This window comes from Pelodiscus sinensis, chromosome 14, assembly GCF_052426305.1.
Source record: "Pelodiscus sinensis isolate ZL-2025 chromosome 14, ASM5242630v1, whole genome shotgun sequence".
NCBI lineage: Eukaryota > Metazoa > Chordata > Testudines > Trionychidae > Pelodiscus > Pelodiscus sinensis.
Genome location: NC_143065.1, coordinates 9,523,930 through 10,049,673, shown reverse-complemented (window position 1 = coordinate 10,049,673; position 525,744 = coordinate 9,523,930). Strand labels below are relative to the sequence as shown.

The window sequence follows — 525,744 nt, the reverse complement described above, 5'->3', positions numbered from 1 at the left end:
GGGCAGGACTGGACCAGGCTGCACCCCCCCCCTTAGTACCCAGCCGGGGAGGGGGGGGGCAGGACTGGACCAGGCTGCACCCCCCCCTTAGTACCCAGCCGGGGAGGGGGGGGCAGGACTGGACCAGGCTGCACCCCCCCTTAGTACCCAGCCGGGGAGGGGGGGGCAGGACTGGACCAGGCTGCACCCCCCCCTTAGTACCCAGCGGGGGGGGGGTGCAGGACTGGACCAGGCTGCACCCCCCCCTTAGTACCCAGCAGGGGGGCAGGACTGGACCAGGCTGCACCCCCCCTTAGTACTCAGCGGGGGGGGGGGTGCAGGACTGGACCAGGCTGCACCCCCCCCTTAGTACCCAGCGGGGGGGCAGGACTGGACCAGCCTGCGCCGGGGGTGGCTGCACCAGGCCCTGGACTTCGGGGTCCCCTGGTGGCCCCCTGAACCGTTCCATGGACAGGGCCCCCCAGCAGCCTGAGCGAGTACCTGGGGCAGGCCCCCAACACTCAGCATGGCGATGGAAAGCAGAACGCCCCCGCCTACCCCCCTGAGCCCTGCATGGCTCCAGAGAGAGGGGTGAGATTGTCCCAGGCCCTGTGCACCCCAGGGACAGCCCCAAGGGGGGTGGTGCCGACCCAGCGCTCTGGTACCTGACCTATGGGCCCACCCTTCAGAAAGCTACATGGCAGCAGCTCGACCTTGCCCCTTTCTGAGCTGCCCCAGGCCCACGGCCAGGGAAACCAGGGCGAGGGAGAGGGCCTGGCTTCAGGGGAGAAGTTGTCCTAGCTCATTCCGTCGTGGCCCCTCCACCCAAAGGGCAGGGCCCACTTGAGTTTCCATTCCTTGCCCTGCCTCTGATCCAGACCAAGTCAAGCCAATTCTGGCAGGGTGGGGAGGCTGGTCAGGTGGAAACCCACATTCAAGCCTCAGAGGCCCTGTGTGATCCAGGGCAACTTACTTGGGGCAGGTCTGTCCAGCTGCTCTCAGGGTGGGCAGGCTGAAGCCCACCATCCTGTGCTCCCCAGGCGAATGCCCTATCCCCTAGGCAAGTGTTTCTCAAACTTTTTTTATAAAGTAGCCCCTTTTTCAAAACCAAAAAATTGTGAGTACCCCCAGTACCTAGTTTTCAGACACACGCACACATTTTCTACCATTGCAACACGTTTGTTTAAGCAACTTAATCGTAGCCAGGCGCACGATGAAATTTTTGGGTGTAAAAAGTACACAAATAACAAAGCGCTGTAAAACTTAAAACAAACATTCAGTTTTCTCCAAATATCAGTTGTGTTGACGTGCCCCCCAGACTTCTGTCGAGTACCCCGACAGGTACTGGTACCATGTGAAACACTGCCTTCGGCCACTCCAGAACCCACCCCACCTGCCTACCTTCATAGGACTCCTTATCCTGCTTTCCAAATGCAGGAGCCAGCTCCATCCCGGGGGCAGCCTGTGCTTACTTCGCTATAACTCAAGTTGCTGGGGAGCGTGGAAAAGCCATCCCCCGTGTGAGAGAACTCATTGAGCCCAGGGCCAGCATGGGCAGCACTAGAATGGCGGCAGAGCACCAGCGCTACCGCCGCTCGGGGAGGTGAAGTGAGCATGCCACAGGAGAGCGCCCCCCGCCCTTGGCAAACAGCGCTACGGCACAATAGCTACATCCAAACAGCCGTGCCGCTGGAACAACTCTAGTGTAGACCTGTCTTTCATCTATGCTGGTGATCCTCCGATTTAGGCTCGCGAGTCACAGCGGGCTCTTTGATGTGCCTCCTACTCTTTGCAACACATGATATTAAAATATTGGGTGATGTAAATGATTAACCAATGAGGATGCTTTGACAATGTCATTAACCTGTTGTAGTTGATATAATAATAATCACTGGTCAGTCATTTTGCTATGAGAATACAGTTTATACACACACACATAAAGAAAACCTAAACATCCCCTCTGTTGAAATTCAAATCTACAGGAAATGACACAATGAATTCACAGGACCGTGGCTCTTCTGGGTCACGCTGATCACTAATTTGGCTCCTGAACTACTGAGGTCTGAGATCACTGAGCTCTACTTTGCCTGCATTTCCCATCTGTCAAACATGCCGGACCCCAACCCCGGTAAGATGGAAATGTTAAGAGCTGATCGCTAAAGACATAAGCAACAAGAAAATCTCAGGCTGAAATCAGCCTCTGCGGTCCATTAGATTTTGCTGAAAGACACAACAAAGGGGAGGATGCAGAAGTGGATCTTATTTGCCTTCTGAAAAGCATCTGATAGAGTTCCTCAGAAGAGGCTGTTAAGGGAATTAAGTAGCCCTTGGGGAAGCAGCATTGTTCTGTCATAGATCAGAACCTAATCAGGAGAGACCAATGAAGAACAAAGCCACCTTAATGCAGGTGATTCACAAATCACTACTTAGACCCTGTCTCCATCCAGCCAAACCAAAATCATGGTCTGTCTTTCCCACAGGAATATTCAGTCACCCCCTGAAACTTACCATGGCCGGAGCCGATCTCCTGATCTTTCTATAAACCTCCCCATCCCCTGTGCGGTCCACCATCCTGCATGTCACTCAAGCCTGCAGTCCTGACTCTGTCTTTGACTCATCCATTTCTTTTGGCCCACCCATTCAGGCCCTGTTTATACCCGGCTGCAACTTCCAGCATAACATTACCGAGATCCAACTTTTCCTCTGTGTGTCCCCTTGGCCTAGCTCTGTTCATTTTGGGGATTGCAGCTTCCTGCTCTGGGCTCATCTAAGTGCTCCCAGTTTGCTCCCCTCAAGTTTGTTCTAAGTGCTCCCACCAAGATCATCTTTCTGGCCCATTGCCTTGCCTGTGTCACTCCCTTTTCATGAGGTCTCCCTGTTGGGCCCTTCGCTTTTGAAGCCCTTGCAGTTTAGCCCCCAGAAATTCAAACTGGAAATAAGATGCACATTTTTTTAGCAGGGAGCGTAATTAAGCATTTGGAGCAGATTATACATTGTCTAGGAATGTAGTGGTGATGTAGTAAATTCTAGGAATGTAGCCAGTTCTCCATCACTTGAAGTCTTTACGCCAAATCATATATAGGACTTTTCATCCATAGATCTCAAATCACTTAAGGGAATCAGCACTATTTCACAGGCGGGGAAACAGGCACAGAGCGCTGAAGTGCCTTGTGCAAAGTACCTCAGCAGCAGATCCAGGAACAACACCCAGGTCTCCTGTGTCCAATTTCAATTCTGTAGTCACTAGGCCACACTGGCTCCCTCAACACTGAGAGTCTTTTGAAACACATGCCCTAGTTCAGTGGTCCCCAACCTTTCATGGCTGCCGGGCGCCCAGGGGCGGGGCCGCTCACGTGCCGCGCTTCTGGGGGTGGGGTCATGCATGCGCCGTGCACCCGGGGGTGGGGGCCGCCCATGCGCCCTGGGCCGGCACTGCACATGTGCCTCATGCACAGGGCAGGGGCCGCCCACGCACCGTGCGCCCAGGGCCAGCACCACGCATGTGCCACACGCCAGGGGCGGGGTCAGCCCAGATGTTTCGGCGGGTGCACATAAATGCAGCGCGTTGGGGACCACTGCTGCCTAGTTCAACCACAAATTATTTGGCTTGATGCGAGAATGAATGAGTAACATTCTTTGTCAGAAATCATGCTAGGGAACATCATGCCTAGAGGTCAGAGCCAGGAGTCCAGAGCAGGGCTGGAGCAAGACTGGAGCTAAACCGACTGAGGCTTGCCGCATCTGTTGCCACTATCAGGCAGGAGAGAGTTCCAAGGGCTGGAATTACATCAAGCAGATTGAGCTACTGCTCTGCCTGTCAGGCTTAAATACCTGCCCAGTGAGACACCAGACCAGTTCCTGGCTCGTGGATTGGCTGGAGCCTAGCCCAGGAGTGACTCATCACCTTTCACGCTACATCATGAAGGATGCCAGGCTAGATTATTATGATCCCTTCTGGCCTTAAAATCTATGAAGATTGCAATTTGATGGCACGTGCCCACTTTCCCTAGTTTTCAGGTCTGCCAACCCCAACTCAAAGGTCAAAATATGGAGAAACACAAAGAGGACGGGACAGAAAACACCATTGACAGGTCAGACGCCTGAAACGTCTTCCCCCATGTGAAAAAAAAACAAAGATTTTGGAAAAAATGAGGACTCTTTTGATCGACAGACAGACAGACAGAAGTGAAAAGCATATTTGCCTGTAAAATAATGACTAGAAAAGGTAAACTGGACACTTCCATTTATTTTTTTCTCACCAGACAAGAACAAAGATAAATTCAGTGACGTGAAGAGGCAAAATACGAAAGCTGTGAAGGGGAAACACTTGTTCCCCCAACACAAGGAACCTCTGGGACTAACTGCTGCACTGAGGCAAATTGCTTGGCAAGCTCAAAAGTAGATTAGGCCCTCACATGGCTAGCGAGAACAATCCAAGCCAGCTTGGTTGGCATAGAACACTATACAGGATAGAAACCTTCTTGCTCAGGGCCTAAGCCAGCTAGGGGTTGAAAGAGTCAGTATCTCTTTCTCTATGAGTGGACTATTCCCAAATTGTGCAGTACAAGGGACTCTGGCGCTTTCCCCTGGAGCAGCTGGTGCTGGATGCTATCAGAGACAGAACGCCAGACTCCACGGACCCTGACCCGGTACTGCAAATCCTGATCTCTTAGCTGCCTATATAGCAGTGGGTAGGATGGGATGGGAGAGAGTCCCTTATGCAGGGTCCAGACACTTGCCCCGTTCCGCCCGACCAGTGCTCCTGCCTAGTGCTACAAGCCCCATGCACCAATGCCACTCTCCAGCAAATGCGCTGGGTGGGAAGAGCAGGACAAGTCCCCGGCTCCACGGCTGGAGCACCAGAAGGAAAGAGCGTGCCAAGCTCCATGCCCTGATCCCAGACCTCGGCAGGAGCACTGGGTGGGCAGAGCTGGGCCAGAGCACAGCTGAGACACTGGTGGGAGAGCCTGGATGATAAGTGGGTGGGCCACAGCCCCCTCGGGCCCACGCCGGCTATGCCACGGCCCCACGGAGTGAAAACTCCAACAATCCTGGAGCCGGCGTGAGCATCACACAGCACAGAGAAGAGGTGTGGCCTGCCCATGGACTGGGAATCCTGGCCCAGCATAAAGGACGTGTCAGAGCTCACAGTCCAATGGCAAGCTCCAAAGCTCCCTGCTGCCACCCAGGGATCCATGAGGACCTGCCCAGCCACGTACAACTGCCTTGCCCCAGGATCTGCTTCCTTGTGGGTTACTAGGATGCAGCAGCCACCAAACACAAGGCAGAGCTGGGGACAGTCAATTCACTTTCTACAATGCAGCCTAATGAACAAGGCTCAGCTGGGAAGAGCAGGTAGGTCGCGTGCAAAGGGCTGAAGCTGAGAACAGAAGGGGACTGTCCAGGGCGGGGAAAAGACTTGGGGGGAAAGGAAGGTCCGAAAGAAATTACACGAAGCTACAGCTGCACCGTTGCAGATTAAGACCAATTCAATAGAACAAAGGGAAGAGCAGAACCATCCCACATGACAACTAATAGGCCAACATGCCCACATCTCTGCTGATGCCCCACTGAGGACAACGCCCATGCAGTGGGAATGGCCTTTCATATCCACAATTTAGAGATGCATGAAACCGTCTGATTTTGGGGCCATTGTGATGGCTGAATTGCTGGGTCTACGTTTGGCACTAGCCTTCAGAAGGAATGTACGGCCAACTACGACGGCTAGTCTAGCTGGCTCTTTAGCGAGTGTAATGGTGATTAGAAAGGGCATCTCAGAAAGCAGGAATGACATAGTCAAGAAAATAATGCAGTTAACAACAGAGCTAGCACAATTAGGCATTCATACCGCAATAGCGGGGATTCTGGTGCATGCCAGGATACAAGGCACAGAAGTCATTCGACATCACAGACGCATACCTGTGGGATTACCAGCTATGTGAAATCACCAAAGCACGACGGATAACTGAGCCTGGCCGAGAGATCAGCAGGAGACATTTGCCACCGTTCAAGTACAGGCGGTTAGAATTTAACAAGTTGGTCTCTGGCCAGAACAAGCCACAGTGAATGGGAAAAAAAAAAGTCACTTCATTGACATTCAGCGATCACACAAAGTAGCAACAGTTGATGTGAATCGCAAACCTGTTACAAAGCACCTGAGAAAGGAAAGGAGCAGCCAGCAGTGAAGGGAGAGCAGATGCACTGAAAGGACAAAACACGTCCCGCACGGAGCGGGTTTCCGACTAGGGGAAAGAGACGGACCGAGCTGTTCCGGGCGGGGGCCATGCCTAAAAGCCCTTTGCCAAGATAGCGGGGTCCTGAGGATATGCTAAGACAGGGGTCTCCAGCCCTTTTAAGTATCAGATCACTTTTTTAATTTAAATGCAATCCAAGATCTACCTCAAACTCAAATAGCCTGGCCCCGCCTCCTTTGTGCCCCTGCTCTCTCCATCCTCCCTTCCTCCCTCACCTTCACCAGGCAGGGGCAATGGGTTGGGGTGCAGGCTGTGGTCTTGGATTAAGGGATTGAGAGTGTGAGAGGGGCTCTGAGCTGAGCGTGGGGCAGGCAGTTGGGGTATCAGAGGGGGTTCTAGGTGCAGGGGTGCTTGGGGCTGGGGCAGGAGCCTGGGGTGCAGGAGGGGGTTCATGACCGGGGTAGGGTTTCGGGATGTGGGCTCGATTGGGCACTCCTTACCTCAGGTGGCTCTTGGGTGGCAGTGCAGGGGCTAAGGAGGCTGGCCCTGCACCACTCCCCAAAGCAGCCAGCCAACTCCCTCCATCCCAGGTCCTGTTGTGCCCCCTCTCTGCTCTGTGGAGACAGGACACAGGGTGGGAAAGGGGGCACCTTGTCACCAGCGCCCCCTCCTCTCCCTTCCCTGCCCTGCACAGCAAGCAGAGGCTCCAAGGGTTGGGAAAGGCAGCTCCAAGGCAAAGAGCAGGAGAGGCACAGCAGTGGGGGAGGGGCAGTTGAAGTGCCAGCACTTGCTAACCTCTTGGCCAAACCAGTCAAGATCCCCTGTCAGAGGCTCCAAGATCTACCGGTAGATCCCGATTCACTGGTTGGTGCCCACTGTGCTAAGAGGTTCAGTTGCTGGATTCAACCAGGGAATTTAGAAAAACCTGCAAAGGCTACAGAGGGGAAACTCCAGCAGGAAAGGGGAATGCTCTGAGCCCCACAGCCTGCAGGCCCCCATTGCAGCCAGCCCCAGGAGGAGAATACGGGGGCCAGGTTACACCACAGCACCGTGGCTGCAGTGGGAATTTTAAGCGATTTCTTGTTGCCAGTGAAATGTAAATGAGCTTACAGCGGAGAGTAGCATCCGCTGGCCCTTTATCCTCCGTGTTAGGCGCTCGAGCAGCCCCCTGCCTCTCAGAGGGGTGAGACCTACAGAAAGAAGTCTAGTATCTGGAGGAGCGGGAGAGCCGATCGTTCTCCACCTGGTGCTGCCTGCCATCGCGCCCTGCAGCTCCTTCTCAGCTGACAGAATATTTCTGGTGGGAAAACCGGTTCCCTGGTGCGGTCCCTGAGTCTGGTCTGACACTGTCCAGGGAACCCTCCTTCCAGGGACGTGAGCCGACTGCCAGTGTTGCTCTGATGGCCTTGTATGGCAAACAGCCTCTCGGCTAGACCACAGTTAAACCCCAGATTATCTGCTTTCCTCATCGTGCTGTCTACCGCCAACTCCTGCTTCGCGGTTTGCTTCGGGCCTCGGTGACAGGCGTCTCTTGCCCAGGAAGGACTGGAGTGTGCGATCGCCTAGAGGGTTTCAAGTGCAGACTATCTGAGCTTGCTGCAGGGTCTCCGGTGCGCCATTCCCCCTTCCACACAGCGGCGCTTTGGGCGTGTGGCTGGTAACCTTTGTGTGTTGTCGTCAGCTTCCCCCTGGTCCAGCTGTATCTACCCCATGCAGCCCCCTGCTTGGGCTTCACTCTCTGCGGGTTTACACGTTGGGCCCCATGCCAGACATTCCCCCTGCTCGTGCCCCGGCCCGTGATGCCTGGCCTTGCGTGCGCTGGCTACTGGTGCTGAACAATCTGTTCCACCTGGCATTTAGCTGTGACGTGTGGGGCACTTTTCCCAGACCTCGGCTCCATGCCTGTCTCTCATGCCCAGCACCGGGTCCAAGGACAGCTGTTACCTCCCCCACCTCACTGCGATCTCCCAGGGCTGACACAAACCCCTCGGTGGCCTCCTCCGCGTCACTCACCTTTTTGTTTTCGGTAAACTCGCCCTGCCTGGTGTTTACAGCTGGGTACCCGGGGCGTCTCCTAGGGCCTTCACGAGGGTTCCTGTCATTCTTGGGCCTTTCACACGGCTATTGCCCTCTCTGGGTCCCTGCCTTGCCCCTTCGCTGCTGCAGCCCGGAGCGGTTTGGCCTTCAAGGAGGGCACCGTTCCATGTTCCAGTCTGACAAGTTGGTTTTGGTCCTCTCCTTCTTTCCGGGTCTGTCTCTCCAAAACGCCCTTTCTGGGGGCGCGGTGAACCACAGACTGCACCGCCAAACAGAGTGCATTTCGTACAGCCACTGCCCCACCCGCTAGTGCCCCCACGCCAGCCCACGCCTCAGCTTCCCTCCCACAGCCCCAGCACCCAGGGCCTTCCTATGGAATTCGAGCAGCTCCTCCCAGCAACAGCAGCCAGTGGGCCCCACGCCCCCTTTCCCTCCCCGCCTCCGGTGCTCAGCTGCCAAGGCGCCTCCCTGTGCCCCCTTCCCCCTTCCCCCTCCCGGCTGCACCGTCATCACTCCCCTTCCCCCCATCTCTGTGCTGCTCCTTCATCAGCACTGAATCCGGGGCTCCTGAATCTCTGTTGGGCCCCACCCCAGGGCCCACTGCAGGCTCGGTCCCTCTACGGTGCGTCTGCATTGCAAGAAGACACCCCCGCTGTTGGCAGACTCAGGCTCTGGCTAAGGGTCTGTATTGCCCTGTCCCTCCTGGCTCCAGCTGCAGCCTAGGCTCTGGGACCTGCCCACCTCACCAGCTCCTAGAGCCCAGACTCCCTGAGCTCCTCAGGAATCCTTTGACCTGCTCCCTGCTCCATCCCCAGGAACCACGCTTGGGCCTTGAGAGAGCCTCTGGGTCTCCTTTGCCTGCTTGTCCCCCACAGCCTTCTCCAGCCAGGTGCCCGTCTGTCTTCTCCAGGGATCTCGCTACCCAGTCCCTTCCCTGCTCCCGTGGCAGGACCCCTTTTCCCCACCTGGGGAGGCAAATTAAATATGTCACAGGCAACTGCCCCTCTCATTTTTCCATCCATGTGTGGAACACATTTTGTTATGTGCACCAAGCCACATGCAGGTGTGCACCACCAGCACAAAAAGAGGCTGACAGCTGTGAGCACAGTGGGCACCCTGCTAGTCACTCTCTCCTGGGTGGCTACCCCAGGGCTCAGCTTACAGGGAACCCTGGTCACAGGTGGGACTGAGACTCTGAAAGGGCCAGCACCCTGCAGCATTCCTGAAGATCCAGGCTTTGGTCAGGCTGGTGTCACAAGTCCAGGGTGAGGACTGGGCTTGCTAAGCATAAATGACGTCCTGATTATCTGGAGGAATAGAGCACCCCACAGCTACAGCCATAAATCTCCCACGCAGTACAAGCGCCGCACTATTGCCCAGGGTGTGAGTCATGGCAGAGATCACCCGAACAACAGGGAAGGAGCTACAACAACATGAATGCAGGGCAAGCCGTGTGGGGTGTAATTTATGGAAGGCTGACGAAATGCTCGAAAGGCGATCATTCACTCTCCCCGAGATAGAGAGCTGCTCTAAAGATAACAGCCGGCTGCGGGTTAGCACCTTCCCCTGGTCTAGGGCATTTTATTTATTGTACAATTGGACAGAACACTCTGATCAGAAGTCAGCCCTGCAAATCCTCACCCACACAGGGAGGGGCTGGTCTCCTGGGGCAGGGACTGCCCTGGGTTAACACCAGAGCAATTCAGGGCCCAGGAACCCAGAACTCCCACCTCTGGGCCTGCAGAGGGGGATGCGCATGCGGCCACAGTAGGGCATTGTTAATAGCTGTTGATCGTCCCCACCGCAGCACTCAGACAGCGAGGCCCATGGTGCTACGTCACACCCAGGATCCCTGCCGCAAAGGGCTGGCACCTGAGGAACGTACAGTCCAGGTAAGAAACAAGGCGCGTTTGACATGTGCCAGCTCATGCTTCTGAGCACTCCAGCATCCAGCCGGCAAGACCTATGGGACCGCTTGGATCCTGGCCAAGGGGCCGAGGCACCTAGGTGGGGCTTCCCAGCTGCACTGAACTATTAGGATTTGAACTGGGGTAAGGACGGCAGCTGCCCCCCCGTGTGCGAGGGACTGGATAAAGCCAGGCTGCAGGCAAGGCCCTGTCCAAAGAGTGAACATTCATGCTACAAGGCCTGGCCTGCGTCTTCACTAGAGAAAAGGGCAAGTTGATTTAACGGGTTTTAACTCATCTTGACTTAGCCTCAGCCACTGTCCCTACTTTAGACAAACCCAGCGAGCAGAGCTACTAGACAGAACCTGCCTCCACCTGGCTGCAGCCCGTCCCCCGTCCAGGCCGCTCCACACACGGCCGTGCAAGGCAGCAGCACGACGGACGCACCGGGAGTGCTGGAGGGAGAGATTCAGATCAGCACAGACGTTGGGGAAACGAGAGCCCAGAGAGCGCGTGGCAGGTCGGACGTTAGCTCGTTGCCTCGTCCCCTGAATTGCACCTAACAAAGACGACCCAGCTGGTTGGAAGGAAAAGGCTCAGTGCCCAGGTGCTAGCAACAGGATTCAAACGCCAGAGGGTGAGATTCAGGGCTGCATCTCTAAGGCTAACTCGCCCCGGTGCCCTCCCAGGGGAAGGGGAAAGGCCTTCCCTGTATTTTCAAAGCTGCTGCTGGGGTTTGTCTACTTTTGGGCAGCAGTGTAGGGCCACCCTATGGGCCCCAGCGCTGCCCAGAATCTGCAGAGCCCTTCATGATGCAGCACTAGCTCCTCTGACCCCCAGGCCTGCACCACACCAGGGCGCCCTCTCTTAGAGCCACTCAACCCTCTCCAGCCCTCTCGCTTGGGAACAGGGCCAGAGCCGGGGTGAAGCTCCCAGTCACGCAGAAGAGAGAAAGGGACTTGACATGTAAGACGCCACAGGAGTGCCACTGAACGCAGAGCCGTTGCAAAGCGATGGGAGTGACACCGCAGGAAGTTACACACACAGTGGAGGGTGCGGAAAAGATGGTGGGACATGACAGCACGTTATTTGTGCAACAGGCCATGTAATGAGACTGCAAGGTGATGCATACGTAGAAAGGGCAGAGTTAAGGTGGAACGTGCAGGCGCAACACTGACATTTCTACAATCTGACCAGTCTCATAGCTCCCCACCAGTAATTAGAATATAACACTATATTGAAGGATGTTAAATAGCGAGGAATTTACTAGTCGAGTAGTCGATGGAATTTCCATCGACTAGTCGAGAGGCACTTCCACATTCCTACTTTGAAACGTACAAGAGCCCCGCTGTGCAGCACGCAGGGTGTTGTCACCGCACAAGGCAGGTGTGCAGTGAATGGTCCAGCCAGCGACACAGCTGCGGCCGAGTCAGGAGAGGAGGGAAAAGCGGCCCTGCAGACCTTGCATCGTGCACAGGGGCTGCCTGAAGGCGGCTGCAGGATATCAAAGCAAGCCCGGGCACACAGGCCTATGCACGCACACGTACCCGTTACCCCCTGGGGACCCAGCACACAGGAGGTACCCAGAGTGGGGCCGGAATGAAGCCCCAGATCTGTCTATGGGGATTGTAAGGAGCCAGCGCTGTTCCCCATGCGGCAGCTATCAGGTAACCTGCTGCTGCCCCCTGGCTTGGGCGTGAGACCCCCAGGTGAATCCCGTTTGCAGGGAGTCCCAGGCAGAGGGGCCTAAGCCAGGCTCTCAGGGCTGGCAGATGGAATACATAGGGGAAACACGCAGGCAGATGGCTCCTGACCCCAGCGGGAGCCAGCCAGGCACAAGGGCTGCCTTGTCAAAACCTGCCCTGTCTGCTAGCTCAGAAGGGGGACACCACCAGCAAACATAGCGACCTGGAGAATTCCATGAGAGGTGGTGATGGGTTGTGGTTAGAACAAGGAGCCAGGACAGCTGAGGTCTAGTCACAGCTTCACTAGTGGCCGTGGGCCTGTCAGGTCAGCCACTGGTGCCTCAGTTTCCCGCTCTGTCACAGCTGATAATGCTTCCCCCTCCCCCATGCAGAGCTGCCAGAGCTTAGTCCGTGAGGGGCAAAAGCGAGCTTCTCACCAGCAAGGGTTGGCTGCTTTAGTCCAGGGCTGCTCCGGGGACTGGCCAGGGCTACAGCCCACGGGGTGTGTCATGTGGATTCTCCCTGGAGGGCGTCCCAGGCACCACTCACCTCCAGGGCCCCTCCTCCCGTTTGCTCTGGGGATCAGCTCCACTCACCTCCAAGGGCCGGCCGGGCTGCGCTCCTGTTCGCATCCCTCCCCTGCCGCTCAGGCGCCTGCCTGCAGCTCACCCCAGTCCCCTCCCCGGAGAGCAGAGTCCCCCCTGGCTGACTGTCCTCAGCAGCCTGCAGCACCGCTGCCTGCTCTGCATGGCCCCAGGGACTGGCAGGGACCCTGGGCCCAGCCTAGGGCCCCTCCCATCAGCAGCCAGCTCTGCCCCCACCCACACCTGGCTACGCCTACTTGGCTTTTTTCCTGTTGCTCCTTGCCACTAGCCTCCTCTAGCTATGCCCTCCCCTGCGGGCTGGCCCCCAGCTCACCCCGCCCTTTCCACAGGGGCTGCAGCCCCTTCCTGCTCCCCGCCCAGCTTTACTGTAGCCCCACCTGCTTCTCTCAGCTGGGCCCAGGCCTGGGGACAGAGGAGGGCAATTGCCCTGGGGCCCGGGGCCACAGCCTCCTTTGCATGGCCAGTGGAGCCCCGCCCCACACAGCTCTGGGGGCTGGAGGGGGGAGGCACCCTGCAGTCTGGGTGGCACTGAAGCCTGGCTGCACCCCAACCCCACCCCTTGCTGGGGCACAGAACTAGCTCCCCACACACCTTGCCCTGGGGCCCGCGGCAGCTGTCGGCCCTGCTGGCTGGGCTCCACCCCTGGGCTGTGGTTGCTTATCCGGCCTCGTTCCTCTCTGCTGCAGCCTGTCGAGGTAACTGGCCCCTTCCCAAAGCGGGTGTGGACGGCCCTGCTCTCGGGCACTGGCACCTGCTCCCTGGAGAGGAGCTGGCGGTGACGGCACTTGCTCCCCCTCTCAATGGTCACGGCCCCTTGGTCTTCTCAGCCCACCCCCATGTGGGTGAACCAGCCAGCGCTCTGTCCACCACACCCCCAGGGGGGGATCCTAGCCAAGAGCACCCCCTCTGCAGTGAATCCCCTCTGGCTGGGGAAGGAGGACGGAATGATCCTTCCCCCAGGCACGTCGGCCTGTGCAAACCAGCAGGCCTGCAGGCAGCAGCGTCACAGCAGTCGCCAGGTCTGCTCCGGGGGCGCATGTACCTGCGAGTGCTCCCGGTGCAGCCCCAGAACTGGGAGGGGTCCACAGCCGTTCCCCTTCCCAGAGCGAGCGGGAGCAGCAGCATCACCGCAGCAGAATCGTCTCCCAACCGGGGCCGAGCCGCTTCACCTCCCCACCCCAGGCGCTGCGTGAAACGAGGGTTAACTGCTTTAAAATTCCCAGCAGCCTTTGGGACGTGGAGCAGGGTAACGTAAATGCATTGCTATGAGGGCATATCAAGAGGCGGGGCGCCTTGCTGCAGCGCCTCCTGCTGGGAGCTCTGGGGAATTAGTCCTCAGCAGCAGGGCACCCCCTTCGGGCTGGTGTCTCCCCCCATCCACGCTCTGGTTCTGGACCCACATCACTGAGTCCCAGAGCACGGCATCCTCTTCCAGACACTGGCCTCCGGCAGCGCCCACTCCCCCGGGCTCTGGTCCCCAGCCTGGGGCATATCAGCAGCCCTGAGTCTCCACTGCCTTGTGGCCAACTGTGGTCCCCAAGCCCATCCCCTGTCTCCGGGGCATGCCACACTTGGCACAGGCCATGCCTTAGTAGCAAGGTGCAGTGCAAGCACAAGGGACCCAGGGCCCATCTGGCAGCCTTCTCCTGCCCCCCTTCCCTGGGCTACTTCCCCTGTGACCCTTTGCACCCTCGTGGCTAGGGCAGCAGCCCGGCAGGGATCAGGCTGAAGCCTCCCGCTCTAGCCCCAACCTCCAAGCCAAGCCTGCCCTGCCCTAGTAAAGGTGCCCTCCACTGGGACGCAAGCCCCACACCTCCCCTGGTCAGAGCCTAACTCACTGTCTGCTCCTGGGCAGGTCCTTTTATACAGGGCTGCCCCAGCAAGCTATGCTCCAGTTGGCTCTTTAAAAGCCTCTCCCTGATAGGCCAGGGCTCTGGGCCGGCTCCCTCTTGCCTGCTTTAACCCCTTCTGGCCAGTGTGGGGCACTCACCCCTCCACAGGGAGGAATAGGGCTCTGGCGTCCCAGCTGGAGACCAGCCTATAGGCATCGGGACCGAGAGCTGTTTCCTTCTGAGAGCTGTTTGGCATCAAGGTGAAATGAGTTGCTGGGTCTCAGCCTGGGAAGCTGGCACTGCCAGTCCGGTTGGGCCGGCTCCAGTATCGTCACCCCCAAGCACCCGAACACCTTCAGCCTGCTCTAGGAACCAGGTCGTCTGTTGTTTAACGGATCAGTCCCAGCTCCTTGTTCTTTGCCGCTTGGTTTCTGAGCCTTCAGGTCGTAACTCAGGTCACATTTTCAGCCTCATCTCCACAGCCAGCAGGAGCAGCCGCTTGGAAGTCGAGTCTGTCACGGCCTCACATGACTCCTGAAGCCGGGACTCCCACTCATGAGCCCTGCGGTAAGTCTCACGCACTGAGCACGTGTCCTGGGTGAAGGGCTCCCTGCTAACATGATTCACACCAAGGGGAAAAGAGAAACCCAGGCCTGGGCAGCAAAGGTGGCCTGCCAAGGCCTGGCTAAAGCCCCTCAGCTCTCTCGAAACATTGTGCTGTTGGCCCTCATGGCTGCAAAACCTCTGACCATGTGACTGACGCTGGCTGCAGAGAGCCTGAGGTCCCCGCGGCTCAGACACACGACAGACCTTCCCCGTGCTGGGGCATGACACAGCGTTGGCCCACCCCCCAGCTGGGTTTCTGGTGCAGAGCACATGGGCTATGGTAAGAGAGGGAGGCTCTCCCTGAGCTAAGTCCCACCCTCCCCTCCCAGGCAAAGCCCTGGGCTGTGCCAGTCTGTGCCCTGCCCCCCTTGCTTCGGCAGGCAGAGCAGCCCCAGGCTGACGCTGCTGGCAGGGCGAGAGGGCAGGAAGGCGGCTGGGATCTGGCTGGCAGGCTCCTGCGCAGGGCCAGGCGGCGGGGAGAGGCGGCCAGCGCTGGGGCAGAGAACAATCCCCAGCTGTCAGCCTGGGCACTGGAGTGAGGTGACCTGGCAGCAGGAGGGGTGTCACGTTGCTGAATTGGAGGGAAGCAGCCAGATCGCTGCTGCACCCCTAGGGGGGGGTGTTGGCCCCAGAAATTGGTATGGGGGGAGCCATGTGGGGTATTGAATGGGAGATTGTTGTTTGTTAATCTTATGTACACTATTTATTGAGTATATAATGTCTGTGTGTGTAGGTAGGAATCTGTAATCTGTGTGGAAGCTGAATATTTCTCTGAATGTGGTTAAGCATGGCTATGGACAGGCTGAGTAGCAAAGCCCTGTGGAACAATGACTCTCAATAGGCTATGGACACACCCAAAGAATGGGATTTGTCACCTGAGGGCAGCCAGCAGGAAACATAGAGTTTGGCCTCTGACCAGGTGACTGGCTGCATACAAGAAGAGGCCAGGAAGGGAATAAAAGGGGCCATGTGGTCGAGGCCATTTTGTTCTCAGCTCAGCACTTCATCCCAGAGGCAGCATTGCAGGGATTGAAGAGCCTGGAAGACCTGTGAACCCATCCTGATCGCAGGATGTGCAATAAGAACTTTTAAACCAGCAGCTGCAACATCTCTGCTAGAGCCTGCATCGAGAACTGGGAGATTCGGTGCATGTAACGTACTGTACTTTAATAACCTTACTCTCATGCTTTTCTTTCTTGTAATAATAAACCTTTAGATATAGATTCTAAAGGATTGGCCCAGCGTGATTTGTGGTAAGATCCAGAGGGTAAATTGACCAGGGATCTGTGGCTGGTTTCTTGGAACCGGACAGAACTTGTTCGGGGTAGGTGGGATTGGGTGCTAGGACCCCCCACCTGTGTATAGGCCCGGGGCCATCTGGGGCACGGATATTGCTGGGGTGTCGGAGGGGTTTTGCTCGGGAGGCTTCAGGCAGGCTGCTGAAGCGCTCTGTGAGACTGGTTTGTGGCCTGTTTGGAGAGGTCGCCAGTCAGGGGGACTGTAAAGAGCCCCGGATTTGAGCAATTCGCCCTGAGCGGACGCCCTAAGCTGTGCCCAGACACGGCCCGGTCCGTCACAGTGGCGTAGTCGGCAGGATCCACAGATCTTGGTCAATTGAGCTTTGGGATCAGGACCCCACGCTGTCTAAATTTGATTTTTGGTGTTGAGAGTTTGGTTGATTAAAGAGCCGCTGCGATGAACCCGGAATTATATGAGAGTCTGAGCAAAAGTGCTCTGAAGGATTTGTGCTTGGGGAGAGGCATTGCCTTTAGGAAAAGGGCCTCTAAACTAGATCTGGTAGTGTTGTTATTAACCAGAGATGTGGATGAAAAGGAGCAGAAGCGAGCCAAGGAGGCTGCTGAAAGAAGGCGGAAGGCAGATGAAGAAATTGCTAAGAGAAAGCAGGAGATGGATCGGGAACTTGAGATGAGAAAAGCAGAACATGCAGAGAGAATGGCAGAGTATGCAGAGAGAAGGGCAGAGCATGCAAAGAAGATGGCCCTAGCCAGGGAGGAAAATGCTAGACTTGACCTCCAGCTTAAGAGACTAAAAGAACAAGAGAGACTGTATCCTCCTGAGGGTTCGATGTGTAACTCTGTGGGTATGCGGTGTGCTTATGATATGGCAGACGTATTTTACCCAGCTGATGTGAAAACCCAACCCCAAAGCATGTGTAAATGCAAACCTTTTGTGTTACCTGTAGCTAGCAGGGAGGTTTGGGAAGGGGGTGCATGTGGGTATGAAAAGTTTCCTGGAGCTGGTCAGTCTCCCTGTAACCAAGGGGAAAGTGTCTCTACATGTGTGCCTGTGGCAGATGCCTGTGTGTCTGTGCAGGGGGGCAGTGAGCCTGTGGGTGAGGGCCCGTCTGATGCCTCAGAGGTGAGGCTGGAATCAGAACCAGGGCAGGAAGAGCCCAGAAGTCAGGGAAATGTTTCTCTGGGGCAGCCTGGAGTGGCTGGCCAGAGTGAAGTTTTAGTTGAGGAGTTGGTGGCTGGTGAGGTTTGTGGAATTGAACCTGCACAAGCTGAAAGTGATTTGTGTGAAGAAGCACAGTGTGTGCAAGCTGGCAATTTGGCTGGTGGAAGTAGCAGTGGGGCAGTAAAGGAAGCTGTCCCAGTGGCTAGCTATATGCCTGAGATTAGCCAGGGGTGTTGGGACAAGGGAGAAGCTGTCTCTGGTTGTCTGGCTGTGTGTGGGGAAGAGTTTCTTCCTATGTCTGCGGAAGGTGCCCCACAGCCTGTGAAGGCTGAGAGCAGTGTGGTTGTCCCAGAGTTGGGTCTGGATATGGCTAAGGCCCAGGAAGGGGGTGACCCAAGGTTTGTGTCTGCTGGGGAGAGGGATGAGGTGACTCAGGTAGAGTCAGTCAGTGTTTTACCAGAACCCCAGAGACCAGACAGTGGTGACCCTGATATTGTGCCTGATGCTGCTGTGTTGCTGGCAGAGGGGGGAGCTACTCGGTGGGAGCAGGGAGACCCCTTAGCCCGGGCACAAGGAGAGAATGAGGGTGTGTTAACTCTGGTGCCTAATGATGGTGTGGACGTTTACAGCCATCTAGAGAGCTGCACAGGGAGTGAAGATGCCTCTGACCCTGTCTCTTGTGAGTCTGTCTATGTGCCTGAGAGGGGATTATCAGTGAATCCACCTGAGGGGCCAGAGATGACTCAGGGAGTAAGGGAATTGCAGGAGGAGTTGGTTGTGGCTCAGCAGGGCAAGGCTGCTGCAGAGCCAGGGAAGGGTGAACTGCTGCCTAAGGAAGCTCATAGGGAGGAGAGTCCTGGCAGTGCTTGTAGCAAGCAGTTTGCTGTGACTGAGAGGGGTGACGATGCCTGGCTTGGAGAAGGCATTCAGGAGAAAGCTCTGCCTGTAAAAGGCAGCAGCTTGTTGTGTGAGGCACTTGTTTTGGTGCCTGACAGACAGAACTTGTCTGTTGGCAGTGACTCCACTGACTTGGGTTTAGGGAAACCCAGTGTGGATGGTGGTGGAGAAGTCTCAGAGGGACTGAGGGTTGTTCCAGATGAGGCAGGAACATCCAGAGAACTGGAGCAGGCGGCTAACCCAGTGACTGTGGGTGACCAGCTTGCTGGGAAGTCAGTGTGTGTGGGACAGGATTGTTCCCAGGTGAATGAGGAGAGTGGGAAGTTAGTGTCTCAGATTCAGGAGAAGGGCTGGGTAGCTAAGTATGCAGAGCAGAACAGCTGTGTGGTCACTCTCCCTAGGATGCAGGAGATGGCAATTAAGCTCCCATCTCTGGACACGGTGGACACTCATACTCAATCAGGGAAGTTGATATCTGGTTCCATGTGGAAACAGAGGTTGAAGGTGGACAGAGGAGAGACTTGGGAGTCTACAGCTCACTGCTGTTACCCCACTGAGTGGGGGAAGGGGGAGAATTCCAGGGCCATTGTGAGCCAGGGAGTCACGCCCAGCCAGCCCTTTGTCTTGGTCTGGCCAGAGGTTTCAGGCCTGGAGCCCAGAGGACAAGGGGGAGGGGCAGGACTTGCTTTGACAAAGAAGATTTGCAGGTTGAACCTGAAGGGAAAAAACTGCAATGGTGTGGAGCCAAAGAAGGGGCATGATGGGGAATGTCAATATACACCTGATATAGGATTGTTCTTGTTACTGATGTTAATTCTTGTAACCAATGTATTATTGTTGCAGAGAATTGTAACGGTATACAGTGTGCATGAGCTTATGAAAATACCATGTAATCTGTCTGGAGATGTACCAAACGACAGACGGTATGTAGGGGGACATTGTGATGTTGCTATTTCGTGGTTAACACTTGTAACTGGTCTTGGAACTTCTTACAGGACAAAAAGGGTTCCAGCCAGAAGGTCCTATGTAAGAAGGGAAACTGAGGCACGCCACCATTTTGTTGGGGGAGGCCTGTGATGCCCTCAGTGATGTTACTGGCATCACTTCCTGCATCAATTTTGCGTTGGGGGTGTCACGTTGCTGAATTGGAGGGAAGCAGCCAGATCGCTGCTGCACCCCTAGGGGGGGGTGTTGGCCCCAGAAATTGGTATGGGGGGAGCCATGTGGGGTATTGAATGGGAGATTGTTGTTTGTTAATCTTATGTACACTATTTATTGAGTATATAATGTCTGTGTGTGTAGGTAGGAATCTGTAATCTGTGTGGAAGCTGAATATTTCTCTGAATGTGGTTAAGCATGGCTATGGACAGGCTGAGTAGCAAAGCCCTGTGGAACAATGACTCTCAATAGGCTATGGACACACCCAAAGAATGGGATTTGTCACCTGAGGGCAGCCAGCAGGAAACATAGAGTTTGGCCTCTGACCAGGTGACTGGCTGCATACAAGAAGAGGCCAGGAAGGGAATAAAAGGGGCCATGTGGTCGAGGCCATTTTGTTCTCAGCTCAGCACTTCATCCCAGAGGCAGCATTGCAGGGATTGAAGAGCCTGGAAGACCTGTGAACCCATCCTGATCGCAGGATGTGCAATAAGAACTTTTAAACCAGCAGCTGCAACATCTCTGCTAGAGCCTGCATCGAGAACTGGGAGATTCGGTGCATGTAACGTACTGTACTTTAATAACCTTACTCTCATGCTTTTCTTTCTTGTAATAATAAACCTTTAGATATAGATTCTAAAGGATTGGCCCAGCGTGATTTGTGGTAAGATCCAGAGGGTAAATTGACCAGGGATCTGTGGCTGGTTTCTTGGAACCGGACAGAACTTGTTCGGGGTAGGTGGGATTGGGTGCTAGGACCCCCCACCTGTGTATAGGCCCGGGGCCATCTGGGGCACGGATATTGCTGGGGTGTCGGAGGGGTTTTGCTCGGGAGGCTTCAGGCAGGCTGCTGAAGCGCTCTGTGAGACTGGTTTGTGGCCTGTTTGGAGAGGTCGCCAGTCAGGGGGACTGTAAAGAGCCCCGGATTTGAGCAATTCGCCCTGAGCGGACGCCCTAAGCTGTGCCCAGACACGGCCCGGTCCGTCACAAGGGGATCTCAGCAGGGCCAGTGAGATGAGAGCTGCCCCGTAAGTAGCTCGCAGCAGGAGCCAGCGAGAGGCTGAGCTTAAACCTCTCTCACGGCAGCATGAGCAACATGGGCCCTGGGCTGGCAGATAGGCACCCAGGGACTGTGCACTCTGCTCTCAGGCCAGGCTTGTGCAGCCTAGGGACAGGCCCTCTGTGCCCTGCCTGCACCCGAGGCACACCCAGGCTGGGCAAGGGACACAGGCAGACAGGCCTGGAGATGCACACACCCGGGGGGCAGCCCAGGGTGCCCTGGTCACCCAGAGCAAGACCTTCGACTCCATCTGAAGCAGCAGGTTCCCAGATCCCACAGCCAGCAGGGGCCATGTTCCCGTCCGAGCCCGGCCCTTGGTTAGCTTGTGCACGCCGAGGACTCTGTGCGAGCACGGGGTCCCTCCCAGTAGGGCAGGAACCAAGCGAACTCGCTGACCCCAGCAGGCCCCCTGGCAGGGGGCTGGCAGGTAACAAGCTGGCCAGTGTGAAGAGCCACCCAGAAGTAAGCAGAGCCTGTCAGTGGTCTGCAGGGCCTCCCCCACGGGGAGAACCTGACACTGCAGGGCCACACAGCCCGGCCCAGGCAGGGCAGAGACCCAACCAGGCGGATGGCCATGGCCACCCTGGGTGCAGCGGGGCCAGGCAAGACGCCCTGCGGCTGATGGGTGCTCTGCTTCTGAAGTCCCCTGCCACGGAGCTGGCGGGGCCAGGGCTGCCCACTCACCAAGCCCCATGCTCACCGGGGCGCCCCCCTAGCTGGCTCCATTCACCTTCGGCCTCTCCTGTGACTCAGCCACTCTCCTCAGAGCCCAGCCGGCTCCAGCCAGGGCATCCCCAGCCCTTCTCCAAGGCTCTGGTTTGTCACGCTGAAGGCTGGTGAGGAAACAGGCACTCACCAGCGTGGGGGGTTGGAGTTAGTTCAAGGGCAGGGGAAATGGCCATTGAAACAAGAATGTGCAGGGAGCCCGCAGGGACCCAGGAATCTGCTGCCCAGCTGGGGGCCAGTCCCTTTAGCTATGCAAGATCAGCGGGGCCCAGCATAGCATTAGAAGCAACATGGGCTAGTGCAGTGGTCCCCAACGTGGTGCCGTGGCATTTATATGAGCCCACCAAATGATCTGGTCTGGCCCTGCCCCTGGCGCACGACGCATGTGCGGTGCCGCCCCCGGGCATGTGGCACATGTACAGTGCTGGTCCCAGGCGCACGGCTCATGTGGTGCCAGCCCTGGGCACACGGCCCATGGGCAGCCCCTGCCCTGGGTGCGCAGTACATACGCGGCCCCGCCCCTGGACACCCCGAAAGGTTGGGGACCACTGGGCTAGTGGGTAGGTCAGCGGACTGGGAGTCACATGACCTACCACCTACCTGATTTCAGCCACTGAGTACGTGTAATCTCAGACCAGCCTTGGCCCCTCTCTGGGCCTGTGTTGCTCTCTCCTGTCCCTTGTGACCGTCAGGGACGGACCTGCAGGCGTTGGCACGAGCCAGGGCTCCGACCCCACCAGCAACGCAAAGAAGGCAAAGGCACTTTATTGGCTGTCAGGTCTTCCACAGAAAAGGCAGCCAAGCTGGCTCCAGTGGCACAGCGAATGACACCTCCCGTACACCAACTGGGGGGAGGAACTCGGCGAGGAGAGGCACTAAGGCACACCCCCGAGCGCAGCCTGGTGAGTGAATGCAGGAGGGAGACAAGAACTCAGTCCCACGGAGATGGAGAGACCCTGCTCTCCAGTTAGCCCAGCGCCCTGGGGCAGTGGAGGGCTGTGACTAAGGGGAGCACATCCAAGGCTTGCAGAAGCTGGTCTGAAGAGGGGATTCTGGTCTGGATCGCCCGGGGAGCTGGGAGGGTGCTGGGTGCACAGGGGAGAAGGAGGAGCACCACTAGAGGAGAAACAGGTAGCAGGGCAGCAGGGCAGCCAACTGGGGGAAGGAGAGCCTGGGACCAAAGTCCAGCTGGAGGGAACATTACCCATGGGGAGTGAGGCCAGGATGGGGGCGGGGTTTGCAAGCTGGGAGAAAAGCCCCGATTCCTCCCAGCCCCAGGGAACGTCCCTGCAGTCACTTCAGAGCCAGGTGCAAGCAGAGCGGAGCTGGGACCCCCCAGCTGAGATCTAGACGTGCACGAATCCCTATCGACCAGAGAGAGAGGCAGGACTTCCCCCCTCCCTCCCAGCACAGAATAAGCCAGGGGACAGGGGACAGGACGGGGGTGGCTTTCGCATTTCCCCTGAACCACCATCTCCCTTCTAACTGCGTGCCCCTGGCTCTGCCTGCTCCCCTCCGATACTAAAGCCAAGGGCTGGGACTTCTGCTGAGCATGGCCCAAGGCCTCCTGGCACCTGCTATGTTGTGGTAATAGACAAACAGGGCAGCCGAGACGGTAACACAAGCACGAGCCACACGACGATCCGAGAGCATCTGTGCAGGTGCGCTCAGCCTGGGATGGTGGGGGGTTCAGCTGGGACTGGTAAAGGCTTAGGCCGGATCGAGCTGGTGCCCAGCCCCGTGAGCCAGACAGGCACGGCCCTGCCCAGAGCCGCCGAAGGTGCCGGAGGAAAGACGGGAAATCAATCTCATTGCTAACTGAGGGGGCGGCCTTTTCCAAGTCACGCGCAGCTCCTGGAGAGGAGCCAGCTCTCCCGGGGAGGCGGGGGCTGGAGGAGCAGCCGAGCAGAGACTGAAGGCTGCCCAGCTGCTGCCGATGCCAAGAGCTGCTACGAGCTGCTCACAAGAGCAGCCTGGCACACAAAGCTCCTGGGCAGAGCATCATTTCCCCTGCCCTCCCCCCGTCTGGCCCATGCGCTGCAGAGGCAGGAATGGGGCTCAGCCCAGCTTGACAACCTTCAACCCCTCCCTGCTCTAACAGACCCGAAGTAGCATGGGACAACTCCAGCAGGCACTGCTGCCAACCCTCCCTGCGAGCAGCTGCAGCAGAGCTCCCCCGAGCCCGGTGCTGACCTGCTCTGGTCAGCAGACGGGCGTCGCAATCTGTCTCTTCCCCACGCTGCCAGGAGCGGAGACTGACACGGCCTGAGCCGGGCAGCTCCATGGTGCCGGGAGAGGAGACTGACACGGCCTGGGCCGGGCAGCTCCACGGTGCCGGGAGAGGAGACTGACACGGCCTGGGCCGGGCAGCTCCACGGTGCCGGGAGAGGAGACTGACACGGCCTGGGCCGGGCAGCTCCACGGTGCCGGGAGAGGAGACTGACACGGCCTGGGCCGGGCAGCTCCACGGTGCCGGGAGAGGAGACTGACACGGCCTGGGCCGGGCAGCTCCACGGTGCCGGGAGAGGAGACTGACACGGCCTGGGCCGGGCAGCTCCGCGGTGCCGGGAGCGGAGACTGACACGGCCTGAGCCGGGTATCTCCGCGGTGCCGGGAGAGGAGACTGACACGGCCTGGGCCGGGCAGCTCCGCGGTGCCGGGAGAGGAGACTGACACGGCCTGGGCCGGGCAGCTCCGCGGTGCCGGGAGCGGAGACTGACACGGCCTGAGCCGGGTATCTCCGCGGTGCCGGGAGAGGAGACTGACACGGCCTGGGCCGGGCAGCTCCACGGTGCCAGGAGCGGAGACTGACACCACCAGGCCTGGACAGTTCCGTGCTGCTGGGACAGGAGCCGCTGCTGGTCTGCTTCCGAATCCTCTGACCCAGCCTGGGGCCTGCTTTGACTCTCGTTCCCCAGCAGACGGAGCAGGTGCCAGCACTCCCGAGCTTGCCCTCAGACCAGCCTCTGCTGCCAATGCCCCAGTGGTCTCGTAAGACGCAAGAGTCCACCTGGAGGCTCCCCGGGGCCAGACGGGGCTGGGCTCGGGCGCTTGGCGAGCACGGCACAAAGCTCTCCTCGCTCGGATACTGTAACGCACGCTCAGGTCCCCACGGATGTGCCTGCCTTTCTGAACCGTCCACCTTCGCTCGGAGCCTCCTGCTCCCCTGAAGAGCAGCTGGGCTGGGCTGCTGGGTGGGGAGCTCAAACAATCGCCTTCTGCTTCATTAACCCCTTCTTCGCTCCCTGGTGAATCTTTGAATCCAGTTTCCCTGTAGAGGGGGAAAGAAAGGGGAGGGGGGAAACCCGCTCGTCACTATTTTTAAACGTCATTTGCAATGCAAATCAGCTGGAAGCAGCAAGGTCTCCCAGTTAGCGTGTTGCTGTCACATTCGATTATCCTGCTTCAGGAGCCAGGCGTTTCCAGGCTCCATCGGCTTGTGCAACAGGCCTGACAGCAACCGTGCAGAAACGAAACTGGGGTGGAGGGGCGACAGCCACGAGGAGAGAAAATCAACATCCCCTGCTCTGCTGCTGCCCGGAGAAAGGGACGGCTCTGCTCACGGGGGCGCTGGGCCAGGCACGCATGGCGGGTACCCTCTCCAAGCAGCAGCCGGAGCTAGGCCTCTTGCCGGAGCAGTGACCTGGAGGAGCGGAGCCGGCTGAACAACTGCCCTGCTGCCCGGTGGGACAGCTCACAATCAGCAGCCTGAGGGGCTCGTGCGTGGAAAGCCCAGCCCAGGGGCCTCTCTGGGCCGCAGCCAGAACGGGCTAATGGGAAGCACATCTCCAGCTGCCTCCTGGGAGCCGAGGGGGCCAGCAACTGTGAACAAGCAGGCTCAGAGCCAGTGTGGCCTGCCGGCGGCAGAGGGACCCGGAGCCAACCGGGCCTCTCTCGGGCCCTGCCGGTGGCAGAGGGACCCGGAGCCAACCGGGCCTCTCTCGGGCCTTGCCGGCGGCAGAGGGACCCAGAGCCAACCGGGCCTCTCTCGGGCCCTGCCGGCGGCAGAGGGACCCAGAGCCAACCGGGCCTCTCTCGGGCCCTGCCGGCGGCAGAGGGACCCAGAGCCAACCGGGCCTCTCTCGGGCCTTGCCGGCGGCAGAGGGACCCAGAGCCAACCGGGCCTCTCTCGGGCCCTGCCGGCGGCAGAGGGACCCAGAGCCAACCGGGCCTCTCTCGGGCCCTGCCGGCAGCAGAGGGACCCAGAGCCAAGCTGGCCTCTCTCAGGCTTTGCCGGCGGCAGAGGGACCTGGAGCCAAGCCGGACTTTCTCGGGCCCTGCCAGCAGACTGAGGCTGCAGCCTGCCAGGCACTTTGCTTCCCGCACCCAGCAAGTAGGCAGGGACATGCCAGCGTCAAACCTGCTCCAGTAACAGAGGCACAAACTCTGCTCCCAGGCCCCGGGAAGGAGCGGGCAGGAGCCAAGAGCGTAGGGCCAGCGTTCACCTCCCCTTCCTTTCACCCCAGGCTGTCCCTGGCCTGGCTCCGTGCACTCCAGAGTGATGCACGCGGCACCTGCCCCTTAGCACACACCCAGACCTGGAGGCCTTGTTCCCAGGCCAGGGGAAGGGATACAAAGGGGACAGGACGTGCCCACACACCAGGCCCCGCAGCCAGGGTAATCCCATATGTTTTGGATCTCTGGTGTAGCCCTCTGGGAGAGGCGCCCTCTGCTCAGCCCAGTGGGAGAGAAGCAGGGACCCTCCCAAGCTGCCTGCTTACTCCAGCGAGGGCCGTGGGCTCTCTGTGCGCTCTGATCCCTGTCAGACTGATGGAGGATGGCAAAGTGCCTGTCATCATCCCAGCCTCAATGGAAATTGCTCTCTCGCCTCCCAGCACTGGCTGGCCCCTCCAAGTGAGCATGGCTGCATCCCACCCAACAGCCCTGAGAGACAACAGCGTCACACACCTCTCACACTCTCCTTCGCCCGCCCTGCGGAGCCCTGACTCTCCCTCTCCCCTGCAGGGCCCGGCCTCAGGGACGTCAAACCCCATTGGATTGCTTAACCGGTTAAGGGCAGGGTGTAGAGGGCTGCAGCAGTCCCCCTCCTGCTGCAGGCAGGGGCTGCTCCAGCCAGGCCCGAGAGCTGCTTCAGCCCCCAGCGGCCCACCAGACCTGGGAAGCACCACCTGGCAAGCATGGCACTCACCAGCGAACCGGCTAACCTTTCCCATCCCTGTTCTGCGGAGGCCGATCCCACCCTTTGGCTTTTACAGCTGCTGCGCGCACGCTGCCACCTGGTCTCCTCCAGCAGTGCACGCGCTCAGGCGCCGCTGCCACAGGGCCTCCTCCGCGGGCGTGATGCCTTGACACTGACGCGATCTGATCGGAAGCGCGCCCCTATTATGGCAGCATACTGCTGGCAGGGAAGGTCAAAGGTTCTCCCCACCCCCGGTCACAAACACTGTCTGCTTGGCCTGGCCCGACTGTCCCCACCCACGGCTGCGGCTCTGCTTTACCCGCACGGCAGATCCGGCCAGGAGCCAGGCCAGGCAAAGCGCTGGGATGGGACACGCTGGCAGCTTCCAGCCCAGCCGGCTTCTTTCCAGGCTGATCCACGGATCCCTCGTCAAGCAGGAATGTGTCCCACACAAAGGACACGGGGTGGCAGCCAGCCTTTGAGCACAGAGATGCCGCACCGCCCCCCCCGTGCCCGCCCCGTGCAGAGCAGCATCTCATCCAGCGCTGGGTGGGCAGGAAGGGCTGCACAGGGACGGGGCCAGACAGCTGATGCCAGAGGACAGTCACGCATGCAAGGATGCCCCAGCAAACCACAAGCTGCCGAGGCAGAGCGCTGTCGCTCCCGCGGGTGCCTGCCAGGACGGAGGGGCCACGCTGCATTGGGCCCCGGGGACTAGCCCCCCTGAGGGTTCTGCAGCAGTGGCTGGCTGGCTGCTGCTCGAGGAGCCGGCGCACGCCCCTTCCCCACGAAGACACTGGGGTGTAAGAAAGGGAATAAATCAAACCAAGCCACCCTGCCCCAGGCTCTGCTAGGTACGGCCAGTGGAAGGCAGACCAAGTCCCCAGGGAAGGGAACATTCTGCTCAACCAGCGGAGAGAGAAAAGAGCCGACCGCCGAGACGGTTGCTAGCTAGCCCCTAGAAACACTGCTGCTTGTATCCCACCACAGTGATTCCCGCGCCATGCTGGGAACCTGGAGAGGCCTAGTCTTCAGCCCTGTGAACCCCACAGCAGAGTCCCGCTTTGCTCACGCTGACTGGAGCCCGTCAGGTTAATTGTTCATCCCCCGGAGCCACGTGCGGGCCCTTCCTCGGACTGGGTGGGGGAGATGCTGCCAACAAGGCCAGAGCCAACTGCAGGAGCCCCAGCGGCTGCGCCCCTTCTCCACTCTCTGCGGCTGCGGCGGACTGGCTGCTCCCAAAGGGGACTCAGCGCACTGGCGAGCACAGTGCCGACAGATGCTCGGCAGCGCCCCCTCACAGCCCCCTTGCTATTCGCCTGCGGGCCGCCAAGCCAGGCTGGCTGGCAGCGTTGTAATGCAGACAGACGTGCACTACAGACTAGCCCAAGACCAGGGCTGGGCAATAAGTTTTGATGGGGGGGAGGGGACAGTCCAAGATTTTGGGAAGTGGTCAAGGGCTGCACTTGTCTATGGAGGGGGCGAGGGGTCTGGGTTAGGACTGGGTGTAGAAGAAAGCTCGGGGTATGGCCTGGGGTGCAGGAGAGGGGGTGGGGTGAGAGAGAGTGTGGCTGAAGGAGGGGGTTGTGATCTGGGGCAGGAGATTGGGGTACAGTGGCTGGGGGTGGCTAGATGCAGGAGAGGACTCTGGCCAGGGTGTGTGGAATAGGAGGAGGTGCAAAATGTGAGAGGGAGTTGTGACCTGGGCTACCTGGGGGTGCAGAGAATTTGGGTGGTGACCTGGGGCAGGGAGTTGGAGCGTGGGAGGGGGTGGGTGCCAGAGGCAGGCTCTAACTGGGCAGCGCTTACCTAGGCAGCTCCCAGCCAGCAGCCCTGCAGGACACCAAGGCAGGCTCCCTGCCTGCCACAGCCCCACACCGCTCAAAGTGACTGGCTGCTCCGCATGCGGGGAGGGGGAGGGGAGAGATTTGGCACACTGCCTCTCCCCCGCAGCATAGTCTCTCCAGTTCCAGCCAATGGGAGTGGAGAGATTGTACTGGGGGCAGGGACAGTGTGCGACGCTCCCCCTCGCCGGCTGCTCCCTGCCTAAGGGTCATGATGGGACGGGTCAGATTCAAAGGCTTGGCAACCCACCCCTGCCCAACGTCCGTCTCAGCCAATTTCTCTTGTGATGATGAGCTGAGATGCGAATCCAGGCCCATGGACGCAGAAGAGGAGCGTGACTGCTCCGGTCCCAGTCAGACACTGCTCCCTCCCCACACCCAGCTAACATGGCAGGAGCTGTAGGGTTGCTATTCACCCGCTTGAAAGATGCTTTTGCCTACAAAGGTTTATCCTTGAATCAAACCACCTGGCATCCTTAGCCATGCTTCATGTGCTCATGCCAGAAACAGATCAACGGCGAACATGTGTTTCTTCCCTGCATGCAATGAGCCTTCAGACTCTAGGAGCATTAGCGAGGGAGAAGCCATGTGTCTCCAAGGAAGCAACATCTGGGGAAATGGAAAGTAAAAAGGAAGCTCCTACAGATGTGTTTGCATTATTAAACAAACACCCACAGATCAAAGCGTGTGAACAGCTACAAAGGACGCAAGCAGAGCGGGGGGACAAAAACTGGCAGCAGCCTGCCAGAAAGGGAAAGAAGAGCATGTCGGCAGGGGGCCAGGACTTACAGATTTTGGGTTTTCCTTTGATGGGGAACTTCACAATCATCTCCTGGGGATTAGTGCAGATATAGACGAACGGTGACCCAGACTCCTGGCTCCACTCCGGATACTGCAAAGCACAAACACAAACTGCCTTAGGCATGAGAGCGGCGCTACATTCAAGAGCAGCACTGGGGACAGGAATGTTTGTGGGACACAAGGCAAATCCGACTCTACGGGCTCATCTACACACATTAAAGTCGGTGCAACCACTCGGCTGTAAAACCGTTTTAGGTGGCTCTGGCATCAGCTGACCCATGCCAGGGTTAGCAGGGAAGAGCTGAACCAAACACCAAGGTTAACCTGCTGAACTGAATGGCTTTCAAGGCGCAACTATCCAATCAGCGTACCGTGGACCCGTCCTGAGGACCTGCCATGGGGCCCTTGGCAGGAGTCGGGAGAGATATGCAGAGGTCTGCTGATCTGTCAAACGCCAAGACCTATCACAAGGAGCTTAGTCCAGCCCCGGGGACGTTTACACGGCAATCCGACTGCAGCACGTGGACACACAGGTGAGGACGCTTCGACCTAGAAAGCCACAGCAGCGTTTTAGCTGCTTCTATCCATATCCCTGCTCCCAGGGCACCTGTGCAGCCCGTGCTGCCGCAGCTTCACTTACTGGAACCAGCTAGCGCAAACCTCTCTCGGGCATGTCTGCACATCAGCCCTCGGACTGGGGTAGACGGACACTCAGGCTGATGTGGCCCTAGGAGAGGCCTGCAATTTAAAGAGAAGCCAGCACCCAGATGCAGTTGGGGAGGAGAACTCCAGGGCATCTTCCGGAGGGAAGTTATGTCAAGCAACTTCACTGAATGAAGCCACTGGGGGCACTTGTACAGGAAAGAGTTAGCAGAGCCCATCTCCCGCTAGCCGAAAAGGAATGCACAGACGCGCTCGACGCAGGCCAGTTGCACCCTTGTTTAGAAGGTAACAGACGTTCCGACACCGTTTGAGATCTAGATGAGTATGAGAACAGAGGCCAGACGCGCACAAACACCAGGACAGCTGCAGTCACCAAAAAGACTGAAAAGCCCCATACCAGGTGTGTGTCCCCTGGAGGTACTTACACTGTATGATAACGTCCCTCCTTGACCTTCTCTTTGGTGAACTAGTCAGACTGAGCTCCTTGACTCCATCCCTACGAGTCAGGTTTTCTAATCTTTTAACCATTTTTGTGGCTCTTCTCTGAACCTTTCCAATTCATCCCCATCCTTCCTGAACTGTGGACACCAGAACTGGACACAGAACTCCAGTTGAGGGCACACCAATTCCTCTCTCCTGCTAGTGTGAGAACGGCACACGGTCCTCTGTAAGCATGTGTGTGCGCGCGCACAGCATTCCAACCATAATCAATGCCCATCCTCAGACCGCCCCTCGGGTGCTCTTCCCACGTCCCTAGGCGTGCCGAGGGCTCCTATGGCCGCGTGGAGGTTACAAGCCAGAGGCAGGAGCCTATGCATGTGACAATTCACTGGCTCCAGAGCTCGGGGTTTCCTTGCGCAGACTCGGGAAAGGACACAGTGGTGTTTAAGCAGAACCTTTGGCCAGCAGGAGCTTTTGCAGGCATGAGAACTTAGGCAAAGCTTCCATCTCTTCTGATCAGTTCCAGCTCCCTGCCCCTGCCCCAGAATGCTGAGGTCTATTTGCAAGTTCAGCATTATGGACTTTTCCATTAGGGCGCCCTGTTCTCCCCACCATGCCGATGGGCCATTAGTCACACTGTGCCAAGCTGGGCTGTGTGTGTGCTGTCTGGGTGGGACAGGAGGTGCTCAGGCCATGCCAGCCAGCAGCACGGTACGAAGCAGTGCAGGAATGGCGCCCGAGGTGGGATGCATCTGGGAGAATTGTTGATCTGTGCGCTGGGGCCATTTCCTCCTTTGATTTATAACACCACAGCGTGCAGCCCCGAGGCTCTGAGCCAAGTGCCAATGCAGCCCCCTGCTGTGCATGCAGGTTGGGGGCACCCCACGGTGCACCGGTTACATTTGCGATAGGAGAGCTAGCACAGCTAAGAAGTTATCAAAGGACCCCGATCCTTACCGGATGTTTAGAGTGCAACCAACTTCCGAGACCAGTCAGGTTGGAGGGAGACACACCAATGACTCTCATGGCAATTAAGAAATGTGTCAGCTAGTCAGGGCCACAGACGGCTGGCTGCCTACAGCTCCCACCCTCCCTCCGGATGCAACAGTTTGAACACAGAGCAGTGGCTCTCAGACGCCTGCTGGCTCCTTTGCCCCTCTTCCTGCAGCCCACCGGAGAAGGGGCACGAGGGAGCACATTGCACGCCAGCTGTTTTCAGCTGGAGGATGATCCCCAGGGAGAGTTCAGAGTAGCTGCTCACTGCTCCCTCTCTCTGCAGCACCCACCACGAATCTGACACAACAGCCAACCTAGTCCAGCCAGAGTTTTCCCCATCCTCTCCGACCGGACTATTTGGATTTTCAGAATATTGTACAGGGGGTGTGCCTGCTCCCTGCCTCATCCCATTTCAGCTGCTCATCCCCCACCAGATAACCCTTCCGGCCAAGGAGAGCTGGACATAGCTTCCTCAGAAGCACGTCCCAGTGTAAACGGGCTCCCAGCGCTGTTAGCTACTCCCCTCATGGAGGTGGTTTACCTCAGGGGTGGGGACCCTCAGGCCCAGAGGCCGCATCCAGCCCCCGGCTTGCCTGGATCCAGCTCCCAAGACTCATGCCCCCCCCCCCAGCATTGGGGAGCCCCCACTGGCTCTTCAGCCCCTCACTACCCCACCACCGGGCTACTAGGCTGGGCCTCCCAGGCTCTGGTGTGCGAGGGGAATGTGGGGAGTGACTGTCTCCTTCTCAATTGGAGGCCACCTCAGTGAGGAGCTTTGGGGGTTTTTTTCTTCTCTCGTGTTAGGGTTAGGGTTAGGGTTTTTCTGATTTTTCTGTGGGTCAGTGGCCCCGACCCACCCCTGGTTTACACAGCTCTCCCAGTGCTCCTGCCGAGGCCACACCATGGCAGTGCTTTTAACTGTAGACGCGCAAACAAAGCCGGAGAGCGACCTGGTGCGGTCGAATCCTCTCAGCAAACAAAGGCACAATCCAGGATGGAGCGGAGGTCCCAGAGAACAAAGCAGGGTAGAAAACCTTTCCCAAGCCTCCCGGGCCACTCTTCCCATCGGAGTGCGGTCTCCACACAGGAAAGCACAAGGAACTAAACCAATGCCTCATAAAAGACCCAGGTATACAAATAATGTCTTAAGTCCAGTTCCTTTCCTGCCCCTGCCTCAAAGCAAGAGCCCTGCAGCCTGCCACTTTTAACATGAAGGCGCAGCCTGCAGAGCATAACAGTTCCCACACTGAATGACTCAAGATGGAGAATTGCATGCTGGGACCTGTAGTCTCCGAGGTCAGCTACCCCATGGATGTTAGGGGTGGTCCTCAGGCAGCTGGCAAGATGCCCAAGTGCCGGTTTGGGTGCCCTGGCGTGCCAGGGAAAGGTGGGCAGGCAGAGGGGCTACAGATGGGAACAGCTGAATGGCAGACAGCTTTCCTCACCAAGGCCCAGAATGGGAAACTAAACTATCACCCACGGCTGGTCCAGGCAGCCATCTTGAGGCCTGGGCTTCATCTCGGAATAAGAGGCGGCTGCGCTGGAAGGCAAGGCTGTCTGGAAGGAATCAAGGCCAGCAGAGCCCATGTGCTGACATCAGAGACAGCTTCTCTCTCACCATGAAATCCAGTTCAAAAGCATCTTGGCAGATGCTCGGAAAGAGCACGGGGCTGCTGCAGCAGGGCCTGTGTGTCAATAAATCAGCTGTCTGTGGCAGGCAGACACACCCCGTGCGCCGCGCTGCTTGTGCCAAAGGCTACAAGGGCTCCTCGGCTGTCCCCGCGTCAGGGAAGCAAAGCGTTCCTTGCGAGAGGAATGCGAGGCTAAGCGGTGCGCCGGGGACGGAGGAAGGCGGGGGGAGGCTTGGGAGCATGCCTGGCCGCCGGGCAACTTCCTTCACCCCGTGTTCAGTGTGATTTGCAGGAAAAGCAGATCCACTCTTCTGTCATGCTCATAAGCTTCATCGCTGTCAGACTAACACAACAGGTAATTAACTACTAAACAGCCATTTTCTCCTCATCTCCGGAGGGAAATTGCTCACCAGCCAGTTAGAAAAATGTTGCTGTAGCGGCTTCCAAAAGAGAAGGGAAAAAAAAGTCAGCCGTTTCTGGCACGCTGCACGGGAGCTGCAGCCAAACAGCAGCTTTTATGCCAGCACTTGTAACCTCCAACCCCGACACAAATGTGACCAACGGCTGAGAGCCAGCCTGGGGACCTAGAGACCGGTAAAATTACACCAAGGCTTATCGGGATCCCTTGCTGCTTTGTCCTGCAGCAGGCCAGGAATGGGGAAACCACACAGCAGCGAGCAACAACTTCAGTCCAGCCTCAGGGGCAGCACGGACGATCCAGTTTGACCTCTCGCTGTGCGACTCTCCCACACGGGAAACCCAGAGTCATTTGTCAGTGCTCACGAGCCCCTTTGAGAGCCTCCGATGCACTGCAGAGAAGGGCAAAGGGGGGGTATTGATGGATCAGCTCAGCCATCCCTGGGGAAGGGATCTGGGCTTGGAAATGGGATACATTATCCATATGCTCCGTGTTCGTCTGGCGTCGGCCAGGGAGAGGGCGTGCCATGCAAAATATCAGTGCAACAACAACAGGGCCATCAGGACACATTGTGACAACGATGCCCCATTCTGTGCGTGTCAGCATCCTTTGTGCCTCATCAGCTTTAAAGTGCCATTTTCACAGGAGCCCTCTCCAGCTTCGCTAGCTGCAGGGCCTGGGAGCAGAGAAATGGCGCCAGATGCTTCTTATCCCAGACAAGCCCTGTACAGAGCACGAGAGCTTTCCAATTCTTCCTTTGGCAAGCCCGGGTCCTTAGAAGCCACAATCTAGCCAGGTTCCTGTTCCACGCGTTGCACGTGTGTGTCACATCCAGTTCCTGGCCTCTGAGGTTTCCAGCATTGCTCCTCTCTGGGATCTTGGAAAACCCCTTGTCCTTGCTACGGGCTTTGGGAGGCACTAAGAAAGCGCTCGTCAGAAAAGCAAAGCTAAGAGCGAGAGGAGAACGGAACCTCAGGGGGCCAGAGGCCTTCAGGAGGAAACGTGCTGAGCTTTACCAGTAAGAAGTTGTGAGACTGACAAAGTGCAGCAAAGTCTCCCTGAGTTCACAGAAGTGCTGGAATCCTTGTGGCTCCCGCTTAAGCCCCAGTACTCAAGATTCTGTTGGCCAGACTAACCCCTTAGCCACCCCAAGGTCCTCCACAGGGATGCCCAGGTGTAACTGAGGGCAAAATTTGACCCAGCAGCTGAAAGGCAATGAACTGTTCTGCTCATGGTCTCAGACTTGGCACGATAGGCCCTCAGAGTAATTAAACCGAAGGGAAAACCACAGGCAGTGACAGGAGGTCTGTCAAGGAGGGGGGCACCTTTTTTAGTCACTTTCCATGACGCCTTGGGCTAGATATTCACCTCTCTTGGTTTCCCACCTTTGCCACGTAGAGGATTGAAGGAGCTAAGTAAGTGCAAACCACCACGGCCGAGACATTAGTTTCTCTCCAACACAGCTGTCCATCGTAGGATCCCAGAACTCTGCTTCTCCAGAGATGTCCTCTGTTTGTGTTTCAGCCGTCAGTAACTTACATAAGAACATAAGAATGGCCATACTGGGTCAGACCAAAGGTCCATCTAGCCCAGTAGCCAGCACCAGGTGCCCCAGAGAGGGTGGACCGAAGACAATGATCAAACAATTTGTCTCCTACCATCCTTCTCCAGCCCCTGACAAACAGAGGCAAGGGTCACCATTTCTATCCCCTGGCTAATAATCTTTTATGGACCTAACCTCCATGAAATTATCTAGCTTCTCTTTAAACTCTGCTATAGTCCTAGCCTTCACAGCCGCCTCTGGCAAGGAGTTCCACAGGCTGACTACGTGCTGTGTGAAGAAGAACTTTCTTCTATTAATTTTAAACCTGCTACCCAAACTTCTCTGATTTCTTACCTCCCCAGAAAGTCTAGTGGTTGTGATGAGCAGGGGGCTTCAGTGATGGACACATGGGGAGGCCACTTTGATGCCCTATTTACTAGCCCAGAAACAAAGTAGCCAGCATTCTTGCCAGAGATCCAGACTGTAATCGCTGAGGCCCCATGTACCACCTCCTTGGGCCCGAGAGCCCAGAGAACTAGCCAAAGCCACTGCGTGAGCCAGATGGTTGACAGGAGGGGAACCGCTTCGGTGCAGTGCCGGGGCGGGCCTGCCTAGGAAGCAGCTTCACAATGATACTCCACTCAGCCTGACAGGCCTGGCAGAAGGGAAGGGAAGATTACAAAACAACAAGCACTGCCAGCCAAACTTTTGTTTGAAAGCCTGTTAGGTCTAGACTGCAACGTGTGAGGAAGGAACAGCTCAGAACCACAGCTGCTAATGGTTATGGATTTGGCAATCAAAACGCCTTTGTCAAAATAAGCAAACTGCCTTGCCACTGAGGTTCTAAACCACAGCCTTGACGCATTGTTGCAGTCAGCATCCTCCCTGCTGGTTTTGAGAGCTTACATCTGCTGCTGGCCGACCCAACCCTGGCAAGTGGCACCGGCTCCTTTCATGGGGCTGCCCGAGGAGTGCTGCAAGGCTGCCTTCATTTCCCTTTCTTCCCACAGCTATGCCCCTCAGGTGCTGCTCTTTGCACTACCCCGCTCTTCCGCCACACACTCAGGGCCACGAGCAGGAGGAGGGGCAAGCTGGCATCTCTCCAGCATGGTCGTTCCGTCAGGCACCACTATTTTCCTGGGGTGCTCTTAGCCTCACAGTCCTCAGTCCAGATGCACCTGACAGGCTGCAGCTTGGCCGTGGAAGGCGCAGGGAGTGGAAATTGCAATGTAATTGGAACGGGCCTTCAAAATGCAAACCGACTTTTAAGCTAGTTGAACAGCATTTGATTTTAAAAAGCTGAACAATCCCACATTGCTCAGTTCTCAGACGGCTTGGAGGGCTCCAGGGTGCCAGGCCAGCGAACCTGGCGCATGAGCCAGCCTCCTCCACTTTTCCAATGCCAGCCTCGCCACTGCCAAGCGATCAAGTGCTACTGAGCCCTTCAGCCGCTAATCCCTACCTGAGAAGACACCCACTGGCAGCGAGGCTGCCTTTGGATGAGTGTAGCACCTTTACACGACGACCGATGGCCGCCAGGAGAAAGGGGGCGGCCCCGGAGAAACAGTCACCGCCATAATAGATTCCTTGGAAAGGCACATTTCACACGTTTTCCCCTTCAAGGGATTTGGGGGCGGGGCCAAAAACAGCCGCAAAGGCTCTGGCCAGGGACGGCTTGCTTCTGCCGTAGCAACTCGGGGGGAATGCTGCTGCCAGAAGAACAAAGTCCTTTTATGGATGCTTATCAATGAATTAATAATTCACACACCAGCAACCACAGGAGCAAAGGGTTAAGGAAAGAGCCCTCACACGGCAGATCAGAGGTGAAGGACAATTTTTCATCCTCCTCCTTGTAGCAACCTCTTCTGTAGTTACAACCTGTTATGTCCCTCCTCAGCCCTCTCTTCTCCAGACTAACCAAACCCAGACTTCCCAATCTACCCTCACTGGCCATGTTCGCTAGACCTTTAATCTCTCTCTCCCCCCTGGGCTACATCTACACTGGCCCCTTCTCCAGAAGGGGCATGCTAATTTCCAACTTCAGAATAGGGAAATCCGCGGGGGATTTAAATACCCCCCACAGGATTTAAATAAACATGGCCGCCGCTTTTTTTCCGGCTTGGGGAAAAGCCGGAAAAAAGCATCTAGACTGGCACGATCCTCCGGAATAAAGCCCTTTTCCAGAGGATCTCTTATTCCTACTTTGAAGCCGGAAAAAAAGCGGCGGACATGTTTATTTAAATCCCGCGGGGGATATTTAAATCCCCCACGGATTTCCCTATTCTGAAGTTGGAAATTAGCATGCCCCTTCCGGAGAAGGGGCCAGTGTAGATGTAGCCCTGGAGTTTCTCCAGTTGGGTCACATCTTTCCAGAACTGGACACAATTCTCCAGTGGAGGCTGCATCAGTGCAGAGTGGAAGAATGACTTCCCGGGTCTCTCTCACAACACTCCAGCAAATATCACCCCGAGTGATCGTCCCTTTTTTCTGTCTTTATGCACATTTAGCTTGTGCCCCACAATCACTGCCCCCCCCCCCCCAAGGCAGGCCTGTCCCATTTGGCACGTGTGCGACTGATCGTTCCTCCCGAAGGGTGGGGCACTGCACTTTTGTCCCTATTGCATTTCATCCTATTTCCTTCACACCATTTGTCCAGACTCTTTGGAACTGCAACCCTGCCCTCCAAAGCATTTGCAACCCCCTGCCCATTTGGTATCATCCACAAACTTTGTAAGCTGAATGATTCACTAGAGCAGATGGCTCATTACTCCCCCTGGAATAAAGGGACTGAGACTGGCTTTCTAGAAATGGAAGATCTAGGGCAGGGGCTGTCAAACTTCCTTGCCCCACGACCTCCTTCTGACAATGACTATCTGGTCCGAGGAAGGGGGACTGACGACCGAGCCCACCCAAGCCTCTCTGCCCTGGGAGGTTTGGGGTACAAAGCTGAAGCCCAAGGCGTTCAGCCTGAGGCAGGAGGCCTGTAACCCAAGCCCTGATGTCCAGGACCCTGGGTGGTGGGGATCAGGTTTCTGCCAGTCTAATGGGCAGCCCCACTAAACCTCCACTTTGGGTCCCAACCCAGTTTGAGAACCACTGATCTCGGGTGAGGGCTGAGCAGTTTGGAGGGAGAGCTCCAGGCACACTCATTCCTAGGAAGGTTTGAATCCAATTGTGTTACCTTCCACGTTCATAAAATCAAATACGGAGGAGGTGAGTTTCGACTCTCCACAGACTGTGGACTGTCTCTGAGAGCAAAGTGAAGTCCCGAACCGCTGACTAACTTGCTGACAGCGGCTAAATCCACAATCACCGTTAATTAAGTCATATGCTTCGCCCTTCGCGGTTCTTCCCTCAGGGTCTCTGGGACCAGAGAAGGCGCGCTAGCCTGTAGCAGTGCTGCAAACCCCACGTTCCGATCCTTGTGGCATGTTACTGTGCGCCAGGATCAAACAGCAATTGCCAATTTCTCCTGTATCTCAGCAGACTGAGCAGTAAATGTTTTATATCCGCTGGCTTCTGCTGGCCAGCTAGGGAATCACAACAGGCTCTTCTGAAACTCAGAGAACTCTGGATAAGGGAAAATTCTAAAGGCCCCAGGGGACAAAAATCCAAATTAAGCGTATTCCTAATTTGTTCTGCTTTGTCATTGGACTCCCCTGCCTAGAAAAGTACACTGAAAAACCTCAAACAGGAGATTTGCTATAACCCTGCTCTGCAACATCTGTAGGGCCCTGCAAGCCAGAAGTAGACCTAATACAATCTAATCTGAAATTAGATCACATGTGATCAATGCAGCTTCAGTCACTGCTAATGGTGTGGGCCCCCGAGTTAGAAGGGCATGGATGCTGGCTCCAGTTGTTAATTGTGGCATAAATACACTGCTTTCTGCACCACGCTAGTCAAATTCCAAGCAGATCTCAAGCCCTCCTGGAGACCTTTGCAATGGCAGTCGAGTACAACTTGGCAAACTCTCATCAGGAAATAGAAGGTGTTAACTGCCACAGGGAGAAACGTCATTCTTCCCTCCGTCTTCGAAACACGGATCACCAGAAAGCGGAGATGGAATTCCCACCCCCACAGACAGATGTTCTCGTGTGTGGCTTGCCATGCCTCTCGCACACAACCGTTGGGTTTGAACCCAGTCTCAGGACACTTTTACACGTCAGAAACTGAAACATTAAGAGTCTTTGCAGATCCCCTAGGAGAATGCCTCTGTGTTGTTGCCAACTCTCACAATTTTACTGTGAGTCTCACAATATTTGGTATTCTTAAAGACTCAGCTCTTGGAGTCAGATCGCTGAACGAGAAGCTTGGTTTTCTTAACCAGAGAGAGAATGACATTCATGGTTACAGAGAAAAGCTTGAAGCATGAGCATGCCTTAAAGGTTCAAAGCTCAGAAGGAAAATACTCACGAGGCTGTTTCAAAAACTGATTTCTGAACACTGGGGCCTGGCCATACTGCATCGGTGTGACTGTGACTTTGGACTTTTAGAATAAAAACTTAGGACTTGCCCTCATTTTATAGTCACATGTTCCAGAGATGGTTTGTATAGCAAATTATTTATATATCTATATCGTTTTGTTACTTTACAGCATATACTGCAGTTCCTGCACTCCTTAGATGTTTTTTCACTTGGATTTTTGGGTCAGGAGCTGACTGTAGCATTTACCGGGACACGTCTGCACTAGCACTTACATCTCTCACCCCTCACTCGCTGTGAAAGAGGACCCCCCCCTTGGTGACGCAAGTGGCAGTGGCATGAGCACAGTCTGCCAGGCTCTGTCTTAGCAGGGCAATGTGCGAGGGTGAGGGCTGGGACCAGGGATGAGGGTTTGGGGTGAAGTCTTCCCTGGAGCTGCAGCAGGGAGTGCAGATTCCCCCCAGGCCTCTCTCCCTATGGCAGCCAAAGCCGCAGTCGTCTGCCATGTGGCCACACAGCTTAGGGAACTTAGCCTGACAAGCTAGTGCGTTTGGGGCACCAGGTTCAAACCTAATGGCATGGGAAAAGTGTGGCACTTGACCTCCAGGCACAAAAAGGTAGCAACCCCTCCCCGCTTGCACAGGCTTCAAGTGGCAGGTGGTTTTTCGCCTTATTTCTCGCTAGCATCGTGATCTGGAATTTAAATCCACGATATGATCTAGCTGTAGCTACAGGGTTAGAAATACTTAAATGTCGAATATGAAAATACTTTCTGATGGTTAGAACACAACCTGGTTTGTGTCTCAGATCAGCAGGACATGACCTCAGTGCATTTGAAAGAAGGACTATAAATCATCGAGTGTCAATCCCCCTGCCAAGGCCTGCCTGTGGCATTCTAGATTTCCCCAGTTCCAGCGGATGAGCTCACCAGCACCTAATGCAGGAAGAGGAAGGCAGCTCTCTGCTCTGCTTGAGGTGTTGGTGAGGTCAGCCTGGAGCGGGGAAAAGCAGCCCCTCCGCTCAGCACTGGCCAGGCCAAAGGTTTGCTGGTCACATCAGCACAGCTAAGCACAACACAGGGACCACATGGAGTTGCATGGCCAGTTTGTGAGGCAAGTAAGTGACCCCAGACCACACTCCAGGTACTGGAAGCTGTGTCAGCACAGCCAGACACCCAGAGCTAAGCCTGCCCCCTCTCGGGCTGTTGGAGCAGCTGAGCAGAGGGGTAAGGCGGCTGAGTGACCGGAGGAGTTTTAGCTTCTCTGCTGTTGCCAGTGCAACTCAACCCATTCATGGCAGGGGGACGCTGTACCTGATAACCCTTTTCCTTCCTGCCCAAGGAATGCCATCAGCCTCACATAGCTCTGACAGGGGAGCAGTATTCTGCCTATACAGGCAGAGGAAGAGGCACAGAAAGGTTAAGTGACTTGCCCATGTTCACGCAGCAAGTCAGTAGCAGAGCTGGGCTTAGAGCTGATGTCACTTGATTGCAGGTCTGTAGTGATTTTAGCCTCAAGACCATCTTTCTTTCTTTAACAACCCCTCACCTACCCACCCCGGCACGCCATTAACACAAGGCCCAATCCTGCAACTCTGTCTCGTACAATTAGTCCTTAAATATGCAAATTGCTGCAGTGCAATCAATGCAACCAGCCACGCAAAAACTGCACCTTAGTGAAGGCTGAAGGACTGGACCCACAGCAGTGATCTGAACATAAGGTTCACAATATCCATATGCAGTACATCCGCAGATTAACAACGAATCGTTAAAGCACGAGGTCTCTGAGGCAGGGACAATCTCTAGGCACAATGGGAAGGAACTGGTGCTGAATGTGGATTGCTTCTGTCTACAAACAGTCAGCGTCGAACCATTTTCACTCTGGTTCAGCCACACGCATTATTGGCAACAACAAAGTGTAAACACGCTCACCACTGACTTCAGTAGGAGCATGCTCAGTTCTTCATACTCTAAGCCAGTGTTTCCCAAATGGTGCTCCGCGGAACCCTGGGGTTCTGCGGAGCACAACGAGGGGTTCCACAAGGAGCCGGCGCTCCCCCGCCCCCTCTGAAAAAGAGAGAGAGAGAGCCGGCCAGCAGAGGCATGGGCGGCGAGTTGTGTGCGTGTGACGGGCCGAGAGCGGCCCGCACTGAGGAGCCTGAAGGGGGACAGGGAGAGGCGGGGTCCTCCGCCACAGCGCCCGGCTGGGGGGAGCTGGCATGCGGCAGACGCCGACTGCGGAGACTCCCTCCTCGGCTGCAAAGCCGAGCCGCGGCCAGCCCGTCAGGCGGCGCATGTCTCCCGAGGGCGGGGCAGGGTGCGGCGGGAGCACGTCACGTCCAGCGGGCCATTTAAAAAGGGCCCGCCAGCAAGGAAGGGGGGGGGGGTCGTGGAGGCCGGCTCCCGAAGAGCGGGGGGCTCGGGAGGGGGCAGTGCCACCTCTAGGAAGCCCGGAGCCCCCGACAGAGACTCCCGGAGCCGGGAGTTTGAAGATACCCGCAGCCGCAGGCTGCCGCCAGACCCAGACCCTATGACGGAGAACGGACTCCTCCCGCGCCAAGCGGCCAAACCGGTAGGCCACGGGGACCCCACGGACAGGGCAACGGGGTCCGTAGGGGGGAGGAAGCAGCCCGGAGCAGGGCCCTTTTGGCGCCCGTGGGTGGGCGCATTTCGGGAAGGCATCCCACGTCCACCGCACAGGGAGCAAGCGGACCCCTGTGCTTAGGGCCCCAGGCTGGGACCCGGTGGAGAGGGTGGGCCCGGGTCCCCCTCCTCCTTCCCTGCCATCGTCAGGGGTGAAAGTTGCTCCAATGCCGGCGAGGGGGAACCTCCAACGGAGACCGTGGGGAGAAGCCCCGCAGAAGGGGACAGGTGACCCCTGGGTTCGCAGATCCCCCGGACTCAGCCGAGCGGGGTGATCGCGCCCAAAGACGCCAATACCGACTAAACTCCGGGACCAACAGACCGCAGGCTGTCGACCGTGTTCGCTGAACCCCCCCTCCCGGGCGGGAGGGGGTGATCGCACCCCCGAGGTGGTCACAGTGGGCTTGTGGTGCCCATGCTTCCGCAATATTTGGAGCTGGAGCTGGAGCGGGTCCCGACCCGCCCCCCCCCCGCCGCACGTGTCCTCCCAGCCCGGCCCCAGAGCGTCTCTCCCCCCCCCCCGGACCCGTCCCTGCCGTGCGCAACCTTCCCTGAACTCCCCTTCACTGGCTGCTGCTGCCCTGTGCCGCAGGCTCAAACCAGTGGGTGGAGAGATGCCCGGACATGACAGAACGTCACAGCCCGGGATTTTAAACATGCTGGGCGCTGTGTGGCTGAGTTGCGGGTTCGGAGTCCGGAGAAAGAGCATAGACTCCGGCCCCACAAAGTGGAAGGCAGAAGGTACGGGAGAGGGAGGGGGAAGGGAAGGGGCTTGTGCAGACGGAAAGGGGAAGGGCTGGGAGAGGAAGGTGCTTATGCGCGGAGGCGGAGGGGAAGGCACCAAAGGGACAGGGGTGGAGGAGAGACAAATGGCAGGGGGCCAAGTGCAGACAATGATGAAAAGGGCAGGAGGAGAGGTGTCAGTGGGAGGGGGACAGGGTGATGCTGGGAGGGGAGAGGGGAAGGGCATTGGGGGCTAGAGGGGTGAGGGGAGGTGCTGGGAGAAGGCTTGAAAGAAGGGGTGGGCATGAGGAAGGCTGGGATGGAGCAAGTCATGTGAGAGGGCACAGGGGCATGAGGGGAATGGGGGCAGAGGGTGGTGAGGGGTGGGCATCAGGGGAAAAATGGAGCAAAGGGGGCAGGGGAGTGAGGGAAGGGGGAGGCACCAGGAGGGTGCAGGGGTAAGAGAAGGTGCAGGTGCCAGGGGATTCTGGGCAGACACCTGCCCAGTGGAGGGACCACTATCAGAGGAGAGACGCAGGGCAGGTTTGTAGAGGGAGGTGTTAGAAAAGGGGATGAGGAGGGGTAGCTCACATGATCAGAGTGGGGCTACTGGAGAAGTGGGCACAGGGGGGAGAGAAGGGCTGGTGGAGGGGGGCAGGTTGCAGGAGGGCTGAGGACAGTGAGAAGAGCAGGAGTCAGGACAGCAGAGGAGGGTGAGGAGTCGGGGGGCAGCAGGCACCAGGGGAGCGGACATGGCAGCAGAGGGAAAAGGTAAAGGTTTAAAAATATTTATTAATAACTTGGGTGGCACATCCAAACAATCCACATGAACTCAATACTGGTGCACAACACAAAATTCATTTTGCTCATGTGAGGAAACTCTTAGGCTATGTCTACACTGGTTGTTTCTTGTGCAAGAACATCTTGTGCAAGAATACATCCACTCTTCCATGTGCGAGCTGTGCTTTTGCACAAGAGCATCTATGGCAGTGTGGACACTCTCTTGCCCAAGAAAGTGCCGATGGCCATTTTAGCCATAATATTTTATTTAAAAATGAAGCCAGGCCAACAAGCCCCCAATTGGGACCAAACCCCCATTTCACTGCAGCATCATAACACTCCTACACCACCTGACCCCAAATCTGAGCCTATCATACACTGGAACCCCCGTCCTGAGCCTCTTACATCCCCACACTCCTGCATCCCCACATCCTCAGTCTTCTGCCACAACATTCCTCCACCATTAACACATCACAGATCTGTGTCCTGAGCCCATCATACTCACAGCCTCCTTGCCCTGAGCCTCTCACATATCCAGCCCAAACTCCTGCACCCTCACATCCACAAGCCCTGGCTTGCTCAGCACCTCAACCTTCCACCTGAGCCCAACACTCCCCAGCCTAGAGCCCCCTCCCTGAGTCAACAGCCCCTTCTCCTGCATCCAAATTCCCTCCCAGAGCTTGTACTTCTCACCCCGCCCCACCCCCAAATCCCTCATTCCCACACCACACCTCGCTCTCACTAGGTTGAGACAGGTATAAGGGCTGGGGATAGCAAGTGATGGAGAGGAGGGGAACAGAGCAGATGAGGCCTCACAGAAAGGAGATGGAGGGGTGGTCTTGGGGAAGGAATGTGAATTTCATGAATTGGTGGGTCCCTTTCTCCTCCCCCACCCCCCCACCCCTTTTTTTTTGCTCGACAAACCTAGGGGCTCCTTGAAATTTTGAAAAGCTGAAAAGGGTTCCTCAGCCAAATAAAATTGGGAAACACTGCTCTAAGCCAATACACACAGGGAACAACAAACAGCAAACCCACAGCTAGGGCCGGGAAAGAGTCTCCCGGTCAGCAGTAATGCTGGAAGAGACCATGCACATTCCCAATGCAGCGTGGTCACAGCCAAGCGCCGTGTGGTTTTGGGCTGCACAAAGCACAGAGGGGAGGAAAGAAGGCCGACAAGACTGCTCGGGGAGTGGTGTGCTCCACTCTGGAGCCTCAGCAAATTGGCGGGGACTGAGACTGCAGCAGAACTAAGAGTGTGAAGGGCTGGATCTTGGAGGCGAGATTGAAGGCTAATGGCATGCAGCTTGTGCTCATACAAACTGGGGACGTGCCGTGACAACTGTCTCCGTACACCCACAGGCAACAGCCGCTTTCCAGGGCGTTTCCACAGGAGTGATGGGATTCAGCGGAGAGCAGGGTGTATTTCCCATCAGTGCAACTCATCAGGCTGGGGGAAGTTTCCCGTGGGCAGCTGGGAAAGGGAAAACGAGACTGCACAAGGCATTGGCTAACACAGCCCAGGGGCCAAGTGTGCTCTGGCCCCAGGGGATGGAGGCGATGATCTAATTGGTCTACTCCCTTCTCGCCTCCTCGGATTCTCTCTAAGCAGGAGGCTTGTTTGTGACATTCAAGTGGCCTTTCGGGTACCTCAGTCCCCAGGCGCCCTCTACTGTCCAGGTCCTAACAGGCCCGTCCCAACTCTCGAAGCCGACATGACAGGGAAAAGCAAACACCCATCCCTTACAGTAGGTCGCCGGTATCTCTGGGCCCAACCACCCCCCTCCCAGCTACGGTTTGGTAGACATCCACAGGGCTGGGGGGCGAGAGGCTCTTCCTCATGGGGAATCATCTCGGCTGCTTCTTCGCAGCCCAAAGGAAACTCACTGCTGGAGCAGAGCATTCCTCCCTGGGACTGCCACTTGGTCACCCCTCCCTCAATAATCGCTTTAAGCCAGGGATCGGGCCGGGCCGTGACGGCTGCTTAACTGGGGTAGTGTTCGCACCGATTCCATCTAGCAGGGACCAGTCAGGGAAATAAATGGTGTTTAACGAGGAGTCACGTTGGTGCGAAGTTTAAGATCCTCGCTCTTAATGTACACGGTTCTGGACAAAGCCGCAAGCGGCAACCACGGCTTTAACCCACCTGAGCCCCGCCTGGACTAGGAGAGCCAAGAACACCTTCCTGCATTGGCAGCACCAACTGGCCGGAACAGACAGACTGGCTCCCGCCAGCTCTCCATCATGCTCCAGCAGCAGGGGGCGCTGTTTGGTCTGGTCTCTACCAGCACTTCCTGGCCCAGGGCACCTGTGGCTGAGACGTGTTCTTGTCCCAGAGTGCACACAGGAGTAGCTGCCTCCTTGTTTTAATTTAAACCGTCTCTTCAGCCTTCTCTTCACTTTCCCATGCATAGGCCACGTGTGTGTGTGGGGGGGGGGGGGGAAGTCACAAGGGGTCACGTGCAGCCGAAGCACTGTGGGCAGGGGCGGGGATGGGGCTTGGAGCAGACCAGTGGTTGGTGGGAAGACTGGTGGGGGCCTGGTGCCCAGAGCAGGGGAGCCCCTCCATACTCACTGGCAACAGCAGTCCCAGCTCGCTGTGCTGCTCCGGCTGCGTCACTTGGGGAAGAGGCAGGACCACCCCCCACCTGCAGGCAGGGGGGCAACACGGCCAGGGAAGCAGAGCAAGCTGTGTCCGCATTGCTCCATTGTCCCCTCTGCTGTGCGTGGGGGCAGACCCCACCAGTCCCCCAGGCAACACTGCTCGGGGGAGGGGGAAGAGATGGGGCAGGGGCGGAGAGGGTAGAACAGGGGTGAGGAAAGGTGGAGCCTGGGGTGAGTGGGGTTGCCCCGGCCCTTCCCTGGGCTGGGGGGAGTCATGTGGCCGGTGGCCCCCCCACCTGCCACCTTCTCCAGTCACCTCTGTTCCCGTGGATCAATGCGCTGACAGGAGGCAGGCAAGTTTGCCGATCGGTGGGTAGACCGTTAAAAAGTCAGCTGGCTTCCTCACTCACCTGCTCCTTGAACTGCTCTTGTGACAGGCAGTCCGCCAAGTCCACGCAGCCCAGGAGGCACCCAGAAGGGTAATCTCGGGGAAATTCCACATCTGCACCGAGAGACGGAAAAGGGCTGAGCACACACACTGGGATTCTGCCATTTCTCAGTAAGCCCCCAGTGGGAACCACCCTGCTCAGACTCCTTGAGGCACAAGAAAACGCCGGGTTTCTTTTCTGTGCTCCCAACAGTAGGTGGGGACACGCAATGCGCTGCTCAGGGACCGGGATCTCGGAGCCTGACATACGGTGAGAAGGACAAAGACCCCGCCTGGCTCTGCCAGTGCAGATTCTCCGTGCTGCCCTGCTACACCTCTGGTAGAATGGACCCAATACACTCCGCTAGTGCAACAGCCCCTTCACTCCGATCCGGAGCCAGCCCTTTGGCAGAAACTGCCAGCCCTCATACGACAGTGTTTTAGATCCCCTTGGAAAAAGGGCAACTGTCTACTGAGGCCAAGTGAGCCCAAGTGACCTTAACAGAAACAGGCTGGAGCTCTTGGATAGCACCTTCCATTTGCAGATCTCAAAGCGCCTTACAAAGCAGCTCAGTGTCACTACCCCCATTTTACAGGTGGGGAAACTGAGGCATGGAGCAGGTGAGTGACTTCTATCAGAGCCAGGACTACACCCCAGGTCTCCTGAGTGCCAGTCCAGTGCTCCAGCCAGTGGGCCACACTGCCTTAAAAGCAAACATGGACAAAGCACCAGGCTGGCCTGAGATTTGGGGCGCTCACTGCTGGTGAGGGATGACAGCCTCAGGCTTCGGAGCGTCAGCTGGGCAGCTCCCTGAGAAGCCCCACCCAGAGACGCACCGAAGCCTAAGGCTGCCGTCCCACACCAGGAGTGAGCTCCCCAAATCTCAGGGGGCTCCACGGCTCTGCCAAGGGTGGAGGCAACCGCTAGGCATCACGTGTGGATGAGTGTCCAGAAGTGCTGCCCCAGCGGGTGACAGCTCCTTGGCCATGCAGCCGGGATCACGTCAATGCCTCAGGCTCACCTAGTCTCAGGAGAGAGGGAGATCTGCAGCTAACCTGCAGCGCCTGATTCCTAGCCTCCGGGTGGCACCCGCTCCTTCTTACATTCACTAGCAAGGGAACAAGTGCCCGGAGGCACTGCCCAAGTAAGATGCAGTTCAGGGGTGCGCTCAGCCTGACTAGCCTCGGGCGCAGGGCCGAGCTCTGGAATACTGTTCTGGCGGAAGAAATGCAGAAAGGAGGAGGGAGCCAAAAGGAGAAAGGAATGTTAATGAGAGATGCAGCAATAACTGCCTGGCAGTGCCAGCTTCCTGCCTGTGCTCACGACATGGCTCACGGTGCCAAGACTAGAGCCAACAGGAAGGCTCACCTGCCCGGAGCAGCATTCGGTAGGAGGCCTCTAGCTCAGAAATTTCCTGGGAGGACGGTCTCTTAGCAGTAGCTGCTATCCACAGCCGCCCTCTGTGGGATGTGTACCAGGTCCTGCCCTCCACCCTGGAGAGAACAGAAATCAAGGCAGTTACCTGTGTTACTAAGGAGTCTGACTTAAAAGTCACTTCCTCAGACACTGCAGAAGAGGGGGGAAAAATCTACAGAAATTCGAGGATTTCCCAAGACGCCCCACCCCAAATCCATTGGGAGACGGAAGCAGATATGCCTCGGAAAGGGGGTGCTTGGATGGGAATGTGTCTCGAGGAACCCATCTCCTAGGCGCGGAGCACCGAGGCGCTGCAGGTTATCTACCACGGCGTCTGTGCAAAACCAGCAAAATCCTGGAGCATTTTCAGGCCTTGGCTCGATAATCGCAAAGCAGCTGCTTCCCCCAGCCGCCAAGCGCCGAACCCGACAGCGTGCTCGGCTGAAGTGCGGCTTCCTGTTCAGACACTCCCCCCCGTTTCCTGCAGGGAAGCTGGCTGCGTGTGTGATCAGAGCGAGGAGGCGGCACCAGGGCTGTGCTGGGCAATAGCTTCGAGCCACTGAAGGCCGCAGCACGCGCCAGACCAGCGGTGCAAGGCCGCTGGATTCTCAGAAGGCGGCAGTGGCGCACCCTTTCCCTTGGCCTTCCTGTGTGTGTCTGGGAACTGTTCTCATTGCAGCTGATGGGGGAGGTGCATTTCACAGCTCTTGGGATAACCATGTGTTGTCCAGGCAGTTGCAGGTTTGGGGTTTTTTTTTTACCTTTTGATTCCTTTCACCAGCAAGGAAGCCCAAGGCTGGTGCATGCTGAGACACCAGCCGTCATCGGAGATCTCCTGTAATTCTCGATCCTGGATCCGTAGCCTGCTCCTTTCAGAGGCAGACTCCTGCCCAGTTTCTGCGGGATGGGCAGGTTTTCTGTGCAGGAGCGAGCCGGTCTGGTCTACCCACTTCGGCATGTTCAAAACAAACACAGAGCAGATTAACTCTCCTTCCCAGACAAGGCATTTAAAGCTATTCCTTTCCTTTAGAACAACAGTGCAGAAGGCATCACGGCCTAGCCCTCTGCTGGACCGGATCTGTCCCCTGGATCTCACCTCTGCTCTTACCATTCTAGGGCTAGTGCTGGGCAGGGATGTAAAGGGTTAACCAGTTACCTGGTAAGCATCACCATTACTGGGTAAGTGGTTAACTAGCAGCCCGACCAAGCTGGAGCAGCTCCCGCCCGCCATGGGCAGGGTACTGCTTCAGCCTGGAACAGCTCCCTGCCTGCGGCACGGTGTGGTGGGCCCGGCCTGGCTGGAGCAGCCTAACTGAGTCCACCGTGCCAATCTGTGGACAGAGGCCTGCTCCATCCCAGCCAAGCCCCCTGCCCGCCGGATCCCGACCCATCCCCAGTGCTGGGGAAGCTAAACGCAAACTAGGGGGTGAGAACGGGGGGAGGGAATCTAACCTAGAATGGTGCCAGTGCAGCAGGGACCTGGGCCAGGTGGCCACCGATGTCATGCCTCCCAAAAGACCACGAGCTGACCATATAAGGCAGTGCAGACTACTCTCATGGCGCATGGCCAGCCAAAGCCTGGGCAGCAGGCAAAGCACGGGGAGCTGCAACCCACCCCCATAACCCTCACGCTCGCTGCCTTTAAGCTAAATGGTAACATTGGGGTAGAACTACTAGCCGACATGTTCCAAAGCCTTGACAGCACGTTCATACGGCTCACAGCTAATCACACCCAGCTGGCAGAACTGGAACTGGGAAGAGTTTGAGGGAGGCCAAAGAATTGTGCAATCAGCTGATGCTGCACCTGCCCCTTCAGCGTGGATTGCAAGATGGGCTATTGGCCTTCAGAGCCAGCCATCTGGTGCAGCCACAGGGGGGGCACAAGCAGTTTGCAGGGACACTTATCACAAGCCTTTTCCTCTCCAGGCAATGAGAAAAACCAACCAGCTGCAGCTCAGGAGATCCCACATCTCTCAAAAAATTACTGGCTACAGAAAAAAGACCAAGTGGGGGCAGGGGCAGCACAAAGGCTGGTGTGCAGACAGGGACAGGTTTAACGTTCAGGGCCTGGCACGTCCGACCCAAACGTAGAAGCGTAGGTTAATTCTCCCAAGCGTGAGCACAAACACATGGTGCGCATGTGTCAAAGACAGACTAGCAAGTGGAGAGCATCACCAAGGGGGCACAACTGAAATCTGGCAGGTGGAGTCCTATCAATGGAATTTAAGAAAGGAAACACCTGTAGACTGAATCTTGGGAAACATTTCCAAGGCAAGAAGCATTAGGCCGGGGAAGGGGCTGGAAACCCACTGCTTGGGGTTAAATAAGCAGAGCGACAAAATCCTGGCCAGGCCAAGAATTTGGGCTGGACTAGCACACCTAGCTGGCCCCGTCCATCTGTAACTCAGATGCTCCTAAGTCTCGCTGAGGTGGCTGGGGGGGGGCAGGGAATCATAGAATCATAAAACCATAGAACTGGAAGAGACCTCAGAAGGTCATCAAGTCCAGCCCCCTGCTCTAGGCAGGACCAATCCCATCTAAATCAACCCGGCCAGGGCTTTGTCAAGCTGAGACTTAAACACCTCTAGGGATGGAGACTCCACTACTTCCCTAGGTAACCCATTCCAGTGCTTCACCACTCCCCTAGTGAAATAGTTTTTCCTAATATCCAACCTGGACCTCTTCCACCACAACTTGAGACCATTGCGCCTTGTTCTGCCATCTGTCACTAAGAGAGGCCATCAATACATGGGCAGTTACAACACTGGGGCCCACTGTTCAGGGATGACTCAGAAATTGGCACTGACCAAGGGGGCAGGCTGCAGGAGATGGGGATTCACCAGAAGCCCGGAGCTCTCTTCAACTTTCCCCTCTGGACTCCTCGATGGCTTGCTCAACACGCCGCAGGTAATGGCATCGATTGTTTCGTCCAGCCTGAAAGGCCACACAAACACGTTACTACTGCCCCTCTCCCAGAAGCATGACTGCTCCAGCCATGCAGCTGCTCTGCCCAGCACTGTCCCAGCCAACTACTGATCCAGAACACTAACAAACGTGCCGGTTAGGGACAGTTCTGCCTGTAAGTCAGGAGTGCAACTCAGCAGGGTCAGTCAGTCCTCAGAGCATGGCCCTGCACAGCAGCACTGGTGCCCAGGCCACCCCCGGCAATGATGGTCCCAGGACACCGGATAGAGGTTTTCTCTGTGACAGGTATTGAGCCGGCACCAGCGTCCCTCAAACATTTTCTATCCTTGAGTAGGTTGAATTTTCTTTTGGGCAGGTTGAAATTTCTTATGTGCAACACCAATATTGAGGTAGTGTGTAAATGTGCACCACCAATACAAACAAAACACACACAAACGTTATATATATTGAGTTTTTTAAGCAGCCCATATGTATGGAAGAAAACGCAATAGAACAAGACACCTGTGTTTAATTGCTGTGAGGTACCCATAGTGACTATAAAGGTGCTGTACAAAGGTAGGGAATTAGCCTTCTTCCACTGGAAGAAGAGAAGAAGCCCCAGAGCAAATTAACCCCTGGCTTCAGGGTTTGTAGACAGATGCATGTTTTAAAGAGCTTGCAAACGAGGTTTCACCCTACAAAACTAACATCACACCTAGTACTTGCTACTTCTGACTCATAAGAGCCAGAACTCTACCACATAGCAAAGATCTGGCCTTAATGCAATACAATATACCATGTATTAATCAGTAACACAGGATTTTAAAAAAATCATTAAGTTCAGAGTTTTAGATATCTGCAACACTCCAAAAAAAAAAACAGTTATAAGAATCTTTTCCTTTCTTACCTTAAGCCATTAACACCTATGTAAGCTTTGTTTGAAATGTCATTGTGCAAATGTCCTCCTAGCACACACACACCCCATTAAGACTGCTCCTCCCCCACCCCCAAGCCAGCCAGCCAGAAAGGACTGCAGAAAGTGAGTCAGGACACCCCAAACTGCCTCCTGACTCCACCTCACTACACAGATGCCAGCACCCACCCACCCCTTTCTCTCCCCAACCCACGCAGTCAGCCCCTTACCTTCCCAGCCTAGGAGGGTGGGTGAGAGAGAGAGAGAGAGAGAGTGTGTGTGTGTGTGTGTGTCTCTCTCTCTCTTTCCCCCCACTCCCATGCAGACAGGATTCTCCAAACTCCCCTCTGACTTCCCCCAAAGCCAATTAATTACTCTCTCATTCCCTCCCCCCAGCCACTTATTCCCTACTTATCTGCTCTGGGAGCTCTTCAGTTTACTGCCTCGCCCCCTGCTGATCAGCTGAGCTCCCTGCCTGTGCAGGAGCTTTGAACCTGAGTGGGGCTCAGAAAATAGCTACGCAGTTGCGCAGCCGTGCAGCTTAAAGGTAACTTAGTTTTGCACCCCATAGTATCTGAGTTTCAGAGTCTTCAACAGCCCTGAGAGATGGGGATGATGGCACATCCTCATTTTACAAATGAGAAACTGAGGCATGGGCACGCTAAGTAACTTGCCCAAGGTCACACAAGAAGTCTGTTGCGAAGCAGAGCCTTAAACAGTCCCAGGCTTGTGTCCAAGCCACCAGACCAGCCTCCTGAGTCACAGTGGTTTGGCCAAACCCCAATGTGGGCAGCTCCAGTGGGAATGTGGTATTCTTCACTTCCTCTCCTAACAGCTGGGGGTCAGGGCAGCACACATTGAAGGGCTGCTACGTTCCACCCCAGAGGACACTGCATTTCATTTGTGGGGAAAGTGATCCCATTACAGGGAATCCAGAAGATGCCCAGGGACGCAAATCTCTAGCGGACACATAGTTGTTATATTGCTGCTTCCTTTTTGCCTCTTCTTTGTCACTAGGCAGATTTGCATGCACACAAATTTCTGCCCCTCCTGAAGCCCGTACCCCAACGTGCACGGTCATGGCTAGGGCAGCTTTCTGCAGCACCACGCACAGAGGGATGAGGTCGCATATGGGGAAACAAGTAGCAGGAGCAAATTGGTCGCTAAGAGCTCAGGAGCCTGTTTGTCCTGAACAGCGAGATCCTGGGAGAAGCACAGAACATTCTAACCGAGCAGCAGGGCCGCCCCTCAGGAGAACGAGCGGCACAGCTTGTCATCTGTTGCTGTTGGCGGTAGCTCAGCTGCCTGGCTAACAAGCACAGAGAGTGTTTCTCCTCCCCCTGCCCCCGGAGAGTTCCCTGCTCCCTGCCAGCTTGGTGCCGGCTGCCACCTACTCACTTGCTGTGATACTCAGCCATGCTGTCCTGCTCCTCCAGGATCAGCCTGCCAGCAAAGTCGATGGTGATTTTTCTGGCCAGTCGAGAAGCATGGCGCAGCTCCCGCAGCTCCTCCTCTCTCTTCTGCAGCACCGCACGCTCTTGCTTGGACAGCCACTGGTTGGAGTCTGTCGCAAAGTAATCCGACTCGTCATCAATGACCTGGGTACGGCGGATGCTGGCAAGAGACAGCGGGTTGGCACCAGGTACGGCAGCAAACAGCCCCAGGCGCACCTGGGGACATCATGTCAGTCACGCAGCCCCGCACCCTCTGCTGCCACGACTCCCGGGCGGGATCTCTGGAGAACATGGCATGTCAGCAACAGTGAGCCGGAGGCATGACATTGTGCCTGATTTCAGGCCATGTTGACAACCCGTTGGAACTCGAGGGGACAAAAGCGCCAAAGCACCACCACTCCCCTCACAAGCACAGAAGGGAAGCCTGGGGAGACTACAGGCCACAGAACCACCTGTTAGAACCTGTAGCCTCCACGGGCTCTGTAGCAAGTCGGTCAGGCAGAGACTGCATTGCTCTCATGGACTGCACACTGCTGCAGCGACATGGCCCTGTGGTTTGTCCCTGACTGAGGGTGCCCCCTTATTCTGGCTGAAGGGGACCGACACCCCCCTCCCGCCCCCGCCCCCAGGACTGAGAGCACTGAGGCCAAAGTACTGCCAAACCTTGCACGGAATTAGGCTCCAGCACAGCTCTGCCAGACCCCTGGGCTGGCCCCCGGCCTCTACACAGTGCTTGAACAATTCACTGCGGGTGAGACTTCTTCCACCCAGCGCCTGAGCGCATCTGGAGGCAACGCTAGTGAGGAGTTTATTCACGGCAGCACGCAGTCTCCGGCAACCCAACACCCTCTGCGAACCTGACGCATGCGATGGGAGAGTGTGGGGCTGGTCTCTCACGAGCTCTCCCGGAAATAATTCAAAAGTCATCAGAACAGACACTTGAACTTGGGTTTCCCGTAGGTGAAGCGAGTGCCCAGCCCACCGAGCTGCGAAGTCTTCCCCCAGCACAGGGGCTAGTGCTGGACATTATGACTGACAAGCAGCAGGCACTGGATAGGTTTCATTTGACCAACAAAACCATCAATGGGCCCAAGAGAAACTCCTGTGAAAGCCAGGAAATCTGGGCGCGTTTCATGTGACTGATTCAGGCAGCTGAGGTGACACTTGCCTACCAATCGCATGTCCGACAGCCACATGGCAACCACGCCATCCAGCAGAAATACCATTCTCAGCAGCAACCACCCTGGAGTGGCTGCCCACCGGCTGGGTAGTGGCCAGGACAAACCATACCACTGTGCTCAGTGTCACTCTCAGCTCCGAGGGGCACGCTTGCTGGAAAATACCCCAGAGGCTCGGACTGGATGAGTTACAGACTACACTCGGCTTCCCCACTCCAGGGCCTCCATCCAGAGCAGGGGCAGGAGGTGCCTGCTTGCCTGACCACTGACTGGACCACTCCCTTCTGGTGACATTGTCCCCATGTTGGGAACCCGCCCACAGAGTCTGGTTTCGCAGACTTGCGGAGCAGGCAGGTTTTGGCAGGGAGGGAAGGCCGACATGACTGAAACCAAAAGGGGCTCCGATCTGCTGGATCAGGCTATTCCAGCTGGCACCGTACCTCGTTCTGTCAAATTCCAGCAACTTGTCCTTGTGTTTCACAGCTGTCTCCAGACCTGCCTTAAGCCGAGCTTCCTGACGAGGCAGCAGGTCCTTGCTCAGGGTGCCCATCTGCCCAGAACTCTCGGTACCTGGGATACAGACACAAAGCATGAGCTGGCTCTTGGGGACGGGCTATCAGTTTGAACATCGCTCTGGCTGCAGCTGGGAGCACAGAGATGTCTGCCCAAGAACATGTGAAATGGAAGAGGCCATTTGTCCCAAAATCCAGCACTTTTGAAAGGACCCTAGCTGCCCACCTCCTCCTCCCATCCGCCTTTCTCCAGCAACTAAGTGCTCAAATACCATGATGATGGGCATGGGATAAATATCTGGCCTGAAAGCCTTTACCCTCGCTGCTTCCCCAGTTAGTTAGTTAGTTTCTACAGGACATAATTCTGCCCCCACCCCACTGCTTCTCCCTGAGGCCCCGCCTCCGTAACACCCCTTCTCCCTGAGGCCCTGCGCTCTGCTCACTCCTCTCTTTCCCCATCCTCCCTGTTGCTCACCCTTATGGCCAGTAAAATGTGATGCTCCCCCCACACCCACAGTGCTAGTGCCCATGAGCTGAAGCCCTTAACAGACCTGGCCTCAGCCCGCTGTACAAGCTTCCCTCACACCTTGCCCCCCAACACACCTCCCCACAATGGGGGGGCCAGTTTTGGAGAGAAGAGGGGAACTGGGTTCCTAGACAGCAATCCCTGGTTTCTTGCCAAGAAAACATCAGGACCCAAAACTGATGGTAAATTGTTTAAGTTATTCACATCCCAGCTCCAATGAGACCCCGCGACAGATTTCACACTGGCCACTGTGTACTGGTGACATGGGCTGGATTCAAAGAGGGGAAAGGCTCTGTATTTCCCCACTGCCTGCCTGCAGAGAAGGTCAGCTAATCACAGTTCAGCACTTGCTAACAGAGAAAAGGAACAAATTAGACCGCTTAGAGCAGGTGAGTTACACCCTGGACATGTTTAGGTCTCTGCAGAGACCTTGTTGGGTGTCTGGCTTTATTACTGGCCAGCCGTCGCTAGCACAGCTCTATGGCCAGAGAAAAGAGAAGCAAAAACAGCTCCTGCACCTCAGTCACTAGGAAGAGAAGCCTAAACCGAGAACAAAGCTGACTCGATTCCAAGCTCTAACCAGGGGCATTGGCAAAACTAATGCAGAGAGCTCCCGAATCCACAGGATTTCACCAAGGAGCGGGAGGGTTACGTGCAAACGTTGCTTCCCTTTTGAGCCTGTTTCTATATCTACCCCTGAGACAAGCAGAAGACAAAGAATCTTTCCAAAAGATGAACAGCAACTGCTCCCTCAGACACCTCACCAGTCCCACTGCTGTAACCAGCGCCCTGCAGCAGATGCTCTAAGTGGGACTTTTAGTCTCATTGTTAAGGGCTGCTGGCCTGCTCCAAGTGCCTCATTTTCACGAATAGTTGCAGGCTGCCTAGTGGTCAGCGCTTTATACATTACCACTCAAACCACCCCCACCCTAATCCCAGAGTTGGCCTCCTCTGGCTAGCACCTGCGAACCATTAAGAAGGGGAAGCAGCATGCTAGGCAACGAAATAGGACTGATAAACTCCAGTGAGATTCTCATCCAGCCCTTCAAGGCAAAAGAATGCTGCCCGAGGGTGGGGTGAGTTGGAAAGATTTTGGAGAGCATTGGTCACCTTCTTCAGGGAGCTTAATTCTGTAGGAAGTGTCCGGAAGGAGTTGCTGAATCTCTGGGAAATTTTCCACATGCAGTTTTCTAGAGTGCCTCTGGATAACCAGAAGAAATAGATCTATATGACTAAGGCCCTACAAAATGTAGGCTCTGCCTACCCCCAGACGGCAGTGAAAACATAAACACAGTTACAGTAACATGGTGGTACAGCAGGGTTGAAACCGCTGTCTCATTTACAGGATTAACTACATGACACAGGAGTGCTACCAACCAGCCAGGAGCTTCTTCAGCAGCTTCTGGCTCTTGTTTGAGTCCCGCTGCAGGATGTCCTGCTCCTCCTTCGTGCACACCTAGAAGGCAAGAGGAAGATCAAGGTAAGAGTGATACTTGGCAACCCCAAAAAGTTGTTGACAAGAGGTAAGCTGCCCAGGATATTGAAGAGCAGGGCCACAGGATTTCATCGGGGCTTTTTTGTGTCTTCTCCAAGTATGCAAAGATGACCAAAAAGCTTGTTCTCTGCTCATTTTTTGTCTCAGAAATATCAGCGGCACCAAGACTGGTCTCCCCTGAATTTTTGCTAGAGCATTTCAGGGATTTGTGGGGCTCTCACACTTTGGTTTCACAAAAGGCAACCTTTCTCTTAGGTGGTCATTAGGGACTGGAGTTAAACAGATTCAAGTACTTGGATTAAAACTTCTCTCTCCTCTCACCAATTCAGCATTCACTCCCTCAGGAAGGCAATTGCATTGGCTTTCCAGTCACAACACTATCCCAGGAAGAAAAAACACAAACTCCTTGTTTAGAATATAACACAAACACATACGTGCATACACCCTATGCCCCTTCAAATAAGTTGCGAGAACGCACAATATGCTGAGAGACTCCCAAAAATTCTTTCCTGCCATACGCAGGGAGAAGCAATTTCACATTTTTCATATTCCTAAGGTAAAAACAATTAAAAATCCTCAAAAAAAAGTACATGCCTGTACACCCTACCACCACCATCTTACACTCTTCATCCATCACCAACAGCAAAAAGGGGTCCCACCCCAATTTTTTTCACTTTTCTTTATAAAGCATCGTTAGCTAATTAAATTATCCCACAGCCTAGGGAAGCAGAGGATTATAGGTCCATTTCATCAATGGGGAAAATGAAAACACAACTTGTGTCCTCTTGTGGAATAACACAAGGGAGCTCAAATGGCAAAGAAAAGGAATGGAAAATAATTCACACCAGCTGTCCAAAATGAGAAATGACTTCATCCTTAGGGGGTCACCTTTTGGCAAGAAAATCGATCACATAAAACCCTATTTGGGATTCATCTTCTGATCTGACCCTGTATTGTCTCCCAGCCCTTCCTCAATGTAGAGATCGTTAAAAAAATTCTAACTACAGGTGTGAAAAGCTCACCTCTGCTCCGGCCCCTTTATACTGGGTAAACAAGGGCCAACGCAGCATAATAACCCTTGCTCCAGCTAGAGGAGGCACCGTGCTAACCAGCCACACACCAAATACAAACCCAAGCACTAAACACACCATTTAAGTACACCAGAAAGAAAAAAGTGGAGGCTACATACCAATGTGCCACAAAATAGGCAGGGGCCAGAGCCCTCCTGTTCGCAGACAATACGACCACAGGTCAGACAGTTATTGATGAGTTTGTGCTTCTGGCCAAGGCACTCACAGGAGTGGCGCCCGGGAATCAGAACTGCCAGTTTGTCCTGGCCCTCCTTGGTGTACAGGTTGACGAATTTGGCCTTTTTCTTGGAGGAGCTGCTGATGCTGCCAGCACCGCCCATCTCTTGTGCCTAAGTTAGAAAGAGCAAACAGTGAATGTCACCTGCATTCTCACTGCAACACAAATATCAGAGCAAAAGGGTGGCCCTTTAAACACAGAGTGGGGATAACCAGCCAGTCAGTCACCTAGCCAGCTTGAGTGAAAGTGGGACCAGACTCCGATTTCTAACCAGGACGATTTCCCTGAACAGAGGCAAGGACAAGGTCATCATCATAGTCACGAAACGAGAACTGAACAACTGCTCAGCTTTTCTTCCCCTCTTTGCAAACTGGAATTGCCTGGCTCACGTGTGCCAGAGAGAAAGTTCTTGGACTCCGCAACTAAGAACCTATAATTGGATTTTGTTAAATCAAACAAAACTATAGAAACTCAGATCAGCAAACAAAGCCCAGCCAACACATTGCTCCAAGTCACAGAGTTAATGCTAGACAAGGAGAGCTGATGTTGCAGTCCAGTAAATCCACATTCCTGATGCATCTATAGGGTAACCTATGCACCTAAATGCAGAGGGAGATCAAATACCTGAGAAGAGACCTTTTAGTTCACATCCGTAGCCCAATCTCTAAATGATGTATTAATTAAATGGATCAGTATGAATTCTCTCAGTGATCACTGAGCTTTGACAGGCTTTTGTCCCAAGATCAGGCCAAGTATTAAAATTGCTGTTCAGTTGAGAACCCTGAATTCGGCAGAGTTGCAACACTCACACTTCAGGACCCCTTCTGCATTTATAAATAGCTTATGAACACAGTTAGCCAAGTGACACACACTCACTCAGCAAGGCAGGCAGGCAGGATACAGAACGTCCACCTGAATGTCAGTATACTCAAGCTATCACTTACTGACTGATCGGGGCAGGTCAGCATGCATCCTCCTCCTCGCCAGTGGCCATTACTCTGGTCTCTCCCAAGGGCTACATCTCTCTCCCCCACTGCTCACAGACTGGGCTGCAACCTTTACCTGTTACACTGATAGTGCTATGGCTAATGCCTACCCAGCAGGGCCTTACTTGTATCACCTCACCCCCCAGCGCTGGAGTGTCTCTCTCCTGTAGGTTAGTATAGCCATGATCGCAGCTTCTCATATAGGTCAGTTTGTTCCCATGGTACTCCTGTGGTCTGACCGCTGCAGATGTCCTACCCAAGACGGCATTTGCTTGTGTCCCTATGGTCAGCTGGTGTCGTAATGAGCAAAATTTCCCTCTACACACTCCAGTTCCCCAGCCCTCGGGTAAATGTGAGGTCATTTATCTGTGCCAAAGTTCACGGGCCTCTCCCTATGCAAACCGCTGAAACCAGTGTTTACGGGACACAGGCCTGTAGGTTTCTTGCATTACTGCTGAATAAATGCTAAAGCTACCTCTATGGCGGAGGGGACCCGACAGCACGCAGGCCACATCCAGCCCATAGCTTGCCTTTATCGTGCCTACAAGGCTCAGCCCCCCTCCTGCTCCGGTGCTGGTTCTCTAGCGACGAGGGGGGTGCCAAGGCCTCCAGCAGCGAGGGGGAGCCCCAAGCCTCATGGGCACGATACAGGCAAGTCCATGAGCCCTGGCTGGTGGGAGGAGGAAGTGGCTCTGGGTCCTGTAGGAAAGCATTCCCTGGAAGCACCGCCTTCTTCATCCCCCGGCAATTTCTGGCCAATGGGAGTGGGGTGATGGAGAGGAGTGCGCCTGCAGGGAGTACCTTCCCCCTCAGATCTGTGCCAGATTGGAGCCCCAATCTCCTGCCCCATCCTGCACCTCTCATACACTTTGCTCCCACCCCGCCATCCATACCACCCACATTCACAACCTGCCCCTGCATCCTCCCTACTCCTCAGACTTGCACCTCCACCTTCAATCTGCTCCTGTCTCGACCTCTGCCCACACCCAAAATTCCCATCCTCAGCCCGCTCCATGGTGGGCCCCTTTCGCACACTGTACCCTTCATTTTTGGCCCCATCCCAGAGCCTATGGGAGCCCCACCAACTCCTCTAGCTCCAAGTCCCCAGAGGTTAATCCAGCCCTGGGGATTGGAGCTTGAGGGGACTGACAACAGTGGTCTGAGGTACACAGGATGAAGTTTAATAAAGACAAATGCAAAGTGCTCCACTTAGGAAGGAACAATCAGTTTCACACATACAGAATGGGAAGTGACTGTCTGGGAAGGAGTACGGCAGAAAGGGATCTAGGAGTCATAGTGGACCACAAGTTGAATATGAGTCAGCAGTGTGATGCTGTTGCAAAGAAAGCAAACATGATTCTGGGATGCATTAACAAGTGTGTTGTGAGCAAGACACGAGAAGTCATTCTTCCACTTTACTCTGCACTGATTAGGCCTCAGTTGGAGTATTGTGTCCAGTTCTGGGCACCGCATTTCAAGAAAGATGTGGAGAAATTGGAGAGGGTCCAGAGAAGAGCAACAAGAATGATTAAGGGTCTAGAGAACATGACCTATGAGGGAAGGCTGAAGGAACGGGGTTTCTTTAGTTTAGAAAAGAGAAGATTGAGGGGGGACATGATAGCAGTTTTCAGATATCTAAAAGGATGTCATAAGGAGATGGGAGAAAACTTGTTCATCTTGGCCTCTGGGGATAGAACAAGCAGCAATGGGCTTAAACTGCAGCAAGGGAGGTTTAGGTTAGACATTAGGAAAAAGTTCCTAACTGTCAGGGTGGTCAAACACTGGAATATTGCCCAGGGAGGTTGTGGAATCCCCATCTCTGGAGATATTGAAGAGGAGGTTAGATAAATGTCTATCAGAGATGGTCTAGACAGTATTTGGTCCTGCCATGAGGGCAAGGGACTGGACTCGATGGCCTCTCGAGGTCCCTTCCAGTCCTAGTATTCTATAATTCTCTGCTTCTCACTTGGGGTCCACATCTGTGAGGGGTTTTTTTCTCCTTCTCACCTGAGGGCCAGGCCAGTGAGGGTTGTGGGTTTTTTTGTTTTCTTTTGGGGGTTTTTTTTTTTGCTTCTCACTTGTGTGTGACCCCCAAGTGATTTTTCTGTGGGCCAGAACAAATGCAACTGTTGCTTCAGGCTCTCCTCAGACTCCTGCTCAAAGCACTGCGTTGGTTTACACTCTGTATTTTCAAGGCTCTCTTCACAACCCTCAGGACAAGTGATGTATTTTTGTTCATGAAAGTTTGAATTTGCACACATAATGGACCTGTGCTTTTCAAACTGGGTGGTGGGACATCAGGTGCTGGGTCTTGCTGCTGTGGGGGCAACAGTTGAGCAGTGGGGGGGCTAAGGCAGCTCCCTCCCTATCCTAGCACCACAGACTGCGCTGTGCCCCAGAAGCAGCAGCAACAGGCTTGGCTCCAGCGCAGGGGGGGGGAGGGGGAGAGGAGAGTGTGCACAGGGCTCCGCACACTGCCCCAGCCCTAAACACTAGCTCTGCACTCCCATTAGCAGGGAACTTTCTGCTGGCTGCTCCTGGGGTGCAGTATGGTCTGCAGTGCTAGGAGATGCAGGAAGCTGCCTTAGTCCCCCACCACTGCACTGCTGACTGGGAGCCACTCGAGGTAAACCCCTCCTGCTCCCTCCAACACCCCAAAGCTCTCATCCTCTGCCCCACTTCAGAGCCCACACTCCAGACACATTATGCTGGACTGTGGTCATCCACAATTTTCTTCAACGGGGTCATAAGAAAAAAAAAAGTTAAAAAAACCCTGTAATAGACAATGAAGATGACAATCCCCAGGACCATCAGCAAAGAGTATGCCTGGCCGTGTGAATGAATATAACGCAAATGTTCAATGGAAAAAGTAGCATGTTTTAGACTCTAACCCACATCTTACTTTATACGATGACTGCATGGAGTAGTGGACTCGTGAAACTGGATAATGAGGGATGGAAGATGCCAAATAGGAGTCCCAATCCCCTGCTCCCACATACACCTTGCTGCTGCACTCCCCACTCAAACCCTCCCTCTTGGCCTTAAAGCAGGGGATGGAGAAGGCTGAGGGACTTGGAGGAGCGCTGGTGCAAGACTAAAGAAATTGCCTGCCAGTGAAACCATCACATCTGCTTGGGTTAAAACTTTACTTAAGCGCTGAGAAAGTCCCCAGGGCAAGTTCGCACAGTTAGCTCCTGAGGCTGAAAGTCCGCTGCAGCTTGCACAAAGCCATCTGCTTCCTCCCATGCCTCAGTGAGGCCCATTTGCTCTGCATTCCACAGTTGCCACTCCGCCCTCACTGCCAGGCACACTCACCTTGGCCAGATCAAGTGGCGTTTTGACGTCCTCAGGGGGTGGGCTGGGCTCAGCGTACTGAGATGTTTCTTGCTTATTCCTTCCTTTGCGTCGCCCCCTCTTGCCTGGATCTCCCATTGGGTGCATATCTGAAACCTCTAAAGGGTTGTGCAGAGAAGGAGAATATTGGTGAACTTTTAGGAAGAGCAATCACTTGGTTGTAAACCTTCAAAATGGGCAGAAAGGGAGATCCAAGACCAGAAGATGCTTCACAACCCTACAAGCATCTGCTGATCAAGTAACAAGGTTTGGATACTTTCTTCCTACCGCTCCATCCTCTACTTTGACTCACCGTCTCTTTTTCTATACATTGGCAAAGGGTTGGAAGCCGGCTGAGAAGACTTTCTCCATCGGGTTACCAGCTCTTCTATAAACTGACTTTTCTTCCCATCAGTCCCCTGGATGAGGTCAATTACATATTCTCGGATCTCCTCCTCATTTTCAATTGACAAGATATACCTGGAAGGGGACAGAAAGAAGAAAACTGATATCATGAGTGTGTTTTCCAAGAGACAGGCAACACCAAAGCTAACCTCCGCTTTGCATCAAGTTACTGCAATGAGCAAGGGAAGAAGAGATTACAAAAAAGCCTTAAGAAAAGGACATATATCTGAGGAAGATATGCTTGGAGAAATCCCTTGCTATTTCTGGACCAGTGCCAAAAAGAGAACAGTCAGATACCTTTCCAACCCATTCCCTCCCCACCAACACAGTAACAATTGCACTTGCCACGCTATGAAAGAGAATTAAAACCATACTGGGATTCCTGCTCACTGCATATGCCCTAAAACCTAACCACAAATGAAGTCAAAGACAATCTCATAGGTGTGAATATTACAGAAATAAATATTTCTTCCTTCTACTTATTTACAAAACCAAAATCCTTTGTTCTTCTGTTTCACCCTCGAATGGAAGAATATCAAAGCACTTTACAAACACTAATTTTCAACATCTCCTTCCCACATCTGTGGAAGATGAAGGAGTTAGTCCTGACCTACTTCACAAAGGGTGTGTCTAGACTACAGGGTTTTGTCAACAAAAGTGGACTTTTGTCGACAAAACTATACCTGCGTCCACACTGCCTTTGAGTTATGTCAACATAACTTCGACAAAACTCAGCAGTTTTGTCGACGTATGTAAACCTCATTCTACGAGGAATAACGCCTTTTGTTGACAGAGTTCTGTCGATAGAAGGCATTATTGCATCTACACTGTCCTTTGCGTCCACACTGTTATGTTGACAAAGTGGCTTGCTTTGTCGACAGAACTGGATGTAGTCTAGACGCTCTTTGTCGACAGAAGCTTTGTCGATAGTATCTTCTGTCAACAAAACCCTGTAGTCTAGACATACCCAAAAAGACTACATGACAATCCCAAGATGATGCAAGAATTCGGTGTCAGAGCCAGGCATTAAAAAAAAATCCAGGACTAACGCCTTTGATTTAGGTGAGTAGTGGACAAAACTGAAATAAAAACACCAGTATGGTATTAAACTCATGCCACTCACCTGTAACATACATTAACCCCCCACCCAAGTGACCCAATCAGTACTTTACACAATATTTTCATTCAGCCAGGACACTAACAGCTACTCTCTGATGCAAAAAGGCTAAACCAATTAAAAATATAGAAAAGAGTAAACATTCTTTTTTGCAAGAAAAGCTCCCTCTCTTTAACATCCAGGGTTTTAGGATATGCTGTTATCAAAAGAAAACCAGTTTGTATAGTGCAAAATAGATGTATGAGACAGAGGGCCAGGAATTACTCTGAGCTCCCAGGATCCAAAAAGACAGAAAGGCCCATCAGGGGCCATCCAGGCCACCCTAATCTAATCTGGGTGCCCAAGTGGGGTCAAGTGCTCTCTTCAGCAGGGTAAGTAGAGCTACAGCCCCAGTCCAATTTGAACAGGTTCTTCTTTCTTACCCCTCCCCCCCCCCCCCAAGCCTCCTTCCCCCAGCTACCCCCGCCCCTCCCTCTACCCTCCCCCAGCTACCCCCACCCCCTCCCCCAAGCCTCCTTCCCCCAGCTACCCCCGCCCCTCCCTCTACCCTCTCCCAGCTACCCTCCCCTCTCCTCTCCCAAACCTCCCTCCCCCAGCTCCCCCCGCCCCCAGCTCGCACCCCACGATCTCCTCGCCGACGTCCAGGCCGAAGTCGCCGCGCAGCTGCTGGACGCACCAGGCCAGGAGCCCCCCAGCAGCGGCCATCTCTGCCCGGAAGAGGGACCTGACCGGCGGTGCAGCACTTCCGGCCGCCGGGCAACACGGGCCGCGCGCCGGGTTCCGCCCCCTGCAGCCTGGGAGCGCTGGCGCGTGCTCTGGCTGGGGGGAGATACTACGTGGGGGGAATACTTTGGCGTTGGGGGGGGGTCTGTTCTGGCGGGGGGGGGGGAGGCGCTAGGTGTGGGATGCTGTATAAAAATTACTAATTTTGTTAAAAACTTAACAAACAACAAATAGTTTGGTAGCACCTTAAAGACTAACAAAACCTAGATCGGTGGTCCCCAACCTTTTGGGGCTTTCGCATGCCCAGGGCGGGGGCTGTGCATGCACCAGGGGCTCAGGCCGGCCCTGGTCACTGGGGGGGGGGCACACATAAATGCCCCGGTGGGTGCCATGGCCCCCACAGTCACCGCGTTGGGGATCACTGACATATATGGTATCATGAGCCTTCATGGGCTAAACCCACTTCTTCTGATGACTGGAGTATATTAAGTCCAGATCCAAGAATAAATAAGGGAAGGGTGGGAGAAGAAGGAAAAAGAGGAGGGGAGAAAGAAAAAAGAGAGATAGTGAGTAAATAATTCAAATAAATACGAGAAGCTGTTAAGAACCATTAGCACCTCTATTGTTTGGTTGGATGGTTAAGTCATTAAAAGGTTGAAGATAGCAGTACACTGGCTGCCAGCCTCACCCCCAAGGACTATAGAATAGTCCAGTAACCAATACGAATTCATGAGGTTAATCGACTACTCAATTAATAGATATTTAACATCCCTAGTCTCAAAGGTGCCACAGGACTATTAATTGTTTTTAAAGTTACAGACTAACATGGCTAGCCTGCTGAGATTTAATCAAAAGTTATGTACACTTTCAGTACTTTAGCAAAGTTCTTGTGAACTTTTATACAGACAAGCCAGATTTTTCAAATATAAGTGCCTAAAACTGTTTCACTAACTCCTGCAATATTATCATGAATCTCATCATATGAGCTTTCTTTAAATCCACAACTCCTGGAAGCATATAATTAGATGATAATCACAGCTTATATTTGTTAAAAAATAGGTTTCTAGCTGTCACAACTGTAGAGGAAGCATGAAATAAATATAACTTAAAAGCTCAAAAATGAGAAGGTACAGTAAAATAAAAAATATATTAATTTTTTTACAAATTCTAAGTGAATCTTGTGATTTTAAACACTTGGGGATGGCAATACCGTCTACACCAGGCATGTCAAACTTGAAGCCTACTAAGGGTTGCACAAACAAAAACTGATAGCTTTCAGGGACACCTAGGGTTCCCAGATGGTTTGACCAAAAAAGAAAAAAAATTGTTGTTGAGCAAAAAACAAAAAAAATTTAGGTGCCAGGCAGAAGACAACAATACCAAACACCTGGCAACCCCAGGGCCACCAAAGAAAATGTACTTTCTTGGAAAGTCGTAGTAATTTATTTTATAGATTATGTTTTAGGTATATTTTATAATATTACAATAATTTGATGTGTAATATTTTTATGTGCTCATATTAAATAATTTTAAAATTAATTTTGCATAATTTTTAATTTAAATATAAATGTAAGGTACTTTTAAAATTGTATACGATACATAACTTATTTTGTTGAAATAAAAACAAGTATAGACCATGGTTAATCAAATAGAACAGGCTTCTGTAAAAATTTCAGATGCTTTGTAAGTTTGAGATTTTGCATAAAGATATAATTATCATGTAATTGCAACAAATTGACATATTGATATAAAATTAATATACATTTTGTGATTTTATCTTGGAATAAATAAATAAAAAACAAAATATTAACAAAATAACCCCTTCCTCTCCTCCAAAGCCAGGCACTCTCATACCCACATTCTATCCCAATCTCCCTCTAAACTCCCCCAGAGCCAAGACCCCCCCCCAACCTAATGCCTCTCTCCTCCCACAACCTAATACCTGGGTCCTGGAGTCAACGTTGCCACCTGAGGCGCTGGGGCAGCATGAGCACAGCGGCCAGTTGTGAGCGCCTGCTGGAGCGCCCAGTGCAGAGTGCCCAGCTGGCTGTGTGTGCGTGCGCATAGCAGCCCAGCCGACTGTGAGCAGTTGCTGCAGTGCAGAGCGGCCTGGCCGGCTGTGAGCAGGCACTCAACCATGTGCTCCAAGCAGCCAGCAGGCTGCACTTAATTCTTTTAAAAAAATGTTCTGGTGGGACGCAAAAAATTTTGATCAGGCTGCATGCGGCCCCTCCAAACGCCAGTTTGACATGCCTGGTCTACACTAAGATTCGTGACATAGCTCTGACCGCACCAACATTCGTATACCAGTGTGCAATTACCACAAAAAGTCTAAAAGTGGAATTGCTATTCTGCAGACTATCCCTGCATGACTGGGTTCTTCAGGCAGCATAGAGCTGTTGGACTGAAGCTATGCTCCTATCTGCAGACCTTGCAAAAGGACATATCAAGAAAGAGAGGTCATGACTAGATCACTTTGCCCACCTGGCCGCATGCCCCAGCTATTATTGGCAGTTGGGCTCTTGCAACAGAGCATCAGTTGGAAACTGATAATCTCCTAGGAATTTGGAGAGTATGTGGAGGCATGAAGGCCACCTTTGCCTCTCCCCATGCATTGGAGAATGGCATCCTTGCTGCAGACAAGACCATAGATATCCAGGCTAAAACATGATTTTCTAGTGGAATGATAGCACTTATTCTAGAATGTAGACAGTGATTTAAATGGCCCCAGGAGTGATGCTGGTTGGGGAAGAGGTTTGTGGGGGCCATTGTCACCACACAATTTGTCTTAGCCCAACCCCCTGGAGGCCCCCTCCTAGTGCAAAAAATCAAACTTAAGGCTGAGACTGCTGATGCTGGCAGCATCAGTGCCTCTGGAACAGGTTGCCTGGCCAGCGGCTGCCCCGCTCTGAAGGCAGCTCCACCACCAGCAGTATAGAAATAAGCCCAGGCAGGGGCCTGGCGTGCCCAAAAGCAACCCCAGCCCCATGTCCTCCCCACTAGGGCATGCTGCTCAGGGCATGTGGAGGAAAGCACTGGGCTCCCCACTGTTGCCCAGAGTGACCTGCTCCAGCCCAGGCTCCTGTTGCCCAAGGGCTTTCCTGGCTCTGAAGCCCAAACCCCTCTGCCTGGGCAGCTCTTTTGAGCTGTGGGCAGTCAAAGGGCATCGCTCTGAACCGTGGCAGCAGGAGGAGGAGATGGGGGAGTCCTGCAGCTTCTTGCACCATGGCAACAGCCTGCAGAGCAGCTGCCCTGCACTGGCTTTGGACTTGGCTGGGGGCTGGCATTTACTTGAGGAAGGCCAGAGAGATGGGACCATATTGCGGGGGGGCGGGGGGGAGGGGGCTCATGATGAGGAGTCTAACCTATCTTAGCTCCCCACCCCACTGAAAAGAGGCTGGTACTGGCAGTTCACACCTATAAAGGTTACAGAGATAGCTGCATCTCTGCCTCCCCTAAGCTCTCTGCAAGTGCATCCCTACTGGGCCAGGCCCAATGCCTTCACCTCTCCTGGAGGAGAATTTCGCAATTTTAGACCAGGATCTGGACTGCAGCACCCTGTGTACTAACTATAACTCGGCAAATCCAACTGACTTCTTCCCTTATGTGGTAGACTGTGACAAAACACAAGGCTGCTTTGTTTAAACCACACGTAGTATTTGTTTAGCAACAGGAAACAGCACTGAAAATGTTTTTTTTATTGCTTTAAAATCTCCACCTATGTACATCTTACTGAAGCTCTACCAGCTGTGCACAATGACCTAGGGAGGAGACCTATCTTCTCCAGACAACTCCTGCAGCTTCCATGGAGTGTCTAGCCTGATAGGTTCCTCTTCCCCCATCCCATTGTCTCAAGTGGGTCTGGCCCACGAAAGCTCATCATCTAATAAACCATCTTGTTAGTCTTTAAAGTGCTACATTGTCCTGCATTTTGCTTCACCTCCTCATAGCGTTCCTCTTTAAGCCCAGCTTCAGTTCTTTGTTCTCTTGTACGTGGTGGGCATCCATCCATCCTAGTGAAAACTAGCCATGTAGCAAAAATCCTCAGACAGCCCTCTGTTGAGCTAACCCAATATACTTAGAGTAAATATCCCCATAATTAGACTAATGTGCATTATTAAGTTATTACAGGGCAGCAGCAGATCCTCCACCACACTTCGCTAATGCTATTATTTAAGTCAGTTTACAAGATTCAACCGGGCACCACTCGATTGATTTATCTCCAGAAGGTTGCCTTTGCACAGGCTGCCTTTCTGCTAGGGCTTGTCCATATGGGGAGATTGACTAGCATAGCTATTGTAGAATAAGCTGTTTGGTAACAGCTGTTCCCCGACGGCTCCCTGTGCGGACTTCCTGCTTGGCAATACAAATGACTGGCACAGAATGACTTTATTCTGGAATGGGATGTCCGTGGGGGAAACTGTTGTGCAATAGATATTCTGGTCAAAGCCCCCCATGGGGTCTAGTGGACAGCCTCTAGACAGCGGGGGCTTGAATTGGTTCCATCAGAAGCAAGGTCAACACTTCGGTCAGTGGCTCTCATCACCCCCACTGCACAGCTTGTTCCAGCACCCCTGGCGCTAGAGACCCCCCCATGCAGCCGCCAGCGCTGGGTGCACGAGGGCGCACACCAGCAGCTGGGCGCGCAGCAGGCGCGAGCTCCGCGGAGCGGGGGAGGGGCCGGGCGAGCTGTCAGCTTGTCCCAGCCGCGGCTGCTCCCGCTTCAGCAGGGATGAGGAGGCGGGGCCAGGGCGAGTCCCCGCCCACGCCTGCCGTGCGAACCGCGGAGTGGTCGGCTCGGGCCCCGCCTCCCGGCCAATCGGAGCACGCCGCGGGGCGCGCGCGGGAAAAGCTGTGTGGTGGCGGAGGGGGCGCGAGCGCGGGCTCTTTCCCGCTCTGGGCGCGGCAGGCAGCGCGCGGGCCGAGCTCCGGGCATGGTGCGCACCAAGGCGGACGGCGGGGCCGGCGGGGCCTACCGGAAAGGTGCGCGCGCGCGCGGGCGGGGGGCGCCGGGTGGGTCGGGGCTCTCGCCGGCACTAACCGCTCCCTCCCCTTGCAGTGGTCGCCGCCCGGGCTCCCCGGAAAGCGCTGGGCTCCAGCAGCGCCAACGCGGGCCCTTCGCCGCCCGCCAAGAAAGGTGAGCGCGGGGCGGGCTCGCTCCCCGGCCGGGAGGAGCGGCGAGGCGGCCAGGCTGGCCCGGAGCTGCGGCTCAGCGCTCCCCTGCTGACCCCGCTCGAGACCGGGCTTGCTGCGGCCAGCGGACCAACGTGGGCCGAGGAGGAGCTTTGGGCTGTTGGCGGGGGGCTAGGAGGGGCTCGCGGCGGGGGGCTCCCGGTGCAGGCGGGGGCGCTGAGCCGGTTTCCTGCCCGTGCCGGCACCGCGGACCATGCTGCCCCCCGAAGCAGCCAGCAGCGGGTTTCTAGCTAGTTGGGAGTGTGGCAAGTCTGGGGGCCGGGGCAGTGCACTGAGCCTTGTGTGCAATCTCACCCCCCAACTTGGAGCAGGTCTGTTGGCGGCTGCTGTCCGGGCACAGTGTAGTCTGATGTGGGGGCAGGCAGGTAGCCTGACTTAGCACCCCCACTGGTCACCTGATCACCCTGGAGCAAGACTCAGTGCCTGACATTCCTCCACCCATAGTTTGAAAACCACTGCAGTAAGTAAGGTGTTGCAGTATTTGCTAGTGATGAGCTATGTATTTTGGTTTCTCACTGAGGTAGCAGACCTATCAAGGGTAGCTGAGACTGTGGCTACACGGCTAGCTTGATAAACTAATTTATTTTGTAGTTGAAAGCAAATATGCTGGTGGAAATCCTGTGTGTGTGAGACCAACACCCACTTGGCAAAAAGGCATTGGTGAATTCTTCAGGCAGTCCTCAAGAGAGGCAGAGAAAGAGAACCAGATGCCTGATGATGAAGAGGCAGGAAGCAGCGGAATAGGAAGACTAACTAAGAAGTAAGCATCCATTTTTGTTGGTTATGGAGAAGAAATTATAAAATCAAATAATATCTCTTAATTTTAGTTCTCAACTGAATACTATGGCATTAAAGATTGGCATGACTTCTCCCCACACTCTACCTCATCTCTGTGCCTGTGTGACACTTTCCAGAAGAAACAAACCTCTAATTCAGAAAGAAATGCAAAAGTTCTCTTTTCTGTTAGAAGAAACACAGAGGCTATCGTAAGATAGATATCTTCTCAATATATTGCCTGATGCAGCCTGCAGTTCTGGGGCACTCTTCTGTTTAATGACCATTTGTTACAGGCAAAGATCACTGAAGTGAGCCAGTCTGTTACTCCTGTATACCTAATCAGTCAAAAGACTAGAGAGTGCCTCAATGGCTTTAATATCTAACTCTGTTAAAGGCTTAGATTGTTGCTCTTTGGCTCAAAACAAATTGCAGAATGGTTTATTTTGAAAGCAAGAAGGTGATGGTTCTTCTACATCAACTATTTTCCCTAGGTAAAATAGTCTCTTTCTTGAGTGACTTCTTTAGTAGCCTTGGCTTTGGAGATGGGAATGCATTAAACATGTCACTGCATAGGGGACAGAACAGGAAATAGCCTGAGGATGGCTGTGAAAGAAGCAAACATGACATATTACTGATGTAGGTTTGGTGTTGTGGTATAGTTGAACACCTCGACAAATTTCTACAAAATACAGTAGAGATATTAGACTTAAGAATTGGCTCCCCTGCTCTTTCCCCATCATTTAAATGCTGATACAGAGGAGGCAGTTTATGCATGTGTTTAGGGGGGAGGCTGTTTGTAACCTTGTATATTAACCAGTGAGCCCAGGTTCATCAGTTAACTGTTTAAATGGTTACACTTTCACATCTCTACTCTGCAGCTGGCTGCTGGGGAGAGGGGGCAGCCCGGCCCCCCACGAACAGGGGCTGCTCTGGCAGGCTCTGAAGAGCTGGAGCAGCCTCCTGCCTGGGGCAGATGGAGAACTACTCCAACCAAAGTAGTTTACATTTAACAGTGCTACAGTACTTTATTGTATTTACTTTTTTTCTGCTGCTGTTTAATTGTGTGCTTCAGGTTCCAAATAAGGGGTGTGTTTGACTAGTTTGTAACTGCTTGTGTTCGCGCTAAGATTTTACTGTAAATGAAAACTGACCCCTGTTCAGTCTTATTCTGGAGCTATGCCTGTGTAGAATATCAAAGAAGGGCAACTTTCAACATACTGGTAACTGTAGTATGTTTGGAACTTCCTTGTTGTTGTAAAAGGTAAAAATTGCTCACTGTTCAAGGAGCATATAGTCCCTGAAAGATTAAGATCATGTCTTCCGAAAAGTAAAGTCTAGCAGTTAATGGCACCTTTTAATAGGAGTGCATTCAACTCTTTGTGAATTAATCTGTAAAGGCTACTAATCTCGTTATATAAAAACATGACCTTTGAATCCACTGACTTCCAGAGGCAACTGAAAACAGATCACGTAGCAGTTAGTCTTTGCTGTGAACATGCTTAATCTGTAGAGTCTTGCTGATCTAACTTGGTGTAATTCTGATCTGTACTCTGGGGAAATCTGTGGAAAATATCTGTGTATTTGGAATTTCAGACCCGAAGTGCTGTGTTCTCTAGTTCACATTTCAGCTGACTACAGAATTCGTATTTTTTGGCATACTATAAAATCAGCTGTGTGAAGCTTAACTCTGAAGGGGAGTTATTTTATTTTCCTTTGGAGATCTAGGAGTGGGCTAGGTGCAGAAACCATATTTTGGGTCTTGGGGAGGTGGGGGACTTCTAGCAGGCAAGGCTTTAATCTAGAGCTTTAAGGATAACTGAAGTGCAGATCCATCACCATTCTGTTGTTTTATCTCCCAGCAACCTTCCCCATATCTTTTTGTAGGCAGAGAAGTTTGCTGTATACCAATGGTTCCCAGCCTTCTTCACACCAAGTCTGTTTGGCAATATGGGAAGGACAGGGCGAGACTTTACCCTGTAGAGTTTCTTTTTGATCCAGCTTCAAGGCCCTGTCATCTTAAGGTGCTGGACAGTGTGTTCTTCTTCTTCTCTCTTAATCTGAATGCTCTGTGCTGCGGATTTGCCTTTGAATGAATCAAGAATCATGTTTTAGTCATAAACCATTCTCTTCCCATTCCCACTGGAGGCTGCTGCAGCCCTCCTCCCCTTTTTCCCAGTTGCTTATTATGATCAGACCTGAAACTTCAGTTGATGGCCTCTCAGCTCCACAGGCTCTGGAAGGTGGGTGTGTGGTCATCTAGCTAAAGAAGGAAAGATGACACAACCAATTCTGCCACCAAGAAATCTTTTGCACTTGACTGAACTTCCAAAGGGGAAAGGTTTCTTAGGAACTCTGAACGCAAGCTAGTTAAAGCTGCTTTTACTTTTGGCTGATCATTTGCTAAAGAGTGAGTTGGCTACTGCATACTAATTTGAGGATTCCTTGTGTTTCACTGGTGTACAAAAGAAAACTCTGATCTATTAAGGACCATTAATTCTTGTAGTCTACATTATTAGTCTTGTGTGTAGAGAATCCCTGAAGAGCACTGTTACAGAAACCTTTCAACCAGCATATTTCTCAGTTACATTGGTTTGCTTTGAAAGTTAAAATTCTCATGTTTCCCTACAGAGCTCGTCCCCTGACTCCAGATCCCACAGAAGATGGTGCATCCTCAGAAGATGAATAAATGATTATCTCCTACCTCTGTTTCTTACTGACTGCATTTCCTGTACTTGAGTTCGGCTTTTTTTGTACATTTTGTATATATCTTTTTTTACATTGATGGCTTTTTGTTAGTTATTGTACAGAACTTTAAATAAAGTAATAGGCTTTCTACTCAATCATCCTCAGAACTATTTCAAAAGTTCGAGTGATTGCAAGAATTTCTGGTTTAAAATTAATATATATCTCTTGGAGCTTAGCATTCATTATATAGCACTGTTTAAGTCTTTTTATCAACTTACTTAAATGGCTTGGCTTCCCTAATGATTCCACTCTAGTGTGCTGCTTGTGCTATTGAAAACTGGTACCATATTTGTGCTTTACTGTCTGAAAGGCAGTCTGATTTTTTTCTATTAAATGGAAGTATTCCACAAAAAAATCTGAGTTGGTATCTTCATTGAAATCTGTTGAAGTGCCTGACCTTGTCCTGTCATGATGATCAGGGCAGAGTTTGGAAATAAAAATAAGAGGGGTCCAAAATACTTCATAGCACAAAGGAGAGATACTTAAGCGGTCCAATTATATTCACCTTTTGTACTAGAGGCTATACTTCACCTAGGTGTAAATCCTAAAGAATTGCTTCTTGTGCATTCCAGGACTAGCTGCTTCAATAAGTCATTTAAAGTGTCAGAAACTATCTTTGAATCCCATCCTGAGGAGACACTTACCCAGCCAATATAATTGAAATCCCCCATTATTACTGAATTTTAAATTTTAATGGCATCTCTCATCTCCCCAAGTACCACCATCTTGGTCAGGTGTCAGTAATATATCCTTACTGCTATGTTCTTATTAGAGCTCTGGCTAGGGAACTGAGGCGAAAGAGGGGATGGATCCCCTGGGAGGGAGTATGGATCCCCTTTCAGTTGCTCAGCATTCAAATTACTGACTTGTATTTCACCATTTCTCTCAACATATAATCTAATATGTTGATTACATATAACAATTGTTCATTTAATACTTTTTATAGAAATGTAATATCACTAATAAGCAGATAACTATTTATTACATCTACCACTAGCAATTAAACATGTAACAATATAACATTCAATGTGTAGCCTGCTAGCTGTCTATATACAATTTGAGCTCATTTACATAACGTATAGCCCATCAGCTTTGCTGCTATTATTACATAATTATAGCCAATCAACTTGCAGCTGAGCTATGTCATCACTTGGTCACATGGGTCACATATACCTTCATATGTGATTGAAGTCCCATTCACTTCTATGGGCCAAATGTATTTCTGTGAAGATTTCCTGCTCACCTTTGGATGAACCCTAGCTACTTCCTGTCTAGAAGTCTCTTTTTTTTTTAATGAAAAATTGCTGAGCCATTCCCTGCAGGAAGTGGAATTCACCTTTGTCATAAAGAATACAATTATCACATGTAATGGACCTTTATGAGCTTTAGTTTACTAAATTTACTAAAATTTCTGTTTTAAACTATTCACTTTGATTAAATGAAAACCGTATTTCTGAAACGAGCCAATATTATGAGCATGTCAGAAGGTCCTGACACCATCACCACTCTTCTGAAGTTAAACTGAGCATTTTAAAAGGTCAGCAAAATTTAAATCCATTTTGGGTTTTTTTCTACAGATTTCCAACTGAAGCAAGAATTTCTTGTCACTGGTATCTAGGCTGAGCAAGTATATCTGAGCTTAGGTTCTTTGCTATATGTACTACTGAGAAATTAACTTTCCAGCTCCTCCTCGTAAACTAGGCTGTTAATACAAAAGAACACTTATTCATCAATGTACAGAAGGAGATCTGATGAAATTTTACAGGTACAGGCAGTCCCCGGGTTACATGGATCCGACTTACATTGGATCCCTACTTACAAAGGGGGTGAGGCAACCCCACACTAGCTGTTCCCCCCAGCAGACCAGGGAGACGTGAAGCTAGGGCGCGCCCCCCCACCCCCCCAGCAGATCAGGGAGACCCGGAGCGGCTTTTCTCAGCAGACACCTCAGCTTGAGAATAAAGGACTGAGGGAAGTGAGGTGTGGGAGAATAAAACTGAGCTCTGGAGAAATGTTTGGCTAGAGTTTCCCCTACAATATGTACCAGTTCCGACTTACATACAAATTCAACTTAAGAACAAACCTACAGTCCCTATCTTGTACGTAACCCAGGGACTGCCTGTACTAATAAAGTTTGTTTCTGTGACGCAAGTTGATTGTGCAAGACAATTAATTCATAAGCAACATCAAGATGTAGAATACGTTTTTCTTTAAAAGTTGTCTTTCAACTTCTAGTTAACTTGTAGACGCTGAAGAAGTAGCTTCAACAGATTTGTGAAATTTGCTAACTTTACCTTTTTTGTGTGTGTGTACATGGCATAACAGTTTGTATGACAAAGTAACAATTGCCTCCAGTCAGAGAGAATTATAGTGGTTCGTCAATCAGTTGCATCCTTATTTTGCAGATCCCTGAGTTTCTGACTAGAATTTTTTGCCTCTTGTATCATAGCCAATCCCTGTTGATTAGAAGCAAATGTCATTTTTTTCTTGGAAAATAATGCATATTAATAGGATACTGTTAAGGGACACTTCAAGACTGCCTGCAAGTTTCAACTGTAGGATATCTTACAATAAACTTAGTATATTCTTTAAAAAACGTATGTGTGTCCATCTGTGAGTCTGTTCAAGAACTCCTCCTAAATAGGAAGAGCTAGGACCACCAAATTTGGTATGAAGCTTCCTCTTATGACTTAAAGCAAGATCTGGGCTTGGTTGTGCAAAAATAATGAGATGTGTGTGGAATCTGATTGTTTGTTTCTCATAAAATAAAAAAGAGGGGTGGGTAGGAGGGAAAGTAATACTGCAGAATGACCACAAGGAGGCAATAAGGGGTCAGAGATGGGGCTCAAGACATCTGTAAGTCCAGAGGGAGTAGGGGTGGAAAAAAGGATACTTATCCACTATATATTTGGGAGAGTTTGTTGGTTTGTGTGTCTGAGCTTCAAAACAGCAAAAGGAATGCCAATATTTATGTGCAGATCACAAACTGCCTGGGGGCCAAAGGATACTCCAGGGATGTAGGCAAACACAGTGAAGATAGGGGCACCTAATTGAGATACACTGGCTATTTAAACTTTTTTTTCAAAGCCTGTCTGATTTGCACTGCTCTGCATTATGCTCTTCTTATTACCCTGGAGTGAGGCTGCTCAAAAATCTCTAAGTGAGGCAGAGGTCAACTTGGTCACATAATTTTTCCCTTTGCTCTGGCAAAGATTATGGAGCACACAACAGGCTGCCATCACAAGGGCATGTTGTGTTTGCTGAGGTCCAAACTAGTCAGTGGACTCCAAAACTTTCCTTTAAATGCCCAAAAGTACATTCAACCTCCATTCTGCACTTGCTCAGCCTGTAGTTGAACTGCTCCTTACTGCCATCCAGGCTATCTATGGCTTCATGAACCACAGCAGCAAGGGTTAGGCTGGGTTGCTGAGGATCACTATGGGCATTTCCAACTCTGATTCTGATTTTCTGGTCTTAGGAAAAAGTTCTAGTGTGCATCTTTCTGAAAAGGCAGGAGTTCTTAAAGATGTGTGCATTATGCATCTTTCCTGATGATCCCATGTTGGTGGTGAAACAGTCCTTGTGATCTACCAGAGCCTGTAGCACCATCAAGAAGTGCCCCTTGCAGTTTATGTACTCGTTGGGCATCTCTGGGGATGGCCCTCCTTATACCCCCTTGTTTGCAGGCTCCAGTCATCCCAACTGAACCTGTCCATAAAACTCTTAACATTTAGATACTAGTCAAAACCGGGTCTTTGCTGTGGAGCTGACGCCTCCCCGGCCCTGGAGTGACTTTCCCGCCATGGGGCAGTTCCAGTGAGTCTACAATTCCCAGAGCAGGGGAATTCGGGCAAGGGCTCCCTTCAACTTGCTGTTGGCCGAAGGGGGAAGCTCTTCTCTGCCTCTGGCTTTGGCTTTGTACTCTTCAGCGTGACCTGCATCCGCACAGCAGCAACTTTCGGTGGGCGAGCGAGCAGCCCGCACGCAACCACGCCGGGGCCGGGCTCCCCGCAGGGTACTGCTGCCCCCGGTCAATCACAGCAGGGCGGTCACTTAAGTGTAAGGAAACTCCCCGCTCCCCGGATCACTGCCCGGAGAAATGGCTCCAGCAGGGCGCGAGGCTGGCCGCGCACCGCCCGGTCAGACGGGCACGGGGCTCCGCTGCTGTGACGCAGGAATGAAAACGCCGACTCTTGTCCCCTTGGAGCCCCCTTTGCAGCGCGTGCCCGCCAGCCAGGTGGGGGGCCGGCCGTTACAAGCATGGGCAGCAGTTGGCTCTGCTCCCTCCGGCGCAACGGTCGTGCCAGCACTTCAGCGGGTGCACTTCCGCATAGTAACGGAACGCGGTTGCTAGGGAGTCTCCGGCGCCGCGGTGCCCCGGAAGTGGTAGTGTGCCGCTCGGATTTCTCCCATTGGTTCTCCGGGATTGCTTCCGGTGCGGCCCGCCCATCCCTTTCCCCTCAGAGTGGGAGCGAAGGGGAAGCGGCCGGGCGAGGAGGGCGGAGCCGCCGGCGGGGGCGCAGGGAGAGCGGCGCCCGGGGCCCCAGCCCGCCCGGCCGGGGAGGCGCGGAGGAGCTGCCGGCGCTAGGTACCCCATCCGGGGCGAGGGCGGAGCGGCCGGCCCTAGGCGGGGGCTGTGTGAGGGGGAGCGGGCCGGGGTTGGGGCGAGCGGGCTGTCTCCCGGGGCTGCGCTCGCCTGTGGGGCTGCTCGCAGGGCCTCGTGGCGATCCGGGCTCCGCGCTCTGCCGCGCAGGGGTCAGCGGCGGGGTGAGCGGGCCGGGCCCTGCGGTAGCGTTGTGCCCGGGGGCTCTGTCACCCTGTGCGCCCGAGTCCCCCTCGGCCGGAGCCGCAGGCTTTTGTGGGCTGCCTGTAACGTGGACCTCACCTGCCGCCTCCTCACCGGACCCGCTCCTACCTGGGGCTCCCCACTTCCCCGCGGCCGGAGCTGTTGGGACGTGTGGGGCCCTGGAGGTTTGGGGAGCTACCTTGATGGGCAGGTGTATGGGGCACTCACTCCAAGGAGGCGACACAGTCTCTCTTGTAAGCCTTATTGACACCGCTGCGTCTGGACGATTTCCCACCTTGCTGTGCAGTGCTTTGGCTAGCAATGGTGTGCTGATGTAGGCTCGCTGCTGGTGTTAGCTTCTAGGTTGCCTGCACCTCCACAGAGCTCTGTTTAATTATGGTTGCAAAAATGAGGATATCAAGCTTTCATGAGTTCTCATACTGTTGTGAGATCTGCCAACTGTGGGAAATGTTCAGAAGTCCCCTGTTGATGTAGCCATTCATAGTGGCTGGCAGACCCTTCATATGCTTCATTTGACCACACTTAGCAAAGCTCTTTTAAGACCTACTCACAACAGATTGCCATCAACCTTCATTTTTAGGCTAGAGATTAAATTACTTTAACAAATTCAGCTGCAAGCTGGCTTCTTTGAAGAAGCCTTATAAACAATTGTAGGTGTTCAAACGGTTCAGAACTTGGAAACAAGTTGCTATCGGTATTTGAGCTATTCTGTCTCCTGCAGACTTTTCACAGCAGATTGTTTGTATCATCTTTAATCCTGGATACTTGGATGCATGGTTTCCAGTGATCTTTTGTTACTTATATAGAGCCTTCAAATTAAATTGGGGACCCATTGAGTGGTGTTGTGTGGAGATGCATAGACAGTTTTTGCACTGAAGAGCCTATGGTCTAAATAGACAAGATGACACAGGTAGGCTTGCAGAAAGATACACTTAAGTGCAGTGATTTGCTCAAGGTAGCATGGCAGATGTGAAAAGTTAGTATTACCTGGCCTCCTGACACCCAGTTCAGTTGTTCTGTCCACTAGACTACACTGTTTCCTGAGTTAGATGATTTGTCAAAAGGCATCTTGAACTGTTGTAGAATCTGCATCTCACTAAGCATTGTTTACATGTTGTGGGTTTTTAATACTAGATTTTAATACTAGAAGTGTGTGTGTGTTGCATGTAGCACCATATAAGTGGAATGACTGAAATTATTGCAAGAGATGCTACACTTAAAAGCAGTGATGTACACATCAGTATTAGGTGCTTTAGCATGCATTTGAATAAAATTGATATTTAAGGTTAGGAAAGTAAATTTATTAATAGTTGTGTGAATGAGGGGAAAAAACAGTGGCTGGCTCAATCTTAACTTTATTCTTGAATCAGAGTTAAAATTTAACCCCACTTTTGTAACAGTTTTAAGCTCTTATTAGAATGCAACTGTGTGTGTGTGTAAAACGAGTTAAGTGTTGTAAGCCTTAGTCCAAGAGGCAGTAAAATGTTTGTCAACATTTTGTAATTACTAGCAAAACTGAGAGTGGGTGGGGTAGCATATTGTATGGGATCACCTTCAGTTGGTGAGAGGCAAACTTTTGAGCTTCTACAAAGCTCTTCAGGGACCAGCATGGCTACAGCAGCACTGCATATTTCTAATTACAGGTTGAACCTCTGTGGACCAGAAAACCCCGGTCTCAGAGGTTGCCACTGGTGTCTGGTTGGGGGGACAGCAGAGCCCAGCAGGTGCAGGCTAGGGGGCAGCACACTGAATGGGGCCATTGCCAGGAGAGAAGCCCTGGGAGAGCCAGAGGCCTGCCCTGGTCCAGCAAACTCCCTTGTTCGGGATTGCTCAGATCACAATGTGCTAGACTAGGCATGTCCAACCTGTACTAGCGGGCAATATTATATTAATGTTGTACATTTTGATGCAGTGTCAAAGCTTTGGGTTGCCCTGGTATTATATTTTCCTGTAGCATTTTTACTTTATTTAAAATGTACTGCACTGATAAAATGAAAATTAAATAACACGGCCTTGGAGAGAGACCAACCATCTCTTTATCTGAAAAGAACTTGCTCCATAGCTCTTAGAGGTGAGTCTCATTTAAGCAAGTTGAATAAAAAGAAGCAATAGACTGATATGGTTTTAAGCATATAACAACAGCTTGTAAAATTGCTACCTTACCCACTCTTCAGACCACATAAGAGAGGCTTTGCAAAATCCCTGGAGTCTATTTGTAAATTACTGTTTGTTGTAGCTTGGGTCTCAGACTTTATTTTATCACAGTATGTCTTAATCACTGTGAGTAATCACTGCATGTGCAGTCGTCTTTTCTCCCAAGCCCCTTCAACATTTGTCCTTTCCTCTTTGCTAAATTAGATAAGTTGTTTTTCAGTCATAGGCAAACAGAATTTGCCCAGTGCGCATTTATTTCTGTTCAGTTGTCATATTTTCAATACATTATTGATAACAAAATATTTGCCAAGCTGAAGTAAAGGAAGCAGCTAATGCTTTTAGGAAAAGAGTAAACTATACATACCAATTCTGAACCCATTATAAGAGGCTAGCAGCCTTTTCCCACAGAAGCATTATAGAAGAGCCAAAAGATTCCTTCTGTATTTCTTAAGGTAAGCCAACTTTTTATGAGTTGTAAGCCAACAAAAACTATAGAGAAAACCTTGGTTTTTTTACTATGGGCATCAGTAGCTAAAGTTTTGCCTATACTAGGAAATCTTTGCATGAATTTCCAGTCTAGATACCTCTAGGTCATGTGGTGGTACTATTAGTAGGAGCATTAACTGCATCTAAAACATTCTTGGCCATCTAGAGTCCTGCTTGTCAGAGCTGAACTGAAGGTTCCCAGAGGGGACATATTAGTAAAAAAAAAAGTCCCTGTGCAGGAAAATAGACATAGAAAAGGTAAAACTGTTTATTTAAGTTAAAGTTGTATATTCAAGGGACACTGAATCATATATATAGTAGCCCAGTGTCTGAGTCTGTAATGCTGAAATGCTGGCTGTTCCCTCTGGGGGGTGCTGTTGCCTGAAATGTTGGCTGTTCCCTCTGGGCGGCTTGTGCTGCATGAGGAGTGTGGGGCCCAAACGGCTGCTTGCACCGCTTGCTCCCTCGTGGCGGCCTGGCTGAGCGGCACAGAAGTCAGCCGAGTGCCACGGTGGGAGGAGAAGGGTGGCAGGTCGGTGACGTACGGCCTGGCCGTGAATGTCACCACCCCGCCCCCCCCTTCGCCTCCTGCCGTGGTGCTTGGCTGACTTCTGTGCTGCTCAGCTGGGCCGCTGCGTGGGAGCAAGCGGCGCAAGCAAGCATTTGGGCTCCACGCCCCTCATGCAGCACAGGGAGTGTGGTGCCCAAACGGCCATTTGGGGTCTGCGGTTCCCCGAGTGAGAGGCAGGAGGGGGGAGGAGAAGAGAAAGAGACAGAGAGAGGCAGGAGGCTCAGGAGAGAAGACCGATGTGGAGGAGAGACCTGAAAATCCCGTCCTACGATGGGCTAATTGGCTAGTTTAAAATAAATTCTTGATCTGTTTTATTAAAATTAGTTTTGAAAATAAGTTGGAAAGCTGAGCTGGGAAAATAGCTATGTATAGCAACTATTTGTATCTTCAGTTTTTTCCCCCAAAATATTTTCCAGTCCCACTTATACAATGTAGCTCTGCTGGTGCTTGCAACAGTGACTAGTCTAGTGTGAGCAAGTCTTATGTGGCTGCTGGAGTTAACATACCATCTAATCCCACTCAGAACTAGTCTAAATCAGTGTTTCCATCCAGTGGCATGAGTACCCTTTGGGGTACTCAAGAAGTCTGGGGAGGAGGTATGTCAATACAGCTGAAATTTGAAGAAAACTGAATTTTTGCTTTGTTTTACAGCACTTTATTATTTTTGTACTCTTTACACCCAAAAATTTCATCACCTACCCAGCTAAGATTAAGTTGTTTAAACAAATGTGTTGCAATAGTAGAGGAAAAAATGGTGTGTCTGAAAACTGTAGGTGCTGGGGATACTTTTTTTTGTTTTTTGAAGGGGTACTCTATTAAAAAAAAAGTTGAGAAACACTGGTCTAAATGACAGTTAGAAATGTTGCTTGGAAATGTTGGGTTTGCCAGCATTCCTATTGTTCCCCCAGTGGTAGAATCTATATTAGCAAATTAAAATGTTAGAATAGTCTTCTCACATGCATGTAACTCTAGCAAACAGTTGATAATGAAATGTAAATTTACTGACCTTGTTCTCTCTGAATTTCATCTAAGGGGTTCTGGCTTTATTTTTTTTGTCAGGCTGCTGGTGACTTATCTGCTGGGTGTAAACTGTCATACTTGACAAGTCTGTTGTAAATTCCCAAGTGTAAAATCACTGTCGAAATGTCCCTCACTTTTACAGTAGATGAGGCTTTTCAGCAGAGCTTACATGGTTCTGTAAACTATATACACCTTTCATCAGCTGATTGCCATCCAGTGTGAAGTATGAGGTTTCGTGTACACTCAGAAAAGTCCACAATGATATGCTATCATTGAAAGATTTATAGATTGCATCCACCTGGTATTAGAATCTGTGCTCATACCTCAGCCAGGAAACATGTGGAATTAGAGGTATTACATGACATGTGCCATGCTATATGGTACCTCTGCACCAATGTGTGTGGTTTTTTTTTTTTTAAAGAACCAGCAAAATTATTTTTCTAAAACTGTGTGGATTAAAATGCTTTCAAAGTAATTTCAGTTGTATCAATCAGAATGAAGTATGTCCTCCTAGACTGTGTAATTCAGGGCTAATCCCCCCCCCCCTTTTTTTGCAACTGAAAGGTCTGTTGAATTCTTTGCATTCACTTTCCTGACCATTATAGGAACATAGCAATCAGGGCTTTGGAGTGGAGTGGGAGGTTTTTGCCCAGAGCTGGAGTGGAGCTGGAGCACAGAAAATCTTGACTGCTCCACTGCTCCCATTTTTTAAAATTTTCAATCCAAAATGAATATTTTTGCAAGAAAGTCCTAAAGGTGCCAAAATTTCAGATTTAATAACAATTGATATTAATATCTACTTTACGTAATATGTCAGTTATTTTCACTTCGGCCGGAATCAAGATTTAATGTACAGATAAAACATCTAAAAAAACTTTGTAATTTTGTATTAATCAGATAATTATCAGGCATCCGGCAACACTGCAGACTGCTCCCACCCTTGTCAGGTTAGGTGAGTAGCCTCAATTGTTGGGAAGTAATTTTGTGGAACAGTGATAGCACGTATTAATGCTACGGCATGTACCAACTTTCATTGATATATCTATATTAAAGCATTTTTGAGATTAATTAAACTCAGAAAATATTTTGAATAATTTTACTGCAAAATTTCATTAACTTGCAATTTATAAACATTTATATGAATTGTCTATTGTATAGTTAAAAATTAATTTGTCAGAGCGGAACTGGAGTGGAGCTGAAGTAGTCACTATTGGTGCTGGAGCGGAGCAATTCAAAAATTTGATTGCTCCAAATCCCTGATAGCAATTGCTATTAGGGATGTGAAAAAGGTAATGTTTACCAGTTAACCTAACAGGTGATGGCTACCAGTTCCAGCTAACTGATAGAGCCTGGAAAAGCAGCTCACTGTGGACAGGGTCTGCTCTTGTCTAGAGCAGCTCCGCTCCATGGTGGGCCCAGGTGCACCACAGGGGCTGCTCTGATGGGAGCTAGTGGCAGCCCCAGAATGGGAGCTGGCAGCCAGCACAGGGCTGGGAGCAGGAATCCTGCAGACTGAGGGCTGCTGCAGATAAGCTGGAGCAGCCCCCCACCTGGATCCCGCTTATTCAATTAACCTAACATTAGACTGATGGGGATTTTACATCCCTAACTGCCATATAGGATCTCATAGGTGTGCAATGACTTGTCTCCTAATTTTCCATAGACAGTAGACTTCCGATAATCCGGCACCCTTGGGACCCAGGTGGTGCTGGATTATCAGAAATGCCGGATTATCAGGAGGTATTCTGGCAGGGGCGGGTCTCTTCCAAGGAGAAGCGGAGGAGGGGGCGGGGGTGTGCCAAACCTTCCCTCCTGCTGCAGGGAGGCAGAGCCTGCGAGCAGAAGAGGAGAGGCGGTGACAGGCAGGCAGCCGCATTCAGGACGTTCTGGTCAGTTACAGTCACTCCGGCTGGATCCTCAGCCGACACGCAGTTAATGTAATTTTCCTCTCTTCTGCCGGGAGGGGAGGGGGGGGCGCAGGGGAAGGTAGGGGTTGGTGGGAGAGGGGTCTCCCACCGACCCCTACCTTCCCCTGCCCCCCCTACCGGCAGTAGAGAGGAAAATTACATTAACTGCATGTTGGCTGTTGATCCAGCTGGAGTGACTGTAACTGACCAGAACGTCCTGAATGCGGCTGCTTTGGCACACCCTCGCCCCCTCCTGCTCCCTCTCCCACCGACCCCTACTTTCCCCTGGGCCCCCCCCTCCCGGCAGTAGAGAGGAAAGTTACATTAACTGCGTGTCGGCTGTGGATCCAGCCGCAGTTAATCAATTACTCTAACAACTTGAAGCAGCTGCCGGAGCACTTCCGGGTTGCAGTTGGTGCCGGACCATCAGGCGTACCGGACCACTGGATGCCGGACCACCGGAGTTTTACTGTACAGAGATTGGCTTATACTGTGAAGCACAGGTTTACTACATTTTATAGTAGTTAATGCTAGCATGTTTTATAACTTTGGATCTTCTTGTTAGCTATACAAATGTTTGATCTCTTTATGAATCTGAATTTTTGGCCACAGTGACGTGGTGATGAGTTCCATTAATTATTTTGACACTTTTTGCTATTGTCATATCATGAACTGAACAGATACATTGATATTGATTAATTCTTATCCTAATTCATACTTCCACGCACATACAATAAATCTTATCTGTAACTCCAAGACTTGTTTTATATGTTTCTTACTGTCAGCGTTGTGTGCCATCAGCACACAGCTCACTTCACGTGCTTTGGCTTTAAGTGTGTGTCCCTATTGTAATACTAGTAGGAAACAAAACCTATGTGGATGAAAACCAGCAAAATCTGGCAACCCTGTGAATGGGCAGTGGCAAACAAAATGTCTAATGGGCCACATGCAGAACCTCAAAGGCCTGAATGCGGCCCTCTACCTGCAGGTTGCGCACCACTGGTCTATACTGATTAAAATCTTCATTGAGAGGAGAGTGCGTTATTGTACAGTAGGAGTTACAGAGTTGACTGGAATGATAGTTGGACAAGGCTCATAAATACAAGCTTACTTTGTGAGAAGTTTGTGAAGCCAGAAGTTTGATTGCTTGTTGTTATGACATCCAGTTCAAAAAGTTTTTGAAGTGTCCTGTCTTCAAAGGAAACTGTTTAGATTGCTGCAACTCTTTTGAAAACAGGTATTGTTTTGGAAGCAAATGTACATATCTTGCAATAAATTGTTGCACCGTCCTCAGTATTCTTTCTAATCTCTTCTAGGCATGTGCAGACTTTTTCCATCTATGGGTGAAATAATTTTTTGTGTGCACTGATTGTGTATTGCCAGTAGAAACACACAACCTACCTGTGGGCACTCTTGTAATCAGTGAGGCAGCATTTGAATCTCTCCCGAGTGGCTGTCCAAGTGCTTAAATTATAGGAAATTGTGGCCATGTTGAAATTGCTTATTTGCTTGAGCTTTAACAATGGATGTTAAATTTCATTTAATCACTAATCGAGTAGTCGATGAGATTTCCATCAACTACTTGAGTAGTAGATAAGGGGGGAACTGCAGAGCCACGGTGGGGTTTGCTCCCAGCCCTGGGAGCTAACCACTTTGCGTCTCTGCCTTTTAAATTTAAAAGGCAGATGCAGAGCCAGGGAGACCAGGCACCATCTGGGAATCAGCTGATTCCCAGCTCAGTGCCTGGTCCCCCTACCATCCCACCTCTGCCTCCCCTGTTAAGCTGGCTCCTCCCCAGCACTGGCTCCTGTTTCTCTCCCCGCCCCCTCCCCTTGCTGCTTCTCTCTGATAGTCACTTCCCTCCCCCTTGCTGCCTCTGAGTCACTACTCGACTACGCGATAAATGTATACTTATAGGGTGGTCGACTGTCGCTTATATCCCTAGCTTTAACATCTATGCAGAATGTGTACAATGTACTGGTATCTACGTGAGGCAAGTCCTGTTAAATTTCCTCTTATAAGTATCTCTCAGACTTACGAAGTTGATTTCATTACCCCTCTCTGTGCCTCCATTTCCCCTTTTGTAAAACGGAATGTGACTTGCCTAAGGTCATACTGCAGGCTCATATGCAGGACTGAGACTAGAACTCAGGCCTCCCAAGTCCTGGACCTGCGTTCTATCCACTAGAAAGACTGTAATGCTTCTCTCAAATTGTCATGTTCTCTGACAAAGCAAGGTTACGTTTTTTTCTGAACTGCGAACATCCAGGGGAGAGTCTTCAGTTTTGTGCTAGTTAGCAGTCACATTTCATTTTTCTATCTCCCAAATCTTATTTAAGCAAAAACTGACAACCTAAGAATGTTCTCTGCTTGAAAATGTTCTCATTACTAGTCATCCTTCATGTTACAAGACAAAATACAGCTGAAAGAGGAAAAAATATTTTCTATTTTGTTTACTTGGTACTTTTTGACAGTACTCTGTATAGGTTCATGTTAAATTATCCCAGTTCATGTGGGTGTTCTACAAAGCAGGTATTGAGGAGGAAATTCTTAAAATAACAATGTGATTTGTGAAGTTGGCAAATTGAGGGGGAAGCAAAGGTACAGGAATAGTACCTGAAATGGCTTTTTGAACTGCTTTTTTTTATATTGGCTATATTTCAAGTTGAAGGCAAGATTAAAGTTTGCAGCAACACTATCTTAGCCAAGAGGAGCATAAATATTTTCTTTTCCTGTTTCTTTAAAATGTGCCTTAACTTGTCTATATACATTATGGTATACCTTTATACATGTAAATCCTGTTGAAATTGCTGTGTTTATTTCCTAGTTCTTATCAGAATAAGCATTATGTTGCATTCATATAGATTTTGGGCTTAATCTTCCATTTTAAGAACATGGCAAGGCAACAGGGCACTTGTTTACACTGTGAGGCCGATCTTGTTAGATAAACGGAAGAATTGGAACTCATTGACATTTGGGAACATCCTAAAACTGAATAACCATTCTGCATATTTACAACTTTGTCTACTTCAGTGTTGACTGTTGTTGGGAGATGGAGAACTGTGCTTGGATCAAAGATTTATTTTTCTCATGGAGGCTGGTGGGGTCAGAGGAATATTTGAAGGGGTCAGTTAGTGGACTTTATTGTGAACATTAGATGCCCACTAAGGATGCTCATGAATGACTTTTTTTGTCAATGACTTCTAACTTTACTACCTGAGTGTGGACTGTGGACATATTCAAAATAAGTCTTATTTACATTCCAGTTTTCAAAAGTCAGGTATCAGTTCTCTCTCGGGGTGTTTTTAAAATAGCTTTATTCTAAGACCAGGCAGGCATGGAGTAACTTAAGTAATGCAAACATGTCTCTTTCCCCTTTCACATGTTCCTCCCATTGTGGCATGCTTTATTTTGTATAGCTTTTTCATCATCTTTCTTCTGAGCCAATCAGTATTTTAATGGTTAAATATCATCAAAGATTAATTTGTTTGTATTTGGAAAGTACTTATTGTGGGAAAACGAGGTTGAAAACAGACTTGTATCTGAACCTGAACATGTTGGGTTGTAATTGAAACTTCTTGGTAGCCTCAACTATGGCATAAACTATACTATTAATGTGGGTTAATGAAAAAAGTCTTGTCTTATAGCAGAGTGGATGCTCCTCTATGCATTGCAATAATATGTTGCCTTCATGAAAATGTTGATGCTATCATTTAACATGGGAAATAATGCTACTTAAATATGTCACTGTTCACACAACCAAAAGGAGTGTGAAATGACTGCATACACTTTCAGTATCTCACATTAGGCTGCATACTGTTAACTCAAGGCTTGACAGATTATTTAAAACATAAAATGGGACGGAATGTATCAAGTTCTAATTCTGTTTTTTATTCTATTTAACCTAGAAACTAAATATCTGTCACTGCTTCTTGTAAACTTTTATGCAGTGTTGTAACTTAGCATTCTACAATTTAGGAGACAAGATGGAGCTCCGTAGAGGATTTCCATACACTGCCTTAAAATGGAGTTAAGGTTCTAAATGTGGTGTTTTCCTTCTAGTAGGATTGACTCCCCCTGCATTTGAGTTGTGGAATCTTCTAGAGCAGTGATTTTCAACCAGTGGTCTGGGGCCTACTTAAGGGCTGTGAGCCCGTTTCAGGGGGTCTGCCAAGCATGACTGGTGTTAGACTTGCTGGGGCTAGGGTTGCCAGGTGTCCACCATTTGTTTTCCATCCAGTGTAAAAAATGCAGAAAACAATTGGTTTTTGGTCAACTTTAGCTGGGCCCTTTTTTTTCTTCCCTCAACAGAATTTTTTCCTTTTTTGGGGGGGGGGGGGGAAGGGAGCAGGGGGGGAGGGGTTGGTATTTTTTGGTAAACCATCAGGCAAAAAAAAACACCCACCCACACCAAACACACATCCTGTGTGGCTACTACCAAGAGACACCAAACTGAGAACAAAGCAGGAGGCAGCAGAGCCTGCTCTGCAAAGCAGCCGTCTGCTATCCAAAGCAGAGAGAGGCAGACATCGGGGCAACACAATGGTAAGGTGGGGGTGGGGAGTGCAACCATGGATAGGAAGGTGACTCCCCCATAGCCAGGTCTTTGGGTGTCCTAGTGGGAAGAAGCTGAAATTCCACCCCAGTCAGTTTTGGCTGAGGGCCCATGAAAGGTGCCTACACGCAACTAGAAAGCACCTGCGGGCTTCTCTCCTGGACTATGGCGCCGCAACATGCTTGAGCAGTGCTCAGGAGCAGGGACAGGGTTTCTCCTCCTCCCCAAGGCGCCACTCCTCAGATGCAATCAGCTGAGGGCTCCCAGCGCCGATCGCAGCCCCACCTCCCAGCCTGGGACTCCCTCTGGTTGTGGGCAGAAACCTGGCAGGAGCGGCTGGGACAGCCACTCTCCCCTGCCCAGCTTCTGCATGCAACCACAGGCTCCCAGCTGGGAGGTGGGGCTGCGATGGGCACTGAGAGCCTGTGGTTGCATACAGAAGCCAGGTGGGGGAGTGGCTGGGACTCCCAGCCACTCACCCCTGCCCCCACCAGGCTTTTGCACGCTACCACAGGCTCCCAGCGCTGATCGCGGCCCTGCCTCCCAGCCACTCCCCCCACCCCTGCCAGGCTTCCATCTGGTGCCCAGCCAGAAAAACAGAAAATACCAGACATTGCACAGAGGGCACAAACCAGACTGTCCGGTATAATACCAGACACCTGGCAACCCTAACCCTAGCTGAGGCCCAGGGCTGAAAGCTGAAGCCCTGGGGCTCCAAACCACAGAACTTAGCTTTGGAGGACTCCCCCATGGTATGGGGCCCCTGGGGAGTTGGTCTGCTTGTTACCTCTTAAGGCTTGCCCTGTCTTTCCTATGCAAAAACTAGTTGCATAGCTGTAATAAACAATTTCTTATAGCATGTTCGGGGAAGGGAGGGGCTCAAAGATTGAGAACCCCTTTCTGGAGAACTGTTTCTCTTGGGATAGTCTCATTGTGAGCGGTTAACTTGGGTATCACTGATAGCAGGCACATTGACAAGCTGACTACTCAAGTGTCAGTCTCTCAGGGGCTGGCTATGTCCATCTTATAACCCGTCAGTTTGGAATTCCCCTTCAGTGAGTTAGGTCCCAAGGACCCACACAATTCTGCTGGGTCAGGCCTGTGGTAGGGATGTTAATGGTTAACTGGTAGGGGCTGCTCCAGCCCTGTGGGACACATTGCAGGGAAGGGCACCCCATCTATGATGGGAGGGCTGATCCAGCCCATCCGTAGTGATTTCCTCCCCTTCCCCCATTTAATCAGTTAACTGGTCAAACTTAACATTTAAACGGTTTATCCAATTAAACGGGATTTTACAAGCCTAGCCTATGGTCCTCAAATCTAGGTTATAGCTTCCTTTGTCTCTCTCCAGTGAATCCATCCAAGCTAGACTCCTGCAAGAAGCTTGCACCATATGCCTTCAGGGCAAAGTGTTCTCAGTGGGTATTTACAGCAACACAGGCAGCCTTTTCAAACCAGATTAATCATTTATTAGTCACCTGGCACGCACAATCTGAAAGATTTTTTTTTTTTCGATCAGAGGAATGAAGGTTAATAGTCTAGTCTGGTCAGCCTGGAGCCCCAGCTATGCTATAGTGAAATTCCATTTTCAGGCTCCGTCTCCTTCTCTGTGTGACCTCCTTAGTCACAGTTCCCAGGTAGCAGAGCTTCCTCCAGAATGCCATACTTAGCCTCCTGCCTGACAGTTTCAGAACAAAAGACTGAGAGGAATGTTTTTTTCTTAACTCTCCTGCCGAAAGGCAGCAAAATCCTGGAGAGTCACTGGAATTTGCATTGTAATTCTGACCCTCTTGTTGATTTGGATTAACAGCCATTTCTTGATGGCTCGGCAGTCCATAGAGAGAGACACACACACACACACACACACACACTTATGCATTTTAGTCTAGCCTGGCAGCAAATATCCTTTCCACCCCTCCCCAGTGGGTAACTGTACAACTCATAGACACAGATGCACAGATCAGTCTCATAAAACACTACAGAAAATTTCAACTTGATCACGAGGTCCTGGTTTTGCCTAGGTTAATTGCTTCCAGTGCTGCCATAGTTTTTTGTTGTTCTCCTAAGTGTCACTTAGAGGTGTGTTTGGTGTCAGCAAGGTCCCCTCATTTCATTGTCTACTGGCTCTGTACCCTTGATTTCTTGGCAACATGTATTCTGCGCTTAGCAGTCCACTGTTGAGGGCCTAGTACTGAAGATTCAGGGGAGTCAAATGGCATGAGATGAGACTATCTAGAACAGGGTTTCAGATCCATGGCCCGAGCAGTTCCACAATCTGGGTGCATGTAGCTGTGGCTTGAGTCCCTGCGGCCCTGAAGGGTGGAGATGTCAATACCTTTTTCCCCCAAGTCTAACTCCTGCTCTGCCCTCACCCTGCCTTCTTCCACCCCACTCTGCCCTCTTCCCCATTACACTGCTTCCCTTACGTCTCCTCCCCTGAGCGATGTGGCTTTGGGGACTACCAGGAGGCTTGACACAGGGCCATGGGAGGGTTTGGGCCCTGTTGCGCTCACTGCGGTAGTGGGAGCTGGGGCAAAGAATGATGCAGCAGTTTCTACTTTGCTGCCATCTCCCAGGCCAGCCTGGTTCCCTGGACTCTGCAGGCAAACCTGAATATGGGGGATCATTCCATCCATAAGATGGTTGGGAGGAGGGAAGCATGTGGGCTGGCAAGTGGGGCCAGGGAATGTGTGGAGGAACACCCTGCCCCCTAGAGCCCTGGCAGAGAGGGGCACTGTCTGGCCTACTAAGAGGATTTGAGGACCACCTAAAGTAAACTGAGTTTGAGACCCCTGAAGTAGAGCTTGGGTGGTCCAAGTGGCCTAGTCTCTCAGGTTGCCACAGCAGTCCTGGTTTCTAGGGCAGTGTTGTTTATATATAAATAATGGCCCATGCATCTCGAGAGGCGGTGGTAAGCAGCAGCAGTGACAATCTGAGTTGTGCCTGGATCTGCAACTTTTCATGGCTTATGTGTCCAATATTGGATTTGCACAGTTGATTACAATAGCCACGTGCCAGTCTACTTCCGTTTTCATGAGTCTGAGAATTTTTCCTTCTGAGGTGGAGTTCTTTTGCATGTCTTGCACAGTCCTATCGAGAAATGACATGCCCTGTTGTAATAATTGTCAACAGGTGTTATGATCTGATGTAGATTCCCAAGAGCTTGGATTGATGTTAAACCTTTTCATAGTGTTTTTTACATATCCTTGAATCTTAACTTTGGCCTTCCTCTTGCCACTATCCTTTGGATGCTAGTGACCAATCATGGTTCATACGCCAATACGATTATCCAAAGTAATCCCCCTCCTATCCGCCACCTGGAGACATGCCAGGTAGCATGCTACTCTGCCAACCAGTGTGGTTCAGTAGTAGAAACAATATAGCTACCCTGTGGTGCTGGACAGCATGGCCCGAATTCATGGCACTACTCTCTGCTGCAGCAATAGCCAATTAAACTGCATGGCTGAAAGCTTTGTCTTGACTCGAAACTTGGCCATTGTCTGATCGGAGTTGAGAAGGCAAAGTCTTTGCTAAGAACAGATAGTTTGAGAAAAAGTAGACTTAAATTCCTGATGTAGTCTGGCTGCATCAAAAGACCACCTAGGAATAAATTGACTAGCTGATGTGTATAATTTCTTAGCAGTGGCAAGGACTTGATCCTAGACAGCTTAGTAAATTACACTGATATAGTTCTGAATGTTTGGTTCTGAGTCATTTCCCACAAGTTGGAAACGATTCTACCATGTTTCTGGAGGCTGCTTTTATTTGGGATTTGCCTGCTTTACACTGTGACCCACTGAAGAGTGTTTTCTATCTGTTTGTTTAAAAAAAAGTCAGAAGATGGATCTCAGGTTCTCCTATAAATAGGGGGTGTCGTCTTAGTCAAGCTGTAACTTCAACAGAATGCTGACACAATTCCCTAGCCTTATTCCATCCCGATTGTCAGGGTAAAAATTGCCAAAGTAGACTGAAGGTCATGAGGAGATGAATAGGACTGGAATTGGCTGCCGATTGAGACCTCTCCATGCTGATAAGTCAGGCCCTTCCCTTTTACAGCTCTCATTCCATATCATTGTATTTGACCTGTAAAACTAGAGTTGCTGTAATACTGTCCCTTGCATAGGATGCCATTCAACATATTGCCTATGATAAGAGAAACAACAGCAAAACCAGGAAGTAATGGGGTCAGCAGTAGTATTTCCTGAAGCAAGATATCTGTTCTGTGTTCTCCAACTAGCTGCTGGAGGTTGTATCCCTCTTGGCTGCAGAGATGTCTTGATACTGAGATGCAGTCCAATGTCTGGATAGCTTATGGCTCAGTAATTAGAGCACATTCTTTAGCAGGGAGGACCTCTTTTCAAATCCCTTCTTTTCCTCAGATAGAGAAGGGAATTGAACCCAGGTCTGCACATAGCAGGTGAGTGCTGAAATCACCCCATTAAAAATTCCTGACAGTACTGCGCCAAGTGTCTTGTCTATGATTCTACACTGGTAGAGTTGCAGCTTGTAGCTGTGCCACTAGCATCCGTGATGTAGACATGCCCTATTGTTAACTCCCAATTGCTGTAGGTGATTGTGGGAAACTGGGGACATAAGCATATCTTAATAGCCCAATCTGTATTGCCTGGAAAATTCTGAATGTTGATGTTGAGGTTCACAGCATGTTTGATCAGCTAGAAGTAGTTCTGCAAGTGCTCACATCAGAGTTGAGTAAACTGGATTGCTAGTTCCTGTTTGTCTTGATCTTAAAAATGAGTGTCTGCAAAGAAAAAATCTGGATATAAAAATAATCTCCAACTTCCTTTTTATAGGCTGCAGAAACTAATACTAAAAAAACTTCCTTGCTGACTACAGATTTAGAAAGTTGCATGCTAAAATTTGTAACGAGCCAATTAGAGACCCAGGAATTTATTATGGAAACAGGCTAATGTGTGTGTGCTTACCTACACTGATTACCTATTACTGCAATCTGAGTGGTCTGGCCTAATCACCTGTGAAATTGTTCAAAAGGCTGTGGTGTGTGTGATTGCTCTTTCACTTCCATCACAAGCAGTCTGCAATGAATTAAAGATGCTAAGGAGTTTGGGCAAAAGACATCAGGGAAATGGTAGTGTAGTAATCTGGCAATCAGTTATCTTCAGCATAGCTAGATATTCAAATACTCTGCAGTGTTGCTCTGTAGTTCATTGGGTTGCTTCTGGCTGAATATTTTTTTCCTCAGTTAACAGTTCTCCCAGAAAGCTGCCAGCAATGTCCGGTGGACAAAGACAGATTCAAAATGGAAAAAATTAAACAACAAATAGTCTATAAAGTGCTAATAGACTAACAAAACATGTAGATGGTATCACGAGCTTTCATGGGCACAACTCACTTCTTCAGATGACTGGAGTGTTGGATGTCTAGGACCAAAATAAATAAGGGAGATGGGAGGGAGGTGGAAGAAGGGAAAATTGGGAGGGAGGGGGGACCAGAAAAGGCAGTAGGTAACCATATCAAGGGAAAGTGGAGTCTATAAGCACCTATAAAGACTAGATAGTCAAAGGGGGCAGATAAGACCCATTAACTAGCAAACAGAGTCAGGAAACACTTAAAGACTGATGAAACATCTAGATAATATCAAGAGATTCTTTAAAGACACAGTGATAGAAATGTAGCCGTGTTAGTCTGGGGTAGCTGAAGCAAAATGCAGGACAATGTAGCACTTTAAAGACTAACAAGATGGTTTATTAGATGATGATGAGCTTTCGTGGGCCAGACCCAGACACAGAACCATTGGTTGCCCTCATTTTTTCATAGGTAGGTAATGAAATATCTATTTAATCCAAAGGTGTGAGAATTGAATTTGCAAATGAGCTCAAGCTTCATTAGTTAGCACTTGAAAAGGAAGATGACTCTGCTACCCCTCTGGAGCTTTTGATTCAAAATGGTTTAGGAAGGCATTCATTTACTTAAGATCTGAGGGACTAGTCAAGAGTTCTAAGCACCAAATACACTTTAAAACAGACATCAAAAATAAAAAGACATCCAGAACTACAGCGTCTGTCACGAGGGTAAATGCTGGCAAGTCAACACCCCACTAGCTGAAAAGGATTAAGTCCCTATGTTGGGTGTATTTTAGGAAGGAAGGAGAACTAATATCTAGATTCTTTTTGATTACCCTGAGGAGTTGGGTGCTGAAGGTTGCTGACCCTCCATGTATGATAAATGTTGTAGGCATTTATGGAATAATTTGTCCACCAAGCAGGTTTAGTCTAAATCTTGATTATGTAGAAGATGTTGTGGGTGTCTTAAACAGAAGGATTTATGAACATTCAAAAATTTTGCATGTCTAGAATTTTTGTCACTATTCATGTTTTTAACTTCAAATATATCAGTTCTCTTTGGAATTCTGCTAAATCCTAGCCTTTGATACCTTGTGGCAGGCATGTCCAAAGTCCGGCCCGCGGGCCAATTGCAGCCCATGTTCCAGTTTAATACGGCCCCCCAGGTAATTTGGCAATATCTATCTTATAGCCCCCAACGAATCCATATGTATTGAGATGAATACATTGTAAAATCTCAGTTAATGTCAGTTGGTCTAAATCAGTTATAAATATATTTGGACACAACATGTGTACTTGGTGTTATGTTCCTGTTCATATTTTTTCAACTTAAAAGTTGACAGACAACCTTTATTACCAATAATATGTAATGTACTTTACAATGTTCCTGACACATATTTCAGCTTCCTGGATTTTTTTTTTTCCCATCTGGCCTTCAGATATGAAAGGCAGAGTGATTTAACACCTGTTTTCATTTCGTCACATGGATGACAAATCTAAAGTATGCCATTTGCAATAAACTTTGCATAAAATAGTTAATTTGCATTTAATTTTAATGGTTCAAAGAATGTCAGGCAAAATGGTCGGCCCTCACGCATGTTCACTTCATCAAATCTGGCCCTCTTTGAAAAAAGTTTGGACACCCCTGCCTTGTGGTAATCTGTTCTACAGGGAAACATTTTAAGTTTGCTGCCTTTACATTTCATTGATTGATCCTATGTTATTTTGAAAGAGGGTGAATATCTGCCTTTTTTAGAACATCTATCTTCTGTCTTCATCATAGCCCCATTCTGCTCAGAGACATCTACTTTCATCTTTCATGGAAGCTTTTCAGTGCTTGTAACCGTTCTTTCACTCAGGTTTGGACTGTGTCTACTGCATTCGTTTTGAGGTCAGGTCACCTGGACTGCAAGCCAAGCGAAGGGGGTGCTGTTGATTCAGATGACGCAATACTTTCAGAATGCTAAGATGGTTAACATTTTCTGTCTGCTTTTTAACTGCTACTGTACATCAGGCTTTGTTACACAAGGGAGCAAAAAGGGCAGAAGCTGATACTTTTCTCCTTTATGGGTCATTTTTTAAAGCTTAATTGATCCTCTGCCCTAGTTATCAAAATCTGTAAACTGTTTTGAACTCTATGGACAAAAAGCCTGGGTATGTTCAGAGCATAATTTTTAATCATGGTTTTGTCAGTGCATTTTAGCTACCAGTTCATAGCCTACTCATCGCTATATGTAAGGGTAGCCATTCCTACTCATCCTTGTGTAGGAGAGTTATTCAAGTTAAGTGAAGTTGAAATAGTTACTTCATTCTGTGATTGCTAATTTATTTTCTTATTCAAGGAGTTTCATAGTCGTGACTTTCCGTTAAGGTTCTATCCCTATAAGTATTTGACCTCTGTTGACATGGCCTTTGACATTTTCATGGTTCCAGAGAACTGTAATTGCTGCGGGAGGTTATGAAATGTGAATTTTCTGAGGTAGCCTGGGCCTCTTGAATTAAAGGCTTTGAAAATAGAATTGAAATTTACACTGGCTCCCGCTAAGTGAAAAGAGTAGAATGTTGGAAAAATCTTATTGGGAATTGCCATCGAGTGAGCAGAGCACTGCACTGAGAACCACTTAAACATCTGAGGTAAGGGGGTTTCCTTTCATATTGTAATGCATTGTAATAGTCAACCCTTATGATACAAATGAGTGGGTCATAGTGGGTAAGACCAAATAATCCATCTCCTCCTTGTATAGCTGCAAGAAGTCCTTGCCAACTACAGTGTCTTGGGGAGGGGGAATGGAGGAGCATTCATGAATCGTGAGCTTACCAAATTCATGGTCCATTTTTGTCAGTCATAGGATTTTAAAAAGATGTTAATTTCATGATTTCATCTATTTAAATCTGAAATGTAATGTAACTGTAGGAGTCTTGACCCAAAACCAAGTTTTGTAATCTTCTCCAGTGGTTATTGTAGGAGGACTTGCGGTACTGCCATCTTACTTCTGTGCTGCTGCTGTCAGTGGTGCTGTCTTCAGAGCTGGGCAGCTGGAGAATGGTGGCTGCAGGCTGGCAGCCCAGCTGTGAAGGTAGAGCTGCTGTGAGCTGCAGTGCAGAAGTAAAGATGGCATGGTATGGTATTAACATGCTTGCTTTTGTGATGCTGCTGCTGGCGGGGCATTGTCTTCAAAGCTGTCAGCTCAGCCAATAGGTGCCACTCTCCAGCCTCCCAGTGCTGAAGTCAGCACGGAAATAAGGATGACAATACTGCAACTAACCTAAACTAATCTTGTGACACTCGCTCTGTAACTCTTTTGAGGGTCAGGACTCTCAATTTGAGAAAAGCTGGTCTTTCCCTGTGACATCTGTACAGTAAAATGTAAAAGCACACAAGACCAGATGTCACTGGGGGAGATGAGAGTTCCTGATGTGTGATTTTTTTTTTTTAAATGGCTGTGAATTTGGGAGGGCCCTAGTGATGACAAATCCAGAAAGATCTGCGGATAATGGATTGTGAGGCTCTTAGGGCAGCTGTCTTCTACTGTGGTGATAGGTGAGAACAGGTTCTCACCTGTCTCAGCTTATCTGGATTTAGCTTCTTTTAGCTGCTGTTCATTTAGATGCTAATGTAGCCTCCATAATGACATAATGGTGGTGTTTGCCATTGTAGAGCTCATTCACACTTCTGTAGTGCTAGAATTACTTCAATGATCTCGAACAGCTGCAATGTCCCTGGTGTTCCTCTGACAGGTAGTGTTCTGTGATTGTACTGCAGATGCCTGTCAGCATTCCTGTGGCTGTGTATGGCCCTTGTCCCAGGAGTGAAGTCCTCAGAGCAGTGTATTCTCTTTGCTGTCTTGTAGAACTTGCTTAGAAGTGGGAAATTGGACACCATGTTGTAGCTTAAGTCTGGATTTGTCAAGCAATGGTGCCAATATTGGCTGGACGTTGGATGCATTAGGGTGGCTAGTAGGTCTCCTTCCTCAAAACAGACTTTCGGGGGTGGTGTCCCCTGTGTGCTTTGTTCTTTCAACACATCAAGAAGCATGTGTATCAGTCTTAGGAGGTGGCTTAAGTTTCCTGTATTGCCTCTAGTATTCCCTGTTGTGAATGGACCAGTGTTTTGAGAATAAGTTCAGTTATAACCTCTCTCCTATAGCCCTGTTATCAAGCTGTTTTGCTAGCTGACCAATTTAGCTTGCTTCTTCTCAAATATCCGCTATATGAAATAGCAGCTATTTGAGAAGTAGCTAAATCAGAAGATGATCAAAGGGATGGAATTCAAGCCATATGAGCAGAGGTTGAAGAAGTGGATTCACTCAGTTTCGAAAAGAGATGCTTAAGGAGAATATGATGGCAGACTTTCAAGTACTTGAAGTTTATTATAAAAAAGATGTAGAAAAATAGTTCTTTTGCCACAGAAGGCAAGCAAGAAACAGTGGGTTCAAACTATGAGCGCAGATTTACAATAAATCTCAGGAAAAACTTTCTAGCTGTAAGAATTAGGAATATAATAACATAGTCAATTAACCAATGAGCAAAAGCTTATAGGTTAATGCTATAGACTACACATTTCCCTCTCCTCCCTCCCTCCCCCCCCCCCCCCCCCCCCCCCCCCCCCCCCCCCCCCCAGCCTGTAAATTTTTTAGCAGGCTGGCCAGCAGTTTAAAATTTAAAGTGTATTAAGAGGTAGGCAGGCAGGCAGCCCGTCTCAGTTCTGGCTCTCAGTGGGGTCCAGGACCTGCTCCTGCTGTGGCTCTACATTTGGAATGTATTAGGAACCATACGGGCAGGAAGCCAGCCAAGCTCAGTTTTGGCTTGTGCTGAGCCTGGGAACTCTAATGTCTCCTAGACAGGGGCTGCTGCCACTCCAAGCTGCTGCCTCTTTACCAGAGGCGGCAGCAGCACTCAGCAACAGGCAGCCAGTCTACAAGGGGAATTTGGCTGCTCAGGAGTGAGGCCGGAGGCACTGGCTGCCAGCCCCGCCATTGGGGACTATAGAATAGTTGACTGACCGATAAGAATTCATGAGGTTACTTGACTATTCAATGAACTGATATTTAACATCTCTAGTAAGAATGGGACAGTGGCACATGCTTAGGACAGTCAGACTCTCCTTCAGTGGAGGTTTTCAGAACGAGGCTGGGTATCCACTATTTGGGATGGTTTAGACAACAAATGATGCTTCTTGGCAGGGGATTAGACTAGATGACTTTTATCGTCATTCTAACCCTATAATGATTCTACATGTTTTACCATCCGAGAATCCATCCTTCTAATGTATTTGGAAATGAGGTGCAATCAAGAATTTTCACTAACTTATTTGGGTTTAGTCAGAAAAGACAAATGGGCACCCACTGGTTAAAACTTGCTTTTTGGCCTTATTTTAGTAAATGCTAAAACCAGTGAGTTTTGAAATGATTTAAATATAGATGAACCTCTTTAGCTTGGCACCCTTGAGATCTGATGGGTGTCGAACTAGAGAATTTGCTGACCCACAGGTCAATACTGTAGTGAGTGGGTCCCTTTATTTCTTTGAGGCGAATAAATGGAACAGTGCTTGCAATGCTGCTTAATAATGTATGTCTGCACTGATACACCCTATATAAGCCTTAGCTAGGTGTAGGCTTATTAGCTCTTTTCATAACAGTATTAGTGTTACACAATATTACTGTATTGGCACAAGGAAATAAGTAGATAAAGCAAAAAGATCATGTTTGTGCCTAGCAGCACTACTAGCACTTCCACTGCTTGCTGGTCTCTTGAGGGACCATTAAATAAATTAGAGCTAAATAACAGCACAGAACACTGAGAGCCAGGACTGGTGGCTGTAAACAAACCTTACAGGAGTGTGGGAAACTTGACCACACCCACAATAAGACATCCAGCTAACTAAAATCATTCTGGACCATTGATGTTACTGAACCAGTGTGTGCCGGACTAGAGAAATTCAACCTTTAGTGTATATTGAGGATTCAAATTAATTCAGACTAACCACAGTTTAGGTCAGCATGGATACAGGCCAAACAGGGTTTAGGAAGTCTTGGAACTGACTTGGCTAACTGGTTATTAACATTTTAGGCCTAAACTAGGTGGGCTTTATCAGGTGATGGGTGGAGATTGGGTTGTGGTGGTGGTTGCATTGTAACCATTTATCTGTTAGACCACAGCTCAAGAAGGCATGCTTACTGCTTAAATTGGAAGTGCTCTCTATTGAAATGTCACTGTTTGGGATAAAAGAACAAGGACACTGGAATGGTCTCTAAGATAAACACCAGTAGTTGGTGTCTAATCACTTCAGAAGTGATTACAGAATGAACTGTGTTCTCCACAGCATGTATATTGCACTATTTCTTGCACAATTCTGTTGCTCTCACACTTCAGAGGCCCCTACCCGTAATAATTTCTAAGGATCCGCCGTAACTATCTCAATGTAGACACCCACTCTCCCCCTTCTGTGTGCTCAGGAGTAACCTCGTTCTGTGGGTTTCTGGGATCTTAGCAATATCCTACTTAATCACTATTAAGTCCCCAGGAAACAGAATGTACACGCTAAGCATACAATGCTCCCTGCTCCCAGAAAGACAGAAGAACTTTGCCTGATGGCCTGTCAGGATCTGGTCCATCTGGGGCACTCATTGGCACATGGATAAGGTCTGGCACTCTGATATTGGAGTGCTATCCTGGAGTTGGTTCTCAAAAAAACTTCCTTTAATACCCTCAGTTTATATAATGAAACTGGAGTCCTGCTTTGTTACACCATAACCAATTATTATACTAACCAGTCCTAACATGCTGTAACAGAATTATCTAACCAATCATACCCCAGTTCCTACAGTGATCACAAAAACGTCTATCCTCATAACATGTCTACACAGGATTATAGTGACATGTTCTAGAGCTGTAGCTATGCTGCTGAAGTGCCCATGGTAGCCTGAGATGGATGATTCCAAGTGTGAGTAGCATTAGGAGAATAGGCACTATAGCAGGGTTTCCCAGCCTATGGGTCTGGACCCAAATATGGTCTCCATTACATTTTAAAAGAATCGCCGAGTGTCTCCCCAGGTGGCTCTGTGCTCTCTCCTCCCCTGTCTTTAAATTGTTTTGGGTCCCCCAGTCTTCCTGAATGGTCAAAATGGGACCCCATCTGGAAAAGGGTGGGAACCGTTGCACTATAGAGAGTGAAGAGGTGGGATGCATGGATAGTTCAAAGGGATTGAGATACAAGAGAAAAAGATGTGGAACTTTGACAGAGAATACAGGTTGAACCTCTAATTCGGGATTCCCTGGTTCAGCAACATCTGTTGTCGGGCAGGACCACGACTGTTCCAGGATCAGAGAGTCATGGTGGAGAGCTGGCGGCTGAGCTCCCCGCAGTGGGGGTTGATGGCTGGGCATAGCAGGGAAAGAGGTGGAGAGACTTGCGGCAAGGGGGTCAGCCAGGAGACCAGCAGCTAGTCCAGAGCTGGGGGGAGCCAGTAGGAGGAGAACCAGACATGACTGCTACTGGTCTGGCAAAATCCCTCATCAGGGACTGGTCAGGTCCTAAGAGTGCTGGACCAGGAAGGTCCAACCTGTTAAGTTTGAATTGGGAGTAGCAGGCAAGTGGGATCTAGTGAAGTGATTCAAGTGAGGAGTTGAATTATCTTGAAGAATGTGAGAGGATTTTCAGAACAACCATTCAGATGAAGTGAAAACGTTAGTAGTGAGGCCAGAGAAGTCTATGGACACAATACCTCTAAGAAATTAACCTGTTTGTAATGGCTAGATGGTTAATTGACGGTTATTATGAAAAATCTTGTGTGAATTTGTATGTATTGGATTATATTCCTCATCACAGTTTCAGTTGTCTTAGATCAGGGGGTCTCCAACCTTTTTAAGCGCAAGATCACTTTTTGAATTTGAGGTATATCCTGGATTGCACTTAAACCCAAATACCCTTGGCCGCCTCTTTCATGCCTCTTCTCGGAGGCCTTGCCTCTGTTCACTCCGTCCTCTCTCCCTCCCCCATTTTTCCTCCCTTCCACCAGGTAGGGGGCAGAGGGTTGGGGGCACAGGCTATGGTCTTGGGCTTAGGGATTTGAAGTGTGAGGGGCTCTGAGCTGAGACTGGGGCAGGGAGTTGGGGTGCAGGAGGAGGTTCAGGGTGCAGGTGTAAGGGAGTTTGAGTCCATGGGACTCAGGGCTAGGGCAGGGGCTTGGTGTGCAGGAGATTTGTACGTGACTGGGGCAGAGGTTGGGAGCTGGCTCCAGCTGGATGCTGCTTACCTCAGGTGGCTCCTGGGTGGTGGTGCAATGGGGCAAAGGTAAATTAAATTAATGGAGATTGCCTATCTCCTAGAACTAGAAGGGACCTTGAAAGGTCATCGAGTCCAGTCCGCAGCCTTCACAGCATAACCAAGTACCATCCCTGACAAATTTTTACCCCAAATTCCTAAATAGCCTCTGCAAGGACTGAACTCACAACCCTGGGTTTAGCAGGCCAATGCTCAAACCACTGAGCTATCCTTCCCCCCCCCCCTGCACCTCTCCCAGCAAACTCCCTCCCAACTCCAGTTCTGCTCCCCCTTCCATTCTGTGGCAATAGGATACAGGGTGGGGGAGGAGCCACCATGACATCAGTGCCCCTCTTCTCCCTTCCCTGCAAGTAGGAGGCTCATGGGCAGGGGTGGGGTGGTAGCTCCAAGGCAAAGGGCAAGAGATGTGCCGGGGGGGGGGGGGAAAGAGAGCTGAATTGCTGTGCTTGATAGCCTCCTGGCCAAACCAATCAGAATCCCCTGTCAGAGGCTCCAAGATCCACCAGTAGATCCCAACTGACTGGTGGTTGACCACTGTCTTAGATTATGTTCTTTGAGACCGAGACCATAGCTTCATGTTTGTACAATGCCTGGCACAAAAGGACTGTACTCTGAATTGAGGCCTCTGGTACTTTTGCAGTATGGACACTTAATGCTTATGTTGAGGCTGTGAGGGGTGTAATTCACAGTTGGGATGCACTGACATACATTCCAGTTCTTGTGCTAGCATTGTAAAAATAGCAGTGTAGCCATGGTGTCTTGGGTAGCCATCTGAATATATAATAAGGAAGTTTGACAGAATTGTACTTGCATGGCTATCCTGGTCCTCTGCTTGTGCCCCCAAAGGTATGTCTTCACTATGCAATTAATTGGTGTAGTTGACCCCTATCTTAGTCTAGCCTGGGTGCAAGTGCAAAGCCCTACCCACGTGACTCCATGTGTGTCTGAAGGCATGGTCTCTGTATATGCTGAGACACTCTAGGATTCTTTCTTTGTCAATTGTCAGTTGCAGAAGAACTTGCTGTCTTTTGCAGGGAATCATGGGAGGGCTATTAAAGGACTGTTAGCTATTTTTGCCTGTGTCCTTACTGCAAAGAGAACCATCCCAAATTAGTCTTGGCTGTGCATTAAGCTAAATCCCTCAAGGTAAGATATGAGAGGCTTCGCGAACACCCAGGAAAGCATCTTCCTTAACTATGCAGTAAATACATAATCTAAATGATAGTTGAAGCACATTACCAAGACACAGACTTTTAGTAGTAGGCAGTGAACTTCTCAGAATGCAGTACATAGGGCTAAAATAAGAGTTGCCTCTCCCCTTGTGGACTCCAGAATATGCTACTCCAAGAAGCAGTTTGAATTGTTAAGCACTTTTGTTACTGAGTTATGCCCTAAGTGGCACACAGGGTCTGGTTCAAGACATAACTCTAGCTGAACTGTTTGGTAATGCTGACTGAAATATGATTCCCCTACAGAGATGTTATTGTGCTGGGGTTTTTGGTATTAAAAATAACATTTCCCTTTAAAAAGGGGAACTACAGAAAAATCAGGATATTCTATCTACTACATATTTGAGAGCGCCTGCCCCATCCTCTCCTCCTAAATGGTAAGACCTAGGACCCCCAAATTTGGTATGTACTTTCTCTAACCATAACTTAACCAACCCCTCACCTTGTTTTATGCCAGAAAAATGGGATGTGCATGGAATGAGATTCGGTCTCTTTTCTGTTTTGGTTTTGGGAGAAGCAGTTACCAGGTAGGTGAAGGGGGCTGCTTGGGGACACACCCTTTCCCCCACATCCATGTGCCTCAGCTCTGATCCTCCCATCCCCCAGGCACCCTTTAGAGATGCCTAGAGGATGTGAAGTTCCCCACCCCTGCCCAATTCATACAGGAACATTAATGGCTGTTCCCCTTCATCAGGAAGCAAGGGAAAAGTGAACAGTTGGCTGAATGCCTCATTCTGGCTGGTGAGCACAGGGGCCAGACAAACCTGGACCTGCCCCAGCCCAGGGGCATGCCCCCCTCTCCATGCAGTGCTTGCTGGAGCTGCAGCAGCCATGGAAAGGCACTTCTCACCTAGCCCCACACTGCTGCAGTTTGAGGGCTGAGGTAGTCCTTCTCTCCCTAGGGCCACCTGCATATTGAACCCCTCATCGTCAGCTCCACCTGTGAGCAATGATTTCAATGAAGACAGAATTATCAGGTGCATAGGTGAACATGATTTCATTGGGGAAGAGAAGTGATGCCTCATCAATCCATTAGTATTCTCTGAGGGTGTCTAAGCATAGTGATGAAGGTGATCCAGTGCATATAGTGTACTCAGTTGTTCACAAGGGCTAACAAAGGAAAACTGAAAGTTTGTGGATCAAATCTCATATGCATCTGGCATCTGATGTCTGGAACCTCTTAGGCCTGGTGTATGCTACATAGTTAGGGTGATGGAAAGCAACTTTCATGAATTGATTTGTGGATATCTATACTCGGATTTCTTTCTGGCTCATGTAAGCATCCAGTTACAGCAATGCGGTAGAACCACCTCCCTGAACAGTGGAGCCAGATCAGTATACTGTGCTTGATGCAGTACAAGTGTAGACTGTGGTCTGTCATCCTTCACAGCCCTCCAGGAGGTGTCCCCCAATGACCCATTCCTGAGGATAGTAACAGCTCAGGTCCTAATTGTAAATTCCACAGCCCAGGGCTCTCAGATTGGAAACCACTCGTCATCCCCTTGAAAACTCTCCATATAGCTTTGAAAAGCTGCTTCCTGATTGTCCACCTTGGTAAGCACATGTAGCAGTTTGCCATTGTTTGCAACTGCCTATCGTCCATGCCAGTTCCACCTGCTAGATGCAGTCTTACTTGGAGCAGAGAGGAGGTATTGGATCTCATGAGCCTAAGGGGAGACACAGCTATGCAAGCACAACTGTGGACCAGATATCTACAAACAGTTTAATGGGGGATACAGGCAAAGGAGTATGACAGGGACCAGAAAACACAGGAATTTTGCTAGGGATACTACAAGGCTATTGACACCAACAATTGATTTGGTAGAGCCCTGCTTACAAGCTGCTTTCACAGCATTCTGCACTTGGAAACCTCTCCCTGCAGATCCACAGAGGAGCCCAAGACTGAGGCCCATCCTGAGAAGGAAGGAGAGGCAGCAAAGGTCCCCAACCAGGCCATGAGCCAGGACTTCACCACAGTCTAGTGAGGCCAGTTAGCATAGCACAGGTTAATGTGGTGAAAGGGAAGGGAACTCAGGTTAATGCATTTGTGCTTATAAACATGGCATCTGGCCCATACCTAAGTTAACATGACAAAGGCATTGGTGCTTTATTTCTCTAAGAACAGATAGTGATGCCACAAACAGTGGTAGAGGCAACATCTGCTTTTCATTGCTCTGTTTGGCTAGGCGAGTGTTTAGATGTGGCATCCTCATGCAGAGCTCTATATGTATCTTTGGCTCTTATCCTCCTGAGAAATCTCAGTGAAACTTTCATGAAGATACTCTGCAGTCTTCTCAATGGAAAAGCTACAATCTATCAAGTAGCTTTGTTAAATCTGTATGTTTGTGTCTAGAGTTATGAATATTAGCTAGGATTTGGATCTCAAACATGTTTGTTCTTGCGTGACACCCCCAAATAGCTGTCCAGACCTGATGTAAATTCTGTGTATTAATGGCCCATTAGGAACACTCAACTTTCCCAGTGGGCCATTAAAGAAACTTATCCTGTCCAAATAGCTCTTCTTGAGGATGCCTCAGACAGCAAGGAGCCAATAGCCATCCCCTGTTTCAGCAAAATAAATAAGAGCATATAATGTGGGCATGTGACTCTGGGTTACTCATTCCGTCAGTAACTCTTCATACACAATGGCCGTGGGCTTTGTTAGAGACAGTGAGTTTCCATGTATACAGCAGAAGATACAAGACCCCTGAGACCCCTTCATTTTGTGTCACTCCAGCTCCAAATCTCTGGACTATGAATTTACAGCTGAAAGTGTTTTGAACAATGGACTTGTGGAACTTCCAATCCTTTGGAAATTATCACTTTTGCAATGGAATAGACTGCTGGCTTTTCTGCTACAAACTTGACATGAGGACTTGGCAATGATTTGGTTGTATATGATGTATTAATATATCTCTTTATTAATAAAAGATTTAGTTTACAAAGGTTTGTCTTACGGCATAGTATTCAGGTGAGATCTGAGATGGATATTGACGTGGGGGATTGTGTCTGACTCTCTCTGGGATTAGTATAACCTCCCATATGGTGAATTGGGTTTTCAGTAAATTCTCACTATATTAGCTCTGGATAGGAACCAAGGTTAAAGACTGGAATGCATAAAGAGAACAGTGCTAGGTTTCTTATTCATTAGTGTGGCACCACAAAAACTGTCTTGCTACTGATTTGGTGACTTTGAATTATACCAACATTTTTGGACAATAGTCTGCCCCATTTCTTGCAGCCTGTCTTGAGGTAGCATTCTCAGTATGGCCTGTCCAAGTATCTGGTCACATTACTTAAAACTTATTCTAAAAGGCTCTGACAAAGCTAATTCTGTAAACAGTCTTTCCTGGATATGATAACAGTAACTCCATTAAAAATGCAGAAAGACAGTAACAGACAGGGTCTAAAATTGGTTGCAAGAGACCAGATTATTGGATGCCATGTGCCTCCATGGAAAATTTTTAAACATTGCATCTAACAAGCAGTCACTTGTAAAATTCCTCTGTGGCTCTATGGTTCAAAATGTACAAGGGTGTAGAAGCACATAAATACAAACAGTCCTGGCTGCAGGCTTTTCCAATGATGACATAGCGAAGTCCATCATTACTCTACTCAGTGTTGATTAGGCCTCAATTGGAGTATTGTGTCCAGTTCTGGGCGCCACATTTCAAGAAAAATGTGGAGAAACTGGAGAAGGTGCAGAGAAGAGCGATGAAAATGATTAAAGATCTAGAAAACATGTCCTATGGGAGAAGACTGAAAGAATTGGGCTCTCCTAGTTTAGAAAAGAGAAGACAGAGGGGACATGATAGTGATTTTCAAATATTTTAAAAGGTGTTACAAGGAGGTGGGAGAAAAAACTGTTCTCCTTGGCCTCTGAGGATAGGAGAAGAAGCAATGGGCTTAAATTGCAGCAAGGGAGGTTTAGATTGACAATTAGGAAGTTTTTCCTAATGTCCAGAGTGGTTTAACACTGGAATAAATTGCCTAGAGAGGTTGTGGAATCTGGAGATACTAAAGAGCAGGTTAGACAGACACCTGTCAGGAATGATCTAGATCAGTATTTCTCAATCTTTTTTATAAGGTACCCCTTAAAAAAAATGAAGTACCCCCAGTATCTGCAGTTTTCAGACACACTTTTTTCTACCGTTGCAATACATTTGTTTAACCAACTTAATAGTGGGGTGGGCAATACAATTTTTGGGTGTAAAAAGTATAAAAATAATAACGCTGTAAAATTGAAATTTGGAGAACTGAATTTTTATTTTGTGTTGACGTACTGCCTAGACTTCTCTTGAGTACCCCTAAAGGTACTCATACCACTGGTTGAGAAACACTGATCTAGATGGTGCTTGGTCCTGTTGTGAGGGTAGGGGACTGGACTCAATGACCTCTCGAGGTCCCTTCCAGTTGATAGAATCATAGAATCCTACATCAATAAAGATGTTGTACATGTCTTAGGTTTCAATACATGAAGCAGACACAAGAATGGTTTTCATGCTCTGTACCAAAGTGGGGTTTGAGCGTTCTGGTGTCCAAGGAACTATAGAAATGTGGTCACCTAATGTTGCTGTTTGATCCATACTGCTTATTGCTTTCTGAAAGAGAACAGAGGAAAAGTGTGGATTGAAACAGGGACCATTATAAGTATAACTAACTATTGCTTCATACCTGTGCATGCAATTTGTATGCACTAACGCCTGACTTCTGCAGCTTACTTCCTACTGTATACACGTGAACAGGATGCATATATCATCCCTTTTTGGTATGGGGTGGGGGGGGAGAGAGGGAGGGAGAGAGGGAGGGAAATCAGTTTTTAATATTGTCAAAACAATGGGAGCTTACCACTTCAGGGGTCTTGTCATCACTCCCAATTTGACAAGTTTGCAATTTATGCAGTGAGGAAGTTGGTAGCAGTGTTGTATGATCTATTGAGCTCCTTTTCTCTTTCTGAAACCTGAATTACTTCTAAAATTCTATCCATTCAAAAATGACAATTCACTACTCGAATTTTCTCCACGTGGTGATGGTTTTGAAGAGCAAGTCAAAAAAGCATATTGGCAAACAAAGATCTGGATGCTTTTGCATATAGGCAAACTAGATATTTCATCCATCCATGTTGCCAGGTGATCCATGTAGATCTAATTCCTATATTCAAGCGCTCAGTTACATCTGAGCTCTTGCAAAAAGTCTTGTATCTATAGCAGTAGGACTCACTGTACAACCGACTGTCAGGAGTCAGACCAGTCTTCCCTGCAAAGAGCTGTGTGCATGCCAAGATGGCGGTAACCCCCTCATTCTCACAGAGATGATGTTGGACTAGAAATTGTACAAGTGCTATTACATTTCAATTATACCTGTACAAATATCTTTAGATTTTAGTTCTATCCTTTAAAATTGTTGCTGCAATGCTTTGTGGTCACCAAGAAATGCAATTTTATGTCTTGAAATAGTACGTAGTATAAAGTAGGGTGTAAAAGTTTGATCAGTTAATTGATAAGCTAATATTTATTGGTTACTGGTAATAGTTAAACTCTGCATGGTGCTGGGGGCTGGGAGCAATTACATGGTGTGACGTAGTGGGGGTACCTGGCTGGTTTCTATGCTGCTGGCTCTGGGGTAACCCCCACTGGCTGCCGTGGGTACCACGACCCAGCAAAACAGGACGAGTCACTCACTATGCCAGGCATGTCCAAAGTCCGGCCCGCGGGCCAAATGCGGCCCGCGGTCGGATTTAATACGGCCCCCCGCTTCTCCCGGCTCCCCGGTGCTTTTTTTAACCGGCGCGCTCAGCGCGCCGCTTCGGGTCGCCGCCGCCGCTGCGGTCCCAAACCCTGCCCCTGCACTCCGCTTTGGGGCTGAGAGTGCAGGGACAGCCCCCGCTTCCTCCCCCTCTCCTGGCTCCCCGGCGCTCCTCTGACTGGCGCCGCTTCCGGCCGTGCCGCCACCGTCCATGGCGGCCGCTGCGGTCCTAAAGTCCACCAAGTAGGGCACGTCCGCAGCCCCGCTCCCCCGCTTGGCTACGGGTTCGCCCTGCCCCCGGGCAGCCGTCAGGCCAGCGTGCCCTGCGCTCTCCGCCCGCCTCTGACCCTGCAAGCCCTCTACCTTGGGGCTGAGAGTGCAGGGACGGACTCCGCAGCTGCTGAGATCAGGGACGGACTCCGCAGCTGCTGAGATCAGGGACTGCCTTTGAACCAGACCTAGCCTATGTGCTGCAGTCCAGATCTCAGTTTCACCCTTCACATTAGTGTAGGCAAGTTTTTTTTTTCAATTGAGATGAATACATTGTAAAATCTCAGTTAATGTCAGTTGGTCTAAATCAGTTATAAATATATTTGGACACAACGGCTACGTCTACACTGGCCCCTTTTCCGGAAGGGGCATGTAAATTTCACCTTTCGTAGTAGGGAAATCCGCGGGGGATATTTAAAGTAGGAATAAGAGCCTCCGGAAAAGGGCGCTTTTTCCGGAGGATCGGGGCCAGTGTAGACGCTCTTTTCCGGCTTTTTTAAAAGCCGGAAAAAAGCAGCGGACATTTTTATTTAAATGCCGCGGGGGATATTTAAATCCCCCGCGGATTTCCCTACTACGATAGGTGAAATTTACATGCCCCTTCCGGAAAAGGGGCCAGTGTAGACGAGCCCAACATGTATAGTTGGTGTTATGTCGTTTGCCGTTTGCAATAAACTTTGCATAAAATAGTTAATTTGCATTTAATTTTAATGGTTCAAAGAATGTCAGGCAAAATGGTCGGCCCTCACGCATGTTCACTTCATCAAATCTGGCCCTCTTTGAAAAAAAGTTTGGACACCCCTGCACTATGCAAAGGGATCTCTCAACCGGTATGGCCAGACACCCCCATGGAGAGGAACAAAGGAAGGTGGAATGCTGCCCTGGCTGGGGGGGCAGGGCTGGAGGAGAGTTGGTTGGTTAGTTGTCTGGGAGCATGGAGGAGACAGCCTAGGGAAAGGGGCTGGAGTTTAGGGGCCCAGTCTCCCCCCATCTCAAGGGGGCCTGAGGCATCCTAGCGCAGCTCTGTGACCAGATTACATCTGTGCTGTGCTGTATCCTGGAGAGGCAATAAACTTCCTCTATTCCACCGGCTGGTGCAGTCTGTTTGTGCCATTTTGGGGTGCAGGAGACGGGGGAACCCCAACGTGCCGTCACATGTGGTTAATATTTTTATTTTTTACATCCTTATTATAAAGTGGTCATTTTAATGTCTTGACAGTGTCATTGTTTATCCCTATTTCTATGGTGGTAGCACCACTTGACAGCTGCATAGAAGATTACGGTTAGAGACCTCAGAGGTCATGTAGTCAGCCCCCTGCTCAGAGCAGGACCAACCCCAACTACATCATTCCAGCCAGGGCTTTGGCAAGCCTGATTTAAAAACTTCTAAGGGTGGAAATTGCACCATCTTCCTGGGCAGCTCGTTTCAGTGCTGCCTCATCATCCTAGTGAAATAGTTTTTCCTGATATCCAAATTAGACCTCCCCCATTGTAACTTGAGGCCATTGCTCCTTGTTCTGTCATCCTGTGGAAGCGGTCTGTCCTCCCCCACTCCCGTGCTGCTTCCTCTGATATCAAACACAGCAATGTGGGGTGGCAGACGGGAGCCAGTCTGCACGCGGAGCTGAGTATTTAAACCGGGTACCCTTGTAAACCAGCTCCCCCCGGCATCCTGCACTGCTGTCTCTGATAGAGGCAGCAGCACAGGTTGGCCATGGGGCCAGGAGCACACCGGAGCTGTCGGCCTCACTGCCAGGACTACTGAGTAGTTGTGTAACTGTTAACATTTGGTGAGGCTATTTGACTGAGTTACATGCTATCTAACATCCCTGCTGCGTTCTTAAAAAAGTAGACGTTTAACAAATCCTTCTTGCATGGAAGACAACTTGATATTACAAAAGATTGGAAACTTAACACTTTCTGCATGCACCCTTTTATGAAAACAAAAAACTGGCGTAACTTTACACTGCCACTTGTTCACGTCCTCAGACACTCCCAGTTATTTATTTGCAATAGGAAAAGCTGTGTGTTCTGGAGACAAATTCATATCCTGTTAACTCCAAAGAGTCCGTATGTAAAGAATTAAATTCTGGAAGGCAGTCTTAGTGTTTGGCCTGTGTGGCGCGCCCCCCCCTTCCCCCACCCCCCAAGAAGTGAGGTGGAAACTGGTTAGATGCTAATCACGTTTCATGAACTGCCTTCAGGACACTAATTGATTCTGCATTCCATCAAAATGTGTGGAGTATTCTCCAAAGCTAACATTCTTTCAGCTTCATTCTATATAAAGAGTGTAATACGAACAGAGTTGCTGCTAGAATCTAAACCTTAAATTTTCAGTGCTGTCACCTGGTGGTTTTTAAAAAAAAAAAAATCTTGGGTGCTCTCAGACTAGGTGGTAAAGAGCCAAATGAACCAACCTGAATGCTTGAGCCCTTAATCTTTAAACAAGAGTCAGTTTTATGTGGCACTTGTCCATTTAGAGAGATTGTGTACATAAAAACTGAGGGTCACAGGTAGTTTTTCTAACCAAGAGAAGGGATGCAAGATTCACCAAAGGAGGGCTTTAATCTCTTGTCCCAAAAAGCATTTGAATCTGTGGCTGCTCCCAATTCTCATGTATTTACATCTCTTCCTCTTCGACAATAGTATACTCATAAAAAAGTTAGAAATTTAGTAGCCCCTGAGCTGGCCCCTGTGCTGAGTGTACCATTGTTTTGCCTGGTATGAAGGACATTTTTGCCACTTTCTGCCAGGGAGAGGTTTGAGTGATTCTGGTCCTGGCTCTGCCAATGACTCTTATTTGGTCTTGGGCAAGGCTCTTCACATCTGTGTAGTCAATTTCTGAATCTATAAAATTAAGATGCTAACTTACCTTTTGTACATGTAAAAGCCAGTTTGAAATGTAGTGATACACGTTTAGAGCTTGCCAGTCATTGCTTTTCCAGTTATGGAAGAAATAGTTTTTAGCATCTGTTTCATTTGATTTCTGTGAGTGGGGGAGTCTGTTGCTGTCCACAATATTGCAGGTTGCAAGGTCTGTTCCTGGAAAATGTGTTTGCTTGAAGTACAGATCTCAATTATTGAAATTGCCTCATTTCAGTAATTCCTTCATTTCCGCTGAATGCTGTGGACTGGGCTATTGTAGGGCTTGTAAAGAAGTGTGTATTGAGAAATCTTTTATCTAGCTGCATTTCCAGTTTTTAATGTTTCATGAGCTATTCTTGAGGTGCTCCGTAAACTGCATTTACGGAAGCTCTGACTAAAACCCATTAATTCTAATAGAGCATGACAGAAATTATTACACATCTTGAAATAGCAAAAAGTCACAAATACAATAGATCATCAATCTCACTTAATCTACAGCAAGTAATAAATGAATCAACACCTAACTATTGGCGTTCTGCATTCTTTTCTCTATTTGTGCCCCTTGCAGGATTCATGAGATTTAAGGTTTTTGTGGGTGAGTGGGATAAAAATGCAAGAAATAAACATGTTTGATTAGTATATAAAAATGGAATTGTCTCTTTTTATCACTAAAAGAATAAAACAAATCATGCTTAAACCTGTTTAAATACTTTAACTGCTTTTATAGTAAACAAATATTTCTATACATTGCTTTAATAAAAGTATTGAGAGCTTTTAAGAAAGATTTACATTGCTGAAATTCTATTTGAGAAACTAAAATTGTTTTCTTGCAATTTACTAAACTTGGTTTTTTTTGTTTTGTTTTTTGCCAATCCTACCCACAACAAAACACATTTTACCTGCTCCCACTGTTATGGTAGCAGATCCTCAGGGATCCCAGTCCTGCTACAGGATTCTACTCTGAAATACCTTGAAATACCACTGTTTTACAGGTTTCGATGCATGAATTTTACCTGTAGTATTAATTTAAAGTTGGAGTTCTATAGTACAGCTCAAACCTCTCTAGTCCGGCACACTCTGATCTGGCAACATCCGGGGTCTGGCATGATTTTAGCCAGCTGGATATCCACTTACCATGCATGTGGCCAAGTGACCTTTGGTCCTATAAAGCTTGTTCACAGCCACCAGTCCTGGCTCTGTTCTGTGCTGTTACTTAGCTCTAAGTTACCCCTTACTGGGTTCTTAGGAGCAAAATGCAGGACAATGTAGCACTTTAAAGACTAACAAGATGGTTTATTAGATGATGAGCTTTCGTGGGCCAGACCCACTTCTTAGGAGACATTTAGCAGTGGAAGTGTTGGTTATGCTACTAGACAATATTGACCTCCCACGGTCCAGCAAATTCTCTGGTTCGGCACTGGTCAGGCCCTATGGGTGCTGGACTAGAGAGTTTCAATCTGTAGTGTAAATCAGGCATGAAGTTGTCTCGATATTGTCACTGGAAGAGGCTGATGGCATCCAAAATAGCTTGTATGGCATGTAGTCTTGGTGTTCCATGTACTAAGTTGGCACAATGTGCTTTGATAAATAAGAAAATATCCTCTTCACTATTTATCATTAAGAAAATCAAAGAATGAATGCCTGGCTTTTTTTTCATCTTTGTGATGTATCGATAGCATCCAAGAACCCCACTCAACATTTTCTGCTTGATGTGTTACAAATGGCCAGGTCTTAACCTCCTGCTTCTTCCTGGAATACCCTAATACATTTGTTAAGTTGAGGGCAACATGACCTCAGCCACTGGTGACCTGATTGGTGATGCTCCAAAACATAGGTGAAGACCTTCAGGTAAAATAGCACGGTAGCATGAGGAAAAAAACTTCTGATGGCAAAAAATGCACATGTAGAGGATGTGGGGACACCACCGCTGTCTTAAATCAGAAATGAGCCAAAAAGCTCTCATTGTTTGCTGCTGTTCAGATGTTAAACTCAACTAACCATAGAGTTGTCTAGCAGCTGAACAGCAAATGCTAAGTAATTTTTCTAGCGGTTCATCCCTTTGTCCTTGGTACACATTTCAAATTTAATAGGGTCTAGCTAGAATACTAGTCAGTGGAAGTTCTGTCTGTTCTCCGCTGATTTCTAGGATAACACTGGAAGCCCCTAGAATTGTAATTAACGTGTACGACTTACTCAGTTAACCACTTACTTGAAGTTTTTTTTTTTATATTCTAAAAAAACAAGTAATATGTCTAGAACCATGAGGAAAGACTGGTAAACTGTGCTTGCTTACTCAGTCTGCTCTTACATAACTCATTGCTGTTGGTTGTTCAAGTCTCACAGATTGTCGTAGATTGTTTCCACTAGCAACAGCCATCAGACATTTAGCTGAACAAGACTTAATTCTTTGAAATTGACCTACAAGAAATGTATGAAGGCGAACGTGGGGGTGGAATAAAGTTGTCAGCATGCTTTCCATTAGTATGCTAAGAAGTCTGTCGCAAACCTTGTTCTGAGCCTTGTGATCAAATCAACAAGCAAAGGACTTCTTTTGTCAACCTTAGACCTCCTCCCCTGCTCTTCCTTTTTGCCACTTGCCCAAAAAATTATCTTGGTGGTGGAAAATCAAGATTTACTTTGTATCTAAGTGAATTCTCAAATTTTATACTGTAGGATCAGACTCTGGTGTAATGTTCCCCTCCCACAGGCAAGGGCTGCTCCAGTGGTGTGCATAGGCTGGGCTTGCTGCCAACAGGGGCTGCTCCGGCCAGGGAGCACCCATCTCCTCCCTGCAGACCCCCATGGCTAGAGCACACCTCTTCCCATGGAGGGTGGGGAGCTGCTGCAGTCTCCACCTGTTAACTGGAACCGTTAGCCTCACCCATTAAGGGTGAAGCTACTGGTTAACCATTTAAAAATGAGTAGTCCTGTGGCACCTTAGAGACTAATAAATATAGTATCATGGGCCTTTGTGGGTAAGACCCACTTCAACAGATGTGTTGGTCTGATGAATGGGTTTTAGCCACAGAAGCTCATGATACTAAATATTAGTTAGTCTCTGGTGCCACACGATAACTTGTGGTTTTTTTTAAAGTTACAGACTAACATGGCTGTTCCTTAACCATTCACGTATCTATTTAGAATCATTATTATAATTAATCAGTATCATTATTAGTATCAAGTTGTCATTTTTAGACAATCTTCAAAAATCGGACCGCAGAGAAACTGTTGGGCTGGACTTGGTATGCAAATTTGACATGCTGAACCAAGATCTAAATAAACAAATGGAGAGGTTCTCACATTACAATAAATTTCCCATTCAGGTTTTTTCACCTCTCCACACTGTTGGAGATGAGCGACATCTGTTTAATTAGCACTGATATCACAGTCCTATCTCTGTGTCCTTTTTTCCTTTGTCTTTTTTGTTGATAGCATCTGAGGAAGTGAGTTGTAGCTCATAAAAGCTTGTGCTGTAATACCCTTCTACATTTGTTAGTCTTTCAAGTGCCACTGGACCTCTTGTTTTTGCTGAAATGGACTAACACGGCTACCTCTGAAATCTAGTATCATGGTATGGCTTTCACCAATGCAGCCTTTGGGGTGTGTCCTTGGTTGTCAGTGGGGCAGATGCTCACCTGCAGACCCAGCACTTTCATGCTTAGTCCTCTTCTGTTCTCCTACAGGCAGGCCCCCTCTCTTCTGCCTCGGCCAAAGAGCAGCTGGCGTACCAGTTTCTCCCTCCCTCAGTCTTGGGTTATTCTTTTTGTTGCAATTGGCCTCAGAGATCTATGTCCCATACATTCCCTCCAGTGTTCCTGGTACCTATGGGGAAGCGGTACTCACCATGTGGTAGTTGAGGATGATACCTTCTGTTTCCTACAATCTCAGCTGCTGCATCCTGGATCCCTTCCTATTGCCCTCCCCTCATGTAGGAACAGCTGAGGTGCCTGGGTCAGTAGTCTTCAACCCCAGAGTACTGACTCCCCTCCTGCAAACAGTCCAGTCCTTCTCTCCATAGAGTGACTGGCAAGGGAAGTTGAAGGAGCTCCATGGCCAGGCTGAAGGGCAAGGTGAAGGAGGAGGCTGGGTGCATCAGGGATGTTGGTACTGGGTGTGTAGCCTTGACTTCATCTCTCTCAGAATGCTAAACCTTCCTCTGGAAAGTAAATGCCAGCTGGTGGTTGCTGTAGCTAGGCACAGTGTGGGGGGGAGACCAGCAGGGAGTCAGGTCCTGGCAGTCCAGAGGGGGTTCTGAGACATAGGAAGTGAATGGTGCTGTGAAGGTGGTTTTGGCAACCAAGACCACCCACACGGCACCATTGATTTTCCCATGTCTGACAGAGCCCCCTCTGGATTCTGTCCCATCAGTGTGGTCCTGTCAAGTCCTCATGCCCCCGATAATTTCATCTTGCTCTTCTCCATCTCCAGGGTCATGCTCTGCACTTAAAAAATGTCTGCTCTAAAGTAAGACATAAGGCTGGAAAAAGAAAAGGGAGAAAGGGACCCTAAAATCGGCACTGCTTTCCTGCCTTTTGATTTCCAGTTCTGACCTCCACAATGCAAGAAGAATATTGTTAAATTAGAGGGCTCAGAAGAGACACAAGGATATGTAAAGGACTTTACACTTTATCGTGATAAACTGATGCTACTCTTTGGGTCTCTCTAAGCTGTGCAGGAGCGCAGCAGCCTCTCGAGGGCTGTGCAGGTGCTGCGGTGGGTGGACACTTCTCCTGGCACTGTCATGGCTGGGGAAAGGTGCCTTTCCCCAGGAATGGGAGGTAGCCTTCATCCCTGAGCTGCTCCTGCATTCTGAATCATTCATCCCAGAGCCACCCCCCTGCACCTCAATATTCTGCCTCAGTTCTGAGCCTTTTCACCACTCAAATGCAGCCACCCCAGCTCTACCACGTATCACCTCAATATTGGTAGACATAAATTCATTTTGCACATGCATAGGAAAAATTAGAGGGAACATTAAGAAAAGCCAAAGAGGAGGTTATGTAGTCACTTGATTGCAATTTGTGTGTGAGCATGTGAAACAAAATTGCCAGTTAACTGTTCAGAGAACAGAAGGTCTGACAAGTTCCAGTGGCTGGAAGTTGAGAGTAGACGTATCCAGACTAGAAATAGGGTGCACATTTTTAACAGGGAGGGCAAAGTCGTCTTTGCATTCTCTTTAAAGGAGACCCCATATAAGAGAAAAAGCTTATAGATATGCTCCGTCTCGTTTGCATACTCCTTGGATGGCTTTCCATGCTATACCAAACTCTGATCTCTATCAGATACCTTCTGGATCAAGAAAAAGATCATTAGACAAGCACTATAGAAGTACCATCTGATTCTCTATCCCAATTGTCTTTTAATCAGGCCCAGTCAGTAGTGCTTGAATCAGATCCAGGTGGAATGGGCATTGAGTTATTCTGTAGTACACCTTGAGCTGCTGATTTTTTTAGAACAAATTTGGCCTAGGGTTGTTCCTTTTTACTTCGTCTGAAGACTTTGCCCATCATTTTAGTCTGGCTCCCATTCCTGGGTGGTAAGTTGCTAGGCAGACCTACAGCTTGACTTTAGTATCCTGGTGTTTAGGTGTAATTCTTTAACTTCATAAAGTGGCTGCACCACTTCAGATCCCTAGGATGCCTTGCCATGTGGTACCTAGGTGAAATGACTAATACCTGATCTTTCTGTTCTGGAAATTCTTCTGGGAAACCAGCCAGTGGGAGGAAGAGAAGCATGACTGGCTGCAAAAATCCTTTATCTGGAAGAGGCTGACACCTGCCTAAAAGCTGAGAAGGTTCTGCCCTAGTTTTGTCAGGTCGTGGGAAATAGCTAATGGGTCAGAAACATTTGTTGGATCTTTCACTTTTTAGAAAGTGTGTAAGTTCTAACTAAGAAACATTAATTGTCCTGTTGAATCTTTTATCTTTCTGCTGTGCTCCAAGACTTGCACTTGAACTGAAAAAGTAGTGGAGAAATTCAATGTTAAACGTACCTTCAATCTGGTGAACCTCTACAAAAAACAGAAAAGTAAAGTATACAAGATATTTCAAGCCAGTCACACCTCTAAAATCTGTGTATTGCAGTACTGTCAGTTAATAGATCTGTGGTAGTTTTTCCTTATTGAAGCATAGTTTCATTCTAAAATGTTAACTTCCCACTTGAATTTATGAATGGCTTTTATACAAAAATATGAAAAAAAACAAACAAACAAACCCCGTACTACATAACATATGGGCTTGAGTTTGTGCTTGATGGCTGTCACAACAGGGATCAGCTATAAGCTGCTTGCATACGCAATTTAGATTTAGAAGCGCTTATGTATGTTTTACATGACAACATTGATTTTTGTAAATATCTAAAAATATGCTCTAACATACTAAGTGTTTTGGCACAGACTACACTTAATGCATTGAAGATTGTGTCCAAGAGAGGAGGAATGGGGTGTGTGTGTGTGTGTGTGTGTGTGTGTAAATTCTTCTTTTTTTAAGTGGGAAGGTATAAATAGGGTGGAAGAAGCAAAGAACCAGGCACAGTGAGTGTTAAGTTTAACTCACACGGAGTCTCAAGCATATAGGGCAGTGCCTAAAGTCACTCTTACATTCAGCTCTTATTCAGTTGATCAGTGATCAACAGCTGCAACCATTTGCAGTTAAGGCAGGGCCCTTATCCATACTTAATTTGTTGCCAAGACTGGTTTGGTGGATTTAGTTGGCAGTGTGTTAGTATGTTTGTCTGGTAGGAGACTCTGTGTGTAATCAGCTAAAGTTCTGATGATGGGCAACCAGTCAATTTCCTGGCCTACTGCTGAAAAAAGCAAAGGATGCTTAGAAAGCTATGTTTATACAGAAGTCAAAATTAAAATGTGCAGCTCCAGCTACGTTAGTTACATAGATGGAGTCGACATTCCTTAATTCGAACTTTGGTGCAGGCTGCACAGTGGGAGATGGATGGGAGCGAATGCTCCCATTGACTTCCCTTAGTCTTCTCAATTCAAGGATTGCTGGCATTGATGCAGGCACCCTCAGCTTTCGATTTAATGGGTGTTGACTAAACCTGCTATATCAAACCTTGGAAAATCAACAGTGCGGTGATCCACTTTCTGGAAGATGAAGACGCGGTCCTAAACAATGACTATCTAATAGTCACTTTCTAGTGATGCTGCGTGAGGTAGGTAGTTTATCCGAGTATGGCCAACATTATGGCTAAGGAGGCACTAGCACTATGGCTAGAAATCGATGATTGAGAATGAGTTTCTTGGAATAAAATTGGGCTAAATCAACTCTACTAGGAGGACATGTCCCTTCCCAAAAATGGGATCCCTGTTCTACAATAAATCCAGGAAATTGTCCCTTAACTTTTTCAAGGGTACCTTATTTCAAGGGTACCTTATTTCTAAGTGCAGAGTTGCACAAGGAATAATCCATTCAACTGATTCTTTTGAGACGTTCTACAGAAATGTGAAGTTGAACTCCTAAACAAATCTGTTTTCTGCTGAGTATGTGAAGTTCTAAACCATCTTTTATTTAAAAAAAAAAAAAAATTCTTGTGAAGGTGAGTAAAACTGGTAGATGAGGGAGGCAACTCATCACAGAATATGCCACTTGGAGTAAAAGCAAGTTCCAGATTTGTCTGACTCGTAGGCAGAAAAGCTATGCATCTTATGAAGAAATATGATGGGAAATTGCTATTTATTTACCACACACTGCAAAATAGGTGTCATTTTTATCAGTAGATGTTGTCATCTTTGGCCCAGAGTTCTGCAAACAGCTTTTTTTGTCTTGCAACACCATCTTTAATTTGTCTTCTGTAATCACTAATTTCTGATCATTATTTTAGACACTCGGTAGGAGAATAAGACAACTTTAATTCTTTATCTATATATTCATCATTGCTAATTTCCAGGTGGGTGTTCAAAAAAACAAGTATGGCCCCACCAAATCAGGATACTTTAAGATTGGTTATTTGCCCTCTGGTTTTGGAACACTGAGTGCATGTTTTCAGGCTTTTCTTGTGAGGACTAGAAACTTAGTTAGAAAAAGTTAACATTCCTGAGTGTATAAATGGCGGTCTCAATGCCAAATGCAGTGTCACTTGTGATAAAATTGCAAGAGCCAATACTAATTCATTGATTTTGTATTAAGTTCAGCAAAGACCATTCAGTCATCTAATGTAACTTCCAGTATTATTTTTCTTTGAACACCGATAACTGTTTGACTAGAGCATATCTTTTAAAAGGCATCCTCTCTTGGATTTAAAGGTTTCAAGAAATGGAGAATCTAACCATCAGCAAAAACTGCCAACAGAAGTAGTAATTGCCCTTGCTGTTAAATTCAAATTATAAATAAGAAATTGTTATCTGTTTCTTACTCGGAGCCGTTGATTCTTGTTCTTGCTATCTCCAGTAGGTCAAAGCCCTTTAGTACTTGGAGTTTTCTTGCTATGAAGATACTTGAACTCTAATTGTCACCTCTCAATCTTTTTGACAAATTAAATAGATTGAGCTCTTTAAGTGTCTCTTACTGCAAGGCATCTTTTCAAGCCAGCGTCATTTTTGACTTGTGTTATCCTCTCCAGCTCTTTCACCATGCTTTTCAAATGCATACAATTTCAGCATCCACAGTATTCCATAGTGGTCATCAATCTCATTTGTATGGATAAAATCACCTTCCTACTTCTCATTTTTATATATATATTAAATAAATCTCCAAGGATCTCATTAGTCCTTGTAGTGAGTTGGAATGGCTGTCGGGGGGGGGGGAGGGGAGGAGCCCCTCCCTGAGCCCTGGTGAGTGGGACCACTCCCACCTACCATTAGGTCAGAAGTCAAGAGCTGGGTTAGGAAGTATAAAAAATAGGCCCAGGAGCTCAGAGCCCAACTGCTGAAGGAGCCAGGCACACTCTGAGCTGGGAGGCTGTCAGACCTAAAGGAAGCCAAAAACTGGTTATGGCCACTGGGACCACAGTAGGGATGTAAGAGTGTAGCTGTGTAAATGAGTAAGCGATAAGGCAGCTGGGTGGGGTGACAGTTGGGAGCCATATGCACAGGAAGGCAGCTTAAGCCAGCACCTGGGAGTGGGGTGGCAGGTGGGAGCCAGCTTAAAAGGGGAGCTGGCTGCCTCCATACATATAACCGTGAAATTTTCAGTGGTTACCTGGTTAATCAATTAAACACATTTTAACATCCCTAGACTACAGACAGATCCCGACCCAGAGGAGTTGCCGGACCCGATGGAGGTTCCATTCCCCAACAACCCAGATGGCCTGCTACTGAGCGAGGTACACTCTGAGGGAGTTAGGAAGTGGTCCAGGGATAGCTGACCTTAATCTGGCTGAGACAGTGCTTGACCCAGTGGCAGACTGATCAGCCACTGATAGGGCCCTGGGCTGGGATGCAGTGAAGTGGGAGGGCCTGCGTTCTCCCCCCTCCTTCCCCGCCACCCCAATCCATGGGTTGCAGTCTCCCCTCTGTTTCTCTAGGAAAAATGCCTGCACCTGTCACCTCTCCTGAGCTCGTGCCAGGGTTCATTTGATATTTGCTTAAAGGGTCAGCCTGAACCTAGGGCTGAGCCCTCCTGAGTTATTTGTTGCCCTGCCCGGAGTGAAGGCCTGACAAAATGAGACCATGCTAGGCCTAACCACAGGCCTGAGCCCTTGAACTATTGCTGCAGCTGATTCCCTGTGCGTGTACTGTTGCAGAATGGCCACCCACTGTTCTGGGGGGAGGAGCCCTTCCCTGAGTCGTGGTGGGTGGAGTTTCCTCACCCCAACTGGCTGGGCTACAGCCCCTTTTTACCACAGCAATGTCTTGGGTTGTTTACCACTCTAACCTCTAAATCCTTTCAAGTGACATTTCTTCGGGATAGTCTCCCATTATGTTAGCCTGGCTTGCATTCTTTGTTTCTAGATGTATGACCTTCCTTGTATTAAAATACATCTTAATTGTTTACCGAGCACTCCAAATCACTCGGACTGCCCTGCTTTCATTGCTTAATAATTTAATATTAGTCCAATTATGTAGGCACACCAGTCCTCAGTACCTCTTTTCCCCCACCCTCTTCAATGTTGTGAGCTAGTGCAGTAACATCTCTCCAAAGCCCTCCTTAGGGACATCTTAACTCATTTCCTGGAATAGTGGGAGGGTTTTACATCAAGTGCCTCTGTTGAATTCTCATACAGTTGTCTCCCCTAATCCCTCTGAATCTACCTTCCTGCTGCCTCAGTCTTCCATTTGTGTATTGTCAACTGTCTCAATTAAAATGTCTGCCATGGGGAAACTTATACATTTAAACTGCTATTGCTGTACACATTTATTGATTTGCATATACTGTATTTACACCTTCTGCTCACTGTGGGGAAAATTGCACTTTATGGCATTACTTCCCATCTTGATGTTTTTTAACTCAGGTAAAGCTTAACTCACAAGCGCCTTGGAGTAAGGACTGTATTTGCCTGTAAAGCTCTTTACATACCTTTATAACTTAATAGAAATAAAAATTATCCCCTTCTGTCAGTGACGTGCAACTAAATTTTACGTTTCCGGTTTTTATGCTTCATGCCTCTCCTTTACTTTCTGCTAGATTAGAAACATTAGTGATAGTTGTTTGCACTGGCATAATGTGCATTTTAAATAGACATGTTTCACATTTATAACGAAACCATCTATGGGAAAAATACCCAAATACTTAGTGAAAAAATCCCCCCCCCCCCCCCCCCATAGCCAATATATTGTATTTTCTTGAGTGGTTTTTTTTTTTTTTGTTCGTTTGTTTCTCAAATGGCTGTATTTGGCTCTAAGATGACTTACACTGTCTATTTAGATGAAACCTTTATCTTGAAAGCTCACCATAGAGATGCCGATGGGCAAGCACAACGGGAACCCTGAACCTAAATTACTGGAATTCGGTGTTATCTGGAAGAACTTAGCATGTATCAAGCACAAAAGATTAGTGATGGGGACTTCTGATTCATGACAGAGAGCAATGATCAGGAACAAGTTCTTACAGCAGCACAATTTCATCAAGTCACCAGGGCCTGATGAAATGCATCCTAGAATACTCAAGGAGCTGATAGAGGGGGTATCTGAGCCTCTAGCTATCATCTTTGGAAAATCATGGGAGACAGATTCCAGAGGATGGGAAAAGGGCAAATATAGTGCCCATCTATAAAAGGGGAAATAAGAACAACCCAGGAAACTACAGACCAGTTAATTTAACTTCTGTGCCAGGGAAGATAATGGAGCAAGTAATTAAGAAAATCGTCTGTAAACACTTGGAAAGTGGCAAGGTGATAGGGAACAGCCAGCATGGATTTGTAAAGAACAAATCACGTCAAACCAATCTCATAGCTTTCTTTAATAGGATAACGAGTCTTGTGGATAAGAGAGAAGCGGTGGATGTGGTATACCTAGACTTTAGTAAGGCGTTTGATACGGTCTCGCATGATATTCTTATCAATAAACTAGGTAAATACAACTTAGATGGGGCTACTATAAGGTGGGTGCATAACTGGCTGGATAACCGTACTCAGAGTTATTAATGGTTCACAATCCTGCTGGAAAGGCATAACAAGTGGGGTTCTGCAGGGGTCTGTTTTGGGACCGGCTCTGTTCAATATCTTCAACGATTTAGATATTGGTATAGAAAGTACATTTAAGTTTGCAGATGATACCAAGCTGTGAGGGGATGCGACTAATCTGGAGGATAGGGTCATAATTCAAAATGACCTGGACAAATTGGAGAAATGGTCTGAGGTAAACAAGACGAAGTTTAATAAAGACAAATGCAAAGTGCTCCACTTAGGAAGGAACAATCAGTTTTATACATACAGAATGGGAAGCGACTGTCTGGGAAGGAGTATGGCAGAAAGGGATCTAGGGGTGATAGTGTACCACAAGTTGAATATGAGTCAGCAGTGTGATGCTGTTGCAAAGAAAGCAAACGTGATTCTGGGATGCATTAACAGCTGTGTTGTGAGCAAGACACGAGAAGTCATTCTTCCGCTTTACTCTGTGCTGGTTAGGCCTCAGTTGGAGTCTTGTATTCAGTTCTGGGCACCACATTTAAAGAAAGAAGTGGAGAGAGTCCAGAGAAGAGCAATGAGAATGATTAAAGGTCTAGAGAACATGACCTATGAGGGAAGACTGAAGGAATGGGGTTTGTTTAGTTTAGAAAAGAGAAGATTGAGGGAGGACATGATAGCAGTTTTCAGGTCTCTAAAAGGGTGTCATAAGGAGGAGGGAGAAAACTTGTTCATCTTGGTCTCTGAGGATAGAACAAGAAGCAATGGGCTTAAACTGCAGTAAGGGAGGTTTAGGGTTGGACATTCAGGGTAGTCATTTTCCTAGAGTTAGGAACTGACACTGGAATAAATTGTCCAGGGAGGTTGTGGAATCTCCATCTCTGGAGATATTTAAGAGCAGGTTAGATAAATGTCTATCAGGGGTGGTCTAGACAGTATTTGGTCCTGCCATGAGGGCAGGGGTCTGGACTCGATCTCTTGAGGTCCCTTCCAGTCCTAGTATTCTATGAAAGACGTGATCCTGAAACTTGAGGAATCAAGATCCTTTAATATTGTTCAACTCGAGTAGATATTTGTATTGAGAGGGGCAATATATAGCCTTATTGGTAAGGTCATAGGGAGGGACAAGAACTGCCTTTCCCGTGGGTGGCATGGATCATTTTAGCATCTCCTTGATACTGGTGGTAATTGTGGAACCATGCTCTTATTAGATTGTGTGCTCCAGCCCTGTGGTGGGACAGTAGAAGAACTGGACTGCCAGCACGGGCTCCGTTGGGGGTCATGAGCCTCAGGGGCCAGATGCAGGCAAGCGGTCCCTGGGGCCTGTGGTTCCCCACCTCTGTTAAACAATAATTGCAGTCTGTTACTCAACAAAGCTTAAATGAATGGAGGAAGTAGGCAACAATTTTCCTATTATGTAAAAGGTTCTCTTGGCAAAGTTCAAGATAATGCCACTTCTGAACTTCGTCTGCTTCCCTAAAATGTAGAACTCGAGGGTTTAATCCAGTGAAAGAGAAACCATTAGGGAGCTTCTATATCTAGAAGGATTAATTGTGAATCAAACAGCCTGCTTTAGCATTTGAAACATTGCCATTGTTTCTTCTTGTTTATAATGTAATCCTCTCTTGATCCGGTCATACTTAGCCATAGAGATAAGTTTTAAGAGCACTTGTTTTATGCCCTGAATAGCAAGTAAGCATAGGTGTGTGACTTGCGTAAAAGAAATGTCTGTTTGCTGTGTCACTTTGCTGTAGTAGTTCTAGACCAGTTACTCTCTGAGCAGTTAATGTGACCTTATGTGGTATGTTTACTCTTTAACACTTTATTTAGAGCATGTACAAACTTCACCCTTCATTTACAAAGATCTTGATCTTAAAGTATTTGTTAGAAACAATACTGGGAAACTATTTATGGAGGAAAAGCTGCATTAAAGGAAACAGAAAAGTAATTACACTACTAAATGGACTCTGCACTATAAATACAACTGAACCAGGGTTTCCCTTTGACCTAGCTGCAATTTGTAATGTGTATATAGGACAAGTGCATTTCCTACCTTAGACAAGCCCTAACACAGGTGTACTCCATTACTTTCTGTCAAGCTATAGTCAAGGTACAGACCTGAGAAATATTTTTCTCAGATCATAGTAATGATGATAAAGGCAAGTCTACAGTGCAGAATAAAGTTGATGATCAGCTTCTGCAGTAATTCTGTGGTTTTTCAGGTTATATTATGCCCCCTCTGTTGAAGTGCGTCCTCACTGGGAGCACATCCATTGATGTAACTGACAGCATGAGGCGCAGGGAGCCTGGAGATTTGCACTTAAGTAGCCTGTTACTGCCTTTGATAAACCAGGTCACATGGGGATGGCTGCTTAGGCTGTCAAAGGCTGCAATAGGCCATGTAATTAAGTAGAAAAAGACTCTGCAGTCTGTTCAGAAGTGTCGAGCAGTTTACATTTGGCTGGTTGTCTGCCTGTGGATGAGCCCTGTGAAGGCATGTTGAGAGTATTGGCCAGCTATGAGTTTTACCTGTTTAACAACTAAATCCGTCTAGAAATTTATGTAGTTAGGTGTAAGCCCTGTTGTTCGGACACTTGTTAAAATTGGTTTGAGTGCCTAATACCCATTTAGTTGTTGCTTGGTGTGACTTGTGGGTGTAAGCAATGGCCTGTCTTACTCCTGAGAGAATTCTGTGCACAAAAAGTAATTGTGTGATATTTCAAAATTCTGCAAAACTTTGCGAATCTGTTTGGTCAGAAAATGAAGTGGAGGCTCCAGCATGGCAGTGGGGAGCACACATGCCAGTGGCTGCTTAGAGGTAGGAGATGATTCTGCGGCTTCCCCTCCCACCTTCTTGGATATGGACTTGGTGATGAGACTGCATTCAGCATTGACACAGCTTAAGGTGGGGGCTGCCCCCAATACTCTGGGGGCCTACCTCTCTGCGCCAGCCATGTAAAGGCAAGGATGCTCATCACAGGATCCTATTGTGGGTACATCAAGGTGTTGGGTGAGAGGGTTCTTGGTGGGGCAGTCTGGGTGTAGGAAACTTGATGGAGGCTCTGAGCGTGGGTACAAAATGAATGCACAGGGTGGTTGGCTGGGAGCCCTGAATGCAGGGCCAATGGGACTCTGCAGTGGGTCTTGGTGATGGTAATTGGGACTTAGTGGGGGAGGTCTGGATATGGGTGGCTTAGTGTGGGGATCTGGGTGCAGCTGGTTGGGGCTTAGTGGGTGGAGGTTTGGGGGAGCTTGTTGCAGTGGTCCAAGTGCATAGGATTAGGGCTTGTTGGGGTGCAGGGGTGGGGGTTCAGAGGCACAGTGGTGGAGCTCCACAGTTTGCATGCAGTGTGCTTGGTACAAAGGGGGTTCTGGGTGAGTGTGGGGGTGAGGTGTGGCAATCTGGTATGGGGGGATCTGAATGAACAGGAGTTGGGTGGATGGGGGAAGAAGTAGTAGTGGGGGAGGGCAGAAGATTTTGGGGGATGGGTCTGACTCAGCACTTGAAGAGAGAACCCAGTGCAGTGTGCATGTGCCTGCTCTTGTGGCTTCCATTTACTTCCCCTTCAGAAAGATGCCTTTTTTGGGGGGCGGGGGGGGTAGCGGGACATGTGAATTTTGCTTCTGTACTGGCATGCTTAGGGTAACTAGTTAACTCGCGCCTGGCCTGGCTGGAGCAGCTTAGTGACATGTGCAGGGGCTGCTCCAGCCTGGCCAGCGCCAAGCAGCTGAACTGGAGCAGCCTGGCCCGCTGCAGTGCAAAGGGGCCCTGCCCAGCAAGGCCCACCGCACTGGGTGGGGGGGGGGGGGGGAAGGGCCACTCCAGCTTAGCTGGACTGGAGCTGTGTTGCATGTGGGGGGCTGCTCCAGCCTGCTGGGTCCACCACATGCAGGGGATGGGGAGACTGCACCAGTGTGATGGTTAATGTTAAACATATAGTTTAACCCGTTAACATTTGAAATGGGATTTTGCATGGCTAGCATGCAGTATTGCAGAATTCCCCCCAAGAGGAATATTCATTGGAGGGCAGGGAATTATTGTGAACTTGGAGCAGTGCTTTTCACATCGGTTCCATATATCTACTATCTCTTATGCTTCTGAGCATCTGTCAGATAAACATCTCACTTCTTGAATACTCATGTCCGTGGTCAGTACCATTTTGAGATGCTGTCAGGTACCCCAGGAACTGGGTACAAAGACTGAGCTATAGTGCATTCATCCAAGGAGAGAGAGAACTTTCTGTATTCAGGACAAACACCAATGGAGTATTAAATAAAGAAGAGGCATGTTCTTGACACACAGCGAGTTGGATTATTTGTTTGCTTGCACCAAGCTTACTAGTATGTATTTTAAAAACTTAATAGGGCAGTCTCGAGTAGGAAGTAGGCAACTTGTTTGCAACCGTGTTTCATTTGTGGATGCCTAAACATTTCGAGCTTAACTGTAGACTAGGGATATAAAATCCCTGTTAATCAGTTAACCAGCTAAATCTTAGGCTTAACCAGTTAGCTCGGGTGAGGAACCTGTGGCTCCTGGCTTGCCTGGATGTGGCCCCCTGAGACTCAGGTCTCCCCCCTCCCCAGCATTGGGGAGCCTGCACTGGGATCAGAGCCCTCCATTATCCCACTGTTGGGCTGGAGTGCACAGAATCTATTAGTCTGGGGGTCAGCTGCTTCCCCCCCCTCCCCAGACTAATAGGTCTATCGCTATAGCAGTAAATCTTTGCTCTTTGTACAGAGTGAATAATACTGCTTGGTTGCCTTGAACACCGTGTCTGTTCCAGTATAGGTGTGGCAGCAGACTCTGACATGGCAGTGCCTGCATGCTAACAGCAATTTGTGATTCAGTTATTGGTGGAGGCAGGGGAGCTTTTCTGGGAATATAGAAGGGGTCAGCAACCTTTTCACACCAAAGAGCCAAACTATCTATTATTGATAATTGACAGGATGATTAATAGTAGCATAAGTGAAACCTTGTACTCACAGACTTTATGTAATGGGACTTCTGCTGCTGCATCTTCTCACACATTTCTTTGATGTGTACATCATAACTGATCAAAGCCAGCTTCATGCAGGCATTCAGACTGTCTTCTGTTAATCTTATCCAGGGGCTGTATGTGGAGGTGCAGGAGTCTGGGTTGGGTTGTTTGAGGGGTTCAGATGTATGAAGGGCTCAGGGCACAGGGTTGAGGTGTGGGGGAGGTGAAGGTAGGGAGGATATGGCAGTAGCTGGAGGTAGGGAGGGTGCTCCATTGGTATAATGGATAAGGCATCAGCCTCCAGAGTCTGGGATTGTGGGTTCAAGTCCCCCACCCCCAACCTGGGCGCAGCCAGGAAGTTGCCACCAGCTTCCCCAGAACTGGGAGCTGCAGTCAGGGCAGGAGCAGCATGGCAGCCTCCATACAGCTTGCACTGGCCGTGAGCTGGAGCCAGGCTGCCCGCCACAGGAGCAGCTAGGTAGACACCACCAGCTTGCTCAGGACTGGAGCTGACAGTGGCTGGGGCAGGGCAGGTGGCTGCTCTGTGGCTGTGCTAGGGCAGCTGAAGGTAGGGAGGATAAGGCAGCTGCTGAAGGTAGAGAGCTGGCCAAATGAAGAACAGAGGTTAGCAACCTTTTCACACCAAAGAGCCAAACCACATCAACATTCAGAACAATTGGTCAACAAAGAGCTGTAGAAGAATGCCTGTTAGCATGACTGAAAATATACAACTAAATATTATTGATAATTGACAGGATGCTTAATAGCATCAGTGAAACATTGTACTCCCAGACTTTACATAACGGGGCTTCTACTGCTGTTGAGGGTGCAGTTTGTGGATGTGGGGGTGTAGGAGTCAGGGTTGGGGTGCATAAGGGGCTCAGGGCAGGGGGTTGGAGTGGGAAGTAGAGTATGTGGGGGGTGTGCATGGGGCTGGATTACCTTACTTGGCTAAGGCTGGGCTACTGCACCCAGGCAGCAGTGGCTGGATGAGGGGTCAGGCCAGGCTCACCGCAGCCAGATCGTGGCCTCCCCTCCTACCTACGCTGCAGCAGGAGAGGGCCAGCCCTTCCTGTGCCCAGAGGGGAGCCAGACCATGGCCTTCCCCCGGATCAGGGCTGGGGATAGAACGCTGAGGCCATTTGGGGGCTAGGTCCTAATTGGGGCCTTGCTGGCCAGGCTGCTGTGGCTGGAGCCCAAGCTGGGCCACCGTGGCTGGGCTGTTGCAGCAGTTGCGAGGCTGCCATGGTTGAGCCACAGGATCTGCCCCAGGAGCATGGCAGCTGGGGTCAGACTGCACCCATCAGATGACGGCTGGAGCTGGGCTGCTGTGGCCAGATGGAAGCATCTGCTGCTGCTGCCAATCCCTCTCACTGTCCCGGCTTGGAGTGTGCATGCATCCCTTTCAGCACACCCTGAGCCGGCCCTTTAAACGAGCAGAGTCCCTCAGCTGGCTCTTGCTGGAGTGCACCGCCTTCCTTTCACCTCTGATTAATGGTGAAATAGACAAAAGACCATCTTGACATAAGTAATTATGTGTTTTTTTTAATTTAGAATTTTTTTAATTAAAATGAAAAATTTTGCGCACATTTTGGGAACGACGAGAGCCGTATTTGGTTCCATAGTGAGCTATAGGCTGCTGACCTCTGATATATAGGGTATTGAAGGAGTTAGTTTCATAGTTAACTGAGCTTAAGAGGTTTATTTTTAAACCTGTCACTTTATTAGATAGTTTTTGTTGTGATTAGGCTGAAGTGAAAAATGTTACCTTGATGTTAGTGAATTTCACTGAGTCCTAAGTCAAACATCCTCTTCATGCTTACTGCTTAGACTTGAGGAGTTCTTTCACTAGTTATCTTGTTGAGTTGGGGGATAGGGGGAGAATCACTTCTAAAGGATTTGTAGCATGACAGGAAATAAAACTAAAACCCTAGTATTCTGACTATTCTCCATGTGACTGCCCTCATTACAATCTGTTTTTTTCCCTTTCCCATTCCTCTTTTTAAAGTTAAATTAAGTGCCCTTCCCTTTCAGCTAGCCTTACAAATGATTCTTGAGGCAAGATTTACGGTAGAAGTGAGGTGCTGCTTTTCCAGAAAGTGACATCACAATGGAGTTGTTACAAGTATCAGGCTGTGTCTAGACTGCATCCCTCTGTCGACAGATGGATGCAAATCAAGCACGTCAAAATTGCTAATGAAGCAGGGATTTAAATACCCAGAGCTTCATTAGCATAAACGTGGCCACTGTGGGTTTTTTTAAAACAGCTTTTTCGGAAAAAAAAGGCAGTCTAGAGGCGGATTTGTCGAAAATAAACCCTTTTTCGACAGATCCTGTAAGCCTCATTTTTTGAGGAATACAGAATCTGTCGAAAAAGGGTTTATTTTCAACAAATCCGCCTCTAGACTGCCTCTTTTTCAAAAAAGCTTTTTTGAAAAAAGCAGCGTCCATGTTTATGCTAATAAAGCATGGGCTATTTAAATCCCTGCTTCATTAGCAATTTCGACGTGCTTGATTTGCATTCCTCTGTCGACAGCGGGATGCAGTCTAGACATAGCCTCAGATGGGTAGCAGCGTTAGTGTGTATCTGCAAGGTACCACAGACTCTTGGTTGTTTTTGAAGATGCACATAGTGAAGTAACCCAAGTCTCTTCGGCTATTGCTCCACAGTGTCTGGAAATTTTGGTGTAATTTGCCAGCAATCTCCTAGCTCCCATCAGCTGCCCTGCGCAGCTCCCTCTGAGACAGAGGCAGTAGTGTTGAGTGACAGCAGCCTCTGACCACGGGGTAAAATTTTTCAAAGCACCTAAGTTGGATGCTTTGGAAAATTACTCAGGGATACCATTTTAATTACAGCTCCGAACAGAAGGTTTAAGAATAAAGTTTGAGAGTTGATGCAGCTTTAACAGCTGCTCTTCTAGAAATTATATTTGTGGGTGTTGATATTAATCATTTTATTGTCAAAGCCTTTGTCAGATTATTTAGCAGTGGTTCATATGAATTTAATTTAGTTCAACTTTGCTTTCATTAGATTCTAAAATGGCCTTTCCGTGTATCATTTATGGATACTAAGTTCTTAATGCATGCTGACTAAGTTTGGATAAACAGACTTTTCTCTGAACATAGGAAAGATTTTTTTTAACCTGTTGGAAAGTATGGATTTTTTTTTTAAAAAGATCTATATGGCCAAGAAGTTTGTGTAGGGAAGCATATATGTCTTCAGGCTCACCATTATCTAAGGTTACTCCTCTTCCCTACTGCCCTCTCCGTTTCTGGTAGTGAGCCTCCTGCTAGTCAGGAGATAGAAGGATTTGCTTGATAGTCCATTGCGTCTGGCTTCCATAGGGCCTGCTGTTTGAGCAGCATGGTATGTGTCCTTACATCCACAGGCTGAGCACTCGGCCTCCATGCTCACAGCCTTGACAGTAAGGATGTGTCTACACTATAAGCATGACTGTCACAGCTATAGCTATGCACTGTAGCTACAGACACTAACTAGGATGACAGAAGGTTTTTTCTTAGGCTGTAGCGAATCCATCTCCTCGAGGTAGTCACTGGGAAAATTTTGGTGTGGCCCTAGCTGCATCTATAGTGGGAGTTAGGTCAGCCTGAATGTTCCTGTGATGAAGTGGGGATTGTATTCACTCTGTTTGCTTTATGTTGTATGTGATTCCTACTGTCCTGTGCTGTTTTGTAATCTGTGTGCCTCAGTTTCCCTGGGCACTGCACTGGTGCCAGCTGGGGATGGGAGTTTTGATTGAGTCTCTCACTAAGGGAAGGCTGCCCAGCCCAGCATGTACATAACGGCTCAGGCTGTCTCCTAGCTGGCTTGGGGGGCAAGAGGGATTGCACTGACTGCTCCTGGTTCCTGTGTTAGCAACAAGACTATGCTACGCTGTATCCCTGTGAACCAGTAAACCGTCTGTTCTACCTGCTGGCTGAGCTCACATCAGGCGGTGGATGGGGGTGCAGGGCCCGATGATTTCCCACACTGACAATTCTCGCTAATGTGTTTTCCGTCCATGTGCAGAATGAATGTTGTTGTGTACCAATATTGATGTGATGTGTGACAGAAGAAGTAACAAGCCCCCAAGATGTTATATTTAAATAGTTACTCCAGTTGGGACAGGTTATGTGTTTTAGAACTCACTACTCAGAATTAAATTTTAAGCAGAAGAGAGAAATGAAATTGATAGTCAAAAAATGAAAATAACAGCATAATAAAAGAATAAAATTATAGAGAATGTATGTGCACTGCAGGAAATACAGAAGTAAAAATAAGAGTGTTTGGAGGTGCATGTGTCAGACCGTGTGTGCCAAATGGGGTTGTAAAATCCTGTTAAATGTAACAAATTAAAACGGCTTACCAATTAAATGGCGAGGGGGCAGGCCCTCCTTGGCTGGGCTGGAGCAACCCCCTTCACATGCCTGCCACAGACAAGGATTGCTGCAGCTGGGCTGGAGCCCCTGCCCACAGCACTCCCCTGGTTGGGCCTGCTGTGGACAAGAGTTACTTTGGTGGGGCTGGAGCAGCCCCCTGCCTGCTGTGGGTGGGAGGGTTGCTCTAGCCCACATCTTAACCATAACTGTTAAGCCTAATCATCAAGAGTGAGACTTACTAGTTGACACTAGGGATGTTAATGGTTAACCGGTTAAGACACTGCGTGTGCGTGCTCCTTCCCCACCAGCCAATGTACTATTTGTTTGAAGCACTCACCAGAAGGTTCAGACTGCAGCACCGCTCCTGCTCCTGAGCCCTGACCCTCACCCCACAGAGATGGAGTACATGGGTAGGAGGAGGGGGTGATGCTTTGACATCTGTGCCTACCCTCTCCCCCCACCCTAGCTCTGTACAGCAGCTGAAAGGATCCTGGGAGCAGCTGGCAAGGGCATCCAGAGCAGAGGGCAGGAGCAACGTGACTGTAGAGCAGCAGGGGGAGGGACATCTAAATACCTGTGTGGTACTTGATTCACTCCTGGGTGGCCATGCAACTGTACAGTTTACAGGGAACACGGACTTCAAGCAGTGTTGGTATAGACCAGCCCAGGCCTAAGGCTACAGTGTGCACGCATGTGTGTGCAGGTGATCTGGGTTATTCTCCTGGCAGTACAAAGCGCTTCTACAGGTTTAATAGGTTAGTTTAAGACTCAGTTCATTATTCACAAATGCAGCTCTACATTAGCTTACCTGCAGTATTACATGAATTAACTTGATTTGAGAGACTGATTATGAAATTTATTTAGAAGTTTTGGTTTCCAAAATAGCCTTTCTTTTTAACCTAACAAACCTCTGATCTCCCATACACATATTGGCAATATTTTTAGATGAATTTCCATTTAGGGTTACCAGATGGCTTAAAAAAAAAAATCAGACACACTTGATCTTAGATTGGGAGGGGAGTGGGGCTGGCCTGGGGAGATGGGGGTTCACAATTACAGGTGTCCCTGAGCCTGGCTGGTAGATGCAACTACATACTGATACTCATGATGATAATAAAACTTACTTAATTAGAAAATACTAGACATTTCAAAGCTCAAATACTGAACTGTCCAGTTCAAAACCGGACACCTGGCAACCCTATTTCCATTCCTTTTTAAACAACTTTGGCATTGGTCATATGTTGAACCTCAGTTCAGCAGTTCCCAACCTTTTCCAGATCGGGACCCATTTTTGACAATTCAGGAAGGCTTATCCGATAGTCTTTTGACTAGTTAACTAGCCAATATTCTCCCCTTCTCCACTTGCTGCCTCTGAGAGGCAGCAGTGGGGAGCGAAGGGGTACTTCAAAGTGGTAGCACTGCTCACCTGTCACTTTGAAACCCCAAGAAGGCTGCTGTGGGCTGCCCCTTTAAAACGCTGCCTTTGTGTGATTCAAAGGGGCAGCTATGGAGCCCAGGGTCAGCTGGACTCCTAGCAGCATGCAATGTAGCATGGAGCCTGAGGTCAGCTGGGGGGACTGAGTCCCCCACTAACCCTGGGCTCTATGGCTTTGAAATGTACAATAGCCCTCTCCTTCCCCTGCTGGGGATTCTTGTGCATTTCAAAGAAGGCGTGCAGCCCCAGGTCAGTGAGACTTTCCCGGCTGTAAGTGGAGTTCCACCTTCCTCCTTTGAAATGTACAAGAGCTCCAGTAGGAGGAATGTGGAAGTGCCTATTAACTAGTTCAGGCATGTCCAAAGTCCGGCCCGCGGGCCAATTGCGGCCCGTGTTCTGGTTTAATACGGCCCCACAGGTAATTTGGCAATATCTATCTTTTATGGCCCCCAACGAATCCATATGTATTGAGATGAATACATTGTAAAATCTCAGTTAATGTCAGTTGGTCTAAATCAGTTATAAATATATTTGGACACAACATGTATACTTGGTGTTATGTTCCTGTTCATATTTTTTGAACTTAAAAGTTGACAGACAACCTTTATTACCAATAATATGTAATGTACTTTACAATGTTCCTGACATATATTTCAGCTTCCTGGATTTTTTTTTCATCTGGCCTTCAGATATGAAAGGCAGAGTGATTTAACACCTGTTTAGATTTGTCATCCATGTGACAAAATGAAAAGTATGCCGTTTGCAATAAACTTTGCATAAAATAGTTAATTTGCATTTAATTTTAATGGTTCAAAGAATGTCAGGCACAATGGTCGGCCCTCATGCATGTTCACTTCATCAAATCTGGCCCTCTTTGAAACAAGTTTGGACACCCCTGAACTAGTTGATGGAAATTCCGTCGACTAGTCAGCTGCATTTTAACATCCTTGTTCTACCTGTACAACTATTAATATTAGTATTTAAACATCTACAAGATACATATCAAGAAAACAAATAATATTAGTGGTGTTGGGGAGATGTTAGAATGCTTTTGTATCTTGTATCTGAATATTTTAAGGTGAGGACATTTCACTATATAAGTTCCACAAGCTATTTTAACTTTGCCTCATATTCCCACTTATCTACTGGGAAGCCTTTTCTATGAATACAACTACAACTTTTAAAGACATTATGTTAATAACAAATGGTCTGGTAGCACTTTGTAGACTAACAAAACACGTAGATGGTATCATGAGCTTTCGTGGGCAGAGCCCACGTCTTTAGATGACCGGAGTTTTACAGAAAACTCCAGTCATTTGAAGTGGGCTGTGCCCACAAAAGCTCATGATACCATCTACGTGTTTTGTTAGTCTACAAAGTGCTACCAGACCATTTTTTTAAAGTTTATCCTGTAGAGAGTAACTCTGCTACCCCTGGATTATTTTAATAGACATTAAAATGCTACAAGTTCTACAGGCATGTTTTGCCTTCCCATTACTTATTTCTGATGGAATTTGAACTATGAGCCTATTTAAATGACAAGCTGTATCTTGATAGTTGTAGAAGGACCCTTTGACTCTCTGTTGAATCTCTGCTTTCTTATTTGAATACAGAAATCAAAGTATAGATACTAGATCATAAAAATTTTAAGAAACCTTGCAGAACTCATTGTGATTGAAGAAAAGTTGAAAAATTTACCAGGCACCTGTCATATTGGCCAGGTAGACACACATACACAAAGTGACACAGGTAGGTTACAGTTGAGGTCCAGAGGCATAACTTTGGTAAAAAGTGCAACCCTTACTGTGAGGTGCAAGAATTCCTTCAAGGCTGCTGTATCTGAATGTGAGGGCTGTTGCCCACTCTGGCACTCTGAGTGCAGAAGATGGGGGGCCGCAAGGGACCTTAAATACTTTACCTCTATAGGCTCTGCTTACAAAAACTCCCCAGAGTCACAGATTCACTGATTTTGGTGCAGCTGCCACCCTCAAGTGATTTAACTCTGGGGGGGAAAAAAAAACAGGAAAGACGACTTGAATTCCTTCCTCAGGGATACCCCAAACTCTTTTGCTCAGAGCTTAAAAAAGAAGCAAAAAGCATAGTTTGTTTTTCTCTCTCATAGCTGTCCTCCAAGACTAGGCAGAGACAGAGACCTCCTGTTATGTTCCAGAACACACATCAAATCATTGCCTTAAAGATGATTTTATTAACAAAACAAAAATGTGTACTTAATCAAGCATAGTTGGTTGCTAGGTGTTAGAGCAACTAAGAAAAGAACAGATCAAAAACACAAAATCATAATTCTTCGGGTTGTAACTTAAATGGTGAGTGGGGGAGGGAAGGCATGGATTCCCACAGAGAAGTTTAACCCAACAACCAAAATAACGAAAAATACCCTGATCGTGACTAAATACATATTTACCCTCTACTCATGATCTGTGCTTCAAGGTCCAGTTCACTCCTATGTCCAATATTTCTTATAGGCATGATAATTCTGAGTACTGCATCTGCTCCCTCCAGTCCTTAACTTTAGGTTTTGTTTTTTTGCAAAGAGAGCAGCCAAGGTATCTAAATACAATTCACATTTCAGCACCATATCCCCATTGGTTCTTCTAGCCCCCTACCAACATGCTTGCTAGCTACCTGAATTTGACCCCTTATTTACCAAGTGCTGGCCAGCACTCCTCCTGTCCATCACACTGAACTTTGCTTAGTGGCTTCATCTTTCATATTAGTTCTTTTATAGTAGATATCTTACTGTAATTGTGAACCTCTTTACCAATTCCTCTGGCTGCTGAAGGGTACGTTTGTCTCCTATTCTTCCCTGTTCCTGTCATCCTTCCCTGCTGGGCAGAACAGGTCTGCTCTTCTGTATCACCATGAATGTTCTCCTTGCTGCTCTTGCCAAGGGGTGTCCTCAGAGTTTGTTTTCCAGCCTTGACTTTTGGAGTCTTGCTTGTCTACTAACAGCTTCAGCCTGTGCCTCAGCTCAGATCTTTCTCCATTTAGCAAAGGAGGTATTATAGCGATTTGTGGCCTATGTTCTTGGGAAATGAGCACTACATCTGATCACACCTGAAAGTAGTTCTCCAAGTTCATTGCGCCACGAACCTCTTCTGACAACCGAAATTACTACACTACCCAAGGAGGTGGGACCATTGGTTCCCAGCCAATGAGAGCTGCTGAACCAGGCCTTGTGGCAGAGCGGAGGCAGCACGTGGTGCTCGGAGCTGGAGTCTCCGTTTTCTAGGTGCCTGGGTAGGGAACCTGCCCTCCCTGAACACTTGTATAGTACTCCCCAAGATACACCCCTTCCCAAGCACTCCTGGCACTCCTTGGGCCATGTCCTCCAAGTAGCACACTGCCCTCACAAATTTTAGTCTAGCTTGTGTAGCAAGTCATGGACAAGTCCCAGGCTGTAAATTTTTGTTTACTGCCCATGACTCTTACTAAAAATGCCCATGACTGAAATGTAGCCTTATCTCTAACCCATTCATAACACCCTCAGCTGCCTGTCCTCTTTCTCCTTTGGCTGTAGAGTGGTGTTAATGAGCCACCTCACCTTTTAATGTTCCCTTGAAATGTGTTAACTACTTTGTTAAACAATCTGTTCCACCTTGTATTTAGCTGTGACACTCGAAGAGCTTGTCTACGGTACAAAGCTTTGTTGATGAAACTAATATTGACACTAGAAACTGGACAAAAGCAAAGTTGCCAAAGCGTGTTCACATTTTCTCCCTCTGACAGATTGTATCCATGTTGGTGGCACCATCATTAACAGCATGAGCAATGCACTCTGGGTATATATCCCACAGTGCCTGGCAACACCGTTTGTCATAAGGTGTTGTGCCGGGCTCCATTTCGTGTTCTCACATCTTGAGACTGCAAAATGTCCTGTTAGGGACTGCTTTGTCCCAGCCCTTCAGGCACGCCTGCCTCCCTCCCTTACCTTCATTTTGCACTGCAATGTGCCCATCATACCCTTTTTTGCACAAGCCTTGTGAAATTTGCCCATATGTGTCCCAATTCCTACAGGTCACTCACAGCTGGGACTGAACAGACTGTTCTCCCCATATACTGATTAGATTCAACGGTTCCATAGTAGTCTAGGTGGGAGAGCCTTTGGTGCAATAGCAAGCCATGGTCACCATGCTGAGCTATCACCAAGCAGGGAAGGGAATTTAAAATTCTTGGGCGCTTGCCAGGGTGAGGGACTGGTTCTCATTTACCTGGCTGCAGGGCAGCAGAGTGCAAACCGGTGACCACCCGAGCAACAGCATGAGGATTGTAGGACACTTCCTGGAGGCCAACAAAAGGAAAAAATGCCTCGTGGTGTCTACACTGGATGTTCATTGACAAAGGGAAAGGAAAAGTCTTATGGGTGGAAGCTTTTTGTTGTCAAAACTGGGTGTTTTTCACTACAGAAGTCGCAGTAGTGTGTTGTGTGTATGCTCTCACTGTTTTGTTGCCAAAAGGCAGTTTTTTGGTGACACAACTTGGTAGTGTAGATAAGGCCTAAAATTCCCAGGCCTGATGACCTCTATGTGGCTCAAAAGCTTGTCTTTTTACCAACAGAAGTTGTTCCAGTAAAATACATCACCTCACCCACTCTGTCCCTGAGAAAACACTGACTTATTCTGCGGAACTAAAATGCATATTGCAAGATTCAGACACTCCCAGTCTAAATTAGGGATGCGAATGGGTAACTGGTTTCTCTGGAACAGTCCCCTGCTCATGGCCTTCTGCCACTAGAGGACTGCTCCAGCCCTCATGCAGAGCCAGCAGCCCGCCCCAACAACCAGCCCCAAGTGGCTGGCAGCTGGGGTTGCTGCTCTAGCCAGGCTGGAGTGAGCTCCTGCCCAGGATCCTACTTAGGGTACGTCTAGACTACATGCCTCTGTCGCCAGAGGCACGTAGATTAGGCTACCAGACAAAGGAAAATGAAGCGGCGATTTAAATAATCGCCGCTTCATTTAAATTTACATGGCTGCCGCGCTGAGCCGACAAACAGCTGATCAGCTGTTTGTCGGCTCAGCGCGGCAGCCATGTAAATTTAAATGAAGCGGCGATTATTTAAATCGCCGCTTCATTCTCCTATGTCTGGTAGCCTAATCTACGTGCCTCTGGCGACAGAGGCATGTAGTCTAGATGTACCCTCAGTCAGTTAGCCAGTTTAACATCCCTTGTAAGCATCACACTTAGCAGGTAATGCATCCTGATCAGGGTTAACTGGCAGGGATAGATCCCACTGTGGGCAGTGGATGCTACAGCCTGGCTAGAGAGGGCACGGCCCAGATGCAGGGGGCAGAGGGCTGCTCCAGCCTGGCCGTGGTGGGCAGGTGGGCCCTCATGCTCTGGCAGATCCAAGTAAACTTAGACTACTTCTAACCATCTAATGTGTCAATCAGTTTGTTGTTAAAGGTGTCTAAAAATGGGGACTTTATAATCCTCCTTGGAAGACTGTTTCAGAGCTGAACTAGCTTATGCTTTGGTTTTGGTTCCTCAGTATAGTGGGTGGTTGGACTCTGGCTCTGGGTTTGACCTCAGGATGGCAGGCTTTGATTTCCCCGCATGGGGTCATGAAGCAATATTTACTGTCAGATGGGGTCTCAGTGCAGTGGAGTTGTTGAGAATTGCTGGATTCTGATTATCCTTTTCATAAACTCTAAAAATGGTGTGCATTTATTATTCATGAATAAAATGTCTCATCCCCCATTGCAACAGAAATGGAAATGTGCTCTCCTGTAGATCCAAAGAACTAATCTCCTTTTCAGGTTCTTGATATTGGACATAAGGATGTTAGAACATGGTAAGTGAATAATCGTGTAGTTGATACAAATTGTATTGACTACATGATTAGTCGATAAGGCTCTGCAGTTTAAGTGTAGTAGGAGACAAGCGTGCAGGCAGCTTGGCTCCTACTGCATTTAAACTGCAGAGGCGCAGCAGGGGTAGGTCCTACAGAGCCAGAGCTGCAGCAGTCCCAGACTTGCTCAGTCCTGGCTCGCATCAGGTCCAGCTGCCCTGTCTGTTGCCAGCCCCAGCCACTGTGAACAGAGGCTGCTCCAGCAGCAGCTCTTGTCTGCAGTGCCTGGAACCCATGAACAGGAGTTCCTGCCTTTTCTTCCCCCCCCCCCCCCACACACACACACTTTCTGCTTCTGATACAGAGGTAGCAAGGCAGGGGGAGCGAGTAGTTGAACTGACTACTTGATAAGCTTAGACTTTTCGAGTAGTTGACTATTTGACTACTCGCTTACATTCTTAATTGGAAATAGCAGTTATTGTCATTGTACATCTCTTGTCAGTGGTTCCCAATCTTTTTGATACCAGGGACTAGCAAACTTTTGGCAGACCGGTATTTTATTTGCATATTCAGCATGCTAATGAGGAATACACAAACATGCAAAGAAAATGTGGCTGGTCTGCTAAAATCCCAGCCTTCAAAGCCCTCCCCTGCCTCCCAGTGCCAGCCACTGATCCCAGAGTCCCCTGTACTCAACCCCACCCAGTGCCAGCCTCCATCCTTCAGAGCCACCCAGTGCATTCCCCCCCCATCCCAAATGCCTCAGTGCCAGTCCCTGCCTCCCACACACCACCAGACCCCAGTACTGGTCTCCTGTTTCCAGAGCCCTATTGCATCCAACCTTACCCCCAACTTCCCCTAGTGCCAGCCCCCAATATTAGCACTATCCTCAGAGCCCCCCAGTGCCAGCCATGCCCCATAACTCCCCCCACTATGAGCTCAGCCTCCAGTGTCCCCCAGCACTAGCGGTGCCTCTGGGGCCCCCAGTGCTGTTCTGCCCCCCTTACCTAGCCCTGTGCTGCTGCCCACGTGGCAGCAGCTCTGGGGGCTTGGGGCACAACTCCCAGTACTTCCCCTCCCGCCACAGCTGTTGGGAGAGGCATGTCCTGCTCTGCCTCTCAGCCAGTCAGCGCTGGGCAGGGGCGTGGTCTCCTCCTGGCCACAGAAGAGTGGTTCGCTGCGCAGCAGTCTCCTAGCCATGGGAGAGCGCTTCCCTGTGTGGTGGGAGGGCTGCACAGAGCGACTCCTGATGGCCCTCCTGCCACGCAGGAAAGTGCTCTTCTGCAGCTCGGAGGACACCTGCACCTGCCCGGTGCTGATTGGCTGAGAGATGGGGCAGGATGCACTTCTCCCAACCGCCGTGATGAGAGCCGTGTACCCCATCCCCATCACCACACTGTATTATGTGTCGAAATCATTTAAAGCTGAGCTACCCGTACTGATGTTCAAATTTTAGTCATTAATGGGGAGTCCCAAGCACTTGTGTGATTTTGCTGAGTTCTGTTGTATTTTGTTAGTGTTTAAATGGAGAAGGTTTGATTTCTTTTTTTTAACCCTGTGGTGTATACATGTAACTTATAAGCATCTTGGTTTTATTCAGCTCCTTTTATCTGAGGGTCTCAAAGCACTTCATAAATGAGCATTGCTAAATACACTTAATATCTCTACACCTTACTTTGTAAAGAAATTCAATAGAAATGTATGAACAACATTGCTGTAGAGATGGGCTATTGTATTCATTTGTCTTTCCTCTTGTATAATGAACTTTTGGGCTTTGTTAGTAATAGCAAACTAGCATTAGCTTAGTTTTAGTACTATATTTTAGCAGCGTTGCTTAGCAGTATCTGCCCAACATCCCAATATTGAATGTTGTACTTGAGATTCAATGTAGAAAATTACTGAAGGTGACAAGCTGTTAATTTGTATGAACCCTAGATAGTCCATCTTGGAAGTTGTCTGTTTGGTTAGCAGCTGGTATTTTCTTGATATGAAATATAAATTGATTTTATTTTTGAAATATCTTTTTTCTTTTTCTTTTTAGATTCTAAAAGGCCTGTCTTTATTGAGTTCTCCAGGACACAATCAACCACTGTGGAGATACATTAGGAGTCTGGAGATGGTGCCAAACGAAATTGATGTTTCTATGACTTGTTTAGTAACCTGACTCAGTGATACTTTTGGATATATATTTCTACTGTAAGGGAAGAGTACATATTCCCAATTCTGCCAGTTTACTGGCAGAGATTTTATATTCTAAGATCATGGACCACTCAAACAGGGAGAAGGATGAAAGGCAGCGGACAACAAAAGGAATGCCTGGAAGGAGTGGACATGGTTCTCGACCGAGTTCCGCTACATCTTCTGGTGTTCTTATGGTGGGACCCAACTTCAGAGTGGGCAAGAAGATAGGGTGTGGGAACTTCGGAGAGCTCAGACTAGGTAAGAATATAGTTATCTTGGTGGCTTGTGTTACAGGAGCTTGTATTTCATGTTTGGTGTCTTAAGATTTTAAGTTGGAAATTAATGCATATTTTAAATGCTTTTAAATTTAAATATTTTATTGTGGTGATAGAGCAAACTGATTCTGCAGAAGATGATGTAAGTTGAATGATAGGAGTGATTCTTACATGCTACAGTTTTCTTGCAACTACAGAGTTGCTTTTTCTCTCTGAATATTCAGGTATGTAATGTTTAGCTTTGTTTGTTTTGGAGTGCTTGCACCTACACAAATCCACAGCAAGTAGCAGCTTTGTATGCCTGAAAATGTGATTCTAAACAAGATTTATCAGGAAGCTTTTAGAAGTGTTCTCTATTGTACACCTTTAAAATCCATCTTGCCTGTTCTGAACAGTGTGTTTGCATCGTTGCAGAAGAAACATGCTGTTAATATGCTTACTCAGGTTAAGTAAAATTCATCCGAGGCAAAGGGACATATTCAATAAAAAATGTCACCTAATCTCTCTGTTTTAAAGCAAAATGTTTACTTCTGTTGGTAAGTTGTTAATGCTGAGATATTCCTATCCCTTTGGAGCCATGAGGCTCCATTCCTTAACTTAGAGCATGTATGATGGCAGTTTTTAGCCAAGAAGGCCTGAATGTAGCTTCTGGAACTTTTTTGTGTGGTGGGTGTGTGCGCATACGCACTAGAAGGGATGGCTCATCAGTGCTGTATGTTTTAAGAAGCTGAATAAGTGTCCTCCATGGCATTTCTAACTCCACTAAGTCTGGGACTGGAGGACTGACTGACTGACAACATAGTAGAAGCTCCATTTATTATGCTTATAGATAGTGCTATCTGGTCACCAAGAGATTACAAAGGTTCACAGATTCATTGAAGTGATAGAACTCCAGTCTGGTCGAGCATATTGGTGCTGTTCTACAGAAGCTCTACTCAGTGCCGTGAAATCTTCTCTCTGAGATGTTAAGGACACTTACAATGTGAGCTCTGACAAGTGGTGGAGCTCACATGTGGCTATATTAAAGGCAGACCTCTTTCCAGATGGGAACCTAAAGTGATACACTAGTTTCTCAAGTGGCTACATGAGTCCCTTCTCCCAAGGAAATTAGCTTTCATTCTTCTTTAGCTTTTCTCAGTGACTTGTGGTTTTGGATAAATAATACATTTTCATTTATTTTTAATGCTGATGCTTTTTTAATCTCCAGGCTTAAAATGTGGACAGTTTGCCCTTTGTCCTAGCAGAATGGTGTAAATTTACTGGAGGTTAAGAAATGCACTGTCTCACATGAAGTGGCCTGTGTGAATGTAAAAATTCTCTGTTACATGGTATGAATCTAAGAGTGCTTGTATTGAAATGTAAATTAGTCAGTGATGCATGGAATTTTTGGAGTCCATGGAATAAAATGAAAACACCAAATAAATTATAAAAGGCTAGGAGCAAGAATTAAACTTCATTTATCATTGGAGGAGAGGGGTAAGCAATGGGGAAAAGACTAGCCCAGCACATGAGTTTCAGGAGGAGGATTGTTTAGATCTTTTAAGAGCTATGTCAACTTGATGTCATCCATCCTTTTTTTTTTTTTTTTTTTCCCCCTAGTTCAAAAAATATTGATTAACCTTGAAATGAATGGAATCAGAAGAGAAGTACTGTAGATTTCTAGTTAGTTCAGACATGGCTAATCCCGGGGCTTTTTGTATCTGTCAGATAAGTTCTTTGCCAGAGAGAAGAGAACTTGTGAAACTAAATTTAGGATTTGGAAAATCATGTTACTATTTAAGCACCTTAAAACATTCTAGGCTAACAATTCCTGTTAGTGTTCCCAGTAGAAATAGGATGTGATAGAAAAACTGAGGGTTGTGGGCAGGAAGAGGAGGAAAAAGGTGGAAGGAGAGTGACAAAAAGATCTAGTGGCTCTTCAGTAAGCACAGTGTGCCAAACTTGATGGTTCTGTTAACATGTTGACTCACTTTTCTGATGGACTCCTCCTGGACACAGTAGTGGAAATCCTCTAGCCTTGTACTCCACCAGTGTCAGTGGAAGCAGAGTGGAGCCTGAACACCCTTTAAGGGGTCAGGTCCCTTCTCCACATCTCCTTTCTCACCCCATAGGGATGCAGCAGCAGTGAGAATCCTCTCCAGCACATGCCCAGTCTTTCCTGGAACTCCGTGACTTCCATTTACTCATGAAGGTTTGCAAAAGAGAAATGAAGAAAGTGACACTTCATGCAATTTGGAAGTGAGGCTGTGACTCCGACTCCAACCCCTCTGCGCTACCAGGAAACAATCCCTGGCCAGGGGGTTGCCAGAGGGATCCATCTCTTACAGGGGAAGAGCCCTGAGCTGCAACTTGATCCTCCTGTCATTGCCACCATTTCCTGGTCAGGAGGCCGATGATGACGACTGACACTACTCAGTAGTAAGCGCCTTCTTCCAAAGAGTGTAAGCGCCACAGAGCTATCAAGTACAGCAAGCAGCTTACTTCAGGGAAGCAGATGTCTGATGCTATTGACACCTCTCTGTCCTTTGGGCTTGAAATGACTCTTGCTATTACATTGTTGTGAAACCATGCTGGGGGGTGGGCAACACACTTTCTGGGTTCTGGGCAAGGTGGTGGGGGCCCTGGCTCCATGCTTGTGGGGCCAGGGTAGCCTGTCATCAGCAGTGGCCGGAGTGAGCTGTGGCCCCTCTCCCTAGGCAGCCCTTAGCACTGCTCTATGTGGGGCTTTAGCAGTGAATTCAAATGCCAAGGGCTCTGCCTGCTTCCACACTAGCGACAGCTGGAAGCCCCGTGCTCTTTTGAATCTCTGGGTCCTGGGGAACCCCCCCCCCCCCCCAGTTGGTGGGTCTGCACCATGCTTATCACCCACTCACGATGCTCCCGAGACTGTTCCAGCTCCATTTATTCCTGGGATTTAACCAAATTATGGTTCCAAAAGGCATCCAGCAGACACGTCTTCTCCATGGCACATGACAAATCAGACAACTTTTTCTTCACACATTTCATCCTGACACAACCCTCTACTCCAAACAGAAGGAAACAAGAGACCTAAGAAATCAAATGTGGATCTTTATCTGCACACTGCACAGGACAGCACCCAAGGCAAAGGTCAGAAGCAGTCACTAACTAAAACAGATGCTGATCATCACCAGATCAGCCACCTGACCTTACTGTGAAGCAACTGAGACTAGACTGGATCACACTGCAAGCTTCTGCTAGCCCACTTTGCCCCTTAGGAAACTCAGCCCATGACACACTCAGGCAGGACAAAGCAAATTTCTCTTCTTCAAACGTCAAGTTAAGAGATGCCTTAGGGTAAGACAAGTTCGTTGGAATTCATTCATCTGACAGTAGAAGCCAGAGCTAACCTGGACTGTATGTGCCTCACCACAGGCTCTACACCGTTAAGGGAGTTCCCTGATGAACCATTGAGAGTGGTGATGAAATACTACTTGGCTTCTCCCATGCAGGCCAGCAAACAGCCCACCTGCAATACAAGAGTCTAATACATTCTCTCCTCAAATACAGAGCACTCCAAAGGAGTCTAACTAGGGAATGGAATGTGGCCTATGCTCTTCCTGGCTTTTGAAATAGCTAGACCTCAGTCATAGAAGGAAACTTTCCCTACTAATTCCAAAGTGCAAGAGTGTGACCAACTCTGAAGAAATCCTGCTTGGGTATATGGATTTTTAGCTAACTACCGGTGAGTCTCTCATCTTGATCAAGGGAGGAGCCTTGAGGAATAGATAGGGTTTTTTTTTAAACTCTAGGGTCATACGGAAGCTTAATTTCATACAAAGTCCATGTGTCCTGGCTAGAGAACAAGGTGAACATCCCTGTCCTTTTGGAAGCATACTGTAGATGGTAAGGAGAGGTGAGAGGGATTTTCTAATGAGCACTTTCTGTTTCTTGAGTGACCCTAGATATGCTGCTCTGGCATAAGTAGAATCAATAAGAAATGGTTCCCTTATCTACTTTATGGAGGCACAGGCACTACTTGGAGATGGTTATTATCCAATTACACTGTTGAGAAACCTGCCTGTGGACCAAAGTCTAGATACAGAAATGTCAGATGAGCTCAGGATATCAGGGTTTCGATCTGTATTTCATTTTCAAGCAGCATATTTAAAAAAAACTCATGGATATTTGTGGCCTTTTGGCTTAACAAACAGCATAGCTGGATTTAATTCCATGCAATGTTGCATAATGTTGGTGTCAGCAATGCTTATGTATTGTATTCTTGTACTCCTATTGTAAACTGGGATTCTCAAGTGCTTTCCTACTACAAGTGCTTTCCTACTACAATTGGTTCTAAATCCTGCTGGAAAGGGATAGCAAGTGGGAGTTCCTCAAGGGTCTGTTTTGGGACCCGTACTGTTCAATATCTTCATCAATGATGTAGATATTGGGATAGAGAGTACGCTTATTAAGTTTGCAGATGATACCAAACTGGGTGGGGTTGCAACTTCTTTGGAGGATAGGGGCATAATTCAAAATGACCTTAGCAAGTTAGAGAAATGGTCAGAGGTAAACAGGATGAGGTTTAATAAAGAGAAATGCAAAGTGCTCCACTTAGGAAGGAACAATCAGTTCCATACATACAAGATGGGAAGCGACTGTCTAGGAAGGAGCATGGCGGAAAGGGATCTAGGGGTCATAGTGGACCACAAGTTGAATATGAGTCAACAGTGTGATGCTGTTGCAAAAAAAGCAAATATGATTTTAGGTTGTATCAACAGGTGTGTTGTAAGCAAAACTCGTGAAGTCATTCTGCCGCTCTACTCTGCACTAGTTAGGCCTCAGCTGGAGTACTGTGTCCAGTTCTGGGCGCCACATTTCAAGAAAGATGTGGAGAAATTGGAAAGGGTACAGAGAAGAGCGACAAGAATGATTAAAGGTTTAGAGAACATGACCTATGAAGCCAGGCTTCATGAACTGGGCTTGTTTAGTTTGGAAAAAAGAAGATTAAGGGGGGACATGAAAGCGGTTTTCAAATATCTAAAAGGGTGTCACAAGGAGGAAGGAGAAAATTTGTTCCTCTTGGTTTCTGAGGACAGGACAAGGAGTAATGGGCTTAAAGTGCAGCAGGGGAGGTTTAGATTGGACATTAGGAAAAAATTCCTAACTGTCAGGGTGGTCAAATATTGGAATAAATTGCCAAGGGAGGTGGTGGAATCTCCCTCTCTGGAGATATTTAAGAACAGGTTAGATAGACATCTGTCAGGGATGGTGTAGACGGAGCGTGGTCCTGCCTTGAGGGCGGGGGGCTGGACTCGATGACCTCTTGAGGTCCCTTCCAGTCCTATTATTCTATGATTCTATGATAAGTGTTACTACCTGATTGCCCAGGTTTAGGTACCTGTCAAAGAGTATGAGAACTTTGGGGCTATCTGTAGGAAAAACAAACTTACTGTTACCCCTGCATGGAGGATGAAAGTGCAGAGTTTTCCTGGCACTGCTAGAGAATGCATATCAGGACTAAAGCACTGGAGATGGGGTGTCAGAGGGCCCTGTTCAACTGCAACAGACCTGGAGTGCCAAAGTAGTGTGATCCCAGAAGCAGCTACATTGGAAGTTCAGGGATGTCATTGTGCAGCTGACTGCCCATAGGACAAACGTGCAGATCAGTGATCCAGCATCAGCAGGTAGTTCTCTAGGAGAGCTTGTGGTCTGTCTTCAGAAACAAATCACTAACACCAGTGTTTGAAACCTAGATGTCTCGTGGCATTAGTAACCTTGGGCACTTCTTTAGTTGGGGCATCAGCACTAGATTTAGGCATGTTAGTCATTTATAGAGCCAGTAAGTGATGTCACACCAAATGATTCATAGATTTCAAGACCAGTGTGAGGACACTATTAAATATTTGTTCCCTAAGGAGGTGATTATAAACTCTGATGATCATCCCTTAACCTACTCTTTGCTTAACTACATCGATCGAGCTCCTTGATCCAACACTGAGGCATGTTTTCCAGTAACTTAATCATTCTTGTGACTCTTCTCTGAATACTTCTCCATTTATCAACAGCCTTCTAGAATTGTGGGTATCAAAACTGGATACAGCAGTGCACCAGTTTCAAATAAGAGGTAAAATAATCTCTGCCTCCTACCTGGAATTTCCCATCTATGTGCCTTATGATCGCATTAGTTCTTTTGGCCATACCATCTCACTGATAGGGTTGCCAGATGATTGTACAAAATTCTGAACTCCCCACCCCCCAAAAAAACTGGGAAAAAATTCTGTGGGGGGGGGGGCGAGAGAGGGGAGACCAAAGTTGTCAAACAGGGGAAAAAAAACAAAACCATAACAGAATTGTGAAACAAAAACAAAGAAATTTTTTTAAAGGATGCTGTCCCTTTAAGACGGCCACCATCTTGGGTGCCATTTTTAAAACCCTGCAGCTCCCTGCTCCAACCTGGTAAGCACAAGGGGCTGGGGGGAGATCGCAGGAGCAGCTTCGTGAGCCACACTTTTGGGGGTCGAGCTGCATGTGGCTTGCAAGCCGCAGGTTGGCCACGTCTGGTGTTGAGGGAGGCATCACGTGGCCAGCTCCCGGGTTTCTGCTGGTCACGTGGGCCAGAGTAGTGTGTGCTCTGCTCCCAGCCTGGTGCTCCCCTAGTGTGGCGCCCAGCAAGTGCCCCCTTTAACCCCCCTCACTACAACTCTTCTGCCCTCCTCACTCACCTGCCCCCACCAGATGCAGCAGGGGAAAATTGTCTTCCGTTCGATGGAAACAGGAAATACCAGACATTTCACATGTCCAGTATTTCCTGTTTTTTTGTTGTTGTTTTTTTTACTGGATGGAGCCCGCAAATACCGGACTGTCCAGGTGAATACCGGACACCTGGCAACCCTACTCACTGAGAGCTTGTTGATTATCCACCACAGCCTCCAAGTCTTGAGTGACTGCTTCTCAGGATTGAGTCCTCCATACTGTAAGTATGGCCAAGATTCTTTGTTCCTAGATGTACGTGTTTACACTGTCATATTAAAACTCTGGTTTTTGATCCCAACTTGCCAGAAGATTGCTGTATCAGTGACTTGTCTTTATTTGCCACTCCCCCATTTTTGGTTCATCTGCAGTCTTTATCTGTGTGTTTTTTCTAAGTCGCTAATAAAAACGTTAAGTAGCATAAGGGCCAAGAACCAATTTCCTACTGGAAACACATTTTGAGATCTATCAGTTACCTGGCTTTTAACCCATTTGATTTATGCCATGTTAATTTTGTCATTCTAGTTTTTAATCTGTCACATGATACCAAGTATCTAAATCAAACTTTTATAAAAATCAAGTTAATTTGATTCAGGTAGGGTCCATTTTCTATAAACTCTGCTAATCAGCATTAATTAATTTCCTTTAATTCATACCTGTTCGGGGAGCATGTGTAAATGGTCACAGCCCAAGACAGGTGGATACCTCTCAAGGCTATTCTACACATCAGCTTGCTGGAACTTAGGGCAGTGAGATTTGTTGCTAATTGCTACCGTTGATTGGGGCAAACGCATAAAGATCATGATGGACAACATATGCACATTCTATATCTGCTGACAAGGTTGTACCTGACTGCATATTTCAGCAATGGGGCATCTTGTTGTGGCCTGGAACAAGAAATGTACACAGGTCTTCTCCAGACACGGGCTGTATCTCCAGTGCTTGTGGGGATGTTTTCTTCTTCCCTAGTCATCGGGTCTTCTGTATGCATTCCTGCCAACTCCCCTAATATCCAAAGTTCTGATCTTGATAAAGACAAGGCCAGGGTTATTCTTAGAATAATAGTCCCAACATGGTTCAGACAGATGCGGTTCCCTTACATCATTCAGTTGGCTACTTGCTCACCAGATATTCTCCAGACTGCCCCTTACCTTCTTTCCCAAGGAAGTGAGTAGGTCCTTCACCTCAGTCTGTGTTCTTTGCCTCAAAGCGTGGCTGATAGTTAGTTCTCAGGATTAGAAACAGAAGTGGTAAAGAGAATAGTATTTCCCAGCAGAAAAGTCACTGAAGATTCAGCAGTGACCTTAGAATTTAATATCTTAGTGTTTAATATCTTCATTGCTGTCAGATGCTAACGGCGCTCAATATCTGGCAGCTGTTTCCCAATAGAGTTTTTCCATATTTGCTCCCCCAATGACAGTGAGGTTCCTCAAGGGAATTGGAAGATGCTTTCCCTAGGTCAAGTGGCCTATCCCAACATTAGACCTGAGTTTTTCTTAAATGTTTTACAAGACCCAGTTTAAGCCAATGGCTACCTGCTTCCACTTGTATTTTTTAGTGAAGATGGCTTTCCTGGTAGTCATGTCTACTTGATGAGTTGGAAGTAGGAGCCCTTACGGCATGCCCCATGCCAATAGGATATTTTTCAAAAACAATGACAGCACTTTGAGCATACATCTTCTAGCCTTTACCCTAAACCTCAAGTAGTAAGAAAGAGCTGCTACTTTAGTCCCACCAAGTTAAAAAGGTCAGAGCCCTCATGACACTGTGTAATCTTCCAGAAAGTCTTCCAAGTCCTTCGTGCATCTGTGTTCTAGTACACACTGACTTGTATTGAGCAAAGTGATGTTTTGGCATTGTTAATTAACTAATCCAGACACCTAAAACTAATTACACATTTGTCTAGGAAGTAATATTTGTTGAATGGACCATAAACTGGACACTGAATTGGAGAGTACGCTTATACAATTTGGGGTTGATTGCTAGCATTTTATTGGACAGAACTGGAATTCAAATGACTTCAACAAATTAGAAAGCTGGCTAGCAATGAAAGAGGAAATTCAATGAAGTGCAAAGTACACCACTTAGAAAGGACAATCAAATCCCCACCTTTAAAATGGGGAATAATTGACTTAGTGGTAGTGCTCTTGAAAAGGATCTGGGGATTATAGTTTCACTTACTGAATGAGCCAACAATGTGCTACCATTGTGAGAAGTGCTAATACCATTCTGGGGTGTATTAACAGGGAGGGCTGCCATATGTAAAAAACAGGAGGTGATAGCACTGCAGTACTCTGCGTTGGTGAGGCCTCAGTTGAAATATTGCGTTTATTTATGGGAACCACACTGTGGGAAAGAGATGGGGAAACTGAAGAGTCCGGAGGAGAGTAACACAAGCAATGAAAGCTTTAGAAAACCTGACATGAGGAAAGTTTTATTTAAAAAAAAAAAAGCAAAACAAAAAACCTCAAAACAACAATTAAAAAGGAGCATGTGTCGTCTTAAGGAAAGATGACTGGGATCCAGTAAGTTTTGAAATGTGTTAAGGGCTATTACGAAGATGTTGATCACTTGTTCTCCATGTCTACTGGCCCGAGGAGAAAAACTAATGGACTTAAACTGTGGCAGGAGACATCAAGATTAAATATAGTCTCTAGCTATAATGATTAGATGAGCTCTGGAATAGGTTTGAGAATACCCATTTGCAGAGGTTTTCAAGAAAATACCTGTCAGGGATGGTATAGGTTTAGTTGGCCTGTCAGCACAAGGAGCCAGACTTGATGACTTCTCAAGGCCCCTTCCAGCCCTACATTCCTGTGATGCTAAATTATGCCCTAGGACAAGGTGGTGTTTTTTTTTGTTTTTTTGTTTTTGTTTTTGTTCTAGAACATGTTTGTAGAATGTCTTGGCTAGTATTTACCAATTGGCAATTAAACAGTTAAAACAGGACCAGAAACTCTAAACTAGGTATGGCTTTAGAGTAGGGGTGTGAATGGGTAATCTGCTAACTGGTTATCCAGGAGAGGCCCCCTGCCTGCTGCTCCACCCCAGAAGGGTTGCTGGCTTCCAGCCCGTGTGGGCTGAGAGCTGGCAGTCCCTCTCAGCTGCTGCTTCTAACCCCATGCAGGCTAGAAGCTGTCAGTCTAATGCGGAGCCAGAAGCAGCCGGGTGGTGCAGGGTCCACTCTATGCCCTGCCTGCTTCCTCTCCTTCCCCCCCCCCCCCCCCCCCATTTAATCAGTTAAGCTCAACATTTAACTGAACTAATGGAATTTTGCATCCCTACTTCAGAGACCAGGATCTCATTGGCACATGATAACCGGAGAGGGAAGGTGTCTTGAACTCTAGTTCTCAACCCTCTGCAATTTCCCCTCTGTTGAAGGGTATTTTGATGCAGGAATATCCATTTTGCCTTGGTCCCATCTGGACTACTTCTGTGGCATGCTGAAGTGAGATGTCATGATGCATATACAGTGCTAACAGAAGGCCGATACATTTTTAAATTAAGCCTGGGTCTAGCTATACTAAATAAAACAGATAGGAAACTTTCAACTTTCATAACTTGCTCAAATCTGAACCAGTTTTGGTGACTGAGGGCCATTATTGGGTCAAATTTTAAGTTTCTGCTGCTAGCCATGGCTCTAGGAGAGCTCTTTTTTTAAATGGTAACTAAATGATGATGGCTTCTACTTCTTTTGTAATATTGGAACCAATTGTTGGGTCACATGTCAAACTAAACAGCACTCAGCTTGCATAGCTTGGTGTCCCTTAAAATTACAGGTGGTTAGTGTTTACCCACCATGCAAATGTGGAGTGGGATTGGTCAGCTAGATGGCTGTTCTTCCTGTAATAGTTGTACATATCTGGAGAGAGATGTGCTTGTACACTGTTAGGAGTGAGCAGGGTAGGCGTATCTATTAAGAAGCTTTTCCAAATGAATGCTACTAGCCTATTAAAGAAATCATTTTTAATTTTAAAATTGTATAGCTCATTTTGTGAAGCTGAATACAGCAAAAAGTGATGCCGGCTTAAGCCAGCTCCCCATGCATTCAGGCTTTAGAGGAGCCTTATGTGGAGGTGCCTGTCCCCCCACTCTGCCTCTAATACAGAGGCAGCAGTGTGGGGGAAGGGGGATAGGCAGGAGCTGGTGCATGCAAGGAGTCAGCTTTCAAGTCTGCTCCCAGTGCATATTGGCTTCTGCTTAGCCTCTTCCGCCCCCCCCCCCCCGCGCCCTACCCCCGCTGCTGCCTGTGATAGAGACAGCAATGGGGAGGGGGGAATGGAGCTGATGCTCAGGGCTGGCTCCCCATGAGCACAGGCTCCTGCTTGCTTCCCCTCTCCCCTGGTGTATAAATATGTAACACGTAAAAAATTCATCAGTTACACGTTTACATAAATACACGCATTTTAATATCCTTAATTTGGATCTGTCTAAATGCTAAATCATTTTGCCCATCTAGGCTGAAGGATGCCCTTGAGAGAGAGTTTATTTTAAAAAAACTATAGGGTTGTAAAGCATAGATGTCAGAACAGCAATCAGGCACCATGTTAGAAAAGTTGGATCATTTCTCCCTTGCACGGCATATGAATCCCACATCTGATCCAGTCTATAAAAGGGACAGGTTTAAAAAAACTGTCCCAGATTAAGGCATCAGAGATGGTTTTGGAACAAACGGATACATTTTAAACAGCATTAAGTCATCAGGATCAGCTGGTATTCACCTAAGAAGGAACTCTTGTGCAGCGAAATAGCAGAACTACTAACTTGTTTGTAACCGACCACTTAAATCAGCCTTTATCAGCTGGCTGGAGGATGGATAACGTAATGTATGTTTTTAAAAAAGGCTCCAGGGTAATCCTGGTAATTTAAGACCAATGTGCCCAGATTCAGTGCCAGGCAAATTGGTTGAAGCTGTAATAAAGACAAGAGAGATCATACATATAGATCAATGTCATTGGTTGGAAGAATCAACATGACTTTTGTAAAGGGAAATCATGCCTCATTGATCTATTACCTTTGGGGGGATCAACAAGCATATGTAAAAAGGTGACCCAGTGGACACAATATATTTGATTTGCAGAGAGCCTTCGACAAGGTCCTTCATCAAAGCCTCATAAGCAAAGTGAGCAGTCATGGGATAGAAGGGACGGCGGTCTTATGGATCAATAACTGTTTAAAAGCTAGGAAACATTGAGTAGGAATAAAGGGCCAGTTTTCACAGTGGAGAAAGGCAAATATCAGGGTCCCACAAAGATCTATATTGGGATCTGTGGCAAAATTTTGCGGATGATATAAAATTTCTTAAGATAGTTAAGTCCAAAGCTGTGTCTACGAAGAGTTACAAAGGGATCTGATAAAACTGGGTGACTAATTTCATGTGACATTTTCTTGTATATTCTTCACAATACATGAACTAGGGTCACCCAGTGAAATTAGTGGGCAGCAGGTTTAAAATAAACATAAGGAAGTACTACTTCATGGGATGCACAGTCAGTCTGTGCAATTCCTTGCTAAGTCATGTTGGGAAGGCCAGAATTATAACTGAGTTCAAATAGGAATTATCTTCCATTAATTTTTCTAATCTTATTAATGGCTGTTAGCCAATATGGTCAGGTATGCAACCTCATGCTCCAAGTGTCCCTAAACTTCTGACTGCCAGAAGAAGGTACTAGATGACGGGATGGCTCTCTCAATTTCCTTCTGTTCATTCATTCTGAAGCATCTGGCACTGACTACTGTCAGAGTGCAGGGTTGGACTCAGTATGGCCAGTCTTATGATATGATTCCATGACAGGTTTACGTGTCTGCCTGTTAGCATTTAACTGGTTTGCAATGAAAAAATGGCCTTCAGATTATTTTCTCTCCATGAGAATTGTAGGACATCTACATGGCTCTGTACACATTTTTAAAAAGACTGTACTTTGATTATGCACCATTTCTGAACAATGTTTACAAGTTTGATCACCTCACTACAACCCTTTAGCTATTCTCCCCCCCACTTCCCAATTCCAGTTGGAATTTATAGTGATTTCAGAATTTTCAGATCCTTTCTAAGACCATGAGAAGGACTGGAGAAGTTAGTCCTACGTCCTGGTCTCAGATAGCTTTACTGATGTTCAATAGTTATATTGCTCAGTCTAATCTCAGAGGGATCACTTGTATTAGGGCCTATAGTTTCAGGAGTAATGCAAACAGTCTCTACCCAAAGAGTGCGTAATCTAAATCTCTCAAACATTTTAAATACTTAATTGTTTGTTGCTGTTTACTTCCTACTTAGCCACACAATTTATTTGTGTAGTCATTTCTAGTGTTCAGACCATGGAAATCAATAACTAATTTGTATTAAATATTAAAATTTAATACTTTGCAAAAACTGTAGAAATCCATCTACAACGATTATGCTATTTGTATTTTTCAGACTGGTGCTTTCAGTCCATCTCTGATATGCCTCATGGCTTTTTTCTAAGATTTCCTTCCTGTCAGGTTCTTTAATTGCGTTCTGAAATGGTCAAATTTGGGTAGCAATTCAGTCAGTCTTCTGAGGAAAACTTGAATCTGAGTTTTTTAGCTTCTACTTCCCTTGTGCCAGTTGCAAGTACAGTAAAACCTGTGGTATCCGGCACACTTGGGGATTAGGGCATTCCGGTTATCTAAACATTCTGGTTATCTGAGGGTCCCATCAACCTAGGAAAAACCAATGGACAATAATAGTAAAACTCATGTTTTTAATATTGGTAGTTTTGTAGTTTCAGGCAGTTGGTCTCACATTTCTATTTTGAGTTAAAGATGATTAGTACTTAATTTTTTATTTAAGACTATCATGGTAAACCAAGCCAGGCCTGTGTACCAGAAGATGTGACAGTATTGTGGCTGGTGGCAATGCCGGTTAACAGTGCTGGATAACAAAGGTTTCACTGTAAGAAATAGCAGTATTCTTCCAGTCCTGAGAAGATGAAAATGTAGCAATTTAAATAAAGACTATTTAATGCACTATTGAAAAATAATCATTGTTTTAAACTAGGTCGTGGATCTCTAAATCTAATTTTAAAATCTGTGCTAGTGCAACTCTAAAATCTACATATTAAGCATCAACCCAAACATTGAAAACACACTGATCTTGTGAACACTTGAACAGGTCTGTAGCTTTAGTTACATGATCCATTGACTGCACACTGGGTAGTCCTACTGAAATGTTAAGTGTTTGCAGTGTCATGGAGCTAAACGTTCATTATTCATAATTAATGTTGCATGTTACCTTCTTTGGAGAGCTCTGCTATATCTATGTATCCCCATAGTTCACACTGCAGTGCAATGTAAATGTAGCCACAATAGAGCCTTTACACTTAATTTTGTGCTGCTCTTTTTTTAATCGGGAGAACACTATACAAATGTATTTAGTAGGGGTGTTAAATTGTGTTTAATCAACAAATGGACTAGTCAATGGAATTTCTGTTGACTAGTCGATAAGGGGGGAAACTGCAGAGCAGCAGTGGGGTTAGCTCCCAGCCCCGGGAGCTAACCCCACTGCCCTTCTGCTTTTTAAATGTATTCGTAGCAGCGGCTCTTAATACATTTAAAAAGCAGAAGTGCAGCAGTGGGAGGACTGGGCACGAACCAGGAATCAACTGTCCCAGCTTGCACCTAGTTCCCCACTACACCTCTGCCTCCCCTGCCCTCTGCAGAGATGGTGCTGGGGGAAACCAGCTTTTAAGCTGGCTCGCCCCAGTACCGGCTCCTGATCCTGCTGATTGAGTCACTAGTTGACTATGTGATAAGCTTAGGCTTATTGGATAGTCGACTAGTCGCTTACATCTCTAATGTTTAGGCAATTAACTGACATTATTCAGATTTCTAATTGTTATTGGTTTTATTTTAGATGACCATGACTAATGCATATCTTAATTCCTAGATTAATTTTTTACTTGTAATTTGTCAAGCTCTGTTTGGATGGAAATTCCAATTCAATTAAATGTATAAAAACAATATATTAAAAGTTTTACTTAAGAAAAAAGTGTAAGATTTTTTTTTTATTATCACAAACTTATCAGGTTGTTACACCATATTTTACATGTAAAACTTATCAGACAAGGGTAGTACAGTATCTGTAGTTAGTGAATTGAACTTGTTTTGGGTTGCCAAGTCATTAGTTCTAAAACCTTAAGTTTTAGATCTCTCCCTCTCATCTATTTTATTCTTAGACTGGAAGAGGAAGACAAGCTTTTCTGCTTTTTCTACTCTCATTGGTTTCTTAACTTTGAATGAACTAGCCATTGAGCTAAAATAGCTGAATAAACTGAAATCAAGAAAATATTCACTGCAGTTGCAGAAGAGGCTAACTTCTGTTAAAAGCTGATTTAGCTCTTCAGCAGCCTCTGGTTCAAGATGCTTAGTCAGGGTCTTCCACCAGTTCAGTGGTTTAACTTTTAGTTAAATGGGAGCAGATGCATATTGGTTAACATTTGCAATAGATGATCGTATCCTTAGGTTTAATATCAGCTGTCATATTCTTATTTTAATTTTAAATGGGTTTCTTTTCTAAAAAGCCTTTTATAAGAAAAAATCAAATTTAACTAAAAATTTCATTTGGTTAAAAACCATTATCTCCCCTAAATTAGTCCAGACTGTTACTGGTGTAGCCTGGTGAGCTATAATACTTACTATGGATTATGAGTAATTGTACCTAGGTTTGGTTTGTTCATGGTACTGTCTGAATTGCTCATAGGTTTTTATCATGCACAATTCCTGAGGCTAGCAATACTGTCTGTCATACTTGTGATACTGAAAATCTTTCTCTCTTTCACAGGGAAAAATCTCTATACCAATGAATATGTAGCAATCAAACTGGTGAGTAGAACTTAATGGTTATATACCTAAAAATATTTTGACCATTGCAAATATCATGCATGGGGGCAGCTTTTTCATCCTACGTTTATTTTTACTGTATTCTGGTTGAACAGAAGCGAGGTCGTCCTGGGCGAGGGTAGTATGTTGATAGAGAGCAAGACTTTTCAGTTAGAATAGATATTTTGAGAATTTTGAAGCATAGCTGTGACACCTTTCTTAAACTGGAACAATGGTGTAGAGGATATCACATAGAGAATGGTGCTAACTCTTGGGTTATCGTGTATATGCTCAAAAGTTGCCATCTTAGACTAGATGGTGTCCATGATTGTGTTGCCTCAGCATTATTGTTTTAAAGATTGCAAGCCTGTTAGGGCAAATATTTTGCCTTTGTACAGCACTTAACACATTGACCACTGGCAGAAACACATGAGCTAGCTTTTTGATTCCATAAAAACCCAAGATGTATATCTTGAAAACAAAAAAGACAACCAGAAAGTTCTCAGTCCCCAAAGCAAATAAATGTTGTTAAAACAGAAATTGCTTTTTTTATTCAAGAAAAACACATTGAAGCTATTCTAAAACTTTAGTTGTCTGTCTTTACAGTTAATTCCTGAACAGTGTCTGAGTAAGCCACAAGTTCACCCAGACCGTGTGAGAAGCTGCCTATTTTGTGTGCAGTGTGCAGGTTCCTGATCTTTGTCAGACTCCAAGAGAACAGGTTAAAAGATGGAGCCTTGCACAGCTTGATCTCGATAGCCTTTGTGAGCCATGAAGGAGGAAGCAGGGGAAAATCTCAGTTTGAGGACACTTTTTTTGACAAGGCGCAACTCCAAAACTTTGGTGCTGTCCCCTAAATCTATTAAATGACAATGACATGAGTTTGCTAGAGGGGACGTAACCTCGTCTGCCACATCATCCAAGAGTTCTGTTTGCTTCCAGCTGAATTTGAGGTGTGCCCAAAACTGAGGATCACAGTGCTCCTTGGATTACTTGCCCCTTCATCCAGACCGCCTTATGTGTTCATAGTCAGGTGGCAAACTATGGAGGATTAATTACAATAAAAACATGTGAAGATGGCTGGACTCTGTCCTTCAGCGGTATGCAATTGACTTTTGGGAATCTGAGTAAAGAGTGAGTGCTTGTACGTGTCCAGTATTGCATGCTTCAGCAGAGACCGTGCTCAATTCCTCTACAAGGCCTGTGCTACCCTTAGCTAACATCGCACAACACTTTAATTAGGGAAGAGTTGACACAGGAGACTCAATTGAAACTGTACCTGAAGCAGGTCCTAAATGATTTTCTTTAGACATTTGAACAAAGTTTGACTCTACCAATTTCAACTTCCATCTGTGTAACACTTAAAGAGCCTTCATTGGATATTTTTATAAACCAACACATGAACCAAATTTTTAAAATCAGAGATGGTTGAATATTGTAAGTTACTCACTTTGGGATATTTAAGGGGTTCAGCATGGAAGACTCCAATATGAGATGGTTTTTATTGGGCAGCTCACAGTGCTTGCTGCCAGCAAGGCCATATGCTTATACATATGCTTATACAATTACGGTGCTGGTTAAACCAGCAAAATGTGGTTTTAAATTAGCTTAAACTGATGTTAGTGATGATCAAAAAGGCCATGCGGACTGCCAGTGATCCAGTGGTTGTGCCTTGTATATTGCTGGTGGTGTGTGTTCTAGAGAATATGCTTACAGGGCTGTGACTGTTTCTCAGATAGGGTCATACAAGTAGGAGCATCTTTCAGTGGAAGTTTGTCTTCTCTTTTCTGGGACTTCAAGTATTGAAAGAGGTGTATTGTCTAAAATTAGAACTTCTTCCTAAGTGAGATAATGTTCTTATAGTAGTGTCTATTGTTATGTCCACTGTTCATTTAGATGACCACTAATAGTCCATTCTTGTGTTAGATTATTATGTGCAGTTGAACTGTTTGGGTGGCAGTGGGTTGGCGTAAAATTTGAAAAATGTCCATAGACATTAAATTGTATTTAAATGTGACCATTATTTCATCCTTCTCTGGTTGCAGGAACCAATAAAATCCCGTGCCCCACAACTTCATTTAGAGTACAGGTTTTATAAACAGCTTGGCAGTGCAGGTGAGTCCTTCCTTTCATCTCATACAGAAAGCATATGGCTGGTTTGAAAGCAAGTGTTACTGTAACAATGAACCATTTGTGACATGGGAGTGTCATTTGAAAACTTTACATGGGGCAAATGAGTCACTCCTACCAAGAGAAAAGACTTTATTGGAATGGTAATTTAACAGCATAAGTCCTATGACATTAAAACCTTGTAAACATTAAGTGACCCACACCCTCCTCTTCTGTCATCTGGGCTGTTCAACGACTGATAATTTTTATACTTGGTGAATTTGATAACTGCTGATGAGAGTCATAAATACATAGATAATTATTGTCCCCATGTATTCCGGGCACAGTCACTGATCTAAAAACAATCTAGAGTCTGTTTACTGTAAACATAATGTAGTTCTTTGTACATATGTATGCCAGGGCACACTCCAGGACTTGCAGTGCCCTGTAATGTTTTCCACATGGGATATTACACCATGGCAAGCTGATGTACTGGCTTGCGGTGCAGTAGCTTGCTGTATAGACAAGCCATAACTTGAGACCTCAATGCTATGCTGAGGACTAGGGTAGGAAGACAATCTGTTCACAAGACATACCACTTCTAAATATATTCTAATGTACAAGATGTATTCAGGACTGATTCTGGTGCTAGCTCATTGACTCTAGGATTTTACATTAAATTTTAAACCCAATTAATCACTGCTTGCATAACTTTATTGGTTGAAGTGGAAACTGCTCTTGCATTCTAGCAAATAACTCATCTGACCTCTGGTGCCCTGTGCTTAACAAGTTTGGCTCCGCTGAAGCCGGTCTCAAATTTCCAGTTAACTCAGGCTTGCTTGAAAAGTCCACACAATACAGATATTCAAAATGCTTCTAGGGTCCAGCTTAAGTCCTGCATAAAGCCTTTCTGCCCAACAGAAACGTTGCTCTCCCAGCACCTCTTCACTATTGGTCGACCTCCATGGCCTTTCTGTGCTCGCATCTTTTCCCTCTATCTTCAGGCCCAGCAGGAGCCTTCTTCCTCCCTGGAGTGTTGACAGACATCCCACACCAACTCAGCTGTCTGCCCCATGTAAGGCTCATGTGCCTTCCCTTAAACCCAGTTGGGCAGAAGGTAATCAGACCCAGTGCTCTGGACCCTGCTTCCTTTCTTGCAAGGGCCAGTCACTCTGGCATCCTTCAGTGAACAAGTGCTTGGTTTTTGTAAGTTTTTAAAACAACTTGTAGGTGGAAGGCTCACCAAGTGAAGTGACAGGTGTGTCCAATAGGTGAGCACACACTGCAGTCTTAGGGCAGGCACAAGGATCCCTAAACTGGACATTTTCCAGTCTAAGGCTTTGCCAGCAAAGCTTAAATGTAGGCCAAGTTAGAAGACGGGGAAAAATGATAGCCCAAACTGAATTGGCCAAGTCAGAAAAAGCCCTTGTGTGGATATTTATAGCAGAAAAAACTGCTTTTGCTGCTATAGTTTATCTAATTCATGGAACTGGTATAACAACTGTTACAGGTGAAAGCTGTCTTCCCACTAAAATGGTTTGATGGTGTAAGTATAGCCTAGATAAACCTTAAATTTGCCTTTTTTTATATGTGACCTGAATGATAATGCTACATGTGGAATTGGAATTCAGGTGTATGTGTAGGAACAGGGAAGTACTGAAATTGCATATCCAATCAGTTTTTTAATACACATTCCTAATATTTGACACAGTCTAGAGGTGAAAGATTATTAAATAGGACACAACACATTAAAAGGACCAACTTAGTAAAAGCTTTTCTCTGCTTGCAAGTTAATAGACATGCAGGCTGTTGTGAGAAATCCAGAGTGAAGGCTCCCTAGATCTCCGGTTTTTGATAAACCGCTGTTATACCCTCAGTCCTGTTACTAAGGAACTGAGACACAACAGTTGAGGATTTTCTGTCCCTGTTCCACAGAATTCCAGCATACAAATCTGATGGCAAAGAATTCCCTTTTTAGGTTTTTTGTACAGGAATATTCTGGAGTTGATGACATGAACTTGGACACATGTTTGCTAAAAATATGCAGGCAAGGCAGCCATACTCTTAATTTCCGCCAGAAGATGAAAAGTTTGTACTGCTGTATTCATTTTGAGAGAGATTCATTGGATCAGATTCTATTGAAAGCTGTAATGGGAGGCAGAAATTACTCTTCCCCTAACAATGTTGTATTACAAAAAGGGGCTATTTAAAAATTCCTAGCTCAGTGCAGCTAAATACTTGATCTCTAGGCTGCTAGATGAAATGGCCAGGCAGGTCAGAGCACTGGCAGCTAGAAGAAGGTGTACTACACAAGGGCGAGAGAAACTGTTGCTTCAAAGTGGCAGCTGTGTCAACTGCTTTGCAACTCTTCTCACTGAGGGGATGGAGGCAGTGTTCTCCAGTGTCACACTTGGCCACTGCTGCTGCAGCATCACAGAAGAACTAATGTGTGGTGCAGCAGCAGGAACAGGCCAAAATAAAAGGTTTTAACACTTGGGTTGAAGAGGGCGGTGTCAGGGGCGGATGAGAGTTTTGCGGGGTCCAGGGCAGCACAATTTCTCCGGGCCCCCCTTTGGAGAAAAATATAGAAAAAAGGCATCAAATGCACAAATTGAAGGCTATCTTCATATTAAATGTGAATTGGGTAAATTTGATAAACTTAATTTTGTTGGATAATTTTTATTCTAATTTATATTGTAATTCATTTTTAAACAAAATTCTGCATTAATAAAAAGGGGAGGGATGTCCAAATGTTGAGCAAAAAAGTCTCTTCCCTCCCTCCCCCCCCCCCCCCCAAAAAAAAAAAATCATGGCACCTTTAAATCTCACACACTCCATCCCTACCAGACACGGCAGGGCAAGAACGTCCCAAGTGGCTTTCTAGCTGAGAAACTGAAAATACCAGACATTTTACTGGTCCGGTATTTTCTGGGTTTTTTTACCTGACAGAAGCCATAAATACTGGACTGTCAGGGCCAATACCAGACACCTGGCAACCCTAGTCCTAACTTGAGCCTGCATTTACAATAGGCCAAGGATGTAAATTGGGGGATTTTAGCCCCTTCCCCACTTTGGAAAAAGGTCATAATGGTGGTGGTGGGGGGAGGGTTGTAAATCGGGCTATTATAAAGCAGGGGCCTCCTGTATCTGTGGCAGGGTGGGAAACTTCTCCTGGGTTAGGGGCCACTGACCCCACAGAAAAATCAGCTGGGGACCACACAAGTGGGCTGGGGACCAGCTGGCCTGGGGCAGGTCTGGCCAGGGGTTTGGACTGTGCCCCAGGGCAGGGGACTGGGGTGCAGGGTCTGGGAGGAGGGTTATGTGGGTGAAGATATTGGAGTGGGAGTGGCTGGGGGGCCACATACCTAGAAGCACTGCTCGTCTGTTTCTCCCACAGGCGCTGCCTGGCCATGTGCTGGGGGATTAAAAGCCTGAGGGGAGCAGTGATTGGTGGGTTCTTGCAGCTGCCATTTTCCAGGTCCGGCCAATGGGCTTGTGCGGGGGAGCAGGAGCGGCCCCAAGGGACCCTCCACTGCCGATTCGCAGCTCCTGCACCACAACGGGCCCCGCCATGCTGGTCTGTTCTGCGTGGGGGCGGGGTTGTTGCTGCCTTGCGGCCGGACCCGACCAGTGCGGGGTTTGCTTGGACCGCTGCTGCTCCTGCGTGGGCTGCCTGCTGCCGTGGGGGTGGGGCTCGATCTTCCAAAGTGCCACATCGGGCTCCCACGCGGGCCCAGGCTGCCGACCCTGCTCTAAGCAGGGCAGATGAGAGTTTTAAAACACCAGGCGCGGGGCCCGGGGCAGCCGCCCTGCTCGCCCTGCCCGATATCTGCCGCTGGGCAGCATTCTGCAGCTATTTCAAATGTCTGCTGTGCTTGGGCTGGTTTTTCAAGGGTTCTATTACTGTTGTGCATGACGTGGGAATTTGAACTGTTCGTAGAAATGAGAGGTAGAAGAGACCCACTAAAGCAGTGGTTCCCAACACTGCCCGTGGGCGCCATGGCGCCCACGGGGCCATTTGTGTGCGCCTGCCAAGTGCTCGGGGCTGGCCTGGCCCCGGGCACGTGGTGCATGCGCTGTGCCGGAGCTGGCCCGGGCGCATGGTAAGCGCCGGCCCCAGGAGCGCCGCGAATTGGCCGCTCATGGCCCGGGCGCGCAGCACTTGGGGGGGGGGGGGAGCGCCGGCCCCGGGTGCGCGGCGCTTGCAGGGGGGTGGGCCCCCCCGAGCACGTGGCTATGGGTGGGGGGACTGCTCCTGGGCGTGTATGTGTCCCCGTCCTCTGGCGCCCTGCAGGCGAACGGCCACGCCCCCTGGCGCCCAAAGCCTCTAAAGGTTGGGGACCACTGCACTAAAACATCTGGGCCTCCCTTCTCCTGATTGCAGAGTTGACCCTGAAGATAACTTTTGTCCTGTCTAGTTTTGAATGTCTCAAGTATTGAGGCTTCCAATTCTTCCTTTGGGATACGATTTCATAGTCCCGTTCAACTGTCAGCACAAGCACAGGCTTCCTCTTTGCTTTGGGAGTGCTCAGCCTCTGCTCTGGCTCAGGTCTCACCCTCACCAGTGTTCCCTCTAGAATCTTTTCCATCCATGTGCAGAATGCATTTTATGTGCACTGATGCACATGTAAATGTGCACCACCAGCAGACACAAACAAAAACCAGACCTGCTGATCAGCTGGGCGGCGTTTGAATCTGAGTGGCTGCACAGGTGTACAGCTTAGTGAACATTGGTCCCCACCTATCCCATCTCCTCCTGCCAAGTTCTACCCCCTGCTCCTCCTCCCAGTGCCTGCTGCATGCCAAGGAACAGCTGAAGGGGGGCTTCAGGGTGCTAAGCACCCACTAACTTTTTTCCATGGGTGCTCATATCTGTCAAGATTTTTCACAGTTTTTAGCCTAGACTTCCTTGATGTCTTATAATCCACACCCCTGAGGAATCAACCTAAGTACTAGTGTGGACAGTGCTGTGTTGGAGGCAAAGTTTCTCTTGCTAAAATAGATACCCCCTCTCATGGAGATAGAGTTGTCCTATTGGCTTAACTCCATCTGTTGGCATAGTCACCAGAAATGCTCAAGTAGCACAGCTGCATTGGTGCTGCTGTAGTGCTTCTTGTGTAGACCAGCCTTTGGGTAACCTCATATTTGGATCACTTCCATACCCTGTACTCCCATGAGGCATAACAAATTTCAGAACACTTGGTATAAACATACAGACTTTAGCGTGCTTAATAGTTGTCTTTTGCACAAGAGGGGTTCCCCCTCCTTAGCTAGAGCATCAGTGTAATGCAGCATAATCCTCTGAGGTGACATTGCTTTCCAAGAGAATTCTGTGGCTTGACACCAGAGACCTTGTCCCGGGTGTCGCATAGAGGCAATGCTTGAAAAAGTTACCAGCAAGGATCTAGCCCTTTTCCTGGAGCACTTCCTTGGGTCACCTTTAGCTCCCTCCTGCTTTCCTGTCAGTTAATATCATCCCCAGTGTGCTTTTCTGGGACTGCCCCTTGAAATATTGGCCAAACAGGTGTGGCCCTGAAGTGGACATTATGCAATTGGTGTCTGCTCGGGTAGTTCTCTCCTTGCAAGCTGGTGAGAGTCTGTCTCCTAGCTTTTGTGTTCAGTGACTCCTCCAGGGGTCTACAGTGTGTTTATTTTTTTTCTGCCATTTTACCTCATTGAAGATATTCATAAAAGTCCTTGCTTCTGTCAATACTCATCTGGTTAGGTCACCCAGCCTCCTAGACAAGGAGCTGCTGCTTCTGCTCATTTTAAAGGACAGAGTCTGAGGTGTGGTTGCCACAGGCAGTTGGACTCATTTTTGTTTTACGCCCTCTGTGTAAACTAACCTTATTGACTTTTCCATCACCATCGATCTTACGAGGAGTGGCCTGTCAGAAAAGCTGCCTCTGCAGGGCTACGTCTGAGAGGAAAACGGGGTTTTACATTTCTCACCCGGTAGCTCAGTAGCATGAGTCCAAATTAACCCTCCCAAGTCCTATTTGTGATGTCACTCGCAAGGGCTCCTCAGTCCCACACTGGCCTTGGGGTGTAGAAACTTTTCACATCGTCAGCGTTCAACCAGAAGTCACTTAGCATCTGTATCAGCAGCAGTGAGCTCATCAGTGAACGGGGCTAGTGTCCCCCAGTATCAGTCACTGGTGAAGCGAATCCTCGATTTTGGGCTCTAGATATGATACAAGCTTACTGGGATCCTCCCTGGGCTTGTTCCCCTACCCACAGCTCAGACTCAACATGGGATATCCTTGCAGCTGCCATTGTTGCGTCTGTGCTGGAGCAGACCTTATGTTTCCTTCTCCAGTAGGAGGAGAGCAGGAAGTTAGGCCAGAATATTATTCCTGCTCTGGGGCTGGGGGAGGAGGAGAGAGGCCAACCACGCCCCTGCTTTGTCCTTTTCTCACCCCTGCTCCAACCAGTCAGAGCTGTCTGGGAACAGGGTCTGCTTTCAGAGCACAGATGCTGGTGTGTGGAATGTTGGTCTCAGCCCTAGGTGCTGAGCCTCTCTCCCTGCTCCCAGGATAATTTAAGTTAGCAAACAAAATGTACAGTCGAGCAGAAGGGAAAGTAGGTAGACTTTATTTACTACATTCAGTAAGTTGATTAGATTTAGGAGTTAATTGCTTGGACAAATCACAAGACCTTTCCCAAGCAGCTGCTATGGGCAGATTGCAGAACTGAGCATGAAGCGTAGTAGTCAGGAACATAACAATTATAAACACTTTCTAAAATGATTAGTTTCTAACAATAAAATTCCTGCCAAACTGAGCTGAGTTTTGAGGAGACTGTCCACAGGAAACAGTTTTACATTGCTACTGCAGGCCCCGAAGAATGGAGAGGGAACAGAGCTCCTTGGAAAGTTTAAGAAAAGTTGTCCTTTCAGATTCTATCAATAGAGCGTCTGAACAGCACTGAGTAAGGAAGATGGGAGTGAGAGGGATAAATTAATTGTCCTTCATCTCTCCAGCAGAATGAGCTGTAGAGGAGGTGGTTCCAGGGTATTAAAAATAAAAAAGCCAATGCATGTATGCTGAATGCCAGCTGTTCTGTTATATTCCTTTAAGATATTTCCACCTGGGGAAATAATTCGTTCCCCACAGCTAATGAAAAAGGGAATATGAATCTATCTTCTAGTCCAGTCCCCTGCACTCTAAATAGGACTAAGTATTATCTAGTCTAGGGATGTTAACGTGTATCCGTGTATGTGGTTAACCAATGAGCCTGGGCTAATTGGTTAACCCTCACAGTTATTCTCAAAACCGCACCCCCCCCCCCCCCCCCCCCAGCCCTGCTGCTCTGTATCAGAGGCAGCAGCACGGGGAAAGGCGAGAGGCAGGAGCCATGGAGCTGTCTCCCACTCTGCCCTATCCTGCTGCCTTTGAGTTGACTTGACTTTGAATGTGTTAGCAAATGTTGACTTTATATTGGTGACCAATAGTTGCACAGGAGTGCAAACTCCATTCCATTAGAACAAGCTCAATATTTTCTTTCAGCAGAGTAGCTAATGGAACTCTTAGATGTTCAAGAATACCCTGGGTTTCTTCCCACTCGCTAATTCTTAAAGCTTTATTCAATCTTTTGACCTTAACTTGTGGAATTTGCACAGTAAGGTGTATTGCCAGTCATTTACAGGCTTCTGTTTGATGTCTTAAGATAGTGTTTAAACATACATCTAGTGCCAGACTGTTTCTGCTTGATGCATGTGCAGTGAAAACAAGTTTATTTCTGTTAGAGATCTATTTTTATACTAATCTGCTTGACGTAGGACTTAAAGACATTGGGCCTTGGCAGAGACTTGGTTCCCAGCAGTTAAGTGCTTGTATTGTTCAGAAAAAGAACTTAATTTAGATGAAAACTAGAGTTTTACTGTGCTGCCACTATGGATGTGAAATCCCAGTTAGCTAGTTAAATTGTGCTGGGGAGCCGGCAGCAGGAACCAGCCTCTGGTCCTGGGTGTATGTGAAGCTCCTAACTGCCAGCCCCCTGCTGTGCATGGGGGATCTAGGGTGCGCTGGCAGCAGGCGCCAGTAGCCGTGCATGTGGCAGGGCCAGCTTCTGCTCCTGTCCCCTCTCCTGCAAGGCTTCCGGCAGCAGGAGCCAGCAGTTGTGACCATGGACTTATATTCTTTAGGGAAGAGTGACATTAAATAGCTTCAAGGCTTTTCCTCCTTGTATTGTAAAAGTAAAATTGGGATGGACTGAGCAAATCTAAGCTTGAGGCGAGTCTGAAACTTTGCTCAAGTGTATTTGATTTACAAGAATGAAACAGAAGGTATTTTTACAGTCATTTGAAAACCAGCTGTTTGAATATCCTGAAACTGACCTGTTAGCCTGTTAAGGACTAATGTTTTACCTACTTTATAATATATAGCTTTTAATTTACAATTCCTTTGCTCACAGGGGCTTCTTGAGCATATGCAGTTCAGCTTTTTCTTAACATCCAAAACTTTAAAACAACCCAATTTAACCAAAAGAAGCTAATCTCAAATGGCCGCACATCAATTTAAAACCAAGGCCATTAGGATCTGAACGCTTTGTATGATTAGGACACTTTCCTTTTCATTGTGATTTAATGGTGTAATGATTTCATATTTTAAGTGGTTCTTCTGGCTGTCCTACTGTTCTATGATTAGCTGAGTTCTGATTGCTGGTGCAGTAAACACTGGCTTTCCTTGCACACTGCAATTCAGAGACTGGCTTAGTGCGAGGCTGATCTCATCCAAGGTACGTTCAGCCTTCTGCAAAGCTGAAAAATCTCCCCTGCCTGCCTCTCCCTCCCAAAAGCTTCCTCTCTGAATCATGGCAGATACATTGATGCAGTGCAAAGGGCTAGATTTTAAATTTGGAGGTAAGGTAGTCATCTTTCAGTGAATACATTTGTAAAAGCAGCAGTTAAATGATTGAATAATAATATCCAGTAAAACTGGATGACATACCGTTTGCCAAAGTGTGTTGTGGTTGTAACCATATAGCTGAACGAACTGTTGCATTCATTCTCTTCAGTCACACTTTCAGTAACCTCTCCATTATTCTATGAAGTGAAATTTCACTTACTTTCTTGGAGCCCCCATTTGAATAGTTAATTTTCAATAAAATCTGGATCATTTAAATGGGGTGTGCTTATTTTGCTTTACTGTTTTGCAGCCAACACCTGGAAGAATATTTCTCTGGCAAAGTTCATAAGTCTGTGCTCCAATTGACAGAGGTTTTTGATCATGTAAAAGGGCTGGCTTGTTCTAGAGAGGCTCACGTTTCATACCTAGGGCTGCATCATGACTTTTGTGGGCCCTAGGCACTTTTGCCTTTGTGGGCCCCTCCCACCATAATATCCAGGGCTCGACAAATAATGCAATCTACGCGCTCGTGGCAAGTAGATTGCAACCCGGAAGAGCTGGGTTCGGGCGAACTGCGCATGCCGTGGTTCGGCGAGCCCTGAAATATCAATATTAAAAATTATTTTTGATATAACTTTAAATACGTCAACTTTTTTTTTCCTGTTTTAGGCAAAATTTAATAGATTTTCGTGGGCCCTAAAAGTTTCATTTTTTTCTTCTGATTTTAAAAGAATTAAAACCTTTTCGTGGGCCCCTAAAAGTATCATGGGCACTGCACTGTTAACTATCTTATAGTTGGGTGTAAGTGTGAAAATCCTGCTGTTTGTGATAGGAGCTACTGCTGTCCTCCTTCTCTATTCAGTTTTTAATTTTTTTCCATCAGGAAAGATACTACCTCAAATTTTCACGCCCTCTCTGTGGTTCTCAACTGGTGGTTCATGGTGACTTTTTTGGTGGTCCACAGGAACATTGTCCAAAGTCACACAGCGTGTGATCTGTTAGTAAGAAATACATTTCAAACCAAAATGTTCGTGGTCTACTTTTTTTTAATCGTGTCTCAAAAAGGAGGTGGTCCACCAAAATTTTTTGTTTGGCCTGGTGGTCCGTGGCCTGAAACGAGTTGAGAACCACTGCTCGTGAGGGAAGTTACACAAGAAGGAAAGAAAAGGCAAAATGCAATGCAAATGAGTCTGAAAATCTACATGTAAAGGAATTTATATGCAAAGTTATATTCTTTGATTTGGTTCTTTTCTTCCAATCATGTACCTGCTCCCTATGTATGAGGGAAAGGATGAATAAGTCACTCAGTAATCAACTTAGCTAAAACTCTTCAGTCATATGAGTCTCACAATGAGGACCCTCGTATTGATGTTTTGGGCTTCCCTCTAAGCAGTTACTTTATATGCAAGCTGACATTGTCCAGAAGTGAGAAAAGGACAGATTAAGTACACTTTAACATAAAATCTGAACTCCATTTTATGCCCACTGAAATGACTGATCTTATATATTTCAGTATCTGGACCTATTTGGTCTTTGATTTATTTGCTGAAACATGCAAAAGGGTGTTGATTGTGATCATGTTCTCGGACTCATTCTCTCGCCTCGCTAAGTTGAAATAATATCCAACTTGTTGGAGTCTGTAGGCCACTAAACCCACAACTATGGATTTTGAAATGGCACTGAATCGGTTTCATCATTGGTGGATTTCAAGCCGGTGACATAAGACCTAGGATTGAAATAGACTTCAGAGAAAAAGCGTAAGTGGAACTAATGAAGACCTGGATACATCAGCAAAATGCAGGACAATGTAGCACTTTAAAGACTAACAAGATGGTTTATTAGATGATGAGCTTTCGTGGGCCAGACCCACTTCCTCAGATCAAATAGTGGAAGAAAATAGTCACAACCATATATACCAAAGGATGCAATTAAAAAAATGAACACATATGAAAAGGACAATCACATTTCAGAACAGGAGGGGGATGCGGGGGGGGGGGGGGGAGAGGAAGGAAGGTAAGTGTCTGTGAATTGATGATATTAGAGGTGGGGAGAGTGGGATGTTTGTGAGTTAATGGTGTTAGAGGTGATAATTGGGAAAGCTATCTTGATAATGTGTAAGATAGTTCAAGTGTTTGTTCAGTCCTCTTTGGAGAGTGTCGAATTTTAACATGAATGACAGTTCAGAGGATTCCCTTTAAGTGCAGATGTAAAAGGTCTTTGTAGCAGAATGCAGGTGGTTAAGTCATTGAGAGAGTGTCCTTTCTGGTTAAAGTGGCAAGAAACTGTTTTCTCTTTGTGATCTTGTCTGATATCTGTTTTGTGGGCATTAATCCTTTGGCGAAGTGTCTGAGATGTTTGTCCAATGTACATATCAGACGGACACTTTCGGCACATGATAGCATAGATTATATTTCTGGATGCGCAGGAATATGTGTTCTTGATCTTATAACTCGGTTAGGTCCAATAATGGTATCAGCAGAATAAATATGTGGACAAAGCTGGCAACGGGGTTTGTTGCAAGGGAAGGTACCAGGGTTGGTATTAGTGTGGTATGTCCTGTGGTGGTTGGTAAGAATCATCTTGAGGTTAGGTGGTTGTCTATAGGAGACTATGGGTCTGTCTCCCAGAGCCTCTTTGAGTATGGTATCCTGTTCCAGTATAGGCTGTAGTTTATTGATAATGTGTTGGACAGGTTTAAGTTGGGGGTTGTAGGTGATGACAAGTGGTGTTCTATTGTTGGTTTTCTTGGGTCTGTCTTGAAGTAGATGGTTTCTAGGTATTCGTCTGGCTCTTTCAATTTGCTTTTTTATTTCTCCGGGTGGGTAGTTGAGGTTTATAAATGCTTGGTAGAGACCCTGAAGCTTCTGGTCTCTGTCAGTGGGATTAGAGCAGATGCAGTTGTATCGAAGGGCTTGGCTATAGACGATGGATCGTGTGGTGTGTTTTGGATGGGAGCTGGAAGCATGTAGGTAACTGTATGAGTCGGTGGGTTTTCTGTAGAGAGTGGTGTCTAATTTTTCATTGTTGATTCGTACTGTGGTGTCCAGGAAGTGGATTTCTCGTGTAGAATGGTCCAGGCTGAGGTTGGTGGTGGGGTGTAGGTTGTTGAAATCTCTGTGGAATATCTCCAGTGTGTCTTGGCCATGCGTCCAGATCATAAAGATGTCATCGATGTACCGTAGGTAGAGGAGGGGTGAAAGGGGACGGGAGTTGAGGAAACGTTGTTCTAGGTCAGCCATAAAGATGTTAGCATACTGTGGGGCCATGCGTGTACCCATGGCTGTGCCGCTGATCTGGAGGTATAAGTTGTTCTCAAACTGGAAATAATTGTGGGTGAGAACAAAGTTACATAGGTCTGCTATCAGGTTGGCAGTAGTGTCCTCTGGGATAGTGTTTCTAATTGCTTGTAATCCGTCTTCATGTGGGATGTTGGTATATAGAGCTTCTACATCCATGGTGGCAAGGATGGTGTTATTGGGGAGGTTATCGATGTTTTGTAGTTTCCTTAGGAAGTCAGTAGTGTCTCGGAGATAGCTGGGGGTATTGGTTGCGAAGGTTGTCCTTTTCATATGTGTTCACTTTTTTAATTGTATCCTTTGGTATATATGGTTGACTATTTTCTTCCACTATTTGGTCTGAGGAAGTGGGTCTGGCCCACGAAAGCTCATCATCTAATAAACCATCTTGTTAGTCTTTAAAGTGTTACATTGTCCTGCATTTTGCTTCAGCTACCCCAGACTAACACGGCTACATTTCTATCACTTGGATACATCAGTGTTCCCTGTAGCTTTTTTCCATCCACGTACGGCATACGTGTTATGTGCACTGACACCTTTCCTGTTGTGCATCCTCAATAGAAAAAAACCTCCCAGATTTAATAGGTATTTTTAAAAAGTTACCAAATGGATTATTACTCCAGAGCAGGTTAAGCATTTTAGAATTCACTACTGAAAACTAAATTTCAAGTGCAAGAGAAATAAAAACTCAGAAATGCACAGGCCAGTCAAAACCCTAAAATCACACTTTGAAAGGATAAAATTACAGAGAATAACTGTGCATTGCAGGAAATACCAAGTAGTAACAAGCAATAGTACAAGTATGCCTTGAGTAGAGTAAGAGACTCTGTATGTGGAGGTGGGTAGGTGACACTGTGTGTGTGGGTGTGGGCGAGAGAAAAACAGTGTGTGCTGGCTGCTGCTGGTTAAGTTTCTGAGAAACCCTGTCTCTCTAAGACACTTGAAACTCTCCTGCTCTGTACCTGAACCCTGTTGTCTGCCCTTGCCTATCCTGCAGAGATGGGGTACATGGGAGGTGAGAGACTGAGAAAATCTTGAGTTAAAAAGGGCACTGCCTCTTTAAGGGACTCGCCCTTTAGTGTAGCCCTCAGACCATAGTAAAAGTCTTCCTGAACTAGGCTCTGTCCCCCTCCTCTGCTCTGAGAAGATGGGAGACACAGGGAGTGGTGGTGGTGGTGGTGGGGGGAGAGTGTGTGTGACTCACAGACTGAGAGCTGGCTGCTGGTAGTCTGACAGTGCACTGTCTCTTTGGGTATGTCTAGACTACATGCCTCTGTTGCCAGAGGCATGTAGATTAGACTACCCGGCATAGGAAAATGAAGCGGCAATTTAAGTAATCGCCGCTTCATTTAAATTTAAATGGCTGCCGCGCTGAGCCGACAAACAGCTCCGCAGTCAGCTGGATGCTCCACGGTCAACATCAAAGGCATTTGTCTGTCGACCTCCCAGGTATGCCTCCTGGGATGAGGCATACTTGGGAGGTTGACAAATGCCTTTGTCGACCGCGGAACATCCAGACTACTGTGCTGAGCCGACAAACAGCTGATAGGCTCAGCGCGGCAGCCATTTAAATTTAAATGAAGCGGCGATTATTTAAATTGCCACTTCATTTTCCTATGCCGGGTAGTCTAATCTACATGCCTCTGTTGCCAGAGGCATGTAGTCTAGACATACCCTTTAAGGAAGACAGACAGTCACTCACCATCCTGACTGTAGCAGCTCCAAGTAGTCCTGAGCCACACTGTGTGCCACACCCCCACCCCATTCTCTCCTGCTCTGTGGAGTTGGGGTACAGAGGCTGAGGGATCCCCTGGCATCAGGACTCCCTTCCCCCTTATGCTGCACAGCTATAGGAGGGTCCCTTCTGGGAGCAGCTGCAGGACAGAGCAATGTTGGCGGAGAGGTAACTGACACCTGTTGGCGGCAGCGGGCACTCTGCTAAATAGCTGAGCAGCATGTGAATCTCCTGTGTGGCTGCATAAGTGTCCAGGGAACACAGCACATTGCGCCTGCCAGATCCGCTCAAAGGGCTCTCAAGAACACTTAGCTTGAGTTGGGTTTCGAAACTGATGAGCTTCTCGCTGCTTTCTGAGCACATTTTGAAAGACAAGCACTTGGAGCATTTTGCTCATCTCTGAAGTGTAATTTAAACTGTGAAAAGAACCTTTAATTGTTTGGCTAGAATCATAATTTAGTTTTATGAATAATAATGTAAACACTTTCCAGTAACGTCTCATAATGAAAACAAACTGCATTTTCACTTACAAAATGTGAAGTGTATTACTTAGCAGAGCCCAGTTATAATGGCAGAAGAGTAGCGTGTACAAGTAATCAGAGAAATAAGAAATGCCACTCCTACTGGTTATCAAAATTATTAGATGAGTGGGTTCTTCTCTGCTTGAGATTTAATCCAAATCATTTGGGGTTTTTGCTAGTGGCAAGTACAAAAGTGCTCTTCCTCTGTGCTCTTCCTTCTCTGATTTCTGTTCTGTTTTTTCTACATCTTCAACATATAATCCCAAATGGCTCCCATGCTGCTCAGGATTCAGTGTACTACTTATTTCCTGGTGAGATACAGGCGCCATCCTCGTTACCTGAAATCGATTTGAATTCTTCTGCATTAACTTTTCTTTATGTAATTTGGGCTTCAGTGAAGTATCAAGTAAATACAAAAATTGCTCACATGCTTCTGTGAAGTGAAAGAGGCATGAAAGGTAAACCGCAAGAAAGCTGCAGGCGAAGACCAGGTCACTGGGGAAACACTGCAAGTTTGCTGTGAGACAACTGATAAAATTGCTGAACTCTTCAACAAAGTATGGGACCATAAAAAGCCTCCTGACTTTGGGAAAGGGATTCTAATCAAATACCAACGTGAAATGACCTGATTGTAACACATGTTCCTCTACTTTTAGCGATGGGTAAAGTTGGTGATACTCTGTGCCTCAACGCAACTCCTGACACCCACGTATTCAGCACTGTCATATCATTGATATGTTTTGTACCGAGTTTGCCCTGAGGTATCATTCCAAATGTCTTGATATGCTGAACATTAATATCACATCGGTATGTGCTTTCATTGTATTTGAAGTTACTCGTGTGTGTGTGTGTGTGTGTGTGTGTGTGTGTGTGTGTGTATTGAATATAAATATAAAAAATAAAATGTGTTACTGAAAGATACTGTGAGGTTGCAAACACCTCCCCCTTCCCCCCCCCCCATCTTCTCCCCCCCCATGGAGCCTTTCAGGTACAACAGTGAAGAAGCTAGGCTATTGGCATGGTCTGTTGACAAAGACAATAGACTATGGGAAAGATTTGTCCTCAGCTGGGAACTTTTCAACCAGCCTGTGAAGAATGGGTGCTGTGACTCATCGAAGTATGCAAGGGCATGTGACCAAGCCACAAGATGCTACAATCCATTTTGGTATCTGTTTTACCACAAACAGGGCAGGCAACCTGGCTTGAAACAAAGTGGGTCCTGCCAGATGTAGAGACTATAAAAGATGGGGAATGACTTCTCATACCCTCACTCCTTACACAAGAAAACATCTGGAAACACCCGATGAACAAAGACTGAATGTGGGAAGTTTTGGTCCCAGGCTAAATGAATTTCTAGCCTGGGTATAGAAACTTGATGGACTGTTTGTATCATCAGTCAGGGTGAGGATTTCTATCAGCAATCTCTATCTAGTATAGCGGGCTTAGTTTGCATTTTTCTTTAATTTCCTACGTAGTCTGCCCTGATCTGTTTGCTGTCACTTTTAATCACTTAAAATCTCTCAGCAGTTAATAAACTTGTTTTATGTTTTGTCTTAACTAGTGTGTTGGAGTGAAGTGCTTGGGAAAATTTCAGCTCACCAAGCAATGGCTTGTTACATAACTGTCACATTGAGGGGGAAGCAAACTAAATGAGCGTGCATTGTACAGATTCTTGTGCAGGGTAAAAAAGTAGAATTCTGGGTTTATACTCAAGTGCAAGGCTGGGGAGCTGGGAAATTGTCTGGCCCTTCCATTGTTGATCTAAGGGTGGCTTAAGTAGAGCACTCAGATGACTCAGTTGGAGGTGTGTTTCTACTTGGTGTTGTATGATGATAATCCCCAGAGTCCCTGGCTGGGCTGTGTATCCTCAGCAGAGCAGAGTGGGAACAGTCAACACAGCTGACCTGTCAGTGGGCACAGTAGTTCTGATAGCTTCCAGACTGCAGCTGGGGGGTCAGCCCACTTCATAAGCAGAATAAAGGAAGTGGTTGAGGCAAAGATAAAGAAAGAGCAGGATGAATTTCAATCCAGAAGACATTGTCAACCATATTTTCATCTAAGAATTACTGAGCGCGCACTGAATGGCAAGAATTACTCACCATAAACCTCAGAACTTAAAAAAAGCACTGGAAAGCCTCTGTCACAATTCATTCTGGAACATCCTGAAGTATTGTTGGTATGCCAGCAAAAATAATCATCACCGCTTTATATCAAGGTGCAACGTGAACACTGGAGTAAATGTAGGCTTGAGCAAGTGCTTCAGTCTATTAGAAGACTAGGTCTTGCAAATGATGTAGCTCTTCTAAATGACAGCTCAGCCATCATGCAAGGCTGGAAAAAAAAATCCGGGCTAATCGTTGTGAAAGATCCATCCCAGCAACTACCAACTTGAGCATTTTGTAAGAAGGCAAAGGAATACAAGTGAGTCAATGTACATATCTTGGCAGGAACATGCAAATGAATGGGGATGTCCACAAGGAAGCCTCACAAATTGGCAAGGCAGTCACTGTACTCACCAGCTTAAACAAGATTTGGTTATTGAAAATCCACAATTTAAAGTCAACATTTGAGCTGAAGGCTCATCATTTTAATTCCCTTTTGTTGGATGGATGTGGAAACTGGAAATCCACCAAAGCTACAGACTCTAAATGCCCATGAAAGCTGATGCCATAGACAAATACTAGGTATTAAATGGAATGAATCCATGCTCCATCCTGAGATTGATCAGTTAACTCCTCATTTCTGAAGCTATCCGGAAAAGATGGAAACATTTGAGACATGTTTACAAATGAAGCCAGAGTGGAGAGGGCTATTTTACTGAATACTACAGATGTCAAATCCCGTGTAATTAGTTAACGGGTTAAATGATGCTTCTGGCCCCATGTGAGGCTGCTGACTCCCAACCCGTGTTGACTGGGAGCTGCTAGCCCTGTGGGAGGGCTGCTCCTGACTGTTAACCATTATCCAGTAAGCATCACCTTACAACACCATTAAGAGTGATGCTTACTGGGTAACCAGTTACCCGGTCACATTCCTGCTACATCCTGGCACAGTCTTAGACAAACAGTGTTGATTGTAGTCGATATTTCACTCCTGAGGATTACCGAGGCTGAATTGAAGCAGCTCCTGCATGTGTGTGGCTGCAGATCAGGTCTTTGTGCTGCAGCCGTCGGTGGAAGTAATTGCTGGATGGTGTGTCAGAGTCCTACCACAGAGGAAGAAACAAGGCAGTGCTCCAGAAAAGCCTTTGGCAGAGAATTACAGATTATTTTGAGGAAAGTTTCCTAGAGAGCTGAGTGGGAGGGTTCATGGGACAACCGGACGTGCACAGACCAGCTGTTGCACAGGGGACCCCTGTCTAGCTGTACAGGAGAAGAAGCCGATAGCAACTGTAGCTGTGTTGGTTATTTCACTACCTCTGCTAGTGGGATTACAAAAGGAGTACATGGACAGATGTGTCCCTGCAGTATAGAAGCAGCATTGTAATTTACCAGAGGTTCCCTCCTCTGCATCAGGTCAGCACAGCTGGACTGCTGGGAGTGGCCAGAGTCTGCTTGAGTCAAAAAACGTCCTGGCTTGTCATGCCACTGGATCACCCTGTTGCCAGTCCCCATCCTTCTCCACTTGCTCATCCAGCACAGCGTCCTTGGGGGTTCCTCTCTTGGCTATTCTCACCCCTAATGTGTCCATGGAGCTCTGGGTGGTGGAGGTAAGTTGCTGTTGAGGATGGCATGGAGCTCCATGTAGAACAGCTTCTCTGTGACAGTTGGCCTCCCTTGCCTTCTGGTATGCCTGCCACAGCTTGCTTTTTTTTTTTTTTTTTTTAATGGCACTGCTGTATGTCCCTATCATAGTCCTGGTCTTGCGTGCTCCAAGTGAGCTGGGCATAGATGTCAGAGTTCCTGGGGCTCTCAGACATTTCAAAGTGGAAGTGCCGCATGGAGTCAGCAGGGATCCCTGCTGGCCCCAGATTCCATGCAGCCTTCCAACTTTGAAATGTACAAAATCCCCAGCTGGGCTCTTGGTATGTTTCAAAGGTGGAAGGCGCACTAGTCCTTATTGACTAATCGAATAGTCGATGGAAATTCCATTGAATATTTGATTAGCTAGTTAATCAATATTTAACATCCCTAGTGTGTGATTATAGCTAATCAGACTGTGCAGTAACATTCTAGTACCAGGGTTTGTTACAAAGGAGAGGATTCGTTACCTAAAAGTAGAAGGAATATGTTGCCATAGGGACTGGCCACAAGAAGAGCTCAGTTCAGAAAGTAAGTGGAGCACTGAGATGGAGAGGAGAGCCCATGATTCAGAAGAGATTGTTATGGCACAGTAAAAAAAGGTTGCTGAGGCCCCATCTGGAATATGATGGGCAATTTCAAGCACTATTTATAGAGAGGATATGCAAGAATGGTGATAGGGCATAAGAGGGTAATGAGAATGATGCCTCAGAAAAGAGGTTAGAGGAATTAGATGAAGGTACACAAAATGGATACCACAGTAGTCAGAGGATAAGAGGCTCATAAACCAAAAGGGCAAAGAGAAAGGTACTTCAGGTTAATTATATATTAAAATGTTCTTTGCCAGTGTTTGTTTAAATATTTTAATGCTTCTAATTTACATTTCTCATTTATACTCTTTTCACATGGACAAGTCAGTTTAACTTTCTGCTTATGTGCCCGGACCATGCTGCAATTCTGAGATTTAAAAAAGTCCTTGAAGCCTTTTTAAAAAAAAAAAAAAAAAAAAAAAAAGGAAATATGTAACCGTAGGTCTTGTCATATGATGAGGTGTCTTTAAAAGCACCTGCTAAACAGAAACTTTAAATCTAAACTACTTGAAATTGCTAAAAAGATGAGTCACTAATAGGAGTTGAAGAGAAAACATCCATGCACAGATTAATGTTTGGTATGGACTCCAAAATACTTTAATAGAATCTGACACTATGAATATAACCAGTTTTGTCTTTTCTCTAGAAAAGTCCATATGAACCATTACTGCCTGTCCTTTTAATATTGGATGGGAGAAAGGAGCTAAGGAGACAGCTGTGCTAATTGTATTATGTAGCCTTGAAACTTCCCGAACACGTTGCCAATATTTACTGTATGCAGAAGAGGGAAGTTGTATGTAGAAGTGGGAATTGTATCCACTGCTGCCCTTTATTTGTTTGCAACATTTTGGCTATTCTGATAATAGGTTTAGTTTTTGAGAACATCTCATTGAACTTTTGAGATGGCTGATGGATCTAATATTGCTCTTGTGCTAATTCCCAGAAGCTGGTTGTGCAGACAGCTGTACTTGTTCAATATAACAAGACGTAACACAGCCTATTAAATTGTTCAAGTCAGTAAAACTTAGAGTCAAATCGAGTATGAACTGGATTGTTGAAATAAAAACAACAGTGTTAAGGGTCTTTCAGTCTTATGCTAGTGACAGGTTGGCATGATGACAAACTGAGAAGCTCTGGAAATGAGAAAATAATGTTTATGGTAGAAATCAGATGTGTTTTTGGATACTCTTTATCCTAGCTGATGCTCTTTAAATAGGGGAAGGAACACAAGGACAGGACCAACATGACTGCTGTTACTCCTTCCTTCTCCTGATACTTTTGGGCCTTTTCATTTTGATGCTGAAAGGCATCCTGACCAGCCGTGAAAGAGGGAACCAGATGAAATTGAATCAGTAATCCCATCAGATTTATTGCTTGGCAAGACACCTGCTAAATGAACAGAGAATAGAAAGCTATTAAGAATCCATAGGCTGCATAGTGTCAAATGTCAGGCAACAGCGACTGCTAGATTCTTTCTAGCATAAGTAAATTAGGCTTGTTATCCCAACTCTCTTCATCTGGAAACCCACATCTGTCCTAGTTCTGCCTCTGTCTCTCCCACCCCCTTTATAGTCTGTTACACAGAAGGACGGACTAAATGATCCCATTTCCCATTGGTCCCTTCTGCTCTTGGAATCAGTATAATCTATTGATTTGTCTTCTGCCTCTTCTATTGCCGTGAATCTACCCCCCCCCCCCACCCGCCACTTCTGTCCTATCTTCCAATATCCATTGCCACTCTTCAGTCTCTTCCCAGTCTGTTTTCTCCTGCTGCTCATCTTCAGTCACTTGGTTTATTTTTATTACCTGTGCTGATTCCCCAAGATCAGATTCTCCGAGTCTGAGTCTGCCTCTGCCTCTTCTTTGTCCCTACAGCACCTTTGGCGATTTGCTTCTATGTTGTTGGTACCCAGCAAGGGACCAGGGGGACCTGCTGGGAAGTTAGAGTGAGTGCTAGTACAGTCTGCTAGGGCCAGTAGAGTGCCCCGGGTAACTCCAGCTGTGCACATTGAGATGACCCAGTCCTTATGAATGACGTATGGCTGGTCTTTGAAATAGAATCTTAGGGCTGGAAGAGACCTCAGGAGTCATCAAGGGTATGTCTAGACTACATGCCTCTGTCGCCAGAGGCATGTAGATTAGGCTACCAGACATAGGAAAATGAAGCGGCGATTTAAATAGCCGCTTCATTTAAATTTACATGGCTGCCGTGCTGAGCCGACAAACAGCTGATCAGCTGTTTGTCGGCTCAGCGCGGCAGCCATGTAAATTTAAATGAAGTGGCGATTATTTAAATCGCCGCTTCATTTTCCTATGTCTGATAGCCTAATTTACATGCCTCTGGCGACAGAGGCATGTAGTCTAGACGTACCCTAAGTCCAGATCCCTGCTCAAAGCAGGACCAATCCAACCTAAATCAACCCAGCCAGGACTTTGTCAAGCCAGGACGTAAAAACCTCTAAGGATGGAGATTCCACCACTTCCCTGGGGAACCCATCCCAGTGTGTCACCACCTTCCTAGGGAATGGTTTTTCCTAATATCCAACCTAGACCTCCCCCGCGGTAACGTGAGACCATTGGTCCTTGTTCTGCCATCCTTCGCTACTGAATGCCTGAAATGCCATCCGTCACTACTGAATGCTTGCTGGAGCAAACTTGGCCCTGTGCTACTCATGTTCTACTTTCAGTTGGTCCTGTGTTGAAGAAAGGGAACACTCTTGAGTGGTACTGCTCTGTTCTAGTAGACATGGTACATTTTCTTCCTTGTCTTACCTCAGTTGTTTGGATCAAATACAAAGATCCATTAAGTGTTTCAGCCCACAAAGATCATCCTTTCAACACGGTAAGTCTTTGTGTAGCTGTGGAACATAGAACATTAAAAATTCGGGTGACGAGACATGCAGCTTGTACAAGTACTTGAAGTACCTCACTGATCTGTTTTGGTGGCTGGCTGACTGCAGTATAAATCCCCCAAACTGATGAATTAACATAAGCAAACAATTTAAAAAAAAGAACAAGCCTTGACAAGCTGTACTTTGTATGAACAAAACTTTATTTATACTGGACACGCTTTAGTTACATTTCATACCGTGCCAGTAACACTTCAGTAGGATTCAGTTTAGAAACCTCTGTGCAACAGTCCTTGCTTATTTAAGAGCTGGTGAATGCTGTTGTTTATGTTGTGAGTCATGCATTATGTGGGTTAACTGGGTTTTCCTCTATCTGCAATAGAGATAAAAGTTGCTGTAGTTATGAGTTTGCTCTATTTTGAAGGTTCTTCCTTCCCACCATCTTTGCCTTTGGGGAGGAAAATAGTTTGTGATCAAGTAACAAAAAATTGTATAATGCACAGGCAGGCAGAATTAAGGTACGTGGGCTCCTTTATTTGTGGCACTTCCTAAATTTTATGTACTTGATTCTTGTAATCTCAATTTTAAATATATGTGGAATCCTCACTTACAATACCTGATCTAGTTTAGATGCTACTTAGGACACTTTGCAGTTGATTGCCCCTTTCTCCCCTGCAACAGTTGTTTTGCCCTTACACATCACATGCTGAGCCTCAGCCAATCATTAATTTCACTGGTCAAGCTTTCTGACTGGCTAGGCCTGGGGCAGGGAGCCAATCAAAAAGAAGTGGTAAGGTTACCTGGCCACAAGGGACTGTTTTCCAGTACCATTCTGAAAGTCCAAGCAGATGTGGTTTTTATATGTTCATTTGAATGCCGTTTATCAAATAAATGCATTAGTGTCCTTACATTAGTCATTTATAATTAATTCCGTACAAAAATCTGGGTTGTGGTGAAAATAATAGATCAAACTTTGGTTCAGAAACCGATATTCTTTCTCTTCCCCCCCCCCCCCCCCAATACCATTGATTCCTTTGGGAAAAATAGTTTTGACTTAAAATGCAGTTTTGGTGACCAATTCTGTCGTAAGTCTGAGAACTCCCTGTAGTAATTTTGCCTAGAACAGAATGTATGTTACGTAGTGTTTTGAGACTCTTTGGATTTACTGATGTCTGAGAACTAGTTGTTTAAATAAACATCTGATTGTTGTCTATGTAATGAATGTTATCTGCGCAGCAGTAACTTGTTTAAAAATGAACAAGTCAGTTTGGCATTGGGCTGAAGCCTTTGAGGTTGTGGTTCAAAATAAATACCCCTCGTTACCTTTTGCAACTGCTTATGAAGCAAAGCCTGAAAGCATATTCTACAACAAAATACAATGCTTCTGCTGCATTGAAGGCGGCTGTAAGATAGATGTAAGGCGACTGAGTTGCCCGAACTAGAAGAAACCTTGGAGTGCTGTTCCGCAAATCACATGGCATTGAATCAACTCTATATAGTGATCAATCAGCATTCTTCCACAGAGCAGCACATTCAAGAAGTGCTTTGGTTGGTTCAGTGAGTCTTCAAAACAAACCAGTGAAAGAGGAATCTGCAAGATCAGCCTTGTGTTAACTGAGCTGTTGTTCCCCCTTTCTGGTGCCCTTTGGAAAAGAATTTGCGTTTATCATCCAGTATTGTCATCAGAGTTGAATATATGTTTTGTTTTACTGGCATGTTGAAAATGTATTCCTGTGCCTTTTTGTGTAGGGGGTATTAGCAATCAGAACTGGTTATAGTTAGCAACCACTTATCAAGGATTTTGTGTATGTATTTTACAGATAAGTTTAACTGGTTTGATAGATTACTTATTTCACTCAGTGAAATGAGATTATATAAAGGTTAAAAATCTTCACATTTATAAAGGAGAAATTACAGTGCTTTTGTGAGTTTAATTATAACTGTCATCTATTAATATCTGCAAAGACTATGCTGAAAACAACCCACATTGGTTTACAAAGGACATCTTTCATGACTGCTTTTTTAAAATTAAAAAGGTTTTATCTCTTTCCAGTTACTTGAACTAGTCACAACATAGACTTGTTTGAGGTTCATAGTCCTCAAATGTTTAGTTTAAAACAGGGGGCTTCTTACAAACGATACCTTATGACCACATTTTTGCAGTGACTGAATTAAATATTTCTTACACTTATCGTATTTGTTGCCTTAAAATCCATATGCTTTACAAAGCTTTACTTTGAGAAGAACATGTATCAGTCTGTGCTCCTTTCCATCCATATCAATGAATATTCACTGAAACCTTTTTCTGCTTGCACTGCAAAGCCTGTAAAGGGGACTATGAGTTAAGCAGTAAAAAACTCAACTTCAGGACAACAAAAGGTGTAATAGGAGCGACGCTTGTGCAGTCCTGCTCACGTGTTTATTTTTTTCCCTTGTTCTTACAGCTGAAGGCCTCCCCCAGGTGTATTACTTTGGTCCATGTGGAAAGTACAATGCCATGGTACTAGAACTCCTTGGTCCTAGCTTGGAAGATTTGTTTGACCTTTGTGATAGAACTTTCACTTTGAAGACGGTATTAATGATAGCCATCCAGCTGGTGAGTAGTGACCTTGCTGGCAGGGTCTCTGCCACCTTGTTTGAATTATTCCAATGTGTTAATCCAGCAATATCTTAACTATATACGGGTGAAAGTAATAGCTATGGGCATATCTGCTTTCTCTCTCTTGTAAGGATATTACTTGGAATGGGGTACAGAATTTCTAGGCATGGGAGGAGAGGGAACTACTATTCCTTCCAAATTTGAGTGAAGTTCTTATTTAGGAGGGAGGAGATGGTTAGTTCTCTGCTTTCTTCCACTCTGTATTAAGCTGATTAGTCTTCAATTACTTTCTAGATCATTAATAGGTACAGGTACCACTCCTTAAGTATAATTGATCAGAGTCATTGAATGCCTAGTCTTCAGTTGAGCAGATGGTGTCATTGCTATTCTGAGCATCAAGGATAAATCAGACTGGGGAGTTCTGTAAGATTCCAAGATGTACTTTAAGCAAAGAAAGTCAAAATGAAGCTATGCTATTAAACAACATTCTGACGTGCTAGCAATGGAGTAAGTTCACAGTAACACTCAGTTAATGCATGCATTTAACTAACTATAGTGCCTTGAAACATTATAGCATGACATAAAACAGACGTGCAGGGAACCATGAACTGTATTAAAGTAGCATGAGTCCTCACACTAACTGTGCTTGTGTCCCTAGAATTTGTGCTTTGCAGTGAATCTGAAATATAGTACTATTGTAATTCTTACCCTGAACCCTCGGCACACCCCACACATTCTAGGGCCACAAACGCAGTTAGCAAAATTACCCTATCCCAGGAGACCATCTTGGTTACAACAATCTAGCCACCTGGAGAGATGAAGGGCCATTCATGCAGCCCATTCTCTAGCATATGCTGCCCATTGCTGATATATTGTGTCTGAGAAGGTCACTTTTAGGTTAGATCTTTAAGCTAACGATCAGAGGAGTGGGCCGTGAAAAGTCACTTGGACCCAGTGTGCACTGCCATGGCTGAACATATTCGATCCAATCTTGCTTGTGTGGCACAAATAGACTACAGCTATTTGAAAGAGAACCTGGAAACTTGGCCATAGCACCATCTACACTGCAAATGGTGGCACTGTTTTCTTTAGGAGAGTCTAGTCCCATTTCTCCTGAGCTACGGGTTTTCCCCTTCTCCTTCCATTTCACCTGTTACTCTCAGTAGCTAGATCTGCAGAACCCCTTGGCTCCACCCCCACCAACAAGAATTATGTTATGCACCAATATGTAGAGCCTTGTGCAGATCCAAAATTTGGATCTGCAAAAATGAGCTGCAGTGACATTCACAGATGCAGATTCCCGTGAGTAGAAAATGGATATCTGAAGATTTGTGGGGTTCTAGATAGATACAAATTTATATCTGCATTCACATCCATATCTGCAAAAATGAGCTGCAGCCGTCCACATCTGCAGATGTGGGTACCTGCAGATATACATGGATTTGCAAGGCTCTACCAATATGAACATCACCTCCATATTGGTGCACATAAAGAAAATTCATTCTGCTCAGGGGTGAGAAAAATTAGAGGGAATGCTGCTGCAGTGTCTTGTTTTTTCATGCCAAGAGGTCACTTCATACTTCCCATGACACATTTAAAAGTCAGTTCTATGAATAAATATGAAGAGCTAAATACATATAGCTTGGCTAAGAAACAACAAGGGTCTTAGATTTGTAGATATGTGAATTGAGTAAAGGGAGCCACATGGGAGAGGAATCAGATATTCAAGGAATGTAATTAGAGTAATGAGAGAAGTTACAAAGTAAGTGTTAAGCTCTATATTGGGAAAATCTTCCTGGCAATGAGGCCTGTTGCATTGTGGTTAGTATCTCTAGGGAAGAGATGAAACCCTCTTGTTTAGAATATCTAAAATTAGACTCTGTGATAGGAAATAATCCTGCCTTGGCAGGAAGATGAACTAGATGGGTCTTAATGTCTTTGCCATCTCCATTTTACACTCAAATGCAATTAGATGGACTCTTAGGGGATTTTTTTTCTTACTACAATACTCCTAGTATTTCAGATACTTTAAAAGTAGCGTAATAAATGTTTGAGAGCAAGAACAGTTTTCCTTCCCCATTGAGAATTTCATAGGTGTATTGATCCTGCATAGCTCCTTCATCTTTGGTGCTTCATAATGTCCCCTTGACAATATCAGGCTGACATAATGTCTTCCTAGCCGCAGCTGCAACAGAATCCCAAGATAATTTACTTCAGGGAAATGACATTCCTGTAGTGAGGCAAAGTTGTAAAGTGGCTTCTTGTGTATTGCCAGTCTCAACATTTACAAATCATGAGTCAGACCCTAAAAAGAGCAAGGTTATTTAAAACGCTTTTGGTCTGTATTCTGACTTTTGAATTCCCATGCTTACCCCCAAAGTGTGTGAACAGAGCGTTGTCAATTACCATATGAATCCGGAGTAATAGTGTTGCCATTTTTCCTGACCAGATGGACTGGATGCCATTACTGCAAATGGCTTCAGTGCAGGAAGTTGTCAGCCTAAGGTCATGTGACTTAAGTCTTTGTAAACATTCTTGCTAAAGAAGCCAACCAAAATCCAGACCCATTTGTGCTGGTACTGGGCAAACTGGAGGCAGTCCATGCCTCAGAAATTACAATGGAATGCAAATCATCATGATGAGATTGTGATATGGAACCCACCTTAGAGAGGGGGTGCCAAACATCCATCATGAAGGAATAGCTTTTAATACCTGTTGAGCTGATCTGGATTCAAACAGGTGAGCTACAAATCAGCTCTGTACTTGATTAGCAATGGCCTGAGGCATGCCACTCCCCGTAAACACCTTGGAGAATGGGGACTGCTTTCTAGAAAGTCAGTCTTAGTCCAGGCGTGGGCAATTCATTTGTCATGAACTTTAGTTCATAGGTCACGGGTCAGGTCCATCCCCCCTCACTCTCCTCTGGAAGAGGTGGGGCCTCGGGTGGAAGGAGCTGTTCTCTCTAGGTGCGCCGCTGGTGGGGAGAGGAGACTTTGTGCACTCCCTCACCTGCAGGCCAATCCAGGCCTGGGGGCGGAGGACTGCACCAAGTCCCTTACCCCCTGCCCTGCCAAGGGTGTGTGATGCCTACAGGGAACTGCCAGCCTTTTTGAACAGCTGACTGTTCTTTCTAAGTGCTGCGCAGCCCTGGAGGGGGGGAGACTTCACTTGCTCCTCTGCCCGTAGATCCCGATTGGTCTGGGGCAGGAGAACACAGTCATTTCCTGTTCAAAACTGGTGGCTCCCTCTGCACAGCTGGCAAGGGGAGGGAGCTGCCAGCTGCTTTCAACAGCGAATGACTCTGCGCACTCTGTCGCCCCCAGATCCCGATTGGCCTGGGGCGGGCTGGATCAATGGCTTGGTGGGCCAGATCCCGCCTGTGAGCCCCATCTTGCCCACCCCGTCTTGGTCAATCAAGGTGTGATCTTTTGGTGTTTCCACAGGCAGGTTTTTCTGTTTTCTGAACACGAGCAAAGTGTCTCTTTGCTGTCACACTCACTCTACACTTAAGTGCCCCCATCTGGCTCTAAAAGGGACAGCTCCTATTAATCAAAATAAAAATGATAAACATACAATAAAAGACATAACACAAGTTCCAGGTTCCCTTTAAATACAATGCTTTGCAATATAAAATTATTCCAACAGTTACTCCTGAGTGCTAGTACTAACATTTATATGCTTGCTTCTTTTTGCGTCTGTGTAGGTCATCTGCACTGTGAATTCAGAACCTTCATATTGACAATACAGACTTCTTCTGCTTCAGCTATAAATACATGGGTATATAGCCATCAGGTCCATCTCATCCAGTATCCTGGTTGCCCTTACTATCTGTTGTCTAAAACCCTAAGACTTGGAAAATCTGCACTGGTTTGTCACGTAGATAATCCTGTTGCAATAACGGTCTCCTGGGATGATGTAGTAATGGAGAGTGGATGATAGCTGAACATGGAGCCTTCTAGTTTGTAGAACTAAAGAGTTGGAAATAAAAGCAGTGCAGTTTTTTTTAGATCTTACCTGCATAGAATCCTAGGGCTGGAAGAGACCTCAAGAGTCATTGAGTCCAGCCCTCTGCCCAAAGCAGGACCAACCCCAACTAAATCATCCCAGCCAGGGCTTTGTCAAGCCGGGACTTAAAAACCTCTAGGGATGGAGATTCCACCACCTCCCTAGGGAACCTATTCCAGTGCTTTACTACCCTCCTAGTGAATGGTTTTTCCTAATATCCAACCTAGATCTCCCCCACTGCAACTTGAGACCATTGCTCCTTGTTCTGCCATCTGTCACCACTGAGAACAGCCTCTCTTCATTCACTTTGGAACCCCCCCTTCAGGTAATTACAAAGGCTGCTGTCAATTTCCCCCCTCACTCTCCTTTTCTGCAGACTAAACAAGCCCAAATTGCTCACCCTCTCCTCGTAAGTCATGTGCTTCAGCCCCCCTGATCATTTTTGTTACCCTCTGCTGAACCCTCTCCAATGTGTCCACATCCTTTCTGTAGTGGAAGGCCATGGGCTCTGCACATAAATGAGCCAAATCAGTGTTTTACAGTGTTCCTGGAGTGCATTAATTCAGTGACTACATAATCTAAAAAATGTTTGATCTTTCCAAACTCCCACTTTGTCCTTGCCTACACACCATGCTATGAGAGTACATTTTTAAAAAGAAATGAAACAAGGCAGTACTGATTTTTATTTGGGTGTTGGCTTGGTGTCTTTTACTGGGATGGTCAACGAAAAAAAATGACCTACCCTGATAGGAAAGATATAAAATCAAGCAAAGTACTCCTCCTGCCTTTTAAATCTTACTTTGTATGAGGCTTTAGCTAGCCTTCCAACACCTTTTCAAGGGACACTTCTCCAGGCTGAATTTATTCCACACATACCTCTTGATCTTCAAACAACCTTCAAATTGTTTGTGAAACTAAAAATTGAAATGTGTGTGACAAATGGCCTAAGCGTGAGACGTCCCGTGTTCTGCTTCTTGCCATAATTATTTTATAGTGGTGAACTATCAAACCTGATTTACAACATTTTTTTCCATTGGATATTAAATGACTTTGTGCAACTGAAAAAAATGGTGCATGTACAAATAGTTCTTTGCATGGTGTCTGTGAACTGAAGGCAGGGTCTTTTTGGTCCACATGCTTGTCTGTATGCCTTTTAGCCTAGCTGGCTCCAAGAGCATAAAAGGAGTGGCCCAACCACTCTTCCGTTCCGTCGAACGGCTGAAGGTCCGTGAGCTTAGATTGCTCACACATCCTCAATACTTTCCTCATCGGTTTTTCTTGTTTCATTTGCTTTTAGGGCACATTTTTATGTGTAGCTTATTTTTTAGTAACATTTTTCTTCTAAAAGTAAAGAGGAGGAGATGCCTTGCAGCCACAGGCTTTGTATGGAGTTAGGAGGGGGAGGCCTCTCCGGATTCTTGGAGTGGCCCAGCCTTATCAGTTAAGGGTTGACACTTTCATATCCCTAATGTGCACCACCAGTAGAAAGAAACAAACCTAGGTGTGGGTGCTTTTGCTAATGAGCTGGGCAGTATTTGAATCTCTCCAGAACAGCCGCACAAGCCCCCAGCTTACAGGGAACACTGGTGGACACTAAGGATGTTAAGGACTAGTCGAGAAGCAAATGCTTATATCAGTCAGTTGACTAGTCAATTTCCCCTTCTCCCCCACCCCTGCTGCCTCTAAGACAGGCAACAAAGAGGGGGTGAGGAAAGGTGGTACTTCAAAGCGCGGCTCAGCTGTGCGGCGCTGCCCCTTTGAAATGCAAGGTGGCATTTTCATGGACCCCGGGTTCTGGGGAAATGCATCGTGGAGCCTGGGATCAGCTGGGGAGTGCCCAGCTCACCCCGGGCTCTACATGGCATTTCAAATCAGCAGCGCAGCATGGAGCCCGGGGTCAGCAGGGTACTCTGAGTCTCCTGCTGACTCCGGGCTCTATGCTCCACACTTCAAAGTGGGCATGCCTGCATGCAGCCTGCAATCAGTAGGACTTCCCACTGGGCTGCATCCGCACTTCTGCATTCCCAGTGGGGGCTCTTGTACATTTCAAAGGAGGAATGCGGAAGTGCCTATCAACTAGTTGATGGAAATTCCATCCACTATTTGACTAGTAAACTAACCAATAGTTAGCATCCCTAGTGGACACCGTCTGTAAACATTGTAAAGAAAAATGCCTGCACATAGTTTCTCAAGGTCCCTTCCCCTTTATCCAGCTTCTCCATGCTTGGTGGGATTGGGTGGAGCTGGTAGAGTCTGACAGGTCTTGATTTGTGGCATGACTGGAGACATGCCCTTTCCAACCACATCTCCCCTCTCCCATGCCTACTTCCTTCTGTTCCTCCTCCTCCTCCTCACTGGTCACATAGAGATCTTTCTTAGGCTTTTCTTCTACCCCAGCCACCAGCACAGTCTTGCAGCTCCCATTAGCCAAAAACCAGCCAATGGGAGCTGTCTGGATCATTCTTGTGGTGCAGGCAAAATGCAAAGTACCTTCTCTCTTCCCCCCCCCCCCTCAGTGGCACATGGTCCCCACAGCCAGCCACTGAGTGGCCAGTGGGGCAAGGAAGGCAGGGAGCCTGCTTGAGGCTCCTGCTGGCCAAAAGCTGCTTATGATAAGCACCTCCTAACCAGAACCTGCACCTGGCACCCTGCCCCTCCCTTCCCCAACCCTCTGCTCCCCTTCCAACCCTGCCCCAGGTCACAGCCAAAACTCTGTGCACCCCCACTTCTGCATCAGAACTTTTGTCCCAGGTCACACCCCCCTCCCAGACTATGCACCCCCCTCCTACACTCCTTCTCCAGGTCAGGATCCTCTCGTGCACTCATAGCCATACCCCTTCCCAGCCCCCACATCACCTCCTGTACCTTAATCCCCTACCACAAGCTCCCTTCTGCATCCAACTGCAATCCCAAACCCCACATCTCCTCCATTTATATCATGGAAAAGTGGAGCCCTTGACTTTCCAAATTCTTAGTGGCCCATCATCAAAAGTTATTGCATCACCCCGTGGCTAGTGTGTGAAGCCGGGCCGGCATGGTCAGTTGTGGAGTTGCACACCACAGGGAGAAGTGCTAGCTGTGTCCCCCAAGCTGGGCAATTAGAAAAGGCATTTCAGAAATGGGTGGGTGGGGCTTTTAAACTCAGACTGCTGACCTCAGGAGACTGACCATGGCCAGTCAGGGAGGTTGTTTCACTGGGTTGCTCTGCCAGAGCACTGACATTGGCTGGAGAGACCCTCTGAAACTGGTTGACACAAGGCACCTACCTTTATAGCATAGGCCAGGCTGAGCGCAGCCGCACTGCAAAACACTCAGGCGATAGGATTAGCTGCAGAGTACCTGCATCCCCACCTCATCCCTAGCTCAAGCGTCAGCAGTGCTTGGGCTCAAACCTGGGCTCAGTGTGATGATCTAGCTCACTGTGTGCTAAACACCGTTACTCTGGCTTGAGACGTGTGTGGGGTTGGAAGTTGGGTTGAGGAACATCAGCGTTTTATGCTTCAAGCTAACTGCAGTGAAGATCAGGCATAAGGCAAAACAGCTGTTTATAGGCAGCACTTGAAATCGGAGGCCTTGCATGGAATGTGGAAGGGTAAAGGACACAGCGTTTTTCAGCTGTAGTGCTGGCAGTGGGCAGTAATAACACCTGAATTGACTGTCGGAAAGTTTTCATGCTATTTTAAATTGACAGCGAACGTTAGCAACACTGAGGGTATGTCTGCACTTGCATCCTCTTTTTTGAGAGAGGGATGCAAATGAAGCTGGGATTTAAATATCCTGTACTTCATTTGCATATTTGCGTTATGGCGCTATTTCGAAATAACAGATGCTGTTAAGATGTGGTTATTTCGAGAGAAAACCCTTCTCTCGAAATAACCCTTATTCCTCATACAATCCTGGCTTCATTTGCTATTTCGAATGTCTTCATTTGCATCCCTCTGTCGAAAGAGGGTGCAAGTGTAGACATACCCTAAGAAATATAATGATTTAGATAGGCATGGCAAGGCAGTTGTCTTCCTGGAACTGGCCACGTTCCCTAGCCACCCAGAGGTCTGAGGCCATGGCCTGGCTCCCCGGCCACCCGGAAGGGTTGGGGTGGCAGCATGACAGCCTTGGCCTTTTGTCTGGCCAGGAAGGAGCAGGCTTCAGGGCTGTAGTTGGTCGAGGTTTGAGTTCACTAGGGTAGATGGAGGAGGGTCGGGCTTAGGCAGAAGGGGCGGGGCTGGTATTTGCATTCCCTAGCTGGGCCTTCAGCCGTATACATATAAGAAATTCTTTCCCTTGAGTACTTGGTATGTTCTGAGGCAGCATATGGCATGTGGGTGGAGACTGGTGAGAGCTAGAGCAGTAAGGAAAGACGAGACAGACAGTAATTTGGATTTGGAAGTATTTTTAAAAACCCTTGTACAAAAATGTTTGGCTAATTGTTTTATCCTCTATGGAATCTTTCCACGAGTCATGTTCCGTAGCTGTGCATTTAAAAACACCCCTTTGGATATTTTTACATATTTCATTCCTGCATATAAAATAACGGGAGTATAATGTGGTTATAGCAGGGGTCAAAGTCAAGACTTTTGCATACCATTTTTAGCTATGCATCAGACCTAGGACAAGTCATGTAATCTCTGCCTCGGTTTCCCTGTCTCTTTAATTCCATTCCTTATGGTGAATTGTGTTAAATGTTTGCAAAATGCTTTGAGATCAGTGGATATGGGCCCTTGGCAGCAAAATGCGATTAGTGTACTGAACATGAATGTTTGTCTCCTACTTTTGCAGATAACGCGAATGGAATATGTGCATTCCAAAAACCTCATTTATCGAGATGTCAAGCCAGAAAATTTCCTTATTGGCCGGCAAGGCAACAAAAAAGAACACGTAATTCACATCATTGACTTTGGATTGGCCAAGGAGTACATTGATCCTGAAACCAAAAAACACATACCGTACAGGGAACACAAGAGCCTAACTGGAACAGCAAGATACATGTCCATAAATACACATCTTGGCAAAGGTCTGTTTTCCTTCTGCTAACGTACTGTGATTTGTACTCTTTTGAGCAAGAGCATCACATTTGCCTTTAGACCTTCAACTATAGATTGGCCCATGGTATTCCAGTACCAGTCAAGCCATCTCTAAGCAATTAAATATTATGTGCATTTATCATAATGGTGTGTCTCTAAATTGGGCAAGGCAAACTAGGCGAATACACAGAAGGAACAGTTCTGAACTGGCGGAAGTAGAGGTTTGAGTGTTTATTTTAAATAAACATTTAGAGCAGCAGTTCTCTTCTGTTGCATAGACTGTATATTTGTTGTTTTGCCCAGTGCCTTTCAATTCAGTAGTTGCTGATTCCGTCTGTCACTTCATGTACTGTTGGTAGAAGGAACCAACCAAGTTTTCTTCATGTTCCTAAATATTTTACATTTCCTCAATCTCACTTTACAATGTCCCATTCTTCCTGGCCCCTGCTTGAGCCTGCCATGACAAAGGAGGGTTCTCCCTTCAGCTACAGAAACTAGTGAGAATCTTGTTGAAACACTTGCCAGTTCCAAAGTTGGAGCAGCTGGCAGCATGTTTGGATTAGCTTATCTCCATTGCATGTCCCCTCCGTACAGCGGCTCAAGAAGAGCACCTTGCTGTGGTTTCCACTACAGCTAACCAAGCATCATTTGGCTTTCCCTGATTTTAATATCTTTGGAGGATAAAACTTGCTTTGTCCTAAGCGATTAAAATTTTGCTTTTCTAAACTTGAAAGCGATTTTATTTTGTATTCACTTCAGCTCTTGGGATAATGGAATATTGGAGTGGCGCCTCTGTCCCCATTTATAAGGTCAAGGCAAAAATACTCTTTCTGGAACCTTCTTGAGAAGGATTGGCCCAAACAGGCACCACTCCTCACTCTCTTCCTATTTTATATCTTCAGAAAAGGTGGGGGCAGGGAGTGTGACTAGTTCCAGTGGAGGCTGCTCTTCAGAGGAGTTAGAAAGCTGATGGTACGGATTCCTTGATCCCACAATTGGTGATGTGCAGAGACTGTTTCCAAACTCCACTAACCAGTGAATAACCTTGATTCCTATTGTTGATGAACACTACTTTGTAAATAGGCAGGATGTGAAGGGAAATTTGGGGTGATTAACTGTTGCCTTCAAAACTGTTTTTGCAGCAAGTCACTCAAGTCTCCAAAGGGGAATAGTGCTTGGTGGTTGGCTTTAAATTACTTATGACACCATGTACTTTCTGGATGGGAGGAATTTATTTCATTGCTGCTTTTCCAGCTCACTTCCAAGGCCTTGCTTCTGAAAAAGTGTGTTCTAGTTTTGAGAAGGTGGCACTGGATTCGTCATGTCTAATGTGGAGAGCTGTGCCCCTTAGTGTAGAAATATGTTTAAAAACCTGTCCTCTGTGTGTGGTAACTTGAGGGGCCTTTTGTTACAGGAAAACATGGGTGTTGGATGGAAGCCCAGCTAGGGAAAGCTAAACCCAGCCCTGCCCCTTCTGCTCGAGGCCCCACCTCTAGACCCAAGCCCCGCCCACTCCCAGCCTGATCCTGCCTGTCCATGTGGAGAACTGGGGCTCTCATGATGCCCCTGGCCTGGCCCTCCCTTGCACCCAGGGAAAGCCACACCGTCCCACCAGGGGCCCATCCTCTCCAACCCCTGCAGCCAGGCTGCTGAGCTGAGCTGGCAGCCGGGGGAGCCAGGCGGCTGCGCCGCAGTTCCAACTTTCCCCAGGGCAGCCCCTGCTTTAGGCAGTCAGTAATGCAGGCAGTTTTGGGAAGGCTACACCTTCCTTTACCTACATTACTGACTGCCCATGCAGGAGGATGTAACAATTGACTCTTATAATAGGTTGGAGACATTGCAGAAAGCCACAGTATGAGAGGGGGAATTGACCCAATGAAATTTCCTCCTGCATAAAGGTGGGGAGAATGCATGAGCCCTCCCTTGATCTGCCCTCCCTCGATCTGCATTTGCCAACTTCTTCATAGTAATTTAATGCTGAGCACTGTTGTTCTAAGCAAACTGACTGGCATTTTCCCAGTCCTTTCCCAGGGTCAGAGATCCTGTTCTTTCTGATAACTATCCATATTGTAACTTATTTTCCTGGTTGAATTAAGATTTATAGGTTTCCTATGTACAGCTCTATCAGTGACATGGAGTAGTTGCCTTTTCAGCCTCTCCTCTTTGCATGCTATTTTGAGAGCAACATTTGCTATGCACTTCCCAAGGCGAGTCATGCTGTGAAAAGAACTGCTTGCTCCTCCATGCAAATTGCACAGCACAGAGACAGCTCTTGAAACATATTGTGTTTCTCCATGTGGGTTAGACGACTGGATTTGCTCCACTCTCCCGGTTCTGACTGTGTGAGCTGCCTGCAGGTGGAAGTAATGGCAGGCTGGTCTGTAACCTGAGCTAACTTCCATTTTGTAATTCCTGGGCAAGGCAGATTGATCCATGAACTGCATCTTAACAGAATTTAGATTTTTTTTTTTCTAAAACACAATCAAGTGGAAATCAAACTTTTTGAAGCAGGGGTCTCTGAGCTTTAGTTCATTTTAAAAATACATGCATCATGTTTACCCTTATTTGCTGGCCTGAACTTTTACTCTGCTGGACAGCAGCCAGCTCATAAAGAATGCCTTTGAAAACGTGGAGTCAGGCAGCGTGGCTCACATGAAACTGTACAGGGAAAAGGCTCCATTTGTATCCGACCTTACATGGAATGCTTAGGAGAGGTGTTCTGTGTTGCATCAGTTCTCAAACTTTTCCATACATCAGCCCACATCTTAGTGGAGTATCTTGTGAACACCTCCCCTCCCATCTATGACCACACGGACAATCTTCTCACCCATTCACAATTGGGTACTAGCTTTGTGGCCACCACAGCAAATATTTGCAAGGAGAAGTAACAGGGAAGTATTTGTTTAAGCGCTGCCATGTAATGAGCTATAAAAAGAGCTGGAAAAGAGCCAGCAATTTGTACCTATCCTATCCAGTCTGTACAGATGGTCATCAAACGCTTCAGAGCACAATCACTCTTGAGACCACAGCTTGGGAATTGCTTTATTCTTGTACTATCACTACTTTAATCCTCCATTTTCATCTGATTGGCACAAGAATTGTAATCATCACTCTGGTACAAGATATTTGGCCTTTGTATAGACCAACATATTTTTCAATTTGGCATTTATTTGCCTTGGCCAATTTTAGGTGGTATTAGACAAGAGGATAATCTGAGCTGTAATAATTTTGTGTATATGGAAAGACGTGTAGAGAATATTTCATGTAGAAAGAAACCTAGTTGCTGAACCTGTTAGTGTTACTTCTGTGGCTGCAGAAATAACATGGCCTCTCTCTTACCTTTCAGAGCAAAGTCGGCGAGATGACTTGGAAGCCCTTGGTCATATGTTCATGTATTTCCTTCGAGGCAGTCTGCCCTGGCAAGGGCTCAAGGTACGTGTTAAAATGTATCACTTAGCCAATTTTAGATGGTAAAACCTTCTTACTTGGCCTTCTCTACATGAAGGTGAATGTTTTAGGGAAATTTGAGCAAAATCTTTTCCTTCTCTTTGAGATTCAGGAAGTGAGTGGGAGCACTCTTCCGGCTGTGTGTGTTTAAAACCAATCACACATAGTCATAGTAAAAACAACCAAAGATGGAAGCTTTGTGAAGATACAATTTTCGCGATGAACTAATCTCTCTGCTGTGCATGTGTGGAAAACCGTTGGGATATGATTGACAGCTATGAATGTTTTGAAAGCTGCATATAGAACATGAGCACTTAAAAATTAACAATAAAATTAAAAAACAACAAATAGACTTAGTAGCACCTTAAAGAAAACAAAACATGTAGATGGTGTCATGAGCTTTTGTGAGCACAACCCGTCTGAAGTAGGTTGCGCCCATGAAAGCTCATGACACCATCTACATGTTTTGTCAATCTTTAAGGTTCTACTAGACTATTTAAGTTTTTCCTGTTACAGACTAACTCGGCTACCCCTTGAAGGTTTTAAAAATTAAGCTTACACATACAGTAAAACTCCAGTTGTCCGGCATCCAGTGGTCTGGCACTATCTGGAACCCAGAAGTGCTCCAGACAGCTGGACAATTGGAGCTGCTCTGACCCGGGCTTCCCAGAGTCAGCCGCTGGTCAGTTTCAGCAGCAGCTGACTTGGGGAAGCCTGGGGCAGAGCAGCTGGGGTGCTGCTGGGTTGGTCCCATAGCGCCGCCCCCCCCCACCCCCACCCCCACCCCAGACCCTTTATAGTCCCCCCCCCCCCTTCTGATAGTCCGGCATATTTGATAATCCAGCACCCCCTGGGTCCTAAAGGTGCCGGATTATTGTAAATTTACTGTATATGGTTACTGGCCATACCTTGCCCAATATTCTCAGACAAGTTCCCATAGACTTCATTTGAAGTTCCTAGCTAGGGATGTTAAAATTGTATCTATCCATATATCTAATCTGTAAATTAAAAACTAAATAAAAATAAGCTTATGCTTATCGGATATTCAACTAGTCACTTATATCTCTAATGGTGGCATAGCCTTAACGTTCTGCAAACTTATTTTTCTCTTACAAACAAGAAAAGCTGCTACAGCTGGAAGACGAGAGGGGAAAATATGCTCTCCCTGTGTTGGTTTATTCCTGTTTTTGGGAAGTGCCACTTGCGTTCCTCAGAGTGGCTTGTTTATGAAGGAAAAGAGGAAGGAGGCAGTGTGACTACATAGAAAACACCCTCAAATAACCAGTTATCAAGTGACTTCTCTTCTGTTTTCAGTCTGTTTTCTTGGTTCACTGAATAGCATTTTGCATATAGCCACTTATAATTATTTGAGAGTCATTCAGAGAGCAACAGCAGAGAGACACGTTAAAAAGTAAGAAAACGTGACCACAAGTTGACGGGGGACTCAGACAGCTGTGGTACTGAGTCTACTTTTAATGCTTCTTTAATTTTTTTTAAAACAGATTTACTGATTGCTTTTAAACCAGTTCTATTTGGAGAAGTCACTACATCAAATATACTCAGACCCTTGTATATTCAGTCAGATCTTTGGAACAAGATAAAAATAGTAGTAAAAACAAGTGTACTATTTTTATCTTGTAAGCACGTCAGCACCCGTATGACTTTGGGATTCTGTACTGAACAGCATAATTAACTAAAAAATTCCAATTACGGGACAAAAATCTATTCTCGTTGATGCTTCTAAAATCCTGCTGCAGACAGTTGGGTTACAGGTAGTAAATGAGGGCCGTATTGTAGAAGCTTTGAGTGGAGATCTGTGAGCCAGAAAGGACCGTTCTTTGCACTTATGTTCTACTTTCAAATTGCAATGCTAGCAATTAAGAAATTATCCTGTAAACTGAGCATGTGATCGCTGTTTAGAAAGCAAATCCACTGATGCGCACACATGGAACACACAATGGAGTTTCTACAGCTAATGCCTAATAGTACTTGTACATTGGCCAAACTGGACATTCTCTATGACAAGGATAAATGGACACAAGTCAGACATCAGAAATGGTAACTCACTCACTCTTGTAGGGGAACATTTTATTCTGCCCGGGCACTCTAATCGTGGATTTAAAAGTAGCCTTTCTTCTACAAAAGAATTTCACCAGCCAATTACAGAGTGCGGAATTGGTGTTCATCTGCAAATTTGACAGTCCCTAGGCTTAAAACAGGGATGTAAAATTCTGGGTAACTGGTTAAATGTGCAGTTTGCTTCACGTTTAACCAGTTAATTGAAAAGGGCACTCCAGCCCAGCCCCAATGACCCTGGCCAGACTGGAGTGGCCCACCACCACAGGCAGAGGCCTGGGCATTCCCCCCCACCTCAGCCTGCCACGGACAGGGGCTGCTTTGAGCAACTCCTGTCTGCAGCAGGCCCCACTGGGCTGGAGTTGCCCCCTGCCCGTAGCAGGCGGGGAGCTGCTGCAGCCCTCACTGGTAAATCGGGATCAGTAAGCATCACCCTTAACCTTTCACATCCCTACCTTGAACAAAGACATTAATTGAATGTCACATTATAAAGCTAGTCTTCCCTGCCTTTAACCCCTCATTTATATCCAGCCCACTTAATTAACCCCATTAGCACCAGCACTACACTTGACAGGTTTTTTTTTTGGGGGGGGGGGGTTATATTTTTTCCTTTCCCTGCAATAAAATGCTTGGTTTCTGTTATTCCTCACCAGCCATCTGAGGAAGTGGGTTTTGGCCACAAAAGCTCATGATGATACTTTTTGTTAGACTGTAACTTTAAAAACAATGAGAAGTCCTGTAGCACCTTAGAGTCTAACACAACTACCCCTCTGAGACTTTATAACTGAGTATGTTACTTCTTATTGCTTCATGGCAACCAGCTATATAGTTCACATAGTATCTGGACTGGAGTGGACAATAATTTTCGATGGGGAGGGGCACTCCAAGATTTTGGGAAATGGTCAAGGGCTGCACTTTTCTGTGGAGGGGGTGCACAGTGTGGGATGGACGTTGGGTGCAGAGGGTTTGGATGGTGACCTGGGGCAGGAGGAGCTGAGGTGCCAGAGTAGGCTGTGGCCTGGACGTGCTTACCTAGGCAGCTCCCAGACAGCAGCCTGCCAGGACCTAGAGGCAGGCTCCCTGCCTGCCGCAGTCCCAAGCTGCTTAAAATGGTTGGCTGCTCCCTGTAGTTCTCTGCTTCAGGTACCAGGGAAAGGGAGAGGCTTTGGGCGCTGCCCTTGCCACCAGTAAAATCTCTCGGCTCCCATTGGTAGGCTTCCACAAAGCCTCTCCCTTCCCCATCATCCAGAGCAGAGAGCCCTAGGGAGCAGCCACCTGCTTAAAGCAGTGTAGGGCTGCTCTATGCCTCAGGGTCATGTGGGGGGTGAAATCGGGTGGCCCGCGGGCTAGTTCAGGTAGCCTGCTAGCTGGATTGAGTGGGTTGGCAGGCCAGATTTTGCCCAACCTTGATCTAGACAGTAGACAAGTGTGAGGTAAAAGACAGTTAATCTCACATAAATATAGCGTGCCCTGCTGTGCTTAGGGCAGTCCTCCCTGGAAATGCCAAGGCCGACTCAAGTTCCAACAAGGAGAGCAGATACTCCCAAGACTAGTGGGCAACACAAGTGAGACTCCCCAACTGGTCACAGTGTGCATCTGATCCCCCCCACACTGGTTCTCAGGAAGCAAAAAAGAAATCACACAGCTCCCTTCATTGCATTCCAGTTCTCTGGCTCCCAGTACAGTGAGCGGTTATGTAAAAAACCTCTGCCCCTGTGTACAAACTGTCCTTCTGACCCCAAAGGGTCAACCTCCTTACCAGGTCAGCACAGGTTTGGATTTTACCCACCATACGGCACTGGCCGCCAATAAGTTACTCCAGACATGAAGACAAAATGGAGAAGATGCGGCTGCCCTTTTGTAGTCCTTTGCATGCACCTTATTTCCTCTGTTCCAAACACCAGCTGCACAGCACATGGCTTGGAAGTTTTAAGCGATGTCCATACCAGGAAGGTTTGCCAACAAGCACTGCTGACATGCAAAAGTCACCAAAAGTGACAACAGGTCAAATGGTGTTTCTACCTCCCATTGTCAACAGTTCATGGCCACATTGCACGCACCCTGTTGGCAGCAAGATCAGAACAGTGTGGATGAGCATCCCACATGCAGTGCTGTGGGAAGGTAGAGCTCATTGCAAGTGAATTGTATGGTCGCCACTTCATAGTTGTCACCCAAGTGCAGTTTAGAGAAGAAGTCCTTCTATCCTGCTATGTGCAAGACAGTCTATAAAGCACCTTGACTTCACTGTCACAATGAGATCAGTTATCCTGCTGATTTTCTGTCTCTGTATTTATGCTTCATCTTTATACCCTACAGGCTGACACCTTAAAAGAGAGATACCAGAAGATTGGGGACACGAAGAGAAATACTCCAGTTGAAGTTCTCTGTGAGAACTTCCCAGGTAAGGCCCAATGGAATTATTACACCACTTGGAGTTTGTCTACACTGACACATTTTGTTGCCAAAAACAGCCTTTCGGCAACCAAACGGTGAGAGCATTTACACTGCAGTGCAACTTTTGTTGCCAAAACTGTATTTTTTTCCCAACAAAAAACTTCTACCCCTGCAAGAGACTTTTCTCTTTACCCCTCCCTTTTTTGTTGACAAAGAACCAGTTTGGACTCTGCTGGTATTTTTGTTGAGGGAACTGGCTTCCGCCAGCATCCCACAAGACCTGCCCTGATGGCTTTGTTCAGTGTTTTGTGATCTCTACTGCCCTGCAGGCATGCACCCCTCCCCTTTCAAAGCTGAGTGTCTGATAGCTGAGTGAGCCTCTCTGCTTGGGGAACAATGAAAGAGCAACACATTGGAATGTTTCTGTTCTGCCCTGCTATAAGGATGTTAAGTATCGGATAACTGAGTAATCAAATAGTCGATGCATTGTGCATCAACTATTCGATTAGTGAATAGGGCGCCTCCACCTCTGAAGTATAGCACTTAAAAGGTGAAAGTGACATGTGGAGCCCAGGGTCAGTGGGGAATCCCCAGCTGATCCCAGGCTCCCCGCGGTGCTACCATTTTGAAACGCTGCGAAGAGCCTGGTGCCAGGCTTCCCACAGTGTTTCAAAGCAGCAGCACCGCTAGAAGTCCGGGTTCCCCAAGTGACCCCAGGCTCCACACAGCATTTCCACCTTTGAACTGTAGCAGCAGCCCTAGGGTTGTTGCTACACTTCAAAGGTGGAGGCGCCCTATTAACTAACTGAATAGTCGATGCAAAATGCATTGACTATTTGATTAGTCAGTTACCCGGCGGTACTTAACATACTTAATGTAAATTTCATCCACTTCTGTCAAACTCCCCCTAAGTATCAGCCATTCTTTGAAAGATGCACCTCCTCTTGTAATAACCACTTGCCATACCGCTTAAAACTGGAAGGCCAAGTTTGCCCAGTTGTCGTCTTGGAGAATTGCAAAGACTAGGGCCCCCCAGTTGTATCGCTCTCATGCTATAGGGACTTGTAATCTGTACAGAGATGACATGAGCAGCAGGGGGCTGCTCTGGGTTTAGTCTGGGCAGAAGTATTGATACTCCTTATTTAATTTGGTCCTTGCCTTTTTGCAACAGAAGAGATGGCCACATACCTTCGTTATGTCCGGCGATTAGACTTCTTTGAGAGACCAGACTACGATTACCTACGAACCATCTTCACAGAACTCTTTGAAAAAAAAGGTTATACCTTTGATTATGCCTACGACTGGGTTGGCAGGCCACTGGTAAGTTTGCTTGGCAAAGCAAGCACCCTCCTTCCAGAAACAAGCCTCCTAGTCTCTCATGGCTGCTCTTCCAGCTGTGTGGGCACGTAAGACTTTCTGTTTTGGTTCAGTACAATGCAGGCTCTCTTTAAAACCCTTCACCATTGCATGACACGAGGCTCTCCTTCACTGAGCAGGCAACCCAACTGGAGTGTCCCATATAGCAGTGCACTGGCAGGGCAGGCCAATTGCAAAGCACATTCATGTGCTTGTTAAACGTAGCTACAAAGGGGAGGTGCTGCAGTGACACTTCCTCACACTTCGTACACAAGATCATAGGAATAATTGCTGTACCTTACGTTGTTGGGCAGATTTGCTTTTAAATTGAGTGTTACCAGCCGACCCCTCCATGCTCTTGTCTGGCTTGGATTTTCCTAGGGTTCCATCCCTCAGGTCTTTCTGTTTCAGGACCAAGGCTCTTGCATTCAGCATGGATTGGTAATGAGCCACACCTGCCCCAGGAATTGGGAAGTTTCTGCTTTCTGGCATGCTCCAACACTTAACAGGCTGCAAGGAGACCTACCCCCATTACAGCATGATTAGAAGTCTGGGCTTTTAGATATAGAACCTCCTGCATGTGGATAGTTTCATCAAATTTGGTTTTGTCACAAGAAATAATCCCTCCCATCACAATGGGTTGGGGATTTTAAAAAGGGCAACTCCCAATATCCATGCATTTTCCGATTGTTCTTCTCACTGTGGGGAGGGCAATCGGGAAAGGGTAAATGCAGAATGCTGATGTTTCGGACTTTCTAACTCCTTAGCTTCCAGCCTCTCCTTGTCTGTGCGTGCTGTCTGTCACCGTGTTCATCAGCTTGTAGCAGAAGCTTAGTGCCCTGGTCCGCCATCACCACACGGAACACGCTAACTACATTCCTGACTTGTTTGTAAATTTTGGGACCACCTGTCAGGGGAGGGGGAGGAAAGCTTGGCCAAGAGCCCTGCTGATGCGTGTTGGAGAACTGATAAAGCACATCTGAAAGAAGCCATGCATTGATGGCTCGTGCAAAGGGCAGTTTGTTTCAAGGAGGTGAATTACTATGTATTTAGGCGGTTCTGCTTTTCTGGTTTTTACATCGACGTAAATATACAGTATTTCCTCTGTTGGCTTATTTCACACAATAACCTTTTAAAAGGAAATCATTCTACTTATCAGTCTTGTTTCTCTTCACTGATGTTTCATTTCAGAGTCAGTGGGCAAAAAGCCATTTTAAGCCAAGCTTCCTATCCTTCCTTGAACAATTCACCATTGGTTGCTATGGAGATCATGAATTTACAAGCTAGGATTATGATTTAGGTGGGAACTGAGCAGATGAAGCCTTGATTAACACATCCTGTTCCTAAAGTAGGAAACCTGAGAGGAGGAAAACTATGCATAAAACTCTCCCTATTTGCAACTGTAATTAACCCAACTTAAACCACATCATGGAGTTGGATACCTTTATAAATGTGTGTAATGATAGCATTGCTTTTCAATTGACCATGAGATGTTAGTGGCTGTAAATGTCCAGCAAGCTCCTGAGTCCCGAAGAGACTTTATAGCATCTGCTGTGGTTTTTATTGTTTGTTCAAACAATTTAGGCCTATATTTTCCCAGCTCTTTCACGTTGTGTAAGAGCTTACACAGTAGTAGAGCTTCTGCATGCAGTGGTATGGGAATGGAGCCTAAGAAAGGCACTGGTTCAATGTGCAATGCATGTTTTCTTTTCCAGCCTACTCCAGTGGGGTCCATTCATGTAGATTCTGGGGCATCTGCAATAACAAGAGACAGCCATGCACATAGGGATCGACCGTCACAGCAACATGCTCTTCGAAATCCGGTGAGTTCTTTACAATGTCTTTGCTTTAGCATATGTCTGTAATACCTCCCCCGGCCCGTTTATGCAGAGGGAAATTGAAGTAAAATCTCTGGAGAATTCCTTTTCTTAAGGGCATTTAATGTGCATTAAGTGAAAGGTTAGAACATGCCCCCAAAATAGGTGTGTTATTGCATCCTCCATCCACGTGTGGGATGTTCGGAGACCACTGATGTTGGCACTTAGCTCACTTCTAGCAAGTACGTTTCCTCTGACTTCAGGAAGGTTATAGTTTCAACTGAATTTTATTTTCTGTAAGTGAGAAACTGTGGAAATGCTGTTTATCACAACAGAATTGAGGAGGCATGTGGCATAGGTGTGTGAATTTAAATTTCTACAATTTCAAGTGCATCATTTTTCTTCTAGTTTGCGTTTTTAATTTGTTTTACACTAGAAGGTCCTGGGCCCTGTTCCCAAGTTTAAGGATGTGAGGTTCTCCAGTTTTTTCCTTTGTCTCTCTCATATTTCATTGTGGTTGAGAATTTGGCTCGTCCATGGTTTTGCAGAACAGATCCGAATTTCGGCAGATCACAGGAAGTGCTAGTTCCTTGCTAGAGCTGTTAGTACCCCAGTGAGTGGTCTCGGTCCCTGGGTGCTTCTTTCCCCCTTAGGGCTGCAGGTGTCTGGTTTTCAGCCAGAACGCTCGGTTGAAAAGGGACCCTGGCAGCATCAGTTAGCTGCTGACTGGGCCATTAACATTTGATAGGCTCCCTACCTGGCTCTGCACAGCTCCCTGGAAGTGGCATTGTGTCCCTCCCATCCTAGGAAGAAGGGTGGCCAAGAGGACTCTGCACTGCCCCTGCCGTGCATGACTGCTCCCCTTGGGGGGAACAGTGGTCAGTGGGAGCCACAGGGGCTGTGGCTGTGGGAAGGGACACCACAGCAGTGGGCAGAGCTGCCTGGCTGTGCTTCTGCCTAGGAACCAAGGGATATGCCACTACTTGTGGGGAGCTGCCCAAGAGCCCAGTGCTCCCACTCCCCTGCCCCAGGTCCACTCCCACATCCTGACCCCACTCTCGCACCCCACCTTCAGCCCTGAGACCCTTATGTACACAAACTTCCTCCCAGAGTCCCCCTCCTGAACCCTCTCCTGTGCTCCAACCCCCTCCCCCTGCTTGGAAATCACTCGCACACCCTGAACTCCTCATTCAGAGCCCGCATCCCCAGCCCAGAGCCCATACCTCCTTCACCTGCAGCCCCCCACACACTCCAGACCTTTGGCCCCACCTGAGAGCCTGCACCCTCCGCCAATGCCCTCGCCTCTTCCCAGATGCCAACCCCCTGTTTCAGTCTGGTGAAAATGAGCAAGTCAAGGAGGGTGAGGAGAGCAAGCAACAGAGGGGCGGGGATGGCATGAGTGGAGGTGGAGCTTCACAAGAGTTTGGGGCAAAGGCTGGGAAGAGTAGTGGGTTTTGTGCAACTAGAAAGTTTGTAAACCTACCCCACCAGTAGGCTGCTTTTAAGTCCCTGCAAACACGGACCGAGGTCTTCAAGTTCTCGGCCATTCCATGCTGACTCTGTTGCTGGTGGCACTAGTCAGGTCTAGGCTCAGCTTTTCTTCTTTCATGCAGTTATCTTCTGAGAGGAAGAACAACAAATGTAGACCAGAAATGCTCCAGAGCTGTAGGTTAGCCATAAAACAGGAATGTGTTTCCCTCCTGAGAAGTGGGGCTCCTTGGCAGCTGGCTTTTTAAATTACTGCATATGAGCATTGTGTATTTTTTGAATGCTTATTAGTGCAGCTTGCTGTGCACTCGGCTCCATAGTAACCTGCTTTAAAACATTAGTTACTAGATGCGCTGTATCCCCTTTATGCTGGGGTAATCTGGTGCGGGGGGGGCAGCTTCCGGAGATACCCAAAGTATCTCCTGTTTACTTTCCATTGCCCGGAAGACATTCTGGGTTTAGCTTTCAGGCACATTAAAGCACATATTTCTAATGCAGAACACATCTTCCATGTCCTAAGAATGACACTTGAGGGGACTTATTCCCTGTTCGTGTCTGTTTCTCCCCTAAATAAAGCCTGCTAGCGTATGGCACAGTGGTACCCCTAATTCCTGCATAATGCTGACAATCAACAGCCCCTCTCTCAAGATGTTGCCATGTTAGCTGTGTGTGTGCCTGGAGATAGCTCAGCATTAAAAGTCTGCTTTGGAATTGGTCTTGGACAAATGTAACCGTTCCTCCGCCAAGGGATGGGCCTTTTGAATGCGGCGCAAATGATTTCTTTTCAAAGGTCACTAACAGGGACTTGTAGGGGCAGTGGAGTTGAGGCAGGTGTGTTTGGGTGGAGACAACCCTCAACTCCCAGGGTGACTTTTTTTTATTTTTACTCCCTGCATGTGAGTGTGAATCTTTTACCAGCTATGGGCACCAAAGCCAGGCAGTGCGCCGTAGCACCTATTTCGACAGCTGCGCTTACAGGGCGTGTTCTCCAGCAAGGCTGACCTGCTCTGTGAACTGGGCAGTGGCAAGAGGATGGCCAGAGTTGAGAGGAAGTCGTCCTCCAGTTCCATGTACGTCACCCTTGCCAGACAACATTGGGCTCAGGCAGTGAAACTTAAGGCTACTCCAGAGCTGGTTCCTGGTGCGCTGTGCTGCAGAGCCATCAACCAGTGGTCTGCCCCTCCTGGTCTCTTCTAGAGAGCTTTTTGTGAAACAGCAGACTTTAAGCCCGGAGGCAGGGTGTTTTCCCCCTCAATGCTAACAATAGGGGGTAAGCGACCTCCTTGGGTCCACTGAACTCTAGTAAACGGTGCTGCTCTTTGGCCTGGCTCGTCTCTGTCCACTTCTCTAATCTGCAGGCCTGCGTGGTTCTAACAGTGCTGGTTCTAAATGTGCCTTTCATTTAGGGCAAGGACATTGTTCTCAAAGAAAGTAGTTGCATGTTTTGGGCTGGTACTCCTGCAGCAAGTGACAGTGAAGCCTGACAGGAGACAGTGGGGGTGGGAGGGGAAGGGATTTAATCAAAGGGAGGGCCTGAAGAGACTTAAGATCTGGATTTGTAGACTTCGGGCCATTCAGTGCTTGGCTATGGTATCCTAAAGGAAAGTGCCTCCCTCCCCTGTCATCCTGCCCCAGGCAAGGAATAGGAACATCTGTCTCCTACTGCTACAAGAGAGAAGGCTGAACCGAACCTCTGGCCAGGAAGGTGCCCTTGATAGTGACTACCGCTAGGTGGCAGTTAAAACAAGCCAGCCGCAGACCTAATTGTCCTGGGTGATTTTTTTAAAAGGCAGGTGCTGTAGCTTGGAAACCAGAAGCCTGATTAACACTCCATTCTGCTTCCTTTTGCAGACTCCACTTAGCTCCCAACGAGGTTCAGGATTTGCTAGTTGAAGGGCGGACAAGTTTGCTCAAAGATAACTTGGCTCCTTTTTTCCTGTGTGTAGCTGCCTAACGTTCAGACTCCCACCCAATTTGAACAGTGCCATTTGGCCTGTGTGGCTGTGCTCCTCTTCTAGCCAGCGTAGGGCTCCCCTTCTACATCGTGAAGAGAGTCATGTTCTGAGGGGGTAAGGGTGGGGTGGGGAGGCAGGAAACTTTGCCATCTTTGATTAGCTATCTTGATTTCATTGCTGATAGCTTCTAGCTTACCTGTATTAAACCATACAGCCCTTCGTTCTCCCCCCAAATTAAAGCTTGCTAACTTTGATACACTTGCATTTTCCGTTTCTTTTGTTCACTAAACCTGCTCTCCGTCCGGCTCAACAGTTAAGAATGCTTCTTCTGTTTCCCGCTTCCTTTAAAGTTTGGTTGAAATTTTACACACTAGCATAGAGGTAGATGGTGTCCGTAGTTACTGCTTTGGAGCGGTCAGTAGAATCACAAATAGTCCTATCCACGATGAGCTTCAGAGGTCTCGAAAGAGAGCTCTGCTCATGTGTCCTGGGTCTGAGCAACAGCACAGCTCTGTCTGTCGCGTCCCACTGCTCCCCCTGCTCAGCCAGTCTTGGAGTAGGCACGTTGACCACTTATGCCACGATGGCGATTAGCCACCACAAGGGATGCATGGCTGCGTTCTCATGAATATGTTGGCGGCATTGTGCCGCAAATATGGAATGAACACTCAGGAACAAAGAGCTATCCCAGACCTTGCCAGCTTTCACTCCAAGCACGAGGTGCCCTTCTTTGCCCTGCCTGCTGAGGTGCATGCAGAGTAGCATGTAATTAAAATCTAAACCCCTTCCCTAAGCACACAGCCCTCCACCTGGGAGGAGGTTGAGGCAGACAGCCAATGTGAGAGGTCGATCATGCCATTTCATGAGCTGCTGGACGGCACTCAGACACTGTGGTGATGAGGTTGCTCTAAGAGTCTGTCTGGAATAGAACAGACGTGGATGAATGTAAAGTGCCTTCAGCCCCCAAGAAGTGCGCCAGCAGTGTAACCATACGCACCCCAGCATGGCTCATTCCCTCTAGCTATTGTTTTAAATCAAGGCCATTTCAACCATTCATATGTAACTTCTAGACTCTGCCTTTCTGCAAGTTCCAGCACCCGTCCTGTGGTAGACATCTTAATGGATGCTCCACAGGGACCTCTCTTTGCTTTGTGAAAATCGCCTCTTTCCCCTGGTGGAGGAGGCTGCGCTGCGCTGTGGCGTCAGGAGCCCCTGGCTGGTTCCTCACTAAGTGAGAAGTGTCCTTGTGGAAAATGGGCCATGTTATGGCTGGGCTGCTGGATAGCGCCTCAGGTCTGACTTAGAATCATAGAACCATAGGGCTGGAAGAGACCTCAGGAGTCATCAAGTCCAGCCCCCTGCCAAGACCAATCCCACCTAAATTAACGCAGCCAGGGCTTTGTCCAGCTGAGACTTAAACACCTCTAGGGATGGAGACTCTACTACTTCCCTAGGGAACCCATTCCAGTGCTTCACCACCCTCCTAGGGAAATAGTTTTTCCTAATATCCAACCTGGACCTCTCCCACCGCAACTTGAGACCATTGCTCCTTGTTCTGCCATCCGTCACTACTAAGAACAGCCTCTCTCCAGCCTCTTTGGAACCTCCCTTCAGGAAGTTGAAGGCTGCTATCAGATCCCCCCCCCTCACTCTTCGCTTTTGCAGACTAAACAAATCCAAATCCCTCAGTCTCTACTCGTAGATCATATGCTCCAACCCCCTAATCATTTTGGTTGCCCTCCGCTGGACCCTCTCCAACGTGTCCACATCCTTTCTATAGTGGGGGGGCTCAGAACGGCATACAATATTCCAGATGTGGCCTCACCAGAGCCAAATAAAGGGGAATAATCACTTCTCTGGATCCACTGGAAGTGCTCCTCCTAATGCAACCTAATATGCCATTAGCTGTCTTGGCTACAAGGGCACACTGTTGACTCATGTCCAGCTTCTCATTCACTGTAATCCCCAGGTCCCTTTCTGCTGAACTGCTACTTAGCCATTCAGTCCTCAGCCTGAAACAATGCTTGGGATTCTTATCTCCCAAGTGCAGGACTCTACACTTGTCCTTGTTGAACCTCCATCAGATTTTTGTCCCAATCCTCTAATCTGTCCAGGTCACTCTGGACCCTATCCCTGCCCTCCAGCGTATCTACCTCTTCCCCCTACCTTAGTGTCATCTGCAAACTTGCTGAGGGTGCAATCCATCCCCTCATCCAGGTTATTCATAAAGATGTTGAACAAAACCGATCCTTAGGGCACACACCGCTAGAAACCGACTGCCAACCTGACATCGAGCCATTGATCGCTACCCATTGGGCCCAACAGTCTAGCCAGCTTTCTCTCCATCTTACAGTCCATTTATCCAATCCATACTCCCTTAACTTGCTGGCCAGAATATTGAGAGACAGTATCAAAAGCTTTGCTGAAGTCAAGGTATATCACATTCACTGACTTTCCCATATCCACAGAGCCAGTTATCTCGTCATAGAAGCTAATCAGATTGGTCAGGCATGATTTTGTGAATCCATGCTGACTATTCCTGATCACTTTTCCCTCTTCCAAGTGCTTCAAAATGGATTCCTTGAGGATCCCCTCCATGACTTTTCCGGGGACTGAGGTAAAGCTGACCGGTCTGCAATTCCCTGGATTGTCGTTCTTCCCTTTTTTTAAAGCTGGGCACTACATTTACCTCTTTCCAATCATCTGGGATCTCTCCCGATCTCCACGACTTTTCAAAGTTAATGGCCAAAGGCTCCGCAATGACACTTGCCAACTCCTGCAGTACCCTCGGATGCATTAAATCTGGGCCCATGAATTTGTGTATGTTTAGCTTTTCTAAATAGTTCCTAACCTGTTCTTTCCCCACCAAGGGCTGTCCACCTCCTTCCCATATTACGTTGCCTAGTGCATTTATCTGGGAGCTGACCTTATCCGTGAAGACAGAGGCAAAGAAAGCATTGAGTACCTCAGCTTTTCCCACATCATCTGTCACTAGGTTACCTCCCTCATCCAGTAAGGGCCCCACACCCTCTCCGATCACCCTCTTCTTGCTAACATGCCTGTAGAAACCTTTCTTGTTCCCCTTCATATCCCTTGCCAGATGCAATTCCAATTGCACTTTTGCCTTCCTGATAACTCCCCTGCATTCTCAAGCAATATATTTATACTCCTCCCTAGTCATCAGTCCAAGTTTCCACTTCGTGAAAGCTTCCTTTTTGTGTTTAAGCTCACCATGGATGTCCCTGGTAAGCCAATCTGGTAGCCTATCATAGTTGCTTTTCATGCTGTGCATCAGGATGGTTTCTTCCTGTGCCTTTTAATAAGCTTTCTTGAAAATACTACCAGCTCTCCTGAACTCCTTTCTTCTTCATGTTAGCATCTCAGGGAATCCTACCCATCAATTCTCTGAGGGAGTCAGTCTGCTCTTCTGAAGTCCAGGGTGTGTATTTTGCTACTCTCCTTTATTCCTTTGGTCAGGATCCTGAAATCTACCATCTCATGATCACTGCTTCCCAAGTTGTCACCCACCTCTACTTCCTTTACTAGTTCCTCCCTGTTTGTGAGCAGCAGGTCAAGCTGTGCATGGCCCCTGGTCGGTTCCTTCAGCACTTGTACCAAGAAGTTATCCCCAACATTCTCCAAAAACTTCCTGGATTGTCTGTGTACTGCTGTATTGGTCTCCCAACAGATGTCAGGGTGATTAAAGTTGCACATGAGAACCAGGGCCTGCGATCTGGAAGCTTCTCACAGTTGTCCAAAGAAAGCTTCGTCTACCTCATCCACCTGATCCGGTGGTCTGTAGGGTCTGTAGCAGACACCAACCATAACATCACCCCTGTTGCTTCCACCTCTGAATTTAACCCCTAGACTCTCCTCCAAGTACTGGAGCTCCGAGCAATCATACTGCTTTCTTACATACAATGCAACAACTCCTCCTTTTCTCCTCCGCCTGTTCTTCCTGAACAGTTTATACCCTTCCATGACAGTGCTCCGGTCATGCAAGTCATCCCACCAAGTCTGTTATTCCGATCAAATCATATTTCTTCGACTGGGGCTAATTCTTCTTGTTTTTCCCAGGCTTCTTGCATTGGTGTACAAATACCTTAGATAACCAGTTGATCGCCCTGCCTTTTCCATCCAAATCAGGGGTTCTCCTTTGTTGCTCGTTCCTCCTTGTGATTCTTCCTGGTGTCCGACTTCCTTGCTTACCTCAGTGCTTTGGTCACCGTCCTCCAATGAACCTAGGTTAAAGCCCTCCTCACTAGGTTTGCAAGCTTGCCTGCGAAGATGCTCTTTTCTCTCTTGGTTAGATGGATCCCATCTCTTCCTAATAATCCTTGTGCCTGGAACAGAGTCCCACGGTCAAAGAAACCAAATCCCTCTCTGCGACACCACCTGCGCAACCTCGCATTTACTTCCTCAATTTGACGATCCCTACCTGGACCTTTCTTTCAACCGGAAGGATGGACGAGACCCCCACTTGCGCTTCAAATTCCTTGAAGGGAGGTTTCTTGTCATAAAAGGCAGCAGCGCCAGGAAAATGAGCCTCTCTCCACAGCAGATGGCTGCCTCTGGCTCCCGCAGGGGAGAGAATGCTAATTTAAAGCAAGAATGTGGCTTTTGAATTGCACCATCCTTTTAACACCATAGGGTCTGAGTGAGGGCAGATGAGTCTCGTCCACAGGGAGATGCAGTTTCAGGTACATCATGTCAGGGATGGTACTTGGTCCTGCTGTGAAGGCAGGGGACTGGACTTGATGATCTTTCAAGGTCCCTTCCAGTTCTAGGAGATAGGCAATCTCCATTAATTTATGTGAGTTTTGGCCTTGCACCAGGGAGATCAGGTGACATCACCACTTGTCAGTCTCCTAATCACTGCTTTCTTTCTAGCTGTGAGGGCAACCTGCATCTGCCTGTCTGCTTCTCTCACAAACACCACTGGGCCTTTTCCCAGGCCGCTTTCTGTTTGGGAACTACTCCGCCAGGCTTTCTAGAGCCCTTTAATCCTTTCAAACCTGCCTCTGTCATGATGCCTACAGGGGCAGGAGTCTGGCCTTGATTGGGCAAGAAGCGAGCCAAAACGTTTGGTTTGTCACTCTGATCATGTTCCTTCACCTTCCCTTGCCAGTTTGCCTGAACCAACAAGTAACAGTGTAGTCCTTGATTACATCTCTAGGTGCGATCGTAATGCCAGTAATATCCAAAAAAGCCTTGCTGGACAAGCAGGAAGGGGTTGCGAGTGGTTTGGAGGATAGGTCTGGAATTCAGAATGATCTGCACAACCTGGAGAAATGGTCTGAAGTAAACAGAATTCAGTTCAATAAGGACAAATGCAAAATATGCCACTTAGGAAGGAAAAGCCAGTTGCGCACACACCAACTGGGAAATAGCTGCCAAGGAAGGAATATTGGGGAAAACGATCTGGGAGTCCTAATGGACCACAACCTGAATGAGTCAGCAGTGTACACCGTTGCCAAAAAAGCAAACTGGATTCTAGGCTGTGTTAGCAGGGGTGCTGTGAGCAAGACACAAGAAGTCATCCTTCTGCTCCACTCTGCTGACTAGGCCTCAAATGGAGTGCAGGCTGAACCTGGTCTGGCAACATCTGTGGGTCAGATGTTCCTGGTGGAGGGCTGGTGGCTAAGAGCCCATGGGACTGGCAGGTCAGTGGGCCAGGAGCATAGCTCCCACAGCTGGACTGCCCAGTACTCTGCAGCTGGGTGTGCCACAGTGGGGCTGCCTGGAGAGCAGGCAAGGGGGTGGTGGAATCAGCAGAGCGGGGGGAGGCAGCCAGGCCAGGGCTGAGGGGCTGGTAGCCAGGGGGCCAGATATGACTTCCCCTGGTCTGGAAAAATCCCTGATTCAGGACCAGTCAGGTCCCAAGGGTGCTGAACCAGGGAGATCCTATTTGTATTATATCCAGTCCTGGGTGTCACATTTCAGGAAAGACATGGACAAATGTGTGTGTGTGTGGGGGGGTTCCAGAGAAAAGAAACAAAAAAATATTTAAATGTCTATAAAACATATGAGGGATGATTGGAAAAAAAGAGTTTGTTTAGACTGGAAAAGAGAAGACTGAAAGGGCTCTCGATAACCATTTTCAGGTACCTAAAAGCTTGTTCCAAAAATCAGGAGAAACTTCTCTTAATCTCTAAGACTAGGACAAGATCTAATGGGCTTAAATTGCAGCGAGGGAGGTTTAGGTTGGGCATTAGGGAAAACTTTGACTAGGTTATTTTCTAAGTGAAATCTGTTCTCAGAGGTGCCAGGATCTGCCTCATAATGATTGGTGTCAGGATAGTTATCCTCCCCAAAAGCATTTTGTGCCACAGAAAATTACGTTTACAGCAGAGCCTGTTTTGACAAAGTATAATTATTACAGAGAATTCATTTTAGCCCATGATTAGCCAAGCCATAGATGAGTGGTGGTGTTCTTTGCTTCCCTTCAGGTTAATTGACTGACTGACATGCAGTTGTGCTCTCAGGTATCAATGATTTGCTTTTGGGAACACAGGATCAATGTTATTTTTTTTCCATTGTAAAACAGAAATGAATTGCTGGGACAAGTTCTGTCCTCAGATACACGTGCCCATCGAGAGGAGTTGGTGGGAGCCATGTGGCTGTTTCAGAGGCTGTAAGATTGAATGTATGTGCTAACATGCAACCTTCCTAAATCATGTAGAACTAAGCTGAGCTCTCTGGTTCTAGCTCTGCATCAGGCCGTTCTTCCTAGAAAAGTACCAACTCGCAGGTAGGCTGGCTGGGGCAAGACTCAACAGAGCTAAATGATTAGAGCTGTGTCCAGCCAGTTGAGAAGCAGGAGCCATTATCGTGGTTGCTGCTACAGCAAACTAGCCACATTCAACCAGCCAAATAGGCACCTGTGACTAGTGGCTAGCGCGTTGGACACCACAGTGTTAGGGATGCTGAGGAGCCCATGCTCTGTCCTGAAGAGAGCTGCTTTGGCCTGGGAGTATATAAAAGCATCAGAAAGCCACTTACCCAGTTAAGCCATATCTGTCATTTTGAGCCAGGGCTTATCAGAGCTTCTGACAGCCGTTGTTTGGCTTTGTCCCCTTCCATCACTAAACATCATGAGGGCTAAAGCTCCAAGCTTGTCTGGAGTATGGAACTTACTGTAGGCTCTAGCATGTCCCAGCAGCATGGGACCTGAACCCCTGTTGCCATGTCAATTAATGCCTGAGTTACTGCTCTGCGTGCTGCCTTTGGGTCTACTCGTTTTTCATCTTCACTGGGTGCTAGTGCATTTGCTTGTGTCTGAGTTTCTACGGTGCCATCCCGTGTGTACAATTGGAGTGCCTCACACCCAGCAATGGATTTTATCCTTAACAGCTAGCAGCCAAAGGCATAATGTGATCCCATAGCTAGTCATCAGCGTGAGACCAGTTCAGGGTGAAAACAAGCATGCTGCTGGGTGCACCACTTCTGACTGCAGAGGTGTTTCTGCTGGCAGTTGGTAGGCAGCTGCCAAGCTTGCTGCTTGTGCTCCCGGAGACCTCTGGCTGCTGCCCGGTCAGCGTGATGCTTGGCAGCAATTCCTCTGTTGGCGCTGTGCAGCTGGCTGTGCGTTCCCGTGGTCTGCAAGTGCCCAGCATGATGAAGCCTCGATCCCCCGACTGACATGTCTGCAATATAAATAGCTAGAGCCAGGGGCAGCTGCGAGGGGAGAAGAGGAGATGCCCCCTGCAGCATGAAGCAAAATACATGTGCGGGGGGTGGGGGGAAATCCCAAAGAAACAGGCTGGGGGAAGGGAACAGGCAGGAAAGGGTGTCAGGCAGTGGAGAGGGACAGAGATGAGGAGTGATAACAGTAAGTGCTGTGGCAGCTGGGGGTATTCTCAGTTCTGTTCCGGGGAGACCCCTGTTGAAACAGTTAGGCATCATTGCCATGCGTATGTTGGACTGGCGTTCCAGTCGTACAGGTTGTGACCTTCCGCCCTGAGAGGTGGGGGTGGGAGAGGCCTGCCTTCCCCAGACTTTCTGCTGGGAGCTTCATAAAGGGGAACATCTGAGGGCGGGCCTGTGCTGCCCATACAAACCCGCACAGGTGAGCCAGGCTTTTGGGACGCAGGGCTGGAAAGAGTGGTGTATGTATGCAGGCTTGGGCTAGCTCCTGAGCTTGGCGATGCTGCCCCCTTGCCTGCCAGAGGTCAGATCCAGGCTCTGGGAGGGGCCGGCATGGGGGTCTCTATGCGGTGTAGACATCCCGTCAGTGCACCACAGTGTTTTGAAAATGCGAACACTCCTGGCCCAGAAGTACTGTGAGCCCAAGGGGTGGCTCCTCGGTACCTGTCTTCATCGGCAACGTATTGCCACTTATCTAGGCAACCGCCAATAATCCATCTGCACGTAAGGGAAAAGGCCCACACGGCGTGCATCTTTACCCGCCAAGGGCATTGCCCTGGGAAGTGGCGGCTCACCAGACTCTCTTCTGCCAGTAAATCTGTAATCGGAACGTTAACGTTTTCTGGACCTGGGAGTAAAATATCCTCTTCAGCCAATTCTTCTGGCACGAGCCTTCTTGTTTTACCCCATACTAGAGAACATAACCCCTAAGGCCTGGGGAAGCAAATTTCTAACAGCTGCATTGTCCAAAACCAAACTCTACGGTGATATCTATCTGGTCGCCTCACAACAGAATCTGACAGTGTTTCCAACCAGACCTCCTGGGTCTGTGAATTGTGAACCCAGACTAGCCAATCGGTGGCTTTCCTAAAGGTCTTTCCCATGGGCTGTGAGTGAATGCCTGGCTTCAGGGTGCAAGCCCAAGCCCACCCCTTCAGCGCCCACTAGAGCCCGGACCCCATCATGGACCTTGGCCCCTGCCTTGTACCCCAGCTACCCCATTATGGCTGCTGGCTGGTGCTGGGCAGCTGCGTGACCCCATCTTCCTTGGAGCAGCCAGGCAGCCACGCTCCAACCGTGGCCCCAACCTTCCCCTGAGCCAGGCATTCATGTGGCCCCAGCCTCCTTGCATGGCTGAAGTATGGGCAAGGCCGCCCCTGTCCTTTTAGGAAGGCAGCGTCTTCCCTTGCCTACATGACTCACGGCCCATGGTCTTCCCTTCTGCTCCTGCTCCAGGCAGCAGCAGTCTCAGCTGCGAGTCATGGGTTTCTGAATTTCCAGACTGTTTCAGGATCACACTGAGCTCATTTGTCTTCTGAATTAGTGCTGGTTCTCCTGCATCTTCCACGCACCTTCCTCATTCACCTTGGCTTTTCATTTGGAAAGTTGTGCTTCGTTGGCTATATGCTGTGGGAACTGGCAAACTCCAGCCTCAGACATCTGTTAACCTCACCTCAGCTCTCTGCTCCGGACTTTGCTTCCGCATCTTTGCGGGCAACCGTATTGATCACATTTCATGAAAATGTTCATGAAAATGTAGTGTTTTTGTGTGATGTATAGCCAACAACCTCACTGCTTCAGGTGCACGCAGCCAGGGCACTACTACTGGCACAGACCCAACACAAGTTTAGAAAGTCTGGAGCCTTGTTTGGTTTTCCTCATTGAAGAAGGGGAGAATGGAAACCATAGAACTTGAGACTGATTTGCTCAAGTCTACCAATTCCATATTGCTCTATGGTGTATGTGGCACTCGTGAAAGGAATATAAAGGTCCTACCCAAGTAGCACTGATCTGCAAGGGAGTGTTGTGATGCAACTAATGTGTGTTTCATTGGCTGACTGTTGTCATTTAGACTGGCTCTAAACCATGGGTACATGCACCCCTGGGGGTATATCTAGAGGAGCTGATGTGTACATAGTTTTACAACAGACTGCATAGCAAGCGCTAGCCAAGTGAGAACAAACTCAAATTTCATAGAGACGCTAACTTATTTTATATTGCTCTGTATACTATTTACACTATCTATTCCAACTGATGCATTTTGTAATACAGTAAAAATGAGTGTCAGCTGTTTCAGTAATAGTGTGCTCTAGCACCTTTGTGTTTTGATGTCTAACCTTGTAAGCAAGTAGTTTAAGTGAGGCGTAACTTGGAGGTATGTGAGAGATCTGACTCCTGAATTGTAGTCAGGAAATGTTGAGCCACTGGGTGAATGAACACTTAGTTCGTGGGAAGTAAATGTAAGCCACGCTTGCATACGGCATGCTGAGTATTCATGTGGCCCCCCAGCTGTGTGCACAAGAAGCTCTTTAGTGCACCTGGATCTACACTACTTTGAGAGGGAGTAGATTAAAGTGTAGTAGGGAACTTGTAGTGCCCAGCAGTAGTGTCCACATGGACACGTATGTTATACACTAGTGCAGTGAGAACATACAGCCAGCCACAAATTATGAAATTCCTGTAGACAAGCCCTGAGAAGATTGAGAAGCATTTGAATTAGTCTCTCCAGTTTAGAGAACGTTCCATCTCGGTTGTTCGGGTAGTGTAATTAAGCTTCCTAGTAAAACACTATATTTCTAAGTGGATGCCAAGCACAACAGTGTTTCACCACTAATTTTATCTAGTTCTGCTTTGTGAGAGGTATGTTTGGACTTGGGGCAGCAAGAGCAAGTGACCCTGGAGAGCCGCGGTGTCCAGCATGCTAGCCATTAGCCACATGAGGCCATCTGGCTGGTTGAGTGTGGCTAGTTTGCTATAGTAGTTTTCAGGCAAAACTCTCACTTTTGCAAAGTAGGAACAAAAAATTTGAGCACATTTCTTCCTGTGTTACTGGTGTGTTTTGAAGCCAACTCCTAATATAATAGACAGGGCTTCTCCTCCATCATCTTGCGGTTTGGGCTCCTGGACTCAAAAGCTGTCTCTCCAGCGGAGGCAGGGTTTGTGTCTGACACGCTCTAGTGTCTATGTCCTGACATGCCAAGTTAAAAATGTTACAGTTCGATTTGTTAGTTGGTAAATTCCTGAGTTGTCCTGTCTATAGAGGACCCTCCCCCACACACACACTGAAGTAGCTCGGTTGATTTCTGAAAATTCATTTCTCCATTTGCTGGGTTGAATAACCCTCTCCAGCACTTTCTCTCTCAAGCGTGCAGTGTGTTTGGTAAAATGAACTTTTAACCAAGCTAAACGTTCTTTACATGCCTTGCTTTTTTCAGTGAACTAACCCCACTAACTAATATATTTTCATTGCTTTGCCTGGGCTCACCTTTATCTTTCCTTCCATCTCTTGCTGTCATGCTTCTGAATGCCTGAGCAGACGGCGTCATCAGACCGCCGAGGAGAGTGGGAGATCCAGCCAAGCCGGCAGACAAATACCTCGTACCTGACATCTCACTTGGCTGCAGACCGGCATGGGGGATCAGTCCAGGTATTACTGCTTCCTGACCTGCACACCTTTGCCATTGGAATCTGCTTAAAATAGCTGAAGTCTCATTGAGTCTCAGCTACAGCATTCCTGTGCTCAGCAGACCCGTGTGCACTCAGACAAGTCCTGTCCTGCAGTAACTTAACTGCAGTCTCATGACGGCCAAGAGGACTGGTCAGCTCAGCTTACTGCTACAGGCCTCGCAATGTCTTTCTACCAGGAATAATTTCAAGTAAGATACATGGCGCAATCTACCAAAACGTGATTCAGATTAACTGTTAATCACGCTTTAGTATGTGAAGAAAAACAGTTTGTCTTTACACTTGTAACTAGTGGACAGAATAAGGAGCAAGATTGTGTCCCGACTATACAACCCTCCAAGATGATGTAATTTCACAATTAGGTTTATGTCCGTTGTCAGTAATGCACCTAAGTGTGGTGTTGCATGCAAGTGCAAAATGCCAGGAACAGTTACGGCTCTTCTAGTTCAGCTTTTGTATGTAGATTGGGAGTGAGCAGATGGTTGGTTGAAGGCATCTTGGGTGAGAGAGATCCAGGGCAGCACAGGGTGAGCTGGCTGACTGACCTGGAGAGAGGCTATTTCCTTCTCCCCTCAGACGAGACGAGCACCCTGAAATGTTGTCACTAACTGGCATCGCAGGATGCCAGTGATGCTACATCAAGGTCCTATTGGCTTTGTATTTCTGCAGCTCCCCAGTGCATTACTGCACAATAGTTGGTTTGTATTTGAAAAGCAGCCTAATGTCCCTGTCTGGGTTGAGGCCCTGTTGTGTGGTACAAGTGCAAAGTGTAAACTCTTTGGGGCAGAGGCCGTGGCTGTGAGGATTCAGCAAGCGGTAACACAGAATGGTAATGAGGCGGAATGAGTAGCTGTAGCCAACACCATGAAGACTCTCCTCACGCACCACTCTTTAGTTCTCAGTAAGTTGTAAAGAGTTTTCTTCTTCATATATCACCTGTCTCTTCCTGCCACCCACCCTAGCTAAGATTAGCTGTGTTACACTTGTGGTAGGGAAGAATAAAACAAAATGCATGTAATGCCGCCTCCTCCTGGCCTCTGTACTTGAAATGAAGGAACACAGCCATTAAAGCACAAGGATTAAGATGCTGCTCTGTGGATCTGCATACGGTTTTCTCTCTCCTTGCTTCTAGGTAAGTGCTATGTACAGCAGAGTTAACATGTGGCAAAAGGCCAATACAGTTCTGCACACACAGTTATGATTATGCCAGACAGAATCCTGTTCATCCTCTTTCAGGGGGTACTCTGAAGACCTTGCTTCTCACCAGCCAAAATGGCACAAGGTCTCTTACTGGTTGAAGATTGATTGAAGTGAAGTCACTTCCTAGAGCTCTCAAAGGTCGTGGAATCCCAGTGAAAGTGCAAACCACAGACTACTGAGAAAACGAGGAGTCCGGTGGCAGCTGGGTAAAAACCACTTTATCGGATGCCGCATCTGACAAGGTGGTTTTTACCCACAATAGTGTGTGCCACGGGACTCGTTGTTTTTGGAGATACAGACTAGCATGGCTACCCCTCGGAGACGTGTCTGAGAATAACATCATCAGGAAATTAACCTGTTAGCCAGTCTACGAGCATCTCCTCTTGGATGGGCTGGTGCTATTCTCGGTGTGCAGATCACAGCCAGATGGGCTTCGAGGTGACTTACGTTATGCGGCATGCCTACAACCCTTAGGTGCTTACTGAGATCTAGAAATTGTCAAGCCTCCCAAGAACTTGTGTGAAAAGACTGGGTACAGCCTGAATACCAGTTCTTGCTGAGGTGTCAATCTTTCCTGCTGACACTTGGCTAGATTCAAAGGACTCTTGTTTTTCATAGTCGAGCATTTTAGTGGGTCTTCTCACTTGAATTCTCTGAGCACCTGAGAAACTGCAAGGTGGGACGAGGAGGAATTTGTGTCTGAGATATCTGTGGCTCTCTTCTACATTGACATGGGGTTTGCCTAAATAAAGAAAATGGCTAGCCATGGGCATGCCCTGGGCAGACACTCTTATCCAGAATAGAAGTGCCTTTTCCCAGATTAGCCTGTCTGTTTGAAGTGATAGAAGCTAAACTGCACTCAGGAAGAGGGTGTCCACTGGAGGCGGCATTTCAGTATTGTTATACTGGTATAACTGTACCTAGAGTTACGCCAGCAAGTTTCCCTGCATAGGCAACCCCTTAGTCACTGCAGCCTTTAGATCTCTGCAGAGACTTTCTCCACGTGGCAAAAACCTTCATCTCTCTCCCTGATTGCAGCAGGACACTGGACTAGGCTGCCTGGGGAGGTTGTGGAAGCTCCTTGGCTGGAGGCTTTGAAAAGGAGGCTGAAGCCATCTGTCTTGGATGGTTTAGACTCAGCAAATCCTGCATCTTGATGGGTGTGAGACGAGATGACCTTTGCGGTCCCTTCTGCCCCATGGTTCTACTTTGCCTGCCAACGGAAAGGATGCTGTGTCCATAGGCATCACTGGTGGAAGCAGCTGCTCTTGTTCCTGTATCCTGACCACCTAAGCCTTTCACCAGCCTCGTCTTGTGTGCACACAAGGTAGACGTCCTTGGCACCGACATAGCAACACGCTGCCTCAAGCCTAGGGAGGTGGCTGTTGCTTGAATATAAATGTGTTAGTTGTGTTCACCCCAGAATCCTCTGCAGGCTGTTCCATGGTGCAGCATGCTTCTGTCACTGGTGGCAGACGGCAGCCAGTCATGTGCTGTCATGGGACTTGCAGAAAATATGGTAGAGATGGCATTTTGGGGCGGAGGAAGTTGCATGATGGGAATTTAACCTCTTGCTCCAAGTCCCTCCTCCACAACTCGTTTCTGGCCCACTGTACGTTGCCAGAACATCTGGAAAAACTAAGTGCACTGGAAGGTGGTGAGTTGCAAATGAGGATGGTGCATCGCATGGTACACTGTGCTGTGCACTGACACAAGCATGCCTAGTGAGTATGCACCCTGCCAACACAAAGGGCTTCGTATGCACCTACACAAGCAGTATGCGAATGGTGGGGCTTTACATCAGTGCCATTTGCGTCTGCGAACGTTTGTGCTGTAACCAGGCCCCTAGAAACTATAACTAGGGGATAGCCCCCTCCCCTGGCTTCAGTTAATTATTAACCCTTAACGACTTGGAGAGGAGGGGGAGGGAGCAAGAAGGGGCTGAGGCCCTGTATAATTCAGCTCATTCCAGAATAGCTGCAGAAGAGGCAACACTAGAGAATGTGTAAAACAGTTCCAGGGTGAGCCTCTGAGGAGAAGCCGCACTTGGGAAAGATACTGAATTTGGGCAGAGGAGGGGGACTCCCACCCTAAACTTTTCCCAGAGAAAGACACTTTGCGCACACAGAGCTTGACCAGCTTCCCAGGAAATGGGTATCTATATTAGCCATGTGAAAGGCTCCTGCCCCATGGCAGCACTCCAACCCAGCCAGAGCAGCCCCCGTCTGGTGCACCATGGGCAGGGGGCTGCACCAGTCCTGTGGGGCCTGCTGCAGGCGGGGGGGAGGGGGATATCCAGTCCCCACCCCACCCCGTTTAATTGGGAAACCTGAGGTTAGCCAAACTTTCTCTGCCACAGAGTCCCTATGGCAGGGATCTCCAACCTTTCTGAGAATCAGATCACTTTTTAAATTTAGGTACAATCCAAGATCTACCTCAAATATAAATACCCTTGCCCCGCCTCCTTCCCACCCCTTCTCCAAGGCTCCGCCCCTGCTCATGCCATCCTCCCTTTCTTGCACATCCTCGCTTACTTTCCCCAGGCTGGGGCAGAGGGGTGGGGTGCAGGCTCTGGTCTTGGATTAAGGGATCTGGAGTGTGAGAGAGGCTCTGAGCTGCTCTGGGGGCAGGATGTAGGAGGGCTCTGGGACAGTGTTTGGATGCGGGGGTGCTCAGGGCTAGGGCAGGGGCTTGGAATGCAGGAGGGGGTTAAAGATTAGGGTAGAAGTTTGGGATGTGGGCTCCAGCTGGGTACTGCTGGTGGCTCCTGGTGGGTGGTGCAGTGGGGCTAAGGCAGGGTCGGCCCTGGCCCTGGCCCTGGCCCTGGCCCTGGCCTACTCCCTAAAGCAGCCAGCAAGCTCCCTCCATTCCAAACCCTGTTGTGCCCCCTCTCTGTCCTGTGGAGATAGGATACAGGGTAGGAGAGGGGGCACCCTGACATCAGCATCCTCCTCTCCCTCCCCTGCCCTGTCCTGCACAAAAAGCAGGAAGCTCCCAGAGGGAGGGGCAGCTCCAAGGCAAAGGGCAGGAGATGAGCAGCAGTGGGGGACAGCTGAAATGCTGGCACTTGATAGCCTCTTGGCCAAGCTAATCAGGATCCCCGTCAGAGGCACCAAGATCTACCAGTAGATCCCGATCGACTGATTGGTGACCACCGGCCATTGGGGTCCTGAAAATTTGGCAGAGCCCTTAAAAATATTGTGAATTTTTTTTAATTCAATAGGTATCCAAATAGATGAAGTTTTATAATTCTGTTTGTAGTTCTTGTACTTTTTTCAAGAAAACTCAGAAAAATACAAACAAAACAACAGGGTCACACAACTGTCATTAGTGTTTTCTCACGGAGGTCCTGGCCCCATTGCATGGAGCCCCAGGGCTCCACGGAGCCCGCTTGGGGAAACCCTGGGTTAACTGGTTAAACTGGAAAGTTCAACAGGTTAAAGAATAAAATGGGATTTTACATCCCTAATCTATATGGATAAACTAAATACCAAGGCACCTTTCAGGACTGCTACAACTTTGGCTTCCCTATCTTTACCTCCCCTCTCTCCTCCCCCCCCCCCCCCCCAAGTGTCTTTGGTGCTCAGGTCATCCAAGCCCACAGGGAGTATCTGGGGAACCCTCTGACAACATCCTAGACCGTATTGCTGGTTGTCCCCATTAAAACCTCAACCTATCTTTCTAAGTGTGGGAAAATAGGAAGGGCATGTATAGTCTCTGCCTTGTGCCATGGTAATAGTGAAGCACTTAACATTCACCGCTTGGCTAGGATTGCAGTGAGTTCAGGAATCTGGAGCTGTAAACATTCTCAATGGTACTCGAGTCCTTTGTGTGTTTCAGAGGAGTGTGGAGGGCCGGCCAGAGTAGCCACAGCCTGGTCTTCAGCGGACCTGTTCCACAGTCACAGCTGCTGGAGTACAGTGACTGAGTTTCTCAGAACCTCCTCCTTGTTCTCCTGGCTACAGTATCTTAGACTCTGAGGAGCTGAAGAACGAGGTGCTTTAAAACCACCCATGGTGAAAATATTTGAGCAGCCTCTGACACAAATGATGTGGAGAGAAACGGGAGCTGGAGTTCAAGCGCACACCTTGCCACAAGCAGCTGAATTCACTTCTCTGGGGGAAAGTGAGGCAGATCATGTTCCCAAATCAGTTCTGCAGCCGTCAGTGGCAGCAAGTAGACGGCGGAGTTACTGATATTCAGGCTGTGGTGCACCCTCTGTCAGCTCAGTAGCCAAGTGCTAAGGAATCCATTTTGTCTCCAAGGTATCTTGCCACCTAGTGTCAAAACACTTGGGCTTATTTTATGTTGAGCTCTTCAGCTGTTTCCTGGCTGCTGGGAGTCAAATATCTTGGAAGGCTGAAGTTGGTGAATTGAGAAAAATCTAAGGTGTTGGGAGGGGGAACATTCGGCAGAAATGCCCTGTGTAACCAGATGTTACAAGGCGGGAAGTCGGAGATGTGGGATGAAACAAGGAAAAGGGGAGGGGGGGATTGTGGCACAGCTTCCCAAAGAGCAGGGGCAGTCCCGTGAGTCGATCCATTAAAGCAAACACTGTGGGAGACTATATTGTGGGAAATGGGCCTGCTTTAGCACTCAGTCACTGCCATCGGAAGTCTGTTCAATCGTGCAGCTGTGTAGGCGGGTGCACCATGGCTGAGGGGAAGGAGCTGAAGAGTAATTGCCTTGTACTGATGCTCCAGGTTTCGTGTGTTCTTCCTGCAGTATCCGTTGTCAGGGCAGCCCTGTCACTGTGGGCTGCTGACTGACTCTGCCAAGAGACTTTATTCCTAGCAGCTCTTGTGGTTTTGTGTTTCAGGTGGTCAGCTCGACAAATGGTGAACTGAATGTTGATGACCCAACAGGGGTACACTCCAATGCACCAATCACAGCCCCGGCCGAGGTGGAAGTGGTGGAAGAAGCGAAGTATGTTTGCTTTACAAATACACTCTTCACTGAGGTGGTTTTAAATCCTCTGTATTTGAAAGGAGCGAGGTGTTTACCTGTTCAAATATTTGATGCGTGTATCCATAACTTTTCCTTGAATACGGCTGCTTTTTGCATGGTACCTCCGTGTTGCTGCCGCCCCTTGTCACTGTGATGCCTGGAGAATGTAACCTTTGGCCAGCGCATGTGCTGTGAGCGAGATGGTGGTATCCGATGATAACATGCGGATCGAATGTGGGACTCCATCTTCCCTCATCTGGAGGTGCTCTTTGCTCGTGCTGCGTGCACAAGCACAGCTCTGGGAAAGAGCTGTCAGTCTAGCAGCAGGGCATTCCTGTCTGAGAAGTGGGGCCGTGGAGGCAGAGCAGTCTGAAAATAACCCTTTGCAGGGACCGTGCTTTGCCTCAATTCCCCCCCCCCCCCCCCCCCCCCCGGTCCGGGCCACTAGGAGCCGAGTAAGGCTGAAAGTGTCACTAGCCCTTCTGCCGGTGAGGCTAGCAAATCTCCCTTCATGCTGCTGGTGTGGGGGACCGGCTGTCCCATCCGTAGCTTGTTGGGGATTGGAGGGAGGGAAGGAATTGCTGTCTTGCCACTGTGCGTCTGTTGCATGTGTGCTGCCCTCTAGCACCCCCAGGTGGCACTTTGCATGATCTTCCTTTGGCAGGAGCTAGGACATGGAGCTTGCTCCGCACAAGGGCTGCAGCCCTGTGCCTGCCCCCTCCTCTGACTCAGGAAGGGCTTTCAGCCCAAGTCACTGATCGGTAGAAGACTCCGTCAGGCTCTTTGAACTGGCTCTCATGCTGGGAATTTCTCCATGACCTGGACCAGAGGAGCAGACTTGCAGGGTCTCTTGCAAGCTTGCTGCTTGGCATACAGTGAGCAGGCTTACCCGGATTGGGCATGCTCAGAACGCAGCCCTCCCTCACTCTCTGCAGGCCTGGTTCATCCGGTGAGGGGCCCTCATAAGGTGTCTGTTCCCTTCCCAGCCAAGAGATCCAAGAGCTGAAGGGCTGTGAGGTGGGCTGGGAGGTGTGCACAAGGGGAGTTTGGGGACAGTGCAGCCCACAGAGACTACAGGTCCTATTGAACAATGCTGTCTTGATCGGCATGACTGCTGCTTTGCTTGCTGGGACATGTAGTCTGTGGGCTGCACCTCTAGCAGAGCACTGGCTGGAGCTGGTTATGCAAACTTTGGTAGATGTGGCCTGTAGTCTCCTAACCAACACAGCTCTCGGCTCTGCAGTTTGGGCCCCAGCCATTGCTCGTGGCCAGATGTGAGAGTTAGCAGAGCCCTGTGGGGCACGGGCTGTCTCGCTGTTCTGTGTCTGAACAGCCCCTAGCATTATGGGGGTCTGGGCCATCACTGGGGCTCCTCAGCACTACCACAGTACAAATAACATACCCGTTTAGCCTGTCTTGGCATCAGCGGGGGGGGGTGTGGGTGGGTGCGCGCGCGCGCAAGGCGGGACAGTGTTACCCTGCGTGTTCTCCACAGGAGGAGTCAGTGTCCCCCCTCCAGTCCTAGGTGATGTGGTTTGTGGGTCTCTGGTGGAGAAGAGTAGCTGTTCATATGGCATTCTGGTGGGGACTGTCTTGTACTGGCTGATCTGGTCATGATCACCTGATGGAGTCTGCTAGTTCCCGGCAATAAGTGAGATGTCTGCTCTCTCCCTGCAAGATGTGTGTGTCACACGAGTCCAGATTTGTTCTCCCCTCGGTTATGGCGCTTTTTTCTGCAGGCAGCCTGAAATATGCTGGACTCCCTGGGGCCCTCTGAGTTTGTGAGGAAGTGTGTTGGGAAAAGTAGGGTCTGTGGGCAGGCAAGGGAAGCTGGTGAAAATGCTGCAGACTCTGTTTGTGAAGGGCCCCCCTAACCCCAGCAGCTGTGGTGAACATGGCATCTCCTTGCCACATAAGCCATCTGGTGTCCATCCCTCTGTAGTTTGGATCCCCTTCTTGGCTGGCCGGGCACCTTCCCAGCCAGGGACATCCCGGATGCTCACTCCTTGTTAACCCTCCGCTGACCAGGGATGTTTGTGCCAGGCCACAGGACAGGGAAAGCACATCCTGCTTCTCTGCAGCGACTTGTCAGGGTGTCTTTTGCGATGTGCTACGGGGTCTGAGATGGAGCAGGGAAGAGAGGGCGGGTGGGCCAGGCGTGTGTCTGCCAGTCTGCACTGCATGTTTGCATGGCTTGCAGTGACATGCTTTCATCCCACCTCTGTGAACTAATTGCTCTTTCTTCCTTTCTGTGTTTTTCTCTCTACACACTCTCTGTAGCTGCCTGAAAATGCTCAACTTGTGGTGAGTCCCTCTCGCCGGTCCACGGGCAAGGGGGAGCGGACCAGACTAGACTGGGATTGGCAAAATCAAACCAACCAAAACAGTCTGAATAGCTGCACAAGTTAGAAATCCAAGCCAGTGCAGTTATTGCTAGCGGGTGGGGAACACATGCAGGATGGGCGTGTGTGCATAAGAGGAGGCCGCAGTAGGCCCAAGCAATTAAACGAATCTTTGGACTGATCCGTTAAAATCTAAAAAAATTTCTCATCCTTTATCCGTTCAGCTTAATGTTTTCACCAAACATGCAAGTGTGTGAGCAGATAATGTCTAAAGGAGTTGGGCAGAGGCCGGACCAGGCTGCCAAATCTCTCACGGGAATTCCTCACAACAGATGTTTCAGAGGGGAGCTGCGTTAGGCTGGAATAGAAAAAACTTGAAAGAACCAATGGCCCTGCAGCACCTTAGAGACTATAAAACATGTAGATGGTGTCGTGAGTTTTCGTGGGCACAGCCTGAAGAACATGTATTCCTCTGAAGAGCTTTTGTGGGCACGGCCCACTTCATGATACCATCTGCATGTTTTGCCTGTTTCTAAGGTGCTGCAGGACTATTCGCTGTGTTAAGTTTTTTTCACAACAGATGGTTTGGGGTGGAAAGCTGATCATACCACGTTCCTGGGAGCATTGTGCTTGCCCTTAAGTGGGGGTCTGCTGCTCCTTTGGAGGATTTGTGAATATGAACGTGAGCAGAGCAGGGTTCCCATCAACAGATGTGGTGGGCTAGAGCCATGGTCGTCTTCCTCTTCCATCACGAGACCTCCATCCTCCTACCTCGAACCTCCTTCTCATTGGGCTGTCTGGAAAAGGCAGGCTGGTCATGGCCCTCAGGCTGAGAACCCCTGATCTTGCTCCAGGTTGGTGGGGAGTGTGTTTTTGCCTTCCAGCAAGTTTCTGCAGCTCAAGGATTGTGGGGGGAAGACCAAGGTTTTCATCTGAGAGAGCTTACAGGCTGGAGTAGCTGCTGCCTGAGCCTACTGTGGCATTAGTGGTTCCCTCTACCATCAGCAGCATCTCCTACCCCGTAATGCTCAGCACTTCTCTAGTACAGTGTGCGTTCCGAGCACTGCACTGGAACTTCTGGGACACCCCTCTAGGGAGCACGAAGCCCTGGTTTTACTGATGGGGAAATTGAAGCGCAGAAGTGAAGTGAGCTGCCCTAGATAATACAGAAATCAGTGGCAGAGACAAGGTTAAAATCCAGAAATTCTGGGTTCTGTCCACTCACTCTCATCTTGTCTCAAAGTGGGTTTGGGGAGCCCCTATTCAGCTACAGAGCCGGGAGTAGAAGGTAGGGAGTTGGAACCTCATGGCCCCCCTCTGGGGTGGAGAATGTTCCCGTTTAATGGCAGACTGGTCCTCCTTTGCCCCCCTGTCCACTGGCACTGCCTCCACTGGTACCTCTGGCATCTCTTTGGCTTCTGTGTGTCGTGCTCGGGGCTGTTCAGACACTGTCTGCACGCACAAAGGTCACGCTCTGTAACTGTCAGCCTGTCTTTTTGTTGTTTCTACCTCTGCCTGTTAACAACTCACAACTTCCTTTCCTGAACCCTTCCAAACTGAGCCAAGAAGCCCTCTGAGCAATGGGGGCCAAAGGAGAGCAAACCAATCCCCACGGAAAGAGATGGCTGAAAAGAGCAGCTAGAAATTAGTCAGACCCTTTCAGTCCAGGTAGTGAGTGAATCTGGGCCATATGTTTTTCTTCCCTCATCATAGACTTTTGATAATCCTTCAGGCTTGTCCTGTTCTCGAAGTGGTAGTTCCCGTCTCCTGAAGAAAGTGGGAGGAAAACAGAGGGTCCTGCATGGTTAAAGGAGGCCACATGGGTGGTTCAGGACATGGGTGGGTCACCACGAGGAAATTCGATAGCCTGTGTTATGCAGATCAGATGAGTCGTCCCCTCTCACCTTCAAATTGATGAACCTCTGTCTCATTCCAAACCATCTTAGAGTGGTGTGACCAGAATTAGTACCAGCTGATGGCTAGGCAGGACCTGTGTGAAATCATCCATTTGCTAGTGACAGGACGTTCATGTCTCATGTTCACCACTTCCCCCCCCCGCCCCCCGGGGAAGTCTCTGAAGGGGAGTTAAGAATGAGCCCTGGAGGTGGAACTGCCGATCACTGGAGGGGTGCTTGCTGCTGGCCATGGCTGAGGCACACAGGCAAGCATGGTCTAGGGACACTTGTCACTTTATTGCCATTTCTGTATCTGGGTTTGCTCTGGAGGCTGCCAGACTCGTGTCTCACTTACTAAGACGATTAAGTGTTTCCAGAAATAATTGGGCTGAGACAGAAGATGGCATCCACTCCTCAGGGGCAGCAGTGTGTACTTCAGCTCTCCGATAAATACCAACATGAAAAGCTTGTTTAGAGCCACCACTGACTCAATAAGACAGTGAGTCTGCCTGGAGATGCTGCTGCTGTTCTGTGGCCTGGCTTCTTAATGCCTTTGCTCCGTGTGCATACTGGGTGTCCTTACATGATAACAGGGCTTTTGCAGACCTTTCTGCCTGTTCCATGTCCTCCTCCTTCCTTCTCAAAGGCCGTAATCCCTAATGTGACAGCTGGTCATTGAGGAAATTGTTGTGATGTCATGGGGAAGGGACAAAGCAGTACAGAAGCAGATGAATTTGCAACGTACAAAGATCTTTCCATGCTGATGTTCCTGACACTGGGCCCTGAAAACAAAGACTAGAGATTTGTCTCTAATACCATATAATGATTGGTGGAGCTGAGACTGGGTGTCTTGGGCAAGTGAAACCTCAGTCTTTCAGGGATCAGCTTTGAAGGGTGTTTTTTCACACCACCTCTGCTTCCTCCTTCCTGCCTCCCTATTCACTGCGTACCGAGCCTTCAGATGAGGGAAGAAGTAGGGGTTATATTTGCAGACTAAACCATTGTCCTTTAAACTGAAACTTTTGTTGTTTGCCATCCATCAAGGGCTCAGTAAAGGAAGCTGTCTCCCAGTCGGACCTTCTCAGAACTAGTCCTTTTCATGAGCAGTTTAGAAACACAGCACGTTATGTGGCTGGAAACCTTCAGGCAGGCTTGGCTCCAACCGTTCCTGCACCTGTTAGGACACAGGCTGTTAATGGTTTTAGGGAGAGGGAAACGGCCCTTTTGTGTTTCTCACTTGTTTCCTTCACTCCCAGCAATGGGAGATCCCGGTGCTCCTGCAAATCTTCATCCGCCTCCCGTACTGTTGTCTTATTTCCTTGTTCTCACTAAAGCTCCTTGGGGCAGGGACTTGTGCTTCATGCAGCACCTGGCACCAGTCCCTGATCCTGTGGGTATCAGCAAAACATTAACAGTAGCGATCAGTTGACCCTCCTCTTCCAAACAGCAAATCCCAGCGTGTGAAACACCTGGCTCCCATTGGCCCTTGGCATGCAGTCTGAGCACAGTTCTGCTGCCCCTGCTATTGTGGGCTAGACTGGTCTGCTGCTGGCCTCGTGGACTTTCCTCCTGCTGGAGGAGATGTTGGTAGGTCTGTTTTGTCCGTGCTGCTGGGCATGTAGAGATCCCACCGCATGCACTCTGAAGGGAAGCCCACGCTGGGCCTGCTGGAGGGTGTGGGCCACTCTACTGACTTGCTGTGTCCTTTGCTCTAGGTGCTGCTGTTTCTTTAAGAGGAAAAGGAAGAAGACTGCCCAGCGTCACAAGTGACCGGTGCCTCCTGGGGTCTTGTGGGAACTCCACCTGCAGCTCCTGCCCTGTCTCACTGAAAGGGGCTTCTCTCTAGGAGGGAGGCGGCGGCGTAGGAAGAAGAGAAAAGTGACACTTTAAACCAAAAAGAGAGAAGAAAATTGTTCCAAAACAAACTGCTCTAGGGTGGATCTGCTCAACGGGCTCCTCGTTCGCTCCGAGCCTGACGCTCCTTTTGGGATCAGGACTGCAGCTGGCTCAGGCCTTGGCTGCCCAGAGGGCAGGCAGACTGGCTGGCTGACCCTCCTTCCCGTTGTTTACGGCAGAAGGCATCATTCACAAACCTGAGAACTATGCTTTGTTTCCTGCTCACTTCCCCTCCTCCCCCTCGCACTCTCTGCCCTCCGTCGTCCTCCTTCCCCAATGGAAATACCCATTGACGGCTAAGGGCAGGATGACCCGTGGTTGGGCAGGAAAGACACGTGGGAGAAGGGCCTGGCTGGTATGGGGCAGTTTCTCCCCAAAACCCTTTTCGGCATCAGCCTGTTTCGCCAGCCTGGCCAGGTACAGCAGTGGGAGACAGGCTCCCTCCTAGGCTCCTTGGGAACAGTTATTCTGCAGTCAGACTTGCAATCTACTGTTCCAGTCCCTTGGGCGCTCTGGCTTCCTTCACCACTCCCTTCTCCAGACAGTAACAGAGCAGTGCGGATTGTTTTAAAGAAACTGACATTGTTGCACTTTTTATTATTTTTAGCATTACAGATGCATATTGTGTCTGTAGATTCTCACAGGGACAAGTGATGCCGGCACAGACATCAGCTGGGAATGTGGGAGGGAGGGGCGTTACAAAGAATGTCCTCAACGGGGGTTTGCTTGCAACATCCACAAAACCCTAACACCAGCCTGGGCTTCCTACTGCCCCGTGTTGGTTGTGTGCTGAGAGAAACCTACTTGAATTTTGAATCCCTCTTTGTAGCTGCCAGTGAATGGCCCTACCATGGTTTCCTACCCGGTGCCTGACACAACCAGCCTGCAGTTGGAAGGCACTAGCTCTCTGTTGGAGCAGGGAGAGGCTTCAGTCTTGCTGAGCGAGAGGAGTTTCCTTGGGGTAGCGCAGCAGCTGTCGATTACGTAACTGGGAAGCTGACCTTTCCCACTGGGCAGCTGGGTGGCCTCGTAATCTCAGATGGCGTCTGGGAGGTTGATTGTGGAGTAAGCACCTTTCTTTCAATGTACTGAATACTCTACCGTGGTAATGTTAGAGAAGCAAAGCTACCCCAGCAGGGAATCGACACTTAACTGCCTTACAGTGACTGCATCTGCAGGTGGCCCCATAAGCTACTCAAATCAGACCTTGTGTGGGCTTGAGACGTGCTCTGCAGGCTGTCCGGGCTCTGTGGGGCCTGGAGCACACAGCATGAGGTTTTCCTGGAGGGGGAGCACGCCCGTTTTGAGCCAACCATCACTTAGCAATGGGCTTAGTCCCTGCGCTGGGATATGAGTTCACTTGCAAAGTGTGCTGAGGCAGCTGGGGGGGGGTGGGGGAGGGAGGGGTGTGGCATAGGGTTACAGGAGCTTTTTTGTGGAGGCTAGACATTGGTTCCTCATGCTTTGCCTGTCTGCATATTCCACCAGCATGGGATCAGCCCCCTCGTTTCAGGGGCTTTCGCTGTCCCCCACCTCAGTGCTTGAAATCCCTACAGAGAGTTGAGGCAGATTTTCTCTAATATACCATCTCTTCAGAATGACAGTCCAGCTGCTTCCAAGGGCATGTAATGGCACGAGCTGGAAGGGAAGCCATGGGAGCTGGGCTTGCCTCCCCCTTCAAGGGGGGTGAGTGCATTTCAGGAGTGAGCGGAGCAGCAGGAAGGTAAGCGAGCAGGCACTCTAGTGCAGTGCAGGGGTTAGGGTGTGTAGCATGGAACTCAGCCTAGCACCCTGGTCTTGCTGCGAATCCCTTTGGGGGTCCTTTACAGTTTTTAGCCATTAGCTACTAGTATCTTAATGCCTTACTCAAATGGAAAGCAAGCAGCTGTAGCCAAGCTTTTTGCTATTCTCTTCCTCTCTGCCACCTGTGGGAAGTTAAGCTGCAGCTGGCTGCTCTTCATTCGCTAGCCCAAGAGATTTGTAAATCCACTTTTTGTTCTGCAAGAAGCTTCCCTAAGTGTAACAAATGGGATGCATAAGGAAAACACTTCCCTTCCCCCTTGCGTATGGCTACTTGAACTCCCTAACTCCTTTTCTTGTGCCCAGGGAGAGGAGGGGAGGGGACATTCAATCAAGTCGTTTTGCTGCTCAGCCTGTTCCGGTACTCTTCCATGGCTGCTGGCTCTCTAAAAAGTCAGGCTGTTTGAAATGAACATTTCCTTACACTCACCATAGGAAACCATGGTTCGGCATCTTTGGGGGGAAGGAAGCGCAGGAATTTGTGAGGAAAAAGCAGCTGTATGCACCCAGCTCTCCAGATTTCACTGGGCCCAGAGACACATGCATTGCTGCCCTCCTAAACCCCATTAAGTGCCTGTCACCAAAACTCAGAGGAGAAACTCAGTTCCTTCTGCATTTCCTGACATCGTTCAATCATTCCTAACTCTTTCCAATCAGGGAGTAGCTTGTAGTTTGCAAAGTACGTGTGAGGAGGGGAGTGTGTCTACTTTGTTTTGGTTCTTAAATATTTTTTACATAAGCGAATGTATTTGATTGGTAAGAAATTTTCCTTTGTTTTTAAGTGGGTCAGTTTGAAAGCCATTTCATGGTGACCCCAACTACTGCTTTGCTCTGGAGATAGTGTTCTTTTAATCCTATGATAATGCGTATGAGGGCAGGAATGTTTCTCCCCAGGCATGCTGGTAATGCTCACTTATACCAAGCCCTCTTGCACTATTGTCGCATATTGGACTCTTCAGAAGGGCAAAGGATGTAAAAAGCGGGTAAAAAGTAAGTCCTATTCCAAGGAAACTATTTGACCCAGGAAGTTCAAGAAGTGATTGGTGATAAAAGCCAGATCAAGTGGGCCCATCTTACAGTAGGAAATTTAAGCATTGACCCCCACCTCCATTAATGAATTCCCTGCCTCTCCCCCCCACTGGAAGTTCATGTATTAGTACATTCCTGCATTCTTCAAGAAAGTGAGAGGAGAGACTCTCAGATCACAGCTGACCAGTGGAGCTGCTGAGCAGGAGCAGCGTCTGGTTGTCCAGCGCTTCCTTCGCATGGCCTAATACTGCAGTTGGATTTCCAGGCGTGGCTCCCCTGCAGCAGGGACCCATCAAAAGTTGCATTACAGTATCCGGAGGTCTCAAGTGAGGTTTTCAATAAAATATTGCACTGCTGTATTGAACTCCATGTATAGATGTAATTATTACCCCTTCCTGAGAACCCTTACAGATGTTTTCTTTGCTTCAATCTGGGTTCTCTAACCCTTCCATGCTGTACTAAAGCAGCTCTGAAATCCTCTGCGAGGGGACCATGTACAGTGCGGGAGCTTTTGAAATGCTTTATTTTTCTTTAAAGCCATGAACAGTCCAGCCTTATACAGCTTGCTTAAGGAATGCTGGAACTAACCCTCTTCTCCGCACTTCCCTGGTAAATGAAAGGCACCATCATAGGTGACTTTGGGGCTCTACTGTTTGGACATGACGATGTGAACCAATGAGAAATGTGCTAGCCACATTGAGCATAATCAGTCGTCCTTCTGTCGATAACTTAGTGGGGCACAGCATCAAATGGGTCTTTCCCAAATGGCAAGGACATGGCGTGCTCCTGCCTCATACACTACAGAGAAGCTGAACTGAAAATTCAGCAGCAGCTCCTCACTCCTAGCTGAACGCTGGAGCTATGTTCAGTCCACATCAGAATCTAAGCAGAACACAACACCAGCATGATGGGTGCAACACTGAGAAACCTCAGCCCATGGTGGAGGGTGGGAACGATTTGCACTCATGCTGAGCACTGTCTTCCTCATTGGCCATAATTTAGCTGCTCTGTTATGTGTAATGTGAGGGACAGGTGTTTGTGTACCAGGTATCTAGTAAGCAGAATACTTCACGTACTTGGGTAGTTGAAACGAATCAACTAATCTACTGAACTGCCACGATCAAGAGGTTTCCAGCATGCAAATAGCAATTGCTTATTTATTCTCAGTACAGTTGGGAAAAATGCATTAAAGCAGCTGCTCCTTATTAGCCAAAAGAAGCATCTTCTAAAAGTAGCTTTCAATATAGACAGAAAATGCACATATAGCATTCTGTCAGTGGTGAGTCTCAGTGTTAGTAATTGCGTAATGCCAGGGTCTGCTTAGTTGGAAACCTTACTCCTTAATCACAGCCTTTGAAGTAATCACTCTTTTGCATGACCTGTATCTCCTAGTTTCCGGAATCAGTGCTCCCAGGAACACTCATGCTCTTTGAAAAGGAAAAGAAACCTCAAAACGTCCTTCCCCTGGCTCTTTAAAACCTCTCTAGGAGTCCATCTCCTCTTGTGCTTTGACTCTTTCTAGTAACAAATTAGCAAGCAGTAACTTCATAGTATTCCATTTTGACCCTGGATTCGGACATGAGTAACGTGCCTGGGTCCTGGAGCTTGTTGCATGGCTTCTGTTAGTAGAGAGCAAGCTGGAGAGTGCTGAGCTGAGCCCTCCCTTGGTTGTGTTTAGTTCAGATTGGAGGGAATGCTGTTTAAACCCCCAGGGGGACCTGAAATCCAGAAATGGTGTCCGTACAAACATAGCTTTCATCCTGTGCTCCCCTGCAAACCAGCATACATGAGGTACAGTGCTTAAAGGCACTATAGATTGGGAACCTTTTGCTTTTCCACAATACCACTCAAGTTTCAGGAAAAGTCTGACCAGCTTGAAGACTTTACTGTGAGTAACAGCTGCCAGCTCCATCTTTGTCAGGGTTGGTTTGCAAGTGAGGCTTCGGTTACCAACTTCTAGATGAGCATTCCCCTCCACAGGGTGCTTGCAGTTTGCACAGTGTTTGGCAGTGCTGTGCTCTAGGACTCTTTCTGTAATTGAGCGAGTACAGGTTTTAAAGTGTTTGGTGTTTTCAGTTACTTTGCCAGATAACTGACTGTAACAGAACTGGTTTCTCAGGCTGCAGTTTAATAGTTGTACAGTAATAGGTGACCGATGCTGATTCAGATCTATTCAGAAACATGTATTCCCCACGTCCAAATGGAACCCCACTTCAGTATTTGTGTAAAGGTGTGTGTGTGTAAAGCTGGGCTTCAAGGTCTGAAATAACAGTGGGCATGTCTCTAGTTTGACCAACTTCAGACTCTAAGAAATCTTTCCTTTCTTGCTCCTGTCCCCACATGCTCTTTAGTACATCACAAGTATTTCCAGGGCAAGAGATCAGAGCCTTGGGACTTCACAGAATTAATACCAATACCAAGCAAGGGCCAGGTTCTGATCTCCAAGAGTGAAGAGAAACCGTCCAGCTGACAGTGATCGATGGGGACAGTTCTCTGTTGTCTGCCCTGCCCAAATCACAGGTGCAGGCCAAGTCAGGAGGAATAGAGGTAGGAAAAGGCTTTAAAAGACTTGTCTAATCCTTTTCAGAGTGTCTCGGGAAAAGGATCAGGAGATGCTCGCTCCCCGTCTGTATAGCTCTAACTGCACAGTGCAAGCAACTCTGAGAACCTTGTTTTCTTCCAGGAACACTTGGCAAAAACAAGTGACAAGTTCTCTTACCAAACTAGAACTGCAAGCTGGTCCTGGTAAAGTCTTGTATGTTATCACACAGCGAGAGAAGAATATGTTCTGGGAACGTGTAGATTATACCAAATAGCATTATAAACCCCAAACAGGAAATCCTGTCAAGTGATTAATCCCCACTGGAAACTTTACAAGCTGTAATTTATTTTGTCTATTCCTTTAATTTAACCCTTTGTACTTTTGAGGGGGTGTTGATTGCAACTTTTTTACTGTAAAATATATGAAAATCGGCTGTGGAAATCATTTTTTAAATATTGCGTGGATGTCAGATTCTTGTTTAAAATGCCTTGAGTTTTTCTCTTGTTTTAAGTATGTAATGCAATGTTTTATTCATATTTCAGGCACTGGTCTCAAAGCTCAGCTGTGAACATAGAACTTGTAGTATTTTTTAACATGAATGTCAATTTACAACGTGTTTGAAATGGTTCAACCAGGATAAGGGCTTATACCATGGGGAAGACCCCTCCACAGGGAGCTCCTTTCCATCAAGAAAATGGGTCCTGCTTACTGTTGGTCTCTTTCTGATTTGCCCATTGAGTAGGGCATCATAAGAAACACAACAAATGTGATCTTTAATTACTCCCCTTCCCCTTTTGGGGGGTAGGGGCTCCCGTTTGCACCCTTTTTGTATGTAAAATAAAATGTCTTACATTTACTCTCTGCTGCTGCTCTTTTTAGTCTTTTATAAATGTTTGATTTGTGTATTTAGGATCATATCTGGGCAAGGCCAACCTGTCCTCTTGACATGTCAGGCAAATGGAAGCAGCTGCTCTTCTGATGTGCACCGCTGATCGGTATTAACGTGGGAATATACTCACCCCAAATAGACAAATACCCATTAGACTCACTTCTTTGTAGAGGTGTTCATCTGAAAAATATAAACGTAACATGCAGCTTAAACTTTAGTCCAGGCAAAACCTCTACTAGCTAGGCAGACCACCATATTAGCCTAGAACACTGTGATGGACTGCTAAGGGAACAGCAATCTCTCCTTTATCCTGCTCACTTTTGCCTCCTTTGTGTGCGTTATGCAGGTCCCTACAGACCATCACTCTCCTGTAGGATACTTAGCCTACGTGACTTGACAACAGGATTTGAGCATTTAGGGCACTGTCCTAATGATTCAACTGATCCTGGTACCTCAAAGTCAGGACAAATTTTGGGTGACTCGCTGCTGAAGTAGTTCAGAGGGCATTCCATTGCAAAGGCACAAAATCATCCAAAGCAAAGGACTTGGTGGTGATAGGAGACTTCCACTATCCAGACACCTGTTGGGAAAATAACACAGCAGGGCGCAGACTATCCAACAAGTTCTTGGAATGTATTGGAGACAATGTTTTACTTCAGACAGTGGAGATCATTACTGGGAAGAGGCTGTTCTAGACTTGATTTTAACAAATAGGAAGGAACTGGTTGAGAATTTGAAAGTAGTCATGAAATCAGAGTTCATGAGTCTAAAGAATGGTAGAAGGGAGAACAGCAAAATAAAGACAGTGGATTTCAAGGCAGACTTCAGTAAATTCAGGGACCTGGTAGGTAAGATCCCATGGGATCCCTAAGAGGAAAGACAGTTGGCAGTTTGTCAAAGGGACATTATTAAGAGTGCAAGAGCACAACATTCCACTGCCTAGGAAAGACAAGTATGGCAAGAGACCACCCTGGCTTAACGAGGAAATCTTGAAAGGTCCAAAAATCAAAAAGGAGTTGTATTAAAAAGTGGAAACTTAAGTCAAAGTACTAAGGGTGAATATAAACAAGTATGTAGGGGCAAAACTAGCTAGATGAGCTCATTTTGTGCTTTTGCCTTTCTAGAGACAAAGGGTAATACAGAAATATTCTACAAATATATTAGAAGCAAGAGGAAGACCAAGGATAGGGTAGGGTCATTGCTCAATGAAAAGGTTAAAACAATAACAGAAAATGTGGAAATGGCAGAGGTGCTTAATGACTTCGTTGTCAAGGAGATGGGTGGCAACTGGATGCCTGACAGTGAATGCCCATGAAAACTGGGGAGGTTCAGAAGTAAAAATAGGAAAAGAAAATTAAATTATTTACAAAAGTTAAATGTCTTAGTCATCAGGGCCTGATGACTGCATCCTAGAATACTCAAAGGAGCTGATTGAGGAGGTATCTGAGCCCTTATCCATAATCTTTGAAAAGTCGTGGAGATGGAAGAGATTCCAGGAGAGTGGAAAAGGGCAAATATAGTGCACAGCTATAAAAAGGGAAAATTAGAAACCCCAGGAACCTATAGACCAGTCAGCTTAACTTCTGTACCAGGAAAGACAATGGAGCAAATAATTAAAGGAATCCATTTGCAAATATCTGGAAGATAAGTAACAGCCAGTATGGATTTGTCAAGAACAAATCATGTAAAACCACCCTGATAACTTTCTTTGACAGGATAAGGGGAAAGCAGTAGATGTGGTATACCTAGACTTTAGTAAAGCATTTGATAGTCTTGCATAAACTCATCAATAACTAGGGAAATATAACCTAGATGGGGCTACTATAAGGTGGGTGCATAACTGGTTTGATAACCATTCTCAGAGAGTAGTTATCAATGATTCAGTCATGCTGAAAGGGCATAACAAGTGGGGTTCCACAGGGGTCAGTTTGGGGAGTGGTTGTGTTCAAAATCTTTAGTGTTTTGGACAATGGCATAGAGTATGCTTATAAAGTTTGCAGATAAGACCAAGCTGGGAGGGGTTGCAAGTGCTTTGGAGAAATAGTCTGAGGTCAAAAGGATGAAATTCAATGAGACAAGTGCAAAGTACTCCCTTTAAGGAAGAACAATTAGCTTCACATGTACAAAATGGGCAGTGTCTAGGAAGGAGTACTGCAGAAAGGAATCTAGGAAAAGAGAAAACTGAACAGGGACATGGTAGCACCATCCAATTACCTACAAGGGTATTTGAGGAAGGAGAAAAATTATTCTCAACTTCTGAGGATAGGACAAGAAGCAATGGGTTTAAATTGCACCATGGAAGGTTTAGGTTGGAGTTTAACCCCCCAGAATGAAAGTTTTTTTTCTAAAAAATGAGATGATTTTTTTTAAGAGCAGGTTGAACAGATACCTATCAGGGATGATCTAAATCGGGGTGGGCAACCTTTTCAAACCAAAGAGCCGAACTAGGGATATTAAATATCAGTTAATTGAATAGTCAAGTAATCTCATGAAATTTTATTGGTTAGTTGACTATTCTGTATTCCCCAGGGGTGGGGTCTGCAGCCACTGTATTAGAGTCAACAGTGCGGGGTGCTAGGTGGGAGCTGCTCTGTGAGGGGAGCCAGTTTAAAAACCAGCTCCCTTCATGGACTGGCTGCCTGTTGCCCTGCGCTGCTGTTTCTGAGAGAGGCAGCAGCGTGGGGTGGCAGCAGTCCCTGTCTGGGAGGATCTGAGCTCCCGGACCCGGCACAAGCCAGAACTGAGCTGGGCTGCCTGCCCACCTGGCTCTTAATACACTTGAAATGCAGAGGTAGGTCCCGGATCCAGCGTGAGCAAGGACTGAGCCAGACTGCTAGCCAATCTGCTAAAAAAATTACTGCTGGGGAGAGGGAAATGTGTGTAGTCTATAGCATTAACTTATACACTTTTGCTTATCGGTTAATCGACTATACTATTACATCCCTAAGCCAAACTACATCAAAATTCAGAACAAGTGGTCAACAAAGCTATATAAGAATGCCCATTTACATGACTGAAAATATACAACTTAATATTATTGATAACTGACATGATTAATCATAGCATAAATGAATCATTGTACTCCCAGACTTTATCTAATGGGACTCCTGCTGCTGCATCTTTTCACACATTTCTTTGAAGTTTACATAACTGGTCATATCTAGCTTCATGCAGGCATTCAGGCTGTCTTCTGTCAACCTTATAGCAGGGGCCTGGGGATGTGAGGGTGCAGGATTCTGGATTGGGGTAAGGGCCTCAACGTTGAGGTGTGGGGGGGAAGCAGGAGTATTATGGCAGGGGCCTGAGGATGTGAGAGTATGATGGGCTCAGACCAGGGCCGCTCAGGTGTATGATGGGCTCAGGACACAGGGCTGAGGTGTGTGGGTGGTGCAGGAGTGTTATGGCTGGGTACTCAGATGTGGGGATATGAGGTGCATGGGGGGGGGGGAGGGTCAGGTGGATGATGGGCTCAGGGTTGGGGTGCAGGAGTGTTATGGCTGGAGATGTGGGGGTATAAGTAGGGTTACCAGATATTTAAAAAAAACCCAAACCCCCCCAAAAAAGGGAAAAATTCCGTCAAAGGGGAAAAAAGGGGGAGAAGTTGTCATGCAGAAAAAAAGATGCCCCAGAATGGCCACCATCTTGGGCACCATTTTTAAAACCCTCCAGCTCCAACCGGTAAGCACCGGGAGCCATTGGCGGGGGCGGGGGGGGGGGATGCGTGTGCAGGAGGAGCTTCATGAGATGCACTTGGGGGGATGGGGGGGAAGAGCCACACGTGAGCTGTGAGTTGGCCACATCTGGTGATGAGGGAGGCATCACGGGGCCAGCTCCCAGGTCTCCAGCCCGGTGCCCGGCAAGTGTCCCCTCCTGCTCCCCCTTCACTAGACTCTGCCGCTCCCCGCCAGACAGGGCAGGGAAAATTGTCGTTGCCGGGCTTCCGTCCGGTGGAAACAGGAAATACCGAACATTCCACGTGTCCCGCATTTCCTGGGGGTTTTACCGGGCGGAGCCTGCACGTACCGGACTGTCCGGGCGAATACTGGACACCTGGCAGCCCTAGGAGGCACCCAGGGCAGGGGCTCAGGTGCAGGAGGGGCTCAGGGTTGGGGGGGGGGGGGGAGTGTTACTTCCACGCTGTAACATGGACTCCCGCTGCTCCATCTGGAACCTTCCCGGAAGTGTGTCCCGGGGAAGAAAAAAGGCAGCGCACGGAGCCAGTCTTCGCTTCCGCTGGCTCCCAGCGCTGGAGGGGAGGGGAGGGGCTTCCTCCCCCCGCCCCCGCCCCCGCCCCCGCCCTGAGGAAGCCGGCGCTGGCGTTCCATGCTTGGGGGAGCGCGAGGCCGCAGTGCCCGCGCTGGCTCCCTGCTATGGGCGGAGCCGGGGGCGGAGCCGTATCGCGCTCTCACGAGCGCGTGGCCAAGCAGCACGTCGCCGGTTTTCCCACTCGCCTCAGCCGGGGCCACGCCCCTTCCCCCACCTGGTTTGGGCCCTTCGCGGAGTGGGGGCGGGGCCTTCCGGCGCTCTCCGCGCGGCTATTGGCTGCTCCGCCCCGCGGGCGGGCTCGGGCGCGCGCTCCCCGCCGGGAGGTGTAGTCTGGTCCCGGCGCTCGGGCCAATCGGCGGGCGCCGAGGCCCCCACCCCTCGTGCCCACTTCCCGTTGGCCAGGAGGCGGCCCAATGAGCAGCTGGAAACGTGGCAGGCTCTGGAGCCGGCTCCGGGCCCCCCCTCCGCTCGCGATGGAACGCGCCAGCGCGGCTCGCGGCTCCGCCCCCTCCTCCCCGGCTCGGTGGGCGGCGGCGGGGGCGCGGCTCGGGCCGTACCACTGGCGGGGGGCGCGGGGCGGAGCGGGGCCCGGATGCTGGCGGCGCGGCGGGCGCTGTGGCCGGGCTGCGAGCGCAGGAGGATGAAGCTGCTGGTGGCCGCGGCGCTGCTGGGCGGGTCGCTGCTGCTGCTGCTGCTGCCGGCGGCCTCGCGCGCCGACGAGCGCAAGAAGGGGCCCAAGGTCACCGTCAAGGTGGGCCCCCCCCACCGCGATCTGCCCCCCCCGGCATCCTCCCGCCCCCCCCCCGCGATCTGCCCCCTCGGCCCCCCCTCGCGATCTGCCCCCCCCCCCGGCATCCTCCCGCCCCCCCCTCGCGATCTGCCCCCTCGGCCCCCCTCGCGATCTGCCCCCCCCGGCATCCTCCCGCCCCCCCCTCGCGATCTGCCCCCTCGGCCCCCCCTCGCGATCTGCCCCCCCCCCCGGCATCCTCCCGCCCCCCCCTCGCGATCTGCCCCCTCGGCCCCCCCTCGCGATCTGCTCCCTCGGCCCCCCTCGCGATCTGTCCCCCCCCGGCATCCTCCCGCCCCCCCCTCGCGATCTGCCTCCCCGGCCCCCCGCCACCGCGATCTGCCCCCCTCCCCGGCATCCTCCTGCCGGCCGCTCCCCCCGCGATCTGTCCTGCCCCCGGCATCCGCTTGCCCCCCCCCGCCTGCCATGATCTGCCCCCCCCGACAGTATCCTCCCGATCGACCCCCCTCCCGACCGAGATCTGGTCGCTACCCCCCATCTGCCCAACTTGCTCCCATTGGATCCTGCTGCTCCCCCCCCCCCCCGGATCCCCCACCTGATTTGCGCCCCCCCCCTCCCCGCTGTGATCCTCCTGCTTCCCCTGCCCGACCCGCTCCCCCCTCCTTGTTCTGCCGCCCGCCCCTCTCTCCGCTGGAACACCTGGCCCCGGGTTCCCCTGCTCCCCTCACCCCATGGGGCCACACTCCCTGGGGGCGGGGGAGGGCGGTCAGTGGAGCCCTGGCCTGATGGCAGCAGCTGGGGGGTCCAGGGGAAGGGCTGAGCCCGGGCAGGGGAGTGAGGATGGAGACTCCCCCAAAGCCAGGCTCTTGGGCCAGGCAGGCTGCTGCTGCCCCACTGCCTGCCCACTGGCTCAGTGGCCGCTTGGGGCCAGCTGGTGCAGGTCAGTCACGCAGCCCCAGGGGAAGAGGCTGCGGTAATTGCCCTGTGACCAAATGGCCACTAAAGGGTCCTTTCTGCCCCCATCCCCTCCCACTGTTGAGTTTAATCCTCCGCCTCCAGGTGCCCCCAGGAATCATAAGAACGGCCATACTGGGTCAGACCAAAGGTCCATCTAGCCCAGTTTCCTGTCTGCCAACCGTGGCCAGCACCAGGGGCCCCAGAGAGGGTGGACTGAAGACAACGATCAAGCGATTTGTCTCCTGCCATCCCTCTCCAGCCTCTGACAAACAGAGGCCAAGGACACCATTTTATCCCCTGGCTAATAGCCTTTTATGGACCTAACCTCCATAAAATTATCTAGCTTCTCTTTAAACTCTGTTATAGTCCTAGCCTTCACAACCTCCTCTGGCAAGGAGTTCCACAGGTTAACTACACGCTGTGTGAAGAAGAACTTTCTTTTATTAGTTTTAAACCTGCTCCCCATTAATTTCATTTGGTGTCCTTTAGTTCTTCTATTTAGGGAACTAATAAATAATTTTTCTTTATCGGCCCTCTCCACACCACTCATGATTTTATATACCTCTATCATATCCCCCCTCAGTCTCCTCTTTTCTAAACTGAAAAGTCCCAGTCGCTTTAACCTCTCCTCATATGGGACCCGTTCCAAACCCCTAATCATTTTAGTTGCCCTTTTCTGAACCCTTTCCAAGGCCAAAATATCTTTTTTGAGGTGAGGAGACCACATCTGTACACAGTATTCAAGATGTGGGCGTACCATAGTTTTATACAGGGGCAGTAAGATATTCTGGGTCTTATTTTCTATCCCTTTCCTAATAATTCCTAGCATCCTATTTGCCTTTTTGACCGCCGCTGCACTCTGTGTGGAAGTTTTCAGAGAACTGTCCACGATAACTCCAAGATCTCTTTCCTGATTTGTCGTAGCCAAATTAGCCCCCATCATACTGTACGTATAGTTGGGGTTATTTTTCCCGATGTGCATTACTTTACACTTATCCACATTAAATTTCATTTGCCATTTTGTTGCCCAATCACTCAGTTTGGTGAGATCTTCTTGGAGTCCCTCACAGTCTGCTTCTGTCTTGACTATCCTAAACAGTTTGGTATCATCTGCAAACTTTACCACCTCACTGCTTACCCCTTTCTCCAGATCATTTATGAATAAGTTGAAAAGGATTGGTCCCAGGACTGACCCTTGGGGGACACCACTAGTTACCCCTCTCCACTCTGAAAATTTACCATTTATTCCTACCCTTTGTTTCCTGTCTTTTAACCAGTTCTCAATCCAAGAAAGGACCTTCCCTCTTATCCCATGGCCATGTAATTTACACAAGAGCCTTTGGTGAGGGACCTTGTCAAAGGCTTTCTGAAATTCTAAGTATACTATATCTACTGGATCCTCCTTGTCCGCATGTTTGTTAACCCCTTCAAAGAACTCTAACAGATTAGTAAGACAGGATTTCCCTTTACAGAAACCATGTTGACTTTTGTCCAACAAATTATGTTCTTCTACATGCTTCACAATTTTATTCTTTACTATTGTTTCGACTAATTTTCCCGGAACTGAAGTTAGACTTACCCGTCTGTAATTGCCAGGATCGCCTCTAGAGCCCTTTTTAAATATTGGTGTCACGTTGGCTACCTTCCAGTCATTAGGTACGGAAGCCGATTTAAAGGATAGGTTACAAACCACAGATAATAGCTCAGCAATTTCCCATTTTAGTTTTTAGAACCCTTGGATGAATGCCATCCAGTCCCGGAGATTTGTTAACATTAAGTTTTTCTATTTGTTCCAAAACCTCCTCTAATGACACTTCAATCCGGGACAGTTCCTCAGATTCATCACCAACAAAGTACGGTGCAGATTCAGGAATCTCCCCAATGTCCTCAGCCGTGAAGACTGAAGCAAAGAAATCATTTAGTTTCTCCGCAATGGCTTTATCGTCCTTGATTGCTCCTTTTATAGCTCGATCATCTAGGGGACCCACAGGTTTTTTAGCAGGCTTCCTGCTTCTAATGTACTTAAAAAACATTTTGTTCTTTCTTTTTGAGTTTTTGGCTAGCTGTTCCTCAAAATCTTTTTTTGCTTTTCTTACTACATTTTTACACTTGATTTGACAGTGTTTATGTTCTTTTCTATTTATCTCACTAGGATTTGACTTCCACTTCTTAAAAGATACCTTTTTGTCCCTCATTGCTTCTTTTACATGGTGGTTAAGCCACGGTGACTCTTTTTTAGGTCTCTTGCTATGCTTTTTAATTTGGGGTATACATTTAAATTGGGCCTCTATTATCGTGTCTTTAAAAAGTTTCCATGCAGCTTTCAGGGATTTGGCTCTAGTCACTGTGCCTTTTAATTTCTGTTTAACAAACCTCCTCATTTTTGTGTAATTCCCCTTTTTTAAATTAAATGCCAGGGTGCTGGACTGCTGAGGTGTTCTTCCCACCACAGGAATGTTGAATGTTATTATATTATGGTCACTATTCCCAAGCGGTCCTGTAACGGTTATATCCTGGACGTGATCCTGCACTCCACTCAGGACTAAATCGAGAATTGCCTCTCCCCTTGTGGGTTCCTGCACTAGCTGCTCCAAGAAGCAGTCATTTAAGCCATTGAGAAATGTTATCTCCGCTTCTCTTCCTGAGGTGACATGGATCCAGTCAATATGGGGGTAATTAAAATCCCCCATTATTACAGAGTTCTTTATTTTGGTAGCCTCTCTAATCTCCCTTAGCATTTCAATGTCAGTATCGCTGTCCTGGTCAGGTGGTCGGTAATATATCCCTACTGCTAATTTCTTCTTATTGGAGCATGGAATTACTATCCATAGCGATTCTATTGAACATGTTGATTCACTTAATATTTTTATTTCATTTGATTCTACATTATCTTTCACATACAGTGCCACTCCGCCACCCAGCCGGCCTGCTCTATCCTTTCTATATATTTTATATCCCGGTATGATTGTGTCCCACAGATTTTCCTCATTCCACCAGGTTTCGGTGATGTCTATTATGTCAATCTCCTCCTTTAATATGAGGTACTCTAGTTCAGCCATCTTATTAGTCACACATCAGGCCGTGGCTAGTGGGTGAGTCACTGACGCACAGGAGCGGCTGCAGCCCAGCCAGCCAGAGCGGCTCTGGGCCTGGGCCTGGGCCTGGCACAGCAGGGAGGTGTCGTCTGAGTGACCGCACCACCCTGGCATCCGGAATCCCTGGCTGATACTGACGCCCTTGTCCTACAGGTGTATTTTGATCTGCGCATCGGGGAGGAAGATGTTGGACGAGTCGTGATCGGCCTCTTTGGGAAGACAGTCCCAAAGACCGTGGAGAACTTCGTCGCCTTGGCCACAGGAGAGGTGAATCCCTGGGCAGTGGCCCTCATTCCAGTTTCCCACTCGCCCCAAGTGGCAGTCTGCCATTAAGCATAAATTGGGACTGGCCCTTCTGCCTGCATGGCCACCCTCTACCGCCAGGAGCAGGGAGAAAGCTGCTGGCTTGAGGACCGGTAGGGAGCTCATTCCAGCACCCAGGGAGTGTTTGTTGGCAGCATCCACATTAACCACAGGGCTGATCTGGTCACTGGTTGAACAGCCCTTCTGTGTCTGTGTGTCAGCTGCCTCGGACGCTGGTGGCAATCCTGGCTAGACTGATCCTGAGTGACCTGTCACTCCCGTCAGGCTAGGAGAGTTATGCTCAGATGACCATGTGTAGATGTAAAGGATTAACCGGTTACCCGGGAAGCATACCCCTTACCAGCATGCTTCCCGGGGAACTGGTTAACTGGCCCCATGGCAGGCCTGGCCAGAGCAGTCTGCGATGCAGTGTAGCTGGACTGGAACAGTCCCCCGCCGCAGGATCACAGTTAACCGGGTAAACGTTAGGTATAACTGATTCACATTTTAACCGGGATTTTACACCTCTAGTCACGGGTGTTTCCTCGACACCTTAGAGCCACACAGATCTAGCAGCTGCGCTCAGCATCCTGGTACGTCAGCCTCGCCGTAGATACCTCCCACTTCTAGTTCTGTCTCGGGGGAGGAGGAGTAAGGGGGGGGGGTGTATGGTCTAGACTGCGGGAGTCACCGACACACTTCCCAGTCTCCTGCTGCTCCTCTGCCTGTGAACCAGACCTCGAGGGAATGACAGTGCCATGTGTCCCTTTTATTACGTCACTGGCCAGCGCAAGGCTGGAGCCCGGGGGGCCCTCTTTCTGGGTGTGATGCAGAAGGCAGTTTGCTACACCCCTTCTCCCATGGGTTAGGCAGAAGGGTCTTGGCCCAGCTGCCCCCCTGGAGAGGGATCAGCTCTCTCACTGGCTCCCAGCACTTGAAGCCCTGTTTCTTGCCCACTCCCCTGCTACCGAGGGCTAGGGAGTGTTCTCCAGCAGAGCCCTGGGCTCCGGTCACTGGGGCCTTTCGTTGGGAGATGGGCGTCTAGCTCCTTTTGGCTGTTCTAAAAGTAACCCTTCTCAGCTCCGCCTTGCCCTGGGGCTGGAGACAAGTCCTGCTGCTCTCTGGGTTTGCTGGGGACTAAGGCTCTCGGGCCCCTGAGCTGGGATGGGCCGGAGAAGATGTGAAATTGCCCCAGGTCCCATCCTTTCCCCCTCTTCCCAGCCCCAAGGGCCAGAGACATGAGTGAACACTCGATACTGCAGCCGGGGGAAGACCTGGCTCCACCACCAGCTCAATCTGCCCTGGCTGGGGGGCGGGGGAGAGAGAGAGAGCCTCCTAGGAAGAGGACAGGCAGTGGGAGGTGGGCAGAGCAATTTATTAGCCATTGCCCAGGCTCTCGTACCTCCCCCGGCCTCATGCTCGCTATCCTCTGTTCCAGAAAGGGTTTGGGTTTAAGGGCAGCAAGTTCCACCGTGTGATCAAGGACTTCATGATCCAGGGAGGAGACTTCACCCGCGGAGACGGCACCGGAGGTAACAGTGGGGCTGTGCCACCTTGCCCCTCTCCTGTCGGCCAGGCCATGAGTCACCCTGAGGCGAGAGGCGGCAGCGCTTTCCCTGCGCGCTGCAGGGCCGCTTGGGAATTAGAGGGGCTCAGACCCCGCCTGCCAGGCAGCGCTCTGGATAGGGGGTTCCTGGCTGTGCCGGGGAGTTGGGGTACAAAATCCTGTCCAACCTGCTGACTGATTAGTTAGAGTAGTGCTTTGTTTAGTACTGCCGGCCCCGGGCTGTGGGTTTTGCCGCAGGCCCAAGCGTTTAAGCCTTGCATATGCCTAATAGCAAGCCCCAGGACTCTTGTCTGCGGTGCTTCAGGCAGATAGTTGCAAAGCATATAAGCCTCGCACAAAGCAAGAGACTTTTGCTTGAGGCAGTTGCTAATGGAAGCCGTGCTGAGACCCGTGCGGCCCAGCCATCGGTGCAGGTAGATCCCCAGCACCGCAGCAGAAGGCACAGCCTCGGCACTGTTTCACCTCCCTGGCCCCTCACAAGTTCACTAGGCCCCGCACGAGCCGGCAAAGGGGAGCGGCACCGGTAGCTCCGGCCTTGTTACATTTGACACTGGGAGGTCCCCCCGCTGATTGTGAAGAGGTGGAGTTGGAGTTTGCAGCGCCCGCTTCCTTCGAGGTTGAATTGAACTCGCGGCACCTCCGCCTCCAGCAGGCGCCCCTGAGCCTCTAGCACCAACCAGGCATTTTGTCCTCGCGAGAACGCCTGAGCGCGCCCCCTGGGGACTGGCAAAGCGCCATTCTGATTCGCCAGATTCACCTCACCGGTGCGGTCAGCACCTGGAATGCACCCGGCCCCCCAGGCACAAGCCTTGTGGTCCCCAGCACTGAGACACCAGCTCCATTCCTCATCGGGCTCCGGCACACGGAGCCGCTCCCCTCCCACCACCAAGAGTCAGGCATCGTTCTGCTCTGCTAGCTGGCATGGGTCTCTGCGTGGCTTCTCCTGGCCTCTGGCCCATCCTCCTCTTTGTAAACCCCAGGGTTGTGCGCTTCCTCAAGGGGTTGGACAGGATCTACCCCCAGGCGCAGCCACCTCTCCCCACATGGGATTAAGGATGTTAAAGACTAGTCGATTTGCCCCTCCCCCCGGTAGCTCTGGCCTTGCTACATTTGGCACTGGGAGGGTCCCCCACTGGTTGTGAAGCGGTGTGGGACTGCTCTCCTGCACCACCTTCGCTCCTCCAAGGGGGAGCCCTGGCCACCGTGCCTCACCCAGGACCTGGGAGGGGTTCGTCTAGGGTCCTGCCCTCTTCTCTCCTCGGGCTGAGCCCCATCCAAGCAGGGACTAGCTCCGGGCTGCCACGTGCAGGGGCTGGGCGCCCGTCCAGCGCCATGCGACTCCCTGCTGCTCTTGCTAGTACGCTCCCCGGGGCCAGCCGTAAGAGCTGGCCTGCGCGGAACCGCGACCGGCAGCTGCTCCTCTTGTCTCCTTACCAGGCAAGAGTATCTATGGCGACCGTTTCCCTGACGAGAACTTCAAGCTGAAGCACTATGGGCCGGGCTGGATCAGCATGGCCAATGCTGGCAAGGACACCAACGGCTCCCAGTTCTTCATTACCACAGTCAAGACCCCCTGGCTGGACGGCAAGCACGTCGTGTTCGGCAAAATCCTGGAAGGGATGGTAAGGGGGGAGTCCGGCCGGGAGGGAATGGGGAGTTAAGTGCCACCTGTTTGAACAGGGACCTTCCCCAGCCTGTGTAAATGAGCGAGTGGGGCGGGGCGAGGGGGTTTGGGCCGGTTGCTCTTGGCAACCCTCTGAAATGCCCTCCCCGCACACCTGGGAGCAGGGCCTGGGCTGCCTGTTGGACCAAGCAGGGGCAGGCAGACAGCTCCCCTGGCTGCGGGGCCTCTGGCTCCTTGGCTGTGTTGTCTAGAGCAGGCCGAAGGTGAGGGCTGGCTCTGGCTACCGGGCCCCTGAGCACAGGCCCTCTGTGGGTGTCCCCTAGGACGTGGTGAGGAAGGTGGAGAACACTAAGACCGACAGTCGGGACAAGCCCCTGAAGGACGTGACCATCGCTGAGTGTGGCACCATCGAGGTGGAGAAGCCGTTTGCCATCGCCAAAGAGTAGACCATCCTCCCCCACAAACGGGCTGGGCCGAGCCGCCAGGGCCGGGCTGGGAGGCGCCGCCGGGCCCGCGGGATTGGCTGCCCGGGGCTGAGCAGAGGCTTGGAGGAGTGAGGGTGGTGGGTACCAACCTCCTGCCTGGCGGCCCGTTGGGGGGGCAGCAGTGGACTTGGGGCCATCACTTTTGTAAGACGCACACGCACCAATAAATGCTCAGTGTGTTTTTTATAGAGCTGCCTGGGGCCTGGTTCCTGCACGGGGGGGTGCCAGCCATAGCGCCAGTTCTAGCCTGAGGGGCTCTGTCCCCATCCGTGAGTGACAAGGCCTGGGGGACTAGTGGGGGTGCAGGCTCCAGGGATCTCCCCGTAGTGGTGGTGAGAGCAGCCCTGCTCCCAGCCAGGTGACGCTGCCGCCCAGCGGAGGGGTGGCCTGACCCCTGCAGCCTACGCTATGCCAGCCTGGGGCTCTTCCATGAGCCAGGCACCAGCTGCTGGGCCCTTGCCCCAGGCATTGCTCCTTGCCAGGCCCCACGCTGGGGCTCACCCCCACCTGCCTGCCCAGGCCTCACTTCCTGCCCCACCACCCTCACTCCCCCAAGCAGCTCAGCATCACAGCCAGGCTGGTGTCTGCTCTCCCCGCTTGGGCCAAACAGCCCCCCCGCGACTTGCACTGACCACAGCCCTTTATGTGGGGCCCAGAGCCAAACAGACCCCCCCAGCACGGCTCTGTGTGGGCCCCAGAGCCTAGCACCCACTGGACAAAGCACAGCAGCCATCTCCAAACCAGCCCTGAGTGATTTATTGCTATGAACATCTGTACAGCTACCCTGGGCCTGCCCTCTGCAGACCAGACACGGCCGCTGCGTCCAGCGTGACAGCGTGGCGCCAGCCAGCACGAGCCAGCCTGGAGCTGGGCTGTTCCAGCCACGGGGCATGGGGCAGCTCTCCGCGCCTTGGACCAGCTGAGGGTCGACACGACAGCAGCCTCTCTGCGTCCAGGCCTTGTTGCAAGTGCTCCGTGAGAACAGTCCCCGGGCTCAGAGGCACCCCCAGCCCCACGGCGGGAGGAAGCAAGGCCCAGGGAAGGCAGAGCGGGTGCGATCCCTAGATGGGACAGCTGAGCAGGGCTCGCCCAGCAGGAGCGGCGCTGGCGAAGCCCGAGCAGAGGCTGGGCGGTGGGTACGCCGCGGAGCAGGGCAGGCTAAGCGCGTGGGGGGCCGCCTTCCCCCAGCAGGGATGCGCTGGCGCGTAGAGGCCTTGCAACACACCGCTCAGCACTACGTCGGGCAGCAGCTCTGCAACAGAGGAGAGGAACGGGTTAAGAGCAGCCCCACCACTTCTCTGGGAGCAGGGCCCTGCCTGGGACGAGTGCGGCTGTGGGATCCCAGTCCGGCTGCACAGCTCTGGCCTGCAGGAGGCAGAGGGTGACCAGCTACCAGACATAGCTCCCTGGCCTCTCAAAAGCAGGCAGCAGCCAGGGCTGCTGCAAGGCACCATGTACCCGGGGAAGGGGGGCGGACAATGGGGAGGGCAGCTAACCTTGCAGCCCTCAGCCTGGCTTGTCAGAGGGCTCCCCCAGGCCCTTTACAAGCTGAGCCGCAGGGCAGGCACTGAGCAGCACCACATGCTTCTGAAGGGGGAGGGGCAACAGAACAGACACATGCCACCCTTCCCCCCCCCACACACCCCATTTGCTAAAAACGTCCCCTTCAAAGCCCAAGAGCCCCAGGCTGTTTTGGGTTTAGGTCTCCCCAAGGCCTGCGAGGGCAGGTGGAGTGTTTGCACGTGGGGGGGGTCTCCTGCAGACCCTTTCCTGCCCAGCGCTTGTCTGGGCGAGCAGCCAGGCTGCGGGAGAGGAACCGTCAGGCCTTTGGGGGAAGCAGGTGGCCCTGCTCTGCTCCCACTTACACTCCGCTGCCTGCGCTGAGGGAGCGGTTGGAGGGTTTGCTCCTCGCCCGCCGGCCAGGCCAAGGTGCCGCGAGGGGGAGATTGGCTGGGGGCAGCACCTGACATCCCCCCTTGGAACGGGAATGCGCTCGCAGGACACACCCATCCCTTTGGGAGCAGCCTGCCCACCTCCCCGCACGGCCATTGCCCCTCCCCCGCGCCCGCCGTACCTGTGGACGAGGGGAACACGTACGGGTCTTTGTGGAAGCTCAGAGCTGGCCGGTGCGGGAGCAGGACGCCGTGGCTGCAACGAGAGGAGCCAGTGAGGACCTGGCTGTTCTGGGGCAAGGAGATGGGTGGCTGCCGAGAGCGGGGTCCCCCCCGCCGCCATGCAGCCTCTCCTGCCAGGGTCCATCGGAGCGGGGCCGGACGCTCAGGTTCGCATGTCCCGTGGGGCTCCCACGCCTGCACTGTAGCGCTAGGGAAGGGGGCACGAGGGGCAGCTGGGCAGAGGGAGGAGCCAAGGCTGTGGGGGGCACAAGTGTCCCATCAGCTGCCAGCAGGGGGCCTCTACTGCAGGGAGAACTGCACTAGATGCAGGCAGCCACCAGGGGGCGCCCCTGCTCTGCAGCAGGCTCAGCCAGCAGGGGGCTCTGGCAACAAGCCCCTCCCTCCCCCAGCTAGGACCCCCTGCCCCTCCCCACTGGGCAGGGACAGCTCTAGGTTTTTTGCCGCCCCAAGCAAAAGATTTTTTTGCCCCTCCCCCTTTTTTTTGTTGGTTTTACACACGTTTGTACTTTGCGATTTTTGTTTTTGTTTTTGCATTTTAGCCCTGTAAATAGCAAATTAAATGTATATTATTTTTTTCCCATAAAGGCGCTTCAAATAAACTCCCCCTCCCCTTTCACTCGCTGCTGGGTCACAGCCTTTTCCCTGCCCTGTCCAGCCCCTCCCTATGGACAAACACCCCGCACTCCTGACCCACAGGGGGAGCAGGGACAGCGCAGAGCCAGAGGGGCAGGGGGAGCAGGGTTCACCGTGGGGATCGGGAGGTGCAAAGCCAGAGGGGCACAGGGACCGGGGGAAGCAGCGGGACTGGGGTGCGCAGAGCCAGAGGGGTGCAGGGAACAGGGGGAACGCGGGAAACGGGAGGCGCAGAGCCAGAGGGATGTAGGGATTGGGGGGTGCAGGGGAGGCACGGGGAATGGGATGTGGGGAACACAAGGGGCAAAGGGATCAGGATCCAGGGGCAGTGCGGGGAATGGTGGGCACAGACCCAGAGGGGCACAGGGAAAAGGGGCTGCAGGGTGCAGAGGGGGCGCAGATCCAGAGGGGGGTGGGGACTGGGTGGCGCAGAGCCAGAGTGGGGGCAGGGATGGGGTGCGGGGTGCAAGGGCGGCGCAGAGCCAGAGAATCGCAGGGAACAGAGAGCAGAGAGGGCAGGGGAGCAGGCGGCGTGGAGCCAGAAGGGCGCAGGGCAGGGCAGTGCCCGGCAGGGAGTGGTCTCTTGCTGGCGAAGGGCGCTGGAGCCACGGCAGGACTGGAGCTGGCAGGGCAGAGCCTGGCCACGCCGTGCTCCGCAGCCAGCTACTGGGGACATGCAGCCAGAGCCGAGCTCCCACGGCCCTTTAAAACTGGAGGTGCGGGCAGGGCCGGGCATTGCCAGGGGCAGCTGCTTACCTGGAAATGCCGCCCCTGCAAATGTGTTTGATTTGCTGGTGCCTAGAGCCGGCCCTGCCACTGGGACACACACACCCCAGCCAGTGCTTGGCAAGGCCCACCAGCAACTGGGAGCCCTGCCACCAGCCCTTGCAGCTGGAGCACGGCCCCAACAGGAGCAGCTGGGAGGCGCACGGACGACCTGCCCTCTCCCTCCCTCGGAGGGGACACCGGAAACAGCCAAGGGAGTGAATCGTCCCGCCCTCCTGGTGGGGGCAGGAGCTGCCCTCCCCCACATGATGGGCAGAGGAGGGAGCGACCGCCAGCCTGCCTGCCAGCAAGCCCCATTTCACAGGTGAGGAAATGGCATCCCAAAGAGGGGCAGGACCTTTCTGAGTCACATAGCAAATCACCAGCAGAGCTGAGCACCTGGTGGCACCAGCTACTAGGCAACGCTGCCTCCAATGACTGTTAATCCAGCTAGCCCCTTGCATGCACCAAGGAATCGCGTGAGCTCCCAGATGTCACGACAGGTTGAACCGCTCTACTCCAGCACCCTCTGGTCCAGCAACATCCACGGTCCGGCATGATTTTAGTTACTCCGAGGTCCATTTACCATGGGTGCGGCCAAGTTTCCCGCAGCCCCAGAAAGTTCGTTTACGAGCACAGGTCCTGGCTCAGAGCTGCACAGGAGTACAGAGCACTAATCCACCCCTAAATGTCGCCTAAGAGCCCAGCAAGCAGTGCAAGTTCTGGCAATGCTGCTAGACAATATTGACCTCCTGTGGTTTGGCGAGTTCTCTGATTCAGCACCCGTCTGGTCCCATGGGTGCCGGACTAGAGGTTTAACCTACAGATCACTGGAGACTTGGCTTCCACCGGGGGCGTCCCAGGCTCGGGGTACTCACCGCAGGCTGCCGGCCTTGACATCCTGGTGAAAGTGCCGCAGCTTCAGGAAGTCCAGCAGCTCCTTAGGCAGCTCCTTGTTGTAGTACAGGACGCCCTGCAGCAAACAGACGGAGCCGCTTAGAGCTCACTGGAGCCCCTGGCCCAGCAGAGCACCCGGCGTTGTCCTGAGAAGCAAGGCCCAGATCCACTCCAGGGAGTCGCATCCAGCCCAGGAGTCACCAGGGCCCCAAGGAGGGGGCACCCCCCCTACCTGAATGTAAAACTCCAGGCCCTGCCGCCGCTGCTCCAGCACCTTCGACATCCAGTTGGGGACACGCTTGGGGGGGAAATCCGGGACCTTGCATATCTTCCTTATCTAGGGCAGAAGGTGGTGTTACCACCCGGCCGAGACAGCCCTGCTGCGTGGAGCCGCCGGACGCCTCTGCTCCAGGCGCCAGCTCCATGCAGGCAGACCCTGCCCTCTGACATGCAGCCGCATCGGGCCCCTCCAGGGGCTGCAAAGGTCTCCTCCCCCCCGTGCCAGCAGGGTGGCATCATGCCCCACCCCTCCTGGCCCCACACCACCCGCCAGCTGCTGGCTCGTGCGCTTGGGCGAGGCCCTGCGCTCTCCTCTCTCGGTGGTGTGTGAAAGCCCCAGGGAGATAACGGGTCCCCGTCTCACAGCAACGGCCGCAGCCTCAGGGAGGCGTCGCCACGACCGTTACACACAGTCCGGTCTCGAGCTCTTTTTAAAAGAGCCCACAGGGGCGGGTAAAACAACTCCCCGGGACAGGCCAGCGCTGCCCAGGCCTTGATGTGGGGCTGGCTGACGGGCCACGGGCTCCGGGCACAGCCAAGTGAGGGGAAGAGAGCTACGGGGAGGTCCGTGTTATCCCAGCTTGTTCCAATCACCCAGGGCTGCAGGCAGGGCGCAGCGTCCCTTGGAACTGGGAGCACCCCCGGAGGAGCAGCGCCCGGACAGGGAGCCAGGCGCATCTAGCGGGGGCGGGGTCCTGGGGCAGCGAACCATCAGCTGCCCAGAGGCCGCTGTGCAGCGTTGCGGGCGGGTAACATGGAGTTAGCCCTTGCCCCCCACTCCAGCCGCGTGCCCGCCCGGCCTCACCCTTTTGTGCAGGGCATGGAACTCGCTGTACCGCTTCTCAAGGGTGTGTTTCCGGCCATTGAACAGCACCTCCACCGTGAACACCTGCCAGGCCACAGGGAGACATGAGAGGGGCTGCCTACCCTCAGAGCAGAAATCCGCAATAAAAGCACCCCCCTTCCCATACCCAGCCCCTTCCCCCTGCAGCCCTCGGGTGGGGCAGCTGCTGGCAGGGCTGGCTTGGCAGTGGAAGCCGCTGTGTTCTCCCTCCCAGGGTGCACTGCAGCTGTGTAAGCACAATCCAGTGTCCGGAGAGCAAACAGAGCCACAAAAGGCTCTTTCAGAGCAGGCTCTGGCTCCGCTCCCGCACACTGGGCAGGGAGGGCAGCAGCTCCCTTCCAGAAATCCCCTCTTGCTGGGCACAGCAGCTGAAAGGCCTCCTGCAACCGACAGGTCAGCACAGGCTCCATCGCCTCTCCTGCGCCCTGCGCACACGCTGCCACCGTCCCACATCGGACGGCGTGCGCTCTGCCTCGGGCAGCACATGCGGAGCCGCCGGCTGACGCCGCAAGGAGGCTGGGGGTGGGCAGGACGTAGCTAGGAGCTGGACCAGACCACCAGGCTCAGCATTGGTCAGCCAAGGAGGGCCAATGCCCATTCATTGCGCTGCCTCACATGGGAATATGCCCCCCCAGCGGCACAAACACACACCCCGGTGCACCAGAGCGAGCATCATGTCACAGCAGCGCAGAGAGCTCCCGCCGGAGGGCACCTGGATTAGCACAGGAACTAGTCACAGGGTCGACACAGGGCAGAGCTGGGAATGGCCTTGCAGCATTCGCTCACCAGCCTTTATGTGAGCTTGGGTTTGCTTGCAGGCTCTCCCCCCCCCCCCCCCCCCCATGCTCGCTTCTCTCCCCCTAGTGTGGGATGCAGCCCAGACAAAAACAACAGGTGCCAGGCCAGCCATGGTCCTGCCCTGGCAGGGGCTGCAGCTCTCTGGCTGGAGTCTAGCCACTGCCCAACGCAGCAAGACAGGCCCCCGCACCCCGCACCAGAGCCTGGTGCAGAGGACAATCCAACGAGGCAGCCAGGAACTGGTCACAGCCTCCCTGGCCGGGCTGGTACTGAATTACTGAGTGACCCAAGTCAAATCCCAGCTCGGCACCTGGCTCGGAACAGCCTTATCCCAGGCCTGGGCAGCCAGAAAGGGGAGCGTCCAACATCCCCAATTCCCAGGCCAGGCCCAAGGGGGATGCTCGGCCCTTCCTCTTCCGAAGAGGGAACCGAAACCACCCCCACGCACAAGCCGCTCACCGGGACCAGCTCACCGATCCCCAGCCTCCCAGGCGAGGTGCAGGCCGGGGGCAGGGTGACCTGCCTGTGCCCAGCTAGGAGCTGGAGGGCAGGACGGGGCTGCTGGCCCAGCCCGTGCAGCGAGGCTGGCTCCTACGCTGGTCCCATCAGGGCTGCGGGGAGGGCAGCCTGCCCTGGCACACGTGGCTCAGGCAGGCGGGGAAGACGCCGGTGTTCAGGAACCTGTGGGCTCCGTGGATTTGGAAGCGGGAACGACGGGCGTGGGGCTGGCTCTGCCCCCCGCAATAGCGAGACCCCTGGATCCAACCCCCGGCTGCTCTCAGCCTGCTGCTGAGGGCCACAGGGGACGCAAAGCAGAGCAGGCCGGGGCCGTGCAAGCCAGAGGGGAGCGTGGTCGCCTGCCTTCCCCAGCAGCTGCCTGGGGACTGTGGGCCGGGGCCAGGGCAGGGCTGTTGGGAAGCCCCAGTTCCACGGCTGGCCCCATAGCCTGCCCCTCTGAGCAAGGCAGGCGCCCAGGGGCCAGCGCAGCAGGGGGAACGGAGCAGAGAGGAAATGGTCTGAAGTCCCCAGCCAGGCTGGCCGGAGTTATAGCCCCCCCCCCGGGGGGCCTTGTGCCTGGGCAGGGGGGCAGGCAGACCCCACCCCAGGGACCGGGCTCCCCAGCTCCTCCGCCCTCCCCTGCGGTCACTGGACGGGTTTAACCCCTTCCCTGCCGGACCCGGGGCTGCACGTGTGTCACCAGCCCCCCGCCCCAGACACGTTACGTCGGGCCGCGCCATCAGCGGGGCAGGAGGGAAAGTTTGAAACCCCCCGGCCCGGGGCGTGGGGGGGGGGCTAGTGACTCAGCGAAAAGCCCCCCCGCCCCTCTTCGGCGAGTGACTGGCCCAGGGGGCCGCTCGCTCCCGCCCCGCCCCCAGCGGGCTGGCCTGGGGGGGGGGCACTGTTGCCCCGCATTGCCCCCCCCCGGGGGCAGACCTGGCCCCGGGCCGGGGGCGGCTGCTCCTGAGCGGGGCCCCCTCCCCCCGTGTCCCGGCGGGGCCGCCCCTCACCGTGCGCGTCTTCTCGGGGCTCCGCACGGGCTCGGCCCCCGGCCCCACGGCGGGGATGGAGACCGCGATCATCGCGCCGCCGGCCGGCCCGGCCGCCCCCTGCTCCATTCATCCCGGCCCCGGCCGCTCCGCCCCGCCCCGCCCGGGACAGGCCCCGCAGCGCCCCCAGCGCCCGCCCCGGCGCAGCGCCTGGCGCCGGGGCGGGGGAGCGGGCGTCCTGCCAGCGCGCTGCCGGGGCGCAGGGCCAGGCTGAAGCCCGCCCGGGCCAGGGGTGTCCCGGCCCCAGTCGCCTGCGGGGGGGTCAGTAGGGGCGCCAGACGAAAGTCCCGGACACACTGGCCATCCCGTCCCAATCCGCATCCCGTGGGCGTTAGACAACCCCGGACAGGTCTCCGGTACCGGGCTGTGGGGTTCAAACCGGACACCTGGCAGCCCTAGGGGTCAGGCTGGGTTTCCCCGGGGGAGGGGGGTGTCAGGGCTACTCCCAGCAACCTGCATCCGCAGAGAACCCCCGGCAGGTGCAGGGCGCAGACGACTCTGGGACAGAGGCCTCCCAGGTACAGTGTAAACACACCCACAGCCACACCCAGTGGGGCTGGGACACTGGCAGGTGTCACCGCTCAAGGGCTGGCTGTGTGTGCCCACGGCTGCGCTGGGTACGGCCCCGGGGCCACGCTCCCAGCTCGCCTGGGCGCTGTAAGCGGCTCCATCCCGCCGAGTGTCTCAGCCTGGCCCGCAGCTCGGGGCTCTTCCCCTGCGGGAGAGGGAAGTGAGGCCTGGGCCGGCGCAGACCCCCGGGGAAAGGCCAGAAGCAGCATCCCCGCTCTCCGCTTTCACTTCTTATTTCTGATAAAGGCTCCCGCTGCCGGGACACGCGCAGGCTCCAGCAGCGAGTCCCTGAGGGGGGGTCCCTGCACCCCGCCCCCCGAGAGGCGCTGGGGCCAGGGAGCCAGAAACAGACACCTTGTGCTGGCTGGACAACTGCAGCACCCGCAGCAGCTGGCTGCACCCCCCTGCTCTGGACTCCAGCCCAGCGCACCCCCCTGCTCGCCTGGTGCCCCTCAAACCCGCCCCGCAGCCCCCTGCTAGTCTAGTGCACGGCTCCCCTTCAAGCCCCCCAGCCAAGGCAGCAGCTGGGCCTCTGTGGGGCCTGTTAGGTACTTAGCTAATCCCTGCTTGTTCCAGGCTTTAGCGCCACTGCTGATGCCTGACTCAGGCAATAGCTGGGGGGAGGCGGCCTGAGGCCAAGTCTGCACTGGCACTTTACAGCACTGCAATTTTCTGGCTCGGGTGTGAAAAGACACACACAGAGACACACCCGAGCACAGGAACAGCCGGCGTGAACAGGCTCCAGCGCAGTTAGCATTCACACACACACACACACACACACACACACCTGAGCGCAGGTACAGCTGGTGTGAACAGGCTCCAGCGCAGTTAGCATTCACACACATGCACACACACACACCAGAGCGCAGGTACAGCTGGTGTGAACAGGCTCAGTTAGCATTCACACACACACACACACACCTGAGCGCAGGTACAGCTGCTGTGAACAGGCTCCAGCGCAGTTAGCATTCACACACATGCACACCTCGTGCAGTTAGCCTTCCCTTCGTGGAGGCGGTTACCGAGGGCGCTGGGAGAGTTCTCTGTCACGGCTCCTTTAAACTCTTAAGCCTCAGTGAGGTGTGACTGGGAATTTCTAAAACCCAAGCACTGTCCCGGCCAAGGCCGCCGGCCCAGGAGCAGGCCAGCGAGAGACCCGGCCTGCGCACCTGTGAGCCCTGGGGCAGGGCTGAGCTCCCGGGATGGGGGGGAAGGTTGGTTCGGTGCCCAGGACTTGGTGGAGCTGGCAGGCTGAGGTGCTGTTGCTCAGGGTAGCAGCTGAGCCCATCTGGGCAGGTCGAGACGAGGTTCTGTCACGTTGTGGTTGGGCCACAGGGTCCCCAGTCGGCTGGGCCCTTGTGCTGATGAGCAGAACACCCGCAGCTGGGGTTGTTGCTACGGGCTTATGGGGTGGGTGTGGCTAGTCAGCCGGTGCAGCGCTCCTTCCTCGGGTCAGTGCCCGGCACTTCCAGCCCTGCGACAGGCGAGGGTGGGTTGTCAGTGAGGAGCCCAGCGCTGAGCTGCAGTTAAAATCCACTGGGGTGGGCGGGCGCGTGGCCGCGCCGGGGGAAGGGGACATGCGTCGCCAGCAAGCGAGAGCTGCCGCCAAGTCCCAGTCCCTCCTCCCCGAGCAGGCAGCGAGTACGGTGCGAAGCCAGAGAACAAGGGCTCCACTGTGTCTGCCGCGCTGCCGGGGAGACCGGCCCCTGCCGAGCCAGCAACACCTCAGCAACCAGCGGGCACCTCCCTTCGTCTCGGGGCCACATGCAGCCCTGCTGGAAGCAGAAACAGGCCCAGGCCCAGGGAGTTCATTGGGAGCTGGGCCCGCTGGCACCACAGCTGAATTTGGCCCATTGTCTGTGCTTGGACTCTTCCCCCATGGCACCCTGCCATGCTCAGCACCAGCCCTGTGTTACCCGGCTGCTTTCCAAGGGCCCGGCTCCTAAAGCAAACAGCCCGTCCCCACCCTGTGGGCCAGGTGCCCTGCGCACACGCTGCCTCAGGGCAGGTCGGGCGGTAAGTCAGGGGCTCTCCACGCACACTTGCCACAGAGGCTGCTCCTCCAACGGCCCTGGGCCAGCCGTGGCAGGGAGGGAGGCAGCAGGTGCCGGGTGAGCACATGCCTGGAGGAGATAAAGGGCTGAGCCCCATGTCACTCCCTGGAGACAATAGCCAATGCAGACCCAGCTCCAGCCAGATGGGGCCTGTGTTAGAATCCCAGGGCTGGAAGAGACCTCAGGAGGCAATCAGGTCCAGCCCCCTGCCCAAGGCAGGACCCATCCCAATCTGAGGGGCTATGGGTGCTGCAGAGCCCAGGGGTGCCCCACTGGCACCCTCCCGAGAGGATGTATCCCCAGTCTGCTCTGGCTGCCACGACAGTGCTGCTGCTGGCCACTGAGCACGGATGGCGCTGAGTGTGTGTGGGCTCAGCCCTGCTGCAAGGCCGCTTGCGTGAACGCCGTAGGGCAGCACAACTGTAGACAAAATACGCCTCCCCAGCCGAGAGCACTCCTGCTGAAAAGCCAGGCCAGGCTCGCTCACACGCCCCCTTGCAGCCGCAACACTGTGTGTTGGGGGGGTTAACACACCCGCCAACGGCAAAACTTTCGTGGATCGAGTGCAGACACCCCCTCCCCCCGAGTCTTCCAAGGGGCCAGGCAGAGGGAGCCTGGGCTGATGCCCCACGGTGGGAGGAGTGGGGGGGCAGTGCCCAAGCAGTGCTCTCCAGAGGCCAGTGCAAGCAGGTAGCAAGGGTGACATGAGCAATCAGGCTGGACAGGCAAGCCCGGGTACGGCCCCCAATAATCACTGGATGCCTCTGCCCTTGGGGAAGCCGTGGATTAGCACAGAGCCCCAGAGCGAGGGGATGGGGGAATAGGAGGCCCAGCCGGGTACGTGTCAGATCTCTGGGCTCCAGCTTCCAGCGAGGTGGGAAGGGAAGTTGGCTGCTCCCAAGCCACGGGCAGCGCAGTGGGCACCAGGCAGGAGTGTGCGTCGGGGCCTGGCGCCACCTGCGCAAAACTCGTTCGCTCTTGCTGGGGGCAGACCTGCAAGGCTGCAGCAGAGAGCGGATCAGCCTCTGTCCCAGAGAGAGCACCAAACCACATCACCCCCGGGCAGCCAGGTGAGCCGCCCGGCTCCCCCCGGCCTCAGTGCAGAGCTGGCAGAGGCAGCTCACCCTGGACTGGGCACAGGGCTGCTGCTGGCTCTGGCAGCCACTCCAGAGGAAGTGGTCCCCCCCCCATGGCGTGTGACTCACGGCTGGCATGACTGGCGCCTCTGCTGAAGCAGCAGGCAGGGGCTGGCTCCTGCAGTCACTGAGCACCCCCACGCTGGTGCTTGGGGCAGGCAGCTGTGACCCCCACACAGCAGAGTGAGCTCTGAGCTCAGCAGATCCTGAGCCCTGCTCCAGCTCCCTAGGCCTGTAACCCCTGGCCCTAACCCTCCCCCCACAGTTTCTGCCTCTTCTAGCCCCTGCCTCTCCTCCCCACCCAGCCCACAGGCCCTGCCCCTCCCCACACAGCTTCTGCCCCATCTGGCCCTGCCTCTAACCTCCCACCCCGCGGAGCAGGGCTGCCCTCACTGCCGCCAGGGAGAGGACAGTGGCCCCACCGTACAGGAGTCACCCCCAGTTCCCAGCCCCAGTTTTCCTCTGGGGTTTTGTAGCAGCTCCTGTGCCACACAAGGCAGCGTCCAGCCTGGGCTGAGCACCACAGGCCCGGTGTGAGGGGCGGGCCTGCCAGCCCAGCCTCAGAGAGCCTCACAGGCTTCCCTAGCCTAGGTCCAGTCCTCCCTCCCGCATCTCAGGGGCAAAGCAGCAGCTGTGCTGCTACCTGGGCAGCGGCTATAAGCTCTCGCCACCCAGCAGCCGCCTGCCTGCCACCAGCATGCCCTCAGCTGCAGCACGCCTCTGCCCCCACCGCCCAGCCCCTGGCTGCTCCTTGCTCACCCACAGGGAAGGAAGATGAGGGAGGTTTTGCTTCCCTCCGTGGGCTGCTGGGCTAAGAGCTACACCGCTTGCTTAGAGTTGGCAGAGGATTCCTCACTGCTGCCCACAACGGACCCCTCCGCGTGAGGAGGCACAGGGCCAGCAGCCTTAGGCTAGGCCAGCTCCCTGTGGTTAACCCTAGCTCCCTTTCCCAGCAGCCTGGCTGGCAGCGATGCTAGAGTACAGCACTGCCAAGAAACCAGGTCAGACCAACATGGCCCCAACAGCCACTACAAGCCCCTGGGCCCTGACTTTGAAACCCTCATAGCCTGGCAGGGTCAGTTGGCCCTGACCTGATTCCAACTCCACCATCCCATCCCCACAGGGCCCCTTCGCTCTGAGTGCTGGCCTGGCCAGTGCAGGGAGAGGCGCTTGGGCCCAAGGTACATGTGGGGGGAAGCATGGAGGTGAGTATGGGGAGGTCTAGACCCCTTTGGGCATCAGGCTTCAGCCCCCAGGGGCTCAAGTCAAAATTGCTGCTCCAGGGCGACTGGCAGGGCTTGGTCTCCGTTAACACTTCCAGGTCAAGCCGGCCACTGGCAGCGGCTAGGAGCCTGCACAGGCTGGGGCAGAGATTCTGAAAGCACATGACAGCTCCAAGCAGAACTAAGCTGCACCAGAGAAGCTGACTGGCCCCTTAGTCCCACTCCCTACAGCACTGGGGACAACTGGTAAGCTGCCTGAGCGCCAAGGCCTTTCCAGAGCCTGCCAGGGGCAGCTGGCGTTTGTGCAGTGCCTGCTGCACTACCCGGCTAGGTAAGCAACAGGCACAAGGGGCAGTACGAGACTGGAAGCCCTCGCTAACCAGCTCCCTGCAGGCTCCAGGCAAAGTCCGGTTTGAGGAAGTTCGTTTTCCTGACCACAGCGTTCACAGCCTGTGGTTTGGTTGTGGCCTGATGCTGTAAGACTCCCACTAGCACAGGGCCTGGTGTCATGCAGCCACAAGGGAGCAGAGACTCCTGAGTTCAGGCCGAGCTCTGGCAGGAGACCGGCTGAAGCAGGAGCAATTGACACTAGCGCCGACTGCTAGTTGCTAGCCCAAGCAGTGAGGTGTCGAAAAGACAGTGCAGCCAGTTTCCACTCTGATCTTCTCAGTTAATCCAAACACTGGAAATGGATTTCTAGCCTCCCGCAATATACTCAACAGAAGCCATTCCCTCAGATTTCAGCTTGGTTGATAAGACCCCCACCCATCCGCTGCCACCACCCTGCAGCAGCTACTCAGGAGAAAAAAGTTAGCTCATTTGCCCTGATTTTTAAATATTTTATTACATAATTTTCATGGCACTGCAGGAGTAACAGAAAACCATTCCCAGGTCCTAGAGCCCAGCCTGAAAAATATACATTTTATTTATATACACGTTATGAACCCCTCCCAAATGCACCCAATGGCAGGTCTTGGCTGAAAGCAGGAAACTAGTCTCTCCATTAAGAAAATAGATATGAAGCTAAATCAAAAATAGTTAGAAGAATTACTGTCAGGGTTCACTTCTCAGCTGCGGGTTCTCTAACAGCTCTGCGGGAGGCATCCAGTTCAGGTCCGTCTGTGAAAGGCGAAGAGGTACAGTGTATAAAAAGGCAGAGTATGTCGGGTGTGTCCTGGTTCGCTTGGTTTGGTTAGGAGATGGCCTTCGCTTCAGGTAGGAACGCCTCCCAGTACTTCACCAGCTGCAGAGACCACAAGGAGACAAAGGACAAGCCGTCAGCAAGCTGCCAGCCAAATTCCCAACTGGGATCTCGTGCTTTAAGGAAGACACCTGTTCCCTCTACAAGGGGGAATTTGTACCTGGTGGTACAATGGAAGCAGTGACGGACCAGGCAGACCTTGGGGGGTGTTGGTAGCCTGGCTGGATACAAAATTGCCTTGCTTAGCTACTCCAATGTGGGCTACAAGTTTCCATGTTTAACTCACCCATTTTTCCTATCACAAAACAGACAGCTCGACCGGCTCCAGCCACTGGAGAGCTGGTCAGGTCTCTGGTTTACCAGGGCAGCAGGCTGTCTGGGAGGCTTAGTGGCTGGTGACCCAAGATACAGCCTCCTACGTATGGCTGACTGACAACTGATGCCAGGAGCCAGTCAGTCAGCAGAAGGGCGGATGAGCTGCTGGCCAGGGACTCACCTGCTGTTGTGAGTTTAAGAGCGTCTCAAGGTATTTCGTCACATTGTTCCGGAAGTCCCTGGATTTCTCCTTCTGCAAGAGAGACAGGCAGTTAGCTCAACCTCCCGTGCTCAGCGAGTGGCTGCTCCCCTGCTGCCGGCAGCACCCAGGAAGCACCGTTTCATTTCCAGCTCCTGTTGGCCCCCTCGTGGTCTACGCCACAAGCGGAGAAGCTGCCCTTGTACCAACCGGCAGCCATGGGCGAGACAGGGATCGGCAGTGGCTGGGAGGAATCCCCAGCAGAGCCGTCAACGGCCTGAAGGCACTCCACAAGGTGCCTGCAATAAGCTGTGGGACCCTGCTAGCCTGGTGCCCCATTCCATAGCCAGAGCATGCCGTGGGGCCAGCCTGAACCTGCATCTGAGCAGCCACCGGAGCAGTACAGGCAGGGGCTCTGCTGGGAACCAGTTGGCCCCTGCCCACTCAGGTGGAATCGAGGACACGGGAGCTGGCAAGGTTTGGAGGAGTCCCTCCCACGCCCTGCACCACTCATCCCGGAGCAGCGGCGGGGCAGCCGGCAGCACCCAGAGGCGGAGGGGAACGAAGACGGGAGCGGGCGGTCAGGTCTGGTACTGCACGCGGGGCCCCGTACCTCAAACCGGATCACCTCCTTGCGGACCACGGCAGAAACCCGCTCGAAATCCCGCTCATACTGCGTCGTGCGGGACTCCCACTGCGAAGAGCGGGAGGTAGGTGAATGCCATGCCCAGGGCCTGGCCGACTCCCTGCCTCCTCCGGTACGGCCACTGCACCGAGCCGCCAAGTGCCAGCCCCCACCCTGCCAACTTGGAGGTCCCCTCTGGGAGAGCCCGCAGGCTCTCGCAGGGCTACTGCAGCAGAGCTCCCCAGGAGACCAGGTCCCTCGGTATCTCTGCTACCAGCTGCCACCACTGGCAGAGCCCCACCCCAAGCCAGAGGGAGCGAGGTCGCTTGCTCCAGAGGGGCCCCCTGCGGACAGTGCACTGGGCAGGTCCCACCGAGGGCAGAGTGCCCCCTACAGCACCAGGCCTCTGCTTAAACCATACTTCTCACCAGGGCCAGAGCAGACGTCACTGGCCAGACCCCAGCCCTTCCACTGAGCAGGCTGCCCGCCTGCCGGGCTCAGGACAGCTCCCCATTGGGTGGACAGAGCCGCTGCCTGGCCCAGAGACAGGCCCCTGAGCCTCAGTCCTGGGCCTGCTGGAGGGACCTTTGAGGTGCTGGTTTCACCACCAGTGGCCAAGGCTACGGCCCAGGCAAGACATTGCCCCAGGGCCCCCTTTGCAGGTGCCCTGGCTGGAGGGCAGCGTGCCTCCCCGTGCTCCTCACCTCCGAGATCTCCTCTTTGGCCTGCTGCAGCTTCTCAGGTTTGTTGGCCCACAGCAGCCTGGCCTCAGTCTCCCGTTTCTTCTGCAGCATGGTCTGGGCATCCTGCCAACGCTGCCAGGTCTTCATGCGCTGGTCAAAGGCGCCCTGCCAGGGGGCAGACAGGAGTCAGCCCGGCCACAGCTTTGCAAGAGGCTCCTGGTGGCCGCTATGGGGATGTTTTAAGGCAGCAGCTCGTGTGTGGAGAAAGGAGACCTGCCCGCGGGGGAGTCTCTGAACTAAGGCCACAGCTGCTCGCTGCAGTCTTGCGGGTGCAGCCTGCCCTTCGGAGCACTGCGCCTGTAGGAGCCAGAGACTCCTCGTGCTTCAGGAGACCCCGATCTCACCCCCATGGGACCAGGAAAGGCTCTAGCCCCACCAGCTATGGTGGGGAGACCAGGGTACACGAGTGCCAGGACAGGGCGTGGCTCTGCAGCAGCTCTTCACAGCCCATTGCTCTACCCCTCTGGGAGCTCAGGGTCACCGCACCCCGAGGACGGCCGAGTGAGCCTGGATCTGCTGCAGTCGCCACATCTGCCCGCGGGTCGGGAGAGCAGAAGGGGAGGCTGGAGAACCAAGGAACAGGAGGTTGCCTGCCACCAGGAGCCCCCCGTGCAGTACCCAGTGCCACGCAGGGACGTGCTCCAGCGAGGCCAAGCCGGGCTCTACTGGAGACCTCGGAGTGACCCTTGCTCCTGGGCTGCCAGGGACCAGGCACGGGCTCCTCTTCCACTGGCAGCTGGAGCAAGTGACCCCCACTCGCCAGGCAGGTGCTGATCCCATGCAGCGTGGGCACCAGTGACACGGGCAGGCTATGCCGCCCCTCTTGCCCCTGCAGCTCCTGAGGAGCCAGGCAAGGACTCAGCCAGCCCTTCCAACCCAGGAGCTCGGTGTTAGGGGCTTGGTTTTTAAAAGGGAAACCACCTTTGCCAAAAGCATTTCCAACACCAACAGACCAGCCCTGACCTCCTGCGGGCCCCCCCCCCCCTGCAGAGTCCACGCAGCTTCCTGACGAACAGCAGGGCGAGCCCAGACAAGGTCATGAGGACATACAGGCCAGAAGGTTTGAGTGCTTGGCTGAGTTTATCTAGCCCCACAGTTCCCTCCCCAAGCACGCCCTGAGCCCTGTCTGGCCGGCAGAACCGCAGCAGACATACTGAGCAAGGCCTCAGACTGGGGGGATCTGGGTCTGCCAACCCCCTAATCCCCAAGCCAGCCTCCCTCCCTGGACTCCCATGCAGCGCATGGCGCCAGCAAGCTGTGATGGCGAGGAGCCACTTTCCAGTTTGCAGAGACTGGACAAGAGCAGCAGTGCTGTGTGGGGGACCCGGCATAGCCAGGACAGCTGGTTCCTGGCTCACCCCAGGTTCCCCCTGCTACTCATCAGCCTTTTAAAGGCATTAAGAGCCTGCCCGTTCTTAATACATTTGAAGGGCAGAACCGCAGCAGTGGGACTGGGGGAGAGCTTATTCCTGGCTTGTGCCCAGTCCCTGCTACTCCCCTGCAGAGACAGTGCGGGGGGGGAACTGGCTTTTAAGCTGGCTCCTGCTCTCCCCCCAAGCCAGAAGCAACTAGTTGAGGGACTAGTCGACTGATAGGCTTGTGCTTGTCCAACTGTCGACGAGTCACTCGCATCCCTAGTCTAGTCACTCGGGTAGAGCAGGTTCCTCACCCACACTATGAAGCAACAGGAGCGACTATGGGCCCTGGTAAGAAATGCAGCCGGACTAAGGCTCAGAAGTGCCTCTGCAGTGCCCAGCGTGCAGCTTCATCTCACAGGCCGTCTGCACACTGCGCTGGGGCCTGCGCCTCCCCCAGAAGAGCCAAGGTGGCTGCTTCCTGGCTTGTCCCACTCCAGGGCCCCGCTGCGGCCGGCCCCGCTCTCCTGCAGAGGGCTGCCGGCCGCCCCAGGGCTGCTTACCCTCACGACCGCGAGCAGGCGGACGTAGTCGCTCAGGAGCTCGGCCAGGAGGAAGAAGTCGTTGTTGGCCTGTTCCTGGTGCAGCTGTTCTATCTTCTCCTCCACCTCGGCCAGCTGGGAGAGGGCCCGCGACAGGGCCGTGTTGTCCTCCGAACTCCCGAGCATGGCCAGGCTCTTGGAGAACTGGGCGGTGTTCAGTACTAACTCTGAGGGGGGACGGAGAGGGCGTGAACAGAGCCGACTGCTGGGTGGTCAAAGCGATGCAGCCGCCGACAGCGACCACCCAGCGAGGGTTAGCGCAGCACGGGGCGGGGCGGCTAAAGGGGGCTTCGTGTCAGTAACAACCAATCACCCACGTGGGGAGTGGAAGAGAACCAGCTCCCAACGGCCCCGAGCTTGGAGAGAAGGCCGAGCGGCTGCAGCTGGCAGCAAGAGAAGGGCAGAAGCCAGGGGCCAGGCACACGCGGAAACTAGGGGCCGTGACACTGCTGCTCCCCACAACAGGTGTCTCCCTATCGAGTTCCCAATGAACGCGGCCGAGGGGCAGCTTAGAACTGGAGTTCACTCAGTGACTGTCCAGACACCACTGACTCTGCCCCTTCCCTGCGGCACGTTACGCCTCCCGGCCAGGAGATTCCAGCCAGGGCCACCCTTTCCAGCTCAGCTTTCCTCCCTGCTGCAGACAGGATGAGCCAGGGCAGCCCCAGGAGGGCAGCACAGAGCTGGCTCACGGGAACAGACTGGAGCGCTGCTCCGTGTTACGCAGGTGTCTCGGCAGCGCCGCTAGCCCAAGCTGCATGTTCTCCCTGTACCTTTCCTGTGGCTGACGAGCATTTCTACCGCCGCATGGAGCTTCCGGAGGCGCTGCTCCTCACACTCCACCTCCTGAAGTTTCTCCTCAAACCACTGCAAGGGACAGAGCCACAACTGAGGCGAGCGCGCACGTTCTCGGGGCAGAACGACCTGCTTGGTACTTGGCCAAGCCAGCTCCCCTCTGAGCGCCCAGCCCAGAGGGTAGCGTCCCAGTCCAGGGAAAGAGGCAGCGCAAGGCCACTGAATACTCACCACGTCTGATTCGTTCATCTTGATGGTCATTTTGCTGACGGCATCGGTGGCTTTGTTGAACATCTTCAGTATGCCTGCCCCACTGAGCGTCTGGGTACCAACCGCGCGGGGCAGCTGTCGAGAGAAAAGCCTCTTTGGCCGTCTGCTCGGGCAGCTGAAGGTTGTGGTGCAGCAGCGCCATGGGCATCGAGAGCCTGCGAAGGCGTCTGGCTGGCTCCACGCTGGCCATTGGGACGGCCAGTTGGGAACAGAGTCTCGGCCGGAAGACGAATTCCAGCTGAGTGGCTAACGGGTGAGTGCTGCCAATAATTGAGGCACAAATCTGCCTTGGCTCCTAGTGGTCTGGCAGTAAAGCTCTCCAGAGCGTTGAGCCGTTTACACTAGAGTGGGTACTTGGGGCCTCAGGGGGATGGCGGCCGGGGATCTGTCACCGGGCAGGCTCAGCTCAGAGGCTAACGCCCCAGCGTCTGCAGGAAGCCCTGCCAGGACTGGATTGCTCATCTGAAACGGACTCCTGGGCTATGTCTACACTCTAGGCTTCTAGGGCCAGTAATATGCAAATGAGGCTAAGTGGATTATCGCCAAGCCTCATTTGCATACCTGAGCCACCATTTTCCAGAAGAGGCTCTTGCCGCCCGTTCTCCCCAGACTGTTGGACTCTGGCCGGCACTGGGCAGCCAGCTGAAGCTCCGGCACCCAGAGAGCTGGGCCTCAGGCCAAGGCCTGCTCTAGCATCTCATGAGAACATCCCTCGCAGCGACTCCGCACCACCTGCCTCACGGTCTGCACAGGCCTCAGACCAGCCGGTGGACGGCTCCGCACAGCTTGCACAAGGTCAGCGAGCGGCAGCCAGACACTGGTCTCCGAGCCAAGACCCCTGCGAGCAGTGCAGCAGGCTAGTAAGGGTCACAGGCTGGGGAGGTGCGCCCCTCCCCGTGCCCCCTGGGGGGTCCTCTCCACTGCAGTCTGCGCCCCAAACCTCTTGTTCCCTGCCCCACTCTGCCCCAAATCTTTCACCCCCAGCTGAAACCCTCAGCCCCCTCCCCCGCCACACACTGTCTTGGGGACGTTAAAGGCGCTCAGACTCCTGCCGTTCTGGTGTTGAGAGCTCCTGAGCAGGGCAGAGCAGGGGAAGGCCGAAGTGCTGCCAGCTTTGACACGCATGAAAGACGTTGAATGTTACGCCCCAGAGTGAAAGCGACCGAATGAGTCGGGCTCCTTCCTGAAGGACATGCACCCTGCACCAACCTCTTCCTTCTCCAGGAATTCCCGCACATCAGGGTCCTGCAGCATGGCTGGATGGCTGACGATCCTCTGCAGGTACCTAGAGTAAAAGCGTCTTAGTAACGATCTGTCCAGACCTTGCTCCCTTAGCTCTGGTATTACCAGAAGTGACGGCTGCACAGTACCCATCCCGCACATTACAACACAACCGGGACAACGCAGCTGAGCTACCAAGACAGCTGGTGCGGATCCAACAAGCCGGTCCCAACCGCAGATCTAGGCCTCAGCTCACAAATACAAGTTACCCTCCAGTCTGGACTCACGTGGGCCTGGCTACAGAACTCTGGCTGATTCCTGCACCAAGCCAACGAATGGCGTTGACCCCGAGCAGGTTATTTACAGACCCCGATCAGCTGGTACAGAACCTCCACGGAACTGGTGCCCAGAACCTGCCTGCCTAGACAGGGTCTCCGGTAAGAGGGGAACCCGGTTTGCTGAAGCCATGTGGTTGCATTTTGCTGGAATCACGCCAGCCCAGCCACTGAGCTTGGCAAGCCTGCGCCCCACCTGCAGTGGAGGTCAGTGACCTTCCTTTAAGGCCTCCCCCCGGTATGTCTGCTTGCGGGTAGCTGCGCTGAGAGGCAGGTTGTCCCGAGGGCAGCCCCTACCTTTCTAGAGCAGCCCGTCTCTTCTCCAAGAACTCTGCAGAGGAGGAATCTTCTTTCCCAACTTTCACTTTGGTCATTCCTGAAATGGCAGACAGGAGACACGACTTCATTTCCCCAGCACCGGGCACTTCCCCAGCGCGGCAGTGGCAGGGGAGAAAGGCGTCAGGTACAAGGTAGCAGCAGAGAGGGGAAAGCGGTTTCCACCAGGAAGCAGCAAGAGGATCCTGTCCCAACAGCAGCTAGGCTGGGAAGGGAGACAGTGCTGCTGCAAGGAGAGAATCAGTCTGGATCCTGACATGAAAAGCAAGCCAGTGCCGATATTGTGTGCACCGACACCAACTCTGGCTGGAGCATAGCTAGCTAGGGGGCTAGCTCAGCCATTTACCCAGGGGCTCGCCAGGCTGGATGAACGTTTTATGCTCGTCAGACGTTATTCATTAAGAGCTTCTCCGAAGCCAGACGGGGGATCAGGCGTTTACGGTGGCGCACTTGGCCAGACGGTGCTGACTGCTCCTTGGCTGGCCGAGCGTTACTTGAAGCCAGCTGCTCTTACAAAAACGTTTCCCCACTGAGACTCTGGAGGGTTTGTCTCGGTCTGGCAGTGAGATCACGCCAGCCAGTAGGCTCTGCACCAGCACGGGGTGGAAGATCTCTGGCTCCTGGGCTGGGTCCGGCCTCCTGGCTGTGGGCTGGAAGCCCCGGGGCCCCAATGGGGACTGCAGCACAAGAGCCCCGAGGCCAATCCCACTACAGGCAGGGCTGGTTGAGGAAGGGGTGGGGGCCCCACAAAAGAATCTGAGTCTCCAAGAGTCCAGGTCTTTTCGTAAGTCCCCACCAGCCAGGGGCTGCAGCCACTCGAGTCCCTGCAGGTTTTCCAGTCGTGTCCGACCAGGGGTGGGAGGCAGCTTCACATGCTGCCACCTCCCACCCCTGCCCTCGGCTGTGACCCAGGCTGCCCTTTAGCCCAGCAACCTGCTCCCCCCTCCAAGGGGAGGTGCCCACAGCCAGGCCTGAGCCCCCTCCTGCACCCTAACCCCCACCACAACCCATCCTGAGCTTGCACGCCAACCCCCCTGGCTCTAGCCGGGAGTCCCCTCCTGCACCCCAAACGCCTCATCCCCAGCCCCACCCTCAGAGTCCTCCCTCCCCTCCCACCTCAACCTGCAGCCTCCCCTGCACTCCGCCCCAGGCCCCCCCAGGCGACTTCATTTAGCCCTGACTAGGGCTGAGTGAGGCCCCCCCCAGGGCTCAAGAGCCACCACTCAGTCTGATTTTTCAGGCCCCCGACAGAAGAGATTCCCCTCCCCCCGCACACTCCTGGAAAGCGGAGATGAGACCCCACAGCACCGCCTGGCGGCAGTTTCTGCCCGGCCCCTCACCTATTAAGCTCTTCTCCGGGGGCGGCGGGACAATGAAGCCATTCTGCGTGTGCTTCTCCGACAGCTTCTCGTACAGCCCCAGGAAGTCACTGAAGCGCCTTTTCGCCGAGAACTTCTTGCTCCTGAACATGGGCAGGCTGGTCTGCGGGAGAGCCGAGCGTCAGCACCCACCGCGCAGCTGAGCCAGGCAAGACTCCTTCGCGGGAGGCTCCACTAGCGGCTCCCCTCCCGCTCCCCCGCCCACAGAAACTCGGCCACCTTGAGCCTCCGTACCCAAGTACAAGTGAAGAGACACGGCTACGGCAGAGTCCCCTCAGGACACCACACGGCTGCTTAGACCAGACCGCCGAGGGCAGGCTAGCTCTGTAAAGGGGTTAAGGTTCGTGACAGTCTGGCCAGGGAACTCCTGACCAACCCTAGAGGCTTTTCTACGCCTCCCGACACTGGAAGCCACAAGACCAAGCTGTCGGGGTGTGCACATGGAGGGACAGAGTCGCTCGGTCTTCCCTCCTCACATGCACGAGGGTGGAGGGTCCCTGCCAGAATGAACGTGGCAAGCTGACAGTCTTTACTACACCAACAGCTTTTCCACATTAACCCCCCCCAGCTGAGCAAGAGGGAACTAAGCCCATGAGACAGGCCGCAGAGGGGGTCAGAACAACAAATACAGCAAGCACATCCGTTGGTCTCCTCAGGCCCAGGGCATGTAACCACCAGCACACTTGTCAGCCATGCCAAAGCCAGGGGACGAGCATCTCCACTTCTACAGCTGGAACGTCAGGCTTTCAAAGCCACACTGCTCCCCAGGCGCGAGCGGCTCGTGCTAGTTAAAGAGCAAGCGCCACCCAACAGTAGGTTGTGGGTAGATAACCCAGCAACAGCAAGCAGCTGGAGTCACCAGAGTAACTCCCTGCCAGAGCAGGAAGCTGCAAGTGTCACGGGGTCACTACAGCAGGTGACATTAGCCGTGGCGCTAAAGTCGAGTGGGCGTGCTCGGTCTGGAAGAGGCACCGCCCTCAGGACAGGAAGCAGCTGACCGACGAGGCGGGGAGAGACCGTTCCGTCTGCTGTAACGAGCCTGCCGCTGATCTCTGCCAAAGAGCTGCTGAGAGCCAGCCGGCCGAGGACCGGCACGGCAGTCATACAGCACGGGCCTGGAGGCCTGGCCAGGGACAGTAACTGGCAGGGGGACAGTCATGCAGCTGGGGTGGCAACCACAGATGTTAGCCAGCCTGGAGCCCCGGTAGCTGGCCTCTGAGGTCCAGCACAAGCCCAAAAGGGAAACAGAATTAGAGTGCCCGAGCGAGCTCGCTCCTCACTGCTCCTCCGAGCCCCTGGGCTTGTCCGGGAGTCAGACCCAAGCTTCTAGATGCTGAACTTGGGCACTGCTGCGACACTCAGCAGGCCCAGAAAGGACAGGGAGCTGGGGGTGTTTGGCAGGGAGCATCATTAGCCTGTTCGGCCCCTCAACAAGAGCTGGGGAAGCACAGGGAGCACAGCCGAAGTCTTGTGCATCCGGCAGCAGCAACCGAGGCCTCTAAGGCTGCCCTGTCACCAAGCCACTGGTCACGGCTGGCTGAGGGACGCCACCAACGCCTCACCACCATTCCTGGCCGCTCACCCCTCTCCTTGCTCTGGCCCTGGCAGGGATAGGAGCTTGTCCAACTCCTGCCAGCTGTGATGGAGAGGCAGGGAAGGGGGAAGAAGGGTTTTTACACATTCCTCGCTTGGTTTCAGAGCCTCTTGAGGGAGACTGGTTAGATGGGGACTGGCTTCCTGCCAGCCAACAGTAGAGCCCCTTATCCTGCCTGCACCAGACACTTCACTAGAGACACTCAGCTTCAAGGGGAATTAACAGCAGCTGCACGGACCCTCCGTTGTGCACGAGGAGCCAGCCTTGGAGCGCTCAGGCGGAGGGTTTAGGTCCATCCTGGCTCAACAGGCAAGGCAGCAGCAGGCTGACCTAGGAAGGAGATGGCTGGAACGGTCCAGTGTGAGCAGCCCTACGCGTCAGCCATTGCGGGAGGAAGGGATAGTGAAATCCCAGCGGAGACGGGGGCTCCTGGACGTACCTGGGTGGAGACCGTGTAGGCGACGTAGGCGTTCATGCCATCCCCTGCAGAACGGGCAAGAGAACAAAGCTGTTAGGTGCCAGTAGGGAAGAAGCTGTAGGCTGGAGGGCTGGCCTGCCCCACGCCTGGCTCTGGGGAGCACAACAGGCCCCCAACGTGCTGCTCTCAGAGCTCCTGGCCAGCTCTGGGGGCTGCTAGCACAGAGTGGGGACGTACCCCCCAGCACACGGCAGCTCCCATTAGAGGAGCTGCTGAATTCCTGCCAGCCAGCGGACAGCAGCAGGCAGGGCCCTCCTGGTACGTCCTGAGCCAGGCGTTGGGCGCTGACAGTTAGCCCGTTGTTGCACTGCCAGCACCACACATCTGCTGGAGGCCGAACAATGCCGGGGCTGTGCGCAGCAGGAGGCAGCTACTTAGCAGCTGGCGGAACCGCCCTCCGCTCCCGTGGTTTCTTTGCAGAGACGCCACCCTGGCCAGGCAGAGCAGACACGTCTCCTCCAGCAAGCGAAGGGGCTGTGGGCCGTTCCCTGCAGCCGGAGACCCCCACTTCCACCCCCTCCTGCCGCTGGCTCTCAGGGTGCCTTCGGCCGGAGATCTGGGCAGAGCATGTCCATCCTCCTGGCCAGTTCAGTGGCTACCTGAGTACTGACTCCAGCAGAACAAGCCGCGAGTGCAGGAAGCCCCAGGGCTGGCGAGAGCGCGGTGCTGTCAGGCTTCATGCTGGTTCTCAGGCCACGTGTGGGTACAAGGTGGGTCCTACAGACGCCGCCATCACTACTTGGCATTCTAGCCCCTACGGTCCCTCGACGACCAGTCTCTAGCTAAGAGCGCCGATCTCAGAAGCCAGGCAGGAGCCTCCTTACAAGGCAGCTAGGAAACGTGCTGCCGCTGGGCCAGGCCGGCCGTCGAGGGCAGTCCATTTACTGGAAGCACAAGCTGGCAGGTGTCCAGACCAGCCACCAGCGAGAAAGCCCACGGAGGAGACCGACGCTTTGGGAACGGCTAGGAGGGGACTTGCAGCCCATCCACACCTTCATGCGTTACACCCTGCTATGCTCCTCTTTACACGCCACAGCCATCGCTGTCCAGGGGACACTCACCAATTTTTTCTGGGTCACTCACTCCCACAGTCAGATCGAATTTGTCCTCCTGTTCCTCTTCTTCCAGCTGTTTGGGGAGGAGCACACAGCATGTCAGCTCAACCCAAGACCAAGCTTTCAGCCTGTCCCAAGCCAGGCAGCATGTTACACGGCCAGACCTGGGCTTATCCTTGGGCACATTGCATTGCCAGGCCCGGGCGGCATTCTGGTGCAGCACGCCGACAGGAGCCTGCTCCCAGCAAGGCAAAGCCAGGCGCCAGTCACTGCATTTTGTCCCCTCTGCTGCACCCACATGGACCCCGTGAGATCCGGGAACCCAAGGCAGCTCGGCCACCGTTCTACTCCGGCCCGCAGGTCAGAGGAGTGAGGCAGCCAGGAGGCTCCTGTCACACACAGCTGGGACGATATGGCCCAAAGAAACCAGTACAGGGCGTGGGACGCCAGCCTGGAGCGGCCCTGCCAGCATGCCCCCTACCCCACGACCTGGGGTGGAGGCTGGAAGAGCCCATGCACCAGGTCTGCCCCTGTGGCTCTCCCCACAGCTGCCTGAGCCACCAGAACCCCTTTAGGAGCAGCCCCCCCGAGGCGCTCAGTTAGGTGAAGAGAACGCCAGAGGCACTTAGTATTCAGAGACCCCTTCCTGGGCCAAGGAGCTCGCCCACTGGAGACCTGGCCTCTGCACACACCGGCACCCTGCCAGAGACTTTGGGTGAGGCTTTGGCTGGGCCCTGGTTGGCCTAGTGTATGTGGGGGAAACAGGAGGTGCTGGGCACAAAGCAACAGCTTCCTCCCGAGGGGACCTTCTGCCCAGTCAAATCTCTTCTCGGACAGCCCCACCTTTGGCCTTTCTATGGAGCCAGGCCCTCGCTGCAGGGACTGGATCTGAGGGCCTGGCCTACAGGCTGTGCACAAGGACAGCACGGGAAAGCTGGCTTGCAGCGAGCTAACGTTTTACGACAGAGCAGCTCACCCTTCCGGCCGGGAAGGCAAAGAGCTAGCGGAAACCAGCACCTGGGCTGTGTGCCTTGGGCGTTTGCACCCGGGGCTGTTACTGTAACGCTGTCTCAGTTGGCCGTTATACAAGCCGCAAGCCCGGCTGTCTCACAAGGCTGTTTGGTTTTCTGCAGATACACGCAGACCGAGGCTCAGAGGGCCACAGGCAGGTCCTACTCTAGCTGAATCAGTCACAGGCACTGGGGTTACAGCCCCCCGTGTACCAGCTGCCAGAGTACACAAGCTGCAGCACTGCACCGCAGCCAGGTAAGGGCCTGATGCCCGTGGAGATGGGGGTGCAATTTACACCGACACCGCTGCAAGCTGCTTTGTACCGAGCTGCTACTGCGGCGGCAGACAGTTGCCTGCCAGCAGCACAGCACGTCCACGGTGGGCGGCACTCCCGAGCAGGAGCCTGGTCACTCGCTCGGGCTGAGCCTTCTCCCTGAACGGGCCTCCACAGTTCCTTGGCACAGCGTCCTGTTCTGGGCCCGCAGGCGCCACCACCACACAAGGAGAGGCGACTGCACTCCAGGGAATCTGCACCCCTGGACGTTAGTCTTGGAGGGGGCCCCGGGCACTCTACCCCCGAACACATGCAGGCCACCATCCAGGCAGCATCAAGGGCAGGGGGAACTGGGCAGCACTCACCTCCTCGTAGCTCTTTGGTTGGTGCCTGGAAGAGATGCTCGCTGCTACTTCCAGAGGGACAGGGCTGGACACTTTGGCTGGCTCCTTCTGATTGTTTTGTGAACTGTCCAGAGACAGCTCTACTGTGGCATCTGCAGAGGGACAAGAGTCGCCCGCAAGGGAGAGTCGGTAGCTGTGCTAGCCCGCAGGCACCCGGTCCCAGAGAACGAGGCGAACGCTTGTGCCAGGCGGCGGTCTACTGCCCAGCCTCGACATGACACTGGCTGACATGTTACCCTCTCTGCGGACGCTTCCACTGAGCTACAGGCCTCTCATGGTGGGAAGCCAAGCGCTGCCGCCTGTTGGGAGCTTTGGCCTTCAACTTTGTCTCCCCCACACACTGTTCTCCCCACAACTGAGAACTGCTGCCTCTCGTACTAGCCAGGGCACCAGTTCTGCCTTGTGCTAGGAGCAGCTCAGCGGTACCTGCAGGGGAACAGCAAGAGCAGCCGGGACAGCGTCTAGACCGAACCTGGACCGAGTGGTCGCTCTGGGACCCTACCAGGACGCTCTCCAGAGACTGCTCTGACAAGCCTGGAGCCCTTTTCCGGCCAGTGAGGAGTGGCAGCGTTTCATGGGCTCCTTCCCGCCTCCCCGCTGCTGCAAGGGGCTGAGGACCTGTGTCACTTTCAGCTCCTCCCCCCCCCAGAGCTGCTGCAGTGCCCTTGTAACTGCTCGGGGAGTCCACAAGTGGCTGTGTTGCCCACACCGAGACGAGGAAAGCACCGTGCCCAACACGGCGGGATCTGCCTGCACACTCCAGGAGGGCACGTCTCAGCACCAAGTGCTGCACTTGGCAGAGCTGGGGGTTCAGGCTTCTCCAAGCAGCTGCCAGAGTGGTTGCTCTCCCACAGCAGTTAAGGACCCCCCCCCCCCCCAACACACACACACCCTGGTGCAGCTTTCCCAGAGAGCCGGTTACACTCCAGTGTCCAGAGGACAGGGAGGCACCAGGCTTCCCACAGATGCCCTCCCCCACAAGCATGGACAGGAGCCAAAAAGGCTGCAGGGGGCTTGGAGGCTGCAGCTGCCTCCGCCCCCCGGCGAGAGCTCGAGGTTGTCCCACCCGTGCAGGGATGCTTACCCGCAAACAGGTCCTGCTCGTCCTGCTCCACGGGAACCCCATTCTCTCTGGAGTTGCTGCTCACCAGGACAGGAGACTGCCTCGTGGGCGACTGGGGCTTGCTCTGAAAGCAGAGAGGCAGCGGGTTTGAGGGGCTGCCAATACCAATCGCTTCTACTCACCAAGGCAGCGGCTGCTCCAGTTACCAACCGAGCCCCTGCAACTGGGTCTGATTGTAGGGTGGGTGACCCCTGGGGGGCCATGGTCACGTGACTCCCAGCAACAGAGCCCTAGGCACCAGCCTACAGAGCTCCAATCCAGGGACGCTGCAGAGATCTGACTCGTGCTGAAGCGGGCAAACTTTGGATAACTGCAGGAAAACGAAGCTTACTACTTAGGGAGGGACGGGCACTGACCATGTAGTTAGGACAGTAGCAAGACACTAAGGACTCCCCATGCCACATTAGAGGGTCCCTGGGCTCTGCAGGAGCCTTTTATTTAAATGAAGGGGAGCGCTAATTGCTCAGGTGTCTCCACATCAGGGAGACGGGTTTTGACAGACTCCAGTTCCCACTCATCTGCTGAGAACACCAAGCTATTTAGTGTCTCTTGTTAGAGGAGGGCTACTGATTTTACCGTCCCCAGCGCCTCCTGTTCCGCCGCAGCAGCCGTCTCTCCAGCCTAGCAGTGACCAAGCTGCAGTTCAGGAAACTTCTGCTGGTTCCCTCCCATCAGCGCCCAATGCCCCCCTAGGCTGACTGGCTGGAGATGCTGGATTTAGTGAGCTCAGCAGGCACTTACTGCCCATAGGAAGACAAGTCCAGCAAGCCAGACTTCCCCAGCCCCCGATGCGAGCACTCCTCTGCTAAGCGCCTCGTGTGAAGGAGCTCATGGGACGCAGCCAAGCACGTCGCTCAGAACGGAGAGAAAGGGGGGTTGTTGCACGGTGGGCAGTCCTGCCGTAATGAAGCCCACTCAGCAGATCAGCGTCCCAGCCACATTTCAGCTCTGGTGTTGCTTATCCCACTCGGCCCGGAGAACACCACTCCGTTGAGACCCACTGAGGCCCTGCTGGAATTTGGAGAGTCCAAAGGCGTAGGTCCCAGCCGAACGCCTGCCGCTCCATGCGCAGTGGCACAGGGATGGCTAAGCAGGAAGGGCGGTGCCAAGAGAGCCCTGACCACCACTAAGCGATCACCTGGCCCAGGTGTTCCAGCGCCCTGCAGCAACACAGCAGGGCTCCTACACGTCGCCAAGCCAAGGTCTGCTCAGCCAAGAGCAGAACAGGAGTAGCAGGGAGGGAGCCCTTCCAGAGAAGGAGGGGGAAGCAGGTCACTCTGCTGTGTGCTTGTGAGATTGAAGATCAGTGCGAGGTCTGGTGTGGGGGTCTGAGCAGGAGGCCCTAGACTGCTATTTGATAATCTCTCACCCCCACAGATCCCTGAGAGGTGGGCTACTCAGGAGCCTGGGTATTAGGAAGCTCGCTCCCATGCTACCCGAAGCGGCACACCAGGGTAAAGAGAGCCAGATGTCCCAGCACATGCTTCCAACTTGGGCCAGTAACCCCCAAGCCCCTGCCCCAAATGAGCGAATGCAAGGCAGGAAAGAGCCCAACAGCAGAGTGGGGATCCTCCACTTCACTGCCCTGCACGTGCGACGATCTGCCTTGTGCTCAGGGCACACGGTGCCAGGAGCTCACAGGCCGCAGGCTGGGCACAGGCTCCGGAGGCCGAGTGGCTGGACTGGAAGGGGAGACAGGTACAGAGTGACACCTGAAGGGTCTACTATCAATTAGTCGCTTACATCCCTATCTTGTAATTGGGGCCTGGCAGCCCTATGCAAAATGGGAGCTCACAAGTGGGAAGATTTTGATTATGTTCCCATCACCTACAACAGTGTCAGTGGAAGGATATACAAGGGTGACAGGCTGGATTAATGCCCGACAGAACCATCCTTCAGTTAAGATAACGTCCAGTCGATGAGCAATATGGGGGTGGAAGTTAATGGAGCCAAACTGGTGAACAAAATAATGTAATGGGGGTGATAGATGGAAAGTGCATCCTTTTGGGGGCCCTTCAAGTAACTTTGTGAAAACAGTGACTCTCCCCCTCAAACACTGAAAACAGATTTTCCACCTAACACCAGACCTTGGCATACCAGTGAGTATAAGTGACTAGTTGACTATCCAATTAGCCAGTGTTTCCCAAATGGTGTTCCATAGAACCCCAGCGTTCCACAAAGTGAAAATAAGGGTTTCACAGAAGTTTCTAGGATTACATTTTGGGGCAGCTTATGTCAAGAATACTCAGCTTTATCAAGATGTGAAATTAGTCGTTTGCTACCCTTCGCCAGCACACACTTGTGCAAAACTGGGTTCTCAAGTTATGCAGCAACAAAAACAAAATACAGAAATCGACTAAATGCCATGCCAGGAGTGCAAATCCAACTTTCCAGTATTAAACCAAATATAAAAAGAATCTGCCAAGCAAAGCAAAACCACTCTTTGCACTGCAAACTACTAATATAATGCATATTAGCTTGAGCTTTATTTTCGTACAAATGTGATTTGTTAAATGTGCAATTAAGTGAAAGGTCAGTCTCATGACCTTGTTCAGCATTTGTTTATTACCCTTACATATTTGTGGTCTACTGTTTCAGCTCCATATACAAGATTTATTAGGGGTTCTGCAAAATTCTTTCAAGTTTAAAAGGGTTCCGTGGCCAAATAAGATTGGGCAACGCTGAGATAAGCATATGCTTACCCGACAGTCGACTCAGCTAGTTGCTCCCCCCACCTTCTGCCTGTCAGAGAAGCAGCAAGCGGTGAAGGGAGAAGAGGAGCTGGTGCTGGAGAGGGCCACTTAAAAGCCAGTTCCCCTCAACACCATCTCCACAGTGGGGGGCATGCAGCAGGGAACTGGTGGCACTTCCACCTTTGAAAGGTAGCAAGAGCAGGGGACTCAAGCGGTCTGCTGGCCCCATGCTCGCCACGCATGTTTTGCTTTTGACATATACAATGTACATTTCAAAAAGCAGGGAGCGTGGGGCCAGCAGCGGGCTGCTTAGTCCATCGCTGGTCCTCAGCGCTTCCGTGTGTGGAACGTAGCAGGAGCCAGCAGGGTGCATACTACATGTCACAGGCAGAGGTGCCCTTATGACTAATTGAACAGTCGTTGATGCAATTTGCATCAGCTAATCAATTGCATTAGCTATTCAATTAAGCTCCATTTAATATCCTTACCAGTAAGCCGGATTGTCACCAGTAAAGACCCTAGCCTGATCCATGCAAGATTCTGTGCGGTCCTCCCCTCCCTTTCCATCTACCACCACCTTCCTCCTGCCCATAGCTTTTCACACGATCCTGTGACTAATGCACCATCAGCAGAATAAGATCCTCTGCTCCATCCAGGCCAGCCCATCTGAAGGAAGACTCAGGAAGGGAAGGGGACCTGACCAGACCGGCCAGCATCCCTACCCAGAGAGGTGAGGCAGGTTCAGAGCAACGTCAGCTGTGGCCAGCCTGCCAGGCCAAAGCATCCGCTGGTGCCTGTTTTGTTAAAAAGCAAACAAGCGACTTATTCATGACTCAAGTGACTGGAGCAAACCCTTCCTTCCCGTCAGGAAGAGATACCGACAAAATAAAAAGATCCTATTCTCTCAAGAGGGACTTGATACTTTCTTGCATAATTGAAACATCACCTGATTCCAGTGCTGTGTGTTGATTCTTTTCTGTTCAAGTTTTCCCCCTTTGACACGAGTTTTCTAGTGCTTTGCCATGGTAGTAAGCAAGCAAAGGCCTCCATATTCCAAACTTCATTAAGAGATAGCAGGACACCGTCACTGCACCATACCAACTTCTTCAATTCTGGGCCCGTTTACCAACTCCAAAGTAACACTCACATGGTACGCTGACCAAGGCAGAAGAGGATGTAATGGATCAGTGACATCTGCAGAGTTTCACATCCTCTCTCAAGAACCATTTTCTACTATCTCACTTACAGGCACATTTAAGACCAGACACCTACCAAATAAAGGCGGAAAGGGCAATTTCAACAGAGCTCAAAGTCCAACTGAATCTCCGCTCCCTTGGGCTTGCCCGATTTAATAGGTTGCTGGGAAAAGCAGCCAACAGCAGCAGAATCTCAAGTCACCAGAATCTCACTGCTTTACTTGAAACCACGACCATTCTCTCTGCAGACAGACACGATTGTTCTGCAGGGTTAGCTAGCAGGGCTCCCCTACAACATTCCAGAGCACATCCCCTACCATCATCAGCAAGGGGCTTGTGAGTCCTGACCCGTGATCCTCCCTATGCGCTGCTTGTAGGGAGGACAGAGACCTACAATGGCTAGAAGACCATGAAATATTAGCCCTGTGAAACTACTGCAGGATATTGATGCATGAGGTTAAGAGCCAAAAGGACCATCCCTTTGCCTGGACGGGATTCTCTGAGCATGTTCACTAGCCAGGGAAGTCATGGCATCTGCCAGCCCATAGACACAGAGGTACAAGGCGTTATTCAGGCAAGGTCAGGAGGGAAGCTCTTTACACGAGAGCATGTATGAGGATGGGGAGGCTGGCTGGCTGGGCTCTCCCCCCGCCCCCAGCATCTGGCAACAGCTGCTGTGAATAAAGGACACCCAACTGAGCACCACTGCTCTGGCCTGGCAATCCCAGAGTGCGGCTGTATGTTGTTAACTCTCTCCTTACTACGGGACTATGGCTCATGTCCCTACACTGCTGCTCATCACGGACACGACACCCACCACGGTCAATATGCAGGGAAAACCAGACAGATCCAGGCAGCTAAAGGGGGCAGGAGTCAAACAAGAACCAAGGACTTGCCTCTACCTATCTAGGGAGTAAGAAGAGGTTGGGAAGGGGTCAAGGAGAGGCAGGGCCGAGCCAGGAATCTCAACATGTTTATCCAGATTATCAAGTCCCCGATTCATTGCTGAAGAGCCAAGCCACTTCTGGACCCTCCTCTCGCCATGTCTTGGCAGCAAACAAGGGTCCTCTTCTAGCTCCTAGCAGTTTACTCATTTATGACCCGACAGGCTTAAAGTGCAGGTTTACTCAGCTGGAAAGAGGGGCCCAGAGGTTTCACAACCCGGCCCTTCGTAAGAGCCATGGGAACTGCGCAGCAGGAGCTGGAGCATCAGTGGCCAGCATTTGAGGAAGCATCTCTACAGTGAGTGCCCACTACCAGCTGTTTGCCCGCCCTGTATCAGCAGCGCGGAGTCCGGTGTGTCCGTTAGCTAAGGTACAGCCACCTTCCAGGCAGGTGAAGAAACACGAGACTTGCACGAATCGTCAAAGCTTTGCTCCACGTGGCACAAGGTGGGTTAGAGTTTCGCTCCTTTAGTCCCTTGTGGCCCCTATGCCTAGCCGAGAAGAGCTAGAACTTCAAAAGCAAGCAGAGAATGAGCTCCAGAAACCAGTTAGGATTTAGGCCGTTCGTTTTCCCTCATGCTGGTGGTTACCATTCTAACGTTTCCTTAATGCAGAGCTGGACACACATGCACAACCCTCTAGGCTTTGTCTACACTCGTTCCGCATCCCAAAAAATAGGTTAGCTGTTGCCAACAATTCCTCAGGTCCTGCCTGCGCTACCAACACTACAAACAGCATCGAAGGCTGGCAGCAGCCAAGCTGATTACAAACCCGCATAGCAGAGGCCTACAGTGCTAGAAGCAGCCATGGTGGCAACACACTACGCAATCCAGATCAGCTCTTATACCACCCTGTCACCACAGCATCCAAGCACCTTCCAGAAGCGTATGAAGGGCTAGTCTACACGAGAAGCGCTGTGTGCGGCTGTAGTGCGTCGGGGAGGACGATGCTGATGGGCGAGACTTTGTCAGTATAATAATCCCACCTCCATGAGGGGGGGTAGCTATCTGGGTGGGAGCTCTGACCCATAGTGCTGTCCACGCTGACCCCTAGATTTATGCAACTTGTTGCTCAAGGGGTGTCACATCTGAGTGACATAAGTTATATGGAAGCGGCAGTGTAGAGTTGGCCTCAGTGACATGACTTACTCCTGTCACATGCTATACATTCTCATCTCTTCCCAGGAGGCTCTCAACACTGCTAACCACCACCAGTGCTGGCAACAGGAAATGCAGCAGGGCAGGCAAGGCCCAAAGACGAAGACCAATGGTATGTTGACACTTGAAATGCTGCAGCACTTTGGAATAGCTGCTTTCTACCAGCATAGGAGGGGCTCTTCTGTTGCAGTAGTTCAGGAGTTGCCAACCTATGGCTCCAGAGCCACATGTGGCTCTTCAGAAGTGAATAGGCAGCTCCTTGCATAGGTACCAAATCCAGGGCTGGCGCTACAGGTGCCAACGTTCCACTGGGCTGGAGGGTGCTCACTGTTCAACCCCTAGCTCTGTCCTAGGCGCTGTCCCCTCCACCCTGCCTCCCTAGGAACCTGCCACTTCCCACCCTCTCCGCTGAGCCTGACTTACCCCTGCTCCCCCCTCCCCAGTGTCTCCCACAGACAGCACTGATCCCAGTGGGCAAGAGGAAAAGGAGACAGGGACACTGACCAGTGGGTGGGATGTGCTGAGAGTGGTGGTGGGGATATGAGCAGGGCTGGGGACATACAACTGTTGCTCTTTGGCAAGGTGCGTTGGTAAATTCTGGCTCCTTTTCAGGTTTAGGTTGGCCACCCCTGCTGTAGTTAATCCACCTTCTAGAGGTGGTAGATGGGTTGACAAACCCATCAGCCTAGTGTGGTTCAAAACTCTGATCTCACTGGCATAGCTCTGTGCCTCAGGGGCATGCCCAGTCAGCTTTCAGTGTAGACCAGCCCTATGGCTCTTCACAAGAAAGAAGAGAAGAGATCTAGGGGAAGGATGAGCTTCTCAAAGGCCTGACACCTCTCAAGTCTTCCTATCAGTGGCCAGTTAACTGGCATCAAGTCTGATGTACCTACCCCCTCTAGCTGTTGAAGAGAAAAAAGCAGCTCCCCTGCCTTCTACTCCAGAGCCACCTTATAGCAAATCCCCTCTAGAACTGCAGTTTTATCGCTAAAGAGTCTAGAGTCCTACTGTTGCTCGGAACGTCATATGCTACTCATGGAGGCAGAGCATTTGTACTGGGACCCACATATTAATCCTCACCCCCACCCCACATAGCTCAGTAAGAGACCAGCTTTGTCAATTTCACACTGCTGCTTGGGAAAGCTCTGGGCAGCAGAGGCACTGACACTGGTCTACCAGCAGCCTAAGGTCACATTAGGAAGCATCTTTGCAGTCAAAGCTGGCATGTCACTTTAAGGGACCCTCTTTCTGTAGCAGCTGGCATTAACATAATACACAAAGAAAAGGCATCCCACTCACTGTCTTATTTCAACTGTGTCCTGAACAAGCCTTTTTAGGCCTGCAACCTACTGACTCTGCTCCCTTCAAGGCCAGTCTATTTAATTCTCCTTGTGTACTAGCAGACCTGTTTAGCTGCCACCCCCAGGAATTCCGGGTACTTTACATTTTCAAAGCACAGCACCAGTTATGTTTTGCCACTAGCTGTTAGCGAAAGCAAAGAAACTTCCAAAGTTAAGATTTCATCCGTTGATTTTACTCTAAGCATTGTTTTCCAAACAATTTCTTACAGAAAAAGCCATGCACGTGGCGCATCTGGTCCCTAGGAATCTATCACTTGTTTGTGCAAATCTGGCTTTTAGGAGCCAGGCTGTCGTAAGAGACATGTTTTGCTAGTTACCACTGTGTTTATATTTGATTAAGAGGTGATAAAGTTAAGCTCTGACAGATGCAGCTTTTGTATTTTCCTATTAAAAAAGAGTAGTTAACTTAAAGGTGACAATTTTAAGAAGTCGATCTTGTGCCCTTTGCTTCTTTGAGGGGGAAGGCATCCTAGGTCAGTTTCTCTCAACTTTTTTTTTAAAGAAAGTACCTCTTTTAAAAAAAATTATAAGTGACCCCAGTATCTACAGTTTTCAAGCACACCATTTCTCTCTACCATTGCAACACATTTGTTTAAACAACTTAATCATAATCGGGCGATGAAATGTTTGGGTGTAAGTAGTACAAAAATAATAAAGCACTGTAACACAAAAATTCAGTTCTCTTCAAATGTCAGTTGTGTTGACATATCCCCAAGACTTCTCTCGAATACCCCTAAGGGTACTCGTACCATGGGTTGAGAAACACTGCCCCAGGTTTTTCCTTGGAAATACCAACTTTGGTCTTCCCTGTTGGGGAACTTGCTGGGACTCGTCATGTGTTTACATGTATGCACACATACATAAGTAGTTCACACACTTCAAGTGGGTGTAAAGGGTCTAGAATTTTTAAGACTCCATTTCTCCAAATCATTAGTTCATTGAATTTTGACCTGTTAGCAAAAGAACACTGGAATAGGGAATTAAAAAACCCTTTCCTTGGTTCAACTTTTGTTCTTGGCTTTTGAGATATTATTAAACTAGTTCCATACTGGACAGGACCTAGATGCCAAATACAGGATGCTTAAAAAAGGGACAAAAGAGAAACCACAAGGCTAGTACCCTCTACTACTGCATGTTTCCACCAGCATCCAAGAGAGATTTAATGCAACCATCACAAAAAAATGAGAAATAAATTAAGCAATACTTCCACAAAGGTGAGGAGGTCTAAGTGCACTCAGCAACCCCTCTGCCTTTCATCCTACACCTACATCCTATTCTGGAAATAGTCTTAAGTCTGGCTAGAAAACTCTTGACTTCTACAGGCACTAAAAGTGCCAGCAATATAGGGCTCTTGGACCATCCATGCCAGGGGCTCTCAGTTTTTCTGAGCCAAGCCCCCAATACCATAAAGGCTCCACAGTCCAGCTGAGCCACAATTGGTTTTCTGCATGTGAAAGTCTGGGCCAACATTAGGGGATGGCAAGCAGGACAACCGTGTGGGGCTGCATGCCACAGGAGTCCAGCAAAGCTACATTGCTCAGGTTTCAGCTTTCTGCCCAGGGCTGTAGCAAATTTAACACTGGCCATGCTCAGTGGACCCCTCCACCTCTGAAAACTGCTCATGGCCCCATGTCCTGTGAGCCAGTGCCCCAGGCAGGTTATGTTGCAAAGAGCACAGGTGCCCAAAGGTAGAAGGGCACACAAGAGCAAGAAGGAAACACTAGCATTCCTTTGCTTTCTGAAACCCAGCTGTTCACTAGAAGGTACTGCACCTGCAGTGAATCATAAGAGAAGACCAGTAAGCATTAGTGGTTTCCCCATCTTTTTACAAGACAAAAGGAAAGCATTTGGCATGAAGTTTTAGATTGCCAGATTTAATCCTTGTGTAATTTTAATACCTTGTATATTGAGCCATTTAGAGCATTTCCAGAAGATATAAGCTAGTGGGGCACATATTGAAACAGTAAATAAAATGAAGAGTGATCCCAGGAAGCCAAAGTAGTATCCACTCCGCCAGCTCTCCTTACACTGCACTTCGGTTTGGTGGCTACCTACAAGCGTATCATGTGTCTTCCTTGAGGAGATGACATTTTAACTCACTTCTCACATAGACCTAGAATGAATTACTGATGTGAATGTGTAGCTAATGCTCATAAAACCCCTGACAGGTCATTTAAAAAAAAAAAAAAGCAGCCTACTTTACAATAGGGAAACATTGCTTACTCCAAGCACTACCCTCCCTAGGAAATTCCCTTTGACAGCCTTGCATCATTACATTGTGTTGAAAACAGTTCACAGCTGTCAGGAGTGCAACAAAACTCCCATCATATCACAAAATGTGATGAAACATGCCACCAATGTGTAACCAAAACAAAAAACGAATGTATCTATTGTTAAACAGGCCAAGCCACATGTTTTTTGCCAAAAACTCTTAATCAGTTATGGCAGGATTCCTCCAGGCTTTTCCCCAGTGTCCTAGTGAGGTTTCAATTTCTCTGACTACGTGTATTAAGAATTAGGGATATTTTTGTTGTGCAAGACATAATGAAAGAATAAAGACTTCTCCCAACCTCGTGTTTCTCAACCAGTGGTACGAGTACCCGTCAGGAGAAAACTGATTTTGTTCTTAAGGGCTCAGGGACAGGCCCCCGGGCTCGGCCCCGGCCCCCCCCTCCCCGCCCGGGGGCTCAGGGACAGGCCCCCGGGCTCGGCCCCGGCCCCCCCCCTCCCCGCCCGGGGGCTCAGGGACAGGCCCCCGGGCTCGGCCCCGGCCCCCCCCCTCCCCGCCCGGGGGCTCAGGGACAGGCCCCCGGGCTCGGCCCCGGCCCCCCCCTCCCCGCCCGGGGGCTCAGGGACAGGCCCCCGGGCTCGGCCCCGGCCCCCCCCTCCCCGCCCGGGGGCTCAGGGACAGGCCCCCGGGCTCGGCCCCGGCCCCCCCCTCCCCGCCCGGGGGCTCAGGGACAGGCCCCCGGGCTCGGCCCCGGCCCCCCCCTCCCCGCCCGGGGGCTCAGGGACAGGGCTAAGGGACAGGCCCCGGGCGGGCCGGGGGCAGCGCTGACCCCGCTGGGGCGGCCCCGCGGACTCACGGCGCCGGTGAAGATGTCCTCGCCCTCGGCGTCGCTGTCCGCGTCCCCCTCGGCAGCGGGGAAGGGCGGGGGCAGCCGCTCCACGGAGGGACTGGAGCCGCACGCGCCGTCCGACGCCATGTCCCTGCGCTCCGGCCACTTCCGCCTCGCAACGACCCGGCGGGGCGGAAACGCCAACGAGAGCTTTATGGGGAGAGAGCGGCGCCGCGAGCGGGGGCGGGGCCTGCTGGCCCGGCGGCCAGGGGGCGGGGCGGAGGGGCCCGAAGAAGTCCTGCGGGGGGAGGAGCCAAAGGGGCGGAGTACAGAACGTGAGGGGCGGGGCCGGACTGGCGACAGTGGGTGGAGCCGGAATAGGGGCGGGGCTTTGCCTTCCCACGTGCGCTCGGCGGCCTCGTTCTGAAGTAGCCGCGCGCTCTGCAAACTCTGCGCGTGCCGCCTGTCTCCCGGGAAGTGCTGAAGGGCAGCGCGGTGGCGGCAGCATTTGCATCTACTGGTGGTGCACATCCACACATCTTAGTGCACGTAACAAAATGTATTCTGCACATGGATGGACAAAGTTAGAAAGAAAGTTTTAAGTTAGGTTCACCACAAGCCAGCAGCTCTCAACCAGTTTCTGCTTCCAGCTATTGTCGAGGGAATCTCTTATTGGACCAGCTTCCTTCAGGTAAGTTCTGTGCAAGCTCAAAAGCTTGTGTCTGCAATCCTGGGACCAACACAACTCCCCCCACTTCACTGAGCTAATGCAGTCAGTCTTGAAGCAGGCGGGGTTGAAAGTTAAGATGTCAAAGACTGCAGGGACCGGGTACAATTGTACAAAATAAACCATGTTTTGAAAGAGGGCAGAATGAATGCAGCATTTCCTAACCGTTCAAGAGACTTGAGTTTAGAACGTCAATGTTCTTTTTATAGAGTTGTGCATTTTCTTCCTGAACATGTAAATGATTATGCAGTGCTATGGTTTTGAGATCAAGCACCGCACCAAAGCATCAGTCATGTCTCAAGCCTTATTATTCATCAGAGAATCCACCGAGGAGAGAAACCCTTCAACTCCTGATTGTGGGAAAAGCTTCAGTCAGAAGGGACAGAGGAGAGAAACCTTGTAATTGCTCTGACAGGAAAAAGGTTCAATCGGAGCAACTAGGTTTTGGAACACCAGACAACCAACAAGGTGAGAAACCTTTTCATTGTTCTCACTGTGGGAAAATGGGCTTAAATTGCAGCAAGGGAGATTGAGGTTGGACATTGGGAAAAACATCATCAGGGTGGTTAAACACTGGAATAAATTGCCTAGGGGGGTTGTGGAATCACCATCCCTGCAGATATGTAAGAGCGGGCTGGACACACACCTGGCAGGGATGATCTGGACAAGTGCTTGGTCCTAATACAAGGGCAGAGGACTGGACTTGACCTCTCCGAGTCCCTTCCAGTTCTTGTGTTCAAGCCCTTGCTGCTTTTAGAGTAGGTTTGGCTTTGAAATACAAGTGCACTGCACTTGCTTGAGGCTACGTCTACATTGGCAAGATTTTGCGCAAATACTTTTAACGCAAGAGTTTTCGTGTTAAAGTATTTGCGCAAGAGAGCGTCTACACTGGCATGTGCTTTTGTGCAAAAGCATCCGTGCCAGTGTAGACACTCTCTTGCGCAAAAAATTCATGTTGACTGTCTACACTGGCCTCTTGTGCAAGAACAGTTGCGCAAGAGGGCTTATTCCTGAGTGGGAGCATCATAGTTCTTGCGCAAGAAGCACTGATGTCTTACATTAGAACATCAGTGTTCTTGCGCAAGAATTCGCAGCCAGCGTAGACAAGCAGCACGTTTTTGCGCAAAATCTTGCCACTGTAGACTCAGCATGAGTGTATGCATCTCTATGCCCCCAATGGATCCAATCAGAGCTTCTTGCCACCCTGTTCAAAACTTCTCCTTCACCTCAAATGTTGAGCCTGTCTTGTTAGATTCATTTTCTGCCAGGGCTAGAGGCAAAGCCTCCAGGGCCCGATCTGTCTCCTGCTATACCAGGGCCAACTCAGACAGCTGGATTTTCCATCACTGGTGGAAGGGGGCATTAAGGGGACTCATCCATATAGGTGCTACCTCAACAGTAGGAGACTGTTCATGGGTGACCAGTGTACAACCAACGGGACTTACGTTCTTAAACATGTATGTTAGTGCATGGACAGGGGAAAAGAGCCCTGGGCTGAAAAACTTGAGGGAGGCTTCAGACTTTAAGCCTAATATTCAGCAAGCCGAGTATTCAGAGCAGTGTCTCACTCCTGGGACCCTGCACAGCCCCCAGAGCGGAGGGGGGAGCTGCTTTATGGGAGAGGCCTGTGCTCGAGAAGCAGGGCAGGCTGATGGAAAAAGAGGTGGGGTGCCAGGGGAAAACAGTGTGAGCTGTAGGCAGGCATCTGACAAGAGGCAGCCCCACAGCCCCCCACAAACAAGTAGCAGTTCCTCCCATCAGAAGGGGAAACAGCTGGTGAGTGGTGGCTGAGCACAGTCTTGGGGGGAAGGGGTGGGAAGAGGCCTGCGGCTGGGTGCTGAGGCAGCACTGCAGACCCAGCTGCAATGGTCCCCCAAATTTCATGATGTAATTCTAGGGTCCTGACCCCCAAAAAGTTGAGGGGTTTTGCAAGGCTGTGGTAGGCAAGTTTCAGTACCGCAACCTTTACTTCTGCAGAGCTGCTGCTGGTGGCATTGCTGCCTTCAGATCTGAGCAACTGGAGAGCAGCAGCCGCCGAGCTCTGAAGGCAAAGCCATGCAGAAGGAAGGATGGACTGTCACAGTATTGCCACCCTTACAGCTGTTTTGCTACTGCAGAGCAGGATGCCTTGGAGCAGCCATTCTCTAGTGGCCCAGCTCTGAAGGCAGCAGAGAAAGAAGGGCAACATAGTATGGTATTGCCACCCTCACTTTCTGCCTGGCTGCTGACAGGGCTGCCTTCAGAACCAGGCACCTGGCTAACAGCCGCTGCTCTCCAGCTGCACTACTCTGAAGGCAGCACAGAAGTAACAGTGACAATGTGCCCCCCTAAATAACCTTGTGACCCTCCGGAACTCCCCTTTGAATCTGGATCCTCCATTTGCAAACTGCTAGTCTCCCCCGTGAAATCGATACAGCACAAAGTAAAAAGACAAAGTACCAAATTTCACAGGAGGAGACCTGCTTTCATGGTCTGTGATGCATTTTCTATGGCTGTGAATTTGGTCGCCCTATGTCTAACCGATGTAGGGCTGCCTGCCAGCATCACCTGACAGCCTGCAATAGTGACTCTGGGACTCATGTACATGCTTCTGCGCAGCTCTCTCGACAGTTGCTGCTGAAGCCTAGTGATCATCTTTAACCTGCCAGCATCAGTACGTCCCAGCTGACAAGCAGGGAGAAGGACAGTCCTAGGGAAGCTGGGAGACCCGCCAGTGACAGCTCCCTGCTGGGTCTGGAGCAACAGGGCCACGGAATGTACCACCCCTTGCTGTTCCCCAGGGGGACCCCGAAACAGACCATCCTGTGCACTTGCCTCGGGGCTGCACGGGAGAGGGAGGAGTCAGATCTCACTCAGTGCCTCGGCAGCTGTCTACCCACGGCCCTGCTCCGTGCCAACGCATGGGACTGTGCGGCAGTTTGGCCCACGGAGGTTGTGTGGGGGCTGCGCCCACAAGGAACGCATTTGAGCAGCTGCTCATGCTCCAGGAGCCTGGTGGGACATATGGTTCGTGCCCTGTAGCCGCAGCTCCCCATTCGCAGCCCATTGGGACTCGCCCAGGCTGGATACTCGAGGCCGGGGGTCTGGTTAATCGCTTTTATTTCCGCGAGTGCTGTACAGTCACCTCAGTCGCCCGCCACCAGGTGTGCCTGCTGTACAGATCTGCCTTGCGCCCGCTGTGCTCTCGTGCTGTGGGGCGAGGCCCAAATAAATTACCCGTGTCCCCGTGCAGTGCCCCCAGGCACCGTGCTGGAGAGGGTCGCGATCAGCCCTGGTGTCTTGCTCCTTACGGTGCCAGGGCAAAAAACACAAAGTCCCCTGCGCCGGGGGAGTGTCCGATTTGGAATGCAAGCCATGGCGTGACGGCCTCTGCGTGCGGCTCGGAGATGGGCACCGCTGCCCAGGAAGCTGGTTTCACCCTTGTGCCTGGGCGGGAGGTCTCAGCATGGCATGGCAGCCTCCGAAGGCAGAGGGCAGCACCTGCGGGGTAGGGCCACGCGTTAGGAATGGCTAATGCCCCGCTGAGACACAAATCCCGCAGGCCCCATGCTCTAGTGCCCCCTGTTCCCGGCAGGCAGTGTCAGGGGCTGCTCTTGCTCCATCTCCAGCTGTTACCATCACAGGCCATGTGCCACCGGGAGTCATGTCCCTGCCTCCCAGGCCCGGTATCGGACACCGCAACACAAGGGCCTCCAGGCCGGCACCCTCAGGCCGTGTTACAGGAACGGGCCTGGCCGCTCTGCATGCAATGACCCCCAGTGGGCACGGGCCAGGTAGCCCCCAAGGGAGGGGCCAGGCGACAAGCCAGTCACGAAGGGAGTTGAGCAAGGAGCCAGGATGTCCCCAGGCGCAGAGAAGGCGGTGTAGTGCTGCAGCCTGGCCAAGCCCCAATCCACTCGCAAAAGACACCCGGTCGTGCCAATACCTCCCACCCCTTCCAGCTACCATTGGCCAGCTGGCTCCAGACAATACCTGGCCCCTCCCCAAGGTCCCAGCCCAGCAGGCCTGGGGGCCACCTAGCAGCGTTACCCGACAGCTCCTTCTGGCTTCACAAGGACTCCCCCTGGCTTCTGTTCCTGACAGGGGAGCTACCCCCTTCCTGCCCCTCAGCAGCCCAGAGTGGCCAGTGACTGGCATGCCTGCTGTGGGCAGCCATGGGTACTGGTCAGCACGTGGGCTGCCGCCTCCAGGCACGGCCAGCGCAGCCCTGGAGACCGACACTCACTCCATCTTGGCCTCCAGGCGATGGATGGTCTGCTTGTCCAGGTAGCGGCAGAACAAAGAGAGGAGGTTGCTGGGGAGGACTAGGGGCTCCACCAGGGCGGTCTTGGGCACTTGGGACAGCTCCTTGGCAACCAGGAACACCGTGTCCGTCCTGGGGAGGCAAGCCCACCCGTGAGCCCCGGGCCAGCCGACACGGCCTGCTGCACAGGCACCCTCTAGGCCGCCCCCCGCCGCCTCACCACTTCTCAAAGTCCCCGCTGTGCGGCTCCAGCGGCGCGTCCGAGGAGAGGAGCCTCTCGCCGTGACTCAGCAGGGCGTACAGGAGCGAGATCCCGAACTGCGGGGAAGCGCCCTGGCTTAGACGTGGCCCAGGGGGAGTGTGCCCCTTGCAGGGCTCAGATCCCACCCGGGCAGCACTGAGCTCGCCAGCTTCCCCTCCTGGGGCCCTTCCTGCCCCACACAGCCCCACGCACCTGGTTCTTAAAGGTCATGGTGAGCGGCAGGTCGGTGGAGCCAGCCAGCGGCCTGGTCAGCTCCTGCAGGACCTCGATGAGCTTGCTGAAGGTCATCCGGCCCACCATCTCACTGAGGGGGCCGTACAGGACCGGAAGGGACTAAGCACCGGTGGGGAAGGAGTGGAGACGGGGGTTAGAGCCAGGCCCCCCGCCCTGACACCACACGACAGGCTCCCTGCCCCCTCCCAGTCCCAGAAGCAGGGGCACAGACCCAGCAGCCAGCACGGGCAGAGGAGCGGTCCCACCCCAGACAGGTGAGCTCATGCAGGCTGCAGACTAGACAGCAGCCCGACTAGGCCTAACCCCCGCAGCGCAGGCTGCACACACCTGCTAAGCTCCCCCAGCACCCGGGGCCACCAGAAAGACCCCTCTGACCTCGAGGGCCCAGCTGGGATGGGACAGGCCAATTCCCGGCTCCCCAGGGGAGGCAAAGTGGGGCCCCACCCCAGGGCTGGCCTCTCCCCGACCCCTGCAGGCCACTACCTCGTCCAGCGTGTCCTTCCGCATGAGGAAAGGCAGGTGGTGGGTGATGGTGACCAGGATCTCCTCCGCCTGCTCCCGCGTCAGGTGCGGCAGCAACCGTGCCGTCAACTTCTTCCCCTTCCGCACACACAGGATCTGCAGGAACTCGTCCTCTGCCTCCCTGTGTGAGAGCCCTGAGCTGCCCAGGCCGGCGGGACCAGCCCCCCTTCCACTGGCAGCGGGGAGCCCCCAGCGGGGGGGCCCTGGCCCCCAGCGGGGGCGTTCAACAGGATCCACCTGGCCTGGGTGAGGGGAAGAGACGGCGCAAGGCCCCAGTGTCCAGGTGGGACCTGGCCTCGCCCAGTGGTTGAGGTGACTCAGATGGATGGGAGCACTGTTTGCAGGCAGGAATGTTTCTGCTCCCCAAACTCACCGGTGCTGGGAGCTGCATTTGGCCCCAGAGATCTGGGGTTCTAACAGCATCTCCATGGGTGAGGCCTGAGCTGCGCCATGGGACTGCTACCTGCCACCCTCCCCAGATGGCCCCGGGACCAGCCGTGTGCCGGAATGGTGCACAGATGCACACCGGCAAACTCACTCCTCACTGTCGCATGCCCTGATCTTCAGAGCCTGGTAGATGCGCCCCACTTCATGGCTCTTCTTCTCCCGGAAACGGGGGTGCTGCTCCTCGGGCAGCAGGCTCATCTTCCGCTGCGTCTCCTCCACTTCCAGCAGCTGCAGGAACATCTGGGGATGCAGGAGAGAAACTAGCAGGCGGGCCGGCGAAGGAACAGTGGGATCTGAGCCCCACACCCCCCTTCCTCTCTGGAAGGACAGTAGCCTGCACCCTACACTCCTCCCCCAGCACCCCGCCTAGGAGCCTGGCTGAGCCACAAGTGGCTGGAGCATCCCAAGAGATCCCAGCCAGAGATGGTGCACCAGTGACTGCCCATCGGGGTGGGGAGGGATCTGGGGCCCTCCGGGATCTCACTCCACCCTCACTCAGCCACCCGGATCTCCTGGGCCCGAGCAGCCAGACATGCCGAGTTCCGGGCCAGGCAGGGTTTGCGGACGGTGGGGAGAACAGAGATCCAGCTTCTAACCAACCTCCTCCCCTCCCGCTGCTGTTCCCCTGCCCAGCATTGGGAGGGGAAACCTCTTGCCCTGAAGCCATGGCGCTGCCCAAGGCCCCTCTCACCTTCTCGATCCTGTGCAGAGCCCGAAGTCGCTGGTTCCCCGCAGCCTTCGGACCGGGGGAGAAGGGAAGACAAGTTACAGCCGCTGCAAGACACAGCTGCCTCCCGGCCACAGTGCCCAAGCCACGGCAGGCTTGATCGGGTGATGGCGGCTGGGCCCGGGGCAGCCCACAGGGGGCGCACGTCCAAGGGCCCTGTCAAGTCCAGGAGCTGACCCCAGTGGCCTCCACCTGACCCGGCTACTTGCCCATCCCCAGCGCGATGCTGATCTCGCCAGGGCCAGAGCCGGGGGGCTGGAGCCTCACGGAGCAGCTACAGATGGGGGTGTGGGTCCCAGTACCCCCGTGAAGGCAGCTGAGAAAGCGCCTAGTCAGCGGGTGCAGCAGGGCCCAGGCAGGCTCAGGGGAGCATGGCAGCCCCGTACCTACCTCCTCCTGCAGAGCGTGGTGCACCGCGTCGATGGCCCGGCGGGGGCTGTAGCATGTGGACACGGCCACCTGGCCCAGCGAGCCTGCAATCCGCACCACTGGAAGGAGAAGCAGATGTGCTGAGACCCCACCCACGGCTCCCCCCACCTGCCCGCCACCCTCCCCCGCCCTTACCCGAGTCGTAGATCTCCATCTTCTGGATGTATGGTGTGACCAGCTTGGGCGGCTCCTGCTTGTTGCGCCCCCCCAGCAGCTCCTCCTCTGCCTGCTTCCGCTCCAGCTTGTGGTAAAAGGCCTGCAACGGAGAGGACGGCCAAGCCGCCATGAGGGGAAGCAGCAGGCTAGTCTGGGGCTACGTGGGCTGTGGTACTGGCCCATTGACACGGGAACCAGGGGCAGCCGGGGCCCACGGCCGCCCTGCCCCTTTTAAGAGAAGTGCAGAATTCACGCCACCCGCAGGCTCCCTCCCACCCCCGCAGAATAGATCCTGCCCAAGAGGTGCTGCAGTTACACCCTTCACCCACCAGGGGCTGCTGTGGGGCCAGAACTGGGCAGCCGGCTCACGCCCACAACAGCCAGCCATCGGGAGGGCGAGGGCGCTTTGGCTTTGCCCTCCCCTCACTTCTGTCAAGTTTCTAGTGCCCCTGCCATGGCCCCAGGTCTGAGCTCGGACCAGGGAGGCCTCACCCAGTCACATCAGTCCCGGGGCCCCTGCTGGGGGTAGGAGCAGTTTAACTGGTCCATCTGCCCTAGGCAGGTTTCAGAGCCACCCCCAGCAGGATCTGCACCCGGAGCCAGCTGGGGCTATGGGAGAAACCCAAGTCTCACCCAGCCATGGAGGGGAGGTGCCACGTGGCCCCTGCCCTGCTCACCTGGTAATAGTAGTCATCCAGGTGAGGATTCTCGCTCTGCAGCTGCATCATCTGCACCTTGATCACCCAGTCCTTCTCCTTGCACGTCATGAGCCCGGCATAGGGATCTGCCTTTGGGGACCATGGCTTTTTGGGGGAGACGCTGCAAGGCAGGAGCCGCCCCCCAGTGTTACTCCCTGGGGACGCAGCCTGGGGCAGCACCCCGCCACTCCCAGTGGTTCGCACCCCATCAATTGATGGCCTAACGAGAGAGGAATCCGTATGGGGAGGCAGGGAGGGCCTGGGGCACAAGGAAATGAAAGGCCTCTGGTTGAGAGGGTTTTCTGGCTGCTCCCCCTCCAGCCTGTGCTGTGCATCTGTGACCCCCCGCCCCCCACCCCTCCACTGGCCAGGATCATTGCAAGGCAGCCTGGGGGTCCATAACCTCCTACACACCCACCAGCTGGGACCATGGCAAGCCAGTAGGGGGGGGGTCCATAATTCCCACCCACCCACCCACCGGTTGGGATCACAGTAGATCACAGGTACAAACATCCAGGAGGAGACAGCTCAAGCCTGCTTGCCCAGGACTGGCACTCACGAACTAGTGCCATCTCTTAGGGGCGCAGCTGCCCCACAGGCCCCTCGCTTAAGCTCCAGGGAAAGCCTGGAGAAAGTCCCAGAAAAGCAGCACAGCCTAGAGACAGCAGGGGGCAGCATACAGTGAAATGTCTGGGCCCCCCACCCCCTGTCCCGTCCCCAGGCTGCACCCACACACCAGGAGCACCAGGCTCAGGTCCGTAGCCACCTCACCACATGCTGCTGGGCCCCCCAGTCCCTTACAGCAGCCCCCAGCCCGGCTCACCTCTGCGCCTGCCCTCGCTGCTGCTGCTGGGTCAGGATCCGCTGGTGCTGAGGGTGCAGCTGGGTCATGTGGCTGGGCACGCTGCAAGGAGAGGCAGTGGCGGGTGAGGCCAGCAGCAGGACCAGCTGATGGGGGGCATGGCCATGAAGATGGCTGGGGGCAAGCATGGAGCAGGAAGGGCGGCTCGCCCAGGCAGTGGGGAGATCAGACACGGTGACGCCCTGGAGGCTGTCCCTCCTCCCCCCATACCTGAACTTCAGCGGGCAGCTGGCGGATGGGCTGAAGAAGAGCGAGGGCTCCAGGGAGGGGGACGTGGGGCCGAAGCGCATGGCCAGCGGCTGCGTCGGGGTGCTGATGTTGCGTGACATGGGCCTGAAGGGGGTCGGAGACACATACCCCGGGCTCTGAAAGAGGAGGGAGGGGTCACGGCTCCAGAACCCCGCCCCTGACTAAGACTCAGGGCAGCACAGGCGTGGGGCGCTTTCCTTCATTGCCCCTCCCCCCGGCAGTAGGAGGAGGGCAACACCCCAGAGCCAACCCCCTGCATGCTGTAGTGGAGCTGCCTCTGCCCCCTGCTGCTGAGGACAGTGGCCAGGCGAGCCCCTTGCAGCCCCCCCCCCCCCCCACCAGGCAGGGCCAGGAAGCGCCCGTGCTCCACAGGCCAGGAGCCCTGCAGCAGGTCCATCGCCAGCCAGGAAGGATGGCACGGGGACCCAGCGCCCCTACTGGCTGTCAGACTGCCCACCCTGCCCATCCCGGCTGAGAATCCCCGCCTTCGGCCCCTTCCAGGCCACAGCTGGGAGTCCAGTGCCGGGGGAAGGGGGGTTACCTAGTGGGCTCCAGGGATCTGGCCCCATCCCCTTCTGATCCACACTCTACCCTGCCCTGTGTCCTGCTTGCAAGCCATTCCCTAACCTCCCTGTGCGGGTCTGCAGGGCCGTCGCCTCGCTGGACTGGCAGTATCCAGCTCTAGCTGCTCACCCCAGCTGTCCAACCTCGCCCTGGACTGGAACTGCACTTGGAGCCGCTCCAGCTCCTTGCCCCATGTCCTGCACTCGGTGCTGCCCACCTCAGCCAACAGGGCAGCGGGACTGAGACAGGCACAGAGGAGAAGGAGTACAGCTCCAGAGGGCAAGGGCAGGATGCCACAGAAGAGATATCGAGGCTGGCCACGCCATTGGGAAGAGGAGAACGGGGAGCTGTTGGAGAACAGCTATGCAGAGGAGGATTTCCTTTCCCCAGGAAACAGAAAAAAGCATGGGGGATTACAAGGCAGAACATCTGAATTGGATGAAAGGAGGGATCCTTTATGTAGCCACCTGTGAAACTCCCTGCTGGAGGACAGCAGCTTAGTACAGGACAGGAGCAGATGTTCCCCAAAGAGCAGGGGCGGCCCGTCCATATAGGTGGTTGCCTAGGGCGCCAAGTTAAATGGGGTGCCAAATGGTGGCACAATATCGTTGCAGGGTTTGGAGGTGGGGGCGCCGATTGCATGGTTCGCCTAGGGCGCCAGTTGCTGGCAGCTAGTCTAGGGCTGCTCCTGCCAAAGAGCAGGATCTGCGGGGACACTGACCAGGGCAGAAAGGTTTCTTGAGCTAGGGCTTGCTCAGAAGAAACTGCCCCCCACCCCCAGCACGGAGCTGTGCTAGCAGCCAGGCCAGACAGGCCTTCATGCCTCCCCCAAACTCCCTGGGGCTGCCGCGAGGGGGATGGGCTGACTGGCTCCAACAGCACCCACACCACAGGCCCGAGGGCAGACAGGAAGCCTCCGCCATTCCAGAGAGCCCTGGGCCGGGAGGGGGAAGCCGCTTGGGGCGTTACCTGTTTGGGGGTGAAGAGAGGCGGGGCTCTGCCAGGCGGTGTGAATGGACGAGGGGGACCCATGGAGCAGGGCATCATGGGAGACTGCTGCAGAGCAGGAGACAGGAGTGTTACCCAAGCGGGGCCAGCGTCAGCCCCTGCTGCGTTCAGCCCCGTGGGCGTAAGTGGCAGGGGCGGTGCTGCAGTGAGCCTGGGGCGGCCCAAGGGGACGCAGAGCAGGGGAGAGAAGGGGGAGGGCAAGAAGTCACTTTACCTGCCGCATAAAGCGCTGCGGGAAGGATTTTGGGGACATCATCCTGAAGTCTGGGCGCTTGAGTCCAGGGGAGCCCAGGTATCCCCTCTGCGCTGGGGAGACAAGGAAGTCCAGGTTCATATGCGATGTGGGGGGGGCCCTGTCCAATGCCTGGAGAATGGCTTTGTCCTACAGGGAGACAAAGAGAGAACCCTTCTGCTGTCCCCGGGTGTGCCGAGCCGAGCTGGAGGGAGACGGACAACCCCGGCAGCCCCAAGGGCTGCTCTCAGTGCCGGCACCCCAAACCAGGTCAGACCGCCCCAATCCCCAGGGAGCCGGTGCTCTGTCTAAGGGACCAGCGGTGAAACCGGACCATTCCCAGCGTCACCCCTAGGCTGGGTGCGGGGGGCAGTGGATAATCCCAGCTTTGGAAAGCAGCTGCATAGACCTGCCTGTGGGCCAAGGAGCCAGCCAGCCCTGGGGTGCGGAGGCAGAGTGGAGCCGGGTGGGGAGAGCTCTGCACCGGAGCAGCTCGAAGGACGGTGGAGCCCACCCCCTCCTCAGAGCACAGCCGGGCGGGCAGGCTTTCCTGAGCCCACAAGGACTCTGGAGCTGTGGGTACGCCCGACCCCCAGAGCTCCCGTGTTGCCCCTCCGCGGCAACCTGGCTCCAGAGCGTGGCAGGGTGGGTGCCTTCTTCCACAAGCCTTTGCACCAGTGTGGCCAGAGACCACCCAAGGAGCCTCTTCCATGCCAGCTCTCCCCCAGCTGCCAGGCCTGGAACCCTCCCTCCTTCCTAAGGTGCCTTCTGCCTGAAAGAGCCCCCTGCCCACAGGCCATGCCAGCACCCCACCAAAGTCCTTGCCCCTGCCTGATACTCAGCAAGCCCTTTGGTTTGAGCTCTGGACCCCCCGCTGTTCAGGGAGGGCGCAGGGGACTCCCAGTCTCGGCTCCAGAGCATCGGGAGGCTTCATGCCCAGGCGCCCAGTGACAGGGAGGAAGGCGAAGGGCAGTGCTCACCTCCAGCATGCGGTGCGACAGGATGCTGCTGGGGGACGGGGGCCACGCGCCAGAATCCGCAGCCATCTGAAAGGGATGGGAGTTAGGCCCAAGGGAAGGACTCACTGAGCGCAGGTGGAGGGAGCAGAACAGCTCGAATCCCAGCCTCTGCCAGTGGGAGGCGCTGCAGGAAAGCTTAGCAGCATACCCGGTGTGCGAACCTACAACTACTCCCAGCAGGAGGCGCTGTGGGGCTACTGTGGTCAGGGGTACGCCCAGCCGCTCACCCCACTCCAGGGCCTGGGACAGGAGCAGGCTGGGCTGGTGGGGGAGGTGAGCGTGCTCTTACCACGTCATCGCCCTCGAACTCTCCCCAGGTGGAGCCGAGCCGGCTGTCGAGCACGGCGGAGTCCAGGCTCTGCAGGGCAAAGAGCAGCACTTACAGGGAGCCCAGGAGATTTTCACTCAGTCTCTGGGGTCTGCAGGATCCAGCTTCCCCGCCCTCCCTCTGGCCCTCAGGGAGAGGGAAGGGGGCTGGCTGCCAGGGAGAGTGGGGGTCACTGGCTCCCTGCATGGGGGGGGGGGGGATCATCCTTAGTCACTCACTGCCTGAGCCAGGGTCAGCGAGAGGAAGGGGCAATGCAACACGGCCATCTGCCAGGGCACCTCTCCCCAGCCCTGCGCCCGTTGGTATCGTTCCTGTTCCCAGGGGTCACTGAAGTTAATGGGGAGAATCCTGTGCATGGGAGAGAGGGGGCCCCCTGCCCAGAGAGCTGGGAGAAGACAGCACCAACCCCCAGGCACCCACATACCCTCCTGGAGCCCCACCTGCCTCACCTCCAACGGGGGCTTGCTGTGCACCGCTCTCATCACTGCCGGGTCTCCCAAATCATTCTGCTCCTCACTGTCCTCATCATGCAGCTCCTCCTCTTCCTCCTCCTCCTCCTCCTCTTCCTCCTCTACTACTACTTCTTCCTCCTCCTCCTCCTCCTCGTCGTCGTCCTCTTCTTCCTCCTCCTCCTCCTCCTCCTCCTCGGTCCCGACATCCTCCTCCATGTCAGCGTAGTCATCATGCTCAGCACCAGGCCCTGCCTTGCCATCTTCCCCTGCCTCTTCCATCTCCTCCACCACGGGCTGCTCCTCTTCGGCCTCCTGGCCCTGCTGCTCGGTAGCCTTGTCCTCCTCCTTTTCCTTCTCCTCCTCCACCGCTGCCACCTCATTTTTGCCCACAGGACTCAGCTCGGGGCCTTTATCGGGAGGAGCCAGGGCTTTTGCCACTTCCTCGTCTACCGAGTCTCGATCTTTGGAGGAAAGGAAGGAGAGTTCCAGTCAGGGGCAGAAAGCCGGGGGACGGTACAGTCTGAACTGCCACAAGCTCCTGCTGCCTTGACCATCAGGAGAGCTAGATGCTGTGAAATTGCCCTTTGAGCCTCCTGCCCCAGGAGGTGTGATCTCTCCTGACATGACACCCCCAAGACCCTGTTCCCCGGGGTCCAACCCTTCCTGCTCCCTACTGCCCTCCTCCCAAAGTCTGCTCATCCCCCCCCCCGGGCCCTGCGCTCATCCTCTCCCACCGCTCCCCAAGCTCCTACCTAACCCAAATGTCATTTCATTGTACAAGTCGATCTCCTCATCTTCCTCCGCCATTTCTTCCAGCAAAGGAGCATCTTCGGCCAGAAGGTAATCTTCTAGGATCTAGGAGACAGAGTGAGGCGGGGAGTAGGGCGTGGAACAGCTAGCCCAGAAACGTGGCTGTTCTGGCCTGCCCCAAATGGGGGCCCCCCTGTTCCCTCTCCAAGCCAAAGAGCTAATGCCATGGTATTGACAAATACAGAGCGTTTAGCCTGCTTCAGTAGAAATGAACCGTGAGGCCCTGTGCTTGCAGCTTGTTTCAGGGACTCAGAGAATCAATGTGGGTGTGTGTGTCATCACAGGATCTGCCCACGAGACAAGCCAGAAGACCAGGATCTCAGCCTGTAAAGTTCCTGTAGCATGGAGCACGTCACTGAGTGGGACAAGCAAAGCCAGAGCAGCTAAAAACATGGCTACGTCTGTCCTTCTGTAGAGCAGACAACTGGTGCACACAGTTTCCTGGTTCCCACAGGAGCATAGACTGGGGGGAGGAGGAGAGAGGAACACAACCATGCAACGTTGTCACCCAAGTGTCATTTAGAAGGTTTGCTTGGCAACCATGAAAGCAAGACTTTAAAAAAAAAAAAAAAAAAACCAAGGGTTGAGATTCTGCAGAGCCTGCCTTGGTCAAGAGGAGGAGATGAAGCCATCAGGGGGGCTCAGAATGGATATGGGGCCTGGAAGAGAGATGCATATCTGACACAGAAAGCCAGGGAGCCAATGGAGGGCATGTTGTTATTAAAAGTGCAGAACAAAAGGTCTTCAAAAGCAGCATTTTGACAGACCACAGGGAGCAGCAGAAGGAGGCTGGGGGTCATTGGGATAAAGGCAAGCAGTGACCCCTACATGGAGAAGTGGTTTATCTGTGAGGACAGCAAGGAAAGGGGTCATCAGACGAGAGACAGCCTCTAGCAAGAGAAGAGGCTGGCTATGGGGAAGAAGAGCCAGGAGGCTGCCCAGACCCGGGCCTGGGGGATGGGAGAGGGGTGAAGTTGCATGATGGGGGCACAGGAAGATGTGCTGTCCTGGTGCAGTAGTGCGAGGACAGCCCTGAGGAGCGTCCAGAGGCAGCTGGAGAGGTGAGTCTGGATGAAGAAGAAGCGGATTTGAGAACTGGCCTCACAGAAGCATTAGCTGAGATGACCATGGCTCAGAGATGGCTTCAAACGAGGGTGGTGTTAGGTGGGGCACGGCCCAGAGGCCAAGGCAAGGACCAGGCTGCTAGCTAGGGAAGCCAACTCCAGACTGGAGAGCAGGACGGACATGCCCCAAGGGAAGCAAGAGCCCAGCCAGGACCCACCCGCCATCTGGGGTACACAGCTGCAGGCCCCAGAAGCTGGCCAGGTCCCCACCCAGTGGCTGGGCATGTCGAGGGGACCCGCCTGTGACCGATGGGAGCATCACTGCCCTTGCAGGGCATCCCCACCCATGCACCCGCCCTGCTGCTCCCCCACCCAGTGGGGGCTGGTGACTGCCCCGCCCAGCTGGCCGCCGGGACCCGAGGGCACAGCAGCTGAAGCAGGCGGGGGGCGGGGCGGTGCCAGGCGGGGCGGAGCCCCACATGTGGCAGGCGCTGGCATGACACAAAGGGAGCCCGCCTCTGCCCCAGACGCCTCCAGAGAGGGAGCTTCTGCGCTCCCGGGCTGGGGGAAGAGCCGAGGCGGCCGTGGAGAAACTTACAGGCGGCTCGCTGCTCTCCGCCATCGCGCGGCCCCCACCCACTGCGATTTCTCTCTATGGGGCCGGGCTCCGGCCGCCGGGCAGCTTTTAAAGGGCACCGACTGGGGAGCGAGGCTGCGCATGCGCGGAGGGTATTCGGCGGTATAGGTTGGCGGCGTTCAGTCAAGGTACACCTGCGCACGTGCGAGGCTGTGCTGCCTGCTCACCTGTAGCCCCTCACCCGCGCCCCCGGCTCTGTGCAATGGTACAGTCCAGGGACTTTCCAACCCCCTTCCGGCTCTGGGCAGTGGTGAAATCCTGATCCCCCTTTTCTGCCCCAGCTGGCAGAGTGCCCACCCTAGCCTGTGCATTGGGGCGAGGCTAGGTGGGGCTCCTCGCACGTGGGGTGCACCTTCAGCCATAGGACTGGCAGGTCCAATTTGTGCCAGACCTGAGACCCAGCACCTTTGGGCTTGGCCCTTCATAGTACATCCATTATGGATGTACAAAAAATTGCTCGGGTCCCAATAATTCTTTCACTGCAAATCCAGCACTGGGATGGAGGCTGCTGTCCTGTGGTATAGCTAGACTTGAGTAAGGGGCTTGATACAGTCTTGCATGGCCTTCTCATTAACTGCCTAAATGGAGCTACAATAAGGTGGGTGCATAACAGAGAGTAGTTATCGAAGGTTCACAGTCACACTGGAAGAGCATAAGGAGTTGGGTTCCACAAGGATCAGTCCTGGGTCCAGTGCTGTTCAATATTGTTATTAATGATCTAGCTAGAAAATGGTACAGAGAGTGCACACACATAAAGTTTGGGGATGATCCTAAGCTGGGAGGGGTTGCAAGTGCTTTGGAGGACAGGTTTGTAATTCAAAATGATCTGGACAACCTGGAGAAATGGTCTGGGGTAAATAGGATGAAGTTCAATAAAACAAATGCAAAGGCCATAGGAAGGGACAATCGGTAGCACACATAGGCTGTCTACACTGGTGGGTTATTGCGCAAGTACGGCATCCAAAGAGCATCTACACTGCCCACCCATTCTTGCGCAAGGAAATTTACAATACAGCGTGGTAAGAGACAGTTCCTTGTGCAAGAACGACGCTCTTTTCTTACAAGTGTAAGCTCTCTTGCGCAAGAGCTCTTGCCAAGACAGCTTCCACTTGTAAGAAAAGAGCGTAGCTCTTGAGCAAGAAGCACAAGTGTGGATGCTCTCTTGTGCAAGAAAGCTATTTTAGCTATTGAATTTTATTGCGCAAGAACCCCTGCCGTGCATCCACACTGCCATGGGTGCTCTTGCGCAAAAGCACATCTCACACATGACAGTGTGGATGTGTTCTTGCACAGGACTCCTTGCACAAGAACTTCTTGTGCAAGGATCCACCAGTGTAAACATAACCTTCCTGTCTAGGAAGGAGCACTGCAGAAAGGGATCTAGTGGTCATAATGGTCCCCAAGCTAAATATGAGTCAACATCCATAGAGTGGTTTGGGGTGGCCACCCAAGGCCCCACACTTTGGGGATCCCTACAGAGTCCAGGGCAGCCTGAGGGATAATGGTGGGGGCCTGGGATCAGTAGCAGGAATTGGGACAGCCCTGGCTAGCGCTGTAATTGGGTTGGGAAAGGGGCCTTCTTCCCAAGGAGTGAGAGGGTTTGGAAGCCACGAGGAAGAACCCATGGCCTGAGGTCATGTTGGAATACTTGCTAAAAGAGATGATCCGTTAGACTTTTTCTGCTGCTCACTGACTTCACCTCTGGACAGAGGGGGTGAGCAAACTTTTTTGGCCTAGAGCCATGTCAAGATATGGGAATTTCAAAAGGGCCTCACAAAATTGCAGGTGGGGGGGTGGGACTGGGGATGCGGGGCTCTGGGCCAGGATCAAGGAGTTTGGAGGACAGGAAAGGGCCCACTATAGCAACACTGCATAGTAATCTGGCAGCAGTTTGGTTCAGATCTGGGTGGGGGCCTGGTTAATTGGATGGGCCATACACCACTGGTGTGAATGTGTTCACATGATTGTAATGAGGCCTCCTGCCTCTGCATGAAAGTGACTACAGCTTAACAGCAGGTTTGCATTCAAAGAACTAAAAGGTTGGTTAGATACAGATGCTATTATCATAGAAGCAGAAACACTTAATTTAGAAGGAGAAAGGGAAACCTTTCCTTGAACTGCAGATAAACAGGATTTTTTTTCTACAAATCTCCTATGCAGGGAGTTACAGTTCAGTTTCCATTTATAGGAAACCCTGCCCTCAGAATTGTTTACTGTGAGATCATCACTGGGAATCCCCATCTGAACCTGCCAAACAGAGATGCAAGGCGGGGCCCTTACTGCAGGCAGAGAAAAGTTAAGCATGAGAATCATCCTGCTGAGGACAATCAGACTGTTTATGAGCATGTTAAATGGACACGTGTCAGATATCAGAAGTGATAACATAGAAACCTGTAGGGGAACATTTTAATCTGCAGAGGCACTCATTAATGGATTTAAAAGTAGCCATTCTTCTACAAAGCAATGTTACAAGTCAGCCACAGAGAGAGAGAGTGTGAAATAGACCTTCATATGCAAATATGACACTGTTTTCCTTGGCCTAAACAAAGACATTAACTGGATGGCCCATATTTTGTTGGTCTTTAGAGTGCTACCAGACTATTTGTTGTTTTCCTGTTACAGACTAACTGGGCTAGCCCTCTGAAGCCTTTTAAAACCAGACTTCCTTTCATTTAACACCTCAGTTAACATCAAAAGCTAAGTATGGGACACTTCCAGCCCACTCAATTAGCCTCATTAGCATGGCACTACAATTGACAGGCTATTTTTTCTCTCCCTTCTTTCTCTGTTCCATATTATACTTCCCCTCCTTTTTCTCCACTCAAGCTCATCTGAGCAAATGTTTTTAGACGCCTGAATATCAAAATGTGAATAAAGCCTGCTCCGCAACAGAACACAATGCAATGCAACACAACACAAAGTGAAGACCAACCTTGAACTCATGCAATGTAAGTGACAGTGCGTAACACATCCCCTTACTCGCAGTTAACTACTTCATCTTGGCTACGTCTAGACTGGCATGATTTTCCGGAAATGCTTTTAATGGAAAAGTTTTCCGTTAAAAGCATTTTCGGAACAGTGTGTCTAGATTGGCATAGACGCTTTTCCGCAAAAGCACTTTTTGCGGAAAAGCGTCCGTGCCAATCTAGACGTGCTTTTCCGCAAAAAAGTCCCAATCGCCATTTTCGCGATCGGGGCTTTTTTGCAGAAAACAAATCTGGGCTGTCTACACTGGCCCTTTTGTGCAAAAGTTTTGCGCAAAAGGACTTTTGCCCGAACGGGAGCAGCATAGTATTTCCGCAAAAGCACTGACAATCTTACATGAGATCGTCAGTGCTTTTGCGGAAATTCAAGCGGCCAGTGTAGACAGCTGGCAAGTTTTTCCGCAAAAGCAGATGATTTTGCGGAAAAACTTGCCAGTCTAGACACAGCCCTCTTGTTTCCCCTGTTGACCATCTTTGGCTAAGGTTTCATTTGGGCACATCATACCACATTTTGTGATGAAGTACCTTTGAGTTCCACCCCTGCATCCTATTGGTACTATTTGGCATCCAGGAGGTGGGCGGGCACTAGCCTGCCCACATCTAAAAGACCACCCCCCATCCTGCGGGGAGGGTCCACAGTAACTGGAAAAGCCAACTAATTACGGGAGTCAAATAATGAAAAAACAGGTACAGGTGTGAGGGTCAAAGGGTCAAAACGAGGGAACCGGATGGGGATACCGAGCAGAGAACCCCGGACAGCGCCCACTGCCCCCCAAAGGTCTCGAGAGAGCCAGTGGACGCTGCCCATTGGAACTCTGCCCGGATATGTGCCTGCATCCTATTGGTGCTACCTACTGAAGAGTTCACCCTCTTATAGGAACGTTTTCCTAGTATGTCTGTCTGTCTGCAGCTGGTCTTTAAGCTTGGAAGAGTGAAGCAGCTATAGCTACTATGCACTGGCCTCAGCTTGCGCTAGCTTTCTTGCAGCTGATGAGTTCCTGCTGTGTGTTTCTCCTTTTATTGCTAAGGAGAATGACAGGGTCTCACAATCCCACTGAAATTATACATGCGGCAGAATGTAAATGGCACCCAATACACACAGGATGCTCTCATTAGGGGATCAAAATAGCTTCTTGACAACATTTGTTCTGTTGCTGCTCAAACTCACACCCTTAAGACAAAGGACTGACTATGGTTAATAAGACAGAACTGTGTCCCTGCCTCTATTCTAATTGTGGATGAAAAGGAGGTGACTATATTTTTTACCAGAACCCAATCATGGGAAAACGTGAAAGGAATAAGAGATCCTCCGGAATAGGGCTTTATTCCGGAGGATCGCGCCAGTCTGGACGCTCTTTTCCGGCTTTTCCCCAAGCCGGAAAAAAAGCGACGGCCATGTTTATTTTAATCCCGCGGGGGATATTTAAATCCCCCGCAGATTTCCCTATTCCAAAGTTCGAAATTAGCATGCCTATTCCGGAGAAGGGGCCAGTGTAGACGTAGCCTTATAGTTTGTCACCCCAAAGCAGTCAAAAATCATTTCAGGCACCTGGAAATGATGAAATTGTGTTATAGCTCATCTGCTATATAGCTGAGAGAGTTCAGCTGTTTGCTCAAAAGCTCCTTGTAAATGGTAAGAGTTATGACCACCAAATTGGGACTATGGCTTCCTCTTACTATAACTTAAAGCAAGGTAAGGATTTGGTTGTGCCAGAAAAATGGGATGTACCTAGAGTGGGACTGTGTCTCAGAAAACCATATGGAAAAGAGAATCACTAGGCAGGTGAATGGGGTTGGTTGGGCATGCCCCCACATCAGGGACTGCTCCAGCTCTGAGCCTCCCACCCCAGTGCCCTTTAGGTAGCATGGGGAGAGGCTGAAGCTCCCCCCCCCCCAAAATTCATATGAGGACATTTTGGCTATTCTACTTTGCCCAAGAGTGAGGAGAAAGTGTACAGTTTGCTGCATTCCTCATTCTGGCTGGAGAGCACAGGGGGAATTGAACCTGGAGCTGCCCTAGCTGGGGCGCATGCTCCCTTCCCCCGGCTGCAGCCACTGGAGCTGCAATCATCATGGAGGGGCACTTTTTACCTAGCTCTAAGAGGGGGCTGGGGTAGTCCTCGCTCCCCAGGCCAGCCTGCATGCTGAACCCCACTTCCCCAGCCCCACCTCAGAGTGATTTAACTGACACGTTCACTTTCATTTTATTTTCTGAGAAACAAAGATTAGTTGTGTTAAGGACCTGTGCAATACTGGGTAAATCTTCTAGAAAAACTATAAAACCTATTTCACAATAACAGGAGGTTTTTTAATTTTCTGAGTCTTTAGGTTGCACTTTGACAACATTTTCAAACTATCCACTGCAACCCTGAGGACTAGAAGCTTCCTTTTAAAAAAAAGTTGAAATTTGTGCATGTTCACATGATTGGCATTTGCAGCATCACTCCAAATATAAGACTTTCTGGCTACATCTATACTGGCATGATTTTCCAGAAATGCTTTTAACGGAAAAGTTTTCCGTTAAAAGCATTTTTGGAAAAGTGTGTCTAGATTGGCAGGATGCTTTTCCGCAAAAGCACTTTTTGCGGAAAAGCGTCCGTGGTCAATCTAGACGCGCTTTTCTGCAAAAAAGCCCCGATCGCCATTTTTTGCGGAAAATAAATCTCTGTTGTTTACACTGGCCCTTTTGCGCAAAAGTTTTTCGGAAAAAGGCTTTTGCCCGAATGGGAGCAGCATAGTATTTCCGCAAAAGCACTGACAATCTTACATGAGATCGTCAGTGCTTTTGCGGAAATTCAAGCGGCCAGTGTAGACAGCTGGCAAGTTTTTCTGCAAAAGCAGATGGTTTTGCGGAAAAACTTGCCAGTCTAGACACAGCCTCTGTCAAATCCTAAGAGTTGGTAAAAGTGGCCTCTTCAGTGAAAGGGAAAGAAATAGAGGGAAATAAGATGAAAAGCTGGCTCACTGAACTGCAGCTGTGCCTTGCACCAAGTTGACTGTAACCTTGCTTGTTTCCGGGAAAGGGGAGGTTCTGTAATCTGAGACTCTTGCTGTTTCAGAACACAAGAGACGCTGCTCTGGTAAAGGCAGAGAGATTACTACCTCGAAAGGAAAGGACATTTTTTTCTGCTTGAAACTAAAAATGCATGATTTGGGGATTATTGTTATTCTGCTGTGAACCTTACATCACCCTTAGCAGTTGGGGGGCAGGGAAGTGACAAGACAGGAAAAAAACTGAAAGAGCTGATCTTGGCTTGTCTGGAGGGACCAAAAAAGTATTAAGATAACAGAAATGCCCCAACAACTTTTTTTAAAAAACCCACGTGGGGCCCAATTCTGACCTCACTTGGACCTGTGAGACCCCATGGCCTCATCAAAGGGCTTGCTGGAGTATAGTTGAAGGCTGAGTCTGGTTCTTTAAGATACTCTATATTGCAAGTGTCTCTCTCTGACTTGTTTTCATTAAAGTTGCATGCACAGTTAACATTGTGTGCTGCAGGGAATGACAAATTCCACACCACACACACTCTGCAACAATCAGTAAACCACACAGGAAGAGGCACAGCAGCGAGAAGCAATCATGTGACAGTTAATTTGTCAACATTACTCATCATAAACCCCCCAGAGTAATAGGAATGATAACAATGAACCTTATTTTATATTTCCAAATACAAAGTAAGTTAAACTGAAGTGAAGTCTGTGCCCCTGTTTGTAACTTCACAGTACAAATACTCTGAGGGGTAGCTGTGTTAGTCTGTAACTTTAAAAACAAGTAGTCCTGTGGTATCTTAAGCAGCGAGGAGTCCTGTGGCACCTTATAGACGAACTGAAATGTTGGAGCATAAGCTTTCTTGGGCAAAGACCCACTTCGTCATATCCATGTGACGAAGTGGGTCTTTGCCCATGAAAGCTTATGCTCCAACACTTCAGTTCGTCTATAACAGGGGTCTCCAAACTTTTCAGCCCGAGGGCCGCATTAACTATCAAACAGCAGTTCGGGGGCCGACTACACACTTGAGGTCCAAATAAAAAACAATCAAAACATGGATGTTGTTTTTAATTATTTATTTAATATTATTTTATTCAGTTATTATTTAATAACACATTGATACACTACACATGAACACCTGTATTAGTGTGAATGGTGAAATTGTTTCCTGGATGCCAAAATAGCAGACATTTCTGGCTTTAGATTTGTTGTCCCTAACATCAACAGTAAAAAAGTAAGCAGCGAATAAGGTTTTGCAATGTAATGATCGGTTGGAAAACATAACGCACTACTGCGTGCCTCTATTTTACTTCGGTAAAAACATAACGTCCATGTAAGCGGCGGCTGATCTTGGCAGGATACACGTAAATTTCCGTAATTTTTTTTCCGTAGAAAAAAGGTCTCCACGGGCCGGATGAGAGGGCCTCGCGGGCCGCATCCGGCCCGCGGGCCGTAGTTTGGAGACCCCTGGTCTATAAGGTGCCACAGGACTCCTCGCCGCTTTTGCAGATTCAGACTAACACGGCTACCCCTCGGATACTGTGGCGCCTTAGAGACTAACCAAAATATTTCCACTCCAGTTCATTGGATGAAGTGAGTTTTACAGAGTTCAGCGCCTTTTTCCTGGCCCAGCAAAGGGGCAACCCTGGCCCAGGGATGCCCCACTGCTCAGGGAAGCGCTGGAAGGAGCTGGGTGCTAGCTCTGTGCCCAACAGTGACCACAGGAGACCCCCGCCTTTGCGGGCTGTATAGGCTGGCTCAGGCCGTAGCCTCACGCGCCCCATCTGTACCCGGGCTGAGGAGCCTGCCGCGTGTGCAGGGCGCTGCAGCGCCCGGGGAGAGTGTTTCGCAGCATCCCGGCTGCAGGGTCTGGGGAAGGGGTAACGGGGCGGAGGCGCCGAGGCCAGTGAGCGTAGCAGGCTCAGGCGCTAGGGGGCGCTGCAGACCGCCCCCCCCTCCGCCCCAGGCTGCCGCCGGGCGCCTGCAAAGCGAAAGCGAAAGGCCGCTGGAGCCCGAAGGGAGGGACTGCTGCGAGGAGCGCGCATGCGCTGGAAAGCCCCTCTCTACTGGACTAACCTGCCGGCGGTACCTCTGCCTGGTGACGGGTGATGCGGAAGGCGGTTCCACGCTGCGATTGGCCCGAGGCGGGCGGGCTATAAAAGCGGCCGCGGCGCCGGCTGCCGTGCTAGTCGTTTGGGGGCAGTGCGTGTAGCTGCGGTCATGGCGCGAGGGCTCTGCGTGCTGCTGCTGGCGCTGCTCGGCCTCGCCGGCCTGGAGGCCACCTCCCGTGAGAGCCGCGCCGTGGCTAGGCTGGGGGGGCTGGTTCCCCGGCGGCATGGGGGGGCTGGTTCCCCGGCGGCATGGGGGGGCTGGTTCCCCGGGGGGGGGGGCTGGTTCCCGCGGGGGGGGCTGGTTCCCCGGCGGCATGGGGGGGCTGGTTTCTGGGGGGGGCTGGTTCCCCGGCGGCATGGGGGGGCTGGTTTCCGAGGGGGGGGGGCTGGTTCCCCGGCGGCATGGGGGGGCTGGTTTCTGGGGGGGGCTGGTTCCCCGGCGGCATGGGGGGGCTGGTTCCCTGGGATATGGGGGGGCTGGTTTCTGGGGGGGGCTGGTTCCCCTGCGGCATGGGGGGGCTGGTTCCCCTGCGGCATGGGGGGGCTGGTTCCCCGGGATATGGGGGGGCTGGTTTGCTGGGGGGGCTGGTTTCCCTGGGGGGGGGGCTGGTTCCCCTGCGGCATGGGGGGGCTGGTTCCCTGGGATATGGGGGGGCTGGTTTCTGGGGGGGCTGGTTCCCCTGCGGCATGGGGGGGCTGGTTCCCTGGGATATGGGGGGGCTGGTTTCCAGGGGGGGCTGGACCCCGGGGGGATGGGGGGGCTTGGAGGGCTTGCGCTGCTGCAGGCGTAGCCCAGGTCAGCCTGCCCTGGCTGCGGTGCCCTGGCTGCGGTGCCCACCCTGCCTGTGCTACGGCAGCGCCTCTGTGCTTGCTCCCTAGGCCCGGCCCTGCCGCGCACCATCTTCGCTGCGGGGCCCCGGCAGCAGTGATGGGGGGCGGGGGTGGATCCCGGGTCAAACAGCCCTAGTGATGGGCGAGCCCAGCACGTGCCTGGCCATGTAGGGAGCGGCTTATTGTGGGTTTTGCCATTTTAAAGTCAGGTGGCTGTAAACCGCATTTTCTTTGTGTCCTGGTCCCATTCGGTCAACGCTTGGGCAAACATTTGGCGCTTCAGAGGGGTTGCAGTGTTAGTCCGTAACCAGAAAAACTTAAAACCGACAATAATCCCGCAATGCCTTGGTGGCTAACAAAAATGTCAACGGTCCTCTGAAGAAATGGGTTGTGCCCATAAAAACTCATGACCGCATCTGCACTTTTTGTAAGTCTCGAAGTTGCTGCGGGACTGTCCGTCATTTTTAAATATTTAAAGGCGCATCTCTACCACTTCAGCCTTAAGAACAGTCATAGCTCAGAGGTGCTACTGCGATTGTGGTTCCTTAATAGACGCTCAAACTCTAGGAAGCTGCCACCAGGCCCTGACTTGGCTCTTTGAGTCCTTAGCATGCAGCTGACAGGACAGAGGGCAGGACAACCACAGCAGCTAGGATGTCACTTGACTTTGTTCTTTCAGATCCTCCCAAAGTCCATGTGTACTCCCGCCACCCAGCCGAGAATGGCAAGTCAAATGTCCTGAACTGCTACGTGGAAGGATTCCACCCTCCCAACATTCACATCAAGCTGCTGAAGAATGACAAGGAGATGGATGGAGTGGAAATGTCTGACCTTTCCTTCAATGACGACTGGACTTTCCAGCGCTTGGTGCATGTCCCATTCACTCCTAATGGGAATGATAGATATGAATGCCATGTGGAGCATTCCGCTCTTCAGACTCCTAAGAAAGTCAGATGGGGTGAGTATTTCACTGTATCTATTTTGTTCACATTCTCTGTCAGGAATTGCACATGGGATTTGGATTCTCTTGCGATCCTGCAGCCAAACTGTCCTGTTCATTGTATGGTTTAGGTGGGTTGGGCTTTAGGGAGCCCTTCAGGGTCCAGGGCAGCCAAGTCATGCTTCTTCACGGCAACGGGAAGTGGCAGTAACCTTCTCTGCTCCCCAAGCTGCAGGGCTGGGAGCTAGGCTGAAGGAGCACACTGGAGCGGGCTGGGGCCAGGTCACTCTGCTTCCTGCCACTGGCTTGAGTGCTGGGGGAGCGGGTGACCCCTGCTGCTGGTGCTAGCCCCTCTTCTCCCCCCCCCTCCACCCCCACCATCTGGCTATCACCCCAAGCTCTCTCGCCTGAGTAAGGGGTGCAGTGGGTGGGGGCAGGACCTGCATGGGAAAAGGTGGGGCCTGGGTGGAGGGGGTGGTAGTCCCAGTGACCACACACCCCTAGGGATAGTCCAGTCCTACACTTGTCAGAGAAAGCAGCTAGTCTGTTTAGTCACAAATCTGGTGTATCCTAGGGTTGTTGGAGATCGTGCAATTGAACAGCCGTGTAACTGCATGAAATCTTAGGGGTTACACAACTATTGATGGTTGCTGGGGGTGGGGCTGGCAGCCAGTGCGCTTGTCATCTGGCGGCTGCTCCTTCTGTATCAGAAAACAGCACAAGGTGGCAGGTGAGACTGCTGAGCCAGCAGTTATGGAGAGCCTGCTTGAAAGCTGGCTCCCTGGGCGAATGGCTCCAGCCTGCTTACCTCACCCTCAGTACTGCTACCTCTCAATCAGAGGCAACTGCGCGGAGGGGAGGGGCAGGCAGGAGAGTCCAGTGGTTGTGTGGCGCTTTATTGAAACCAGTTCCCCGAGGGCACTGGCTCCTGCCTCCCCCGGGTACAGGGAAGGGATAAATGTAGTTGACAGTGCTTATCGGTTAATCGTATAGTCAACTACACATTGACATCCCTAGTGTCCCCCTCCCCCGTCGTTTTAAAATGTAATGTAATAGGGTGCGTTCCCCAAGTCTTGTCTCTGGGCACCTTTGGCCACCGGGCTCCAGTGGAACAGTCTCTAACTGCTAAAGAGAATGTGTACATTTAATACAATATATTGGAACATCAAGTAGCAGTGGAGGAAAGGAGAGTAACTTGTAGAATTATTGGAGGTGCTGCTGCCAGGTCTGTAGAGGTACAGTAGTGCCGCTGTAGGGTTTCCCATGTAGGCGCTGTCCTGCTAACAAAACTAAACGACCCACGGTGAGCAGCATTAGCTATGTGAGCAACAGAGCCTCTCCTGTCTGTGATGGGTCGAATCACAAAAGTCCCCTTGAGTCTGCCGCCTGATGTGCTGATCATACCACTGAGCCTGCCTACCTGCCCTCTGTGGGACCCCAAGCCCCTGTATGGCTTTACCAGAAGCTTTGGTCTCCCCAAGCCAAGGCACAGAGTTGGGGTAACAGTCCCTGTGGAGAGCAGTATAGTCACTGAACCAGCTCACCTATAGCACTTTGGCAGCATCCAGGAGCACAGCACTCAGATGGTACTAAACCCCCAAATAAATCTGCTTATTCTGTAGAAGCTTTACACAAGGAGCCTTATCAGTGAATGAGATGCATATCTCTGGCTCCCCCCTCCTCTGACAAGTTTACACTGGGCTTGATGATAAACACTTTTTTTACCAAGTATAAAAAGTAGGAATTAAGTGGTTGCAAGTGAAAACAGACAGTTCAAAGTATGTCACTAAGCTAAAATAAGCAGAACAGCCAGCTAACCCTAATACACAAAGAGGTCATTGCAGATCATAATTTTCACCCTCTTCTTTATCTCAGATGCAATTCTTCACAAGCCAGAATTGGTCTTTTGCTGGCTTGGGTCTAACAGCCACTTCTGTATCCTCCTGGGTAGGAAGGCAGTTTCAAAGGCCAGCTGAAGACCATTGATTGCTACCTTTTCCTTACTTTCCTGGTGTGGGAATCCTTTCTTTCTTTATTTCTCTGTCTGGCTGCTGGAGTGATAAGACCTCTCCCAGCGCTGCATTAGAATAGTTATGATTGGTAGGAGTGCTATTTGTGCAGCACAGTCTTGTCTTAGAAGTGGACTCTTAACATCCTTTGTCCTCTCTTGCAGACCCTGATAATTAACCTGCATCTTAGACGTATATGGTAAGTTTTGCATATTTAATTTGTTGCTCTCCAACTGATTTTGGCACTGGACTGATACGTGAGCTGAAGTTCAGGGCTAGAAAGAAAACTTGCGCCACACTGAGGCAGAAAGGTAGAGAGGAGGAACAGGCAGCGCTATCTCTAGCTTAAGTGGTAGTTTAGAATTGTGGGTGGCCTATTATTCCATTTCTTAGCACTTGTAACAATATCATGCCCTTATGGAGACTTTTCATAAAGCTTATGACTTCACTTGACCCTTGGGAAGAAGGGTTCATTGTACAGTCACCAGACTGCCTGGTGTTTTTTCTTGGTGGATGTGGAGAGGTGGATTTGCCATTTGGCAGTCTTTATGGTCTAGCTGTGCCTCCTGAGAGGCTGGCTAATAGTGTATTAGGGTTAGAGGGACAGAAGTCACTGTAAGGCATCCTTTGTGTGTCTGCAGGCAGTCTCTTGCCTGGCAGTGCTGAAGCAACTTAGTGTTAGTAAATGGCTACAAATGGCTTTATGTGCAGCACCAGCAAATGCAGTGCACCCAGTGAGCAGGTAAGGGGTGAAGCTTCCGTTGTGGTGCTTGAACTATTTCAGAAGCTTTGGCATAGAATAGAATAACCCTTTGCAGGTGCAGCTGCCCTTGGGATCTAAAGCCTAGAGCTGCTGGGATTTGCACTGGTTTGCAGCTGGGATCTTGGAGCCAGGTTCTCCCTTAGCTTATGTTACAATAAAGAATAGGCATTTTTTAAATTAATAATCTTCCCTGCCCCTCCTCCTTTTCAGGTCTGAGGAACTCTGCCTTGCAATATGAAAAGCGCTTACACCCGATCTGTTTTCCTGCGTGCTCTTCACACCCCACTCTCACTTTGTACTGGAGCTGAATGTTTTAGCTTTATGATGATTTGTCTGGGAGTGAGATGTGGAGTTAAAAACTTTAGTGTGAAATGTTAGATGTGGGTCTGAAGCTCAGACTCATGAGCTGGCCTTGCACCCACATTCTCAGTGCTTTCTGCTGGGGGGAGGGGGGAAGGGGAGGGAATCTTTGTGTTATCTGATGGACATGCTATAGAATCATAGTATTTACACATATAAACCAATCTTGTGTTGGGCAGTCTGGCAGCTGTGCTGCAGCCACTTTAAACTGGCAGTTATAAAGGAAATTGTAAATGTGGCTCAGCCTTAAGCAAGATCCATGGGTCTTGTAATCCGCCCATGGTGTGCTCATGATATTAATCAAGAATTTGAATTGCAAAATTGGAAGATTTTTGTCTTTCCTGTAGCGTCAGAATATAAGAGCCCTAACACGGTCCCTGGAGGCAGCAACAGTCCTAGCCAGTTATGGAGTATTGAGGTCTACCAGGGTCTGGGTGCAGCATGTTGCCAGAGGCATTTGGGGGGGCAATAATGACACTTTCAAGAACTCTTGGCTACAGCATTCCTTTTTACAAATGCCAATCAATAAAACTATTGCCAGTTGCATACACTGATTTATTGCGTTAAGTCTAAATTTTGTGGACAACCTAGTCCTAGATGGATCTGTTCTGCTAATTGAAGAGTGTAACGCTTTGTATGGTTCTTAATTGTATATAATGATACTTTAATGATACTTAAATATATTTTAAAACAATCAATCCTGTGGAAGTTGTGGTTTCTGAAAATGGAGAGGGCATTTCTTGCCTCACATTGAGTACAGCAGGGGGTGTGGAGTATCTATTAATGGCCCTGCTGTAAGTGGGACTGCTCAAATCTGTTTCCCCTTGCTGGTAAAGGTAAAAGTAGGCAGTTTTGTTCCTAATCCATATACTCAGTGAGTTCTGAGACTTCCCTTCAAGTCCTGTGTAGCTCTGCTCAAAGTACAAATCCTTTGCTTTTCCCGCTGAACCAACTGTGTTTGAAGGCAAATGCTCTGTTCGGCCGATGAACCACACTGAATGAAGTGATAGACAAGAATGGTCTCTGAAGTCAGTGTGTGTGAAGTGGAATTCCTGGGGGGTGAATGGAAATGCCATCTGAAGGTTGGGCTTAAAAAAACAAAACAAATAGACTTTATGCCCTGAGGAGGGGGTACCATTGTCCCTGGCTTATCTGACCCTGAAGGCTGGACCTCAGACCCAAGCTGTGCAAAACAGGGTGATCTGGGTTAAGGTTCATAATAGCCTCAGCTGGGAGGGACTGCAACTGAAGCCTTGTGGGGGGGGGGGGGGGGACGGGACACAGCAAGGTAGGGTGGATCGCCAGTTTTCCTACCATACATGTAGGTTTTTATTTGTTCTGTAGTGCTCATACCTTAAGACTAAATGTGCTTGCTTAGAATGTGCTGTGGTAACTTCACTGGACATGTAACTACTTGATCACCTGAGGAGAGCGCAAGCACCAGCTTTTTTGAAATAGTCTGGCTTGCTGAGGAAGGAACTGTGCAGCCTGGAAAACCCCTTCTTGGGAGGGGAAGAATTGCTTGTAGACTTTTCTGGCACTTTGAGCCTTGCTGGGTGAAGAACACAACTCCTTTAGCATTTAATTAAAAAAGAATCTGAAATGAAAAGCTTCCATGCATAAGCTTACATTAAGGTCTGTACTGATTTGGTCTTTCAAAATAGCAAAATATTTAAACAGCTGGGAAAAATGAAACTAGATGGGTGAAGTTCAGTTTCTCTAAGTTTCATTCAAGTTTCACAAAACTGCCTCTTGCTTGAAGAGATCCTGCTCCTTTGCAAGTTACCTGCCAACTTAGGTGTTCTCACAAGTGTACTTGTGCTGTAGAAAGGCAGGATGATCCAGGCTGGGAGATCCAGGGTTCCTTTCACCTGAAATTGACAGAGCAGTTGGCAGCAAAAACTTGACTGGAATCCACTTCTGAATTGTTCTCTGGAGTTCAGGTATGTCAAGAAACAAGCTGAAAGGAATGGTGCACAAACAGAAGTTCTAGCTCCACCAGAACTCTTGGCTTGAAGGGGAAATCACTGGGTGAACTGTACCTGTTATGATCATGGAAGTGTCTTAAAGAGCAAGTGTCCAATATAGAACTACTTGGAGGCCAGGTTGGAGCCCAGGATTCATAGGCAACTTCTTATCTTTCTCTTCTCCTCCCCCCCCCCCCAAGGTTCTGTGCTGAAAGACAGGGTTTGCTCAGAGGTTCTCTAATTACACAGCTTTAACCGCAGGCTGTGTAAGACCTCCTTTTCTAAAAACACAGGAATCAAGACAAGCTGGCATATTCCAGTTGCCTTGGAATTTATCTGTAGTTTAAAACACAAGGGTATCAAATTATTCATCCTTGCTATTTTAGGCAGTTGGAAAAGTAGAACAGAATGAGAGTAATGACTTGCTGTACTAGACAGTTTCCAATCCCTTCCACTCATGAGTAACAATGCAGGAAAGGTGGCACTGTGTGGGTAGCAAAAACGAGGGAGCTACTAGGTCTTTACTAAAACTCTATGCTTTGGAAGGTGAAACAAAAAATCCACTGCATTATGTACTGGAAGTTCACCTTTAACCTTTATTATGCAAGTAGTAAGTATCATTACATTATTACCACTGCCTGACTCTATTGCTACAACCTACCTATTCTCCCTAGGTTCCTGTGACCTCATGGACTTGCACCAAGCAGCTAATGTTTGCACAGCACGCTTGGGGTATGTTTGTACTGCAGTGTTATTTCAGAATAGCGGATGTTCTAAAATAAAGCGCATCTACACAGCAAGCTGTTACTTGGACATAATGTCAAGCTGGAGGAGTTTTTACTCCAACACTTGTAACCCTCATCTCATGAGGAGTAAGGGATGTTGAAGGGAGAGTGTTCTTTGACTTCCTGTTGTGTGGAGCATGCTGAAATCCAAATGAAGCTGTTTCCACTTCAGCTATGGGATTGATGTAGCTGAAGTTGCATAGCTTAATTTAATTTTTGCCCTCCTGTGTAGACATGCCCTAAGATTGTATCTACCCATTTGCTTTCTCCACTGACTAGCAGAGCTCCCAGGAGGAGTCCCACATTCAGCAAAATTCTCCTTCTTTGACCTTTCCTCCGACCCTCCTGTCCTTGAGGGCTGCTGCCCCATAGGGCTTGACTCCTCTCCAGCACTGCAAAGGGACCCTTTCGCACAAGGTCGCAGTGGGTGGTCAGCAGGTGTGTGCCCTCGGCTACATTTGAGTGCCATTGTGACCTGGTGTATGGGGTCAGTGGTCCAGAGCTGTAACCTGCGTGGTAGCTAGGCCGGGTCACAATGTCCAGGGTGGAGAGCTGAGCCTGCCAACTCCTCGGGCTAGGAGTTGCTGCTGTGGGGTGAGTATGGGGCTAGCTTCCTTGTCAGTTTCCCTCTGCCAGGGAGATAGGACCCATCCCAGGGTAACCACATGAAGTGTTGGGCAGTGTGGGCTAGTGCTGAGAGTTGTTGCCTCTGGGCTACAGAAACCTAAGCCACTGGAACGCTTTCATCCAGGACAGCTCTGCTGGGCAAGGGGCCATCCTGGGAAAACCTGGCTGGGGGAACCCTCCTCTTGCTGGTCCTGTTCTCTAGAACCTTTCCCTGCGGGGAGAGAGCTAAGTAACTGTCATTCTACTGCGCGCCCCCCCCCCCCACACACACACTAACTGACCTCCTCTGAGAAACCTCCCCTGTACTCCAGGCCCCTCTCTGCACACCACCAGTCTGCTCTGGAGTCACACCCGGACAGCACCTGCCTCTGGCTGCCACCCTCTTGCAGCATCTGGGGAACAACCTGCCCCGTGTCGCACTTACCCACGTGCAAAACCCTCCCTGTGCCGTTTCCTGGGGTGGCGCTTGCTACGGCTGTAGCTGGTGCCGTGACAGCTGCCTTGTTTCATGTCTCCCAAGTCCCTGTCAGACACGGGCCTGGTCCCAACCTCGCCGAGAGCCAAAGCCACTTAGGGTAACGCTCCCTAGGTTCGATGGGCCTAGTCCCTAGGGTTTGCTGAAGCCAATCACCTTGGGGTGGATCTCCCCCGAGACAGGGGGCCTGGACTCATGGAGATCTATCCACCACCTTGCTGAGGGGGTGGGTGGGAACAGCGTTGGTGCTATATCTCGGGGGCAGGGTTTCTCCCACGGAAGAGCAGGATGTGGGGGCAGGCCGAGTACCCTGAGGTGCCTTGAAGATGTGCGAGATAGATGCACCCTGGGGTGAGTCTTCAGCACAGCTGCTGCCTTCAGTCTGCCAGTGCCTTCCTCCAGCCAGTGCGCCCTGCGCCCCGCTGCTGTTCCCTGCCACTTGGTGTGTGATGTGCCACTGTGGGTGAGGCGGCCTGTGCCTGCCTTCCCCTTTGCTCTGGGACTACCCAGCCACGGTGCAGGCTGCTGGCAGACGGAGGGTTTCCTATCTGGCTGCACAGCCTGGGGCTTGCATCTAGCTGGGGGCAGGCCCTGGGCAAGAGAGGGGCTATCCAACTCCCTCTCCACAGTGCTGGAGGAAGAGGAAGCTCCTCCAGAGGAGCAGGGTGAGGGGATGGCTGCGGGCTAACCCTCTGAGCCTCCCCATGGGCGGGAGAGGAGGAGCAGCAAGGGGGATGCACCCGTAAGGGGCCACGAACCATGGAGAACAGGCAGCTGAGGGCAACTTCTCCTTGTGAATCTTAACAAGGCCTGGGGGAGGAGCAGTGGAAGGCCCAGGGTCCAGTAGAAACGTGGGATGCTCAGCTGCTGTGTGACAGGTCTGTGGGATATCTGGAGACTGAGGCCCCTGGGGTCTAGGTGTGCAAGGTAGCTGCAGAGTGGTGAGCTGGAGTGTCAAGGACGCTCTTAGGGGTCAGGCCTGCCAAGGGGAGTCAAAGGGGACAACTTCCCCGGGGCCCAGCGATCCAAAGAGCCAGGGGCTTCTGGTGCCACCACTGCTACTGCAGTGGCCTGGGCCCTTTAAACCACCGCCAGAGCCCAGCGTGGCATGTTGTGGGTGGTGCTAAGGGCTGGATGGGGGTGTGTGGCATAGTCTGGGTAGCATATAGGATTGGCTGTCCTCAGCCCCGCCCCCTTATCCAGGGCCCCAGCATTCTGTCCCCCTCCATTAGGGTAGTTACATATTTCTTGGGGGGGGTGTGTGTGTGTGTGTCATATTTCAGGGCTGGGGAATATCTGGGAACCGAGCGTAGCTGGGACACGCATTTTACATGCAGTAAAACATCTGGGCTAAGTCTAGACTGGCATGATTTTCCACAAATGCTTTTAATGGAAAAGTTTTCCGTTAAAAGCATTTTCAGAACAGAGCGTCTAGATTGGCACAGATGCTTTTCCGCAAAAGCACTTTTTGCGGAAAAGCGTCCGTGCCAATCGAGACGCGCTTTTCCGCAAAAAAGGCCCAATCGCCATTTTCGCCATTGGGGCTTTTTTGCGGAAAACAAATCTGAGCTGTCTACACTGGCCCTTTTGCGCAAAAGCTTTGCGCAAAAGGGACTTTGGCCCGAACGGGCGCAGCATAGTATTTCCGCAAGAAGCACTGATTTCTTACAGTAGGAAGTTAGTGCTTTTGCGGAAATTCAAGTGGCCAGTGTAGACAGCTGGCAAGTGTTTCCGGAAAAGCGGCTGATCAGCAAGGCCTGCTTGCCCTGGTGAGCAAGGTTTTGTCTGTGCTAGGGTTAGATCTGGGAGGTTGTGGGTTGGGGAATGGCAGTGTGTTTGTGTGACATAGTGCAGTGCTTTGTGTGCTTGTGTGGGTTGCCAGGTGTCCGATTTTGAACCGGACAGTCCAGTATTTGAGCTTTCTGTTTGGGGAAACAAATGGAGAAAAAAGAACTGAGACAATAGAACTGTCCGGTGTTTTCTAACTCTGATGGAATGTCGATTGTGATGGAATGTCGATTGTGATGGAATGTCGATTGTGATGGAATGGCAAGCGTGTCCCGTATTTTTGTTGAAACCATCTGGCAGCCATATGTGCGTGTGGGTTGTTCCTCATCGGACGCACATCTCTGGGCTGAGCGCAGTCTGCAGCTGACCTGCAAAGTCTCAGGTGTTTAGCAGGAGCCCCCCTGGAGTGAGCCGGAGGACTGGTTCTCAGGTAAATCAGATGACTCCCTCAGTAGCGACAAGGCGGCCCCGTGTCAGGGGCCCACGTGGGCAGCTGACACTGTGCCGGGGGGGGGTGCACCGTGGTCACAGCAAGGCCTCTCTCAACAGGAGAGCTTTGCTCATGGCTGGGCTTCCAGGCTTTCCTACACTGGTTTGCACTAGGGCAGCACCAAGTCTAAACACAGCAGTGCCATGGAGCTTGCTTAGAGACCCTTCAGCCTGCACGGACAAGATAAATCAGATCCAGGACAGCTTCCCCCAGACAAGCTCTCCCCTTCTTCTCCTCCAGCCACGGGCCCCAGCCCACTTGCTCTGCCACAGCTTCCCAGGCAACAGTGCTTACAGGGAAGGGCTCGTGTGGCCTCACCTGGCCCTACACTCGTTGCTCTACTTCCCCCTCCGCACCCTCCCTGCTTCCTCTTTGTATTTCTCGGTGTGTGTAACCCACACGCCTTCTGGGTGGAGGGCTCTGTCCTGTCCGCTAGCACTGAGCCCACTTACAGCGAGGAAGACTTAGTCTGCTCTACAGCTTTGGCTCATGCACTAGCTCCAGAGGTCCCAGGTTTGGTTCCGCCTGTTGGCGTTACGCGAGCCCGAGGCTCAGAAGGGAAATCTCACTCCGGACATTTCCCTTCTGGCAGGCTGGTCTCTGCTTGGCCGTTGATCTAAGGTATTTCTTTTCAGCACGATGTCGTCTTCCTCCAGCACAAATGTCTCCTCTTCCTCCTCCACTTGTGGAAGTGACAACGAAAGTAAAATAAACCTCTTACTCGGCACCAGCTCCTCCGACCTGCTCCCAAGGCCACATGCTGAAGATTTCGCCAAGGAGCTGTCCTGCCCTCTGTGCCTGGAGTGGTTTAAGGGGCCAGTAATTTTGCCTTGTGGCCACAACCTCTGCAAAGCTTGTATTGAGGATGTTTGGGGCAAGGAGCAGGCCCGCTTCTGCCCCGAGTGCCGAGCAGAGTGCCCGGATGGGCAATACATCAAGAACATCGTGCTGGAAAAACTAGTGGAAAAGATCAAGGGCTTTCACGTGGGGAAATACCAGCAAAAGTGCAGCGAACACGGGGAGCCGCTCAAGCTGTTCTGGAAGACGAACGGGAAGCTGGCCTGCTTTCTCTGCAGAGATGCCCAGAACCCCGAAGATCAAGCCTCCCAGTTCCTCCTCCTCCCGGACGCAGTGCAGCTCTATGCGGTGAGGCTGGGTGAAAGGCTCTCTGTTACGTCAGCACGGTTCCCAGAGAGACTCTGCCACCGAAGCAAAGGTGGAGCCCTTGCTAACCGGCGTTGACAATGCTCGCTCGTTTTTTCTAAAGTCTTGCCCTATTAGATAGTCCTGGCTCTTGGAATTCTGTGGTCGTGTGAGCTTCCAGCTTTCTGTTCAAAGCCACAACAGGTTCCTAGCCTTTATGGTTGTGACGAAGCGCTTGAAAGCATGACCTAAGGGAACCCAAAAGGCTCCACAAATTCAAGATTTGAATGAAAAGAACCAGAGATTATTATTATTATTATTTTATTATTAAAACACCCATCAAGCCTTACCCTGGGGCAGGGCTACTCAGGCAGGCCCGGGCTTTAAAAAACATGTCCATGCTCCAGATGGCGCTAAGGATTGACTGCCCTCAGCCACACCCCTTCTGCCCGAGGCCCCGCCCCTTCCGGGGCGCAGAGCCATGCCCCTCCACACCTTGGACTCGTGGTATAGGTCCTGCTGCTAACAATACAACTCTACAGTTCAAAGCCCTAGTTTGTCTACCATGGATTGAGCCTAATTACCATTCCCATGCTTGGTAATACGTTGCAAAAGGTGGGATGTGGATCGCGACGCTCACTAATTGCATACCTCTTGCTGGCTCAGTGCCACCGAGGAATGCAAAGCTCCTCTATTAATATATTGGCGGCAAAAGCAAAGGGATGTGAGAGAGATCCTGGCTGAGGAAGTGGGTTTGTGTTGAATTATTCAAGCTTGCCCAGCCAAACGTCTTTTTCCCATTTCTGTTTAGAGCTCTCTCGTTAACTGTTGTGCAGTGATTAAGATGCTACCGGCCGTGGCTGGTATCTCTCCAGGGCAGTGAGCTCTCCTGAAAGATGGGCAGTAGGAATGTCCCTTTTGTATGGCCTTGGGGATGGAGGGATGGGGATGGGGGAGAGTGAGGTGGAGCCATAAGGTGGTGCCTCGCTGGGCTCAGGAGGCAGCGTGTCTGCTGGCCTATTCCTGGAGACATTCACGGGGATGGAGTCGAGAGAACGCGTGGTGCCCTTCTTAAAAAGGAAAGGGGCAGACTGCACTGACCCACAAGGATGGGTTCTCTCATCTTGGTAGCCTGGGTTTGGAGGGCTGCAGCAGCCATCAAAGAGAGTGACAACAATCTTTTAAAAGAGAGTGACAACCTACGATCAGCACTAGGCTCTGTAGTCATGGGCTAGCGTCTCTCTTTCTTCAGCCACCTAAACACTGACCTATTTCCTGCCCTTTCCATCGATTACAGAGACTAAACTAAGTGCCACTGATGCCCTAAATCCCAATTGATCTCCAACATAACACCTGGAAAAGGGCAGGAGCAAAGTTAGCTCACGTTAGGCCCAACTTCCAAACATCCGCTCACGTAAATAGCTAACTAGGTCACAGCGCAGTGCCTGTGTTTGCCGCACCAACAGGAGAAGCTGGTCTCCACCAGAACACAGCTGGAGGCCATCGTGCAGCAGCTAGCGATGCTGAAGACTGCTCAGCAAGAGAAGATCTCCTGTCACAAAGTGAGTTGTGGTCCTTGGAAGGGACCTGATCTTAATGCGCCTCGTGGCGTTTTTGGTGAGACCAGGGGCTTTTTATTGGAGCAAAGAGTCTAGAGCAGTGTTTTCTTAAACTTTTTAAGACCAAGGAACACCAAACAATATTTTTTTATGAGGAACACCAAGGATTCTTTGTTGAGGAAAAAAAAAAGGGTCGGGGGGGAACTTATTGAGGGGAAAAAAAAAGGTTGCCATTTTAAACTCTGTTGTTCTCGCGGCACACCTCCAACTGCCTCATGGCAGGAACACAGTTTAAGAGACACTGGTGTAGAGCGAGTAGTCAGCTGATGACTAAGAACACAATGATGTGCAGTCAATATGGGGAATGTACATATTAATTGAAATGTGCCTGCATTCAAAATATCCTTTGCTACATGGGCATTCAAAGAAAAAAGCACCTGGAGAGAACTTTATTGGCATTGCCCACTATGTTCCTCAATAACCCACTTCACAGAATCCAATATGTATTTTGGGCATCATAGAAATGTAGGGCTGCAAAGGACCTTCAGGGGCACAGAAATCCCAAAGGTCTGGTCTGGATAAGTCTGAATAACATCTGGGCTACGTCTAGACTGGCATGATTTTCCGGAAATGCTTTTAACGGAAAAGTTTTCCGTTAAAAGCATTTTCGGAACAGTGTGTCTAGATTGGCACGGACGCTTTTCCGCAAAAGCACTTTTTGCGGAAAAGCGTCTGTGCCAATCTAGACGCGCTTTTCCACAAAAAAGCCCCAATCGCCATTTTCGCCATCGGGGCTTTTTTGTGGAAAACAAATCTGAGCTGTCTACACTGGCCCTTTTGTGCAAAAGTTTTGCGCAAAAGGACTTTTGCCCGAACGGGAGCAGCATAGTATTTCCGCAAAAACACTGACAATCTTACATGAGATCGTCAGTGCTTTTGCGGAAATTCAAGCGGCCAGTGTAGACAGCTGGCAAGTTTTTCCAGAAAAGTGGCTGATTTTCCGGAAAAACTGGCCAGTCAAGACACAGCCCTGTAGTCTGGCAGACAAGGATCTGTGTAAAGCAGATTCTGCTATCCTCTAAGAAGATATAAATGGTATCACAGGATACACTGGCAGGTATAAGGCATGAAGCAAGTGATTTGTCGCTTGAGCTTTATGGGCTGGTAACGGTTAGTTATGGAGTCCGTGTTTTCATCTGATGCTGCTGAGTATGAGATATTTGCCCTGTTTAACAAACTGTCTGTGTTTTACAGAAGAATAAATTTAATCTTCAGCAGCACATTTCCTTAGAGTTTCTGAAGCTCCACCAATTCCTTCACGGAAGGGAGAAAAGATTAATGAATGAGCTGCAAGAGGAGGGGAAAACTCTCCTCCTAGAAATGGAGGTGAATCTAAACAAGCTCCAGGAAAAGTGGCACCGAGCCAAGGAGACGGTCTTACGCATTCAGTCCCGGCTCTACCAGCACACTTCTATCAACTTCCTTACAGTGAGAAATCCTGACTTAAACTCTAGTGCAGACTGGTGGAGTAATGATTTGGGGAGTGTGAAATTCTATCTGAGGAGGATATGGGAGGGAGAACTAGAGAAATCACCATCATTGGTTTCTACCTCCTTATTTCTAACACCAGCTGATCCCTAATGCGAAGCTTTAAAATATTTATGTAGAACCATTTGTCAGCCGATGCCTGAATTTAACTGTCATAGAATCAGAGGGTTGGAAGAGTCCTCTGTAGATCATCAACTCCAACCCTCTGCTCAAAGCAGGATCAACCCCAACTAACTCATCCCAGCCAGGGCTTTGTCAAGCTGGGACTTAAAAACCTCTAGGGATGAAGGTCCCCCCACCTCCCTAGGGAACCCATCCCAGCGTGGCACCACCCTCCTAAGGAAATAGTTTTTCCTAATAACCAACCTAGATCTTTCCCGCTGCAACTTGAGATTATTACTCCTTGTTCTGTCATCAGATTCTGAAGGAGACTTGCATGGAAATAGGCTGATTGTTTTTGTTAAGAGTTCTGCTACCCTGCCATCTGAAAGGCTGATCCTCAGTGGTAACCCTGATACCAAGCCTGAGACTGGGACAGCTAATGGATTGTGATTTTGGTTGGGGGATAAGAAGGAGGCGGAGCAGTGGAAACCTCAGGAAGAAAGGCTAGGGTTCTGATGTCCTTTGTAATAAAAGCTGAGAATTTCAAAGGAGCTGAAGTGTGCCCAATTCCTAAGGACTTTCCTTGCGATTTGGGTGCCTAACTCCCTTTGGCCTTTTTGAAAATCCCAGTGGAAGAGCACAAGAAAGGAAATAACGATTTCAAAAAAGCTTTCAGTTTCCTTTCCACTACAACATGGAGCTGGCTGCTGAGGTTCTAAATGCTATTAATGCGTGCCATGCAGAATTACAGTTAATAAATGCCTTTTCTTACCTTTCTCTTCTTTCCTTTGCCAGGGCATAAAAACCTTCATGGAACAGTAAGTACAAGTTTATAGAATTCTTCAGTCTAAGTTAGAGCTGGGCAAATAGTTTGCCACAAATCATTTAGCCTCTTTCCATAGGCAAAGCCGTTTCTGAACAAACGGTGAAAGGCTCAAATGTAGCAGTTCAGAATTATTCGCACATTTCCTCAGAAAATGGTTGCTGGTCTGCCGATTGTTTGCAAACAGCACAATGTAAATATTCAGAAAGCGGAGTCTGTGCTGGGGCCAGGTTGGTGCCATATGGAAATCACGCAGTACATGTACTATTAATCAACAAAGAGTGGGTGTGAAATTCCACTTTCTATTGCTGTTAATTAGTTTTGCCACTGGACATTCCGTTTTGGTGACAATTCAGGTTTCAGATTGGCTCATCCTGAGTATTTGCCCTGCCACAGAATCTGGTATGGGTCACCGCTGAGAGAGACAGTCTCCGGTCAGATTGTCAGTGAAGTGGAAAGACACTCCCTCACTAGCAGCCAACCCTATAATTAGACGTGACCAAACCAGCAGCAAATGTGTACTGGATCACTATCCTCACCACAGAACCACAGAGAGTCCCCTTAGACACCCCAGCCTGTATTCCCACCCTGCTGAACTGGATTTTTGTGATGAAAGATTATTAAAAGCCCCAAATCACCATTTTAGGTTCTTACAGCCTTAAAGAGCCAGTCATCTGTCACCCCAGCAATGCATCTCACACCAAAGTCAACCCAGAAGCCAATTTCTTTGGTAAATTAACTAAAGATTTATTAGCTAAGACAAAGAAATATGAGTTATGTAGAGGTTAAAGCAGGTAAAATACATTACTGAATTAGAATTTGTAAGTCCAAACAATAGCCTGGATGTTAAATCTGCTAGTTTTCTATATGTCTCTCTGTATTTTTGAAGACCTCAGTCCTTTAGTTCAAAATTTCCTGTCAGAATTCACCAGTCTAGAGATGGGGTAGGAGGAGAGAAATGACCAGGGACCTTTGTTCTCCCTTTTTATATCTTGGCCCTTTTTGCTGGGAAATATTCTTGCTGTGGCCTGGGGCCAAGCAGTCCCGCCCTGTCTGTGCTTTGCCAGCAGTCCTTCACATGAATTGCAAGGACCTTCTGCCCACGTGCCATTTGAAGCATCTTTGTTTACAGCTCTTTTGTTATTCCTGAAGAGCTAACCTGTGGGCCTTTCTCAGACTCACAACGTGGTTGAGTTGCAAACATATAGCAGCATTTCAGAACTCCACACACAATGTTGATGCACACATCATAACAAGATAATACTCAGCAGATTATAACTTTTCTGGTGACACTTCACAAAGTGTACTTTGTACTAGGACTTTCACACTTTTGTAACGTGGTAACCGTATTAAACTAGACACAGCATCATTGTGTCGGTACAACTTGTTTGCTAGAATGTTTGAAGAAAGGGGATATAAACACTAACATTTTACCAGAGAGGCTGCAATGTTTGTTTGCAGCATTAGTGCCTCGGTAGTCTCTGTATTTACCAGACACTGTATACACAAGCAAACAGGCCGTATGTATTGTACCCCTGTGCAGCTTGGAGCAAAAATCAGCCACCTTATCTGTGGGTGAACTCGTCAGCCGCGAACTGAGCATGGGACAGTTCAAGGGTCCAATTCAATACACCATATGGAAGGAAATGAAATCCAGCCTCAAACCAGGTAATGAGATATTGCTCATTAGCCATTACAACTCATTTGGCCCACGCCTGCTTTTTTCAATCTGGATGTGTTTTTCCTTTTGTGTTGCTGTTCCACCGAGATTCAAAAGGATAAGCAGCTGTTACATGTGATTTCCCCCTAATCTCTCGCTTGTCTCAATCTGTAGTTAACATGTAATATTAACACGCGTATTAGCCTGGAGTCCAACGCTCGAGAGAAAGGTTTAAATGTAAACAGAAGAACATTGTCATTTACTTTACATTTTTAAAAACTATGACAATATTTCCAGTACTCTGAGGGTGATGGGAAGATAAATTCACTCGTGTGTGTGATCAGATACTAAGATGAGAGTGTGACGGGTTCAGTCACAGAGATCCCCTTGAGACTGTCACTTGAGGGGCTGTAATACCACTGAGCCTACCTGTCTCCTTCTGGGGTGGCCCATTACCCTGTCCTGCTGAACCAGAACGTCTGGGCTCCCCCCGTGATGGCACAGAGTTAGGGTTACAGTCCACAGCGGAGTGGCACAGATACTGATAACAGCTCAGCTCTGGGAAGGCCCAGTCACACGGTCTAGGGATGTAAGGCAGGAGTCGGCTACTTGCTTTCCCCACCCCCGACTTGCTGTCTCTGTGTCAGAGGCAGCAAAGGGGGGGGGGGGGGAGCAGGCACTGGTGCTGGGGGGAGCTGGCTTAAAAGCCCAGCACCCTCTTTGTGATGCAGAGGGACAAAGGGGACCAGAGCTGCAGCAGCCTGGAGCTGGCATGAGCCGGGACTGTTCAGTCCCAGCTTGTGCTGCCCCCAGGAGCTAACCCTGCTGCGTCTCTGATTCTCCTGCGTGGTGATGAGAAGCACGAGGAGAATTTCTCAGTTCTGGGACGGTGCTTGCGGCACTCCCAGGGCCCTCGTTACCCTGTGGAAAGGACCATGTTAAATGCTCTCTCTGATAACCATGCTTTCCCTTTTTACCAAGGCCTTTCATTGGTGACTCTGGACCCGAAGACAGCCCATCCAAACCTGGTTCTCTCTGAGGATCTGCGCTGTGTGAAACACGATGACATAAAGCAAACGCTCCCAGATACCCCCGAGAGGTTTGATTCCAGCGTTGCTGTCTTGGGATCCAAAGGATTCACTTCTGGAAAACATTATTGGGAAGTGGAGGTGGAGAACAAGACCAAATGGACTTTGGGGGTGGTCAAGGAGTCCATCAGCCGGAAAGGGAACATGACGTTATCACCCAACGATGGATTCTGGCTTATAAGGCTCAGGGACAGGAATAAGTTCAAAGCTTTGGACATACCTGCGAGAGGTCTGACCCTGAGCACTGGTCTGTCTAAGATCGGGGTTTATCTGGATTATGAAGGGGGACAGGTGTCCTTTTATGATGCCAATAAGATGTTCCATATCTACACTTTCATGGACAAGTTCACAGAAACGATTTACCCGTACTTCTGTCCCTGCTTGAATGACTCCAGTGAGAACAGCGAACCACTGAAAATCTTCTTCTTCATCATATAGGTGCAGATTCGCTGGCGGCTCCCCTTGTGAAGCAGGTTTCCTTAGACACCAATGGGTCTGCAACAAGGCTCATAGAATTAGTAAATGTGTCTTTTGTAAAAAATGTGTTGAATATCGCAGAGGGGTGTCCCTTCCAACACTCCCAGGCTCACAAACGCTCGGTTTGTAGCATTTCTTAGGGTTTTTCAGGTGTAGAGATAGGCAGTCTGAGGAGCGGGCAGGGTTTCTGGCAGTACCTGAGTGGGCCGTTTGGCACTTCTGCCTTGAGCAAGTCCTGATTCAATCTCACTCTACTTTGCTGATGGAAAATACTCCCCATGTGACCAGTTCCACTAACTGGGCCCACTGGGTTACCATCCTGAATAGCTCAGTGGATGCAGGCAGGGCCGTCCTTACCCGTACGTAGAATATGCAGTTGCACAGGGTACCTGAAACTTTGGGGCACTGCTGGGTCTTAATGTCCGCCCACCCAGCTCTTCCTATCCCCGCTCTCTGGTTCTGCTTCCTCCAGAGAGGATCTAGTTAACTATAAAGTAAAAAAGCCTGACAGACATATTAGCAGAACACTGAAACAATGAAAGAGCCAATCGAGGGGTAAGGAATTCTTTTGACAGGCATTTGCCAGCCCCGAGTATATCCTGTCCATTACTGCATTTGCTGCGTTAGTTGACAGGACCTTAGTTTAAAATTTGCTTTAAAATTATTCCATTAGGCTGTGTCTAGACTGCATCGCTTTTCCGTAAAAGGGATGCAAATTAGACACATCGCAATTGCAAATGAAGCGGGGATTTAAATCCCCCCTGCTTCATTTGCATAAACATAGCTGCCGCTTTTTTCCGGCTCGGAGCTTTGCCGGAAAAAAGCGCCACTCTAGACGCGGATCTTGTGGAAAATAAAGCTTTTTCTGAAAGATACCTTATTCCTCTTAAAATAAGGAATAAGGGATCTTTCGGAAAAGGGTTTATTTTCCGAAAGATCCGCGTCTATACTGGCGCTTCTTTCCGGCAAAGCTCCGAGCCGGAAAAAAGCGGCAGCCATGTTTATGCAAATGAAGCGGGGGGGGATTTAAATCCCCGCTTCATTTGCAATTGCGATGTGACTAATTTGCATCCATTTTACGGAAAAGGGATGCAGTCTAGATACAGCCTTAGTGTATTGCTGAAGATTATAAAATCACATCTCTAAAAAATCCCCCTGCAGGTCTGCCATTGGGCATATGGGCACCAATTTAATAGTATTGTGTACCCCATACTGTACCCTAAAGATAGCCCTGGGTGTGGGAGCTGGCCCTGGGCAACTCAGAATCACAGAGCACTCTGAAGAAGTGTGGAAACACCAGAGAACATGTGAGAAGTGAAAAGGTCCAATCCAGAGATCTGTGAAGGAAGGAGCAGAAGTCCTTCATCTGGGTCAGAGCCACTTGCACATTACACTCTTGTGGTCAGTCACATTCAAGAAGCCCATTCATGAGTTATCGTGGATAGTTCTCTGAAAACGTCCACACAGTGTGCTGCGGCAGTCAAAAAGGCAAATAGAATGTCAGGAATTATTAAGTCAGGAATTATTAAGAAAGGGATAGAAAATAAGACACAGAATATCTTACTGCCCCTGTATAAAACTATGGTACGCCCACATCTTGAATACTGTGTACAGATGTGGTCTCCTCGCCTCAAAAAAGATATTTTGGCCCTGGAAAGGGTTCAGAAAAGGGGAACTAAAATGATCAGGGGTTTGGAACAGGTCCCGTATGAGGAGAAGCTAAAGCATCTGGGACTTTTCCGTTGGAAAAGAGGAGACTGAGGGGGGATATGATAGAGGCATATAAAATCATGAGTGGTATGGAGAGGGTGAATAAAGAAAAGTTATTCATTAGTTCCCATAATATAAGGACTAGAGGACACCAAATGAAATTAATGGGTAGCAGGTTTAAAACTAATAAGCGAAAGTTCTTCACACAGCAGGTGGTCAACCTGTGGAACTCCTTGCCAGAGGAGGCTGTGAAGGCTAGGACTATAATAGAGTTTAAAGAGAAACTAGATAAATTCATGGAGGTTAAGTCCATAAAAGGCTATTAGCCAGGGGTAGGAATGGTGTCTCTGGCCTCTGTTTGTCAGAGGCTGGAGACAGATGACACGAGACAAATTGCTTGATCATTGTCTTCGGTCCACCCCCTCTGGGGCACCTGGTGTTGGCCGCTGTCGGCAGACAGGCTACCAGGCTTGATGGACCTTTGGTCTGACCCAGTATGGCCATTCTTATGTAAGCCCCCTGCATGTAGAGCAGTGCTTTAGGGTGCCCTTTGATAGCAGTTTTATTTCTTAATGACAGAGAAATAATCCTCCTCACTTCTAAAACTGCTAGAGGTCGTTAACGTGGGCCCCTAAAATTCCACCATGAATACTTGATTTGATACAAAGACATGAAAGGAACATACTTAGGGCCTGATTATTCTGTGATTTACAGTTGGCTTACACCAGGGTGGGCAGAGACTCAAGGCTTTAGACTCAGGGCTGGACGCTTGTGCACCTGCTTTTTTCAGATTTAAAGATGAAAATTTATATACTGACCTTTTTGTGATTAATTGTTGTTGCTCATTAAAGTCATAATAGGCAGGAGGGGGCTGATTTTGCAGACACACCCTTACACACTGCGTGTTGGCATCCTGTTAGTATCTAGCGTTTATATTCACTATTTTTTGTCAATGTTCAAAATATTTAGCACTTATTGTTACTGGTCTGAAAGCTGCGCACGGGTATTCTCCTTCCTGAACTGAGCCCACCTAGCTGGGCTAGTGAGTCCCGCCAATCCTGTTCCGCAGGAAGCTGGAGCCAGTCCCTGGCCGTGTTTGACACTTGCCAGGCAAACTGCACCTTTCAACAGCCCCTGGAGCACGGTCACCCCCCGACCCCGCAATCTGGGGCCATCACTGCCAGACTCTCCAGCCAGGTACAGAGCCCTGCGCCAGGCGGAGCCAGGGCCTGCCCAGAGGGCTGCTGCAGGTCCCCTGGGCCTCAGGGCCAGCCACCCTGGGACTGACTGGGGGGGGGGAGGGGCTGTTAAATGGCTCTGTGGCCCAGGCACACCAAGGACCCCGCTCTCCCTGGCGGTCGCGCTGGCAAGTAGCCAGGCTGGGCCTGGCCGGGAGTGGCAGTGGGCGGGGCGGCTCTCGGCCCCGCCCCCTGCAACCCGGACAGAGGCGGTGGGCGGGGCGGCCCTCGTCCCCACCCCGCCCCCTGGACAGAGGCGGTGGGCGGGGCGGCTCTCGGCCCCGCCCCTTGCCACCCGGACAGAGGCGGTGGGCGGGGCGGCTCTCGTCCCCACCCCGCCCCCTGGACAAAGGCGGTGGGCGGGGCGGCTCTCGGCCCCGCCCCCCCGCTCTCCCGCCCAGCCGAGGGCCGGCGCGGGGGCTGAGGCTGACTGAGGCGGGATGTTCCGGGGCCGCAGCGCCTGGTTCTCGCAGAGCGTCAGCCCCGCGCTCCGCGACTTGTGGGGTGAGGGGCCCCGGCGCGCGGGGGGGCTCGTGGCGCGGCCGTTCGCGGGGCGGGGGGCTGAGGACGGTCCCGGCCGCGGCTCGGTGCGGGGGGGTCCCGCGGCAGCCCGAGCGCTCAGCGCCCCTCTCTCCCCGCAGCGGCGGAAGGAGGCGCCGTGTCCGCGCCCCGGGGCGCCGAGTTCCTCTTCAGCAGCGACGCCTCGCACCCCGACACGCAGAGGTACGAGCGGGCCTGGCCCCGCGCCGCGTGATCCGCGCTGGCTGCCCCCGCTGCGGGCTGGGGCAGGCGCACGCGCCTCTGCTCCGGGGGGGCGGGAGCCCGGCGGGCTCAGGCGGAGCGGGGGGGCAGCCGCTGCTCTCCAGCCGTCTGCTGCTCCTGGCCCCCGCCCCTCCCGAGCCCCCCGGCCCGCTCCGTGCAGCCCCCAGAGGGGCAGGGACGGGGCTGCCTCCTGGATCCCTTGCACAGCAGCCAGCTGCGTGGGGCACTTTGGTGCCCTGCGCGGTTGTGTATCCGTAGGGAAGGCCCCGTGTCTAGCCATCTCAGTCGCAGGCTAAGGCCCCACTGTGCGAGGCGCTTCACAATCCCAGCACAAAAAGCCAGTCTGGGCACTAAAGAGCAGACAGTCCCTTTCCACTCGTTAGTCGCTGTAAGCTGTGGGGCAGGAGCGGGGTGGCTCACCTGACATACCCTGGGGTAACCTGGGCTTACTGTCAGGCTAAATTAATCATTCAAATAATTGATTTTTTTCACATTTCTTGTTTATAAAAGTTCTGTTGTTTCCTCTAGAATACACCAGAGCCTCGATTATATCGAGGGCAGAGCTACAGTTTTTCATTCTTGTTATCTTTCTGCAAATGCAAGTGCCAGCTCTGAAATGAAACAGACAGTAGCTTTGGGTCACTTCATCCTTCCCCCTGCCTGCGTGCAAGAAGGTTAGGAAAAATATAGAGACTTTGCCGTACAGCTTACTCATTGTTTTAAAAGCCGACTGTTGGTGATGTTGAGCATATGCAGTCAAAGTACAATGACCTCAGCCTGGGTGCGATAGGGAAGAGGAGTATAGGGTGTGTCCTAGGCTAGATCAGATTATTTTGTTTCCATTAAAAAGGAAAAAAGACCTCTTGGGAAGGGTTGAGTGAATGAGCAAATGGGGATCAACCTGGGAAGGCTTGGAGAGGAGCAGAGAAAGAAGCAGGGAGCTATGGGAGAGAGAGACAGCAGCTTGTAAAGGGACTTTCATAAGTGCCCAGCCTAGACTTGATAAAACAGTTGAACCCATGCAAGAGAACTTGTTATTTTGAGCTCATGCTGCCCACCAGTATCGGAGAGCACGGAGAGGTGGACTGAGTCAAATGGGGGCCAGCAAGCCTGCTGATTTTGGGAGAGGGGCAATTGCCCAGGGGTCGAGGCAATTTAAAGGGACCTGCCCGTCTCCCAAGAACCTGGTACTGGGGCTTTTTAAATTGCTCAGGTGGGCTGCAGACCCTTGCGAGAGGCTGGTCCCCAGCTCTATTCCTTCCATCTGCATCCTTCCCACTTGGCCGGAGCTGCAAGACTCCCCTTTCCCCCTCCCTTAGTGGTAGCCACAGTGGAAGTCTGTATGTCTAGCTGGACATGGGAGAACTGGTTGGCTGTAAGGGGCCGAGGGAGTCTGTAACCCCTGCTAGAGATCCTGCCCTACGTACTAATCACTACAGTGTGGTTTCACCAGTGGTTAAAGATCACCTCTGCTAGGTGACTGATTTTTGCCAGCTAAATATAACTGTGCAATACTTCTAACATTCATTTATTTGTATTCACTACAGAAATTAGACAAAAACTTGGTCATTTCATATGGGAGCAGATGAGTGATTCCCTGATGGAACAAGTAAGGTTGTACTAAACACACATTGGGGGTGAAATCCTGTCTCATTGAAAGCAATGGCCAAACTTAGCTTGACTTCAGTGGAGGTGGGATTTGATCCTAGGACTTCATGAAACAGTAGATCACATTATTTTTTCGATTAATGAATTGTGATAATCAAGATGTGAACTACTGCCTATGGCCTGTTGTATATCCCCCAACCACTGCTTGGTGTCCAGGGGAGCAAGCATTCAGAAAATGGAGGTGTAGAGGGATGTCACTACTATCACCACAAAGCAAGGGCCGTATTCTTAACAATAATGAAATGCATTGGGAAAAATCAACAATGATATAAAGCACTCAGTCAGAAGGAGGTTACAAAACTGTGCTTTCTCTGTTTACTGCTGGCTGGGTGGCTGGCTTAATGGTAGTCCTTTGTACTAACCTGGGTTTAGTTTGCTTGCCTCCCTGTCAAACTACTGCTATGCAAGAATCTTCTTCTGCCAGAGACTGAGATTTCTGGACACTGTGATCAATGCAAACTGCCTTCTACTGCAACACTTGAATTGAGCTTTAATATCATAAGTAGTAAAATCTTAGTCCCGTGAAGGACATTTGATTGTCCTGTGTGCACAGCTGAGATGAACATAGGTTGTAAGGCCTGTAAACAGCAGTTAAAGTAAAGGAATCACACTGCTGAGCAATTAGTGTGATGGATCCTTGAGATGGATCCCAGCCCACTCTGCAGGGTAAGGGCAGACTGTTTTGTTCCCACTTCAGTTTTGGTTTCTGTACAGTTTAACGTTTGTGTGTGCACGTGCATGTCTGCACATATACACTGGGGCATGTTGCCTGCTTGTGAAATGTTTGTATTTGATAGTACATATCATGGGATGTCAAAAAATTGAAAATGATAGTTACTAGAGGCACTTTCTTTTGCGTCCTTATCAAGTCAGAAGGTGCTGTAAGCACAAATTTAATCAAAATGTATGTTGACATCTACAGCTTGATGAATTAACACCAGATGAAATAAAGACTAGCATAAAAGAAGATGAGCAAAGAATAAAGGGCAAAAGAGACTTGGATGACAGGTATTTATTTCCATGTTAGGATTGCATAGATTTAGGCAAACAAGATTGTACAGTATAACATATCAATTGATAACTTGGAATCCTAATGATTACAGTGTACATGTCAGTAGTAGTTATTTTGCTGTTGATCATTTTTTGAAAAAACCTTCAAATAATGTATTTATTCCCTGATCCCAAACTGTATTCCACTTCTTCCCACTGTTCCCTGCCCAGTTGCCAAAACCTTCTACTTCCCCTTCTGTCAACGCCTGCACTGGGATTATTTGTTTAGTACAAAAATCTGCTGTGTAGTGAAAACTGAAGAAGCAAGGCCATGCTGAAATAAAATGTAATATCAAAAGATATAAGATAATAGATTCTGTACACATTGTATTATGCAGTCCCATATGTAATTCAATAAAAACTTTAATTTGTGAATTTAGCAGAAGTTTTTGCTGCTGAATTTCCATCTTGCCACACTGGGCTTCTCCAGAAATGAGGAGATCTTGCTATGGAAATTAGGCCCTTAGCCTTGACCGTAGATTGGCAGGGAAGGGAAATTTTGAAATTCCCATGAATAGCTGAATCCAATGAGCCAGCCATTCCTGAAAGCAACCTTAAAAAGTGTATGAAGCAAGTAAAAATAATGTTTTTTCTCTACAGTGATAAAGAAAATAGAGTATTAAAAACACCAATGGGAGGGAAACTTGCATACTGTCCACTTCAGGATTACCCAGTGAACAACATGGTGACAGGTAAAGATTAACACAGGTGGACTTTTTGCCAAATGGAACAAATGCATACGGTGCTCTGGGCGACTGTGCTGAGGATTGGCCTACTCTGTGCCCAATTCATGTTTGATTTCTTTATAATGCAGGTAGAAGATCATACTGCATCTTTCCTGTACAAATTCTGTACAATCACTGTTCATGCAGTTCTGCCTGTTTTCCTAGTAAGATGTCTTTCTCTCCATAGGAACTTTAACAGTTTGGTTCAGCAAAGGGTATAGTTCAATTACACTGATTTGAGAGGATTTGTTTTTGGTGAAACCAGGTTGTCTCCTATTGATCACTTTAATTTCTCTAGGTGTTTGCAAGTATCAAAAGTGATGCAGAACTCACTGTGCTAGCAGTTTATCAGATGTTCCATCAACTTTAAAATTACTGGCTAGTGAATCCCTGGGTCCGCCTTTTCCCCTCCTAAAAGCAGATGTTGTATTTCATAGAATCATAGAATAATAGGACTGGAAGGGACCTCAAGAGGTCATCGAGTCCAGCCCCCCGCCCTCAAGGCAGGACCAAGCTCCGTCTACACCATCCCTGACAGATGTCTATCCAACCTGTTCTTAAATATCTCCAGAGACGGAGATTCCACCACCTCCCTTGGCAATTTATTCCAATATTTGACCACCCTGACAGTTAGGAATTTTTTCCTAATGTCCAATCTAAACCTCCCCTGCTGCACTCCTTGTCCTGTCCTCAGAAACCAAGAGGAACAAATTTTCTCCTTCCTCCTTGTGACACCCTTTTAGATATTTGAAAACCGCTATCATGTGCCCCCTTAATCTTCTTTTTTCCAAACTAAACAAGCCCAGTTCATGAAGCCTGGCTTCATAGGTCATGTTCTCTAAACCTTTAATCATTCTTGTCGCTCTTCTCTGTACCCTTTCCAATTTCTCCACATCTTTCTTGAAATGTGGCGCCCAGAACTGGACACAGTACTCCAGCTGAGGCCTAACTAGCGCAGAGTAGAGCGGCAGAATGACTTCACGAGTTTTGCTTACAACACACCTGTTGATACAACCTAGAATCATATTTGCTTTTTTTGCAACAGCATCACACTGTTGACTCATATTCAACTTGTGGTCCACTATGACCCCTAGATCTCTTTCCGCCATGCTCCTTCCTAGACAGTCGCTTCCCATCTTGTATGTATGGAACTGATTGTTCCTTCCTAAGTGGAGCACTTTGCATTTCTCTTTATTAAACCTCATCCTGTTTACCTCTGACCATTTCTCTAACTTGCTAAGGTCATTTTGAATTATGTCCCTATCCTCCAAAGAAGTCGCAACCCCACCCAGTTTGGTATCATCTGCAAACTTAAGCGTACTCTCTATCCCAATATCTACATCATTGATGAAGATATTGAACAGTACAGGTCCCAAAACAGACCCTTGAGGAACTCCACTTGTTATCCCTTTCCAGCAGGATTTAGAACCGTTAACAACAACTCTCTGACTACGGTTATCCAGCCAATTATGCACCCACCTTATCGTGGCCCTATCTAAGTTATATTTGCTTAGTTTATCAATAAGAATATCATGCGAGACCGTATCAAATGCCTTACTAAAGTCTAGGTATATGACATCCACCGCTTCTCCCTTATCCACAAGGCTCGTTATCCTATCAAAGAAAGCTATCAGATTAGTTTGGCATGACTTGTTCTTCACAAACCCATGCTGGCTATTCCCTATCACTTTATTACCTTCCAAGTGTTTGCACATGATTTCCTTTGATCTTTTCTGACATTTGGGAGCTCACCTGTGCATCTGATAGTCTGTCTAGTTCCATGAATGCTTTAGTGTGTGGGTCACTAGAGTTGGGTGATATGAAAAAGTTCACATTATGAGGCTGTGTTATGGCTTCCCCCTTTCTTAGTTGATCGTTATGAGATGTTCTTGAATCTGGTAAGTGGACTATGCGGTTCTATTGCAACATTTTTCATATTCTTTTCAATATAATTCACCCTTGTGCAGATGGAAAACCTTATGGTCAATGTAAATTCTGTTTTGAAGGCTTAAGCAGGACTGAAGTAGTACATAGATTTGATCCTGGATTTTCTACGCAGAGCTGAGTTTCTATCTTAAGTAGACAAGTTCATTCCTCCCTACTCCAACATTGCCCCCCAGTTTAGAATATGGGGTGTGACTAGCTGCACACTCCCATGTGGCTTCTGTGGGTGAAAACTAAAAGGTTCCTAGCTTGTATTCAAATCCTAGTTCTGTTCAAATGGGACTGACTAATGCATTGGAGCCTTTTAATGCACACAAGGGGAGTGTGTCCAGAGAAGGATTGCCTAAGTACATCCCTTCCAGTATGTATGTTTTTCTCTTCCATTTGCAACAATGAAAAAGCCTTTACTTAACTTTTGTGCACACTGTTGTTAATTGAATATTTGCAACCCTGTACTCATTGCTCTGGGGCAGTGTTTCCCAATTGGTGCTCCGGGGAACCCTGGTGTTCCGTGTAGTAAAACTGGGGGTTCCGCGAGGAGCTGGCACTCCCCCGCCCCCTCTGAAAGAGAGAGAGCCGGCTAGCCAGCAGAGGCATGGGCAGCGAGTTGTATGGGCTTGTGGTGCCCATGCTCCACCACTATTTGGAACTGGAGCGGGCCCTGGCCCCCCCCCGCGCGTCCTCCCACCCTGGTCCTAGAGCGTCTCTCCCCCGGCCCCATCCCATCCCTGCCGTGCATAACCTTCACTGAGTTCCGCCTTGCTGGCTGCTGCTGCCCTGCAAGGCGTGCTCAAACCGGTAGGCTGGGAGATGCCTGGGCGTGACATAATGTCACGGCCCGGGATTTTAAAACTGCTGGGCGCTGTGTTGCGCTGTGTGGCTGAGTTGCAGGTTTGGAGTCCGGGGACGGAGCGCAGACTCCAGTCCCACAAAGTGGAAGGCAGAAGGTAGGGGAAGGGGAAGTGCTGGGAGAGGAAGGGGCTTATGTGGAGGGGAAGGGGAGAGAGGGAAGAGAAGGGAAGGCACCAAAAGGACAGGGTAGAGGAGAGACAAATGCCAGGGGGCCAAGTGCAGACAATGAGGAAAAACGCAGGAGTGGGAGGTGTCAGTGGGAGGGGGACAGGGTGATGCCGGGAGGAGAGAGGGTAAGGGCATTGGAGGCTAGAGGGGGGAGAGGGAGGTGCTGGGAGAAGGCTTGAAAGAAGGGGTGGACATGAGGAAGGCCAGGATGGAGCAAGTCGCGTGTGAGGGCACAGGGGCATGAGGGGAACAGGGGCAGAGGGTGGTGAGGGGGTGGGCAACAGGGAAGAAGAGGGCAAAGGAGGTAGGGGCAGTGAGGGAAGGGGGAGGCAACAGGAGGGTGCAGGAGTAAGAGAAGGTGCAAGTGCCAGGGGATTCAGGTGGTGAAGCAGAAGGGCAGACACCTGCAGGGGAGGGACCAGCACCAGAGGAGAGATGCAGGGCAGGTTTGTAGAAGGAGGTGTTAGAAGAGGGGATGAGGAGGGGTAGCTCACATGATCAGAGTGGGGCTACTGGAGGAGTGGGCACAGTGAGGAGAGAAGGGCTGGTGGAGGGGAGGCAGGTTACAGGAGGGCTGAGGGCAGTGAGAAGGGCAGGAGTCAGGACAGCAGAGGAGAGTGAGGAGTTGGGAGGCAGCAGGCAGGGAAACTGATGGAGCAAGGGAAGGAGATATGGCAGCAGAGAGAAAAGGTAAAGGTTTAAAAATATTTATTAGTAACTTGAGTGCCACAGTGACACATCCAAACAAGTCACATGAACTCAGTACTAGTGCACAACACAAAATTCGTTTTGCTCATGCGAGGAAACTTAGGCTTTGTCTACACTGGCAGTTTCTTGCGCAAGAACATGTCCACACTGCCATGTGCAAGCTGTGCTTTTGCAGAAGAGCATCTATGGCAGTGTGGATGCTCTCTTGCCCGAGAAAGTGCCGATGGCCATTTTAGCCACAGGGCTTTCTTGCTCAAGAAATTTGTGTTGCCCATCTACATTGGCCTCTTGGGCAAGAACAATTGCACATAAAGGCTTATTCCTGAGGAGGAGCATCATAGTTCTTGCGCAAGAAGCCCTGATTTCATACATGAGAACATCGGTGTACTTGCGCAAGAACACACAGCCAGTGTAGACAGGAAGCAAGTTTTTGCGTAATAGCGGCAGCTTTGGCGCAAGATCACGCCAATGTAGACACAGCCAAGGGGAAGGAGGGAGGGAGACAGGGGCAGGGAATCAGCTCTGGCTCAGCATGTCTGCATGGTTTGGGGGAAGGTGCAGGGAAATTGAGCTCAGCTGGGTTGCAGAATGGGGAGGTCCGGGGAGCTGGGCTGGGCTGCGGGGTGTGTGTGTGTGTGTGGAGCTCAGAGCTCAGTTTGGCTGCAGGAGGAGGGAGGTTCCAGGAACCGGGGCTAGACTCAAGGGGAAGGAGGGGCAGGGAACCAGTGCTTGGCTCTGCAGTTTTGCAGGGCTTGGGGGAGGTGCAGGGAAATGGGGCTCAGCAGTCCTGTGGGAGAGGCATGCAGGGAACCAGTGCTGAGCTCAGCTGGGCTGAGGGGGATGGGGGAGGGCATACAGAACAGACGGGCAGCTCAGCTGGGCTGTGAGGGGCTGCAGGGAACTGGTGCTGCACTCCCTTGGATTGTGGGGGATGGTTTTGGGGGAGGTGCAGGGAACCAGCAGGGGTGGGCAACTCAGTTGGGTAGCAGGGGATAGAGGTGCAAAGAAGCCTAGTGCGGGGGGGAGACCAGGAGCCCTGAAATGACCTCCCCTGGTCCAAAAATCCCTCATCTGGGACCAGTCAGGTCCAGAGGGTGCCAGATCAGAGAGGTCCAACTCCTACCCAAGTCCCCTCCTTGCACCCTCCCTCGTAGCCAGACACCCTATCCCCAATCTGCTCCTGCTTCCTCCCGCTGGCCAGACACTCTACATCCAGCCTGCTTCTGCACCCTACCACCATCCAGACCTTGCCCCCTTCCGTCCCCCACCTCCCTCCCAGATCCTGCACCCCATCCCTATCCTGCTACTTGGCAGCCCTGCCGTCCACCCCAGCACCACCCTGTCCCTGGCCCCAACACCCTGCCTCACACCCCAGGACTCAGCACCACCCTGGCCCTAGCCCTAGCACCCTGCCATCCATGCTAGCACCCAGCAGCACCCTGTTCCTTGTCCCAGCACCCTGCCAGTCACCCTAGTGCCCAGCAGGACCATGTCCCTGACCCCAGCACCCCACCACCTGCCTGCCCCAGCACTCTGCCACCTGAGCCAGCATCCTTCCACCCAGCAGCACCCTCTCCCCAGCCTCAGCACCCACTTTCACTCTGTCCCCTGCTTCCACCAGCACATTTGGGACCACATTAGTGAGGCTTGGGGGTCTTTGGAGGGTTGTTGGGGTTTTTTTGCATCTCACTTATGTGGCCCCAACTGACTTTTCTGTGGGTCAGTGACCCTTGACTCAAAACAGGTTCCTCACCCCTCTCATAAATAGAGACAATACTAAAACTTTTTGAGTGACATATTTATTTAAAAATGAAGCCTGGCCAACAAGCCCCCAATTGGGGCCAAACCCCCATCTCACTTCACCATCTTAACACTCCTGTACCACCTGACCCCAAATCTGAGCCTATCATAAACTGGAACCCCCTGTCCTGAGCCTCTTACATCCCCAAACTCCTGCATCCCCACATCCTCAGTCTTCTGTCACAGCACTCCTGCACCATCCACACATCACAAATCTGTGTCCTGAGCCCGTCATACTCACAGCCTTCTTGCCCTGAGTCCCTCACATATCCAGCCCAAACTCCTGCACCCTCACATCCACAAGCCCATGGCTTGCTCAGCACCTCAAACTTCCACCTGACCCCAACACTCCCGAACCTGGAGCCCCCTTCCCGAGCAAACATCCCCTTCTTCTGCATCTAAATTCCCTCCCAGAGCTTGTACTTCTCACCCCTTCCCATACCCAAATCCCTCATTCCTACTCCACACCACCTATCTCAACCTAGTGAGAGTGTATAAGGGGTAGGGATAGCAAGTGATGGAGAGGAGGGGAATAGAGCGGATGTAACCTCAAGGAACGGGGGTGGGGGGGGTCTTGGGGAAGGAATGTGATTTTCATGCATTGGTGGGTCCCCCCCCCTTTTTTTTTTCTTTTTTTGCTTGACAAACCTAGGGGTTCCTTGAAATTCTGAAAAGGGTTCCTTGGCCAAATAAAATTGGGAAACACTGCTCTGGGGAAATGTCGGCAGAGCTTTAGGAACTGCACGTGTTTCCCAACAAAGTGCTCTTCTCTCAGTACATTAAAAGATGTTTGGTGTGATCTAACTGAAAATCATAATAAAGTACCAGGCATTTCTGTAGTTGTGATACTGTGTCTGTGGTTCTCCCCCATTCCATTTCAACAATATTATTTAATTTTGTGTATATTCATTCCAGAAAGGCCAGTAAAAAGACTGGCCTGGGTGCTGTAGCATTCCTGTGGTGTTTATACGGGCCTCTACATTTTCACTCTGCAGGTTATGTCTCGGCTAGTGAGATGAAGAAATACCTCGGTGAGCTACGTGATTTTATTCCTGGCACTTCTGGTTATTCAGTCTATTGGATTAAAAATGAAATGGACATATTCTCCAATGTGAAAAATAAATTGAAAAGAAAACTGTAAATGACCATTTAAATTCTTTGTATAAAAAATTTGACTTGGCTTTGCTAAAACAGTGTTAAATAGACATTTGCGCATTCCATTTAATAACATCCCATCTTTAATATTGCATGTTTAGCATTGTATATGTTCATGTTCTGCCTTTGTGCTGGTTGATGGATATTTTAAATAGTATGTTTTCATGGTTTTTTTTTTTTTTTTAGTCCAGTGATTGAAAGACTGAAACCTGAGTTGCATTTCAGACTAGCTTATTTTATTGGTTATAGCTGGTTGTGTCTTTTAATTTATTGGATACTTGTTATATTTTAATAGTTACATTTGTTTTAACTATTTTCAACTGTATTTTATATTAAAATTAGGCTTTTATCAAATAATTGTAAGATATTTCATTTCAGTATGACAACTTGAGCAGCGGTTTTATTCTCACATGGCTGCATGGAAAACAGTATTTCGGGTAATTCTGACGGTTAGCTAAGCAGACGTTAGTAAAAGTAAAGTACACTTCTATTTAGATCAACAAATGTGAAGAGCAACTAACAGCAAAAATTGTTGTAAGTACTTTAGGAGCAGGAAACCTGCCAAACAAACAGTGGAGGTCTTGGATGATCAAGGTGCTAAAGGGAGGTTCCAAAGAGGATGGAGAGAGGCTGTTCACAGTCGTGACAGATGGCAAAACAAGGAGCAATGGTCTCAAGTTGCAGTGGAAGAGGTCTAGGTTGGATATTAGGAAAAAAGAATTTCCCTAGGAGAGTGAGGAAGCCCTGGGATGGGTTCCCTAGGGAGGTGATAGAATCTCCATCCCTAGAGGTTTTTAAGTCTCGGCTTGACAAAGATTGATTTAGTTGATATTGGTCCTGTCTTGGGCAGAGGGTTGGACTTGATGACCTCCTGAGGTCTCTTCCAGCTCTGATTCTATGAATAGTCAAGGCCATTGCAGGGATGCTAAATGAACTCTTTGCACCCATCTTTGCTTCCGAGGATATGAGGGGGATTCCACTCCTGAGACATTTTCAAGTGACAAATCTGATTCATCCCACATTGAGGTAGGAACAAACTGATTAGAACCATAGAGCTGGAAGACAAAGGCAAAGAAAGCATTGAGTACTTCAGCTTTCCCCACATCATCTGTCACTAGGTTACCTCCCTCATCCTGTAGGGACCCCACCACACCCTCACTGATCACCTTCTTGCTAACATGCCTGTAGAAACCTTTCTTGTTATCCTTCACATACTTTGCCAGTTGCAATTCCATTTGCGCTTTCGCTTTCCTGATACCCCCTCGCCTGGCATTCTCGAGCTATACATGTATACCCCTCCCTGGTCATTTGTCCAAGTTTCCACTTTTTGTAAGCTCCCTTTTTGTGCTTAAGTTCAGCAAGGATTTCCCCTGTAAACCAATCCGGTCTCCTATCGTTGTTTGCTTCTCTTGCTATGCATCGGGATGGTTTCTGTGCCTTCAATAAAGCTTCTTTAAAATACTGCCAGCTGTCCTGGACTCCTTTCCCCTCCATGTTAGCATCCCAGGGGATTCTGCTCATCAGTTCTCTGAGGGAGTCAAAGTCTACTTTTCTGAAGTTCAAAATGTGTGTTTTACTACTCTCTTTTCTTCCTTTGGTCAGGATCCTGAAATGTAGCATCTCATGATCACTGCTTCTGAGGTTGTCACCCACCTCTACTTCCCTTATTAGTTCCTCCCTGTTTGTGAGCAGAAGGTCAAGCTGCGCACGGCACCATGTCGGATCCTTCAGCACTTGTACCGAGAAGTTATCCCCAACAGTCTCCAAAAACTTCCTGGATTGCCTGTGTACTGCCGTATTGGTCTCCCAACAGATGTCAGGGTGATTAAAGTCCCCCATGAGAACCAGGAAGCTTCTCTCAGTTGTCCAAAGAAAGCCTCATTTACCTCATCCACCTGATTTGGTGGCCTGTAGTAGACACCAACCACAACATCACTGCTGTTGTTTGCTCCTCTAAACTTAACCCTTAGACTCTCAACAGGCTTTTCTCCCTCTATATACTGGAGCTCTAAGCAATCGTAGTGCTCTCTTTGTATAGTGCAACTCTTCCTCCTTTTCTCCCCTGCCTGATCTTCCTGAACAATTTATACCCTTCCATGACAGTGCACCAGTCATGCGAGTCATCCCACCAAGTCTCTGTTATCCCAATTAAATCATATTTCTTGGACTGGGCCAGGGCCACCAGTTCTTCCTGTTTGTTGCCCAGGCTTCTCGCATTGGTGTGTAAACACCTCAGATAACCAGTTGATTTCCCTAGTTACACAGTGATAACTTGTTCTTCTCTCCTATTCAGTATGCAGTTCTTCAGTAAGGTAGTGTTGCTGCTAAATACAATGGGCCAAATTCTGCCCTGTTGCACAAGTGTGGCTTGCCAGTAACCATTGGGGTGCAACTGCGGATAGAATTAGTCTCTCCTGTATTAAGTATAAGGGAGTGTGTGTCGAGATTCCCTAGTAGGGGCTGAACTTCCCTGATCTGGCACTCTTGGGAACTGACCTGTCCTGAAAAAGAGTGTTTGCTGGACCAGGGGAGTTCAGTGCCAGCCCCTCCGCTCCCAGTGGCTGGCCCAGGTCCGCTTCCTGCTCTGCTCCCAGTCCCTGGAGACTCCCCTGCTCTGGCCTGGAGCCTCCATAGCTCCATTCTTGCCTAGCCTGCCAACTTTTCCCTGTGAGTGTCCCAGCCCCAAAGCGTACACAGGTCGCTGATGCCAGCCCAGTGTATCGCTGGACTAGGGAAGTCAAGTTACTGAGGTTCAACCTGTATGTAACAGTGAATATGTAGCCCCCTTACTTTCACTATCAAACCTTCACAAATAACTGAGACTGAGCTAGGACGCTGGGAACTTCTGTATCGTACTTTGGCTCCCTCCAGTGGCAATAACTAGCTCTTGGCAACGGCAGCAGATACCTCTTCTCTCTCTCCGTCAGGATTTACAGTGTGTTTACTTACTCTGGGAATGCCTCTTTCACTGAGACGGCACGTTAAGCTTCGTAAACCCAAACTTTTATTAAAGACCACACGCTTCAGAACCTTACGGAGCTGCTTGTTCCACCACCTCTTGTGTAGTGCGAGTCTCTGGTTCGTGAGCTCAGAGAGGCCGGTTACTGTGATTTCATTGCTTTGGGTGGCATTTTCAGAAGCAGAAATTGCAAGGACTCTTATTGGTCACTGTTTTAAAAAACAGCTGCTCGTAGTATGTGGGTTGCTGGGTGAGGAGTAGTGTGTGTGTGTGTGGGGGGGGGGGGAGCAGACAGATGTCAGAGCAGGGAGCTGGGGAGGACTGAGGCCGTAGGAGCAGGAAGCTGGGAAAAGCCAAGGTGTTGGGCACAGCAGTGACAGTGAAAGAGGAAGCAGCTAATGGGTAGGGGAGAGAGAGAGAGAGAGAGTGTGTGTGTGTTTTTCTCTTACACAAAAGGAAGTACACCATGGCTGAACTTCTAGGCCAGCCCTCCTCTGCGTTTCCCAGCCATGCCACGCCCCGGCCTGACTGGCTGCTGGGTTGCCGACATTTGCTTTGGAGATCTGCTTTGGAGATCTGCTTTCAAGCAGCCCCACGTCTCCACTTCAGCTTTTGATGTCGTCTGAATCCATCGTTTGAACGTGAGCTGTTTGTTTGCTTGTAGTGGGGTGCTTTGCATGGGGGAGGGAGAGGGAGAGTGAGCACAGAGCTCCGGAAGTGTGTTTTGGGAGAGGGACGTGTAAGAGGGGCACAAAGTGTGCATAGCAGGGCTGTGCATCTGTCTGTCGGAGCCACACACTTCATGCTGCACCTCAGCAGCTCCACACCCCGCGGCCTGGCTGCCTAGGCAGGATGCGGCTCAGCTGGCGCAGCTGGTAGGAGACAGGGAGGCAGGTTCATCTGTGGAGCCCGGGCCTTGTTTCTCTTGGATGTGGCTGCAGAGACTTGTCACTTTGGCTGCCCTGTGTGGCCTGGGGTGGGGCACTTCATCTGTGTGCCTCAGCCAGGGCTCCCTGTGAGCTGTGTGCTTGGGCAGCTGCTCAGGAGAGATTCCAGGGCTGCCCAGCTCATTAGCAGAGCACCCACAGCTGGGCTTGTTTGGTGTTCTGCTGCTGGTGCACATTTACACAGGCCTTGGTGCGCACAAAAATATTCCACACGTGGATGGAAAAGATTAGAGGGAACACTGCTCAGCTCCCTGGGAGGACCAAGGCCAGGCTGCGACGCTACCTCTCAGCAGAGGGGGGACTGCAGTTGGGTCAGGGTGTGGCTCAGATGCTTGGGGAAGGGGAGCCAGAGCAGAAGCCGCCCGATGATCAAGATAGAGCCAGCTCAAGTGTAGAGCAAAACCTGGTTGCAAAGCCACCTTCCAGGCATTGGCCATAGCAGTGTCCTTGGCCCCAAACTGTCCCCAAACCATGCTTCCTCTCCTACTCCCATCTCCCCTCCTGGTGCCAGCGGTGACTGAGGGTGGCTCTGTTTCTGTTTTCACAGATGGGCAGCTTTTTCTCATCTGAGGTGAGTGCAACGTGGTTCCTGGGGGGGGCGGGTGTCCTTCCTGGGCTGCAGGCCAGAGCCAGCCCCGACTCTATTGGCCCCACTGCCACGCCTGCCCCATGCGCACAGGGACACTTGTGGTTAAGGCAGTGTCTGGCCTGCAGGACAGTGGGGTCGGGTCCCTGACTCACTGGACCTCACACTAGGAAACGTGGTAACAATCTGCCTGCTGCTGCCAGCCAATGAGCTTGTAAATTCCCCAGGGCAGGGCCTAGTTCCCTGCGCCACCCTCCCCAGGGACATGAAACAAGCAAAACTGGACAGTCAGTGTCTAAAGGACTGAGGCGCACAAACCCCAGGGACTTTCCCCAGACATTGCCTTCAGAGGCTGTGCAGAACAACTGGTCCTCTCCCCTGTCTCACAGCCCTGGCATGTCTGATGCCTTACCAGGTTTTTCCCATCTTCTTTTCTCAAACTAAAGATGTCCCAGTTTTTTTAACTCTTCCCTCAAAGGTCTGGGTTTTTGAGCGTTCACAGCGGGTTTTGTTGACTCTTAAGTACTCAGCAATTTGGCCACATCGTGCTTAAAGCGTGGTGCTTAGAGCTGGACACCTGCTCCCACTGGAGCTCCACCAGGGCTGAGGAGCTGAAACAAGGGTCTCCGGTACCGTGCATGCGACATTCCTGTTAACACACCCTACTAGCCTTTTCCTCACACTACATCCCAGTCTTGGCTTGAACTCCGTTTGGGATCCAGCCCAACCCCCAAGTCTTTTCTAGCAGTGCTGCTGCTTAGCCACTTCTTTCCCTTTGGTGGCTGTAAGTTTGATTATTCCCTTCCGAAGCACTGTACTCTATTGAATTTCATCTCATTGATGTCAGGCTAAGGCATCTGGGTCCTTTTGAACACTAACCTGGTTCTCCAAAGTGCTTCCCATCAATTTCATTAGCATAATCGCCACTCTGTGATATTGACTAGTACTGGACCCATGACAGACCCCCTTGAGTGACTTCACGAGATGCATCCTTCACGGAGTGTGAGCCACTCCTGAGCTAGAGCGGTGTTTCTCAACCAGTGCTACGAGTACCCTTTGGGGTACTTGAGAGAAGTCTGGGGGGTGCGTCAACACAACTGACATTTGGAGAAAACTGAATTTAAGTTTTACAGCACTTTATTATTTTTGTACTTTTTACACCCAAATTTCATTGCCCACCCAGCTACGATTAAGTTGTTTAAACAAATGTGTTGCAATTTTTTTTTTTTTAAAGTGAGTGTCTGAAAACTGTAGGCACTGGGAGTACTTATAATTTTTTTTAAAGGTTGAGAAACACTGAGTTAGAGGAATCCAGGCCAAACATTTACACAGAGCACAAGAAACACACCCTGAGCCCACCAAACCACAACCTCTTCCCAAGCTGCTGTAAATCGGTGGCACTCCATTGGGCTCAGCAGATTCCCACCAAAATGAGGGCCTGATTTGCCCAGGCTAGAACAGCAGAGTCACTTGTGCAAGATGTGTGAGACAACCATTCTTTGCACAAGCGTGTGAGAAGAAATGAGGCCCTGGGTGGCTGGTACATGAGCATGCTGGAAGCAAGTTTAACTCGGGTGGTCTGTAGGCAAAGGTGGAGCTGAAAAAGCTGGAGAACGAGGAGGCGGAGAGGAAAAGGCATCACGAGCGGGAGGAAAGGCAGCGAGAGCGCGAGGCAGAGGAGAGGCAGCGAGTGCACGAGGCAGAGGAGAGGCAGCGCGCGCGCGAGGAGGAAGAGAGGAAGCGCGAGCACGAGGACCGGGAGAGAGAGCGGCAGCACAGGGAGCGCATGTACCAGCGCGAGCTTGAAGACAAGGCCCAGGAAAGGGAGGCCCGGTGCCAGATGCAAGAGCAGGAGCATGAGGAGCAAGAGAAGCAGAGGCAGCACGAGAAGATCATCGCAGAGCTGCACAACCGCAACCTGGAACTGGTGAGTAGCAGCCCCACCAGCCTTCAGCCCTTGTCCCTTGGAGCAAGCGGGGCCGCACAGAGCAAGGTGGCCAACTTCTAATCGCACAAACCCAAACACTCTTGCCCTGCTCCTCCCCTGAGACTCCACCCCTGCCCCTACTCACTCCATGCCCCGCCCTCTGCTGCTCACTGTTCTCCCCCCTCACTCACTTAGGGTTGCCAGATGGTTTCAACAAAAATACCGGACCCCCCCCCCAAAAAAAAACCACCGGGGAAAAAATTGGGGGGGGGGGAGACCAAAATTGTCAAGTTGTTGAGCAAAAACAAAAAAAGGACCTCGAGTTATTAAGAAAACCAAAACCAACATTCAAACAGCATGGCCCCTTTAATTGTGTGCAGTCAGAATAGGGATAGGAAGAGGAGATGTTGAGCACTAAGACGCAGGTCTTGCTCAGGTCTTGAGGTTTTTTGCTGGCGGCCATCTTTTTTTTTTTTTTTTTTTTTTTTTTTGGTTGAGCGAGAAGGGAGCTTCCCTGTGGAACCAGGGAGGCCGGGAACGGGGGCTGGGGAACGGGGGATGTCCGGGATCTGGGCCCGGTTGCTGAGTGTGTTGTAGGGTTGCCAAGTGTCTGGTATTTTCACTTCCAGGCTGGGAAAAAAAAATCAGAAAATAGCGGACATTTCAGGTGTCTGGTATTTTCTGAATTTTTTTACCGGACAGGGCGGGGGCAGGCAGGGAGTCCCACTGCACTGCCAGACTTCTAGCGGCCGAGCCTGGTTTGGGCTCAGGAGCTTCCGGCTGATGGAGCCCGGCTCCATGAGAGTCTCTGCAGGGCCCCCAGGACACACTGTCGGAGGGATGGGCCCTGTGATTTGGGGGAAAGTGGGAGGCTCTGAGTAGGAGGCGTAAGCTTCACACAAAGCCCCGGCAAAAACAGGCTCTTCCCTCTGCTGCAGAATGCGAGTTCGGCCACGGGAGCAGAGTGGTCATGCCCTGGTCTCACCTCTGCTACCTTGTGTGTCCGCTGTGGGCCTCGCCCTCGAGATTAAATAACCTGGAACCAACAGCAGATCCCAGAGGGAGCCCCTACGATGGAATCCCTCGCTGACCAGGGGGTTTAAGTCTACCCAGCAGCTAGTTTTAAAGCTCTTCACTGGGTGCTGCTGAGTCCAGTGCGAAGCCACGTGGCCCAAGTCTCCGTACACGACGGCAACCCCCTGACTGTTACCCGTCACACTTGTGATCTCATCTACAAGGCAGTATCGATTGTCATAAGCACCACATCCCAGAAACCATGGCGATTGGCCATAATTACGCTGCCAGCCTTGGCGCATTACTCAGTCTGCAACAGGCGTCCCATGGGCTTGCCTGAGAGCGATGGTCATGCCAGCTGGGCTACAGTTACCAGCGTTGTCCCATTTACCCTTTTAAAGTATTGGCAGGACATGGGCTTTTTCCAGCTCTCAAGATCTTGCCGTGTTCCCAGGGCCAAGTGCTCTCTGGGATAGCATGGCCACTCTTGGCCAGAAGCCCAGGGGATGGGCACTGCAAGCACCCAGAGGCAGAGAAGCGGGGGTGGAGCAAGACGGGGCTGACACTCCACACTACGACATTCTCCCGTGATGGCCTCATTGCACTGTCTGACTCCAGAGGGTGCGAGTGGCCAAACACACGTCCCTCCGCAGCGGGCACATGCGGCGGCTCGCCTCACCCGCCCATCCCAACCAGTCCCGAGCCCCCAACGCAAATGGCTCCAGCCCTTGCCTAGTGCCTGGCTCTGAGCCCCCAGACTAGCCAGTGACCTTCCTCTCTCTGTCTCTCTCCCACCCAGCGCATTCTCCGCCTCACCGGCTTCTCGTCCAATAAGAACTCCCTGCAGCCCTTTCTTTTCCGCACGGCTTTCTCGTCCACCCCGCACCCCGGGATGCCAGATGACGTGGAGGACAGCAATGGCAACAAGGATGATGATGATTCCGATGACCTGGACTCTCTCTATTGAGCTGTACCCTGTTCTCCAGCACAGGGGGAGTGGCCTAGGGGCTAGGCTATGTTCCTGGGGAGCACAGGGTGGTGGGCTTGAGTCCTGTCCCCCAGCCAGCCAGCCCAGGATAAGGGTCCCTTGGGAGGTGGGGTGAGCTCTGGAGTGGCCATGGGATAGGACATCAATGTTTGCAGCACAGGGTAGTGGTCTAGAGTCCCCGGCCCCCACCCAGGCAGCAGCTGGACAGCTAACACAGGCTGCCCCAGGGATCAAGCTGCCTCCCATATCTGGATGGCAAGATAAGGGATGGGGTGGGTTTTTGAGTGGACTAGGGGGGTAGGACGTTTGCCTGGGAAGCACTGGGTGGCGAGCTTAAGCCCAACTCACTCTGGGAGTATGTGGTTAGCCAGCACAGGCTGCTCTGAACACAGGGACGTGATTCCAACTGTGCTGCCGTCTGTGTTGATAGACTAGGCAGCACCAAGCCCAGACTCTACTTCCCCTCTCGCCCACCCAGGGTTTTCTTTCTGGTGTCTCCCCTCGCTTGCCCCAGTCCCACTGATTGGCATTGCTAATAAAGACGCAAGTTACAGAATGTTGTGAGAGCCGCCTCCGGGCCCAGCCCTGCTTCCCTGGATGTCAGAGACCCAGCTCGCAGGGGAGCAGGAACCGGCCGGTGTGCGTACTCGGGCCAGACGTTAGCCCCTGCTCACTGGAGATGAAGGCCAGGAGGTCCTGTTAAGAAATGCGCGTCTGGCCTCCTCCAGCCACCGGGCAGAGAATCTCAGCCGTGGACTCAGCATTGCGGTGAGGACGTCTGGCTGAGCTAGAGCAGATCTTTTAGAAACTCACCGAGTTTGAGTTGAAGCCTGCCTGGATGTCCCTGGTAAGTGATTCCAGTGGCTAACTGCCTTCACCGTGACGTGTTTGCACCTTGTCACCGGACTCAATTCGTCCAGCTTCAAAGTCCTGGCCCGGGCTCCTGTCCTGCTTTGGCTAGATGGAGGAGGCTTTTCCCAGCAGAAACCATCTTCCGTAGGGAGCTATAGGGCCATAACCAAGTCGCCCCTTTATCCCCTCTTGGAATACAAAGCAGACTGAGCATCAGAGGCTAAGATCGTGCTCACAACTACTGACTCGACTGAGTCCTTGCTGAGCCCTTCCCCGTTTTCCCACCTCCTTTTGGGTGTGGACACAGAGTTGAACAAGGTCTCTGGCCTTGGACTCTCCGACACTGATGCAACGGTCACGTCAGCGCCCCGCTCCGGGAAGCCAGCCAGCCACAGTTCTGACCTCCCCAGCCCACGACTTTGCCAACACGTAGCTAGCCCAGTTGAGTCTCCACATGCAGAAGTGCCCTGTGTCCTCTGCTGGTCTCGCTGAGCGCACCCCTCTGGAGCCAGGCCACTGTCTGTCTCACTGCGGGTGGCATCAGTTGTATCTTCCGTGCTTAGACCATTCCCTGTGCTCACCCAGCCAGTCCACTTGACCCAGCCCTGCAGTTTGTCCCTTTGTGCAAAAACAAACCGTGTGAACGTTTTCTTTTTGCGCAAAAACCCCTTTTCCCACCAGAGCCTTACGCCCAAAAAAGGAGGTCTGTCTTATTTTTACCAATCTGGCAGGAAAATGTCTACACTGCTTGGTTTTGCGCAAAAACCCCAAGGCAAAAATGGATTGGCAGAAAATATGCAAATGAGATAGTGACTCATGCAAATGAGTCCCTCATTAGCATACTTTTTGCTGCGAAAACTCATAGTGTAGACATAGCCAGGGACTGTACCTCAGCACTGGGGCCCCGGTCTTGGCAGGGACAGGAAGTCTGTGATGGGCACATGTGATCCAGTCTGGACTGTGATTGGCTGGAATCCTTCCCTGCCAGCTGATTTCCAGTAGTGCCCCTGATGGCACCTCAGAGATCCTGGCCCATTCCCTAACCCCACCATAGGTTCCCCCCCAGTGCACTGTGAGCTCTTGGCTGGATCTTGGCCCTACCATGGGGCACCTGGTGCCACACCAGGAGAACTTGACTGGGCCCCGGATAGCAGCTCAAGCTCTGATGCCCCCTTGCTGCCCTTGTTTACTTGCTGTGTCTGGGGCAAGGCCTGGGTGCAGCTGGATGGTTAATTAATGACCCACGCAGGTAGTTCTGGCAGAGGCTAGTCTAGTTACTGGGCGGGTTCTGTTTGCTCTGAGTTTCCTTGGCAGCAGCCCGCCGTGTCACCAGATCAGTGTGCCGGGCTCGGCACTAGCCCAGCGGTGGGACAAGGTATCACTTTGCTTTTCCTGTTCCAATCGCACTGGGGCACCACACACGTCAAGCCTCGTTAACTGCAGACCAACACGCAGCGTGCACCCGCAAGAGCAGCCAGCGGAGTCAGCCCACGGTCCCTCTTGCCCTGAATCCTGGCTCCAACTGCTGGGATTTTTCCAGTGTATCCTTGGGGGCCAGTCTATGCCAGCAAGGTTCAGGAATTGAGGGGTAGGGAAAAGTACCTTTATTAGCCCAAAGGCTGCCCAGCCACAATCACACATTACAAATGCTGATTGTCTGTGCAGCTAGTTACTCCCTCCAATACTAAAAGCAATGGCAGATTGTTTACACCGAGCTGGACGGAGGGCCACCATTGTCCAGGTGTTTCACGGCTGTGGCTACCAACGCACCTTCCCAGCCTCCCTCCTCCTTCACACGCTTCACTGTACTTTGTCTGTGTCTGCCTGTGGCAGAGAGCAACAGCCGCTGTTTTCACCGTCTCCGTGGCTTCCTGTCACATGGTTAGTGCAAACTCAAAACATACTCCCCCAAATGGGCTAAACCTGCTGTCAGCTGCTCATAGTTGTGGTACTGGCTCTTTGGCGTATGTTATGCACCGATTAGATACAGTTACCCAGCACGTAGCTACAGCAAACCACCCTTTTGTTTTTACACGCCGGCGTGGGCCCAGGCTATGAGTGAGACGAGGTGTATGGGGGGAACAATTGGCTCAACTTCGGCTGGCAAGCAAGGCAAGCTTTCAAGCTCCACAGAGATCTCCTTCAAGCCAGGTGAAGCAACAGCTGTCCTGTGTAAAACTCAAAAGCTTGTATCTCTCACCAATGGAAGTTGGTCCAATACAAGCCATGACCTCACCCACCTGGTCTGTCTTATTTTTATGTCAAGCCCCTTTTAAAAGCAGTACTTTAAGCTCTCTGCCTCCCTTCACTGACCATGGCCCATGCTGGAGTGTCAGGGGACTGTACAGAACAGGGCACTTACGAAGTGATCCATCTTCCCTTTTCCACTTCCAGGTTCTTGGGGGTTGGTGATTTGGGGTGCCCCTGAGCAGGGGGTTGTGTTCTGGACCATCTTGGATATTAGTAATTGCTGGTCCTACCTGCCATGAGCGCATCCTGTTCTTTTATTAACTCACTTGTACTTTTGGCCTTCACAACATCCTGTGGCCAGGCGTTCCACAAGTTAGTTGTACGCTGTGTTTAAAAAAAACTTCCTGCAGTCTACACATGTCGACAGGTGACCCCTGATTTTTGTACACTGTGAAAGGGTAAATAATATTGGTCTGGTCACTTTTCTCACACCAGTCATGAGATTATAAACCTCTACCATATCCCTCTCCCCGCCCTGGTTGTTTCTTTTTTAAGATGACCTGCCCTATGCGTTTTAGTCTCTCCTCACAGGGAAGCCGTTCCAGAGCTGGGATCTCTCTGAATATTTTCCTTTTCCACCTTGTCTCTTCTGAGGTGAAGGTGCCCAGGGCTGGAGATTGCGTTCGAAATGTGGGTGCACCATTGATTAGATCTTTAGCCTCCCACAGGTAGTTTCCCTGTGGCGGCCATGCAGTTGCTCTGCAGTGTGGGCAGGTTCCAGCTTTCCCTGGTCCGTCTCTGCTAAGTCACAGCTAGACACACAGTCGCTGTCCTGCTGGATCCAGTGAGCTTTATGTGCCCAGGCTCTTCAGTGACTCTAGCGAGAGCGGTGTAAGGGCAGCATGGGTCAGTGTGCTCAGCATCCAGCCACGCTGGGATCCAACCAGTGCCCCACATTGGGTGATGAGTCCTGGGCATGGGCCCTTGGGGCAGGTTGTGCATCCACTAAGCAGCAGCAGCTCGTATCATGCGGGGTGCTGGGTGAGGAAGTGGGTGTGCTACACCAAAGGAAGTACGCCACTGCCAAACATTTTGGCCAGCTCTCTGCTGCATTTCCCAGCCCAGGCACTTGGTAGACCCACCCTTCTCTGACTGGCCGCCATTTGCATTGGAGACCTGCCTTCACGCTGCCCCACGGCTCCGCTCCAGGGTTTGACACAGTCCGAATCCACCGTTTGAACGTGAGCTGTGGGCTGGGGGGAGTGTGTGTGCTGGGGAGGGGCACGCGCAGAGCTCAGGAAATGGGGGGTGGGAGAGGAACATGCCGGAGGGGCTGTGACGACGTGTCGGGGGTTCCTCCTGGTCCTGCAGCCCCGTAGCAGCAAGAACAGACTCCACCAGCCAGTCGAATGGAGGGTTTATTGCTTCTCCAGGATACAGCCCAGCACAGATGTGATGTGGCTACGGGAGTCTGGGTCAGGATGCCTCAGGCCCCTTGAGATGGGGTACCTGGGCCCCTAGGCTCCCTGCCCCCCTCCTTGGTCTGTCTCCTTCATGGTTTTCAGCCCAAAAACTACCCTTCCCCCAAGGGTCACTTCCTTTGTTCCGTCCCTTCCCTTAACCCAATGGTCCCCAACACGGAGCCTGTGGGGCCATTTGTGTGCACCCGCCAAGTGCTCGGGGCTGGCCTGGCCCCGGGCACGTGGTGCATGAGCTGTGCCAGAGCCGGCCCCGGGCGCATGGTAAGTGCCGGCCCCGGGAGCGCCGCGAATTGGCCGCTCGCGCCCCGGGTGCACGGCACTTGGGGGGGAGCGCCGGGCCCAGGCGGCGGCGGTTACAGGGTGGGGCCCGGCCCTGGGCACATGGCATTTGGAGGGGGCGCCGGCCCCAGGTGCACGGCGCTTGCAGGGGGGGTTCCCCCGGCCCCGAACACGTGGCTATGGAGGGGCCCCGCCCACGAGCACGCGGCTATGGGGAGGGCCGCCCCCGGGCGTGCATGTGTCCCCGTCCTCTGGCACCAGGCAGGCAAACGGCCACGCCCCCGGCGCCCGGCAGCCTCTAAATGTTGGGGACCACTGCCTTAACCAGTAGGCCCGGTTCGGTCGCTGTCACGGGGGGGGCCTTCAAGGTGCCCCCACTGGGCAGTGCTTATAGACAGAGGCCTGTAGGGCTCATCCACAGCCACTGCCCAAGCATAGCAACCCGCAAGCTACTGCCGTTACATCACAGGGGCACAGAGGGAGCATAGGAAGGTTTCAGGGCTGGCCTTAGGGAAAACAGCGCCCTGGGCACCCCTTGAGTTTAAGTAGGTGGTAAATGTGAATGACAATTTCAGAAATAATCTCAGACGTGTTCATACATTTACTAAAAAGATGGATGGTATTTGCTTCAACGTCATTCCACTAATGACGTGTCAAACACTAACCAAAGAGCCAGCACAAATACAAAACGTGGCTCCCCAAGATGCTGCGCTCCAGAGGCAGTGCTGGGAGGCTTGGCTGCTGCAGGCTGCGCCACTGCTTGTCACAGGCAGGCGTGAGCCGCAGCGTTCGCCACAGAGGGGGCGGAATTGACGTCTCAGGAGATTAGGGACACGGTGCGGCCGGAGGGGAATGGGAAGGAAGCTGCTCATTTCCTTTGCTCCCCTGGGTCCGGGCCTGCAATTGTCTCTGCCCCTTGAGAAGAGAATTGGCATGATCAGTGCATCTGGGCCAAGCCCTTCCCTTGAGCTACACGGGGGGAGGAGATGAAATATTCACCCTAAGACATGAGGCAGCTAATGTGAAGGCCTGTTCGCAGGGTGTGTGTGTGTGTGTGTGTGTGTGTGTGTGTGAACGCACACGCCCCCTCTGCCCATGGTCCTTCATGATTCCAGCTGGCCTGGGAAAGGCAGGGGCAGCACATTGCCCCACCCTCCCTTCCCTGCGCTCCGGCCAGCCTGGGGAAGGCTGGTGCTGATCCCCCCCCACTTTCTCCCCCAGAAGCAAGGCTGAGCTGGGGCTGGGTCACGGGGTGAGGCAGCCACCAGCCCCTCCCACAGCTCGCACTCCCCCCAACAGAAACTCCTGCCTATGGGCCTGCTGTGTGTGACTGGCACTAGCGTGTGAAATGAAACAGCAGGTGAAAAACCTGCGTGTGTCCCTCGCCCTTCGGTGGGCTCTTCCGCCACCGTCTGAGCTGCTCTGCACCAGCCCTGGCAGCTCCCTGGCTGCAGCTGCCCTTGGCTGCTCCAAATCCCAACCAGCGTGTGCATATACACACGCGTGTGCACACACACGGGACGGCCCTAGACTAGCTGCCAGCAGCTGGCGCCCTAGGCGAACCAGGCAATTGGTGCCTCCCCCCCAAACCCTGCGAAGATATTGCGCCACCATTTGGCGCCCCATTTAACGTGGTGCCCTAGGCAACTGCCTAGTTCACCTATATGGACGGGCCGCCCCTGCACCCCCCCCCCCCCCCCCCACCCCCCCCCCAGCCTCGTCCAGCACAGCCTGCCCCAACCACTTCCCACATGGCATCCACCGGGGGCCTGCTGGCCCAGGGGAATGGGGAGCCCCCCCCTCCCGGGCACCCACCCTACTGCTGCTCCCACCAGAGCAGAGGCGTTACCCAAGAGGAGTGAGCAGCTCCGTCCGCCCTGCCACTGGGTTCTGGGCTTCCCCTCCAGTGAGCTGGCTGGTGCCAGGTAAGCTCAGGGGAGACTATTCATATGCCCCCCCCTCTCCCCGCAGCACATCGCCTTGGGCAGCCGCCCTCATTGCCCAGGCCTCAGGCCACCAGTGGAGGGTGGGAGCCACACACCCTCCTGCAGCAACGGCGCAGCGCCGCACCATGTGGCTCAGCGCCGCACCATGTGGCTCGGCTGTGGCAGCTGCTGGGAGACAGGGACACAGGTTCTTGTGGGAGGCCCGCGCCTTGTTTCTCTCGGCTGTGGCTGCCGAGACTGTCGGCGCTCGTGGCTGCCCCTGCGCGGCCAGGCTGCCTCTCAGCAGAGGGGGGACTGCAGTTGGGTCAGGGCAGGGCTCAGATGCTGGCGGGAGGGGAGCCAGCGCAGAAGCCGTCCGGTGAACAAAACAGAAGCAGCTCAAGTGTAGAGCAAAACCTTGGCTGGGTGCAAAGCCGCCTGCCAGGCAGGGGCCACAGCAGTGCCCTGGCCTCCCTCCCCCATGTCACCCTCCCCTCGCGGTGCCAGCGGTGACTGAGGGTGGCTCTGTTTCTGTTTTCACAGATGGGCAGCGTTTTCTCATCTCAGGTGAGTGCAACGTGGGTCCTTTGGCCTGCAGCCTGGAAAGGGGGGGGGGGCTGAGCCAACCCTGACTCCACGGGCCCCACTGCCACGCCTGCCCCATGCACACAGAGACGCTTTTCTTAAGACAGGGTCTGGCCTGCAGGACAATGGGGTCGGGTCCCTGCTCCGCCCAGCCTCCTGGGGCAGGTCCCTGGCTCTCTGGACCTCACGCTGGGAAACGGGGTAACAACCTGCCTGCTGCTGCCAGCCAGTGAGTTTGTACGTGCCCCCGGGCTGGGCCTAGGGCTGCCCACGTGCATGGCCAGCACTAGCACCGCGGGGGCCGGAGCGTAGCTGGAGTCCGTCGGAGCTGTTGTCAGACAGGCAATAATTATCCCACATCAGCTCGGCCCCCTCCCCGCCCAGGCACCCACCCAGGTGAATTGCTGGGCATGGGAACCAGCTCTCCGGGCCACCCACCCCAGGGACGTGAAACCAGCCAATGGGAGCTGAGAGATTTTTCTGGGGGTGGGGACAGCGCGCGAAGCTGCCTCAGCTCTGTGTGTGGTGCAGAGAGCCAAGTGGGGCAGCCAGCCGTTGTCAGGAGGCTGGGGCTGCCGCAGGCAGGGGGGCTGCCTGAAGGTCCCACTGGTCAGGAGCCACCTAGGGAAGTGCTTCCCCACTATTGCCCACCAGCTGAAGTTGGGGCCCATCCGCGTGGGCCCTCCTGGCTGTGCCACTGTTCTGCACCCACCTTCCGTCCCAGACCCTGCACCCTCGCCCTAGGACAATGCAGCCCTTGAGCACTTACCAAAATCTTGGAGTGGCCCCCATCAAGACAGTTACAGCATGTAACATCACACCCCCACTTTGCACAAATGCACGTGATGCTACAGGGGGTGGGGCAGGGAGGCAGCAGGGCCGTGAGTGCGATGGAAGCAAGTGTAACCTGGGTGCCTTACACACAAAGATGGAGCTGAAAAAGATGGAGCACGAGGAGGCAGAGAGGAAGAGGCAGCACAAGCGGGAGGAGGACGAGAGGAAGCGAGCGCACGAGGCAGAGGAGAGGCAGCGCGCGCGCAAGGAGGAAGAGAGGAAGCGCGAGCACGAGGACCGGGAGAGAGAGCGGCAGCACAGGGAGCGCATGTACCAGCGCGAGCTTGAAGACAAGGCCCAGGAAAGGGAGGCCCGGCGCCAGATGCAAGAGCGGGAGTATGAGGAGCAAGAGAAGCAGAGGCAGCACGAGAAGATCATCGCAGAGCTGCACAACCGCAACCTGGAGCTGGTGAGTAGCAGCCCCACCAGCCTTCAGCCCTCGACCCTTGGAGCAAGCGGGGCCAACTTCTAACCCAAACCCAAATACTCTTGCCCTGCTCCTCCCCTGACACCCCACCTCTGCCCTGCCCCTCCCCTGAGGCCCTGCCCCATCTCACTCCATGCCCCGCCCTCTGCTGCTCACTGTTCTCCCCCCTCACTCACTTCCCCCAGGAAGGCACAAGGCATTGGGCGTGGGGGGGGGGGGCAGGTGCTTGCTCTGGGAGGGCCCCAAGGCTCTGGGCAAAATACCCTGCATGGGAGGTTCGGCCCGCGGACGCAGCGGGGAGTCTCCGATTCCCTGCTTACCACAGGAAGGCTTCTGAGAGAAGCTGCTGCCAGATTCTGTTTGAACAGCTGTGAGCCCTTATGCCCTGCTCCCGCCCCCAGCACAGTCCCCTTGCCTAGTGCCCGGCTCTGAGCCCCCAGACCCACCAATGATTTCCCTCTCTGTCTTCCACCCAGCGCATTCTCCGCCTCACCGGCTTGCCGCCCAAGAAGAACTCCCTCCAGCCCTTCGTCTTCTGCACGTCTTCCTCATCCACCCCGCACCACGGGATGCCAGATGACGTGGAGGACAGCAATGGCAACAAGGATGATAATGATTCCGATGACGATTCCGATGACCTGTACACGGTCTATTGAGCGTGCCCTGTTCTCCATCGCTCCGAATGCAGGGACCATGATTCCAACTGTGCTGCCGGGTGTTTCGATCGTCTAGGCAGCACCAAGCCCAGACTCTACTTCCCCTCTCGCCCACTCAGGGTTTTCTTTCTGGTGTCTCCCCTCGCTTGCCCCAGTCCCACTGATTGGCATTGCTAATAAAGACGCAAGTTACAGAATGTTGTGAGAGCCGCCTCCGGGCCCAGCCCTGCTTCCCTGGACGTCAGAGACCCAGCTCGCAGGGGAGCAGGAACCGGCCAGTGTGCGTACTCGGGCCAGACGTTAGCCCCTGCTCACTGGAGATGAAGGCCAGGAGGTCCCATTAAGAAATGCGCGTCTGGCCTCCTCCAGCCACCGGGCAGAGAATCTCAGCCGTGGACTCAGCATTGCAGTGAGGACGTCTGGCTGAGCTAGAGCAGATCTTTTAGAAACTCACCGAGTTTGAGTTGAAGCCTGCCTGGATGTCCCTGGTAAGTTGTTCCAGTGGCTAACTGCCTTCACCGTGACGTGTTTGCACCTTGTCACCGGACTCAATTCGTCCAGCTTCAAAGTCCTGGCCTGGGCTCCTGTCCTGCTTTGGCTAGATGGAGGAGGCTTTTCCCAGCAGAAACCATCTTCTGTAGGGAGCTATAGGGCCATGACCAAGTCACCCCTTTATCCCCTCTTGGAATACGAAGCAGACTGAGCATCAGAGGCTAAGATCGTGCTCACAACTACTGACTCGACTGAGTCCTTGCTGAGCCCTTCCCCGTTTTCCCACCTCCTTTTGGGTGTGGACACAGAGTTGACCAAGGTCTCTGGCCTTGGACTCTCCAACACTGATGCAACGGTCAAGTCAGCGCCCTGCTCCGGGAAGCCAGCCAGCCACAGTTCTGACCTCCCCAGCCCACGACTTCGCCAACACGTAGCTAGCCCAGTTGAGTCTCCACATGCAGCAGTGCCCTGTGTCCTCTGCTGGTCTCGCTGAGCGCACCCCTCTGGAGCCAGGCCACTGTCTGTCTCACTGCGGGTGGCATCAGTTGTATCTTCCGTGCTTGGACCATTCCCTGTGCTCACCCAGCCAGTCCACTTGACCCAGCCCCTGCGGTTCGTCCCTTTGGGCAGCACTGAGCAGCGGCGCAGTGAGCAGCCGGCCTGGTGACGCGAAGGCGGGGTTATGGGGACAGTAGGAACAAGACTTGTAAAGCAACCATCTGGGCCCTTGGCGCTTCCCATCCCCAGGGGAGCTGAGGCAGGCCCAGTGGGTGCCTGTGTCAGCCTGGGTCTTCTCAAGCATCACCCTGGGGCCCCTGCTCTGAAATGAGTCCCCTTTGAATCCGACAGCAGGTGCCAAGGCTGTTTCCCACTCTCGCAGTTTGAGTGCGGAAAGTGGGGGCCCACACACGGCTTCACAAATACCTCGCCCCTAAGGGCTTGTGTTAAACCTCCACGAAGTCCCAGATTTCCTGGCTGTGGGTAGGTATTGCTGCCCCCACTTTGAGACCCCCTTTGAGAACGCAGAGACGCCTTCCCGGGGGGCACCCTCAGCACTTGGAGAGAGCTTGAAAACTAATTTCTCTTAGTAAATTGGCTTTTCAGCCTGAGGCACATGCACCCGGAACCTCCTGCCTTCTAGGACACAGGAGTTAGAGCATGGCCTTAAAAGGCTGATTTTTATTAACAAAAGAAACGAAAACACACCTGGTGCCTAGGCTGCCAGGTGTTACAGAGCAACTGAACACAGAAAGGGTGAAAACACTGAGAATTGCTTCCCAGGGAAAGTGACAGTGTAAGGTGTCCTGCTTGTGTTGCCAAGCAGCCCCTGAGAGCTTGTTTGTCCCAAGACTCAGTTTCCCAGCCAGGAAACCCCAGCTCCAGGGGTGTTCCTAACAGCTCCAGCCCGGTCTCTCCACAGGCCAGCACCAGCGCCCCCTCCTGGCCAAGCACAGGGTGGCCTCTCCCAGCACGCAGCCACCAACGCAGGGACTGTGTCTCAGCACCACGGCCCCGGCCCTAGCAGGGACAGGCGGCCTGTGATGGGCACACGTGGGCCAGTCTGGAGTGATTGGCTGGAATCCTTCCCCCCAGCTGATTTCATTGGTCTACAATTTTTTAGACGTTGTCTGCTTCAGAGATGAAATGTGCTATTTATTATGTATTTTGATGTGCTGAATTCTAATATGACAATTAAAACAACTGATTTGCTACTGTTTCCAAGATATTTAGGTTTTTACATTTTACGTCTATGTATATCGTGTAGATTGTAGAGTTTTAATCATAAATTGTAAACCTAGGTCTTTTCATGTGTTTATGGTTGCTTTACATGATACTATTTCACCTGTCCTGTTTATGTAACACTTTAAAAATCAGCAAAAGGGTTATATAAATAAAATTTATTATGAAACAAAAGGCAAAAAACTATTATGTACATAGTTTAGTCCTATTCAGTGTCTACTCGGCGCTTCTTGGCTTGTCTCTTGTATTCATTAAATGGAGCATCTCTTGTCACTGTCCAGCAATAGTCTGCAAGCATTGATGGGCTCCATTTGCCCTGATAGAGTTTCTCCATTGTTGCAATGTCCTGGTGAAATCGCTTGCCCTGCTCACTGCTCCGCAGTTTGGTGGAAAAAAATCTAGATGAGAGTGCAAAAAAATGTATCTTTAGTGACATGTTGCAACCAAGGCTTTTCTATGCCTTGAGGAGGTTTTCCACCAACAACCTGTAGTTGTCTGCCTTGTTGTTTCCGAGAAAATTTATTGCCACTAACTGGAAGGCTTTCCATGCCGTCTTTTCCTTGCCACGCAATGCATGGTCAAATGCGTCATCTTGAAGAAGTTCACGAATCTGAGGACCAACAAAGACACCTTCCTTTATCTTAGCTTCACTTAACTTTGGAAATTTTCCCCAGAGGTACTTGAAAGCTGCTTGTGTTTTGTCCATGGCCTTGACAAAGTTCTTCATCAGACCCAGCTTGATGTGTAAGGATGGTAACAAAATCTTCCTTGATTCAACAAGTGGTGGATGCTGAACACTTTTCCTCCCAGGCTCCAATGACTATCAGAGTGGCCAATCTATCTTGATGTAGTGGGAATCTCTTGCACGACTATCCCATTCACAGAGAAAACAGCCGTACTTTGTGTATCCAGGCTGCAGACCAAGCAAGAGAGCAACAACCTTCAAATCGCCACAAAGCTGCCACTGATGTTGGTCATAGTTTATGCACCTCAAAAGTTGTTTCATGTTGTCATAGGTTTCCTTCATATGGACTGCATGACCAACTGGAATCGATGGCAAAACATTACCATTATGCAGCAAAACAGCTTTAAGACTCGTCTTCGATGAATGAATGAACAGTCTCCACTCATCTGGATCGTGAACGATGTTGAGGGCTGCCATCACACCATTGATGTTGTTGCAGGCTACAAGATCACCTTCCATGAAGAAGAATGGGACAAGATCCTTCTGATGGTCACGGAACATGGAAACCCTCACATCACCTGCCAGGAGATTCCACTGCTGTAGTCTGGAGCCCAACAGCTCTGCCTTACTCGTGGGTAGTTCCAAATCCCTGACAAGGTCGTTCAGTTCACCTTGTGTTATGAGGTGTGGTTCAGAAGAGGAAGATGGGAGAAAATGTGGGTCCTGTGACATTGATGGTTCAGGACCAGAAGTTTCATCCTCTTCCTCGTCTGACTCAAGTGAGCATGATTCTGGTGCATCAGGAACCGGCAGTCCTTCTCCGTGGGGTACTGGGCGTATAGCTGATGGAATGTTTGGATAATGCACAGTCCACTTTTTCTTCTCACACACCTTTCCCAACTGGAGGCACCATGCAGAAGTAACAATTGCTGGTATGATCGGTTGGCTCTCTGCAAATCATTGGCACTGTAAAATGCATAGATTTCCTTTTCCTGTTCAACCACTGGCGAAGATTTGTTGCCCAAGTGTTGCAGCATGTGTGTGGGGCCCACCTCTTGTCCTGATCTCCAATTTTGTAGCAAAAATAAAGGTGATAGGCTTTCTTAACCAGAGTAGTAATACTGCGCATTTGTGATGCAAAAGTCACTTCACCACAAACATAGCAGAAGATATCTGCACTGTTCACACAAGTACGAGGCATCTCTGCTCACTTTGGCTAAACAGAAATGTGTCCCTTTGCAAAATCAAACACTGACAAACAAGCGAGCACGACACTGTACGATTTCTAGAGCTGATATAGGGCAATTTGTTCAGCAGAGTGATGTAAGCTTCCTTATGATTGCATCATCCATGACGTCTAGGAATAACATGATGCAATTCATATCATGTATGACGCAATACCAGCTTCAGATTGCATCATTCATTGTTTTGCCTAAAAAGCAAGTACTGTCCAAACCCAGTCACAGATTTATTCATAGATCCAGTCAAAGATGTATTTCAGTCATTTCTGGTTTAAATTGAGATCCCTTCCCTTTATAACTCACTTATCCGCCGCCATTCCCAAGACAAGGGTCGTATATACTGACCCAATAGCATATCCTGAAAACTAGAGCCAATCGACAATTTTAAGCATCATTTTCATTCTCAGTGACCCAGAATTAGTAAAGTTTGACTACATTTATTTCAGAAGCATTTTGGCTGTAGAGCAGTGTTTCCAGTAGCGGGTTTCTCGGGGGCTAGGGAGAGACCCCGGCTGTGTCCTGGCATCTGGACAGTGCTGCGGGATCGAGAGCTGAGCTGGAGCCACAGCTGGGTGCTCACGCCCCGCCCCCCGACTGGCTGGGGCCCACCGGGGCCGCTCCGCGTCGCACGGGCAGGAAGCTCCTCAGCGAGGGGCCTGGCTCTGGGCGTGGCTGGGCCTGGGCCAGGCTGGCTCCTGCTGCAAGGAATGGGGAGAACAAGGCAAGTGTGGGTGCAGCCCTAGGAGGTGGGGCACGGGCCCCTGGGTCCCAGCTCAGGGCACGGATGGGGCCCAGCCTGGGCCAAGCAGGGTGCTGCTCAATATGAGTTGTGGCCAGAGGGGTCGTGACGTGCTCCGGCCACTCAGTGCTCATCAGACAGGGCCGGGCCTGCTGGGGCACCGAGCTACACCTTGGGTGGGCTGGCCGGGGCAGCCTCCAGAGCAGGCCGGAATCACGTGAGGCGCCCCCCCGGCTATCTGGGGACTTGTCTCCAGCCCCGCTCCTGGGGCCACGTGCTCAGCGCCTCGGCAGTGGGTGGGGGGAAGCTCCAGGCACCTCGGAGGGTAGCAGAGACAGCGCAGCAGCCAGAGCCCCCTGGGGCGGGAGGGGTGGTGGCTCCGGGGCCCTTGGGGGTTGCAGCAGGGGGGTGGGTCTCTCCTGTGCCTACCTCACCCGGCGCTCCTGCAGCAGGTAGCCATTGAGGTCCATCTCCAGCAGCCGCGGGGTGATCACCAGCGGACTCAGCAGGGCCGGGTCCTGCTCTGGCCAGCCCCCACCGCCCCCCAGGGCTGGGATGCTCCACAGCTTGTGGGGCCCTGGTGCCCTCGGGGCGTGGAGCCGGAGACCCCACACGGCCAGGGGGCTGCTCACGTCCTGCTCACAGCTGGCGTCCCACCCCCGTGACCCCGGTCGGAGCCCCAGGAAGGGCCCAGTGAGGAGCGTTGGCAGAGCGGGCGGGAGGGCGACAGGAGCTGCAGCCGCTTGTCTGCCAGTTCCTTCCCGTGTGGCACCAGGGCCTCTCCCCACGCCCAGATCTTGGGGTGCCACTGAGCCCTGCACTTACCCCAGGCACCACGGTGGCCACAGGCTCTCGGCGATCCTGTCTGGGGCAGAGGGACCCAAGCCCTGGATGTTCCCAGGCTGCACTGGGCCCCCCAGGCAAGACACCCCCTTGGGGAAGCCCCACCTGGTGGCCTGGGCCCTCCAGCCAAGCCAGCCCAGTCCTGGGCACCTGGGGCTGGCCCGGGCCTACCTGTCCCCTCAGCGCTGATCTGAGCTTCTTGGGTGCGGCCTGGGCCTGAGCGTTGCTCTCTGCAGGGGGGGTTAGCGCGGTCGGCCTGGAGCGGAGGGAGAAAGGCCCGGGGCGGCCGTCAGGAGGGGAGGAGAACGGGGGGGTCAGGCCCCCAGATCCACGCACCTCCCAGGGGGCAGCTGTGGGGGAGGGTCAAAGAGGAAGTCTGACAAGAGGGGGGCCGGGGTGCAGTTTGGAGCCATGTGCGCCTGGAGCTGGGGCAGTGGGGGAGGCAGCTGCTTCCATTCCAGCGGGAGGTCTACTCAGGACCGCAACTGGATTGGTTACTGTGCTGCCCGTGACCCCCAAGTCAGCCCACCCCTCCCCTAACAGGAACTACCCCATGCAGGGCAGGGGCCTCTCGGTGCAGGAGCCAGGCCCTGGGGGCTGTTCACCCTCTCCCCCTTGGAGCGGGGGCAGTTTCCCCACAGAACCTACCACATCCTCCACAATCTCTGTGGCTGCTGGCCAGGGAGAGGGGGCCGCTGGCTGCGCTCGTGGGCCTGGATTGTCTGCTAGGAAGCAAAGGGGGAATCAGCAAGGCCCTGGGCACTGCACAGCCCTGGGGAGAGGCTCCCGCTTGAGCACGCAGGGAGAGGTGCCAGGAGGGTGGCACGGGTGAGGGAGCAGGAGGGTGAGGGGCAGGGGAGCGGGGGGAAGGGGCGCGGGAGCAGGAAGGTGGTGGGCATGGAAGCAGGGTGGGAGCAGGGCAGGTAAAGAGGTGCGGGGGAGCAGCGCTGCATAACTGGGGGCAAGAGAGGGGAGGGAATCCAGGCCTCTTCTCTGCCATAGTGATGGGTGAGGCAGCTCTGCCGTCTCTAAGCAACCGGCTCAGGCTCTTGCAGACTCGGGCAGACGGCCCTCAGCAGCCCCCCTTCACCACCACGTGGGTACAAAGCGCCCCCTTGAGTGGCAGAGCCGTCTCCACTCCTGCTCCAGCCGGACACGGTGCCCCCTTTGGCTCCCAGCCCCGGCAGGGAACAGCCTGGACGGGACCCCCTGGAGCCGGCGCGGGCGGGACCTTGCAGCCAGCCGTGGATGGACACGGCGGAAATGCGCTTTGCTCACGTGCTCAACCCGGGCCTGGATCTTTTCCAGCTCTGCCTTGGTTTCCTCCCCTTGCCGGGCGGCCTTGCAGTCCAGGCTGGCTTGGATCACAGCGGGGGCAGGCCCAGCCCAGCTGGTTTCCATGGCAGCAGCCTAGGCAGGAGGCAGCAGAGGGGATGCAGTGGGGGTCTCTGACCCGGCCCTCGTTACCATTTGGCTCCTGGGCGTTGGGGGTTCCCTCAGCCCAGCTCCCAGATTTTCCTTTCCCCCCTGCCCCACACAGCTCGGTCCAGGCTGGTTACAGAGCCGGCCCCGGAGCCGCAGTTGGGGGAGCGCTGTGCCGGCCCGCACGCCGCTCAGCCACGCTCTCTGGCACTCCTCGTGTGCACAGCGCCCCGGGGCAGGGGAGCGTCGTGTGCTCACGGGAGGGTGGATCACAACCACGGCCGCTCTGGGAACAGGCCCCCTGCTCTCCCTGCAGCAGGCCCCTGGGGCGGTAGCAGCCATGGACTCCGTGCTCCTGCCCGGCACCCGCCAGGACAGACACCCCGCCACGTCTGGCCACGAGCAGGAGGGAGTGTGGCTGGGCCGTTCCAGTGTCAGACTGTTCCACACGACACACCAGAGCCCAGGCCAGACAGACAAGGTCTCCCCAGCCTGCACAGTCATGGAGGGGTCATTGGGCTCATGTCCTCTAGCCGCCTGCCTGGGTCAGAGGCTCATGCATGGATTCCGGCTGCCAGCCCATAGCGCCTAGAGAAGCCCAGAGGTCCAGCCTGTCAGCATGACCCAGCCGGTGCCAGGTGACACGCAGGCAGCCGTCCTCAGCCATTGAGACCCTGGGGCCACGCCCTGAGTGAAAAGGGCTTCTGCCGGGCAGCCACTCACCTGCCTGGAGCTCCAGCACCGGCGGCTAGTGACTGTCGCACTGTGGGGATATTTTCCAGCCTGGTGCCCACAATGGTTACTATAAACAGGTGTTTAGTAACTGAGTCCCCGGGGCAGCGCACACACCTCACACCTACAGCTCCCAGGGAAGGAGGAAAAGGAAAATTAACCATGCCCAGCCCCATGGCCAGTGACCCGCTCAGGAGGAGAGGGGTTTTCATCCCAGAATCCAAACCTCCTTTACCCGGCAATACCCTGACTGCGGGCAGAACTCAGCTGCTCCCAGGGGCACTAGCCACTTCCAGCCTGGAAACACAACAGCGAGGGGAAGGGAATTAGCAGCTTTCCCAGCAGTCACAGCGAATTCACCGCCACCAGCATTGTAGATTGAACTAGAGCTCCTCCACCAATCCAAACAGGAGCTCATTCCACCAAGGCCTGTAGTTGGGCGTACACCGCGGCCTCCTGGCCTCCGAAGCCAGGAATTAGCCTGGGCCTAGTAATTCCTGAGGTTCCTGGGGACACTGCAGAAGCCTTGTCCTTTTGGCACCTGCCAGGGCTTGTTCACACCGTGTCTTTTGGAGAAGGGGCCTAGTTCTTCCTGGTTTGCATTGCAGTGTCCCCTACCCAGCAGTGCATGGCCCCCCCAGTACTCCCATTTTTATTTGTGGATTGTCCAGAGGCAACAGATCTTTCTACTACACAACATACGAGCAGCCAGAGAATCCAGGGCAGCTCCTTTCCCCTTGTCCTCCCCAGCCCTGGCGGAGCTCTGGGACTCACCAGCCACCATGCACTGAAGCCTCCATGTCATGGACGTGCCCCGGTACTGGGCTAGTGGAAGGGGGCAGCGGGCAGGTCATGTGATTGCTCAGGGCAGGTGGTTGGTGTGGAGCCGACAGTAGAGCTCCCCCACTAGGATGCACCAGCCTATTTCAGAGAACCTGACAGCCCAGAGGAGCTGCAGGGAAGGGGCAGACGCTCCAAGCAGAGCCTCCTCCGGCCCCAGGAGCCCAGCCACTGGCCCTGTGCACTGCAAAGCCGAGTGCAACAGGCTGTAGCACAGAAAGCACCGTGTGCACCGTGCCCCCCTCCCCTGCTGACCTTTGCGGGCCTAGGGCGCTAGCTCTACACCACCCCAGAGTGGGGGAAGTGTGGGTGGAGCTGCCCCTCCCCACGGGGGTGTAGGACAATCGGGAAGTCCCAAACCAGAGCCATGACCACACTCCCCGCAGTAACGCATTGCACAGCATGTGCCTCAGCAAGGATGGCAGCCACACGCTGCCCACGGCTCCTATGTACTACACAGAACATGTGAGCAGCCACTGCCGGAGAGGAGCCAGCTTGTGGAGCTAGAGATCAGCCCACCCCAGGAGCAAAGGAGCCGGTGCGGGGTTGGGGTCTGCCGGGTGAGACTTTCCCACCTGGTCAGGCGACAGGGAGAGCCAGCAAACCCACAGCTTTGCCCCGGGCTCGTCCACAGCATTTTACCCACTACTGGCAGGGGTAAGCCAGGGCATGTAGACCTCCCAGGGAGCTCCCTGGGCCTGGAACAGGCCAGTGCCCACGCAGGGGTAAACCAGCAGAACCATCACAGAACAGACTGGCATGTATGCCAGCGCTTCCTGTGGAGACGGCAGGTGCCCCCGGGGACCAAGTGTGCTGCAGGGACAGGGCGTAGCTGCCACCCTCCCAGCCCAAACTCCTCTGCAAGGCTGGAGGACAATGCCCGGCGTTTATCGCCCTCTGGTGCTAGACACTGCATGCGCCAACGGCAACCCAGGTCAGCCACGGCGGCCAAGCCCCCACCCCACCGTTTCCAGGGAGGAGCTCCACAACCCACCCTCCAGGGAGCGAAAAGCCGCCTGCGCCGCTCCTTGCCGTGGTAAGGGCCAACCCAGCCCCGCCCCTCGCACAGGCCGACACCAGGTTTGGGTTCCCACGTTTATTGGAAAAGCGACAGTGCAGCAACAGATTCAGAGGGCTCCTCTGGGGGTTTTGAAGTTCATTCCCACCGTGGGCTGCGTGACCTGCAGGTTGGACAGGCTGCCGAAGTCCTGGAAGACAGAACACACCAGCTCACACAGCACGTCAGCCTGCCACTTCCCCACTGCAGGCAGGGGGATTCCAGATCCAAGCGCTGCTCTGCCCCCCCTCCCCCAGCCTGTCTGCCCCAATGCCAGGGCGACTCCTCTAGCCTGTCCAGACAGGAGGCAGAGCCACAGGGCCTGGGAGAGGCAAGTGACACGAGTGGGGACACGTCCGTATCCACTGGCTGGGGCAGAGACCTGAGCGTTAGGCAGACAAGCCGGCACCTGGATTGAAGGCAATGTCACAGGCTCTCCCACGGTTTGTTTGCTTCCATAGTGAGCTGCGCTCTAAACCAGGGGCAGGAGGCCTTGAGCCCAGCTCTGTACAGTGCACACCCCAGTGGCGAGGGGGACGGATTCTGAGCTGCGTGCCGCACAGGGCAGTGCCAAGCAGGCAGGCAGGAGAGCTCGGGGAGCACCGGGCTGGACACTGGGCAGCGGAGGCGGATACAGAAGAGACTGCGGGTGGGTGAGGAGGCAAGAGAGCACGTGTGTCCGTCCCCAGGGCCATGTCCTCACCAGGCGTCCTCCCCCTCCCCCGCTGCTGGGGCTTCTAGCAGGGGAGTGGCCCCGGTCATGCTCAGGCCCAGGCTCCGTACTGCTTGCCCACGCAGCACGGGGATATTTCTCTGGACAGCATAGAATGATCCCAACACAAAGGCCAGCCTGGCCCAGGTCTAACACTGTAAGCAAGTCCCCCAACAGCTGTTGCTAGGAGGCTCCCCAGTGCCTGCAGTGTGAACCCTGCTCCCACGGCTCAGAGCCCCCACGCCAGTCTCCAAAGGGCCCACTCACCAGCAGCTTCAGCATTTCCTTAGTATCTGGGTCAACCTCAATGATCTCCTGGTCGAGGGCAGAGACCTGCCGGGGGGAAAGGAAGAGGGAGGCACTTTGTCAGACACGACCTGCAGCGCCAGGTCCCAGCACGGCTCAGCCCCCACCCAGAGGCGGGAAGAAGCCGGAGTGGGTCCCTGCAAGTCCAGGGAGCGCTGGCTGTTCTCATGGCGCCAGCTTGGCGGGTCCAGCTGAACTGACCAGTCCCCAAGGGAAGGAAGGGTTTGAGGAGCACCGAGCTAAGCCGAGTGTTTCTTGTGCACCAAGGAGTTCAAACTGCCAGCTGCGCAGGGACCGGCCGGCACTGGGAACCCCTGCCCGGCATCCCAATGCTGAGGAGTCTCCACCCACCCCATAAATACTGTGGGGAGAGCTCTGTGATGTGCACAAAGAGCCCAGCCATACAACGCTGCAAGGGAGACGAGCACCATCTCTCAGCACTGACAGCCGCCCCCCCAACGCACAAGGGACCATCGCTGCTCTGGCTGTACCTAGGAGACCGCCCTCTCTGTTCCCACGCGGCAGCAAGCCAGCCAGCCAGCCAGCCAGCAGCAGAGCTCGCCTCTCTACAGCCAAGCCACACTGTTCCTGCCCCAGTGCATGACAACGGGGGCTCTTTGCCCATGACACAGGAACCTGGGGCAGTACCTCCGGACTCAGCTCTGGACTTCACCAGCCTGCCGGCCGCCAGCAGCCACAGGAATCACCCTGCCAGCTCAGAACGAGGAAAAGCACAGTAGCCAGTCCAAGGCAACCCGAAAGAGCTTGAAAAGGCGCGGAAGGCAGAAGTCAACCTTTTGGTGCCCAGATGTCAATACGGCCTTTAAACCCTCAGAATGAATGGCATCCCTTTTAGAGAAAGGCCACCCCCACTTGGGTCCCGTGTTTCTCAGCCCTTGCCAGAATATCACATTCCTGCCAAGACGACTCATACTTAAAATATCCTCTGCCCTGAGACACAAGCGCCACGCTCCCATAGCTGCAACAGTCCCTCAGACACCAAGCTGACAAGCCAATAGCCCAGGCGTTCCAGCCACGCTCCCCCCTTTGCGGTTTGCACTCTGTAGGCAATGGGACCGGTTCCCCCAAGTCCTGAGGGTGCGATTTCTTCCCAAAGCCCTGGACACAAAGCAGCTGAGCGGCTGAACTTTGGCCCTGGTTTCACTGTAGCGTCTGCAAGCAGCTCTGCCCAAAGGAATCCCAGAGGGTCTTACAGAACACGACACTCACTGCCACAGGCACACAGGTGTTCTCTCCCCGCTCGGTGCCATAACGGGATGAGAGCTACATCAGGGCTCTCCTCCGTCAGCTGACACCAGCCAGTCCCGCCCTGGAAACTCACGTACCAAGTCACTAGCTGCATTAGTGTAGCAATCGGACATTCTGTGCCCAGAAGGCAGGCAGAGTACGTACACCTTCCTCGGGGGCTGACCAGTGGCAGAGAGGGCCCTGGGAGGAGCTGAGATTTAGCATGGCTAGTCCTGTGTCCCTGGCATGCCAAGTTCTCAGAGCCGGCTAGAACTTCGAGGAAGGCAGACACCTCACGGGTAGATCCGAGAAAAGAAAGTGATTTGCCGGTAACTGCAGAGGAACTGACTCAATGACCCTGAAGCTCTCTCCATATATTCCTGTGATGGGACATATGGGTGGCAACAGAGGGAACTGGTCACATACTATCAGGAGGCAGGCCTCTTGCATCTACACGGTGCGTTACCCAGCCAGCACATCCTGGACTAGAACAGCAGCAACCCACACTCCCAGGGCAAGAAAGGATCTGCAAAGCCATAAGGCAGGAACAACCCCAGCCCACCCAGTGACATCACAGCCCCCATGACACTCACTGGCATCACACCTGTTTTTCATAATCCTTCTGGTGACAACAGAACTCCACACCAGTGGTTCTCAAACGTTTTGGCCCGCGGGGGTTGGAGTGCGAGGCCTGGCTGAGAGCTAGGGTGCACAAGCGGACTGGGAAGGTTGGATGCAGGAGCGGGCTTATGGTGGGGGTGCTGGGAGGGAGGGTGCAGAAGCAGGCTGAGGAGAGAGAGGCCTAGGTGGGAGGGAAGGTACAGGAACAAGCTGGAGGGGGTCTGGGAGGGAGGGTGTAGGAATGGGCTGGAGGTACACGAGGGGGATGAACGTGAAGGGTTTGGGCATGAGGGAAATGGGGGCGTTTACCTGGGGTCCTGCACTTCCTGCCGCTCTTAGGCCCCGCCCCCCTGCTGCTCCTATTCTGTGATTCTGGTCAATGGGAGCAACGGGGGAAGCCTCCAGGTGAGGGGTTTCCTGCACTGCCATTCTCCCAGCCGACTGCTCTACACACAATCCGCCACAGAACCCTGGGGTCACAGAGTGCCAAGCTGTGGGTGAACTGCACACTGAAGACAAGGCCTGAAGCTGGCTGGCTGCTCTCTCTGCCATTTCATAGCTCATGGTGCTGCTGGAAGCCAGATTCCAAGGCCACCTACCACACCCACCTTGTTGGGCTGGAGATGAGGGTGCGAGGCATGTCTGAAAGTTACAGGGTTTGGCAGGGATGGCCACCGAGCCCCCCAAACACAGGAAAACTTTCACAAGCTCCTCTTCCTGCAGGATCTATGACCTGGTCTTGCCTGTGGCCCCAGTCACTTTCGAATGCAGGTTCAGGATGAGAGCCCTTTAAACCCAGCAGGGGGCTAGGCCCTCAGATTGCTGGATGAATCACAGTGACACAAGGACAAGGAAGCGACCTGCTCTCCCACGGCTCGTCTAAGTGAGAGCTCAGGAAAGCCCACCCCCATTCTGGACTTTCCAAGGGTAAGTGCGGGAGTCTGTATGGCACTGGAATTCTTACACCCAGGGAGGCGTTTTGTCACCTTTTATGCTCAGAAAACAGGCCGAGGGTATTTGCCCCACAGCACAAATCAGCAGCACAGCTGAGATGAGACAGCAGGACTTCTTGGCCTCCTCTGGCCTTTGAGGACAAGTCACCCAGGACCCTTCTCCCAAGTGCCAGCCCGGGGTGATGTGTTCAGAAGGCGCTATTGGCAGCTACCACAGGCCATGCAGTCATGGTCATGTTCTCAGCAAAGGCGAGACCATGGCTGCTGGCGTGCTCAGCAGAAAGGAGGTCCCTCTGCTAGCCAGGCAGAAGCTGGAAAGCACAATGGCAGGACAAGCTGCTCTGCTTGGCAGAGCAACCCTGAGGTGCATCCCGGTCTGGCCAGAGACTTTACCTCAGGAACGTAGTTATCCCTCCTCTCTCTCTCCTCTTCTTGCAGTTTGATGGAGATACCTCTGACAGGCCCCCGCTGAATACGTTTCATCAGATGGGTGACATACCTGTGGGGAGAAGCCAGAAACTGATCAACTGGCACTCCGTTTCCTTCCACACTTTACCCATATTCAACAGCTCGACCCTTTGGCTGTACAACTGCGCCCCTAATACCGGGAGAAGTGAGGCATGAGACAGCTGTCTATCTGTCTCATGGTTGAGCCCCCCACCCCATTTCACAGCCAGAGACCACAGTAACTCGGCTGTAGCAGCAGGCCTTCCTGTCCTGCCTCCTGGGAGTGGTGGAGGAAAGGAACAAGGATGTCTGAAAGTTACAGGATTTGGTAGGAATGAGGATGAGGCCTCCAAACACGGAAAAAGCTTTCACAAGTTCCTCTCCCTGCACTATCAATGACCAGGCCACAAACAAGACCATAGTCACTTTCGAATGCAGGTTTCAAAGCACTAAAAAGCCAAACACACATCGATCCTGAGCTAAGACTTTAAAATCTTTTAAAGCCAAACCATAATGAAAACAGCCACGCTAGAAAGGACCAACACTCAGCTAGAGCAGAGAAACAGACTCCAGTCAATCCGAAAGAGTCAGGACGTAAGGAAGGTTCTATGAGCACATTGCCATTAAGCAAGGAGTTCGCTGTAATTCGTAAGTACAGGTAAGCAACAATTTCGCCGGCCATCCAAAAGCCAACTGACAAGTTATCCAAAAGTGAAATGTTTTAAAGATGTAGGGATGCAAAAGGTTAACAGGTGATGCTTACTAGTTAACCGGTGGGGGCTGGAGCAGCTCCCCACAGGCTCCCCTGCACCCCTTTAATCAGTTAACCGATTAAACAGGATTTTACATCCCAGTTAACTGCTGAGTAAGAACTAAAGAGCATGTGTTACTTATTCTACCAAATAAGGTAGTTCTCCTGATGCATAAATAGTCAGATTATATTTCTAAAATTATGATTGATCTAGTGGAAACTACCCTTCAAAATTCAGAACAATCTACAGCTTCCAAGCTCACTAGAGATGTATCCGCACGCCAAGAGCCTTACTCCATGGCCCCAGTGCCAGATCAAGGCATTGGGGCACTCAGATTTCAGATGCATTTACTGAGGTTATCAAAACAAACATCCTTGATGAACACCTGTGTAAGAGAATGAGAATCTCTTTTCACTCCTCAAGACTGAGAATGAAATTCACCCCAGAGCTAGGATGTGACAAATTACCCCCCCCCCCCCCAAAAAAAAGGCCACCAAGTGTCCCGGCTGCTTTACCCAGCTATCTTGTTGCGCAGTTTCTTGCTGGGGATGATAGCAATTTCTTCGCACACCCGTTTGTTCGTGTGGAAGTCATTCCCCAGCCGGGTGTAGTACTTTTCAATGATGACCCGGGCGGCCTTTTTCACGGTCTTTGTTCGCACACGTCCCTAGGAGATTTGAAGAAGAACAAGTCACCACAGCATGAAACAGCCAAACCGATCCTTTTCTGCTGCCAGCTCAAAGCACTCCTGGTAAGCTCCTAAGGAGCCACTAGGGTTACACAGGCTGTAACAAAAAGCAATTTCCTCCAGATAATTCAACCCGCCAACCTGACCATGCAGCTCCTGGCACCCAAGCCTGCAGAGGAAGTGGATGGGACCCTAACATGCACGCTACGCCTGGCCTAACATACAGAGACTGTGTCTGAACACCGGGAAGACCATGGAACCCCAGTTCACCCTCAAGCCCCGAAATCTCCCCGTCAGTCAGCGATAGAGGAATATCCAGTGGCCCTGGACCGCCCCCACCCACTCTTGGCCAGGGTAAAGCTCATTCTGGGGAGCCAACACTGCACATAGGGCCCCCCGCCCGCGAGACCCAGCCCCCCCCGGGACCCTCACCCAGCGGCGGGCCCGCTCCCCTCATTAGACCCCTCTCCTGCCCCGACCCCTCCAAACACGGCCCGGCCCGTGCACCTCGCACCCGGGCTGAGTGATCCCAGAGATCTCCGAGCTCCCCCCACATACACACACGGGGGACAGACACCGCCTGACTCCCTGTGCGGCCCCCCGGCCCGCAGACCCCCGGCCCGTGCGGCCCCCCCCCAGCCCGTGCGGCCCCCCGGCCCGCAGCCCCCCCCGCCCCCGGCCCGTGCGGCTCCCCGGCCCCCCCCCCCCCCGGTTCGTGCGGCTCCCCGGGCGGCCCGCCCCAGGCTCCCTGTCCCGCGCCGTAGGCCCCACCCCGCCCCCCGGCGGCGGCAGCAGCCCCCCAGCGCGGCGCAGGCCCCGGCGGGCCCAGCCCGGGGCGGATGGCGGCGGATTGGGGAGCGGGACGCGCCGGGCCCGGCACCCACCATATTGGCAGCGACCGGTGAAGAGGGCAAAGGCTGCCGGGAAAAGAGCGATCACGTGGGCGCGACGAGAAGGGCCTGCGAGCCCGGGGAGAGCGCGGGCCGCTCGCCCACAGCGCCGCCTGGCGGCTGGGGGCGCACAGCACAGGCCGCGCGGAGCGCACAGCGCCACCCAGTGGCTCAGGGGTGGAAGTAGCAATGGTTGAGCCCGGAATAACGCCCGGGGGCGGGGCCCTAACTCTGCCTGATGCGCCCCGGGCGTTATTCCGGGCTCAGCTATTGCCCAGGCTGCGGCTGGCGCGTTGCGCCCTAGAGCCCTCCCCTTGGGGTGTCCAGCACCTCAGAGAAACCCGCAACAGGCTGGGCTGGGCCATTTAACCCCCTTCCAGCCACAGCACAGGGAGGGACAGACACTCCCAGCCGCAGGGACCAGCCGGCCCCATGCATTGCAAGCCCGCAGGCCGGGAATCCCTGCCCACGGGCCATGCCACCTGCCCGGCCTCCCCCATCTCCCTGCAGGCCCTTCTGAGCCCCTCAGAAGGTAAAACAGCCCTGCCCATGTCCCGGAGTGCGGGGAGCGCTGTTCGGTCTTCCTCACGGGCCTCTCTCCAAAGGCAACTTCCATGCACAAGGCACCCCCTGTACAGAGCCTGGGAGGGGCATAGCCAGAGCCAGGATGAGGGGCCAACTTGGCTGAATTGAGCCCATAGTTGAACCAGCCCTGAGGCCCAGAACACAAGCTAGCAGGCCCGGACAGCCCCGCCAGGTGCCCCAGGAATGATACTGGAGCCCAGCTGAGCGCGTGTAGTTTTCTTCCACTCCTGCAGGGGGAGCAGGGCACAACCCAAGGGCAGGGGGTGATGAAGACAAACCCAACAAGCAGCTACCTGTTTACAGATCCCCCCTTCCCACTGTGCACCCCCTCCCTTGGATTCTGCCCCCCCCCCCCCATGCCACCCTTCCAAGGCTGGAAGATCTGCCCTAGCCAGCTGGGAGGGGAATCTTCCTGCCACTCTGCTCCCTCCCTTGAGCAGCATATGGGTTCACCACCTGCCCTAGCCCTCGCTCGGTCCCTGTGGCACAGCCACCTCAGTGCTTCTGCTTGCCCAGCAGCATTTGGCTCCAGCCTAGGGCCCACACCTGAGCCAAGGAGACAAAGGGAGGGGTTATGCTGGGCAGATACAGCGGTGGAGAGGTGTCTGTGTACATACGTGTGCACGCCTTCCCTGCCAAGGAACAGTCTGGGCCTCACCTCCCGGCATCCCTGTGAGGTTGCAAGAGGAGGGAAGTCTTGTGTGTCTGCACCCACCCCCTAGGACTGTGGATCAGTTTGCTCCAAGGCCCGGGACAAGGGGACCCCCTCACACACAGTAGCTGGAAGGGGGGAAAACTGGTCGGTGGCTCCCTGGCTCCAGGCTCACTCAGACTTTCTGGAGCAGAGATGGAGGCTCCTGCCCCACTCTATGGGGTAGAGGCAGGGCCCCCTTTCGGAGTGGCAGGAGGGAACAGGTGGGCTCTGCTCAGCCTCCCTTGCCCAGTGGTCAGGGCTCCACCCTGCCTGGCTGGAAGATCCAGGCTGTGCCCCTTTCCCTGCACAAGGCCGCCAGGGCCTTCTCTGCCCTTCCAGAGCCACAAGGAGCCACCAGGTTTCCCCGGGCAGCCCGATGTCTCATGGCACACCCAAGAGGCTGGAGCCGCCCAGTCCTCACGCTCCAGCCTGCGATGGCTCCAGGCAACGTGGCCAGCCCTGCAGCTGCTGCGGTGGGTGGTTGGGCAGAGGCTCTGGCACCCTGAGGTTCTGGGCTGGTCACTTCCCACCAAGTCACTCGCCTGTAACAAGGTCTCTGCTGGCAAGCACACAGGAGCCCCGGGAGTGCCATGGCTATCTTTGGGGGCGGGGTTCGCCCCTGGGGAACCTCTTTCCCAGCCGATGGGATTACAGACTAACCCTCCAACACCTGCTACCAGGCAGTGCAGCCTGGAGCACCCAAGGCTGGCCTGGCAAACTGCACGCTCTCCATCCTGGTAGCCCTGACACCCGATTCCAGCTGGGCCCCAGATGGGCCTCAAGGCCAGAGGGTGGCCCTGGGCCAGGCAGTCCCAAACTAGCTTGCCAAGTAGCACCAGGTCTCTCCACAGGCCTCACTCCCAGGGCCCCAGTGGGTTGCGTGTGCAGAGTCTGGGGACTGTGCTGGGACCCATGTTCTTAGCACTGCGACGGGGCTGGGCCCCAGCCAGCGGCCCCCAAGGTCCAGGCAGGAGGCCGAGCTCCCTGTGAGCCAAGGGGCAGCCCTGGGCCTGCAAAGTCTCCCAAGGACAAAGCGAGCTGCAGGGGGTGACCCTGTTGACAAGTGAGCCCGTGTCTTGGAGGGAGGGGCACAGCCAGAGCAGCCGCGGGATGGAGCAGAGCCTCAGGGGGAGCATCTGCCCGGTTGGGAGGAGGCTCTGACTCTGCTGTGTGATTTTATTGGCGTGGAGCCCTTCGGTGCCATCATTCAACTGGCATCTCGCACCCCTGAGCCTGTTGCTGTGACCCCGACGTACCCACGGCTATGAGCGGGGAGCCAGCAGACACTCACAGCCAGGCTGGTCCCTGGGGGAGACGCTCTGAATTCTGTCCACTTCCCATGGCGCTGGGCTGATATGAAGTGACCATGCAAGGAAGGGACTTGCCGGGTGGGATCCCAGCCTGCAAGATCTCCAAGTCAAGACTGGAGCCTTTCCAGGGGATCTTCTCCTGGCGTAGCCTGGGGCCCGCTCTGCAGAGGCTCTTGGCCTGTGCCATGCAGGAAGCCAGCCCATCACAGTGGGTGGGTACGACTGCCACTTGCTGCCCCAGGCCCTGCATGCCCAAGGGCTGTGTCTCCAGCCGAGCACAGGGGACAGCTGGGGTGCGCCTCGCCTCAGAGGTTCCAGCCCACCCCTCTGTGCAGCTGGCACCTCCAGACAAGTTCCACGGAGTCTGTGTTGGAAGAGTTGAGAAGACTGCAACCCTGGCCTGCAGTGACCGGCCGGAGGGAAGCAGCTTAGAGCCCGGAGACTCAGCGGGACTGTGGGGGGAGGGGGGAAGGAGAAGGAGGGGAGATACCTCCCTGTATCCAGGACCCACTTGTGGGCTCAGGAGGCCGTTTCTGGTAGGGACCAGAGAGAACTGTGATCTGATCTCCCAGGGCCTGTTTGCTGCCCATGTTGCTCCTGTGGCTCAAGGGGGTTCCTGCCCTGACTGTAGCAGTCGTGCCCGAGGGACAGTAGCAGGGTCAGCAGTGGAATTACCCACCTAGCAGTGTCGCACCGGTGGCTAGGCCAGTTCACGACATCGCAGGCTGTGCATGAGTGCTGTGGCTGGATTGGCAAGGCCTAGGCCTAGGCCAGGCTCCCGCTACGCTCTTGTTCTACTCTAGGGCAATGTACAGCCCCACAGCTCAGCTGGTTGATTGCAGTCCAGCAGAGCAATCCCAGGAGGATCAGCTACCCCACTAAGCCAGCCCCCAGCAGGGTCTCCCTGCTGCTTTAGTGCAGAGGCGGACAACTTCCTGCCCCCACCGCTGCTGTTCAATCCGCTTCCCCTGGCCGTGCCCAGCCCCATTAAAAAGGCAGACCAAGAACTGCTGCAACGTGTTTATTATGTGCCAAAAACTACACCACAGCTTACTCCACGCATCTGTAGGAGAGTGCAGTCTTGCCTGCATATACTACAATGAGGTAGAGACTTCACACAGCTTCACAAAAACCCCACAAGAGCAGCTGGGATATGCAACATCAGCTCAGCAGGAAAAGGGAAAAAAATATGACACTGGTTCTTTGGCACACAGCTTCCAATAGAGGGGAAAGTCAAAAATAAAATATCAAGTTCTCAAATCCCAGCAGCATTTCAGTTGACCGCACTGTTGCTTTTTTCATTTCTTAAACAAAGGGAAAGGTACTTCTCCCCTCTAAGAGAAAGGGCTCCTATGAACCTTCGTCTGCCCACCAAGACGCAGCCCTTTTTTAGCTCAGTTACAAAAGAAAAATTAAGTCCTGTGACTTTGTGATTAAAAACCTCTATCAACCCCCCTTAAGTGCAACTTAAAAAAGTGCAACAAACTATTTAAAACTATATACAGCCGCTCAGAGATCGTTTATCCGGTCCAGTTTCAAATCCAAAAATCCTGTCCTTTCCTTGTTGCAAACCCCTCGATTCACAACTGTGAAACTTGTCTTCTAACCAGCAGCCCCAGACACAAATTGCAATAATGTTAAAAGCTGCCAGGAAAGAAAAATTCTTGTTTCAAACGACTTAAAAACCGTTTTAAGTGTAAAAAGGAACTGGTAAAAACCCTTGAGCGTAAAATATGAAATATGATTTGGTTTAAATGAAGAGCAAAGTCTCCTTTGTTGTTACAGTAAAAAACGCCAGCTGAACATTCAGTTTATGCCGTTCAGATGGGGGTTAAATGAATGGAAAGGCACTGTATGGCAACTGCAAAAAAATGGAGCCAATGAGACCTGCATTATTACCATCAGTATTGCAAGGAATGTAAAAAAGCGCCTTTAATAAATAAAAAACCTAGGTGAAGACATCTGCATCAACACCTTCTCAATACATGGCCCTTTTTGCTTCTTGTCAGCAAACGAGGAACCAAAGTCTGGGAACTGCAGAATCGTTTGAGGGGCCCTCCCCCCTCAAAAAAACCCCAAACAAAACCCGACAAAATTCACTGTGCATTAGTGCAGAAACAAAGAAAGACCAGCAAGTGCAAACGTGAATGTAAGATTTCCCCATTAGTCCTCAGGAAGCGCGTTCCCAGGCTGGGTCTGGCACTGGCAGGCACGCTCGTGCGCTCTCCACTTGGCAGGTTAACAAAAGAACTTTCTCCTGCAACTGCAGCAGATCCCGGGCACCCGCCGCCTCTCTAGCTGGAGTCTCGGTTCTTCTGGTTGCGCATCAGTGGGCGGTGGTGATGCAGGACCTCCATGGAATGCTGCCAGTGCCAGCAGGAGCGACAGAAGTACTTGAAGCAGATCTGCGGGGAGAGGGGCAGGATTGTGGACGGGGCTCAGCTGAGCAGCAGGGCAACAGACGGCAGGGTGAGTCTCTCCAGAAGGGGAGCCTGGCTTGGGATGAGCCAGCTAGCCCCTAGCAGAGCAGCAGGGGAGGGCAAGGCAGGAGCCTCCGTAGAGTCCCTGCACAGCCCGCCTGCTGAGCTGGGAGGGCACAGCAAGGGGGAAGGTTGTGACGTCCCTCTCCAGGGCCCCAGGCTGGCTCCTTGCATTAGTCAGTATTTAAATGAGGTTTAAAAGGAGTCTAATCTAAACAAGCCAGAGATTGGCACTTCCTGCCTGGCCCTAGAGCCCTGCTTCGGGAAGCGCACCGGACAGGAAACCCTTCCATCCAGAGCCACACCACTGCGGGGCCAGGTCAAGTGGCGCCTGGACTGCTTCCTGCAAGCGGCTCCGTTCCCTAATGCAATCTGTCCCTGCCCTCACAAGGAGACAGGAGCGCCTCTGCCAACCTTAAGACGTAGAGCACCTGCCGGCGGCACAGGCCACGCCTACGCCGGGGGCTCAGCGGGGTTAGTGAGCACAGGGTGGTTTTCCAGCCCAGAGTCACACCGCACTTGCAGACCAGCCTGGCTCGGCTCTGGCTCAAGGCAGCCTGCTGCCCATTCTATCACACCCATGCTGTCCTTGCAGCCCAGTGAAACAGCGGCACCGCCCACGTTCCTGCACCAGCCTTACAAAGCTGCCACCACGCAGGCAGGGTGGCGCAGGCAGCTGGATCCCCCGGAGAATGCGCTCCCAGCTGCGACACTGGAGGGGCCCTGGACATGGAGCTGGCCGCCGGTTCCCAGCCTGCTCCTCCCCACCAGACCCCACTTCAAGCCCGCAAGAGCCTGAGTCCAGCAGCCCATTCCAGCCGGCTTTGGACCCGCGCTGGACGGGCTCCGGGTCGCAGCCTGGGCAGTGATTTGTGTGAGTGTCACGTGGCCAATCACGCTGCCGCCGGCCGAAGGAGTGCCTGCCTCCACTCAAGGCATGCCTGCCTGTGAAGGGGGAACACGGGCTGTTCATGCAGAGTGAGGGCACCTCGCCCACCCTGGGCTTGTAAAAGGGACCCCTATGTGCACATTCATCCCTGGCCCAGAGCGCTGGCCAGTGGCCTCGGCCGTGCAGCTGGATTCTCGGGGGGGTCTGAGGCATCTGCACAGGAGCAAGAGAATGGGTCCGGGGCCAGCGTGTCTTCCGCCAAGCGCACTGGTCCCCTTGGCCCGGCCCTACTGGGCAGTGGAGCAGGCAGCCCTGGGTCGACCCAAGGGCGGGCGGTGAGAGCAATCCCTGCTCCGGCCGGCCAGGGGTGGCCATGTTACCTGGTCTCTGCAGAAGAAGGGACCTGGCTGGGAAGTGCAGACTTGACACATGGAATCTTCCAGATAGGGGTCAATCTGAACCTGCAGGAGAGCAAGAAGGGACTGAGGGGGGCAGGAGCAGGGCTGCTCTGACTGGGCACAGGCAGCTCGACATGCTGGGACTCCGCCCTCAGCACCTCCCCCAGACAGGCTCAGGCCAGGGGGAAGGGGCCTGGTTGCGGAGGACAAGCTCTCGCGTTTGGCTCCCAGGCCCACGGTGGCCGGAGGAACAGCCTCCCCAGCTGTCCGCAAGCTGCCCTCCGCCAGGCACCCAGCCAGCTGCCGCAGGGGCTGGAGTGTCTCTTCCCCGGGCAGAGCCAAAGGGACCAAGTCTCTCCACACCGATAGCCCCAAGGACAAGCGGAAGGAGCCTGAAGCCGAGCTGAGCACCAGGCCAGCCTGGTCTAGAGCAGCAGCAGCGATCGGGCTCGGGGACACGGCAAGGCCCCTCCTGTAACACGCTGGGGTGGGATTGCCACATGGTGTGCAGTCTCCATCCTCTCCTGCCCCCCAGCCAGGTCAGGGGCCTGTCCCAGAGGCTGGGGAGGGAGATCTGCCTGGTGCCCGCTGCATGCAGTGGGCGTGTACCAGGCTGAACCAACGCTGCGACTGCCCAGTGGGCTCCAGGACAGGCCCCCCGTGCTCCATCAGAGGCTGCTCTAGTGCAGGGTGCACGGGCACGACCGATATTAAGTGCCTGCCGAGGGAACCTGCCCAATCACCCGTCCTCTGGCCAGCTGCAGGAGGTGTCCAAGGAACAGACCCGACCCACTCCCCAGCATGGAGCTAGATTCCCCTTTGGTTCCCCCAGCTAGCAGAGGACCAGGGCCTCAGAAGCCAGCAGGCCGGGCCCCAGCAGAGCTGCTCACCTTTTTAGTAAACTTGGTTGTTTTGATCTCCACGAAGGCAGCGCTCACGGCCTTCAGGTAACTGCGCTGGTTGTTAAAGGTAACACGGCCCGACCCTGCAAGGAGCCAGAGCATTAGCACCACCGAGGCAAAGGCTGCGGGAGAACCCGCAGGGCGAGCGGCTCCCGAGCCAGTCCCAGACCCTTCCCGAGAACCCAACTGCAGCATCTCCAGGCTCTGCTCTTCCAGGCCCAAGGAAAAGCTGCCCCAGCAGGCGGCCTATTTCTCCTAGGAGTGGGCTGTCGGCACGTGTTCTACCCTGGCTGCAGGGCTATGCCTCCTCTGCCCCGCCTCACAGCATAGCACAGAAGTTCAGCCTAGTTTGCCTCAGGGTGGGTTGTGCAGGGAGGTGGCACTGGGTACCACGGCCATCATGGGGGCAGAACCAGACCAGCCACTGGCTGCCAGGGTACCCTCCTTCCTGGAGCCTTCTGGCCGAGACAGCGCCTGCAGCCAGGATCTTTCCTAAAGCAGAGGTGTCTGCTCGCCATGCCGGGCTTGGAAGGGCTGATTGCAATCAGCGTCGTTAGTCAACAAGTTGACTGTACACAAAAGCTGAGGCAATAGCTTTGCCAGTGATAACCAGGCTTTACAGACAGGGAAGCTACTAGAGAGTCTGATTTAAGGTTGGTTCCTTTGTAGAAGTTGATAAGTCAAATGAACAATTTTTTACATCTGAGCCTCTGCCATTAAACAACTGTCTGGCCTCGCCACCCCGCACCACTGTGCGCATGTAGAACTGAAGCATTCATCACTAGTCTGTCAGTCAATGAATCGTCTGCCCCACCCGCGGTGCTCTCCGGACAGCTTCTCCTCGGTGACGCGCACAGTCACCTGGAGGTCGAGTTTCCGCTCGAGTGCGGACGATGCACGTCTGAGCTTCCCTCACAGATTAGGCCCCTCTGGACACACGCCTGGCATATTTCCAGTCTGAGCTCCGGCCCATGCAGTCGTGACTACAGGATTTTCACAGCGGTGCGCTAGGAAGCAGGAGCATCCGGAACAAGGGGATTTTATCCGCAAGTCTCCATCTCGGCCTGGGTGCACTCAGGCAAGCAGCAGGGCACACTGGAAGCCACATACAGAACTCGGTGAATTTCCGTATCGGTGGCCATGTGGCTCTGTAGCAGAGCAGCACGAGGCTGGGCCACAGCCAGACGTCTGTGGCAAAGCCCCTCCCAGGCCACGGCCAGACATGAACAGAACTCCCACCAAGGACCCCCTTGCAGCCACCTTCCTCTTCCACTTATGTTCTTTGAGAGGAGCCTTCGTACCACGGATTCACCTGCAGCTCAGGCCGGTTGTGGAATTCCTCCCGTACCACGTGTTTGTGCTGAACCCACAACCCTCCAGGGACCGTCTGTTGCTCCAGCTTTCCTCCTACAAAATCCCGATCAAACACCATCCTTGGCCATCCGAGTGAACGTCCTTCTTCCCCAAAGCCATAGCACTGCCACACGGATGCCGGGCAGAGTCCCTGGCAGCACACACGAGATCAAACGGCAGTGATCAAAGTTAGGGAGAGGCAGTTTCCCACCCACCCACAAACAAGAGCAGTCTGATGGTGAGGCAGGAAGGCTCTGAAGACAGGCTTCCATTAGGAGCTGCTCTACTTCTGATGTGCAGAGGTTGGAAACGGCATGGGGAGTGGGCTGCGATGCTTGTGTCCGACGTCCCCCATGGCTGATTTCATTCGTGTTGTGATGTTTCCATAGGCTGCTGGGACAAAGCTGGCCGAGTGCCAGTGGGTGCCTCCTCTGGCCAGACCCCACAGACCTTGTTCGTTCCAACGGAGGAGGCTGCCAGAGCCCGGTGTCAGTCGGGGGTCTAACCCCACGCAGGGCTGGTCAGGAGACCCACAGAGCAGAGAAGAGGGCAGCTCCTGACCCGGCACTTGTTCTAGCCATGGCTCTGCAAGTGGTAGCCTCTCCGGTGGCACTTCAGACGGAGCCAGCTCGCCCGGGGGCTCAGGTGACAGCACCGGGCAGGGGTCAGGGCTGTACGTACTCTGCTTTTCCTGTAAGCTCCCCAGGGCATTGCTAGAAGCTGGGAACTCACACCTGATCAAGGCCAAAGCCCAAGCAGAACAAGACCCACTCCGGCTGTGCAACCTACAGGCTACGGGGCCACCGCCCCACGGCTGCCTGAGCATGCCGGCCCAAGGGCAGGGGAGCATTCTCTGTGCCTAATACCACTTGGCAGCTCCCACACCCGAAGGAGGGAGCTGGGGCGAGACCTGTCCTGACTTGTTTATTGGCCATCAGGGGCAGCCAAGGCAGTGACTTGCAGGTCAGGCCAGGGACACAGGCCAGGTCGCCGTAGGTCCCGGGACACTAAGCGGTGCACACGCAGCCTGGGTCTGGCAGCTCTTTGCTGCCTGTCGATTTCCTCCATGCCCAGCCTGCTGCGACCAGACAACAGCACGAAGCAGACGCGGAGACGGGCAGACCTTAGGGCATGGGGCCCTATGACAGCAGCTGGGAGCAAACCTCTCAGTGGGGCATGGGGATTTCCTGCCCGCCCCAGGGCTTTCCAGCATGCGTGGTACCCGACCGCTCCCGCCTGGCCAGTGCCGCTTGCCACGCTCCGCACACTCCTGCTCCAGGGCTGTCATGGCTTACGTGCCGTTTCACCGCCTGACTCTCCAGCGCGGGTGCCCATGTCCCTGCACGAGGGCTGGCTTGAGCTCCCCTGTGGGAGTCCGGCCCCCATCGCCCAGATTCACAGGGGAGCAAAGCGGGCTCGGTGTGTGTGTCAAACTCTGCCCCTGGTGCCAGTGAGCAACTTGCCCTCAAAGGTTGGGGGCAGGTCTCCCCTCCCCCACGTGGGCCTCTTGGTCTCAATGCCAGCTCTGGGGGCATCAAGGAAAGGCTCCCCAGAAGCCCGACCCCCTCGGCCTGGGATCCGCATGGCAGGTAGGGCTGTCCCCCACAAGGCGGAGCCTGGGATGCCGGGGGGGGGCCGAAGTGGGCTGACCCATGGAGAGGATTCTGGGTCCGAAGGCCCGACTGCACCCCCATGACCAGTGCGGAAGAGGCAGGGGCCGAGCTGTGCAGTCAGAGGTGCAGGTGATGGGGATTCAGGTGCCATCTTCTACCTGCCATGCTGCCCTCTGGGGGGGGGGGGGGGGAACGCCACCGGCCCGGGAGCCAGTTCTAGTCCAACCCTGCTGGGGGCTGTAGCCACAGTCCTGGCTGAGCCCCCCTGCGACGGGGAGCAGAAGACTCAGGTTTCAGGCTCTCAGCCTGGCTCCGTGAGCCTAGCCCAGCACCAGCTGCCGCAGTGGGGGCGGAGCCGAGGGGCCTAACCCCAGGACTGCAGGGAACTGTACAGCGAGATCCTGTCTGGAAGTGCAGAGAACATCAGAAAACGGGACATCCAACGGCCGGGCCGGGGCGCGTCCAAGCAGCCTGCGGCGCCCGGCACAGCACTATGGAGCCTGGCCCGAAGAAACCCCTTTCCCCACCATGGGGCACAGCCCCGGGGCTGGGAGCAGAGTTCATTCCCATCAGTCCCAAGCCGCATGAAGCCAGCGCAGCCCACAAGGAACCCTCACTGCGGGGTTTGCCCATGCAGACTGCAGCCCCCCCCGGCCCCGGGGAGCAGCAGCAGGGCTGGGGAACCTCCTCTCTGAGGAAGCTTAGAACATGCTTACCGGGACAGCAATAGTGGGCCCTGGGCTGCACTCGGTCATAGGCTGCCTGGGAAGTCAGCTGGCCTCCCCAGCCCCAGCCCTAGCAATGCCTGCAGAGGGGCTGGCCTGCTCCCTGTCTGAGGGCGCAGCAATAGACATGCAGCCCACACTTACCGATCGGATACTTGTGCTTGTCCGTGTCGATCCCGGCATAGACCACCCCACCGAACAGGTCATTCATGATGGCTGCCAGCGCCTCTGCGTTCAACATCCCGTGCAGGGCCCCCACGAAGACCGTCTTGCTGGGATCAAGCCGCTGGGATGGGCTGCGCACGAAGTTGCTGTCTGCCAGGACCCAGGGGATTACCTGCACCTGGAACCAACCGTGAGCAGGTTAGTCGCCCGGGAGCCAGAGCCCACTGCAGACAGTGCGGCTGTCCGAGCCTGGTCACACCGGCCTCGCCGCAGGGCCCTGCCTCCCCATTGCCTGCCGGGCTCGAGGCTGAGTTCAGGGTGCTCTGCCCCAGTCTCACAAGCCGCCCATCCCGGGGGTGCCGAAGCACTGCCCCACCAAGAGGCAAGGGACCCGCTCCCCATTTCCATCACTGCGCCAGGCACACTGGGCTACTCCAGCAGGAGAGGTTTCTGCCCCTTACTCAGCCAGTTCAGCCCTACACTAGAACCAAAGCTCCAAGCCTGGGGCAGGCAGCCAGGAAGTGGCCAGACGAGGGGGATTCTACCCACGGTCTACGCCTGTATGTACTGCCCAGTCACATCGCCCTGCAGAGACCGACGGCCGGAACGGCTCTATGCAGTGTCCCCCACTGCCAACCGCCAGGCAGCTGAGACACTCCGAGGAGGCTCCTGCCAGAGCTGGAGGCGCCAGTGGCCAGCCAGTGGGAGAGCCGTTCCTGGCTCCATACAGGCTGAACCTCTGCCAGCCCCAGGATCCCCAAGCCCCAGCTGCAGGCAGGCTCTGCAGACGACAGCTGGGACCAGGCAGCGGGAACAGCACCGCGCAGGAAGGCCATTCCTTCTGCAAGCAGCAGCCAGGTCTGGAGGAAGATCTGGGGCCCCAAGTCCCTTCCCCCACAGGCTGGCTCTCCTGGAGGCTCGTGTCACATGTGCTTGAACAGGATCAGCCCCTTGCACGAGGCCAGAGCCTGGGGTCCCCGCTCAATCCGCCAGCCCACAAGGGAGGGTCCCAACCTCGGAAGCTCACAGCAGCAGGATAGCTCCTAGGATAAAGGCTACGCAGCCCTGCTCTTCCGTGCGCCGCCACTCACCGCCCCCGCCAGCATGGCCTCTGCTGCAGGAAGGCGCCGCAGCCTGCTGTGCACCCCATCGCTAAGCAGTGCTTCCCTGGAGCAAGAGCCTCCCACCCCATCTCGCTGGGACCCACGAAGCTCAGGGGACCCGGGGGGCTGAGCAAAGAGCAACCAAGGGTCACGTGCTGCTCTGCATTAACACTCAGGTCAGCAGGTGGGGGCAGGAGGCTGGCTACCCAACCTGGCTCGAGACATGCCAGGCATGAGCTCAGCGGTGCTCCGCTTTGGGGTGAGCGGAAGGCCACTAACCTCCTTACAGCGCATCCTGCGACTGGACATCTTGAAGTAGTACTCGCTCAGGCCATCGGGGCTCAGCAGGTCCTGGGAGCAAGCCTGCAGCAGGGCCCGCACGGACTTCTCCGACTCAAACACCAGGTAGACGTACCCTGGGGGAGCAGAGTGGCCCATCAGGACAGCAGCACTCATGGGGGGGTCACCCAACCCCAGCACAAGCCTGTCAGTGCCCCCAGCCACCCTACTGGAACAGGGCGCTTTGGGTCCATTCCACAGGACGGAAGCCTGAAAGGAGCAGCCGGTGTTCAGCCTGGTGCTTTGTCCTTCCAGCTGCACCAGCACTCCAGGTGGCCTGTGGAATTGGTTTCAACCGCCCCTCACCAGTTAAGTGGTGGGACCCGCACAGGATGCCGGCACCGTGTGGGGGCAACTTCTGGCCACAGCATGCTCCCCGCAGACCAGCCTCACTGCTAGGGCGCGTCCACCCGGAGGCCTACGCTCGCTGATCAGACAGACATTTTGCTAAGGGCCAGTGCTCTGATCAATAGTACCACACTGAGCCAGGCCAGCAGCCCTTCCGCCAGCCTGGCGCATGGGACTCTGCTCTCGGGCAGACGGTTTGGGGACAATTCAGCTCCCGGCAGATTAAGGAACATCTGGTGGCCAGCGTGGGGCACCTACGCTGGTCACGGGACAGGCACAGGTGGGCTCTGCAGTGCAATCCAGTCCCACGCCAGAGGCCCGGCACACCCGCCCAGCTCCCCATGTCTCCGGACAGCCCACGCCTGCACCGCCTCTGGACAGTGAGATTCAGGAAGAGAAGAGGCACCGTGCTCCCCGTGCGCAGGACACTGAAGAGCCGAGTTCACCCTGCAGTGCTCGGTCCATCTAGTCACCAGCATGCAGCCGTGCCAGCCCAGCGCCAGTGCTGTAACATAGCATGGGAAAAAGGTAGCCTACCATGTCGCTATTACCTTTGGGCATATTACCTTTGGGAGGGCAGCGAGGGTGCTTGCCATCCTTACCAGGCCACTCCACACTCAGGGAGCCAAACACACGGAAGGTGTTGATCAGTCCAGCTGCACACAAAGAAAGGCCCGTTCAGAGGCAGCGGGAGAGCCAGCCCCTTGGGACGAGATCATGCCCGTGTGCACCACCAGCACTCCGAGGGACCGAGCGGAGCTGGGCTGTGGCCAAGGCCGCCGTCTGGGACTGAACTAGGCCCCCAACATGTTAGGTTTTTTGGCAGCAGCCAGCGACTTCAGTGGGTCTAGTCACACCGAGTAAAGGCCGACTGAACCGTGCCAAGCCAGGGCCCTGGAGCCAAGGGATTAATCCCCATTGCTCGGTACCTTGGAGCTCTTTGCTAGACACGTCTCTGGGTGCATGGGGGGACAGAGCCTCTGGAGACCTCTAGGTACCGCCAGCTGCCCAGCGGTGAACCAAAAGCTCTGTGGTGCCCAGGGGCTGTGGAGCAGAGCCGGCAGAGGGGGGAGAGGCGTGGAGATGTTTTCCCTAGCGCGAGGGCCTGGCAGCTGCAGGTTGGGCTCCTGTTGATCACTCACCTTCCGTGATATCCCACGGCACGCCCCCCAGAAACACTTTGCAGGAGTAGACCGGGTTCTTGTAGTTCCGGGGAGGGAGCTGCCCACTCCAGGTGCAGGTGGCCTCGTTCACAGCTTAAACAGACGCAAAAGCAGCTTTACAGAAGCAGCCGGAGCCAGGTCAGGCAACAGAGCAGCTCTGCCTAGCTCCCAGCCTGGCTCGCTCTCGGGAGGCTGCTCCCCTGCCAGCCCCAGCGCGGGGAGGCCGGTGACAGCAAAGCCAGAACGGCAAAGAGCAGAGCTCTCCCATTCCATCCCCACCCCTTACAGCCAGGCCACGCTCCTCTCCCGACAAGCCAGGGCCGACAGCTACTGTGCGCCAGGAGCTCAAGCCACCTGCCAACTGAGGCGGAGACCCTCAGGGCCAGGAGGCCCTTCCCGCGCTGCACCCAGCAGAGCTGTGGTCTGAGCCCAGGGGTGCTATGAATGCCAAGCGAGGAGGCCCAAGCCCAGCTCACCTGCTGCTTGCCTGTGAAGCCTGGCCTCTCGCTCAATGCTGAAAGGGTCCTCCGGTGAGTCCAGCAGGTCCCAGGAAGGCCACACAGATGCCCCAGGCCACCTTTTCGAGGCACTGGCCGGGGAGGAAGTTACTGCAGCCAGCGCAGCCTGATCTTGATCCAGTCGCGAGCCCACACCCATCTTTATGGGGTCCCTGGACACACCGCTGAGGGGCAGGAAGGGCAGAGGCGGGGAGATCCGAAGGCTTGACTGCAAGAGACAAAGTGCTCCGTAATGCTGCTCCGAAGGGACAGCGTGCACAGCCCAGGCCAGCAGTGTGACAGGGCAGCAAGCAGGCCTCCTGCTAGCCAGGCGGGGAGCGTGATTGGTGTGTCACTCCTGCCCAGTTACGCAAGCCAGAGTCGGGGGGCTATAGGGCACTGAGGAGTAACCGCATGGCTCAGACACTGGGCTGCTCCTTCCCCCCGGGTAGTTTCCATCTGCAGGAGGCAGATCCCTCCTTCAGGCTCTCTGCTTCTGGGACTGCAGTCGCACAATGTGCGCAGCTCGTGGCCTCCGCGGGCTACCACAGTGCAGCACAGGAGGCAGGCAGGTCCTCCAGCCGGCGATGTCTAACAGCCAGGACTGCGGAGAGAACCGCTGGCGTGCAAATCTGTGCCTGCGGCAAAAAGTGCCAGCGTAGACAAGGCCGGAGCTGCACAGCCTTCCTCCAACACTGCTACCACAGAAGCCAGCCCCCCAGCTAGGCCACAGGCAACCAGACTCGCAGGTAACCTATCGCCCAACAGACTTCAGCCACAGTACACAAAGCAGTGAGTACTAACTCCCCCTTTCTTTAGCTAGTTCCTAGCTCTTGGAGCAGGGCACTGCACAGCACATGGCAAGTACTTTCCAAAGAGTCAACTGCAGTTCAGTTAGAGACATCCATTTTCTTTGGAACTGACTCAGACTCATGGACCTTAAGGTCAGAAGGGACTATTATGATCATCTAGTCTGACCCCCTGCACAACGCAGGCCACAGAATCTCATCCACCCCTCCTAGAATAATCCTCTCACCTGTATCTCAGATATTGAAGCCTTCAAATACTTTGAAGACCACAAGATGCAGAGAATCCTCTAGCTGTGATCTGTACCCCATGCTACAGAGGAAGGCAAAAACCTCCAGGGTCTCTGACAATCTACCCTGGAGGAAAATTCCTTCCCGACCCCAAATATGGCGATCAGCTAAACCCTGAGCATGTGGGCAAGACTCATCAGCCAGACACCCAGAAAGTTCTCTATAGTAACTCCTATCATCCCTCCATTGACCTATTTCCCACTGATAATGAATGGTCAATTAGTTACCAAGATCATGTTATCTCATCAAACCATCCCCTTCATAAACCAATCTAGTTTAATCTTGAAACCAGATAGATCTTTTGCCCCCACTACTTCCCTTGGAAGGCCGTTCCAGAACCTCACTAATGGTTAGAAACTTTCGTCTAATCTCAAGTTTAAACTTCCTACTAGCCAACTTCAATCCATTTGTTCTTGTGTCCACATTGGTATTAAGCTTAAATAATTCCTCTCCCTCCCTGGTATTTATACCTCTAATATATTTAAAGAGTGCAATTATGTCCCCCCTCAGCCTTCTTTTGGTTAAGGTAAACAAGCCAAGCTCCTTGAGTCTCCTTTCATAAGACAGGTTTTCCATTCCTCGGATCATCCTAGTGGCCCTTCTTTGTACCTGTTCCAGTTTGAATTCATCCTTCTTAAACATGGGAGACCAGAACTGCACACAGTATTCCAAATGGGGTCTCACCAATGCCTTGTATAATGGCACTAACACCTCCATCTCTCTACTGGAAATACCTCGCCTAATACATCCCAAGACCGTATTAGCCTTTTTCACGGCCATGTCACAATGGCGGCTCAGTCATCCTATAATCAACCAGAACTCCGAGGTCCTTCTCCTCCTCCGTTACTTCCAACGGATGTGTCCCCAGCTTATAACTAAAATTCTTGTTAATCCCTAAATGCATAACCTTACACTTCTCACTATTAAATTTCATCCTTTTGCTATCACTCCAATTTACAAGATCATCCAGATCTTCCTGTATGATATCCCGATCCTTTTCTGAATTGGCAATAGCTCCCAACTTTGTGTCATCCGCAAATTTTATCAGGACACTTCCACTTTTGGTGCCAAGGTCAGCGATAAAAAGATTAAATAAAATTGGCCCCAAAACTGATCCCTGAGGAACTCCGCTAGTAACCTTCCTCCAACCTGACAGTTCACCTTTCAATGTAACTGGTGACATGTGGCAAAGTCCCACCAGCTTCCGATTTTTTTAAAAATCCCCGTGTAATGCCATTTAAGATGTGGGTCAGATTCAGAGGCCAGTGGCAGCTCTGGGACCAGTCTGAAGGGAATACAACAGGCAGACAGTGAGCACTTGAGACTAGCTACAGGTCAGATACTGGAGGACTATTTGGTTTCAACAATTAAGGGCAACCCCCCACTCCAATTCACGGCCCCTCCTCTCCTCCATTATTAGCTCCTTGAGCCTTATCAAAGCAGCTTCTTTACACAGGAGAAATGAGAGCAGCCAGGGCAGGACAAGTGGGTGCCCTGGAACTGCTGCTGAGGGGCCAGACCACCTGAGCCATGCCATAAAGGTAATCCCAGGAGCAAGTTACCCCTTCACAGCCATTGTTCAAGGAATAACTGGCTCACTGGTGGGCTCCCTTCACCCCAGGGGAGGGGGTGGTGCTGGGTAAGCCAGTCTGCATGCAAACCCGGGTGAGGGCAGCAGAGCCAGCAAGGAAGCAACTCCCTTTATTTCGGGCTAGGCGCCATTGGGAAAACAGAGCAATTCCTTCCTTTTGCTGCCTCAGGCTGGGCCCGGGGGCTTTGCAGTGGTGCCAGCGCTGACCTAAGGGGGCCAGGCAAACACTTGAGAGCAAAAGACCCAACTCACAATCAGGTCGGAGAGATGATCAGAGCCAGAGCTGAATCCGCTGGTGTCGGAGTCCGAGGGGCTGCTGGAGCGGGAGTCCAGCAGAGCGCGGCTGTCCAGGCGGGAGCTCCTCAGAGTGGGCGTGGGGAACTTCTCGCCCAAGTCGGAGCCAATCGGATCCAGAGGCAGGAAGCCCAGCGGGGGCTTCCCCAGAGGGCTACTGAGCATGTTGAGCACTAGGACAGAGAAACCCGCCCATCAGCATGTTGGGCCCAGCACTCCAGAAAGGCTCTGGCATCAGGCTGCACCGTGGTGGCTCAGTCTGGCTAGGTGGCGCGGGGGGCCTCCTCCCCCGGTGTCTGGAAGCTAGCGGGCTCCTGAAAACCTGCTGGGCTGCCCGGAGACACTGAGTTGCGCCAGCACCCTGGTTAATGTGCACAGGCGAGTCAGCAACGCTGGCATGGGGGGGCCACAGACATTATATATTGCCGGCAGGGCAACCGGTGCCAAGGCCCCAACAGCACTGGGAGCAGAACTGCCTGATCTTCGATGTGCTGCATGCCGGCAGAGGCTGGGACGTTACCCCTTCACGTCTCCGCAAGGCATCGAGGATACCCCGGCGCTGCCCCGTGGCACATTGGGCATCACCCTACAGGAAGACGCCCCCCTGCACAGAGCCGGGAAGGAGGAGGGCTGGTTTTACTGGCTACCCAGCAGGGGCCACGAACATTGCACTGGGTTCGGCTAGACACGTACCTGCCACTGCCCTGGCTACCAACACTGCCAGAGCCTGCTGATAAATAGGTGTGTGCCCAGAAGCCAGCCAACAGTCCTGCGCACGTCACCACTGACATTGCCCATTGCCCTGTCTCCCCCTCTCCAGACATTCAGGCCCCCTGGTGTGCACACGCCACGCCTCCCCCACAGCTTCCTGCACAAGGGGGCAGAGCAGTCACCTCCCACCGCTGCCCCAGACTGCGCCGCTCCAACGCAACGCCCGGTCCCACAGAGCAGCTCCCACCAGCCGGCTGAAACCGCCGCCAGCACCCGGTGCAGGGCTCCACAGGCGAGTTTGAGCCTTGGACGCCTATTCCCCTCCCCCGGAGACCTCCCTCGGGCAAGCACAGGATCAGTCAGGGCCTGGTACCACCCGGGCAAGGCTCTGCAGGGCCCCTCCACAGCAGCTCAGGGGTTTGGAGCATTTATAGCTTGTCTGGAGCCTGCAGTGATTTCCCAGCTGGCTACCTAAGCATCTGCTCTGGGCTGGCTTCCAGAAAGGCAGCCTTCACCACTGGTCAGTGGCCACCACCCCACCCCTTCCTTAGGCCGGACTAGGCCCCCGCAGGGTTACAGAAAACCTTTGAAAACGCTGGCTCTAGTTCTAGGACAGAATCTCGCCTTCCCTCTCCCAGAGCCTGAACACGCTGGCTGACAGTCCAGCACCTGTAAGTCCCCGCCAGGCCAGGGCCAGAGGTGCCTCTTCACCAAGCAGGAGCCGGATTTACGGGCACGTCAGCTCTGTGCAGTGCCTGCTTGCAGCTGAACATGCGAGTGGCAAGAGACTGCTAGAAATCAGAGGCTAGGCAGCCTAGCTCTTTAAGATGCAAATCTTAGTGGCTTGCTGGAGTATTCCAACGGTTCCTCGTCCCCGCCCACCCAGCAGAGAGAAGCCTGGGTTGCACCATCACCAGCAGCAGCCCCGCCCAGAGGTTTAGAGGCGGGAAGGAACCCTGCTGCGTCCATAGCAGGTGCATGGTCCCTGGGGCAGTGCTTCTCCACCCCCGTGGCCCTTCCAAGAGTCTTCTGAGCCCTGGTGCCGAGAGGCAAAGAGAGTAACAGCTTCATGGGACCCTACGGCAAAGGGGCCCCAGGCAACCGTCCTGTTGCCGCACCTTAACCCATCCTGCTGCCCTTTGAGGCTCAGCCCCCAGGCGGAGAACCTGACCCAGAGGAGCCGATGCCTCCCAGCAGACCTGTGGGGACCCCTACTCGACCATCTCTGCCCTATGGCACAGGGACCTGCCAGTCTGCAGCTCTGGGCGCTCAGGCTGCTGGAGCCAGGTACCGACTGCACAGCACTCGCTTGCCTTGCCCTTCTACAGCAGCCATGAGGGGACTTTTTGCTACTCAGCATTGATTCCCCTTTAGCCTCCCATCAGCCCAAACACTACAGCAGCCAGTGGGCCCCATGAGCCATCCTCCATCTCAGTGGGCCGCGGGACAGTCATAACCAAGACGGCCCTCGGGACAGGGCAGTTTGGCTGGGGAGCGCCGATAGCAGCGCTCGGATGAGATGCAGAGGGCGTGCATGGCTCCTGCACCTCCCTTCGCTCTTGTAATACCAGCAGGAAAAAACCTCCATTGCCAAAAACCAGCAGTCTGGCAACCCAGTGCAGTAAACCAACGGCCTCGTGGGCCACAGAACCGCAATGGGCTGCAGGTTGCCCCCCACTGCTCTGCAGGCCCCTCCTCCGCTGCAAACACTGCTCAGCACCAGTTGTGGGTACAGCAGGCGTGCCAGCACAGACCAGGTGCCTGCTGCCAGCACAAGCAGCCTCACAAAGGCGTCTCAGTACCAGTGCTGACCGCTGCAGGTGGCACTGCATGGCAGGAGCAGTCATTAAGGACAAGCTAAGGCCCACAGTGAGGGGGAGGGGAGAGGAGGGCCCTTTTCAGAGTACCCATTTGCTGGACAGAATGTGTCTCAGCCCATGCATGGCTTCAGGCTTCTCGGAAGTCACGTGGCACGTCTGAAAGCAATACAGCTCGGGCATTGTTCAGGGAAGACAGCTGAATTTGTTAGAGAGTCTAAAAAAAATCTGATTAGTCATTGAACATTACGAGCTCTGATGCATAGCTGGCTCATGCTGCTGCCCAAGCTCAGAGCTGCCAAATGCATCCCTGCTGACCTCCCTGTGACACAGACTGGCAGAAAGTTGTGTTACTTGGGGGCCATATGCAACCCCCACCGCCAGCAGGGAACTGCCCCAAGGCGCTACCAGGGCTGCCTACTCCAGCCTTCGGGGGATTAACACCATGGTGACAGTCCCACCAGATCTCAGGTTAACAGCCCTTGGGTATGCGGGAGCCTGGTCAAGTGGGGGAGTTACTTGCCTCCTTTGTTTGGACCGCCCAGGTCTCTGTAGTGGAGCTGGGCTCGCCTACAAATTGCTCCCCAGGTAAGTGCCTAGCAGGTAAGATCTGTACCGTGAGGCCAAGAATTTCCAGACAGGCTGAGTACTTTACTGCATCACAGCATTGGTTAACTAAGTGGAATCCTCCGCATTAGAAGCTGAGGTCCCAATCCCGCAAACTCATTATGAGCATTGCTCCACCAAGGTCGGGAACTTCCCGAGCACTCCTCCTGCACACAGACTGCTGCCTGCCTGCGGGCACTAGACTGCAAGCCGTGTGTGCTGTCTGCGCGAAGCTATTCAGTGCAGGCTTCCTGCTCGCCCTTGAGACCTACCAGGACTGTACTCCAGAGTCCCCGGCTCCGTAGGTGGAGCCAGGACCAGATGCCATCACCCCCAGGACTCCCAAGCTTGTTTACAATGGAGGCGCCGTTTTGTCAGTGCTCACAGGAGTCATGGCTTCCAGGACTTTCCAGGGCCTCCAGACTTGCACTGCTGCCAGGGCAGCTGGGCCGGGAGGGACACGATGCCGCTTCCAGAGGCAACGAGGAGCTGGATAGGGAGCCTGCCAACCAGGCCTCCCACCCCAACTACCCTCCACCCCCCAGAGCACAGGCAGCCCCCCCTCGCCAGGGGTAGAGCGCACAAGTCATGGCTAGGTCACAGGCCGTGAATTTAAGTCTTGCTTCCAGGCCATGGCCCGTCCATAACTTTCTGAAATCCCCTGGACGGAAATGCAGCCTGCACTGCAGTTGGGTCCTGGCCTGCTCTCCGCCTGGCGCTCTGCTTCTCAGCATTGCCAGAGACTGATCAGGGTGCCAGCTGAGGGGTGGGGGCACAGCCCCCCCTTTCGTACAGGTGCTCACTGGCGGAGCTAGAAACTGGGGAAGGAGCGTTCTGCATGCAGAGGAGCTCTCTGTGCCTCCCTGGGGCAGCAGCCAGTGCAATGTTTACAGGGGCAGGGTGATTAAAGGCAAGCCCAGCCCTTTCTTACCTTAAACAGAAATCCCTCTGCTGGAGGGAGGGGTGGGAGGTGGCCCTGCTGAAGAGACTGCAAGGGACTTGAAGCTGAACCCTTTCTGACTTCCCTGTGAGAGACTGGCAGGAAGTTGTGCTCAGAAAAGGGGAGGAGACCGAGGGGCCAAAACCCAGGGAAGAGCCAGCAGTGGTAGAGATTCCCACTGGACATGGGGTGCCCAGAGCACCTGGGCCTGTGTATTTTCCCCTGGCTACAGCAGTCCTCCCATGTCTCATCCCTCCTGCCCAAATCTAAAACATGGAATTCTCTCGGCATTAGCGGTGCTCCTGTGAGACCTGCGACTCCAGCACCGGAGCGTTGTGTTTAAGAGTCTGCTGGAAAGTAACCAGCCTTTGAACAGAAGTGAAAGCAGCGCTGCCAAGTCTCCTGAGTGAGTCACGAGTCTCAGGACTGTTGCTAAAGCCTCAGCACTTGGAGACAAGTCGACCTGGTGATTTCAGCCCTCGTTCTTAAAAAATGAAGTTTAGCCCTTGTGGCTGGGGCAAAAAGCTTCAAAAGGAGACCCAAGTACGTAAAGGTTCAGAAAGGAGACAGCCAATAAAGACACCAAAACTATTCAGTCTTGTGATTTCAAAGCCACTTTCATGAGTTTGGCAAGTCAAAATCATGGTGTGACCATCTGGACTTGGCAATACTATAAATGACATGGAAGTGTCCATTTTACTCAGGAAAGTCAGTTTCTAGGTTACCTGCAATAGTTTAACACCCCCAGAGCCAAGACATGTGCAATATAAACTCCCAGGGCCTTGTTTCCACAAGTGAAATCATCGGTTCCACATTTGAACTGCAAGAGGGCAATAGAAAGGCAACTAGATTTTTCTGCAGGTGTTTCAACTGTTGCATTCAAGAGTTAACAGACTGTACACTAACATTTTAAACACCAATGTCTCTGAAGTGAGATGACCCAAGATGTGAGAACATGTTACTATTAGAGCTAAGTGGGTCAAATATTTTATATATAAAGGAATCAGTCTGTGCTCCTGTCACCTAATTTGTAAGTCAGGGCAGGGAACCTTTTTGTGTGTTGGGTCCACTGACCCACAAAAAAGTCTGTTGAGGGTTGCACTCAAGTGAGAAGCAAAACAAAAACAACCCCTCACTGACATGGCCTGCAACTGAGGAGAAAAACTCCCCCCACATGCCAAAGTCTAGGGGGCCCCAGGCTAGTAGATTGTACCCTCCAGCCCCACAGTGATGCAGTGGGAACTGGAGTGCCAGTGTGGGGGGGCCCAAGCCTCAGGGGCCAGATCCAGGCAAGCGGGGGGCCACAACCAACCCCTGGGCCCAAGGCTCCCCACCCCTGTTCTAAGTTGCCCCCCACCCCCACTCTGACACTACACCCCTCCCAGCCCATGGGCCCCAGGGAGAGCCATGGACTCTGCTACAGCATCACAGAGGAGGCTCTGCAATAGCCCCACAGCAGACCTGTAGTGCAGATACAGAGGCAGCAGCCCCTGTCCAGGGGGAGGAGGGAACTGAGCAGGCCTGCCTGCCGGGCTCCTAATACACTTGAAATGTAGCGCTGCAGCGGGGGTAGGGCCTGGCTCCTGCGCAAGCCGGGACTGAGGGGGCTGCTGGCCTGCCTACTGAAAAATTCACTGGTGGCGGCGGGGATGCATGCAGTCTATAGCATTAACCTAGAGGCTCTTGCTTATCGGTTACTTGACTACAGGGTCACAGCCCGAATCTCTACTTACTGTGCCGGAGATTGATCTGCTGCTGTTCAATGTAGCAGTCTAGTAAGGATGTGCCAATCGAATGCTGAGGCTGCTCCTGCACTCGCATTCACAAGGAGTAAGAGAAGCTGTCAGGAGCATTTGCTCCCATCCACCTCCCGCTGCGGAGACAGTGCCAAGCTCGGCAGCAGAGACGGACCCCCGAGGAGGCGTGAGCGGTGCTCAGCCTGCGCAGACGTTTCAGCACAGGAGAGGCCATGCACAAGCAGCAGCCGGGTGGATCCGTTCGCCAAGCAGAGAGGCACACAGAAGATGGCTCATGCAAAAGGTGCAACATTGTTGCCACAGGCACAGAGACCAGTGCCCATGTCTCCACTATGCCTGCTGCTCCCTGGAACAGCACTGCAATGGCCCAGCAGTTTAGGAGCTGCACTTGTGGGGGGGAGGGAGCAGAGACGGAAGCCCTGTGTCCGGGGCAGCAGATGTTGAACATGGTGCAGACTTGTCAGAGCCAGTTGTGGGAACAAACTTGCAGAGAAAAAGCCCCGTGTCCTGCCTAGCCCACTCCAAGAAGAGCTCCGCTGCGGCTTTCACCACCTGGCTAAGTGCAAGCAGCCTGTCTAGGAGTCGCCAGAACAGTGACAGGTATCACCCCTCCTGGCTTGGAAAGCATCTGCAAAACACTTGGCATCCCTTCTGGGACATCTAGCGTCACCAAGTCTGCTCCATGTGGCAGAGCCAGAGGCAGGGACGGGGACTCACTGGCCATCTAGCACACAGCACTGGGAAGGGATGCAAACAACTAGTGGCTTAGTCAACTACTAAACTACTCTTATCAGACGCAGCAAGGTGAGGGAAGCAGAAACTGGTGCTGGGAGAGCCGGCTTAAAAGCTGGTTCCCCTAGTACTCTGTGGTGCGGAGGGACGGTGCAAGTCAGGACAGTTTAGTCTCTGCTCACACCACCCCCGGGACTGCTGCGACTCTGCACTGTAATGTAACAGCCTGTTGGGCTCTTACTACATTTAAAATGCAGAGCGGGAGCGCCCCCCACGCCATAGACTAATCAACTAGCCAATGGAAATTCCATCCACTACTGGATTAGTTAAGTAGCCGATACTTCACACCCCCAGCACTGGGCCACCTACAGCTCTGCCTCCTCACTCCCTACAGAAGACAAAGGTTAAGAATGTTCCGCATGGATAATACTGCATTAATACCATTCACACACATTAGCTGAAAGGAGCAGCTATTATTCCCCACACCTGGGGCAAGCTCACACCCATCAATCCTATGGGAAAGCACCAGATTTAAGGCAAGCGCTGGTTTTACTTACTATGCAGAGTTCTCTGGTAACACCCTCCCCCCCCCCCACACACACCCGTCCATGTAGCCAGACGTCTTACACAGGTTGAATTTTGCACAATGCTGAGTATGCGGTTAGCACCGAGGGCAAAGGTGCCCTGGATTTGTAGATACTGCATTTGCCTGAACTGTTTGAGCTTCCAGTTTGCTTTCTTCCTTTCCAATAGGACTGGCCCTACCATCTGAATGGCTGTTGGCCCTGAACCCTAATGCCAGTTAGTGTTTTGCAATGAGAAAGCTCACGGGACCATCTAGCAGGGCGTTTAGGTGCCAGGGGGCCATTTGCATGCTCGTATGGAAAGCAGAGCCCAGAGTTCCAGCACAGAACATGTCCAAACCCCTGGGTTCTACCCCTGGCTCTAGCACCAATTCAGACCATGATGAGTCACTTTAGTGGTGCGCCTCAGCTCCCCATTTTACACAACTGCAGTCACATTCTTGCCTCAGGTCTAGAGAGGGTTGAATTGATCAGCACTGGGAAGCAAGATGCTGAGACGCAGGCCTTGGCCAAGGTCAAGGAAGGAGCTGAGCCAAGCAGGCTGTGGGGAGATGTGCCAGGATGTTGGTGGGGATGATCAGGCATCAGCACAAGTTGAAGACTAGGGAAGACTTACAAGGTTCTGCAGACAGTTGTAATCTCCATGCCTAGCGTACACACAAGTGGGTAACCGGACAGCATGCACAACTGCATGCTGATTTGCAGAGAGCAGGAGAAATATGCAGCATTAGCATCAGTTCCAGCAGCCAAGACTTAAAAGCAAACCTGTCAGGTCAAATGTAGTGCATTTGCTGTGTTGCAAAGCCCAGGAACACACATTGCTCTATTTTAAGTATCAATTAGACTTTCCCTTGCCAGTGTCTGATGCAGGGTGCAAACCAGAGACTGATGATATATGCAAGAACAGAGAAGCAGAGACACTTCCACTATCCAGTTATAGCTGCAGCCTAGAGGAGTGCTGAGTTATGAGGACAGATTAAACATTCCCTATAATGCAGGGCAAGTCTGAAAACTGGGCCATGCACCTTTAAGCTAGACAGCAACTGCCAAAAAAAAGCAACTTGCATGCATCTAAAACAGGCCCCAACGTTTATACAGGCTTGTACCACGTTGCCAGAAGGGCTGGAGTGCACCTGATCTGAGCCTGGCTCCAGGGCTAATTTCCACCGACATCAAAGCCAAACAAACTCCACTGCAAGGAGAGTGCTCAGGGTTACCATCCCAGCCTGCTTCCTCCCACTTACCCTTCTGCCTCCGGCACACGTGTCTCTCCCAGGACTCTGATTCTGCTCCTACGTGATAAATGGCCAAGCATCTCCAATGTCTTCCGACTGTCTGCCACACCATTTAGGGCGTTCTCCACTCCCCCTCCAGTCTGCTCTGTGCTATTCAATACCACATGGGGTAGAGCATTTCAGCAGGAGGGAGCCTGTGCAGGCCTGTGGCTCTCTGCTGCTGTGCCTGGGAGCAGCCTCTCCAACTGGCAGCAGCACCCGTGAGTCAGCTGTTTTTAGTCGCTTCCCACCCAGCCACACTATGAATACAATGGAGTCTGGGGACTGTTTCACACCACCACAGACAGACTGAGCCGCGTTCTAAGGAGCTTAGTTCTGGGGTCCCAAGTTCACTTGCACGGGCCGAGTCAGATCCATGCCACCAAACCTGTCACTGTTAGCTGGGACCTGCCCCACAGACAGGGAGCCCCAAGAGCAGTTGCTGCCAGCACCTTCGCTCCATTCTGACAGTACTCCTGTCAAGCAACCCCAGAATACTCTGCCCTCTGCAGAGTCAGCAGAGAAGGGGCTATAGTATTTGTCCTTGCTCACTGCAGAGACCCCCTCGCGCCCAGGATGTCTGGGACTGACGGAGCAGGCACATGCTAACTGCCAGTCTTGCAGAGCCTGCCCTCTGCGCCCAGCATGCAGTGACCCCCTTTGACAGTGTTGTCAAGCCAGCACGGCTCCTGGGCCATCTGCCCCAGGCAATCAGGTGCCCTGTCAGAGGAGCCACTACTGGGATCTCTGCTGCCTGGCCCGACCAGCTCTAGCAGCTCTTCTGCTGGCAGTGCACACGCGCCTTTCCCTACCGACTGGCTTTCACACCCCCCCGCCCCTGGCACTGCTGGGACTGTCGCTCTGCAGCCTCACACCACATGGCCTCGTTATGCCAGCCCAACAGGCCAATGTGGCCAGGTGCAATGCAGCAGCAGGCCAAGGTGCTGTAGTCTGCTGCAGTGAGCAGTCTGAACCCAGGCACAATCCTATGCGAGTCAGGGAGAAAAGAAGAGGAAGAGCTCTCTCTGCAGATACAGCAGTGACCGGGGCTCCTGGTAACAGCAGATCTCTTCTGGGGTCTGCACCAGACCAGGCCAAGATCTCAATGAAGGTCTGAAAGGCCAGTGCAGCCAAGCAAGAGAGGGCTTCCTCCACAGCCTACGGTGTTCGCGCAGCATGTTGGCTGTACGTTCGGGTTTTACCTCTGCTTGCTTCGGTTCCCGGGTTACTGCCCCAAGACTGGACGGTTTTCCACCAGAATCTGTATTAGGATTATTTAAATTGAATATTTTTTTTTACTTTGTTTCAGATCATTTTGATTTTTAAAATGAGGCCAAAACATTTTAAGGGCTTGAAATCGAAACATTTCCTCTTGGGGGTGAAAAATGTTTCCTTTGACCAGGAAGGATTCTCCCTCCCCCCCCCTCATCGCTGATATTATATTTTGTTAATTTGGTTTGGAGCTGACCTAAAATTATTTTTAACATTTTAGATTCCAGACTTACAGGTGAATACGGGTTTTTCAGATCACCAGTAATAGAGGATGTTTCTGGGGCACTGCTGAGAGGGTCAAATTGGGGCAGACTGCTTAGAGATGGGGCCGCTTCCAGCCTGGGACTGGGGGTCCTCCGCTAGAAGGCACCAAACCAGGCACAAACAGCACGTCTGTCTGTTACACTGGCCAGCGAGAAAGCAACAAGCAATTTCCATGCCAGGCCTAGTGCCAGCAATGCAGAGCAGACTGATGCATAAGCCATTAGCAGGCCAGGGTGGCTTGGAGCTACTTGAGCAATCTTAGAACATTGCAGGGCACTGCTGGATTACAGGCTGACTCAGCCTCCTTTGATCTGAGGTGCTAGAGTCAGCTGTACCAGTAGCAGAACTTGGCTCTGTCACTCAACAGGTGCAAGGGAGTTTGACTTGTATGCAACGGCAAGGGCAAGTGACTGGGCTCCATCAGGCCAAGGGAAGGGCAAGCGTCCATGCCCACCTTTGCTCTGAGCAGGGGGAGGCAGGGAGTTCTGTGGATGAGCTATTATCTCCTCCAAAGGAAGCGGCACCAGTACAGACCGGGGAGGATTTGCACCCACAAGGACTCTCACCAGGATGGCTTTACCACAGTTTAACTGGATTTCCCAGACCCCGTTAAGACAAAGCAGCTCTTGAAGGAGGGCTCACAAACCGCTACCTATTGCGCAGGATCAGAGACTAACCCAACGTGCCCCTCCACTGGAGCCTAGCCAACAGATCGGATTTTTATCCCTGTTCTGCTCACAAGCGCCTGTGCATTTTGTTATTACCTCCATGGAAGTCAGTCAGACAGGCTGCCAGAATGGCAGGTTGTAGGCACAAACAGCACTGAACTCAGTTTCCATTAGATGGCACGATTTAGCCTGTGACCCTATGCTACAGACACGAGTTGGCTCGGTTAAGAATCCAAGATGGCTGTCACGAGGCCAGTTAGTAGCTACCAGGCACTAGCCTAAACTTGCTGCTTGGCAGTATGTGGTTCCAATACATTAGCTGGTTCTCCAACCTGAGCGTGAGCAGCCTGTTTATTGGACAAACAATTCACTGACTGGACGTGGCTTAGGATGCATTAGCTAGTTGATGAATGTACAGTGCTGCAGAACACTGCTGGCACAGGTATTGCGGCCAGTGCTTGGGGATGCCTTTTCATAGCAGTGCAGCGGCTACAGACCCTTCCAGTGCTAGTACAGCTCTGGTCCCTGGGCATGGGCTAAAAAGGGTGTGTCTGTTGGGGAAGCAGTTAAAGCCGCCTGCCAGCGAGCAGAGGCTGGGTCTGCCAAGGCCTGTGCTAGGGACATTAAAATGCATCTATTTGTGTAAACATGCAACCACTGAAAGATTCAGCAGTTACACATTTTACACACGAGGGCAGGCAGCTCAATGGGGAGCTGGCTTTTAAGGGAGGCAGCAGCGCGGGTGGAGCAAGCGGCTAGGTGGGAGCTGGCTCCCCCTGTGTACCGGCTCCCACCTACCCCTGCCGGATACAGGCTAGGGATGTGAACATGTACCTGAGTACATGGTTAGCCACCTGGGCTCATCAGTTAACCCTCTTGGTTACATGTAGCCCCCTCAGACTGGTGTGTGCAGGGGGAACACCCCAAATTTATGGGAAAATGTTACAGCAGTAATTTCAGCAATGTAAAGCATCTCAATTGAAATAAAGTTTTAATACTCCAGCCAGGGACGGAGAGTTTAGGTCAATAACAGGAATTAAGTAATTTCACATGGGTTAAGCAAGCTGTTTTATTTTTAGCTGTAGAAGTGGTCTGAATTCCATTCTGCACTAGCCAACCGTGGTTTTGCTTTGAAGCAGCATGGAGGAAGCCATCTCTTGCAGGATCTAAGGGCTCTGCAGTGGGGAGTGGGATTAAAAAGCGGTTCCTTGCAGGGCTTTACCTCACAGATCGCTCATGTGCTGCCGTCAGAGTACACGGGCACGCAAACTAAACCAGCGCTTTCAGGACAATGGAGGCAGCAGACGATGCCGTGTCCCTCTGCTAAGGAGAAGCAGGGGGCCCTGGATGCACTGAACACTATTTCCTGGTTTTAAACTGGGAAGGGAATTCTGCATTCCAGGAGATGCTCTGGCTGGAATCAGCCAAGGCCAGTTATTTCCTGTAGCAGCCCTTCCCTGGACACACGAGAACAGATTTCTGGGACTTGAGTCAATATTCTTAGCCTGACAGACAGTTTTAGTGGCAGCAGTGAGTTGAGTGTTCCTCTCCTGCCACAAGACAGTCGTTAAATCCTGTAGCCAACAGATGCAGCAATCTTGGTCTGCGGCAGCCGCTACCTCTCGTCTTGCCTGGGGAGCGCACGCTCCTTGGCAGAGGGGCAAAGTCTGTTCCACCCTCTCCACGGCAGATGGCTGACCCCACAATGCAGTGGAGTCAGCATGAAGAGGCACTGCAAGCCCCATGGCCATGGGACAGAGCAGCTTCCCACCCCCCGGGGAAAGGGGTCAGACGTGAAGCAGTCTGCCTGCAAGAGAAAAACGCCTTCTGCATTTTTGCTGGTCTGCTGTGTCTGGCATAACGGGGCCCTGACCTGACTGGGGCCCTGTGCACATCCACAACAGCAAGACAATTTGTGCTCCAGTTCCACAGGGGCACAAGGTGACACCCTGCCTGCCAGCTCTTCCTTCTCCAGCTCAGGTGCAGCCTGTACCTGGCAGAGGCTGTCGGAAGCTTTAGGGGAGTTCTCAGCTCCAAGAGTCCCCATCCCAGCTCCTCAGTGCTCAAGCCCAGACACTGCAGGAAGCCTGATCTGCGACCGGTTGTTAACTTTCTGCACTTCCCCCCTCCTGGCCAGCTCCCTGGGGAGTTCTACAGCTGAGTCACTGCTAGAACCTTCCCCACTGCTGCTGGCTGGCAGCACAACAGTTCTGTGTTCGGCCCCTCCCAGCCCTGCTCTAGAGACAGACAACCCGACGCTGAGCCCAGCACACCGCAGGCAGGGTTCCCTGATGCCGACCACCCCTGGCCCGTCTGCAGCACCAAGGAGTGACCTCGCACGGCCAGCTGGGAACTCATCCCTCTGGCACAACAGGGATGCAGACTGATTACCAACAGGCTGGTCGCATGCTGCGCAGACCGGGCATGGCCAGGCAAGGCCACCTCACCATGCCTGCGGGCCCCTCTGAGGTGGCGTGCAGCTCAAACTGGGACCCCGCCCCCCCCCCCCCACGGGGAAAAAGTATTTTACCGGGTGCATCACAAAGGGGTCCAGGCCCAGTCTGAACACCCCCCCCCCCCCCAAAAGCTCTGCCCAGGTGCTGAGAGGCAAGACACTGCAGCTGTGGGAGGTGCAGACAAGGAACCGAACAGCAGCATGCTGATACCAGCCTGTCTCCAGCCAGCCACGGCCACCTGGCAAGCGCCACTCCTGCCTCTCCCATTTCCCTCAGTGCAGGGTGCACAGCAGCTAGACAGCGATGGGCAACTGAGGCTAGCGAATGGGTCGCAGGATTGTTACAACCAAGAGTCTCCCAGGACAGAGGAGTCTTGCTACGGCGCTGGAGTACCTAGAGCGTGCAGGTGTGCTGACAGCAGCTCTGACTGGATGCAGGGGGGCATGCTGCTCATGGTCAATGTTGGTGCAGTTAGCACACACCTGACTTTGCATGCCCTTGCTCCACATGCAGGGCACTTCAATGTCAATAAGAAAAAGCGACATGAGTGGAAGCCAGTGGAACCTGGTAACCCTGTGTGTGGACCGTGGCAAACAAAATGTCCTGCAGGCCCCCCAACCCGAATGGGCTGCCCACCGAGCTGGACTGCGAATGCAGCCTCCAGGACAACGCCATGACTGCAACGGCACTGCCAACCAACTGCTCTGGATACGTGAGCATGGATCCTGCAGACGAGATGCTCCTTCCCCAGGTGCAGATGACAAGTTTATGTGGGCCAGACTATGCGCCGTCAAACGCCCTTCCCCTATTTGCACTGCGGGGCTTGTAGCCCCCCATAGAGACTGGATGGCAGGGAGGAATGCAAAACGGAGGCTTTAATTCTGTGCACTCACCGGAGGGGGGTTCACTCCTGCAAGGTGCTCAGCCTGCATATTCAGGCCTGAGCCCATTAGTATCCCCAGTGCCGAGTACTCCACTGAGCTCCACACCCTGTGCATGAGGTATATGCTGCATTACAGCTGTGGTTAACAGTACCCGACGTGTGCCGGATGCGTCCTACAGACCCCAAACTAGGTAACTGCTCAGGAGAGGTTTGCAAGGAGGTCACTGGAGCGCCCCAGACTACTTTCCAGTTGAATTTTCTATAGATTCAGAGGCTATTTAGCGCTGCACAATCTTCATGTCTTAAGTCCCCACTGGAGCTGTGATCTATATTGCTTAAACGTCTGGTTTTTTATTTGCTGCTTCTTCAAAATGCCACTCACAGTTTTAGCCTGCCACTGCGCAATGTACCAAGGCTTTTTATCCCACCGAAGAGCAGAGTGCTGCCATACCGGCGGCAGTAGTTCATGAGAATGGCCTGGCAGGATGTGGACTGAGAAAGACCATCAGAGACTGCTCCAGCTGATCACGTGAGGCCCAGTGCAACAGCAGCAAGAAGTTGCCCCACAACACAGCTTTGCAGGGCATTGCCCCTTACACACACGATGGTGGTAACAATGGCAGGAAATACCCTCAGACCCAGACATTGCTGGCTTGCTTACCCATTGTTCCCGCACTCTGGGGCTGGGGCCATTTATACAGCATTCCCATTTGGCTAGGATGCAAACTGCTTCAAGCCAGGTGGGGTGGCAGCAACCCCGCATCCACGTCCAACTATGCTGTTCTCAGGTCCCTACCTCCGGTTCAGTACCATGGTGCCCGTCGGGCGCGGCCCAAAATGCTTGGTACGCTAGTCGTTATCCAGGGCACTAGCACTGCTGTCCACAGCTTAGTCTGAGACTGCCAATTTCCCCCATCACTAGCCTGGAGGATGGCTCCAGTGATGGGCAGGCAGCCATCAGTTTGGTGCTCCATGGAGCACGTACGGGCCCCTGGTGCCAGGGAAAGCCAGCTGGCTGTTTTGGGATTACAGGAGGGCAGGAATCAGCCTACCGGAGCTCCAAGGGCTCTCAGACCACTCAGGAGAAAGTTCTTCCCGGAGGCCTGAGCTTAAGCCTGATTAATACGGAAGGCGTCTTCCCCTACCAGGGTAGATTGCTTTGCAACAGTCCCTGGAACAGTTCCTCCCCAGCCCCAGGAGGAAGCCGCAGTGAGGCACCTGCACCTCCAAGAGGCCTGCTCTGTGTACCACGCAGATCAGTTTTGCAGTATCTGAAGTGACTTTCAGTGCTGCCCTGGCAGAGTGACCCCCGGCTACAATCATGGGGCAGCGGGAAGGGAGGCACACCCCTACAAGCGCAAGTGCTTTGGTGTGACGCTAGCCAGCAGAACAGCCGCCACCACTTTCCCCCACCCCGGCTGCGGTCACTTCCTTTCCTCCACAAAGTGACCACCCCGATGGAGAGGGAGAAGATACTGCCACCCACATTGCTCTCAGCACCTGCTACGTGCCTAGGGTGCCTAAGTCACCCCTATCAATGCACAGATCCCTAGCCTTCTAACAAAGCAGCATGGCGCTGCTATAAAAAGGAGTTTCTGTAGCAACCAGGCTGAACTTGTGCAAACTCTGCTGAAGCAGGCGATATTTCCATGGACTCCTACTTCAGTCACTAACACCATCTGTGAGGCCGTTCTTTCCAGAGCTTTATCGGAAGGGCTTGGAAAACGAGTCCCCACCTTCCCCTCACACGCTACCTGACCACAGCACAAGGAGACCACTAACCCCAATCCAGAGACGTGAGGGGCACGGAAAGTGGGCTTCCTGAAGCGTATCAGTGCCCGGATCTAGAGCATTCCCTCCTGCTGCAAGCTCCAGCCCACTGAAAGCCAGGGTGAACAGCATTTGGAAAGGGGAAGGGCAGAACAAGAGCCGGTGGGTAGAGATTTAACCCTTGCAAAGCCGAGCGCTAGTCTGCAGGTCTCCAACGCAAGCTGCTGGGTTTGAACACCACAAGGAAAGGGACGCTTTGTTTTCGTTTGAGGCCAGAGAGAATGAGACTGTCCCTCCCAGCTTTTTACCAAGCTGGGAAGCTTCTGGCTGAGTTCAGAGCTCAGTCCACATCCCCACCCCAGTGAGTGCACACCCTAAGCTTGTGTGCTGCAGCAGCACCTGCCACCGGGCACAGGGGAGCCCCCAGAAGCCCCATTTTGCCCTAGTAGCAACTGGCTAGTCTATTTGTCTGGAACGGAGTTTAACTCCACTACCACACTGCAGTGGGGCTCGGGCTAGGTGTTTAGTTCAGTCTCTAAATATACCCTAACCTACTTGCTAGGAAGGTACCAGCAGACTAATCAATCCTCTTGCTCATCTGCACATTCATCCCTCCCCAGACACTGCAGGAGAAGCCTGAGTATTTGTAAGTTATGCTTCCCTTCGGCAGCCAAGACTGGAGTACTCACCAATCCCCCCTCATTCTGTCCCCCGACCTCTCCCTCCATTACACTCAGCATTTACAAGGCCAAGGGCAATCCCTCAGCCAGTACTTACACTTTTCTGGGCAACAGCAGCTTCACTTTTCACAAAAGCAAATCATCAACAACTGTTGCTGCGTGTCAGCAGAGAGCAACTCACCGGACTGCGTGCTGGTCTGCGCTGCAGTATCCGAATCCTGGGTGCTCCACGGTCTGTCCCACCCAGTCAGGTTGAGAGACTGCAGGCCCAGGCATAGGTCGTTCGTATCCGGCAGGCCACGGGGAGACTCTTGCGCAGAGGTGGGGAAAAGCATCCTGCTTGCCACTGTTCCTTCAGAGTCCTGGAAGTCTGCTCAGGTGGAACAAACACAAGCTGACGAGTTCAAGGATTTTCAGCCAGAGTTTGCCAAAGCCTGAAGCCAGCTCCTGCCCGATGGAGAAGCTACTGACAGACTGACAACTGCACCCCAAAGGGGCAGACTGCCATATGTCCAGGAACCAGCCCCCTCCCACCTCTGCCCTCCCTCCACCTTCTATCCCGTCTGCATTACTGACTGGGCCAGCATGTGATCAGGCTGCTGATGCTTACTGTGCTGACAGTGACGTCACTGGGCATGCAATATAACCGCATCATTTATTACAAAATCAAGGTAGAGGAGCACTTCCCCTGGAAGACAAGGCAGCATGCAGCAAGGAAAAGGCTCCGCCACGGTAAATCAAGGGAGGCAGGCAGCACAAAAGCCGTGAGCGCCAGCACAGCCAAAGAGGCTCGAGACAGCAATCCCCGGCAGCAGCGACAGCTCAGCCCCATGAGTTTCAGTGCTATCCAGCTTGCCTGTCGCCGCCCCTCCCCCTCCACCCACAAACCCCAACACACTTTAGTCCTGGACAGACTCCAGCAGCTGGCTCCAGCCCCGACCAGCCACCCAACGCAGCGCTTCACAATTCTGCTAGCATCATCTGTTTGCTGCAACTTGGCCACCGAGCCTCCCTGACTCGGCACTGTTTGCTATTCAACAATACGGATACCCTTCAAAGCCCTCGGCGAGAGGGACAGCGCATTCTATCACAGGCCAGCGGAGCCGGCACGTCACGTGGGGAAGGGATCCGGGCAAGGCAGCGCAAGGCTCCCACTCCCTCCCCACCCCCAGCTCACTCCTCCCATGCAGGGGGAGGGGGGTCAAGCCACAGCGAGTGACGACGCTGGACTCCTGCCTCACTTTGGGGGCCTGGTCCAACCTGCTAGAGGAATGTGGGCAGTTCCGGGTGAGAAGGCCAGTCTGGCGCAGGACCTAGGGGCTGATTAAGCTCAGCTACCTAACCCCAAATTGAGTCCCTCGGGGCACTTGTGAACCAGCCCTATGCCCCACCCATCACAAGCCATTTGATGGGCACCCCACCCAGGCTTGTCAGCAGGGTGCTGCAGGGACTCCTGCCTGTCACCTGGAACTACGGCTGCGTCCCCCCAATCTGGCACTCAGTCTTGTGCCCCCCCTTTCAGCCCCACAGCACAAGCCAAGTGATTTACTGGCCTACATGCCTAGCAGCTCCAGGAGCAGGCACCACCCAAATACCCTAAGCTAGAACCAGGCTTGTGCTACAGTCTAACTGCAGTTTTCAAACTCTGCAACCCAGTGGAAGAAAACTGCCCACAATCCAACAGAGCTCTCCTGATCAGAGCGCAAGCTCCAGGGCCTGGCAGGGAATGAGGATCTGAGGTGGCTCCAGACTGGCCAGGGGACTGGGCATGGGGTTACCTCCACTGGCTCACAGGCAGGCTACCTGTCTGCCCTGGCACCTCGGAAGCAGCCAGCAGCAGGTCCAGCTCCCAGGCAGAGGCACAAGCGGCTCTGCACGCTGCTTTCACTGGCAGGCACTGCCCCTTCTGGAGGCGGGGTTTGGGGCAGCACTGGGAGTCAGATTTGCTGCTGGCCTCTTCTGGGGTGCAGCGTGGCCCATGGTGCCAGGGCAGGCAGGAGGTATGTTTAACATCCCCTCATCCCCTGATGACCCTACAGCATAGCAGCCCAACCCTGGTCGTGACCCATACTTTGAAAACCACTGCAATAGAAGAGGCTTCCCTGCCTACAATGGGAAGTATTAGGCAACCTCAAGGCCTTTCAGAGCTACATGTAACACCCCCCCCCCCAAAAAAAAAAACAAGCCTACCCACGTGGCTTCTCACGCCAGGTGGCAGCCTCCCCAGCCATCCCCTCAGGAGTCAGCTTGAGCGTTCAGCAGTTTCCAAGAGCAAGGCTGGGGAAATCCTGATTTCCTGTGTTAGTTCTAGAGATCGGAGATGCTCTAGTACCCCCATGCTTTGGAGAAGGGCCCTGGAACGTGGAAACGGCAGCCATGGGGTCAGGCATGTGCCTTTTACCTTCCCTCTGAAGCCACACAAGCGACAAGCCTCTGAAAACTGTTGGTCACACGTGATCAGCGGAAACCTCCTGGATTTTCTTTGTTAAACAAGATTCCATCCTCAATGCACAGTCCAGCCTCACAGCAAACGTCCCACTGGCCAAGGGGTGCAGCGTGGCTCTCAGTAATGGCTTTCTGGAGACGGGGCAGGGCTGGCCAGTGGAACCAAGAGCCCCTCTCTGCCTGCTCCATCAGGCGGACAGCACAAGGAATTAGTGGGGAAGGGGAACCGAGAGCTGATGAGCAAGGCCATTTTCCACAGGACCCTGTCTCATTCACTACAAGGATTGCAGCTGCTGGGATAGGCAAGGGCTATTCACAAGTGAGCCTGTAGGATCACAGCCTCATTAGCAGAGGAAGTTGGGAGATGAGAGGCAGGTGACTGCGGATAAGGCAGTTAAATGCTCCTCTGACGAATCTGGTTCTATCCCTGCCTCTCCCACAGAATTCCTCAGTGAAGGGGGACAGCCACTTAAAACATCCTAGGTGGTCATTAACATTCCTCATTGCCTGCGTGCCCAATTTAAAACCTTCGATTGATGGACACATACCCATCACTCTTGGCTGCAAATCCATTCAAATGGGAGCTGTACGACGACTGACCTGCTACAGGTTCTGAAACAAATCTGGTCGTAAGGGTCTCAAATTGGGTATCCAAATTAGGGAATACTTCTGCCCTATCTTGGGCAATGGGGAACCACCACTCCCTCACCTGACGGGGATTGTGAAAACAAGTTCCTAGATGCTTGTGAAGCCTCAGATACCTGTAGCATACCACAGAAGAGCCCAGGAGGAAACCGTTCTGCCTGCAGAGGCTGGTTTGAATAGCATGAAGGACGAGGCATAGGATTACATTCCTGGAGGAGAGAACACTGTACAGCTACTTGCTCACTGAGCACCATCCCTATTGTGTACCGACTGCACCGTCCCTTGTGGAAAAGACAGTGTGTGATCGTGCAGCGAGACTACCATGAAACAGATGCACAAGGGGACAGAACTGGAGATGCAGAGGCAGCCTGGGTGCTGGCCTTTGCAAACAGAGTGCTTGCTTTTGCAGTCTTTGATCTTCCAATGTTAAGTTTTGCATGCAATTTTGGTGCAGCCTATTCCCCTTCCTGTACAGGAGTTGACGACGCCAAGGTACGCATTGTGTTCTACCTGCAGCCATACAAAGGGGTGCAACCATTTGGCTCTAGTCAGGAGCAGCCTGAGGCCGGCTGCAGCAGCTGGCGCCCCAGGCGAAGTGCGCCATCGGCACCCCCGCCTGCAGGGCCATCAATGCACTGACGTCATCATCGGGCACCCTAGGCAGCAGCCGAGTCCGCCTATAGCCACTGGCCGCCCTGGCTCTAGTAGCCTAGTTAGAGGCAAAACTGGTTTCAGAGGAGGCCCGACAGACTGTCTAGCACCACATTATGGGGAAGAATTTCAAGCAACATTCAGACAATTCAGTTCCCACAGCAACCACAACACAGCCCTCATGATTATGCAACATTTCTACATCTGCCATAGTCCATACCTGTGGCTACCATCTTCCTACTGATAACTCGTGCTTTAAAACTACCACAGTGACAAACTTGAAGATCAGGACAAGTTAAATAGAAGGAAAGAAAGTGCTGTGAATTCAGCCTTTACAGACACCTGGACCCCTCCTTGCTTACCAACTCAGATGAATACTGAAAAGTGACATTCGTACCATAGCATCATTCTAACTGATTTTCATCATTTTGTACTTGCATTTCAGTAGAGAGCCATAGAAGCACGTCACTGGACTGACATTTCAGTGTGTGCCAATTTCACTAGTGTTTGTGTAGTCTGATTAAAACCAGACAAGTGGCTAGACAAGTTGACATACTCACAGGAAGGCCTGTGTACCCCAGGCCAAGAGCCTCTACACTAGAAAGCACATTCAAGCCAGACCCTGCACACCCGGGGTCAATATAGAGCAAACTGGAGAATATCCTATAGACCTCCAGACATTTTCAGCAGAACGACTGCCCGGATTAACTCTTCCAATGGCATCTTAAGGTGACCTGCAGAGGAAAGAATGTGTTCGTGTCCTCTTTGCTATAATAGGAAAGGCCTGAAACTCCAACTTCAATTTATTTTTAAGTCTAGCAATTCAGGTCATCTACAGTTTTCCAGCAAGACACTATGGTTGAATGGACAATGACAAGCATGTTAACTGTTAAGAGGGCCCCTGCTTTGCAGAAGATGGGTACAGGTCATGCAGGAAGATGCCAGGATCTGCGTTCCACCACCACCTCCCTAGCTCTCCAGCAAGCAGCTTTCTAGGGAGATTTAGCGGTCAAAGCCTTTTCGCCCCTTTAAGTTGTATAAGCTCATCTCTGCAGCCACAGCCACCAGACATTCAGATCAGACAAACCAATGGCTGCCTCCCCACACAACTTATCAAACCAACGCATATGGTCCAGCCAAGCACCCCCCTGCATCCCTGACAAGTTCCACCTTCCACGCCAGGCGAGCCCCCAAAGCACACAAGTGAAGACTGCATCCCACACCTCTGGATGAGAGAACCATCCTCCACTAAGAGCCCTCATTTCACACAAGGCAAGGCAGCTCCGGTTCTTTGGGCAACCCCGCAGGGGAGATCCCCATTGGTCTCTAGACTCCACCTCACAGTGACTACCACCTGCCACTTAACAGAATCCACAGCCTCAAGTTCAGCTTCTAGGCGCCCTAGACACTGCCAGGGTAGAGCTGGCACCAGAGAATGGCCTCAGAAGACAGCAAGCTGAGCAGGCAGTAGCTTCAGCTAGCCAATAGGAAATGGGGCGGCCTAACCCCAGCCTTCAAAGGAAGTTAAGCACCTATGGATGTGTGCCACTGAAGCTCTTGTGTAGACAGGACTATGCTGCCAGGAGGGATTCTCCCACTGCTGGGACCCAGCTTGGGGCTAAGCAGCAGGGTTCATGAAGTCCCATGTCCAGCAGTTTAGGTGCCATGGGACTAGCTGCTTGTAGGGTTAGATAGCAGCTGGACAAGGAGGTTGAAATTTGGACACAGGCACCCTAATCCTTTTGTGGATCTAGTGCCAAGCGTACATGTCTATACATATTCCTGGGTTGCACAAACATACTAGGTACAAGTTTAGGCCATTTAATAAGAATTTACTTTCTAAAGTGTTTTGCCCCATAACGAAACTGACTAAGAGTTAAGGCTGTCAGCATCTAAGGTCTTTGGGAATTCACATTTAAACACACAAAAGGGCTTGTCTACACTGTTTACAACAAGCAGTAAGTGATCTTTACCATACTGCATCTGTACAGGAACAGAGTTAGAATCACATGGACACTGAGCTTTGCTGTTCCTGACTAGTGATTACTTGCACAATGCTAATGTTTCTAGCTTAAGGAAAAAGCCATGACCTGGTACAGATGAGACTAATGCCCTGTCCCAGTGCAAGTGCGCACTCAGGGCTGCTTTTTCCACAATATGAACGCTACTGGTGCACTAAACCAGATAAGGAACGGCTCCTTCAGCAAAAGCATCTTCCCCTTTGCCAAGAAGAGACAGGTAGCTAAGCAGCCCATGCTTATGGATGGTGTGGCCATTTCAGATTTAGGTGGCTGCTGATAGCTTGGTCTTGTGGCCCATTGCCCAAATCACATTGGCCATATCAAGTCAATCTCTTAACAGGAGCTAAGCACCACACTTGCTACAAGATCATGGAACTATGACCACCATTTAGTGCAGTTCTGAGCCTGCAGCATGTCCCTCTTTGGCTCAAAGGGTGGGGGAAGAGCCCCCACTCCTTGGTGGGGCATGTCAGTAGCTCAGATTAAACTTTAGGTTGTTTAAAACAACTGAGACCCACACTAATACTTAATTGTATGCCACCGGCAGCAGTTTGGATTTATGCACTGCCCTGCAAAGCTTTGCCACCCAAACCATGCGGCTTTGCGCAGATGCACGAAAGCCACTGAAGAGCAAAGTAAGCCGACTTACCCCTGTTCAAGCTGAGCCACAGAGTAAGGAATGCACTCAGCCGTGAAAGTACCATGCAATTTTAGGATGTGGTAGGTGCAACTTTAGAAACATCTAAGGTACCAGTAGTGCTGCAAATGAAGTGGGAATGAAGTTTTGGACCGGCTATCCCAGATGGCCTCCCACATTCATGAAGCAGAAACCTTACAAAGCTGCAGTCTATATAAATCCTGTTTCTTGGTGCATCAATGATTAGTTGTGATTTTTTAAACAAGTCAGCTTTATCCACATGCCAGTTCTGCAATCACAGAATACTAGAAGTGGAAGAGAGCTCAAGAGGTCATCCAGTCCAGTCAGTCCCCTGCACTCACAACAGGACCAAGCACCGTCCAGAGCATCCCTGACATGTTTATTTAACCTGCTCTTAAATGGCTATTAGCCAGGATGGGTAGGAGTAGTGCCCCTAGTCAGTCACACTGGGAATGGATCACTTGATTACTTGTTCTGTTCCCTCTGGAGCAACTGACATTGGCCACTGTCAGCAGACAGGATACCGGGCTAGACAGACTGGTCTAATCCAATATGGCCGTTCTTATGTTCTTGAATATCTCCAATGTTGGAGAGCCACAACTTCCCTAGGCCATTTATTCTAATGTTTGACCACCTTGACAGTTAGGAAGCTTTCTCTGATGTCCAACCTAAACCTCCTTTGCTGCAATTTAAGACCACTGTTTCTTGCCCCATCATTCGGGGTCAAGGAGAACAATTTTTCCTCCCTCTTCCATGCAATATCCTTTTTAGGTACTTGAAATCTGTTATGTTTCCTCAGTCTTTTCTTTTCCAAACCCAATTTTCAGCCTTCCCTCATAGCTCATGTTCTCTAGACTTTTAATCATTCATGTTGCTCTTCTCCACACTTTCTCCAGAACTGGACACAATACTTCAACTGAGGCCTAATCAGGGCAGAGTAAAGTGGAAGAATACCTTCTTGTGTCTTGCTCACAACACTCCTGTTAATTTTTTATCCTCTTAGGTGAAATGATTTTAGCCTCCTGTTGCAGAGAATGAGTTCTGATACTGACAATTTACTCTGGTCCCAGCAGGCTAGAGACCTCTTAAGTATTTTTATTTTCTCATTCAGTCAGTGTTATAGCTTTTGCCAACACAAGAACTATTTTGGAAAGAGAAGCCCATGAAGACCACAGCACGCTGTGCAAGTCGGGGAACAAGGCTGCATAATATTGTCATTATTACATAGTGCTTGGAATGGAAGACTCTTTGATCATGTATGAAGTTTCAGATTTTAGCACCAGCATACTTATTAAGGCACACTTATGCTAAAGTCCCATAGTTTGCCTTGTTATATGTCAAGAAAACTCTCTACAAGGAGCCAAGAACACACTGGCTGAGTGACAGACATGACCATTACATGTAAGTTGTCCAGTCAATTTCCTAGCTAACACCATCTTACAGCAGCTGTGTTCCACACTGCCTCTGGAGGAGGATACACTCGTAACTCTTCGCTCTTCCTCCATCAGAGCACAGGGATGCACTGGCTGAAAGGACCTAGGAGCAGTTTACTAGCAGCAGACCAGATGAATAAACTCCTTCTCTTTGGGACCTCAAAGAAATTGAGGCAGGGTCCCAGTCCTCATTCTTTGCCTTGGGTCCAATGTGCTAGTTCACAGATAGGCAGTAACAAAATCCTGGGTGTGACAGAGAAGGTGGCCTGAAGGACTACTTTAGTAATCCAGAATATACCAGCAGTTGTGAAGTATACCACACAGCAACTTACTACTAGCTACCATGGCAGACATTGGTTGCCATGTAGTAGATCTGCAAAGATAAGATCTCTTCAAAGAATGCCTCAGTGCGTTTTCAGAGGAGCTGGTCTGCCTTTTAAGCAGCCAAAGCTCCTATCCATTAGAAGACACTGGCAAACCAGAAACCAAAATTGTGACTGGTAATAAACAAGTGCAGCCTAATTAGTGGCTATGGAAATGTTTATTTATACAAGGACAGTACAGACTTGTGTCTCAAATGACCTGTAAGCAGTTGGAAAGCTACCAAACTTTCTGTCCTGTCAAATGAAGTCCAGGTTTCTCAGCTCCATTATGTTTTTATTTTGCACCTCTGTTTCGGTGCAAGTCTGGATACTTGTTCTGATCGAGGCCAGGTCAACACTAGACATTTGTCAGTACAGCAGTGTTGGGGTGTGAGGGTTTTCTGCATTTGTATGGCCATACTAGCATAAAATTGCTTCCGCCAGTACAGCTTATGTGACTGAACTAGCATAAGCTATTACAGCACAGAAGCCATTTTATGCCAGTATAAGCCGATTCTTCACTAGGGGAGCATTTTCCTAGTATTGTTATATGGTGAAATCTTCGCAACAACCAGGCCTAAAGCCAGATCTACACTACAGACCTATATTGGTGTAACTACCTCACTCAGGGGTATGAAAACATCTCCCATCAACCAGCTACCACCTCACACGGAGGGGCTCAACAACATCAATTGGAGAAGCTCAGTGCAGCCTGCAAGCACAGTTGCCTCATCTGAAGCGCTGCAGCCCACGAAGACGAGTAGAGCATTTAAACAAAGTAGGACACTGAATCCAAAATAAGTCTTGCACCGAGCAGATTAGCACCCCTGCAAGCTGACAGCTTAGTTGTTTCAGTGCGAGTCTGCATGTAAACCAGAATTAAGACCCTGACCAGACCTCCAGCAGAAGACCTGATCCTGATACCTTTAAGGTAGAAACAAGCAAAAAAATTGCTGAAAGAAAGACTTAGGCACTTACATATCACAGGGCTGTACACACCCAGAACTGCAGTGATTTCCTTCATAAGTCATCTTTAAGTACACCCCCACCCACTTAGATTCACAGAAAATTAGGGCTGGAAGAAACCTCAGGAAGTCATTGAGTCCAACCCTCTGCTCAATGCAGAGCCAATCCCAACTAAAACATCCCAGACAGGGCTTTGTCAAGCCGGGCCTTAAAAACCTGTAAGGGTGGAGACTGCACCACCTCCCCTAGGTAACCACTTGTTAATACTCTTTAAGAGTCATGTTCAGAACTACCATGCAAGACATTCTTACGTATTACAGCTAGCTATGGAATCCCCTCTATTACAGCCATCTGACATGGGTGGTTGGTGCCCACAAGAACACAGAGAGCTAAGTCACCTGGCAAAAGGTCACTTCTTCCTTTTGTGATGGGCGTGGTGCAGACTCCACTGAAATCCAGAGAGTTATCCAACATGGCATTTATTCTGCGGAAGATATCAGCATTGCTGCAAGTCGAGAGTGCAGGTGCATCGGGGCTATCCCAGCAGTCCTTGGTGGTCCTCCCAATCTCTTCCTTCTGAGGAGAAGTCAAAGTGTTAGTGCCTTGCCATTTATGTTCTTACTGTACCCAGCAAAGTCTTGTCGCACAGCAAATGACTCCTCTGACTTATTGGTTGCAATGAATTATCCCCCCCACCTCCTGTCATGAAGGTTAGGTCCATCAATGGCTATTAGCTAGGATGGGTAGGGATGGTGTCCCTGGCCTCTGTGCTCAGAAGCTGGGAATAGGTGACAGGGGAGTGATCGCTTGATTCCCTGTTCTGTTCACTCCCTCTGGGGCACCTGCCATTGGCCACTGTCAGCAGAGAGGAGCCTGGGCCAGATGGACCTTTGGTCTGACCCAGCGTGGCTGTTCTTCTGTACATCAGATATTGACTGGCCTACATTGAACAAGGTATGACTTACAGCCGCAGTCTGTTTTACATTCAATACTTGGGCTAGGTTTACCTTTAGGCCTCTATGCTTACAGCCACCTCTCAGGACAGTGGTTCTGTGTCCAAGGAAAACGGTCAAGAGAATGGATGAGCAGACTTGTCAGTACGAAGGATGACTGCTGAAATCAGAGCACCCCTCAAAACACTAATCTGTAGGAGACGGGGACCTGGTCAAGTGCCTCGCCTGGGCTGCACAAGTCAGCAGGCTAATGGGATATGGGACTTTGTTCCTGTCTACCAGTCCTGTGATCAGGCAACAGCTACTGCAAAAAGCCTTGCAGCACCAGATGTGCAAGAGGCCACCTGGCCCTGAGATTTGGCATATCCAAAGTACAGGTACATGCGTGCCAATACAGGATTTCCGAACACAATGCTTGAATGCAAGTGGCCTTCCTTGCTTTGTCTGCATGCAGTCGGGGGCGACAGGGGCTTCCCGTAGGTGGATTTTAAGTTATGGGAAGTGACCTTTCCATCATTTCTTTGATCATGAACTGATGAAATACAAGGTCAGTCAGACTTACTGTATAAACTTGCTTCTTCTGAAGAGACCATGTACAAGCATGTACAGCAGCTGACACCTCACTTGCTAGAGCATGGGTTCCCAAACTGGGGGGCGTGAAGCAATCCACGGGGGGCGCGTGCAAGGCCACCCAGCCTCCCCCCCCCATCAAGTTTTGCTGCCCTGTTCAGTTCCTTTTTTTTTGCTCAACAAGTTTTGCTGCTATGGGGGGGGGGGGGGAGGCAGCACATGTGAGGGTTTTTCAAAAATCAAAAAGGGGGCCATGATGCCAAAAAGTTTGGGAACCACTGTGCTAGAGGGACATGAAAAGAAACCTGGGACACTGAGGTACAGGGAAGTCACACGGCATGTCCCTAGGCCCCAGGGCTAGCCATATGCCACTAGCAGGCTAACAACAAATTCCTCTTGACCAGTTAACATTTTCCAGCGCGGTGTACTGAGTCAGACTGTGCCTAAGCCTCCCACTGGCTGTTGGAGAATGAGATCCTCACTTGATTGTCACCATTAGGCTTGGAGCTCTACACACAGCAGATCCGATGCCGTGACCAAAGCAGTGGAGCAAATCACGCCCTCTCACAAAAAAGAGACAACCATGAAATCTAGAGGAATGATTTCCCTTGGAGAGGGTGGAAACAGCACTTGTGATCCTGACAGACCAGGTGCCAGCTTATGCCAAGGTCCCCATGTCTCAGCTGCATGCTGAAAGAGCTGGAACCAGGACCGGCTCCACGGCGTTAGTACTGTTAGACCAGGTATTCGAATAATACACGCAGCAGCTCAAGCATTCCATGGTCTCATTTACAGTATTGTAAGACAAGCATTTGCATCGTAAGCCTCTAAGTCAGACAGCAGAGAGGCATTAACTAGCACAAAACGCTGGTCTCCGAGAAACGGCATTTTGCCATGTCTGACAAGGTCCATGGACACAGGAACAGGAGAGGTCTCTCAGAAGGTGAAGCCAGCAAGTAACTTCTCCCATTGACTGAGTTTGCAACTCAAAGAGAGGGAGGAAAGGAACTAAAACCCCTAAAACAACAAGGAACTATACTGAATATTGCTTGGACTCTGGAGGCAAGATTTTCTAGGCAGAAAATCATCCCAAACCCAAGAGAACACAGGTGATGAGCCTGGTTTAGCCCTAAAGGGGACAGAGCTTGCTTATTACTGAAGCTTTTACTACCTTTTGAAACTGAAAATTGTAACTCATTTGTGTGTGCTTGCTTTAACCTTATAAGCAACTCATTCTTTTTTCCTATTAGCTAATCCTAAAACACTCAGCAGGTTTATTTAAGTGCATAGTCTATGGTGAGAGATCCAAGCTGCAACTGATTTGACACAAGTGATTGGTCCTCTGGCCTCACGTAATTTGAATATTTTAGTGATTCATGGAGTAAGAGACTATCACAAAAATAACCCCCTGGGTGATGAGACAAGTTCACCTGGTACCAGCTAAGGAGCTGATGCTTGATACATGGCTGGTAAAATCTACGTACAGAACTCAGCCAATTTGGCGCTTGCATGATGGTGGTTCTCTGGCCTGTCCTGGGGCTACTAATGTCTTTAGCCGCTGCAGAACATGATAGATTGCTTGCGTGCCCCGTCCATCACTCCAGTCAGCAGCTAGTGACGGGAATGGCAGCCAAGCAGTAGCCTGACTTTAGGGAGGAAATGCATAACTAACTCTTGGCTTGTTGCTGTGCTCAGAGGCCCTGCCTCAGTGACCTTCCAGAAGAGGTCAGGAGACCTGAGAGCAATGCTCTCCCTGGCACCACCCAGAAGTGGTGTAGTACATTCTCCAGCCCCTATTGCTCCAGGAGCAAGGTGCCATGCTTTGGGCTGTGCTACTCTGGATGGCTGGGGCAGGTAGCCCCCAGCTCACAGAATGCCAGTGCACCCAGGAGCTTATGCTCCTGTGGGCGTGTGTGCACCTGTGCACGAGACTTACCCACTTACCGAGTCTTGCAGGGAAGCTTTCAAACGGAGGCAGGAAGATAAAATTCCTGCAGCCCAGCCCTAGCATGGCAACCGAGTCATTTTCAGTAGGCAACCCTGGACTACACAGCCGTTAGCAAACTGGCTACGAAGCCAGCTCATAGCACAAGAACAGAACACATACACCAACTGCTGCATCGCTGGCACAGGCCAGGCTGTTGCAGCTACCAGCCGTAAAATCAACTCCCATGAAACAGATGGAAAACAGGAAAGCATGCAATTCTATTAAAGACAGAACATGAGCTTGGTCAATAAATATTTGCTTAGACTTGTGCAAAAGGTAGTTCTCTTTGGGACTATTGCACAGCCTTTCATATACCTATACTACCTCCCATATTTACACCTAGTGGTTGCAGTCAGTCTGCAGTGGTCAGATGGAAAAGCTAGCGCACCAGAAATGCTGCCATCTGCACCAGAGCAAGCCAAGAGAAAGGAGAGAGGAGCTGAACTGGTTTTGTTTTAAGAAGGCCTGTTACAAAGTTCTTTCCTAAGTGCAGCTATCACTGGCTCAGAAGACAGAATCCACCTGGCATGGCAAGACCTAGCAAGTCTTCATCCCAAACTCAAGCGTATAGCCCATGGTCCTCCCTCACTCAATGTGCTTGCTCCTGTGCCAACTTGAGACACCAGCACCAGCGACATGAGAAAGTTGCAGTTTCATGGCAGGCACTATATTAAGAATTTAGCTAACCCAGCGCAAATCCCCGTGTACGGCTTGGATTAGCATAAACAGATTAGAGCCGTTTAAAACCAAAATAACTGTCCACACGGCTTTTGCACCTGTTGAAGCCATTTGACTATACGCCAATGCAACCTCCTCAGTTTTGCTTCCTAGCTTCAAAGGCAGTTAACTTTGAAAAGTTTCTAGCCTTAACCCCTCTTCTTGATTTTGGGTTAGAAATGGAGGTATTTTGGATCCTGAACTAAGGCAACTCCTGCCGTACCAGGAGGTGGAAGTGGGGTGACCAGTGGAACAGATTTTAGCCACTTGAGTGTTAACATCTTTTTAACCCCTCTGCAGCGGACAGCCCCATGGTGCACAAGGAAAGGGGCTTTCCCTGACGTCTTCCAGAAGTGCTGGCCCCAAATCACTGAGCACCCTGAAGATGAACAGGAAGACCTTGAATTGGACTCGGTCCAGGGAAACCGAATAAAGACCTACTCCCCCAATATCGTCTCTAGGGATACAGGCACCTGAGAGCTCTGAGGAAGCAGAGGAAAGCAGGGAACCTGTGTTAGGGCTAGTCAGGGTTAATGAACGTGGCAGGAAGCATGCAAGCGGCCATTCTGCAGGGCATATGGAAGACTATAGCTTCAGGCCTGGTCTACACTAGGAAATTAAGGTGATATCTATGTTCCTCAGGGGTATGCAAAATCCACATTCCACTGGCGCAGACAGAATTCACCCGAGAGGTGGTGGCTAGACTGAGGAGAGGAGTACCTACACAGACAGGAGAACCCCAGTGTCAGCACAGGCAGCGTCTTCACTCTGGCACTACAGCACCGCTGCAGCATTTTAAGTGTAAGCAAGCCCTCAAAAGCAGCTTCCGTGCTGACCTGAGCAGCAGTGCAGGCTGACAAAAAGCAGGGAGAAGTCAGTTGCCAGGCTTCTGTACAACGGCAGCAGAAAGGGTTTTCCCTAGAGAGCACCTTTAAGATTCAAGTTCAGATAGAATGGACTTACCATGCTCTGACTTAGGCAGCTTTACACTAAATGCTACAGCGCTCACCTGTGCCGCCATGGCACTGTCAGAAACCACCTGCACCAACGGGATCCTCCAGTCAGCCCTGCCGGCAGCTGGCCCAACAAAGTCTTCCATCAACCCAGTACTGTCTACGCTGGGGTAGAATCAGAAGAGCTACTTCTCAGGGGTGTGGATTTCTCATACCTCCAAGAGAACTCCACTGACGACAATTCTAGCACAGACCAAGCCTACATGCCAGAGTGATATATGCAGAGTCACAAGGGGTTCTATTTGTTCAAGCTTCTTCGTTCAGATTCATATATGAATCCTGCTTCAGTCTCCCAGACACAAGCCTGCATTCCGTATGTCACATGGTCACCTCAAGAGAGCTTGACATCAACTTTGGTTCCAGGGAAGCAATACCAGTAATCCTGCCCTGCAGCTCACAACACTAGCTGATTTGCAGGGTACTGCATACAGCTCCAGGAGTCTTACATTAGCCTTTGTTTACTACAGTATTGCCTCATTGCATCTCCCTGGACTTCCCCCCCCCAGAAAGAAGTTTCAAACATGACCTTGGTTCATGGACAGAAGAGACTTTCCTACTCTGTGTATTGATACTATGGTGGTGCATCACACTTCTGGAATATGCAAAGTCACATGCAAATGTATACAGCCTTCTAGATCTCAGTAGCACAAGTGGTTTACTAGTTGGTAAAGACTAGCACGTAAAGGGGTAAGATTTGAATCGCTGAAGCGAATGCTGTGAAAAGCTTTGGTGCAGGGCCATTGGAAGCAGAGATTAAGATAAATTATATCAGACTACCAAGACTAAAGCACCAATACAGGAGATCTGGAGACCAACCAAGTAGCCTCTGGTGAACTGACAGAATGGAAAACTGCTGAAGCATTAGTCTTTGCAGAGGTGTGTCTGTACTGGGATGTCTCCACTTGACAGAGCAGAACCCAATTTCTACATAAAAGCCTGGGGAGGTGGGGCTTCAACAAGCCAGTGCAAGGATGTGTTTTGTTTACCAGAGGCATTAACAGCCAAGAACTTTTATTTAGACAAAGTTCCCTGAAGCACTTACACCCAACTACAGAAAGAGGAAACAGGATGTACTAGGCTAGTGAGAGAAGGAGGAAAGGCTCCTGGTAGATATGGGAAGTTGGACCATTGAGGGATGGGGTGGAGGGTTTTCACAGAATCGAGAGTAGTGGGACTTAAGGATGGCAAGAAGCAGTGATGAGCCAGAAGCTTTGTCTGAAGACATGAACCAACAAACCAGAAGCGAGGCCCAGCATGAGTCTGCCATGACCAAAGGGAGTTACCACTTCACCAGCTGTGAGGCTTCAGAAGTGATGTGGACACAGGAGTAAGAACTCACAAAATCCACTGCTGTATTTTTCTGTGCACCCTTCACATGAGAGGGTCTCAGGGCTGCAATATGCTGATGTTTAGGGGTACTTCTCAGTAGCGCAGCTCATGCCGCACTTCAAGCACTCTGGGCCCCTGGAGCCAGCTCCATCTAAGCTTGTTAGCACAATTGTTTATTTAGATTTCAACATGAAGTTTTAGTGGGATTTGAACAGTGTAAAGAAACGGTTTAAACATGGTGCAGTCCCACAGGGTAGCCTAGGCAAAACCAGGTTCTAGATTAGGTCCCTACCTGGTCTAGAAAACAGTGGTGTTTGTTCCCACTTACCAAGCAAGCAGTTAATCCTTTTCTACTAAATAAACATTTTGTAGCAAGTTCCCACTGGAGCTAACCGGGATTCAGCACCATCATTGCTGTGCCGTGGAGAACTCCTCTGGATGAGCCGGCAGCATAAGCCCTGTTTCAGAATCCAACACCTAATTTACAATGCAAGAGCTATGCCAAAGTAAGTAAGGGTGCGATGTTTTGGGTGCAGATGCCTTTCACTGATACAGCTGATTTCCCTTCCCCAGCTGGAATAAGCTGTGTCACACACACACTCTTATACTGGGGTAGCTGCATGCACACAAGCCGTTTGCTGCTTTAGCTGCACTCAGAGATGGCTCTAAACCTAATGGTGCCAAGGCAAGGAGTGTCTCTCTCCCTCCCCCCCCACACACCATTTGTTAAAATTTTCAATACCTTATTTTGTATTCCATAGGTAGCCCCCATTTCATGGCTGACGCACAATCCGCACCCGTGATTTCTCTCATACAGGACAAATTTGCATGCTAGATATGTAAATATGATTTAGCTGGGTCTTCAATGGCTATGAAAAATGGCTACCTCCAAACCTGTTTTTAGAGCAACTGAAATGTATCATCAAGAAACTGATCTGTACACCAACCTTAGGGGGACCACTATTAGTGCTGAAGTAGGATTCAAGTGTTAATCCTAGTCCTTCAGTCCAAAGATAACGTCTCATCTTTGCCCTCACGAACTGAAGCAGCAGCAGAGATGCCCCTTTTAAACGGACAAGGGCACGGAGAACAACATACAAGGAGATCTGAAGAAAACGCATCCACTTCTCGAATAAGCAAAACATCTTACTTCACACATTGATTTTCCCCTTGTCACCAACAATAAAAAGCACCTCAAACCCAGTACCCGTCAAGCCCGGTACCCCAGACAGTCACCTGCCTCCAAATCCAGTCCTAGCCAGCAAAAAATGTTAGTATAGGACACATCTTCGGGCTTGTCCAATGCCACACAGAAGCACTGAGATGCCAGGTGTCTTATGTGAGAGGAACCAAACCAGTGATAGAAATCTTGCAATCTAGTGTCGACAGGCCTCTAGAAAGTGCTTTGGCTGCCAACAGCTGGTCAGGACAACTTCAGAAGCATTTTCTGCCAGAACACAGCTTAAGCATTGAATTGCTTCATGCAAGTCTTCATTTCACCAAAGTTTTGCTTAGAAAAAATGGAAAGCGTTCTGATGTCAAAACATCCCATTTGCTATTTTTAGAGCAAAGTGTTATGGCTTTGTTTTGAAACCATTTGCTTTGGAATTTTGTATTGCGTTAATAAAAAGTCAAACCCTAAGACTGACAACCAAAACGGCACATCAGAACAAAACATTTTGATCAGCCCAAAGTGATGTTTCCAGATTTTTCTTGAGAATTTCTCAGCTTTGTAAATTAGAACACTACAAAATACCAAGCTCTCAGAGTCCTTTGCAAAATGGACTATCCTGTGCACAGTTCTGACTGGCACCAGGCTGTTTTCAGATGCACAATGTCAGGGAGCAAGCAGCAAGACAACATTTAGTCGTTGAGAGAACTATTCTCATTTCGGTGTTACATAACCAGGGGACCTAGACACTAGTGTTCATCTAACAAGACCTTCCTCCAATCACCAACAACTTTTCCAGCCTTGTCATTCAGATGGGTAGGTGACGGAGCAGTGTACAGTTTTGAAGGTGTGGAGGGGTAAAACTATTCAGCCCTTAATGCTGCCGTATTTTTCAAGGGAACCAGAGCAAGTTCAGCCAAATCCCCAATGAGGTTATGGAAGAAAGTGTTTCCAATCAGACTGCCAGCTTCACTTCCCCTGGGGTTCTAGCTCAGTGTTGAAACTACAAGATTGGAACACAACTTTAGCCCTGACCAGCTGAGAAGAGTGCTCAGTCTTATTATGGGGATTCTCTGCAGACACTGCACTATGACAGAAAACTGACACACACAAAAGGCACTCCCCTTAAGAGTTTTCCTTTAGCCTCCTTGAATTCCTACCACAAACTTTAAGGTGTTTAAATGGAGCCTCACATACAATCGTCATGACTACAAAAGCACCATCTTCCTCCCAACAGAGCTTGTAATTCAATTCCTGCAGGATCTGGCACTGTAGCATTGAAATCCATCAAACCAAGTCCCCACTGAGAACAATTGCTGAGACCCTATTAAGGGAACAGATTAAAGAGAACCAGATACCTGCTCAGGTGCGAGAGATATGAACCTCAATAACCAAATGATGGTTTTATGGATGCCAGCTCCAATACCAGCTTCTGCCATTTTGGTGCTACCCAGTGCTGTGTGTGTTAAGGCCTCTTTTAGCAACCCAGGCTCGTTAGCACCCGCAAGCAAGGCCACAGCTATACACGTTGTGGAATGATGTGCACAGCACATTCCTGACAGCATCAATATTGTCATGATAGTGCACAGACAGAAGGAAGAGCCATACTGGCTTCAGCTGCTCTGGTCTCAAGTTAATTCTTGCCAAAGGAAGGGAGTCAAGTGCACGATCAAGTGACCAGCCCTGCAACAGGCAATTAATACTGACCCTGTTAACCTAGTTAGAGTCAGTAAGCAGCAGTCTGACCCAGTTCACTCCCCCTGCACTCAAATGTCATGAAAGTTTCCATTAAGGATGTGAATGGGTAACAGTTAGTGTTACCGGGGAGCAGGCAGGAGGCTGCTCCAGCCCCACAGGGCTGCCGGCTCCCAGCTCACGCAGGCTGGGAGCTGGCAGCCAAGTACGAGGCCACTTCCTGTGGGGCAGATTCCCAGCCCTTGCAAGCTGGGAGCTGGCTGCTCAGCATGGGGTCAGAAACAGCCATTCTGGAGCAGCCCCTGCCTGTGGCGCAGGGACCACTGGAGCCTGCTGCCCACCCCTGCCAGTTAAACTTAACATTTAACTGGTTAATTAGACAGGATTTTACATCCCTCATTTCCACAGCTCCAGTAACATGTCTAAGTCACCTAAGCGTGGTCCACTGCAGCCCTATAGCTGTAGAATTACACTGCTTGGTGGGATGACAAGTCCACAGCCCTGAGCCACAGCCCCCCCCGAGCAGCAAGTGCTCTGTCCACAGGAGAGCTTCTCCAGCCACCTCTGCCGGAGGCTGATCAAGCACCTGCCTAGGGCAGTCTTCAGGTAATGCTGCCTAGACACAGCTGCGCTGCAGAAGGGCAGACCTGTCCACAGTGCTCTGTTTCCTGATCACCCCTCTCTTCACAGAATGGCCTCTAGGTGGTTCCCCCTTTCACCTCTTAGCAGCTAGAACGGAGAAGGGTGGGGCAGAAGCCCTGGAGACCAAGGACTGGGAATTGCTGCAAGGCAGCAACAGACTAGAGGGCAAAGAGGCACACAGGAGGGTGGAGAGAGAAAAGGGACTGCAATAAAAAGTGGCTGAAGAGCAGGATAGTGGAAGGAACTTCCCTACTAGTTAAGCAGGATAGTAAATACTAACCAAGTTCAATTATTCCATGAAGACCAGACTCCACCCTTGATCTCTATGAACAATTCCCATACCTGTTATGGGATTGAGCAGGCTTGAAATTCTAAATTCACACCCAAGCACAAACCATAGCTAAGCTGAACTTGCTCTTTCATTTGACACCCATTTTCAGTTGCTCTAACCAAGTGCTCAATGCCATTTCCTAGGACAGCAGAGATAGGCCAGAAGAGACTTCTGTCAGCATCAGGATGCACTTATTGCACAGTTCAATCTTGTCTGTTAGCCAAGAAGCCACGGTAGACAGCTAGCAAGATGCTGAACCCCTCTGACCATTACTGATTGGGGGAGACTAGAACTGCCTATCCACAGCAGCTCTGGAAGACCGCCTCTAAGCCAGGTTCAATCCAACCTCACAGCTAGTTGGGCATAACAAATCTGCATGTTTTGTTTGATGGAAACTTACAATAATTGGCATTTAACATTCCTCAGGATTTTTGAGACCTAGGATTTCCTTGATACAGGTATCTAAGATACCTAAGGAAGAACCCTTAGACTACAGGCCACTTTGAAAGGAAGTGCAAGGAGGTGCTAGGTGGCTTCAAAGAGAGCCAGATGCAAGGAAACAGGTTTGGTAAGTTGTGATGAGGAGCAGAACAGATCAGGAAAAGGAAACAAATTTGTCCAATGTTACTAATTTAAGAGAAATCTAGGAAGAAGCTGAAGTTGAAAGCAGCCACAGGAGAGATCATGGCCAGGATACCTCAGGGCAGTGTCTTGACCTTTCCAAATTATTGGTCCCCTTTCAGGAGTCTGATTTGTCTTGTATACCCCAAGTCTCACCTCACGTAAGAGCTGCTTACTTTTAAAAGCGAGACAAAAATATCACAGCATACAAATCAATATAAACAAGTCACTGGCTGTATGAAATTCAAGTTTGCACTTACCTTGCCCATGCTTTTTATGTAGCCTGAGGTAAAATGAGGCATATAGCTAAACATTTAATAGAATCATAGGACTGGAAGGGACCTCGAGAGGTCATCGAATCTAGCCCCCCGCCCTCAAGGCAGGACCAAGCTCTGTCTACACCATCCCTGACAGATGTCTATCTAACCTGTTCTTAAATATCTCCAGAGAGGGAGATTCCACCACCTCCCTTGGCAATTTATTCCAATATTTGACCACCCTGACAGTTAGGAATTTTTTCCTAATGTCCAATTTAAACCTCCCTTGCTGCACTTTAAGCCCATTACTCCTTGTCCTGTCCTCAGAAACCAAGAGGAACAAATTTTCTCCTTCCTCCTTGTGACACCCTTTTAGATATTTGAAAACCGCTATCATGTCCCCCCTTAATCTTCTTTTTTCCAAACTAAACAAGCCCAGTTCATGAAGCCTGGCTTCATAGGTCATGTTCTCTAGACCTTTAATCATTCTTGTCGCTCTTCTCTGTACCCTTTCCAATTTCTCCACATCTTTCTTGAAATGTGGCGCCCAGAACTGGACACAGTACTCCAGCTGAGGCCTAACTAGTGCAGAATAGAGCAGCAGAATGACTTCACGAGTTTTGCTTACAACACACCTGTTGATACAACCTAGAATCATATTTGCTTTTTTTGCAGCAGCACCACACTGTTGACTCATATTCAACTTGTGGTCCACTATGACCCCTAGATCCCTTTCCGCCATGCTCCTTCCTAAACTGTCGCTTCCCATCTTGTATGTATGGAACTGATTGTTCCTTCCTAAGTGGAGCACTTTGCATTTCTCTTTATTAAACTACCTCCTGAAAGATCTCTGCATACCCCCAGTTGAGAACCACTGGCTCAGGAAATGCCACGGTAGTAGCTATTTCACTGCAGCATAGATGCTTATTACAGCCTTAAAGTTCCCTCAGAGGCAGCAACTGGTTGATAGAAGAACACTTTTCAGCCCAGCAAGGTCTACACCAGGTCATCTTGACCACATCTCAAGGACGACAGTTTCAAAGACACCCCTGTGCAACACTGCTATATCGGCCTGATTTGGTAGGGTAGCCCCCAGCGGTGGTAGCAAAGAGGAAGTAGTTCTAAGAGCGGACACCCACTGGAACCAAGTCAAGTTGAGGCCTCTGAAGCTCCCCTCCAGCGCTTCCAGCCCTGACTACCCAGCAGACACGACAGCAGGACAGCTACAGCACTGTGCACCGTAGTGCTGGTACTTCCTACAGAAATGGAAGATATTCCTTCACAGCCAGGGGCTTGTTTGCGCCTAAAGCATTACAGCTGCGCCAGCCTAAACCCATCTATTGGCATAGGGCAGGCAATCCACCTCCCCAAGAGAGGGTAGCTAGTTGGGATGTAAAAAGACATTTATTTGTCCTAGTCTGAGAGTCTCTCCAGCTGCTGCAGCAGGCATCTGACCCATCCCATTATGGACTATCACTACTAACTCAGTGTTCTTCTCTAGGGAAAGATAACACCCTCTGCTATTGTTAAACGCTGCATTATGGCATTACAGCCACTTCAGACAAAACTCCCAGTGTCATCTAATGCCTTAAGTTATCCACCTTATCTAATACAAATAAGCAGTGCTATAATTAGAGTGCTATATTGCATCACCACAGACAACTAGGCAGCAATCAGGTAGCTGAAAAATGGCTGGCAAGTTCCTGTGTGCAGCATAGGTACAAGTGCTGGGGATCACGGACACCTGTGGTTCTTCTGCAGCACCATTCACCAAAGCAGAGGAGCGCCGACAAGTTAGGATTCAGTTCGCAGCAGTACAGCACACTGGCACATCACTGAAGCTGCTCCCTAGCTGTTGCTGGGCATGGCTAGATGTGATGGTTGCAAGCAAAGCATCAAAAAGCAAGTATAACAGCTGTAGAAACATCTGCACAGTTCTTCAGGCAGACTGCAACAATAGCCACCAGAGGTCTGAAGAGCCCCATTCATCACAACGAGGGGGTTAAATCAGACACGAAATGATAATTTAATTCTCAAGGTTGTTAGGCATTTCATGCCTCATCAGTAGCGTGGGGATCAGAAATTGGCAGTTTACTGAAGCAGCACCTAAGGAAGGTCACAAGTAGGGGACATTTTCATGCCACCTAGCCACTTCCCTACCCCACTGCCAGTTAAGCAGCCAATCACAACTCAGCCTTCAACTGCTTTTGGCCCACCTGCACAAACTCCGTGCTGGAGACAAGAGCCGGGAAGATGAGCAGCCTCTATCTGCCCCACACGCCATCGCTGGCACGGGCACAGGCGGGACACCGGGACCCTGCGCACCAGTGCAAGGCTGAGCTTGCACAGGGCAGTGCCTCCCAGCCAGGAGCCAGGCAGCAAGACCCAGACGTGCAGGGGCCCAGGGCGGGGAGCTGCTGCCAGGCCCCCCCGCAACGCGGCTTTAGGGGCCCCGGGGCAGCTGCCCCAATGGCCATGCAGAGCGGCCTGGCGCGGGGGCCCAGCGGAAAGGGGGGGGCTGTGCCAAGGGGGGGCCCGCCCACCCCGGGGCCAGGGCGGGACCGACACGCGCTGCCCCCCCCCCCTCAGGGCAGCAGCCCGGACGCTCGCCGGGCCCCCCCTCACCTGGCGGCCGGGGCGCGGAGCCGGCGGCTCGGGAACGTGCGAAGCCGCGTGAGGGGCGGCCCGGCCGGCGGGCGCTGCGGGGACCCGCCTGAAAGGGGCCGAGCGTCCCGCGGCCCCGCCCGCCAGCACCTGCCGGCCGCGCGCGAGGGGGGGGGGGCGGAGGGAGGCGCGCGGCGGAGCGCGAGCCCCGCGCGGCGGGTCCGGCAGCGCCCCCCCCGTCACGAGGCGCCTCGCGCCCCGCCCCCGCCCGGGCCAGCACGCGGTCCCGCAGCGCCCGACACGTGCCGCCGGCCCCGCCCCGCCCGGCGCACTCACCAGGGGGAAGGCCATGGGGCTGGCGGGCGCAGCGGGTCGGGCTCGCACCAGCAGCAACGGGCGGCGCGGCGCCCCGCAGGCTTTTATAGCCGCCCGCCGCCCAGGGCCAGGGGGCGTCGCCAAAGGGCGGGGCCGGCCGCCCCGCCCACCCCGCCGCGCCCGCTGCGCCCTCCCGGCCCCGCGCTCTTTGCAGACGCTCCCTAAGGCTGTTAAAGGGCGCGCCGCGTGCTCGGGCTGCTGCGCGGCGCCTGGCCCGGCACGAGGGGAGAGGGGCTGGTGCGCGCCCCCCAGGTGGGGAGTGGGGTCTAGTGGTTAGAGTAATGAGGCCTGGGTTCTGTGCTTGCTGCCTTCCCCTGCGGGAGGGGGGTCTAGTGGTTAGAGTGGGGGAGGCCAGCTCTGTGCTTGCCCCCCCTCCCCTGCAGGTGGGGAGTGGGGTCTAGTGGTTAGAGCTGGGCACGTGTCTCCAAGCATGACCTTCTCTGATCCAGTCCCCCTGGGGTTGGGCTATGGGAGCAGCCAGATGCATGGCTGAGCAAGGCACTGGCTGCTGGCAATGTGCATGCTGCCCTTAGAAATCCACACGTGGTTTTCAGGCCACGGGCCGTTTTGACAACAGCCCTCCAGCCTCATTGCAGGGAGCTGCTCTTCTCTTTAGCAGCACTGAGCGGACAGGGGCCAGAGGCCCCCAAGCCGGACTCAGCCCTCAGTGACTACAGGGCTGGTTTTTTCATGTGTGTCTATAGCACTTTAGTGAGCTGCTGTTGTGCAATGGGAGAGCTTCAGTCCACAGAATCAGTCGCAACCGTGGGTGGCAGCAGTCGTCATGTGCAGGTAGCACTGCTACACCGGTGGAGTCAGTAAAACTGCTGCTCAGGGCTGGCAGGACGGGGGGGAGGGGGGGGTTTCACATGGCTGAGCGATGTAGGTGTTCCAACAGAGGGGTGTCCTGTAGACCTATTTTTAAGTTTCAGGGAAAATGACCTGTTCAGTGTTCAAAACCCAGCCTGTGTCTCTCTGCAAGCATTGACTTCTCTCTCTCTCTCTCCCCTCCCCCTGGCCTGACGCACAAAAGTAGCTGAACAAGCCCATTGGGGGTAATCGTGCATCAAATTACTCCGAGGATCTGGATCTCAGCTGGAATCGACATCACTGGAGCTAATGCTAATTCACAGCAGCTGAGAATCTGGCACAGCCTTCATAACTCTGCAGGAGGAGAGAGCCCAGGTTATAAGACCGTGCTCTGGTGTGTTTGTGCATTGGCTGTGTTAATTAACTGATTATTCTTGTCTGGTGTGATGGAAATATTTGTGTCTGTCTGGGCCAAATGGAGATGCCTGATACAAGCCATTCCGATTGTAAGGACAGTGGCTGCTTTAAAGTGTCCCCGGGCTGCTAACGCAGGTGGTAGCAATATCAAGAACAGCATAGGCAGGCATTCAATAGGCCCAGCTGCAGAGCTGTGGAACATGAGGCTGAAAAGGCCATTGGCACACTAGCCCTCCTAGTTTTGCTACAGCCGCTAGCCAAGTTTAGGAAAACATTCTTAGGATGAGCCAGACCTGTCTGTCAGGAGAATGGTACAGTCGGGCCAATTGAGGTGCCTTTCCAAGCTCTGCCCCTGAAATAAGCTCTGCCCCTGAGATGGTGCCCATGTAGTTTGTGCAGATGCTCAAATTACAGTTTTGCCTGCAGGCTCTCTGGTCTCCATGCACTCTGCTCTTCCTCACCGGGACCCCACACCCGTCTTGGGCAGATACCACGCATCCCACTGGGCTTCTTGCCCTTGATTTCCCCAGGATGGCAGAGATGACATGCACAGGAGATTGAGCAGATCTTCATGTTATCAACCTTCCTCGCCTTTCTGCCATGCCTTTGCCATTGGTGAAGTAGTCAACAATGGTGACATTCGGTGTCTGGGGGGGAGGGGTACTGGCCCACAGGGACCCAAAGGCACTGAAGGCTTCATCAGAATGTATGCCACACTGGCACAGACTGGCTCAAAGGAGAAATCTGTGCCCAGCAAGGGCAATAAAAAGGGGATTTTAAAGTTCTCAGGAACAAAAGGGATTCCTAGCACAGATTACTGGCTGGAAAGGGGGAGTTATCAATAATAATGCAGCAAGGCAGAAGTGATCAATAATATTTCTACTCAGTATCAAATGGCAGAGGCCAGATTATGCTGACACTTTCCACTGGAGTAGTAACACAGGAGATGTTAAACCGCCGCTACCAAAACTGGACATTTTAAATCAGGTCATCTGGATAACAGGCAGCCAAGAGTTTTAAAAGAGCTGGCTCAGCAGTCGTGCCCTTATCATGGCTTTTGGAAGAACGGGTAAGTTGCAGAAAACTGGAAGAAAGGGAATGTCGTGCCAATATTTAACAGGGTAAATGGGACACACTAGATAATATTGGCTGCTCATGGGGAAGATAATGAACCAGTTAATACATGACTCAATAAAGAATTAAAGGCGGATAATACGATTAATGCCAATAAACATGGCTTATGGACATAGAACTTGTCAAACTAACTTGATATTTTTTAGAGATGACAAATTTGAGAAGGGTGTCGTGTTGTGATGAGACTCCGGTAAGGCATTTGTCTGTGTACTGCACAACATTTTGATGATTAAAACTAGAAAATGATACAGCATAGACATGGCACACAGCCATGGATTAAAATGGGGCTAATGGCCAGGTGTCATAATGGAACTACACACAGGGAGTCGTCATGGAGCAAAGGAGTTTCTAGTGGGGATTGGTTCTTGGCCCTACACTATTTAATACTTTTGTTAATGACCTGGAAGAAAACATTAGGGCTATGTCTACACTGGCGGGTTGTTGCGCTGGAAGTATGAAAATGAGGCTAAGCGTGGAATATTGCTGAGCCTCATTTGCATATCTAATGAGCTCCCATTTTTGCAGAAGAGGCTCTTGCGCCAGAAGGAGCTGTCTACACTGCCCCTTCTTGCACAAGAAAAACCCTCTTGCGCAATGCCGTTATTCCTGAAAATAATCAATGTAGCGGCATTGCGCAAGAGGGTTTTTCTTGCACAAGAAGGGGCAGTGTAGACAGAGCCTTCTAGTGCAAGAGCCTCTTCTGCAAAAATAGTGGCGCATTAGGTATGCAAATGAGGCTTGGTGATATTCCACACAGCCTCATTTGCATATCTCTGGCACAAGATCGCGCCAGTGTAGCCATAGCCTAGGAGAAAGTCCAGAGAAAAGCAACAAGAATGATGAAAAGTAATAGAGATGTAGCCATGTTAGTCGGGTCTTGCTGAAACAAAAGACAGGACTCCCTCACCCCACCTCTGTTCTAAAATCTGATTTGTCAATTTTATATGTGGTCACATTTTTTTATTGTATCTCTTTGGTATATATGGTTGTGCCAGTTTTCTTCCACAATTTGATCTGAGGAAGTGGGTCTGGCCCACGAAAGCTCATCACCTAATAAACCATCTTGTTAGTCTTTAAAGTGCTATATCGTCCTGTATTTTGTTTCAGCAAGAATGATGAAAGGTTTAGAGAACATGAGCTATGAAGGAAAGACTAAAGATTGAAAGAATCGGGCTTGTTTAGTTTGGAAAGGAGAAGACTGAGAGGAGACATGATAGTGGTTTTCAAGTATCTAAAAGGGTGTCTCAAGGAAGAGGGAGACAAATTGTTCTCCTTGGCCTCTGAGGACAGGACAAGAAGCAATGGGCTTAAACTGCAGCCAGGGAGGTTTAGACTGGACATTAGGAAAAATTTCCTACCTGTCAGGGTGGTCAAACACTGGAATAAATTGCCCAGGGGAAGTTCTGGAATCTCCATTGCTGGAGATATTTAAGAGCAGCTTAGACAGACACCTGTCAGGGGTGGTCTAGACAGTGCTGGGTCCTGCCATGAGGGCAGGGGACTGGACTCGACGACCTCTCAAGGTCCCTTCCAGTTCTAGTGTTCCGTGATTCTATGATTAAATCATCCCTAATACCATTTGCTGTCCGGGCCTGGTCGATAACACAGAGGGCAGAGAGCTGGATCACAAGGGTAGGCAAGCAAACAATGTGCATTTTAAGAGACACAATCATAAAGGTATCCATCTAGGAACAAAAATAAGTCGGCGCCCACGCTTACCAGCTGGGAGATTCTATTCTAGGAAGCAACGACTCTGAAAAAGATTTCCAGGTCAACATGAGCTGCCAGCCTAAAGGGTGATCCTTGGGGGCATACATGGGAAATTTGCATTGGGGCGGAGAGGTTATTTTACTTTTGTGTTTGGCCCTGGTGTGACAGGAGCTGGAATCCTGTGCCCACGATTCAAGGAGGCTGAATAATTGGAGAGGGTCCAAAGAAGAGCCATGAGAAGGATTAGGGGTTGGAAAAACCTGCTCTTCACCCACCACTCCAGCAGCGCAGCCTATTGAGCTTAACACAAGGGCAGTTATGGGGTGACTTGATCACAGTCTCTAAGTACCCAGGTGGGGAACAGCTGTTTACGAATGGGCTTGTTGGCCATGCAAAGGCCTAACAAGCTCCAAGGCTGGAAGTTGGAGCAGGACAGATGGGGGCTGGAAGTAAGCCTCAGGGGTGTGCATTGTTACCAGCGAGGGTCATTCCGCATTGGAACAATTTATCCCCGGTTAGATGGAGTCTCCGTCACGGGCAAATCGCACACGCGGCCTGGAGGTCTGTCTGTAAGATCTGCTGCAGTTCAAACAGGGAATATTCCAGGGCTGGTCTCTGGCCAGTGCTACCCAGGAGGTCAGTCGAAGAGCTCGCAGTGGCCCTTCTGACCTTGGAATCTCCACCTCGGAGCCCTCTCCCTAGTGATTGCAAGGCCCAGCGAGTGCAGCCAAGCTGCAAAGGGACTTGCCTTGCTCCTGTGGGCAGGCACTAGGCTGCTGACTGTGATGGGGAGGGCAGGGGGGAGTGGAAAAGACGCGCTTGGTCCCAAAGCGGCCCTGGAGAGAATCCCCCCGTCTCCAAACCTAGGGCTGTTTACGTTTCCCGTTTACGTTAACTCCCTTTGTGCATTTGCTAATGCTCCGAAGTAGGGGGGTGAACGCAGGCAGGGCCCATAGTCACAGTTGGCTTGGTCTGCAGCCGCTAGGCCTGGAATCGCCGGTTTCCCAGCTCGCAAACCGGAGCGGGTCCAGGGATTTCAAGGCGAAGCAGAGGGGGAGCAGGAAGGGCTGCTCCTTTCCCCGCACGGAAGGCTGCAGGGGAAACCCAGGGACCCAGCAGCCGCCTGGACGAGACTAGTTCTCCTACGGCGGGTTGCAGATGTGAATGTTTCTCTTCACGGTAGCCAGGAGCTGTCCGTGCCTCAGGCACCGCGGCCTGGGAGCCAGCCCAGCCTTCCCTGGCACTAGCCAGAGGCTCTTCGGGGGCACAGCCTGTCGGCTGCCATGTCAACAGCTCCTGGGAGGCACAAGCAGTGCGGGGAGAAGTCTCACCACGGGTCCCGCTAACGAGGCCACTCGAGCACGGGCCCAGCCGCCGGAGTCCCTGGGGGGAGGCAGCTCCCCAGAGCAGCAGCATGGAGCGGCTCCGGAAAGGCAGGGCACCATGAGCACGGCTGCCATCAAAACACAGGGACCATATGTCACCCTGCAAACCTCCCCCCCGTCAGCGCTGTGCTCGTGCAGGCCTCCTGGGGCTGCGAGCTGCTGCCGTCGCGTGCAGTCCAGGCGTGAGCGGAAACCCCTCAGCAGTGGCAGCGTTGGCTGCTACCTGCCCAGGGCCCTGCTGTGCAGCTGTCACCCAGCCACAGTGTCCCCCGGTGGCCAAAGCAACCCTGGCTCACGGGCCGGTGTGTGGGCAGGTGTGGGTCTAACGCGACTACAGCCACGCCTGCGATCTGAGCGTCTCTGCGGCTGTGGTGCTGGGCGTTTCGTACAGTCACAGTCACTGCTGGCACCTGCACCTCATAGCTCCCCCTGGATATTTTAATTGAACAGATGGGGAAACTGAGGCACAGAGTGAAGCATGGACTTGTCCTCGGCCTCGAAGAGGCTAACAGCTGGAGACAGCACCGGGTCGCCTGAAGAGAAAACCTGTGAGCTAGTCGCCAGGGTGCCCTGGCTCTGTGTGGTACAGTGCTGGGCGGGGGATAGGAAACGAGCAGGAGGATATGCCAAGGCTGAGAGTCGCTACCTAGCGGCGGTATCTGTCTGTCCACGGCCATCGGGGACCCTTCGCTGTGGGGCCTCCTACGCGCTGAGAACATCGTGTTCCATGGGGCCAGCTGTCATCCAGTGTGGCTCCATCCCTCGGCCGCCCCAATAGGAGAACGGTTGTACAGCTGGCTCCTCCCACTGCTCCTGCCCCCTCGTCCTGGGGCCACGCCCACCTCCGCAGCCCACAGATTCAGGCCCATGCGCAGGGGGGTGTGCAGGATGCAAAAGCACCCCCCCCCCATGCAAGCCTGCTCCAGCCAGCCAGGGGAAGGCTGGTGCTGACTTCCCCGCTTACCTGGGGTATCATGGGGGTGCATTCACACCCTTGCGGTCCAAGAAAAGCACCCCACTCCCTCGCCTCCCCAAACGCCTGCGTACGGGCCTGGGATTTATTTAAAAACAACCAGAGACGAGCCTCTTGAGGAGGCCACCAGTCCAAGGGCCTGTTTCCCGCGATGGGCCTAGCGCTGTTTCAGGCAGCAGCAGCACAGGTGTTAATCTCCGGCGGGCGCACGTTGCACGAGGAGCCAAATTCTGCACAGGCGCGATTCCCTGGCCCGGTGGCTGATGGCAAAGCACCGGGCAGAGCAGGCGGGAGAGGCGTGGGAAGTTTGCCTGACCTCACCTAAGTTTCTTTGGCACAAAAACGTCTCAAGCCTCATCAGCCAGGAGTAGGGAAAAAAAGCCGGGGGAATGGAAACAGGATACTGTGCTAGGATGCAAAGCCTGGGAACAGCGGAGCTGCCTCGGTGTGCTATGAACCAAGAGAGCCAGGGGGCCACGTGCCACGCGACGGGCCCCCGGAAGTTGGGGAGCCCTGCTGAGCCGTGTCCCCGTTTGACTGAGCTCCGCCCTAGTGCAACCCGTTGGACCCCAGCTGGTTTCCATTCTGCTTGCGACACAGGTGGGGTGGGGGTGGGGGTGGGGGGAGGAAGGGGCGGGGCAAAGGTGGGGCGGGGTGTTTGCTTTTGAGCCAACCCAGCTGTGGCTCTGCCTCTGATGCCCATTCCTGGTGCACGCCCCCCACCAGGGCCAAGGCCTCCCTGGCCTGCGAACATCCCCCCGCCCCTTGCCCTTGCGGCTGGGGGGTTTGTAGTTCTTCGTGTGCCTTTCCTCCGGCCGCCTGGGGATGCTCTTGGCCAGGAGGTGGTTTGGGGGCATCTCCCCAAGGCATGTGCCTGGCCAGACGCGCCCTGGGCCAGCCCACGAGCCCCGGTTCAAGGGCCTTTGTGTGTGGCCGGGATGGGGTTGGTCTAAAACCTGGCTCCGAGCCCCCGTGAAGTCTGCAGCGAAGACAGAGCTGGAGAGGAAGCGGGACCCGGCCTTTTTGGGCAGAGTGCTGCAGCGGCAGGCGGGGGATTCGGAGCCAGGATCCTGCCTCCTCCTGGAAACCAACCTGGCCCAGAGGGGCAACCTGCCCATGTTCAAATGCCCAGAGGCAACCACTGTGCAAAGGGGGGTCGACCTCTGCCGCTGAGCCCGGAACCGTGCGGGCCAAGGTCACGGTGCAGCGTTTGGGCTCGGTTCGTCCGGGAGCCTTACCCCAAGAGCTGGCAGCGCAGGAACGGCCCTTCCCCCCCGCGCCCACCGGGTCCCCCAGGGCTGCCCACGGCTCACCGCACAGCACAGAGCCCCACCCCCGTCACGAGAGAACAGGAGCGGCTGTGCTCCCCCGGGCTGTGCCTGCTCAGGGCTTGGGGCATTTTGCAGGAGCAGGGTCGGCCCCTGTTTGGAGAGAACTCAGGGCGGCCACGGGGTTCTGCAGCGTCCCCACGCCAAGCACCAGCTCTGCAGTTCCGATTGGCTGGGAGCCGTGGCCAATGGGCGCGGTGTCTGCAGAGGGGGCTTGGGGCCGTGCCCAGCGCTGTCTGGCCACACGGCTGATCCTGCTCCTGCCCTCTGAACCCCTTGGGCCTAGCTCGAAGCCCCCTCCTGCCCCCCAAGCCCCTCATCCTCAGCCCCACCACGGAGTCTGCACCCCCCCAATCCTCTGTCCCAGCCTGGAGCCCCCTCCTGCCCCCCAAATCCCTCATCCTCAGCCCCACCACTGATTCTGCACCCCCCATTCCCTAATCCTCTGCCCCAGCCCGGAGCCTCATTTCTGGCTCCATCCCAAAACCTGCACCCCCCCCAGTCCAGAGCCTGTGCCCCCTCCCACGCTCAAGCCCCCTGCCTCAGCCTAGAGTCCCCTCCCACACCCCAAACTCCTCGGCTTGAGCCTGGAGCCCCCTCCTGCATCCCAGACCCTCCTTCAGCCTGACCTCCTCCCTTTGGGCCCCACCCCAGAGCCTGCACCCCTCCCAGGCCCAGCCCTGTGACCCAGACCGCTGGGTGGTCTCCCGGACCACTCTCTCCCGGCTGTGCTCTCGGCACTTGTGCACCCAGAATGGGGGGTGCCGGCTGAACCGGCGCCACGCTGGGACTGGCTGCAGAGGGCGTGCGGCTTGCCTCGGTGATCTGGTGCAATCAGCGTGCTCCTTGCTGCACGGGCCCTGGCTTAGGGGCAGCCAGGCCTAGGGGCAGCAAAACCCGCTAGGGCATGGGCTGTGCACCGAGTGTACGAGGGGCAGGAAACCGCAGACACCGGCAACCCTGCGGGTGGGCAGCAGCAACAGGCGGCCTTGGGGCTCCGTGTGGAGAGCGCGCCGGGGGCGTGAGAGCAGGGAGACCTGGATTCGGGGTGGGGCCAGGCAGGCGCTTGCAGGGCTGGGCCGGGCCAGAGCAGGGCAAGGCCAGTTGGTTTTGTGCGAGCAGAAAGCAACAGCGAACCCTTGCCCCAGTGTGGGCTTTAGCGCCTCCTTCTGGCCAGGGGCTAACACTGCCCCCCAAAGCTGCTGCTATTTCAGGAGCCGGCCCGTGGGGAGCACTGATCTAGGGGTGCCTGCCCCCTTGCTGGGGGGGCTGACCTCACGCACGCAGGGCAGGGAGCAATCTGGGCTTCCCCTCCCCTCCTGAGCTAAAACGCTCCAAGCAGCAGGGTAGTTCCGGGGAGTCTCCGCGGCGTTGGACCTCGCAGCGGGGGACCTCTGTGTCAGCCCCCTTGCTCCCGAGGAAAGCGGTGTGGAGAGGTGACCGCCTCGCCCCCCGAGACCTCACCTGGGGCTGGCAGCACAGGGCGAGCTGGGCCGGAGGGGGAAGGCGCCGGCGCAGTATCTCGGGGGCTGGGAGCTGCACCCCTGTCCCCCCACAAGGCAGAGCCGGGAGCAGGGCAGTTTCCAAGGGGCTGTATTGAGGGTCCTGGCGATAATAAATAGAGCGACAGCAAGACCGGCACAGAGCGACGTCACAGCGCGGGGGCCACAGCGCCAGGGCGCCAGCTGGGCTCGCCCTCCAGCGCCTGCTGCCCCGGGAGCCCCCCAGCTCCACGGCCTTTGCCTGTGCTTCCCCCTCCCAGGAACGCAGCCAGGCCTGGGGGCAGCAAAACCCGCCAGGGCATGGGCTGCGCACCAGGTGCTAAGGCCAGCAGAGGGCGCCCTGTCCCTGTGGAAAGGGGCGGGAGGAGCAGGCCTGTCTATCACGGCTGCCAGCCAATGGCGAGGGAGCCGAGACGTGGAAAACGGGGGGATGGGCAGGGTGCTGGGCGCAGGCTGTGGGGGGGGGGTCACGGTGCCAAGGCCTGGACAACGTCCTGCACCAGCATGGTGCCAATCACCATCTTCTCGCTGTTGACAGTCAGCTGGGCCCTGGCGCCGTCCTTCCGCTCCAGGGTGATGAGGACGAGGCTCCCGCTGGTCACGGTCTTGGCCGCGAACCTGCCCGGGGAAGAGGGGGGTCAGGGCGCCGTCCTAGAGCGATGCCCGGCTGTGCCCATCCCCCGGGCTGCCGCGCCAGCCATCCAGTGCTCTGCCAGAAGGGGCAGTCGTCTGGCTGGTGGCTGCTCCGCCCCCCCCGCCAGGGGTGGCCAGGCACCGAGCTGCCAGCCTCGCACACCTCCAGGCAGCCGCCTGCGATCCTGGCCCAGACAAGGGGCTGCCGCTGGCGGCCTGCCGGCGTTACGGCCACTCAGACAGGGCCACCTGCTACCACCCTCGCCCAGGAGCTGGCAGCTCCCCATGGGGCACCTGCCCCATTCCCAATGGGGCAACAGGGGCTCCAGCCCCAGGCAGCCCAGCGGGGGCTCCAGCTGTAACCCAGCCCCTCGGCGTGGGGCTGTCTCCTGCTCTGCTCCTTTCGGCTCCAGCAGGCCGGCCTGGCGGGTGTGAACGGGATCCCCCACCTGTACACGTGGTCCGCGCCGCAGGGCACGCGGCTGACATTGGCCGCCACCATCACTCGCTGGACGATGGCCTGGTCGCTCTGGCACTGGTCCGGCAGCGTCAGCTTCTCCGTGATCTCGCTCATTCCTGTCAGCTTGCCTGGCAAGGGGATGGGGGCTCAGCTGGGGGCAGCTCCGCAACCGGCCGGCCGGATCTGCCCCTCTGGCTCAAGGACAGGTCTAAATGCAGCTGCCAGAGCTCAGCTCCCGCCAATCCCCCCCCACGGGAGCCCTAGCTCATCTGGCCCAGCCACCACACAGCTGGTTTGCCTGGCCGGGCGCAGCCGTTTTCATAACGGTTAATAACAAGAGGTCAAGGCTCCGTTCCTGGGCAAAGGCCCTGCAGAGCCAGGGAAGATCGCACCTGAACCCTGGGAAAGGGGGCTACCCCAGGGGTCTGAGTGAAGCCCACAGGGCACCCTAGCGTGCAGGTAACAAACCAGCGCAGGGACCGTGCCCGACTCTCCCAGCCCACAGGTTCTCCCGCGAGGCCGGTGGGTCGGGCGGAGACACGGCCCGGTGTCGGCCGGGAAGCCAGCCGCGCCAGCCGAGCAGGGCCAAGGGGCGCCAGCCCCACGCTCCTCTCGCTCCTCTTACAGGAGGAGGGGCCAGGGTGAGCTAGCCGGATGTGCCAGGCCTAAGGGCACGGCCTGCTGCTCCAGCTGGTTTCTAGCACGCAGAGCCCGCAGGGCCACCGAGGGCCGGGGAGCGCCCCCCAAGCCGGGAGGTTCTAGGCGGTCTGAGACCAGTCCGCCTGCTCCTGAACAGAACAGCAGGGTGGCGGGGGATGGGACCTGGAATATGCACTGATGGGGGGGAGATGGGGCACAGGAGACCCCTCCCCCCCAGCAGGGCCTGTGGCAGGATCGGGCCCTAAGCACGTGGAGGCAGGACTCGCCTGGCACCGCTCGCCTGCAGGCCCAGCGCCCCTGACGGCCGTGCCGGCTTGGGCAGGGCGTGGCTGGCTCTGGCCCCAACCCTGCTGGCGCCGGACTTCCCAGCCGCAGCGGGAACCCTCGCAGAGAGGCGCCCGGTGCCCTGGCTGGTGGCGTCGCCTCAGCCCGCCGGGGGCAGGTGCCCGCGTGGATTCCGCCCCACAAAGGACAGGCTGCGTTCCCGCCGGGCGAGGGCTCCCCCCTGGTGCCCAGGGGCAGGGACGCTGCGTTTAACGAGGACACGGCCAGGCGGGCTGCAGCTGACCTGGTCTACCGCGGCACCACAGCCGGCAGAGCCGACCGAATGGATCTGGGCCCACGCCAGGGCCTGCGAGCTGAGACCCTCTCGACTCTGCCCCGTGGGGCCACGGGAACCCGTCTCCTCCACGTCCTCTGTGCCCTGCCCCGAACTCACAGCACCTTCCTCTGGGCCAGGCTGGGCAGGGCACGGAGGGGACCAGCCAGCCTGCTGCTCTGGAGAGCAGCTCCCTGCCTGGGCTCCCCAGGGGCTGGCAGCAGTGCTAATGCTATGGCTGGGAGGGGCGTGGGGGTGGCAGCATCTCCTTGGGGGGAGCTGAGACTTACCTACCTCCATCCTTAGCAGCGGCTCTAAGAGAAGCCAGGGCCCAGGGTTAGCACCAGCCGCTGGCACAGACCCGCCAAGGGCAGGGCAGGGAGCCCCCGGTCGCTGGGGGACCCTGGAGTCCCACCCCCAACATCAAGTGAGCGGTGCTCCCAGGGCGGGGGCGGGGGGTCACGGGGGGCCCTGCCGAGGTAGCAGGAATGCTCCTCTCCGATGTGCCCCCCTGGTCTGGCTCCCCCTGCTGGCCAAGGGCAGGGCTGCAGCGGACAGAGCAAGGAGAGCGGGTTCCCTGGGAGGGGCCCAGGCTCACAGAGCCCAGCTATGCAGAGGTGCCCATGGGGAGAGCGCACAACCCAGGGCATCGGGCTCGGAGCCTCGCCCCCCCGAATGCCCCTTGCAACGGAGGCGGGAGTGGGGGGCTGCAGCCAGGCAGCGGCTCCTCGTGCAGGCTCCAGCCGGGGGAGCCAGGGAGGCCAGCCGCTATCATCGGCCGGGCGAGGAGGGCAGGGGCAGGGATCTCTCGCCTGGCTCCGGGCGGATGCAGGCGGGATGGGGGGCAGGGCGCCTGGCAGGCTCGGGTGCCCGGGCCAGGCTGCTCGGCGCCTTCCCCTAGTACTCACCTTGCTCCTTCTTGAACTCGTTCTCGCTCATGAACACCGGAGCCAGGAGCTCGCCCACGGGCGGCTGGATGGAGACGTAGAACTGGCGCGAGTGGGTGCTGGGGGGAAGTGCCACAGTGAGATGGACCCCGGGAGCCGCGGGCGAGCGCCAGTCCCCACCAGCCGGGCCACCAGCCGCAGCCACCCGGCAAGCGCTCCGGAGCCTGGCACGGGGGGAGCCCCCCTGCGCCGGGAACACCCGCTGGCATTAGAGCGCCCGCTGCAGCCCGAGACTGGGTCCCTGCTCAGGCGGGCCAGCTCTGGGGCCAAGAATCCCACCCCTGGGAGGGGGCGCAGCGCCGCCGAGCGCCGACCAGGCTCTGGAGCTGTGCCCGCGGTGGAACTCTGTGCCGGGGGGCGGGGACTCACCACAGCTGGAAGTTGGCGGCCTGGGTGGAGTCGCTGAAGTCGATGCCCATGACGACGCTGGCGGTGTCACCGGGCGCTAAGGACTCTGCAAGTACAGGGACAGCGTGTGATGCCGCCAGACCCTCCCGGCACCACACAGCCCCGGCATCCCCTTGGGCTCCACAGCGGGGGTGCCAGCCCCCATGGCACATGCACCTCAGGCCAGGCCCTGCCGGGGGTGCACAGACACCCTCCCTGAAGCCCAGTGCTCCGGGGGCGACTGGTCCCGTCCTCGCCCCCATGGCTCCTCGGAAGCAGCGGCTGCCGCACAGGCAGGCCAAGGGGCCCAGGGCTGGTCCCAGCCAGGCACCTTTGAGGGCATCGTCTCTGCCCTCCCCCTGTTTTGGTCCCATTGGAGGCCCCAGCCCAGCCTGGGCGCTGGCGGCAGGAGGGCCCAGGCGCCGGCAGGGGGCATTACCGATCTCCGGGAACTCCTGGAGCCGAATCCCGGGGAGCAGCCTGGGCGCACAGACCCGCAGGCCCTTCACCTCCGCCTCGGCGCTGTTGGAGAACTGGATGTGCACGGCCACCATGTGCGGGTCGGGGACGAAGGGCTGCCGGCTGAAGCAGTACTCCACCGAGAGCCCCTCGCCCGCCATGCGGTGCAGCAGCTCATGGGTCCGCACGGCGCTGAACGTGGGGCTGAGCAGCTGGCGGGGAGGGAGGAAGGCTGTTGGCACAGGCAGGGAGACGTGGGGAGCAGCCGTGGACTGACCCCAATGCTCAGGCTAGTGAAGGAATCGGTGCAGGAGCTGGGCCCAGCTCCATCGCCCCTGCAGACGCCCGAGGCCCTGGGCAGTGGATGAGGGGTGGCTGGGCTAGGCCGGCAAATCCCTGGGGCCGTGCAAAGGCCATGCCAGGGTAGCCTCACCCTCCTACAGCCCTGCCTGCCCCGTCAACAGCTCCCTGTCTCCCTTGAGCGGGGCGCAGCAGGGGGGTCCCTCAGTAGAGCGGGACGCAGCGGGAGAGATCCCTGGCAGAGCGGGGCGCAGTGGGGGGGTCCCTCGGCAGAGCAAGGCGCAGCGGGGGGGGATCAGGGTGGGGCGCAGCGGGGGGGTCAGAGCGGGGTGCAGTGACGGGGTCCCTTGGCAGAGCGGGGCGCAGCGGGGGGGTCCCTCGGCAGGGCGGGGCGCAGCGGGGGAGTCCCACGGTAAAGCGGGACGCAGCGGGGGGGTGTCAGAGTGGGGCGCAGCAGAGGGGGGTCCCTCGGCAGAGTGGGGCACAGCGAGGGGGGTCAGAGCGGGGCGCAGCGAGGGGGTCCCTCGGGGGGGCAGGGCGGGGCGGGCGGGGCGCAGCGGGGGGCGGGGGGGTGTCAGAGCAGGGGGCGGGGGGCAGCAGGGGGGGGTCCCTCAGCAGAGCGGGGCGCAGCGAGGGGGGTCAGAGCGGGGTGCAGCGGGGGGGTCCCTCGGCAGAGCGGGGCGCAGCGGGGGGGGTTCCCTCGGCAGAGCGGGGCGCAGCGAGGGGGGTCAGAGCGGGGCGCAGCGGGGGGTCCCTCAGCAGAGCGGGGTGCAGCGGGGGGGTCCCTCGGCAGAGCGGGGCGCAGCGAGGGGGGTCAGAGCGGGGTGCAGCGGGGGGGTCCCTCGGCAGAGTGGGGCGCAGCGTGGATTTCCAGGCCTGTGGCCGGCATGTGGCAGGCCCTGAGGCTGCGCTCCGGAAGGGGCGTTCAGCACTCACGGTAGAAGCCAGCGAGGTGTCGGTCAGCGAGAGCCCCTCCAGGTCGGTCACCAGGCTGGTGGAGACGACAGAGGGGGAGGAGGCTGGCTGGGGCGGAGCCGTGGTGACTGCAAGGCACAGACAAGCAGGGAGCAAAGGGTTAACGAGCCTGCGGACGACAGCAGTGGCCAAAGGCCCCAGGCCTTAGCCCGCCACGCCCAGCACTGATGAGAGAAGGCACCGCCCGCCCGTCTGCTCCCGCCTGGGCGTTGGGGAAGTTGAGGCACAGAGAAGAGATTTGTCCAAAGTCACCCACTAGCGCAGGCCTAGGACCCAGGTCCGCCCACTAGGCAATGCTGCCTGTAGGCCTCTCTGGGGGCTGGGGAAGGCTTCGTTGGTATTTGCAGGCTGCTTGGGGATTCGCCGCCAGAGACGAGCAAGGCGAAAATCGCTTCAACAGAAACCCAGGACAAACCCAGCCCCAAACGAGCCCATTTCCACCAGACCCTGCGGGGGTTTCTCACACGCGCAGCAACTTCCACGGGCGGGTTCTGGCAACTGCTTTGGTTGGTTTCCCACCGCGTTTCCAGCAAGCCCAACACAGAAACAATCCATCTGGGGACATTGACATTCAGCACGAACCCCGTTAGCTGCCCCCAGGCTCCCCAGCTCAGACCGGCCCCTGGGCCAGGGAGCTGTGATGTCGGAGTCCCGGCTCGCGCTCCACCCCCCCGGGCAAGCCCAGCCCAGCTGTGGCCAGAGCAGACTCCTGTGGGAGGGGCTCATGCCCCTGAGGCTCGGCTCTTCCCTCCTGGGCTCCCCATGGCCTGGAGGGGGAACTCCTAGTGGGGTGAAGTTCCTGCCCTGGGCAAAGTGGTGGGCAAGGCCCAGGCTCTACGCAGGGGTGGGCTGAATCCGGCCTGGCAAATGTTCAGATCCGGCCCACCATGATCCTCCGGGCTGCCAGTGGCCTGCGGCCCAGCAGGACCCTCGGGCAGGGCCTGGCTGCCGGGGCCAGTGTGTGTGTCTCTGTGCAGCAGGGGCCCCAGGGAACCTGGACGATGGGAGCTGCGGGGCTGTGCTTGTGGGCTCAGCTCACGGAGCCCCTGTTCCTCCCGGGGCGCTCTGCACGGAGACGCAGCAGCCGGCTGCCTTGAGCAGCGTGTGGGGCACGGCCGGCTGGGGCCTGCTGGGCGGCCAGCTGGGGGCCTGCTGGTTGGGAGCCACCTAGGGTAAGCGCCTCCCAGGCAGTGCCTACACCTGGAACCCCACCTTCTCCTGCACCTAAACCCTCTGCCCCAGGTCACAATGCAAAGCCCTGCCCCTGGTCAGAACCCCTCACCCCCTCTTGCACCCCAATCCCCTGCCCCTGGTCAGAACCCCCCTCCCAGACCCCACACCCCTCCTGCACTCCAATCCCCTGCCCCTGGTCAGAACCCCCTCCTAGACACCGCACCCCTCCTGCACCCCAATCCCCTGCCCCGGTCAGAAACCCCTCCCAGACCCCACACCCCTCCTGCACCCCAATCCCCTGCTCCGGTCAGAACCCCCCTCCCAGACCCCACACTCCCTTGCACCCCAATCCCCCGCCCAGGTCAGAACCCCCTCCCAGACCCCGCGCCCCTCCAGTAATAGTGCGGGAAAGTGCGGCCCTTGACCACTTCCCAAATCCTTGGGGTGCCCCCAGCAGAGCGGATTTGCCCGCCCTGGAGGAAGGACACGCTCCCCGTGTCTCTACAGCCACATCACGTCAAGGCTCCCTCAGCACCATGGACAGATCATGCAGCTGGAAGGACCAATCAGCAGGCAGTGGACGGGACATCGGCCCTAGGCGCCTAGGGGTTCAGTGACACGGAGGGACGAGCCGGGGCAGGGAGGCCGCAGTTACCTCTGGCAGTGGCCTCAGGAAGGCCGAGTATTCCCAGCTCCGCCACCGGCCTGCTGGGCGACCTTGGGCAGGTCCCTTCCCTGCCACGTGCCTCAGTTTCTCTGTCTGTAAAAGGGGATGGTGAGCCTGCCCTCCCCGGGAAGTGCGTTGAGGTGCGGAGGGAGCAGTCAGCGGGATCTACCCAGAGCTGCACTGGAAGTTGGGACAGGCAGACTCTGGAGGAGTCCGGGCTGCCTGTCCCGCTCTAACCACTAGACCCTGCTGCCACCCAATCGAGCGGGCTCACCGGGCTGGGATTGGTTTCCTGTGCGAGCCGCCGCCTGCCACAAGCCAGGCGGTAAGAACCCAGCTCCAAAGCCATGTCACTTCCGCTCGCCTCCCCAGGGGCTCGCAGGGTCACCGAACATGGAGATGGAGCCGGCCCTGAATAGGCTTCCTGGACAGCCCAGCCCCCAGCTGGGAGCAGGAGCCAGCCACAGGCAGGGGGAGGTGGGGATAGGGCAGGTTGTGTGCGGGGTCACCCCTGCCCCATCTGCCCCCCCCAGAACTGAGCTTTGCAGGGGAGCGCCCAGGGACGAACGCTCCACTGACCCCCGTGAGAGCCGGGCAGGGAAGCCACGGACCCCAGCAGGGAGGACACAGGCAGCAAAGCGGAGGAGAGATGGGGAGGTGGAGGGGAGGTGTCCAGGGGCGTCTCCCTGACTCTCCCTGCCCCATGGGGCGGAGGAGCTGAGCCCTGGGGCACAGCTGTGCGGGCGCGACACTCACAGTCATCCAGGTCCAGCAAGGAGATCTCCTTGGTCCCTTTCCGGGTGGCCTTGGGGGCGGCTTTGCTGCTGGGCGGCTGGAAGAGAAGGCAGCGCCGGGCAGGGTCAGCAGCGCAGGGCCCAGCCAGGCCCACTCCGGGGGTGCAGGGTGTGCAGAGGGGCCGGAGCTCACCGTGGGTCTCTTGCTTTCCGGCTCCGACTGGGATTCCTCTGCCTCAGAGCCCGAGTCCGACTCGGAGGAGCTGCTCTCCGACACGCTGCCCTCCTCCCACGAGGACCCCGAATTGCCTTTCCCCTCGTGCTGCGGCTTCTTCTTCCTCTTCCCCTTCTTCCCCTGCTCCTCCTCTTCCTCCTCGCTGGGGTTGCTGGGGAAGGAGAGGTCAGGTTCGGGGCCCCGCCGCCACCTCCCACGCCCCAGGACTGCAGGGGGCGCCTGCTACCAGGGGCTAATTTACATACTTTGATATGACTGGATAAGAGCCCTTGCTGGGGACCATGGGTTGGAGCTATACTCGCCCTAGGTGAGTCTGGAGGGACAAACACATTGTGCCAGGGTTGTGGTGCCATCACCTGGGTGGCTGGCACCCTCCCCAGCGTGCCTGCGCTGCCCCCTGCTGGCACTGCAGTAGCAGGGCCCAGCCTGTGGCCTGGGCTTGCTGCTTGGTGCCCTGGGCAACGGTGCTGGGTGTTAACAGCATGAAAACAGACATGGCGGGACGGGCTGTTGCCCCTCCCATTTCCACAGCCCGTGGCAGCCTCGCCCCCACTCGGGTACCTCCCGGCGGTGTCCAGGAATGCCTTCCGGGGCCCTTCCTTCCCCTTCTTCTTCTTCCTCCTCTCCTCCGACCCGTCCCCGCTCTCCGCCCCCTGGCTTCCCGAGTCGGAGCCGCTCCCGCTGCTGCTACTGCTGCCGCTGCCGCTCTCGCTCTCCGACTCGCTGACCGATTCCGGCTCTGGGCAAGAGAATAGCTCCGTGTTCACCGCCCCTGTCTGGCTCCAGCCCACCACGCCGCACTGCCAGCCCAGGCACTGCGCTCCCAGCCTGCCCACCGGCTCCAGCCCGCCACGCCGCACTGCCAGCCCGGGCACTGGGCTCCCAACCTGCCCACCGGCTCCAGCCCACCATGCCGCACTGCCAGCCCGGGCGCTGCGCTCCCAACCTGCCCACCGGCTCCAGCCCACCACGCCGCACTGCCAGCCCGGGCGCTGGGCTCCCAGCCTGCCCACCGGCTCCAGCCCACCACGCCGCACTGCCAGCCCGGGCGCTGCGCTCCCAGCCTGCCCACCGGCTCCAGCCCGCCACGCCGCACTGCCAGCCCGGGCGCTGCGCTCCCAGCCTGCCCACCGGCTCCAGCCCACCACGCCGCACTGCCAGCCCGGGCGCTGCGCTCCCAGCCTGCCCACCGGCTCCAGCCCGCCACGCCGCACTGCCAGCCCGGGCACTGCATGGCCAGCTCGCCCACCGGCTCCAGCCCACCACGCCGCACTGCCAGCCCGGGCGCTGCGCTCCCAGCCTGCCCACCGGCTCCAGCCCGCCACGCCGCACTGCCAGCCCGGGCGCTGCGCTCCCAGCCTGCCCACCGGCTCCAGCCCGCCACGCCGCACTGCCAGCCCGGGCGCTGCGCTCCCAGCCTGCCCACCGGCTCCAGCCCGCCACGCCGCACTGCCAGCCCGGGCACTGCATGGCCAGCCTGCCCACCGGCTCCAGCCCACCACACCGCACTGCCAGCCCAGGCACTGCGCTCCCAGGCACTGCACGGCCAACCTGCCCACTGTCTACAGGCCGCCATACCACACTGCCAGCCCGGGCACTGCGCTCCCAGGCACTGCACGGCCACGCCGGCACACTGGGGAGGGGCAGGAAGGGAGCTATTCCCAAACTGTCCTGTGTGGGCGACACTGGCTGGGCCCCTCCCCTGAACAGCCAGGCGTGGATGAGCCCAGCAGACACCACTTGGTGCATTTTCCAGGGGGGAAGGGCTCTGTCCAACTCCTGGGCCCTGACGCTCTCAGCATGAAGGGGGAGGGATCTGCAGCCCCTGTCATCTGGGTGTCGGCCAGGGGCTCGCAGCCCTTTCTAGCCAGGCCCTGGCGGCCCAGGGGAAGCTGGGGGTGCACAGCAGAGGCTGGCCCTTTGCTGCAGACACGTCTTCTCCCCTGCTCCCGGGGGGGGGCTGCGGCTGCTTGCCCACCGCGGCTCACGGCACAGGCACACAGGGGCGGCTGGCACTGCCCATGGGAGCGTGGCCAGGGCTGGGCAGTGCCACCCGGCTGCCCGGCAGGTCCCTCACCGCTGTCTGCCGATTCCGTGGGCCCGGACTCCCCCTCCGAATCCGAGTAGAACGGTTTCTCCACCTTCTCTTTCCGCTTCTCCCGGCTAGTGCACTTGGTCCACTCGGGAACCTGCGCGGGAGCGGGAAGGGGGGGTGAGGCGCGTGCCAGCGGGGGGGGGGGGGCACCCGCAGGAGAGAGCTGACCCGAGGAGAGCAGGTCAGAGCCCAGCAGCGCGCCGGGGACCGACCCAGCGACAGGCACGGCCGGGCTCAGGCGGGGGGCACAAGAGGTGTTGAATCTGCACACGCATGCGGGGTGGGAGCGTGGGTCCCTCTTTTCCTCTCTGCTGAGACGCCAGCTCCTTTGGGGGCGCGACAGGGAGCCGGCGCGAACAGCGCGAGCAAGGAGGGAAGGCGCCACGCACACGCACACGCACACGCACACACAGGGCCACCTCTCTGTGCTCTCCCAGCAGCCCGATGTGGCTCTCAAGGGGGAAGCTGGTTTCTTTCTGCAAACGAGGGAGACTGCGGTCACGGGCGCAGCGGAGCCCTGCAGAGCATCTGCCCCGCGGCCCCACGCCTGCCCTCCGCCACCCCCTTCCGGCAGCAGAGCCCGGGCCCCCGACCAAGGCGGGGACACTCCCCGGGGCGGCACGAGGCCCCGTGCCCGGTACCTCCACATTGCGCACGGAGGGGTCGGGGGCCTCGTCCGGCCAGTCAGGCAGCTCCTGGTAGCCCACGGCCTTGGTGTTGAGGAGGTGAGAGAGCGAGCCGAGCTGGAAATGGTCCCGATCTGTGGGAGGACGGGCTCAGAACACAGCCCCATGTGCTGCCCCCACTGCCCCTCCTGGGCCCGCTCCTGGCCCCCACGCCCGGCCGGCCCCGGGTGCCACCGGGGAGGCTCTCCCCTCGCCAGCCGGGCCTGCCCGACCTACCCTTGAAGGAGGACTCCAGGATGGGGGCGGGCTTCTGCGCCAGGAAGAGCTTCTTGGCGTACTTGTTGAGGACCCCGCTCTTCTCGGTGGGCACGATGAGCTGGCGGATGAAGCGGGCTCGGTCCCGGATGTCGTAGTTCTGGTCGTACTTGGCCAGGTTCAGCACGTACTGGGTCAGCAGCTTGCTCTGCAGCGATACTCGGCCGGCTCAGCACCTGTCTGAACCCCTCCCGGGCCCCCCGAGGGGGAGGCAGGGGCACAGAGAAGGGCAGGGATGCGCCGGGGGCACCCGTCCAGCTCTGCAGAGTCCCAGAGTCCAACCCCCCCCCCGGCGGGGCAGCTCAAACACACGGACTGCTGGCCCGATCCAGCACGATGCTGAGTGCCTGCCACGCTCCCTGGCTGCAGCCAGCAGTGGCAGGCCGGGGGGTCAGACAGACGTGTCCCGGCCCTGACGCAGCCCCCACTGCCAAGCAGGCGGCAGGGCACCCGGGGCCGGCCGCACCCGCCCTGCACCCCCGCCCCGTCGCCCAGCCGCTAACCTGCTTGGAGTTGGTCAGGTAGAGCTTGGCGGCCAGGTTGATGACCTGCAGCTTGACGATGTCCTCCTCGCCGGTGAAGGACTTGGCCATCTTGCGCAGCACGTCGGGCGCCATCTTGGGCACGTGCTCGCAGTACTCGCCGATTAGCCAGAGGATGCTGGCCCGGGCCATGGGCACCTGCCGACGCGCACAAGCCAGCGCCCCGCTCTGCCACAGCCCTTCCCGCCGCCTCGCAGCCCCGGCGCCGCGGGCCACCGGGCACGCCCCAGAGGGCCAGGAGACCCCCGGAGCCGGGGCGAGTGCAGCTCGCAGGAGACCTGCCCACCCGCTACAGCCCCCCGGGCCGTGGGCCCAGATTCGCTGGTCCTGCCCAGTGTCCCCCCCGCTCCCAGGCCCACCGACCCAGCACATCCCAGAATCCTTTGCCCTGGTGCCCCCAGCACAGGGAATTCTGGGACCCACAGTGCAAGAGCACGGAGCCCCGGGGGGAGGGGCAGAAACTCAGCCAGTGGGGAAGAGAGGCCTGGGGGGCAGGAAGGCCCCACTCCATTCCAGGGATGCTCCCGCAAGGGCCCACGTGTGTGCCCCTCTGGGGAAGCAGAGCACCCGGCCTGCGTGGCACTGCCCCTGCCGGGGATACGCCGCAGGAGCCAGGTGGTGCCAGAGCCAGTGGGGCCTGCCAGGGCGGTGCGGGCAGGAGGCATGGCAGGTCTGACTCGGGCAGGGCCCCACAGAGCAGACCCAGCCCCCGGGGCACTGAGTGCAGCCCCTGGGGTAGGGGCTGGCAGGAGGTGCAAGGGGGGCCCATGTGCACTGTACAGGGAGGGCAGCTCGCTCTGAACTAACCCCACTGCTCCCATGGGCGCAGCCCCCACCCATCCCCAGCCCGGACGCACCTGGATGTTGTCGGTGAGCTTGGCCATGTGCTTGATGATCTCGCTGTGCTGAGAGGGCTGCATCTGCAGCAGCTTCTTAATGACGACCACGGACTCAGCCACCACCAGCTCTGGGGGAAGAGAGACCCCCCCCGGGCAGTGAGCACAGGGAGACACCATCCCCTGCACCGTATGGACCCAGCCACCAGCTCGGGGGGGGCAGAGAGACCCCCCCGGGCAGTGAGCACAGGGATACACCATCCCCTGCACTGCATGGACCCAGCCAATAGCTCTGGGGAAGAGAGACCCCCTTGCCGGGCAGTGAGCACAGAGAGACACTGCATGGACGCAGCCAATAGCTCTGGGGAAGAGAGACATGCCCTCTGGCAATGAGCACAGGGAGACGCCGTCCCCTGCATCTCCAGGACTCGGTCATGGCTGGCTCTGGAGCAGAAGCTCCTCTGCCCCCCTGCCGGGGCTGTGCAGGATCTCAGTGCTGCCGGTGGCGGCGATGCCAGTAACACCCGCTGTTTGCTCAGAGTTTTAACCCCTGGCAGAGGTCCCACCGCAGGGCGCCCTTCTGCCAGCTCTGCCCAGCCGCAGCCCTCGCCCCCAGCCAGAGCCTGTCCGCGGCCTTCACTCACTGCTGGGTCTTCAGCGCAAGCTCTAAGCAGCATCCCCGCACACAGCCCGTGGAAAGCCCCCTCTCCCCGCCCCGCCCGGCCACAGCCGCTCACCGTCCCTGTTGGACAGGAGCTGCACGAGGCCGTTCAGGCAGGTGTCTCGGACCTTCCCGATGTTGGTGGCGCAGCGCCCGATGGCCTGGATAGTGGCAGCTACGAAGTCCTTGTCCATGCTCCGGATGTAGGTCTGTGGGACAAGAGGCGTGGCAGCTTTCCCAGCATGCCCCGGGAGTCAGAACACCACGCTGCAGCCGAGAGCTGAGCGCTTGGGCTCTGACCCCGTGGAGTGACTCCCGGCAGCTGCCTTTGGGCTCCTAGCAGCTGGCGGTAAAGCCTGGTTCACACTGGCCTGTGCTTAGGAGCAGGCCCTGCCCAGCAGTGCACAGGCCCGCTGTGTGGGCACCTACAGACACCCCAAGGAATTTACACGAGACCCTACATGTGTGCTCCCACCATTGAACAACAACCTGGCTGCTTCCCCCAGGGCCCGATGCCTGCTCTCCAAACCCGGGAAGTGCGGGGCAGGGCCACGGTCAGCGTAAAAACAAAACCCTAATGAAGTGGGGCGGCTTGGACCCCCAGAAACCCGCACCCGGCCCTTTGGGGGGTAACTATGAACAGCCACTGCCAAGCCTCCCGGACTCGGGAGGGCTGCCCACAAAGTTCCCAACTAAACGGGCTCTGCTTCCCATGGAAATGCAGGTTTTTTCATTCAATAACTAAGCAACCGAAACCCAAAGTTTTCTGATTGCACTCAGTGGCCATGGGAGCCTCTTGGGAACTGTAGAACCAGGCTCCTCCAGCCTTCTCCCGTGAGTATTACCCTACCAAATCTACGGCCATGAAAAAGGCATCACGGACGGTGAAATCTGGTCTTGTGTGCGCTCTGACCCTGTGTCACGTTACCGGAGTTTAAGGGAAGCAGCCAGGTCACTGCTGTGCCCATGGGGGGAGGGTTGCCCCAAAAGTTGGTACAAAGGGGGCCATGTGAGGAGTCAAACAAAAGCTTATTGTCTACGGATTCTGTATCTGCTCTTCATATACCTGTATAATGTCTGTATGTGGAGTTATGAATATGGACTCTGTGTTGATGCTGAAAGATTCTCTGTCCGAGGCAGAGCAATGGGCTGGGAATGTTTGCCCATGGACATGCTAATGAGCAAAGTTCCAGGGAACAATGGGCCTCTGGAGGCCAAAGACACACCTGGCCACTGGCCATGTGACTCTCCAGCTTGGAAGAAGCCAGGAGGGGATATACATATGTCATGTGGCCGACTCCATCTTTGTGCTCGGCTCAGCTCTTCATCCCAGATGCAGCATTGCAGGGATCAACGAGTCGGAAAGAACTGTGGACCCATCCTGACATAGGATGTGCAACAAGTACTTTTAAGCCAGCAGTTATAATATCTCTGCTAGAGCCTGCATCGAGAACTGGGAGAGTCGATACATGTAACATATGATACTTTAACAGCCTTACTCTCATGCTTTTCTTTCTTGTAGTAATAAACCTTTAGTTGTTAGATGCTAAAGGATTGGCTCAGCGAGATCTTGCGGGTAAGGTCCAGAGTGTAAATTGACCTGGGATCTGTGGCTGGTTTCTTGGAAAGGGACAGAACTTGTTCGAGGTAGGTGAGATTGGATCCTAAAACCCCTCACCTGTGTATGAGGCCCGGGGCCATCTGGGGCACGGATATTGCTGGGGTGTCGTGAGGCTTCTGGCTGGCCCGGCAGGCAGCTGAAGCGCTCTGTGGGACTGATGTGTGGCCTAGTCTGGGGGCTAGAGAGAGCCCTGAATTTGAGCAATTCACCCTGAGCAGACGCCCTCAGCTGTGCCCAGACCTGGCCCAGTCCGTCACACCGTGCACGAGTCAGATTCCACGGGGAGACCAGCAGTTCTCAAACTGGGGGTCCTGACCCAATGGGAGTTGCAGGGGGGATCACAAGGTTATATTGGGGAAGTTGTGGTACCCTTACTTCTGTGCTACCTTCAGAGCTGGGCAGCCCGAGCGTGGCAGCTGTTCACTGAAGGCAGTGTCGCTGCCAGCAGCAGCACAGAGGTCCGGGTAGAAGTACGGCAGCCCCCCCTACAATACATTTGCTACCCTCGAACAATGCCTTGCTGGGTCTGGACCCTACAATTATACCACCGGGAAATTTCAGATTTAAATAGCTGCAGTTATGACATTTGAAACTCTATGATGTGAAATTGACCAAAGGGGCCGGTGAATTTCGGGGGCCCTACCCATGATGCATGCAGGAACTCCAACACTGAGGACATCCTGGGAGATGTAGTCACATCGGGGAGAACAGCCCACGGAGGAGAACGGGGATACGAGACAGCTGAACTACAACTCCCATGAGACATGGCGGCAGCATTTCCACATTGAAACATTCCATTTTCTCGCTCTTTCCCCCAACCCAAAGCCCATTTTCTGCCCAGCTCTGGCACTGGCTATGGCTCCCGGTGGGGGTGGAGATGAGACTGAGAGCAGGAGTCAGTGAAAGCCTTGAGATCTCGGGAGAAGCCTTATTTCCCATCGCTCTATTCAGGCAGCTCCTCCCAGGCTGTGAATGGTTCCCCCCTTGCTCGCTGCCAGGGGTGGGGCACTCGAGGCCGGCAACATCACCCCTGAAATGCTTCCATCTCTGCCCCGCGCTGCCCCCACCCCCCAGCCCTGAGTACCTGAAACTCCCGCAGGATGGTGGAGATGTTGGTTTCGTTGGCGAGGTTGGTGAGAACTTCCAGCTGGAGGGGAGGGAGAGAGCGGCACAAGCACTTGCATGTGAGAGAGGCGGATTTACCACCCAGCCCCCCGTGCCCGGAGAGACCAGCCCCAGGGACAGCGGGTCCTGCCCGTGGGGCAATGGAGAGGCGACAGAGCCCAGGCACAGCCGACCGCGTGTGCCTGGGCTCGGGGAGAAGGGAGTCACAGGGCTGGAAGGGCCTGCCCGTGGGGTCCAGAGGATCGGATGGTACTTCTCAGGGGGGTTGGGCAGATGGCCCGTGGCAGGGGTATTTGGGCAGCCTGGTGCCCAGGCTAGCCCTGGGCTGCGTGGGGGTGCCAAGCTGAGAACTGGCACATGGGACTCACCTTGAGGATCTTGATCTGGGTGGGGTCCGTGGACCTGATGTAGAAGCTCTTCAGATACGGCTCGAACATCCCCTGCAGGCACAAGGCAGCTGTAGCAGCAGCCCAGTGACGAGCGCAGGGCCAGCTGGGCTCGGGCGGGGACAGGGCAATGACCCAAGTGATGATGGGGGATTTCTTTGCAGCAGCGAGCGCTGGTCCCTATTGGAGGCCAGCTACTGGCCCAGACAGGCTGCTGGGCGGTCCCACATGGCACGGCGTGGGGGGGGCTAAAGTGACCTGACCCCCCCTGCGCTGGCCTGAAATGGGTCAGCCCCAAGCCCCAGACTTTGGGGAGCTCAGACCCGACCTCCCCTCCCCACCCCCGCCCCTAGAGCAAAGAGGGGCCATTTCTCAAGTGCAGGGCACCGGGAACTCACCCGCCGCTTAATGGACATGGTGGCCACGTTCTGCAGCACCACGTACTGCACCTCGCTGCCAGGAGAGAGAGAGGGAGAGCCGTCAGCCGGCCTGCGAGGGGTGGGCAGCAAAGAGAGTCCATGCCACAGGCTGCTCCGACACCAGCCCCCGCTGGGCCCCGGTCCCCCCTTCCTACTGACGCAAGGCCCAGGCTCAGGGCCGCTTGCGAGGTCTCTCCCTCCCGGCCTGACTGCTCTGGTCTCAGACACGTTGGCAGCCCCAGACGGAGCCGACAGGACCAGGTGGTCAGGCTGCCAGGCGCTAGCAGAGGAGCTGGGGTCCCTGCGCAGGCCCTGGTGGCCTGTCACGCACAGCACCGCCGCCGCGTGCCACAAGCCACGGGAGAAAGTCCAGGGGGCGGCTGGAGGAGCACGGGGGCTGTGGGCAGGGGTGGCCCGTGACTATAGGCCGACTCGGCTGTCGCCTAGGGTGCCGCCTTCAATGGGGCGCCCGAGGATGACGTCACGGGGGTGCCCGAGGATGACATCACGGGGGCGCCCGAAGATGACGTCACGGGGGCGCCCGAAGATGACGTCACGGGGGCGCCCGAGGATGACGTCACGGGGGGCGCCCGAAGATGACGTCACGGGGGCGCCCGAAGATGACGTCACTCCATTGACGGCCGTGCAGGCGGGGCACCGATCGCACGTGCCGCCTGGGGCGCCAGCTGCCGCAGCCGGCCTCAAGCCGCTCCTGGCTGCGGGGCGGGGGCGGGCAGGGGACAGGCGGAGGGAGGGGCGAAAGGTGGAGATGCTCCGGGTTTGCAGACCTGTGGCTCCTCAGGAGTCGCACCAGGGCCTTGGCAATGACCCCGACTTCGGCCTTGGGGGCCAGGTGGAAGTAGAGCTGAGCTACGGCCATCACCACCTGAGGGGAAAGAGACAGGAAGTCACGGGAGGGCACCACCCAGGGCTGGGGCGCCGGCTCCTGGCTGGTGGGTCCCATGTCGGTGCACTGCTCCTGCCCGCGTAGGGGATCCCCAGGCAGCAGCCAGCACAGGGCGGAGTGGAAGGAGCGCGCCAGCGGGGCAGGGTGCCTGGTGCTCCGTGGGGGTCAGGACAGGGGGCTCTCTGAGCTCAGAGCCTCGGCCTCCCCATTCGGACGCAGAGCAAGTCACAGGGGGCTCTGCCGCAGGGACACGGTGCATGGGGGCACGAGGGGACGTGTCCCACTGCCAGGTCTCCTGGACGCTGGAGGGCTCGCTGCAGCACTGCCGGTGGGCCTGGGGGCCTGCATGTCAGCGCAGCTCTGTGGTGGGGGTGGAGGGGGCTCAGGGCGAAGTGGGGCAGCACAGAGCACCTCTGTGGTGGGGGGCAGGGCAAAAGGGTCGGGGCTCACTGTGGTGCTGCAGCTTTGTGGGGCTGTGGGAGGAAGAGCAAGGGGGTTGGGAGCTCACCGCGGCCTTGTGGCTCTGTGCAGGGGGGGCAGAGCAAGACAGTCCTGGGCTCACCACGGCTTTGCAGCTCAGGGGAGCAGGGCTTGGGGCTCACTGCGTGTCGTGGCTCTAGGAGGGGCAGGGCTCTCGGAGGGGCAGAGCTCGGGGCTCACCGCAGCATTGCGGCTCTAGGAGGGTCAGGGCTTGGGGCTCACCACGTGTTGCGGCTCTAGGAGGGGCAGGGCTCGGGGCTCACCATGAGTCGAGGCCCTAGGAGGGGCAGGGCTCTAGGAGGGGCAGGGCTTGGGGCTCACCGCGTGTCACGGCTCTAGGAGGGGCAGGGCTCTAGGAGGGGCAGGGCTCGGGGCTCACCGCGTGTCACGGCTCTAGGAGGGGCAGGGCTCTAGGAGGGGCAGGGCTCGGGGCTCACCGCGTGTCACAGCTCTAGGAGGGGCAGGGCTCTAGGAGGGGCAGGGCTCGGGGCTCACCGCGTGTCGCGGCTCTAGGAGGGGCAGGGCTCTAGGAGGGGCAGGGCTCGGGGCTCACTGCATGTTGCGGCTCTAGGAGGGGCAGGGCTCTAGGAGGGGCAGGGCTCGGGGCTCACCGCGTGTCGCGGCTCTAGGAGGGGCAGGGCTCTAGAAGGGGCAGGGCTCGGGGCTCACCGCGTGTCGCGGCTCTAGGAGGGGCAGGGCTCTAGGAGGGGCAGGGCTCTAGGAGGGGCAGGGCTCAGGGCTCACCGCGGCATTGCGGCTCTGCAGCAGGGGCTTTGTGTTGCGCAGCAGCAGCCGGTGGTCGGGGTCCATCACGTAGGGCTTGCGCTTCACCAGAGAGGCTGCGTCCGGCTTGTCCTCCTTGGCGTCCTCCTCCTCCGAGCCGTAGAAGGCCTTCTCTGGGTTCTCCTCCAGCAGGGACTCCTGCCGGGCACAGGGGGATGCTTGGGGGGAGACAGCCCTAGCTCCCCCGCAGCAAACCCTGCGCTCAGCAGAGGCCAGGCCCAGCGAGCCCAGCCCCGAGGCACCGACCAGGTGCTGGTACCAACCCACCAGCCCCAGAGCAGCCCGAGACCTGGGGACAGGGCCCCGCACCAGTGAGGACAAGGGGAGGGGATCAGGGCCACTCGGTGAGCCCCAGGGGCTGTCCCATGGTGCGGAGGGGACTTGGGCTGGCCAGCATCACGCAGACCAGAGAGCCGTGCCCAGGGACTCCCGGAGCAAGCCCAGAGCTTCGGAAACACACCCCGTGTCTGTGCACAGCCTGTGTGGGACGCAGCCCCCCCACGCTCCAGCGGCCACTTTCCCGGCCTGCTAACCACACGGGCCTCCTTCCCGGCCCTCACCTGACAGCACCAGAGAGCCGCCTCCTCTGGTGCCCGTGGCCTCCGTGACCCCACGCCGCCCGCCCCCTCAGCCTCAGCCCCACGCCACCCGCCCCCTCAGCCCCGCGCCGCCCACCCGCCCCCTCAGCCCCAGCCCCGCGCCGCCCGCCCCCCAGCTCCCCCAGCCCCGCCCGCCCCCTCAGCCCCAGCCCCGCCCCGCCCGCCCCCTCAGCCCCAGCCCCGCCCCACCCTGCCCGTCCCCTCAGCCCCAGCCCCACCCGCCCGCCCCTCAGCTCCAGGCCCAGCCCAGCAGCACCAGGTGGTCCGGCTGCAGGGCCCGGCACTCCCGCGCCCGTGGGAACCGGCGGCCGGCCGCACTCACGTTCTGGTTGGGGCTGAGGAACTGGGTGCGCGCGTAGCGGGTCAGCATGTTGATGATCACCACCTGGCCCCACTCCTCCACGTCGATCAGCAGGTTGCAGAGCTTCCGGTAGTTCTTGTGGATCAGGTCGATGCGCTCGGGGCAGACCTCCTCGAAGGCCATGACCACGCTGCCTGCCACCAGCTGGGGCAGAGGGGAGAGCGGGGTGAGCAGGGCAGGAGGGCAGGCGACCGCCCCAGGGCCCCGGCCCAGCCCTGAGGAGGAACAGCCCCAGGGCAAGGTTTCCATCAGGAGCCCCGCTCCGCAGGCTCTGCCCCCGGGCACACGGCCTGAGGCTGGCAGCAGCCGAGCAGAGCGAGTGGGGGCCGGGTTTAACAGCACCCCACTGCGGTGGCAGGACGCTGCCCCTTTAAGAATCCATTTCCTGGGGCCCTAGAGCTACCCCCCGATGGGCCTTTGTCGGGAATTTGGGGGGGCCACCGCCCCCACTCACCGTGGTCTTATCTGACAGCAGCTTCTCTATCACTTCAATCAGCTGGTCCTTCTGATCCGAATCCAAGCTGCAAGAGAGTCAGCGCGGGGTGACGCGGCCGGCAGGGGCGGGGAGGCTGGGCCGTTGGTTCTACGCTCCTCGAAGGAGCCAGCAGCCCGGGGCAGGCCGGAGCGCTGGGCTTTGACAAGGAGCTGCCCAGCGGCCACAGTCTGGGCGGTTCCCCCAGCCCCAGCCCGCCCGGCCTGTATCACCCGCCCCGCCCCAGGGCCTAACACAAAGCGAGTTCAGCCAACACTCAAGGGGACTTGTCCCTCTTCCTCGCCCGTTGGCTTCCGCTGCGCTCGAGCCAGGAGAGCAGACTGGCGCCCGTTTCTTGCCCTCCCCCCCCCCACGGTTTCCATAGGCTGGCACGAGGCCAAGCTGCATTAGGACCCACTCGGCCAATCTCCTGCCTCACCAGGGCACGTCCTGCCGCGAGCCCAGAGCCTGTGGCTGCACCGGAGCGTCGGGGCTCGGATCCAGGCAGCGTGAACCCGATCTCCTGGGAACGTGTTTTTCAGAACTCCATCCCAACAGCCCTGCTGCATAGGAGGGTTCGTCCGACTTTTACCCCCCCACGCTCTTGGCCCTCGCGGCCCCCCTGTGGCTCTGCTTTCCCTGATGGCCACGTGGCAGCAGGATCTAGCCGCCCGTCAGTTACTGCCGCGGCATTATCCGGGCAGCCAGGGCGCGCCTGGCAAACACGCCGCTCGGCTCCTGGCCTCGCTTCCGGTGACTGCTCATTTGATGGGAGAAACGTCTCCCCCACAGCCCCTCCTGGGGCCTGCGGTTCCTGCCGGGGGAGCACTTCGGGGGGGGAGGGGGGCGCTCGAGGGCAGCAGGGGAGAGGAGCTCTTGGGCTCGCGTGTTTGTGTCCCCAAGGAGAGACCAGGGGGTCTGACCCCTAACGAACAAGCAACCGAATCCGCTGTCTGGACACAGTCCTTGTGCGGAGCAGGGTGTGTCTCAGAGCTGGCAACATCCTGCCTGGGGCGGCCAGTCCACCTGTATCCAGGCTCTGGCCACGAGCGCAGGCACATCTGGCCCTGGAGCCGTGCTCCTGCAGCAGCTCCCTGTGGCAGGGCGGAGAGGCGCTCGGGCAGGGAGGGGTGTGGGCAGGGAGGGGGTGCAAGTAGGGAGGGGCGCGGGCAGGGAGGGGTGACTTGCACGCCTGCTGCGCACATAAACCAACTCCAAGGCAGCCCTCCCACGAGCTCTGGGGGGCTCAGAAGCTCGTCTCTCTCCCCGCCAGCAGCTGGTCCCAGAACAGCTGTTGCCTCGTCTCTGCACCCACCCTGCACGGTGCGACCCAGGGCAGCCGCCGGCGTCAGTGTGTCGTTAACGGAAAGCCATTGGAACAGAGAAACTCAGTCGTGGGACACTAAGCCGGGAGGGAGTTTGCCCGCCCTGCGTAGCCGCGACTGGCCGGCCTGCGAGAAAGGGAAAACCCTGAGAACCCCGTGAGATGGGCGGAGACGCGGCCCGTCGGCCAGTTACCTGTACAGCTTGGGGATGGCGTGGGCAGCTGTCTTGCGCACGTACGGAGACATGTCCGACGCTGCCTCCTTGATGGCCAGCATCATGATGGGCACGATGATGGGCACCCGGATGCTGGAGAGGACCCGCAGGGCGCTGGCCCGGATCAGCTGGTTGGGGTCCTGCGGGGGGAGGGGGGGAACGGGACATGGGAGACAGCTCCAGGCAGGCTTTGCAGGGGAGCTGCGTTCCTGACTCAGGCGGCAGGGCGAGGGCCCAGCAGCACCCCTGGGTGCTGGAGGGAAGCCAAGGGACTCGTGCCACACCCACCACGCTGCACCCTGGGCCGTTAATGGGGGGTCCTGCTGGGCAGAGGGGGGGCTGCTCCCCAGGGCAACCCCAGAATCAGGGCTGCCGCCGCTGCCAGGGCACCACTGACTTTGGCCTCCCGGCCGGTCCTGTGGGGCAGGCCCGGGGCGACTCCTCGGCCAGCCGGAGGGGAGGGGGGAAGCGTGTCCGCACCTCGCCCTGGGGACGCCACAGCGCTAGAGCCTCCAGCTGCCGACGCCCCAGGGCTCTGTGTCTCCATGGCCCCGAGCCTGGGCACGGGCCTGAGGAGACCCGCGTAGGAACGTCCCTCCCTGCTAGGCCCTGTTCCGTGAGCCCGGGGCCACGTCGCCCTGGTCCTCGTGCTGAGCCCCAGCCGAGCCGGCCTCTTCTGCCGCTGCTGGGAAACCCGGGGGCCAGCCCTCTCCCCGCTCGGCGTGGGGCGGCCCCCGGCCCTCCAGCCCCCTCCGCCCGCGGCCCCTCACCTTCAGCCCGCGCTGGAAGGTGGAGATGGACAGCAGGGCCAGGTCCTGCTGCTCCTCCGCGTAGCGGACCAGATAGACGTACACCAACTTCTTCACCTGCCGGGGACACGGGCAGGGCCGGGCCCGTCAGCCAGGCTCCAAAGCCCTAGAGCCCGCGAGCGGGGAGCGAGCTGGGGGCGGGGATGAGGGACGCCCCAGGGACAGCGCTGTCCTTGGGCTGCTAAACACGCCTGCTGCTCCTCCCGGGCCCCTCTGCAGCCCAGGGGCTGGGGCCGGATTCTGGTGCCTCTGACGGTTCGGAGCCGTCCCTCGCCCGCCTCTCGCCGCTCAGCCTGTGCAACACCCCGCAGCCCTCCCAGCAACCCCGCGTGGCCATCGCTGTGGCAACGGGTCCCACCGCCGCGGGGCCCCTCGCAGCCAGCGTGCTGCTTGGCGCCCCCGACGGAGCAGTGTCCCGCCCGGGTGCATGTAGGCAGACCAGCCCCGTGCAAGCCCCAGTCAGCCCCCCAGCGGGTACCGCCCCCAGTGCTGCCCCCGGCTGCGGCTGTGACCCCGAAGGAGACCCTCACCTCAATGTTCTTGCAAGCCACGTTCTTCACCACGGCCGGGAAGAGGTCGGACGCGTTCTTCCCCCTGGCGATCATCTGGGGGCGCGAGAGAGGGGACTGAGACCCGGCCACACGTCTGCAGGCGTCCCAGGCCCCCTGTGCCCAGCACCTGATTTCCGCACCCCTGCAGCAGATCTGGGGGCAGAACTCAGGAGCTATGGGGCCAGACACACGGGGCCCCACCAGCTGGGCTAGAAAGCGCAACCCCGCCAGCGTGTGTGTGCACGTGTGTGTACAGCACCTAGCACACTGGGCCTTGATCCATAACTGGGGTCCCCAGATTCCATCACAACAGCAGCAGTAGGGGGGCTCACAGCCCCCCTTTAGGACACTACAGGGCTTGAGCACCCAGACCGCTGCTCGCGCTGCGCCCCTTTAGCAGAGAGCAATGGGTCACTGCCAACCAGCCAGCCGGCTGCAGCCCCACTCCCAATTGGGGGGGGGGAGGTTACTCTTGGGGCAGGAGGGCTCACAGAGCAGTGCAGTTTCGGGGAATGAGCTCAAGGAGCCCGTGCCTCAGTTTCCCCCAGTAAATGGGGATGCTGATTCTTATGGGCGAGGGCTATCAGCTGTCTAGCTATGAAGAACGATGTCGGGGTCCCAGCCGCTCAGCCAAGTCAGAGCGCGTAAGCGACCAGCAATCTGCCCTCCTGTCTCCCCCATGGGCCCGGGCACCACCCCGCAGCCGCAATGAGACCGCAGCTCACTGCTCCCAGGAGCCTAGACCAGGGCATGCCACAGGCAGAGCTGGGGGGACCCACAGGGACCCCGAGGTCTGTGGCCCCTGCCGTGCCAGGGAAAGGAGATGCACTCGCATAACCCTGAGACCTGCACCCGCACGTGGCAGGAGAAATGCCCCAGGTCCCTGGCAATTTGCCCCGGGGGAATCCCTTGCTGACCCCACACTTGGTGACCAGCGAGACCCTGAGCGTGAGAAGAACCAGGCAGCCAAGCCCTGGAAGAGACAGTGCTGGGAGCCAGCTCAGAGCCTGGCCTGCCCCATACGACCCCTCTGCAGCTGTGGCCGTCCCTCATGTATCAGAGGGAGGAGCCCAAAAACTCCCTTCTAAACCCAGAATGCAATGGGGGGAGAAGATCCCTTCCTGGCCCCTGAAGGTGGCTGGGTGAAACCCTGAAGCATGCGCTTGGGGAACATAAGGCATCAGGGAGGGAAACCGCACAGAGGGGAAACTGAGGCAGGGCCGGTTGCACATCAATGCAGATACTGCCGGGGCTGGGGCCACATCTCCCTCCTGCCCAGTGGGGGACACTCACAGCCACGATCCTCTTCATGGCCTCCAGCTTCAGAGAGTCCTTGTTACTGTCCAGCATCTCCTTCAGGTCGTCGTGTCTGCAAATCACAAGGAGGGGCAGCTCTCAGCCCTGCGCCGACGCAGCATGCGCCCCCCTCCAAGAGGGCAGGAACCCAACCCCCTCCCCACGCCCAGCCTCGCCCACGGTGAGAGGCCAGCTGATGAGGCTGACCCTCTAGCATACGGGTGCAACGGCTCTCCCCATGGGGGCCACCGAGCAGAGACCCAGTAACCACAGCCATGGCCACGCGAGGGCTGCACCACATGGGGGCTCAGGCTGCACCCTTTCTGCGGGCCTCTGGCTAAGCCGGAACCGCTCCTCCCAGTGTCAGAGCCAGAGCAGACACCCCTCTGCCTGGCCCTTCTCAGGAGCAGCTCTCAGCATTTGACAATCGCTGTGTCCCTGGCGAGGGGGGTACATCAGCCACCTATCCTGGATGGGGAAACTGAGGCAGAGGGGGCAGGACCGGAGCGGGCAACAGCAGGCAGGACTCCTGGGTGCTAGCGCACCGCTTGATGTCACACGGCGCTGTGTTCACGACCCCCCGGGAGTCCCGAGCATGAGGGATGCCGCCCTCCCCGGTGCGGGGCGCACATACACATCAGGACAATCAGACACGTGGGCATGCACAATGCGATGGGGAAGAGCCAATATGATAGAGGCATATAAAATCATGAGTGGTGTGGAGAGGGCGGATAAAGAAACGTTATTTATTAGTTCCCATAATAGAAGAACTAGAAGACACCAAATGAAATTAATGGGTAGTAGGTTTAAAACTAATAAAAGAAAGTTCTTCTTCACACAGCGTGTAGTCAACCTGTGGAACTCCTTGCCAGAGGAGGCTGTGAAGGCTAGGACTATAACAGAGTTTAAAGAGAAGCTAGATAATTTCATGGAGGTTAGGTCCATAAAAGGCTATTAGCCAGGGGATAGAAATGGTGTCCCTGGCCTCTGTTTGTCAGAGGCTGGAGAGGGATGGCAGGAGACAAATCGCTTGATCATTGTCTTCGGTCCACCCCCTCTGGGGCACCTGGTGTTGGCCGCTGTCGGCAGACAGGATACTGGGCTAGATGGACCTTTGGTCTGACCCAGTACGGCCGTTCTTATGTTCTTATGTTCTCTTGGGAAGGGCGATCATGCCTCGCCCATGGGAGGAGTCCACCCCGTGCCCACCCCCACAGTGCCCCCTGTGCAGCTGTGGCCGCCTGTCACGTTTCAGAGGGAGGAGCCCAAAACACCCTTCTAAGCAATGGACAAGGGGGGCTGCTGGTTCTAGAGTATTTGGGCTTCCAAAGAGCTGAGATTGGAGCCCGCCGGGTTCTGCGCCCGCCCCGGGGTACCCAGGTTCCGCGCCCGCCCTGGGGTACCCATGTTCCGCACCCGCTCCAGGGTACCCAGGTTCTGCGCCCCCCCCCCGGGGTACCCAGGTTCCGCGCCCGCTCCAGGGTACCCGGGTTCCGCGCCTGCCCCGGGGTACCCGGGTTCCGCGCCTGCCCCGGGGTACCCAGGTTCCGCGCCCGCCCCGGGGTACCCAGGTTCCGCGCCCTACTCTGGGGATGCCAGGAGAGTAACCGACCCAGCAAGGTTGGGGGAGCTTCAGAACCTTCCCCTGGGAGGGGTGAAGGATCAGGCCGGAGTCACTCGTCCAGGGGAAGAAACTGGGCTGAGCTGGCCCTTGGCTCCAGCATCTATGGGAGCCGGCCAGCGCCACCCCCCATTGCTACTGAACCTGTGCTCCCAAAACACGGCTGGGCTCGGACTCCCTCGGGGAGCCCCGCCTCTGCCCCCCGACAGCACAGGGCCAGGCTCAGGCAGCGTGTTCAGCGCCCAGCGGCCGCTTTCTCTCCCAGCACTGGCTTGAGAGGCCAGGCCGTGCAGAGGGAGGGGCCCGCTCCGAGCAGTAGCCTGCTGCTCCTGGCTCCGTCTAGGCAGGGCCATGTCACGAGCCGGCTGTCACAGCAGGGGCAGCTGCTGTGTGTGCTGGGAACGCCACTTGTGGGAAGACGCTGGGGGGGGGGTCTCACCACCTGCCTTGCTTGTATTTAGACTCGCAGCTGTGAGCCCCTTCCCCTCCAGCACTGGGACTTGGTCCGTCCTTCCAGCCGCCCCGACGGGAGCTAGTCCCAAGACCTGGCCCAAGGACCCAGCCCTCAACGCTCCCCCTTTCTAGAACAGGAATCCCACTGCTGGGACCACAGCAAGGAGGCTGCTCCGGGGATGGCAGAAGGGGAAACAGCCCAGAGAATCGCCTCTCGGTGCCACTTCCAGCAGCAGGGTTAGCTCACAGTGGCCGCAAGCCACACCAGGGCACGCCACTGCCACAGAGACAGAATGACACCCACGCCTTTCCGTGGCAGGAGACAGGCACTGCCCGGCCAGGCCGCAGAAGCGGGGTCTGCGCCGCTCAGCGAGACAGGGAAGGGCCGACTTGGTTGCACTCTGACAGCGATGCAACGGGACTGGAGATCTATCGTTTCAACAGATACAAGCGATGCTCCTGTCAAGCATTTCCCCCATTTTTAATCTATTTCAACGTGTGGGTTCGTGGAAAACGCTAGGGGGAGGCCAGACAATTCTTTAATGACAATAGGGGTTGAGATTCAGAAAGGCCGCGCTTTATAACCGTTAAAACGTAAATCGCCAGCATCACACGTCAAACCAGACAACGGAAACAGGCATTCAAGAAACCAGGCTCTAAAGTTCTCAGCAGCGTTTCTCTTCCTTTGCCTCTCTGGAAATTTAGATTAGTATCAATGGAACGATTTTTTCGTCGGGGTGTGTGTGTGGCGAAATTGACATTTCCTGATAAAAACCAAATCCTTCCAAGATGACAGGGTCGTTCTGACTAAGCCATCCAAGCCCGGCTACACCTATCTCCATGGGGAATGCATATTTGATAACAGAGTCTTGGATCTAGCCGAAAAAGGTATCACAAGATCCAATGGCTGGAAGTCGAAATGAGACAAATTCAGATGGACAATGCAGTGCGCATTTTTACCAGCGAGGGTAACTGACTGTCAGAACAATTTACCAAGGGCGGTGGTGGACTCGCCGGGACTGACCATTTCTAAATCAAGAAAGGCTGGCTGTGTACACAAGATCTGCGCCTGTCCAAGCACAGTCACTGTACGCGAACCTGGGAGTAATACAGGGACCCCCCCATGGCCTGTGTTGTACCGAGGTGCGGGGGGGGGGGGATACGAGATGATCACAGTGGGTTCCTCTGGCCTTACAGTTTGTGAAGCGATGGGCAGTGAGCACATGGAATACCGGTCTGGGGATACTACGGGGAGCCGAGGGGCAGAGCCAGGAAATCCCCCTCCACAAGGGCCACTCGCAGTCCTGGGAGCCCGTCTGCCCTGGCGCTTTGCACCCTGGAACCTACTGCGCCCGCGGGACGGGGGGTGTTTTTTCACACCCCTGAATGTGAAAGTGCGGTAAAGTGCCCATGGAGACAGGCCCTTAGTTTGGCTAGAGTCCAGTTCAGTCCTCACAAGCCCTCGCTCCCGTCTGGATACCGCAGGCGCCCCTGGCTCTGGACGCAGAAATGTGGGGCTGGGAGGGACCGTGGGAGTCCGTCTCTGCTCTGCGGCGGGGCCGGGCACACCCAGCCCGCCCCGGACACACTCGGGCCCACCGTGGCTCGGGGGTTCCACCGTCTCCCCAGGCAAGCTGTTCCCGTCTCACCGCCGGCGCCTTTGCTGCCGATTACGCCCATCCCTGCTCGCGCCCTCTTCAGCGCACATGGAGACCAGGTGACCACTGACCTCCATTAATAGCCCGTCACATATTTAAAGACTGTTGTCAGGTGCCGCCTCTGTCCCCCAAGTCTTTTCCTCAAGAGCCAACACGCCTGGTTTTTTAACCCTTCCTCCTAGTCTGCAGAGATCAGCCAGGCCCTCAGATCATTCAGCCCAGCAGCCATGCCAGGGGGATTACAAGTCCGCCCCACACACACGCCAGGCAGTGGCGGGAGTGTGAGTAAGTGGGCAAACAAAGCCCCACAATCTCCCAGGCCTGCGCGAACCCCGGTGACAGCCGCAGGGACCGCACTTGCTTGGTTTTACAGGGTCTCCGCACAGGCATTCCCTGGGGCTCGCTTTGATCCGCTTCCCTCGCCCCCCAAGAATTTCACAGCGGGGGGGGCTGGTTTTGAACCCCAAAGTTCAACACCAAACTTGGGTCCCACGTGCCAAGTCTCCCGGGAGACTCCACAAGGAGGCCAGATTTCAGCGCCCCCGCCTCTCCACAGACCCTAGTTCTGGGAGAGCTGGGCCCAGGCCAGGGGAGGGGGCTGGCCAGCAGCCAGCCCCACAGGCAGAGGAAAGGGGGAGGGGGAAGGCAGCCCCACAGCTCTGCTAATGAATTCAGTCTGCAGTGAAACCTGAGATCCCAGGAAAGCGGAGAGGCTCCCCATTGTAACCTCTGCTCTGCCCAGGCCCCGCTGCGGCGGGGAGGGGAGGTCTCGGTTGAACATGTGCTTGTGAGGGGCAGGAGGACGCGCGAGGGACTTTCGGAAGCTGGGCGGTGCCTTGCTCCCCAGGGCGAGGTGCCTGTTCCCTACCGGGGAGCAATCAGGCATAGGGGGGCACTGTCCACAGTCAATAAGGGGCAGAGATGGAGCAGAACTGCCCAGGTCCGTGGCAAGCACAAGGCCAGCCCCCTCCCCAAACCTGTCCCCTCTCACGGAGCACCAGTGCCCGGGGCTGGCCCTTGGAGGAACCCCACGCCAAGCACAGCCGACCCCTGGAGCCCGGGGGCCAACGTGGGCAGCGTAGCCTGGGATCAGGTGTGGGAGTGGGGTCTCCCAGCCCCACCATGGGGCAGCCCTCCCCCCCCCCGGCACCACGCTGCAGAACCTGGCCCAGCCGGGCAGGGGGAAGCTTAGCAGGAGTCACGAGGGCAAAGGGGCCCATGAGACCTAGCCCCCCAGCAGACTCTGCCCACAGGAGCAGGGCCCAGGAGGCTGCAGGGCCGTCCCTGTTGGCCGGGGAACCCAACCCGCCACCCCTGTGCAATATTCATCCGCTGTCAGCAGTCCACGGAGAGCGGCATGAAAGGGAGCCCAGGCCGGCTGCCATGGCAACCCCGACGCTGGGCTTCTCCGATGTCGATTCCAGTCACGGCCCTGGGCGGCTGGGGTTACACGGGGGGGTGGGGATGGCGGAAGGCAAGGGGCCTCTGGGGCCGGGGGATCGGGAGTCCCACATGCGCTGAGTTTGCTGGACCTCAGCTGGGCCCCTGCCCCCAGGCCCGTTGCCCCCGCCTGGCGCTGGGGCTCTGAGCACGGAGCCATTTGGCAACAGACTCGGCACTGGCCGTCGACATGGGGCCAGGCCCCCACCATGCTGGGCGGGAGCACATCAGCATCGGTTAGCCTCCGGGCTGCCCCCGCAACCGCGTCTCTTTTGAACCCCCCGTCCCGCCGTGAGCCGGGGGCAGAAACTCCCCAACGCGACCCACCGGGGTCGGAGCGCGGGAGTCGTCACGCAGGGATCCCCAGGCAGACGCGATTCCCGGGGACCAAACCAGCCAGCGCCTCAGCTGGTGTCAATCAGTGGAGCCAACAACGCGCCCCCGTGGGGAGTCAGGTCCCAGCGTTTCACGCCGGACGAGGGTCCTTTCCTGAGACAGTCCCCCGACCGGGCACTTTCCAGCCGAGCACTAGGGCAGGACTCCATGCGCCAGGGCCTTCCCAGTGAGCACGCCCCAGGCCCCTACGTGCACAGCGGTTACAGGGGACGAAGCCAGCCCAGCGCGTCCAGGGAACAGGAACTTTCCAAGGGCAGAGGGCTCCGAGCCGGAGCCAGACTCCTCAGAGCGCGCGGAGGTTGGAGCCGGGAGATTGGCGGCGCAGGACCCGGCTGGGTTAGAGCAGAGCTGGCCCAAGCTACGGGCTGATCGGGCTGCCGCCCGGGGCGCCCCATTGTAGGGGTGCCACGCGGGGCTGCCGGACCGGGTGGGGGTGGGGCCGCGCATACACCGGGTGCCCGGGGGCGGGGCTGCGCTCCATGGGCTCGGGGCGCACGAACGGCTCCGGCCGGCCCTGGGTTAGAGCTACGCATGAGGGGGGCCAGCTGGGGCTGGGGTTGGGAGTTGCCCCTTCTAGCTCCGATGCACCTCCCCCCACGTGGAACCAGTAACACACGACAGGTGTTAGCTTGGCAGCCCGGACGGGGAAGGGTGCACAGGGAGCACCCGGCTCCCAGCGGGACAGCAGCAGAGGAACGAAGGATCGGGCCTGAGCCAAGCCCCCAGAGCACAGGGAGATGGGCCAGACGCAAGTGTCTCCAGTGCAGGCCAAACTGGAATTCTCCATTCAAACATCCCAGGCCGGGGGGGTCAAATGCTGGGACCCAGACTTCTGAACCGGGTCAGGCTAAGCTGGGCCCCTATTCCAATCACCTGTCCAAGCTCGGGACTTGGCATGGCTCCAAGGGAGCAGATCTGGGGCAAGCTCCCCCCGACGAGCAGCACGCTTCCGCAGCTCCTCTGGGGCAGGGGCTCAGGGGCCCAGAGCCTCCCCCACGGGGAGTCACAGCTTCGGGGGTGGCTGAAGCGGGAGCACGACACTGCTGAGGGGCTGCGGTAGAGTCCTCGGCGGCCTCCCTCCCCTGCCCACAGGTGCAGGCTGGGCGAGCGACGCAGGAAGAAGGCACCCGAGCGGGCGCGCCAGGCAGCCAGGGTGCGGCAGGGCTGGCACGGAGCAGCCCCGAGGATGCAGGGCCGAGTCGGATGAAGGGAGACAACACGGATCCCACTGGGCCAGCTTCACCCGCACCCGCAGGGAGGGGCCCCTCGGACGGCTCCGTGGCACGGCAGCGTGGCCTGGGCCCCAAGGCTCAGAGGTGCTCCACTGGCTCTCGTTCAAGCTGTACCCTTGTGTGTTACCCAGCAGTGCAAGCCCCCCCTGTAGGCAGCCGCAGGCCCTCCCCCCGCACTCCCTTGTGCCTCCCCTGCATGCTCCCATCACCCAGCAAACGCCACCGGAAGCATGCGTGGAGTCCCTGAAGCGCAGGCCTTTGTCTCCCAGCAGCCATGACCCACACACACATGCGACAGCTCCTGTTACAGTCCAGCTAGGCCAGATCCTCCAATGGCCACACCAGGGACAGTGGAAGAGTTAGACAGGGTGGAGGTTGGAAGGGCAGACCCAAGGGATAGGGAGCTCCCCTAACATCACTCTGAGGGGGAAGTGTGGAGAACTCCAGCCCCCTCATCCCTCCCTTAGTGGGGATCAGGGGTTTGTGGCAGCAGGAAACCCACTCGCAATTGGACAGGGGCAGAGTCTCTCTAGGAAGAGGCTCCTCCCATCTCATCCCACTGCTGCCACCATCCAGCTGAGCTCTTAAGAGGACCAGGTTGCTACTGTTTTTTTCCTAAGGGGAGGATGGTTTTGTGTTCTCCAAGCACCCCCATTCCTTCCCTGCCCCCAGCCTCACAAGCGAGGCCAGTCCAAAGGGAATGAAACGCTCCCTCTCCCCGCCAGTGGCCCTACCGTAGCGGCTGTGTCTGGCTGCTACCGGTGCTGTTCTCTGGGGCAGCCTCCTGCTCTGGCGACTTGAGCAGACGGAGCTCGTCAGCCTGCATGGCGCTGTACCAGGCCTGCTGCCCACCGTCAGGCGCCAGCACCGGGCTCTTGGCCTCTTCTCTCGCCATCCCCTGCTGAGACCTCACCAGGTTCACCGCGCTGGCCGGCAGCTGCAGCAGCTTCTGCATCGGGTTCATTGTGGCGGCCGGGTGGGAGGCGGAGGCAACAGGCAGATGCAGGTGATGGACCCTCACCGACAGGGACACGGGTTCTTCGGCAGTCCCTGTGCCAGCCCCCAAAGAGTTAACCTGGCTCCACCGGGGGCCCCGGCACAGCCAGGGGCTCTCTGCCCCCTCCTCCCCGGCGCCCCTCTGGGGATGTTGGCGCGGAGCCTGGATCCCGAGCAGGCAGGCGCAGTTCAAGGCATGAGGTGGGAAGGCAGCGAGGAGTGGGGGCCGGCGGCCTGCAAGGGGGGCATGACAGTGGGGGAGCAGCTGGGCTCCCTGGATGGCCCCTCCTGCCCCGGCAGACGCCCAGCGCAGCCACGTTTGCAGGTCGGCTCTGCTAGGCTCTTGTGACTCAGCTCCCCTCCGCGGGCAGCCCCCCCGCTCCCGGTCCCGGGCTGAAACCTGATGCTGCAGCAGCCGGCAGGCAGCTGGAGAGGAGCCCTTTCGCCTGGCCTGGCTTGCAGCGCCTCCTGCTGGCCACACACACACTGGCACGCAGCAGGAGCCAGCCGCAACCTCCCAGCCCGCCCCATGCCCTGTGGGGACAGAGGGCAGACCCCAAGCACGTGCCAGCGCGAAACGTGACCAGCCACCAGCTCCCGCCTATGGCCCAGGCAGGACAGGCCACCCCGCACTCAGCTAGCTGCAGGGTGGGCCTCCCAGAGAGACGAGGGACTAGAAGGGCCATAAACCCTCACCCTGCAGGGCTGACCCTGCTCTCTCCCTTACGGGCTCGGGGGAGACGTCCAGGGGGGCAGATCACCCCCACCTGCCACTGCCGGGTGCCTGTGCCCTCCCCAAAGCGGGGCCGGCGGGACGGTGGGTCTGTGCCCGTCTGGCGATGCCGCTGTGCACTGAGGTACCCCAGAGGGACGCCCACTCCTGCCAGAGGTGCTCCTTCCAGGGGGCCAGAGAGCTGTCTCTATAGGAACCCCCCTGCTCACTTCTAGCCTGGGGCCAGCTCTTCTGTAGGCCAAGGCGTCTCGTGGCACCTTGGACCCTCCAGCGTCAGGGACACTGTGCTGGGCTAAGCACCGGAGCCAGAGGGGAGCCTGTGGAGAACGCCCCCCGCCCCAGAGAGGTGAACTTTGTGCACTAGCGCCCACCGAGCCGCCCCAGCCAGAGCTCCAGAGAGCAGGAAACCCCGCGGCAGGCTCGGAGCCGTCCGCGAGTAGGCTGGGGGGTCCTGGTTCTCATTTCCCATTCACGGCAGCAGGGCTCCTGCAGCGGGGGTCACGGGGAGTCACCTCGCCGCCCATGAGGGCCCGGCACACGGCAGCACTGGGACAGGAGGGAGCTGGAGCTGGGTGGGTGGCTCTGGAGCCAGCCTGGGAGCAGGGAATGGGATGGGCAAGGGGGCAGCTGTGGCAGGGGACCCGAAAGCAGCTCTCAGGGGCTGGCCAGAGGGAGAGGCAGGACAGGAAGTTGCTAGGACAGGGGCTGGCTTAGGGGGGCCTCCAGCAGGCATCACCGCCTCTAGGACACCCTGGGCCCGGAGCTGTGGCTCTAGCCCAGGCAGAGCTCCCCCTGCCAGGCCCACACACAGCCAGGCACGGAGCCATTCACAGAGCCGGCACGGCCGCCAGCGCTGCCAATGAGTGGAGCTGAGGGGGTTCGACCTCCCCGACCTCCCCGGTCCTGCCACCCGTCCCCTGGGCACGCCTCCCCGGATAAGGGCCCCGTTAGACACCAGCTCGGTTGGTTCTGTCAGAGGGAAATGGCACCGGCCAGCGTGCTCCCCCCCCCCGTGTGTGTAGCTCCTACTCCAGGGCACTACATGGCGCCGGCAGGGCCCCGCACGCGCACGCAGGGCTGTCGCTACAGTCACGCTACAGCTAAGACCCTGCACACGTCACGCGTCCTGGTGGGGCTGAGGGCTTTGCCCTGGTCACACCGGGAGTCCATGGCAGAACCAGACGGGACTCTCCGGAGTCCCCGCACAACGGACCCATAGCCCCCTCTCCCTCTGCCCCTCACCCCAGCCCCTGGCCCCTCACCCTGTCTCCCTCTGCCCCTGGCCCCAGGCCCTGGCCCCTCACCCTGTCTCCCACTGCCCCTCGCCCCAGCCACTGGCCCCTCGCCCCCTCTCCCTCTGCCCCTCACCCTGTCTCCCTCTGCCCCTCGCACCTCACCCTGTCTCCCTCTGCCCCTCGCCCCAGCCCCTGGCCCCTCACCCTGTCTCCCTCTGCCCCTCGCCCCAGCCACTGGCCCCTCACCCTGTCTCCCACTGCCCCTCGCCCCAGCCACTGGCCCCTCGCCCCCTCTCCCTCTGCCCCTCACCCTGTCTCCCTCTGCCCCTCGCCCCAGCCCCTGACACCTCACCCTGTCTCCCTCTGCCCCTCGCACCTCACCCTGTCTCCCTCTGCCCATCACTGCCAGGACCCACCAATTCAGCCTTCCCAATGCCCCTTTGCACTGAGACCCCAGGAGCGCCCCCAGCCCCAGCACTGCACCTGGCCGCCCTCGACTGCCCCCTGCTAGGAGCAGACATGCTCCTGCCTCGTGAGGGCAGCCCCCCGGGGAGCCGGCCCAGGACTCTGCCGGCCCAGAGCCTCGCGTCTGGTCCCCGCCTGCCAGCCCAGGCTGGCCGAGACGGAGCTGGGCAGAACTCGCTGCTCCATGCCATGCGGGGGAGGAGCCTTCCCCAGCCCGCCCCGAGGACAGCAGCCGAGTGCCTGACCTACACGGGGCTGAGCGCGCTGGGACCCTGCATCCTGCCTACACCAGCTGCCCTGCAGCCACACGTACCGTGCGGAGCAGGGGTCCGGCTGGGAGAGAGACAGCTGATTCCCCATGCCAGGAACACGCGCGGCCCAGCTGTGTGCGTCAGATGGCCCATGTCCTCCTCCACGGGCCCCTTCTCCCCTGAGCAGCCAGCCCGTAAAACGCAAACCCAGCAGAGCCCTGCGTGGGCAGCAGGAGCTCTGGTGGGATCCGTCTAACCAGCAGGCAGCCAGCGCCTCCTCCCCTCTCTGTCCCCTCTTACCCCAGGGGTACCAATACGCAGTAAGCTGGAGGCGGTTTCACGCCCCACTGAAATGCAGCTAGCTCTGGGGTAGAGCGCGGCCGGGGGTCTAGAGCACACGGACACCCAACCGCGTGGGACAGGCAGCGAGGAACACCATGGCCCGCAGCGGGGGAGGTAACAGCTGGAGCGGCGCACGAGCAGGCAGGCTCGGGTTTCCATCCAACAGCACGGGGCCCCCCAGCTTGTAGCATCAGCGCCACACGGACGGGGAGGCGGCGCCGCCGGGTGATCCGCAGCACCGTCCCTGCCCCAGCTGGCTCTGGCAGGAGGCTGCTCTCTAGCCCTGCCACACCGCCGGGCGACAGGCAGACAGCGGCTGACAGACCACAGGTGGGCGCTGGGTCAGCAGCGTCCCGGTGGGGGGGTTGCCCCTCAGAAGATGGGATGGGGCAGATGGGTAGGGCCACCCCAGCAGGCTCAGGCGCTCGGCTTCCTGGCAGCGGGCGCCGGTCAGGAAGTCGGTGCTGACGCGGGGGGGGGGGGGGGAAAAGGCGCTGCGGGCAGGAGTGAGCTGTCCAATGTACCGAAGCCGTTGCCTCCCGCAGGGCTGGGAAGGACGCATGGATCCGTGCCCAGGGACGTAAGCTGATCCGTGCCCTGATCAGAGCAATCTGGGGGGAGCCAGCCTGTAACCGACCCCCCAGTGCAAAGGGACACGGGCTGGTGAGACGGCCCAGGGACCCTGAGCCCAGCAACCTGCCCGTTGTGCTGCACCACAGCCCTACCGAATCAAACCCACTCCGGTGCACAGCCCAAAGCACAACCCAGGCAGGACAGGCGTCTGCCCGGCTCCTTCACGCCCGCTGCAGGGCGCTCAGACTCCACGTGACGAGGCTGCGGAAGAACCTGCCCCGAACGGATGCAGGGAAGGGGTGGAGAAAAACAGGCCTCGCTCTGGGACAGAGAACCGGCCCGAGTCTCAGCATGTGGCCCCTGGAAAGCTGGGTCTCCCCGGGGCATTCCCAGGCGCTCTCTGCCCCGATCAAGGGGGCCTCGCTTGCAAATGGCCACACGCCCCAGCCTGGGGCGAGTGCCAAATGGCCTGCTGGGTGGGACGGCTCGTCAGCAGCTCCGGCGGAGCCAGTGCTGCCAGGCCCAGCTGGCAGGAGCGAGCCCCAGGGGCCAGAAGCAGCCAGAGTGAAATGGAGGGGAGCAGAGGCCGCAGGGGCAGCCTGTGCCTGAGGACGCGGGACGCGTCGCTAATGGAGATCGCTGGCCTCCAGAAGGGCAGGCCGGATCCTGTGTGCTTCCCGGCACTTAGTGCAGGAGCCAGACGGGCGTCAGAAACGCTGCCCCCCGCCGGCAAGAAAACGCCCAGCCGGGGTGAGAGCCGGGGGCGGGGACAAGCGGCTGGGTGTGTCCGAGCAGACAGTCCCAGCCAACAGGTGTCGCTCAGTTAACTCTGCCCGGTGCTGCCACCCCCGCCCAGAGCCAAACATTCACCTGAGTAGTGACAGGCAGCCGCATGCGCCCTGCCCCTTCCCTGGTGGGCCCCCCGCACCCCGCTGCCCAGGCTGCCTGGCGCTCTGCACAAACCATCTCCCACCAGCGTCTGCTCCCCCTGCCCGGCCCTCTAGCCCTGGTGTTGGGGTTCGTAACCCCCTTTCACTGCTGGGGCCCAGACAGGCCCCCCCCCATGCCAAGAGCCGCATGGCTCGCCCCAGGGGCCCGCCAGCCCTCCCACTGCCCGTCTGACACCAGCGCTACGGCCCGGCTTGAACGCAGCGCCCCGATGTACACCCCCCCGACGGGAAAAGGGGGGGGCCCAACCGTCCCTGGCCAATTCCCTGCAGCTTGCAAGTCCCAGACCCTGCCTCTCTGCACACAGCTGGTCACTTCGCCCCTCCGATGGGTGGGCCCCGAGAGGCCTCTGCGGCCTTGTGCCGCTGGGCCGTAGGGTGGCTTTAAGGCCCCATGAACGGTGGGAAGCCCAGCAGGGCTTCCGGCTGATTCAGCCCTCGGTGCAGCAGGTAGGAAGCCCCCCCGCCGCCACACTGACAGCCCAGATTTCCATCAGCATCCCGCTGGCCCCTTCCCTTCCTCCCCAGGCAGGCCGCCAGGGTCCAATCCCGTCAGCACAGCCGGCGGCGCTAATCCAGATTTACAGCGAGACGAGCCTCGCCCTCCAGGCTTTTCTGCTGGGGTCACTGCAGAGGGTTCCCAAGATCCCTAGACAGAGCCGGGACACAGGAAATGGCCCCGAAACCATGAACAGTAAAACATGCTCCGCACCAGCCCTCCCTCTGGAGTTGCAGGGGCCTCCGGGAGGGGCAGCAATCTGCAATATGGCTGGCCGGGACTTCACCATGGCACAGCGCTGTGACAAAGCCCGGTACCGGCTGGAAGGGACTAGCCGTCAGGCGGGGGATAAGAGCAGCGGGAAGGGCCCAATTTCCTGGTTCACTGCAGCGTTTCCAGCCCCCTCGCCGCACAGATTGTTCTCAGCCGCTCAGCCTGGCTCCAGGCAGCCCCCCCGACCCCCTTCATGCCAGAGAGTAGATCACAGGGGACGTGTAACCGAGCCGGGTGAAATCCTGGCCCCATCGCAATCAATGGCAGCTTTGCCTTTGATTTCTGCAGGCCCAGATTTCCCCCGGGGAGGTTCAAGGCCTGTCACACAAACTAGATATTGGCTGTCTTGTTACGGTGACACACAAGCAGGTGCACTGTGGTTACGGTGACACACAAGCAGATGCACTGTGGTTACGGTGACACACAAGCAGGGCACCGGACGCCTGGTTCTTTTGTCCCTTCCCAGGACAAGCTCCGCGTGCAGAGATCGGTTGCGACAGGGCTGTGCCTTGCCGCCTGCGCCCAGCAGCGCGTTTCTCTGCTCATCACGCTGCCGGCAGCGCCCAGAGCCCGGCTGCCCTGGCGTCACGCTGCCATTTGGGCTGGTGACCAGCCATGGAATTGGCTCCAGGCTTCACGCAGGCTCGGCCCAGGGCTGGCTGGGTTCTCCTGGGAAAGCAGCTCCGACTAGCCCAGGCCACCCCAGCGCCGGCGAGAAGGGCCCTTTGGAAAACACAGGCGGGGGCCCGGGGCCTGTAGGATCCAGCTGCCTGCAGAGATCCGGTACAGCCAAGATGTGCTGCTGCTCTGCAGGGCTCCAGCCCCAGCCCCAGCCTGGCTGGGCGGTTAGGCCTGGGCTGGGAAATCAGAGCCAGGCGCAGGGGTGTCCCGGCCCAGCACCCCCACGCCCGGCTGTAGGGTTCAGCCACAAAGAGCATCTGGCTGGAGAACAAAGGCAGGTGCGGCCGCTTGCTCAGCAGGCCGGGGATCAGCCCCCCCCCGTCTCCAGCCCCAGGGGGCTCCGTGCATCTGCCCCTACAACGCCCCCCCCCGGTGCATCGCTCAGCGCCCACAAGCGCGGCCCAGCCCCTGCGCTGCGATCCGCCCCCGCCCCCGCCCCGCACCTTTTGTAGTCCGAGGAGAAGATGCCGCCGCTGGCCGGGTCGTGGCCGTACTCGGGCTCCCCCAGGCCGGAGCCCCCCTTCTCCTCGCCGTAGGCCGGGCTGGCGGACATGGCTGGAGCCGGGCGCAGCGGGGATGCGCGGGGCGGGGGCGCAGCGGAGATGCGCGGGGCGCAGCGGGGATGCGCGGGGCGGGATGCCGCAGCTGATGTCAGCGTCATGTGGCCGCAGCCTGCGTCGGCTGGGAAACCCCAACCCCCACCCGGGGGGGGGGGGATCCTCTTAAAGGGGCAGGAGGCGGCTGGCGCGGGGCTGGGGGACAGAAAAGCTCCAATGGGGGGGAGGGGCAGAGGCAGCCTCCCCCCTGGAGGACCCCGGCATCTTGTCAGAGGCTCAGGCTGGGCCCCAACTTTCCAGCCCAGTTTTTCCCCAGTGAAGACGGGGGGGGGGGGGAGAGGGGGTTCGCCCGGGGCAGGAGGGGGCAGCAGGCCCCACCCCGCGCTGAGGCCTGGGAGACCTGCCGGGAGCCGCTTCCAGCCATTTCCCGCAGGGAGGGCACCTGCTGGGGTGGCCAGATGGTTTCAGCAAGAATCCCGGCCACACGCGCCCTGACACCCCAACGTACAGCCCAGCGGGGTTAGAAACACCCAGCCGGGCGGGTGTCTCTCTGATGTTTCTTCAATGTATCCCCGGCCAGGAAGCCCAAATCCTGGACTGTCTGGTTCAAACCCGGACACCTAGCGCCCCAGTGTCCAGCCCCCACCCTGGGACGGCTCCTGGGGGGTGGGGCTGTTGACAAAAAGTCTCACTGGGCTCTGGGGGAGTGGGGGGACATTTTCCAGCGCGCCCTGCGGAAAATCCGCCAGCAAGGCAGAAACGGGGGCTCCCGCGTCACGGGAAATCAGACAGGGGCCGGGACAAGGCCCAAGGGTACAAAGGTTAGAACCCGAGCCAGCCACAGGCTCCCACGGAGAACAGGGGAGGAGGCCGGTCAGCCCTCCTGCCCCGGCCCCCCTCTGCCCTTTGTCCAGCATGGGCTCAGACTCGTGGCTGTTCAGGAGTTTGTCCAGTCGGCTCCGATTCCCCTCGCACCCTTCCCCACCAGCGCCCCGCCAGCTAGCACAGGGGAGTCGCTGCCGCTGGGCGGGAGAGGAGGCCCCGGGAGAGGCCTGGCAGGAGCGACGACCAGCCCCCGGGTAGGAGGCTGCATGGGCGGCCTCTCAGCTGTGAGCGCTGGGGGCAGAAGCCCGTCTGTGTTGCTGGAGGCAAGTACCTGGGTTGGCCCTTGGTTAAGGAGCCGGAGGGAGGAGTCTGGAGAGAACCGTCTGTTAACTCCGTGGCTAAATAGCACCAGCTAGCCATGCTAGGGGTAGCCCTTTGCTAGGCAGCCCTGGACTAGGGATGTGCTAGTGTAGTTGACTAACCGGTAAGCAAATGCTCATAGCTTAATGCTACAGTATTAACATATGGGTTAATGCTACAGACTACACCCTCCCCCCTCCCCAGACAGTAAATGTTTTAGCAGCCTGGCTCAGTCCTGGCTCGCACCAGACGATATGGGAAAAGCTGAAGTACTCAATGCTTTCTTTGCCTCTGTCTTCATGGACAAGGTCAGCTCCCAGGCAAATGCACTAGGCAACACAGTATGGGAAGGAGGTGGACAGCCCTTGGTGGGGAAAGAACAAGTCAGGAACTATTTAGAAAAGATAAATATACACAAATCCATGGGCCTGGATTTAATGCATCTGAGGGTTCTGACCAATCTGATTAGCTTCTATGGTAAGGTAACCGGCTCTGTGGACATGGGGAAGTCAGTGGATGTGATATACCTTGACTTTAGCAAAGCTTTTGATACGGTCTCCCACAATATTCTTGCCAGCAAGTCAGGGGAGTATGGATTGGAACTTTGAGATGGATAAAAAGCAGGCTAGACAGTCAGGCCCAGCGGGTAGCAATCAACGACTCGATGTCATTTTCGTGGTCAGTTTCTAGCGAAGTGCCCCAGGGGTCGGTTCTAGGACCAGTTTTGTTCAACATCTTTATTAATGACCTGGATAAGGGGATGGATTGCACCCTCAGCAAGTTTGCGGATGACACTAAGCTAGGGGGAGAGGTAGATATGCTGGAGGGCAGGGATAGGGTCCAGAGTGACCTGGACAGATTAGCGGATTGGGCCAAAAGAAATCTGAGGAGGTTCAACAAGGACAAATGAAGAGTCCTGCACTTGGGACGGAAGAATCCCAAGCATTGTTACAGGCTGGGGACCAAATAGCTAAGTAGCAGTTCAGCAGAAAAGGACCTGGGGGCTACAGTGGATGAGAAGCTGGATATGAGTTAACAGTGTGCCCTTGTAGCCAAGACGGCTAATGGCATATTAGGTTGCATTAGGAGGAGCATTGCCAGCAGATCCAGAGAAGTGATTATTCCCCTTTACTTGGCACTGATGAGGCCACCTCTAGAGTGTTGTGTCTAGTTCTGGGCCCCCCACTACAGAAAGGATGTGGACGCATTGGAGAGGGTCCAGTGGAGGGCGATCAAAATGATTAGGGGGCTGGAGCATATGACCTACGAGGAGAGGCTGAGGGGGTTGGGTCTGTTTAGTCTGAAGAAGCGAAGAGTGAGGGGGGATTTGAGAGCAGCCTTCAACTTCCTGAAGGGAGGTTCCAAAGAGGCTGTTCATATTAGTGACAGATGGCAGAATGAGGAGCAGTGGTCTCAAGTTGCAGTGGGGGAGGTCTAGGTTGGATATTAGGAAAAACTATTTCCCTAGGCGGGTGGGGAAGCACTGGGATGGGTTCCCTAGGGAGGTGATGGGATCTCCATCCCTAGAGGTTTTTAAGTCTCGGCTTGACAAAGCCCTGGCTGCGTTGATTTAGTTGGGATTGGTCCTGCCTTGGGCAGGGGGCTGGACTTGATGACTCCTGAGGTCTCGTCCAGCTCTATGATTCTAAGATTCAGATGCTGCTCCCACCCCCAGCACAATCCCATTGGCCAGTTTGTGGACAGACACTGGCCAATGGGAGCTGCCTATGTGAATAACAGGCAGCCACAAAGCACAATCCTCCCGATCACTCACTTAAGCACATGGCCAAGCAGACAGACACATTTTAAGCTGTTAGCTTTGCAGGTAGGCAGGCTGGTAAGTCTTTGGCGAGAACCTGCCTCTGGCACCTCAGCCCCTCCTTTCCCCAACCCTCTGCCCACACTCCTGCCCTGCTACTCTACATGCACCCACACCCCCTTCCCGATCTGGCACCCCATCTCCTGCTCATGATCACAATCTCCTCTGCCCTAGGTCACATCCCAAAACCCTGCACCCCAGTTCTCTGCCCTAGGTCACAACCACCTCCTTCACCCAGACTCCGTTCTCCCTCCTGCACCCTAATCCTTTACCCCAAGCTCCCTTCTACAACCACCCGCCATCCTATACCCCGCACCCCCTTCAGTAATACCATGGAAGAGTGCAGACCTCAACCACTTCCCAAAATCTTGGGAGTAGGCCCCCAGCAAAAATTATTGCCCAGACCTAACCTAAAGCCTACACCTGCAGCAAGATTGAAAGAGCAGCAGTCATTAGCTGTAAAGCTTGGAGTCACCTACTCAAAACTCACTGGAAACTGGCAGATGCTCATTTCTTACTACAGGTTTGACTTTCCTGATCCGGCACCCTCAGGTCCTGCCCAGTCCTGAACCAGGGAGTTTGCTGGACCAGGCAAGGTCAAATGCCAGTTCCTTTGCTGCCTGGCCTCTGGCCGACAGGCTCCACTCCAGCCTGTCAGCCGACGGTCAGGGCAGTGTGTGTGTGTATGTTTCCGAGAAAAGGTTTAACGTCCGTGTCTTTACTGTTAGGACCGGGGTCCCATCGCAGAGGGTGGCCAGCAGGCCAACAGACGCCCTGTTATATAGGAAGAGCTTATTACACCTTAGATTTTAGCTGCTAGAACACAGGGGTTCCTTCGCAGCGGGCAGCCTGGGAAAGGCTGGAAAGGTGCCCCAACGGATCTTGTCACCTGGGAGTGACACAGATCCAAACGCCCAAGCTCTCCCTATGTCTGTCCCTTTATGACCGGCTGAAGTTCTTTTAAATTGTGCTTGGTTCTATTACAGCAACTGAAGGAGTCAGGTTAAAGCTTAAACAGTTACAGGTTTATTAAAAGACTTATAAAAGCATATGGTTACAATGGCTCTTGCTCTATTTCTTAAATGCTAGCAAATATATATATATATATATATGTCTTAAAATAATGGTACCAAGTGACAGCTTAATCTTTAAAGAGCTCTAACACTATGTATATATATATACTTAAACAAAGGACCACATCCAGGTACAATTTTTACCCCTTTCTGTGCCTCTCGACTCCAGCATGTCAGGCCAGGGCCGGTCTCTCAATTCCTAGGAAAGACGAATACGAGGTGGGCGTCCCCTTGGAACCTCGGGAGATCAAACACCTAACCCGACCAGCAGATAGATGGTAGACTGACACTCAGAGAAAATGTGCTGCTGGACCCATCTATATACCCCTGGGGGCCCGTATCCTCTTGCTTATCTAAGATGCTGAATTGTACTGGTCCGTTTTGTGGCGCCAGTTCTTACAAGCAAGTTTCAAGTTAATTTACACTTGCAAGAGAGATAACTAAATTGTGAATACTAGACATTTTTTTACTGGGTGAGAGATTCCTCCCCCCGCGGACGGCTGTGTATTCGTATCAATATGGGTTTGAGTCAAGGGCACTCCTTGGCAGCCTCTTGGTCAGCAATTGGCATATCTCTGTTTACAGCCATTCATGGTCACAACAGCCTGGGCCTTCTGCTCTGTGTGCCCTGTATGCTCCAGGCAAGCAAAAATGGATGTTACAGGGGGGTTCCTGTCTGGCTACATAGCCCCAGCAGCCGGGCTGCCTCAGGCATCACCGGCCTCTCACTGTGAAATGCACAGATCATCGCCTCTGCCGACTGGTGTCACCATTTCCCTGTGACAAGCAGAGCAGGTGTCTGTGTGGAAAAGTACTCTTGGGAAAATAATTCCTTTTAGTGATGTGTTAGTGCTAAGGGGGTGAGACAGTTTGGAAGCTCTGAGAAATTCGTAAGAAGTTGTATGTGTCTCGCTTTTCTTTGTACTCCAGGAGAAAAAAAATGTATGACTACAGATATTGTCCAAATTTGCATACAGGATTGTTTCCATAAAAAGGGTTTATTTAATGTCATTTTTGGGTAAACCCCTTGGCTTTGCACTGAAGAAGCATGTAAAACAGATTGCAGAGCTATAGCACTAGTCAGAAAACTGTCCCTATAAGTGATAGCTTTTTACGTTTCTGGCACAGATTATGATGAGCTTAGCAGAATTTGAATATGTTCTTTTTTCCCCCTAATAATGCTTCAGCCCCTGCAAAAGCTTACAGAACGGAACCCGCAACCCAAATCAATGGACAGACCCCCACTGCTACTCACTAGGCTCCAGTAGCACAGGCAATACAGGCCCTTCCTGTAGGAGAGTAATCATGTAATTGGCGTTATTTAACCAAGATCCCATTTCCTTCAGTTTTAACTCTAAATTGGCATGTTGATCTTCATAGCCATTACCTGGGAGCATCTAGAAGAGAAATAAACAAATTTAGGAAGAGCCAATTCTGTGCCTGCCAGGAAAGCACCAATGCAGTAAACCAGCAGGGATCCCAAATTATTTGTTTTGTGACACAAGGTACATCTACACTGTGCGGTCATTTCGGGATACCAAATAGCTACCCCGCATCTTAACAAGCTGACTGTTATTTTGAAACATTTTTTGAAATGACAGGTGCGCCATTTCAGCATCCCTGTAACTCTCTTTCCACAAGGGTTAAGGGATGTCTCAAAACAGGGCATTATTTAGATGTGTAGCTGTGCCAAATTTCAAAATGAGCTATTTTGAACTAGAATCTAAATAAGATACGCAATTATTGTAGTGCAAATTGCGTCTCTTACTTCGAGTGTAGGGTGCTGTGTAAACGCACCTCCATCGTGTAAGAGTACTCCTGAAAGACTCCACTTCCCTCCCAGCCTGGTGCTTCTCAAGCAATGGGGCCCGATTCTCCGTGGCCTTTCCCTTTGTGATGCATTTACACCTGTGCAAAGAGGGTGCAAGGTGCTAGCTGCACCTGAATGCTCATGGTATTCAGAAAGCGCCAGGCCAATGGAGACACAAGCTCGTGGCTCGTTCTGCAGCCCCCTGGTGGCCAATGAAGCGCCACAGTCTGTAATTGACGTGATGAATAAATCGAGCACATCGATTACCTGAGCCTGACGAGAATCAGACCATGCTCACCGGGCACCTTATGAACCAGGGGCTCAGCTATACGTCTGCAGAGGCAAAGACACGGCGAGGAGGGGAAAGGGAGGAGGGGAATGGTCCATGTGGTGCCTGGAGGCAGGGTACCCTCGGGGTGCTGGGGGAATGTGGGGAGGAGGGGGACTGGCTTCCTCTGGGAATGGATGGAGCCAATGCACCGCTCTCTGGCTGGCTGGCAGAGGGAGTTGCCCAGTTCTGCTCTCACCTCGAAACAGGTGCCTGCCCTGGGGTGGCCAGCTGTGCTGGCAGCTTTAGCCACTGCCACCTAGGCCATCAACAGGGCTGGCAGGCACGTTATGGCCAAGAGGGGACATGAGAGAGGTTTTCATGTATCTAAAAGGGTGTCACAAGGAGGAAGGAGACAAATTGTTCTCCTTGGCCTCTGAGGACAGGACAAGCAGCAATGGGCTTAAATTGCAGCCAGGGAGGTTTAGGTTGGACATTAGGAAAAAGTTCCTACTTGTCAGGGTGGTTAAACACTGGAATAAATTGCCCAGGGAGGCTGTGGAATCCCCATCTCTGGAGATATTTAAGAGTAGGTTAGATAAATGTCTATCAGGGATGGTCTGTCTAGTATTGGGTCCTGCACTCAACCTCTTGGGGTCCCTTCTAGTCCTAGTATTCTATGATTCTATGAGCAAGACTCGAGAAGTCATTCTCCCGCTCTACTCTGCGCTGATTAGGCCCCAGCTGGAGTATTGTGTCCAGTTCTGGGCACCACGTTTCAGGAAGGATGTGCAGAAACTGGAGAAGGTCCAGAGAAGAGCAACAAAAATGATGAAAGTTCTAGAAAACATGAGCTGTGAAGGAAGACTGAAAGAATTGGGCTTGTTTAGTTTGAAGAAGAGAAGACTGAGAGAGGACGTGATAGCAATTTCAAGTACCTAAAAGGATGTGACAAGGAGGAGGGAGAAAAATTGTTCTTCTTTAACCCTCTCAGAATGGGACAAGAAGCAATGGGCTTAAACTGCAGCAAGGGAGGTTTAGGTTGGACGTTAGGAAAAACTTGCTGCCTGTCAGGATGGTTAAACACTGGAATCAATTACATAAGAACATAAGAATGGCCGTACTGGGTCAGACCAAAGGTCCATCCAGCCCAGTATCCTGTCTGCCAACAGTGCCAATACCAGATGCCCCAGATGGAGGGAACACAACAGGAAATCCTCATGTGATCCCTCCCCTGTCCCACACTTCCAGACAAACAGAGGCCATTCCTACCCATCCTGGCTAATAGATTGGTTGGATGGACCTAACCCCCATGAATTTATCTAGCTCTTTTCTGAATGCTGTTAAAATTCTAGCCTTCACCACATCCTCTGGCAAGGAGTTCCACAGGTTGACTGTGCGCTGAGTGAAGAATAACTTCCTTTTGTTGGTTTTATACCAGCTGCCTATTTATTTCATTTGGTGACCCCCAGTTTTTATGTTGTGGGAATAAGTAAATAACTTTTCCTTATTCACTTTTCCCACACCAGTCGTGATTGTATAGACCTCTACCATATCCCCCCTTAGTCTCCTCTTTTCTGGGGAGAAAATTGCCTGGGGAGGGTGTGGAATCTCCATCCTTGCAGATTTGTAAGAGCAGGTTGGACACATCCCTGTCGGGGACGGGAAGGGTACCTGAGAGGAGAGCGTTAAGTGTGACCCTCAGAGTCCACAGTTCTTAGCCCTCCCTTTAGCGTGCTATAGTGTCTTGTTCTTGCAGCTCTGTGCACCCCTGCCCCCTCCTGGGCTGCTCCTCACCTTTCATCTTCCTGTTGGCAGAGCCAGCTTTAGGAAGTTCAGGGCCCAATTCGAACCGTTTTGGCGGGGCCCCCACCCCGGATTTTTTTGTTGAGCAAAAAAAAAAAAAAAAAAAGACTTAGGTGAACAATTGCTGTGGAGCCTATGCAATTAATCAAAGTCTATCCTCCCACAGAAGCCAAATTCGACCTGGTGTTACCTATCTATCACCGCTGGACTGAGAATCACAAATCAGGCCAGACAAAGTTTAGGGCAGCATACCAAGTTATTAATACATATTTTATAAATCTGTACCTTTTCTCTCTACTGCCATGTCTCCTCTCCTTGCTCCATCAGCTCCCCTGGTGCCTGCTGCCCCCCAACCCCTCACCCTCCTCTGCTGTCCTGACTCCTGCCCTTCTCACTGCCCTCAGCCCTCCTGCGACCTGCCCCCCTCCACCAGCCCTTCTCCCCCCCCCCGTGTCCACTCCTCCAGTAGCCCCACTCTGATCATGTGAGCTACCCCTCTTCTAACACCTCCCTCTACAAACCTGCCCTGCCTCTCTCCTGTGGTGCTGGTCCCTCCTCTGCAGGTGTCTGCCCTTCTGCTTCACCCCCAGAATCCCCTGGCACCTGCACCTTCCCTTAGCCCTGCACCCTTCTGGTGCCTCTCCCTTCCCTCACTGCCCCTGCCCCCTTTGCCCTCTTTTTCCCTGATGTCCATCCCCTCACCACTCTCTGCCCCCATTCCCCTCATGCCCCTGTGCCCTCACACACGACTTGCTCCATCCCCACCCCTTCTTTCAAGCCTTCTCCCAGCACCTCCCCCCTCCCTTTAGCCCCTAATGCCCTTCCACTCTCCTCTGCTCACCCTGTCCCCCCTCCCACTGACACCTCCCCTCCTGCCCTTTTCCTCATTGTCTGCACTTGCTCCCCTGGCATTTGTCTCTCCTCCACCCTGTCTCTTGGTGCCTTCCCCTTTCTTCCCCCTCCCCCTCCACACAAGCCCCTTCCTCGCCCACTCCTTCCCCCTAGATTCCCACCTCCCCTACCTTCTGCCTTCCACTTTGCTCCTGTCCTGCTTCACAGCCCGGCTACAGCCCACTGGGCAGGAAGCTGTGGCCAGCACAGACACCTCCCAGGGTGCGAGGAGCTAGACAGGCTGCAGGTGAAATCCCAGTGAGACAAACCCTGCACGGAGACATTGAGGCCAGCCCTGCCAGCCAGGGGAGAGCGGACTCCAAAGCCGGGGTCCCACAGCCCCCTCACAGCCTCCCTGCTGCCCATCAGGGGACTGGACTCACTCCTGCACCCCAGTGCTGGTAGGACCCTGTGCCCTGCACCCCCAGCTCCTTGCCAGTGGTCACTCCCCTCTCCTTGCACTCTCATCATTCTGTGCTCTGGTGCCCCCTCTTCGTGCATCCTGTTACTCCGCCAGGCTGCGCCCTCAGTTTGCTCTTTCCTGTTCCCCCGTGGAGCTCACAGACACACAGAGAAGAGCCCCAGAACCCCCCGGCCAGCAGAGCCCTCAGGAGTCCATCCCCTGTGCAGAGCAGGATCCCCCCCACTCCCCATCCCAGCCAGCCGGGACTGAAACACCTCTAGGGATGGAGATCCTTCCCCCCTCCCCCCCAGGGAACCCAGCCCAGGGCTTCCCCAGCGGCCTAGAGAAAGAGTTTGTCCTAATCTCCAAGCCACACCTCCCCCCACTGCAGTGTTGCTCCTCGTTCTGCCCCAGCCCCCACTGAGAACAGCCTCTCGCCTGCCTCTTTGGACCCTCCCTCCCCCGGGCAGGGAACTGAAGGCTGCTCTCAACTCCCCCCACCCCTTCTCTTCTGCAGATTGAACGAGCCCCAATCCCTCAGCCTCTCCTGGCAGGACCCTGTGCCCCCTACTCCAACTCACATGAGGTGGGGGAGGGGGGTGCTTTGTACCCCCAAATAACACCTGGGAACCCCCCTATTCACCGCTTCAATGTGACAATGTTAGGCCTGGCATAGCAGATGCCTTGTGACACATTTAACAAGGGGGGGGGCCTTTTAGGTCAGGGCCAAGGTCGGGGGAGGGAGGGAGGGAGAACTGAGAGGCAGGACTCCTGGGTTCTGTCCCGGCTCCAGGAGGGGCCTGGGAGCCCAGAGATCCCCCCGCACCTGCTGGCGGCGACTGCTCCGGGGTCGGCAGGGCTGAGAAGGACTCAGGCGTGCACGGAGGGGCGGTTCTGGAAGTTCCCCCACTGACTTCAGAAGCGCCGTCTCCCTGCAGCTGGCGCAAAAGGGGGTGGGGGGTAGCTGTGGAGCCGCTCTTCCTGACGCCGGCAGCTCACACGTGCGGCGTGAGCCCTTCCGGGGGCTGCAGCCAGATGGGAAGGGCGCTGGGTTCCAGGCGGGGGAGGCGGTCCCGGGGGAGGGGAACCGGAAGCTAGGCCACACGGCGCCACGCACCGCCTGCTCCTAGCAGTTTTAAAATCCCGGGCCGTGACATCACGTCACACCCGGGCACCTCCCCGCCCACCTGCAAACGCCGGCAGCGTGCGCAGGCAAGGGGAGCCGAGCCAACATCCGGGTGCGGGGACGCGGGGCCCCCTTAGGCACAGAGCCCGATTCGGCCAAATTGGCTTAAGGCCGGCCCTGCCTGTTGGGCTGGACTAAGCCCCAGTGAGGGCTGAGAACCCACCCTGACGAGTAACTCTTCTGGGAGGCTAACCACTGTCCTGAAGGGGTGCAGGGCAGAGCACTCCTCCTGGGCGGAGGGCTCCGAAGGCAGCGGCCTGGCGCTCTGTCCCCTCTGGGCTGAAAGGGCTCCCTTGGCATCACCTCCCAGAGCCGTGGATGACGCTCACAACCCCCCGACTCCACTAGGCTTGCCCCATTCAGGTACTTACTATTGTATGGGGAACCGTTCCCCTGTCCAACAGGGAAAGCACAAAATGGATGCAGTTGTTTGTGAGAGGGCAGTATGTTGTCTCAGCATTCCCCAGCTTGACCACCTTCTCTCGGAAAGACTCTTCATCGAGTCGATCTCTAACTCTCACAATCTCTCTTGTTCCATAGCGTCGATTCCTTCTATCGAGACTCTTCCTTTTCCTTTCCAAGAACACAAGCAGTTAGTGGCCTGTTACTACTCACTGTGACCTGGCAGGAGAGAAAAGCGCGAGAGGGGCAATACGTGCATTAGCCCCCGAAGCAGCACTGACGCGATATCATGTGGGGACAGAATCAGTGGCTGGGCCAGGGCTCACTGTGCACAACAAAACTGCAAAGCCCAGCCAATGGCCTGCCGGACAGACGGGGACACAGCTCTGGCCCTCTCCTGCCTCCCTTGCTGTGGGGGGGCACATGACATCAACCTAGGGAAACGCCACCCCCAGGGCTCACTTAGCTCTTCCTCGGCCTCCCACCCTTATCTGACAAGATCACAAAGAGAAAACAGTTTCTTGCCATTTTAACCAGAAAGGACACTCTCTCAATGACTTAGCCACCTGCATTCTGCTACAAAGACCTTTTACATCTGCACTTGAAAGGGAATCCTCTGAACTGTCATTCATGTTAAAATTCGACACTTTCCAAAAAGGACTCAACAAACATTTGAACTATCTCACCCATTACCAAGATAGTTTCCCCAATTATCACCTCTAATACCATTAATTCACAAACATCCCACTCTCCCTACCTCTAATATCATCAATTCACAGACACTTACCTTCCTTCCTTCCCCCCCCCCCCCGCATCCCCCTCCTGTTCTGCAATGTGATTTGTCCTTTTCATATGTGTTCATTTTTTTTAATTGTATCCTTTGGTATATATGGTTGTGACTACTTTCTTCCACTATTTGATCTGAGGAAGTGGGTCTGGCCCACGAAAGCTCATCATCTAATAAACCATCTTGTTAGTCTTTAAAGTGCTACATTGTCCTGCATTTTGCTTCAGCTACCCCAGACTAACACGGCTACATTTCTATCACTGTATTAAGCCTGACACACACTGTGGCTGACATTTCCAAAGCTGCCTCTGGACACCCATATCCCATTACCTTAGGGGATGCTTGGAATTTGGGCTCCAGACTCACTATCAAGACAAAGCAAAACTAGGGATTAAGGCTGATACATCTGAGGGCTGTTTCTGCCCCCCCAGCTACAGCACCACACTGGGAGCACGGTCAGTTGTGTTTTCTGTCCTGACTCCTGAGTCCTTTTCAGTGTCACGTCTTTCCAGGACATCGGCCCCTTGTCATGAGACCGACGCTCCTTGCTCCTAGACTCCTGCCTTAGGACTCCTGGATTTGGTGCTATCAAGAGCATTGTTCAAACCCACCCTGACGAGTGATTATTCTGGGGAGGCTAACCGCTGGAGGGGGCGCTGTGCTGTCCCAAAGAGGTGCAGGGCAGAGCACTCAGCCCAGGCGGAGCGCTCCGAAGGCAGTGGCCTGACGCTCTGTTCCTGCCGGGCTGCAGAGGCTGCCCCCCTCCTCCCGGGATCAATTCATCTACCTAAGACATCTAGCCCAGTCTTTCTGACAAACCTGTCACCATCTTTTTTACTCCACCCATGTTTCTTGAGTATCCGTGCACTGCAGGCCCCCCTAGGATCTACCTGGGGCACCTCCTAGTCTAGCCTCCAGAGGACTAGAGTGTTTGGGCTACTTCTAGTTGTGGCGCTTGGGTTATGGGTTAATTATTTACACAACTATACACTGACATCTCTAATCCGCACAGTTCCCTTTATCAACCAAACTAGAAGCCTCATTAAAAACTGTCTCGGGTTTATTTGACAAGTTCTGTTTTCCATAAAACTTTTTGATTAACTTAATTATATTGGCACCCTTTCATTCTCTACAGACTGCGTCACCTGCAGGCCTTGCCATGATTTTTGTGCAGGATCAATGTCAGGTTAACAAGTCTATAGTCACCCAAATCATCCTAATTTCCTGTTAAAATACTGGCACAAAGCTAGCTTTTTTTTTTTTCCTTTCTCCAGTCCTCTGGAATTTCCCCAGTGTTCCAAGATTTGTTAAAAATCCCCACTCTTTGCTCAGAGAGCCCCTCAGCCAATTTATTTTAATACAGGTTGACCCTCTAATCCAGCACCCTCAAGTCCTGACTGGTGCCGAACCAGAGAATTTGCCAGACCACAGGTCGTCAATATTGTCTAGCAGCATCATCAACACTTCTCCTGCTGGCTGGGCTCTGAGAAGACACAGAAGGGTAAATTAGCACGAAACAACAGCACAGGACTGGGAGCTGTAAACATTCTTTATGGGACCATGGGAAACTTGGCCACACCCATGATGAATGGACATCTGGCGAAGTAAAATCATGCTGGACCATGGATGTTGCTGGACCAGAGAATGGCAGACTAGACAGGTTCAACCTGTACTCAAGTGCATGTTAGTGGACCCTGCTAATTTAGCATTTTTTAAAATTAAACTTTAATAGTTACTGTTTAACAACTTCCTTAGTTACTGACGGGATAAAAGATGTATATTATTACTGTAAGATATGAATACATCATCTCGGAAAGAGACTGAAATCCAGGACCTCTATGGTGGCATTCTCGGAAATGCTTCCAGTTCCACACGCAGGGCCAGGTAGGCAGGCAGAGCTTCAGAGTCTCGATGCGTGGATGAGATGATGGTGTAGGGAAGAGGGGCTTGGCTTTATTAGGAACTGGGGACACTTTTGGAAGAGGGTATCAGAGGGGTAGCCGTGTTAGTCTGAATCTGCAAAAGCGGCGAGGAGTCCTGTGGCACCTTATAGACTAACTGAAGTGTTGGAGCATAAGCTTTCATGGGCAAAGACCCACTTTGTCAGATGCAGGTAGTGGAAATTTCCGGAGGCAGGTATAAATATGCAGGCCAGGATCAGGCTGGAGATGATGAGGTGGATCCAATCAAGGAGGATGAGGCCCACTTCTAGTAACTGATCTGGAGGTGTGAATTCCAAGAGAGGAGAAGTTGCTTTTGTACTTAGCGAGCCATTCACAGTCTTTGTTTAATCCAGAGTTGATTGTGTCAAACTTGAAAATGAACTGTAGCTCAGCAGTTTCTCTTTGAAGTCTGGTCCTGAAGTTTTTTTGCTGCAGGATGGCTACCTTTAGACCCTACCTTGGGAGGTAGGCCAGTCCTTGCCCACAGACAACCCACCAACCTGAAGCATATTCTCACCAGCAACTACACACGGCACCACAATAACTCTAACTCGGGAACCAATCCATGCAACAAACCTCGGTGCCAACTCTGCCCACATAATTACACCAGCAACACCATCACAGGACCTAACCAGATCAGCCATACTGTCACTGGTACATGCTCCTGCACATCTACCAACGTAATATATGCCATCATGTGCCAACAATGCTCCTCTGCTATATACCTCGGCCAAACTGGACAGTCCCCATGTAAAAGAATCAATGGACACAAATCAGATATTAGGAATGGCAACATACAAAAACCTGTAGGGGAACACTTCAATCTCCCTGGACACGCAATTGCAGATCTAAAGGCTTCCCTACATTGATGCGGTGCGGGGAGGCAAATGGGATGTCAACTCTCCAGCTGGCTTGAGGTGCTTAGTGAACCTGAGGCCAATGGAGACCATTGGAGGCCAATGGAGGCCTGTGTAATGGCCTGGGGGCACTCAATGCGCCTGCAAGGGAGTCAGTGTCTCTCAGTCAGTACCTGGCACAACCTCTCGCCTCCCCTATAATCTAGCCAAGATCAGAACCTAGGCGAGGATCAGCTTAAATCATTTCCATCCAGGCTGAGCAGGGTCATCTCTGCTGCACCTCGGAAGATCAACAGCTTCCTTTTCACAGGCGGGTTCATGACATGCCAATTCATCCAGACTTTCAAAGGCCTTTGACAAAGTGCACAAGATGCTACTAAAAATCTCAGTCACCCTGAGGTGAGAGGCTAAGTATTGTCACGGATCAAAAACTAGAATGAGGAGTCAGAAAGAGCAGCACAGGAATAAAGGGGCCATTTAAATCCAGGCCGATTTTAACAACGGGGCTTGCAAAGGCCCAGCCTAGGTCCTGTCTTTCAATTTACAGATCACTAGTCACTATAGTAATGTGCAGCGAAGTGACAAAATATGCAGCAGACGCACAGTTGTTTAGGTTAGTCAAGATCACAGAAGACTGAGGAATTTCAGAGAGACGTAACCCAGCTGATGGGCAACATGATGGTAGATGAGATGTAATGTTAATTGATGCAAAGTAATGGACACTGGGTACCTAACAATTTTCTCTTACATCCTTCCAGGTCCAGAGTTAACAATATTGACCCAGGAAAGGCTCACAGCCTCCTGAGCCATACTCATCACAGGCTAGTCCATTATATGGGGGTGAACCCCTCTCTAGCCCCACCTCCCTATCCATGTAGCAGTGTGGGGAGGATTGTGGGGGGGGAGGAGGGAGAACTATTATTTACATAGGGACAAAAGGTGGGCAATGGGAGGGGGAGGAGGAAGGGGCTCTCAACTGGGAGGGGGAGTTATTGCTGGGAGGGCTGGCTCCTCCCAGCGCCTCCCTGAGTGCGGAGGCCTCGGCGTCCTTCAGGCCGGGTTGGGGCAGGTAGCAACGGGAGGTGAGCAGGATGGGGTGCAGCAGGAGGGGCATGGGCACAGCCAGGAGGGCAGCAGGGTGGGGCAAGGCCATGCCATAGCGCAAAGCATGGCTGAAGTGCCACGTCAGCGCAGCGATGCCGTCGCAGTGCTGGCCTGGAGGTGCCGCCAGAGGAGCTGGCCTAGGACCTCACTCGCTGGGGGCCCAAAGGATCTCAGGCTGTTCGGGTCTTTTCAGACACCAGCCACATTTCGTGGCATACATGGGAGCCCTGGTTTTCCGACGGGCTCGGCTCTCCAGACCAGGCCTCGGCTGAGGTAACATCCCGGTTGAACTGCAGAGGGCAGCTGTGCTCTACATCACCCACCTTCACTGGCTACTTGACCTCACTGCCTCCGCAGCGGGGCCTGATCCCGGGCACTGTCACGCCACGAGGGAAGGAGCGGAGCTGAACAACCGCAGGCGCCCAACGGGCCCGCTTCAGACTGGGACGCGGCATCGAGTCCAGCTGTGCGGATTTCCAGGGACGGGTTGGGCCCACGAGAGCCCCTGTAGGTGTTGGTAACAACGCGCCGGAAGCAAACCCAGGCAGAGGAATTCAAGTGGGCAGGGAACAGCTCAAATGTTTGGCCTGGTTCCTAACGGGCCTGGGTGTCTGAGCAAAGTCTCCCAGCAACACAACCCGACGTGCGCGGCCCCGAGCACAAGCATTTATTGGAAGCGTGAGTTGCTGGGCTTGGTGCTGGGGCACTGGGTGAAATGCTGAGGCCCATGAGCAATGTTTCCTCTCCTTGTCCCCACCTATGTGTGGAATGAATTTTGTTATGTGCACATATTGGGACACAGAATAAAATTCATGTAGCGGGGGTAGAGGCCAAGGAGTTTGGCAAGTGGGAGGAGTCTCAGGGCTGGGGCAGAGGGTTGGGATGCAGGCTCAAAGGCAGAGCCAGGGAAGGAGGGTTTGGGGTGCAGGACAGGGCTCGGGGCTGGGGCAGAGGGTTAGGAGGCAGGGTGTGAGTGGGCACAGGGCTGGTGTACAGCGTGTGCAGAATGCGTGTGGCCATGTGCAGGGCTGGTGCGTGGTGTGCCCAGAACGCATGTGTCTGTGCACAGGGCTGGTGCACGGCGTGTGTCCGTGTGCAGGGCTAGTGCCCAGCATGCTCAGAATGTGCGTGTCTGTGCACAGGACTGGTGCACGGCGTGTGTCCGTGTGCAGGGCTAGTGCCCAGCGTGCTCAGAATGTGAGTGTCTGTGCACAGGGCTGGTGCATGGTGTGTGTCCGTGAGCAGGGCTAGTGCCCAGAGTGCTCAGAATGTGCGTGTCTGTGCACAGGGCTGGTGCATGGTGTGTGTCCGTGAGCAGGGCTAGTGCCCAGAGTGCTCAGACTGTGCGTGTCTGTGCACAGGGCTGGTGCACGGCGTGTGTCCGTGAGCAGGGCTAGTGCCCAGAGTGCTCAGAATGTGCGTGTCTGTGCACAGGGCTGGTGCACGGCGTGTGTCCGTGCGCAGGGCTAGTGCCCAGAGTGCTCAGAATGTGCGTGTCTGTGCACAGGGCTGGTGCGCAGAATGCATGTCCGTGCGTAGTGCACTAAGTTAGTGCCTGTGCAGGACTCCTGGGTGCAGAGGCGGGGGCTCTGCCCACAAAGCTCTGCTGGGCACCCAGATCCGGTTTCCCGGCGCACTCCTTGCTCTGAGATGGCCCCGAGCCAGCCCGGCCCAGGTCAGCCCGGTCGGCATGATGAAGGAAGGCCACCGACGCCTCCCTTCCCCGCCGGGGCTGGCAGGGCCGGGTCATGCCCAGAGTCACATTAAACTTTAATCCGCCGCACCCAGGTGTCAGCACGGCCTTTGTCAGGCGATGCCGGGAGCGGGCCGAGCCAGCCGGGCCCAGAGCAGGAGGCCTCGTGTGTCACAGCAGGGGAGGGAGCTGTGGGGTGAACGAATGCAGCCTGCCTGCCAACTCGCTCCCAGGCGGTTTGGGCCCTCCCCGTCCTGCCCTGAGCCGGCACGCCTGTCACACGGCCCGTTGTGCCAAACAGCCGCCTCGCTCCTCCCCAGAGGTGGCCGCACTTTGCCCCCTTGTGCTAAGAGTGCACCTAGCCCCCTTATTGTTACGTCCCATTGGGCGGGCCGAGAGATGCGCCCAGCCCCAGAACGGAGCCACGGTGTACAGGGACAGACTGCAGCAGCTAGGCAGGAGGTGAACAGGGCTCCAGCAGCCAGACGAACCTGCAGGGGGATGCTGAGGCAGAATGTGTTTCCCTGGGCTGAACGGGGCCAGGACAGTCCTCAGGGAACATACCAATGGGTCTGTGATGACTGCATATTCTAAGGGCCTTGCTCTGACCCCTCACCGGGGGGCGAGACCCTTGGCTCAGCGCTAAGCCAGAGAGAATCCCCCACCGGCACGGTCCCCTGGAGCATAGGGCTTTCCTTCAGGTCTCCTGGCCAAGCACTGGCCCCTCAGGATTCCCAGTTCTGACGGGAAGTTACGTGGCTGCTGGGAAGGGCCACGTCCCTCCAGTCCCAATGGCCCAGCTGCCACCGCAGCAGGATTTGTCAGGAGACACCGAAGGCCCGTCCGGCGGCTTCTCTCCTGGCAGCCCAAGCACACTTGGCTTTGCCATGCTTGGGGCCAAGGGGCTCCGGGCCCCCCAGCCAGAGCTCAGAACGGGTGAGGGGCAAAGAGGGGTCTGGCTTGGCCTGTGCAGAGACCCGTCCAGGAGCGCGCTGGGAGGGGCTGAGCGCGGTCCTGTGTTCAGGATGTTAGATACGAAAGGAGCCAGGAAACCCCGAAGGTCTTCATTCTACCCAGAAACCTACAGGAGAGCAACGCAGAGCTACATAAATCCATCCACCCCATGCGATCGGTAGCACAGGCACCACCACCTACCCCTGGGACAATGCTCAAGAGAGTTCACTTGAAGGATCTAAGCAGACACGTGCTTCTTCCTATAACTCGCACATGGCTCCACCGTTAGCAACATGCAGTTGTCCGACGGGTGGTCGTGGCCTTTTTCTTTCCCATGCGCAGAGGTGTCCACAATGCATTTGCCAGTCAGAACAGGCACCAACTTCTTAATTGCAGTGAGTTAGATCGTGGGGACCCCTTCCCCCATCTCTTCCCCCGATTGTGTGTTCTACACCTATATGCACTCGACTTGATCGTTCTACTCATCTCTGCCAATCAATTACGGGTTGTGCAGGCTCCTAGTACGCTCATTTTGGGGGGACGGCCTGCTACTCAGGATGCTGCAAAAACCATGTGTGTAGTTCACAGATAACAGGCTCCAGCAAAGGGCGTTGGGGCTTGGTCCTTCCTGCCACCCGCCTTTTTTGTCCCTTGCCACAAGTGGCCTCTGGACTGCGCTACCAGCCGGTGGTGGATGGAGCTGGTCAGAGAAAATCGACACTCAGAACGGACATTTTGCCCTAACCCGGCATTTCAGTGAAAAATAACAAAACCAACGTCCAAGTCAAAGGGAAACTAATTTTGTCATCTGCTTTGACAACATCGGTAGGAAAGACGAGTCTGGGTCGATATTTATCACCAGAAAATGGCCGGGTGGGGGAGGTGGGAGTTTTCTTAGCTGGGGCGAGAGGGAAGCTTGGGGCCTCACACAGAGCCTGCCATGTCTCTCGCCAATGGATGCGGCTCCCAGAGATGTTACCTGAGTCGCCACGTCCCCCACGCATCCTGGGACTGAAACGGCCACGACCACGCTGCACCCAACAGGGGCCGTGTCTCAGAACGGGTGTTTTATGGCAAACGGAACTTTTGTAATAGGAAACTTCCTGCGGGAGGTAACTGCCGGTGTGGAGGGAACCCAGACGGGAAAGGGGGGTGGCCGCAATATCAGGGGCCGCTGAGCTGAGAATTTCGGCTAGGGAGGCTTCCAAGGCATCGCAGGCTCCGAGAATCCCCTCCCCCTGCTGAGACGAGCGGGAGCTGCCGGGGAAAAGGCCCCTTCGAACACCCAGCCCCTTTGTTTTGGCACCTATCTCAGAGCTGCGCTCGTTGGGAACGGCCCGCCGGCCGGGGCTCTGGGGTCTCGTTCCCTCACAGGGAACAGACAGCGCGGAGGCCCCGGGCTGGGGGTTAACTAGAAATGGCCTGGAACGAGGCGCCTCGCTGGTCTGATACCTATAGGCTAGCCGGGCCAGGGCCGGGCGAGAGCATCTCACGCAGCACGGGCCCCTGCTGCCCTGGAGATGACAGGCCCACAGAGCCCGGTGGCGGGAAGCTGGCTGCTCCCAGGCAGTGATTTTTGAGACTCTCAGCAGCATCGCTGGGTAATTAGTAAATTAGTAATTAAATGTCCTCCTGCTGGGGGAGCAGATTCTGAGGTTTTAGGCCAAGTAATCCCCTGGCATCTGCCCCTGCGTCTGTCACAGGCCTCAGTCACGACCCCGCCGCCGGCATTAACATTTGCTCCTTCACCTCGCTGCCGGCGAGCTCTGGCTCTGCTCTCCGGCCGCCAGCCACTGCCCCGAGCAAGCCGCGCTGCCGTGGGCCTGCCAGGGAAGTGGCTGCCTGGCTCTGGCCCATCACTGCGCTGGGAGAACACGGAGCCAGCGCCTGAGGCCAGCCTGAGCCAGGTCTGGCGTCGGCGCCCAAATGAAACCCGAGCCCAGGTCTGTACAGGCGCTCGGCGGGCCTGTGCTCAGCACCCCAACATCTCTGGCAGCCTACGGGGCTGAGTCCTTCAGAGCCAAAATCCCACTGGCCGTAGATGAGATTTAGGCTCCTAAGTCACGTTTGAAAATAAGGTCAAGGCTCTCTGATCAGATGTGTCAATGCGGAGCAGCGCCTAAATCCCTTGCAGCTCTGGGCCTACTCATCTCGCCGTAGGTCTGCTGCACTCAACCAAAAGACCCGCCGGTCTCTGACTCACCGCAGTCACCGCCCTGTGCCGAGCCAGGATGGAGTACGCTAGACCGGCCCCGCCAGGGTCTCACAACCCTCCAGCGCCTCCCACACAGCGTGACAGCAGCCAGACACCGATCCGTACGCCGCGCACCCGGCTGAGCGGAGAACGGGCCCCGAGCCCGGCGGCAGAAGCGACACCAATCCAGGCTGGAAAGAAGGTGCAGCGAGTAACCACGGGAACAAGGGACAAGAGGCCTGGTGGAGTCTCCATCACTGAGCGGTTTTGAAGCAAAGATGCTTGTTTACAAGCTGGGGTACAGGAATTATCGGGGGGGGGCAGACTAGGTGATGACAAAGGTTCCTTCTGGACTTGGAAGCTCTGAAACGGCCGGACGAGAACCCCATACCCGGGATTCCTGGCCCCTCAGCGCCTAACTGTGGCCCTGTTTTACCCAGCACATGTCTGGCCGCAGGGTCCCACAGCTGCACAGTCCATGTGCAGGGCAGAGACCTCCCCGCAATGAGATTGCCTGGCTGAGAGACAGCCCAAGCCAGAACCGCCTGGCTTCCCCACCCCCGACGCCTCCCCCCATTCCGTGCCGCCCGCCAAGCCCACTTCCCCGCCTGAGCTAAGTGCCGTGGGGCGGGCTGGGCCTGACAATATTTTTTTAATTATTGGATTTGCGCTGCGTGATGATGATTGGCCTGGTGGCAGATGGCTCCCAAGCTAATCCCCCTGAACCCTCATCACCCCCCACCTCCCACCCCTCACCCCGGAGCTGGCTCTGGGCTGCCTGGGAGCCGGTTAGATCAAGCAGGCACGAAATTAGCCGAGTCAGCTCCACGTGCCGGCTCCAGCTCTGCCAGCGGCTGTCACTGCTGCTCGGGACCTGCTCCCTACCCGCTGGCCTCTGTCCTGCGCTAGGCGCTGCACGTTCCACAGAGAGGTAGAGACCACAAAGCGGGGGGGCTGGACCAGGGAGACCCCCAACTGGAGCTAATGGAGCGAGCCCCCTAGCTAGCGGCCACATGAGCCACACGGCCCCTGTGGACTGGGGCATCCACCCATGTGCCTACCAGGGTGAGACTACGAGGCCTCTCCCTTGCGCCCTTTGCCTCCTGGTGCTGGGCACAAGGTGAGCTGAGAACACCCAGGGGTGCCATCTACACTGCAGATGGGCGCGAGCCCCCAGCCCAGGAGACGAGCTTCTGCCAACGCCGCCGCAGCCGGCACGTGACATGTAGCCGCATGGGGCTCGTTGCCAGTGCCTGAGCCCTGGGGCCAAGCGGCGGTGCAAGCCCGAGCCGCTGCCAGCATGGGAACGACCGTGCCAACATCTATGGCACGAGGTGGACTCTGGCTGCAGCGTGGAGAGACGCAGCGACGGACCGAGTGGCAGCTGTGGTGTGGGGCCAGACCTCGTTCCGTGTGGCTGTCCGGGGAAAGACTGGGGGCACGGGCGGGGGTTGGGCCGCTCCCGAGATTCAGTTAAATGCATCGGTGCTTCGCGGGGGGTCGTGTTCGTCACTCCCCGGGGCTGAGACGTCCCAGCCTTGGTGCTGGGCAGATCGGGGCAGGCCCTGGTCCCAGGGAGCGGCTGGACAGGACGTAACCCAGGGCCGGGGGCCCCAAGCTGCAACCTCTTCTCTGGATGCCCAGGCAGAGGGGCATGGAGGCCACAGGTGGGACCATGCGCCGCCCCTGCAAGGCAAAGCCCCGACCTCACAGAGCAAAGGGAGAGCCCGCTCCGGGAATTAGGGAGTGACCAGACTGCGGGGGGAGGGGCCGCCCTGTGGACAGCACCTGGGAGCTCTGGTGGCAGCCGGGGGATGGGGACGTGGGGTTTGGTTTCGACCAACACCCCGGCTGTTGTGCGCACTATTATTCATCAGCCGCATCTCCAGCCCAGCCAGGGCCCCTGTGCACGGCCCGGGTCCTGCACCAGCACGCAGGCCAGGCGCAGGTGCAAAAGGCCAAAGGCCACTCACGCCCACCCGGATAGGCTTGAGTTCAGCCACCAAGTGCCACCTACAGGGACAGCTCCAAGTCGGCTCCAGTCCCAGCTTGGCCACCTGCATGATGGCTGTGAGCCAGTCACAGCTCTGTGCCTCAGTTTCCCCATTGGTACAATGAGGACAGCAAAGCTTATCTACAGTGGCCGGTGGGAGCAGCAGGTGGCGTAATTAGTGACTGAGCGTAACGAGCTTTGAGATCTACCGGTGAAAGGCGCTGCTGAGCCGTGGCCCACTGACTTGTTACGGTCTCAGACATTTCCAGAACAAGCAGGCGTAAAAGTGGGCCGGGCGCAGAGACCCCAGAGCTTTTGGGGAGATGCAGCCTCCTTCGCTCAGTGATCCCCAACGGGCCCTGACTAGGGATGTGCTGTGTAGTCGATAAACCGATTAACCAGTAAGCAAAAGCTCATAGGTTCGTGCTGTAGACTCCACGCATTCCCCACCCCTGCCAGTACGTTTTAGCAGCTGGCCAGCAGCCTGGCTCAGTCCCAGCTGCCAGGTCCAGGACCTAGCCCTGTATTTAAAGTGTGTTAGGAGCCAGCTGGGCAGGCAGCCTGGCTCAGTTCTGGCTTGTGCCGGGTCTGGGAGCTGCTTTTGTGCCAGAGGCAGCAGTGCGGGCAACAGGCAGCCAGTTCGCAAGGGGAGCTGGTTTTTAAACCGGCTCCCCTCCCAGACCGGCTCCCGCCTGGCCCCCCATACTGCTGCCTCTGATACAGCGGCAGCAGCACAGAATGGCAGGGGGCTCTTCGGGAATGGGGCCAGAGCGCACTGGCTGCCAGCCCCACTGCCGGGGGCTATAGACTAGTTGAGACACTGATGAGAATTCAAGAGGTTACTCGACTATTCAGTTGACGGATATTTACCATCCCCAGCCTGGACTGGCAACCAGGCCCCCAGGAAAGCCCTGCAGGACCGCCCTGGGCGAGAGGTTCCTGCCCACCTTGGCCAGCCCAGGCACAGGGCTATCTGGATGAGGGGGGCGGGCTGGGAGGCCCTGGGGCTTTGGCTGTGCTAAATGATCACAACGTGCCTAAGCCCCATCAAGGGGATCGGGGGAGAGCAATCTGACAGCTAGCTCCTCTCCGCATTAGCCCCGCGTCATAATTCTGCGGAGGGCAGGGGGATGGCTGGCGCTGCAGATGGCGGCTGTCAGAGATCTAGGTCAGGCCTTGAGACCACGGAGGGGGCCTAATTGCCAGTGGAGGGGGCAGGGGGCTGGGGCAGGGGCCAGCCCAGGTTGCGGCCGGGGATCGCAGATGTTAGTTGCTGGCGCAGGGTGAGGCGATCCAGGCTGCTCCTGGGGAAGGGGGAGGAGTCCGAGCAGACTTCCAGAATCCCTGCCTGTGACCCTCGCCCTGCTACCCAGAGCTGAGGGACACTGAGGCCTGGCCAGGCAGGAGCAACCCAGCCAGCAAGGCCTCCCCCTCCCTGTGCACTGTGGAGGGTAGGGAGGGATGGCGGGGGAGACGACCATTTCTGGAGCCCTTCCCCCTCTTGCCCCATGGCCCCAGGCCACACGCCCCCGACCTCGGTGGGTAACCGTCCCAGGCCCGGCTAGTACCTGGATGGGTGCCCCCCTGGGAATGCCAGGTGCCGCAGGCAGCTTTGAACACCCTGAGCCTGGCCCCAGGGATTCTGGTCCAGTTCCAGAGGGTTCCTATTGTCTGTGGAGAGTGAGGGACCCTGGTGGGCCAGTCTCTAGTCCACGCAGGGCCCGTGGCCACTAGGGACACTGGTCGGCGGCTCCTTCATGGAGCTGGGAGCCCGGGCGTTACCGGGCCTGGTTCGCTCCCACCCGAGGCCTGTCCCTTCTGCGGCGTGAGGAAAAACCCGGCGTGCGCCTACCTCAAGTGCACCAGGCTGCAGCCCCTTTTCCGGCTCCTCCGGGCCCTCCCGCTTAGGGTCTGACGGCACTGTTCTCTGCCCCGGTTTGTCTTCACACACCCCGTCGCGAGACCTCCTCGGCAACATGCCCCGGCCAGGGCGGCCATCTTCCCCAGCAGGTGTCCACCGGCTCCCTAGACAGCAAGGAGGAGCTGTGGGCGCTGTCCACGGTTCTCTGCTCAGTGTCCCCCTCCAGTTCCCCTGTTTTCAGCATCTGACCTGCCCCTCTTTTTCATTAGCTGCCTCCCATATTTATTGGGATCCCGGGTCCAGCGGTCCCGCTCACCAGAACTTCCAGCAAGGCCTTCCCTTGCGGAGCCCACGCCGGAGACCCACACGAGCCAGTCGCCCACGTGCAGGAGGGCGGAACCATTCTCAGTCGGTGCGACTGGAAGGGATCTGGATCCGGAGCGTGAGGCTGGCCCATAAAAACAGGAACAGTGGAGGGGCCTCGGTGGGTCTTTTGGTCCCCTCTCTGTTCCCGGGGGAAATCACCATGTTGCTGTTTGAACAGAAAACAACCCCACAGTCGGGCGCGGCAGGTGAAGATCGCCACGCCCGTCCCAGGCAGCGCTGGGGAGACGCCAGCGGGCGCAGCTCAGTTGTATCCTGCTTGTGCAATGACCACGGGTCCATGTGGGACATTGGAGAAACGATGGACCTGCCGCCCAATGGAACCGGAGCGCCCCCAGTCCAAGCTGGGGGGGGGGGATGCCCTGTCTGGGCAGGGGTAAATCTGGGAAGGAAAAGCCCGTTTCTGCATCCCTGGCTGTGGAAATAGAGTCAAATGTTCCTGGGAACCTGGCATTGTGCCTAGAGCTGCCCAGGCCCTAGCAGAGCCTGCCTTACGTATCAGTCCCCTCTCCAACCCCCCCCCCCACCAGGCGTCAGAGGGGCCCAGTCCATGCAGGCCACCCCATCCCTTCTTGGGTGCGGCCCGCCGAGGCTGCCAGCTCCCCTAACCGGGGGGGAGGGCGGTCTCTACTTCCCGCTGCCCCGGAGAAGCTGAGCATGGCCGGCCGGGAGGGGGTGGGACGCCACAGAGCAGGCTGCTGGGCCGCTTCTGATCCAGCTGTCTCAGTGAGCGTGTGGGGCGCCCCCATTGCCACCCTGCACCAGGCCCCGTCCTCTCCCAGGCCTCTCCTGCCCATAGGCCGGATGGGGCAGGTGCTGCGGGGCCCCCAGAGCGCAGGGCCTGGGGCCGTCTGGACAAAGCGGGTCCCCGGGTAGAGCCGCGAGCGCCGAGGGCCTGACGGACACGTCCGGGCCCTTTAATTCCCTGGGAAGCACACGGGGGCGGCAGGAGAGGCCCACGCGCGGAGCCAGAAATAGCCGGGATCTGCTGGCGCTAAGGGGTTTACAGGGCTCGCTTACTCGCCTGTGATCTCTGCAGACCAGGTTTCAAACCTGATTTGGGTCACCGCTGAAATGGGCAGGGGGGTTCCACTGAGGCCCGGGTGGGCGCCCGCCCCGCAGCTCACTGGGCACATGCCGCCTCGCAGCAGGGAGGGGCAGGGCCGACGGGTGGTACCAGCCCCAGCGTTAGGGGCAGCACGGTGGGGCGCGGGCAGGGCTGGGGGGGGCGAGCTGGGGCAGGAGGGGCATGGGCAGGGCTGGGCAGGGGGGGGGGGGCGAGCTGGGGCAGGAGGGGCCTGGGCAGGGCTGGGGGCGGCTCTGGAACGAACAGCAGGAAAGGATTCCGGTGCAGGGCAGAGCCGTGACCAAGAGGCGCCGAGATGGACTTGCCAGGCCTGGGCGCTCGGTGTCGGGTCTGGGCCCTGTGGGCAGGGTTGCCAGATGGCTGAAACAAAAATACCGAACAGCCCCACCCCCCGCCCCAAAAACACACACACCGGGAAAAAATTTTGTTGAAGGAAAAAAAAGGGAGGGGGGGAGAACCAAAGTTGTTTAGCCAAAAAAAAAAGGACACACTTCATATGTGGGGGGGGAAGAGACCGGCTAGGAAGGGAGCGGTGCTGGCTGGGAAGGGGGGGGCCTGGGAGCTAACAGGGGGGCGAACAGGGCGGAAATGGGGGGCCCAATGGGAAGCAAGGCTGGTCGTGAGGCGGGGGTGGGCGGAATGGGGCAGGCCGCAGGATATCGGGGGAGGGGGGACCGGCCAGGAGGGGACTGGGCTGGCCGGGAGGAAGGGGGAGCAGGAAGCACAGCTGGTGGGGGGGGGTGCAGCGGCGCTGGCCGGGGGAGATCAGGAGGGGAAGTGGGGGAGAACCGGCTGGGAAGGGGGGGGCAAATTGTCCGGGGGGGAGCGGAACTTACCTGGGCACCTGCTGCCTGTCCCGCGCAGGCTCCTGGCGACGCACGCGGGCGGGCCCCCAGGAGAGATTCGGATGCCGCACGGTGCCCACAGCTGGCAGCATGTGTTGCTACTGGTGGTGCACGTCTGCGCATGCCTGGGTGCATATAGAATTTATTCCACACCAAGGTGAAAAAATTAGAGGGACCATTACTGTAAACCCTCTGTACAATGGGAAACTCCCTCAAGCCAGGGGGTGCTGCCGCACCTCCTGCTCCCCTAGTTCCAGCATCTGGGAGACCGGAGAGCAGGGGAGCCAGGCCTGGGAACCAGCTGGGAAGAGAGAAACAGCTGAGATGCATCATGGTGGGGAGAGGGGGGTGGCTGGCCTCCCCGCCCCTCCCCGCCCCCCCGCCCCCGCTAGAGTCCCTTCCCTCCAGAGTCCCCGCTTAGCAGGGCTTCTGGCTTAGCAGGGGCAGGGCAGGATCCCTGAGGGCAGACCCAGGAGCTGTCCCCCAAGACAAGCTCAGTCTAACGGGAGCCACTGGAGGCAGGGACTCTGGGTTAGATTCAGGCCTGGGCTGTGCTCATAGTGAGCCCCCGAGCTCCCTGCTGTGTCCCCCAGGCTGCCCCCCAGCCGCCTGCTGCCTTCCCACCACATGGGGTAGAAACTAGCTGCCGCCGCGAACCAGGCCAGGATCCCTGCTGACCAGACCCCTCCCAGCCCAGTGTGCAAGCGAGCAAAGCCCCCTCCCAGCCAGCCCCCTGGAGGTGAGATGGTTGGATGCCCTTCCATGTCCCACCTGGGAGCAGTGTTCCCTAGGAGTTAGAAACACAGAACACTAGAACCGGCAGGGATCTGGAGAGGCCATCGAGTCGAGTCCCCTGCCCTCACGCCAGGACCAAACACCGTCTAGCTCATCCCTGACAGGTATCCATCCAACCTGCTCTTCTATATCTCCAGCGATGGAGATTCCACAACCTCCCTCGGCAACTTATTCTAGCGTTTAACCATCCGGACAGGAAGTTTTTCCTAATGTCCATCCTAAACCTCCCTGGCTGCAGTTTAAGCCCATTGCTGCTTGTCCTGTCCTCAGAGGCCAAGGAGAACAATTTGTCTCCCTCCTCCCTGTAACACCCTTTTAGATACTTGAAAACCGCTCTCATGTCCCCTCTCAGTCTTCTCTTTCCTAAACTAAACAAGCCCGGTTTCTTCAGTCTCCTCTCATCGCTCCTGTTCTCTAGACCTTTCATCATTCTCGTTGCTCTTCTCTGGACCCTCTCCAATTTCTCCACATCTTTTCTGAAATGTGGTGCCCAGAACTGGACAATACTCCAATTGAGACCTAATCAGCGCAGAGCAGAGCGGAAGAATGGCTCCTTGTGTCTTGCTCACACCACTCCTCTTAACGCTGCCCAGAATGAGGTTTGATTTTTTTGCAACAGCGTCACACTGTTGGCTCATGTTTAGCTTGTGGTCCACTGTGACCCCTAGATCCCTGTCTGCCGTGCTCCTTCCTAGACAGTCGCTTCCCATTCTAGGTGACACGGATTGTTCCTTCCACTTTGCATTTGTCCTTGTTAAACGTCATCCTGTGTTTCTCAGACCATTTCGAATTTTGACCCAGGGCCTGGCCGCCAGGAGGTCAGGGGTCTGGCCCCTGCTCTGCTACACACTCATCATGTGACTCCGGGCCACTCCCTCCTCTCTGCATGCCTCAGTTTCCCAAAAAGTAGCACAGGGCTGACAACTCGAGGCGACGGACTGCATTCTGCTGCGTTGAGACCCCCCTGGCCAGTGCTGGGAAAGGGTTAATGAAGCAACAGGGTGTAGGGATGAAGGAGGCATCCGGAGACTTTGTGACATCTTAGACATGGTCTCCTTGTAATCCAAAGCCCCCCCTGCCAGGGAGCAGCCGCCACGTAATTGCCAGGTGCCCCGGTTTAAAGGCTAAAGCCTCAAATCCTAAATTGTGCTGCCCTGTCAGAGCCAGGGTTTAGCGCCAGGTTACACAACGGGCAGCAGCACCTGGCGGGGGCGAGATCAGGGGCCGGGGCAGCCGCGAAAGTGACAGTGTCAGCACTTGAAGGAATCAGCCGCCAGGTTTTAAAGGCTGATCCCCTCCCCGGGCCCGATCCTGCCTGGTGCACAGAGCCCGCGGCGCGAATGGCAGGTGGGGCACTCAGCACCGTGCAGGGTAGGGCCCCATGCACATAACACATGGGCCAAGCCCTGGCTTCTTATCTAAGATCCTGCTGTGAAGGAGGAACCCGGAGCCGAGCAGGGTCCCTGCTGGCCCGGGGAGACATCACATATGGACCGTTACAAGCACAGTCCAGGGGTGCAGGAGGCCCCTTCCTCCTGGGAGCTCTTCCCATCCCCTGCACCCCAATTCCCCCGGACCCTCCTGCCGCTAGGAGCCGGGCCACCAGGAGTCCTGCTGCGCCCCACTGCTGCCGGGGGTGGAGGGGCTCCAGCTCAGCCCAGCATCTCTCACCTGGGGAGGGCCCGGAGCTGGTTCCGAGGGAGGTTGGCTGCTCAGGATTGGGGGGGCACTTGCAAAGGAGCCAGCAGATCTATGGTCTCGTCCCACCTCGGCAGCTAGCAGCGGGGGGAGGGGGGCGCTAGCCCTTCTCCATAGCAGTCCCCATTGGTGCCATGGGCCGGCGTGCTCACCCATCTCTGCACAGGGCTCGGTGGCCTCTGGGGGTTCAGGATTAACACCCGCGTGGCCTGTCCCTGACTCTGCCCAGGGCCCAGCGAGCAGAGATCCAGGACAGCGGAGCAGGAGAGACCATCTCTTACAGGCTGTGACCTCCCCGTGGAGGGTCGCAGTGTGGCTGACACACACGAGAGCGGAGAGAGATGCCTGCCTATCGTTAACCCTGCTTTCCAGATGGGGAAACTGAGGCACAGAGCGGGCCGCACCTTGCCCAAGGTCTCCTGGTCTGTTTAAAGCAGCACCCTCAAAGAGACAGGCTCCGATTGTGCTCACGATGCTCCCCTGGCTGCTGCCTGTTCTCAGTGGGTTGTGCTGCAAGTTGTGCGTCTGCAGAGTGCTCCCCAACACACCTCGGTGTGGGACAGAGGCCTGCGCCCTCCACTGCCCATGGGGGCGGGGCACTGTCCCACAGAGCGGACAGCAGGTTTGGGGGTTACACCTGCACGCCCTGGCTGAGAACAGCACGTAGGGGGCTGTGCCAGGCGCTGGCAGATCAGCGCTGGGGGGGGTACTCCAGTCCAAGGGAGATTCTGCCACTGGCCAATCCCACTGAATTTGGAACCAGCCCGCTCGAGGGTCTTGGCCCCCGAAAACACCAGGCTGTCGAAAGGGAGGGTGCTGGCGGGAAGCGGCGGGTCGGGATTGGTCATGAGAGTCTCTCGGAGAAGCCCCGTGCCTAGAGGAAGAGGTACCCGGCGCACGGGAGCTGCTGTCGCGGCCAGCTCCCCACGACGCAGCCCCCGGCAGTGCCCAGCTGCGACTCGTGTCCCCAAGCACCCTTTGCCCCGACGCTCGCCTCCCACTGCGCACCGCGGCCGGGGCACAGGGCCAGTGATACGAAGGGAGGGCGGTGGCTTTGCAGAGCAGCTCCAGGAGGGCCGCCCATGGCCTAGGCCACCAGGGCAAGAAAGACCAGCGGTACCTGGATGTAAGGGCAGGTGTGAGAGTGTCTCTGCATGTGTGTGTGTGTGACTGTGATTGTGTCAGTGCATGCGCACGTGTAAATGTGCGAGAATGAGATTGCATGTAACTGAGTGTGTACGGCTCTGTGTGTGAGAGAGAGACTGAGTGGGTATGTATACGACTGAGTGTGAAAATGGTTCTTTCCATGTGTGAGAACATGACAGAATGAGAGAGAGAGAGAGAGAGACAGAGGATGTGTGTATGACTATGTGAAAGTGTGGCTGAGCGGGTGTGTACATGGCTCAGGCTAGGTCTACACTATCGGGTTTTACCAGAAAAAGCTACGCAAAGTGCACTCCAGAATGTGGTGGCTTTTTCTGACTGTTTTTCCTGAAGAGGGTTTTCCACCATTTAGCCCTGTCTAGATGTGGCCAAATGGTGCAAAAGCCTCCCCTTTCAGAGGAGCCCGTATCCCTCGTGGAGCGAGGTGCACAGGGCTCCCCAAAGGAGCGCGCTTGCTCTTTCGCAAAAAAAAAAGCAGAAGAGCAAACGCGATCCCTGGATGCGGCAAAGTTTTTCTGGGATACCTCTGGATACCTCTGGTATCCTGGAAAACCCCTTCAGTTGCCTTAGTGTGTGTGTGTGAATGAGGTGGTGTGTATGCAACTGTGTAGGTGAGTGTGAATGAACGGGTGTGTATATGGCTCGGGGTAGGTGTATGACTGTTTGAGATGGTGTATATAGGATTGTGTGTGAGCGTGACTGAGGGGGTGTGAGAATGGCTCAGTGTGTGTGGGACTGTGAGGAGGTGAGTATATGATTGTGAGAGTGACTATGTGGGTGTGTATATGGCTCGGGGGGTGTGGGACAGAGGAGATGAGTATACAACTGAGAGTGACTATGCGGGTGTGTATATGGCTCAGGGTGTGTGTGGGACAGAGGAGGTGAGTATACGACTGTGAGTGACTGAACGGGTGTGTATATGGCTCAGGGTGTGTGTGGGACAGAGGAGGTGAGTATACGACTGAGCGGCTGTGTATATGGCTCAGGGTGTGTGTGGGACAGAGGAGGTGAGTATAGGACTGAGTGACTGAGCGGGTGTGTATATGGCTCAGGGTGTGTGTGACTGAGAGGAGGTGAGTATACGACTGTGAGTGACTGAACTGGTGTGTATATGGCTCAGGGTGTGTGTGGGACAGAGGAGGTGAGTATACGACTGAGTGACTGAGTGGCTGTGTATATGGCTCAGGGTGTGTGTGACTGAGGGGAGGTGTGCATATGACTGAGAGACAGGGCAGGAGGAGGGAATTAATCTCGTGCACAGAAGTTATTAGCTTCCCCTCTCCCTCCTGAAAGGGCTCATCATTAATTGCTTTGGGGGGGGGAGGTCTTGCTCTTTAATTACCACTTTTCATTCCCCTTCCTTAACCTCCTTAGCGAAGGGCTTACGCGCTCACAGGCCCTGATCCCGGACTACGTCTCTCCTGGCTCTCGGGGGGGGGGGGGGCTTTCTTGGAGCAGCCCACCCTGGGAGAAGAGGAGGACTAGCCGGCCATGGGCCAGGCAGAGACGGAGGCAGTGGCTAGAGAGCTGGAGAATCGGGGCGTAGGGTCCCCTGGACTCCCGGTGCCTCCGCACTGTGCCACGTGGGTCAGCAGAGCCAGGAGGAGGCCCTCCCATGGACACCCCCGTGGGATCAGCCTGCGGACCCCCAGCCCTCCGAAGAGGTCATGGAGTGTCGTGTCCTGCTAATGTGGGCTCCAAGAACGGGCTGCGGGCGCCTGTAGGGGACCGTGGGGAGGGGGAGCCGAGAGAAAAATCAGACTCACATGCACATGCCCCACAGGTCTGTAATCGCAGCCGCTAATCGCTGCCAAGAAAATTAATCAGCTCTGCACATGGATGCACGCACAGAGACACGCCTGCGTACCCCCCACCACTGGGCACGCACATGTCTGTATACCTCCTCACACACAATCCCCCGGCATGCACAGACACACATGCCCGTGTACCCCCCACCACTGGGCACGCACACATCTGTATACCTCCTCACACACAACCCCCCGGCACGCACAGACACACACGCCCATGTACCCCCACTGCTGGGCACGCACACGTCTGTATACCTCCTCACACACAACCCCCTGGCACGCACAGACACATATGCCCATGTACCCCCCACCGCTGGGCACACACACATACACACAGAAACACACATCTGCATACACCCCACCCCTGGGCGCACACACGCCTGTGTACCTCCTCACACGCACACCCCAGGCACACATGCACAGACACACATGCCCATGTACCCCCCCCCCCCCCACTGGGCACGCACATGCTTGTGTACCACCCCTCCCCCCACAATCCCCGGGCATGCACACACACATGCGCACAGAGACACACACCCACATATACCCCACCCCTGGGCAGGCACACACCTGTGTACCTCCTTCCCCCTCACAATCCCCAGCACATGCACACACACAGAGACATGCCCACCTACTCCCCTAGCACGCACACACATACATGTCTGTGTACCTCCCCCCACAACCTCCAGGCACATGCACGCACAGAGACACATGCCCGTGTACCCCCCATCCCTGGGCATGCACACGCCTGTGTACTCCCTCTACATCCCTGGGAATGCACATACGTGCACGCGCACATACACTTGTGTACCCCCCCCACACACGCACACAGACACACATCCATGTACCCACACTCCACCCCAGGCACGCACATGCACTGCCCCCCCCACATGCACACAGCCTTGGGCACGTACACACACACACACACAATCTCCCCAAGCTTGGAAATAACCAGCGCTGAACCCATCCTCACTAGCTCCTGCAGACTCAAAGAGCCAAGGCCGCCTGCTGGCTCCGTGGTGGGGTCTGGGCCTGGCACTCAGCCCCGGCTGTCCCCGCAGCGACAGGCTCCAGCTCTCGGCTTCCCTCCCGGAGGGAGCAGCAGGAGCCGGCGCGCCTTGCCCCGCAGCCCCGGGTGTCCCCTTGAAGTGCCCCGGCCCTGCCAGCGTGGGGCACCCCAAGCGTCGTACGGCAGCTTGTGGGATCGGTGCCCCACGGGGCTGGGCTGTGCACGCAGGCAGGGAACGCAAAGCCCCCCCGGGGTCCCCGTGCGAGCAGCATGCCAGATGAAGGCGTCACAGACAGGCCCAGAGCGCTAGCGCCATGCCCAGGCTCACACAGCCAGGAAGGGACCCCCCGTGTCCCGGGCCTGGCCAAGCCCCCCCCCCCCCCCCCCCCCGCCATGCCGTTACGGGACAGCCCAGGCAGCCAGCCAGGCTCCGGGGAGAGCAGCTCAGCCATGCGGAAGCGTTCCCAGCCCGCCCTCCGACCAACGAGCCCTTGGCCCGGCCGGGAGGGGGGCACCGAGACAGGAAACCAGGCACCCCCGGGGACCCATCAGATCCAGAGAAGTGGCTGTGGCGGTGACAGAGAGCACAAGGGCCAGGCTGGGTCAGCCCAGGGGTCTGGCGGCCACCACTGGCCCAGGCCAGGTGCCCCAGAGGGAGCGAACAGAACAAGGATCCAGCGGCCCCTCCCCGCCTCCCCTTTCCACTAGCCTGTTTGCCAGAGGCTGGGCAGTGCCGGGAGGATCGGTGCCCGCAGAGCGCCTTTGGGCGCCACGCCGCCCTCCGCTGCCGTGCACCTCGGCCGTTCGCACGCGGGGAGCCAAAACCGCCCCTTTCAGAGGGGGGTGCGGCCGCCCGCGCAGGCGTCTGAGACCGAGCGGGAGGGAAGGGGCAGGTGCCTTGGCTTTCTCTCCCTGCACAGCGGGAACCTGCTCTCACAGGCTGCCGGGAGGCCGGGACTCGCGAGAAGAAAGGGGCCTTTGCAGAAGGCAGCCGCAGTCTGAAAGCTGGCTCGTTAGCCGCGCTGGGTGGCGTGACTGGGCCAACGTCCCTATCACTGCTGCCCCCCGTCACGGGTCTGCACCGAGTCTTGCACCGAGTGGGCCAAGCGGGAAGCCTGTCGAAAGCTCGGACTTCAGTGACCCCGTCCGTCCGCCTGTTCCTAGGCAGGTACCACCGCCTCAGCGCTTGTGTTTCACAGGTCGCTTTTGGAGACAGTGGGGCCCGTGGGGAAGGGTCCTCGTCAAGCAGCACTTGATGGACAACGGGCCCGAACAGGCGCCAATCCACGTCTGGTGAGCCTGGCTGGGCATGTAAGGGATGGCTGCTGCCTAAACTGGACTGGGTCAGGTCACTTGCTTATGTGACTAACTCCAGCTGGGACCGACTGTCACGCCCATGGGAGTCTCTCCACATGGGCCAGGCGACACAGCGGGCCCTGGGGGCTCCTCCAGCGCAGCACGTCAGGAGCATCGTGGCTGGGGACTGACGGCCGAGAGGACTGAAGACCCAGCCTACCGGCGGGTGTACTCGGGAGACATGTTATCCCGCAAGCCGTCAGCACGAACCTTGCAACTGGCCTGTGTCAATTTAACTCCCACCCTCCCCTTCTTGCCTCCCATTAATAACCCTGGAGATGGCAGAGTCTAACCAACTGGCCCCGCGGGTTCTTTGGGTAAGATCTCAGGTGTAAGTTGCCCTGGGCCTGTGGCTGAGTCTTTGGGACTGGGTGAACCTGTTTGGATTTGCTGAGATTGGTTTTCATCCCCTCTCATCCATCTAAGGGGTGGTGCTGGCACAGGAAAGCCAGAGTCCAAGGGGCTTGCTTGTTGCCTTCTCGCTGGCCAATGTGGCGCACAGATGTGCTTTGTGCCTGGTTTGGTGCCTTCTAGCAGAGGACCCCCAGTCCTGGGCTGGGAGCGGCCCCGTCTCTAAGCAGTCTGCCCCGATTTTACCCTCTTAGTAGTGCCCCAGAACCCCTCTATTACAGGTGAATACGGGTTTTTTCAGTTAATTCTGGAATCTAAAATAAAAAATCCTTTTGGGTCAGCTCCAACCAAAATGTTAACAAAATATAATATCAGCGATTGGAAAAGACCCCTTTCTGATCGAAGGAAACGTTCATTTCCCCCTCCCCCAAGAAAGGTTTCAATTTCAAGCCCTTTAAAAATGTTTTGGCTTATTTTAAAAATCAACATGATCTGAAACACAGAGTCAAAAATAGTCAACTTTTTGCAGTTTTTTGTTTTTGGTCACAGGGTTTGTTTTCCACCCAAACAACTGAGCAAAAGTGACACAAATTCACCATCTCTCTGGGGCTGCTGACGCGGTGTTTTTTGCTGGAAAAAAAGGCTTTGGCTGAAAAATCTCACATGGCACGACTCGTCCGTGCCTCGTGGGGTGGGCAGCCCAGGTGAGCGCTACGCAGCAGCAGAGCATTTCGCAAGGAGGGCACCTGTTTGAGCCCTGCCCAGTGCAACAGGGTGAAAGCGGACCCCATTAATGGCTCTGCAGTGGCCTGCACCTGAGGCGAGTATGCTCCATCTCAGTTCCAGCACCCACGTCACAAACTCAGCTTTGCACTAGATCGTGCAAAGGCTTCGCACTAGACCGTGAACACTTTGAGGCAGGGCTGTCAGACCAAAAACCAGGCCGGCATCTTCTACGTAGGCCAGTCTCGTGAATCTGACTCGTGATTTTGGGTCCTTTGGGAGTGGCCGTATGCTGATGGCCCCCGTGTAGCCATGCAACAGGAACGGCCTGGGCTGCAACCGGGCCAGCTGCCCCCAACTGCAGGTGGGAGGAAGCGGTCCACAAATTGGGGCAAAAGTTGGCTAAGAATATCTGGAGGGTGAAACCAAACTTGGTGCCGTGTGTGATGGACCGGGCCGGGTCTGGGCACCGCTGAGGGCGTCCGCTCAGGGCGAATTACTCAAACTCGGGGCTCTTTACAGCCCCCAGACTGGAGACCTTCCCAAATACGCCACAAACCAGCCACAATGAGCACTTCAGCTGCCTGCCTGGCCAGCCAGAAGCCTCACGAGCCAAACCCCTCTGACACTCCAGCACTCTCCGTGCCCCAAACAGCCCCGGGCCTGCCCACAGGTGAGGAGTTTTAGGACCCAATCTCACCTACCCCCTACAAGTTCTGTCTGGTTCCAAGAAACCAGCCATAGATCCCAGGTCAACCTACCCTCTGGATCTTACCCACAAGATCACGCTGAGCTAATCCTTTAGTAATAAACCTTTAGATTTTAGATTCTAAGAGAAAGGAAAGCCTGAGAGTGAGGCTGTTAAAGTATCCTACATTACATGCATCCAATCTCCCGATGGAGTTCTCGATGCAGGCTCTAGCAGAGATGTTATAACTGGTGGCTTAAAAGTCCTTGGTGCACATCCTATGCCAGGATGGGTCCACGGTTCTTCCCGGCTCGTGATCCCCTGTGAGGCCGCATCTGGGGTCAGGAGCAGATCTGCAGACCAAATGTCTCGGCTTGACACAGCCCTGGCCGGGTTGATTTAGTTGGGATTGGTCCTGCCTAGAGCAGGGGGCTGGACTGGATGACCTTCTGAGGTCTCTTCCAGCTCTATGGTTCTATGATTCTATGGAGGCTGCCACATGGCATCTTTATACCTCCTTCTTGGTCTCTTCTTGGCTGCAGCAGGTCACCTGGCCCGTGGCCTATCCCTGTCTCCCCTGCTGGTAGCCCTTAGGTATCAGTCCCCATTCTTGAGGTGTGTCCTTGGCCTATAGTTCCATAGAGACTTGCTCATTAGCATGTCCATAGGCTGAGCTGCTTTGCCCATTGCTCAACCACATACAGAGAAACATTCGGTATCACACAAAGTACATGCTTATAATGTCACACACAGACATTATGCAATCACATGAATAGCGTATATACAATCAGTATAAGATAAGCTTTCATTTGACACCTTGCATGGCCCCCTTTGTACCAACTTTTGGGGCAACCTCCCCCCCCCCCCAATGGGTGCAGCAGTGATCTGGCTGCTCCCCTCAAAATCCAGTAACATGACACCATGTTATTAAACTGGACGGCAGAGCCCAGCTGGGGCGGATCAGGCACAAGAAGTGAAAATGTTTCGTTTTGGACAGGCCCAAACTGCTCCCCGGAACGGAGTGGGGTGGCGTTGGCTGGGACCAAAGCTGTAAATTGGGGTTTGGGGATGAAAAAAGGCTTTCCCAGGACAATTTTTGCCTCACGTGAGCTGAGACGGCTCCTCCCAAGGGAGGCCCGTCCGCACAGTGGAGTGTTAAGCTGGAGACCTGGCCCAGGGCACGCTCTCAGCCACAGAGGGCAGGAGGGAGAAAGTCACCAGTGGCCAGCCAGCTCCACTCCTAGAGGATAGGGCTCCTGCCTGGGGAGGACAGGGTCGTGGGTTCAAGTCCTGGGGTCGGGTTGGGTCGGGACGGGCGGCGCTGGGGCAGGCGGGATAAAGGGCCTACCCGCGGTAAGGTAGAGGGGTGGGTTCCTGCGTGGCCTAGTAGATAGGGCTCCCGCCTGGGGAGAACAAGGTGGCAGGTTCTGGGAGGGGGATCAGGCTGGGGTGACGTTGTTACTAATGGCTGAAGAAGCCCCCCCCCCCCCCCCCAACCATATGGCCTCTGATGACGCCTAGGGATTGAGTGAGTCGGGGGCTAATTGTTTTTGTTCAACAAGCAGGCTCCATTCAGCCTGTTTTATCATCTCCCCCCCCTCGTTACTTCAACGGAGTAACTGGATTAATGCAGCGGGATTGCAGAGAGCCTGCAAGCGTGCCCAGTAATTACCGTAATTTAGGGGCTAACACAGGCAGCCCGGTATACACTGGGTACCAGGCGTTACTCTGGCTGGCTGAGTAGCAGACCAAGGCTCCAGGCAGAGTGCGCTGGAAGGGGAGATGGCAGGGGGCTGCTCCCTGTGAACCACTCGCGGTTTGCTCTGGACTCTGTCTCGAGAACGGTTTCCCATTTTCCATCAGTTTGCATGTGTTCCCACTTGGGTTTCAAACATGCTGTGTAAGTGGCAACATGGCCCAGCGGGTAAGGGGTGGGCTGTGGCTCAGAAGCAAGGTCCCCTCTAACTTTTTCCATCCATGTGTGGAATAAATTGATGTGCACCGAGGCAGGGGTGAATGCGCACCACCACCCGAACCAAAAAGCCTACCTATGAGAGCTCTGCTGTCAGCTGGGGGCACTGGAATCCCTCCTGGGCAGCTGCACAAGCACCCAGCTTCCAGGGAAACCTGCTCCAGGAAGACACATAGGAATTGATCTAACGTTGTTCGGTTCCTGGTTGCAGAGAAAAGCAGGAAGCGACCCTCCCAGCTGGAAGCCCAGACAGTCCATGGGAACAGCCCAGGGTCTCTCCTTTTGTGCCATCGGGTGACGCTCTGGCCTGGCTCATGAGTTGTGAGGACATGGGGTCGGGGAGACAGATGCAAATACAGGGACCTGCTAGAGGCTCATGGCTCCCTCCATGTTCTCTCACCCCCCTTCCCAGCTCCATCCCGAGATGCCCTGGCCCCGCGGCGCCGCGGCGAGCGAGCAAGGCGCCGAGCAGCAAGCAGGCAAGGGGCTGCTGGGCAGACGGGACCAGGCTGCCACGTTGGGGGATTCATGGAGTCGAGGCCCGTCCCCCGGTGGCACTGGCTGCACGTGCCCCCCGCTGCCCCGGGGGAAGGCAGACGCCCCTGCGGGCCGGAGGCTCGTCACATGAGGAAGCTGTGGAGCCAGCCCTGGCATGGCGCTGGCTGCGCCTGCTCCCAGATCAGTGCCCCATTCCCCAAGCAGGGCAGCCTCCAGCAGCGGGGCCTGGCGTGCTCGGGGCCTCGCTCCAGCTGCAGACTCCCCCCTCCCTGCCAGGGCTGAGCCTGCACCCCAGGTCCGGATTTCAGCTCCCCCACCCCTGGGGAGCAGAGGCCCTGCTCTGGCCCAGGCCCCTGAAGCGCGGTGCGGAGCCTCCCTCGCTCCCAGCTTGCCCCGAGCCCCTGTGAACAGCGGCCCCTGTAATTACCCCCCTTCCCGCCAAGCAGGGGCAGCTCTCCCAGCTGGCACGGGGAACCAGCTCATTGACCTGCCCCAGAAATCCGCCTCCTGAAATCCGGAGGAGCCGGTGCCCTCGGGTGAGGGCTGACACCCCCTTTCCACAGCCCCCCG

General features: G+C 53.0%; 15 protein-coding genes, 3 long non-coding RNA genes and 2 other non-coding genes across 45 annotated transcripts; 9 read left to right on the top strand and 11 right to left on the bottom strand.

Annotated features, from left to right (window-relative positions):
- Nucleotides 1-21,853: 21,853 nt before the first annotated feature.
- TRIP4 (thyroid hormone receptor interactor 4) lies at nucleotides 21,854-64,502 on the bottom strand. Its single transcript, XM_075897478.2, has 13 exons — nucleotides 64,346-64,502; nucleotides 62,518-62,684; nucleotides 62,187-62,323; nucleotides 57,767-57,997; nucleotides 56,460-56,538; nucleotides 54,485-54,614; nucleotides 52,811-53,026; nucleotides 50,403-50,529; nucleotides 48,357-48,544; nucleotides 47,548-47,672; nucleotides 46,162-46,253; nucleotides 28,878-28,980; nucleotides 21,854-24,375 (listed from the first exon to the last, which is right to left on the bottom strand). The coding sequence occupies exons 1-13, from the start codon at nucleotides 64,429-64,431 to the stop codon at nucleotides 24,308-24,310; spliced, it is 1,749 nt and encodes a 582-aa protein (XP_075753593.1). The 5' UTR covers nucleotides 64,432-64,502; the 3' UTR covers nucleotides 21,854-24,307.
- Nucleotides 64,503-69,272: 4,770 nt separating this feature from the next.
- PCLAF (PCNA clamp associated factor) lies at nucleotides 69,273-73,519 on the top strand. The gene is made up of 4 exons (XM_075897489.2): nucleotides 69,273-69,432; nucleotides 69,509-69,586; nucleotides 70,234-70,402; nucleotides 73,048-73,519. Exons 1-4 carry the CDS (start codon nucleotides 69,384-69,386, stop codon nucleotides 73,103-73,105), a joined length of 354 nt encoding a protein of 117 aa, XP_075753604.2. The 5' UTR covers nucleotides 69,273-69,383; the 3' UTR covers nucleotides 73,106-73,519.
- On the bottom strand, nucleotides 72,369-77,408 carry LOC142818346 (uncharacterized). The gene is made up of 4 exons (XR_012895813.2): nucleotides 77,033-77,408; nucleotides 75,459-75,620; nucleotides 72,615-72,679; nucleotides 72,369-72,502 (listed from the first exon to the last, which is right to left on the bottom strand). It is a non-coding gene; the product is annotated as an uncharacterized LOC142818346 (long non-coding RNA).
- Nucleotides 77,409-77,602: 194 nt separating this feature from the next.
- CSNK1G1 (casein kinase 1 gamma 1) lies at nucleotides 77,603-238,189 on the top strand. 9 transcript variants are annotated; one of them, XM_075897481.2, is made up of 15 exons: nucleotides 77,618-77,752; nucleotides 83,100-83,154; nucleotides 121,567-121,654; nucleotides 142,537-142,934; nucleotides 158,466-158,506; nucleotides 160,549-160,618; nucleotides 184,637-184,788; nucleotides 193,573-193,807; nucleotides 197,164-197,249; nucleotides 201,657-201,741; nucleotides 202,906-203,054; nucleotides 204,806-204,913; nucleotides 219,533-219,643; nucleotides 225,701-225,807; nucleotides 231,781-238,189. In XM_075897481.2, exons 4-15 carry the CDS (start codon nucleotides 142,757-142,759, stop codon nucleotides 231,833-231,835), a joined length of 1,377 nt encoding a protein of 458 aa, XP_075753596.1. In that variant the 5' UTR covers nucleotides 77,618-77,752; nucleotides 83,100-83,154; nucleotides 121,567-121,654; nucleotides 142,537-142,756; the 3' UTR covers nucleotides 231,836-238,189. The 9 variants fall into 9 exon arrangements, with proteins under 9 accessions (XP_075753598.1, XP_089638076.1, XP_075753594.1 ...); XM_075897480.2 differs by lacking the exon at nucleotides 83,100-83,154; XM_075897482.2 differs by lacking the exon at nucleotides 121,567-121,654.
- LOC142818347 (uncharacterized) lies at nucleotides 236,925-242,947 on the bottom strand. The gene is made up of 2 exons (XR_012895814.2): nucleotides 242,245-242,947; nucleotides 236,925-238,401 (listed from the first exon to the last, which is right to left on the bottom strand). It is a non-coding gene; the product is annotated as an uncharacterized LOC142818347 (long non-coding RNA).
- Nucleotides 242,948-243,052: 105 nt separating this feature from the next.
- Nucleotides 243,053-251,454, top strand: PPIB (peptidylprolyl isomerase B). Its single transcript, XM_075897487.2, has 5 exons — nucleotides 243,053-243,238; nucleotides 247,441-247,554; nucleotides 249,029-249,122; nucleotides 250,595-250,779; nucleotides 251,105-251,454. Exons 1-5 carry the CDS (start codon nucleotides 243,080-243,082, stop codon nucleotides 251,225-251,227), a joined length of 675 nt encoding a protein of 224 aa, XP_075753602.1. The 5' UTR covers nucleotides 243,053-243,079; the 3' UTR covers nucleotides 251,228-251,454.
- A 546-nt stretch (nucleotides 251,455-252,000) lies between these two features.
- Nucleotides 252,001-259,282, bottom strand: SNX22 (sorting nexin 22). The gene is made up of 6 exons (XM_075897488.2): nucleotides 259,126-259,282; nucleotides 256,781-256,864; nucleotides 255,929-256,033; nucleotides 255,678-255,772; nucleotides 253,341-253,414; nucleotides 252,001-252,518 (listed from the first exon to the last, which is right to left on the bottom strand). The coding sequence occupies exons 1-6, from the start codon at nucleotides 259,231-259,233 to the stop codon at nucleotides 252,328-252,330; spliced, it is 657 nt and encodes a 218-aa protein (XP_075753603.1). The 5' UTR covers nucleotides 259,234-259,282; the 3' UTR covers nucleotides 252,001-252,327.
- Nucleotides 259,283-264,972: 5,690 nt separating this feature from the next.
- Nucleotides 264,973-290,126, bottom strand: SNX1 (sorting nexin 1). Its single transcript, XM_075897490.2, has 15 exons — nucleotides 289,900-290,126; nucleotides 279,424-279,526; nucleotides 278,301-278,431; nucleotides 276,657-276,723; nucleotides 275,557-275,600; nucleotides 273,485-273,626; nucleotides 272,106-272,184; nucleotides 271,462-271,537; nucleotides 270,214-270,327; nucleotides 269,961-270,054; nucleotides 269,149-269,354; nucleotides 267,192-267,335; nucleotides 266,476-266,556; nucleotides 265,845-265,916; nucleotides 264,973-265,390 (listed from the first exon to the last, which is right to left on the bottom strand). The coding sequence occupies exons 1-15, from the start codon at nucleotides 290,017-290,019 to the stop codon at nucleotides 265,340-265,342; spliced, it is 1,524 nt and encodes a 507-aa protein (XP_075753605.2). The 5' UTR covers nucleotides 290,020-290,126; the 3' UTR covers nucleotides 264,973-265,339.
- A 153-nt stretch (nucleotides 290,127-290,279) lies between these two features.
- LOC102455160 (uncharacterized) lies at nucleotides 290,280-293,691 on the top strand. Its single transcript, XR_332407.5, has 3 exons — nucleotides 290,280-290,563; nucleotides 290,918-291,067; nucleotides 293,198-293,691. It is a non-coding gene; the product is annotated as an uncharacterized LOC102455160 (long non-coding RNA).
- PATL2 (PAT1 homolog 2) lies at nucleotides 293,682-305,599 on the bottom strand. 4 transcript variants are annotated; one of them, XM_075897491.2, is made up of 19 exons: nucleotides 305,504-305,599; nucleotides 303,784-303,886; nucleotides 303,029-303,492; nucleotides 302,541-302,609; nucleotides 302,213-302,278; nucleotides 301,215-301,382; nucleotides 300,962-301,048; nucleotides 299,390-299,544; nucleotides 299,141-299,221; nucleotides 298,297-298,438; nucleotides 297,599-297,719; nucleotides 297,425-297,522; nucleotides 296,999-297,043; nucleotides 296,399-296,547; nucleotides 295,822-295,981; nucleotides 295,297-295,437; nucleotides 295,063-295,160; nucleotides 294,825-294,974; nucleotides 293,682-294,079 (listed from the first exon to the last, which is right to left on the bottom strand). In XM_075897491.2, exons 1-19 carry the CDS (start codon nucleotides 305,525-305,527, stop codon nucleotides 294,040-294,042), a joined length of 2,361 nt encoding a protein of 786 aa, XP_075753606.2. In that variant the 5' UTR covers nucleotides 305,528-305,599; the 3' UTR covers nucleotides 293,682-294,039. The 4 variants fall into 4 exon arrangements, with proteins under 4 accessions (XP_075753606.2, XP_075753607.2, XP_075753608.2 ...); XM_075897492.2 differs by having other exon boundaries at nucleotides 300,962-301,045; XM_075897493.2 differs by having other exon boundaries at nucleotides 301,215-301,301.
- Nucleotides 305,600-313,644: 8,045 nt separating this feature from the next.
- B2M (beta-2-microglobulin) lies at nucleotides 313,645-319,227 on the top strand. Its single transcript, XM_075897495.2, has 4 exons — nucleotides 313,645-313,802; nucleotides 315,137-315,415; nucleotides 317,571-317,605; nucleotides 318,380-319,227. The coding sequence occupies exons 1-3, from the start codon at nucleotides 313,736-313,738 to the stop codon at nucleotides 317,582-317,584; spliced, it is 360 nt and encodes a 119-aa protein (XP_075753610.1). The 5' UTR covers nucleotides 313,645-313,735; the 3' UTR covers nucleotides 317,585-317,605; nucleotides 318,380-319,227.
- A 150-nt stretch (nucleotides 319,228-319,377) lies between these two features.
- TRIM69 (tripartite motif containing 69) lies at nucleotides 319,378-333,652 on the top strand. 3 transcript variants are annotated; one of them, XM_089781949.1, is made up of 7 exons: nucleotides 319,378-322,734; nucleotides 325,297-325,807; nucleotides 327,271-327,366; nucleotides 328,618-328,851; nucleotides 329,809-329,831; nucleotides 331,380-331,504; nucleotides 332,478-333,652. In XM_089781949.1, the coding sequence occupies exons 2-7, from the start codon at nucleotides 325,301-325,303 to the stop codon at nucleotides 333,020-333,022; spliced, it is 1,530 nt and encodes a 509-aa protein (XP_089638075.1). In that variant the 5' UTR covers nucleotides 319,378-322,734; nucleotides 325,297-325,300; the 3' UTR covers nucleotides 333,023-333,652. The 3 variants fall into 3 exon arrangements, with proteins under 3 accessions (XP_089638075.1, XP_025042987.3, XP_025042988.3); XM_025187202.3 differs by having other exon boundaries at nucleotides 319,378-321,875; nucleotides 332,478-333,651; XM_025187203.3 differs by lacking the exon at nucleotides 319,378-322,734 and adding an exon at nucleotides 322,749-324,601 and having other exon boundaries at nucleotides 332,478-333,651.
- A 2,701-nt stretch (nucleotides 333,653-336,353) lies between these two features.
- Nucleotides 336,354-347,187, top strand: TERB2 (telomere repeat binding bouquet formation protein 2). The gene is made up of 7 exons (XM_075897496.2): nucleotides 336,354-336,513; nucleotides 336,651-336,732; nucleotides 337,300-337,445; nucleotides 338,319-338,380; nucleotides 339,362-339,447; nucleotides 340,090-340,181; nucleotides 346,682-347,187. The coding sequence occupies exons 1-7, from the start codon at nucleotides 336,450-336,452 to the stop codon at nucleotides 346,825-346,827; spliced, it is 678 nt and encodes a 225-aa protein (XP_075753611.1). The 5' UTR covers nucleotides 336,354-336,449; the 3' UTR covers nucleotides 346,828-347,187.
- A 2,913-nt stretch (nucleotides 347,188-350,100) lies between these two features.
- GOLGA6L10 (golgin A6 family like 10) lies at nucleotides 350,101-355,818 on the top strand. Its single transcript, XM_089781947.1, has 4 exons — nucleotides 350,101-350,441; nucleotides 351,295-351,318; nucleotides 352,919-353,260; nucleotides 355,074-355,818. Exons 2-4 carry the CDS (start codon nucleotides 351,295-351,297, stop codon nucleotides 355,239-355,241), a joined length of 534 nt encoding a protein of 177 aa, XP_089638073.1. The 5' UTR covers nucleotides 350,101-350,441; the 3' UTR covers nucleotides 355,242-355,818.
- Nucleotides 355,819-359,061: 3,243 nt separating this feature from the next.
- On the top strand, nucleotides 359,062-370,491 carry LOC149523579 (uncharacterized). Its single transcript, XM_089781948.1, has 4 exons — nucleotides 359,062-359,545; nucleotides 362,533-362,556; nucleotides 363,503-363,817; nucleotides 364,312-370,491. The coding sequence occupies exons 2-4, from the start codon at nucleotides 362,533-362,535 to the stop codon at nucleotides 364,489-364,491; spliced, it is 519 nt and encodes a 172-aa protein (XP_089638074.1). The 5' UTR covers nucleotides 359,062-359,545; the 3' UTR covers nucleotides 364,492-370,491.
- A 3,815-nt stretch (nucleotides 370,492-374,306) lies between these two features.
- On the bottom strand, nucleotides 374,307-381,042 carry RPS17 (ribosomal protein S17). Its single transcript, XM_075897497.1, has 5 exons — nucleotides 380,894-381,042; nucleotides 379,837-379,988; nucleotides 378,516-378,621; nucleotides 375,262-375,327; nucleotides 374,307-374,433 (listed from the first exon to the last, which is right to left on the bottom strand). Exons 1-5 carry the CDS (start codon nucleotides 380,894-380,896, stop codon nucleotides 374,353-374,355), a joined length of 408 nt encoding a protein of 135 aa, XP_075753612.1. The 5' UTR covers nucleotides 380,897-381,042; the 3' UTR covers nucleotides 374,307-374,352.
- On the bottom strand, nucleotides 377,809-377,942 carry LOC112546596 (small nucleolar RNA SNORA71). The gene has a single exon (XR_003090333.2). It is a non-coding gene; the product is annotated as a small nucleolar RNA SNORA71 (small nucleolar RNA).
- On the bottom strand, nucleotides 378,876-379,009 carry LOC112546595 (small nucleolar RNA SNORA71). Its single transcript, XR_003090332.2, has one exon. It is a non-coding gene; the product is annotated as a small nucleolar RNA SNORA71 (small nucleolar RNA).
- A 3,451-nt stretch (nucleotides 381,043-384,493) lies between the features above and the next one.
- CPEB1 (cytoplasmic polyadenylation element binding protein 1) lies at nucleotides 384,494-438,395 on the bottom strand. 7 transcript variants are annotated; one of them, XM_075897498.2, is made up of 12 exons: nucleotides 438,267-438,395; nucleotides 424,439-424,616; nucleotides 415,041-415,229; nucleotides 398,404-398,618; nucleotides 395,443-395,692; nucleotides 394,946-395,059; nucleotides 394,355-394,459; nucleotides 393,396-393,532; nucleotides 391,993-392,191; nucleotides 388,146-388,240; nucleotides 387,238-387,318; nucleotides 384,494-385,893 (listed from the first exon to the last, which is right to left on the bottom strand). In XM_075897498.2, exons 1-12 carry the CDS (start codon nucleotides 438,279-438,281, stop codon nucleotides 385,783-385,785), a joined length of 1,689 nt encoding a protein of 562 aa, XP_075753613.1. In that variant the 5' UTR covers nucleotides 438,282-438,395; the 3' UTR covers nucleotides 384,494-385,782. The 7 variants fall into 7 exon arrangements, with proteins under 7 accessions (XP_075753613.1, XP_075753615.1, XP_075753614.1 ...); XM_075897500.2 differs by having other exon boundaries at nucleotides 394,370-394,459; XM_075897499.2 differs by having other exon boundaries at nucleotides 424,439-424,613; nucleotides 438,267-438,325.
- A 9,244-nt stretch (nucleotides 438,396-447,639) lies between these two features.
- On the bottom strand, nucleotides 447,640-486,638 carry AP3B2 (adaptor related protein complex 3 subunit beta 2). Of its 7 annotated transcripts, none has more exons than XM_089781944.1 (28): nucleotides 486,454-486,638; nucleotides 472,213-472,288; nucleotides 470,899-470,973; nucleotides 470,330-470,425; nucleotides 469,539-469,699; nucleotides 468,003-468,069; nucleotides 467,510-467,692; nucleotides 466,550-466,726; nucleotides 465,207-465,304; nucleotides 464,398-464,488; nucleotides 463,982-464,053; nucleotides 463,573-463,635; nucleotides 460,944-461,076; nucleotides 460,228-460,337; nucleotides 459,332-459,508; nucleotides 458,790-458,976; nucleotides 458,529-458,647; nucleotides 457,870-457,981; nucleotides 456,354-456,531; nucleotides 455,751-455,943; nucleotides 455,580-455,655; nucleotides 454,812-454,916; nucleotides 452,945-453,051; nucleotides 451,689-451,920; nucleotides 451,232-451,316; nucleotides 450,824-450,921; nucleotides 448,647-448,785; nucleotides 447,640-448,182 (listed from the first exon to the last, which is right to left on the bottom strand). In XM_089781944.1, the coding sequence occupies exons 1-28, from the start codon at nucleotides 486,561-486,563 to the stop codon at nucleotides 448,032-448,034; spliced, it is 3,471 nt and encodes a 1,156-aa protein (XP_089638070.1). In that variant the 5' UTR covers nucleotides 486,564-486,638; the 3' UTR covers nucleotides 447,640-448,031. The 7 variants fall into 7 exon arrangements, with proteins under 7 accessions (XP_089638070.1, XP_075753628.2, XP_075753622.2 ...); XM_075897513.2 differs by having other exon boundaries at nucleotides 464,398-464,452; XM_075897507.2 differs by lacking the exon at nucleotides 486,454-486,638 and adding an exon at nucleotides 479,750-480,410.
- Nucleotides 486,639-525,744: the final 39,106 nt, after the last annotated feature.

Bases quoted from the DNA above. Each gene is read 5' to 3' on its own strand.
- TRIP4 (XM_075897478.2), bottom strand. From the start codon at position 64,431: ATGGCCGCTGCTGGGGGGCTCCTGGCCTGGTGCGTCCAGCAGCTGCGC. The intron at 62,324-62,517 runs GTGAGTCAAAGT...ACAACCCTTTAG, and splicing joins AATGTATAGAAAAAGAGACG to AGGTTTCAGATATGCACCCA. The intron at 53,027-54,484 runs GTACGGTGCCAG...GTCTCTTGCCAG, and splicing joins CTGGAATTTGACAGAACGAG to CATCCGCCGTACCCAGGTCA.
- PCLAF (XM_075897489.2), top strand. From the start codon at position 69,384: ATGGTGCGCACCAAGGCGGACGGCGGGGCCGGCGGGGCCTACCGGAAA. The intron at 69,433-69,508 runs GTGCGCGCGCGC...CTCCCCTTGCAG, and splicing joins CGGCGGGGCCTACCGGAAAG to TGGTCGCCGCCCGGGCTCCC. The intron at 70,403-73,047 runs GTAAGCATCCAT...GTTTCCCTACAG, and splicing joins ATAGGAAGACTAACTAAGAA to AGCTCGTCCCCTGACTCCAG.
- CSNK1G1 (XM_075897479.2), top strand. From the start codon at position 142,757: ATGGACCACTCAAACAGGGAGAAGGATGAAAGGCAGCGGACAACAAAA. The intron at 160,619-184,636 runs GTGAGTCCTTCC...TTGTTCTTACAG, and splicing joins TAAACAGCTTGGCAGTGCAG to CTGAAGGCCTCCCCCAGGTG. The intron at 184,789-193,572 runs GTGAGTAGTGAC...CTACTTTTGCAG, and splicing joins TAATGATAGCCATCCAGCTG to ATAACGCGAATGGAATATGT.
- PPIB (XM_075897487.2), top strand. From the start codon at position 243,080: ATGCTGGCGGCGCGGCGGGCGCTGTGGCCGGGCTGCGAGCGCAGGAGG. The intron at 243,239-247,440 runs GTGGGCCCCCCC...CTTGTCCTACAG, and splicing joins GGCCCAAGGTCACCGTCAAG to GTGTATTTTGATCTGCGCAT. The intron at 250,780-251,104 runs GTAAGGGGGGAG...GGTGTCCCCTAG, and splicing joins GCAAAATCCTGGAAGGGATG to GACGTGGTGAGGAAGGTGGA.
- SNX22 (XM_075897488.2), bottom strand. From the start codon at position 259,233: ATGGAGCAGGGGGCGGCCGGGCCGGCCGGCGGCGCGATGATCGCGGTC. The intron at 256,865-259,125 runs GTGAGGGGCGGC...GTGGCCTGGCAG, and splicing joins GCCCCGAGAAGACGCGCACG to GTGTTCACGGTGGAGGTGCT. The intron at 252,519-253,340 runs GTACGGCGGGCG...CCTCTGTTGCAG, and splicing joins CGTGTTCCCCTCGTCCACAG to AGCTGCTGCCCGACGTAGTG.
- SNX1 (XM_075897490.2), bottom strand. From the start codon at position 290,019: ATGGCGTCGGACGGCGCGTGCGGCTCCAGTCCCTCCGTGGAGCGGCTG. The intron at 265,917-266,475 runs GTACGGGGCCCC...TCTCTCTTGCAG, and splicing joins AGGAGGTGATCCGGTTTGAG to AAGGAGAAATCCAGGGACTT. The intron at 265,391-265,844 runs GTGAGTCCCTGG...TGGTCTCTGCAG, and splicing joins TCTTAAACTCACAACAGCAG to CTGGTGAAGTACTGGGAGGC.
- PATL2 (XM_075897491.2), bottom strand. From the start codon at position 305,527: ATGGCGGAGAGCAGCGAGCCGCCT. The intron at 299,545-300,961 runs GTAACGCCCCAA...CTCCTCTTTCAG, and splicing joins CTCTCTTCACCCCCAAACAG to AGCCCGGGGTATGTGTCTCC. The intron at 297,720-298,296 runs GTGAGCAGGGCA...TCTCCGTTGCAG, and splicing joins TGGATGACTACTATTACCAG to GCCTTTTACCACAAGCTGGA.
- B2M (XM_075897495.2), top strand. From the start codon at position 313,736: ATGGCGCGAGGGCTCTGCGTGCTGCTGCTGGCGCTGCTCGGCCTCGCC. The intron at 313,803-315,136 runs GTGAGAGCCGCG...TTGTTCTTTCAG, and splicing joins CGGCCTGGAGGCCACCTCCC to ATCCTCCCAAAGTCCATGTG.
- TRIM69 (XM_089781949.1), top strand. From the start codon at position 325,301: ATGTCGTCTTCCTCCAGCACAAATGTCTCCTCTTCCTCCTCCACTTGT. The intron at 328,852-329,808 runs GTGAGAAATCCT...TTCCTTTGCCAG, and splicing joins CTTCTATCAACTTCCTTACA to GGCATAAAAACCTTCATGGA. The intron at 331,505-332,477 runs GTAATGAGATAT...CTTTTTACCAAG, and splicing joins GAAATCCAGCCTCAAACCAG to GCCTTTCATTGGTGACTCTG.
- TERB2 (XM_075897496.2), top strand. From the start codon at position 336,450: ATGTTCCGGGGCCGCAGCGCCTGGTTCTCGCAGAGCGTCAGCCCCGCG. The intron at 336,514-336,650 runs GTGAGGGGCCCC...CTCTCCCCGCAG, and splicing joins CGCGCTCCGCGACTTGTGGG to CGGCGGAAGGAGGCGCCGTG. The intron at 339,448-340,089 runs GTATTTATTTCC...TTTTCTCTACAG, and splicing joins AAAAGAGACTTGGATGACAG to TGATAAAGAAAATAGAGTAT.
- GOLGA6L10 (XM_089781947.1), top strand. From the start codon at position 351,295: ATGGGCAGCTTTTTCTCATCTGAG. The intron at 351,319-352,918 runs GTGAGTGCAACG...GGTGGTCTGTAG, and splicing joins GCAGCTTTTTCTCATCTGAG to GCAAAGGTGGAGCTGAAAAA. The intron at 353,261-355,073 runs GTGAGTAGCAGC...TCTCCCACCCAG, and splicing joins ACAACCGCAACCTGGAACTG to CGCATTCTCCGCCTCACCGG.
- LOC149523579 (XM_089781948.1), top strand. From the start codon at position 362,533: ATGGGCAGCGTTTTCTCATCTCAG. The intron at 362,557-363,502 runs GTGAGTGCAACG...TTACACACAAAG, and splicing joins GCAGCGTTTTCTCATCTCAG to ATGGAGCTGAAAAAGATGGA. The intron at 363,818-364,311 runs GTGAGTAGCAGC...TCTTCCACCCAG, and splicing joins ACAACCGCAACCTGGAGCTG to CGCATTCTCCGCCTCACCGG.
- RPS17 (XM_075897497.1), bottom strand. The intron at 375,328-378,515 runs GTAAAGTCTCTG...TCCCCCCGGCAG, and splicing joins GGGATAACTACGTTCCTGAG to GTCTCTGCCCTCGACCAGGA. The intron at 374,434-375,261 runs GTGAGTGGGCCC...TCTGTCTTCCAG, and splicing joins AGGAAATGCTGAAGCTGCTG to GACTTCGGCAGCCTGTCCAA.
- CPEB1 (XM_075897498.2), bottom strand. The intron at 395,693-398,403 runs GTGAGTTGGGTC...TGTCTCTTGCAG, and splicing joins ATCATCTCTCCGACCTGATT to TCAAGCCTTCGGATCTCCCC. The intron at 395,060-395,442 runs GTGAGCTGGGCT...CGTCTGTTTAAG, and splicing joins GCTTCACAGGCAAGCAGCAG to CTGTGAACGAGGCCACCTGC.
- AP3B2 (XM_075897507.2), bottom strand. From the start codon at position 479,979: ATGAACCCGATGCAGAAGCTGCTGCAGCTGCCGGCCAGCGCGGTGAAC. The intron at 468,070-469,538 runs GTAACTGGCCGA...ACTCTCTTGCAG, and splicing joins GCCATCCCCAAGCTGTACAG to CTTGGATTCGGATCAGAAGG. The intron at 463,636-463,981 runs GTGAGTCCCATG...CCTCCCCTCCAG, and splicing joins CCCAGATCAAGATCCTCAAG to CTGGAAGTTCTCACCAACCT.